Source organism: Ictidomys tridecemlineatus, chromosome 10 (assembly GCF_052094955.1).
Source record: "Ictidomys tridecemlineatus isolate mIctTri1 chromosome 10, mIctTri1.hap1, whole genome shotgun sequence".
Classification (NCBI taxonomy): Eukaryota; Metazoa; Chordata; class Mammalia; order Rodentia; family Sciuridae; genus Ictidomys; species Ictidomys tridecemlineatus.
Genome location: NC_135486.1, coordinates 50596535 through 51094425, shown reverse-complemented (window position 1 = coordinate 51094425; position 497891 = coordinate 50596535). Strand labels below are relative to the sequence as shown.

Genomic DNA, 497891 nt, shown 5'->3' with positions numbered 1-497891 from the left:
GAGGAGCCAGTATGTTAGTATAAAGGATGTTATCATTTTAATGGCCACACTTTAATTTCTGTACAATGTCTTTATTTTCATTTGCTGAAGTCAGGGATGGAAAGAAGGCTCGGGTCCTTTTGTAGACCTAGAGTCATTTCCAGTTGTTTCCATAGCCTCCTTTCTACATAGGCTGGATATGTTAGCTTTCCAGCACGGTGACAAAATGCCTGAAATCATCAAAGGAAGAAAGGCTTATTTGGAGTCAGATGTTTCAGTCTCTGGCCACTTGGCCTTGCTGAGGGCCTCTGGCAGCCCAGTACGTCGTGGTGGGAGCGCATGGGAGAAGAGGCCTGTTGACTTCATTGTGACTGGGAGCACAGAAGTGACAAGGGTCCCAACATCCTCCGTAAGGGCACACTCCAGTGACCTATCTTAACTTTCACTAGGCCCATCTCTTACGAGTTCTACCATGAGCTGGGATTGGGGCTTAGTGGCCAAAACATGGCCTCAAAAGTATGAGGCACTGGGTTTGATCCTCAGCACCACATCAGAATGAGTAAATAAAGGCATTGTGTCCATCTACTACTAAAAAAGTATTTAAAAAAAGTTTTGTTTACTAACTGCCACTGGCTGGGGACCAAGCCTGGAACATGGACCTTTGGAGAACATTCCATATCCAAACCATAGCACAAAATATCTGTCTTTAAAGACAGATATTTTGTGCTATGGTTTGGATATGGAATGTTCCCCAAAGGCCCATGTGCTTGAAAAGGTGCCCCAAGATGCACAGTCCCACAGGGGACTGTGGGAGAAAGCACTTTGACCTTGCAAACAGGAGCTCACCCTGATCCTTCTGTTGTCTTTGATGCTTTTCACTCCAGACTCAATCCCGTTGTCTGTAGCAGAGGTTGTATTTGAGAACTGATGAGAAGATGCGAGAGGCCCCTCCAGTCTAAATAAGACACTCTCCTTGGAGCTCATTGGCATGAAGTTGGGTTTCCTAAGATGCTGCACTAGTGTTCCTAAGACACAAGGTCTCAGTAGCTGCCGCAGGATGGGCCAAGGTGCAGGCTGCTAGGCAGAATAGGCACTGAGTTCTGGGACTTTGGCTTCAGCATTTGTTTTCTCAGCTGTAAAGTGAAGTATCCAGGTGTTTACAGGTGGATTCAGCTTGGGCTTCTGTGGTTTCAGGTAACTTAGGGCTACCTGGCTTGAGGGTCCCCAACACAGGTAACCTGAGCCATTGGTGACATTATTACAGCACTCTTAGGACAGCCTGTCACCTCAATGAGAACTGTACACCCCAGGTACAGAGAGGTCACAAGGGCAAAATTCAAGGCTCCTCTCAGGTTAAGGGAACTATGAATTCATCATGTCTCCTTGGTCAGGGGGCTGTCATAGCAGAGAGCATTGGCTGAGGGGTAAAGGAGGGTTGAACTGCTTTGTAAAGCCACTCTTGTGGCAAAAGGAGGCATTGAAAATCTATTAGAAGCTGTTTTCATATCTGGAAATATGAGTGTGATTATCGTTCTTGGATAACTATAGTCATAAATTATTCTCACCCCTCCCCCAGTGAATCTGAGGAGCTGGAGAGCCACCTGTGATGTGTAACTCAGTGTTAGGCCTCTCCTGTGTGCTCCTGAGACTGGTTGGAACCTTGCACACACAGTTCTGTCATAACCCACTGGGAGCGTGAGATGAGGGCAGGTCACCACCAGCTGGGACAGATGTGTCCCTGTTGACAGGCCACCAGAACCCCATGAAAGGGTACTAACAGGAGTCTCCACAGCCAGTGCTGCCCATCATATTTTGGTGTGTATTCTCCCTAAACTTTTTTTTTTAAATATCATTTTTAGTTATAGGTGGACACAATGACCTTATTTTATGTGGGGCTGAGGATCGAACCCAGTGCCCCGAGTAAATGCTAGGTGAGAGCTCTACCTCTGAGCCACAACCTGGGCCCCTCCCTAAAATTTCAACTGGAGTTAAACCTATAGTCAGAAAAATGTGTATGTGCCCACGTATATGCACACACAAAAACACAAAGCTCACTGACTTTTGACCACATACACCATTTGACCAGCACCCAGGTAATATACAACCTTGTCAAGACCCCAGACGCTCCAGCCACTGTCCATGGCTGCCAGGTCTACCCTTCTGAATTCTAACCCCATACTTGCCTGCTTTTGTCCTTTTTATAGATGAAACGATGCCTGTTTGTGTTTGGCATCTCTCCCTCAGTACAGATTCATCCATGATGTGTAGTGGTGGGTTGTCCATTCTCGTTGTGATTTAGTGGTTCCCAGCTTGGGGCTATTATGGATAGTGTTGCTATGAATATTCCAGTCAGTGTCTCTGGTGAACATATGGAGGCCTTTCTTCTGGGAATGTAACTAGGAATAGACGTGGTGGGCCACAGCAGATGCCCATTTCAGTTCTAGTGGGCACCTTCCCACTCTTCAGAGACACTCCACCAGTGTTGGGAAGCCACTTACAGCACGTGGCAGCCCCCTTCTGTGATTGGCCTATGGCCAACAGCAGACATCAAATGAGAGAACTAAACCTGTCACACCTCTAATGGCATTCTTGTTCCGTGTCTCTGAAACACAGAAGTAAGTTTCTAACACAATTTCCTTTCCTTCTCACCAACAGTACGACTCATGACTTGTGTCTACATTTATTATAAAGAATTTGCTTCGGGGCTGGGGGTTGTGGCTTAGCGGTAGAGCTCTTGCCTAGCATGTGTGAGGCCCTGGGTTCGATCCTCAGCATCACATAAAAAAATAAAATAAAGGTATTGTGTCCAACTACAACTGAAACAAAATATTAAAAAAAAAAAAGAATTTGCTTCAATAAGATGAGTTTCTTGCCAGGCACCGTGGTGCACACCTGCAATACCAGTGGCTCAGGAGGCTGAGGCAGAAGGGTTGTGAGTTCAAAGCCAAGCTCGGCAATTTAGTGAGGTGCTAAGCAACTCAGTGAGATCCTATCTCTAAATAAAATACAAAAAGGGCTGGGGTTGTGGCTCAGTGGTTCAGTGCCCTTGGGTTTAATCCCTGGTACAAAAAAAAAAAAAAAAAAGAGTATCAACTCAATGAGATTATGATTTTTAATCAATTTCCTTTTGCTACTTAGTATCATGTAGGAATATGGGGCAGATTTCTATTGGTAAATTCTGAAAAGTTGCCACTCATGGCAAGAGAGATGAGACTGTTGATGCAGCTGCTGGTTGGGGTTTTTTTGTTTTGTTTTGTTTTGTTTTCCTAAATGATAGTCAGGAGAGTTCCTATGGCCTCATTATGGGATGGGAATTTGACTGGAGGAGGCAATTCTGCCCTTTCTCCAGTAATCTAAGTATTGAGGGTACAGGCTGGTTAAGACAATGTAGTGTTAAGTGTCCATTTTTAGCAACATGGAAAATTATTATTTTTTAACTGGAAGCTGTTGAAAATCCCCCAAATTCCTTTGCTCTTTTTAGAAAAAAAAGACTTTTCCATTTAATATTATCTCACATCATATCTGATTATTAATATCAGGCATGTTGTTCAGCAAGTGTCCAGAGGTTTGGATTTGGGCAGTGGATGGAACTGGTAATGAGATCCCTCCCCTTTTCGGATCTCTTCTCCTTGGTAAACATTTAATGGTTCAGTGTCTCAGATGCTTTCTTGTAACCTGTGAAGTGAGCGAAGGATAAAAATAGCTACTTGGAAATGCCTCCAAGGTAACAAAAGGCAAGGAGAGCTGGAATTTCAGAGTTTAGAGCTGCTTCCGGGAATCCTCACAGATTAAAGCAGCAGGGTGGGTGCTGAACAGCAGGGATGGGATTGGGCTACAACTCAAAAAGCAAGATTATGGGGCTGGGATTGTGGCTCTGTGGTAGAGCGCTGGCTAGCATGTGTGAGTCACTGGTTCGATTCTCAGCACCACATATTCAAAAAACAAAATAAATAAAAGGTCCATAATAACTAATAAAAATATTTTTAAAAAATAAAAAGCAAGATTATGAAGATGTGTGCAAAAGGCCCAAGGATCCCAGAACTCTCTACTAGTGTTTAAGATTTGGGGTAACCATGGAAATCAGCTCCAGCTCTACCCATGGTCCAGCCAGTGGTGACAGCCCAGAGGCAGCTTGTCATTGGCACAGCAGGTGCCTTTCAGCCTTACCTTACAACCTCACCTGAAGGAAGCTCTGAGTGTAGGGAGGGTGGGGTGTGATTGGAATTCAGTCAAGAGCCAAATCCAATGAACAAGCCTGAATGAGCCTGAAAAGATAATCTTATGGAAGGTGATAGCTCCCTTTATGCCCACTTTTTTGCACAATAAACCCCATCAGAAATGCAAGAGGGTGTCAACACCCAAAGAAGAATGGAATGATAGGAGTCACCCGGCCAGCGTTCTGGAAGTGGCCGATTCAGGGTCCTTTTTGCCCAGCCTTGGAGAGAATGAGAGGGAGAGGGAGAAGCATTTAGTACTTGCCATTAAAATAGAGTCCTTGCCCTTAAGTCCACGTGCACTTGGGGATGGGAGAGAAGGAGGAAATTGGTGAACTATTTTGGTTTCAATTAGTTTACAAAACCAAAATTGCAGTGCAAGCATAATGTGACATAACATGATACAGAAACATGAAGGAATAACTTCAGCTGCCTGAGAGTGATGGTGAGGTCAATTCTTCGGTCCACAGTTAAGCTGGCTCCCTGAACAAGCAGTTGCCTACAGATATCAAAGAAAGTGGTATTTTGGGCCAGGCATGGTGGCGCACACCTGTAATCCCAGCTGTTTGGGAGGCTGAGACAGGAGGATCGTGAGTTCAAAGCCAGCCTCACAAAAGTGAGGCACTAAGCAACTCAGTGAGACCCTGTCTCTAAATAAAATATAAAATAGGACTAGGGATGTGGCTCAGTGGTGGAGTGCCCCTGAGTTTGATCCCTGGTACCAAAAAAAAAAAAAAAGTGGTATTTGGCAGAGAGAGCAACCAGCTGGGCTTGGGGGTTTGGGAGCACATGGGCTGTTCTGTGACAGCCCCATAAATTCGCAAGATTGAGCTACTAGCCATGGGTGGAGGTGGAGGTGGGGAGTGGGGGAGGTGGGTCTGAAAGGTCAGGAAAGAATTGGGACAGTTTTGCTCTTTCTTCTGAAACCGCAGCATGTGCCACATTAGACTCCATGATATCTAGAACACTTCAGAAATCCCAATGAGAGTCACACAGAAATTAAGTCTGGTTTTAAAAGAAAAAAGAAGACTTTAGGGTTCTAACAGAAGATACAGGAAGGTGTGTGACAGTCCCTGTGTGCTGGAAACCACAGGGTCGTCTGGGCTCACAGTCTTCCGCACATTTAGACCCTGTGTGGAAAACATAACCCACGCACTTAAAAGTCTCCTATTCACCTTGTTTTAAAGTACTGAGAGGAAAAGTGAACTAGATGGGTCCTTTTAGGAGACAAAATGGCCTCTCCCTTCCTGGCCAGTGGTTGGGAGCAGCTGTGTTGGTACTACCTGCTTTCATGGACATGCTCCAAGGTCATGAGGTAAATTACTTGTTCTGTGGATGCAGGAAATAATAAGGCCTTTGGCTTGGTGCTTTTCTGAGCCCATGTTGTTATGCTCGAATTTGGGACCCCCAAAAGACCACCAGAGACCAAGATGGATGTAAGCAGCAAAGAGGTGTTTATTGCTAGCTAGCTTGGTCTTCCTCGCACACACAGCAGCTGGTGACGCTGAGAGGCCCCGAGCCCAGGGTTTGCAGCAGTTTTATACACTCTGGGGAAGGCAGGGACTTCACATACATCATAGCATCTCTTAGCAAATCATCACACACAGTGGGAAAAATCAAATAACAACTCTAAAACATAATTAGCACATTCACTGGTGGGAACAAGTTGGGTACGGATGATTGGTTAGTACAAGAGGGGGATTCCTTTGAACTGATTGGTTTAAGCCACGAGGGGTGTACGTGCTAAACTACATGGTTTCCCAACATGTTACCAACCACCATAAACTACTGGGGGGTCATCTGGCATCCCAGGTATTTTCCCTGTCTCATGCTGATTGGTGGTTGCTAGGGGGTTGCTATGGGTCCTCACCTAGCCTGACTGAGTCAGGGACACCTGGCCCCATAGATCTCTCCTGTTATTTGCAGACAGACAACTCAGCAGGGTGGGTATGTGCCTAGGAGTGCTCTGTGGGTCTTTCCAAGGACAAGGGTCACCCCACCTTCCTTGGACAGGTTTTGCTCAGAGGCAGAGGCTGGTTTTTTAATCTTCTTGTTCTGGAGTGGCCGAATGGACGACATGTGACACTGTGCAGGTGAAACCCACAGCAGTCTATTGATAACCTGTCCCAGCTCAGGGGAGGAGATACCTCAAGGGGCCAGGTTGTGTGTGTGTGGAGGGGGGAGTTGCACTTGGGAACAGAATGGGCAAGTGGGAGCTGTGGGAAGCAGGCTTTGTAGCAGCAAGAGGATGAGGTGACTGTTCCCCACAGGAAGATATGGTTGGCTGGTTTGAACAGTTCCAAAGGGGAGCAAAACCCAGGAGTCAAGGATCATCAGGAACCACACCTGGCCCCCTGGAGAAGGCAGGCTATCTGGGGGAAGAGAGTGAGCTGATGAGGGGGTGGTGGGTTGCAGCGAGGCCCGTGTGGCTCTCTGGATTTCACAAGCTGTCCAGGCAGCACATGACATCTGGCTTCCTTTGCGATCTTTGAGGAAGAAGTGGGCATGGCCCATGCAGAGCCAGGAGGCACAACTGTTGAGTGAAACTACTAGGAGGGATCCGGATCCTGAGGTGAAACAGGCATGTTTTAATCCAAGAACCCAACTGCAGGATATGGAAAATAAATCCAAGGACATTTCCCCAAAGCTTTTCTCATTTAAGATCCCAGGCCTCAGCCAGAGTAAAGGAACACAAAAGGAGCTCACACCTGACCACCCAATCTAGTGGGTCACCTGACCCCCAACCCTAATGGGTCACCTGACCCCAGGAAATTCCCTGTTCACATTCCTGTCCCACTCAAATGAGTCAGCTGGACCCCAGTACAATAACCCCAAGAATTGCCCTCCTGCCCCACCCTAAAGGAAGCCTCTACAACCCAGACTCTTGCTTCAGCCCATCGCCATTTTCTGCCCCCAAAATGAGCCACTCCAGGGTTCCACTAATTGATTCTGCTGCTAACTACTGAATAAAGAAAAGCCTGATGATCCGAGGTTTGCTTCCGTCTCCCGCCTTCATCAAGCGCATGTTGTTCGTCCTAACACCAACTAGCCACGGAGGTTGGGTTGTGTGTGTGTGAGAACGGTCCCTAACCTAGGTGAGGAACTTAAGGGAACTGGGGACAGTTTTTGCAATACAGAAAGAGATTGGTTTAGGCCGCGAGGGGTGTATGTGCTGAACTACATGGTTTCCCAGAAGAGATACTAGGACTAATTGTCCCACAGCCAGATGCCAGGGCACATGCCTGTAACCCAGGAGGATCCCAAGTATGAGGCCAGCCTGGGCAACTAACTTAATGGGATCCAAACTCAAGTAACATGAGGAGGGCTGGGGATGTAGCTCAGTGGTAGACTGCCCTTGGGTCAATCACAGGAAAAAAGAAAGAAAGGAAGGAAGGAAGGGAGGGAGGGAGGAAGGAAAGAAAAAAATAGGCCAAGCCGTGTTGTGTGCTGCACTGATTGAGGGGTGATGGCATGTTAGAGCAGCATGGAAATATGCATCTGAAGTTGAGCAAATTTTGGACTCAATTTAGGTTCCTGGAGACCAGACCCCAGAGGCAGGAGCCGTGGGCCCGTCCTCTTCCATGTCCTTACGTGCCTTTTTCCCACCAATGACTCCAAGTTGTGTCTCAGCCCTGTCCTCTGTCCTGAGAACCAGACCCACCATCCACTGTCCCCTGGACAAGAGCCCAGGATACCCGGGGGTGTCTCCTTCCAGGTGGCCCAGGCACCCTCACCGTCCTTCTCCACTCTACCCTCCAGCATCCTTCGGCCATCTCTCTAGGACTTGCTTTGCCTGCTGACCAATGAGCAAGCCGGGCGGAGCTTCCTCCTGAAGGATCTTCACAGGCCTCTGCTTGGTTCCGCCCTGTTGCCAGGCCCTGGTCTAAATTCCCTCTGTTCTTCAAGGGGTCTCTAGCCCCTTCCCCTTCCTCTGGTCCTGCCCCATTCCCAGTCCTCAGCAGTTGGTTAGTGCAGAGCAGAGCAGAGCAGGCCCTGTCCTGCTCAAAGTCTTTTGAGGACCCCTGCAGACTCCAGATGAAGTCTGAGTTCCTTCCCTTCCTTTCATGAAAGACTTCCCCTCCCAGGGCCGGGGCTGGGGCTTGAGAAACTGATGTGACTCCATTTTTGAGAAACCAGCCTCTACCTCAGAGCAAAGCCTGTCTGAAGAAGGGGGCGTGACCCTTGTCCTTGGAAAGACCCACAGAGCACTCCTAGGCACATACCCACCCTGCTGAGTTGTTTGTCTACAAATAACAGGAGAGATCTGTGGCACCAGGTGTCCCTGACTCAGTCAGGCTAGGTGGGGATCCATAGCAACCCCCTAGCAACCACCAATCAGCATGAGACAGGGAAATACCTGGGATGCCAGATGACCCCCCAGTAGTTTATGGTGGTTGATAACATGTTGGGAAACCATGTAGTTTAGCACATACACCCCTCGTGGCCTAAACCAATCAGTTCAAAGGAATCCCCTCTTGTACTAACCAATCACCCCTACCCAACTTGTTCCCGCCAGTGAATGTGCTAATCAATGTTAAGTGTTGTTGTTTGACTTTCCCTCGATGTGAAATGATTTGCTGTGTGATGTTGTGACACATAGAGTATCCCCCCAAAATCTCACTGAACAAAGGGCCGGGACTCACTCCCTGGGACCGCTGCGTCAGGAACAGTTGTGAGTCCAGGCTGGAGCTTGCAATAAAGACTCTTGTGTGATTGCAACGGATTCAGCTCCTGGAGGTCTACTGGGGTCCCACGAATCTGGCATTACAGGCTCAGCGGTGGAGTACTCGCCTAGCACGTGTAAGGCACTGGGTTTGATCCTCAGCACCACATGAAAATGAAATAAAGGTAGTGTGTCCTGTCAGCTAAGAGCAAGTCAATGAGGCACGAAGGTCTCCCCTCCTCCACCCCCACTTCTCTTCCTTGACTTGAGATGCGAATACCTGATCCTGAGAGCAGCTCAGCCACCCCATCTATGATCACCAGGGGAAAGGTCAAGAGAATCCCAGAGACACTAGCTCTGATATTACCAGGCCACCCAACTGTGTCCCTATTTATTTAAGGAAAACTAAACCACTATTTGTTTAGAACACTCCCAGTCAGAGGCTCTGTTACTTGCAGCAAAAAGGATTTCTCACCAACACGACAAGGTGCTGTGGGGGTTCAGAAGACAGGAAGCGGTTGAGGACTTCATGCTTCATGGAGGTGGCATCTGAGTTCAGCCTTGGAGGGTGGGTGGGAGAAGGGCTTTCAGGCTGCAGGGACACAGGAGCAGAGTCATACAAGTCAGGGGGTGGCACCTGTGTGAAGGACTCGCTCGTTCCCATTTATCTGGGATGCAGAGCAGGTGGAGGGGATATAAGGTGTTGCCATGGTCACTTTGACATAATCATCTCAACTTAGGGACAAACTGAAGTCACTTTCTGTGGCTCTATTGCTGCTATTGGGACATTCAAAACACTCTAAAACACAAACTTGCAAGTATTCTTGTTGTAGGGGTCAGACGAGGCAAGGCACCGAAGGTAGCAGGAAACAGTTTTATTTGGCTGCAGCCAGGTTCAGAGGGCACAGCTTCTGCTGTAATCAATTAATGCCCTGAACCCCAAGTTCAGGGAGTTTCAGAACTTTATACCCAGCATCTAAGGGGAGGGGCTCAGAAGTTCACAGTCTGCAGAAATTCACATAAAAGCAGCTTTTTATTTCACTATTCTGGGCAAGTTAACCCTTCAAGGACAACACCTGAGAAGGAGAGAGCTTCTTCTCCCCTTTCTTTCCACCCTGCCAGCTGTTACCATGGAGCCCAAGTGGTAACTTCTCTTAGAAATGTAGACCTCTCTGTGAAGCCCAGCTCAAGGCCAGAGGACTTGTTAAAGGATCTTTTTTTTTTTTTTTTAATCACATTTTGCATTTGCAAACACACTTCTACAAACTACTATACTGGCTAAATGTTTGTGAAAAACTAGTAAAGGGATGTTCAGCACCTGGAGTGCTGCTTCCAAGACACTGGCCAAGTAAAATAGAGCAACAGGAAAATAGGAAGTTCACCTACATTGAACTCTTTTTTTGTAGAGACTCTTTGGCTGATAGTCCCAAAATCAATTATGGTGAAGGTTTCTGGAGAAGCTTAGTTAAGATTTTCTGTGAATGTGGGGGGCGGGGGGGAGGTGCCACTATACTCTCTCTTTTCTAAAATGAAAATAATTATTTTAATCCTGTTTATAAAAGTAACAAACTAGCATTGAAGTATGAGACGATACTATAAGCATAAAAAATACATATAATCCTACCACCCAGAGATAAGCCCTATATTCTCTCCAGATCATATTCAGTTGCTGTTTTTGGTTTGGTTTGTTTTGGGGGTGCTGGGGATAGAACCTGGGCCCTGGTGCCTGGTAAACACCTGCCCTACCACTGGGCTACATTCCCAGCCTCTGTTGCTATTTTACAACCTTTTAAAAAACTTGATACTGCAGGGCATGGTGGGGCACTCCTGTGATCCCAGTGGCTTGGGAGGCTGAGGCAGGAGGATCATGAGTTCAAAGCCAGCCTCAGCAATGGTGAGGCACTAAGCAACTCAGTGAGACCCTGTCGCTAATAAAATACAAAAAAGGGCTGGGGTTGTGGCTCAGTGTTGAGTGCCCCTGAGTTCAATCCCTGGTACCACCCCCCTGCAAAAATAAAATTAATACTATAATGAGGACCCCTTTCCATGTCTACAAATACAGATCAATGCTCTCTTGTTTAATTTTTGTCGGGTATTTGTTGTTAGGATCCTGGATAGTTTATTTAGCCAACTTGCGGTTTGGGGCCATCTGGATCATCTTTGGTTCCCCTCAATTACAGCAGTGCATTCCCTGTGGAATCTTTTAGAATTACAGAAACACAAATTAAACTGAATCAAACAAGGGAAATCATTGCTTATGTACATGAAACAGCCAAGGGAAGTCTCTGGCTTAGGGCATGAATGGCCCTAGGAATTTGTGCCCTGAATTCTCAGGCTGGTTATTTCCCTTGTGGTGACAATATGGCTGCCAGAGTTCTAAGCAGGCACCTATCTTCTCAGAAGAAAGAGCACCTTTTTTTTCTTTTCTTTTCTTTTTTAAACCAGTTCCTAGAGAATTCACCACCACCCCCAACAAAATTTCTTTTCCTTCCATTGACCTGGCATTACCGTTGGGTCTGGTATGTCTCCCAAGAATTCATGTTTTGAAAGCATGGTTCCCAAAGCAGCAAGGCTGAGAGGTGGAGATGTGGGGAAGTGGCTGGATCATGAGATCTCTGACCTCATCAGTGAATTAATGGTTTTGGTCACAGTGACAAAAAGTTGACCACATACCTGGTCAGAGCAGTCACCTGGCAACCTGGAAGAGGCCTGACTCAGGGCTCAGCCCTACAGCTGAGAATAAGGGGCTGCACCACCAAACCCTGTGCCCTGTGACAGGGGGGCAGAGGGCTTCCTGAGGACACCTGCGGCCCTGCACAAGGACAGGGGGTACTGGGTGTGGAACCCTAGTGTCCTCACATACATAGTGGAACACACGAGGCATCCTCAGCACAGGCAGTGTTTCCTGAGAAAGGACCCCAAAGGGGGCAGTAGAGATGACAGATGTGCACATGTGCTACGTTCCTCAGAGGACTGCAGCCTACCATTTTAAAGGGACAGGAGTAAAACGATATCACAGTGTGTGTGTGTGTGTGTGTGTGTGTGTGTGTGTGTGTGTGTGTGTTTTGCTAGAGACTGAATCCAAGGCCTCACACATGATAGACAAACTCTCCACCACTGAGAGACACCCTCCACCCTCATGCTGCTCTTTGGTTTGGCTGTGATATTTGGCTCTTGAGAATCAATAGGGTATGTGTGTATGTGTGCACATGCACACGAACACACTTGTTTATAAGGGCACTGATACCATTGATGAGGGCACCACCTTTATGACCTAATCACCTCTCAAAGGCTCCACCTCCTAAAACTGTCACCTTGGGGTGTAGGCTTTCAACACATAAGTTGGGGAGGACACAAAATTCAGTTGTGGATCTGTACACACGTACATAGAGAGATTCAGATACATGTACACACACTCCTGTGTGGGGTGCACCACTCCCCTCCCTGACAAACACACACTCATTAAAAGGAATTGACTCACGTGAATACAGGCGAGTTGGCCAGCTAGACCCCAGGAGAGCCTGTGTTATAAGCTCTAGTCCAAAGGCTGCGGGCTCAGAACCCAAGAAGTGCTGATGTTTCAGATCAGGAAAAGGCAGGAAATGACCAATATTCCAGCTCCTTTTATAGAGGGAGGGTCAGCCTAGAGTCTATTTGAACCTTCAACTGAATAGATGAGGCCCACCCAGGCTGGGAAGGGCAGTCTACCCTTCACATGTTTATTTCATCCAGAAACATGCTCATGGACACACCCTTAATAACATTTGACCAAATGTTTGGACACCCTGTGGCCCAGGAAAGTTGTCACTTAAATTAACCATCGTGGACATGAGATGATCTTCCCTTGGGTGTTCAAGACCTGGCAGTCACTTTGGAAAAGTGCTTTTGTCTACTTTAGGTCAGATGAAAATGGTGACCCTCAGATTCCTCTGCCACTAATCGGAATGGGAACATTGTGGCCATTTACTCCCTCCTGCCCTCTGACCAGAGAGAGGTTTTGTCCCCACTTGGGACAAAGTTCATATATCTGCTGTGTATCCCGTTTGTTATCTCCCACTTCCCTCTAACCTAGCCAGCCTATCTTTGTGGCCCTGGGAGTGTTTCCTGAACGCTGGGCTTGGAGTGTGCAGGCTGCCCTGGAGCAGTTGGGGACAGGAGCATAGTGGAGGGCACCCTGTGCCAGCATCATCTGGAAGGGGATGTGGAGGTCGGTGCAGGCCTCAGGAGCCAGCCTCAGCCACGTCCATCCTTCTCTGTGGAGGGCTGGCAGGGATGTGTCCCGCATCTCTATGCACTGTCATTTCCACTCTTTCTAAGGCGGGCATCAACCTGAGGCCTCTGGTCGTCGGGCTGGCCAAGGGCTGCCCGGTTCTCCCAAACCCACGGTTAGGCGGCCTGCTCGGGCGACCCCTGGTGGTGACGCTGGGCAGCGCGTTTCTTACAACGCGGGCGCGCAGTGCCCTCTGCCGGCAGGTGCCCGTTTTCTTTTTTTCTTTGTGTCTTGGCCTGACATTGGGAGGAACTGACCGTATGCCCGGTTTAGATTTGAGAAAGCTGAGACACAGAGAAGTTATTTGTCTGAAGAAGGGATATGGATCCGGGGTTTTTGACTGAAGAGTCTGCGTTAAGTCAAAACTGGAGCTAATAAGAGCTCCAGGTATGTCAACTAAAATGTCACATAAACATCTACCCAGCCTGAAGCTAGAAAGGAGTCTTCCCCATCAGGTGTTGGGGTTCTCCCATTTCACAGCTGACAAGGAGAGCCAGAGCACGAGAGAGAGAATTGTCCAAGGTCATCCAGCAGTGTTTATCCTAGTCTAGGTGATAAAAATGCCAGGTCAAACTGCCCACCTCTAGCAATCTGCTTCCAAATGCGCCAAGCCAGTTTCTTTGCTGCTGAAGCTAGGGTGTTTCTGTTTTTGTTTTTAGGAAGTCCAAGTCACTGAGCACCTACTATGTGCAAAGTGCCATGCTGCATACTGGGCACATAAAAAGAAATAAGGTGCACACCTGTAATCTTAGCAGCTGGGGAGACTGAGGCAGGAGGACTGCAAGTTCAAGGCCAGCTTCAGCAACTTTGAGAGGCCCTAAGGACTTATTGAGATCCTGTCTCAAAATTAAAAAAAAAAAAATTTAAGAAGGGCTGGGTGATATGGCTCTGTAATTAAGTGCCCCTGGGTTCAATCCCTGGTTAAAAAGGGAAGGAAGGAAGGAAGGAAGGAAGGAAGGAAGGAAGGAAGGAAGGAAGGAAGGAAGGAAGGAAGGAAGGAAGGAAGGAAGGAAGGAAGGAAGGAAGGAAGGAAGGAAGGAAGGAAGGAAGGAAGGAAGGAAGGAAGGAAGGAAGGAAGGAAGGAAGGAGAGGTTTGCCAACAATATGTGTGTTGAGGCTCGTCCCAAGGCACACACGAACTCTGGAAGCCTGAAAGTCTACTTCATGTTGCTTTATTTACATGTTCCTGAGTCCTCTAACCCGGGCTGGTTTGCATTTCTTCCCTTCAGCCACAGTCCTGACGATCTTATTCCTGACTCCCAGTAAGCATTTTGCAGTCAGTGCCAGTTTCCCCAACAAGGCTGTGGGGAAAGTGGGAATGTTCCCCCACGGGGTGGTCCCCGTTGCAGAGCTGGGATCCCAGCCCAATTGGCACCCAGTGGCTCTCCTGAACCCAGCCTGTTGTTTTGAAAAGAGTTAAAGGACACAAGAAACCCAAGGTAACTTGAAGCCTTTGCACAAACTTATCCTGATAGAGCCTCCCACCTGGGAATGGGCAGCCAGCCCCCACTTGGGTAAACAGGGGGAAGGAAGGTACCAGGAGAGAGAGGACAGAGCCAGCCCCAGACTCTTAGGCCAGGCTTCTTGCATTAGATTCCTAGGGCTCCTATAACAAAACACCACAAACTCTGTGTGTGTGTGTGTGTGTCTGTGTGTGTGTCTGTGTGTGTGTGTGTATGTGTGTGTGTGTTGGGGGGTGGTTTAAATAGCAGGAATTAAGCATCTTACATTGCTGGAGGCTGGAGTCCATGATCGACAGGGTTGGTTCATCCTGAGGCCCCTCTGTGGTTGGCAGATGGCCACCTTCTGTCCGTGTCTCCATGCCATCTTCCCTCTGTACCATGTTTGAGTCCAAATTGCTCCTTATTATAAGGGCACTGCTCATGTTGAGTTAAGGCCTGCCCAGATGAATTCATTCCCTCTTGATTACCTCTGTCTCTTAATAAGGCCACATTGTGGGGTCTTAGAGGTTAGGACTTCACCATAGGAATCAGGGGTCACAATTCAACCTATAACATACCCCAGCTCTTGGTTGCCAGAGGGTCAGTTGCCTGATCACACAACCAACTATGGCATTTGGACCATCTGGGGACTTGGGCATTAGTATTTGGAGAAGGTAGAGAGGCAGGAGAGGGAATGATGGGAGAAGGGAGTTCTTAAGCCTGTTTCTGACCCAGAAATTTCTATATTGACACAGGCAGGGACATAGAACTGCCCCAGAAAGCAATTGCCTTGAAGGCCTAGGCCATCCCAGGCATCTTTGTGGGAGAAGAGGACAGAGTGTGCAGGAGAGCTGCTACCATCCTCTATGCTGCCCTGGGGACTCCAACTAACATCTGCCTGCTGTCAGGGGACTGAAGTACAGAAAGCCCCACTGGCTTAGGGTTGCCAAATTTACCGAATAAAAATACAGGACAAGCTGAACATGGTGGCGTGTGCCTGTAGTACCAGCTATTCAGGAGACTGAGGCAGGAGGATCGATGAGCCCAGGGATTTGAGGCCAGCCTGGGGCAACACAGCAAGACCTTATCTGTTTTGTTTTGTTTTTTTATTTTTAATTGTAGTTGGACACAATACCTTTATTTTATATATTTATTTGGTGCTCAGGATCGAACCCCATGCCCCACACAGGTAAGGCAAGTGCTCTACCACTGAGCCACAACCCCAGCCCAAGACCCTAACTCTTTGGGCTGGGGGTGTAGAGAACATGCTTACATGCATGAGGCCCTGGGTTCAATCCCCAGCATCAAAAGGATGAAGAAGAGAAGGACCCAGGATGTCCAATTAAAATTTCATATCAATGACAACTGATTTTTTCCTATAACTATTTCACAAATATTGCATGGGATATACTACACTACAGAATTAGATGTTATTTACTGTTAGAAAAGGTGGTCAGGAAAGACTTCTTTGAAGGAGCTGTTTGGGCAGAGACCTGAGTGAAACAGGGCAGAGGGTAAGAGGCAGGGCAGATCTGGGGGAAAGGATTCAGCAAAGGGAACAGCAGGTGCTACAGTCAGTCATGTTTCAGGGACCACAAAAGGTCAGTGTCATCTCAGGTTTCAGAGTGAACTTGTTAAAATGCAGATTCTGGGCTAGTGGCCTGGGAAGGCCCAGGATTCAGCCTCCTACCCAGCTCCCTGGGTCTCTTACTCTCTGGTCCTCTTCAGATATTCCACACAGCCCAGAGGGTTAAATTCTCAAGCCTGGGCTCAGAGCTGGGCAGTCCCTCAGAGGCCATGTGGTGCAAACCCCAGTAATGGTTAATTTGAGTTGTCAACTTGATTGGATTAAGAGATGCCTAGGATTAATAGGATTATGGGTGTGTTGATTCGGATGTGTCTAGGGATGACTGGCATGTGGGGTAGCCAACTGAAATGAAGACCCTCCCTAAGCATGGACAACACCCACCAATAGGATGATGGCTTGGATGGAATGAAAATTGGAAGAACAAAGATGCATCAGATGAAAGATGAAACAAAGATGCAGGAGATGAAAGCTCAATTCTTCTCGAACAGGTTCTTGATTGCTGCTGCCACCGGCTGAGAATATCAGACTCTCCTTTCTTCAGTCTTCCAAAGCGGATTCTCCAGCAGCCTTTGGTCTCAGACTAGAGTATCACCGTTGATCCCTCTTGTTCTGGAGCTTCAGCCTCTTGGACTGAGCAGCTACTGGTTGTCCCAGCTGTGCAGCCTGCAGACGGTCATTGTGGACTATCAAGCTTCTGGTGGCTTAAGCCAACCTAATAAGTCTTCCTGTTACAATTCTACTTCCTGTTGATTCTGTTCCTCTAGAGAAGCCTGGCTAATGCAACCCCTCTGATTACTGATGGGAAACTGAGTTCCATGGGTCACTAAGGATGTGGGCCAAAGGGCTTGGTCTAAGGAGAGTGTGGCTCTTCTGTGCCACAGCTGAATGCCCATCTTTAGTTCTGAGTGTTTATGAAGGAGTCTGAGTCATAGGTGCTGGTTTTAGAGATACCCCCACCTACTCCCTGATACCTGTCACTTTGCAGTTAGGGACTTCCTGCTTGGACCCTTGGAGTCCCTACTTAGCCTCCAAATTTTGCAGCTCTGGCCCAAGGTGGTCACCACCTTCTAGCTCCCTGTTCCCTTAACTCTGGGAAATATTTGCAGGGCTAATTTGAGTCCTTTTTCCAGAGCTCAAGTACATTTATTCTGATCTGAAAGAACATGACGGAGAGAAAGAATAACAGAGTTATTCTTGGAACAAGAGCCTTAGAAAATTCCTTGCTCTTCCCTTCTCCAAGTGGGACAATTTCTCCTAGACCTCTGATCCTTCCCAAGGAGCACTGCCCTCCAGCAACCCCACCCTACCCCGCTCTGACCATGGCTTCTGAGAGCCATGGGGACTGCAGAGACCTGGGCCCCACAGACCTCTGTCTCTGCCAGGGTTCCTTCATCACCTTGAGTCCGCCGCTCCCAGGGTGGGGGCCAACAAGTAGGAGGAACAGTGGCAGAAGGAGGAGCCGAACAGGGCTGAGCTGAGCCCTGCTGCTCTGTTCTGTGTCCTGGGGCAGGAGAGCGGCTCCTCCAGAGGCTGGCTGACCCTGCCCTGGCTCCCTTCCTCTTCTGAAGGATCTACGCTGGGCCAAGAGCACCCACAACCTCAACCGAAAGAGAAGCGAGACCGGAAGTGATCTCACTCTCCTAAACCACAGAGAGGGAGGGTCTCTGCAGCAGGTGCAGCTTGAGTCCTGAGCTTCATCCTCTTCATCTAGAGGTCTCCGTCGCCAACACTCGTGCCTGTGATCCCACACTCAGGAAGCTGTGGCGGGAAGCTCTTGAGTTTGAAGCCAGCCTGGGCAATTGAATAAGACCCTGTCTCAAAATAAAATTTGAAAAGGCTTCAGGGGTTAACTCAGTGGTAGAGGGCTTACCCAACCTGAAGTCCTGGGTTCCATCTCTACCACCAAAAAAATAAAACAAAAGTGGAGGTCTCAGTAGCGTTGGCACTGGGAGAGCTTCAGCACAGGAGGGGACCAGAAAGGCCTGGCATGCAGTGGGTGCTTATCTGGTATCTGTGGGCCAGACTGAGACAGCCACGAACACTGCCAGCCTGCGTGGGTCACACCCTCTGGGCCCATGGAGGAGGCCACACCCTCCAAGGCCACAGTGGAGACAAGGGAAAAACACTCCCAAGACCCTGGGTGTCCCCCAACCCTGCAGCTGCAGGGCCCCAAGCAGGCCTATTTCCTGTGGGGGTTGTGGTGACATTGAACTGAGGCAACACATGAAGATACTGTGTCGACGGTGACACGCCCAGGTGCATTTCAACAGCCTCTCTGCCTTTCCCCTGAAGGTCCCTCCAGTGACCCACAGATGGTCATTGAAAGGTGACCTGTCAAGGACAGAAGATACACGAGGTGATATTGAGCTGCATCTCCTCCCTTAAGATTCTTCCTCATCCTCCTGCCAATGGACTCCTTCCTCGTATCAATTAGGAAGCTCTCCAAGAGGGCGCAGCTGCTCTGTAACACTTGGATATTATTTCCCTAAATTACATCATTTTAAAAAATATATCTTCATTTTATTTTTATGTGGTGCTGAGGATCAAACCCAGTGCCTCACAAGCGCTCTACCACTGAGCCACAACCCCAGCCCTTATTTCCCTAAAATTAGATGAATTCTGAATCCAAGCCTGCACTTACCCCTACTCTTCATTTCTGGGGATCCCTTCACCTGGTGGGCTCATACAGGAATCCAAGGTCTTGGGGGAACAGGAGCGCAGGAAGAAGGCCTGGGTGCACCTGAAGTGCTCAGAGGCGCTCCTCAGGGTCCTTCTGGGTGGTCCTGGGCTGTGCCCAGGGATTCCTCTCACTGCTCTTGAGACTGGGGAGTTCCATGGGTTTGTCCAAGGCCCATGCAGTGTCCCCATGCAGTGTGAACACCCCTGCAGGAAGCAGGTCTTCCCGACCAGAGCAACCCCAAGCCCTAGGCCCTCCCTCCCTGCTGCCCCTCAGGTAACCTGAGTGGTTGTTTTGGGGGCTTCTAAGGGAGGTCATTTCATTCTTTCTTGCCTGGCACAAAGACTCAGTTCACTATTCTGTCCCCATCCTTCCTTCTCACTCTGAGAGCCCCGCTCAGGACAAAGGCCTGTCTGTCCCTCCAGGGTGGAGGAAGGGCACATTCCTCTTATTTCATTTCTTGCATCCAGGCAGTTATTTCACAGTTGCATGGCACAGTCGTAACCAAAGAAGTCTCAAAGGAGGCATCACGAATCAGGGAAAGATCATCATCATGGCGACCGAGTTTTGGTGGGTCTGTAACCCCAGCTGCACCTCCATGTTCACATGGGGACAGGAGCCCCCTACTGGGCCAAGCTCCTTTTGCTCACCCAGAAAAAGACGCAGCTCTGTGCTTCCTTTCCCAGGGTGGGCTGCCTGGGTGTTGCTGCATCATTTTTTTTTTTTCAGATCCTATTTCCTGCTCTATCCGCTGGCCCCACTTACCTGTATCCCACTTCCTCTTCCACTCAAGCTCTCATCTGTCTGCCCTCAGGAGCGTCACCACACACACCCAGTGCCTCTGGGACAGCATTCCTGATTCCCTTCCATAAGGACTTATAGAAACAAGAGGGTTGACTGGTAAAGGGCTGGTGCCTTCTCTCCCTATTGGTCACTGTCCAGGCCTCCCGCCTCTGTGCAGGCTGTAGTTCTCCTGGGACCAACGAGCCTCCTCCGCAAGACTCTGCTGGCCAAAGCCCACTGCCTTCTGCCTTTGTGTCCAGCTCACACTCCAAAGATGATTAATTCCTTTTTCTTCCTCTTCTTTTTTTTTGGCAGGGGGAGATACTGAAGATTGAACTCAGGGGCACTTGACCACTGAGCCACATCCCCAGCCCTATTTTGTATGTTATTTAGAAACAAGGTCTCACTGAGTTGCTTAGGGCCTTGCTTTTGCTGAGGCTGGCTTTGAATTCGTGATCCTCCTGCCTCAGCCTCCCAAGCCACTGGGATTGCAGGAGTGTACCTGCGATTAATTCCTTCTTTGGGATGCAAAATGGAATTGCAGGCCAGGGCCTTTGGATGAAAGATTGACAAACCTCCCAGGTCCTGCTATTAAAAGTGAGAAAAAGAAAATCTCCAGAATTCCACAATAAATGCTTTATTTTTAAGCCTCTCTCAGCAGAGAAGAAATTCCAGTGCCCAAGATTTAGTATTTCTTTTCAGTGTAATGGAAATGGACATCTCAGTTTGGGAGGAAATATGAGATCCTGTGCCTGCACGCCTCCCCAGCTCTTTCTCTACATGATATTAACGACATGGCGAAGTCTTTCTTGCTGAGGCAAATTATCTCCTCAGTATCTTTCTCAACCAGTGCTACAGGCAGCCAGTGCTAATTGAAGGACTTTATTTGCTGTTCCTGTCCTGCAAAGATCCCTCAATCCTGACTATCCTGATTCAGGTTGGCATCAGCTCCTGCTAGGATGGCAGCCATGCATGTACCTGGTGCCCCTGCCTTACCCTTCTGATGCAGCCTCCCCCCCAGCTGCCAGTAAGATGTGACCCTCTTGCTCACCTCTTAAAATCGCTCATTGTGAAACACTTACAGCAGAGGGCAGCAGACTTTTTCTGTGAAGGGCCAGCTACAGTGCTTTCAGGCCATAAGGGCAACTCTGTCACTGCAGTATGAAAACAGCCATAGACAGCATGCACATGCCTAGGTGGGGCTGTGTTCCAATAAAACTTTATTCATAAAAACAGACACCAGGCATGATTGGATCTAGAGGCTGCAGACCAGATCTGCAGCCTCTAGATCCAATCAGCATGCTGTGTGAGCCTTTCTCCTGTTCACTTCTGCCTCCTAGAGATCCTCTCACCTTCTATAGGCACCTAGGGCTCCCCACTGTCACACACCATGCCAACTCCACATGCTTACTGTTCCCCCCAAACATCAGAGCTCTTTCTATGTCTTTGTTCCTCCACCTCCTCCAGCCAGCTTTTGCCTTGTCTGACAATACTGGACCCCGTTGACCTCTTCTCTCCCCTCCTTCTTCTTCCTTTGACTCTCTTTAACCCATTTTCCTGTTTGTCTCCTGCCTTCCCAGCTGTTCCTGCTCTATCTCCTTTAACTATGCCAGCTTCAGCAGATGAGGCTCCTGGCTGGTTCTTCCCCAGCCCTCCCCGCTTTCTCGCTCTGGGTGATCTGCACCCCCAAGACCTCACTTCCCACCTGGATGCTGCCAGCTCCAGTTGGACCTCTGTACAGAACATGGCTCCACTAGACACCCATGGTCCACTGCTGCACTGGCTGCTCAGACTCAGTGTGTCCCCTGCACCTGAGCTGGCCATCCTCTTTCAGCCAAGCCCACACCTCTTTCTGAATTCTCCCTCTAGAAGATGGCACCAAAGGTAGATGCATTTTTGGTGCCTCTTCCTCATTCAAAATAACCCCTCAGCCTTGGCATCTCTACCGGTGTACCCCTCCCCCATCTCTCCTGGCTACCACCCCTATTCAATAGGACGCCTTTGCCCAGGTGAGCATGAGCCCTGCTGGCCACTCAGCGTCTTCCCTGGATGGAGCTGGGGTTTGTTCAGGTGATTGGGCTTTAGAACGCAGGAGGAAGCTATGGGAGGGGGATTTTCCACCATCACTGGAGCCTGGGGAAGCAGCAAAAATTGGTCTGAGAGAGAGGTGAGGAAGGAGAGCTGTGTAGACAAGATCAGGGGCCAGAGTAGTCTCTGATTCCAGCTCTCCTAGGGGCTGGGCCATGAGGGGTCAGGGAGCGCACCTGGCAGTGAGTCCAGGAGGTGAGTGGCGTGGTTTCATGGTCAGGCTCTCACCTCCTGGCCACCCTGACCCTCCTTCCCTTAGCACTGTCCTGTGTCCTAGGCCCCTGAGCTTCTGCTCCTGTAAGGATCCAGGTCCCCCAAACCAGTGGAGCTCCAGTGTGCTTCAGTTCTTGGATCCCCTGCATCCCAGCGGCTGTGCCCTTTGGCTGCCCCTAAGAGAGGCTCCCTTCCTTTGCCTCCCACCCCCTTGAAAAGGGCCTGAGGGCACAGGGTCCAGGGTGGCCTGGGACTGGGCCATTCTTTACCCTGCTTTTCATGAAAGGAAGCCATACCATTCCTCCAGGCCATGGGGCTGGGAGTAGGGACAAAGACTTGTGTCTCTGGCCTTGGGACAATGACATTTACTCTGTGGCTTCTTCTTTCTTTGTCTGGGAGCCCAGCAGGCCCTAGACGCTGCAACCTGGCCTAGCTGGGGGCCAGCAGGGAGTGGGAATTGATGCAGAGTCACAGCATAGTGACAGGGATACTTGCCAGCAGTCTCTGACAGGCCATCTGCTCCCAGACAGCAGAGCATAGCAGACGGCCTGGGCTACCAAGACACAGCAGGGCTCCACAAAGGAGTTAAGGGAGTTCTTCTTCTTCTTCTTCTTCTTCTTTTTTTTTTTGGTATTGGGGATTGAACTCAGGGCACTCAACCACTAAGCCACATCCCCAGCTCTATTTTGTATTTTTTATTTAGAGATAAGGTCTCACTGAGTTGTTTAGCGTCTCACTTTTGTTGAGGCTGGCCTGGAACTCACGATCCTCCTGCCTCAGCCTCCCTGAGATTATAGCCGTGCACCACCAGACTTGGCAGGGAGTTATTCTTTAGGGGGCCATTTTACTGCTCTTTGGTCCATTTGGGTTTAATGTGTTTGAAGCTGAGCAGCAAAGCTCAAGATCTTCCTCTGTGTCGCCTTGCAACCCCTCTGGGCCTTGGTCAGCCATTCCTTTGCCTACTCTCTGTCCTCCAAACCCCAGCAAGCATCATCACCCCTGAAATGAGGAGGAACAAACAGTGGAGGGTAGGTCCTTCAAGACCTTCAAAAGCAACCGCATTTCTCCTGGTTATCTCCAGGCAGGGGCAGCAAGGCTCCCTGTGCTGTCTCTCACCATCCATGCAAGAACAGCTGATGCAGAGACAAGCAGCTGAAGGGAGGGTGAGAAGATTTTGGGGGGCAAGGTAGTGGCAGAAGTGCCTATATGCCAGCGGTGCAGGAAAGACCCCCATGCTGGTGGGGGAGACCCAAACTTCTTTCTTCTAGCCAGTAGACACTGATTAGCAATGTGGGTCTGGAAGGTGGTTCTTCTCCTAACTTTTGGTTCTGGGGATGGAACTCATGCTAAGCATGCTCAACCACTGAGCTATACCCCCATCTTCTGGAATTGCTTCTGGACCCAAAACCATGGGTGGGGACCTTGTTGAGGCCACAGGGATAGGTATGGGGAGAGGTCAGGAAAGGGTGTGGACCCTGCATTTCTGCTAAGAGGAGAAGCTGGCACCAACTGGTGATTTTTTTTTTTTGTACTGGGGAATAAACTCAGGGGCACTGAGCCACATCCCAAGTCCTATTTTGTATTTTATTTAGAGACAGGGACTCAGTAAGTTGCTTAGGGCCTCACAGTTGCTGAGACTGGCTTTGAACTCACGATTCTCCTGCCTCAGCCTCCCAAGCCAAAAAAGGTATTGCACCCATCTACAACATATATATATATATATATATATATATATATATATATATATATATATATATATATGGAAAAAAAATTCTGTAGCTTAAAAAAAAAAATCCCCAGACCTCAGCCAACTGTACTGTTGAAATCCTGAATATGCTCCCAAACCGACTGGAGGTGACGCCTCCTCCGCTGCGGGGCAGGCAGGGTGACCCAGGAGCCCCACATCTCGGATACAGGATCAGGGCGGGAGCTGGAGGCCAGTAGCCTAGACAAGGATTTCCTCCAGCGGGAAATGGGCGTGCACTCCCTGCAGCCTCCTCACCTCTCGTCCCCTTCTCCCTGCAGTGGAATATGACCGTGTCCCTCGATGCTGACCTCCGGAGACTCTCTTCAGTCCTCCTCCGTCTGATGGTTGCAGCCTCGAGCCTTTCCCTCTCGGCGCAGGGCGCCAGCCTTTCCTTTCACCCCTCCGCCGTCCTCCTCCTGCTCCTGCGCTGGGTCCTCCCTTCCATCCCGCCAAGACAGCACACTGTAGGCACCAATACCCGACCCCTCCAGAGCACTCCAGATGCCTCATGTGCAAACCTGAACTGCCTCCTTTCCCCTAGTCCTTGTTCCTCCTTCCTCATTCTGTGTCTCAGAGATGGACCGCCTCCTCCTCAACCCCAGCCCAGAAACCCTGGGAGTTTCCAGAGCAGTGCAGGCTTTGGAGCTGAGCCACCTGGCTCCAGTCTCAATTCCACCACCTGCTGTGTGGTCCCTGCAAGTTTCTGAGCCTCTCTGTTACTTGGTTTCCCAGGTGAAAACAGTATCTTATAGTGAAAAGTACATAAGATATTCCATTGGACAGCACTCAACAAATACGCACTAGGCATGCAAACGAGCACACCACTACCATCACCAGGGCTCAATTCTGTGGGCTCCCCCTTATCTCTAGATTCACTGCCACAGTTTTGGCTCAGATGTTCATCATTGCCACCCTCAATTACTGCAGTCACCTTCTTACTGGGCTCTCATCCTTAATGGTCTGCCTACTGTCCATCTGGATAATTCTTCTCTCTCCCAAAAAAAAAAAAAAAATCAACAAGTTTTATTGAGGTCCAATTCACATGCCATATAATTCATTCATTTAAATGTAATAATTCAAAGATTTTTAGTATATTTTGAGTTGTGCATCCACCTTCACCAACAATTTTAGTACACTTTCATCTCTCCACAGAGAAACTCAGCTCACAGTAATAGCCAGTCTCTCTCCTGCTCTCTGCCTCCAGCCCTAGGCAACCACTAAGGATTATTCATCTCTTTGGATTTGCCTATTCTGGCTGTTTCATATTAGTGGAATCATATAAAAATATGTGGTCTTTTGTAACCTTACCACTGAGCCACACCCCACCCATTCCCCACCTATTTTTTTTTTTAAATAGGGCCTCTCTAAGTTGCCCAGGCTGGCCTTGAATTTTCCACCCTCTTGCCTCAGCCTTGTAAGTAGCTGGGATTGTAGACGTGCATCTCCACACTTGGCCTTAGATATATCTCATTTTGTTGATCCAGATGTGAAAAACTTGCCAAGCATCTTTCCATGTGCTTATTGACCATTCGCATATCTGCTTTGGATAGATGTCTATTCAGATCCTTTGTCCGTTTTTTAAATTGGATTGTTGCTGTGGTTTGGGGAAGTGTCCCCCAGAGACCCACAGGTTAAAATTTTGCTATTGGGAGGTGGTGGGATCTTTAAGAGGTGGGGCTTAGTGGAAGGAAGTTAAGACACTGGGGGTGTTTTCTTGAAGGGGATATTGGGATCTCAGCCCCTTCTTTTCTGGTTTTTTTTTTTTTTTTTTTTGCTTTCTGACTGTCATGAGATGAACAGCTTCCTCCATCACTTGCTTCTGCCATGATGTACTGAGCCACTGCAGTCCCTAAAGAAACATGGGCCAAGAGACCGGGGACTGAAAATGTCCAAACTGCCAAAATAAACTGTTCCTCTTCTTAAGTTGTTTAAGGTGTTTTGCTACCATAACAGAAAGCTGACTCACACAATTATTTTTCTTTTCATTATTGTGTTGTATAAGTTCCTTACGTATTCTAGAGACGGTTCTCTTATCTGATGTATGATTTCTATGCATTGATTAAGGAAATTAAGGCTGCAATGGAAGCAGAATGTGTCCTTGAGATTTGGCCAAGCTCCCTCCCCCTTGCGATTGAGCTAGACCACTTGAGGTCCCTGGGATCAACCTGCCTGCTGGTAGCCTGGGGAGAAGGTGTTCCCATCTTGGTCCCCAGCACCCCTCCCTCAATCTCTATCACCCTTAACATCTTTTCAGAGCCTGCCTCCCCTACTAGATCATGTGGTCATGAGGACAAAAGCTGGGTGGGTTTGTTTCTCTCACTCCACTGCTTTACTGCCCACCTTCTGGCTCCTGAAGGCTTTAATTCCTCTGTTGCAGGGAATCCCCAGGAGAAGGGGCTTCTTAGTGACCTTCAATCCAGCCCGGCTGCAGGTGCCAGAGCAGGTCCATGGCACTGAGTTCTCAATGAGTGACCCAAATAGGGACCCAGGAGTGGGTGCTCTCTTCTGGGAAGCACTTGTCTCTGGGCTACTTTAGTGGCCACTGCTGCTCTTGGATGCCAAAGTGGCTGGACCCAGCATTCCTAATCCCAGATGAGGTACCATTTCTTACAGGAGTGCCAGATCCCTGACCTGCCAGATCTGATATGAGTGCCCTCTTCCCTGGGCTCCTGGGCTCTGTCAGAGCACTAGTGTACCATGCCCCATTGTTACTCCATCTGACTCTTCCTTAGAACTGTGGTCAGGCCCTATTGTGATGCCTGACGCATGGTCCTGAATGAATGAGCATCTATCAGTGCACTACAGATCCGCTGCTTCTGCATCCTGAAGGGGTCTGCACCAGGGACTGGTTGAGCTCTACACAAAATCCCCCAGCAATGCCTCCTCTCTTATGTTCTTTCTGGCAACAATGTTTTGAATCATTACAAATAAATGCAACTCCCCACCTCCAACCACCCCTGGTCCTAGGAATTGAAGGCAGGAGCTTTACACATGCTAAGAAAGTGCTCTATCGCTGAACTACATCCCCAGCCCTTTTTAAACAATTTTTATTTTGAGACAGGGTCTCACTAAGTTGCTCAGGTTGTTCTCAGATTTGTGATCTTCCTGCTCAGCCTCCTGAATAGTTAGGATCACAGGTGTGCACTACCTTGCATTACCTGGCTGAAATGCAACTTTTCAATTACAGGAGGATTCTGCCCTGGGAAGGGGCCTTTCCCCAAATGTTTGGGGAACTCCTTGGCAGGATGCGCTCACTCTTAGAGGAAACAGCCTAAAGAGTGCATGTGACTGTGATTAGATCAGACCCAGGTATCCAGTCAAAACAGGAGCCTGGGAAGGAGATGCCTAGGGTAGAAAGGGGGGTCCCTATGGGCAAGAGCTAGGGCCCTCAAGGCAGAAACCCAACTACCTCCTTTTGAACCTGACTTGGAATGTGCTTACCAATTCTCCAGCACTCAGTACCACCCACTGGAGGTCCCTTAGGCCACAGCCCAAAGTTTAGGAATGAGGGGTCTCTATGGATACAGTCACCTCCCCTCATATCAAAATATTTTTTCTCTGGCATCGTCTTCCAGGAGCTGGGGTTGTGGTGTGTCTATTTATCTTCACCAGCAAGTCAGCAATGGCTTTCCCATGTGTCTCAGCCTGGCCACACACGGCGCCTCTTTGTTCTCAGGAACCAAGCAGAGTCCGGCAGGCCAAACTTTGGGAGGGGGGCAGCTTCCAGGAAACACCTGGTGGGGCTGGGCAGAGGTGAGATGTGACCCTGGTTGACCGAGGAAGGGCCACACGGCCTTTGATGGCCGGCCTGTTTCAAACCCCTGGGAACACCACCTCCTGGGATTTTCCTGGGGCATGGATTCCTCTCTCCACCCTGGGAGCTTGGGTATTTATTTTTAATATCCAAGAATGCTAATTAAGATCAAAGTGACTCTGTAGTTCACCCCGGGGGCGCTGCAGTCTGAAAAGATGTTTTACACACAGCCTTTGCCAGCCTTCCTGGGCGCCAACCCAGGCTGGAGTGATCCACACGGTACTGCACCCTGGGGAAGTGCAGCATCGCATTTAGTTAGTGGTGACTAATCCTTAAGAGCCCTGAGAAACTCAGGAGGAGCCAGGTGGACAGATATTATCCAGATGGTTTCCCAAGTAAGTGTGGCAGAGCGGCCACTAGACTTGCTTTTCCAGTCTTCTTTACCTGCTGAGCTAGGTGTGGCAGGTAGCAGGTGGGGAATCTAAGGGCACAGAGAGCTGTAGGGTGCTGCTTTGGGTTTCAGGCCTTCCCCCACCCCCCTGCCTCCCAGACACCTTGAAAGCAATGACATTCATCCTCCCTGGACTTGCAGGATGCCTCTGAAAGAACCATCTTCGGATTGTGTTTTCTTTTAGCTACTTTTGGTCCCCTCCTCTAAGCTTCAAGGATTTCCAAAGTCTTATAGTTTTACCAGCAGCCAGGACCTGGGTGCTTCTGTGGAGGACAAAAGGTAGCTCGCCTCCAACTGGTAAGGGCTCCACTCTGTCCTTAACCTTTACATCAGCCTCCTATACGATCAGCTTCCTGGTTTTCATATTGCAACATAAACCAGACCACAGAGGTTATGATTTCTCTGTTTCTTCTTTCATGAACCACCAGGCAGAGCAGCAAGCCCTGCCCACTTCCGGCTGCAACAACCATTTACTTCAGGATGTAAAGTCAAAGTCCAAACAATAGTGAGAGGCCACTCCCTAAATTAAACTCCCCAGTGCTGCTAAGTTGTTCAGACCGCTCTAACTTCAAAATCAACTGCTCTGGCTGATGCGACGAATCCAGCTAATTGCACCTACTCCAGGCTTTTGAAATAAAATGTGGATTTTCTTGGGCTGGAGGTGTAGAGTGTGTAGCTGGCATATACAAGACCCTGGTTTGGGGTTCCCAGCACCACACACACACACATACACACACACACAGAATTCACTGTACATTTATGCATGACAACAAGGATGTGTTATCTGTTGTGCTTTATTCTCCAAGTGGTATAGCCAAAGTTCCAAAAGGAGCTGCTAAGATAAAGAACTTTGGATAGATGCAAGGTCCTAAGAATTTGGAGTTAGGTTTCTGTAGAGTCAGCTAGCCCCAGAGAGGCTGGTTTTTTGTTTTTTGTTTTTAAATTTTTAAATGTTTATTATTAGTATTAATTTTTAATCACAAAGAGTACAGAAAGGTCTTGAAAGGTCAGATGGGCAAAGGTCACTCTTGTGTGTATTCAATACACCATGTGCACAGCCCCCAGTTGACACCAAGGAGGACATAGAAGTCACATTTGACAAGTGTTGCTCACTTAATGCTTACAGTTTTGAGTCAGCAGCTACAGGAAGCCACCCATACCACTGAGAATATGACTGGGGGCTCTGAGGGGCGCGACAGACACTTCCCACCATAGACAAGGCTTTGCAAACAAAGTGGGATTTCAGCTGCTCTTGGCTAGCTTCTCTTTTTCTTTCCTACATCCAGCACCGCGGCCTCTGATGATGTGTCCTTGGTCTCTCTTCCCATCTCCACTATCCACTCCCTCATCAACCAGGGTGAGTTATTTTACTCAGTTTCTTCACTTACGCAGTGGGATCAAATACCCTCACTACACGGAGTGTTGGAAGGATTAATAGAATGATTGCAAGTAGAATAAGGGCTCTTAGTGGCATTTTAGTAAGTGCTAGATAACACTCTACCTCTTGGCAGCCCCTACACTGAGGCCTACCATGGTCCAGCATGACCACGCCCATGTGTGGCCCAGTGGGTGGGATCAAGAATTAGCCTAATTCTCCCTAAGTTCTTTCCCCCTCTCCTCTTCATTACATCCTTCCTAAATAGTCATGCTGGATATACAACCCTACATTCACCCTTGAACACCACACACTTCTGAGGGCTGGCCTGGCTAACACCTCGGCTTCCCAGGAGTGCCCTCCCCTCAGCCCACCCTCTATCACCCTCACCTGCTGCGTGGTCATAGCATGCCAGTGCCACTGGGCAGTCCCGTGGGTAGAACTGACACATGATAGTCATGTAACTCACTGGGCATGTCTGTCTCCACAGCAAACACCCCGTCCCTCTAGGGTGGTGTGTCTTCCCCTGCCCTTTGCCTTTCTCACCCTCTTTTGTTCTACCTTGTATTATTGTTTGATCTATCCAGCAACCGCTTCATTGGCTTAGACCATGATAAGGACAGACAGACCAGTAAAGTGAGGAAATACTGCTGCATTAAGTTTGGACTGAGAGGCCAGCAGGACAGGCATGCAGATGTGTGGTGACACCAGTTGGAAGAGGATATGCAACCCATGCCTTCCTTAGCCAAGACGTCCTTCCGCTGCCCAGGCCTCTGGGGGCTCTACAGTGCCAGGCAGGGCCTCCCTGCAGGTGCCCAGTGGCATGTCTTCCCTGGGCCCTTCCAGATCCCCAAAGATTAAGGATAATGCTGGGGGGTTGCTCTTGGTCCCTCTCTGCCTGGGGTGATTCTCATGTGAGGCAAACCTTTTTTTTTTTTTTCTTTTTCCCCTTCCTGTTTAGAAACTGGGAGTGGGAGGCGGGTTCAGATATTGTTTTATTCTCTCTGAACTTCTCCAGGTGCAGATCAAACGGAAAGGGTTCTAGTCCTTTGCTTTCGGTTTCATCTGCTCACAGCAATGAGGTTCTGGGGAGGGCCGAGCTGTGTGCCAACTGCCATTGAAGGCAGGGCAGAGAACCCAGACCCAGGCCCCATAAGCCCTGCCCAGGAACATCCTCTGCCATCCAGCTACCCTTTCAGAACCCTCTGCTCTTGGTTGCTTTTCTTCTTCTTCGCCATCTTCATTTGTCGATGATAAATGGCTCTTTCTTCAGAGAAATATAAGCACTATGACCTGCTGCAGGTGGCTGATGCAGAGCCAGCAGAGGGAGCTCAGGGACGTCATTCATTAATAATGCCCCGGATTCAGTTTCCAAGGGTGTTTGGCCCAAGGGCAAAAGGAGCAAACATTTAAAAATGACTGAAATCTTAGCAACTGGGAGCAAAAACTTGTCATAAAATGCTCCGGAGCCTCTGGCAAGACAAAGCAAGATGGTTTCAACATGGACACAGGTGAAGTCACCCTAAGGAGCTGCAGGATCTGAGGGCCAAACCTGGCACAGTGCCCTCCCGTCTTGATCTGAAGCCAGTGGCTTCCTCGTAGAGCCTCAGGTGGTAGTCTGGGATGGCACCTCAGAGGATTCAGACTTGGGGGTGAGGTCCAGGAGGCCATGTACATATTCTGTGAGCACTAATGTAAAATGGATTTAAAAAGCAGGGCCAAGGGAGGCCCTGCTGTATACAGTGGGGGCACAAAACTTGTTCAAGTGATTTGAAGGACTTCCTACCAAGGTTCTGTTGCATTTTACAATCACACATGGCCCAGACAATAACATATGTGTCCGGGATTAATTTCAGATTCTGAGATTTTTCCAGACAGTAGGAAAGACCTTTTTTCCCCCAATTTGGGGATGTCAGAGAACTCCTAGTCCAGTGCCACTAGGATCAGCAGTACGACAGTGCTTTTCCAATCTCAAGTGTTAATCCCGGGAACTGGGACACATCTCCTGCCCGCCATGTTATAAACACCAGCCAGCTGGCTCCGCCAATTTTTCCAGACATCTGATTGTACTACAGCCATGTGGATCCTTGTTGAAAAGTCTTGTCTAAATAATTCCTCAAAAGCAGTGTGCTTCATTTCCCCCCTTATCAGCCTATTCCTCATTTTAATGAACATAAAAATTCCAGGCAATCCTAGAATTTGTTCAGAATATTTTTAAAGAATTTGTTCTGAAACTTCTTACCCTGGAAGAATCCAGTATACATTTGCTAAATGAATGTATTACTAAATCAATGAATCAGAACTATGTGTTGATCACTTTTAAATCTAAACCTCACAATGGGCTTAAATTTCCCACCTTATAGGGAAATGATCTGAAAATAAAATTTAAGCGTCTTGCCTAAGTACCAAGGGTAGGTGGAGAAGCCAGGATTCAAATGCAGGTGTTCCTGACTCCAAAGTCCACATTTTTCCCATTATTCCGTCCTTTCTGCCAGTCAGTTTCTCTACAGCTCTTCACTCATGTGTTTTAGGAATTGAAAGAAAACTGTTCTTGCTGGGTCCAGGGGAATATGCCTGTAATCCCAGTGGCTCAGGAGGCTGAGACAGGAGGATCACGAGTTCAAAGCCAGCCTCAGCAAAAGTGGGGCACTAAGCAACTCGGTGAAACCCTGTCTCTAAATAAAATATTAAATAGGGCTGAGGATGTTGTGCAGTGGTCTAGTGCCCTGATTTCAACCCCCAACACACACACACACACACACACACATACACACACACTCACATACACACACACACACACACACACACACAGAAAACTGTTCTGACTTGGTTGTCCTTTTTCTGTATGCATTTCAAAGGAAGAGTAGCACTGTAGCTTGATTATTGATGTATCCAAAATATGTGCCCCTCCAAACTGTACAGTGACCATGGTTTAAAACTTCTCTTTCCTCCTCAGAAACCCAAGTGGGTTAACTATAGCTTCACTTGCAGTTGTGAACCCATTCACTATAAGAAAAAATGTTTTGTTGCTCTACAAAGGACAATCCATGGAAAAGAAAACATTTTGAAGGTTGATTGTTTTCTGCATCCACTTTGAATTATGCAGAGATAAAAGTAACTGTAGATAATAGCTTGCTTCTACATTAATCGACGCTTGTTAATATTTTATGTTTAAGCTATCCTCAAGCCACAATTTCCTTAGGAAATTGCAAGAGTTCTTCACTTATTTGCTGTTATTCTCTTGGCCTTAGCATCAGCTTAAGGAAATGAGCAAAATTTGGAGCTATGCTACATATGAAGCTATTTTGTGTTGTACTGAAAAGATGCATGACACAAAGGAATTCTTAATGTAATGTGCTCATCTCTTTTTAAAAAATTTAAAAAAATTTTTTTTTGATGTTGTATCTTTAATTATTTATTTGTTTTTATGTGGTGCTGAGGATGGAACCCAGGGCCTTGCCCATGCGAGGGGAGCGCTCTACCACTGAGTCCTGATGTGCTCATCTTAACTCTTGTTTTCCAGGGGCATTCTGTATGGTTCAACGTAGCATATATGATATAACTGAATTGATTTAAAAACATTTAAAATGATAATTTTTATTTATCTTTTCTTATTAAGTGAAGAGTGGTGGTATCAAAGATAAAGCCAAAAACAAGTTAAAAGTGGTAAGGATGGATTTTAATCAGTAATATACTATTGCAGTAGAGAAGAGAGTCCTCCGTGAACTGGACTTCAGCTTGTGCAGAGGTCACCTGGTCATTTAAAGAGAGAATGAGGGAATAGGGAGCGCTCAGAAAAGTCAGGGAAGCAAATATTATTAATAATTTGGAAATTTGCTAATTGACCCGTGTCTGGGGGAAGTTAGGCTTTTCCCCCTCCCACAGAGGTTGGAACAAACAGCAAATTCTTGTGACAGCCTTGAGCTTTCTCAGGCAGCCAATTTAAGGGCACATAGGATCATTCTAGGGGTGTAGACTTGTTCTGCTGGAAACTATACAAATGCTTGTCTTCATAGGCTGAGGTTGAGGCCTATTCAAGAAGAGGGCTCAGGGGAGCCTGGCTGAAGTTTGATCAAGTAGAGAATCTTTGTTAGTAGGATTTAAGGATATTATTAAGTAGTTATTAATGAGCAGTATATTTTGAAGGTAACTGACAAGAATTTAGGTTGCCCTTTTAAATATTATAAAGAAGATTTGTTATTAAGAGGGATTCCTGATTTGACTTCATGAGTTGAAAACTTAAGAAGGGAGCTATACCCTATTAAATTAATGGTTATTGCTGGAGGATTATTCTATAAGCATTGTCCAGTAGGCATATGGGAAGAAAAAGTGTGCTTAAGGATGGGTATGGTTTCTATATGAATTATCCCTACAAGACTTGTGTTTACGGGCTTGGTCCCCAATGAAGCAAAGTTTAGAGGTGGGGCTGAAGGTCCTGACCTCATCAGTTGATTAATTCATTGATAGCTGAATGGGCAACTACGATGTGGGGGAAACTAAAGGTGGGAGCATGGTTGGAAGAAGCAGGTCCCTGGGGGTGACTGTTGGGGATTATGTCTTATCCCTGGTCCCTTCACCTACCTCCTCTCTGTTCCCTGGCTGCTATGAGCTGAGCAGTTCTCCTCGGCCATTCCCTTCCCCCCCTTCCATCCCTTCCACGAAGTGATGTCTGCCTCACTTCAGGCACAAAGCAATGGAGCTGGCCAACCACAGACTGACACTTCTGAAACTAGGAGCCAAACTAAATCTTTCCTCCTCCAAGTTGTTCTTGTCTGGCATATTTTGGTCACAGCAATGAAAAGCTAATCCTAGTAGCTACCTTGGTTAATGGCAGGAGCCCCCCTCCAGGCAAGAGTAGCAAAGATGCAAGACTCACAATTTTTCCCATGGTCCCAGCGCTCGCTGTGTACCCTTGACTTACACAAACAAACAAAAGGAATTATCTTTAGGGCCAGGGAAATAAACACAGAGAACATCATATATATATATATATATATGAAATGGACATTTTTTAAAAAGGAGGAGCGCTGTGCATGGTGGCACATGCCTGTAATCCCAGCCATTCAGGAGGCTGAGGCAGGAGGACCATGAATTCAAAGCCAGATTCAGCAAAAGCGAGGCACTAAGCAAATCACTGAGATGCTGTCTCTAATAATGTACAAAATAGGACTGGGGATGTGACTCATTGGTTTATTGCTCCTGAGTTCAATCCCTGGTACCCAAAATAAATAAATAAATATATAATAAAGGGAGGAGCTCTATGCTTGTAGAAATGACACTTTTCAGGAGGCTGAGGCAGGAGGATTGCAAATTCAAAACCATCCTCAGCAACTTAGCAAGGCCCTAAGCAACTAAGTGAGACCCTGTCTCAAAAAATAAAAAATAAAAAAAGAGCTGGGATGAGGTTCAGTGGTTAAGCACTCCTGGGTTCAATCCCTGGTACAAAACAATAACAACAACAAATAAACCCAGACATTTTGAGGTATGTTATGATAAGGTTATTTTGTAGGTTCATGCTACAGGAAAACTTATAAGTTTGAACTCTTGGTACTCTCAAGACTGTATCTTCTTGGATGGTCCAAGATAAAATTGCCATATATTACAAAGGGAAATACTGTTGTTTTAGAAATCCAAGTATGCCAAAACCATTCCTGTTTGGTCAAGTAAACTTAAAGTAGACCTGAAAATGGAATTTTGTTTGACAAGATGAATTACCTTGAAGAGAATCCCAATTCAGAGTAACATTACTTGCTTTTCACAGTAGTGGGACCACTGGAATTCGTAGCCTTCTAAATCAAAAGCAAGCAAGCTGGGGCTGGGGTTGTGGCACAATGGTAGAGTGCTCGCCTAGCACGTGTGAGGCCCTGGGTTCCATCCTTAGCATCACATAAAAATAAATTAATAAGATAAAGATATGTGTCCAACTAAAAACTAAATATTAAAAAAGGAAAAAAAAAGCAAGCAAGACTATCTTAGAAAACTTGGTATGAATACGCAATTTTGTTCTGGCTAAAATACTCATGCCAAGTAATATTTAGAGTTGTTAAGTAGCATCAGGCCCAACTCTGTACAACTTTCAAATAAATTTATGTTGCAGTTTTATTTCATCTCTTTAAAAAATATAACATTGACACATATTTCTAGTCACTTTTATAGGTGCATTGAGTTAGATTTTCATTATTGTAAAAAATACCTGAAATAAATCAACTTATTAAGAGGAAAGGTTTTATTTGGCTCATAGTTTTGGAGGTTTTAGTTCATGGTTGGTTGGTACTGTTTGGGCCTGTGGTGATCTGCACATCATGGCGGGAGCACATGGTGGAACAAAGATACTAGTCACTCATGATAGGGATGTGAAGGAGAAGAAGAGGAAGATAGTGGTCCCACTACCCTTTTCACCATCACAGTGCAATGAACTAAAACCTCCCATTCGGCCTCACCTCTTAAAGGTCCACCACCTTCCACATGCACCCTGCCTTTAACACCTGGACCTTTGGAGGACACTTATCCACAGCATGTATGTTGTGAATATTCAATTCAATTCAATACACTCCTATGCTCCAAGTAAGTTTTACATTGTATCATCAGGATGCTTTTGCTAAAGTAAAATGAAGAAATATGAATGAAGAATAATTATGCAAATCTGATTTTACATATCATCTCAAATATTTTGTCATCACGCTCAAACATGTTTTAAACAGATTTAATTGCATTAGATACTGTACTAAGAATAGTACAAAGATTAGGTGATCCTGCCTTTGTTACCTAAAAGTGAATATTCTTAGACAGTTCCTGGAAAGGAAGACATACAGGCAATACCACAGGATCCAGAATAAGGTATCAGAATTTAAACAGTCCAGCCCATGGTGACAGTGTCATGGAGGAAGGGATCAAGGAGTGAGTGACCGGGCGAGTTCACATACACCATGTTCTCATAAGAGCAGGGATGAGTGTTCTTTGCCCCCAAATGTAGACTCAACCTCCTTGAGCTATATTCTGATCAGCCTGAGAGTTCTCCAGGACAGTGGGATCACTGTGTGACTCCTGGTGGCGGGGATAGAGCAGATGGGCCCAACAGTGGAAAAAGCATCCATTTTGGAATCCTTAGATTCCTTAGATCCTGGCTTAGAATTTATTTGCTGGGTGTAACCTTGTGCAAATTTGTTGATTTCTTTAAATCTCAGTTTTCTTATCTTAGAAGTGGGAATAATACCTCAATCCTAGAGTTGAGATAAGAAATGCAAAACACAGCAGGCCTCATCAGATGTCAGTCCCCTTCCTCTCCATCCCCTTTTCCATCTGAGGCAAACTATGGTCCTTTTGCCCTTCTCCTAAAGGGTAGGGTGCGGCTTTAGTGATACAGTTGGAGAAACAGCAGAAGAAACATCTAAGGAGTCTTATCTTCAACCAGAAGTAAATCAGCATGGTAATTGTATGTTACATTCCATACAGGAGCTCCCCCCTGTCTCTAAGTGCAGGCTGGGTAGAAGGTCAGGGTGGAAGGCTGCCCGTGGGGATTCACAGTTTAACAACTTTTACCCAGACAAATCAGGTGTCTGGTTCAGGGTCTAAACCCTACCATGAAAGACACAGTAAATCTAAAGGAAACATTTAATTCAATTTACTGGATTAAGAGAGATTAGGTGCAGAGATTAAAACCAAACTGGAGAGAAGGATATTTAGGAGAGCAGAGGTAGCATCCCCACCTCTGCACAGCAGGGGGGGGGGGGCTGAGAGAGACACCTGAGACAGAAAGGTGTTTCAGTTGATGGGAACAATTGGTGCTGGGAAAGCTTTTTTGCTTCTTTCCTTAATCCAGCCTGTGGAAACTCAGTAACAGGACTGAAAGGAACACAGTTTACTAGTCTGGTTTTTAGGAGAACATAAAAGACAAGGTTGGGCTGGGACTGGGGCTGAGTGGTAGAGCACTTGCCTTGCACGTGTGAGGCACTGAGTTCGATCCTCAGCACCACATAAAAATAAATCAAGATATTGTGTCCATCTACAACTAAAATAACAAAAAAGACAAGTTTGCATAATTAAACTAACATCTATGAATTTAATAGGGACACATACAAAAAAGTAAAAAACAAACAAACAAACCATAAAATATGCTTCTTGCCCTCTGGAGTGTGGATGCCCAGTGGGGATGCAGTGACATGAACATGTTTTACTGGAAATGGGCCACTCTTGGAATGAGGAGGAGACATTCCAAGCAATAGGAAAGAAAAGGCATGTCTATGGAGCCACCAGGAATTTTGGAGAGTTGGAGGGTAGAGTGGGTAGGAAAGATAACAGGCATGGAAAGGAACAGAGGGATCTAAGCCTGCCAAACATCCATGAGAGCAGGAGTTTTTGAATGTCTCTCCTATGTTGTGTCAGAGTCTGAATTTTTTTTTCCCCTGCAGAACTGAATTCTACTGTGGTCCACTGAATTTTTTCCTGCAGGTGCTGAATTCTACTCCTCTTTCCGGCCTGAAGGAAGGATGTAAATCAAGGTTGTTTATTTGACCTTCTGCTAATGCAGGTACCTACTCAAGAACGTATGGTGGGAAAATATGCTTTGGAGTCGGGAAGATCTTGGTTTGAAGTGTGGCTTTGTCAAGGACTCCTTGGGGGACCCTTCTGATTCTCAGTGTCCTGATCTGGTTTAAACCTCCTTAACCTTTATTTTAAGTTATTATCTTTTAAATAAAAAGTAAATGACCATCGTTTGACACTTTAATGCTAATGCAGGGCTGGGGTTGCAGTTCAGGGCTGGGGTTGTAGTACAGTGATACAGTACTAGCCTAGCATGTGTGAGGCACTGAGTTTGATCCTCATCACCACATAAAGATAAATAAAATAAAGGTACTGTGTCTATCTATAACTAAAAAATTATTATTATTTTTAAAAGAATGCATTTGTTTTACAGTTGGCAAAAGACTAGTTTCATGAAGCTGAAGAAAGTGGACTTTGCCAAAGCTTAGTTAATACTAAGGTGCAGCTGGGTGCCCTGACCACAGTGGGAGAGAGCATGGTCAGCACCTATCCCCTTTCCCTGAGGGTCCCTAAAACCTACCTGTTTGCTGGTCTCTTTTCACCTGACCACCAGGTCCGGAGCCTTAGTGTAAGGCTCAGTGTATTATCAGCCCTATGGGAAGACACTCTGGTGCTGTACAAACTTGCTGGAGCAGCTTTCTTGTGGTTCTTTCTCTAAATCAAATACATGGTTGAAGGTCCCAGATAGGAAACAGTGAAGGAAAGATCATTACTATCACCCTTACCTTTCTCTGCCGTGAACTCTCCAACTCAAGCCTGCTTATATCAGAATCCTCTGGAGGGCTCAGTAAAATTCAGATGGCTCTCCCCACCCACCAACAGGGGCTTCAGGTTTAGTAGGTCAGGAACTGGCCAGGAAAATCTGCATTTGAAATGGGCTACTGGGTGCTGCTGACCTGCTGAGTGGGGACCACACCTGGAGAAGCCCTGCACTTTGCAAATTGGTTTGAGAGGCAGTGTGGTACATTTGGTTGTAGGCTCTGAAATCAGACTACCTTGAGGAAGTCTCCCTGTCCCTCCTAAATTTCCTCAACTGTAAAATATACCTACCTCAGACAGCTGTTGTGAGGTGCAATCAGTTGCAATACAGGAAGCACTTGGAGCAGCAGCTTGTGGAGGGAAGAAGTGCATAAATGTTAGTTATTATTAGCAACATTACACAGATCCTGCTCCTTCATTTCATTCTCCAATTACTATGGTATTAAGGTACCCATACCATAATCAAATTTTAAGTTTCTCCATCGAAGCCAAAGATAGCAGTATCTATCCATTCAAATGCTTTCTAATTTATGTATGAATGAATTGATAAATAAAAAGTTTTAAACAACTAAATATTAAGAAAAAGTGTGTGGGGAGAAGTAAGTGTTGCCTATTGCACTTATGTAGATGTTTGAAATAAAAATTTTAACATGACCGTTGAGTTGTATGTTATAAACATATGTTAACCAGAGCTCTATTTCTTTTTTTTTTTTTTTAGTTGTCAATGGATCTTTTCATTTATTTCATGCAGTGCTGATAATCAAACCCTCTGCTTCACACATGCTAGGCAAGTGCTCTACCACTGAGCTACCACCTGCGTCCCAGAGCTTTATTTCTATGTGAATACAAACCATTCCTAATAAAGAACACCCGTAGAAATGTTTTATTTCTACGGGTGTTCTTTATTAGATAGAAGTATCCTAAAAGTCATCTAATAGTCATCTATTAGTAGGTCAGGAATGGGCCAGGAAAATCTGCATTTGAAATGGGCTACCCGGTGCTGCTGACCTGCTGAATGGAGACCACACCTGGAGAAGCCCTGCACTTTGCAAACTGGTTTGAGAGGCAGTGTGGTACATTTTATTTCTACTATTAGATGACTTTTAGGGTATTTCTACGTTATAAATGAAGGCCTTCTTCTTTTTCTAGCATATAGAAGTTTGTTTCTAGCATATAGAAGTCCCAAATGAATCCAGGTGGACTTCATGATGGGTGAAATTTTACCTAGAGCTATTCCCGGAAAGAGACGCTTCAATCTTGAGAGCCAAGATTCTTTGGGGATAAGGGTCAAATCATTGCCCCATGGAACACATTCCACTTGGGGCTTCTATGTTTCATCTGTTAAGGTTTCCTGGCCCCATGGGTGTCTTTTGACTGGTTTTTAGTGGCAGTGCTGAGGGGTATGCTTCTCCCCCATTTCTCACTTATCACATAACTGGGGCAGTAATGCCAAGAAGGATATTTGAATGACTTTTACTTTATAGATTCTGAAAATTCACAGCTACTAATTGTGGTTGACAAGCATCTTTCTGAGAACTGTACCTGAACATTCTCCATTTCCAAATCTAAGCAATTTTTAGTAGTCTTTGTGTGTGGTTTTGGGGAATGAACCAAGGAAGGGGTGCTTTATCACTGAGCTACATCCCCAGTCCTTTTCATTTTTTTAAAAATTATTTTTGCAGGATCTTGCTAGATTGCTAAGGCTGGCCTCAAATTTGCAATCCTCCTGCCTCAGCCATCCAAATCACTGGAGTTCCAAAAGTTTACCACCATGCCTGGCTTTTTGTATTTTTAGAAAAGAAGAAGAGAAAAATACAACAGTTCATTTATTTGAGAAAGTAGTCTAGATATTTGTCTAATTTTTCACAGTTGGCTTTAGTCCACTAACTAGAAATAAATAATAATTACTTCTTAGTTTCACTGATGTCAAAATCAGTTCTATTTTAAAAAAGGCTTTAGTAGATAATTTATAAGGTGTAATGTTAACTGACTTCAGTAATTTACAATCTTTTAACCTTATTTTTTAATTTTTTTAAAAAGAGAGTGAGAGAGGAGAGAGAGAGAGAGAGAGAGAGAGAGAGAGAGAGAGAGAGAGAGAGAGAGAGAGAGAGAGAATTTTTAAAATATTTTTTAATTTTTTAGTTCTCGGCGGACACAACATCTTTGTTGGTATGTGGTGCTGAGGATCGAACCGGGCTGCACGCATGCCAGGCTAGCGCGCTACCGCTTGAGCCACATCCCCAGCCCTTAACCTTATTTTTTAATGATAAGACTTTATAAACAATGTTCAAAATTAAGTTTCTTTAAATACATCTTCTTTTATTCATAAATGGAAATGATCCAGGAAACATGTGCCTTAGGGGAAATCCCATGAAATCTTTTTTTCTGGGTAGAACATATGAGAAAAGCACTGGTTGGCTATTAGGAATAACATCTATCTAAGGTCCCATAGCACTTTTGTTATTTATTGCAAAACTGTAGAGTTTTGCAATATTTTACACTAAGCGTTTAGGCAACCTTAGGGGTTTGTCAAAATCCACAAAGGTTTTCTGACTTTGAAGTGCAGTGTACATTTCTGTAGCTCAGATTTTCATCGAGGGCAAATTTAATGCCAATGATGACAATTGTGTCAGATCTAGTTCTCAGGAAGGGCTCTGATGAAATCGTTCACAGCGGATGTGAAGGAAGGAGAAAGCTCAATGGCATTCTCTTTTTCTTCAGCAGTAAGCCTGGGGTTTTGTAGTTGTAACTGAGAACATGAGAGCTCTCTGTATTTTAAAGGATAGTGCTTCCAAAACAGAAATCCACTTACTAATATTTAGTAAGGGATGTTAAGAAATACTTTGATTAAAACCACACTGCAAAACAGGGAACTTCAATGAACTTTTCTGAACTCTCGACCTCAAAGGAAGGAAACCAACTAACCAATAACGATAAGCTGTAGGGGAGGGAAAGGATCCATAACAGATTCTGAGTCAACAGTGTCACGACTCAGCGTCTTGAGGGTCAATTAAAACCCTCGTGGTTTTAAAAGGCTCGTGGGTTGCAGGTCAAGCGGCATTTCATTGTAAAAAGGTGGGAACTTCCTGTTCCATGCCCGAGTTTTTGGGAATTTCTACCAGATCTCAGCAGAACTCCCCTTAAAAACAGTGCCCTAGAGAGGCGTGGTGGCGAAGGCCTATAATCTCAGTGACTCGGTGGGTAAAGCAGAAGGATCTTAAAAGTTCGAGGCCAGTCTCAGCAATTCAGTGAGCCTCTCAGGAACTTAGCGAGATCCAGTTGCAAAAAAAAAAAAAAAAAAAAGCCTGGAGATGTAGCGCATTAGCACAGTGCCTTGGGTTCAACCCCCAGTTAGCAAACAAAGCAAAGCAAAGCCCTCCGTGAGAGTCCTGCGAGTTGACAGGAACGGTCGGTGGGACATAGTTCACTACCCTTCCCTCCCACCACTAGCCCAGACACTTTGACTCAGGTCTGTTTCTATCCAGGCGCAGGGAGTACCAAGACAAAAGAGCCCCTCGTGGCCTTCGGAGCCAAGCTTGGTCTAGAGGCTTCTGCGCGGTGAGAACATACGGTATTTTGGAGAGAAGCATCGTGCAGCTCGGATCTTTAGTTACCGCTATGCGAACATTCTACTTAGATTTTCTGTGTGTGTGTGTTTCTTTCGCGATGCCATCTCGCACTCCAAACCCTCTAGTGCGCATCGCCAGGAGGTTGTGCTGAGCGCCAAGAGGGAAAAGGGTGGAGAGTGCTTTGGATCCGTGGGTTGCGCGGGCGCCTGGGCGGCGGAGATAAGGCAGGGTAAACAGGCCTCGAGGCGCACAGGCGCGGACCCGCCCGCAGACCCGCCCGCGGACCCGCCCCAGACACACACCACCTACCCAGCCTCGCCGCGGGGCGGGGCGAAGAGGACGCGCCACGGCGCGCCGCCAATCGACAGTGCCGGGAGGATTCAAAAGGCCGAGGGGCCAATGTGAGCCCTGGACGGTCTCGCTGGGGGCGGGGCGGGGCGGGGGAGGCGCGCGGCCGGCTCGGGACTGCGGGGCGCGAGAGCGCGGCCCGGCAGCGTCGCGCGCGCGGAACCGCCTCCGGGTGGCTGCTGGGCGACTCTCCCGCAGCGGTTCGTGTTCCCGCCGGTCCCGGCGCAGGTGAGTACCCCGACCCGCGCCCCACTCCCAGCTTGTCGCTGCCCGCGGTGCGGCTTCGGAGGGGTAGCGGGGTAAGACCCCCGGCGGGTCCGGGTTCCTGGGCACTGGGCCTGGATCGGCAGCCTCGTCCTCCTTCCTCGCCTCTTGGCTTCCTCCTTGTCTGACGGTCTGACGGTCTGACGGTCTGTTGGTCTATTGGGACGACGGCTGGTTAGGCTGCGGCAGCGCCGGGCCGCGCCGGGCCAGACAGCTGGCTGCGGAAATGGTGCTGCGGGTTTTAAATTGCGGACGTTTCCCTCCATGTTGGACGCGCGCTTTGGTGTGACACGGTGTTGGCGGGGAGGGCTGGTGGGACCCTTTGTCCCGCCCCGACGCGTCCGGCGTCTGGTCCCAGGGAGCGCCTCGAGACAGATAAGCGGGTGCTTGGCGCTCGTGCCCCTCGGGAGGCAGGAATGGCGCGGCGGCCCGGTAGGACCGGGAAGTCGGGTGCACAAGTTGGCTCTGAGTGGGGCGGGTTGTCACTGGCTTGGACAGTTGTGAACAGGACAATTTGATGACTTAAGGCGAGTTATAGGGCTTCACTTGAAAAACGTTGAATTCTGTCACCCGGACAGTCTGAAAAACAGACATTTAGGCAGATTGGCATGCTCTTGCTAAAGCACGATCCTGCTTTTTCACATTTTTAAGGCTTTAAAAATGTTCTTTTCATAGTGACAACCGACTTCGCACTTCCAGTGGCTTAAGGGGCACTTAGTAAGCACTTGATTGTAGAGGGCCTTGTTTCAGGAGCTTCACCAAAGAGATTAGGAGGTCTGAAGAGGAGTCACAGTGCCTGGCCATTTTTGGGCAAGGACAAAGTAGTTAGGCAGGACCACTATGTGAACGACTCAGTGGTTCAGTCTGCAGCCAGTGTGCTCACTCACCTGCTGCGTGAGGCACTGCCCCTGGGCAAAGCCAGAGTGGACAGACTTCTTTGCACTTTGCACATTAACGCGTGTATGTCTGTAGTTACACACTGTACAGAGAAGAGCAGTGGGACCCCTGGGTATCAAGTCCGGTTTAAGTTTAGTTTTGACCGTTGTCTGGGGGGGGGGAGGGGAAAGAATGAGTAGGAGGGAATAGTGAGTTGCCTTTGCATATTACTTAGGGAAGATTGCATTACTAAAGAGAAGGTGGCATTTCTGTGGCATGGTTTAGCAGGGGCATACAGAAAGGCCATGGGTTCCTGTTTGCATTTTACCTACTAAGCCTTTAGTGGGCTCAGGTATTGAAGGAGCGCTAACAAACTTCCTTTGAACTTCTTTTTCTCTGCTGCAGTTAGATTGATTTGGAAAAGTGAAGGAAAGATGACCAGAGACCCTTGTATCACTCATCAGTAGAGAATAGCAGCAGGGAATCCTCATCTTGATAAATAGTAACACACTGGAACTGAAATATGTGAGGATTCTAGTACCAAATGACACGGAAGTTAGCCAGCATCTGGCTTAAAGAGAAAAGCCTGAGGGTCGTATGTCTGGTCTTTGAAGATTGAGGACACTGTGTTCGGTAAACAATCTTTGCAAATGCATTTGGTTGAAACCCTTGGAGGCCTATCTGTGTATCTTGACTTTGTTAGGTGAGAGCTTAATGACACATATATATGCATAATGACCCATAGTGTCTTGGATCTTTTGTATCCTATTCTGGTTATTTCACTCTTGCAGGAGATTATATTAAGATATGATTTCATCATAGCACCACATTTGGCATTTGGGTGTGGATCTTATGCAAAGTGTGGATGCCCATAATGTTTCTGTCTTTAACTTTTGGAAATTGATAGAAAAGAAACAATCTCCTAAGGATCCTGATGGCTTCTTTTGTTTGTTTTCCCCACCACAATAAGAAAGACCACTGTCAAGCCTCAGATTTCAATTAAGTCTTTTTTTTTTTTTTTTTTGGTAGTACCGGGATGAACCTAGAGCCTTGTGCATGCTAAACACAAGCTCTCCTACTGAGCTACATTCTCAGCCCTGTTAAGTCTCTGTTTTGTTTTAAATTAAGCTTAGAGACTCAAAAGATACCCACCAGATGTCCTAATTGAACTAAAAATATATATCTCATTGATAACAGAAAACCTTTTTGGCATTGACCTATATTCAGAATTGCACAGATGTTGTTAATATGGTATATACTAGGTACAATGGAAAAATGCCAATGAATGAAATTTTCAAAAGGGGCAGAAAGAATCTGTTCAAGTGTTTTTTTAAAATGCAGTCAGGTAGTCCCAAAGTCTTGAAAGTCCTGTTTCAAAAATTTATAAAGTGTTGCTTGACGCGTACTTGTCCTTTTTCAACTTGGTTGACCAATGTAGGAGAACTACTACTAATAAAGGAGGTTTGACAGAGTGTGGTGGAGGGGGGCACAAGAGAAGAAGGAAGGAGGGCACATTTCCTTCCTCTTTTTTTTTTTTTTTTTTTGTACTTGGAGACTCTGAGCTCAGTGTTGAAATGGGCAAAGCTGCTGTTATCACCTTCCCTTTTTGTGCCCCTCCTCCTCTGCACAGGTGCCTCCCCCTTCCCAAGTGCCTTTTAGGTGACTCCTCAGCCAGAGCTGACTTCATTCCTAAAGCTTCTGGGTTCTTCTCCCCCCTGTAAGCCCAAACCTATTTATTATCTCGGTGATGCTATCTCAGGTATTAGGAAGAAAGCAGTCTCTTTAATGTGCCAATTGACTGACATCCTCTAATCACCAGATAAGTACTTGCATTTTCTTTCATATACCAATTTAGAGACAGTCTATCTAAACTGGTGAAGCTTGTTAAGTTTTTTCTCACATGATTAACAATGAAGAAATGTACCTAGGAAAGATTTTTTTTTTTCTCAAAAGGGGTAGGTAATGCAACTTTCTGTTGCTGTTACTGTTGGGTAACAGCTCTTGTTAGAAGTCAGTGAATAATGTATATTTATGTGCTTGGATGATATATTGAGAATTGCTTAGTTGGTGACATGCAGAGGGAGAGAACACATTTCTCTTGCTATCTTCATTTGGTGGTAGAGATGGGTCAGAAGCACTGGTCTTGTCATTGGAATTGTGAATCTGCTAGTCAATCACTATCTAGGAGCTGGAAGCTCCCATCCCTCAAGTGATATTTGAAAAAGAGGGGCAAAAAACAGCAATTCTTGAAGGTTGTAGTTTCTTGAAATGTAAATGAGACTTCATGGATGGTGTTTTGATGTAGTGGGAAAGAATGTTCTCACTGGGGTTGATGTCTGCTGTAGTCTGAAGAGAGAGGAACTTGGATGAAGCCCAGGTCCATGCTGGTCTAGGTAGGTGATTGATGTGCAGTTACTTGCGATGCTTTTGGTCTTCAGTTCTAAGATTTGAACTTTATGAAATAAACCCCAAACTTACTCTCCATTGTAGATTTGGAATTATTTTTTCCGTCTGATGAGTAAGGTAATTTATTAGAAATGTAATTAAATGTATTCTTTAAACCTTTGAAAGATAATGCAGACCTACAAATCAGAAAATGTTTCCTTTGTAAGATCATGCCCTAATTTTTGATGACTGTAGGTGGATAGCATTTTGCATAGTAAAACTGTTTGGTGCCTGTTATGTGTTGTCATTATTAATCCTTAGTGTCAGTTACATGTATTACAGTGGTCAAGTCATCCTTTATGTAGTGATTCCAAATGAGATACAATGAAACTGAAAGAACAGCTTTTATGTTGTCCTGCCATTTCACTCACATTTTTGTGTCCTAGGACAAAACAGTTATCTGAAAACTTCAGTTTTCTCATCTTTAAGGAGTTGTTACACTCTCTCCTTTGGAGGCCTTCTTGACCCTAAAATCTTGACAAGCTAACAATTCTGGAAAGTTGTATTTTAGTGATCAACCTATGAAAAAAGACAAGTATAAGCATATCTATTGACTCAGTTTTTTTTTTCTTTAAAATTGTTTAGACTAATTTTAGAAAATGCCAAGTAGGAAATTTGCCGATGGTGAAGTGGTAAGAGGTCGGTGGCCTGGGAGTTCACTTTATTATGAAGTAGAAATTCTGAGCCATGACAGCAAATCCCAGCTTTACACCGTCAAATACAAAGATGGAACTGAACTTGAATTGAAAGAGAGTGATATCAAGGTAAGAGCTCCTTTGGTTTGCCAGGAAGTGGGAATAACTATAGGTATGGTTTCTAAGTTCAGGGTAGCCTACCTGACTGTTGGGAGGTACATGATCAAACTCCTGCTTTGGGTCACATATTGTTTTTGGCCCTGGGAATGTATGAATGAGGCACAGAGCCTGGTTTCCAAGAAGCTGTAGGCTCCTGGGGAAGACATATCTTTACCTAGACTGTCTCTGGGTTTGATCCATTCTGAGGCTGGAGTTTTCCATGGGTGGTGTGAGTGTAGAAGGGTAGGGAAGGGCCCTAGGTTTCATGGGAGGCTTTCTGAGACTGACACCCAAGCTGTGTGCTAAGAACAATGTAAAAAACTCAGGTAATGTGGGGATGGCTTCTGCAGAAAGGGCTGCATCCAAAGGCTTGGCGGGTAGTAGGATTTGCATGTGCCCAAGTGCCAGAAGGATGTGGCATTTGGGGGACAGAAGAGGGGTAGCAGGAGCCAGACTGGAGGAATTTTTAATATTCCATTCCAGGGGTTTGGACTTCATCCTAAACACTGAGGATGTCATCAGGAAAGTGACATTAATTAGATTTGAAACCGGTCTATGGCTTCCACCTATCTAGTGAGGACTCTGACTTTAAAATAAATGATCCATTGAGTATAAATATTTATATTAGATGCCATAAAACTGGATTACTAGGGGGAAAAAAGATTACAAAGTTTTTATTAGAGTCCATAGACATGAAATGACTTTGTCAGAATGCTATAAAAATATCTATACTTCTAGTCTGTTTTGGTACTTGTTGCAGATCAGTGACAAATAGTTTGGACCAATGGCCTGTGGACCACACTTTGTTGCTCTAGTAAATATTTTAGGCTTAATAGGCCATGCAGTTTCTGCAGCTCCAGGCAGTATGGAAGGAAAAGGAAGTAGCTGTGTCCTAATAACACTTTATTTATGGACACTAAAATTTGAATTTCAGATAATTTTTATACCAGGAAATGTTCTTTTTGATTTTGTTTGCAGTCATTTTAAGAGATGTAAAAACTATTCTTGGAGCTCAAGAGCTACACACACCAAAAAAAAATGAGTGGTTTGTATTTGGCCTAAGGCCTAGCTTGCAGTCCCTTGTACTAGATCCCTAGGAGCAATGGAAGGGTGATTTGGAGTAGGTTAGTACAGGGTAAAACTGTGCCAAGCAATCCAAACTTGTATTTTGTCCTCAAGATCTACTTGTGTGTTTTAGTGGGATTAGTTTTTTTGGTTGAATACAATTTCTTTTGTCTTATCCTATTTTTAATCAATGTCGTTTATAACCTATTTCCACTTATTTATTTATTTGGTAATGCTGGGGATTGAACCCAAGGCCTTATGCATGTAAGGCAAGCACTCTACCAACTGAGCTCTATCCCCAGCCCTATAACCTATTTTTGAATATGTTATTGAGAATATATGCAGCTAATTGGGCAAACATTTGCATTTCGTGGAAATACCTTCAAAGAACAGTTAAGGATGAAGAGGCTGCATTTGTCTCATAAGAACTGGATTATTATTGCAGCATGTTTCTTGGTCCCATCCCACTGATTCTCAGATCCTGAGATCTCTCTTGGTGGCTATAGAGTTAGTGGTAGCCTTTAATGGGCTTTGTTGTCCTCTTCTGGTTTGACTGTCTCTATTATGATTTGTGGTAAGATTTTTGCTGCCTTCTTCCTCTCTAGCCTTTAACATCCTTTAAGCAAAGGAAAAGTGGCTCAACTTCCAGTTCTCCCTCCAGACGCCGTGGGAGCCGGGGGAGCAGAGGGAGCCGAGGCAGCCGAGGCAGTAGGTCAAGATCACGCTCCAGATCCCCTGGTCGAACACCTAAGAATTCCCGAAGATCCGCCTCTGCTTCCCACCAGCCTGACATTAAGGAAACAAGGAGGGAAATTTTGGAAGTAAAATTGACTCCACTCATATTGGTACTTGTGTTTGTACTTACACATTATGTCATTGGTCCAAAATCTTGTCTCTTCCCTTTATGTAAATGTTTACTCAAATTATTTGCAGTTAATAATATTAAAATATTAGTGAGACATCAAATCTAAGGTGATGACTATGGAAGGTTATGTAGAAAACAAGTGTTTGACATAGAAAATATGGTTCTTTCAAATATTTAAAAAAAGAATGTTGTTAGGTTGTAAGAAGAGTTATTTGATATTATGGTCTTTATTTATTTAAATATTTTTTTAGTTGTAGATGGACACAACACATATCTATCTATCTATCTATTTATTTATTTATTTATGTGGTGCTGAGGATCGAACTCATGGCCTCATGCATGCAAGGCAAGTGCTCTACAACTGAGCCACAACCCTAGCCCCCAATATTATGGTCTTTACAAAAGTAATGTTTAAATTTGAAATGGATATAGTTTTAATACTTTTTTTTTGGTACCATGGATTGAACTCATAGGTGCTTAACTACCGAGCCACATCTCCAGCCCTTTTTAAAATTTTTTATTTGAGACAGGGTTTCACTAAGTTGCTTAGGGCCTCACTAAGTTGCTTATAGCCTTGCTAAATTGCTGAAGCTGGTTTTGAACTTGCAGTCCTCCTGCCTCAGCCTCCTGAGTTGCTGGGATTATAGGTGTGCACCACCATGCCTGGCCAAAACTCTATACATGTTTACTAGTTCATGTATGAAATGATGAGACAAAACCATGTTATAGAGGCATCTTCTTCCTCTCTCGGCATCATTATATTTGACCACTTTTCCTATTCAGAGATGATCATTTCAATTGAATGACTTTCAGAGTGTGTTTTTGGAAATATCAGGGTGTGTTGAGCCTGTAGGCTTTGTACAATGAATATTTTAATTGATAGACCAAGTAGAAAATATTTTAAGAGTTACAGTAAAATTTATCTTATATTCCATTCACTTAATATTACCTCTTTTCTGTATAAGATGCACAGACTTTTAATAATGTTAAAGAACTAGACTATTTCCATACTGTTTTTTAGTCAGATTTTTAAAACTTTAAAGTACTGGTAGTAACTCTTTGGTGTTATTTTCCCACAACTTTTTGTTTGTATGATAAATATGGATATACCATAAATAATAGAGGTGCAATGTAATTTTTAAGGTCAGTTTCCTTTTTTTTTTTTTTTGGTATCAGGGAATTGAACCCAGGGATCCTTAACCAGTGAGCCATCTCCCCAGGGTCTTCTTTTTAATACTTTTTTTTTTTAAATAACTTTATTTTTTTTAGTTTTTTTAATGTGGTGCTGAGAATCAAACCCAGTGCCTCACACATGCTAGGCAAGCGCTCTACCGCTGAGCCACAATCCCAGTCCCCACCCCCCACATTGTTTTCTGTTACACTTTCGTTATTAATATTTAGAGACTTACACTTTTGCTGTGTACTTTTCTAGTCCAGTGACATAAGAGCATACCTACCAGTAGAGCTCCTCACTAGGAGAGCCGTGGTCTACTGTGTGTAGTAGCCCTGGTCTACTGTGTGTAGCTCAGTAGTAATTGCCTCATTGTATCCAGTATTCCATCTCCATGAATCTTTTTGTTTAACTAAGAGAAGTAATTTGCAGTCAACAGAATTCAGAGCTGACTAGTGGTGTTACAGTATTTATGTTTATGGTTACTTTAGATTATATGTTGGATTTTTGAAAAACTGGGAAATTGAGAGTAGCTTTTAAGTGATTTTATTTGCTAAGTGGCTTAGTGGCACTTTAGTAAACTTAAGTATGTAGTGAATGTTATCATTGCTCAGGAAGAACTTGGTATTGTATTAAGACTGTACTTTGCCAACTGTTCTCCCCAAAGATACACTTGGATTTTTTGGGGGGTTGAGGATTTATTAGTATAAAGGAGCAGAGTCACAGATTTCAGCTGCACATTGCCTGAAAAATCTTTTGTAAACTAAATCATATCCCCTGTTCAGTCTGATAAAAAATTTAAGAAGCTGAATTGAGAAAAGGAATGTGTAGAAAGGGGAAATTTAAGGTTAAGTAAATACTAATAGTAACATCCAGAAAATAGTCAGTTTGTAGATTACTAGTAATAGTCTATGTATACCTACTGTTTTAAAATTTTCCATTATTGGCTATTTTGGGACAATGAATATATTTTTCTTCATTTTTAAAAATATCTTTATTTATGTTTATTTTTTTTATGTAGTGCTGAGGACTGAACCCAGCCTCACACATGAGAGGAAAGCACTCTACCACTGAGCCACAACTCCAGCCCCTTTTCTTAAAATTTTTTTTAGTTGTAGATGGACACAAGACCTTTATTTTATTTTTTAAATTTTTATGTGGTGCCAGGGATCGAACCCAGTGCCCTCATGTATGCTAGGCAAGCAGCGCTCTACCACTGAGCCAAAACCCCAGCCCCTTTTTTCCTCATTATTTTAAACTGACCTACTATGGAACTAATTTTCCAATTTTTCCTTTTATCTGCCCCTCACAACAGATATTAGAGTATCTGACAATGAAATTATAACTTATAGTCAAATTACATTTGAAGGTGAAAGATCTATGTACAGTTCTATTCCTTAAGGTCCAATCTTTTGAAAGTCTTCTAAACAATTTATTTTCCCTCTTTTTAATAAAAGGAGGCTGAAATTCTCTAGGATTAGAAATAAGCCTTTGACTTATTTTATTGCTTGGTTTTTCAGCAGTAATTTGTTGGTTACCATCATGTTTCTTTTAAGTCCCAGTTCTTTTGATTAAAATGTTTTATATTCAATATAGAAGCCATTTGGAAACAGCATCAGCATATACAATGGGGAGCCTGAACACATTGAGAGGAATGATATACCTCGTAAAAACACACAGGTATGAAAATATTCTCCTTCATACTGGGTAATTTTTTTTTTCTTTGTTCAAGTGACATTCCCTCCAGAAGCACATTGGAAATCATAATATTTTATACTCTTGTTCTACAGTTCCTAAAATTAAGAATGAATATATTTTATTTTATTTTTTAAAATATTTTTTTAGTTTTTGTTGGACACACTGTCTTTATTTATTTATTTATTTATTTATTTATTTATTTATTTATTTATTTATTTATTTTTATGTGGTGCTGAGGATTGAACCCAGTGCCTCATGCATGCTAGGCGAGTGCTCTACCGCTGAGCCACAACCCTAGCCCCAAGAATGAATATATTTTAACAAATTTATTGAATATAGCTGTATTGAAATGTTAAATTAGTTAATGTAGTAGAATTTGTGGTCATTATTCACTATAGATATTTAATACTACTTTTTTTTTAATTAGGAAAGATTCATTTTGTCACAAGATGGTAGCTATATATCAACAGAATATAGTCTTCGTCCAAGAAGAGAAGAGATCAAATTAAAAGAAATAGATTCTAAGGAAGAAAAAGTTGTTACTAAAGAACCCACATCACCAAGAACCTTTGAAGTGACCACCCCACAGAAGAAGGACTTGGAATTTGGAGGAGTACCTGGTAGGCATCAGTACTGGGCTTCAGGAGGGCAGCTGGTGGGTGAGTGGTAGTTGCTGTGAGGTGCTCTGGAAAGACTTCTCTCTGAAGAATTCTGCAGGTGGGAGAATGAGCGAGGTGGCAGGACTGGGCAAGAGCCTTCCAGAGGACAGCAAGTGCAAAGGCCTGAGCTAGGAGCAGGGGAAAATGGAGTAGAAAGGATGTTGGAGTGGTTGTATTGAAACTTTCAGCAGTCTGTCCATTGATAGGTTTTGAGCAAAGAAATATAGTGCTGTTTCAAAGAAGTGATAAAGGAAGTTTGACCTGAGAGCTATGTATAGGAAAGGTGATGATCGATTGGGAACAGAGAGCTTCTGATACTCAGACCTGAGATGGCAGGGCTTGACTTTGGCAGGAGCAGTGGGAACAAGCTGCAGGCATGAAATGGGGTCATGGTTCTACTCTACCTGCTAGACAGGTTCAATATGAGGGTCAGAGATTTAAAGTGTGCAGAGCCTTGAGATCATTAAATAGATGGAACCGATGACATTTTATGAGCTAGTAGAAGAAAATACTTCTTGGCTAAATTGTTTAAAATCCTGCATGATGCAATTGCTTTATATTTTGTAAGTTATAACCCTTGGCCAACTGGTCTCTTAGAGATCGTGTCCAGCTATCACTTAATATCTGTGGGCACATTTCATGATTATATGAATTTAACAGTAGTTTAGTTGTTTCAAATTTAGGGATATAAAGTCTTTTTGTTAAGATTAGACTGAATATTTTCAGATGTTCTGATCTTAAGTTTGCTAGTGTTTCATTTTTCTTGCTCTTAGAGTCCCTGGAGGTTAAACATTTTAGAGCTTAATTTCTGAGGTGGGATTTAGCTTTGTTCTCTTCTTGTTACTCTAATGTCAGTGGTTGCTTGCCTATTGGAGGTGACAGGGAGAGATTAGGATTTACTAATGGTATGTTAGGAATTGATTTCACACCATAAAGAAGCCCAAATGATTTTTTTCTTTATGAGTGGGGTGGGTACTGGGGATCGAACCCAGAGGCACTCTACCACTGAACTACATCCCCAGCCCTATTTCTTTTTTATTTTGAGACAGGAGCTCACTAAATTGCCTGGGCTGTCCTCGAACATTTGGTCCTCCTGCCCCAGCCTCCTGAGTCACTGGGATTTCAGGCATGTGCCATGGTGATTATTAAACTAAATAAATAAACTGGATTGAAATTTGAACCTTTAATGTTCACTAATTATTTGCAGGTGTGACCCTCATCATGCTTGGCCTGCCTGTCTTCCTCTTCCTGTTGCTGTTGATGTGTAAACAGAAAGATCCCAGTCTTCTGAAATTCCCCCCTCCTTTGCCAAATTTGTACGACTTATGGGAAACCAGAGTATGTGGAATCTACCTACTATGGTTTTTTGTTCAAGCTCTGTTCTCCTTGTTGCCAATTGGGAAGGTAAGTTTTTGCTAGTAAAGCATAATATGGTGAGATTTTTCCATACCTTTCTTTTATGTTTTCTAGACAATTTATACTAGTTTTAAGCTGTTGTTGGACATAGTCACCAAAACTTCCTTAGTTACTCCTGTGCTCTAGAATACTTGCTTATTAAATGGAGCTTTAAAAATCTGATTGAAATTTCCTGTGTAACTTTCCAAACCAAATAAAAAGAACAAGCTATTTTTCAAATTAGCCTGACTCTTGGTGGAGGGAGCTCAGAAAACAGTATTACCCTCAGTACTTGTCATTCCAGGTGTGGCTTTTTAATTGTTAGGCAGCTAAGCTCAATGGACTTTCTCTCTCTTTTACTTTTTAAAAAAAATAGGATGAGTTTTTAATTTTTATCCCTTTCAGAAACTCACTGTCAAGAACATTTTATGTACTTTTTAAACTCATGTAATATCCTTTAAATTTGTTCCCATTGCTAAATGTAACATTCTCTTCTTTCAGTAGAGTACTTGACTTAAATATATTTAAAGGAACATGAGATTCCCTAAGCAATAAATAATTTATTTAAGGATCTTATTCTTAGGGCTCTGCAAGTTTGCCAACTGTAAACCAAAGGATCAGTTCTGTTAGGGGTGGTGAGTGCCAGTGCTGGGCTAGAGCTGCAGACTGAATGCTGTGGGCTCTCAGCTGTGCCAATGAACCTTGAATAAGACTCTGCAGTCAAACTCAGATTAATTTAGGGAATGGCTAGTTTGAACTAGATGATGATTTATTAAGAAAAGCAGTTTCAGTGGATAAAATTATGTATCCATCCACACACACACCCTCCCACACACTGACCAAGGTGACTAAAAAGTACGAGTGTGTGTGTGTGTGTGTGTGTGTGTGTGTGTGTGTGTGTGTGTGTGTGTGTGTTCACAGGCTAAGGACAATATTTACTAAACACCTTTAATAGATGAGGATCATTTGACATTATCAGTTGGGGTTTGCTAATCCTATGATCTCAAGACAGTTTATGTGTTTCTGCTCTTGGATTCCTTTTGATAGCTAATGAAAGGCTACAGGCGGGCTGGGGATGTGGCTCAAGTGGTAGCACGCTGCCTGGCATGCGTGCGTCCCAGGTTCGATCCTCAGCACCACATACCAACAAAGATGTTGTGTCCGCCGAAAACTAAAAAATAAATATTAAAAATTCTCTCTCTCTCTCTTTAAAAAAAAAAAAGAAAGGCTACAGGCACATGATACTTACTGTGTTAGCATTTTACATTTTAAAAGAGTCACTACATTTCTGAGTAGTTACTTTGGGGAGTACATTGTGGCTGTCCCTGGGCAAGTGGACGTTTCACTCATCTAGTTCAAGTCCTGTATTTCATGAGTACTTTGTGGGAATCACTGTGCTGCGTGCTGTGAGTAATGCCAGGTAAAAAGATGAGAACGTTCCAGTCCGTGGAGCATGCTCACAGTTGCTTATTAGAGATAAAAGAATCACATGGGGTTATTAACTGGATGAGCATATATAACTCTTTTGAGTTATGCAGGCATAATACCAAATAGCACACTGGACATAGTAGACAAATAAGTAGAGCAGAGCCTGATTGCAAAGACCTTGCAAATGTGAGACAGTCAGTTGTACTCTGTTTTGTGAGTGGTGGGGCTTAAGCATAAGATTCTTGAGGTAGGAACTCATCAGATGTAAAGGTTTTTTTTTTTTTTGGTGCTGGGGATTGAACCCAGGATTTTGTGCGTGCAAGGCAAGCACTCTACCAACTGAGCTATAACCCCAGCCCCCAGATGTAAAGGTATTTAAGCACATTCAGTCTTGTGGTACATAGGATGGTTTTGGAAGAGTGGTTGTTGGCAGTGTTCTTAGTACACTGAGATGTTGTTAATTCCATTTATATTTAAGATAAATTCCTGAGGGTGGAATTGCTTCATCAAAGGACTTGCCATTAAGATTTTTCTGCAACAAATTACTGTATTTTCTTATTAAGAGATATCCTCTTTCTTAGGCATAGTGAAATTTAAGAGATATTAGAAGACTACATACTTATATTAGAAGATATATTATTTTTATTAGAAGATTCTATCAAAATACATAGGAAGGATGGTAATGTACTTTTTTTAATTAAAATTTTTTTTCTTTTCAGGTTGCAGAAGGAACCCCTCTTGTTGATGGAAGAAGACTCAAGTATAGATTAAATGGTGATTTTTTTTTTTTTTTTTTTAATGACTCAAGTTGACTTGAAAATTTAAGGAGTTGCACTCCTTAAACTGTCACAGTTGATTACACTAATCAATAGAAAATTATCTCTCAGTTTTGAAGGACATACAAATAAACTACTTATACCTGTAGCCAATGTATAAAACTTATGCCTTGAAAAGTAACAGCCACCTCAGTCGTTCCTGTTATCTAGTTTTCTTATGTTTTTCTTTCCACATTTTTTTATTGGTGCATTATAATTGTACCTACTTTTTTTTTTTTTTTTGAGAAAAAGGAAAAAGTTTTACTGCTTTGCTAGCAAAGGAGAAACATAGGGGACTCCTGTCCCAGAGGCTGCGATTCTGCCCATCAGGGAGAAGGGTGTTTTTTTTTTTTTTTTTTTGGTGCTGGGGATCAAACTCAGGGCCTTGTGGGGGCTACAACCCCAGCCCCAAGAAGGGTTTTGTTTTAAAGAGGTGGTTCAAAGGCTATATTTTATAGTTGTCTGTCCAGAGGTATAATTCACTTGTTAATTTGGGAGATGGTCATTTCTGTGATCTTCTGAGTTACTTCATTCCTGTGGTGGGTGTTTGCTCAAGGACAGATAACTCTGCCTAGGATGAAGAAGAAAGGTAATCCTGTTTGCCCTGACATTAGGGAGGGGGAAAAATTAGGGAAGAGGAGGAGCAAGAGGGCAAGAAGGAGAGAAATGTTACAGTGGCAGAGCAGCAAGGGTTATAGTCAAATCATAAAATGGACCACTGTTAATTTCCCCACTGTCAATTTCTACATTTCTATGGAAAGTGAGCAACAACAACTCCAAGCTGCCTCTTGCTGGAAATGACCTCTATCAGGTTGGGCATGGACAGTTATTGGTATTTAGTATCAGGGCAGACCCAGAGGTCCATGGTGGCAGCTGGTGGGTAACTAGTCAAGGCATCATATGGCAGGGATCATGCTAAGACAACAGTAAACAAGACAGGAAAAGCATTACTACTACTACTGCTTTTTTTTTTTTTGTAAACTATTAGCACAAAAGGAATTAGTATTTCAGCCAGACTTTGAAAACCACGTAGACAGTAACTCAATCATGTCAGTGAAAAACAGCTTGAGTTAATCTACGGAGGAGGTTAGGTAGATTTGTATGTCTAAGATCAGGCTAAGATTGACTCAGGACAAACCTGTGACTCTAGAATCCTTTGTGATCATCATTATTATGCACTCTCACACAAGAACCCTTCCTTTATACCGTCCAGCTTTAATTACTTTTGATAGGGCTGACACAAGTGTACATCTGAAGTTATATTAAAAAAAAAAATTATCCTTTTAAATGTTCGCATAGGACTATGCTTTGTCCGTACTCTGTTGTTACATATTTGTATATGCACACAATATAACAATTTACAGTTTAGTTTTCTTAGCAGCATTAGCACTACTTAAAATACTGTACTTGTCTAGGGTTTCATCATTTGAAGCACTCCCATGGCCTGAGATGGTGTGGGCATCTTGGCCACTCTGACCCTGGGAGCTGTTCCTGTCCTTGCTCACTTGGTTCCAGCTGCCTGGGTCTGAACTGTCTTTTGAATTTGTGCCTTTGCCTGGAAAACTTTCCCCCAAATGTCTGATAGCTACTTTTTTTTACTTTTGTTACATCTCTGCTCAGAGAAGCCTTTAGGTCCTTTCTTTCCCGTGCCCTATTTTATTGTTCTCTCTTGGCAGTTTGCCTTCCCACATCAGTGTATTTATCTGTTCTTTGGGGTCCCCACGCTAGAATGTACTTGTGTGGGCTGAGGCTTGATTGTGTTCCCTGTTGCTCTCTTGGTGCCAGTAGATGTGTGGGCACTAGTGGGTGCTCACAGATGTGGGCACCAAGGCAGGATGACATGGTCCCACATAGCAGCTTGAGAAATGGGCAGATGTCGCCCCCTGTTGGTCTGGGCGTTTCCCGCGGTGTAGGAGTATATATTGAGGGGATCAGTCCAACTTGGCCATTTGAAGACTTTGATAAAGTACCATTAACTTGATTTTATGACGTGTCTATGTCGTAATCTTTTAATGAGTGTTTTACTAGACTAAATGGAGTGTTTTTATTTTCTTGAACTATATTACAGATACTCTTCAACTTAAGATGTGGTTATGTTTTCACAAACTCATCTTAAGTTGAAAATAGTGGAAGGAGAAATGCATTTAATACATCAAATCTACCTAACATCGTATCTTAGTTACAGTCCACTGGAGCCTGGCAGTCATTCACCCTGTGATGCGTGGCTGACTGGGAGCTTTGGCTTGCTGGCACAGTTTAGCACCAAAGAGAGCCTGGGAAGAGATCCATATTGGAAATATGGTTTCTACTGAATGTTTTTTGCTTTTGTACCATGTAAGGTGGGAAAATTGTAAGTTGTATATATTTTTGTGTGTGTGGTACTAGGGATTAAACCCCAGGCCTCTTGCGTGCTAGGCAAGTGCTCTACCACTAAGCTATGATTCCAGCCCTTATCTGTATCTGTTTGAATGTCTTTTTATCCTGTCCATGCTTTTTTCTAACTTTGGATATTTTTTGTTTAGTGCTTTATCCAGCATCTAGTCTATCTGAAATCACTTTACTGGGTTCGAAAAGGGAAGCAAAGATACTTTAGATGCCTCCTGCCTTTTAATGTCATGAGAAGCATCTATTGTAGCTCAGTGCCAGATGCTGGTGGGTGCTTAAAACTTGTTTGCTGATGCTGGCAGACTTTTTGTTTGCTTTCACCAAACTCCTTGCTAATGGAACAAATTTTAGAATCTGTGATACTCCCCTTCTCTTTAGTTGTGTGTTCCCAGCCAGTGAAGTGGAGTCTGGGGAAAGATGGGTTTACTTTTTGCTATCAGGTCTCAGGATATTAGTGTTCTGTGGGTTTCTTTCTAGGGTACAGTTTATTTCCTTCTAAGTGATGCTGTTTTGCTTTTGTTTCCTTCCCTTAGAGGGGTGTTTCACAGAGACTTAGTTAGCACTTGGACATGGAATTCTGGTCTAGTTGCCTGATCCCTTAGGAATGATTGCTGTAAGCTAGAGTAAAATAAGGGAAAAAGGGAGGGGAATCATATATCACAAAGAAATAGGAGGAGAATAGAGAGAAAGGGTGGGGAGGAAGAGTAGACTGAAGTAGAGGAGATTATATTTTCACTTATATGTCTTTTTAAAAAGATGAACTCAGCTACTGTGTATATCTATAAGCTCTAATAAAAAGGAAAAAACCTTCCTCTTCTGGTTATTTTGGTTGCAGTATTAAGAAATTTCTTTTCATAAGCATTTGCCACTTAAGAAATTTCAAATAATTATTTTTAATCCACATAGCTGCTAGAGAGCAAAAAAACTGCTTTAATCCACCATTTTTTTCTTTTAAATTTTATGAGAGTTGAATGAATATATTTAAAAGTTAAAAATATTCATGGGAATAAACTAATGAGGGCATAAGTAGTAAATAAATTAGAAATTACTTTTTCACTTTATGAAAGCTTTTGACTTTAGAATTCTAGTGTAAATAAGGTCTACTTCTTTTCTGTGTTTGAATGTTTATCCAATTTGATGACTTAGCTTTCAGGCACTTGGCTCCCATAAGCAAAACTATTTCTCCAGCCAAAAGACAAAATAGTTCACGGTGTCTCTCTGTATGGGTCAGCGGCAACAGGACTAGTTCAAGGAGTCTCAAGGCTGCTTTCCAATCTGGCTGTGTGTGTGAATGTCCCTGCTAGGTCCTCACACCCCAGCTTTACCAGAGGGTTGTTTGATTGCACTCTGAGGGTGGGGGTCTTGAATGTTAGTTCTAGATGGTAGAATATGACTAAAACCTTTGGAAGCCGTTATTGACAAGTTAATTCAAGTATAAATACTTATAATTTTACAACAACTAAAATTACCTTACCATTCAATAATGACATTAGATTTTATGTGCATGGCCAAGCTCTGTTAATACTTAGCCATCTAGTGATTGGGGATATAGCTCAGTTGGTAGAGTGCTTGCCCTGCATGCACAAGGCCCTAGGTTCATTCTACAGCACCAAAAAAAAAAAAAAAAAAATCTGATTTTGGGTTGAGAGTTTGTATTAAATGCATTTTGAGATTCTTTTTTAAAAAATATTTTTAATTTTTTAGTTGTAGTTGGACACAATACCTTTATTTTATCTCTTTACGTGGTGCTGAGCATTGAATCCAGGGCCTTGTACGTGCTAGGCAAGCGCTCTACCACTGAGCCACAACCCCAGCCCTGCATTTTGAGATTCTTAACAGTGAATTTCTGTGAACTTCAGCTTTCCCTTAATTAAAAGCAGATAATGATTGCTTATAATGAAAAATAAAAAATATGCTAAAATATTTGAAAAATTGTACAAGAGTTATGGTATTGAGGATTACACCTCAGATATTGCTTATTTGTAGATTTGTGTCTATTTAGTCAGAATCATGAAAGTAAGACAAGTGACACTGCATTAGCCGGGTGCATACCTAGGTACTCAGAGACTGAGGTGGGAGGATCTCTTGAGCTCTAGAGTTCCAGACCAGCCTGGGCAACATAATGAGACTCTGTCTTCAAACCAAAGTAACCAAATAAACCCCAGAACCAAAACCAGCACATTGCATTGTTATATAACGATGTAAATTTTATGTGAGCCCTGGGTTAATATAACCCCCCCCCCCATCCCATTTTTTTTCTCTCTTAAAGGATTCTATGCATTTATCTTGACATCTGCAGTCATCGGAACATCTCTCTTCTGGGGTGTTGAGCTTTATTATGTGTACAACCATTTCCTTCAGTTTGCCCTTGCAGCCACTATTTTTTCCGTGATCTTGAGTATTTACCTCTACGCTCGCTCTTGGAAAGCACCCAAGGATGAACTGTCTCCTGCCAGCGCTGGTGAGCAGTGGTGAATCGTGGGTTAGATGAATGCCAGAGCCCTCTGCAGCCATTTCTAGACTTGAATAGATGACTGCCTCCCACCCCCCACGTTTCCCTTCTAGCTTCATTTTATGGGAAAAGCAGAGAAATGTAAAAAAACAAAAAGATGGGAAAAAAAGCTAAAGAAAAATGAATTTAGAAGAAAATATTAATTTTTTTCTCTTATGCTTTTCTGTTCCTTTAGTTGTTTGATGACAATAAATACTTTTGTAAACTTTTGAGAATCACAATTTATAACATTATTTTGTCTAAAATAGTCAATACTTTGGTTGATTCTGATCTAAACTGTTTAAGCGTTTTTAATAAAGTTGTTTATTTTAAAAAATTGTACATTTAAAGAACTTCTGGTTCCCTCAAAATGGGGGCCTTCAAAGGGTGTAGTTTGTGTCCTTCTGCTGAGTCTGCATCCCCAGCTCCCTGCGTACTGTGGGATCCTCCTACCTTTTACCACCAGAACTTTCCTAGGCTCTTGTAGGCAGCTGAATTGGGACCCCTGGATAATAGGTGGCTATGAGATTTTAGAGCCTCGTTTGGAACACCATTTGGGTAAAATCTTTTCCATTCTCAGGAAATGCTGTCTATGATTTCTTCGTTGGCCGTGAATTAAATCCTCGAATTGGTGCTTTTGATCTCAAATACTTTTGTGAATTGCGTCCTGGATTGATTGGATGGGTATGTCCTTTTTTACTTTTTAAATTTAATAATAGAAATTTTTCTTGCATTTAGAAAGAAATGTAGATAATTTTAAAGTAACAAGTGGGCACTGTGTTTTTAGGAATAATTATAGCTTTCTATATTCTATTTATTTAACACAAAGTGTTTTTTGTAATATTTTCACTTTATATTTATTTATTTTTTAAAATTCTTTTTCTAAAAATTTTTGTAGTTGTAGATGGATAGCATTCCTTTATTTTACTTGTTTATTTTAATGTGGTGCTGAGGATCGAACCCAGTGCCTCACCTGTGCTAGGCAAGTGCTCTGCCACTGAGCTACAGCCCCAGCCCCTTTCATTTCATTTTATTTTTTTTATATATATATATATATATATATATTATTTTAGTTGTAGATGGACACAGTATCGTTATTTTGTTTATTTATTTTTATGTGGTGCTGAGGATTGAACCCAGCGCCTTGCATCTACAAGGCAAGCACACCAACGCTGAGCCACAACTCCAGCCCCTCATTTTATTTTTTATTTTTTATTTTATTTTTTTAATGTTTATTTTTTAGTTTTTGGCGGACACAACATCTTTGTTTGTATGTGGTGCTGAGGATTGAACTCGGGCTGCATGCATGCCAGACAAGCGTGCTACTGGTTGAGCCACATCCCCAGCCGCCTCATTTTATTTTTATTGAAATCATTTTAACTTTATGTAGGAAAGTGAGTGTGTAGATGAATTAATGTAAGAAAAAAATGTATTTTTCTTCTCTTTTTAAAAAAAGCCAATTTTTTTTTTTTTTTTTTTTTGGTACTGGGGATTGAACTTGGGAGCACTCGAACACTGATTCACATCCCAGCCCTATTTTGTACTTCATTTAGAGGCGGGGTCTCACTGAGTTGCAGAGCACCTCCCTGTTGCTGAGGCTGGCTTTGAACTTTTGATCCTCCTGTCTCAGCCTCCAAAGCCACAGGTATTACAGGTGTGCGCCAACGTGTCTGGCCCTAAAAAAAAAAAAAAAAAAAAAAAAAAAAAAAAGCCTAATTTCAAACTTGCAGTAGAGTTATGAAAATAAAGAGGTCTCTTGCTGTCCTCATTCCCCTTCCCATAGTGTTAACATCTGATCTACCATAGTATGGTTATTGGTAACAGCAAGTTAACATTAGTGGTTGCTAAGTCTTTGCTTGTCTCTAGTGAGAGAGAGTGTTTTGAAGAATACTAGTTGGTTATTTTATAAGTGTCCCTCCGTTTGGGTTAGTCCAGTATTTTCTCATGATTGGAGTGAGGTTATACATTTTGGCAAGAGCAGCACAGAAGTGACATTATATCCTCAGTGCATTGTGGCCAGGGGTTCCCGGTATTGATACCTTGTCCCCAGTGGAGGGTTCGTGGTTAGGGCAGTGTCCGCTGGGCTTCTCGGCTGGGAAGTTCCTTCCTTCTTCCTCTGTGTAGTGCTTGGCATCTTGGGAAGGTCCTTTGAGACTATATTTCCCTCTTTTATTTCAGGTGGTTATTAACTTAGTGATGCTTTTGGCTGAAATGAAAGTACAGAACCGTGCTGCTCCATCCTTGGCAATGATTTTGGTTAACAGTTTCCAGCTCCTATATGTGGTGGACGCCCTCTGGAACGAGGTAATTAATTTTAGGAGCCCAGGCCTTGGAGTCTGGTGGCTTTGACAGTGAGTGAATGACCTGATCTCTGGGAGTCTTGCTGTCTGCACACAAAGGGGGGGAATCCAGCCTCCTCCAGCTTGCTGTGAGGTGGTGGGAAGTGCCACTGTGTGGGCGTGGAGCTACCGCACTGAGCAGGGCCGATGTCGGGTTTCTAGGCTTTTGGCCACACATCCGTGTGTGTCAGCAAGTGTTTATTTAAAAATAATATTGTAAGTATTTAAAATTGGTAGATCTTGGCATCTGTTTTTTTGAGTAGTGACCGATTCACATAACTAAAATTTAACTGTTTAATTACTATATCACATGGAAGTTGGTAATCATTTAATTAGAATGGTGTTTTTGGATTGTCAAGAGGAAGCTAAAGAGGAAGATTTCTGATTTTATAATCCATCTGGTTAGAGCCTCACTTTCTATTTTGAAACATGAACAATATTTCCCCCATTATATATTGTTCATATTTCAAAATAGAAAGTGAGGCTCTAACCAGATGGATTATAAAATCAGAAATCAAGATACATTGAGGAGACCAGCTTTATTTCAAAAGTTGTTTCCAACTTGTGGCCATTCTCATAATTGATAGGCCACTAATGATTTCTGTGGCATGAAGGCTGTTAAATGTTTTGCTGGTCTTCTCTGTCTCAACTGAACATATTTCTTTTAGAAAGCATTTCTTCCTCAGCCCTATGTTAGATATATTTTTATTATATTTATTGGTATCTTTGCAATCACCTTCTCCATATTACAAGTTTTCTTTCAGTTTTAAAAACAAAATTGGCAGGCCTACATTCTTATGTCCCAAAATAAGTTTTTATGACACTCAGATGATATTTTGGAGAGAAATCTCCTCTCCTTTGGAATCAGCACTTCTCACCTTCCTTACCCTCTCCTGAGGCTGATCTTTAATTTGGCTTTCCATGCAGAACCATAAAGAGTGAGTTTGAAAGTTTGGTATTGATATTTTGGTAATCCTCTTGTTCATCTTTTTTTTAAAAAATATTTATTTTTTAGTTGTAGTTGGACACAATACCTTTATTTAATTTTATTTTTATGTGGTGCTGAGGATGGAACCCAGGACCTCTCGAGTGCTAGGCAAGTGCAAGTGCTAGTGCTCTACCGCTGAGCTATAACCCCAGCCCCCTTTTCTTTAGGAGGATTAGGACCTCTTTGAAGTTCAACAAACTTCATTTATAAGTAGAGGGATTGATGTTACCCCTGGTTACAGGTTGTTGTTGAACTCCCTCACCCCTTCGCATAGACTCTGCTCAGAGCTTTGTGTGCTATGGAGATGATGATGGCCTTCCATACTCAAGTCCTTTAGCATGAATTCCAGATCCACCCCAAATAAAGTGTGCTTTTGAAATTAAAAGAGTAACTCTTGGTATTGCCAGTGTAGGTCTGTCTGCTGTGATGTAGTAGCTCCTGAGGAACACATAGATAACACTTCACAAATGATATTTCACTTTTGCTTTATCTCACCTCAGATTTGTTTTTGATTGGTTGTCAGTAATGATTCCTTCTAGTTTCTTCCTTCTTTTTTTTGTTTTGTTTTGTTTTTTGTGTATGTGGTGCTGGGGATTGAACCCAGGGCTTTGTGAATGTGAAGTAGACAGTCTACCAACTGAGCTATATGCCCAGCCCCTTCCTTCATGCTTTCTGTCTTTTGGTAGATTTGGAAATCTTGCATCTTAAGGCAAAGCTCTTTAAGGCAGCATTAACAGAGCCCGGGGGTGGGGGATTGGGCTGGGAGGTTGTTCGCTGTGTATCTTCTTGTTTCAGCTGTCAAGCTTCTCCAGGAAGGGACTTGATTTTATGATTTTCTTCAGCCACAGGTAATTAGCAGATGCTTAATAGCTTTCTTGAAAGGTCAGTTGGTATAAATTCCTCTATATGAAACTGCCTCACCTTAAGAAAAACCGAGAATGCCAGTTTAAGTACACACGACAGGAGGAGCCTGTCTTGGGATTGTCCTGAGGCTCCAGGAGGGGTGCCCCTGAGAGTCCTGCCCACCTGGCATTGGGTGCTTAGGCTTTGGTCCTTCTCACTTCCACCCTCTTGGGCCCTGGCTGTTATCCGCATCTGCTTTTGTCTGGTCCCTTTTAAAAAGAACCGCCTTTATCCTGTTTTGCACCAGGAGACCAGATATCTTTTTGCATTCTTTCGAGGGACAAAATAAAGCTCTTGAGGTATCACTCTTTTCTTTTAAAACTAGAACTCAGATCCTTCAGTAGAGCTTGTACTAGCTAATCTTTCTACATCAGGAGCATACACTGAAGTTTAGAGGTCTCCTTCGCCAGGCTGGGTGAGTTTGATATTGGAGGTGTCTGGATTGCTTGGGTCCAGGTCCTGAGGTGATCTGGCTCTAGCAATATGCTCATGCGAGACAACCCCCCAGAGAGGATTGCACTTTTGTTAATTTACGAGGAGGGGTGAAGCAATTGACCATGTTACCAGGTAGCTTATTTCTTCTGTGGAAAATGCATATGAGAAGCCAGATGGGGTGGGCTGCTTGGGAGGCTTAGGCAGGAGGATTGCAAACTTGAGATTAACCTTGGCAATTTAGTGAGATCCTGTCTTGGAATGAAAAAGGATTGGGGATGTTGCTCAGTGGTGGAATGCTTCTGAGTTCAGTCCCCAGTAATGAAGAAGAGTGGGGCTGGGAGGAAGGAAGGAAAGAAAAGCCAGGTGATGATCAGAAATTAGATTGGGGGCTGGGGATGTGGCTCAAGCGGTAGCGCGCTCGCCTGGCATGCATGCGGCCCGGGTTCGATCCTCAGCACCACATACCAACAAAGATGTTGTGTCCGCCGAGAACTAAAAAATAAATATTAAAAATTAAAAAAAAAAAAAAAGAAATTAGATTGGTGCCCCTGAATTGAAACAAAGGGAACTGGCAATTTCATTATTCTTTCTTCAGACACATTTTGAACACTTCTCCATGTTGTGCTGGGGTGACAAAGATGAAAACATGGTCCCCACTTTTGGAGGGTTATGGTTCAGTGGAGAGAGACTGGACAAGTAAAGTAGCAGGGGCATCTGAGAAGTGGAGGGAGGAAGGCTGCAGGGGGCAGGGCTGATCTATGGTTGGAGGAGGGGAAAGTAGGTGGAGGGGCCCTTTGGGGTCTGCTGTTACAGGGCTGTGGACTAGGGGTAGAGCACAGCAGAGTGCAGGCCAGGGAAATCATAGCTCCCTGTTTTTTAACAAAATTTTGGTTGGTGTGCCCTCCCAGAGCCCTTCATATTTGACAATACTGGCACAGTATTTGAATACTTTAAACTTGGAAGCTTTTTCTTTCCTTCCCCTGTCTATGTCCTTACAGGAAGCCGTGTTGACGACCATGGACATCATCCACGATGGGTTTGGATTTATGTTGGCCTTTGGAGATTTGGTGTGGGTTCCGTTTATCTATAGCTTCCAAGCCTTTTACTTAGTAACTCACCCTCATGAGGTGTCTTGGCCTGTAGCTGCTGGGATTATTGCTCTGAAACGTGAGTATTAAGCTCAGCTTCTGGGTAACTATGTGCTATGGGCCAAGTCTGCTGTGCCCTAGTATCTACCTGTTTTTAACGTGCCATTTTAAATGGTCATGATTAGCTCAGGTTTGAAGTGATTTGTGATGGATGAGTAATAAAAAGATTCTGCATCTTGTGCAAACAATGGATGCTTCATGTGTCTGTTCTTTAGTAGGTCTCTAAACATAATATTTAAACAAAACATCTTGTTTTAAAATTTAAAAATTTGAATCATGATTTATTTTTTCTGTTGAGTGCCTACTCTTCTGAGTCGTTATTTTAAAAATGGGAAGATTGGTCTTGCCCTCAGAAAGCTCACAGAATATTCTCACAGGAGAAAAGACGCATTGTGGCCTGAGGCATGTGGGTGAGTGCCAGTGTGGGGCTTGGAGTTTTAGGTACCGAGGACTAGTGGGAACAGGCTGGGGTTGTAGCTCAGTGGCAGAGCTTGCCTAGCGCGTGAGGCACTGGGTTCAATCCTCAGCACCACCCATAAATAAGGAAAATAAAGGTCCGTTGCCAGAAAGGTCTGTTGCTTGGAAAAAAATAATGGAATGGAGATGGACAGGGAGCATGTCAGCAGGGTGAGTGGTGGGGAGAGGGAAGCGAGTTTGGGAAGTGAGGGGTCCAGTTTAGCTTTGGCTGGAAGCCTGCCAGGCCCAGTCATACATTTCACTTCAGGATGGATTTTCTTTAGTCCTTTGTCATTAAATCATTTATTAAATTTCTCCATCAGAGGCTGTGCAAGATAAGCATTGAACTTCATTCATCTATAGCTAGTTTTGCTAGCCTAATCAGTGTCCATGGTAAAAGAAGAAATCTAAGTTGTTGGTGAAAATTAAAATTTAGTTTTGTCTGGCTTGATGGCACATGCCTATAATCCCAGCAGCTTGGGAGGCTGAGGCAGTAGGATCATGAGTTCAAAGCCAGCCTCAGCGAGTTAGCAAGGCCCTGTCTCTAAATAAAATATAAAAGGGCAGTGGTTAAGCACCCCTGGGTTCAAACCCTGGTACCAAAAAAAAAAAAAAAAAAAAAAGATTTGGTTTCACCATTGGTTTGGTTATCTGTATCAAGTGTGCCTGTGTGTTATTCAAAGCAGTATTATATATTTTACAGTTAAGATAAAAATATGGAATAGATGTATTTCTATTTATTCAGGACCAACAGTACAATAGGTAAGTCAGGGCCTGTTGATGTCAACATTTTGAAATTTAAATAAAGCTACCAACTTGTAGGTTTGCAGTGGGATTCCACATAGATTTGAAGTGGTACTGGTTCTAAGCTGGTGTTTATTTTATTAATAAAGTGTTCATGTTAGGTATCAAAACTTAACACTAAACTCTAGCACTGATTTTATTGTCGTGGGCTTTCTTAGATTTTATTTTGTTTGGGGATGTGATTGAATTTTGCCTTTAAGGTATATAATGAGAGAGATTTCTGAAGAGTTGCTTTTTGACATTCTGGGCTTGAGTTTTCAAATTGTTTTTAAAAATCAGAATGTTCTCTGCTTTGAACATTTCCTCAGAGCCTTGAAATAATTTCTGAGAGAAATTACAGATAATTTTATGTATTAGGTTATATCTAAATTAACAAAAAACTATTTTAAAATTACAGTTTGTGGATATGTAATCTTCCGGTGTGCAAATTCTCAGAAGAATGAATTCCGGAAAAATCCCACTAATCCAAAGCTTGCTCGTAAGTAGTAGTTTATATTTGTATGATGTATATTAAATGAAGATTTTATATGTTTTTTATTTTTTATTTTTTTTTTTTAGAGATCATTAAAAATGTATTTTTGTTTTTATATAGATTTAAAAACCATTCATACTTCTACGGGAAAAAATCTTCTAGTTTCTGGATGGTGGGGTTTTGTTCGCCACCCCAATTACTTGGGTGATCTCATCATGGCCCTGGCATGGTCCCTGCCTTGTGGTAAGCATTTCAGCCCATTGAAAGATGTGTGTGTGTGTCTTTAGTTGGGACAGAGTGGGCAGGGGTCAGTGTGAGTCTTCTGCTGACAGTGGTGGGTTGGGATTGCCTCAGCTGAGTTCCTCCTGAGCTGGGTTCTGATTTTTTGTTTATGCAACAACTTATTTACCCTGTTTCTGTGGGGAATTGGGATCCACAGAGCCTGAAGTTTTACTTTGAACTTCTACAAATAAAAAATTTTGAGTTTTAAACTGTGCCTGATTTTTTTCTACACAGAGTACATAGATTCTGGAAAACTGTGATTCTTAGAGAATTTGAGGAAAGGCAGGAAAAACTGCAGTGTAGGGAAAATAAAAATGTCCATTGCTTTTGACTGTTATTTTCCACAGGTTTTAATCACATCCTGCCTTATTTCTATGTGATTTACTTCACCATTTTGCTTGTCCACCGAGAAGCACGCGATGAGCACCAGTGTAAGAAGAAGTATGGCCTGGCGTGGGAGAAATACTGCCAGCGCGTGCCCTACCGCATCTTCCCGTACATTTACTGATTCTGTTCTGGTGATTAAAAATGCTCCCATTGTTTAGGCTTCCATTTGTGAAAACAGGGGGAAAAAAAATCCAAACTCTCATTGCACTGACAGGATCTGTAAGTTTTGAGTCAGGACTCTAGAGCCAAGTAGTATGTCTGTTAATATAGCCATGTATATTTTTATTAAATTAATAACAATGTCAGGAACTATACAAATAACAATGTTAGAATTTGCTTTTAATAGGAAATTTTCAATCCTTAAAAATTTGAAAAAAAAAACACAACAAAGCAAGTCTTAAATGCACTGAAAAGAATACTATTGATATTTGTAGTTTTTAATTCCAAATTTTGATTTTTTTTTTCCCTTTTGCCAGTTGGTTTTTCTTAAGTGAAAACACTGTTCCATTTAGAATACATTTGTGTTTCATTGCATTAAGAAAACAATTTCATTTGCTTCTCTTTAAATCATTTACAAGTTATGTGATTTTTAAAGGAATTCACTGTACATGGAGAGTGATGGCAGGCTAGGAGCATACACTGTTTAAAGAGGCCCATTGGTAGCAGTTGGCTTAACTTCAACTTCTGAAACTGCATTTGAAAATGTACATACATAGCTTATTTTTATGTAATATATGGTGACTTCAGATTTTTCTGTACAGTATTTTGAATGTGAGATAATTGTCAGGACTAAAGTAGCTTTTTAACAAACATTTTCAGTATTTTAAATTAAGTTTTGTAAAATAATACATGTGAATTAAAAATTTTGAAGCAATTAGAATTCATTTAATATTGTATAGAAGATGCTCTTAAAACATAGGAAAGGTATTTTTTCTTAATCCAAAGTTTGTGAATTTGGCTTTGCTACCTCAATTGCAGGTGTGTGTTTGCCTTTATAAACTCTTACAAATAGAAAAAATAGAATAAATATATATTTTTGGAGAAACATTACTATTTAAACATTTTTTTACAAACATTGGTGTTCAAAAATTTGCCATTTAAGGCTACTATTTTTATATATTTTTTTGACTTTAAAATTCAACAGTGTTTTTGCTACTATTCATTTAAATTGAACAGTGATTTTGCTACTATTTAGCTCATGCAGTTTATACTGTATTTTGTCCACATGTCCTTTATGTCCACAAAACCTTGAAAGGAGTACTGTCTGAAAACAAGGCGTTAACTTAAAATTGCTTCTTTTAATAGATGTGCATAAAGGAAATTTAACCTTTAAATTCTAGTGAAGTTGATGTAGTCTCATTCATTATTAATTGTCCTATAATGGAACAGTAGCAAATTCACCAAACTTTTGTATTAAAAACTAATTGTTCTCAGTATCTTAAACATAGGGGAATGTAATACTTATAGTGTATGTTTGGGTTTTAATTCTACATTATATATATGAGCCATTTAGATATGCAGTGTTCATCCTACCCTGCAATTTGAAGTATCTATAACCTAGCTTATGTTAATGTGATCATGGAGTTGGTTTTCTCTAGCATTCTGCAACCTGTAATGTATAAACATTGCTTTGGTGAAATTGTCAGTGTTTTATCAGTACTGATGTATGCAAGCAAATTTTTTTGTTGCCTTTTTTTTTTTTTTAAGTTATGCTTTTCTCCTGGTATTGGAAAGTGGTGTTCTAGCAGGTTCTGGCCTGGATCACAGGGAGGTTTTGGGGGAGGATGGAGGACATTCAGTTCTTTTCCTGGCAACGAAAAAGGTTTGTTATCAGTGCTTGGACATCAGCTACAGTTTGGTTTAATTTTGCTTTTGACATGTTATATGACAAGCTTTATACTGAAGTTTTAAGTTGGAAATAAAATTGAAAATAAAAATGTTGCTTTGATTACTTTGATTCTTATTTAATTTTTTTTTGCCTGCAACTTTGGGATTATTGTCACCAAGACAAATCCTTCACTAACCCTCCCCGCCCACTGCTCTTTCTAGGATTATTCCTCTGGGACCTTCCTGGATCACTGGGCATCCAAATGGCAAACTGGGTCCCTTGGCCAGTTGCTGTTTATATTGAAGCTGTCACAATGTTAGAGCTTGAAAGGGTAGTGGTGAGGGAGTGGGTAACTCCCAGAAAATGGTTGTGTATTTAGGATTTGCAGTTTGAGAAATGCTAAAAACTATTGCATATTCAATAATAACCTTCAAATGAATAGCTATTAATCATAGAGGCATTTGTGTTTATTTAAAGACAGTACATCCTTTAAGAAAGAGGCATTTATGTCTAAGACAGTGCCTGATGCCCATTTGGGTTTTCAGCTGATAATGCAGCACTCAGGCTGAGCTCAGTGAGGAAATCAGACGGAGTCAGTTCTTCATTCCTCCTCCTGCCATCCCATAATGTGGCAGAAGGTGTGTGTGTGTCAGAATCTGTGCTGATTAAAAATCTAGCACAGGATTCATATCTTGAAGGTCTTTAATTTTGTACTGTTTGTTTGAAGAAAAGGCCTTGTGTATTGGTGGTTTCCAGAAAGTATGGGTTGTTTTTAACAAATCCTGGATAATTTAAAAAACTTTTAGCAAATGAATTGCAACTAATAAGACCCCACCTTCTATCTTTTGGTAAAATTATACACTTTATCATTTTCTCCTTGGTTCCTAAGAGACAGGGACTGTCTTAGTTCTTTTCTATAGTTATGCTCCTACTGTTGTTTTTAGACAGTATAGTTTCCTAGACCAGAAAGCAAGTACATATTAACATTTTGTGGCTGTTTATGAGTCCAATTTGTGGTATAAGTCCCACCCTTCCACCTCCTTATGTTAGAGAATGGATTGTTATCTTCATGTGTGACTTGGAGTATGTCCATTGCCAAAGTCCAGTGATAATAAAATGAAACCTTGAATTATAGCTGTCCTTCCTTTTAGAAATGCAAACCTGGGTGAGTTTAGTCTCAGCACTGGCTGTTATTAAGCTGTAAAATTTGGCTGGCATGCCCACCTGGTACAGAGCAGGGCGTCTGAGGATTATAATGGAATTCTTGTTAGTGTTCCAAAGTGTTCCAAAATGATAGTTACAATTATAGAGTACAGTTAAGGAGATTCTTCCCATAGAAACACATTTAGATATATCAATCCTGTTTATGGAATTCTCATGATTTGTTTTTGTAGTCTAGTGAGGTCAGAACCAAGGCTGCATTTCTTTTAAGTAAGGAAGGCTATTCCATTTTGTTTTAGAAGTCTGTAGGCCAGTAGTGTAGAGTATTCCAAAGGAGGTGTATTGCATTTTATATAAAACACAAACCACTAACTTGAGTTAAAAGCTTTTTAGAAATATGCCCTAATAACTTTGCTGGTTTAAGTCAAACCTGCTGTGTTCCAGGTTATGCTGACCTGCACGAGAGCCAAGCTGCAGACATCGAGCATTAGGTCTTGATGAGTTTAGAACAAAAAGCAGCTCTAAGATTTCCCCACATAATGATGTCCTCACCTACAGATGAAAGAGACTGCGCACCTGTCCAGTCTGGCTGACCACTCATCATTAGGAAGGGTGTTGATGACATTCGAGGGTCTGGACAGCATAAAGAGTCAAAACTTCAAATGGTTTGGTATGGAAGTTTATTTTTCATTCATTCTTTTCACACAGCAATGCCACCTGCATGGTGATCCAGTGACTAGGAGGTTTTGCCGTTGGTAAATACACTGATGTCAGAAAGTTTGTTGGTAGACTAGTACCAGTGTTAAAAATTCTTGACCTCTCAGGTGTCTGGTAAATTGGACATTCAAAAGTATAGAGTTCTGAATCTGTCTGGTTAGAAGCATTGGGTGTTTCAGTAGAAATCTTGAAAGAGAAAAAATCCAGTAATCAAATTGCATAGTTCAAAACCAGTTAGCTCACATTTTCCCTACATGAAGTCCAGGGGATACGGTAAGGATTGAATATGTAAGTTAATGTACTTGCACGTGAGGACTTTAATTTAGAGGAATTCCCATGGCTTTGTAGTACAGAGAAATAACATTGAATATTAATACAGCATCTGTTTCAGATTTTAGCAATCTCGGGGCTATTTTAAACGTGCAAGGTCTGAAGCTATCATATTTTCCTCTTGAGATTGTGTCTTAGTGAGGGGGAGCTTAGAAGATCAGGACTTCCTGATGAACAGCTGGGTGATTACCTTTGTTGGCATAAAGTATATGTCGGGAAAGTCACAACACATTTCAAGAGGCAGCGAGTCTTCTAGTATATTTTGTTCATGATTCCATCGTGCTCCCTCAAGGAATAAGCCAAAAATATGAACTCCTTCATGAGAGGAATCCAAGCCCTGAGATGGAAGAGAGATGGTGTCAGCAGGTTCCCAGGCAGAAGCTGCCAGCCTAACAGGAGCTCCCTGAGGAGATGCCATCCCAGCGTGGGACCATCCCTGGTGTGTTGTCCCAAGTTTCTCCCATTCTGAGCATTTAGAATTGTAGGCTTTTGTCTGCCTTCTAGTGCTGATCCTGAATTGACAAGTATTTTCAGACAGGAAAACCCCATATTTCTACAATTGTAATCCTGAGCTGAGCTTCTTAGAAGAAATCAAGAACAGTTGTAAAATGAGCTCGTTTTACAAGGCTCAAACTTTGTCACCTACCTCTACCATGGTGGCTACATTACTCAGTAGGGCTCTGAAAATTTAAAAGGCAGTGAAGGTTCTGTATCGTATCTGATTGAAATTAAATAAATCATTAAATGAATAATAAAGGGTGAAGTGAATTTCTGATGAGTGGTGTTAAGCAGAAAACCGGAGTTGCCAGCAGCTCCAATTCCAGGAGTGCCTGGGGGCTGGTGAAGCCACCTGCTCTTCTCCAGGTGTGCTGCACCTGAGGTGCTGAGTGGTGGAGCACTAAGCTGCCCAGGAGGCCTCAGCCTTCTTTGATCTGGCAGTTCTCTGAGGAGATGGATGGACACAGCTCTCCCAGACCAGCTTGTTGGCACAGAGATGAAGTGTGGAACAGCCTGTGCTGTGCTTGGTGACTCAGCTAACCACTCTGTGGATGTGACCTGCCTCAAGGTGCAAGGTGAATTCATATAAAGCACATTCTATAAAAGACTTACTGGGAATTGTTTTGTGTAGTGACTTGACTTTAACGTACAGGCTAAGTTTCATACACTGTGTTGACTCTAGCGTTGTCTTTTCATATACAACATGGGAGCAGTGACTCTCATGCATTTGACTTTGTTTATACTTGTGTGATTTGGACATGGAATGCATGGGTTTTTCAAAGAAAAGACGTAATATGTAAGTAATTTGCAAACAGTCCATGATGAGGTGACTTAATTCTCACAAGAGCTAACCAAAATGAATGAAAGGAAATTTACCTAAATCAAATCTGATTCATGGGATAAACAGAAATAACAGAACATCTGATTAGATGGGTAGAGACAAAAAGCAAGTTTGGAAGGGCAGCCCACCCCCTTTGTCCCTATGAGGCATGAGAAGAGGGCCCAGAGCAACCTGCCTCCCTGAGCTTTGTGTCTGCTGGGTTGTGTAGGAAGGTGTTGGACAGGCTGAAGAGCAGGCTAGCCTTGGAGTCAAAGCCATGTCTGGGCTCTTTGAACCTTAATTCTGGCCTATAAAACTGACAATTTTTCATAAATAATGCAGGTAAAGAGCCTGTGCGTCTCTGACACACGATAAATGCTGAGTGCAGGTTGGTAAGGGGCCTTGGTGCCATCATGACAGGTCAGGTAGGCTGTGACCTTCTGGAGGCCAGTGGCTTTGTGTTGTTCATCTTTCATTTCCAACAGCTAGCACAGGTTTGCACACATATTTTTGAGTGAATGAATTGATAAACAATTGGGCAAATTTCAAGTCCAAAACACATCTGAACTTTAAATTTCTTTCACTTTGGTATCCTTGCCTAGTGGTCACTTTGTTTTTCCTAAACTTCCAGGAACAGGGCACTTACTGTCTACAAATGGAAGCTGTGCTAACCACCATGGGCAATTTGGATCAAGTGGATATCCTGATGCTCAGTGAGTCCCCCTGGAAGCCTCTGTGGCTGGCACTCCTTTGGAGTTCTAGTAGATTTAGAGTCTAGTTCTTCATGCATCACCCCTTTAAATAGTTCTCTTCTAAGTCTTTTCTAGAATGGATTCTCCCAATATTATCCTTCTGAAAAGGTTTCCAACCTGCAATCACTCTAGATGTTCTCTGAGTCATTTCTAAGTGCAGTCTGATGCATGCCAAGAAAAGGAAGACGAGGACTGGAGCAGGAGACCGAACAGCATGAGCCCTGGCCTCCTCCCATGACCCCAGATCCCTAGACACACTCATAACAGCACTGGAAACAAGATGTGTCCTAGTAGACCAGAAATTATGAGATCTCTAAAGATGGATGATAGAATTAGATTAAGGAAATCAGGAAATCACAACCGGTAATGCACACAGTAAAACCTAAACAAAACAATATACCCTCTGTTCCCCCAACCCCACCCCACTACTGAATCCTACAAGCTAATCTTAAATATTGGTACAAAATTTTGAATAAAATATTACAATTAAGATGATTTTATCACTGTAAATCTTTGGATATAGTTAAGCACATTGATAAGGGTAAAAAGTCATGTGATTATTTCCAGAGATACCGAAAAGATCCTTCATTATTACATTTAGCTTTCATTCTTATTTAAAACAATCTTAATTTAGAAATTATATCTTAACAAAATAAACTCGAGATCCATCTATCTATATCATCTACCATGTTAATAGGACAAAGGATAAAAACCAGCTGATTATTTCAGTAGACATGGGAAAAGTGTTTAATAAATTCAATACCTACTTATGATTTAAAAAAAAAATCCTTTTGACAAACTAGGACTAGGAGGCAACCTTCTTAATCTACAAAGAAGCCTATAATTGATATAATACTTAATGGTGGAATAGTGAAGGCTATTCCCTGAGTCTTAGGAAAAAGACAAGAATGTCCATTATCACCTTGTTATTGAACATTGTACTAGAAAGAAACTGAAGAACTAAATACATGATAAGCTAGAGAAATAAAAAGAATAACTAAATATTTAAGATTAAAAGTCTCAATATTGCTGGGGCCAGGGTTGTGGCTCAGTGGTAGAACACTTGCCTAGCATGTGTGAGGCACTGGGTTTGATCCCCCACACCACATAAAAATAAAAAATAAAATAAAGATATTGTGTTTATCTACAAATAAATGTATTATAAAAAGGTCTCAATATTGCTGAGATGTCAATTCTCCAAAAATCAAATGACAACTGTCAAGAAGAGCAAAGCTAGAGGACTTCGTATGAATACATACTGTAAAGCAACAATAATTAAAATAGAACTGCGGCACAAAGACAGACACATCAGTGAAACATATTAGTGACTCAGAAACAGGCCCAGGGATAGACATTTATTTGATCTACGACAAAATTAAAGTGGGGGTAAGGATCATCATTTCAATAAAAGAAAAATGAGACTGAGTCAGTTGGGTACTACCATGCAACCTAAAAAACTTTGACTCCACCTCATACAATACACCAACTCAATTCAATGTGGACCAGAAGCATAAATATGAAAAGTAAAGTCATACAACTTCCAGAGATAATAAAAGAAGATTTTAGTAACCTTGCGATGGGAAGATTTCTTAGGACTTAAAAAGGAGATGGATATAGCAGACTTCATTACAACAAAGAATTTTTGTTCAGCAGAAGACAACACTAAATAAAAAGGAAAGTCACATACCAAGAGAAGATAAATTCTATATATTAACCTGACAAAAGGCTTATTCCAGAATCTATAAAGAACTTCAACAAGTCAATATGACAAAGACTAGCCAATCAAAAGTTGGCTAAAGTCTCATACAGGAACTTCACAAAAGAGCTTTCTGGAAGTTTTGTGAGTCTTTCTAGTAAATTATTACACCTGAAATTTGTTTTGGGAAACTCCTAAACTAGCTATCGGTGTTAGAAGTCTTGGGTAGACTGTGCCTTTAACCTCAAATTTGACTAACCCCAAGTACAAGACTCATGACAAAGAGCCAATTGTACAGTACTACAAATCCTATTCACAAAAAACAACAATTGTAAGAAAACTGTTAAGAAAATAACCTGAAGATAATTTCAATGTGGAGAAAACAAAATTTCCTGAAAGATGTAAATGACCTAAACAAATGGAACAACTATGTTTCTAGTTGGAAAACCCTGATATTTAAAAGACAACGATTCCTTCTTGATTTTGAGCAAACTGTTCAAAATCCTAACAGGCTGTTTAAAACAATGAAATGTGATAAGCTCATTTTTAATGTGGTTGAGTGTGGATCCTGGAGTAGTAGATTCCTAGAGCAGATTGGCACTTAGTAAGCACAAGCGTTCAAGTAGTGGGTGGTGAGAGCACAGCAGGGCTGGGATTACCCAGAGCATATGGCTGGCTGCATGGCCACCGCTCCCAGCCTGGGTGTCTTCCTGGCCATCCTCACTGTGTTTGCTGAGTGTTGGTTGGGGGTGGGAGGAGATTTTGCTTGCCACCTGGCTGAGCTCTGGAATAAGTGGGCTGCCGGGCGCAGTTGGATGGCATTTGGACTTGAAGAGCTCTGTGCCTTATTTGTCTGCCTCTCTGGTTACCTGGCAGGTGGTAAGTACTGAATAAAGGTTCATTGAGGGAATGAACAACTACCCTTTCCGATCCTGTCAGTACCTTAAAGGCTCTCCTGACTGTGTTGAGCTTCTTTTGGATAGTTATGGAGAGCTCCTCATCTTTGATGTCACTGGTGTCAGAAGTCACATGGTGGGTAAAAGTGAGGCCATCCATAGAGATTCCTTGGGCTCTTCCATAGTCTTGAAGCACAGCAGAAAGAAAGGCTTTGAAGAAAAATACCAACAATTTCCTTGTGAGTCTCTGGACTTCCCTCAGGGGTGGGCAACACCCATTCCCTCATGGAGATAGAAGAGTGGAGAAGCTAAGTCAGGAAGGAAGAGAGATAAGGGCAAGACCTGTGCACTCACCTCACTTAGGTCTTTGTGCTATTAGTCTGGCAAGTGCATACGCCTCCTGGTGGAGGTGATCGTGGATTTTTCTGTAGATCTAGCCCCTGTTCCCCCATATTTTTGTGGGAATAGGGGAGTTATAAATTTTGGATCCTATATCCACTTCTGACGCCATCTTGGCAAAAAGATGGGGCCAGAGTGAGGACAAGACTAAGTGTGTCAGAATCTTTGTCAGAAAATGACATATGGACACTGGGAGGAGGAAGGCGCTTTTTTTCTCTGTGGTTGCTTAGTGGATGGTGGTCATTTTACCCCTGGTCACACAGAGCAAGGCTATGTGCAGCAGGAAAACCAACAAACACATCTCAAACTTGACAAGGCCATAATTTTAATCCCAGTTAGCTCTTCTCCCTGTGTCCTTTATTTCCGCACCCACTCAGCTGTTTATGCCAGAGACCTGAGAGTTGCTCTATCTGTCTCTCCTACACCCCATCACTTCAAACACCGAGTCTGGTTGGTTCTCTTTCCTAATTTCTGTCTACGCAACTTCTTCTCTGCTTCCCCTACCGTCACCCTACTGCAGGGCACCATGAGTTCTTGCCCTGAGCAAAGCAGACTCCCTGGATGGCTGGGACCTGGCCTTGTACTCCTCCAGTGCACCCTTGCCCTTCTTCCTTCCTGTAGCTATTGTTCATGACCCTTCTGGCCTGAAACACATTAAATAGCTCCCATGGTCACAGGGTGGCATCAACTTTTAGAGTTCCTGGACCCATCCTTCCAGCTTCATCCTACACCATTCTCCCTCTGTGGGTCTTTTGCTCTGATCATAATCAACATTTGGTTTCTTCTAATTTGCTTTCCTCTCTCTTACCTCTGGACTCTAGAATAATCACCAATACAGATGTTATTCTCAGTTTTGGGCAATGGATGAACACTTGACATTTTAAGTCAGGCAGGCTAAGTTCAAATCGTAGCTTAATCAGTATTTTTGTTGTTTATTTGTCTAAAGTCATACAACATATGGGCCAAGATTTCTCTATCTGAAAATAGGGATGATAATAGTAACAGACTCCAAAGATTGTCACGAGAATTGGATGACTTAATTTATACTAAGTTCTTGGAACAGTGCCTGGCACCCCATAAATACTGTGGAAGTACTTTTAATTATTCTCCTCTTCTTCCATCCCCACCTGGAGAACACTTAACTGGCAGTAACCTTCAAGTCTCATTTTAAAAGTCATTTATTTCCTTCCAGGCCCTGAATTAAAGTACCCATGTTTCATACTCCAAAAGTATTGATTTGTTCATATGTTCCTTCAGAAACACATCTAGTCATTCTGCAAATATTTATTGAGAACTTCGCTGGGGCTGGGGGAGTATTTTTTTTTTTTTTTTGCTGGGGGAGTATTGAAGCCAGATTTACAGATAGGTAGTGTAGTTAGGTAAATGGGGTCTAATATTGAATAAAATAAAGAAAATGGAGGCCATTATTAAGAATGGAGTCCAGGAAACCAGAGCAGCACTTGGGGAAATTGAAATGTTAATGTCCCCAAGGCCCAGTACCCGTCCTAAGGAAGTGTTAATGAAGCAGCTCCCAGCAAACAGGGAAGTGCTAATCAAAAGCTGCCCCAGGCCCTTCCTGCTCAGATTACTCCTCCACCCACCTATCTCCCACCTTTTGGGCCTTCCCACCTGCATTCTATCCCTGCAAGATAAAGGGAAACAAAGACTTGAATGTGGGAAAGCTGAAAGAAGACCTTAGCTTTAAAAAAGGAAGACCTCCCCCTTCCAGGGATTCTGCCTTTTGGGTCCCCTTCTTCCTTGGGGAGAAGTCGAAGCTGTCCTTTAATAAAGCCTTCTGCTTTCCACTCTATGCTTCTCTGGTGTTATACTTCAGCATTCGGGGAAGCAAGTTGTCACCGGTAAACAGCGGTAACAGTATTAGGTTCTATGGATATAACAGCAATAAAAACAGACCCATTCCTGTCCTCCTGAAGCTTCTAGTCTACTACTGCTTCTTTACAACTTCCTGTACATCCCTGATCACTCATTGTAGCAATATCTGTTAGGTTAGTGGCAACTTGGTGGCAACTTAGTGGCAACTTAGAACAAAGCAGCCCGGCTGGAAAAGAACATCAATCAGATGCCTTGGAAATGCCTGTCAATCAGCCAGATCTCCTGACTAACACCTGTCAATCAGCAGGACTCCTTGGCCAATCCTGTAGTTCAGCCAACTCCCCTGACCAACTCCAAGGGGGCAAGGGACCCTAGAGACACCTTTTCCTGTCCCAAGCCCTTCCCTTCCTGCTGTAAGCCCCATAAAAGTCCAGTCCGGTTGAGCTTCCACACGGTTTCTCCTCAGACCCTTCCCCTGTCCCCTCTGTGGGTCTGATCAAGTTCTGTCCAGGAGTGATATCTCAATAAAGCCTGTTCAGCGGCCCTTTTAAATCTGCCTCCTTTGGTAGCTGCCTGCCCCGCCTGATCTGACAATATCCTGGTCAATTTTTTCTGCTGAACAGGTGGGGTCCCAGTCCCAGCAAGCATTCAGCCATCTATCAACAAATGAATAAACAACTGAAGCACAGAATCAATTCCTAAGTTATAGTGGTCTCAGGGAGGGTCTTTGACATCACTGAATCATAGCCTAGAGATGAGAAAGTGACCTGCCAAGGTACAGGTGAGATCTGACAAAGGTAAGCCTATTTTGATGAAGAAAGAAAGTGAGAGAGGAGGGAAGAGGCCCTGGTACCTGCCAGGGCATAGGTGCTGTCGTCTAAACCTCTTGTGAAGAGGGTGAGGAGTTGTGGAGATATTGGGCCCAGTGTAGGGCTGATCCTGATTTCTAATGCTCACCTTGTGGGAAGAAGAAAGCTGGGAGCCAGTATCTTGCAGGAAATCCTTCAAAGAAATCAGACTCTGATTCAGGAAGGTATGTGAAGCTTTGACTAGGTGATAAAGCAGTTTCATTTGAAGTTGTGATGAATCTCATGTACCTGTTGAGAAGCAGACCAGGTGAGGTGCATAAGGACATAATAATTGCATACCTGCAGGTGACCTGGGCAATTTCCTCCAGTCCCTCCAGGCTCTCATCTTTTCACTTTTCTTTCTTTCTCTTTCTCTCTCTCTCTCTTTCTCTCTGCTGGGGATTGAACCCAGGCCCTTGTGCATGCGAGGCAGGCACTCTACCAATGAGCTGTATCCCCAGCTTCATTCCTCCCACTCAATTCCCTCCCACTCAGGACTCTTGTGCTATACTTTAATGGGCACCAAGTATGCTTTGAAGCTGGTAGGGGGAAAAGGAAGACAAGTGATTTGGTTGGAAGTCCATGGAATTGAGTAACACAGGGCATTATTACAGTGGGGAACCTGGCCGGGCCTTCTGGAGTCTTATCAATTGTTTCTGAGTTACAGACTTCTCCAAAAGAATCCCCAGAGATGTGGTCTGGTGTTTGCATTTGTTCTAACACTTCTTTATACTTAAATGGTTAAGAGGCAGCCTGGCACAGACTTTGGTACCAGATTTTCTGGGTTCGAACCTCAATACTTCCATTTTCTACTTGTGAAACCTTGGGAAAGTTACTTCATACACTTCAGCTTCCTCATCTCTGAAATAGGATGATGGGGGTTACTAGGATACTTGGTGTGTTAGGAACAGCAATACTCTTGGAAAGAGACTTGATACTCTGTGAGTCCCTTGGTCAATGGTAGCTAGTCTCAGGCCTTCACACTGCTTTTATTATGACCAAAAATACATGGAAAAATCACATGTAGCCAAATATTTCATATATCACTTCATATTTCTCTCTATGTGTTTCTTAGGACGCTTCGTAGAATAATGGAAAAAAATGTTCTGGCTGCTAGTCCTTATCTCTGTCTCAGAGTTTAGGGACCTTGAATGGACTCTCAGCTCCCAAGATCCCCATTTTCTCATCCTAAATGGAAGACAAGAATTCATCTACTCCTTAATTCACATGTTACTCTGAGAACCCAAAGACCAAGCATGTGAAATTAGTTCATAAACTGTTAAGCTCTAGCAAAAATAAGGAAGAAACAAAGCAGTTTTCATTCATACCGACGATGTATTGCAGTGTAAGCCACTTTGGCCCAGGTATTGAAGAAATCCAGTCGCTGCATGAGATCATTAACCCAGGAGCTTAGGGACCTGCATGACTTGTAGGCATATTTCTGTTGAGATTTAGAGACAATTATGTCATTTTTTTGTTTGTTTGTTTGTAGATCTGCCTCTGGGATCATTGGGAACATTTCTGTAAACTTTATAATAGACTCAATTGCCAGGGAGAAAAAAGTTGGCAGAAGAATGTCCTTTTCCAACTGAAATGAACATTTTTACATAGTGAGAAGTCTGAAAATGAATACCCAGGAGAAACAGGGTTATCTTTACTGAATAAACCCTTGGAAGCTTCCACTCTGGCTAAGGCTTTCCTGACTCTTCTCAAATTCTTTCAATAATCCCCTCACCTCTCTTTCCTCTTCTCTGGGGACATTATTTTCACATGCCATTGGGTGTGAGCCTTTCAACTTCCCAGATTTCCCCTGAGCAAAGTTCTATGAGCCCCCACCCACTGTCTGGTCCTTCCCTTTTCCTTCCAGTTCTGAGCCAAGCTGACCCCTGCCCCTCAGCTCTGCCTGCCTTTCTGGGGCATTTCCTCTTGGCTTCCATCCAGTTATGAACACGCTCTTCTTATCTTAAATACAGAAGCCTCTAACTTGTCTCCTACAATGAGTGTACGGGGAAGGGGGTCCGTAAGTCCTTGAACCTCCTTCTGTGTTTATGGTCAAGCTTCTTGAGAAGGCCTTCATTGATTCCTGTTCATTATTGCTCTACATTAGAAGTCATCAGTGGCTTTATAAAAACTTTCCATATTCATGGTGTCCCACCCCCGTTTTTATTTTTTAATATTTATATTTTAGTTGTAATTGGACACAATACCTTTATTTCACTTATTTATTTTTTTTATGTGGTGCTGAGGATGAAATGCAGGGTCTTGCACGTGCGAGGAGAGCGCTCTACTGCTGAGCCACAACCCCCTCCCTACACCTGTTTTATTTGGTACAAATCCTTTGCCACTTTTGGTTAAACTGGTTACTTCCTTCTCCTTCGCTTTTTCTCTTGAATTCTCTATTTTTTTCTAGACCCCATTCATTGGTTCCTTTCCTTCCCTCCCTTGAGGTTAGTGCTGTCCTCTTCTCTTGCTGCTTCGCAGTCCCTTTCCCGGACTTCACCATGGCTGTGGTTTCACTGTTTTCCTAGGCTGATGAAACCAACGTCTTGCTTCACATTGTCATTGTTCCTCCAACAGCATCTCTTTCTGCTCATGTAGTCTCTGAATGGCAGTCTCTGTCTGCCTAAATGTCCAAGCCAGACATATCCTTCCATCTGGCTAATCCCAGGTCTTGTCATACATGCAGTTGTCTGTCGTAATTGTATTTACAGTCTCCCAACTAGGCCATGTTCTCCCATCATAACTGCTGCAGGGAGCCCAGCACTTTCACTGATTAGCTTTCTTAGCAAGCAGCAAAGCCCCTCTGTTAATCTCTTTATCTAGTCAATAAGGGCACAGGAATAAAGGATCCCTAAGGTCCTTTCTGATTCTGAAGTCCTGTGAAGGACTTCATATGTGTGAACTTTACAGCTTCCACATTTCAATTTTTCATCATTGTCTATAATGAATTTTTTTTTTGTACTGGGGATTGAATCTGGGGTGCTTAACCACCGAGCCATATCCCCAACCCTCTTTTTATATTTTATGTAGAGACAGAGCCTCTCTAAGTTGCTTAGGACCTCGATAAGTTGCTGAGACTGGCTTTGAACTCGAAATCTTCCTGCCTCAGCCTCTCAAGCAGATTACAGGTGTATGCCACCGAGCCACCGAGCGTGGCTCTGTATTCAATATTAAAGAATTATAATTGTCTGTGATTCTTAACCTGTCTCCATGTTTTCTTCTTCTTCTCTTTGTTTTTTTTTTGGTACCAGGGATTGAACTCAGGGGTGCTTAACCATGGAGTCACATTCCCAGCCCTTTTCAAAAAAAATTTTTTAGTTGTAAATGGACACAATATCTTCATTTTATTTATTTAATTTATGTGGTGCCCAGAGACTGAACACAGTGCCCCACACATGCAAGGCAAGTGCTCTACCACTGAGTCATAACCCCACCCCCAAGAACCACTGTATTTTTTTTTTCCCTTTTTGGTGGTACTGGGGATTGAACCCAGGGCCTGTGCATGCAAGGCAAGCACCCAACCAACTAAACTATATCCCCAGCTCTAGAACCATCTTTTTAAAGATCATCTGTATAGCAAGTGTTGGTATTTCAGTCATTTTGCAAGTAGGGTAATATTTCATTGCAGGAGTCTTATTCCATTTTTTTGCTGTAAAAACATAGCACCACAGACTGGATTATTTATAAAGAACAGAGATGATTTGGCTCATGATTCTGAATGGGAAATCCAGCCATTACTGTTATGATGTTGTAAATATTTTTGTATATGTCTCTTGATATCTATATGCAAGGGTTTATATACTTTTAAAATATAGAGATCAACTGTATAAAAATTTTGAATCTTAAAAAATTTTTTAGTTCACATAATAATATAAGGAGTATTTCCCCCAATCTACTATTTCAAAGGTTCTGTATTTTGTTTAGATTGTTTTAGTGGCTACCTTGGTAATTTGGTAATTATATCATGCATGTAATTTGTCAAAGTGTAAAGTTCATTACTAATTTTATCCTCCTTCTTGATAATATAACACCTAAAAATTCCAGACATTCCCAACTCTGGTGTATGTGTTATTGCTGACTGTTTTTTATTCTGGGTCTTTTGTTTCAAAATTAACAGTGCTTCTCTAAGAAGAAGAATAAAATCCCATTGGATATTAGTACTGTTTTGTTTCTGTCATAATTGATTACCAATTCTCTGACCATTTTTACCCTCTTCATTCTTTCTTGCATTTCAGAGTTTCTAGTTTTGTTAAGGATGAATTTTATGTACCTCTCTTCTTTTGGTCTGCTTTATTTTATCTTTATTTTCAAAACAAAAGTTTTGTATGTATTGTTTTTGTGTTTATTTCATATAAAGTTTTGTGTTATTAAAGTTAATTTTTTGAATACATTGAAAATACCATTCTCATTCCTTTGAAAGTTTTCCTCCTCAGGAGTAGCAAATACTCAGAGCAAAACACTTGCTGTGCTCTGCCCAACTTTTTTGTGTTCATGTTTCCTCTTAGGCGTTTTTTTTTTTTTTTTTTTCCTGAGTACTAGGGATGGAACTCAGGGGTACTCAACCACAGAGCCACATCCCCAGCCATATTTTGTATTTTATTTAGAGACAGGGTCTCACTGAGTTTCTTAGCACCTTGCTTTTGCTGAGGCTGCCTTTGAACTCACAATCCTCCTGCCTTGGCCTCCCAAGTGGCTGGGATTACAGGTGTCGCCATGGCGCCAGGCTCCTCTCAGGTTTTGACCTGTTAACCCATCATTCTCTTATTAGGCTCTTTGATGCATTTAGTAATATTAAATTTTTTTAATAAAACATTTTTAATTTTTTTCACTGGGAGGTGATCCAAAGGAAAAAAAAACTTACATGGTCTTTGTAAACACTGAAAATTTTACAGTCACTAAAATATGAATATGGCAAAAAATAAAAATAGCACAACATGGGATGTAGAATGAAAGCTTTTTCCCACACACACAAGACTCATGAGTCTCTTTCATACAAGGTAACTACTGTTGTCTGAGCTTTTTCTTCCAAAGCATTTAGTTGTATTTCCTGAATGTAAAATATAAGTGCTTTTTTTTTGGCGGGAGGGTGTTGGGGATTGGACCCAGGAGTACTAACCCACTGAGCCACATTCCTGGCCCTTTTTTTGGTAATACCTATATTTTATTTATTTATGTAGTGCTGGAAATCTAACCCAGTGCTTCATGCATCCTAGGCAAGCACTGTACCACTGAGTCCTATCCAAGCCCTTTAATTTTTTTTTATTTTGAGACAAGGTCTTGCTAAGTTGCTTAAGGCCTTGCTAAACTGCTGAGGTTGGCCTCGAATTTGTGATCCTCCTGGCTCAGCCTCTTGAATGGCTGGGATTAAAAGCATGCATCTGGCCTAAAGAGATGTGCTTTTTATAAGCAAATATATGCCTTCATAGGCATAGTTTATAATCCTTAAAAATGATATTTTTCTAAAACTTTAGCAAATTAATAAGACATCTTGGAGATATTTTTCCATATCAGCATATACCTCACAATTTGGATGTGCCACAGTTTATGTAATCAAATTCCTATTAATCATTATAGGAATTATTATATTGTTATATTATCATAATTGTTATAACAATTTATATTGTTAATATTTGTTATAGTTATACCTGTTTATATTGTTATAATCGGTTCTGTGATAAATTTTTCTAAGGCAAATTTAAGTGGAATTGCCAAATTGCCCTCTCAGAAGTTGTATGAATATGTACTCATATCAAAAGTATGTCAGCATTTTTAAATGACTGCATAGAATTTCACCACACAGATGTACCATTGTTAACCTAATCATTTCCTGGATCCTGGATGTTTCTTTCAAGCAAGCAAGTAAGCAGGGAATGGTAATTGCTTACCTGCCACAGTAAGGGAACTTTTGTATTGAGAAGAGAGTCGTGTATTTCTTCCAGTTCTTGAGTGAGGATGCTCTCTCCTTTTAGAGCAAGTTGAAGATCTTTTAAAGATTTATGTATGACACTTAATAGCTTATTAAATCGTCCTATTTCTTGGTTCAAAAAGACTATTAAGACACAATGGATAAGGGGATCATGGCCTGGAATTAAAAATAAAGAGATAAAACTTTGATATGTTATAGATTAAAAAGAGGCTTTGCATGAGAGGGACACAGGTTTTGAAAGTTAAAGAAATTTCACGTGTCTTTACCCGGGGTAGATAAACATTTTCTGTAGAAGTTCAGATAGCAGATCTTTTAGGGTTTATGGATGGCATCATTTCTGTTGCAATTACTCAGTTCTTCTCTTGCAGCCATAGACAAAGTTAAACAAATAAGAATGGCCATATCCCAATAAAATTTTACTTATGGCACTCAAATCAGAATTTCAAATAGTAGTTATGTGTCACAAAGTATTGATTTTTTTTCAACCATTAAATAATATAAAAATTCCTTTGAGCTTGCCAGTTGTATAAAAGACTGGATTTAGCCTGAAATCCCTTATTTGATGAACTTTGATCAAGATTCAAAAACTTCAGTACCACAGTCATGTCTCACTTAACAGTGGGGACAAATTCTGAAAAATGCGTCCATAGATTTCATCCTTATGCAAATATTAGGGTGTGCTTACTTAAATTAAAATGACTCTGACGTCACCAGGTGACATAACTTTATGGGGCCATCATACATATGTGATCTGTCATCAATTTAAATGTCATTATGAGGTGCATGACTATTTTGATAGACTATTGCTCAACGTTTGTTTCCAAATGAATTGTTTTTGGGTTAGAATATGGATGTTAAAATTTAACTCAGAAATTGCCCCAGTCCAGGAATTTAGCCCCTTGGAGCTGTGCCTGGAACTAATTTGGGCAACTCTGGGCCTGCCCTTCCTTGTCTTACTTTCTCAGTATTGAGAGGTCTCCCATCAGAGGATTCATCTCAACCCTGCTGCTCCAGATACTGTTCCAGAGAGCAGAGACACAGAGCCAGAAAGAACAGGGACCTAGAAAGCTTTTTAGAATTTCCCCAGCAGAGTTGCTGCTTTCTTGTTTGCTTTACTTTTGGTCTCTGTGAAGACCCAAATGACTCCATCAATTTCTTTTCTGCTCCTATCTCTAGAGTGGATATTTGGCTTCCCATCTTGACTCAGCCTTTTTCCAGTTGTGGTACTGTACTTTATTCCTGACTCTGCCTTCCTCTGACAGCAGAGTTTCTTCCTGAGGAGGCTGAGGTAAGGGGAAGGAGTTCAGATCATATGCTCACCTTTGATATTTTTATAGAGAGACTCCCAAATGGAGCTGGACAGGAGACTTTTCAATGTGCTGGGGCACACTTCTTTCTCCACTGTCAGCGGCAGCCGCTTCAGTAGGTCAGATACAATTTCTATCATGAGTTCATTATTACTCTGATGAGGACTGCAAAGGAAACCATGAGAGGAATGTGACATGGGTCTGTCTAATCCACAATGACTGATATATTTGGGTTTCAGCCCAATAGAAAAGGAAACAGAGCTTTACAGAACCACACACCTGTGTGATGAAAGATTTTATGGACACCATGGCGCTCACTGACTACACTTCACAGATACAAAACTGACCAATGACTTTTAGACATTTGTAAGAAAATGTGCATTTAAAAAGTTTTTTTTAGGATTCCTTTATCTGCTAGTAAATGGATGGAACTGAGAATATCAAGCTAAGTGATAAGCCAATCCCCCCAAAATAAAGGCTGAATATTTTCTCTGATATATGGATACCAGTTTAACAATAAGGGAGCTGGGTTAGAGAAGAATAGAAGCACTTTGGATTAGACAAAAGGACATGAAGGGAAGAGAGGGGGAATGGAATAGGAAAGATGACAGAATGAATTGGTCATTAGTATCCTATGTGCATATATGATCACATGAACAATGTAATTCTTCCTCATGTAAAACCAGAAGAATGAGAAGTTACACTCCTTATGTTATGGGCCAGGCTATATGGGCAATGACCAACAGACTCCATTTACCCCACATCATGTAAGAAATGCTTCTTCCAGGGAAAGCCCCACCTCTGTACCCATCAACAGTTGCTTAGCATAGCATGTTAGGCAACACAAAATGGCAATTATTATACAATATAAAAGTGTTCTCTCTTTGGTTCCCATTTTTCTTGGACAATGTACGCTGTCAGAGATTGATTGTCTAGATGTGAGTAACCATTCTTTAACTTGTGCACAACAAGGGACGTTTTGGCCCACTCTCTTTTCTGCTTATGATTTTAGATCTCATAATGTTTGAGGGCTTCCTCCATGCTAGGCAAGGGCTTTACCACTGACCTACAGCCCCAGCTGAAGCCACACTTATGCTTTAGTATGGTTTTGGACTATAAAAGGTGTACTCAAACCCCGGGAGGGGGACAAAGGATGTAGACTTGCAGCCTATCCTTTGGCCCGCCAGCTGGTGGATCTGGATAGCCACCTGGTGAATAAAGTTTCTATCTCCTGCTTTAAGATGGACTTGGTGATTTACTGCAACCTTGCCTTAACACATGTGTGTATAATATGTCAAAATACATCCTACTATCATGTATAACTAATTAGAACAACAACAACAAATGAATAATTAAAAATGTTTCATAACTTTTTATTATAAACCCAACTCCTAAAATGAAGCCAAGTACTATTTGGTCAAACAAAACCAACTACCTTGATTTTTTTTTTAAATAACTTATGGATACTGCTCATTTTCACAATCAGAATAGCTTTAAAATAAGGTTGAATTTGATACAGGAAAAGTTTTGTTCAAGAACAAGTCCTTTTTGCTTTTCTTTCTTGAGAGAGCTAGAGAGAAACAGTCGATTGTTTTCCTGACAGCAAAAGAGTAATGTGGTAAAATGAAGTCATTGTAAAAAATGATTCGACTTGTCAAATATTTAATAAAGAATTATGGAAGCTGGAGCATTTTATACAGCAAAACAAAACAAAACAAGACAAAAAACCAAAATTTTCTTAGGATTCCTTTAAAAAACAGTCATCTGAATACCTCTTCATGAACGGAATGAAAAAGCCGGGCAACTTGACGTCATGCTGAAGCAGCTTCTAAGAAGTTCATCTGCTTGTCAAATCCCTGTGTTTACATAAAGGGTTTCCTGATGGCACACTCAGTGGGTGGTGACCGGAGGACAGTGTGTGTACAGGTCCTGGGGAGGCTGTGGGACTACTCAAGACCATCAAATTCCAAAGATGAGGAAACCAGGGCCGGGAAGCAGACAGGAGCTCCTTAGACATTTTCTGGATGAGTAGGGAATGGGGCCCACTCTCTGTTGCTCTTTTTATTAGTGGGGATTGATTTTTCACCTAACACTTCAGGTTTCTTTTTCACAAAGCCAGATGCATGTCAGCCTTCAAAGTAAGTGTTAATATTAACACTATGTATTTAGTCCAGCAGTGTCACTTCTGGGCCAGTGTACAAATCACCTGAGGGAATATATTTCCTTATTTTGTCATTACACTTTGATTTTTTTCTCTTTTTTTCAGTAAGGGGTATTGAACCTAGGCTTCCTCCATGCTAGGCAAGGGCTTTACCACTGACCTACAGCCCCAGCTGAAGCCACACTTTTCTTTTGATTTAAAAGTTGGGTTTTTCAGTAGAATTCATCCAAGGTGGCTTCAAAAGGTAAGTTGAAAGGTCAAAAGGTGTCAGTCACATCGAATGCCTTAGATCTTTTGAATTAAGTCCTATAGGCAAGTTTCTATAGATTCTGAACAGAGGCTGCATGACTGGGATGATCACAGCCTCCCGAACTACCCAAGTGACATTCATAAACACACTTAAGGTGTTTATTAAAAGCATTCCCTTGTACCTGTCTCATCTCTGACTAGTGTACTTGGTGAATGCTAACAATATGGAAGTGCAGGGTCTAAGAAAATTCAACCTGCTGGGGACATGTTGGTGTTTTCAACTGAGCTTTCTTCTTCTTCTTTTTTTCTTCTGTGTGCCTAAGTTTTCCTCATATCACAGGAAGAAATAGTATATATTCACTCAGTCAGTGAAGTGGGATTTCAGTTATCTTTATTTTGTGTCAGTAGGATGAACTTGGATGGTACAATGAAGTAATCAATCTAAACCCTAAGCCATAGACAGAAGTCAATCCAATGTCATTGTAATAAGAGTTATGGTCCACAATGATTGAAGACTGTAAGAGTGCAGAATACCAAGAGGCTCAAAGATGTCAGAGGCACATGGGAAAAATTTACACATATTTTAAGAGCTAAAGAAATGTAAAACTCAATCTATAAGTACATAGATGTACTAGATAGTGTGCAATTGAAATCCAAGGGTGTGGGTGATGTGACCAGCATCTCACAGAACTATGGAATTATTTTTATGGTCACAACAGCTGTAAAAAATGTTCAGAGGATCCTATCAATGTTGACAAAAAGAATTAATTCATTTTTTGGTTGAACTCTTGTTTTATTCCAAACTCAAGTGAATTGAGAAGGCAAACTTAAAAATCATGCGAAATGATAAACTCGATCCATCATAAGTGTTTTTCAATTTTGGAAAGATTTATAATTAGGTATAATTAGGTTTAACAGAATCACAACTCTGGAAAAAATGTTTCTGTATTAAGGAATGCTATTATTTTAAATATTTGTAATGTTTAACATAATGGGATCTCTTAAACCTTAGAGGGAGAAATTGATTTAAATTTATGATTTACCAAGAATCAATAAATGGGATGGCATAAAACTAAAAAGCTTCTTCATAGCAAAGGAAACAATCAAGAACATGAATAGAACAGAATAGAGGACACAGAGACCAATCCACAAAATTACAACTACCTTATATTAGACAAAGGTGCCAAAAGCATGCAATGAAGAAAGGATAGCATCTTCAACAAATGGTGCTGGGAAGAACTGGAAATCCATATGCAACAGAATGAAGTTGAATCCCTCTCTCTCACCTTGCACAAAAGTTAACTCAAAATGGATCAAGGAGCTAGGAATCAAACCAGAAACTCTGCGTCTAATAGAAGAAAAAGTTGGCCCTAATCTCCATCTCGTGGGGTCGGGCTCCAAATTCCTTAATAGGACACCTATAGCACAAGAGTTAAAAACAAGAATCAACAATTGGGACATATTCAAACTAAAAAGTTTTTTCTCAGCAAGAGAAACAATAAAGAGAGGTAAATAGGGAGCCTACATCCTGGGAACAAATATTTACCCCTCACACTTCAGATAGAGCTCTAATCTCCAGAGTATATAAAGAACTCAAAAAATTAAACAATAAGAAAACAAATAACCCAATCAACAAATGGTCCAAGGATCTGAACAGATACTTCTCAGAGGAGGATATACAATCAATCAACAAATACACGAAAAAATGCTCACCATCTCTAGCAACCAGAGAAATGCAAATTAAAACCATTCTAAGATACCATCTCACTGCAGTAAGATTGGCAGCACAATATAATAGACAATAGTATGGCCCTATGTATAAACGTGGCTGTATAACCAATGTGATCCTGCAATCTGTACACGTGGAAAAATAAGATTACGTACCTCATTTGAATCAAATGTATGATATGTCAAGATCATTGTAATGTTTTGAGCAACTAATAAAAAAATTAAAAAAAGAACATGAATAGAGAATCTACAGAATGGGAGAAAATCTTTGCCACTTGCACCTCAGATAGCTCATTAATCTCCAGGATATACAAAGGAATCAAAAAACTTAACACCAAAAAACCAAAAAACAGGCACTTCACAGAAGAAGAAATATGAATGGTCGAAAAATACACAAAAAATGTTCAACATCTCTAGTGATTAGAATGCAAATTAAAACTACACTGAGGGGGCTGGGGATGTGGCTCAAGCGGTAGCGCGCTCGCCTGGCATGCGTGCGGCCCGGGTTCGATCCTCAGCAGCACCACATACCAACAAAGATGTTGTGTCCGCCAAGAACTAAGAAAAAATAAATAAATGTTAAAATTCTTTCTCTCTCTCTCTCTCTCTCTCTCTCTCTGTCCCCCTCTCTCACTCTCTCTTTAAAAAAAAAAAAAAAAAACTACACTGAGATTCTATCTCACTCCAGTCAGAATGGCAATTATCAAGAATACAAGGAACAATAAATGTTGGCAAGGATGAGAGGAAAAAGGTACATTCACACATTGCTAGTGGGACTGCAAATTGGTGCAACCACTCTGGAAAGCAGTATGGAGATTACTAATAAAACTTGGAATGAAACCACCTTTTGACCCAGTTATCCCATTTCTTGGTTTATACCCAAAGGACTTATATCAGCATACTACAGTGATGTAGCCACATCAATGTTTATAGCAGGTCAATTCTCAATAGCCACCCTATGAAACTGACCCAGGTACCCTGCAACAGATGAATAGATAAAGAAATTGTATACACACAATGGAATATTACTCAACCATAAAGAAGAAAGAAGTTATAGCATTTGCTTGAATATGGATGAAACTAGAGAATATCATGCTCAGTGAAATAAGCCAATCCAAAAAAACAACAACAACAACAACAACAACAAAAAAAAAACCCAAAGCTGAATGTTATGATATGTGGATGCTAACCCACAACAAGGGAGGGTAGGAAGGGAAAGAATAGAAGTTCATTGGATTAGACAAAGGGGAATGAAGGGAAGGGAGATGGGATGGGAATAGGAAAGACAGTAGAATGAATCAGACATAACTTTTCTTTGCTCATATATGAATACACAACCAGTGTAACTCCATACCATACAACCACAAAAATGAGATCCTATTTGGAATGGGTTATATTTCATGAATGTAAAATATGTCAAAATACACCTTACTCTCATATATATCTAAAAAACAACAAACAAAAAAATTACAATTTAAGGTGAAATCCAACTAGATTGAGATAGAAGAATAAGAATTTAAGATTCTCCATATTTGGGCTGGGGCTATGGTTGAGTGCTAGCTTAATATTTGTGAGGCACTGGTTTAATCCTTAGCACCACATAAAAATAAACAAATAAAATAAAGGTATGCTGTCCATCCACATACAAAAAAATCTAAAAAATTAAGAAAAGGTTCACGATATTTATTTATTAGATTTATAAAAAATATTGAAAAACTTAAGTTCTGGTAGAAGGCAACAGAAGTCCATTAACTTCATATGAATATGTTTAAAAATGTTTGATTAAATCTATAATGGGGTCAAATGTTATTCAAAGACCTTTTAAAAGTGATTGTTAAAATATGTTAGATTTATCAATTGAGAGACTGGATTTCTAAGCTTAACCTAACTGCATATGAAACTCACTGGATTCTCAGAACAGCCCTGGTGTGGTGGGCACTGTTATGATCTGATGCAGAGATGAAGAACCTAAGACAGAAGGAGTTCATTGGCTTCCTTAAATCCATAAATCAAGGGCTGCAGGTGGGATTTGAAGCCGGGTCTAGTTAGGAAGGCAGAGAGGAAGAAGGAGTGTGCATGTGACCTATTTCCTGAGCAGCTATGAGTGAGTGTCACAGGAGATGTCTGTGACATCTGGGGCACTTTGATCGGGAAGGAAGAGCAAGGATCATCCATTTGACAATCAAACCACTGGGGCTTGAGCCCTGTAGTGCTGGCATTAATAACCCTCACCTTATTTTATAGCCATGGGCTGAGGAGGCCTGGGTATTTAGGTTAAATATGTTATTCCATTTGAACCTCAAAACAGCCTCAATGGGTAGACAGATATTATTATCCACATTTATCGATAAAGATATTGAAGCCATATGACCTCAGATACAGAACAAATAGAGCTATAATACACACAGGCCTCTAAGTGCAGGGCTAGTTCTTGAGAACATTGTCCTGTTACTCATGATGGTTATCCCTTTCTAGTATCTACAGAATTAAATATGCAAATTTCACATTTAAAGAAATTTATTTTTAAGATACTACTTACCAGGTACAATTCGGTCACTCATTTAACGAACTTCTGCATGCTTGTAAGTAATGTGTGTGAAGAATTTAGTTTCTCTACCATGTAACTTATACTTTCCTATAAGTTCTATACTGTATATCTCCAAATAAATATTTAATAACTGTTGACTAAACTTTTTCCTAGTGCTTTCTTACTTGATCGTGAGTTTGTCAGTGGTAGTTTTTGGTTGCAGGGCAATGAGATTTTCGATAAACTTCTGGCCCTGGATCTCCCTGATGCTCCTTTGGGCCTCAGGGTGTATTCCTAAGATCTCGGGTGAATCATCTTCGGGTAAAGACTCGATAATGTGTATGCAGTCTTTTATGCTTGCAGATTCTGGTATGTGTTGACACATCTGAAAATTTAAGCACTTGGTTAGTTTTTGCCGGAGTGAGACACCTACTTTCACTAATGTATGAAGGCAATATTTCTCCATGAAATTTTATACAGAACATTCTTCTTATTTGTATATAGTATATTTTAAACACTCTGTCAAAAGCAACATCTGGGGCTACCGTATTGTAAAGTATATATTACATACATCTAACCTTCTTTTGGCAAAAGAGAGAAAAAGGGAAAAAGTGTTAAAAGACTAGGGTGATTCTAACCATTCATTGCTCAATTAACTAAACTCATGGATAATGAATGCAATAGAGCTTAAACAAATAGTTCTACTTTAGTAAAACCTGTGAAAGGAATGTGAAAATAATAGTTATGGTTTGGATCAAAAGGCACACACATAGCAGGGTTGATGTGGTCTTTACTCTCTCTTTAGGCTCAGTCCAAGGTGCGTGGTGGTGTCTCCTGCCAGATTTGTATGCTATAACTCTAGGTTCTCAGATTTCATGGACTGTTTCTTTTCCATCATTTTCCTTTGTAATGTTATGTTTTATAGAGTAATGGGTAAATTGCTTTTGTAAGACTGTATTTAAAAAAATTTTTTTTTGTAAGACTGTATTTAAAATTAAATAAAAGCCATTAAAATGAACATTAAAATGCAACAATGGTTAGTTAATGATTGGGCAAAATTATAAGATAAATTTCCTTACTGCATCACTAGAGAAACTGAAGTCATCTTTCAGCACTTCAGGATTGCAAAATTTGTAGAGGAGTGTCTTTAAGCATCGCTTGTCCCAGATATCAGTAACCCGGCTGCCAGAAATCACTTCCCCGATCAAGTAGCGCACAGATGGCCACGGAATTTCAGACTCTTTACTCAGGACATTTGCCAAGACCTTTATGGAAAACTTGAGAAAATCCACTAGGCTTTATTATTTCAGTGTGTGTTTTTAGCTTAACCGACATTTTAACATAAAACCAACAACTCTTAGCAGCTACATGTATTTTCTTTTTAAAATGTATATTGAGCCGGGCTCAGCGTCCCTATTCTGTGCAGCTGGGGAGACTGACGCAAGAGGATCACGAGTTCAAAGCTAGCCTCAGCAAATTAGCGAGACCCTGTCTCAAAATAAAATATAAAAGGGGCTGGAGATGTGTCTCAATGGTTGAGCACCCCTGGGTTAAATTCCCAGTACCAAAAAAAAAAAAAAGTTCAAATAAAAAAATATGGAAATAGCAAGAGAAATAAGCATATTTGGAGATTTGGATATACATTTATCCACTAGCTCTTTTTTTGTTGTTGACAGTTGAACCATTTCATTTAATTATTATTACTTCTTTGAACAGACAAAACAAGCCTGTGGTTTTGAATTCAAAAAGTACTGAAGGGTAAATAAGGGAAAGAAAGTTTGCCCTTACCCTGTTCTCTAGCTATGAGCTCTCCTCCCTTGGCCAACATTGGTAACAATTTCTTGGGTGTCTTTACAAAGATATTCTAGTGTAACTAGTAGAATGCGCATAGTGGATGAATATAAATGGGATTGGTTCCTTCTCTCATTCTTTCCCTTCCTATCTTCCCTTCTCTTCCTTTCTACCTTTTCTCTTTTGACTCCCCTTCTTTCTGTTTTCCTGTCTCCTTGCTCCCACAAACACTAGTTTAGTGTAACACTGTCCTGCAGTTGGAAAACATATGTTGGCTATCATTGTTCAGTAGCTGGAACAATTCATTATTTCTGCTTCGTGAAAGAATTCTTTGCCACTATTCTCACATTCCTGCCACTAATGGGAGATGGCTTGTCAACAGTTAGTTCTCTGTAATTTGTAGATTCTGCATCCATGGATTTAACCAAGCACAGATTGAAAATATTCCACAAAATGGAACCAAACTCCGAAAACCCAAAAGCATCTGTACTGAACAAGTACAGACTTTTTCTTGCATTATTCCCTAAACAGCATACTATAACAATGATTTACGTAGAGCTTACATTTTTTTAGGTTTTATAAGCAATCTGGAGATGATTTAAAATATATGAAAGGCCACGTGTAATGGTGTAGACCTGTAATCCCAGTGGCTGGGGAGGCTGAGGCAGGAGAATTGCAAGTTCAAAGCCAGCCTCAGCAACTTAGGGAGACCTTGTATCTAAGTTAAGAAAAGAAAAGAAGAAAAAAAAAATATATATATATGGGCTGGGGATGTGGCTCAGTGGTTAAATATCCCTGAGGTCAATCCCTGGTACCAAAGAGAGAGAGAGAGAGAGAGAGAGAGAGAGAGAGAGAGAGAGAGAGAGAGGAATATGCATGTTTGTAGGTTTTGTGCAAATATTACATTATTTTATAGTATAAGAAACAATAAGCATCCTCAGATTTTAGCGTTTGAGGGGATTCCTGGAACCAATTCATCCTGATGACATTGAAGGACAACTAATTAAATTTTTTTTTTTTGCCAGTCTATTAGGTAAAAAATTTCTGTTAGTTTATTTTGTATTTTACCTGGTGCTGGATTTCTTGAGCTTCTTCTCTTATGTCAGCTGGTCTTTAAAATTTTCTGTACATTGCCTATTTTTCCTTTCGAATGTTTGTCTTTTTCTTGCTAATATGTAAGAGTTCTTTTATATTATAGATAGTAACCCTTTGTCAGTAATCTGCATTGCAACTATTATCCTAAGTGTTATTTGTCTATTGACTACTTGCTCACCATTTTTCATATAAAAGTTTTTATAATCAAATATTCCTACTTTTATGATTCTGGGTTTCGAATTTTCTTTTCTCATCTCAATGCATGTCCTAGAACTTGTAAGGTAACATTGAATGATAAAGGTAATAATGTGAATCCTTGTCTGATTCTAGATTTTATTTGAAACAATTTTTTGTGTTTCACTATTTAGAATAATATTCACTGTTGTTTTGATAGTCTTTGTCATATTTAAATAGTTCCTTTAATCCTAACACTTCAGAGTTTTTATTAGAAATGGCTCCAAAATTCACAGTAACTTTTTTACATCTGTTTGTCATATAAATTAGGATTATAGATCTCCAGATATTGAGTCATTCTTACATTCCTAGACTAATCTCAACTTATCATAGTACATTATTCTTTTGATTCATAATTGAAATCTATGAATACTTTATAGAGAATTTTTACATTTCAAGTCCTAAATAAAATTAGTCTATAGTTCTTATATATACTATTACCTTTCTGTTGGTTTCATAAAAGGAATTGGGAGATTGTCATCTTTTTCTAAGGTCTGTAATACTTTATTTTATTTATTCATCTTAATGCATTTTTTTATTTTTAATTTTTTTAGATATACACGACAGTAGAGTGTATTTTGATTAAATAGCATTAATGCCATCGGTTACAGTTCAGAGTAAACTAAGCTGTGAGGTGTCTCCTTGAGGTGTCTTCTGAATGTCTTTAATGGCAATTGGTTGATTGAAAATTTCCAATTTGGATCATTCATATTTTTTAGGAAATCAATGACTTCATTGAAATTTTAAAATCTCATTGGATCAAAAATTAAAATTTGAATTTTTTCCTTCTACTATTTTAGTATACTTCATTAATATTGGTTTTATTCTTTATTTCCTTAGTATTATCTACTTCTTAAGATGAGTATTAATTTAACATATTTCTTTTTTTAATAATGAAGACATTTAAGGCCCTATTTTTTCACAACTATAGCCTTTTTACTGTCATGTCCTTTTTAAATATGGAGTTGTCTCTCATTGTATTCGAAGTATTTTGTGATTTCCCTTTTCATTGAAAAAATATTATTCTATTGTCTGATGGATGTACAGATATTTAACATAATGATCAAGAACCCAAACTTTAAAAAAAATTTTTTTAGTTGTTAATGAACCTTTATTTTATTCATTTTTTGTATGTGGTTCTGAGAATCGAACCCTGTGCCTCAAACATGCTAGACAAGTGCTCCACCACTGAACCACAACCCCAGCCTGAGAACACAAACTTTCAGACCATCTTTGTTTAAATTATGTGCTTCATAATTCTATATTTCAACTATAAAATAAGGCTAATACTATATTCTTTAAATGATTGTGAGGTTTAATTACTCCATAAAGTGCTCCTTCTATTAAAAGAAAGCACTCTTAACAATTTTGTGACTGTTAAATATTCTTTAAAAATTCTTTCTTTCTTTCACCTATTTGATGCTGTCTTTATTCTCCCCTTGGTGGTGCTGGGGCTGGAACCCAGAAGCTCACACATGCTGGGCAAGTTCTCTACCACTGAGCTACACCCCCAGCTCATTCTCTTTGGTGCTTTTTCAGCTTAAAGTCCACTTTGACTCATTCATATCGCCATTCCTGCTTTTTAAAATTTCTGTTTCTTTTTTTGGTAGTTTCAAGGTTTGTTTATCAAGTATATTTATTATACATAGCATACATTGGGTCTAGTAACCAATATTCTTGTCTTTTAATGAGGGAATGCAGTTCATTTAATAAAATGACTGATAATATTCCTTTCGTGTTGTTTTATGCTATGACTTATTTTATTTTATTGTTTAACTTCCTCCCTCTTAATTTTGATGGTTTGATCAAGGTGTTATTTATTTTCTTTGTTTAATTAAAGACATAATGGCTTGGGGGTATGCTTAGTGGTAGAGTGCTTGCCTAGCATATACAAGGTTTTGGGTTCAATTTCTAGCACTGAAGATAACAATAAAAAAAAACACATATTGTTTCTACTAAAGATTACTTTTCTTTTCCTTGAATTCATTTCCTTTTTTCAAATAAAAAGAATATATCAATTATCTATGTACCAAAGTGTCTAATATATGGCACAAATATTTCCTAATGTATTGTTTGTCTTGCCTAAGCTTTGAATATGTCTGGACAGAAATGTGTGTGAGTTCATATTCCTTGACAGATCTCCAAAGTGTAGCTCTTTTATATTATATGCCTGATTAGGCACAGAAACATCTACTTTGGCAGTTGAGCCTGCAGCAATATGCTGGGCTCAAAACAAAACACAATATAATAAAACATTAACGACAACAAAACACAAAACCCAGAAAAGCCTGATGAAGACACAGAGAAGGTGATCCAGATTTTCCCAGAAAAGTTTTAAAATCTGCTCTAATGTATAAATGAATGGGTAGTCAAGGGTGCAATGGTCTGTGCTGAAAGCATAGTTGTGAGAAAATTAACTTGGGAAACATTTAAACGGGGCTACTACCTGTCTACTTTAATGATGAAGTAAACACACTGCAATAAAGCACATAGGAGGTTCTATAGAGGGTATTAAGCTAAGCTCCCTTCCCAAAATGAGTCATTGTAACAATCTCTCTTTTACTTTATTTGAATAAGAAATACTGACAAACATTTTTTTTTTTAAAAGAGAGAGGGACAGAGAGAGAGAGAGAGAGAATTTTAACATTTATTTATTTTTTCTTAGTTCTCGGCGGACACAACATCTTTGTTGGTATATGGTGCTGCTGAGGATCGAACCCGGGCCGCACGCATGCTAGGCGAGCGCGCTACCGCTTGAGCCACCTCCCCAGCCCCCTGACAAACATTTTTAGGGTGACTTTATGTGGGTCAGGCACAGTTCTCTGTGCTTCCTTCTGTTAACTAGTTTGCATCTTCTAGGGGCCCTGTACAGTGGGTAGGACATTTATTCCCCTCCTGCTCTGCTTTATTTCACCAAGGAATCTAAGACCCAGAAGGGTTAATTACCCTGCCCAACAGATTAAATACTTGTACGGCTGTAAGGGGTGGGGCTATAATTTGATTCCAGAAATGCTGGCTTCAGAATCTGTTTTTAAACATTAGCTTTTTTTGCCTAGTTACAGGGTTTGTTTCTTACCACTGTGTGGGACACTGAGTACATATGGAGACACACAGTAGGCTCTCAGCTTGTATCTTATTGTTATTCATTTGTTATTGTTGGTTCTGAAGAGACCTCACTTACCTCCAAGTCTGAAGAAATAAATTTATAAGCAATATTCCAGCCCCATGTACCATAATTTTTTCTTTCATTGATCACAGCATTGAAAAAACATAGGCTGAATAATAGTTTTTTCCACCATTGTCCACAGTTGGGGTTTTCAAATATCTCTTCTGTCACCTCTCCACTTCCACCAAACATTTGAAGCAAATTGCTTTTCAGTCCCTGGATAGGTTCCATGGCAATCTTTAAAGCAGATGGGAATGAAAATGCCATGTGAATAGAGAAGCAGGCACTGGGCTTTTTTGTATAGCACTGGTATGAGAGCTAAGTATGTAACTCTTTTCAACATTCACTGGCAAATAAAAAATACTGTTTATTCTTTTGCCATTTGAAAATTTCTGTAATAGGCTTGTTCCAGAGTTTCTACATTGTTCCAGTTCACATTTTAAAATGAGGAGTACAGCATTGTTATTAAAAACACTTCTGTTTGCTTAAGCATAGGGTTTGGGGAACAGCATTTTAGAATGTTTGACAATGAAGGGTTCCTGCAGTGTAAACCTACACATGGATGGCAGCTAGGGGCGATAGCTGCAGATGCAGTGGGTGTCAAATCACAGGATTAACTGCCAAAAGTGTCCTTCAGTACACATATGAAAAACGAGAGCAACAGATTTGGTGTTACTAAATTGTTTTGATTACATTTAGAATCATTTGGTTGATTTTTTTAACCAGAATGATTGAAATGATGAGAGACTGGGTGAGGTGGAGAGGGAATCAATTAGAGGTGTTTTTGAGAGTCTGTTTTTTAAATCTGAAACTGAAGGGTCTGAAGTGTTACCTGACTTACACAGTTTATATATATATATATATACACACACACACACACACCCAAGCTATGAATGGAACTATTTTCCATATTCATCAGCAAATAAAAATTGCATTATGTTTATTATACATAACATGAACAATAATTGCGTGGATATGTATACGTCATATAAAACTGAGTGTATATGCATATATGTATATATATACATACATGTACACACATGTGTATATATATATAAATATACACACACATATGTGTGTGGACATGAAACTTCTGAATCAAGGATCAAATTGATTATTTACTCACAGAATGGCTCATATCATTTCCCTGCCGGTATCCCACAGGTTATGTACTGAGGGCCACATGCAAATATATCGTGTGTGTAGAGTGGGGTTTGTACTATGGGAGAGAATCTGAAACTTTGTAACTTGAAGTTTTTATAGAATGGCTGGTATTGTAGCATCTCTTCCCCTTCAGGGGTGATAGATAGACTTTTGCTTTGGAATGTAAACAAATTCTTTCTGGGGAAGAGACAGGTTTCTAGGTTTTTATAGCCTGGAGTGTAAGCAAATGGCTTTGGGTTTCATTATCCTTACAATGCAAGGCAATGGCTTCAGGAGAGAGAGAGAAGACAGGCTTCTTTACATCTATTTCCCTTAGAACATGAGCAAATGGATCTGGAAGTGTGGGAAGTGCACAGTGGATGAGATATTCTTTATCTTCCCAGGCATATTTGCCTTTCAAGCATCCTTGAATGCAGGTTGCCAGTGATCTTTGCTCAGAAAAATCCTGAATGTGTAGAAATGAGAAAATATTCAGAGTGTTGTTTGATGACTGCCGTGACTGATTCTTTTGAGAAACTCCTTCTCGTGTCTCTAAAGCAGGTTTCTGCCCACCCCTTAAGAATTATAAGTGAAGGGAAAGTGAAAGAGGAGAAAAGGAGAGGGGAAGGGGATGAAGGGAGTGTGATGGTAGGGGGAATTTGATTTCTGTGACAGCATTTTATTTTATCACATAGATGCACCATAATATATTTGACCCTTTACTAGAAGTAGATCACTTCATCAAATTATAAGAAATTTTAGAATTCTGTCTTTTCAATATATAAAAATTCCCTCTAGTTTAATGGCTTAATCTCTTTTTGATCCTACATTGTCAGCATTGTATGAGAATGGTTATTTAGTGCCCTTAATAGCACTAATGATATCATAACCATCCTTAATTTTTGTTAATTTGATGGGCTGTCTCATTGGTATCTTGTCATTTTGATCTGTGTTTCTCTGATGTGTAGAGGCTGAACTTTTTTACTTTTTTCATGGTTACTGACCTCCTATATCTTTTGCTCATTTTTATGAGCTATTAGTGTTTTCCTTAATTATTTGTAGGTACTCTTATTTATGTATTAAGAAAGTTGCCATCTCTGTCTGTATGGATAATGGCATATGACAAAATCCCATACAATTTTACATATGCAGTAATTAAAACTATTGGGATCTTACAGTAGAATCAGAGCAACAGTCCTAATTAAAATAAAAGACCTCCAGAAACTCTCTGTTCCTCTCTGGTATCCTTTAATTCCCTGCATTTGCTACCTCTACTGTCCCTGCCAACACTCCCAACTCCTGGTCAAAGGATAAAGGTAGTTTAAGGTCATAATCTGCCAGACCCTGGGAGACAAATGGAATATCCTAAGTCAAATGGGAGATGTTGGATTTCTCCAATCCATATTCTGAAGCCTGCTCTGGGGGCAAGAGTATTGGGAAGCGGTTCTGGGTAAGAGTACACAGGAGATGGGAAAGAGCTGGGGAAGAGTGTGACAGGGAGAAACTTCTAATTTCAAGAGTGAATCTAATTTTTTCTCATACTAGTTGGGTCTTTATGAGGAAGCACCTCATGCCCCTCATGTCCTCCATCCCACCCCAATTCTGTTAAAGTCAGAAGTGTGTGCAGACATGAGTCTAGCATAGCACTCTGCTTATGCCATTGGTCAGTTTCTCTGCTATTAGGTCTCGTTCTCCTCTTTTGGTCACCTGGAACCTTGGTTAACAGAATTGACTATGTCTTAGTATTTACTCAACCTCAGTATTGGGGGGGATATGAATAGAAGTTTCCAATATCCTTTTAGAGTTTTTTGGTAAATAGCCTCAGTCTGCTGTCTGCTAGAACTTTCCAGAAAAGAAATGAAAATTCCATAAGTGGAATAGAAATTTGAAAAAGGATCAAGAGTTCAAAGCCAGCCTCAGCAAAAGCGAGGTGCTAAGCAACTTACAAAGGACAAGTAAAAGTCAAAAATTGTATATTTTAACTTATAATAATTGGAAGCCTAACATCTTTTTTTGAAAAAAAATCCAAATTGTGAATTATTTGAAAGCAGAGATCTCATCTACTACTTTAGCTCCCCTCCTGTCCTTAGCACAAGGCAAAGTACAAAGCAGACACTCAGCATTCTGGAAGTAGTACTCTTCTTCTTAACTCAGAGTAATGAAAGCATGATGACTTACAATATTAAAATAGGTTATATTTTGTTTTTACCTTGATACTCTTTTGAAGGATGGGGGCTGGGAAAGAACTGTCTGTCTTTGAACTTAGCCAGAGCCTAAATTCAGGGTCTAATGTCACATTTCTTCTATTAAGTCTGCAAAGTAAAAAAAAAAAGTATAAATATTTTAATGTGAAAAATTTAAACATATTCTTAGAGTCATAACATTTTAATGTTTGAAGTAACCTTAGGAATCATTTTAGTGCCAAAGATGTTATTATATTATCATACGAACTTTCTTGTTTTACAAGAATTTGTACAAGACTCATCAATTCCCATTTTTAAGAAGTAGCTTTCCAGCCAAGTGTGGGTGCATGCCTGTAATCTCAGTGGTTTGGGAGGCTGAGGCAGGAGGATCGCAAGTTCAAAGCCAGCCTCAGCAAAAGTGAGATGATAAGCAACTCAGTGAGACCCTGTCTTTAACTAAAATAAAATAAAATAAAAAAACACAGCTGGGGATGTGGCTCAGTGGTCAAGTGCCCCTGGGTTCAATCCCCAGTACCACCCCCCCAACAAAAAAGTAGCTTTCCCTCTTGTAAATACAAAAATCTATATATACTCACTTTATATTGTAAAAAAACTTGTAAGAAATTACAAATTAAGAACAAATTGCATTGGTTAAATCTAGGAGAACTGGAGATCAAAATAAATCAAATGATAGTAACAGATTGAATTTATTTATTTATTAATTATTATTTATTTATTTATTCATTGAATAAAATGGGAATCAATGAATTCATACTGATATAATAAATGAATGAATGAATAGGGGAGAAAGAAGCATTTTCCCTTATAGATAAAAAATATTTTGCATATCCAATGCTGGGGACTGAACCTAGGGCTTTGCTAAGTGCATGCTCTGCAACTCTACAACTGAGCTGTTTAGCTAATCTTCCAGCTAGGTATGGACATCTCAGCCTTGACTAAATATGTTTAAGAGGAACTGTGGAGTTAAAAAGCAAACATAGAAACCTGAATCAGAACTTTTTCCCTTTCATTTTAAAGGAGTTTATTTATTTTTATTTTTGCAGCACTGGGGATTGAAGCCAGGTGTGCTCTATCACTGAGCTAGACCCCAGACCTTCTTTTTAATTTTAAGACAGGGTCTGGCCAAATTGCGGAGGCTGATCTCAAACTTGTGATCCTCCTGCCTCAGCAAAATAGCTGGAAATAGACACATACCACTGTGCCTGACTTTAGTTTTTTCTTTTTTTGCAATAAAAGATATTGGGACAAGTTCTAACTGACTAAGTTCTGTTGACCAGATAATCAATTAATGTACAGTGAAGTTTTTTGGGGTCAAGTGGAAATTTGCTTTCAAATGATTTGGAAAAAACTCCATATATATGTATATAAAAGAAATGAGAGGATAAATGTAAAAAATTGGGAAATAGAGATGAAGAGGAAAGGGTGGGTTTGTATTGTTCTTATAACTTTTCAGCAAATCTGAAATTATTTTTAAAAATTTAGAAAAAAACCCCGAAAACAATAAAAGCAAAAAATAAAAAAATCACTGAATGCAAATTGAAATAAAAGGATAAAAATTACCTGTATTCCCACTAGGTGGGTTTAAGTACACTTTTCTCTTTTTTCCTCCTTCTGACCCACTTTCGTTTTCAAATAAAAAATTACACTGTATATATTGTTTCTAGCTTGATATGTTTTCATCCTGGCAATAGATTATAAACTTATTTCTTTTGTTCCTAAATTTAAGAAATATTTCTTAACATTTTCCCTTCAATCTGTAGTTCCTATAGTGGTAGTCTTAAGTATTTAAAGGCTTGATTTATAAGAATAAATTTCTATCAGTCATACACTGATTATATTGAAAATGTTATGTATCAGGAATTACTCTTATTAAGACTTTGAAGTTCTGTTCTAAGGAACATTTCTATAATATCTCTTTCTTTTTAAAAGGTATCTTCCTCTCTCTCTCTCTCTCTCTCTCTCTCTCTATATATATATATATATATATATATATATATATATTAGTTGTTGATGAACCTTTATTTAATTTATTTATTTGTATGCAGTGCTGAGAATTGAACCCAGTGCATCACACATGCTAGGCAAGTGCTCTACTACTGAGCCACAACCCCAGCACCCCTCTCTCTCTCTTTTTAATAAGACATCTTTCTCTGCTATTGAATTGTCCCTCTCTACCTTAATGATAATGCAAATGATGCTACAGTGTTTGTCTGGTCAATGCTATATCTCCAGCACCTGGAATGATAGTTGGCAAATAACAGATGCCCTATAAATGCTTTTTAAATGAATAATAAATGAAAAACATGGTAGAAATTATTGTGTTATCTTCTAAAATATGTATCTACTGATATTGTATAAGTACTGTTTGTCTTCTGGCTCTGAAGTGACAGAGTAAATGAGAAAAATAAATACTTTTCAATAGTTTTTAAAGTGCTAAAAGGCTGGGTGTGGTGGCACACACCTGTAATTCCAGCAGCTGGGAAGGCTGAGGTGAAGGATCGTGAGTTCAAAGCCAGTCTCAGCATTTAGTGAGACTCTGTCTCTAAATAAAATACAAAAAAAAAAAAAAAAAAAGGACTGGGGATGTGGCTCAGGTTTAAGTGCACCCGAGTCCAATCCTTGGCACAAGGGGGAAAAAAGTGCTAACAGAATAACAATCTGAGAACAGCATGAATGATATAAGGAAAGTGATTTGGAAATTTAATTCCAGCAGTTGGTTTTATAGTTTCCTTGCATATGCACAAAGCATAAAAATAACAGCATGAAGAGACCCTTATTTTCACACATTTACTCTACAATGTTATTCATACAAAGTAAAACAAAAAAAGTAAGCTTGGAGAAAAAACATTGTACAATATAATTGGTTAAAACCTTACTAATTCCACACATTGCAAAATTTTCAAAGTATAGCAGTCAATTCACTGCAAAAACGAAGGCTAAACTTATGGAAAATAAGAATAGATACTAAATACAGACCATCATAAGTGTGGATATCAGGCCTTATATTGTGCTTCTTGGAATCATATACTAGTTTTAAAAACTATGTTGCTAATCTAAACATTGGCATATATATTGTGTATATGGCATACATATCTATCTATTGAGAGTGAGAGTCTGGGAGAAAAAGAGAAAAGTGATAAATGCAAACAAAAACTAAAGAGACCATATTTTTTTCTTAATCAAAACCTATATTCTTAGTTCTTCTGCAAGAAGATAGCTTAAATTTCCTCTGTGGAGCCCAACACACTATTTTATCATTGTTTATGCATTCCCTAGTTTTGGTAATTCATCTGATCCCTTATAAATAAATATGAAACTCTTACGATTCAACAATGGTGCAGAGCTTTGGCATGAATGACCCTGCAAGGTGGCAGTTCTGCAGGAAGACCCATTGATGCCTTTTAGTTAGTGCCTGAACAATGAGGTCTTCTGCTTCGGTTGCCTGGCCATGACTCAAGGAAATCATGGTCACGTGTTCCGTTGTTCCTTTTAATTCTTGTGCAAATCTCAGGAGAATATTGGTGAGGTCAATTCCTGTGTAACAAAGAGAGGTACATAAAACCGTAAGCTCATATAATTCTCTATTTAAAAACACAATGAAGGATCAAAGCCAGCTCCAGCAATATATATGGACTGGGGATGTGGCTCAGTGGATAAGCCCAAGTTCAATACCCAGTACAAACAAAACAAAACAAAACAAAACAAAAACCCACAATCCAGAATTTATTGACTGGTGGTGAGAGAAGGTGTAGCCAATTGTGGAAAGACTACAGGTTTTGGAATTGGAGCCCAGAATTCACATTTTGTCTCTGCCACTTTCTAACATATGGGCATAATAATATTTACTAAAGCAGTACTAGTTGATTATCTACTCCTTCATCTTCTTACCCCTTCCTCTTCTGTTAGCTGTACTCCTGGGTTGCTTGAGATAACTGTGTACCTTGCTAAAATATTATAGTTTAGCTAATCTTCCAGCTAAGTATGGACATCTAGGTTTTTGTAAAAAGGTTTTGACAGAAATAGAAGCACTGTGTAAAACTTTGGGTATCTTCTTGAAGGGAAGAGGTGTGACCCTCTTCCTGTCTTCCATGCTGTTGTTTAGCACATGAGGTGATGGCTGAAGCTCTAGCCACCATCTTGGGCTAATTCTTCAAGAAATAGACAGCAATCCTAGAGCCTAAACACAGACATGCACCTGGGGCACTTCTGGATATGGTTGCCTAAACATGGATGTGCACCTTTGGAACTTCCGGATCTCAGGGCCTAAAAATGGACGTGCACCCGAGGAACTTACAGATCTGGGGGCTTAAACATAGACTGCACCAAGGAACTTCTGGATCCAGGGGCCTAAACATGGAAGTGCACCTGAGGAATCTCTGGATCCCGGGCCTAAATATGGACGCTTGAGGAACTTTTGGATCTGGAGGCCAAAAAATGGACACCTGAGGAACTTCCGGTCCTAGAGCCTAAACATGGATGTGTACCTGAGGCACTTCCGGATCCAGGTGCCTAAACGTGGACGTGCACCTTTGGAACTTCTGGATCCGGGGGCCTAAACATGGATGTGTGCCTGAGGAACTTCTGGATGCTACGGCCTAAACATGGAGGACTGAGGAACTTCCGGATCCGAGAACCCAAAGATGGACGTGCACCTGAGGCACTTCCAGATCCGGGTGCTTAAATGTGGACGTGCACCTTTGGAACTTCCCGATCCAGAGACCTAAACATGGATGTCTGAGGAACTTCTGGTCCTAGAGCCTAAATATGGACGTGCACCTGAGGCACTTCCGGATCCGGGCGCCTAAACATGAACAACTGAGCAACTTCCCGTCCTAGAGCCTAAACATGGATGTGCACCTGAGGCACTTCCAGATCCGGGGGCCTAAACGTGGATGTCTGAGGAACTTCTGGATCCAGGGGCCTAAACATGGACACTTGAGCACTTTCAGATCCGAGGGCCTAAACATGGACGTGTCTCTGGGTCCTTGTGTCTATAAAGGGCAGGGTGTGATTCTCAGAAGGAATGTGCCCCATGAAGAGGAGTGGAGTATGGGGCCTGTTGGGGGGCAGACTGAGCTGTTGCACCCTGAACTTGAATGTGATGGTAGCCTTACTTCCCGGCCTTCCCTTGGGTGTCACTTCCTCCCCTTCCAGGCGATGCCGGGGAGGAAGTGAGATCAGGCGCAGGGGCCAGGCCCTGAGGAGGGACACCGTCTTTCTCCTCCCTTAGCGTGGCACCCGGCCTGGCTGGGGACAGGGACGTCTTGTGACACTGGCTGCCTACTGCATCCCTGCCCCAGGACCTCAGGGACCACAGTTGGGGACAGTCGTTGATTCTCCCCTAGCCGCTGACCCTCAGTCCCGGGGTCTGCCCAGGGAGAGCTCTGTCTCACAGAGGATCAGGGGGCCCCTGTGACCTGCTGCTCCTTACCCACCATCATCCTGGGCAAGCACAGATCAGGACACCAGATGCTACTGAGAGTGACATCTCCTAGATGGGCCACTGGGGACTTTGCCTCTGTCCCCAGGCCTCGGACACTGGATGATTCCCCCCCACCCCAGAGACAGAAAATAACCCCCCACTGCCCAAGACTTATTTTTAAGCTTTGGATTCTGAAATTTTCCTGCTGCCACCTTCTTTGTGAAGCCAGTTTTTCAACAGAGACAATATTCCGGGGGTGGGGTGGGGGACAACAACATGGAGTTAATCAAACCAAGCTGACACATGTGGTCCTCCAAGAGAAATCTGGATTGGAGAGAGAACAGCCATTCTCAACTGGCGAAATAGTGAAGTTCCTTTGTCCTTATTCTGTGTAAGAAATATAAATAATCTAATGTTAACTCATCAAATTATTTTTGATGAGTGCTTGGCTCATAGGAAAACTGATTCTGTTTTATGGAATGAAGTGTTACCTGATTTTAAAATTAAAAATGAAGCCAATTAGGATTAAAAAAAAAAAAAAAGAAATAGACAGCAAAGTTTCCGAGAGTGTGTGGTATAAAGCTAGGTGCTTTATGTGGAAACATTCCAGGCTCCCCGTTAGAAAGCCTGCAGAGGGAGATATCCTAGTGTTTGCCTAAGGAAAGTTTGAAAATGTTGAATTCTAAAGACACATTTCACTGGGAGACTATGAAGATGAAAAGATAAAGTATTTTGCTTAGAAGAAAATACTTAGGATTTAGTAGTTTTGAGTAATAAAGGGCCAATTCTGGTAGATTATTTCACAATATATATTCCGTACAAGTCAATGTTAATTAAAACAGTTAATAAACATAAGGGTAATCCCAACTTTTGGATCAATGTGTTTGGAAGGTATTTTCTGCACAGAAAATTAGCACTAGTAGATTTTTTCCATGTTTGTGTGTCCAGGAAGTTTTGTTTTTATTTGTACTAATTAGCTATACATGATAGCAGAATGCATTTCAATTTCTTGTACACAAATGGAGCACAACTTTCCATCTCTCTGGTTGTACACGATGTGAGTCACACTATTAGTGCAATCATACATGTACCTAGTTAGGGCCTCCTTCCACCATCTTTCCAACTCCCATACTCCCTCCCCTCCCCTCACTCCCCTCTGTCCAATTCAAAGTTCTTCCATTCTTCCATGCCCCCGCTCCCCATTATGGATCAGCATCTACTGGAAGTTTTATTCTTCTTTGTTCTTTTATACTTTTTAAAAAAGATTCTTTTTTTTTTTTTTTATCTGAGATTAAAACTCAAGGGCACTTGACCACTAAGCCACATCCCCAGCCCTATTTTGTATTTTATTTAGAGATAGGGTCTCACTGAGTAGCTTAGTTCCTCACTGATGCTGAGGCTGGCTTTGAACTTGAGATCCTCCTGCCTCAGTCTATGGAGCTCCAGGGACTATAGGTGGAAAGATTAAATCTTGATACAGTTTAAACCAATCCCTTTTCCAAAATGTTTAAATAGTAGGAAACTATTTTAAGAAGAGTGTAACCTGACATTGAACCTCTTTCTTCATATCTGGTGACTCATACTGTTATCATAACCTTCACTTTCCAGGAAGAGCTTACCATTGGAGTGAATAAAGATCAATGGAGTTTTGGCAGTGGATTCTTCATATGATTCTTTCAAATTAATTCCAGCTCCGAGAAGAAATTCACTTCCCATTTTTTCAGTTACAAATGTTCTCACTGCACTGGTTAAATGTTCTGGTCTAAGAATTTTTATCTGAAAGAGAAGACATGGAAGAAAAGGTAAATTAAAAAATCACCCAGGGATATACTCCCCATGGTCAAATAAAATAAAAATAAGAAGTGTTCATGACTTGGCTTTTCATTGAGAGTTATTTGGTATTCCTCATGTTGGGAAGGCTGAATGAGAAAGGGTCTTTATCTGATGGAAAAATTGCCACCATGCTCCTGACCCTCATGTGGTCCTTCCTGATTCCAGGGCCACCTTGAGCCTCTGTCCCTTCTACACTCAGAAGAAGATCTTGTTTTGATGTAAAGGTGCAATTGTTCTTCCTGATTCTACAAAAAGAGACCTTTCCTACTTTTCTTCCGCTCTGCTGTCTATGTTTAGAGCCAAAAAGACTCCATGGTGCTGGGGTGGGAAGATCCAGGATTACTCATCTGGAAGAGTAGTAATTCTGCCATTAATAAAATGAAGACAAATAGCACAATCTTGGTAAGCTTAAGCAAATAGAACAAAAGAACTGAAAAGAACTCTAGGTGAACTAAAATATTTTGGAAACAGCATCTTTATAGTAAACAGAAGCTCAGAGCTTATTGGAATTCATTGAAAATTTCAAAACTGTTTGATGTATAAACTATTTATGTGCTATTTTTATACAGAATGACCATAAACTATGTTCTTTCTGTGTATGTTCAGATCTCCATTAGGTAAAACAAAGTTGAAACTGTATATGTCTTTGGGTCTGTGCAGATATACTGGGTTGAGCCACAGGAAATTGCCATTTTTGTAAGTGTAAAACTGTCTGATATTGGCAATTTCAGGTTTAAAATAATATATTTAATAACTACATAGAATTTTCTTCTGTGACCTTTTGGAAAACCAATCTTAAATTTAAATTTTAATTAAATGTGACAAATAATTTAAGAAATAAAAATTGGCAGCATATAAACAATCTGGGATCCAGTAGCAGAGTGAGACAGATTTAGACCCAGACTCAGTAAATCCAATTAATGAGACTCTGGTGAGTGACACAAATGATTATGTGTGGTCCCATGACACCATCATTGCTGAGAATCCAGGTTTCCAAATATGATTATTATCCTTTGTCACTGCCATGCTACAGGCTCCTCCTGATCCATCAAGCATTCATTACATTTTTCCACTGTTGTAGTTTTTGTTTTGTTTTGTTTTGTTTTTGCAGTGCTAGGAATGAGACCCAGGGCCTCACATATACAAGGCAAGGGCTCTACGACTGAGCCACTTCCCTAGCCCTCCAAGGTTGTAATTTCTAACCCCGAGCATTTTCCTTCCTTTCCTGGATTTCTTTCTTTCTTCCTCCCGCCCACCACCTATCTATCTTTCTTTCTTTCTCTATCTTCCCCTCCCTCCCTCCTTCCTTTCTCCCTCCCTCCTTTCCTTTTTTCCAAGGTATGAAAAAGAAAAGAGAGAGAGAAAAAATGGAATTTTGTTGAATTAAATTTCTTTTCTTTTTAAAAAAATTTTTTAGTTGTAGAATGATACAATACCTTCATTTATTTATTTTTAATGTGGTGCTGAGGATCAGATCCAGTGCTTTACACGGGCTAGACAAGTCCTCTACCACTGAGTCACAACCGCAGCCCCTTGTTGAATTCAATTTCACAATCTCTCTCTCTCTCTGTCTTTTTTTTTTAGCTCTACTAATTTTTTTGTGGTTTTATTTTATTTTTTTATGTTCTTTTTAGATATATATGACAGTAGAGTGTATTTTGACTTTTATTATACATACATGGAATATAACTTATTCTAATTAGGATCCTGTTCTTGTGGTTGTACATGATGTGGAGTTTAACTGGTTGTGCATTCAAACGTGAACATAAGGAAGTCTTGTTGTGTGTTAGCAACCACACATAAGAGAGAACAGTTGTACTTTGGTTTTTTGGGGTTGACTTTTTTCACTTAGCACCATAGCCTCCAGTTCCATTCATTTACTAGCAAATGCCATAATTTCATTCTTATTTATGGCTGAGTAATATTCTATTGTATGTATGTACCACATTTTCTTTATCCATTCATCTGTTGAGCACCTAGGTTGGTTCCACAGCTTAGCTATTGTGAATTGAGCTACTCTGAATACTGATGTGGCTGCATCAATATATTATGCTGATTTTAAGTCCTTTGGGTGTAAGCTGACGAGTGGTATTGCTGGGTCAAATGGTGGTTCCATCCCAAGTTTTCTGAGGAATTTCCATACTGCTTTTGAGAGTGGTGTAACAATTTGCTGTCCCATCAACAACGTATGAATGTACCCTTTTCCCCCACATCCTTGCCAACATTTATTGTTGCTTGTATTTTTGTATTCATTCCATTATGACTGGAATGAGATAGAAACTCAGTGTAGTGTTAATTTGCATTTCTCTAATTGCTAGAGATGTTGAACATTTTTTCATATGTTTGTTGATCAATCACATTTCTTCATGAAATGCCTGTTCAATTTCTTTGCTCATTTATTGACTGGATGATAATGATGATGATGATGATGATGATGGTGATGATGATAATGATGATGATTTTTTTTGTGTGTGGTAAGTTTTGAGTTCTTTACATATCCTGGAGATTAATGTTCTATCTGAGATGCAGGTGGCAAAGATTTTCTCCCATTCTGTAGGCCCTCTCTTCATGCTCTTGATTGCTTCCTTTCACTAGCTCTTTTATTAACAACAAGACATTTTCAATTAATAGAGCAATTGCTATATCAATACATTTTTTGCTATGTTAATTAATATAGCAAGTAAATTAATTTGTCAATTAATATAGCAATTATCTTATTGTCATCTTTCCCTGCTATTTTCAGTCCAGTAGGCTGTAGTAGTGCAGAGAGGTGAAAATAAAACAGTCCTTGCCCTCATGGACCTTTGACACACTTTTTCTGGGTCACTTTTTTTTCTGTTATATTTTAATTTAATCTCTGATATGGCAGTCTCAATTTCTGATTCTCACAGGTCAGGCCCAGTGTCCTAATATGTATAACAACATTTTCTTAATTCATATCTTCTGACTTTTTATTTAGAAAACAAAACCACTAAATTCATAAAGTTTCTAGTTCATAAAATAAAATCATCAGAAGCTTATTGGAGAAAGACAATGTAGCACAGACTTTAAAATCTAATTAATTTTCCAGGTAATATATATTTGCCAAATAAAATTTATGTAATACAAAAAAGGTATAAAAAAGTGAAAAAAGTCCCAAGATACTACTATTTTTTTCTGGTGATTTTTTTTGGGGTACTAGGGATTGAACTCAGGGGCACTTGGCCACTGAGCCACATTCCCAGCCCTAATTTGTATTTTATTTAGAGACAGGGTCTCACTGAGTTGCTTAGTGCCATACTTTTGCTGAGGCTGGCTTTGAACTCAAGATCCTACCTAAGCCTCCCAAGCAGCTGGGATTACAGGCATGCACCAATGCATCCAGGTTGTGATTTTTTTATAGACATTTTCTACATTTTCTAGCATCTTCCTATTTATCCTCCTTGTCCTATACAGATTGTTCAGTTTTTCATTTGTCAATTAATATAGCATAAATATATTTTCATGTCATCATAACTGCCATTGACCTACATGTAGAGGTATTAATCTGTCCAGTCATCAGAGAGATGATATACATCATTGAAATGGGTTGGGTAGAAGAAAAAATTTCTCTTCTATAAGAAAAATAAAAATGCAAATATGATGCTAAGTGGTAACTAACATAAAACTTCAAAGCTGGGAAGTAACAGGGAGCAGCAGGGATGATGGGACTGACATTCCTCAGCTCTAGCTCTTGTTGCCATTAAGGATGGTGGGTTCAGTAGTGCTTCATCTTTTAATTTTTCAATAAACTCAAAAATCTTGATTATTATATGAAATCTATCAATTTGCAAATTTTGGTCTCAAAACAAAACCAAAAAGCAAACATATATGTGTATACTGATGTTCATAGCAGCATTATTTACAATGGCCCAAAAGTGGAAACGAACCAAGTGTCCCTCAATGAATTCATGGATAAATAAATGTGATACATACACATAACAGAATATTAGTTTTAAAACAGAAGGAAGTTTTGACACATGCTGCAATATGGATGAACCTTGAAAAATCTTATGCTCATTGAAATAAACCATTCACAAAAAGACAAATATTGAAGCACTGGAGACAAAAAGTAGAATGGAGTCGTCAACAACTGTCAGATGGAGGAAGAGGGGCATTATTGTTTAACAGGTACAGGGTTTCTTTTTAGGAGGAAGATAAAGTTCTGGAAATGGACATAGGTGATGGCTACATAATATTGTGACTCTACTTAATGACATTGAATGGCATACTTAAAAAGGGGTAATCGGAACTAATTATAAGAAATAAAATAAACTATGTATATTTTTATCACAATAAAAAATGTAGAAAACAATTTACTTTGAGATATAAGTGTACATATAGTAGAGTAGAGGACATGGAGCCCGGGAGGGGAAGGGGAAGCACTGGGGAGTGAAACTGACCAAATTATATTATATGCATGTATGGATGTTACAATGAGCCCCACTATTATGTAGGATTATAATGCACAAATAAAAAAGTAATTAATATGAGTACACAGAACTTAAACATAATATATGAAATTTATTTTAGATACTTTTACTTAAAAACTTGGAAGTTGCTATTGTCTGAATGTTGGTGTTCCCTCAAAATTTATATGTTGGCCCCTAATCCCTAGTGCAATAGTATTAAGGTGGTGGGGAGTGACTTAGGAAGTGACTAGACCATGAGGGCTCTGCTGCCTTGAATGGACTTGGTGCCCTTATGATGAGGCTGGAGGGAGCCTGTTTGTCTCTTCTACCATGAGAGGACAAGCAAGAAAAAACCACTTGTAGGCAGAGAGCAGCAGTCACCAGATGTTGAATCTGCAAGAGCTTTGATCTTGGACTTCTCAGACTCCAGAACTTCGAGCAATAAAATTATTTTGTATATAAATTATTAATTCTAAGGTATTTTGTTACAGCAACCCAAATTGGACTAAGATGGAAATTCTCTACAGAAGATCTTTTTAGGTTCAAATCCATTTGTTTCATGATAAATTGCACTTGAAAATTGGAAAAAAAAAGACAAAGCTGCAGGCCAGATAAAACAAATCTATAAGCCAGATGCAGCCTTCCCCCCTCCCAATCTCTTATCTTCAGTGAATATTAGTTGTTAGGGTCCATAAACAAGTCAAGATGGCGCCTGGCATTTTGCCAGAGGGAGTGGTTTGAGAAGTAATACCAGCGAGCCATTAAGATGATAGAGATTCCTTAATGACTGACTGCTGTGTCTAGATTATGTCAATTAAGTTAAGCTGTGTGTAATCAAGATGATGATTCCTTTTTGGTTGACTGCTATATCTAGTTTATGTTAATTAAGAGAAGCTGTGTGTAATTAGTTATGTGTATATATACCCCTACTGTCCTACAATAAACGGCTCCCACTCCTGCTGTATCAACCTTCACAAGTTCCTTGTCCCCCCCCCCCCTGCCGCCCCCCCCCGGTAATTTAGCTGCAGTCAGACTGTGGCAATTAGTGTTGCAAGAGTAGAATTTAAGGCAGAAATCAAAAGGAGGATTACTGGTTGTCCAGGCTGGCATTTACATAGAGTTGAGGTCAAGAGAGGAATGAAATGAGGAGTTTACCCCTCACTAAAGCAAAAGGTAAATGTGAAAATAAAAAAGGTTTTTTGAGGTAGTCAGAATGAATTTAGGATGATCTACTTTGGAAAGTATAATATAATGGGACTTCTGAGAGTATAGATTTCAGAGTCAAACTGCCTGGGATCAATCCTGGCTCTATTAGGCCATTTCTGAGCCTTGGATCACCTGTAAAATGGGAGAAATAATCTTGCCTATCCCCTAAGACTATTAAAAGCTTTAAATAACATAATGTATGTACAATGCTTAACACACACTAAACTTTCTAAAGCCTAGGTCTTATAAATGACACCTGTTCACATGCCTAACCTATCAACCTTCTATCCTTCAACCAGATTCCAAAGCAATTGAGTTTGGAAGAGGCAGGCATAGTATCACCTTTATTAATAATAAAGAACATATTTGGGGTGGTTTAGGTGTGAGGCAACACTGTACTTCCTGCTACTGAACCCTGTAACTAGACACACTTACCTGTCACAGCAAGGCTGGGAAGCCATCAACCTACCTCTATAGGACAGGGTCTAAATCCTATAATTTATGGCTTGGAGAAGCAGAACAGAACATGTGCTCTTGGCATCCAGTGTAGACCCAAAAGGGGATAAGGAAGAAAAGGCTGAGCCATGTACTCTCAATTAATGTCTCAAATTTATCTGTCTTATAAGTCTCCCTCCCCCCTTCTCTAGGAAAGAGCAAATAAGTGGGCAGAGATGCAGGAGTGTTTCTAACTGGACTCCCACCACATGAAAGGGACATTCAGGGTGAGTGGAGTGTAGGTGCTTCCCTCTAATGTTAACATTCATCAAATGTTAGCTCTCAGAAATCAATATTTTTGCTTATAAAATATTAATTTTATAGGGTTTAAGTTACTAAAAGCGCTCAAAACATCTGGAATATTAGTATTTTCTCATAACACATCTTACCAAAATAAGTCTTTGAAATGGAGTGAGTTTCTCCCAGGGAAAAGTTGTAGGATTACACATTTCTTCATTTTCACTCAAAAGTTCACCTAGATGTCATTGAGAAAAAGAAACTGAGATTAACAATCAAATACTTTGTATCAATAAGAGATGTCACAATACAAAATTTTATTATAAAATTATGAAGTTAAAAAAGGACATGATTGTCTTAAAGTGAGCTTTATTTCTATAGAATTTGGTGCATTACTAACTATCCTTTGTACCTCAAAAGCAGTAGACATTAAGGTAGATTTAAATTCCAATTTAGTCCAGCTGAAGTGGCTGCTATAATAAAATGTTGGGCAGCTGAGGGAAAAATGGAGAAAGCAAAGGGTATATCTAGAGTTCCCTCTCTTCAGTATTGGGAACTGAACCAAGGGGTAGTCTACTGCTGATTTTCATTTTAATTTTTTATTATAAGACAGGGTCTCGCTAAGTTGCCCAGGTGGGCCTTGAGCTTGTGATCTACCTGCCTCAGACTCCTGAGTTTCTGGGATTAAGGGAAGGAGCCACCAAGCCTGGCATAGCCAACACTTTATAATCTGTTCCTGCAAATGTGAGTTCTTTCAATATATATAAACTAACCAATTACATAGGAAATGAGAATCCAATGGAAATTCAACAAAGATTATCAAAATTTTCAAAAAAATATATCTCTTTTGGACCCTTCTTCTCACCATCACGGAGTCCTGCTGCATCACAGTCTATAGCAAATTGAGAGCCTTCTGGTCTTTGTTACCAACTATCCCAAATACAGTTATAAGTTTCACCTACCTTTTATTTCTATGGTATTTTCCCAAAGTCTAATTTTAAATACAACTTTCATTATCAAAATAGCTTTTTTGAATAAGGCTAATATTGGTTTATTGATCTTAAAAAAAGCACCCATGGTATGTGACAATTTAGTTACAAATGGATAAATTTGGGGTTATTTGCAAAATAAAACCATCTTCACTTTACAAAAGGTTCTAATAAATCTAATATAGAGACTGTTTAAGTAAAAAGCACTGTTTAAAGATCTTAAATTATAATAAATTATAGGTACCATGTAGATTAGTGACAAAAGCAACAAAATAAAGCAACAATGACCCAGAGAGAAAATGAGGGAAGGATATTCTCAAATTAGAATTGGAAATCAAAAAGCATGAAACATGTGATCAACAAAATTTGAACATTTGTGTAGTACATATACAATAAACAAGTCTAGTAGAAAATGAAAAGGTATAGAAAAACATTTAAAGACACAAAAAGTCAGTTATTAATAACATTAATAGAATTCTTACAAATTCTACAGAAAAACAGGGGTAGGCAAACTCAAATTGCCAGTAAACATCTTAAAAGATACTTCAGCTTGCTAATAATGGGAAATTATAACTCAAGTATTTTAAGTTTTTTCAGATGGGCACAATTTAAAAAAAGACCAATATCTCAATTGGATAAAAGATATTCATATTGCTGGTGAAAATACAAATTGAACATAGACTTTTAAATAATCAACCTGGAAGTAACTATTAATAAAAAATAATTAATTTTTTTATATCTTTGTTTCATTTATTGATTTTGATGTGGTGCTGAGGATTGAACCCAGTGTCTCACACATTCGAGGCAGGCACTCTACCATTTAGTTACAATCCCAGCAATAATAATAATAATAATAATAATAATAATAATAATAATAATAATTTACTTTTGACCAGCATTTCCACTTTTGGAATTCTATCTCCTATAGAGATAAGAGTAGAGGAAATTTGTAAGAATGCTTATGTTATTGCACAAGTAATTATACATTTTAGCAAAAATCTGGAAGCAAAATGAAAAAAAAAAGTGGAAGAAAACAAATTAGATTGTAACTCAAGTGGGGATGAAACAGATGGAAGTGGCAGGGAAAAACAGAAGAGGTGAGTTCAAAGTGGAAGAAGAAAACAGAAAAGATATGATAAAAATATCAAGTCATTTAAACTGAAAGTGAGGTCCACTTCCAGGGAATTTTTAGAACAACATATTTGTTTTATAAAATGAGGTGCATATGTAGGCTTATTTAGATTTAAGTTTCAAAACTAGTGTAGTGTATTAAAACTATCATCTCTACAATATCTAATTTCTTATCAGTTTCTTAATAATCCTATTTGACAAAATACAGCATCCACTTATGTTTAAAGCACTAGAAAAACTAGAGATAATAGGAACATACTTCAACATTGAAAAAGGTATAGATGGCAAAACCAAGGCCAAAATCATTCTAAATGGAGAAAACCTGAAAGAGTTCCCTCTAAAAACTGGAACAAGACAGGGATGCTCTCTTTTACTACTTCTATTCAGCATAGTTCTTGAAACACTAGCCAAAGCAATTAGGCAAAAGAAAGAAATTAAAGAGATATGGACAGGAAAAGAAGAGCTCAAACTATCTCTGCTTGCCAATGACATGATTCCATATTTAGAAGACCCAAAAAACTCCACCAGAAAATTTCTAGAATTCATAAATGAATTCGGCAAAGTAGTAGGATATAAAATTAACACTCCAAAATCAACTGCAATACTATATACCAGTAATGAATCATCTGAAAGAGAAATTAGAAAAACTATTCTATTCCCAATAGCCTCAAATAAACAAACAAACAGCCAACAACAACATCCTTGGGAATCACTATAACAAAAGAGGTGAAAGATCTCTACATGAAAAAGTACAGAACATTAAAGGAAGAAATTGAAGAAGATCTTAGAAGATGTAAAGATCTCCTATGTTCTTGGATAGCCAGAATCAATATTGTCAAAATGGCCACACTACCAAAAGTACTATACAGATTTAATGCAATTCCTATTAAAATCCAATGATGTTCTTCATAGAAACAGAACAAGCAAAAAAGCAGTCATGAAATTCATTTGGAAAAATTTCGCCTAGATTAGCCAAAGCAATCCTTAGTAAGAAAAGCAAAGCAGGAGGCATCACAAAATCAGATGTTAAATTATACTACAGACCTATAATAACAAAAATAGCATGGTATTGGCACCAAAACAGGCATGAAGATCAATGGAACAGAACACAGAGACAAACCCACATAAATACAGTTATCTCATACTAGACAAAGGCACTATAAACATACATTGGAGAAAAGACAGCCTCTTCAACAAATGATGCTGGGAAAACTGGAAAGCCCTATGTAACAGAATGAAATTAAACCCCTATCTCTCACCATGTACAAAACCCAACTTTAAGTGGATCAAAGACCTAGGTATTAGACCAGAAATCCTGCACCTATAGAAGAAAATGAAGGTTCAATTCTCTAACATTTTGGATTAGGAACTAACCTCCTCAACAAGATTCCTAAAGCACAAGAAGCAGAATAAAAACCCAACAAATGGCATAGTATCAAACTAAAAAGCTTCTTCACAGCAGAGAAAACAACAGCATGAAGAGAGTTACTGAAGGGGAAAAAATCTCAGATAAGGTGTTAGTTTCCAGGATATACAAAGAACTCAAAAAACTTAACACCTCCAAACCCCCAAATAACTCAATCAATAAACATGCAAAGGAACTAAACAGACACTTCTCAAAAGAAGAAATCCAACCATCAACAAATGTATGAAAAAATGTTCAATATCTTTAGCAATTAAAGAAATGCAAATTAAAGCTACACTGAAATTTCCCCTCACTCCAACCAGAATGTATCGAGAAAATAAGTAACAATAAATGTTGGTTAGGAAGTGAGGAAAAGTGTACACTCATACATTATTGGTGGGACTGCAAATTAGTGGAACCACTCTGGAAAGGAGTATGGAGACTCCTCAAAAACTAGGAATGGAACCACCATTTGACCCAATTATTCCACTCCTTAGTATACATCCAAAGGAGTTAAAATCAGCATACTACAGTGATGGAGCCACATCAATGTTCAGAGAAGCTCAATTCACAATAGCTAAGCTGTGGAATCAACCTAGGTGCCCTTCAACAGATGAACAGATAAAGAAAATGTGGTATATATACACAATGAAATAATACTCAGCCATAAAAATGATGACTATAACATTTGCTGGTAAATGGATCAGGAGACAATCATGCTATGTGAAATAGCCAATCTCAAAAAAACCAAAGGTTGAATGTTCTCTCTGAAATATGGATGCTAACCCCCAACAAGTGGGGAGAGGGAAAGAATAGAAGTTCATTGGATTAGACAAAAGGAAATGAAGGGAAGGGAGAAGGAGTGGAATGAGTCTGACATAATTTTCTAAGTATGTGTACAAATATACCACAGTGAATCTCAACATTATGTACATCCATAAGACTAGGATCCTAATTAAAATAAGATATATTCCATGTTTGCATAATTATACCAAAATGGATTCTACCATCATGTATAACTAAAAAGAACCAATAAAAATGTGAAAAAAGTCACTTCACAGGATTACTAGGAGGGTTACATTGAATGAAACATGTGCCTAGAACAAGTTTACTTTGCCTCACTTTACAATTTTTTTCATAAGATATGGAACTGCATTTATAAGTTGAAAATCTACACACACATGTGCACACACACTTAAAACACTGAATGCTTTCTTACTTTCTCCTGGTGATTTCCTACTTTCCTCTGATAAATCATTTTCTGGATTGAATGGTGTGCTAATTAGAGAATATATGGCCTTGCTGTTCTTAAAAGCATTCCATTGTGGTATATTTGATACAAGAGATTCGCACAGGAGTAAAAATGGTTCCAGCTGGCTGCTGACATATTGACATTGCTTCCACCTTGAATCTGGCAGCCACTGAAGATGATGATCTTTACATATTTCAAATATGCCTAATAGAAAAGGAAAAATAATCCCATTAGAAGAAATAAATCCTTCACCTTTCAGCCAATCGTTACAAAAGTGGATGATTAACAAATACTGTTGTTGAAGAAACAAACTATGGATATCAAAATGAACTATATAAAAGTTAATTATTTTTCACTTTGGTAAAAATACAACATAAAATTGATTATCTTAAGTATTTTAAGTACATAGTTCACTAGTGTTAAATATATTCATAATGTTGTGAAACAGAACTCCAGGACTTTTTCTGTAGTTTGAAACTCTATGCCCATTACACAACAACTCCTCTTCCCCCACTCCTCCAAGGTCCTGGCAACCGCCATTCTACTTCCTGTTCCTATGAATTTGACTTCCTTGGATATCTCATCTAAGAGGAATCATAGCTGTTTGTCTTTTCATGACTCACTCATTTCACTGGCATAATGTCCTTGTGTTAGTCAGATTTTCCTCACTGACCAAAACTGACCAGAAAAGTTTACTTTGCCTGACAGTTTTGGAGATCCAGTCCATGGTGGCCTGAATCCATTATTCTGGTTCTGAGGAGAGGTAGAACATCATGGCAAAAGGTGTGGTGGAGCAGTGCTGCTGTTTATTGTGGCCAGAAAGCAGAAAGAGTGAGAGGCGAAGGAGCCACAGGGAAGATGTACTTTTCCAAGGCAGATCCCCAGTGACCCACCTCTTCTAGCCATGCCCCACTTGCCTAATGTTACCATCCAGTTAGTCCCTTCAAACTAAAGTGACTGATTAGGTTTTAGCTCTTATAATCTAATTATTTTATCTCTGAATATTGCTGCATCAACACAGAAACTTTGTGTTTCTGTGTGTGTGTGTGGGGGTACACCCTCACATTCATACAGTAATAGTTCTCAAGATTAACTCATGTGACAGAATTTTCTTCCTTTCAAAGACTGAATAGCATTCCATTGTGTATTTATACTACATTTTGCTTATCCTTTCATCCATTGGGGGATGTTGAGCTGCTTTCACTTGTTGGCTGTTGTCAATAGTGCTTCTATGAACACAGGTGTGAAAATAATCCTTTCAAACTCTGCATTCAAGTTTTTAGATATATATATCCAGAGTGCAATTCCTAAATCATTATAGTAGTTCTACTTTTAATAGTGTGATGACATTCCATCCTGTTCTCATTTTTTTTTTTTTTTTTGGTACCAGGGATTGAACCCAGGGGGGCACTCAACCGCTGAGTCATATCCCCAGCCATTTTTATTTTGAGACGGGGTCTTGCTAAATTGCTTAGGGCCTTGCTAAGTTGTTAAGGCTGGCTTTGAACTTGTGATCCTCATGCTCAGCCTCCTGAGCTCCTGGAATTAGAGGTGTGTGCCACCATGTCTGGCTCCCTACTGTTTTCAATAGTGATTGACCATTTTATAATCCCACCAGAGTATACAAGAGTTCCAATTTCTCTACATATTCATTGATAATTGATATTTTCTCTGTGTTTGTATGTGTGTGTTTTGTAGTAGTCATCCTAATGTGTATGAAGTTGTATCCTACTGTGGTTTTGATTTGCTTTTCTCTGATGTTTAGTGATGTTGTATTGTGGGGTGGCTAGCACCTCACCAGGGAATTCTTGCCTGCCCAGAGGGATAAACCTCCTGAGAAATTAAAGTCTAGAATAATTAGGGAAGAACAAAAGATAAAGAGTCAGAAAGGATAGTTTGAAAGATGGAGCCCCTGATAGATCCAGCCCACTCAGGAGCTGGAGCTAGACAATTAGAAAATGACTCCTGTGGTTTATTTAAGGGGGTACCTCAAAGACAGGGGTAAGGTTTCAAGAGTGGAGTTTTGCTTCCTGATGTCTTGCAGTCAGCATGTTGATTGGCATCTGGGCAGGTTACCCCATCTCAGAGGGGCTGTGTGGGACCTTTGACAGAGAAAGCTTGAATAGGCTCACAATGTCTGTGCAGTCAACCAGAGGAAGTGTCCCCTGGAAATTCCCAGACACCAGATTATTCTATTCACTAGGCTGCGATGCGCAACACAGTCCACACACACGTATGATATTTTAATTAAAGTTCAGTTAATATAAATGCATAGATTTAAAAAATGTATGATTTATGCTTTAAAAATTAGTATTTTTTTGTTATACAACTACCATTTTGAAACTGATTTCATCAGTTAATAAAATGTTTTATAAATATTTTAGAATATACCTAAAAGCTTTGTCCCCACTCAACTGATAACATACTAAACATTAAAATGCTAAGTTGTTGTAAGTGGTACAAATATTTAAAAAAAATTTTTAAAAATATTAAGGTAAAAAAATAAGTCCTTTCTTAGAGCTGTAAAGTTATGTAAAAAATGATTACTATTATGTTAATAGTTTTCATATCAATGTTTGATGTTTACATTTTTCTTTGGTTGCTTCTAAAATGCCACAGAATCCCTGGAGAACTTTCTATTTTTATTTTTTGTTTAAGCTACTGTTATAGTTTCTTTCTTATGTAAGCAAAAGAATCATAATAAATCCACAAGAACATTGGTTGATTCAATGGCTATAAGTGGCTACTTATCAAACATTTACTAAGCATCATGCTTTGATACACACACACACACACACAACAGAGGACTATCCATATTTCTGGTATACTTAAAAGTAGCTCTTTTCATGTTTTTATTCTGATTCCTAGTTTTTGTGATGATCTCCAAACAGTCAACAAAATTTAATACAAACAACCACTCCCTACCCTCTTGTGAATATCAGATTTCCTTTATTTTTTATTTATTTTATTTTATTTTTATTTCTTATTTTTCAGCACAACAGTGTGAATGCATTTACTGCCATAATACTTATGCCATTGTAGATATAAAATGTACAAGACAGGAGCATTTGGAAAAATTCAATAGCTAAAGAATCTTGCCTAAGCTTTTTGGACAAATATGCTGTGGCTCAAATTTTCAAGGCTTTTTCATAAGAAAGTGAGGGCAACTGAATTCAGGAGGGGGGTAAAGTTTAACTCCTAATGGTATGTAACTGGTGTGTGTCGTGTGTGTGTGTGTGTGTGTGTGTGTGTGTGTGTGTGTGTGTGTATGTGTGTATTCCTATTGACTACAATTAGATATTCTGCTTTGCATATTAGGCCTGCTATAACCATACTACTTTTTATTTATTTATTCATTAATTCAAGAATTAGTGAGCACCAATTGTACCCCCCACCAACTAGGAGGTACAGTGATAAAATATGCATTGTGCTTGATTTCAATATACTTTAATTTAATCAATTATAGAAGCAGTGACTTGGAGCACCTTGGAGATATTTTAGTATTTTGCAAAGAAAGACATTTTCATTTTTTTTCCTATATTCAGACAAAGTACTTTTACTTACTATTAAGTCTAGGCTTGGGTAGTACACTTTTAATATTTATCAATAAGCCAGAATATAAAAAGATATTCCATTCTTCTTCTGATAGGAATCCAATGTCATCCTGCATTAGATTTCCATTAGCATTATTTTGCATGATTGCAGTGCAAAGCCGAAAGGAGAAGCAGAGTTTATGTTCATTAAACAGAGCTGAAGAAACCACCTAGAGGAAAAAAAATACAATGGTTAGACTAACCCAGTTATATTAAAGAAGTATGCAAAATTCACATTAAAGAATATCTCACCTTAAAAATATTTCTTGTCAACACATCTACTGCATTTTTAACATGCTTGTCTAAACAATTTTTTTCTCTCTCCAAGTTAGGTTCTTCTGAGGTATTCATAATCAAATGAACATTTTTCAGAGATGTTTTCTCCATTTTCAAGCCACTTTCCTGTTCTTTGTTTTTGGAAACTACTGATAAAACAAAAACCCGATGAAACCAGTCCAGGGAGAACTGGTACATGCAGTTGAGTTGTGTAAGATCAGCCACTAGAAAGTAGAGCAGGGCACCTCGAGTAGCAATGGGGAGGTAGTTTTTATATGTTGCTTGCATTTCACTTTTTTCTTTTTCTGTTGCTTCATTGCGTCTTGAAATTTCATTTGAAATTATTTTGGATTTTCTTAAGGTATCTATCATTTCCTCATCATCTAATATGCATCCTAAAGAGAAACAAAAAAGTGAATTTAAATAAAAACTGTAGTAATATTAATTACCTGTTTCTTCATTTGTACTCTTTTTTATTTGTTATTTTTAGTTATATGTGACAGAGTATATTTTGACATATCATACATACATAGAATATGTATGATACTTCCAATTATTGTGCTTGTACATGATGTGGAGTTACACTGGTCATGTATTCATATGTGAACATAGGAAAGTTATGTCTGAGTCATTTTACTGTCTTCCCATTCCCATCCTCCCTTTCTTCCCTCATTTTCTCCCTGCCCAATACAGTGAACCTCCACTTTTCCCTCCATACCGCCTATTGTGAGTCAGCATCATATATCAAAAAGAACATTTGGTCTTTGGTTCTTTTGGATTGGCTTATTTCACTTAGCATGATAGCCTCCAGTTCCATTCATTTATCAGCAAATGCTATAATTCTTCTTTATGGCTGAGTAATATTCCATTGCGTATAATGTACTTCATTTTCTTTATCCATTCATCTGTTGAAGGGCACTAGGTTGGTCCCACAGCTTAGCTATTGTGAATTGAGCTGCTCTGGACATTGATGTGGCTGTATCACTATATTATGCTGATTTTAAGTCCTTTGGGTATATGCTAAGGAATGGGATGACTGGGTCAAATGGTGGTTCCATTGCAAGTTTTCTTAGAAATCTCCGTACTGCTTTCCATTGTGGTTGCACCAATTTGCAGTCCCACCAGCAATGTATGAGTGTGCCTTTTTCCTCGTATCCTCACCAACATTTATTGTTACTTGTATTCTTGATTTTACTATTCTAACTGGAGTGAGATGAAGTCTCACGGTAGTTTTAATTTGCATTTCACTAATTACTAGAGATGTTGAACTTTTTTTTTTCATATATTTGTTGACCATTCATATTTATTTTTCTGTGAAGTCTGTTCATTTTCCTTGCCCATTTATTGACTTGGTTATTTGTGTTTTTGGTGTTAAATTTTTTGAGTTGTTTATATATCCTGGAGATTAATACTCTGAGGTGTGCGTGGCAAAGATTTTCTCCCACGCTCTCTCTTTGTGTTCTTGATTGTTTCCTTTGCTGTTAAGAAGCTTTTTAGTTTGATACCCTCCCATTTATTGATTCTTTATTTTACTTTTTGCACTTTAGGAGTCTTGTTGAGGAATTCAGTCCCTAAGCCAACATGGAGTTGTGCCTACTTTTTCTTCTGTTAGGTACAGGGTGAGAGATACGGGTCTAATTTTATCATATTACATATGTTTTCCAGTTTCCCCAGCACCATTTGTTGAAGAAGCTATATTTATGGCACCTATGTCTAGTATGACTGTAAGGGACCGGCAAACGATGGGGGAAGAGACCACCAAGAGACCGACTCATGCAATAGCAAAAGGGGGTTTATTGAAGATCCAGCACGCTGGGGCTCTGTGCTCACTCAAGGAGGGAAAGCAGCCCAGAGCCCCGAGCAGAGATTAAGCAGTGCTTAAGAACACTTTTTGGGGAGGGCAGGGGCTTTGCATACATCAGAGCAAATCATCATGAGGCGTGGGAAAATCGAACAAAAACTCTCAAACATAATTAGCACATTCATTGGTGGGGACAGATCGGGCGGGGGTGATAGGTCAGTCCTAAAGCGGGGTATACATTCAAACTGATTGGTTTAGGCCCTGAGGTGCCTACGTGCTGAGCTGCACTGGGTCCAGGTTGTTAAGCAACTAAGTGGTCAGGGGGAATTTCGACACATATCTAATGGGCAGTCCTGGGAATTGTCTTAACAGCTACAGGAATTTCAGGCTTTTAGTGTAGCTTAGAAACTTAACAATACCTGGTCCTTTACATTTTAACTTCAGTTTCTTTTACTCTTTGATGACATAACTGTATTTTTGTGGGTTTTGCTCTGTGTCTTCTATTCTCTACCATTGGTCTATATTCTGTTTTTGTTACTATAGGTCTATAGGACAATTTAAGGTCTAGTATTGTGATACCTCTTGCTTCACTTTTCTTGCTGAGGATTGCTTTGGCTATTTTGAGCCTCTTACTTTTCCAAATGTCATTCTGTACTCTTTACATAAGAATTTTTACTTTGGGCTTTTTGTTGGTTTTATGCTGAAGATGGGCTTTTATGTTATGCCCCACTTTCTACTCTCTCATCTCTTCTTGATATTATTTTAATATTTATGGGTTCTATTTTTATTATAGGCATACAATAGGGAACCATCTATTATGTAGAATACATTTACCCAGTGAACCACTATACATAAGAGAACTAAAATTAAATTTCCAGAAAATAACAGGCATATTATTACTTCATGTGATGTCCTGTGATACTTTGTATTCTAGTCTATCTTATTAAGCAAATAGAATTGAAATTGATTCCTTGGCCATTAATTGGTTGGAACTCATCTTTTGAAAAAACATTACTTCTAGTGCTTTGATGTGTTATCTTAAATTTAACAACTTAAATATCCATTTGTTTTATTAAACCTATCTTTTTTCCAACTTATGCAAAGGTTTTACCAAAATAGGACATTTGTTACATGAGTGGTCCACGAAATGGGAGAGGCTGTGCTTCTGAATCTTGTTAGATCCATGATGTTACCTTTTACATATATTACATAGTACCTAGCTGTTTTGCTCCCTAGGGGTTACCAACTGATGGTTACAGTCTTATAAGGAAACATATGGAAACCTTGTCCTTGTAGCTACCTAGTTTTATCATTAATAGAAGCATAGTTTATTCAGATGTTATAAAGAAAGAGCATGTTAAGTGTAATTAACATAGGAAAGGAATAAAGTCAGATCCTTCCAGGCAAAGATATGTATTTAAAATTTCATAGTAAACAAACACACTTCTAAGTGAGGACTTGCCTGTTGCTAACATAAGATATAATGAACTTTGAGCTTATTTTTTTAAAATAAATGTGGTTGCAAAATATGAGTTTCAGACTTCTTTTAAATGTTATCTAGCTAGCACACATCTCTTTCTAGAACTGGGTCAAGACAATGGCATAGCAATAGTGAAAGATTTTTTGCACTTTTCGAGTTAGGAAAGGCACACCCTCTGTGGTGGTTTGGATGTGGTTTGAAAGTGGTTTGTCCTGAGGGTTCCTGGGTTGGGGGACTTGGTCCCTAGTGTGATGGTGCTGAAAAACAGAGCCACCTTTAAGAGGTGGGGCCTTGTGAGAAGTCTGCTGGGGGAAATATTCTCAGAAGCATAGCTCTCATGGTTCCCCTGAGCTCTTTTAAGAATGAGGTGTTATAAGAGCAAGCCTGATCCCCAACTTCCTTCTTGGCAATGTGATCAAATCCTTTCACATACACTCCTGCCTGTGATCTAAATAACCTCTTTTCTATATAAAGTTAGCCTGTCTCAAGACTTTCATTATAGTAACAAAAAAGGGACTAATATACCCTCCTCACTACCTTCTCCACTTTCTTTATTTTTTGGTAGTCTGGGATTTTTATGACAAAATGTGAAGTCCTATAAAGCACAAAAATAAGCATTTCTGAAATCTAAGGTAGTTTTATGCTATAACAATATTAGTTAGTTAGTTTGTTTCTTTTTGTTTTTTAGCTAGTTTCTGAACATGCTGAACAAATCAGTGTTTTCTCCACATCCCAGTAGATCTTACTGAGTCAGACTAGAACTCCATATGATAGACATTCCTCTTTTGGTCATAGATCTCAGTAAAGTGCTGGTGTTGCAGTACTTTGTTGAGGAAGACAATCTTATATTAAGGTGAATACATAAGTGGAGGGATACATACTTTTTGTGTGTGTGTTGTGGGTTCTGTAGCCATAATGTGTGGGAAGGAAAGGCTTAAATTCATCACTGCACTGAAACTGGTAGACCTGTCCTCGTTCTCACAAAGTTCATGGTTCTAGTTCTAGATAGTCTTAGAGAATGCCCTCCACTAGTGGTTTGGCTCCCTTGTGGCATTGGTGAATAGTGGTCAGGATGAGGAGCAAGAGACTGAGTATGGACCAAGGCTGTGGAAATGGGGACTCACACAATATTGCTCCTGGGTATGGCAACTTTATACCCTATCAAACTCTGTTTCTTCTTCAAAAATTATATCAATATTACTGTTTTATTATTTATATATTATATATTTATCTTTTAAAAAACTATTTTTCAGCTTATTTTACTAAAGTGTCTGGTAATATTGGGTTTGCATCTTAGATAATGAGCCTTTTAGATTAGACAAATAATATTTAATTAGTAATGAAAATTAGAATCGTGTAGAGAACTTTAAAAGTAAATACAAATCAGGGCTCCACCTGTAAATGTTCAGTTACTAAGTTTGTGGTGTACTTACAGGGCATTTGTAATAAAAATAGAAAGAAAGAAGAGCAATAAAATATACAGATTAGTCCTTATCCATAAACTTAATTGAGAACTAAAATATATGAGAAACTTTGAAGTCCTAAGGAGTCACAAGTTAAAACAGAAAAATTCCATTATTAGATATTGTTATATTTTCTTATAGTTGAATTAGGAGCAGATATGTCAGTGTGACCCAGGAATTTAACTTAAATTTAAGTTTAGATCTGTAATGATTATGAATTTTTAGATATTTCTTACAGGGAAGAGGAAAAAAATTTCTACTGCTATTTTAATAAGCAGCGTATTTTAATGACATAAATTAAAAATCAGTGAATTGTTTCCTTTTAAAAGATCCTTTGGTATTAAAACTTGGGGAAAACCCAATCTTTTGTCTCTGTAATCTAAAGTTTAGACATTTTATAGGTATCAGGTACTTGAAATACGGGCAAGGAGCCTAGGTGGGAACTAACCAGCATCTCTAAGATTTGTCCTAATCTTAGATTCAGATGGCCAACGTCCTATGATATTCACAGTGCTTAAGCTTAGAAATGGGATGGTTTGCCTGCATTAATCAGTTATCTTGTGAAAATTTTTGGTGCCAATTCAAAATTTGGTCCTTGTAACTTTTTATTCTGATCTTAATTCAAGGTCTCTTAATCTCACTAAACAGCTGCACTTACCTTGTGATTTCTGTAGTAAGTTCAATGTTTCTTTTTCCAGTTCTTCAATAGTTATAGCACCAAGAGAAATACTGTCTAAAACCTGGAAGCGTTGATATTCTAAATGAGGAACTTCATGACTTAATATAGTAGATAAGAGTTGATCTTGCAAACCTTGGAATGTTACTATGACATTGATCATAGTAACAAAATTATAAACTGATGGAAGAAAATGGGGATTGTCTATTTCTGTAGATAAGTATAACCTAAACACAACAAAGATACCAGTTATTCAAAGAATATACAGAAGGAGAAAAATAAAACAAAATTACTTAATAATGCAAAACATTTTTTCCTGGAAGTAGACAAGGTTAATTTTTAGTATTATTCAGCCTTGTAAACAAAGTAGTCTCTCAACTTACATTGTGTTAATAAGTTTCTATTTAAGACTTTAAAAAACACAATCATAAATTAGGTTCAGACCATATTTAAACATGAGGACACAGTAAAGAAAAATGCTAAAGAGTAGGAGTTATGACCTGGAACTAGGCCATTTTTAAAGACTGGTTTTTACGCTGAATGAGAGAAGTCAATTAGGGTATTTGAGCAAAGAAGTGATATGATCTTTTTAGCTGCTGTCCTGAGAACAACCTGGGCAGAGGTGGGAGGTAGCAAAATGGGAAGTTAGTTAGGTCGTGAGAGATGAAGGTGGCTTAGAACAGGGTGGTGGCTCTGAGAGTAGCAATCAAATAAAGTGAGGACAATTCTTCAATCTATTTTATAAAGGATGAAATTGAAGCTCAGAGAGGTTAAATAAGTTGCCCATATCAAGGGCCAGAAAGTGAAGAGGGCACCTGTCTCGAAGTCTGTCTTCTAAACAGTGTCCTCTATCCCTTCCTCAAGTGCACACATTTCAAACCTGAGGACAGGTTGTCAATTCAGGAAAAGGTAGCTTTATGTGCATTTCTAGAGCTGTAACTTAATCACAGTGTATCCCCTGAGAAAAAAGCATGGTTTAACATGGTGTTTTCCAAAGGGTTATTCCATGCAACACTAATTTCAGGAAAGGGTTCAATGAATAGGGAGGTTTTTAAATTCCTAACAGAAAGTCCCTGTTTAACTTTAACCCACTGCTTTAAAAAAAAGCCTTGGATACCTTTTATTTGGGTGATACCTGTTAAATCCCTGAAAATGCTGTTTTGAGGAACATAACTTGGGAAAATGTTTTATTAACAGAACAAAGGACACTAGGAGAGAGAATTCTAAGAATGAGGCAAGACTGCAGCCCTGCCCTGGGGAAAGTGTACACAGCCAAACAGACCCTTTGGGGAGGAGCTACACAGTTACTGGGAAGGAGTGCAGCACAACTGGCTTCAAATCTGCAGCCTTCAAATATTCTGGTTCCCTTGCCGATAACTTGCTTATTACCCAGCACTCCTCTGATGAGGAACTGATTTTTTGGTATCTTTTTTTACAAGAAGAGAATGAAACATGAACAACTCAAATATTTTATTTTCTTGGGAATCATATTTTTGTGGTGATCAAATTCAACTTCATAATAAGTTCTTTATGAAGTTAGCTAGTGGAAGTGGGTTTCCAAGAGGCCAGTTCCATCTGGGAACATGGGTACAATATTTTTATCTCTAGGCAAATATCTCTTTTTGCATGGCTATTAAATATGGGTTTGTTTTCTAAAGCAGCAAAAGCTTGTCCCACCCAAGTACGTTTGGCAAGTGGAACAAACCGAGCTCTGGATCAAGCATGGCCAGTGTTTGTTACCCTCTCTGCTCAGCTTCTGAAATTCTTCAAGAAACCCACAGATTTCATTGGGCACAGTTTGAAAAATACTGGTTTGGGCTGACTCAATAAATAAAAATCTGTTCTTATCCTGCAAACTGATGAGTGTTACTTGCCGACAACACACGAACAAAAAGCATACTCAAAATGCAACTTTACTTTTGCCGTCAGACAGGTGGGAGCTTATCAGGACAAAAATACAAGGCCTTGAACATTATCTGTCTCAAAAAAATATAGACATTTGATACAATTTAACTGTGAGAGACATTACCTAAATTTGGAATTGTATTCAATCTCATAGTCATCAATTCTTATGAAATATTGCCCTCTTTTCTGATAAATATCCTTCTTCAGAACTGCCATCAAGCCTGGAGAAAATGTTTCAGGGAGATTCTGAAAAATAAAACAAAAAACAAAGAACAAAACAGATATAATTAAGAAAATGATCCTAGATAAATCAGTTGAAAGCACTACTATTTTAAACATTTAAATCTTATTGAATACCTGGAGTGAAAGTCAGCTCTAAGAGAACTGAACATTCAAAACTCACTGTAGATATTAAATGTGTACATATGTATATATATATATATATATATATATATATATATATATATATATGAATTTTTTCTCTGACAGAGTTACCTATCACTTAAAATTTTTAGTCTTTATGCTCATTGTATATAGCATGTGTTGCTGGAAATAGGGAATTAGGTCATATTGTCCAAACACCTTCAAGAAGACACTCTCTCCTGTTTTCATAGCATTTTCAATCTTTTTGGAGTAATTGTTATCCTCAGCAGAGAGCTCTTGCAGCCCAAGTCCTTCCATCTGTTGGATCCACTTGTGTGCTTGCTTGTGTGGGTCAATCATCAGTGGCCACTGCTGGCAATTCTTGATCAAGATGGCATTCTCTATTGAGTTCTGACCAAGAGGTAACCCCTGATTATGCCATTGGCGTATCTGGAATGAAACCATTAGTCCTTTGAGATTTCATAAAATTCTTCACATCTTTAGTATATTCTGGGATACTTAAGGATTGTATAGAATCATTGCCTTTAGAATATAAAATAATCTTTCAAAAGACTAAAGAAATGAACAATTTAAAGAAACTTGGATGTGAAATTTTTTAAATGGTAATTATTCACTAACTTACACCTTTTTGTTCATCAGTAAAGACATTTACAGGGCCCAATCACAAAAAGATACTGTGAGAGACATAAAAATATGAGAGTGCAGCTGTTTCCAAGGCTCTTAGATGTTAATGCACATACAAAACATGCAATAATATAAAGTTATACAAATATGATAACAGCTACTCTATTTCAAACCTACCACCTGACAAGCACATATGTGTGTGATTTAGTTAAATTACTATGAATGCCCTCATTTCTCAGGTGGAGGAACTAAGGTTAGGTCCCTGACCATGATCATAGTGACAGCATAGAGGCAGAGCTAGGATTTGACTCAGAAGCTGACTCCATGCCTATTCATGACAGAAAACAGTATGTTGGGAGAAAAAGGCCAAGAAAGCTCAAGGATGTAGGAGAAGCATAGAGGCAGAGCTAGGATTTGACTCAGAAGCTGACTCCATGCCTATTCATGACAGAAAACAGTATGTTGGGAGAAAAAGGCCAAGAAAGCTCAAGGATGTAGGAGAAGGAACGAGACATCGGGAACCTTCTGGCAAAAGGTAGCAAGGACTTCTCTGGAGAAATCAGGGATGCTTTACTATGATGAACTGCATACTCTTGAAGTCTGCATAAAAGGAAATATAAAAGATGATAAAAATTCTGAAAAGTGCAAGTGTTCCTGTCACTGGAATGTAGACCATGTTTGAATACAGGCAAAGAAGACAGGAGTGAAGGTTGGTATGGTGAGAAGAACAGGCACCCTGAACTCAATAGCAAAGCAGAGATTCTATTTTCAAAAAGTAACCATTCTTTTGACTCCACTCCTTTCTTTCTCATTTTACTTAGTTATATATTCCTGAACAATACAGTGTTGCTAATTTTTGAACTTCAGATAAATGAAATCTTATACCCTTTGTTGGGTGTCTGCCTCCATCCATGTTGTCTAGCTGTATTTATTCATTCTCATTGTGTCAAGAACTCCACTTTATCAACATACCAAGATTTACTTATCTACTCTGCTGGGGAGGGCACTTGGATGGTTTCAAGTCATTCACTATTAAGAATAATAAATAAGTTTATTATTTTATAATAAATTTTTAAATGTCTATTGATAGAGTTATGTATGCATTTCTTGTAGGTAAAAATCTAGGACATGAAGTTGGGTCATAGGGTGATGTATTTTAAATATTAGTGGTGAAAAGCAGTTTTCTAAAATAATTATAGCATTTTTACATTCTCATCATCAGTTTTGAGAATTTCTGTTATTCCATATCCTTGTTAACTCTTGATAGTTTCCAGTCTTACACATTTTTGTCAATCTGGTAGTCTGCAATGTGGTATCTGTCTCATTTTGGATTTAATTTGCATACTCCTAATGAGCCCCTTATGGAGGTTAAGCATCTACATATGTTAGCTAGCTATTTGGATATTCCTTTTTGTGAGCTGCCTGTTCAAGGCTTTTGCTCACTTATCTACTAGATTGTATATGTCTTTATTTCTTACTGACTTCTAGTAGTTCTTTTTATATTCCAGAGAGAGCCCTTAGACCTGAATAGCAGGTCTAAACTTTAATGTATATCTGCAAAAATTTGTATTTTTTTCATGTCTTCTTTTTTTAATTCTATCTTTTCCCCCTTGCCTTACTATTCCTAGTACAATGTTAAATACAAGTGTTGATAATGGACATCTCTTTGTTACATACATGATCTAGAAGGAAACATTTCACCAATGCCTCATTTTTTCAATTCTGATTTCTTCTTTGGCTTATGGCTAGTTTAGGAATATATTTCATCATTTCTCAAAATATAAGGATTTTCAAGGTATCTTATACTGGTTTCTAGCTTACTTGCATTTTCGTTAGACATCATACTTTGTGTGATTTCAGTTCATTAGCATTTGCTAAAACTTGTTTTATGGTCCATCATATGGTCAACTTTGGCAGTGTTTTACCTGTGTTTACATGGAATGTGCAAACTGTAGGCACTGGCTACCGTGTTCTGTATATTTCCATTAAGTCTATTTCTTTTTTTTAATATTTATTTTTTAGTTGTAGTTGGGCACAATACCTTTATTTTATTTATTTATATGTGGTGCTGAGGATCGAACCCAGGGCCCCTCATGTGGTAGGCGAACACTATACCACTGAGCCACAACCCCAGCCCTCCATTAAGTTTATTTCTGATCACCCTGTTCAAATATCCTCTATTCTTTCTAATTTTGTGTATCTGCTTTATTAGTTATAGAAAAAAAGGTGTTAAAATCTTTCACTATTATAGATTAGTCTATTTTCCTCTATAATCCTGTAAAAGTTTGATTAATATTTGAAATTATGTTATTAGGTACAAATTTAGAATTATTAACATTCTTGGAGAATTAAACCAATTCTTAAAGTAAAGAAAGCTTAATTAGTTCTAGTAATCTTTTTTTTTTTTTTTTCCTAAAGTCTATTTTGTCCTTTAAAAAAAATCTATGGTAAATTTTCTCCAAGTTTCTGATTTTCAACTTTTGTTTTAGGTATGTCCCTTCTAAACAATATATGGTTTCTGTTTTGTACTTTAGCTTATACTATTATATAGCTTTAAAATTTCTGACTTTTAATTGGAGTATTTAAATCTAACATAATAACTGACATATTTGGGTTTAAATTGGTTATTAGAATTATGAAAATGAGAAGCCAATATTTGCTTTTGAGAATTCATAGTTTGGTTAGTCAATTTAAGAAGAGTTATCAGTGAGGAAACCAACTGAAAATTATTCTATGAGGGTTAGAAAAAGTAGGTACATTTCTTTTTTATCTTCTAGACATCAGCATAGAATTTACATAAATAGATGAAAAGTATTGATAAATTGATAAATGTAGGTCTATATTTTGTGCTATAGCTAAGAATGCTCCCTAGGGTTCAATAAATTCACTAATTTTACTAGTGAAAGACATTTTAGTGAGAGAAATAAGCAAGATTATAATGGAGACAATATTGTTTAAATTTTGCTCAAATGGTGACAAATAGGACAGATATAACTAATTGAGGCATTAGAGTTATAAGTTAAAAAAAGAAGTACCTTATATATAATCAGAGATATGATAACTTATGATTTAATGGTGTATTAAGAATTGTAATGCAAAAATAAATAAATAAATTAAAAAAAAATAAAGCCTGAAAGAAACTCCAATACTTTCAGTTATGCAAATACTTTTGGGAAAAGATCCAATCCCCCACAACAATAATAACCACTTAGCTGGGTAATAGAAATATATTACCACCTCAGGTTCTTGTGCCATTGCTTCAATTAAAGAAAAGTTGGAAGACAAGGAAATGTTGTTTTCAATGCAAAATTTCTCCCATTTATTCACAATCAGCTGGCGGAATTCTGGTGTTAAAACTCCACTGTAGACGATGCATGCTGCTGATAGCAGCATGTCACCCAGGATCCTCTCTAGCTTGTTATCGATGTGATTGATTATTTCTTGCCATCGAGCCTAAATATTAAGATAAAAAGGATTTAGTGGATAGAAAATATACTATGATGAGACATTTAAGGTGAAGACCATTAATGATGGTCTTCAATCTGGAAATATCATTACTATTAATATAACTGTTTCTAGTTGTAGTTGTATGAAAGCTAATTATAGATAACATTTTAAAATGAATTGTTTTCTGGGAGGAATTCTAGTCCTGTTCCTGGGTTTGTCAATAGTTTCATATTTACTGAGATATACATCCATTTCAAATCCTTGTGTAATAAAGCAGGGTAATTTTGAAAATATCAATTCACTATGCTATTAATGGTATTCAGTAATAATAATCAACATTTACCAAATCTTTAATCATCTGTCAGACACTTTACTTTGAAAATCTTATTTGACACCTTCAATATTTTGTTAAACAAGTGCTATTGACTTCACTTTAATATGAAGAAGTAGAAGTTTAGAGAAGTTAAACAGCTGGCTCAAGATCATGTAGCTGGAATCTGAACTCAGATTCTCTGGCTGCAGAGCTTCCTTCTCCAATAATATATATCCTTGATTGGCCAATGAATAAAGCATGGTAAGCAAGAGCCCTTTCTTCTGGAAGCTTAAAATCTGGAGTGCTAATGATGTTCCCCTGCCTGTCAGCAAAACTCAGGACATCAGTCAACTTTTGAGTGCTGTAATCTCCTTTTGACTGGCATGATTGCAAAAAAGAATCTCCTTCTTCCTTCTAGAAGAATCATCATGATATGCATTTATCAAAATAATTAAACTAAATTATCTTGAGTTTTAGAGTATCCTTTGAGATATAGAGGAGGCAAATTAGTTAGATGAGAAAGAAAAAAAAATGAGATTAAAGGTGGCAAAATATTGACAGACAAAAGTGAAAATGTCTTTTTTCCATCCTAAAGATATTACCTTGTTTTTGGCCCTCCTCTTTCTTGTGTTCAAATTGGGTTTGTCTAGTGCCAGGGAAGGAAAACTCATGACATACTGATTGAACCGTTTACTTTGGGCCTCATCAGACACAAATGTGCTGATATATATTTACAAAAAAATTTATTTGTAGTTGTAGATAGACAGTAGGTCTTTATTTTATTTGTTTTTTAAATTTTTATGTGGTGCTAAGTATCAAACCCAGTACTTCACATATGCTAGGCAAGCACTCTGCCACTGAGCTATAGCCCCAGCCCAATGTGCTGATATTTTAAGAATAAGAGAAACTAGCTCAGATCTTTGTAGTCTGTTTACTTCTCTTATGAGACTAATTCAACAAGATTCCTTTCTTTTATCTAGTGAATATGTTGTTGAAGTAGATAAGAAGTTTGACAGGGAGATAGTTTTAGGAGACATGCAACATAGCCTGCACTGAAATAGCATCAGGTTTGTTGAGTCCAGAAAAAATTAATGATGGCTATATAAACCAAGGGAATTCATGCCTTCTCCTCGTCTAGGACAGTCAGCAAAACAGCTGCACATTGCAAGCGCTTGGTGACCAGTTTTTTCCGATTTGCTAATAGTTGTTTTTCGGCAACAATATCTTTGTAGGCCGCCTGCAGAAACTGCAAGTGTTCTTCAATCTGAAACACAATGGATTTATTATTGAGAAACAATCTTACTCTCATTTTATTTCAAGAATTCATCTGTTATTTATGTCTAAATATAGAGTGGAACCATTTCATTTTCACATCCTGGATGGATTATATTATCAATGAAAATGTACACTGTAGAAATGAAGTGATCCCTTTTGATATTAAACTTTGTATTTCAAAATACCAGCTCCCTCTTCAATAGACTTTCTTGGAATCCTAGCATTTAAAGAACCATCACTTTCTGATTTATATTTTTTCACAAAGAAAATTTTATATCATATCTAGGTTCTTTCTTAAAGAAAATGGCATTTTTTTTTTTTACTCCAAATACACTGAGCAGACCAGAGAAATGAATGAGTTTTTTAGTTAGGATGACAGAATGAAGGAACTGTTAAACTATCCCTAGGATATCCATAGAAAACATATTTTCAGGATTAGCTGATAAAATAATATCTTGACAACACTTCGGCTTCAAAGAATTTGGTGACCTCTTCTCTAAGTAATTGACTGAAGAGTTTTGCCCCAGTCAATGAAAGCTTTCACAATCTGGGCCCAATTTTCCATCCCAGTTTCATCTCTTTTATTACTCTTTCCCAATTCTATAACTCTGCAGCACATTGGTTCATTCTATACCTCCCAAGCATTCTCTAAGTTTTCTTGTTTCTGGGATTGCCAAATCACATTCTTCCCTTATGCTTGGGCTCTTCCCTTAAAGGGATGTAAATTGTAGGCATTCTTTAAAATCCTGACCAATTTCTAGTCTTGTTAAATCCAGACTGATGCAACTGTTTTGTAGCAGTCGTTTGAGGAGTAATCACAAATTGCCATTTGTTGTCTCATGAGCTCTGGTCTTACAGTCTTAATAACCTTTCTATTGTAATTTTTAAGTTTTGAAAATTTTTATGTCTTCTCAAAATGTTTGAAGCCAGGATGCAATGGTGCAGATCTGGAATGTCTTCCAAAGGCCAATAATAATAATAAGGCTTGGTCCCCAGCTTGTCACTATTGGGAGGTGATAGAATCATTTAGAGGTGGAATCTAACGAGAGTAACTTACATCACTGGGGGCATGCTCTTAAAGGTGACATTGGGACCCAGGCCCCCTTCCTCTTTATCTTTGCTTCCTAGTTGCCATGAAGTGATCATAAGCCCCTATGCCACATGCTCCCACCATAATGTACTGTGCCACCATAGGCCAAAAGCACTGCTGCAAGCATGGACTGAAAGACTGAAACCTCTGAAACTATGAATCAGAATAAACCTTTTCCTCTATTAAGGTGATTATCTCAGGTATTTTGTTATAGTAATGGAAAGCTGGAGACTTGAACCTGGTATATTCATTTAATTGTATAGACAGACTTGTGCTTACTGTAATTTATAATTTATCCTATTTTAAAGGTATTATCTTGGTGAATATATATGTACATTTATGTATATATATGTATATATGTACATATATGTATGCATATTGGTGAATATATATGTATATATACACACATATATACATACACATATACATATGTATATGTGTGTCTATATATACATATATATTATACACATACACACACACATACATATGTGAACACACCCGTATTTTACAAAAACATACACATTAAATACTTTGGGCATGCTTATGCTAATAACTTAGAATTTATTCCTGGTTTACCCATAATAATTATTAAGTTGTTTGTACTTTTATATATGTTTTTTGTTTGCTTGCTCATTTCATTTGTTTTGATTCCACTGAGGAAACCATTCCTTTGTTATTCATGGCCTAGTCATTTAAATATTAATGTATAGGACCTAGCCACTAAATTGAACACTTGAGATGTCTATAATTTTTGCACTTGAGGAGTGACTGGAAGGTCTGAGGGTGGGCTCCTGCTTTCTTTGGGTAGGTGTTAGTCATTGGGTACCTGAAATATCTGTGCCTCATTTGTTAAATGGGGGGTTACAATAATATTTATCTTGGAGTTGATGTTAGGATTAAATTGACTAATACAGGTAAAATGCTTAGAATAGTTCTCAGAACATGTTAAGTGTTCAGGAAGTTAACTGTTACTGTGGTAGTTGTTACTGATGTCATGAAAGATGATGGCTGAGGCTTAATATAAGTTTATACCTAGCAGTCAGCCTGGTGCAGCACAACCCTATCACAACTGCCATATCTGCCAGCAAGTGTCCTCACTGGCTATAAACTGCCTCTTTTTATTCTTTGACAATTTTTTTTCTGTTGAACTATTAATTTTTTTTGTTTGAGCATTTTACAAATTATGAAACTGTATCTGATGTATATGCATTTGCAAATATTTTCCCCACTTTGTTCTTTGTCTTTATCTAGGACTTATTTTGCACTTTGAAAATTTTATTACATTTAATCATTATATTTAAAACATTATTTTGAAAAATTCCAAAAATATCTGCTGGCATTTAAACTGTAATTACACCAAGTTCATGGATTAATATAGGGAACTTAAAATCTTTTGAATATTGTTTTATTTGGTTGAGCTTTATAATATTTTATATTGATACTGCACATTCTGTAATAAAGCTCATTCCTAGATATTTTATATTTCTAGTTGCTATTATAAATGAGGTTGTTTTCTTTCATTATGTCTTCTGACTGGTAGGAAAACTACTGCTATTGAATGTTAATTTAATGTGTAAACCTTAGCAAAATCTCTTTTTGCTTATAGTTGTGTTTGAAATCTCTTGAATTTTCTAGTTCTTAGCAAGTATTATAGACTGAGTGTTTGTGTCGCCCCCTGAATTCATGTGTTGAGATTCAAGCCCTGAATATGGTGATATTAGCAGGTGAATCCTTTGGGGGGTTATTATTCCAGTAAACAAGTGTGGAGCCTTGTTTAATGGAATGGGTGGCCTTATAAAAAAGACCAAGAAAGTCCCCTCATCCTTTCTGCCTTATCTTTCTGGGCCTTCACCAGACAATGAACCTTCTGGCATCTTGATCTTGGGACTTCCTAGCTTCCTAAATGGCATTTATAAACTACTCACTTTGTGGTATTTTATTATAGCAGCCCAAACAGACTAAGACAAAGTAATGCCTCTTCTTCACAATTTTAAAAGAGTTTGAGAGACTGGTGATGATTCTTTAAGTGTTTAGTAGAAATGTTTAGTAAAGTCATTCTGTTCCATGACTTTTTTTTTCTTTTTCTTTCTTTCTTTCTTTTTTTTTTTTTTTTTTTGTGGTGCTGGGGATTAAACCCAGGGCCTTGTGCATGCAAGGGAAACACTCTATTAGTTGAGCTATATCCTCAGCCCTCTTTATTTTGATTATCTATCTGTCAAGATTTTCTTTCTCTTCTTGAGTCAGTTTAGATAATTTCAGTGTTTCAAGGAATTTTTCCATTTCTTCTATATCATCTACTTTGTTGATGAGTAATTAATTGTTTGTAGTATGAAGACTAAGACTAAGAAAATCTTCTTTTAAAAAATCTTTATAAGTAGTAGTGTCTCACTTTCATTTCTGATTTTACTGTCTTCTCTCTTTTTGTCTAAAATAGAGGTGTGTTAGCTTTGAAGACATTTCTTTTTTATTTAAGTCAACCTTTGGTTTCATTGATTTTATTGTTTTTCTATCCTCTACTTTGTCTCTGCTCTAATCATTATTATTTCTTTCCTTCTGCTTGCTTTGAGTTTCATCTGTTTTTTTCTAGTTCCTTAAGGTATAAAGTTAGGTCTTGAACTTGAGATCATCTTTTTTAAAAAAATTTCTATAGTTTTTAGTTGTAGATGGACGCAACTTTTTATTTATTTATTTATTTTTATGTGGTGCTGAGGATTGAACTCAGTGCTTCACATGTGCTAGGCAAGACTCTACCACTGAGCCAAGCCACAAGACCAGCCTGAGATATTTTTTTAATGTAGGCATTTACTATTATAAATTTCTCTCTAAGCACTGCCTTTGGAGTTTCTCATAAGTTTTGGTATATTGTATTTCCATTTTAATTTTTCTCTGAGTATTTTATAATTTCCCTTATTTGACCCACTGATTTTTTAAGTATGTTATTTAACTTCTACATATTTTTGAATTTTCCTGTTATTGATTTAAAATTTCACCTTATTATGATCAGAATATCTATATGCTATCTGTCAATTTAAAATCTATTGAGACTTATTTTGTGGACTAAAATATGATCTGTCCTGGAGAATCTCTCATGAGCCCCTAAGAAGGACATGTATTCTGTTGTTGGTAGAGTATTTTGTAAATGTCCATTAAATCTAATTGCTTTATTGTGTTTAGTTCTTACTTCCTTAATAGAGCCAAGTAAGAATACTAGTTTTTCTGCTAGAAGAAAACATAAGTCAACACTCTAACATATTGGACAGGCATTGACTTCCTTAGCAAGACCCCAAAAGCTCAAGAAATAAAACCAAGAATCAATAAATGGGAAAGCATCAAATTAAAAAGCTTCTGCACAGCAAAGGAAATGATAAGGAGAGTGAAGAGAGAATCTGCAGGAGAAAAAATTTTCTATCTGCTTTTCTGACAAGGGAGAGATTAATATCCAGAATATATAAAGAATTCAAAAAGCTTAGCACCAAGGAAATAAATTATCCAATCAAGAAATGGGCAAAAGAACTAAACAGACATTTCTCAAAAGAAGAAACACAAATGGTCAACAAATATATGAAAAAAATTTTAACATCTCTAGCAATCAGGGAAATGCAAATCAAAACTACACTAAGATTTCATCTCGCTCCAGTCAAATGGCAATTATTAAGAATACAAATAAGAATAAATGCTGGCAAAAATGTGGGGGAAAATGTATACTCATACATTGTTGATGGTCCTGCAAATTAATATAACCACTCTGGAAAACAGTATGGAGAGTCCAAAAAACAAAAACAAAAACAAACTAGGAATGGAACATCCATATGACCCAGCTATCCCACTCCATGGTATATATCCAAAGAACTAAAATCAGCATATTATAGTGATACAGACACATCAAGTTTATAGCAGTGCAACTCACTCTAGCCAAGATATGGTACAGTCCTAGTACCTGTCAATAGATGAATGGATCAATAAAATGTGGCATATATACACAATGAGTTTTACTCATCCATAAAGGAGAATAATATGGCATTTGCCAGTAAATGAATGGAACTGAAGAACATCAAGTTAAGAGAAATAAGTTAGATTCAGAAAATCAAGGGGTCGAATGTTTTCTCTCACATGCAGAAGCTAGAGGAAAGCAAGGGGGAGAAAAGTGGGATTCGGTAGTCATAAATATATAGGGAAGATCAATAGAGTAGAGGAAGGGGATTGAGAGGATGGGAAAGGGGAGAAAATGTGGAATAAAATTGACAAGATTATGCTATGTACATGCATAAATATACTGCAGCAAATTCCACCATTATGTATATCTATAAAGCATTAATTAAAAATAAATAAATAAATGAGTGAAAGGAAGACCTGTAGAGTAGAGGAAGGAGAATAGGTGAAGGGAGTAGAGGTAGAAATGGGGTAGGGGGTACCAGGATCTGAAATAAAGTAAATTAAACTCCATGCATGTATGAATATGTCAAAATAAACCCAAACTATTATGTATAACTATAATACACCAATAAAAACAAAACAAAACAAAAAGCTAAAAAACAGAAAAACCAAGAACACTAATTGCTGCCCTATTCATCAAGAATATCTCCCCCCACCCCCACCCCACCATTGCTCACCTTGTCTCCATACCCCTCTACAAACTTAGATGTAGGTCTCTGTTCTTGCCCATGACAAATGTCCATTCTGATTGATTGGTGCCTCTGGTTGCTTAATATTTTGAATATCACTCCTTAATAGAAATGTTTTATACTGTAGTAGTTGAACATGTGGTTTTAGAATTAGACAGACCCTACTAAGAATGTTTGCAGCATTCTTTTGGTAGCTGGAGATCTTGAACAGATTAACCAAATCTTTTAAATTTAGTTTTCTCATTTGTAAATATCTAGTTCTGGATATTGTTTTGAGGATTAAATGAGAAAATGTATATAAAACACTAGCATAGTGCTTGGAACACAGTAGCATTAAAAATATTAGCTGTTATCAGCACCTATCAAAGTAAAACTATATAGATAAAATATTAGCAATAAAATGATATATCAAGATAAAACAAATTCTGTCCAAATTTGTTTATTTCCTTCAAAAATGTCCAATACTATTTATATAACTGAGTTCTCAAGAAATGCCTGTGAGACCAGGAAGGTAGCATAAATGCTTGAAGTGGATTAGGGACTGATCATAGCCAACTATGAATATAGGGAATACAGGCTGGGTTGCCAGATCTGAGTTTTCAAGAGAAGATAGGGATTCAGAGTTTAATGAAATTCATAGATTTTTTGAATGTAGATAATTGCATCAAAACATGTATGTGTGCAGGGGAGACTATATAGACCAAAAGATGTCAATGGACTGTTGCCATCCTTGAATTATATTACTTCACCTACTCTCAGAATGTATATCAAGTACAGAAATAATAGGGATATATAATAGGGATAAATATCAACTGTAGTTCTAGTTCTAATAATGATACTTTATTTTAATTTAAATCCAGACATTTAAGAAATGTCTTATAAAAATGTCTTATAAAGTAAAAGAGTAAACTATATAAACAGGCTAAATACAGATTTTTAGGAATTCATGTGGGTACTGGTTAATATTTGGTAGACTAAAGTTCTAAAGATTTCCTGGGAGAAATTTGGTAAAATGCAAATTAAAATGTTATTGCAAATTAATATGTTAATAATTAACATATTGAAGGTTTTAGCAGACACAAAGAGCTTTCTTAAATAAGCTCTACTGAGATAACTTTTCTGGGGGGTGGTGCTGGGCTGAACCAGGGCCTCTACATATGCTAGGCAAGCATTCTGCAATTGAGCTATCCCCTCAGTGCCCTGAGATAATGACTATTTTCTGGTATTTTTGTTTATTTCAGAAAGGTATTGAGAATTTAACAAGTAAAAAAATTCTTACCAGCTGTAAACCTCTCTGTTTTTCAGCCAACCTTTGTTGTGCAATTTTTAGAACACTTTGAGCTTCAGCCACTTGGTTTTGTTTAGGGACTACCACCTTAAATAGAATGCAAGAATATTTAGGTATTGAAAAAGTCAAGTTTACTATTAAGAATGTCACTAACCATGAAAGACATTTATAAGTGTCAACCGTTAAAATAAACTTTCCTGGAATTTCCTATGTGTGCATAGGGGATATAAAGTAGCTTACTATGGTAACTAAAATAAATAAAATGATACATGATTGTTGTCAGAGAAAAATGTAATAGGAGCACTTGACATCTGTGTGAGTTAGTATATTATATTTGATTAAAATGGATTTCATTAGGCATTCTTTCCACAGAAGTTCATTTTAAAAATCATTTCTGGAACTTTTTGGTATATCACTTTCAAATCATTACAGAGATTAAGGAGAAAAAGCATACCTTCCGTACTTCATGATAGTTGTTCAAAGCTATAACCCACTGGCACATAGAGCGGCAAGCAACAGAAATCAGAGCAAGCTTGGTTGGGTTGAAATCAGGCAAGCTTAAAATTTTTTTCAGTTTCAGGAAAACCTAGAGAGAATATACATTACATGAGAAAGAAATATTATTGATCTAGTTTTCCCCAATGTACAATAGAATGAATGAAATTTTTAGTTCCTATAAAAAAGACTCAACTACTTGTTAATTGCAGAAGCAGACATATCTGTCTAGGTTACAAAATGGCCCTAGGTCAGGAGGAGAAAACCCTCTTTACTGAAAAACTGCTACTGCTATTGTTCAGTAGCTTTGCTATGGTTTTTCAAAAGGAACTCTAGCTTTTGGAAATATGGTATACAAGGAGGCCTGAAGTCCCCTGTGTACTCCATTTTGAGATGACTATGTTCTGTCCTCACAACCTTCACTGGTTTGACTACTCATTCAGTGGTTTGACTACTCCAAGATGATGGGATGGCCTGGGGCATACTGAGGCCCACTGAGGATGATCTCTCACTTAGCTGTGTCATGTGCTCATAGACCCACTTCAGCTAAATGGTAACACCTTGAGTTAGGTATATAGAATTTCTCATCTCTTTCTGGGAGCCATATTTGGAATATCGCTTTTTTGGAATATGGCCTTTCCAACCAGGCTACTCCTCTTTTGCCTGAAGAACAGAACCACTTCCTGAATAATTTAGATGCCAAGTGGTCCATTCTCAAATTATTTGTTTCTTATTATTACTTAACATCTGCTAGGGTTTTAAAATATTTTATTTGTTGTCTTTAGATATACATGCCAGTAGGGTATATTTTGACATATTATATTCACATGGAGTACAACCCATTCCAATTAGGATCCCATTCTTGTGGTTGTCCATTATGTGGAGTTATACCTATCGTGTATTCATATATGAACATAGAAAGTTATGTCTGATTCATTCTACTGTCTTTCTTATTCCTATCTCCCCCTTCCTTCCCTTCATTCTCCTTTGTCTAATCCAATGAGCTTGTATACTTCTCCCCCCTACCTTCCCTTGTTATGGGTTAGCATCCACATATCAGAGAGAACATTCTGTCTTTGGTTTTGTGAGACTGGCTTATTTCACTTAGCATGATATTCTCCAGTTCCATCTATTTACCAGCAAATGCCATAATTTCATCCTTCTTTTTGGCTAAATAATATTCCATTGTGTATATGCACCACAATTTCTTTATCCATTCATCTACTGAAGGGCACTTAGGTTGGTTCCATAGCTTACTATTGTGAATTGAGCTGCTATGAATATTGATGTGGCTACATAATTAAGCTGATTTTAAGTCCTTTGGGTATATACCAAGGAGTGGGATAACTGGGCCAGATAGTGGTTCCATTTCAAGTTTTCTGAGGAATCTACATACTGCTTTTCAGAGTGTTTGCACCAATTTTCAGTCCTACCAGCAATGTATGAGTGTACCTTTTTCCCCACATTCTTGCCAACATTTGTTCTTTAAATGAGCTATTAATTACTTTTAGCTTAAAAAATATACCTAAACAAAATCATAGGGGATCATATTTGCTAAGTATTGTCCAGACAGTAAATGTTTGTTGTACTAATTCATGAACAATATGGATATTGACACTAAATTCTGCTAAAAATTCACATTATTCATATACAACCCTGTACTTCCTATTAATACAGATCACCATCATACTAGTTAACAGTCTAATTTATAATTTAATATCTATCTTCCCTGTTATAACAGAAGGAATAGGTTGGTCTTATAAACTACTCTGTCCTCATGTCTATTAGAAGGAAGATGTTCCTTCAATGTTTATTGAATGACTTAATGTTCACTCACCCTTTCATCCAGGACAGTGCCACTCATAAAGGCCAAATGCCACCTATGTAACCACAGGCTAGTAATGCTGTAATTAGTCTGCTTATGATCTTAGCTCTCAGTTCATCTGCTAATATAATATCATAGTTTGGATATTCTCCCATCCTTAGTCATCAAACTTCACATTTTTAGGCATTTGATATAGCATTGACCACATTTTTGTACCAAAATTTGCATTAGATTCCTTTTGGCTACTATAATAAATTATCACAAGTTGGATGACTTAAAACATTTTAAGTCTCTCACAATTCTGGAGGCTAGAAGTCTGAAATAGAGATGTAGGTAGGTTTCTAGTACCTTCCAGCTTCTGGGGCTCCTGGCATTACTAGCCTGTGGTTACATAGGTGGCATTTGGCCTTCTTTCTACTTCTATGTACTGTGTCTTGGTCCAGGCCTCTGTAACCTCTTGCTTATTCTGGCTGATCTTGTTTTTTTCTCTTTATGAGAGTCACCTGTCCAACCTGGCCTACCTCACTCTACTGGTGTCTTAAAATCTGCTGTTTGTGGGGCTGGGGATGTGGCTAAGCCGCAGCGCGCTCGCCTGGCATGCGTGCGGCCCGGGTTCCACCCTCAGCACCACATACAAACTAAAAAATAAATATTAAAAATTCATTCTCTCTCTCTCTCTCTCTCTCTCTCTCCTCTCTCTTAAAAAAAAAATCTGCTGTTTGTCCAGGACTTTGGCCTTATTGGATGTTCTCCAGCAAATTTACATTCTTTTGAATTAAATCTGTTATAGCAAATATAGGAAATTCCAATAGAATTTCCAGAGTTATTTTCTTTAATTTTTTTATGCCTTAATCTGTACTTCCCATCTCCTCACATATGGATTAATATTTGTAAAGCACTCAGAACAATGTCTTATACATGCTATTATATGAACACTTGTTACACAAATAAAAATAAATCTTAAACACCTTTATGCATTCATTGTGTGCTCATAATGTACTGCAATCCACCCAGAAAGACTCTCTCCAACTGTTGTTCCATTACTTTGCTAATCTTTATTATTTAAAGAGATTTAGAGACATGATATTTTTCCAATTTCAGGGACACGTTGTCTTTCCTTGACACTTCCAGGAAATCTATTAAGTTTGGTTATGCAGCTTTCTCTCTGATTTTCTAAATCTCACCACTGTCTTCTGCTTCTAATATATTTTTTCCTTTAAAAAGTTTTTATTTGAAAGTTTTTTCACTTCTAATACAGAATTCCAATTCTAATACTTCTATTTGACTCCATAGGTTATAAATATGAAAGGCATCTATTATGCATTAATTAGGGAGCAAGTGTTTACCTTATCAGGTATGTTGTCCTTGTCAAGATTAATCAGTTTCTTTAGAAAACCAGTTTCTGAAAGAAGCAGCTTTGCCGTTGCCCAGTTAGCTTTCTTTTGCAGAAGAATACACACTGCATTCATGACAGTCAGCACAAGGAAGGGAGGCTTTGTGTACACCCTGTAATAGGCAGTGAGAAGTAATCAGCTTCAGGATGAAAAATCAAATGCATTCTGAAAACTCTCTCAGAAGAAAACACACACACACACACACAGGTTTTTAATAAGAGTTATTTGGTTATCTTTTTAAATCTGAGTTTCTTTAGTAATTGTTATCTTTGCTTTATGAAGATGAGAGCTATAAATCTAAATATACAGAACATTTGAGTTAGAGACTAATTCGTTTTATTTTAAAAGTGTCCAATGCAGAGTCATTTAAAAAATAGGAACATCCTATTCCTATGTGCCACTTTTCAGGAACAAATATTTGATGCAAAGTGAGGCCTGCTTATATTAGTCCTCCATTACTTCATACAAGGAGTCTGTCTTGGATCCTTACTGATTTACCCCAATCTGCGTTTTCTATGCTCTTTTTTCTTCCTTTAGTGACCCATACAAAGAGTGGCAAAGGATTATACTCTCATGGGGCCATCATTTTACATTTTCATTATAAAAACAGCAGCAAGGAAAGAGAATGAACTAAGTTGTGCATGTGCCAGATGTCTCTGCCACATGTCTGGGAATAGCAACAGAGATCTTAATAGAAGCTGCCCTCATTTGGGTGGCATTTTGAAGTGAGTTAAATGCACATTAGCACCATCACAAGAGAGACTCTTTAAAAACAAACAAACAAAGTATATGCAGGGAAATTTAAGGACAAGGCTGGTTTTCTTCAGCTTTTATAGTGCTAGGGAAGGGGAAGGAAACCTCTCAGTATGAAACTAGCCTTTATTGAGCAGTGTCTTAGGCAAGACTTGGTTCTGAGCATTGTAATTCATCCAGTCATTTCAACATTTACTGTCCCATTGCATAAAAGAGAAGCTCAGGCATAGGTAATACTGCTAGAAAGTGGCAGTGCCAGGATTTCAACCTGGGAAGCTTGGTACCAAAGCCATGCATGTAACCACCATGATACACTGCCCCTCTGAAAATAGCCTAGAGGGAATTTGGACTGATATCTCTGTCAGGAATATCTGCCACAGAAAAAATTGAGAGAGGAGAACTTTCTGGGACAAAGTCACCAGGTATGGGGGTGAAGCCTAAATTGGAAAAGGATTGGCTTCTGTAATCACTCTGATGCCATCTCCTGACACTCCTTGCCCACTGAGCTTTAGCCTTCTTGGTCTTTTGTATTTCCTGAAGGTCACCAAGCACATGTTTACCATATCAATTTTGTGCTTTCCATTCCTTTGCTTGGAACACTATTCCTCTAGATATTTACCTACTTTACATAGAAACTTCATTCAGTTCTCTGTTCCAATGTTAATTTTCCAGAGAAGCTTTCTCTAGCTGTAACTTCGGTGCCTCAGTGCCTGGCACACAGTGTGTACTCAATATACTTGGCAAATGAAAGAAAAAATAAATGCATAGGAATGAATGCTTATGAATGAAATAAAAAAGAAAAAGGACATTAAAAATTCACTCCCCTTTTCCGGCTTCTCTCTGTGCATTTGTTTTTCAACCTTAAGTGCATTAACTGCAGCATTGTGATGGGCTTCTTTGTGGTTGTTGGTTTTGGTACAGGCGATTGAACCCAGGACCTCTCTCATGCTAGGCAAGTACTCTACCACTTAGCTACACGCCTAGCCTGTATTTTAGTTATTTTATTTTGTGACAGGATCTCTCTAAGTTGCCCAGGCTGACCCTGAATTTGTGATCCTGCTGCTTCAGCCTCCTGAGCAGTTGTAATTGCAGCAGGGCCATGGCACCTGGCTGTATGCTTCTGTCCTTTACCATAAAAAAATTTGTTTAAAAAATACTTCTTTCTACTGTTTTATATATAAATACGATGATAGATTTGTTCCATGTTTCCATATCTTTTACTGAAATATTACTTTGTAAAAAGAATAAAAACACATTCTAAGATATAATATGCAAACTCTCCTTATTTGTTCAATGGGAGAGCTCAAGTTAAAAATATATTACTGACAGATTCAACTTAGAATCAACAGGATCAGATCTTTGTACTCTAGATTATTTAATTTCTTTCAGTATTTTCTTAGCATTTCTTTTTAATCACTACAATGTGTAGAATGGGAAAAGACAGAGGAGGGGAAGCACTTCCCACAGCGACACCTTGTGATAACATCCAACACTGCAGTCTCGGATGGGCAGCTATGCATTCCTACTATAGTCTCTCTACAGCTAAACTGGCTAAGTAGGGTGGCATAAAAATTGTCCTCTTACTTTTGGAGCTACAGTTCAGGTAATACTGTATTTTACCAGTTCTAAGATGTAAATTTTTACATCTCCTAGTCTGGGATTCAGTTTATAACAAATGGCACATCATAGTTTAATTGGCAGTATTTTTTTCTTTTTTAAAATAATAATATGCCTTACAATGCAATAGAATAGAAGACACAGAGATAAATCAATAGAGATACAATCATCTGATGCATATGTCAAAGGAAAAGATACTTTTTAAAACAAATCGTACTGGGAAAACTGGATATCCATATGTAGAAGAGTGAAACTTTGTCCCTATATCTCATTGCAGGAGTCAAAGTGGATCAAACACCTAGGCAGTAGACCAGGAACTTTGCAACTGCTAGAAGAAAACATGGAATTGACACTCCCAAGATATTGGCACAGGCACCAACTTCCTTAACAAGACCTTGAAAGCCCAAGAAATAAAACCAAGAATCAATATGTAGAATGGCATCAAATTAAAAAGCTACTGCCTAGCAAAGGAAATGATTAAAAGTATGAAGAGAGAGCCTACAGAACAGGAGGAAATCTTTGCAAGATACTCCTCTAGGGCTGGGGTTGTAGCTTAATAGTAGATTGCTTGCCTCGCATGTGTGAGGCCCTGGGTTCGATCCTTAGCACCACATAAAAATAAACAAATAAAAATAAAGATATTGTGTCCATCTCAACTAAAAAAAAATACTCCTCTAATAAGAATGTATTAAAGAACTACAAAAACTTAACACCAAAACCCCAAACAACACAATTAATAAATGGGGAAAAATTAATCAGACACTTCTCAAAAGAAGAATACAAATGGCTGACAGATATATGAAAAAAATGTTCAGCATCTCTAGCAACCAGGGAATGAGATTTCACCTCACTTCAGCCAGAATGACAATTATTAAGAATGAAAATAAGAAATAAATATGGCATTTGCAAGATTTCTTAAATAGATAAAACTGAAGAACATCATGCTAAGTAAAATAAGCTGGACCCAAGAAGTCAAAAGTCAAATGTTTCTTTCATATGCAGAAGTCAAACCAAAATAAGGGAAAAAAAAGAAAAGGGGGGTAGTCCCATGAAAACAGAAGAGAGATCTGAGGAGTAGAAGAAGGGAATTGAGGGGAGAAAGGAGGGAGGTAAAAAGGGAGGAACAGGGGAATGAAACTGATCATATTATCCTATGTACATATATGAATACACCACAGTTAATGTCACCTTTATGTATGTGTATAGTGCACTAATTAAAAAACTATTAATTAACAGGAGAAAGACTGGTCAAATAGAGGAAAGGAATAGGGGGAGGAAGTAGGGGAGGGAAAGGGAAAGTACTGGGACTGACTTAGAACAAATTAAATTCCATGCTTGTATAATTATATCAAATGAGCATCAATATTATGTATAAATATAATGTACTAATAAAAAATTCTAAAAATAACGACATGCCTTGCAATTGATAGCATCATAAAATTGACAACATACCGTATATACTACACATAATGAAAAATGTGAAGTAAACAAGATGAGTTAAAAAGGAATTAATCTAAAATTGCAGTAGAGAATTAATAACATTTATCATGAATTTATCATTTAATCTGAACTGTTCTAACTCAGAAGAAAGTTAAGTGAATTAGTTACCTTAATTCAGCAACATCAGATTTATCCAGGGCATTTAGGTCAACGATTGCATTTTCTATAGCTGGTAGCACACTTTTTAGTTCATTGGCAGTTTTCTGTAATAAAAATTTAAGCCCCTAAATACATATGAGTGCATATAGTTGCAGATCTGACATATTTATGTCAAGATTTCTTAAATAGATTTTATATATATATTGGACCTGGAAAATATAATCTGACATTTTTATAATGCCTGTAAATTATGCATCTTGTATGACTTAAGTCTGTGCACACATGCTTATACTGTTGTTTACATGTCCTAAATGTAGTGTATTATCTCATAATCCCTGGTGAGAAAGTATTGTTGTGGGGTTCTCACACAGAAAGACAGGGCACTGGAGCATTCTGAAGGTTCCACGTTATCTTCTTCATGATTCTGAGAAAGTCCCTACACAGTATCACTGAGAAGCAAAAACACTGATTGGCTTCTGCCTTCTCTTTTAGAATCAGTGTAGTATTAAGAATGCTCTTTTGAGGAGTGGTTCAGTTAAAGGGGGGATTACTGTGGAGCTAAAAAAAGTTCTTTACTTCTACATATCCTTTCCAAGTGCATGACAGGAACACTGCTGATACGTTTGCAGGGTCATATGTTTTCGTTAAACTTGCTAAAATAAGACTTTTTCACTATACTCACTTAGGACCAATTTCTCTTTCTACTTTGCCTCACTCATTGTCAACTATCCTTTCATGGCTGTGGACATTTTTGGGATCTAGCTAAGGAGCTGAATTAGGAATTATATTTCTGCTGCTCACCATGAATTCCCTGTATAATAAAGTTATTGTAAATTATCTGGAATGGGAATGGCTTCCAGAAATACTTCTGTTGTCCACTGTTCAAACTTTCCTGGTGATGTGACATTAATGTGCAGAGTAAGAAGTCATACTACAATATAAACTTGTCCTGTTGTGCTTGGCAGCAGAAATTACGTGGTTAGCAGGGGGAAAACAAGGTTTGCTATGTATTGGTCAGGAGCTGATCTGTTGAAAATCCTTCCATTTATTAGATGTAAAAAATTGTAAGCCAAGGTTTTGATTTTCACTGACACATACTCAAAATGGAAGTATGAGTATACTTGATAAGCAGCATTTACTATTCTAAATCTACCATGGATTTCCTAAATGAGAATTGTGAAAAACAGAATAATTCAGAATTTATAGTTTTTAAAGTAATACTTGTTCTGCTTAGAAAACTTCATTGAAATAAGTGAGAAATTATAGATTGCTAATATAATTGAAAAAAGTGCTTTCTTGAATAAAAATTCTATCATCTATCTATTTACAAACTTGTGGAATAGGAAATAAAATAATTAACTGATAAGTCACTTTCAGATTTTAGAGATTATAAGTACAGTGAGTAGCAAATCATAATGAGAAATTTTAGATCATACTGTAAGGGTCAGATCATACTGTAAGGGTCCGGTGAAGTGTCGGAGAAAGAGACCACAAGAGACCAGCTTCATGCAATAAGCAGGAGGGAGTTTTATTGAAGAGGATCCTAATTCAGCGCGCTGAGGCTCTAGGCTCACTCAGGAAGGGAAAATAGCCCACAGCCCAGAGCAGAGGTCAAGCCGAGCTTAAGTACACCTTTTGGGGAGGGCTGGGGGGGGAGGGGGCTTTGTATACATCAGAACAAATCATCATGAGGTGCGGGAAAATTGAACAACAACTCTGAAACATGATTAGTACATTCATTGGCGGGAACAGGCTGGGCAGGCGTGATTGGTCACTTCTAAGCGGGGAGGGGGGGTACACATTCAAACTGATTGGTTTTAGGGCCTAAATAACTACGTGACAAACTACACAGAATCCCAGGTTATTAGACAACCAGTGGAAACAGTGAGGATATTTACTGGGCAGTTCCAATATAGTTCTAACAGCTACAGGGATTACAGGTTCTGGGGGTAGCAGAGGAATTTTAACAATACCTAGTCTTTCACTTTTTAACTCAGGCCCTGCAGCTTGGAAACTTTTACAATGCCTGGTCTTTTACACTTTAACTCAGGCTTTGCAGCTTAGAAACAGCTTAGAAATTTTACCCTTACAATACCAAAAGTAATAATTTATTAAGAGGAAAATTGCATGAGTGTAAAGGTAAAATTTCTAAGCTGATTCTAAGCTGCAAAAGCTTGAGTTAAAGTGTAAAAGACTGGGCTAAAAAAAGTAAAGACTAGGTATTGTTACAATTCCTCTGCTACCCCCGGAACCTGTAATCTCTGTAGCTGTTAGGACAATACCTGAACTGCCCAGTAAATATCTCCATTGATCCCTGGTTGTTTAATAGCTAAGGACTCCAGGTAACATGGCACGTAAGCATCTAGGCTCCCAAACCAATCCGTTTAAATGTGTACCCCGCTTAGGAATGACCAATCACCCCTGCCCAGATTGTTCCCGCCAATGTATGTACTAATCCTGACTCAGAGTTGTTGTTCAATTTTCCCGCGCCTCATGATGATTTGTTCTGATGTATGCAAAGCCCACGGCCCTCTCCAGAAAGTGTACTTAAGCTCTGCTTGACCTCTGCTCTGGGCTCTGGGCTGCTCTCCCTTCCTGAGTGAGCCATGAGACCCAGCATGCTGGTTCAATAAATCCCCTTTTGCCAATTGCATGGAGTCAGTCTCTTGTGTGGTCTCTTTCTCCGAAGTTCCGCCGGACCCTTACAGAGGATATATGTGGCTCTGGGTTTTTAAATCATCCAGGTAATGAAGAAGAATAACTCATATGATCATGTCAGGAAAATTTATATTTCTTGCTAAGTTTATAAGAAATATTGACATTAATGAAAAGAACATAAATGTCAGGAAATACTTACATAAAGAGGACTTGATGGAAAACTGGTCAATAAATGTCATTTTAAACAGTATTTAAAATTAATCACTCACAAATAATCTTGAAATGCCATTACCCCTTATTCCAAGTTTGACAGTTATTCTAAAAATGTTCATGATATTGTCAATAATGAGTTTATAAAGTTGGAGGAAAGTTTTAAACTATCAAATGTTGAGAGCCACAGCCGGTCAGAATGACGCCTGGCATTTGCCAGAGGGAATGTTTGAAAGGTGATGCCAGCGAACCATTGAGATGATGATTTGAGTTAAGCTATATATAATTGCTGTGATGCTGGATCGATTGTATTGTATATTTGACCTTTACTGTTGGGCGATGGGGCGGCTCTTGCTGCCTCCGGCGCCCTGCTGCTTTGGAGTTCTCTGCTGCTTTGGAGTTCTCCCGTTACTTTGGAGTTTTCCTGGGGATTCCTGGAGGGTTGCTTGGGGAAGATCTGGAGGAGGGATTTCCGGCTGGTGTGGTGTGTGCCAGGAGGAGCCGAGTGGGTGGTGTTAGAGAGAGGTTCCCAGGGAGCGTGTGTGGAGTGTGCTGGTGGAGTTCGGAAATAAAGTTTGTTCCTGCTTGAGTGGCTCGTGATTTGTGCCCAGCCAGACTGCGGCAATCAAAAATGGGTATGTAGCTTGAAAAGATTTCTGACAGGGAACTTTGGATTGAAAGTAATGCTGATTGGCTGGGGATGTGGCTCAAGTGGTAGCGTGTTTGCCTGGCAGGTGCTGGGTTCTATCCTCAGCACCACATACAAATAAAGTTGTTGTGTCCACTGCAAACTAAAAAATAAATATTAAAAAATTCTCTCTCTTAAAAAAAAAGTAATGCTGATAAATGGAAGCAGAATGACAGCAAAAAAAAAAAAAATCCAGGTTGATGCTTTTCTTATTCCTGACATGAACTTTTCTTGAGCCAGTTTACAAGGGAAAAATCAATAGTGAGCTAGTCAGATCTAAAAAAAAGCCAACCAAAAAATTTTGAAATTACCAAGAGGACTACTTGAACTACATATTCATATTCACTATGGTTCAGAATGAACCTTGTCCTAAGTTTTTATTGTGCTTTGGGATATTAGCCAATGGCAGTAGCACTTATATGTAATTTGTAAATAAATAATTATACACATACTGGTGTGTGTGTGTGTGTGTGTGTGTGTGTGTGTGTGTGTGAGTGTGTGTGTATTTTAATTGATAAAATTAATTCAACAAAGACATGAAAGAAGTCCCACTCTCCATAGCATGAGAGACTATTGATGGAACAGAGTTAAGCACTGGGAAATCTGATGAATCACGCTGGGTTCTGTTGGTATTTTGACCAGACAGGATAGTTAGGAATAGCCGATTTAAAAATAGGACTATTCAGTGAACAAAAGAAGTGATATAAACCAAGAACCTAGGTCCTAGAACTGCTTTGTTTCTTGCAGACATTCCTTTTGGAGGCCAAAGGTATTTTTAAAATTAATTAATTAGTTAATTAATTTTTATTAGTGTACTATAGTTATATATTTTTGAGATGGTCTTGAATGATTTTCTGTCATTGAAACCATCAGAGCCTCCTAGGAGTGCTTATTAGTCAAGGACAGGGACCAGGCATCTTTGCACTCCTTATTTTCATTTAATAGTGTGCTGGGTGTAGTGAGGACTCAATAAATATTTGTTGGGATAAAAATAAAAAGCATTCATAGTTGGTCTGATGTTTACGTTGGGGGTTAGAAAATAATTTTTCAAATCTAAAATATTTTTATTGTCTATATTTTAATTTTACCTGAGCATAATCTTCCACAATTCTTACTTCTTCTGCCATAATTTCTTCATCCTGTTTAACAAGTATCTGAACTTTCTCAACTACTTGTGAATCTTTCTCGAGTTTTTCCATCAGAGCTTCTATTTCCTAATGAACCAAATGAGTTTTCTTAGAATAAATTTTGAAACATGATCTCTTTTGAAAGGAGAAATTAAAATAGCTCATTTTGTTATTATAAAATTTATCGAAGTCAGCTGAAATACTTCTACTTAGAATAGTTGATAGACTACAAGCCACCACAGCATATTTCATATAGATTCAACTAAGGAATCTCTCTGTATAATCTTCTACAGTTAGTTATATACCTAATGTTCACACTAAATTATTAAAATGTTATCAAGTTACTATTTTGCTGTTATTGCTGGAATTCACCCCCTCATTTTACAAATAAGAAAATTGAAACTAAAGGAGATAAAGTAATTTCTTCAAGTTTGCACAGGTGCATGATAGTGCAGTTCTAAGTCACCTTTACCAGGTACCTGAGTCTTTGTGTTCAAACAATGGTCTAGGTTAGACTATAAAATATTTAAGAGATTTAAAATCAAACATACCTTTGTTTTCTGTTCGATTTTGGGGCCAAGAATCAAGAGCTCCTCCTGCATTTCTGTAACTAGTGTGGTTGCTTCCAGGATCTTGGATTGGCCTATGTGGAAACGGCACCTGAAGGAAAAAGAAAGCCTGGGCTGAGTCTTTTGGGTCTGAAGTGCTTGGACCCAGAAGTGTTTCAGATTTTGGAGTTTTTCAAGTTTTGGAATATGTCCATAGACCTTTCCAGTTGAGCCTCCCTTACCTGAAAATGCAAAGTCTGAAACTTTTTCAGCATTATGTTGGTGCTCAAAAAGTTTCGGATTTTGGATTTTTAGATTAGGGATGATGGATCCAAAGTTCAGGGATGCTCAACAACCTGTATTAAAAAGGTGTAAGACAACAAAATATTAGTGATATAATTTGATAGCATATCAAAGGCCAAATGGGGTTAATTCCAGGGATGGAAGACTAGTTCAGTATTTGAAAGTAAATCATTATATTGACCATTACAAAATTCATGAAAATAACTCTTTTTTTAAATTGTTTCTTTTTAATCATACATAGTATATTCTATATAGTAGAATCCATTTTGATAAAAATTATACAAGCATGGAACATATATCTTATTCTTATTAGGACCCCATTCATGTAGATATATATCATGATAGGATTCACTTATTTTTATATATATATATATATATATATATATATATATATATATAGGAAAATTATGTTAGATTCATTCTACTGTCTTTCCTATTCCTATCCCCCATCCTGTCCCTTCATTCCCCTTTGTCTAACCTACTGAACTTCTTTTCCTCCCCTCCCTGCCTTTATTGTGGTTTAGCTCCCACATATTAGAGAAAACATTTGACCTTTGTTTTTTTGGGATTGGCTTATTTCATTTAGCACGTTAGTCTCCAGATCTACCCATTTACTGGAAAATGTCTTTGTGGCTGAGTAATTTTCAATTATTTTATCCACAATTTTTTTTATCCATTCATCATGATAAAAACTCCTATAAAACTAAGAATCAAGAGGAAGTCCCTCAATTTTATAAAGAATGGGTACATTAAAAATAAAATGAACTTTAGGGAAAATCTGAAAAAGAAAACTGGAAATCTGAGACTTATCTTCTAGTGGAGCATATCCTTAACAGGCCATTTGGGCTTTAAATATGATAATTCTGTAGGAGGGCACCTCCAATTTAAATAGAATATTTAATTATGAGGTTTAGGGTGGAGAAAAAGTCCTAATTGGCTATAAGAGACCCAAACCACATAATCAACTCTTCCCAGTTTTTCTTATCCCATGTTTACCCCCTGGAAAACTGGAGTAAGGGAATTTGTACATAGCAAGGAAGAGTTGGAAAATGGGGAACTATTGCCTCATACTTCTTCTACCACCTAGCTATACTTGCTAGATATTGGCCTGTTATGGATATTGATGATAAATCATCAAAATATAAAGTGACGACTCTTAGGTTGGCCCTGGTGGAAGATGTTCTAGGATAATATGATGAATGCAAGGAAGAAACTGTTGAGCTATCCAGGCACATGTGTGGAAAAGACATGAGGAAGACTAACAAAAGGGAAAGTAATTGCAACACTTTTTTTTGCATCAATTTGATATGATCGTGTGATTTTTCTGCTAGGTCTATTAATATGCTGAATATATTGATTGACTTTCAAATACTGAGCCAGTCCTACATCCCTGGTTTGGCCATGATGTAAAATTACTTTTATATACTATCAAATTATATTTGCTAATATTTTGTTTTGTCTTATACCTTCTTAATACATGTGAACATCCCTAATCCAAAAATACAAAACTTTTTGAGCACCAGTGTGACACTCAAATGTACTGACGACATGGCTTCGAATGGATGGCAACAACCCTGGCAGGTAAGGAGAAAGATACCTTAGATGACAGGAGTTAGGAATGGAAGGAGGGCCCATTTATCACTCTTACCTCTAGTCTGTAGAGCATCTTGCCAATTTACTTAGGCTGTTGCCATCACTTCCAATTTAACTTATGATCAACAAAAATTTTAATCTAACAGAAATTTCTCAGGAGCTGCCAGCTCTAGTAGACAGACTAGTTGAGCAATATAACCAGATTAACTTTCTGAACTTTGATTTGATTCCTGTAACCTCATTATATTTACAGACTATCTCAACTGCTCTAGTATTGCGTTAGTCCTGCCCTATGTGATGTTAACAAAAACTTAATGAAATTAGACTTTAACCCCACATTAGCAAAATACTACTATCAAGGCCTCTCCTCTGCGTTTTCTTCCTCCTTTTCCTCCTCCTCCTTCTTTTGCAGTACTGGGGGTTGAACCCAGGGGAACTCTATCACTGAGCTACATCCCCAGGCCTTTTTATTTTTTATTTCGAGACAGGTTCTCCTTAAGTTGCCAAAGTCACTTTTGAACTTACAATCCTCCAAAGACAGCTACAACTTCTTATGAAAACATCAGGCTTATGCTTCCTGTCACAGGCAAACTAATCTAAATTCTTTATCTTCAGTAGTGATGAAAAATCACATTGCCCTGCACGTCTTGTTGGCCAGTTGAGGCAGAGTATGTATGATTACCAGTACTTCTTGATGCACCTGGATGAATAACATTTTTAACTGGTTTGGCTCCAGATAGGGAGCCTGGCTGTGTTCTATTCTCCAAGAGGGAGTCACAGACATGACTACTCTCACTCAGTATTCCCTAAGACAAAACAATGGATTTGGTCCAAACCCCTATTGGTACAATTAATTAGGGCATCTGATGAAGTGGCTTATTTTAAAAAATAATTGTTAGCTGGTCACATGACAGGTTGGGGGGTGAACTTGTAGAGAAATGGTTGTATCAGATGGGCTTGGCAATCTTTCATGTCTCCACACAGGTCATAAAAGGCAAGGTTTAACTGCAACTAATTTAGCTCTTAGCTCTTTGCTTTGAATAACAACACAGGAAAAGTCCTGTGGCAGACACTACTTAAGATGAGTAGTGATGAAAAATCACATTGTCCTGCATCCAGTTCACTTAAATTGAGGCTGAGGCTAAGCTAAACCTGAGTCAGGACATTTAGTGAGACAAAAAAGAAGTTTTTTTGTTTTGTTTTGGTACTGGGAATTGAACTCTCAGGGGCACTCAGCCACATCCTCAACCCTATTTTATATTTTACTTAGAGACAGGATCTCACTGAGTTGCTTAGCACCTAGGGTTTTTTTTTTTTTTTCCTGAGGCTGGCTTTAAACTCTTGATCCTCCTTTCTCAGCCCCCCCCCCCAGCTGCTAGATTACAAGTGTGCGCTTCTGAGCCCAGCTTCCAATAAAATATTAATATTATCTATGAAGATAAATTAGAACAGTTTAAAATTTTCAAAATCTTGGAAGCATATTTCATCTAGAGGTTTGGATAAAAATTCAGCCTGACCAATACCTAGACATGAGCCTATGAGACAATAAAATATAAACCTAGTCAAGTCCAATGATCCTCTGGCCTGTAGAACTATAAGCTAAAATATTAATATTTGTTAAAAACATTAAGTTTGAGCCAGTATAAAAGAAAGTAACTATAAAACCCTAGTAATAAAAATCTGATGCAGCTAATATTCTAGTACTACAAAGTATCTAATGCTAAGGGCCAAAGCATTGGTTTTCCAACTTATTTGGCAGCATTACTGAATTTTGAGATGAAAATCTGACAAGTACTGTCAACTTATACATAAATAAAATAGGTCCTCTATAGTTCAATTGAAGCAATTTGCTGGGTTGAGACACTTTCTGTTGAGTATTAATTTGAACATAAATACTGATTTCACTGATATTACATGTCAAGTAATATTTTATTTCATATTCTCAATATGAAGCTGGAATTCTATATAGCTTTCTCAAAATTCCAGATAATAAATGTTATAAATGCAATATAATAAAGGGGAACCACTTCCAATGGGGTTAGTTAAGGAAAGCCTGACTAGTAAAGAATGTAAATGTCAGATGAAGTTGCATGCAAACATTATAGCAGTTTATACTAGGTAATCTTTCATTTATCATCATGAGCTAGCCAACAACTGTAAATTTTAGTTTCTTAAAATGTGTTTGAAAACCACTGTCTTGAGACAATAAATAGTTATTGACAACATCCATAGATCTTAAAAATTCTGCAATATTTAGCTTTTTCCCCCATGGAAAAGGTAAATTGAGATCAACACTTTACAAATAAAAGCACCAATATAAAATACATGTTTATTATTTGGTCTCAAAATCTTACCTCTTTATTTGCATTTCCTCTTTTTGTGACCTCAAAATGTATGAAAATGTTTCCATGAACTGCAAGTAGGTTCTGGGAGTGATATAATAATGCCTTCCAGTTTCTTGAAAATATTTTGGGATCAAGTCATTTATGCTTTTGTGGATTTGAACACATGTTGGGGCAAAGTTTTCATTTAAGTTCTGAAGAATAATAATTTTTTTAAGGATTAAAAAAGAGCAATATGGATTTACATAAATAAAAGAAAACTGAACACTGTGAATAACTAGAAATAGTTTATCATTTCTGAGATGTGGAGATGTAGAGAAAGATCCTGGCTAAATGGGACCATGAACTTATAAACTTTAATAATCAGGATAGTGGAGAGGTAATAAGAGGAAATCATATATCTAAAGATTAACGGCATATAGACTCATTCTCTTAGGCTTCACCCTTATTTTTGCTACAGCAAGGACTTAGGGCACCAGCATCAGTGGCTAGGGATTATAGTGCTTTTTTCATCTCTCAATTTCTTTCTTAAATGGTTATCAGCAGCAAGATACTCAAGGAAGTTTCCTTGAGTAAAACAGAGCTACAAAACAGAGGAACCAAAGGATGCATAGGTGGGTAAAACCAGAATAGAAATGGCATCCCATTTGCTTACATTGGGAGAGAATTTAGGTTTAGACATAATTGAGTCCTGACTACCCATCTCCACTCCACCAATCCCAGATAACACCGGTCACTTTTAACCCAGATGCATTTTCTTTCTAGTTCCACTTGCCTCTATTCTTCTTGGGTTTTGCCATCTTTGGACACTTGGACAAGCAAGAATACAGTCCGTTTCTAAGTCCTGCCTTGAGTTTCAGGCTCCAGGCATCGACATCTTCTTTTGTCAGCACTCTTTTCCCCCTTTCTATCATTTGGGTTATATGAGGTATTTAATCACTCTAGATTAGGTTCTTACTTATGGCTCATAAATTTGGAGCTAATTATATGTTGTGGTTTTTATTCTCATTTTTTATAATTTTGCTGTTATAGTCAAGCTGAGCAGTTTACAAGGCATACTCAGAAGGCTGCAGAATCCTTACCATAGGATCTGCTATGCAAAATGCAGGTGATTTTCCTTCATGGAAATCTCTGTTTACCATGGGGGGTAGAATAGTGAAGACACCCAGGCAGTGCAGAATCTGAGTGTAATTGAAATAGGGTGGGTAAGGGGGCAAAAAAGATAGGGAACTGATGAGGAATCAAGATGAACAATTGACCCGTTTTATAATTTGCCTTAGAAGTTGCCTATTTTTGCCCATCTAGGATTCATTGCTATTCAGAGATATAATGCTACCAGATGCTAGTAATAAAATGAAACCTTCACTTGCTTTAGATATTTACCTCTTTGTTCTCTAAATCCACCTTTTCCATTAAGAAAGAGTTGGCTACAAGAAGGAGAGCTTCTTCTGGCCACTTATGGTACCAATCCATTGTGCAGGAGCTAATCATAGAAGGGTATGCTCTACAATTTTGGCGCAGGTTAGGTCCTGCAGGATTCATGATTATAAAAATATGAAGATATTTATATATTCTCTGAAAATTAATGAAAACATTTTGTTAAAATGTAATTCAATACTTTGGAAAAATATTATATTGAAAATTCCATTTAAAATATGCTTCAGTTCTTTCCTTAGTGGGTGGACTAGACACTGATTAATTGTGCATTGAGTGTCTGCCAGCAACAGAGTCCTTCCCAGGGAACTCACAGTCCACAGAGCCATTCTGAGAACTCCTTTATGTGACTATACCCTCTTGGCTTCTGTTGGATGGACTCAGTAGGAGAGGTTTGGACTCAGAACCCTCTTTTATGAAGGGGTTTGGTACTAGAGTTTTGTTGAGTAGGGGACCTTATATCAGATGACCATAGGGCTGACTATTTGACTCTTTTTTTCTAGGGTGATGTGCTTTTAGAGACCCACAAGACTCAAAGTGAGAAATGATCTGTTGAATTAAAGCTGAAAGGTACAGAGAAAAAGAAAAGACCCACAGAACAAATAGGGCACCGGAGGAGGTAGTAATAAACTCTCACAGATAAAGGATTATGGCCAAGCAATGCTAAATGATATACATCTTTTTTTTTAGCAGGTCCCAGGTGAAGTGCTAGTTTCTTTGAAATTTGCCTGTATTGCTTTTCCTCATCTGACCCTGTTCTTGGCAGTATTGGCCATGGGGCAGATTCCTTCCTTATGTCCATATGTCACTTTATAATAAATTTACATTCCTGAAAGCAGCCTCAGTGAATCATTGTTCCTTTTAACTGCGCGTCCACCTTGTACAAAATGATAATATCTTCAACTATCAAGCAACACATTTTGCTTTATAAGTATGGTAAAGTTGAAAAAAGACTAAAGGGTAAGATATTTCTTTTTTCCCCTCCTTCTTGACTGGAAAAATTTATAAAGGCAAATAAAACTTTTTAATGCAAATTTCATACAATACAGAAACATTTAAAGTAAAAATGAAAGTACTTCTCTTTTTTTTGACCCTTCCCCAAACTGCTACCTGAAAGTATCCAAAGTTAATAGTTTAAAGTATACCTTTATTATTTTATTTTTATTATAAGATGCAGCAAATACTTTTTGAAAGCATGTATTTCATATATATATATATATAATTGAAATTGACTTCTAACTGGGGCTCTTGGTTTTTCATTTCTGGAATGTACTATTCTCCATATTCCAAATCAGAATTTGTTATTCCTTCCCACTCACAATCTATTTAATAAACTAATTACTATAACAAGGCACTAGAGTACCACAAATTATCAGGATGACATTTGTTTTTTCTACCATGGCATCTGAAAACATAATTCAATCTGAGTATTCATTCATATTGCACACGTTCCCTATCAACTGTGGATTCCATTTCTGGATTTTGTTTTATTACAATTTCCTCTTGCAGTAGATACTAAGGGTCTTTTGAGGAATGGTGGGAGACCAGGTTCAAATTTCAAATGACCCCAAGGTAGAAAAACCTGGCACTAGATATAAGTTAATCAGTAGTCCATCCCCAGTGAACACTGTGGCTTGAATAATCATGGCCACCCATTTAGTAAGCCACAGTTATCCAGTGTGTGGAAAAACACAGAAGGTCCAATTGGTCTAGTCTGTGTATATCATCAGACTGGTCTTTCACAGACTCCCGCTGTGAAATGAATTATGAATATTGCTTGCTCTCTTTGGCCAATTTCTTACGTATCCATCATCTTCTGGTCAATTCTAGGGCTACTCAAAGGAATGAGAAAATTCTTATTTTACACTCTTCCTGATTTGTTTCCAACATAGTTGAAAAGAAACCTCATTAACTGGGAAAGAATCTGAAAAATAATCTTGAGTTCTTTTAACAAAAATTTGTATTGCCTACAGCATTACTATTTTTTTTTAAACTGGTGATAACCAGACAGGCTCAAATAGTTGTTAATCTTTGACATATCTAAGATATGGAGTGTCTGGGTTTAGGGATAGTGATCATTATTTTAGCTTTAAAAACTCATATTTAACTTGAAAATCTTATACATAATTATAAATGTGGTCTGGTTTTAATTTAACATGACAATTTGATAAAGTTAATCCACAAAAAAGTACCTTTTGGAAGAATGCAAGTAAAGATTGTCTGTCATCCACATAGCCAGATTGTTCAGCCAAAGATCGAATCCTCATTGCGATAGAATCCAGCTCTTCATTTTCAAACAAGTTAGGTATTTTTCCTGAACTGACAGTGTAGCTCAAATCTTCCAAAAGTAATTTCTTAGGTGAAACATATATTTAGTCAGGAATGAGTAAATTATTCATATATTCTGCTTCTAACAAACTGAGAAAATAATAGTATTTAAGGGGAACTGAGGCTTTTCTTTTTTTAAAAGCAAGCTAACTTCTTGATTCAATTCCATCAAATATACATTTTTTTCTGAGTCAAAATAAGTTCATTGATCCATCCATTCATTCAGATATTAGAGAAATATATACTTGGTATTGAAAGTATGTCACATATTTACATTAAGTACTGAAGCAAGAGGTAAGGGAAGATGGGTATAGTAATGAACTGAGCAGGAATCTTGCTTTAAGCAGTTCACAGAAACCCTGAATACATCTACATTTGAGTTTGAACAGTAGACAAACTAGAAATAACATGGCAGAGGGATTGTTTTCACTTAACCAAGTTCATCTCTCTATTAGGGTTTCAAATCCAATGAGATAGGAAAGAGAAGAGAAAAAGCAGGGAAAGAAACTCTACCTGAAGAATTATTATGAAAAATAATAATAATAAAAAATAATAATAAAAAAATTATTATGAAACATTTTGCTTTTGAGAATAAAAATAAGTTTTCGAACAAAAGTTCCCACTCCTTTCAGCAGACTACCATTATTCAAAACTATGGCATGATCACAAATACATGAACTCTGTGGGATATGATTAGGCAAGGGAAAAGAATAATGAAAAGAATTAATATAGTAGGCTAATTGGACTATGTATAAGTATTTTCTTTTTAAATATCAAATTACTTGGGGGTACATAAATATCAAACTTTAACAAATAATAAAGACAGAAAGCACTTACATGTTCTAGGGATAAGTTAGAAACCATCAGAACAGTGGCATTCCCTTCTAACCCTGTTTGAAGAAACACCTTTTTAAGGACTTCTTTGAATTCTGTGTAGGCATAATTGCGAGATACAGGCACTCGGTATAGTTTGTGTTCTGCCACATAACAGGCTAAGGTTGCACAAGTTTGTTTTCCACAGCCATCTGTTCCAATCTTTGAAAGAAAAAATATCCAATCCAACATATGATTTCTATAAATTTTCTGGGAGTCTGTCAATATACAAATTGGCTTACTTGTGCTCAAAATTTTGTCAGTAAACATATTTTAGATGATTTTTATTTGTAACTTTTTAGGTGGTATATTAAAAATAATTTAAATATTTTATCAAACTTTTACAAGGCACTTATTCACATTCAATATTTTAATAGCCTCTTGAAATATATGAAATAATTTTTCTGAAAATATCATTATTTCACTATTGATATTTGATTAATTTATAAGAAACTAGACTAGATATTTATGTTCACCAATAATGAATTCTCTTTTCTTTTCCTGCTACTTTAGATGCTGATTTCTTCTTCTCTTTCTATGGATTTGAGATGTAATGTTAGATTATTTATTTGTTGACATAATATCTTTTATTTTTTTATGTGGTGCTGAGGATCAAACCCAGTGCCTTGTGCATGCCAGGTGAGCACACTATTATTTGAGCCACATCCCCAGCCCAACTTTCTATTCTTTTAATGTATGAACTCAATGCAATGAACTTTCCTCTTGGAACTGCCTTTATAGTATCCTAGAAATTTTCATATGTTATATTGGTATTTTCATTTACCTCTAAGTATTTGTTAATTCTATCCCTGATTTCTTCTGCTTTCCATTGATCATTCAATAGTGTATTATTTAGTCTCCAGGTGTTAATGTAGCTTCTATTTTTTATTTTATTGTTGATTTCTAATTTTATTCCATTATGATCTGATAGAATGCAAGGCATTATCTCTACTTGTTTGTATTTGTTGAGTTGTTTTGCGGCCCAATATATGATCTATTTTAGAGAATGATCTGTGTGCTGCTGAGAAGAAAGTGTATTCAGTCACTGATGGATGAAATAGTCTATATGTATCTTTAAGTCTAAATTATTAATTGTATTTTTTAGTTCTATAGCTTTTTAATTTACTTTTTGCTTGGAGGATCTATTGAATAGTGAGAGAGGTGTGTTAAAGTCACCCAGTATTATTGTGTTGTGGTCTATTTGATTCTTAAAATTGAGATGGGTTTGTTTGATATACAAAACTATTTATGATTGTTATGTCTTGTTGGTATATAATTCCCTTAGGCAGTATGAAATGATCTTCTTTGTTCCTGCTAATTAACTTTGGCTTAAAGTCCACTTTAGTTGATATGAGGATAAAAACCCTTGCTTGTTTATGTGATCCATGTGAATGATATGTTTTTTCACTATCCTTTTACCTTCTTTGCCTATGAGGTGAGTCTCTTGGAGACAGCATATTGTTGGGTCTAGTCTTTTAATCCAATCTGCCAGTCTGTGTCTTTTGATTGAAGAGTTTAGGCCATTGACATTCAATATTATTGAGATATGGTTTTCATTCCCTTTAATTTTGATTTATTTTAATTTGAATTAGTTTCTCCATTGACCGATTATTCTTCTAGTGTTGTTCTTCCCTTGTTTGTTTTCAGTTTTATTTTTCATTACTTCTTCATGAAATATTTAATTATAAATATACTGTAGTACAGGCTTTCTAGATGTGAATCCTTTTAACTTTTGTTTATCATGAAAGGTTTTCATTTTATCATTAATTCCGTAACTTAATTTTGTGGGTATAGTAATCTTGGCTGGCATTCATTTTCTTTCAGAGCTTTGTATATATTATTCTAAGACTTAGCTTTTAGGGTTTGGGTTGAGAAATTATGGGAGATCAAATTGGTTTCCCTCTAAATGCGATCTGTCCATTTTCTCTGGTGGCCTTTAAAGTTCTATCCTTGTTCTGTATTTTAAGCATTTTAATAATAAAATGCTTTGGTGTGGGTCTGTTGTAATTTTGTGTACTTGGGATTTTGTAAGCTTTCTTGTAATTGATTTTCCATTTTATTCTTAAGGTTTGGGACATTTTCTCATATTATTTCATTGAAAAGATTGTGCATTCCATTGGTTTGCATGTCTGCACCTTCATCTATCCTGATAAATCTTAAATTAGGCCTTTTCATGACATCCTGTGTTTCTTGGAAGTTCTGTTCATAGTCTCTCTCTTTCTCTCTTTTTTTTTGTTACTTTGGATTGAACTCTCAAGGGCACTCAACCACTGAGCCTGTCACATCCCCAGCCCTATTTTGTATTTTATTTAGAGACAGGGTCTCACTGAGTAGATTAGCATCTCATTTTTTGCTGAAGCTAGCTTTGAACTAATGATCCTCCTATCTCAGCCTCCCAAGCAGCTAGGATTACAGGTGGATGCCACCATGCCCAGCTGGTGTTCATAGTCTCTTAACATCTTTTCTCCATGGCAACTTTATTTTCAAGATTATATATTTTGTCCCCATTGCCTGAAACTCTGTTTTCCAAGTGGTCTAGTCTATTGGTGATGCTTTCCATTGAATTTATAATTTGGTTTATTGATTCCTTCATTTTGAGAATTTTTGCTTGATTTTTTTTTTCAGAATCTCTCGTTATTGTAATGATCGTTCACTTCCTATATTTTTCTCTCTGATTTTACCCCTTACATCATTCTTTATCTCACAAATAAGTTTGACTATGTATATTCTAAACTCCTTCTCTGACATTTCTTCAGAGAAAGAAATGGTGTCAATGGATTCTATTATTGAAGTATCTTGATTTGGTAGGGGTGATTGTTCCCTTGCTTTTCCATGTTATTTGTGTGTCTATCTATCTAACACTATGGATCTGAGGCAGTGGAGATTCTACTCTGTGAACTTATAGTGTCCCTAAGGTTTCTATTTACCTCAGCATTTATGGAGAGAAAAATAATAACAGCTGCCAATGCAAAGAATATACAGCGTTAAACCAATGATGTTTATGATGTCAAAATAAACAGAAATGATATGACGGGTTATTGCCAACAATAAAAACAGTAAATTTGAAAAAGGGTTTACTATTTTGAATGGTGGACATGGAGTGAACAGAAGTGATGTAGGGTGTGATGATTATGAGGGAGGAGGAAAGAAGGTAGAGTAAAAAATTAAAGGAAGAGTGAAAGAACAATAGAGATAGGCTGTTAGCAGAGGAAAAGAGAGGAGAATCAAGGGAAACAGATAAGTGAGAGAAAAAAATTACTTTATATAAAGGAAAAATTTTAAAAATTTTAAAAAAGAATAAAAACAAAACTGAAATATACTAATCAAACATCCTAGTCCTCAAAAAACTGATCCATGAAAAATAATTGGTTTCAAAAATGCTAGAAATAAGAAAAAAAAGAAAACAAACAAACATGAATATATAAATATCCATGAACCATTAAGGTTACAATTAAACAGAGAAAAAGAAAAAGAAAAAAAAGATAATTATTTCCATTGGAGTTCAAAAGATTCACAGTTTCCCTTCTTAAAGCACTATTAGGTGGGTTCTTCTAAGGTATGATGCTTGCTCCTCTCTCAGGGTGGGGTTGCTAGAGGTAACCCATAGGAGGAACTCTGGAGACAGGGTTTAGTCTTAAGTCGGCTCCAGGCTCCAGCTGAATACCAACTAGTTTGAAGACTTTTTTCTTTTTGACAGTGCTGGGGGTTGAACCCAGGGCTTTATGCATGCAAAACAAGCAGCACTCTACCAACTGAGCTAAAACCCCAGCCCTGGTTAGGATATTTTAAATCAGCACTCCTCCAGGGACCAGCAATTGCTGGTCCATGCTGGAAGACTGCAGTCCAGGGATCTACCCTGGGTTCCACTTGTGCAGTGGAGGAGCCAATTCTTAGTCCACTCCATCACCTGTGGACCCCATATCTCTTGATCTCAGGTTCAGTCTCCAAACTCAATCTATCCCACCTCTGCCCTTTCAAAACCCCAGCTAGTAGCAGGTCTTCCAGCCTGTCCTGCAACCAGGTGGATTAGAGAGGGAAAGGGAGAGCCTGGTGGGTTTCCCTGACCAGTTGTCTCCTTGTTAACCTCTCTTTATGTTTGATTTTCTCCTGGTCAGTTAGGCATACTCTTATCTTGCAATGTGGGTTTTTCAGGCCTGTATTTCAAGCCAATTTCAGGTTTGCCAGGAATTGGCTCCATCAGCTGCTGGCCCCCACATTGTGGCTGCAAAATGGTTCCTTCCTCTGTCCTCCACATGCTGACAGGAGAGATGTAATTTCTTTCCCATAAAGTATATTGTGCAGCATGCTTTTCAGTTTATTCAGGCACTGTCTTTGATCTCTAAACTCTCCATACCTAGACACACCTCAGGCCTCCTAAAAATATGGGTTCCTTTAATTTTTTTATCCCTCTGCTTGCAGAGGGACCACTCTGGGTGGTGCCTCTAGCTGCAACAGTGGCTGTGTGCTGGAGATTTCTTCCTTATTTTATTAAATCCAACCTCTTGATTCCTCAATCTGCTTGATTGTCCAGTATTAAATTCCAGTAAAGCATCCCTGTTCCCTTTTTCATTTACCCACCTTACTGAGAAGTTGCCTATCTGCTTTCTTGGTCCTACTAGTATTCCACCATTTTGAAACTCAACTAAGGTTTACTCTTTAGGTTGTGAAGTTTTATGGGTCTTGACAAATATATAGTGTAATGAATTCACTGTGATTGTGTCAAACAAATTTTCACCACCTTAAAAAGTCTGTGTTTCACTTTCTCTCCTTCTGACCAAAACTTTGGCAACCACTAATCTCATCATCTCCATAGTTTTGCCTTTTTCAGACAATATAATTTGAATAATGTAGTTATAGCCTTTCCAGATTGGCTTATTTCACTTAGCCTTTAAGAATCACCATGTCTTTTGCAGTTTGATAGCTCATTTATTTTATCCCTGAATAATATTACATTGTACAAATGACCACAGTTTGTTTATTCATGTGCTTATTGAAGGATATCCTGGTTACTTCTGGTTTTGGGTGATGATGTGTAAAGTTGCTGTAATCATTCATGTGCAGGTTTTTATGTGGACATGAGTTTTCAAATCAGTTGGGTAAATATGAAGAAGTATGCCTGCTGGATCATATGGCATAACTATGTTTAGCTTTGTTTCTTACTGCCAATTGTCTTCCAAAGTGACTGTGCCATTTTGTGTTCCTACCAGCAAAGAATAAGAGTTCCTGTTGCTTTGTCTCCTTGACAGTAATTCCTATTACTATTTTTTAGGAACTGGGTAGTTTAATTAGTGGTATGTCATTCTTGGTTCCCCCAGTGACAATAGATATTGAACATCTTTTCATATGCTTTTCTGAAGCATCTATTTATTTTAAATTGGGTTGTCTTTAGGACTTTCTACACACAGAATCATGTGGATGTTTTTATTTTATCATTGATTTCTAATTTCACTCCATTATGATCTGTTAGAATTCAGGGTAGTACCTCTACTTTTTTGTATTTGCTAAGAGTTGCTTTGTGGCATAATATATGATTTATTTTAGAGAAGGATCCACGTGCTGCTGGGAAGAAAGTGTATTCATTCATTGAAGGAAGAAATATTCTATATATGTCAGTTAAGTCTAAGTTATTGATTGTATTATTGAGTTCTATGGTTTCTTTGTTCAGCTTTTGTTTGGACAATCTATCCAGTGGTGAACAAGGTATGTTAAAGTCATCCAGAATTATTATTTGGTTTGAACTTGAGAAGAGTTTGTTTGATGTACATAGATGCTCTATTATTTTGGGCATATAAATTTATTATTGTTATGTCTTGTTGATGAATTTTTCCCTTAAGCAGTATGAAAAATCCTTCTTTATCCCTTTTGATTAACTTTGGCTTGAAGTCAACTTTATTTGATATGCGGATGGAGACCTTTTTATTTGCTTCCGCAGTCCATAAGAGTGGTATGATTTTTCCCCAACCTTTCACCCAGTGTGTGGATGTCTTTTCCTATGAGATGAGTCTCTTGGAAGTAGCATATTGTTGGGTCTTTTTTAAATCCAGTCTGCCAGTCTTTTGATTGTTGAGTTTAGGCCATTAACATTCAGGGTTATTATTGAATCATGATTTGTATTCCCAATCATTTTTATTTATTTTTGGTATTTAACTTGACTTGGTTTCTCCTTTGATTAGTTTTTCCTTTAGTGTAATACCTCCCTTTGCTGATTTTCATTGTTGTTTTTCAATTCCTCTTCATGGAATATTTTGCAGAGGATGTTCTGTAGTTCAGGCTTTTGAGTTGTAAAATCTTTTAACTTTTGTTTATCATGGAAGGTTTTAATTTCATTATCAAATCTAAAGCTTAATTTTGCTGGCTATAAGATTTTTGGTTGGCATCTATTTTCTTTCAGAGCTTGATATATGTTGTTCCAGGATCTTCTAGCTTTCAGGATATAGGTTGAAAAATCTGCACATAATCTAATTGTTTTCCCCCTACATTAATCTGATTTCTTTCTCTCATGACTTTTAATATTCTTTCCTTATTCTGTATGTTAGGCATTTTCATTATAATGTGCCTTGGTGTGGATCTGTTGTGATTTTGTACATTTGGCGTCCTATAAGCCTCTTGGATTTGGTTTTCAAATTCACTCTTCATGTTTGGATTGATTTGGTTGGAAATCCATATCTTTCCTGCTTTCTTCTCATCCAATATGTGGGGTCATCTGTTGTTAGCTGGTATCTCCACCCTCAGGATGATGAAGGTAACCAGGATGTCACTGTACTGGAGTGGTGAAAGCTGGGGAGAGATGGGAGTTAGAAACTGGGTACCTGGCCAGCTGGAGTTCCAAACTGGGAGTTGCCCCCCACTGAAGCTGGTGATGAAGATGGCTCAAGATGGAGGCACCTGCTTTCAGCAGTGGGCTGTAGGGTGGTGTAGCAGGAGCAGAGAGATGGCTTTGGTCAGTGAGTTCAGAGATGAGTTTTGTGGCATGCAGTGTGTGGCTGTTGACTGACTTCAGAGCCTGTGTGAGGTTCTCAGGTGCAGGCAGGCTACTGCGTGTAGAGGATTATCTCCGCTGCTGCTGAGTCCTAAGATGGTGGCGAGCAGGGAAGTCTCATATTGGTAGCTGGGGGTTGACACAGGAGTGGTGGCAGGAGTTCTCGCGTGTGGAAAGCTGCTGGGTGTCCTATGTGGGAGTGACATCTGTGATTTCTGCTCGGGTAGGTGGCCAAAAGTTCTGGGCAGGTGCTGTTGCCAATGGTCCTGCTTGGGTACCCAGTAGTACTGTGTAGATGAGTAGTTGCGAGACCTACTCTGATGCTGAGGCCTGGAGCCCTAGACGGGCATGGTGATTGTGATTTCTGCACAGAAGCAATCAATCAACAAGTACATGAAAAAATGCTCACCATCTCTAGCAGTCAGAGAAATGCAAATCAAAACCACCCTAAGATACCATCTCACTCCAGTAAGATTGGCAGCCATTATGAAGTCAAACAACAATAAGTGTTGGCGAGGATGTGGGGAAAAGGGTACACTTGTACACTGCTGGTGGGACTGCAAATTGGTAAGGCCAATTTGGAAAGCAGTATGGAGATACCTGGGAAAGCTGGGAATGGATCCACCATTTGACCCAGCTATCGCCCTCCTCGGACTATTCCCTGAGGATCTTAAAAGAGTAGACTATAGGGATACTGCCACATCAATGATCATAGTGGCACAATTCACAATAGCTAGACTGTGGAACCAACTGGCTCATTATTTTTAATATCCTGCAGGTTCTTTATTAAATCATTATGCTTCTTCCAGTTGCTCCTTCCTGCAGAAGTCCCAGTTGCTCGTTCAACCTCCAAAATTAAAATTACTGCTTTGCAAAATTGAACCCCTGTGTTACTTTGATCCAGGACAAAAATCTATCTTGGATGCTTATGTAGACAAAATAGTAATAGGGTCACAGACTGGGGTTGTGGCTCACTGGTAGAGTGCTTGCCTAGCATGAGCAAGGCTCTGGGTTTGATCCTTAGCACCACATAAAAATAAATAAATAAAATAAAGATATTGTGTCCAACTACAAATAAAAAATAAATATAAAAAATAGTAATAGGATCAGGAGAAGTAGGAATTTGTCTTTTTAAAAAAATTTTTGTATTTTCAGTAATGGCTCTTGACAGTACAGATGGGTTCAGGAGAATGATGATATAGGAATTTTTAAGAATTCAACTTTCCAGGTGAGTGTAGGCTTTAAAAAAATTACTCTGAAAACATTCTTAGGATTTAACAATTGAGGACTTTCCTTAAATGTACTTATTAGAAAACAATTGATTTGCTAAAAAAAAAAGGGGTCACTTTGTTGCAAAAGAAGTAAATCAAGAATATATACCCTTTGGGAATAGAAAAATAATGTTAATAATTGAAATCAGAGGGAAAAAATCAGCCCTTTTAGAACTTGTGTTATAAATATTAAGACAGATAATAAATAAAATTAATATGCAATTTAAGCTCAGATAATATGAAGAATTGGAATGAATCAAAGCAGAATAAGGGGATAAAGTGGCCCAGGCTGAGGAAAGGGGCATGATACTTTAAGTAAGAGAATCAGAAAATACTGTTGCTTGGTCCAGGTGAAGATGATGACAGCTTAAAAAGGGCTGTAGTTGTGAAGATGTAGCAAAGTAGGCAGACTTGAGATACATTAGAAAATTGTATTGCTAGGATTTATTGATGAATGTGGAGTGATGGAAAAGCCACAAGATCGAATGACTCAGTTTTCTGGATATAGCTGAAGAGATGTGGTGATTCCATTTACAGATGGGATCAGTTAGTGAAGAATAGCTTTGGTGGTAGAGAAAAATTACTTTGTATTTTTTTCTTATTTCAATTTTCTAATTTTGAATTAATTTTATATAATCTTCCTGTAAATGTTTATTTAAATAAAGGAGTGTTTAAATAAAGCTTTAGCTGTTCTGAATGTAAGAACAAGTCCTTAGAAAAAAAAGACATATCTAAGGAACTAAATAGTTATAAATAAAGTATAAAAAAATAGGCATAAATAATAACTTAAACTGTTATAAACAATATGATTTTTATAATTGGCTATATATGTTAGATTTATTTATCTCTCCAAAACTTTTTCTCTATTTGAAGTATTTAGGAGTTTTCTAAGAATTTAGCTCCCATATGTTCTCATGAGAAGCAAAATTTTGTGCAAAGCCTCATGTTTCTAAGTCAATATTTAAATTAATGTACTTTTTTAAAAATAAAAAATTGTATTTACTTAGAAGCATTCAGAATGTCAACAAAACAGCTGCAACTTTTTAAAAAAAATTTTTGCAATTACACTGTGTTATTCAGTTAACACAACAACAATTATTTCATATAAGCTGCATCAGAGACAACTGAAGATGAAAAACTACCATCCCCATATATAACTAATTTTTGCTGTGCACCAAGAAGAACCTGCTTTAAATTTCCATGCCAATTTACAACCCCTGTACTGTACCAGGCAAAGTTAGTGGCTATTGAAAATACCACCAGGACAAGGCTCTCTAAAGACACATTCAATAGTGTGTAAACTATACAAAAAAAAAAAAAAGACACTGTACAGTTTAAAAACAAATCTTACACAGCCTTACATTTCAATTTTTTTTTCTTTAAAAGGAGTGAGTTGTGTACAGGGGGGTTAAATGCTTTATAGACAAGGAAAAAAACCTGCTCTAGAACCAACTTACTCATCATCATCATCTTCATCTTCCTCATCTTCCTCCTCTTCCTTCTTTTTCTTGATTTTTTTCAGCCTTGACAACTCCCTTTTTTGCTGCATCAGGTTTTCCTTTAGCTCAGCAGGCAGCAATATCCTTTTTGTATTTTTCCTGCAGCTTAGCAGCTTTCTTTTCATAAGCCTTCTTATCATCTGCAGCAGTGTTATTCCACACTTCTTCCAGTTTCTTTGCAACATCACCAATGGATAGGCCAGGATGTTCTCCATTGACTTTGGAGCAATATTCAGAACAGAACAGGACGAAGACTGATGGAGGCCTCTTGGCCTCCTGTTTCCCCTTTAGGAGGGAGATAGGTTTTCATTTCTCTTTCATAATGGGCCTTGTCCACCTTTGCCATATCTTCAAATTTTCCTTTCTCTTTAGCCGACATGATCTTCCACCTCTCTGAGCACTTCTTAGAAAACTCGGAGAAGTTGACTGAAGTATCTGTATGCTTCCTCTTGTGCAAGTTTGCACAAAAAAATGCATATAATGACATTTTGTCTCTTGGCTTCTTAGGATCTCCTTTGCCCATGTTTAGTTATTTTTCTTCAGCAAGCACAGAGTCACCCAGTGCCCATCTGGCTCTCACTTGCCCCAGTGCTGTCTTTATGGAGCTCAAAGTACTACAATGGCTGTCAAGTTAATGTACTATTTTTGATGTCAGGATCCACCTGCATAGATACCATATCTATGCTGGGATACACTGGAAGCTGTGCCAGATCCATTAATTTTTATTCATGTCAAATACCTTTCCAAAACAAATAACATTTATATGTGATATCAAATTTCTTGAGCAAACTAGCAAGGAAAAGGATCCTGTTCTATGACTTAATTACTGTGATTTTTCAAAAGTGGGTACATTAAACTTCAGCTAGAAAGATGACTTTATTGAAGTTTCTTAATTTTTATTTTGCAAACTTAAAAACACTGAAAATCAAGTGCTGTGGCACATGCCTGTAATTCCAGCAGTTCAGGAAGATGAAGCAGGAAGACCAAAATTTCAAAGCCAGTCTCAATCACTTAGCAAGGCCCTAAGCAATTTAGCAAGATCTTGTTTCAAAAATAAGGGAGGGTGTGTGTGCTGGGGATATAACTCAGTGGTTTAGAGCCTCTGGGTTCAATCCCTGGTACCAAAAAGAAAACAAAAATTAAAAGATTTAAATTCATACCAATAACATATGACTCCCTGGTTGTCGAAGGACCCTTGTAGCTCTTATGACATGTTCTATGGCTTCCTTAAAGAACACCATGGGATGAGGAATCTAGCAGAAGAAATGTGACAAACTGATTATAAGTGTGGAAAATCAGATGTGTGTTATGGTTTTATACACAATAATATGGGAATCAAAATTACTATTCTAGTAATCCAGTGATTTGGGTCCAGTTGGCTGGTGTACATGCATATTTAGGAAAAGTATATTTTCACAATGAGGATCATTCCTACACTAATATTCTAGTGAGCAGTGTTGAACAGCCATCAGGCTGAGACAAGAAAATGAAGAGAACCATAGTATCTAGGCTGCTTTTCTGTTGTTCTGTCTTGGCAAGTGGAGCAAGTGGTGGAAAGAATAGTTTCAGGAAACCGATTTATGGTGCTGATGGTTTTGTTGTTTCTCTGTTTCAGCACATCTCTGCCAACAACAATGCAAAAGATGTCAAGAGAGTCACAACCATTTTGCTGCTCCTTGTTACTCTGAAGCCTACTGTCACACTTGATTTTTCATCTCTTAATTGACTGTTCACTCAACACTCTACAGCCTTACTTGTATACCATGTCTTTAAATTATATACTATTGAGACAAAATAAGGTGAAGTAATATAAGACTGTATTTCTATTTGTTTGCCTTGAAATCTGATTAAAAATTTGATATAATATATATGTATATATATGTGTGGGCATACAAATATTTACATATGTAACAAACCTTAAATTTTTATGTAGTATATGTTTTACCTCCAAAGATGTTGAACCCAACTTCATTTGGAATTCTTTAAGTATGCTGGCAAGTTTATCATAGTCATTAGTATTCTGATAGATTTTTTTTTTAAGAGTCTTGTTTATATCCAAGAAGTCCACAAATACAGTTGGGTCATTCATCAGGTTTTCTGGAGTCCACTTAATCTATTGTAAGACAAGAATTTAACATTATCAATACAGTACAATCCTACTTGTTATCAAGACCAGTATATCTGTAGCAGAGACATTCCTGGTACAGTGAGTCTAGGATTCAGGGGTTGGTAACATTTTTTGTGCCATAGACTCCTTTTGACAGTGAAGCCTGTGCATTCTGCTCAGATTAACATTATAAAATGCATATAATGAAAGATAGGGGTTACAAAGGAAGCCAAATATACTAAAGTACAGTTCTATCTAAAACCTTTTTGAGGTTCTTTGGACCCTATTGGGTGTGTGGGAGACTCCCCGCTGAAGTTAAGTTTCTGTCTAGCGAGAACATCACCGAATCCCTTACCCCTCCCCCTCCTCTCCAAAGGGCGCCAAGACAAAGAGCACCAAATTCAAAGGTTTTCTCAACCAATCCCCGCTGGACACAGTGTCTGCTCCAGGTTTCTGAGTCACCCTACCAATCAGCACCTGCCACATCGCCTATGCAACCCTTCTTAAGCTGAAGCTTGCAAGCTCACTTTCTCTGCCCTCCTCCTCTCTGCCTCTTTCTCTCTCCTCTCTTCCTCTTCTTTCTCTCCTCTCCTTCTCTTCCTCTTCTTCCTCTGCTCTCTTTTCTCTCTGCCCTCCTCCTTTCCTCTCTCTGCTTTCTGTCTCTTCGTTTCTTCTCCTTCAGGCAGCCCCCCAGTAAAATCTCTTGGCTGAATCTCCATCTCAGGTGAGTCACTTGCTTTTCAGACCCCAGGTTCAGAACTCCTGGAATTGGAAATATCTAGCAGTTCCATTGAGAATCTGGGAAGAGGAATTTCACTACAGACCTGCAAGTTTCCACACTTGCTTTGCTGGTCCATTTGGCAAACTCTTGCCTATCTTTTATACCAAGGTCATGAGTTACTTCCTCTTTGAAAGTCTGATCATTTTCCCTTCCTCAAAAACCAGGTAAAGTTGCTTTCTCTTCCTTTGTTCCACCAGAGTTGTGTGTACAGAGATGTCATAACACCTACAGAAAGGTATTGTACCCAATGAGTTGCAAAATGTTTGGAGGCAGGGTCCACACTAGTTCTAGTAGTCTTCAGATTTATGTCTTTGGTATCCAGCACTGGAAATTCCTGATGGGCATTCAGAAGATGTTTATTTAGCAAATGGTAAATGAACATTGAGGGGTGGTATGGTAGATGGTTAAGAGAATATCTGGCATCAGATATCCTGGGTTAGAATAATTCTTACTGCTGTGTAACCTTGGGCAAGTTCTCAACCTTACTCTGCTCAATTTCATCTGTCAAATGATGATAATAACAGAACATACATCATACAGGTGTTATGAATAAAGATGAAAATGAGTAATGATATATAAAGCTCTTAAAATAGTGCCTGGTATACTGTATTACATATTATTTTATTTTTAAAAGAGCCTATCAACAAATTAATTTATAAATTATTCACAGGAATAATTTATTTAATTTTTGGTACGAGGGATTGAAATAACCACTCAGCCAACAACTGAGCCACATCCCCAGCCCTTTTTGTTTTTTATTTTGAGACAGGGTCTCACTAAGTTGCTTAGGGTCACACTGAGTTGCTGAGGTTAGCTCTGAACTTTCGATCCTTCTGCCTCGGCCTCCTAAGCCACTGGGATTACAGGTTGTGCCACTGTACCTGACACAGGAATAATGTATATTCTTATGTTCTTAATGAAGATTTGATTAATATGATCTTTGAGTTATTGTAGTAGCTCTTGCTATCTCTAAGCCTGATCCCTGCTTGGTAAAACCTGGCTCCTATAAATTTGCTTGCTCCTTTTTTAATTGCTGTACATCTATTCCTTTGTATGATAAAGCCTCAAAATCAAATTGTGCTAGGTACTGATGGGGACTTGTTTAGGAATATCTAGGATATTAATAATCTCTCTTTAAATCATTATTTTACCAAAGTTTCTCCATCCCTTCATTCATTCCTTATATATTCATTCACTGCAGATGTATTTATTGAACATCAATTGGTGGGAGGATGCTAAGTTCTGGGAACTCAGAAAGAGATAGAAACAAATGACTCTGTTCTTATGGAACTTGTAAGCTAGAAAGAGATATGAAATTATAATATCATAATGACAGGAAAGACAGGGAAATCCCATAGGCCTATAAAACTACAAAGAATGGGAGTTTAATATAGAAAGGGGGTGGTGTTGCTAAAAAAAGACCACAAAAAGGTAGAAAGCATGAGCTTAATTAAACAAATATTTTTAATTGACAAATCATTGTTCAATATACTTATGAGGTACAGAGTAATGTGGTTTATGAATACAATGTGAGGCAATTAAATTAACATATCTATCACCTCAAAGACCATTTTTTTTGTGGTGAAAACACTTGAAATTTATGCAGTTTTTGAAATGTATAATACACTATTATTAACAAAAGATCTAAAATATCTTATTCCTCCTGAGGCTTCATTTCCTTTGACCACCTTCCCCCTTCCATTTCTCCTAGCTATTCTACTCCTGCTTCTGTTTGATTACATTAGATTCTACATGAAAGTGAGAACATGTGGTATTTGTCTCTCTGTGCCTGTTTTATTTCAATTAGAGTAAGGTTCATGAGCTGAGTCTTGAATGATGGCCAGGAATGATGCAAGAGAAGGTTGTAAAGGCAGAGGCCACAGAGACCATGCCGCCTTCTGTTTGGAATATGGGGGTTAGATGTTAGATGTTCATCATGGTTAGATGTTAGATATTCTGTCATGGGTGAGGCTTAGATAGTCTCACCAGTCACTGGAGTAGGGAGCATGAGGGCAGGGCATCTTGATTGTGGAGAAGGTGCAATGGATGGAGACTGGGAATGGTTTTACACATGTTGAGTATGAAATGCCAGGGTAATATGAGATGGACTTAAAAGTTAAACCAAAGTCACATTCAAAAGTTCAGGCTCTTTTCACCAAACCAACTGCCTATATTTGAAATGCAGATACAAAGTTTATTTTTTTTAGTATTATGATAGTTTATATTTATTGAACACTTACTACATGTGTCAGAAATGGTTCTAAACATTTTATTTAAATTAGAATTATTAATTCTTGCACATTACTATAAGGTAGGTACAATAATCATACTTAAATAGAGATTAGGAAATCGAGCCAAAGAGGGGTCACTTGCCCATGGAATCAGGGCTCATAAGTGAGGAAACTGGACTTAGGTAGAACCTGTGTTCATAATCTCTATGTTCAACTTTCTCTCCAAGAAAAGGGCAGAAAAGTAAAAAAAATAGAAGAGTGGGCTGAAGATTCTAGTGTCTGAGTGAAGGAAACTAGTGACAAGATGACTCTGGGACATTACCCAAAGGTAGCTCCAGGGAGGTAAGTGAAGAAGAGCCACATACTGAGTTGAGCCCTGGAAGATTCTAGACAAGTGAGTAGAGGTGGTGGTGGGTGTGGACCTGGAAAAGGGATTACGCTTAAGTCGTTAATGGAAATTTTGTTTTACCAGATATTAAAAAAAGATTGGAGGGAGAAAAAGGTGGTGGGGATCCAAGATGGTGGGCCAGAGGGAGGCAGTATTCTGTGTCGTTATGTGACTTGGGAGTCAAGAAGTGAGAATATTGCTTCTCTGTGAGCAATATTCCTTCTCCTGAGCAGGAATTACGGCCTCTGGGCTGTCTAGGGCTTCAGGCCTCAGTGTCAGAATAGGTCTCCCAACTACTCACCTATGCAGGACTACCAAGTACCTGAGTAGGACCATCAAAACCTGCGCAGAACTTTCAGCCACCCACCCAAGCAGAAATCACAGACACCACTCCCATGCAGGATACTTAGCAGCTCCCCATATTCAGGAATTCTGGCTGCCACTCCTGTGTCAACCCCCATCTACCAATGCAAGGCTCTCCTGGTTGCTGCCATATTGGGACTCTGTAGCAGTGGACATAGACACCTACATGCAGTTGCCTGTCTGAACCTGGGAACTGAAGTTAGCCAACAGCCACACATTGCAAGCCATAAAGTTCATCTCTCAACTTATCATCCAATGCCATCACTCAACTCACCCCACCCGACCTGACACCCCATCACTGAAAGCAGGAGCCTCCATCTTGGGCCACTTTCATCACCATCTTCCAAGTACCCAGTTTCTAATTGCCCCCTCTCCCCAGTGGCTGCTAACTTGGCACAGTGACACCCTGGTTACCTTCACCAACCTAAGGGTGGAGATACCAGCTAACAACAGACAACCCCACCTGAGAAGGGAAGCAGGAAAGATACTGATCTCCAACCAAAACAAGCCCTGTGTCTTCTTCAAAAAAATTTTTTTCCCTCTCCGTCTCCTTTCTCCCGCCCTCACATCCCCAACATATGTGAAACCAAGTACTTTGCATGAATTAGGATTTTCAGGACTGGGATGTCTGAATAGAATATTAACAGTTGTGTTGTATATTCTTTTGTTTCCCACCAATTTCTGCTATTTTAACATTTAATTTTTTTCTTGATATATATGTGTGCTTGTTTTATATACTTTACCGTCTTTCCACTTACTTGTCTACCCAAAATTAATACCTCTCCCTTTTCCTGCTACTAAACTTCCACTTTAGATTTTTCTTTCACACTTCCTAAGATATAACAACTCTATATACTCACCTCCTACCTCCTCATCATATCATCCTACTCCTCACTCCAGGTTTTTTGTCCACCATCAGAAACTGTAAACCCTTTTACAAACCTACTGAGTATATTGTAGATAAAAATTGAATTCACCATTTCTTTACATTGAGACCAAACTATAAACGTCTTATTAGCAAATATTTGTTTTTAGGGTGTATATTGTTAATATTGGGATGTGATAACATTGCCCTTCACCTCAAAGGAAAGATATTAGATCCCTACAGGGCACTATGAGCCTAGAGGGTAAAATGGTAATGCCTTGGATCCACAGTGCTAGGAGGGAAAAGACAAGGAAAGAAAGTGCCCCCAAACAAATCAAGATATCACATTATTAGAATCCATGGGCAGCACAGCAGATGAAATTACAGAGAAGGAGTTCAGGGTGTACATAATTAAAATGTTCTGCAAATTAAAGGATGACATAAGAGAGCAAATACAGGCAGCAAAAGATTATTTTGACACAGAGCCACATAAACAAATACAGGAAGCAAAAGATTACTTCAATAGGGAGCTAGAGATTCTAAAAAACCAAATAGAAACCCTTGAAATGAAAGAAACAATAAACCAAATTAAAAGTTCAATTGAAAGCATCACCAAGAGATTGGACCACTTGGAAGACAGGACCTCAGACAATGAAGACAAAATAGATAATCTTGAAAATAATGTAGACCACAGAGTTAAAATGGTAAGAAACCATGAGCAGAACATTCAAGAAATACAGGATAGAATAAAATGACCAATTTAAGAGATCTTGGGATCGAGGAAGGACTAGAGTTCCAAACCGAAGGAATGAGCAATCTATTCAATAAATAATATCAGAAAATTTTGTAAATATAAAAATGAATTGGAAAACCAAATCCAAGAGGCTTACAGGATGCCAAATGTACAAAATCACAACAGATCCACACCAAGGCACATTATAATGAAAATGCCTAACATACAGAATAAGGAGAGAATATTAAAAGTCATGAGAGGAAGAAATCAGATTACATATAGGGGGAAACTAATTAGATTATATGCATATTTTCAACCTAGACCCTGAAAGCTAGAAGAACCTGGAACAACATATATCAAGCTCTGAAAGAAAATTGATGCCAACGCTATAATCTTATAGCCAGCAAAATTAAGCTTTAGATTGACGATGAAATTAAAACCTTCTATGATAAACAAAAGTTAAAAGATTTTACAACTCAAGAGCTTGCACTACAGAACATCCTCTGCAAAATATTCCATGAAGAGGAATTGAAAAACAACAATGAAAGTTAGCAAAGGGAGGTATTACACTAAAGGGAAAACTAATCAAAGGAGAAACCAAATCAAGTTAGATATAAAAAATAAACAAAAATGATTGGGAATAGAATATAACCCTGAATGTTAATAGCCTAAATTCACCAATCAAAAGACATAGACTGGCAGACTGGATTAAAAAAATACCCAACAATATGCTGCTTCCAAGAGACTCATCTCATAGGAAAAGACATCCACAGATTGAAGGGGAAAGGTTGGGAAAATTATACCACTTTCATGGACTGAGGAAGCAAGCAGGGTTCTTCATCCTCATATCAAATAAAGTAGACTTTAAGCCAAATTTAATCAAAAGGAATAAAGAAGGATAGCTTAAGGGAACAATTCATCAACACAACATAATAATAATAAATTTATATGCCCCAAACAATGGAGTGTCTACATTCATCAAAAAAACTCTTCTCAGGTTCAAGAGTCAAGTAAACTCCAACACAATAATTCTGGGTGAATTTAACACACCTTTTTCACCACTGGATAGATTGTCCAAACAAAAGCCAAACAAAGAAACTATAGAACTCAATAATACAATCAATAACTTAGACTTAACTGACATATACAGAATATTTCTTCCTTCAATGAATAAATACACTTTCTTCTCAGTAGCACAAGAAGCCTTCTCTAAAACAGACCATAGATTATGCTACAAAACAACTCTTAGCAAATATAAAAAAGTAGAGATACTACCCTGTATCCTATTAGATCATAATGAAATGAAATTAGAGATGATAAAGGGGCTGAGGTTGTGACTCAGCAGTAGAGCACTTGCCTAGCATGTGTGAGGCCCTGGGTTTGAGTCTCAGTACTGCATGTAAATAAAATAAAGGACCATTTACAAATAAAATAAATATATATTTTTTAAAAAGAAATCAATGATAAAATAAAAAATGAAAGTTACTTCAACACCTGGAGACTAAATAATATGCTGCTGAATGAACAATGGGTTGCAAAAGACATCAAAGAGGAGATTAAAAGATTCTTAGAGGTGAATGAGAACACAAGGGCAATGTACTGAAATCTCTGGGACAGTATGAAGGCAGTACTAAGAGGAAAGTTCATTGCATGGAGTTCATTCCTAAAAGAAGAAAAAGTCAACAAACAAATGACTTAGCATTATATCTCAAAGCCCTAGAAAAAGAAGAATAAATCAACACCAAAAGCAGTAGAAGAGAGGAAATAATCAAAATCACAATTGAAATCAATGAAATTGAAACAAAAGAAACAACTGAAAAAATTGACAAAAAAAAGTTGGCTCTTTGAAAAAATAAATAAAATTGATAAACCTTTAGCCATGCTAATGAAGAGAAGGAGAGAGAAAACTCAAATTACTAACATCCATGATGAAAAAGGAAATATCATCATGGACACTACAGAAATATAGAAGGTAATTAGAAATTATTTTGAAAACTTGTGTTTCAATAAAATAGAAAATATTGAAGGCATTGACAAATTTTAGAGTAATATTGAAGCAAGATTTGAGGATAGGTAGTTAGTGTAGTTAGGTAAATTGGGTCTAATATCTAGTAAGATAAATAAAATGGAGGCCATTATTGAGAATGGAGTCCAGGAAACCAGAGCAGCACTTGGGGAAATTGAAATGTTAATGTCCCCAAGGCCTGGAGCCCATCCTAAGGAACTGTTAATGAAACAGCTCCCAGCAAACAGGGAGGTGCTAATCAAAAGCCACCCCAGGCACTTCCTGCCCAGATTACTCCTTCAGCCCACCTATCTCCCACTTTTTGAGCCTACCCACCTGCATTCTATCACTTAAAGATAAAGGAAACAAAGGACAGGAGTGTGGGAAAGCTGAAAGAAGACCTTAGCTATAGAAAAGGGAAGACCTCCCCCTTCCACAGATTCCGCCTTTTGGGTCCTCTTCTTCCTCTGGGGAGAAGTCTTTTCTTCTGTCCTTTAATAAAGCTTCTACTTTCCACTCTATACTTGCCTCGGTGTGCTTCTCTGGTGTTATACTTTAGCATTTGGGGAAGCAAGGACTCGTCACTGGTAAATGGCAGTAACAATATATTTGCCCAAATTGAATCAGGATGATATATACAATTTAAAAAGATCAATTTCAAGTGATAAAATAGAAGACGCCATCAGAAGCCTACCAACCAAGAAACGCCTGGGACCAGAGGGATACACAGCTGAGTTCTACAAGACCTTTAAAGAAGAAATAATACCAATATTCTTCAATTTATCTCAGGGAATAGAAAAAGAGGGAGCACTTCCAAATTCATTCTATGAGGCCAATATCACCCTGATTCCAAAACCAGGCAAAGACACATCAATGAAAGAAAACTTCAGACCAATATCTCTAATGACAATAGATGCAAAAATTCTCAATAAAATTCTGGCAAATCGAATACAAAAACATATCAAAAAGATAGTGCACCATGATCAAGTGGAGTTCATCTTAGGGATGCAAAGTTGGTTCAACATAGAGAAATCAATAAATGTAGTTCATTACATCAATAGACTTAAAGATAAGAACCATATGATCATCTCAATAGATGCAGAAAAAGCATTCAACAAAATACAGTACCCCTTCATGTTCAAAACACTAGAAAAACTATGGATAACAGGAACATATCTCAACATTGAAAAGCTATCTATGTTAAGCTCCAGGCCAACATCATTCTAAATGAAGACAAATTGAAAGCATTCCCTCTAAAAACTGGAAAAAGGCAGGGATGCCTTCTTTCATCATTGTTATTTAACATAGTTCTTGAAACACTGGCCAGAGCAATTAGACAAAAGAAATTAAAGAGATACACATAGGAAAAGAAAAATTCAAATTATCATTATTTGTTGATGATATGATTCTACACCTAGAAGACCCCAAAAAATTCCACCAGAAAACTGCTAGAACCAATAAATGAATTCAGCAAAGTAGAAGGATGCAAAATCAACACCCATAAATCAAAGGCATTTCTGTGTATCAGTGGCAAATCCTCAGAAAGAGAAACTAGGAAAACTACCTCATTTACAATAGCCTCAAAAAAAAAATACTTGGGAATCAACTTAACAAAAGAGGTGAAAGATCGTTATGATGAAAACTGCAGCATGCTAAAGAAAGAAATTAAAGAAGACCTTAGAAGATAGAAAAATCTCCCTTATTCTTGGATAGGCAGAATTAATATTGTCAAAATGGCCATACTACCAAAAAAATTATACAGATTTTATGCAATTACAATCAAAATCCCAATGACATTCCTCATAGAAATAGAAAAAGCAGTCATGAAATTCATCTTGAAAAATAAGAGACCAAGAATAGCTAAAGGAATCCTTAGCAGGAAGTGTCAAGTAGGTGATATCACTATACCAGACCTTAAACTATACTACAGAGCAATAGTAACAAAAACAGCATTGTATTGGCACCAAAATAGGCTAGTAGCCAATGGTACAGAGAATTACCCACATAATTACAGTTATCTTATATTAGACAAAGGCACCAAAAGCATACATTGGAGAAAAGATAGCCTCTTCAACAAATGGTGCTGGGAAAACTGGAAATCCATATGTAACAAAATGAAATTAAACCCCTATCTCTCACCATTCACAAAATTCAACTCAAGGTGGATCAAGGACCTTGGAATTAAACCAGAGATCCTGCGTCTAATAGAAGAAAAAGTAGGCCCAAATCTTCATCATATTGGGTTAAGCCACTACTTCCTTAATAAGACTCCTATAGTGCAAGAATTAAAATGAAGAATTAATAAATGGGATGTATTCAAACTAAAAAGCTTTTTCTCAGCAAAAGAAACAATCAGTGAGGTGAATAGACAGCCTACAGCTTGGGAGCAAATTTTTATCACATGCACATCAGATAGATCACTAATTTTTACGGTATATAAAGAACTCAAAAAGCTAAACATAAAAAAATGAAATAACCCAGTCAATAAATGGGCCAAGGAACTGAACAGACATTTCTCGGAAGATGTTATACAATCAATCAACAAATATATGAAAAAATGTTCATCATCGCTAGCACTTAGAGGAATGCAAATCAAAAGTATTCTAAGATTTCATCTCATTCCAGTCAGAATGGCAGCAACAATAAGCGTTGGTGAGGATGTGGGGAAAAAGGCACACTTGTATATTGCTGGTGGGACTGCAAAATGGTACAGCCAATATGGAAAGCAGAATGGATATTCCTTGGAAAACTGGGAATGAAACCACCATTTGACCCAGCTATCTCACTCTTCAGTCTATACCCAAAGGACTTTAAAACAACATACTACAGAGAAACAGCCACATCAATGTTTATAGCAGTACAATTCACAACAGCTAAACTGTTGAACGAACTTAGATGTCTATCAGTAAATGAATGGATAAAGAAAATGTGGTATATATATATATATACACAATGGAATATTTCTTAGCAATAAAAACAAATTATGACATTTTCAGGTAAATGGAGTTGAAGAAAATAATGCTAAGTGAAGTTAGCCAACCCCCAAAACCAAATGCTGAATGTTTTCTCTGATATAAGGAGGCTGATTCATAGTGGCATTGGGAGGGGGGGGCATGGGAAGATTAGATGAACTCTAGATAGGCAAAGGGGAGGAAGAATAAAGGAGGGACCAAGGGGTGTAAAAAAAATGGTGGAATGAGATGAACATCATCTAAATGCATCTATGAAGACATGAATTGTGTGAATATACTTTGTATACAACCAGAGATATGAAAAATCGTGCTCTACATGTGTAATATGAATTGTAATGCATTCTTCTGTCACATATAACAAATTAGAATAAAAATTATAAAAAAAGATTGGAGGATAGAAGTGATAAGGTTAACATGAATAATTATATCAAGATGGATCTGGGCTGAAGAGCAGAAAACTTGAATTAAAAGAAAATAATAATGAGAATGTCCATAAAGCATTTTAAAAATCTTCATGAATTTGTGACTTATCTCAAAAACATACATATATCTATACATATATATAGAGAGAGACATAGATTTACATATATGTATGTTATATTCTGAGTTTATCTGCATTTATATCTATATTTCTATGAATAAAGTTTACATTCTATACTTCTCTTTTACTGATATAAAATATAGTTGGGTCTTTTAATTTATTATATTTCTTGTACTTCTATGAATAGGGTGAAAGAAAGTGGCATCACGAAAAAAAAAAAAAAGAAAAAGAAAAGAAGAGTCAACTCTGGAAAGGAAATTTTCTCCTTAATTCTTTTGAGAAGAGATAGTAAAGGTGGTAAGGAAGTTGAGCTCACTGCTCTGTTTAGTCACAATTCTTTTTTTTTTTTTTCCCCTGTGATGCTTGGGATTAAACCCAGGACCTCATGCATGCTTGTCAAGCACTCTACTATTGAGCCACATTGCCAGCCCACATCCTTTTTGGTGTGAATCACTTTATTGAAACACCTTCCTCTGTGACCTGGATTAAAAGGCAGTGAGACATAAATGGAGATGAGATAGAGAGGGATGAGGAGCCTTGGTGAAGTGTCTCAAGAGTAAACAGTTCTGCTAGTCCTGGAGAAAAATAAGCAGATTTTAGCCTCCTCAGAGGCCAAAATGAACCAAAGTATTAAGATCAAACTATTTACATTGTATTTCAATCTATTTTTCAACATTTCTTGTGACCCCCCCCACAAATCGTTAATATGATAAAGTTGCTTTTATTAATAGTAAGAAAATGTTTGAGGACTTCCAAAATAACATTTTGCCCATGATCCCATTTGAAATATTTTTTAAACCATAAATTTACCTGGAAATAGTTCTCAAGTTCCTTTGAAAGCAACTGACAGAAAAAGCTTTTTTCAGTGGCTTCAATTAAGCGATCATGAAACACCCGGGTGGCTTCATGAACAAAGAGTAGAGCAAGCATTTCTTTGGAGTTAATAATAGTCCTGTCAGCTTGTAGAATTCCTAGGAGAAGCTATTAGAGATTCAAAAATAAAATTTTATAAAGACATTAGTGGGATAGTATTTGAAGACTCTGATTTTGCATGTTTATATTTCATAAAAATAGCAATTATCCAAGGTAAAAATTATCCGTTTCTACAATCGATAATCTGAATCTCTAATGAGACAAACATGTTATTAAGTCAAGGACAATAGGCACAGAATTGCCCTGAGTGGGAGGAGATTTAGGGAATCCTCAGCTACAACTAAGAGAAGGCTTGCTGGGATGAGCAACCACAAGTCTTAATTATGGTGCCAGCATGGAGGTGCAAGAGATGGGAGAAAAATGCTTTTAAATGTTGATGGGTTCAGCATTCTAAATGTAAGGACCATAATGTGGTAGTTATGGATGAAGTCCCATAGTAAGGGGAGAAAGCAAATTCAAGAATTGTTTTTTTTTTCAAACATTGCAATTTTGAAAATTATTTAACCAAGGTAGATGACTAAATCAGCTTTGTTGCCAAAATCTGTGAAAATTTAAACATGTTTATGATATGCATATGTTTTGGGTAGTCACAATGAAATCTCAGAAATGAAGCAAGACCAAAATTTACATTGTAATCTTTTCTTTTCCTGCTGAGAATCTCAGGCAATATTCTAACAGTTTCAGTGGTCTCATTATTGAACTCTCTTCTTGGGATTATTAGAAAATTTATTTTCATCTTATTCATTGGATGAACTGCTAATATATAGAAAAACCAAACAACATGAATTTTGCTTTTATTGACAATACCAACAAGAAAGGAGAGATCAGGAGAGGGGGAGAGATTCAGTTTAGTAAAATTACATCTCCTCAACTTAAAATTTAAAAATAAGCTGTAGAACTAATATTAAAACACACCTTAAACACGTCTCGAAGATTAAACATGTAGTGGCATTTTGTTGGAGTTGGTAACATACATTTACACACTTGGTAGTACATAGTGAGGGAACAAGATATTATCTGATCCTTATATTTCCGAACATCAGGTGAGAAGTTATTGATGAAGAAATACATTGCCAAATGAGCCTTTAAAAAGAAGTTTTATAATTTAGTTTTCCAAATATTTTAAGTATAGACTATTTCTGGCTAAACTCTACTAAGAAGCCTACTCAATGGAAGATTAATTTCTTTAGAAATGTTAAAAATTCCCAGTTGGTCCTACTTTGGTGCTTGGTGTAGAAGCATGTCGAATGTGCCCTCTGGAGACAATTTGTGCTCCACCTCTGTGTACATCAGGTGTGCTGACAATTATTCCATTTCCTTGTGCCCCAGTAGATGCTACTAAAGGAAATGTAACATGATAGAACTATTATGTTAGTTTGGATTGGTATACATGTATGCTTTCTTCTGGGAATTCTGAAATATCTTACTGGAAAAATGGCTGAACTTGAAATCTAATTTGATAGGAAAATAAATTTTATGCAAGATTATTACATTCTTTAAAATTCATCTTGTATTTTCCTTTACAATATAAAATTTAAAGATAAAATTTTACATCAATTTTTCAAAAAGTCCCTGGTAATACTGCTGCAGGGATCAATAGCCCACAAATGGGGTAAAGGTTCTTGTAAACAAGAAAGTATACATGTACACCAATCCAGACTGACATAATAGATCTTTTGATGTTTTTTTGTTCTACAATAAAATGAGGGACTAGGGTGTTTCAGTGGTGGAACTCATGCTTAGTATGCACAAGATCCTAGGTTCAATTCCTAGCACACATATGTGTGTGCATGTGTGTGTGTGTGTGTAGGTGTGTGCATGCATACACAAAGAGCAAAATTCTATCCTGTATATACAGGATCAGCATCTCAGAGAATAAAGTCCTGTGATCTCTGGGTTTCTTATACACACTGAATTATATTTTTGATATTTACAGACATTATAACAATAGACTAGAAAATAGAGGGGGAAATAAAATCTATTTAAAGTGGTTTTAAGTTCTCACAAATGTTTCTTACACCATGAAATTAATATTTTTCATTAGAAAATGAACTGGATGTGTTACCTGGAAAATAGTCCGCAGGGCACTCTTTGGAGGATGAGGCAAAACCAGGATGGAAAAGTGCTTGAGGAGACGTGGGCTAATGTTGTTTTTACCGATTGGAGGAACACAGGCTGCAACTATAGCATGATCTTCAATATTCTGAAAGAGTGAAAGAAGAATAGTAACTAAATGCATCTGTAGGAAGTTAAATAAATGCTTTCCTGTCCCAAATGAACAAAAGATTTTAAAAATATTTGGGTGAAAATATTAAGACTACTATATACTGCAAAACAAAAATTGCAATAGAAATTTATGTTCTTAGAAGTTACCTATTCTAAAGTGTAATTTCATGATGTTACTTCTTGCAGGCTTTCTAAAGTCATCAGGAATATCTCTCCCCTCCCTGTAAAGCAACTACTAGAAATTATGAAACTCCTAAAAAAAAACTAGGGCAATGTTTTATGCATAACATTATTATCTTGGACAAGGATTTTGGGGTTAAGACTTCAAAACCCCAAGCAACAAAAGCAAAATAAACAAATGAATTTGAAGCAAATGGAAAAGTTTCTGCACAGAAAAACAATTAGTGGAATTAAGAAACAACCTATAGAACGGGAGAAAATATTTACAAACTATGTCTCTGACAAGGGATTAATATCCAGGATATATAAGGAACATCTCAGTGGCAAAAATTCCCAAATAATCCAAGTTAAGAAGTGGACAAGAAGTTCAACAAATGAAAATACACCACACATCACTGATCACCAGGGATATGCAAATGAAAGCCATAGTGCAACATCATTTTACTCTGGTTAGAATGCATATTACAAAAAAAAGATTAAAAAAAAGCAAATGTTGGTAAGGTTGTGGAGAAAGGAGTACTCTCATATGCTATTGTGAGGCTATAAATTAATGCAGATATCATGGAAAGCAGTATGAAAGTTCCTTAAATATTAGACCCAGTTATCCCACTCCTCATCATATACCCAAAGGATTTAAAATTAGCATACTATGGTGATACAGCCACATCAATGTTTATAGTAGTACAATTTACAATAGCTAAGCTATGGAATCAGCCTATATGTCCAACAGATGAATGGCCAAAGAAATTGTGGTATATATACACAATGGAATATTACTCAGCCACAAAGAATGACTTTATGACTTTTGCCAGTAAATAGATGGATCTAGATAATATCATGCTAAGTGAAATAAGCCAATCTCCTAAACCAAAGGTCAAATGTTTTTGCTGACATGTAGCAGCTAAATCATAATTAAACGGGTGGGGAGAGGAGAGAAATTCAGTAGATTAGACAAAAGAGGACAAAAGGAAAAAGGGGGGATTCGAATAGGAAAGATGGTAGAATAAATTTAGCACAATTTTCCTATATACTCATAAGAAAATATCTAAGTGAACCACACCATTGTGCCTGCCCATAAGAATAGGATCCTAAGTAAAATAAGATATAGTGCATGCTTTTATAATTTTATCAAAATTGATTCTACTGGCATATATAACTAAGAAGAACCAACAAAAAAATTTAAAATAGGGGCTGGGATTGTGGCTCAGTGGTAGAGTGCTTGCCTAGCATGTGTGAGGCCCTGGGTTTGATCCTCAGCACCACATAAAATTAAATAAATAAATAAAATAAAGATATTGTGTCCAACTACAATAAAACACAACTAAAAAATAAATATTTAAAAAAACTAAAAATAGAATTATTATATGTGTAAGCATTCCCACCATTGAGTATATATATTCAAAAGAAATTAAATCAGTATGTCAAAAGTGTATCTGTGCTCCTGTGTTCATCACAGCACTATTCACAATAGCAACAATATGCAATAACTCAAGTGCCCATCCATGGATAAATGGGTGAAGAAAATATGGTGTATATACACAATGAGATAGTATTCAGTCTTAAAAAAAAGAAAATCTTGTTATTTATTACAAATGGATGAAACTGGATAACATTATGCTATGTTAAATAATCCTAACACAGAAAGACAAATACTGCTGCATGATCTTACTCATTTGTGGCATCTAAAAAAGGTGATCTCACAGAAGACTGGAGGGTGGCAGGGAGCAGGAAATGAGAAGAGAATGGATAGCAGGTAAAAAGTTATAGAAAGTAGGAATAAGTTCTGATGCTCTGTTACACAGGTCACTATAGTTAGCAATAATATAATGTATATTTTGAAATTGTTAGAAGAGAGAATTTTGAATGTTTTTACCACAAATGATAAATGTTTGAGTTGATGGATGTAATTATTACACATTGTATAAATGTATTAAAACAACCCACTGTGACCCATAAATATATGCAATTATTACATGTGAATTAAAAATGATAAACAATCATTAGAAAATAGCAGTGTGCTTTTGAGATTAGCAAAGAGGATTTTGGTGATAAGTGAGAAATCAGAAGATCCAGTTGAGTTGTGTCTTCAGCATGATCAGATTGACTTGGAGTGAAAAGATGCTTAGCTGTTAACATAATAACGGCCATTTGACATGTTCTTACAATATCACAGCACTGTAAAGCTGGGTGAAATGATGAAAAGAATCTAAGTAGAGTCTCTGAAACACATGGACCTATTCTAAATTGCAAAGATGTAATTGACATGATTAATTTAGGCTCTTAGCCTCTTTTAACATGTCCATATGGCTAGACTGTCTAGATTTCTCACTTAATTTACTTCACACTGCTACAAATGTTTAATTTATTGTTAAATAACAATATTTAATGTGAACAAAATCTTAGAATATACTTTACCTTCCATACATTTCTTTTAGTATCATAAACCCCTCCCATGTCTAACAATTGTCTGATCAGTTCCAGTGGTGGCTGTGCTTCATACATATCAGATCCTGGAGTATTCATGTCATCAATAAATATTATAATCTTAAGGAAAACAAAATGTTTTAAAGCATATCAACTTGTAGTACCTTTGTTTAAAGTAAGAATTGGAAATATTAATTATGCTATGGAATAAGAACAAAATTATATATAATATCATGTCTATTTTTCTATTAAAATAGAATACCAAGTTCTATTTTTGAAGATAAGATCTTAGAAAACAGTAAGTTTTCAGAGTAATGAAAAATCTGCTCACCCTCTATGGACTTCTAATAATTATGTCTGATGATAGAAATATATTTGATGCTAATAATCTAATTGTGTAATTGTACAAAGGAACAGGCCTATTACTTATTAAGCATTTACTTATTGAGTGCATTTACTTATTATTGGCAAGGCACTATCATAGATGTCTAGCTATTTATTTCATATGTACTCTCATTTGGGAATAAGCCTATCACCTGGAACTAGACTTTTAAAATTCTCCTACAAATGCTGTTGTCAAGAACAACCAGCAGAATATTCAGACACAATTCCAACTTTTAAGCTTGTGTTTCTTTCCATCTTTGAAAATATTATGTACTGAAATATACTGATTATAATCTCTGTGCATTAGGCCCTTTAGATTAACTAGTTAACTGTCTTTTTTGCAAGACAAGTAACTAGTTAAAAAATACAAACAGCTCTTTACTTTGAATTACCTAATTACCTAATTTGTAATGGTCAATATAATTTTTAGTAAGACACCCAGTTTCCCCTCTTTTGTATCACAAACTAAAATTTTCTTGCTTGCTAGTGGTGCAATTAGGTACTATTATCTAATCTAACTGGGCTATTATTAACCTTTTCAAAATCTCTAAAGTTTACCTATGAAGGCAAAGATCTACCAAGTTTATCTAAATCATCATTTAAAAACCAGGAAATCTGAAGCAAACCCTTAAAAGCTCTTGAAATTGATATCGTAGGAATTACCCCTTTGCTTATTTTATGGTATTGAATTGGAGTCAATGTAAATGTCTATTGTGACAGAGAATTTGGTTGAATAAATGGGCAGTTATAATTTGGATATGGAATATCCCCCCAAAGCTCATTGGTCCCTAATGAAGCAATTTCAGTAGTGGGGCTTTTCAGAAGTAATTGGATCATGAGGGCTTTAACATCATCAGTGGATTAATCTATTAATAAATTCATAATCTGAATGGATACTGGGAGGTGGTAGAACTTAGTTGGAGGGAGCAAGTCTTTGGGGGCATGTCCTGTTGGACTCTATCTTGTCCTGGACTCTTCTGCTGTCTCTGCTTCCCAGAGGTAAACAGCTTTCCTCTGCTCTACCCCTCTGCTCAGAAGGACTATGGACTAAAACCTCTGAAACTGAAACCTCTGAAACCATGGACTAAAACCTCTGAAACTAGGAGCCAAAATCAATCTTTCCTTCTAAGTTGTTTTCCCAGATTTAAAGTTTTTTTTAATCCCAGTGATAAAAAGCTAACATACTTATCCAGGTAGACAGAGGGTAAGAAAAAGAAATGCTCAACACCATTTTAAGAAACAGACAGGTGAGCTCTGTGGTGCATGTCTATAATCCCAGATACTCAGGAGGTTGAGGCAGAAGGATCACAGGTTCAAGGCCAGCCTGGGCAACTTAGTAAGATACTATCTCACAATAAAAAAATAAAAAAGGTTGTGGATGTAGCTCAGTGACAGAGCACTTGCCTTGCATGTGTGAAGCCCTGGGTTTGATCCTCAGGAAAGAAAGAAAGAAAGGAAGGAAGGAAGGAAGGAAGGAAGAAGAAAGAGGGAGTTGTTACAAGGCTCTTCTCTTGTTACCACAAGGTTAGCGTCTAACCCATTTTCCAGTATTCTTATCTTTATTCAGATTTCAGTAGTTTCTTTTGGCCTTAGTAATCTCAATCAGTATAATTCTCTATGTTGGAAAATTGAATTATATTGATTTGAAAACCGGAGTTTCCATTATAAAGTGCATATTCTAGGAAAGTTCAGGAGCATGTTGTATAACAATCTTTTTACTAGTATTAATTAAAATAAATTAATTTATCATTTGAATAGCATAGCCAGATTATTTAACAGGGAGGGAGGGAAGTATTTTACCCTGCTGTTTTTAGGTGCTCCAAGAGTGTCTTTATTTTTTCTCACTAACTTTTTAAGAATCATCTCCTTCATTTTGGCAACTGTCATATTGGTGCTAAAATTTATTGCAGAAACTATAATTCCTTTATGACTTTCATCAGTTTTGTCATACAGCTTCTTAGTAGAATTATCTATCATGCAAAAAAAAAAAGAAAGACAAATTGAGAACACTTTAAGAATATTTTTGTTTTAGGCTGTTCAAACATTTGAAAATTATATAATTTTACTATTTTGTTGTCTTTTCCAAAAAACTATTCTGAGAGGAGGAACACCAATTTAGGAATGTTTCCTTACTTTTTCACAGTAAACAGTATCTCTCTAGAACCATAGTCAAATGTAACTTTATGAAAGCTCAGAGACCCTCTTCTCACTTATGCATGTTAGTAGACAGACAGAACTTCTTAAGATCTAAAAGCAGCATGCAGCTAGATCTAGCAAATACATAAAAATTGGCACACATTCTCTGAGGGAGGATCATCCAGAGGGTAATTTGGGATAGTACTATAGCAGCTTAAGAACAAAATGTCTTCTGGCAGGACCTGATGACATGGCTCCCTTTCATTTTCCATAGCTACCTCAGGATAGCCCCATTTTTTCTTCTTGAGAAGTGGAGTTGTTGCTCCATAAATTAGTAAATCAGAATTTTCAAAGATGAGGCTTCTGAAATTCCATGTATGTTTGTATCGCATGGCCTGATTTGAGAACTTATAGAATCATAATTTTCTATTGCACTATGTTTAAAACCATGAAAGTGTGTTCAGTTACTTCCAGATTTCATCTGAGTTCATTGACAAAGGAGGTAAATCTTCTCTACTGTCTCTCCTCTATCTTTTGAAGAGATTAGAACAATTTGAGAGAGTACTGGGTATTTTTTGAGGACTTTTTAATATTAAATTATCAATTTGAATTTTTCCTTCTGAGATTTCTAAAAGAAATGATTTACATACAGTTGAGATAGAGAACTTTTGAAACTGTATTAATACATACCATGTTTTCTACTTGATATCTTATGGGTTTCAGTAAACAAGACGCTGATGTTCTGCTTTAGGCTATTGAATCAAATGTTTTAAAGGTTCAAAATTAGTTTATTTACAATTATATCTATATTAACAAAAAATGAAATAACAACATGTGGCTGATTTTAGTTGTATATCCTCTATAAGAAAACAGTCCCCCTATCCTCCATCCCCATTCATATTTTTACAGATAAAATTAGTATCCACGTTGAAACTGAAACTCAAACTTAACATGGACTTACTTAAAATTGAACTGGGCAAATTCTTAGGATGCCAAGTTATTGGTGTTTTCTAAAGGTAGTAAGCCATTACCTCCCTTCTGTCTTTATAAAATGTTTGCCTTATGGATCATACAGTAAAAGACTTGTCTTTATTTTCATCTTGTATTTAGGTGTTTGATTTTATATGTTTGACAAAATAGTATGTCTTAATAAAGATCCAATTCACTATTAAGCATACCTATTTTTTTTTTAGACTCTTATTCGTGATATTTAGATCAGGAATAATTTCTATTGTATTAAATGCTTAAAAAAGTTATCTCTCTAAATTTTAAAGGTCTTCTTGAAGTGCAGTAAGAGTCTATTCTAAAATAATTAGTAGTGTAAGATGTAGATGATGGTGGCTTGGAAACAGGAGAATTAAAGCAATTTGTGACATGTGTAAAGACAGAAGATTCAAATAATAGGAGACCAAATGTGGGTAATGAGAATGGAGATACAATGATTGTAATTGATCAGAAGGAACTTTAAAGATGGATAGGAAGAAACTCAAGGATGATTCCTAGGTGTTAAGCTTGAGTACCTAGTCTTTTCTGTTAAAGTAAAGAACAGTGGAGGAATATAGGTTTGGAAGAGAAATTAAGAGTTATGTTTTGGATTTGTGAAGGTTGAGATGTTTATGGGATATCCAAGTATGTACATGACATAGACAGCTGGCTACCTGACTTTCATGATTAGAGGAAAGGTCTTATGAACCTCTCCAAGATTTTGCCTTCTTATTCAATTCAAAAGCAATAGGCTTCTTTAATATTTTAACAGAACCAGAATTAACTTTAGAAATTTGCACTTTTTATTTGTATAATTCAGAGTTCCTTTTTCCTCTCCTTTTAGGAAGAGGCAGACAGAATACAGAGTGACAGAAATAAAACTTTTCTTTACAAAAGTCTTTTTGTATTTGTTAAGTAGCTCATATATTTCTAGTACAATAAAAAAAATGTTATACAAAACTTTATTTGCATCTATTAGGCACATTTTTTCTAGGAGAAAAATTATTATTGCTATCTTTTATGCTATATAAAAATTGAGATTTTAGATTTATTTATATTTAAAGTATGTGTAAGAATTCCTTATTTAAAGGAATGAAACTAGTTGTTCATAATTTGAAGATTTTCCTTTAAGTAGAAAATCTCAGTAGACCAATAATAAGGAAGGAGATTGAGTCAGTAATAAGACTCCCATCAAAGAAAAGCCCAGACTTGGATATTTCAACATTGAATTCTACCATTATTTAAGGAGGAACTAATATAAATCCTTCTCAATCTCTACCAGAAAAGTCAAGAAGGAGGAATATTTTTAAACTCATTTTACAAGGCTAGCATTAACTTGATCCCAAGGCCAGAACATGATACTATAAAAAATTAGAGGTACTAACTCTGATGAACACATATGCAAAATCTTAATAAAACTAAATTCAACAGCACATTATAAAGACCATTCAACATGATCAAGTGGATTTATTCCTGGGAATGCAAGGATGATTTGACACACACAAATTAACAAATGAAGGACAAAATTATATTATGGATGCAGAAAAAAACTCAAAACATTTCACAAAGTTCAATACTTTTTCATGATAAAAACTCCAGAGAATTAGGCATAGAAGGAGTGTATGTCAACACAATAAAGTCCACATGTGAAAAGCCCCCAATTAACATCAGTCTGAGTAGTGAAAAGCAGAAAGATGAGGATACCCATTCTTATCACTTCTTTCCAATATGGTACTGAAAGTCACAGAGAAATTAATCAAGATAAAATAAAGGCATCCAAATAGGAAAGGAAGAAGTAAAACTGTTTCTATTTGCTGATGACATACATTTTATGTAGAAAACCCTGAAAATCCACCATAAAACTGTTGGAATTGGTAAGTGAATTCAGTAAAGTTACAGGATACATAATCAAGACACTAAAATCATATTTCTATATTTCTATACATTAGCAGCAAACCATCTGAAAAAGATAAATAATCCAATATGTAATGTCATTAAGATAATTAGGAGTAATTATTCAACTAGAAGATGCAAAATCTATATACTGAAAACTTAAAAAAATTTTTCTGATGAGGAAAATTGAAGAAAATACAAATAAGTGGAAACATATTTTGTATTCATGGATTACAAGAATTAACATTGTTGGGCTGGGGTTGTAGCTCAGTAGTAGAGCACTTGCCTAGCATGTGTGAGGTCCTTGGTTCAATTCTCAATACTGTATATAAGTAAATAAAATAAAGGTCCATTGACAACTAAAAAATATTTAAAAAATTAACATTGTTAAAATGTCCACATTATCTAAAGTAATCTACAAATTCCAATGTCATGTTTCATTTTTCCTATGGAATTGCAAAAGACTCCAAATAGTCAAAGCAGTCTTGAGCAGAAAGAAAAAAGCTGGAGGCATCACATCATCTAATTTCAAAATATGCTATAAATGCATAGTGATCAAGCCAACATAATAGTAACATAAACACACACACAATGAGAAATGGAGCAAAGAGCCCATAAATAAGCTCAGACACTTATGGTGAATTGATTTTTGATAAAGATGCTAGAGACACATAATGGGGAGATGAGAGTCTCTTCAATAAATGGTATCATGAAAACTAGATATCCATACGCAGAAGTATAAAGTTGGACCATTATTCACAACTTATACAAAAATCAACTCAAAATGAACTAAAGACCTAAATGTCACATCTGAAACTATTAAAGTACTAGAAAAAAAAAACTATAAAGAGTATTGGTCGGGGCAAAGATTTTTTATATAATGCCCAAAGCATAGCAACAAAAGCAATAGAAAAATGGGAATGCATCAAATTAAAATGCTTTTAGGGCTCAGGTGGGTTATGGCTCAGTGGTAGAGTGCTTTCTTAGCATGTGTGAAGCACTGGGTTTGATCCTCAGCACCACATAAAAACAAATAAAATAAAGGTACTGTGTCCATCTACAACTAAAAAACATAATTAAAAAACATTAAAATGTCACCCTGATTCCAAAACCAGACAAAGACACCTAAAAGAAAGAAAACTTCAGACCAATATCTCTAATGAATATAGATGCAAAAATCCTCAATAAAATTCTGGAAAATTGGATACAAAAACATATCAAAAAGATCGTGCACCATGATCAAGTGGGATTCATCCCCAGGATGTAAGGTTGGTTCAACATATAGAAATCAATAAATGTAATTCATCACATCAATGGACTTAAAGATAAGAACCATATGATCATCTCGATAGATGCAGAAAAAGCATTTGACAAAATACATCACCCCAATATCTTCAAAACACTAGAAAAACTAGGGATAACAGGAACTTACCTCAACATTGTGAAAGCTCTCTATGCTAAGCCTCAGGCCAGCATCATTCTAAATGGAGAAAAACTGAAGGCATTCCCTTTAGAATCTGGAACAAGGCAGGGATGCCCTCTCTCACCACTTCTATTCAACATAGTTCTTGAAATACTGGCCAGAGCAATTAGACAAAAGAAATTAAAGGAATAACTATAGGAAAAGAAGAACTTAAACTAGCACTATTTGCTAATGATATAATTCTATACTAGAAGACCCAAAAAACTCTACCAAGAAACTTCTAGAACTAGTAAATAAATTCAGCAAAGTGGCAGGATATAAAATCAACACCTATAAAATATAAAATGGAACCACCATTTGACCCTGCTATTGCCCTTCTTGGACTATTCTCTGAAGACCTTAAAAGAGCATGCTACAGGGATACTGCCACATCGATGTTCATAGCAGCACAATTCATAATAGCTAGACTGTGGAACCAACCCAGATGACCTTCAATAGATGAATGGATAAAAAAAAATGTGTCATCTATACACAATAGAGTACTATGCAGCAATAAAAAATGACAAAATCATAGAATTTGCAGGGAAATGGATGGCACTAGAGCAGATTATGCTTAGTGAAGCTAGCCAATCCCTAAAAAACAAATACCAAATGTCTTCTTTGATATAATGAGAGCAACTATGAACAGAGCAGGGAGGAAGAGCAGGAAGAAAAGATTAACATTAAACAGAGACATGAGATGGGAGGGAAAGGGAGAGAAAAGGGAAATTGCATGGAAATCAAGGGAGACCCTCATTGCTATACAAAATTACATATAAGAGGTTGTGAGGGGAATGGGAAAATAAACAAGGAGAGAAATGAATTACAATACATGGGGTAGAGAGAGAAGATGGGAGGGGAGGGGAGGGGGGATAGTAGGGGATAGGAAAGGTAGCAGAATACAACAATTACTAATAGGGCATTATGTAAAATTGTGGATATGTAACCGACGGGATTCTGCAATCTGCATTTGGGGTAAAATTGGGAGTTTATAACCCACTTCAATCTAATGTATGAAATATGATATGTCAAGAGCTTTGTAATGTTGTGAACAACCAATAAAAAAAAAGAGGTTGTGAGGGGAATGGGATAATAAACAAGGAGGTAAATGAATTACAGTAGATGGGGTAGAGAGAGAAGATGGGAGGGGAGGGGAGGGGGGATAGTTGAGGATAGGAAAGGTAGCAGAATACAACAGTTACTAATATGGCATTATGTAAAAATGTGGATGTGTAACCGAAGTGATTCTGCAATCTGTATTTGGGGTAAAAATGGGAGTTCATAACCCACTTGAATCTAATGTATGAAATATGATATGTCAAGAACTATGTAATGTTTTGAACAACCAATAAAAAAATGACTGGAGAAACAAACAAACAAAAATAAAATAAAATCAACACCTATAAATCAAAGGCGTTTCTGTATATCAATGACAAATCCTCTGAAAAGGAAATGAGGAAAACTACTCCACTTACAATATTCTCAAAAAAATAAAATACTTGAGAATCAATCTAACAAAAGAGATGAAAGATCTTTACAATGAAAACTATAGAACCCTAAAGAGAAATAGAAGAAGACCTTAGAAGATGGAAAGATCTACCTTGCTCCTGGATAGGCAGAATTAATATTATTAAAATGACCATACTACCAAAAGCACTATACAGGTTCAATGAAATTCTGATCAAAATCTCAATGACATTCCTTATAGAAATAGAAAAAGCAATCATTAAATTCATCTGGAAAAATAAGAGACCCAGAATAGCTAAAGCAATTCTAAGCAGGAAGAGTGACACAGGTGGTATCGCTAGCTATACCAGACCTTAATCTATACTACAGAGCAATAGTAACAAAAACAGCTCGGTACTGGCACCAAAAAAGGCTGGTAGACCAATGGTACAGAATAGAGGACACAGAGACTAACCCACAGAATTATAACTACCTTATATTAGACAAAGATGCCAAAAGCATGCACTGGAGAAAGGATAGCATCTTCAACAAATGGTGCTGGGAAAATTGGAAATCCATATGCAACAAAATGAAATTGAATCCCTATCTCTCACCATGCACAAAAGTTAACTCAAAATGGATCAAGGGTCTAGGAATTAAACCAGAGACTCTGTGTCTAATAGAAGAAAAAGTAGGCCCCAATCTCCATCACGTGAGGCTAAGTCCCAACTTCCTTAATAAAACGCCTATAGTACAAGAATTAAAACCAAGAATCAACAAATGGAATGGATTCAAACTAAAAAGTTTTTTCTCAGTCAAGAGAAATAATATATGTGAGGTGAATAGGGAGCTTACATCTTGGGAACAAATTTTTACCCCTCACACATCAGATAGAGTGCTAATCTCTAGGGTATATAAAGAGCTGAACAAGATAAGCACCAAAAAACCCCAAACAATCCAATCAATAAATGGGCCAAGGACCTGAACAGACACTTCTCAGAAGAGGATATACAATCAATCAACAAATATAAGAAAAAATGCTAATCATCTCTAGCAATCAGAGAAATGCAAATTAAAACTACTCTAAGATACCATCTCACTCCAGTAAGAATGGCAGCCATTAAGAAGACAAACAACAAGTGCTGGTGAGGATGCAGAGAAAAAGGTACACTCATACACTGCTGGTGGGACTGCAATTGGTGCAGCCAATTTGGAAATCAGTATGAAGATTCCTTGGAAAGCTGGGAATAAAACCACCACTTGACCCAGCTATTCCTCTTCTTGGACTATACCCAAAGGAACTAAAAATAGCATACTACAAGGACATAGCCACATTAATGTTTATAGCAACACAATTCATAATAGCTAAACTGTGGAGCCAAACTAGATGTCCTTCAATGAATGAATGGATAAAAAAAAAATGTGGCATTTATACACAATGGAATATTACTCAGCACTATAAAATAATAAGATCATGGCATTTGAAGGGAAATGGATGGCATTAGACAGATTATGCTAAGTGAAGTTAGCCAATCCCCCCGAAAAAATGCCAAATGTCTTCTTTGATATAAGGGGGGTGACTCAAAATGGGGTAGGGACGAAGAGTATGGGAAGAGGGGTGGGAGAGAAAGGGAGGGAGAAGGGGAATTGCATGGATGGTGGAAGGAGACATCATTGTTGTACAAACTTCATGTATGCAGATGTGAAAAAAAAAGAAAAGAATTTCTTTTCTTTTCATGAAAAAGAAGACTCAAACTCAGAATGCATGTTTAGGCATTATGTTCAGAGACTTTTTTTTTCTTTCTTTTTTGTTTTTTTTAGCACCTAATATATGTTTGTTTTTACAACATCAAAATTATTTCACCTCTATCCAAGAAATGCTATCATATAAAATTAGGGAAAATTTGGAAGCTAGAGAGGAAAAAGGAAAAGAAATGTGGGGGAATCTCAATAAAATCAATGGGAAATCAGTAGAATAGAGGAAAGGGATCAAAGGGAGGGACGACAGGAAGGAAAGGGGAAGTACTTCGAAATGATATTGGCCAAATTATATTGTTGAATTGTGTGCATGTATGAATATGTAATCACAAATCTCACCATTATGTATCATTATGTAATTATGTGCATTACACAATTACAATGCACCAATAAAATATAAAAAACATTAAAATGCTTTTTTATAACAAAAGAAACAACAGAATGAAGAAACAACTTATGGAATTGAAGAAAATGTCTGCAAACCATACATTTGAGAAGGAGTTAGTATCCAAAATATGTAAAGAACCCAAATTACTAGATAAAAAGAAAACAGTTAAAAAATGGTCACAACACATTTCACAAAAGAAGACATACAAATAGCCAATTGGTTTATGGGAAAATACTCAACATCATTTGTCATCAGGAAAAGGAAAATCATAAGGACTGTGGAAGTAAAGGAACCCTTGTACACTGTCCATAGAAATGTAATTAGTGCAGACATTCTGGAAAACAGTATGGAGGCTCCTCAAAAAACTACATCTAGAATTACTATATGATACAGCAATCCCATTTCTGGGTATATACCCCAAAGTACTGAAATCAGTATGTTGAATAGACATCTACATTTCAATGTTCACTGCAGCATTACTTACAATAGCCAAGATATTGCACTAACCACTGATCAGTGAATAAATGGATAAATAAAATGTATGTATACAAAATGGTGTTCAGCCTTAAAAAGGATGAAATCTTGTCATCTGTGACAACATAGATGAACCTGGAGGACATTATGCCAAGAGATACAAGTCAGGCACAGAAAGACAAATAGTGCATAATCTCACTTATATTTGGAATATAAAAAAGATGAAGCAAAGGATAGAATGGTGGTTTCCAGAGGTAAGGAGGTGAGGTGGGAGGGAATGGTCAGAGAACAACGTTCAGTTAGATATAGGAATAAGATTTCAAGGTCTCTTGCATAGTGATGACTACAGTTAATACTAATGTATTGCCTATTTCAATATAGCAAATAAAAAAATTAAATGTTCTCACTCTAAAAAATAGTAGTGAGGTGATAGATGTGTTAATTAGCTGAAGTAATCATTTCATAATGCATATCAAAACATACATCCCACAAATATATACAATTATTATTTTTAAGTGAGAGCATTTAAATTGAAAACATAAAGGGGAGATTAGGAAAATTCTTCTTTTGAATAACTCTGCCTTTTTATATAATAGATTTACTTTTTTTTTAGTTTAATAAAAGTAACATTTGTTACAAAACATTGAGAAAATAATGATAACCAGAAAAAATTATTCATGGTCTTAACATTTTGGTGCATTACTTTCAGGCTTTTTTCTTTGCATATATTTTACACACATAGTTTATATATCATTCTGCAATTTTTCCTTGTGACTTTTTTATTACATAGAAATATATATGGGGCTGGGGTTGTAGCTCAGTGGTGGAGCACTTGCCTAGCACATGTGAGATTCTGGGTTTGATCCTCAGGACCACATAAAAATAAATAACTAAATAAAATATTATTCTGTTATTATACCTAATTAAAATACATAAAAATTATTAAAAATAAAGGTATAAAATAAAAGAAATATATCATGATAGAATTTCAGGCAATTCATTGCATAGATTTGCTTTTTAAAAACAAGGCACACATATGTTAAGGCCAACATTTTTTTATAAATAGAATCTAAATAATAGATGAATAAAATTTAAAGTGTAATATATACAACCTTGATTTTTTGATCTCATTATGTAATAGGACATCTCCTAAAATTGACCCATATTTTATATCAAATGCTCCGGAGTTCTCTAACTTTTCAAGCATTTGGTTAATGGTAGCAGTTTTCCCAACACCACATTCTCCTAAGAGGGAAAAATATTTTAGGTTAGAATTACATGCCAGAAAATGACATATGTTAACATATTAAAACGAACTAATAGTGTAACAGACCTGGTTTATTGGGATCCCCAGAGTTAGACCTCTAGCCTAGGTGTCTGAGGAAACAATAGCATTTTCCTTCATCTGAAATTTACTTGAAAAGTATGTTTTTGCTTTTCCCTTTTTAAAATGTGATACTGGCTAGGTAAGTGAGTTAATATGTATCCTTCTCAGAGTCTACATTATTTACATATTTTACAAAAGAATAGATAAGGAGCTAATGGGTTTTTAAAATTTGTTATTTTTATATATACATGACAGTACAGTGCATTTTGACATACATACATATAGTACAACCCATTCCAATTAGGATCCTATTCTTGTAGTTGTACATAATATGGAGTTTACACTGGTCGTGTATTCATTTAAGAGCAAAGGAAAGTTATATCTGATTTATTCTACTGTCTATATATTTTTATCTAATGTTCATTAAGCCCATCACAAATTGTTTTGCCTATAGCACACTAGAAATACTACATGAAATGAAATTCCTTGAGAACATTTGCTAAGACAATCGGAGGGAGAAATTTGATGATAAATTCTTTATTGAGGCAGAACAGGGACTCATGACTTGATAATTCACTAAATAATAATTCCTTAGATGAAATTAAAGGCAAGCTATGGTTACCTGAGAGTCACCCTGCTGGAATTCTTTGAATATGGAACCGGGAAAATGATAGTACTTGCCTCTGGTGATGGACCATATAAGTTAGAAAACTGGAAAAGGTGATTAAGTTGAAATAAATGTTCAGAAACAATGGAAGCCATAGAGTGATTCCTTTGGTAAAAGTAAAAAAGTGAAAAATTTAGCTTCCAGTTGAGGAATTACATGTGTAGATTTAATTAAACCAATCAATGTTACCATTAGTGGACCTCCAAGGACCTCAGCCCGCAGGCTATGGAGACCAGTTATATATTTGCTCAGTAGTTCTACTGCTAGAATTTTCCTGAAGGTAATGAAAAGATGAAAAAGATTCACAATGTCCTCTAATAGAAAATATGTAGGGAAATGGGCATTTTATACACTGTTAGTAAGGATGTGAATTGATATAGTCACCAAAACTTTTCAGGACCTATTTTTTCCCATTTCACATGTTTGGACCAAGTAATATTTCCTCCTAACTCTAAAATACCCCTTCATTTACATTTTTTAAAAATACCTGTGAGAAGCACAGGGCAGGAATTCTTTAAGAGAAGGCTCATGAGAAAAGAAAGGCATGTTGTGTCTCTGGTAGCAACATAATTAATGTACTCTCCACATTCTATCATCTTCAATATGTTGTCACCAGATTCTCGAATGTCAGTCAGTAATGAAGTCCCTAAGTTAAAAAAGAAAAGTTTCTAATGACTTAGAAATATTAAACTAACATTTTGTGTACTTAATACTTTCTGAAAAAAATTCAACATATTATAAAGAAATTTAACTATTTTAAAGATTGACATTTTTAAAAGTAAAAAATAGCCAAACATAGGCAATTTGATGTAAAATAAAACACACACACAAACATAAATCCAAAAAGAAACTTTCTTATAAGCCATTAAAAGATTTTTTTTCTGATCAGTATCATTCCATTTAACAAATGTATCATGCAAAATTTTTCTTTTTTTTACTCAGTGCTCTAGTTATAGACATTTATGATGTTTTCAATCTTTGTAATAGCAATTACAAACAAGTCTGAGTTAAGTAATACACATATGTTATTTCACATATATGTGGACTAATTTTTTTATAAGTAGAGTTTTGGATCAATATAAACTGTCATATGATATATAATTTGATGGATATTGACAAATTGCTCTCCAATATTTGAGAGTCTATATCTTCATGCCTTCGTGAAAGGTATCAAACTTCTTGATCCTCACCAAAATTACAGGTAAAAATTATATCTAATTGTAGATTAACTTGAATTTCTCATATATGAATCAACTCTTTATATGTAAGAAGTGTTTATTTTTCTATAAATTGTTTTTTTTTATTGGTTGTTCAAAACATTACAAAGCTCATGATATATCATCTTTCATACATTTGACTCAATTGGGTTATGGACTCCCATTTTTACCCCAAATACAAATTGCAGAATCATATCGGTTACACACTCACATTTTTACATAATGGCATATTAGTTACTGTTGTATTCTGCTACCTTTCCTATCCCCTACTATCCCCCCTCCCCTCCCCACCCATCATCCCTCTCTACCTCATCTGCTGTTGTTCAATTCTCTCCCTTGTTTCCCCCGCCCTTTCCCCTCACATCCTCTTCTATGTAATTTTGTATAACATTGAGGGTCTCCTACCATTTCCTTATGCTTTCCCTTCTCTCTCCCTTTCTCTGCCCCCACTCGTCTTTGTTTAATGTTAATCTTTTCCTCATGCTCTTCCTCCCTGTTCTGTTCTTAGTTGCTCTCTTTATATCAAAGAAGACATTTGGCATTTGTTTTTTAAGGATTGGCTAGCTTCATTTAGCATAATCTGCTCTAATGCCATCCATTTCTCTGCAAATTCTATAATTTTGTCATTTTTTATTGCTGCCTAGTACTCCATTGTGTATAGATGCCACATTTTTTTTTTTTATCCATTCATCTATTGAAGGGCATCTAGGTTGGTTCCACAGTCTAGCTATTGTGAATTGTGCCACTATGATCATTGATGTGGCAGTATCCCTATAGTACGCTCTTTTAAGATCCTCAGGGAATAGTCCGAGGAGGGCGATAGCTGGGTCAAATGGTGGATCCATTCCCAGCTTTCCCAGGTATCTCCATACTGCTTTCCAAATTGGCCTTGCCAATTTGCAGTCCCACCAGCAGTGTACAAGTGAACCCTTTTCCCCACATCCTCGCCAGCACTTATTGTTGTTTGACTTCATAATGGCTGCCAATCTTACTGGAGTGAGATGGTATCTTAGGGTGGTTTTGATTTGCATTTCTCTGACTGCTAAAGATGGTGAGCATTTTTTCATGTACTTGTTGATTGATTGTATGTCCTCCTCTGAGAAGTGTCTGTTCAGGTCCTTGGCCCATTTGTTGATTGGGTTATTTGTTATCTTATTGTTTAATTTTTTGAGTTCTTTGTATATTCTGGATATTAGGGCTCTATCTGAGGTGTGAGGGGTAAAAATTTGTTCCCAGGATGTAGGCTCCCTATTCACCTCTCTTATTGTTTCTCTTGCTGAGAAAAAACTTTTTAGTTTAAGTAAGTCCCATTTGTTTATTCTTGTTATTAACTCTTGGGCTATGGGCGTCCTATTAAGGAATTTGGAGCCCGACCCCACAATATGTAGATCGTAGCCAACTTTTTCTTCTATCAGACACAGTGTCTCTGATTTGATATCTAGCTCCTTGATCCATTTTGAGTTAACTTTTTTGCATGGCGAGAGAAAGGGATTCAGTTTCATTTTGTTGCATATGGATTTCCAATTTTCCCAGCACCATTTGTTGAAAATGCTATCCTTCCTCCATTTCATGTTTTTAGCCCCTTTATCAAATATAAGATAGTTGTAACTTTGTGGATTAGTCTCTGTGTCCTCTATTCTGTACCATTGGTCCACCTGCCTGTTTTGGTACCAGTACCATGCTGTTTTTGTTACTACTGCTTTGTAGTACAGTTTGAAGTCTGGTATCGTTATACCTCCAGATTCACACTTCCCACTTAGAATTGCTTTTGCTATTCTGGGTCTTTTGTTTTTCCATATGAATTTCATGATTGCTTTATCTATTTCTACAAGAAATGCCATTGGGATTTTAATTGGCATCGCATTAAACCTGTAGAGAACTTTGGGTAGTATCGCCATTTTGATGATGTTAGTTCTGCCTATCCATGAACAGGGTACATTTTTCCATCTTCGAAGAGCTTCTTCTATCTCTCTCTTTAGGGTTCTGTAGTTTTCATTGTATAAATCTTTCACCTCTTTTGTTAGGTTGATTCCCAAGTATATTATTTTCTTTGAGGATATTGTGAATGGAGTGGTTTTCCTCATTTCCATTTCAGAAGTTTTGTTGCTGATATACAGGAATGCCTTTGATTTATGTGTGTTGATTTTATATCCTGCCACTTTGCTGAATTCATTTATTAACTCTAGCAGTTTCTCTGTAGACCCTTTTGGGTCTGTTAAATATATTATCATGTCATCCACAAATAGCGATAATTTAAGTTCTTCTTTTCCTATTTTTATGCCTTTAATTTCTTTCGTCTGTCTAATTGCTCTGGCTAGTATTTCAAGAACTAAATTGAATAGAAGTGGTGATAGAGGGCATCCCTGTCTTGTTCCAGATTTTAGAGGGAATGCCTTCAGTTTTTCTCCATTTAGGATGATGCTAGCCTGAGGTTTAGCATATATAGCTTTTATAATGTTGAGGTAAGTTCCTGTTATCCCTAGTTTTTCTAGTGTTTTGAACATAAAGGGATGCTGTACTTTGTCAAATGCTTTTTCTGCATCTATTGAGATGATCATATGGTTCTTGTGTTTAAGTCTATTGATGTGGTGAATAGCATTTATTGATTTCCGTATATTGAACCAGCCTTGCATCCCAGGGATGAATCCTACTTGATCATGGTGTACAATTTTTTTGATATGCTTTTGTATTCGATTCACCAGGATTTTATTGAGAATTTTTGCATCCAAGTTCATTAGAGATATTGGTCTGTAGTTTTCTTTCTTTGAAGTGTCTTTGTCTGGTTTTGGGATCAGGGTGATGTTGGCCTCATAGAATGAATTTGGAAGAGCTCCTTCTTTTTCTATTTCATGAAATAGCTTGAAAAGTATTGGTATTAATTCTTCTTTGAAGGTTTTGTAAAACTCCGATGTATACCCATCCGGTCCAGGGCTTTTTTTGGTTGGTAGTCTTTTGATGGCTTCTTCTATTTCTTCCTTTGTTATTGGTCTGTTTAAATTGCATGTGTCTTCCTGACTCACTCTGGGCAGATCGTATGACTTAAGAAATTTATTGATATCTTCACTATCTTCTATTTTATTGGAATATAGGGTTTCAAAATACTTTCTAATTATCTTCTGTATTTCTGTAGTGTCTGTTGTGATATTGCCTTTTTCATCCCATATGTTAGTAATTTGAGTTCTTCTCTTCGTTAGCATGGCTAAGGGCCTGTTGATCTTATTTATTTTTTCAAAGAACCAACTTTTAGTTTTTTCAGTTTTTTCAATGTTTTTTTTTTGTTTCAATTTTGTTGATTTCTGCTCTAATTTTAATTATTTCTTGTCTTCTACTACATTTGCTGTTGTTTTGCTCTTCCTTTTCTAAGTTTTTGAGGTGTAGTGTGAGTTCATTTATTTGTTGATTTTTTCTTTTTTTGAGGAAAGAACTCCAAGGAATGAATTTCCCTCTTAAAACTGCTTTCATTGTATCCCATAGATTCCGGTATGTTGTGTCTGTATTGTCATTTGTATCTATGAATTTTTTTTATCTCCTCCTTTATGTCTTCTGTAACCCATTGATCATTCAGTAACATATTGTTCATTTTCCATGTGATGTAGAATTTTTCCTTCCTGTTTTTATCATTGATTTCCAGTTTCATTCCATTATGATCAGATGTGGTGCATGGTATTATCTGCACGCCTTTATATTTACTAAGAGTTGCCCTATGGCATAATATATGGTCTATCTTTGAATAGGACCCATGTGCTGCTGAGAAGAACGTGTATCCACTTGATAATGGTTGATATATTCTATGTATGTTGGTTAAGTCTAGGTTATTGATTGTGCTATTGAGTTCAATAGTTTCTTTATTCAGCTTTTGTCTAGAGGATCTGTCTAATGGTGAGAGCAGTGTGTTGAAGTCACCCATAATTATTGTGTTGTGGTCTATTTGACTCTTGAACTTGAGGAGAGTTTGTTTTATGAAGGTTGCAGCACCATTGTTTGGTGCATACAAATTGATAATTGTTATGTCTTGTTGGTGGATGGTTCCTTTTAACAGTATATAGTGTCCTTCTTCATCCCTTTTGATTAACTTAGGTTTGAAGTTGATTTTATTCTATATGAATATCGCCACCCCTGTTTGCTTCCGAGGGCCATGTGAGTGGTATGATTTTTCCCAATCTTTTACCTTCAGCCTGTGTATGTCTTTTCCTATTATATGAGTCTCCTGAAGGCAGTATATTGTTGGATTTGTTTTTTTGATCCAGGTTACTAGCCTATGTCTCTTGATTGGTGAGTTTAGGCCATTAACATTTAAGGTTACAATTGAAATATGAATTGTACTTCCAGTCATGTTTATTTATTTATTTATTTTAGTTTGGCTAGTTTTTACTTTTTGGTTATTTTCCTCCCCCTTTACTGAGATACCTCCTGCTGTTAGTTTGGGCACTATTTTTCAATTCCTCTTCTTGTAGTATTTTGCTCAAAATGCTTTGCAGTGCTGTTTTTCTGGCTGCGAATTCTTTTAGCTTTTGTTTACCATGAAAGATTTTAATTTCATTGTCAAATCTGAAGCTTAATTTTGCTGGATACAGTATTCTTGGTTGGAAACCATTATTTTTCAGCGTTTGAAATACATTGTTCCAGGATCTTCTCGCTTTTAAAGTCTGTGATGGAAAATCAGTCGTTAACCTAATTGGTTTACCCCTGAATGTAATCTGCCTCCTTTCTCTCGTAGCTTTTAATATTCTCTCCTTGTTCTGTATGTTGGCTATCTTCATAATTATATGTCTTGGAGTTGGTGTATTACGGTTTTGAAAGTTTGGGGTCCTGTAGGCTTCCAGGATTTGGCAATCCATTCCATCTTTGATCTCTGGGAAGTTTTCTAGAATTATTTCATTTAATATGTTGTCCATTCCTTTGGTTTGATTTTCTATGCCTTCTTCTATCCCGATGACTCTCAAATTTGTTTTTTTATGACATCCCATATTTCTTGAATAGATTGCTCGTGGGATTTAAGCATCTTTTCTGTGTTGACTATATTCTTTTCAAGTTGATAAACTTTGTCTTCATTATCTGATGTTCTGACTTCTACTTGATCTAGTCTATTTGTAATATTCTCGTTTGAGTTCTTAATTTGGTTTATAGTTTCCTGCATTTCTAGGATTACTGTTTGATTTTTTTTAAGATCTCTATCTCCTGGTAAAGCTCGTTCTTTGCCATTTGAATTTGTTTGTTTAATTCATTTTCAAAATAAACTTTTATTGCTTGGACTTGCTGTCTCATGTCTTCTCTAATATTCCTTTCCATCTGAGTTAGGTATGCCTTGAGTTCTTTCCCTATCCCTGTTTCTGATGCTTTTAGGTCCTCCTGTAGAATTAAGTTGTCCTGCATTGTTTGTACTCCTTTTTTCATGATGTTCACGCTACTTTCCATCTCTATTTGATTGCTGTGTTTCTGCTCTCTTCTATAAATTTGTTTTGGTTTTTTATATCTCTGTTGTCTCTCCTTTGTGTTGGTATACTATGCTTGCTAAAGTGGATTCTGCTGGGAAGGAATTCCAAAGGCCTAGCTCCAGTGACGTCACCTCTCTGCTATGGCGGGCCCTAGGCTCCTTACTGGGGTGTCCGAATGGAGCGGTGGGACTGGACTGTCTCTGGTTGGTTTCAGCTCCCGGATGCCAGCCGTCGGGCAGTCTCCAGCCGCCCAGTCATGCTGGCAGCTGGCGGGTGATTGGTCGCCGGCGGGCTTGCGGTTTCTAGCTGCTCAGTCACAGGGGCAATGGGCTGGCTGTCGCTGGTGGGTGGGCAATCTCTAGTCGCCTAGTAGTGCGGTCGGTTGCCGGCGGGCATGCGGTCTCCAGCTGCCCAGTCGCAGGGGCAATGGGCCGGCTGTCGCTGGTGGGCGGGCGATCTCTAGCCGCACAGTTGCAGGGGCAATGGGCCGGCTGTCGCATGCGGGCGGGCAGTCCCCAGCTGCCCAGTCGCACGGGCAGCCGGTGGGCGATTGGTCGCTGTCGGGCGTGGGGTTTCCAGCTGCTCAGTCGCAGGGGCAATGGGCCAGCTGTAGCTGGTGGGCAGGCGATCTCTAGCTGCCCAGTCACAGGGGCAATGGGCCGGCTGTTGCTGGTGGGCGGGCAATCTCTAGCTGCCCAGTCGTGCCGTCGGTCGCGGACTCCAGCCGCCCAGTCGCGAGGGCCTGGCCTCTAGTCCCCTGGTTTCTCCTACTAGTCCAGGTTTCTCCTGCTAGACCATATTTCCCTTGAGTGATGCCTCTCGGCAGTTCAAACTGTACTATGGGCCTGCCGTTTGTTGGGCATGGAGGGTGGCTATTGAGAACCCCCCCCCCGGCACTCTATTGTTTTGATTTTTTCCGCTTGCTCCTCCCCCGCACTGGCAATACAGGTTTCATTTTTCCCACTGATGGGAGGGGGAGTTGAAGGTCGGGTGTCTCTAGTTTTCCCCGCGTCTTTATGCAGGCTTGCTCTGATAATCCCTCCCCCGGAGAGCCTAGGAGAGATTTTATGCGAATTCCCTGCTGTTGGGCGATGAGCTGAGTAACACGCACCTGTTTTATTGTTGCAATCTATTGGAGAGTGGTGGTGGTGACTCAGCTCTCCAAGATGTTGGCCGATGGTTTCCTTGGTGGAGTTTCTGTTGTGGGGGATAGAACCGTCCCGTTTCCTTCCCCATCTGAAATCCCGAACTCAGCCTGGGGCTCCGTGAGTGCTCAGGTGGCAGGATTCCACAGAATCTGCAGCAATCTCCCTGCTTGCTGGTTGCTTCTTGGCAGCTCCCCACCATCTGTAGCCGCGGGGTGGGCCGCTCGGATCAGTCAGCCCGGATGTCCGGTCGCACAGTTGGCTCATGTTTGAGACTCAATTACTGGACCTCGGTGCTGGAAATCCTTCCTCTAGGTTTCAGTGCACCCCCATTTTGCTGTAAGTTCTTAACAAGAGAGTTTTTTGTCATTCTAACTCATTATTCACCCACGCAGTGGCGCGGTACACGAGGTGGGGGTGTGATGCACTCTATTCGTGGCCATCTTGGGGATCCTCTATGAATTGTTTATTCATATTCTTTATACTTTTACTTATAGTTTATCATTTTAAGGTATTCTTGGGTTTCATAAATATTTTAATATCTGCAAATAATAAAATCTAACCATCTCCTTTTCAAATTTACATATCTAATTTTTTTCTCTTTTTTAACTGCATTGGTTAGCATCTTCAAAACAACATTAAGAGGTTGGGGCTGTAGTACAGTGACAGAGTACTTGCGTAGAATGTGTGAGGCATTGAGTTGGATCCTTAGCACCACATAAAAATAAACAAATAAAATAAAGGCATTCTGTCCATCTACAGCTACAAAAAATTAAAAAAAAACATTAAGTTGAAATGTTGGATTTTAATGAAAATGCTTCCTTTTCTCTTTAAGTAGTTGTTTTTGTTGTAATTTTTTTTCTTCATAACTATTTTTATTTGTTCTTTTTAGATATATATGATAGTAGACTGTATTTAAACATGTTATACATATAGAGAGAACAATTTATTCTAATTAGTATCCCATTATTGCAGTTGTAGATGATGTGGATTTACACTGGTCGCATTTGGCTGCATTTTTCATCTCTAGAGGGTCTGTTTGATTCTTTTTCAAATTGTGCCTCATTTTCATAGTTTCTGATTCTTTTCAGGTATTTTCAAGCTTATTTTTTATTTCTTTAAACATAGTAAGTATGGATGTCTCAGAATATATAGCCAGTAATTCTAGTCATTCAAGTCTTGTTAATTTATGGTGATAATCTTGATTCTGCTAATTACCTTTAACTAATTAAATTTGAAAATATTGTTTGTATGAATAATATATGATTTAGGAAAATAGTCCTATTAGTTTTTTAGTGGATGCTAGAAAATATTCACAGATAACCTTAGTTCAAGATTTGAGGTCCCTTAGGTCACTCAGGATAGGGTATCTGGCCATGTAAGGGCTCGCTTAAGGTAGTTCACCTTTCCACAGAGGGGAGAGCCCTTAATCGGTCAGATTAAATTATACATGTTTGTGTGAGAGAGAAAGAGTGGAGGGAAAGAAGCTTTGGTTTTTGTCCTCCTTGAACATTTAACAGTCAACCTGACTGATAAAAAAACATGACTGTTTCAATCAAAATTATGTGTAGTTTGTTAAATAGATATTATATCCTCAGTAAGCTATATAAAGCATAATTTTCAGCACTGTTAATTAATCTTAATTACTACACAATTCATATTTGAACTCCTCAAAGATTAGTGGAAATTGGAGTAAAATATATAACTCAATCCACATGCAAAATATTTTCTTTCAATAACTATTCCACCATGATAGTAGGAAAAGGAATTTCTGCATCATGATTTATCACATCTGTGCTCAGTGATAACCCCATAGAGTTTTAAGTCCAGGAGAAAGCACTTCATGTAGTTGTTGTGGATTTCTCCTTCAGTCAGCTTTCTATGCAATAATACCAAAAGGTGATTTTTTTCCTTAAGCATGTCTAAGATGCCCAATCTACATATTGTGGTTTACTAAAGGGGAAACATGGTATTGTGACATTAAAATTATCATTACAAGTTTGGTTTAAAAGCTCAGGAGGGTTTTAATTGCTTCTATGTCCTTTGCATACAAGTAGGGTAAGTTGTCTCCAGAGAAGTGAATGTTTTAGATTTGGAGAAGGTGTTGAATTATAGGCAAATGATATTCAGTTATATTTCAATCTAGTGGCAAAAAGCTAAAGATAAAAATGCCCCCAATATTAGCATAGCACTAACATGAAATAGAATCTGTGATCTCTCACCAATGCTTATTGTGACAAAACAATGTACAATATAACTTTGGTATTTCCAACAAAAATAAATTTGAAATTAGAACTTTCTGGATGCCTATGATTCTGACAGCTCTGGTTGGTTTCTGTCAAAAACTATTGCAACCAAACTTTGAAATTATTTGATGAGAGAAACCTGACTTCAGTTATTCATTTCAATTTCCATTCATTAAACTTCTTATACTGATTCTCCTCCTTGATGATGTGATTATATCCAAATAAGCCCAAGGTAAATTGAAAATGTTGTTAAGTCAAAAGCATTTGATACACCTTACCTACTTAACAGCATAGTTTAGTAACAGTACACTGTAGAGTATTGGTTGTTTCCTCTTATATTCCTATGACTACTGCCACTGCCCAGCATTGCAAAAGAGTATGATACTGCCTATTGCTAGTCTGAGAAATGATCCAAATTTCAAATTCCAGATCTGAAGTATGGTTTTTACTGATTATGTGTTGCTTTCACACTACCATAAAGTTGAAAACTTGCAAGTTGAGGACCATCTGTATTTGTAATAACTTGACAAGAAGCCTGACCATTAAGTTCCTGCCTTAAACTTCTTCCAAGCTCTTAAAGTGCAACAAGTTTCTATGTCTTTTTTTTGTTTTATGTAGAAGCAGAAGATCGAGAATAAAAATAATTTAGCAAATATGGATGTTCACCAAACAATGTTATTTTTTTCTAATGAGTAGTTTCCTATATAATCAAGTGTAAGTTCTTACATACATACTTTTCCTATTTTACATGTGAACCTTACCATTTTCTTCTTTCAATAATCATAGCTAATTGAAATAATAAATATTGTGATTAATAAGACTTTCAATGAACTCAGTTTTACAATGTGCAAATGACTCAAAATACTCCAGATTTTTCGTAAAGTAGTATTCAAAAGTTATTTTTAAGGCACATTTTGTAAATGTGGATCCAAACTGGTCTCTACACAAATTTGGAATGTATTAATAATTAAATTTGCTGATATATAACTAATTTTACAAATACAGTATCCTCAGCATTTTGAAGAAATTACAAAAAATTACAAATTACAAGAAATTTGTATAATTACCCTTACCTCTTTGAATTAATGTCTGAATATTAGGAACTAAATCTGACCAAGGTATGAATTCACATTGTAGCATGTCCACAAAATACCCAAAGATAGACCGTTCACCAGTTGGTAGACTGATACCTACATTTGAGATTGATAAATAGATCCACATAGGAAAGAGATTTATTTAAGAATATGAACTCTAACTGAAATATATGATTATTAAGAAAAGTATGTCCAAATATATTAAATAAGTCTGTCTTTTTTCATAATATTTAATTGTATAAAAGCAAAAACTGATTAACTTTTTGTCCTTTTTATAATCCAGAAATTAAGGTGAATTTTGATCTGATAGCCTTGAAACCTTACCCTAAAGTTCTGTTTCTTATTATGTAGACATACATGATGTTTTTAAATGATAGAAATGTACTGGTTGTGGCTAAACCAATACATATGAGAATATTGATACTCATTTGTAAATCACATGTATTTTTCCATTTTAAAAGTAATATATTTTCTCAGTAGAAAATTGTTGAAGATATTGAATAATGAAAAGCAAAATAATTAAGCCATTATTTTACCATACAAAGATAACAATGTTAATATTTAAAATGATAAATGTATATGTAAAACAGTGTTAACATACACCTTATAATTATTATTTTTGCCTGTTTCAATCTTTCAATTTCTTATAGAGACAAATTAAAAATCTCTTATAATTTTAGAATTATTTATTACCTGTTAGAATTTTATCAGATTTTGCTATTAAAAGACTATATTGTTATATTTCTATAAGTTCATAGTTGTTTTATGTTTTGTGGGTTTTTTGTTTGTTTGTTTGTTTGTTTTGGTACTGGGGATTGAGCTTGGCCACTGAGCCACATCCCCAGCCCTATTTGTTATTTTATTTTAGAGACAGGGTCTCACTGAGTTACTTAGTGCCTCATGCTATGCCTTTGCTGAGGCTGGCTTTGAACTCATGATCCTTCTGCCTCAATCTCCCAAGCCTCTGGGATTACACCTTGGCCAGCTAGGGTTGTTGTTTTTTAATGTAGTGTTTTTCTCGAATCCTCTTTAATCTTTTGGCATAAATTTTACTTTATCATATAGTATTGCTATTCTTTTTTTGTATTTGCATCACATATAATTATTAATTACTTTCTGTGTGCTTCAAATCAATATGCTATTTTATACGTTGTTCTAACAAATTAAAAGTTGATTTTTTAATCCTATTTTTCAAAGACAACAAATACCTTAGTAAACTTTAACAACTCATCGAAAATTCCTTTGTGTATAGCTTTTACATTTTTAATAAAACATTTCTAGTTTATGATCTGACAATAAATTAAGGTAGTTTATCTATCTTTAAAAGTTAGCAGGTGCTGAGATTGTGGCTCAGTGGTAAAGCACTTGTCTAGCAAGTGTGGGGCCTTGGGTTTGATCCTCACCACCAAATAGAAGTAAATAAATAAAATGAAGGTATTGCATCCAAATACTTCTAAAGAATAAATTTTTTAAAAAAAGAGGCATAAAATTGAATAGTTAACTTCAATAACAAATTAACATGCAATGCTTTGAAATTAAAAGTTAATTTCTATAGGAAATTACATAAAACTTGTCATCCAGATGTTTATATATATATGTGCATTTTTGACTGCTAGGATTGAACACAGGTCCTAGCAAAAACTACACATGCGGTCTCTTATTGAGCTACACCTCTGCTCCCATCCAGACGTCTTAAATGGAAGTGTTTACAGTAATTCTGAAGACTGAATTAGGAATTAAGACTGCATTTATTGAGCACTTAACTATGTACCAGGCAGGCTCTATTCTACGTACCTAGCACATCACATTATTATTTAATTTTATAACTGAGATAATCAAAGATTAAAAATATTTAGTAGCCAAATATATTTGGGATATGGTTCAGTTGGTAGAGTCCTTGCCTTGCATGCACAAGGTCCTAGGTTCAATCCCCAGCACCACAAAAAAAAGATCCCATCTTTGTTTTACAAGGTTTTTCTAAATACATTCATATTTTGTCTCTTTTTGGTACCTGCATTAACAATCTCTTTATCTATTCAAAGTTTCTTTAATCAGCAACAGCTAAATGGGAAGGGTTAGTATTTTAGGTTACTAGGATAGATTCCACCTGTTAGAACTGACCTATAAAGCACAAGACTTTATAAAATAACTCAGAATTAAAATAAAAATATAAGACTAAATATTCTGCTCCTGCAGAAGTTCCTGCTACATGGTGGTGTGGATAGTATGGATCGTTACACAGCTGATGGGCTAAGGCTGAGTTCATAGTTCTAAGGCTTTCCCTTTTGCTTCACTAGTGTTCTAGCTTCTCACTGCATCTGGAACCAATCAGGAATCTAATTTTTCTTTAATCTCCTTTCATTAGCACAAAGGTGTTATTTCTTAATACTATTTTACCTTTAATTTTCACACTTCAAAAGATGGGCCTAGTCAATATAAGTACAATCATTGCTTCTAATTAATATTTTAAAATAAGCAAAATAGAGCTGGGCTGTGGCTCAGTGGTAGAGTGCTTGCCTGGCATGTGTGAGGTACTGGCTTTGATTCTCAGCACCACATATAAATAAATTAATAAATAAAGTAAAGGTCCATCAACAATTTAAAAACTATTTTAAAATAATAAGCAAAATAATGATTCCTCCCAGCCAGAACTTACCTCCTTGTGAATTGTCTTCAAATAATTCACGTACAAGTTTGTCAAAATCATAGGTTACTTCCAAAACAGAATCAGGCTCAAAAGCTGGATAATATAGTGTATCATCTTCATGTTCATCTTCATGCTTTAAACTTCCTCCAAATGCCCAAGTAAAAGCAAACACATAAAGCTTTTGAATCATTATTGTTAATTTATCAGGATTTTTCTCCAGATACCATAGATTTTTATTGCTGGGTAGAAATGAAAGGAAGGGTGAAGGTTTAGTTTTAGAAAGCAGCTCAGAAATTTCTTTCAATATATAAAAGTTTCATTTTTATTAAAAACTATAATATAGTTCAAGTATTGACAGAAAAGTTTTAAAATTAATGTATAACTGTTCCTTTGATAAGTCATGTAAATTAGTTACTATTTTTAAAGTCCCATATGTGTAAGAGATCTGTAGTCAACCTTTATTTAATATATTCCTTTATATATTTTAAAATTTAATTTATTCAAACGTATCATTTTTATATTTTTAAAAGTATGTTTAACATACATTTTAATTTAATACATATATACATGTGTAGTTAATTTATGTACATATTTTAATTTAATGTATACACACATTTCATTTTTATTTTAGGCTAATTAAGTAGCTGCAAGTTTACTTGTCTTTTGAGAGAAAATATGATAATTCTTCACTTTATGTAGATATAACCAAATAGTATTCACTCTATATTCTTCTCAGCCAAATCCTAGAGGTTGATTTAGTTTAATGTGGCTAATCCTGAGGAGGGTGAATCTGGTGAGTATTTTCTAGTCTAGGTCAACTCAAGTCACTCCTTCAAGTCCTACTGTGATAAGGCTGGTGTTGATCAGGCTGGACAGAGATTTAAGCCTGATCTCAACACATTTTGTATATCACCAAACTGAAGTTTATTAGCAACCTTTAATGTACAAGCATTTACACAATCTTGTCTGAAATTTCTAGCCCTGTGCAATATGTGATAGTTCTTTTGGCAAATATTATTGAGTGGCTATAATATATCAGTTACTCTGAACAAAATCAGAATCCCCTTTTCACAGGAAAGGAAAATTAATACTAAACCATGATAAGAATAAAGAATAAAGAGTCAAGCATATCATGAAGAATAATAGCAGGGATAACTAATTTAGATTGCAGAAGTTAGGGAAGGTCTTTTTTGAAGCACCAGTTAAATTGATACCTGAAGAATGATTGGGCTTTGGCAAAACATAGAAGTATAAAATTTTAAGCAGAAGGGACACATGTGCCAAGACCCTGAAATCAAAGGATCATTGCTAGTTTGAGGAAGTGGAGGGAAACAAAAGCCAGTGTCACTGAAGCACAGTTAGAGGAAAGATTAGGTCATGACTCTGGAGAGAGGGACAGGGACTTTTTAAACTAGCCAAGATATTTTTCTTCTACTCTGAGAGTAATGGGAAGTTATTAAGTTTATATTTTATAAATATTCTTTTATGGCTACTCAACTATTTCAATTTTTTTAAAAAATCTCCAATTGTGTTGAGAAATGACTAGAAGAATTGGGAAAAACAATTGGGAGTCTATTGCAACAGTATAGGAAAGAAATGATGGAAGTTTGGGCTCAGATGTCATAATTAAGACTGAGATAAGTGAATAGATGTGAAGGCAGAGCTGACAGTGGAAAGTCTATCTTTTAAAATTTATTTTTTAGTTTTTCGTGGACACAACATCTTTATTTTATTTTTATGTGGTGCTGAGGATCGAACCCAGCGCTCCGTGCATGCCAGGCGAGCGTGCTATCCTTTGAGCCACATCCCCAGCCCCGGAAAGTCTATTTAGAATGTCTTCTTTTTCAAAAGTGAATGTGACATGAATGGTCTCAGAGACTCATAATGAGATGTAGGAAGGCCCCAATAGTAATGCTCATATCATAAAAAAATAGCAGAAGAAATGTTACACTAATCAATATTCAAAGATATCATTTATTGAGCACTTAACTATGTACCAGGCAGGCTCTATTCTACGTACCTAGCACACCACATTATTATTTCATTTTATAACTGAGATAATCAAAGATTAAAAATATTTAGTAACCAAATATATTTCATAGCTAATAAATGACAGATTCATAAATTAAATTCATGTCATTTTATTCATTTTTCCAATATGTACAGAAACTGGACAGAAGTATCCATATAATCTTATTTTTAAAAAATTAGTATAAAAATATGGTGATTTGTGGACTTGAAGTGGATTTTGATATTATAAAAATCACAAAAGTACTGGGGTGTTGACAAGTAATCCTGTATGTATTTGAGTATTTGGTTCCTACTAGATTTGTCAAATGAATGTAGCTGACCTCTTTTCTGGTTCCTTCAATTTGGTAGAATCTTTTGTCTCCTTAGTTGGAGTGTTATTCGGATCACCTTAAAAAGGAAAGAGTATTTTTGTGCAATTAATAACAAACCTAAAATTTAGCTAGTTAATTCATGAGGTTTAATTTATAACACTGTTTAGTGGACTGTCAGTAAGAGAATATCTTTTCACATACATCATTGTAGGCAGATTGTAGCTGTCTCCTCCCATCCCTACAAGTTACCCATTCCATAGAGGAACTCAGTTTAAATGATTATTCATTAGTCTTTTAAGCTTATTTTTTCTTTTTAATATTTATTTTTTAATAATAAAGTAAAATATATTTCTCATGGGACATTGAGAAAATAGATAAAAGTATAAAGAAGAAAATAATGCTACCCATAATGCTATTACCCACCATTTTAGAACCATTAAAGTGTTAGTACCTTTCGTTAAATGGGATGGATTCAAACTAAAAAGTTTTTTTCTCAGCAAAAGAAATAATATGTGAGGTGAATAGGGAGCCTACATCCTGGGAACAAATTTTTACCCCTCACGCATCAGATAGAGCTCTAATCTCTAGGGTATACAAATAACTTAAAAAGCTAAACAAACAAACAAAATAAATAAATAACCCAAATCAACAAATGGGCCAAGGACCTGAACAGACACTTCTCAGAAGAGGATATACAATCAATCAAAAAGTATACAAAAAAAATGCTCATCATCTCTAGCAATCAGAGAAATGCAAATTAAAACTACTCTAAGATACCATCTCACTCCAGTAAGAATGGCAGCCATTATGAAGTCAAACAACAACAAGCGCTGGCGAGGATGTGGGGAAAAAGGTACACTCATACACCGTTGGTGGGACTGCAAATTGGTGCAGCCAATTTGGAAAGCAGTATGGAGATTCCTTGGAAAGCTGGGAATGGAACCACCATTTGACCCAGCTATTCCTCTTCTTGGACTATACCCAAAGGACCTAAAAACAGCATACTACAGGGACACAGCCACATCAATGTTTATAGCAGTATAATTCACAATAGTTAGATTGTGAAGCCAACCTAGATGCCTTTCAATGGATGAATGAATAAAAAAAAATGTGGCATATATACACAATGGAATATTACTCAGCACTAAAAAATAATAAGATCATGGCATTTGCAGGGAAATGGATGACATTAGAGCAGATTATGCTAAGTGAAGTTACTCAATCTCCAAAAAAACAAATGCTGAATGACTTCTCTGATATAAGGAGGTGACTCAAAATGGGGAAGAGAGGAAGAGCATGGGAAGAAGATTACCTCTACATAGGAAAGAGGGGTGGGAGGGAAAGGGAGGGAGAAGGGGAATTGCATGGATGGTGGAAGGAGACCCTCATTGTTATTCAAAATATATGTATGAAGATGTGAGGGAAAAAAAAGAATAGCATTACTCTAGATTAGGTAGAGAGAAGTGATGGGAGGGGAGAGGAGGGGATGGGGAGATAGGAAGGATAATAGAATGAAACAGACATTATTATTACTGTGAATATATGTGTGAATGCATGACCAATGTGATTCTGCAACCTGTGTACTCAGAAAAATGAGATATTGTATCCCATCTGATTCAAATGTATGATATGTCAAGGTTATTGTACTGTCATAAGTAACTAATTAAAACAAATAAAAAAATAAGATTCTACTTTTCAGCTACTGTGAATAATGCTGCTATGAACGTTGGTGTAGAAATATCTGTTAAGAGTATTTGCTTCCAATTATTTTGGGTAAACACTCAGAAGGGAAATTGCTGGGTCAAGTGGTGGTAATTCTATATTTAATTTTTTGAGGAACTGCTATACCATTTTCCATAGTGGCTGGATCATTTTACATTCTCATCAGTGATGTATGAAGGTTCCATTTTCTCCATATGCATGCTAACACTTATTTTTTATTTATAAATAGTCATCCCAACAGGTGGGAAGTATTAACTCATTTCAATTTTCATATCCTTAATGATTAGTGATGTTGTGCATATTTTAATGTGCTTGTTGGTCATATGTCTATCTTCTTTGGAGAAATGTCTGTCATCATTTGCCCATTTAAAAAATGGTTGTTGATTTTTTTTTGTTGCTGATGAGTAATATGAGTTCTTTATATATTCTGGATATTAATCTCTATAAAATAAGTGCTTTGAAAAATTCCCATTTTGTGAGTTATCTTTTCTGTTGATAATGACTTTTTATGCTCAAAAGATTTTAATTCAGATGAGGTCTAATTTTTCTTTTATTTTTTGATTGTGATTGACTTTGATGTTATATCAGTGCTGTACTGTCAGCTTTCTTTTGCTATACTTTGCAAGGTGACAAATAAAATGAATCTGACGAATCTTTGTGCCATCTCTTTGGAATAGGATGTTTCCAATTAATGATCCAAAAGAGAAAATGTGTCAAATATAAAATGAGATTCAGGCCCCAAATTATATATTAGGACTAACCATTCTTATTCAGCAATTATAAGAGATAATAAAACATCCAATATATACCAATGAATGAATTTCTGCAAGGTTACATAATTGCTAGTAGTTGAGAAAGTAAAGGGCAATCTTTGGATTAAATTTCCATCTTCTACTAGATGATTCTACTTCCATGTTCAAGGAAGCCTCCTAATTACATCCTCATTCTTCCCCAAATTTAAGATCATGATTTCTGCTCTCAAATGAACCCTCATTGTAAACAGTAAATTTTTAAAATTTATTCTTAAGGAATATGCTCTCACATCCCCACAATGACCATTCAGTTTTTCCCACATACTTCAAACCAACATTTCACCTCCCTCAACTCAATAGAGATAACTTTGGCTCTAATTTTATGAGAAAAAAATTGAAATCATTATAGATAATCTTTTTCAACTTTCTACCTCCTTATTCTTTTATAAGAGACAGTCTTTCTGGCATTGTAGCTATATTTGGGACTATTACTTAATTCAGTTTGTGTAGCCTATTGTCATCTTCTAGGATCTGTTTCTGCTGGCTGCAGACTAATAAATTAAACTGAGATGCAAAGGAGATGCCATTCCTGAATCCTTAAAATCTTTAAGGGTAGCATTAATTTCTACCATCCTCTCCCCGCAAACCTGAAAGTGACACTTTTAAAATTATTATTTAGAGACAATTCAGATGCAATTTCAGAGATTTCCATTTGACCTTTCCCACTATATATTTTTTATCCCAGACTAAAGACCCCATTTGGTCAAAGGATTAAGTACATTAAATCCAGTTATATGTTTTAGGATCAGGAAAATAACCAGGAGGTGGGGTCCTAGTGAACTCTATCTAGTAAACTGAACTTTGGTCAGAATTCTGTACGTCATTTATTCCCTAGTCCTCATATGAATGGACTCTAATTGAGATGGACATGAAGATGCCTTTGGTTTCTGGATATCAATGTCAAGTCAGACCCTCTGTCCTACAATTCTAAAATTCTTTTGAATATGCTTCGTTCTCTAGTGGAAGTCACCCAAATAAATGGCTGTAGTTCCCTTCGGAGAAGAACCAGTACCATTATTTTTGTAAATGTGTTCCATTTTATTTTAGAGGGTCTCAACCTTCTGTTTTGTCAATGGCTCTAAACCTGAAACATAGCTCAAGTCTGGAAATGGGCAAGAGATTATAATGGCTTACTGGAGCAACTACTCTTAACCTCCTGGACACTCATCCTTGATTTCTTCTCATGACACAAGCTTCTGGTACCTTGTTGCCGGCACATGTTTCACTCCTGATGATTCTATATTCTATTACTTATCTTCATAACTCTCTGAAACTCATATCTTCCCTGCTCCTTTCATCTGTTTCTGGAGGTTAAGGACCACTATTTGGCCTTTATTTTCCAGGGTCCTATTATCTTCATTGCTATCATTAAATCTTGTTCAGTTTCTGGTCTACAGAGAGCCATCATTGAAACTTTTAGTAATGTATTCCTCAGAGGGTTGAAGGAGGTCTGGGGTTTTAAAAACTGGAGTAATTATTTGCTCTTATGCCTCCACCCTAAGTGTTGGAGTTATCCACTTAGTTTTCTCTGGAGTTGACCACTCTGATTTCTAAGTCCTGGTCCTGAGTTTTTATTGCCCTCTGTCTTAGGACCTTAAAAACCTCTTTGTATGTTATATAGGAGGACTTCTAGAGGAGTTTCTAACATCTCTAACTATATTACAGATATGCTTTTTTTTTTTAAATGTTGCTGAGGATTGAACCCAGGGCCTTGTGCATGCAAGGCAAGCACTCTACCAACTGAGATATTTCCCCAGCCCACAGATAACAGATGTGCTTATTTAACCTTGTAGTTCTGTCAGCCATTTTTTCATATATTTTCTTCTCTCTCTCTCTCTCTCACACACACACACACACACACACACACACACACACACATACTATATTCTTAATCTGTCTTTTACAATTAATAACCTCTCTTCTTTATTGGTCAAGATGACTTTCACTCTAAAATAAAATTAGGATGGATATTTGAGTTGCCTTTATTCATAATGCTATACTGATTTCTAAATCTACTGGTTTCTTCTTATATATGTTTTACTACTTTGCATATTTATGCTTTTGGATGATTATAACTTACAATTAGAATTTTTAACAGTTTTCCCTATTAACTCAAAGTATTGTTGAAACATGGCAAAAAAAAATCTTCCCTAATAGAAAACCTCAAAGGGTTCTTCAGGTTTTTTTGTCATCTTATAATATTGTGTATGATTTTAATTTACTTTCATTGATATGCTCCCCATGAAGGATTTTTAGTTTGTTCCATGTGCATATTTGCTGTTGGTCCAAATAAATTGAAAATTTCTGGCTTCATTTTCTTTTACAGAAGATGATAAATTGCTATTGACTGGCAAAGCTGTAATATCATTAATGTGACTTAGGGGGAAAAACGCACCTTCTCCAAATCCTCCGTTTCTACTCATGAATTCAAAGAAAGCATCAAGAATTCTGCAGAGAGTTATAATAACTGTTATGTCCTGTACAGGAAATGGCTGAAATTTCTGATGCTTCTTTATAAATTTTAGTCCATCAGTGACACTTTTGTGAATCAAGAATTCAAGACACTCCACTCCTGATTGATTCATGATTTTAGAGGTTTTTGAAAGCCATGACTTGACATAAGGCTCCCATCCCAGATCAACAGGATCCTAATAATAAAAAGCATAAGAAAATCTTAAGTAAATTAAAAAATATGCTGTCCTCCTACTTCCTTTTTGCTTTATCAGTGTCCTCTGCCAAATATGGCTTAGAGTTATTATTCATTAAAGGGCAAGTGGTCAAAAACAGCTCAAGTAATTATCATTCTCTGGAATGATATATGTTTCTGACCATAGTTTTATCAGACAACAGGCAATTGGAGGAGTATGTGTAGGGAGGTGTATTGAGGCAGTGTATGTGGTGAGGAGAACTGCTTACCTAGAAGTAATCCTGGACTTAATTAGCTATATTATAGCACAGAGCTAATCATAGCTAATAATTAATTTCATTTATAGAATATACTTATTTTTTTGTGGTGTCTTTTACCTCCTCACTACTGTCTTGACAATGTGTTTTCCAAGTTCTAAGAGTAAGAAAAGGTCTCAGGGAAATATTTCTTCTGTTGGAAAATTAGTTCACACCAGCAGCCTAACCTGTCTAATTGAAAGCACTACTTACAGTTGGGGAAAATATTGACACTTCAATTATTGAGAATAATTGAATTAAGTAATAAATGCATTCATATTCAATTCTAGATTATGAGACTTTGGGGTCACAAAACTTCTGAACTACTGGGTTGTGCTTCTGGATCCAGAGGTAAAATTAAAATAAACATTAAAGTGCTATCAATAGTGACTGGCTACTATCCTAAACAACACGTTTTCTTTGTTAAGAAAATTTTTTGAAAACTTACCATATATATCATTGCACACCGGCTGACAGTAGCAGGACTGGCCTGAGAGAGAGTATCCATTTCAAAAATAACTCTTATCTTGCTAGTTAAAACTATTCTCTCACTGTTTGCTAGGAACAGTGTTCTAGTTTCATCAAACACAGAATTTAGATTCTCTATCCACAAAGTATCCACTGGACCATCTAAGATAATCCACTGCCAGTCAAAATCTAGAGAGAAAAATAAGGTAAAAGGTAATATAACTGAGAATAATCTCTATTTTTTATTACAATCTTGCAAATTTTCTGTTTTAGAGAATATTTTCTAAAATGAAAAATTGTCTTAGAAAACACTAGGTATTGTTTAGACATGAATTGGATAATTAATCTTTAAAATGTGGATAGAAGACCGATTTATGATCTTTTTCATAATAATATGATTTGTAAGTATGTCAATCAGCTTTTCATTGTTGTGATTCAAACACTTGACAAAAACAATTTAGAGGAGGTAAAGTTTATTTTGGATTCACAGTTTCAGAGATTTAGTCAATGGTCAGCTGATTCCATTGCTCTGGGCCTGTCAGTGAGGCAGAGCAATGTGGTGAAAAGAGTGTGGTGGAGGAAATCTTCTCAGCTCACGGCAGTTGGGAAGCAGAGAGACTGAGCAAGGAGCCAGGGACAAAACGGCATGCCCTCAGTGCCCTACTCCCTCCTGCCTACAGTTACCACCAAATGATACTTAAATTATTAATCCACCAAATGAACTATTCCACCAATCAGAATTCAGCTCTCATAATCTAATCATTGCACCTCTGAACATTCCTGCATTGCCACATGAGGTGTTTGGGGGTCATCTTGTATCTAACACCATAAGAGTGAGTTTGCTCCTTCCACTCATGAGTAATTTTTAGCATGCTACTCTTAGTAAATAGCAAAGGGAAAGAGATACTCTTCAAATAATCAAATAAATGAAAAGTTTGGAGTATATCACACTTGGAATCCATTTACTCGTCTTTCCACATTCCTCTTTCTAGTCCATCTGGGCCACTTTAACAAAACACCTTAGACCGAGTTACATATAAATAACATAAATTTATTTCTTATGGCTCTGGAGGTTTGAAAGTCCAATATCAAGATGCCAGCATATTCAGTGTCTGGTGAGAGCCATCCTCTTGGTTCACAGAAGGGTGCTTTTTCCTCTTTGTATCTTTTTTGTTTTCCTCTTTGTGTCCTCTTTGTGGTCCCATTAAGTGGCCTTTTTTTTTTTAATAAGGGCACTAATTTCAAACATGAGGACAGAGCCTTCATGACCTAATCATTTCCCAGAAGCCCCACCTCCTAATAGCATTAACTTGAGGGTTAGGAGTTACAAGAATTTGGGATATAAACCTCAGATCATAGAATACACTATATTTCACTGTATAATCAATACAACTGAATTAATGTATGTTTATGAGTATTTCATGCATCCTAATCTTGCACCAAAGATAGCGTGGTAAAAAATAGTTTCTACTATACTGGCACAATTTTTTTTTAAAAAAGCTTCATATAATGTGGTCATATTCTACTTTTTTTTTGCAAAAAAATGGCATAAAATCTGTGACAGTTATGCAATGATATTTAGCATTCCATAGCCAACACAATTTCTACAATTTTAGAAAATCCATTGGTCAGAATAAGGGAAGTGTGAATAGGTCATTCTGAAGACAGAACATAGCTAACCACCTAAGACATTAAAGTATCCCTGAGGAGAGCTAGGATTCATACAGCCATCACTGCTAAGATGGTTTCTGGCTGACTGAAATACCCACCCTAGATATTGTCCTAAAACCCCATAAAGAAAACTTATTATGCTCCAATCATTATATCCTATCGAAAATGACATACAAATACTTGATGAAGTAGAAGCAGCAGCAGAAGTCTCTTTTAAAGTCTGGATCATAAATGTACCAACAGTGGATGTGTTGGTATGAGGTTCAATTGGAGTGGGGAAAACAATGGTTGGGGATCCTCTAGTAGACTGTCAGCTCCTTTGGAGTAGGGATCATGTCAAATACACATTCTGTCACACTGACACAGAGCAAAGTGGCTAGTACATATAAGGTGTGCATTCATTTTAGACAGATTTGCAGAGGGCTACATGATTTTTCCTGGGAATATAGCAATTGTTTGGAGTCCCACTTCAGAGGCCCTGCTGTTTTTCACATCATTATTTATTTTTGCCATTAATATCTACTTGGTTTTTATGAAGAACCAATGGTCATTTATAAAATGAAGAACTATTTAAGCCTTAATATTTCTATATCATAATAATATATATTATAATATATGGTGAGACACACAAAATTTAAATAAACGCAAGAGGAAATAATAAATTGTGCAAGCCAAATAGCACTAGGCAAAATATATTTAAAGATACAAAATAGGTCATATCAGTTTAGAATATGTCTTCTGTATTATTAATCATCTTCATGAATTTAATAAAAATACTTACTTGGAATTTGTGGGCATTTTTCAATTTTCTCTAACTCATTCTGAAAAACAGTATCATCAATATCTGCTGAATCAGAGGAACCAAGTTTGAAAACCTAAAATAAGCAATCAATAATGTTAAAGTTTTTATCTGAAAATTCCCAACCACAATGAGTGATATGTTAGTATGCTTTCTTGAGTGAGAGAAACATGAAAGGCAGGAGGTTCTCCAGCTGAAAAGGCTGACACATAACCAGCATACTATAAGTTGCAAGTAACTGACTTGCAACTACTGCTTATTTCCTTTTAGAATATTATTTTTTTGTTTCTTGCTCCCCATGCAAAAATAGTACATGTTTGTTGTTTAATACTCAAATAATACATCAAAGCACAGGAAGAAAGCATAAGTCTTTGAATTTCCACCATGTATAGACCACTATCATTGATATTTTGGTGCATATTTTTTACCTTGTTAATTTGTAAGGTAAATTGTTGGTGCTAGGATCACTATATTATTTTCTATTTAAAATTGGATTCACTTTGTGTTTCTTTCAAGGCAAAATCTTTAACTTCACTCAATTGTTTACTGACCATTTTAAAGTGCAATGGCACATTTTCTTTTTTTAAAATAATTTATAATTTTCTTTTTTAAAACTGTTCATAATCCTTTAAATTTACTTTTAAACTAAAAGGTATCTAGTGATGTTTTAATATTAATCATTGCATAAGTACTTAATCCATATTAGCAAATAAAAATATTCATTCTGTACTTACAGCAGATAAACCTGAGATTCTTGAATTTAGTCCAATATCCATGTTTTTCTTTGAGTACACATAATTTCGAAATGTTGCTGATAATAAGCCATCAGTCCATTCCATAGTATTAGGATCCAATTGTCCATATAGTTCATTAAGAGTGATGCACTTTGGATTTAAGACACAAAGATCTACTTTTCCTTTTTTTACTGAAATCTGGAATGAATCCTGTGTGGTTTAAAAATACATTATAGTACAACTTTTTGATTTGTGCAGTATTAACAAAATGATTTAGAAGGACTTTTCCATCAAAGAAAAAATCTCTATGAACGTGGTGATTTACAAGAAACAGTAAAAATTGATTAATTAAAGTTATCCACAATCTATAAATCATTATTTTAAAAAGTTCTAAACTTACAAATAATTATCTGAGGTGTGTGTTGCAGGGTGAAAATCTCAATGTGCTGCATTTAGGAACACAATATTTAAGATGGGATGTGATATATCTGGAACCAGGGTTGATGTACAAATGAGAGAGGGAGTAGGAAACTTTGCCAGAATAGTCACTCAAGTACATCATATTTGCAACATTATAATCTGTCTGGGTATTGCCTGAAGAACTGGTCTCTATTTCATCTACGGTATTTCACCGTATAATCTTCATTACCACATAATTGTCACATCCTATTTTTTAGTCCCCCAAATTGGCTTATGACTTTTTTTTTGCATGATTTGCATGGAATAATTCTGTTCATCACACTGTTAAAAGATAAATAGCAGCAGTGTATTTACCAGTGGCATATGGATACACATTTGCCTTCTCCTGCACTATGAAACTTAAGCTTGGAATTCTTGGTGTTGGTGCAATGTCAGTGTATTTCTGAAAGTTGATTGTGGCTTGTTTAGAGCACTGCAGTATTAAAGGTAAATAGATCCTATATGAGTGACACTAAGGACAGCAGTTCAGATAATGATAGTAGCTCAAAATTTTCAAGTGCAGAAGATTAAATTTTCTAAGTGAATACTTTTCAAAACTGTAGTAAAACAAGAAAAAATGTTTTCAGTTCATTCTTTCTTGGTCATTATTATTTATTTATTTTCCAAACTTCTCACAATTGTACATACTACTTTTATACTAAAAAACCGTTTTAAATTATTACCTATAACATTGTTGTGAGGATTAAACGAGATAATTTAAACAAAAGTGCTTTAGCACAGTACTGGACCCATATTTAGTACTCTGCAAATATGAGTTATGATTATTATTATTATTTCTGAGATAATGTACCTCTTTAATTATAATATTTTCTTAAGAACTTATTGAAATCTGTTGAGAAAGGAAATTTAGAGGAAAGGATAAAAGATAAAGTACTATACAAATGATTTTTAAGCAGGGTAGCTTATACTAACAGAGAAAAAGATTCACACAACTCAGAACCTGACTTTCTAAAATTTTTAGAATACATTTAAATTAAGTAACTCAATCATATAATGTTTACTGGAGTCTATTTTTACTGGAGCCATTCTAAAAACTCAAGGATAACCATGTTTGTAAATCCATCAACATAGCTTATTACATTAACCAGTTAAAATATTTTAACTGAATATTTTAGCTGAAAATCAGTTAATAAATTCTAACAACAACAACAACAACAAAGTTTTGGGGAATAGAAATTTCCAAAGTATGATAAAAAATACTTGTCAGATGTCAAGAGTAAGCTTCATATTAAATGCATTCCTAATAAAGTAAGGAACATATCCTATAGTTAACATTGTTTTGGTTAATCAATTTAGTAAGATAAGCATATAAGTAACATAAATATTAGAAAAGAGACAAAAATTATTTTGATTTGATGATGATTTAATTGATACCAAAAAAGAAACTTACAATCCATTTAGAAAAGTGACTAAGTACAAAACAAATATACAAAATATACAATTCAAAATATACAAATATACAATTCAATAGTTTTATTTCACACTAGTTTGTATCATTACAATGATACATAACTATCAAATTACTAGCAATAAGTTTAATAAGTAATGAAAATATTTATGGAAAAAAATAAAATGTTAATATAAGTAGAAAATATGAACATAGGGGAAACATTTTATTTATAGGAACATTTACCTTTGAATAAGATTCCCTTTGCTTAATTGATAACATGTCTACAACTGGTAATAGTATTAGTGCTTTTTCTAAAATTCTTCTGATTGTTGTTTTTCCTCCACCCGTTGGGCCCACTAACATCACACCAACGCAAGCCTAAAACAAAATTAACATTAATAAATAATTTAAAGTTTATTTAAAAAAATCTGCTTATATCCGCAGATTCTTCCTTCAAATTGCTGTTCAATCCATTATAATCTGACTTCTGCTTTTACTTAGATAGGCTAATGCTAAAAGCATCAGGAGTCTTCTGCTCTTGCATGTGTCCTATCTTACTCTGCACTATATGAGGACGAAGCAAGAGTGAGGCCATCTACAAGCCAGGATGAGGATCTTACCATACATGGAATCTGCCAGTACCTTGATATTGAGCTACCCAGCCCCCATAACTGTAAGAAATAAATGTTGTTTAAGCTACCCATTCTATAGATTTTTGTCATAGCAACCTGAGATGACTAAAACATTTGGTTGTTACCATGTCTTCTGGAAGATTGTAATAGCAGTAAGAAAATTATTATTTTTTAAAATAATGACATAAATATACATTAAAATTCAAATATGGATAAACATAGAATATATATTCACTAACTTTACAGTCTCTGTAGCCTCACGGAGTTCTTGTAATTCTCTGATCAGACAGTCCTGGATGCTACATTTGGCAAGGTGAGAATGGTCCAAAAAGCCTTTCTTATCAAATGGAAATTGAATATTCAAGAACACAGCTAGCCTTGTTCTAGTGAATCATGAAAATGTGGCAGTTATCTCCCTGGGGTAAACTTCATCCCCCACTTGACTTTTTAGAATAACACTGTTGGTTCAATGAGATCTTGATTCATAAAGATTCCCTGGATAAAGTGCCTGGGTCTGGTTTACTGATGGTTCAGCTAAACTGAACCCTTAGGCATCTCACTGGTCAGATTCAGAGCCAGAAGATTTGTTCACTTTACTTGGTGGACACAACTCTCACTCTTGGGTTTTACCAATGGCTTAGATATTTGGTCTGCCACTTGAAAAAAAATTTCAGTCTAGAAGATTAAACATGCCCCCGCCCCCCGCCGGGCTTGAGGCTGTGAAGTGTGGAAATAAATGATGATTGATGACCAACTAATCTAATTCACTCATGGGCCCATGGTTCATTTTTGATGATATTGCCTAGAACCAACCTGCTAATTGAGCTTACCCTGTCCAGATTGCCATAACCTCTATGTGAATCCAACATCTGAACATTGCAAGTGAACATTCTAAAATTTTCACCTTAAAACAACACCATCATAAAAAAGAACTGTGTGTTTCTGATGCAGAAGCTACTACCACACTTAATGACTCTTGCCAAAAGTTGATATGGGTGGGAAGCCACAATGAATAGGGCATGAACTCAAAGAGAGTCCTGGCACATTGACAACATTAGATCTCTATTCCCCAAAGGGCTATTGATGATATCTCACTAATGTTGAAATTATTTAAGGTATGGGGTTGATATTCCTATCTAATCAGCAGACTCTGGCCATATCATTGTTTCTTGAAACTAATTTATATTACATGTGTAGATTTCTGGACCATTTGCAATCTGACAATGGAGTACCTTTTATCACAAAAGTCACTAAACAATGGACAAATGATCAAGGGATTTGATGGACCTTTCATACTCCCTAAAGTCCACAAGCATCTGGTATTATTAAGTATTGGAACAGTCTCCTCAAAAATTTACTCTGTTTGATTCTATCTCCCCCACATTCTCTTTGCCTGTATATCTTACCAAGGAAGTTCAATCACTGAATGTAAGTGTCTTCAGGAAAAGATCATGTCCTTTCATCTGCTTCTTGAGTAATGATTAATATAAAAGATATGGGGAATTATATAGACATATTCTGAAAAGTTGGGATTCAGTCCTGAAAATTCCTGGGCATGGTGCTTCTTTCTTCTCCCTAATGACAACACCATGACACTCTAGTTGATACATATTCCATGCGATAGGATGATAAAAATGAAGACTAGAAGGGTCAAATTTAATCCTGTTTCAACTATCTAGATTCTCTTAGATTGATATGGTATTAGATCACAAGGATAATGACAACTTGACTGATTACATTACCAATGTAAATTTTATGAAAATATCCCTCTTCCTCTTGCATATAATCCTTCAAAATGAGAGGTCTGGGTGCAAGCAGGGGATGCTTGGAAAATTACTATGGTTAAATTACTGAAATGGGATACACCAGTGTTGTGGTAGTACAGGAACAGAAAAAAAACCTAGAAGAAATGCCTCAGATTCTGGGGGGATCAGAGGGCAAGAAGGGATATAGAATATCTTTTGTCTTTCATATGTGTCTTTCTAACCTTCTTCAAAAAGGCAAAATCCCTGATGGGACTATCTTAATTCAACTGACAGGATTTAATTATTATTCTGCTTAACTTTACTGGAGAGTCTATTAGAAATAGCAGGGATGGGCTCAGCTCTTGCATCTCCTGAGCAAAACTCTGTCAATACCTCCTGATGTCTTGAATGTCTTTCTCATCTCTGTTCCCAGTGCTAGATCATTCCATGGAATGATAAATGACATGCTGACGGCATGGCAAATTGATTGTCCATCCAGTCACTTCAAAAATAAGAACCAGATTTAATTATTAGAGTTGAATTGAGAACCCATGTTGGAGGACAGTCAACCTGTACCATTCCTCACCTTAAAGTGCTATAGGTTCTACTTAGGAAACCCAGTAACTGTAAAAACCCACTTTCCTTCTGAGTGAAACATGTGCACCCTTAGTGTTGCATTTCTCCCATAAAAGTCAGATATTAATCTGACTCCTCCTTAAAAACAATGTAACTACAATTTAAGGGTAGTTATGAATGGCAAGCATCCAGGATTTAAGAGAATAGCACCTTGACCTTGTAAGGCATTCAGATCAGCCTCAATTCACTGGCCACTATTGTTATGAATGATAAAATTGTACTAGACACTTTCTCCTTGTGGGTAAAGGCAAAAATCTGTGCAGTTGACAATAAATATTGCTAAGTATGGATCAATGCTTCAGAGATCAACAGGTATGGTCAATACAGAAACTTAAGGAGAAATCCATCTGACTTTCTAAGGTAGATTCTGATGGTTTATGGAATATGTTCAACTGTTTGGGCTTGAGACCTTGGATAGGAATGATTGAGATCAATACTTTAGGTTGGCCTTATCCTGCTATTTGGTATCCTATTAACAGAAGCCTTAATTTTGTCTGGTATGAGCTAAAATGAATATACTTTTGGTCCTAGTCCCTGATAGTAAGATTAATCAGAGTGGTCAACAGAATAGTGTACTCATGAGGAAATTTGATCAGAAGCCAAGTGGATGTATAAATGAGGAGCAGATGTTGTTGGGAGGCAATGCTTTAGGTGTTTCTGAAAGATTTCTAAATATATTCTGAGCAGAAGCATTGGCAGTTTTATCCAGAATTTATCTTTTCAAAAATATTTGTATACCAAACAGTGTCTCCTATCAGGATACAGGATTTATTTTTTGTGTGTGTATGTGTATGCTAGGAATTAAACCCATGTATTCTACCACTGAGCTACATCATTATATGAGGGCAAATTTATTTGCTACCCAGAATTTAAGAATAATGTCTCATCCAGGGACAAAGATTGGGCCTTTTTTTGCCCTTAGTACCCTTCTAAAATTGGGGGGTTCCTAAGCTCAGGGGTCTTCTGTAACCCAGCTTACCACATGTGCAGGTATGACCTACCTGCAGGTATGACTTACTGTGGGAAGTAAGTCTTAAGGAAATGGCATGGAAGATATTATTGTGGCTACTGCTATTGTTGTGTATTTTGTCTCTGACCAAGGATTCTACTCTCTTTTGCCAATATGAACCAGTGAGAGGTTAACTTGACAAGCTACATAAAGTCTTGACTAAATATGCGTATGGAGGAAAAGATGTAATATCACAAGTTGAAAACTCTCGCCATAACTATTAGTTAAATTCTACCTCAAAATCTGAATAGGATATTTTGATAGAAGTCCACAGACAGGTTTTAAGAACTCTTAAGAAAGAGAAAAGGTCGAAATTTTGAAGAAAGAAAACTTCAAAAATAACAAAGGTGGGAAATTAGTTACCACCAGATATGAAAAACTATAATATTTAAGCTATTAAACAGTTATGATATTTAAGACTATGTGGTATAGGGATAGAAACAGAGAAATAGACCAAAGAACAAAATATAGAAAAAAGCAATAAAGAAAACCCTATTAGACATGAAGACTTGATATACTATAGAAGTAGCAAATCAGTGAGGAAAACTCTTGGGAAAGTTGATTATCCATTTTTGGATCCTTATCTGATGTCTTTAAGAAAAATAAATTTTGAAAAATAAATAAATATAAAGAAAGAAAAATAAATTTTGTACAATTTAAAAATGGAAAATACAAATAACTTAAAACTTTTAGAAAAAAAATTACAGAAAATATATATTTCCAAAAATAGTGTTAAAAATTTCTAAAAATAGGATATGAAAAATGCAGCTCATAAAGAAAAAGAGTGGTGGACCTTATTGCATTAAAAGTGTCTTCTTATAAGTCAACACCATAGACATTTCAGAAAAGCCAATTATTTAAGAGAATGTGTTTGAAGTGCATATAACCATAGAATTATGATATAAAAATATGTGATGAGGGGCTGGAGTTGTGGCTCAGTAGTGGAGTGCTTGCCTCACATGTTTGAGGCACTTGGTTCAATTCTCAGCACCGCATATAAATAAATGAATAAAATAAAGGCCCGTCAACACTAAAAAATATTTTTAAAAAATGTGTGATGAAAAAAATCTATGTTTATTAAGAAAAAGATGAACAACCCAATTGAAAAAATAAGTACATTACATAATCTGAAAAGTCAGGGCTAAAAAACATTGAAAGGATGTACAGTTTTAACTAGTAATCAGAGATAGGTACATTCTACTGTTTTTGCAAATAGTTCATTCATGGATGAATCAAAGAAGGTGTAGCAATGGGATTTAGAATATTTAACACCATATTTGTAGGGTTTTTACAAAAACTTGTTAAGGGGATAAAGGTGAAAAGATTAATTTGTTGAGAGTTATGATCAGGGGTCAAATGATAAAGACTAAGGGGACAGTTAATCAATGTCCCTCAGTTTTAAGAATATTATGATAGCCCTCTTTCGTTATAACTGTTGTTATTTTCCTCCTTGACTGTACCTATTAAAACCCAGGCAAAATTTACCAAATGCTATTTTGCACTTACCTGAAGTTGATTATAAAACTGAACGATCTTCTCTTTCTGAGGTGACCAGTGTTGTAAGCCTAATTGTTGTGTTGCAATATATATCACTTTCTAAAAGGAAATAAATACATAAATTTAAAAGGCATTGTAAATTAAGCCAATCACCATTCGTTTATTTGTTTGTCTTTGGCAGTGCTGGGGATTGAACTCAGGAAGTCTTGCACATACTAGGTAAGTGCTCTACCACTAAGCTATAACCTTAGCCCAAACCCTTACATTTTAATTCTCTGATATTTCTCTTAACTAGTTACCAATTACTGTAAGACAATAGTTACAAATTTTTTCTAGTTCAAAAACCTCTGACTCTGAGAATAATTAAAGCTACTATTATTCTTTCTAGAAAACAAAATATAATACACACAAAATTTCATGTTCAGGAGACATCTGGTAGCAAGTTCATAGAACCTCTCCCAGCTTAAGAAGCCAGATTTTAAGATATATTTAAGGACTAGCAATTACTAGAGTATAGCTGTTTATTCTACACTAAAGGCAAATGTAAAAGGTTCTATACCTTTTTATAATTTTAATTACATTTAGATAGTTTATCAATTTCCTAATAATTATTTTAACGTTTCAAAGTTAAGAATATTCTAAGACAGCAAATAAAATTGATAGGATTGAAAAGATACGGGGCTGGGAATGTGGCTCGAGCGGTAGCGCTCTCGCCTGGCATGCATGCGGCCCCGGTTTGATCCTCAGCACCACATACAAACAAAGATGTTGTGTCCGCAGAAAAACTAAAAAATAAAATATTAAAAATTTTCTCTCTCTCTCAAAAAGAAAAAGAAAAGAAAAGAAAAAAGAAAAAAGAAAAAGACAAGACAAGACACCATGTGACTGATTGTACATTAAAATACTCCAAGGAGTAGTTGTGACTTGGAAAGATACTTAATATTCTAGTAAAGAATTATAAGGGGAACCTTGCTTCCTACTAAAGGAGGGTTTATTTCAGTGTGGATACAACTGGTAACTATACCTACAGAAAAAAAGTGTATTTCTCCTTTCTTTTTCACTGAGCTCTTCCACTTCATTGCTCATTCCTCACATCCTTACAACTAGACAACAAAGCAGCTGAAGGAAATTCAGCAGGACTTTTCAATGGAGAAAAAGGCACCTCCAATGGCAAGACCAGCTGGAGGTAGGCAATCAGCTGAGAGGAGTTGTTAAAGAGCAACCGCTTTATTTAAATAGAGTTGACAAGATCACTTACTTGAAGGCCTGAATTTTGGGCAGTGTTAGGCATAAAGTTTATGAATTCTCTGCTGTTAATAATACCAGCCACACAGATGTGGAATAAAAATTGCTTGGATGCACAGTAGTTCAACATAATGGGGAAAATCAAGGACATATTCAGACAAGTCATTCTCTTGATTAAGTATTTCAATAAATTCTTAGGAAAGTTTTGAAATAAAATCATAATCTTATTTTAAAGTATTCAAAGCTATATATGTTGTTCCTTGGAGTTAACTGGATGGCCAACTACACACAGCTTTAATTTGATGACATGGTTTCAGTAATTCTCAGTTAATCTTTTGGTTACTCTGAGTTAATGTCTTCTATATTTGGACAGTGTTAGAGACAGATGCAAATAAATTAGATATATCACAATTCCCTATTACACAAGATTTACATTCTTGCATCTCAAATAGTATAAATAGCAGGCTTACGGTATATTTCTTTAGTAAGATATGTTCTTATGCAGAATATACAGCCTATACATAGCTGTCACTGTGTAAACCATCAAAACTACAACATTAAAGAGAAGATTGGTTTGGATATGAAGTGTCCGCAAAAGCTCCTATGTTAATGCAGAAATGCTTGGAGGTGAAATAATTGGATTGTGAGAGCTATAACTTAATCAGTCCATCCTAATTTGAGTGGACTGACTGGGTGGTAACTGTGGGCAGGTGGGGTAAACCTAGAGGAGGCGGGTCACTGGGGATGTGCCCTGGAAGAGTTTATCTTTCCTCTGGCCTCTACCCTCTTCTCTTTACTTCCTGGCCACCACCAGTCAGATGGGCCCAGAGTATTGGATTCAGCCCACCATGATCTAAATCTCTGAAACCAGGAGCTCAAAATAAATTTATCCTCCTCTAAGTTATTCTTGTCAGGTGTTTTGGTCACAGCAATTAAAAGCCGACTAATACCGGTATATAAAGAGGCTCAAAAGTAAAGTCATTGGGCTTCAGTTGTAGCTCACTGGCAGAGCGCTTGCCTAGCTTGTGTGAGGCACTGGGTTCGATCCTTAGCACCACATTAAAAATAAAATAAAATAAAGGTATTGTGTCCATCTACAACTTAAAAAATGTAAAGTCATTAATATACATGCAAGAATGCTATTAGACAGGTAATGCTATTTTTAAAGCTATGACTTGAAAAATGTTAGAGTTAACCTGGAAAGTGTCTAAAACTTATAACTAGAGGAAAAAAAGGGGATTTTGTAGGTTTTGCCTCCGAAAGATAGGAGGATGCTCATGTAAAACAGAGAAAAGCTCATCAACTGACATTTCTCTTCTTTTTATCCTATTAAAATAAAACCCTCAAAATGTAAATGTAAATGAAAATCTTCAAAACTTAGGTAGTAGTTGAGAGACAAATATTCACTGTGTTTCTCCTGGAAACCTCACAAGCAAAAAGGAAAAAAAAAACACAGATTGAATTTTATTAGAATAAGGAAATGAAGAAAACCTACAAAATACAAAACACATGGAAATACCAAGAAAATAGCTAAACTTAGATAGATTAGTGCTGGAACATGCAAACTGTTGGATCAGAAAAGTCAAACTCATTAAATCATGTGGAACAAAAGATCACACATTATATTGCTCTTGTTAATTCAGAGAACTAAAAAATAAAATATTGCATGTTAAAAAGGCTGAGTACCCAAACTCATAACTACAGAAATTATAAATATCAAAGACAAAGTGAAAAATTTTAAAGTATGTGTAGAGAGAATACAGAGGAACAAATATTGAGGTGACACTGACTGAAGAGTGTCCTTAGAACAAAAAGAAAGAAAGAAAGAAAAAAGGAACAACAACAACAACAAAAAACTACTGGAGAGCATTGCTCACTGAGGTAAGTGACTGTGGGAAAATGCTGAAGTGCACACAACTAGCACAGAATTTGGCACGGTGTGAAGGGATAATGAGAACACAGCTGTTTGGGGATTTGCAAACAGGCTGGTTTCAGAGAAATTCTCAACATATGCTTGTAGTACTATACCCGGGAGTGCCTTGAGAGGTCGTATCTGAGCTTTCTTCTCTTTCTCCAGGAACCCAGAGCAGGCATTGCTGCACTGTCTTAGCTGCTGACTATCATTACCCAGTTTGACCCTGGAGGAATGTAACTGAAACAATCCTGCTGAAAAATCTGTTTAATGAATGGATGACCAGTTAATGACACAGAAGAAAATGGAACTCACTTCCCCATTAAGCTGGTGGTTTGGTGACCTGTTGAAGAACAGGGGACTGAGCAGGCACATGGGAACTGGGTCTCAGAGTGTCAGAGTTGTGGTGGTGGATTGTAGAAGGCCTGCCTGTGCCTCCTGACCCAGTGCAGAGTTATTCTGACTTCCGAATGGCTTTCACAAAGGGTTCTGGAGACTCAGATGTGCTGTAATACTCAGCATTAGCTTAGCCCTGGGTGTGTGATGAGAAACACTCCTTGAATGCATTTCTGCTGGGGGAACCTTAACAAATATTTCAACAAAACAGGAGATATAAAAGTTCCTGCTCACAACCCAGCCCTAAGAAGGCATGGTTGGGACTGGAGGCTGAAGACATGATCCTGCACATCTACCCCCTTAGTTTCAGCAGAGAGAAAACAACACAAAGATTAAGGAGACTGCACCTACAAGGGACCTTTATATAGGTTGTTCCCATGCCTTTTCAGACGGTATACTGCTGATAAGATAGGTGGGATAATCACAGAGGGCATCTTCACATTTTCTGCTGTCTATAACATACAACCGGAACTGCCGGAGATTCAACTACAGGGAAAATGTGACCCTCGGGTTCTGACCCAGTATGATCTATGTCAAAACCTCCTAATCACAGCCAAGAAGTAACAAGGAAACTAGTACAAAGTCCAGATGGAATTAAACACAACACTATACAACCAAATGACACCCCAGGACACATAATCAAGAGACAGCTGTTCCTTAAGAGGGCCCACACATAAAATTGGAAGAGAGATCCATCCCAGCAGAGATACGAATCTCAACGTAGAAACATAAGAAATGTGAAAAAAACAAAGCAACATGACTCTCTCAAAATTTATATTTCTCTAGTAACTGACTTTCAAAGATATTGAAATGGATTAAAAACCAAAGAATTCAAAAGAATGATGTTAAAAATGGTCAAGGGCTGGGTGTGGTGGCACACACCTGTAATCCCAGCAGTTCAGAAATCTGAGTCTGACAAATCCAAAGCCAATATCATACTAAATGGGGGAAAACCAAAAGCATTTCCTGTAAAATCAAGAACAGGATAAGAGTGCCCACTCTTACCACTCTTATTCAATATAGTAATGGAAACTTTGGCCGGAATAATCAGGCAAGAGGGAGAGAAGGGATACAAATAGGAAATGATGAAGTCAAATTATTCCTATCTGCAGATGACATGATTCTACACCTAAGAAATCTTAAAGAATCTACCAAGAAATTCTTAGAACTGATAAATAAATTCATCAAAGTATCAGGAATTCAAAAATCAACAAACAAGTTAGTAGCTCTTTATACACCAATAATGAACTTGCTGAGAGAGAATCAGAAAATGAACAAACAAACAAACAACAACAACAACAAAACACCTAGGAGTAAGCCTAATCAAGAAGATAAGACCTGTACAATGAAAATTATAAAACACTTAAGAAAAAAATTGAAAACAACACCAGAATATGGAAAGCCCTCCCATGTTTCTGGATTTAGAGAATTAATATTGTTAAAATGGTCATACTGCCAAAAGTGAGTTATAGATTCAATGCAATTCCCACAAAAATACCAAAGACATTCTTTACAGTACTAGATGAAGCAATCTGAGAATTCACACAGAAGCACAGAAAACCCTAAATAGCCAAAGTAATCCTGAGCAAAAAGAACAATGCTGGAGGCATCATAATACCTAATTTTAAAACATACTAAAGAACCATTGTAACAAAACACCATGTATATTAGCACAAGAGCAGAAACATGCAACCATGGAATAGAGCAGAAATGAACCCAAACATCTATGGCTATCGGATTCTCAAAAAAGTAGCCAAAAACATGCTGAATAAATGATGGCCTTTTCAACAAATGGTGCTGGGAAAAATACCTGTAGAAAAAAAACTAGATCCCCCTCTCTCAATCTGTACAAAAATAAATTCAAAATGGATCAAAGACCTTAAAATTATACCAAGACCTTTGAAACTACTAGAGAAAATGTAGGGAAAATTGGTACAGGCAATGTTTTCCTGAATAGGACTCAAATAGCTCAAGAAACAACAGCAAGAATTGACAAATATAATGCCCTCAACTAAAAAGACTCCTTTACAGAAAAAAAAAAAAATGAACAGAGTGAAGAAACAGCCTACAAAATGGGAGAAAATCTTTGCCAGCTATTCATCTAAACAGGATTAATATCCAGAATATATAAAGAACTAAAATAATTTAACACCAGAAGAGCAAGTAATCCAACCAATAAATATACAAAATGAGCTGAACAGGCACTTCTTGAGAGTACTACAAATGGCCAATAAGTATATATAAAATGTTCAACATCATTAGCCATCAAAGAAATTCAAATCAAAACTATTTTGCAATTCCATCTCACACCCAGTCAGAAAAAGAAACACACACTGTTTGTGGTAATATGAATTAGTACAGTTATTTTTCCTCAAGAAACTAAAAATAGAACTACCATATGATCCACTCCTGAACAAATTCAGCAAAGTATCATACCCATATTTATTGAAGTACTATTCATAATAAACAAGTTATGGAATCAGCTTAGATACCCATCAATGAATGAATGGATAAAGAAAATGTGGTATATATATATATATACATATATATACACACATACACACAGTGCAATACTATTCAGACATAAAGAAGAATGAAATCGTGTCATTTGTAGGTAAATGGCTGGAACTGTTACACAAAATAAGCCAGTCTCAGAAAGATAAGTTCCACATGTTTTCTCTCATATGTGGAAGCTGGAAAAAGAATAAAAAAATTTTAAAATGACATGAAAGTACAATAGGGACTACTAGGGTAGGGGGACCAGGATAAGGGAAGAAAGAGGACAAGAGAAGGTGGTAGGGAGAGAGGATATGATCAAAGCATATTATATGCATATGTAGTACAATATATAATGTGCAACTTAATTCATTATAATTTCTGCTTTTGAATTATTTCTATCAAGTCTAATTTTCCCTGACTCAATCTTCATTTTTTTTTCTTTTTTAAGTTCCTCATTGTGCTCAAAAATAATATTTATTCTGTACTTTTTGGGTAAAAAGTTTTACAAATAGCCTGCCAATTATATATTTTTTTAAAAGAATAATTATGAAACTGTTTAAATCACATTTTCTAAAGTAAATTTAAGAAACAACATCCCCCCAAATAGAGTCTGAGGGAAAGGAATAAATATGCTTAATGGCCTGAAACTTGTTAAAAGGTTGGAAAGCAGAAAACAGGGAGAAGTTTGTGGTTGAAAGAACAGGGAGGAGAGGGGAAATGGAAGGAAGGACAGAATATATTCAAATGACAACCTGGTGCAGCCAGATTGTAAAAGCTTTTATAAGTCAAAATACTTTACTTTGATTTTGTACTGAAAGCAACAACGATCCACCCTGGCCTTTTTAATTTCACCAAACTTATGTTTTAGGGATGCAAATCTGGTGGCATTATGGAAACATACTAGAATTCAGGGAGTGGTAGGATGCTATACAATAGTATTAGAAACAAAAACACTGATATCCTACGAAACCAAGACAATAGCTATGAGACTAAATAAGTAAAAGAAACAATAAAGGGCTCTATAATTATAACATAGTTTTAATGATTGCAAAATAACTTTTTCATAATTCTGAACTAATTTGATTTTCTTTTTCTTTTGGTACCAGAGAATGAATCCAGGGGTGCTTAACAACTAAGCAACATCCCCAGATCTTTTTATTTTTTATTTTTTAGAGACAGGTTCTCACTAAGTTGCTTACAACCTTGCTACTTTGCTAAGGCTGGCTTTGAACTTGGAATCCTTCTGCCTCAGCCTCCTGAGCTGCTGGGATTATAGATCTGTGCAACTGCACCTGACTCTAAATTGATTTTCAAAATACCTCTTCAAAGTAGGAAGAACCAACACAACATCAACATTTGAAAGATGAGAAAATTGAGAATGAAAAATGTAATAGTTCTCCTTGTCTAAACAGTTACATTTAGTCTAAAATTCCTTTTCCCTAAAAGGATATGCATGTCTCCATTTTTGTCTCCCCTATTATAATATAAATAGAGCATTTCAGGAAGAACATAGTATATTTAATCCACACTTAGTATAAATTGATATTCCACAACTAAATAATCTGTGATGATTTTCAAAGATCTTATTACCTCCAAGGCAAGTTGATTTACTTTTGAAACAATCACTCCAGGAAAAAAATCTCCTATAATCATTTCAAAAAGTGCATCATCTTCAGGAATGAATTTTGATGAACTAGATTCTCTTATGGCCTCTATAACAATTGTAGTTTCATCTACTTCAGAAGGATTATCACTGGTGTCACTTGAATGGTTGAAGAAAAACATAAAGGACAAGTTAGCAAGTTTGCTGACATTACATTGTCGTTTTTAGAAGTGGCTGTCCCAATAACCTTTCTCCCTTTGCCTCACTACTAGAAGCCATGTAGTTTGGGTGGGATTAATCAGGTACCCAGTTCCAGGGAGCTGGTCTAGAATAGTAAGATTAAAGCCATTCGTGAGTCACTGATTCACGGATGGGCACGAGCAGTAATGGTTTTTGGTTGTAAATAACAAAATTAATTTAGTCTAATATGAAGTGAAAAGGTTGATTTATTAAAAAAAAATCTCTAGTACTAGAATCAGGCTATCAGGCTATGCAGCTGGGAACATTGGCCAAAATTATGCTATAAGACTTGTGAAGAAATGACTGCTACCATTAACAGATCCAGTCTGCAGTGTCTGTCCCACCAATTCATCATTGATGTTGGCACTAGAATGGCTCACTGCCTCTGTTATTGCTGGTAACTGGCTGTCGATACTGTCACTGTTGTCACCCTTATTGGAATGTACTATTTTAATTTTTACTAGCGTCATGTTCAAACCATGTGATATCTGCGTCTAATTTGCCAAGGATGAAGGACAAAACCATAACTGGGAGAACGTATGGAGAATCAAGTTATGTGGCATTACAAATATTCGCTTAAGGAACATAAACTCAGCTCAAGTCTGAACATTCAAGAGGAGAAAGAAAGGATCTGTCCATTCAGAGTGAAGTTCAGGACTTCAGTCCAATGGTATGGGTATATGAGATACCCCAACCGCAGCCAGTCTGAAGTTCCATCAGTAAGGAACTGCAGTGTTAAGGATATCTCAGGTATTAAACTGAAATCCTAATCCAAGTAATCCTATCCTGGTCCACCTCTGAATTTTCTAATTAGATGAAGCAACAAATTGCCTCTTCTATTTGAGTCTTCTGTTATTTTTAACAAAAGTGGGTTCATAAAAAACACTATTTTTATACATTAAACATTTCAGTATATATTAAACTAGTAATCAAAGTGACAATAAGTAACTACAGGAGGTTTGAAACATTTTAGAGTTTTCTCTATGTAAATGTCCCTTCCATTCTTTATTTATTAACTATCTGAAAGTTTCTATCAGGATTGTGGTGATAGTTGATAATTTCTTCCTCTTCCTCTTCCTCCTTTTACTCCTCTTCTTCCTCTTTTTTTTTCAGTGCTGTGGATTGAACCCAGGGCCTTGCATATGCTAGGAAAGTGCTTATACCTCTGAGTTACACTCCCAGCATGGTGAAAGTTTTTGTACTGTTTTATTTTGTATTTAGGTCTGTGATTCATAATAAAAAATAGCTAACATTTATTGAGTACTCTTTTGCAGGAAGTTTGCTTGATATTCATAAAAATTAACATGGCCAGTGTTATACAACTGCTGAGTGTTGGACCTGGAATTTACTGAGGTCTGACTTTGAAGGCCAAGTTCAACTATTACAATGGAAACCTCATATTGGCTAGAACCCATGTTAGTCATTTATGCTCCCCTGAGAAGAAAGCTCTCATTCTTTATTCTGAATGTGTTTTGGTAGAGAAAGGACAAAAGTCCATCTGACGTTAAAGGACCACACCAGAGGGAAGGAGATCCAGACTTCCCAGCTGATATCCTAGGGACCAACCTTGACCTTTTCATATTTTTTCCCAAGACAGATCTTCCTTTATTTTAAAAGAAAATGAAAAAAATCAGGGAGTCCAGTGTCTTTTTGGGGCACAAATGCTAAATACATACATGAAGAGATAATGGCTTTTATAAATATAATATTGTTGCAATATGCTGTTGTCCAGTATAAAGGCAACTCTTCACTAAAAGACTAACTTTGAAGGTGACATATGATATTGTTTTAATTTAAGAATAAACAATGAAAGTTTTAAATGAATTTTTAGTTTACTAGCAATTTTTTATTTGTTTTTAGATATACATGACAGTAGAGTGCATTTTGACATATTATACATACATGGGGTTCAAACCATTACAATTTCAAATATGAGCTTAGGAAAGTTATGTTGAATTCATTCTACTATTTTTCCTATTTCTATCCCCACTCTCTTCCCTTCATTTCTCTTTGTCTAATCCAATGAACTTCTATACTTCCCCTCCTTATCTTCCCTTGTTATGGGTTAGCATCCCCATATTAGAGAGTACATTTGGTCTTTAGTGTTCGGGGACTGGCTTATTTCACTTAGCATCATATTCTCCATTCCATCCATTTACCAGAAAATGCCATAATTTCATTCTCCTTTATAACTGAATAATATTCCATTGTGTGTATATATACAACATTCTCTTTATCTATTCATCTGTTGATGGGCGCTTAGGCTGGTTCCATAGCTTGGCTATCATGAATTGAGCTTCTCTGAACATTGATGTGGCTGCATCACTGTAGTATGCTGATTTTAAGTCCTTTGAGTATAAGCTGAGGAGTGGGATAATTGGGTCAAATGGTGGTTCCATTCCAAGTTTTCTGAGGAGTCTCCATACTGCTTTCCAGAGTGGTTACACCAAATTGCAGTCCCACCAGCAATTTGTGAGTGTGCCCTTTTCCCCACATCCTCACCAACATTTATTGTTCCTTGTATTCTTGACAATTGCCATTCTGACTGGAGTGAGATGGAATCTCAGTGTAGTTTTAATTTGCATTTCTCTAATTGCTAAAGATGTTGAACATTTTTTCATATATTTCTTGACCATTCTTATTTCTGCTTCTGTGAAGTGACTACTCAGTTTCTTTGCCCATTTATTAATTGGGTTATTTGTTTTTTGGTGTTAAGTTTTTGTATTCTTTGTATATCCTGGAGATTAATGTTCTATCTGAGGTGCAGGTGGCAAAGATTTTCTCCCACTCTGTAGGCTCTCTGTTCATGTTCTTGATTGTTTCCTTTGTTGTGAAGAAGCTTTTTAGTTTGATACCATTCCATTTATTGATTCTTGATTTACTTCTTGTGCTTTAGGAGTCTTATTGAGTTAGTCTGTTCCTGAGTGGATCTGAAGTATGGGCCTACTTTATCTTCTAGTATGCACAGGGTCTCTGGTATGATGCCAAAGTCCTTGATCCACTTCAAGTTGAGTTTTGTGCAGGGTGAGAGATAGGGGTTCAATTTTAATCTACTACATATGGATTTCCAGTTTTCCCAGCACCATTTGTTGAAGAGGCTATCTTTTTTCCAATGTATATTTATGGCATCTTTGTCTAGTATGAGATAACTGTATTTATGTGGGTATATCTCTATATCTTCTATTCTAATCCATTGATCTTTAATTCTACTTTTGTGCCAACTGTGCCATTTTTGTTACTATAGCTCTGTAGTATAATTTAAGATCTGGTATTGTGATGCCTCTTGCATTATTTTCCTCACTAAAAATTGCTTTGGCTATTCTGGGTCTCTTATTTTTTCCAAATGAATTTCATGATTGCTTTTTCTATAAGGAATGACATTGAAATTTTAATGGGAATTGCATTAAATCTGTATGGCCATTTCAAAAATATTAATTCTACTTATCCAAGTATATGGGAAGTCTTTCCATTTTCTAAGGTCTTCTCTAATTTCTTTCTTTAGTGCTCTGTAGTTTTCATTGAAGAGGTCTTTTACCTCTTTTGTCAGATTGATTTCTAAGTATTTTATTTCTTTTGAGGCTATTGTGAATGGAATTGTTTTCTGATTTCTATTTTATCTGATTCATCATTGGTGTACAGGAACACAATTGATTTATGGGTGTGCATTTTATATCCTGCTACTGTGCTGAATATGTTTATTAGTTTAAGAATCTGGTGAACTGTTTTGAGTCTTATTTATAGAGAATCATGTCATTGGCAAATAGATATAGTTTGAGCTCTTCTTCCTATTCATATCCCTTTACTTTTTTTTTTCTGTCTAATTGCTCTGGCTAGGGTTTCAAGGACTATATTGAATAGAAGGTGCTGGGAAAACTGGACAGGCATCCCTGTCTTGTTTCAATTTTTAGAAAAAATGCTTCTGATTTTTCTCCATTTAGATTGATGTTTGTCTTAGGTTTAGCATATATAACTTCTAAAATGTTGAGGTATGTTCCTACTATTCCTAGTTTTTCCAGTGTTTTGAACATAAATGGATGTTGTTTTTTGTCAAATGTTTTTTCTGCATCTATTGAGATAATCATATGATACTTGTCTTTAAGTCTGTTGATGTGATGAATTACATTTATTGATTTCTGTGTGTTGAACTGGGCTTGCATCTCTGGAATGAACCCCACTTGATTGTGGTGTACTATCTTTTAAATAAGTTTTATATGTGATTGCCAGAATTTTGTTAAGACTTTTTGGCATCTTTGTTCATGTTGATCTGAAGTTTACTTTCTTTGACGTGCTTTGTTTGATTTTAGTATCAGGGTGATACTAGCTTCATAGAACGAGTTTGGAAGGGTTTACTCCTTTTCTATTTCATGGAATAATTTGGGGAGAATTGGTGTCAGTTATTCTTTGAAGGTCTGATAGAACTTGGCTGAGATTCCATCTGGTTCTGGGCTTTATTTTGTTGGTAGGCTTTTGATGGCATCTTCAATTTCATTGCTTGAAGTTGATTCATTTAAATTTTTGATGTCTTTCTGGTTCAATTTGGGTAGGTCATATGTCTCTAGAAATTTATCAATGTCATCATGATTCTCTTTTATTGGAATAGAGATTTTCAAAAAAGTTTCTGATTATCATCTGCATTTCAGGAGTGTCCATTGTGATATTTTCTTTTTCATCATAAATTTCAGTGAATTGAGTTTTCTCTCTTTTCCTTGTTAGCTTGGCTAAGAGGTTATCAATTTTATTTGTTTTTCCCAAAGAACCAACTTTTTGTTTTGTGTATAGTTTTGAATTTTTTTTGTTACTGTTGCTTCAATTTCATTGACTTTGGCTCTGATTTTAGTTATTTACTGTCTTCTATTGCTTTTAGTTGATTTGTTGTTCTTTTTCTGGAGCTTTGAGATGTAATGTTAAGTCATTTTTTGGATGACTTTCTATTCTTTTAATGAATGAATTTAATGCAATGAACTTTCTTCTTAGCACTGCCTTCATAGTGTTCCAGAAATTTTGATAAGTTGTGTCATGATTCTCATTTACCTATAACTATTCTTTTTATTTCCTTCCTAATTTCTTCTACAATCAATTTGTCATCCAATAGCATATTATTTTGTCTCCAGGTGTTAGAGTAGCTTCTATTTTTTGTTTTATCATTTGATTTCTAATTTTATTCCATTATTATCTGATGGAATGAAAAGTATTATCCCTATTTTTTTTTTTGGTATTTTCTAAGAGTTGCTTTGTGGCCTAAGATATGGTCTATTTTAGAGAAGGATCTGTGTTCTTCCAAGAAGAAAGTGTATTCAGTCATTGATGAATAAAATATTCTATATATGTCTGTTAAGTCTAAATTATTAATTGTATTTTTTAGTTCTATAGCATCTTTGTTTAGTTTTTGTTTGGAGGATGTATCCAGTGATAAGAGAGGTGTGTTAAAGTCACCTAGTATTATTATGTTGTGGTCTATTTGATTCTTGAAATTGAGAAAGGTTTGTTTCATGTATGTAGGTGCTCTATTGTTTAGGACATAACTATTTATGATTGTTATGTCTTGTTGATGTATAATTCCCTTAAGGAGTATGAAATGACCATCTTTGTCCCTTCTAATTAACTCTGGCTTGAATTACACCTTATCTGATATAATGTTAGAAACCTCTGCTTGTTCACAAGATCCATGTGAAAAGATATGTTTTTTTTTCATCCTTTTACTTTCAATCTGTAGATGTGTTTGCCTATAAGGTGAGACTCTTGGAAACAGCATATTTTTGGATCTTGTTTTTTTAATCCAATCTGCCAGTCTATATCTTTTGATTGATGAGTTTAGGCCATTTAGATTCAATGTTATTATTTAGAAGTGATTTTTATTCCCTGTCATTTTATCTTGGGTTTTTAATTTGAATTAATTTCTCCTTTGATTAACTATTCTTCTACTGTTGTTAATACCTTTGCTGGTATTTAAAATTTTTTTTTAGTTGTTGATAGACCTTTATTTTATTTATTTATATGCAGTGCTGAGAATCAAACCCAGTGCTTCATACATGCCAGGCAAGTACACTACTGCTGAGCCACAGCTCTGGCCCCCTTTTCTGTTTTCCAGTTTTATTTTTCATTTCTTGTTCACAAAATATATTATTGAGTAGGGTTTGTGGGCTTTCTAGTTTTAAATTCTTTTAACTTCTGTTTATCATGGAAGGTTTTTATTTCATAGTCAATTCTATAGCGTTTTTTTGTTTTTGTTTTTGTTTTTGGTATGTGTGTATGGTGCTGGGGATTGAATCCAGAGCTTTGTGCATGCAAGGCAAGGACTCTACCAACTAAGCTATATCCCCAGCCCGGTACTTAATTTTGCTGGGTATAGTATTTGTGGCTGGCCTCCATTCTCTTTCAGAGTTTGGTATTTATTATTCTAATACCTCCTAGCTTAAAGGGTCTAGGTTTAGAAATTGGCTGAGAGGGCTGGGGATGTGGCTCAAGCTGTAGCGCGCTCACCTGGCATGCGTGCGGCCCGGGTTCGATCCTCAGCACCACATACCAACAAAGATGTTGTGTCTGCCGAGAACTAAAAAATAAATATTAAAAATTCTCTCTCTCTCTCTCTCCTCTCTCTCTCTCTCTTTAAAAAAAAAAAAGAAATTGGCTGGTTTGGATTCCTTCTAAATGTTACCAGTTGCTTTTCTCTGGCAGCCTTTAAAATTCTGTCTTATTCTGTATGTTAAGTATTTTTGTAATAATGTGCCTTGATGTAGCTCTGTTGTAATTTTGTATATTTGGGGTCCTGTAAGCCTCTTGTCTTTGGTTTTCCATTTTGTTCTTAAGGTTTGGGAATTTTCTGATATTATTTCATTGAAAAGATTGCATATTCCTTTGGTTTATATCTCTGAGCCTTCATTTATCCTAATAAATTTTAAGTTTAGCCTTTTCATGTTATACCATATTTGTTGGAATTTCTCTTCATGGTCTCTTAACATTTTTCTCCAGGGTCAACTTTATTTTCTAGATTATATACTTTGTCTTCATTGCCTGAAACTCTGTCTTCCAAATGGTCTAGTTTATTAGTGATGCTTTCAATTAAATTTTTAATTTGTTTTAGTGATTCCTTTATTTTGAGGATTTCTGATTCTTCTTCAAGATCTCTATCTCTTTGTTGAAATGTTCTTTGATTCTTGTTTTTCTCTCTGATTTTATTTCTTATGTCACCTTTTACTTTGTAGATCAATTTAACCACGAACTTTCTGAATTTTATCTCTGACATTTTCTCCTCTATGGTGTCATTGGAGTCTACTGTTGAGGTATTTTGGGTTGTTTGTTTCCTTGCTTTTTCATGATTTTTGTGTCTGCATGTTTATCTAGATGGATCTGACGCTGTAGAGTTTATACCTTATGGGTTTAAAATGTCACTTTATGTTACTAGTACTTCACAGATTGGGGCAGGGGAGCCCAATGATAGCAACAATGTATGCAAATAATATATAGCAGTAGCCTTGATCCTTTTTTCTTATTTTCATACCAATATAATTGGTACAATATGTAGGGGCAGTGGGATCAGAAATTTCCATCAGTAAAAACAGTACATTATCATGTATTATATGTGGCTTAAAATCAAACAATAAGTGTTGTGTATGCTTTCCACTGTATTAATTATTGATGTGACATTGGTGGTAGGTGTAGATGTTATACACTTCAATTAGTATTAAGAAGTATTAAGGATAGAGTTGAGTATGTGTGAAGAAGAAGAGATAGGAGGGTACAAAAGTGTTTGCAATGTCAAAGGGTGAATAGGGCAGATGCAGTGGTAACTTAGGATATGTTTGTTAGTTTGAAAGGGGATGAAAAATAGAATATAAAGGAGGAGAAAGAGAATGGAATTTGGGTGTCAGGAATAGAGAAATGAGAGAGGAAAACAAGGGAGACAGAGCAGTGATAAAGATGATACAAAACAAAATCAAAGTAAGCTAATCATAAGCCCTAACCCTCAAAATACAGAGCATGGGAAAATAACACCTTGAAAAAACTCAAAATAACAACAACAACAACAAAAAGAATGAAAGAAAGGAAAATAAAAGAAAGAAGAAAAAAGAAAAATAAGGATAGAGAAACAAATATGAATATGTGTAGGAGTCCTTGAATCAGTCAGTAGTCATTTAAATAAAACAAGAATCCAATATGGAACCCCCAAATCAAAAAACAAAACAGAAATGCTGCCACAACAAACAAGCCACAACAACACAAAGAGAATTTTTGTTAAATGTCAATAAATTAAGGAGTCATATCTATTATGGTGGACAAAATAGTCAGTTTCTGTATGTGTTCACTGACTGTGCCCACCTGCTTTTCTTTTTACTTCTTCTTGAGGTATGATCAAACCTTGCAAGTACGGGCCATGGATTGTGTCTCCTTCCTTTTATTGTATTGCTGTGTTGAAGGTTTGAGTTTTAGACTTCCTAATTTACCTTCTTGGGAGATTTTCCTTCTTTGGGGGCAAGTTGAGGCCCGGTCACATAAGAGACCCACCTGTTTTATGCCAGGTGGATTTTAGGCCAGGCACTGGGACCTGTCGGCTGGCTGCAAAGCTGAAAGCAGTGGGCCAAGTCAGGGGCCAGGGTGGGTTTGGGAAACTATGGAGTGGGGCGCCAAGGGCCCTGTTGGGTGCCAGACTGATACTGAACCTGGTGGGTCTCAGGGACTAGCTGAACTGGGGAGGGATTCAGGGACCAGGCTGGTGCTGGGACCTGGTGAGTGCTGGACCAGCTGGCTGGCTGAACCGAAAGCAAAATGTCCTCTTCCAGCTTCCCACCCACATAAATGGACCCATCAGTCCCCATGAACCTCAGGACTTGAGAAGTTGGGGAGAGCCCAGCTCTCTCCAGCCCCTCTAAACTGGTTTCCCTGGGTGAAATGCTCCCAGTTTCTGACTTTCCACAGGTTTGCTAGGCTCAGAGAGACTCACACAGACCTAGCTGCAAACTCACATATCTATTTCTGTAGGTTCTACCACAAGGAAGTCCCAAGATGGCTCCTGAATCAGCTTTAAATGGAGGATTGATAAACTCTGGTGGAGAGGTGTTTTCTTTTTTAAAATATCTGATTAATGAGTCAAACAGTCTCTGGTTTGGCTAGGGCAGACTGCCCCTCCAGTCTCAGGACTTTTCACTCTGAGCCTTGGGGAGATGTAATATTTCTGCTGTTTGAGTTCTGGGTAGCTAAGAGAAATGCTGTCTCATGATAATATGCCACCTTGCCCCTCTGGTTTAAATGAATTTTTTTTTTAGAGAGAGAATTTTAATATTTATTTTTTAGTTTTTGGCAGACACAACATCTTTATTTGTATGTGGTGCCGAGGATCGAACCCAGGCCGCATGCATGCCAGGCCAGGCGAGCGTGCTACCACTTGAGCCACATCCCCAGCCCTTAAATGAATATTAACATCTAATTAAAGATTCAAGTAAAGGATGACTAATGTAATCTTATTTTACTCATTTACTTATTTTACTCAGTTCTTTGGAATTAGTTGACACTTCCTTTGTGGCTCAGTACTGTGGTAAGTCTTGTAAATGCTAAAAGTGTATACTTGAAAAGATACTAATTTTCCAGATGTTAACAAGCAAGTCTTTCCTAGGACTCTAACTGTTGAACAGTTTGTTTTATGAATGAGAGGAGAGTTGGAAAACTCTTTTATGGGAAAGAGGGAGAAAACTGCTTGTAGTGGATAGAAACATGAATAACCCTCAACGATATACTCACTTTTTAACCCCTAGAAACCTTGAATATCATCTAACATGACAAAAGAATAAGTATTGTATTATATGGAAAAAGATGTGATTAAGAATCTTAAGAGGAGCTTATCCTAGACTACCCAGATTTTAATGCAATCACTGCTATGTGCAATTATCTTTTACCCTAGTTTGTCATTTGTCTTTTAAATTCATAAACTGTACTTTTAGCCACTTAAAAATCCTTTCTTTGGTGGCTTCTGGATTTTGAGACTGAATTTTAAATGCTTTTGTACTCTAAGGAAACAAAGGACATTGTGTTTCTTTTAATATATATTTAAAAATATTTTTATTTGTAGATAGACACCTTTATTTTTATAGGTGCTGAGATTCAAACCCAGTGCCTCACCCATGCAAGGCAAGCTCTCCACCACTTGAGCTACAACCCCAGCCCTTCAATTATTTTTATGTTTTAATTTTTTTTGCATTTAAATTCTTTGATCCTTGTAGAGTTTATCCTGGTAAATAATGTGAACCATGGTTCCAACTTCATCTTAATCTAGATGGCTGGGTAATTTCCCCAATAATATTCATTAAATAATTTTTTCTTGCCTCCAGGCTTATGATGTATTAAATGCTCAAAGAATACAGTTCTATTTCTGGTCTTTCTACACTGAGGCAGTACCACAATATTTTAATTATTGCAGCCTTATAACATATTTTAATTGTTAGGGGGATATTTCTCCTTTATTGCTGTTGCTTTTCAATATTTTTTCTAGCTAGTTCTGTTTATTTTTCCATGTGAAGCTTAAGATCCACTTGCCTAAAAACAAATTTAAAGACCCTTTTCAGGTAGCATTTTCATTCATAAATTAACATTTAGAGTATTTAAATATTTATGATGTTAAGTTTTTTTCAGATGTTATAATACTAGAAATGTGTTGTACTATTCAGTCATTTATGTTTTTACTTCTGCCCTTCAGTCACATTATAAAGTTTATCTCAAACAGGTTTTATACATTTCTCATATTGGTGCAGTGGTCCATTGGTATCTGTTCCAGAACCCCTGAAGATACCAAATTCCATGAATCCTCAAGTGCCTTATAGAAAATGTCATAGTATTTGCATATAACCTTTATACATCCTTCCATACTTTAAATCATGTCTAATTACTTGTAACACTTAATACAATGTAAATGTTATATTAAGTAGTTGTTATACTATAATATTTAGAGGATAATGACATGAAAAAAACTATGTATTTTCTGTACAGATGTAATCTTCCTTTTCAGATATTTTAAAATCTGCTGTTCATTGAATTCCTGGACACAGAAGTCATGGATACAGAGGGCTGATTATATGTTCACATAAGTTTTCTATTTCTCATTAAGTTATTGCTCTTCTAAATGGGGTCTTTCATTTCCCTATATATTTTATTATGTAAATGTAAAGTACATTTTTAAAAAGAATGTATTCTATTGGGGAAAGATACTCAGCAATTTTTGCATATTTTACTTCCTCTTCTTTCATATTCTTAAATAACCTCTACCACGTTTTACTGTGACTTTCTGGCTGTTCCCTGTTTTAACTTAAAATTCTACAAAATATTTCCCCATAGGTATATAACTCCCTTTGACTTAACATTAAATTCAAATTTCAACTAACCACTTAAACTCTTCTTTCTTCTTTTTAGCCATTATTAAAACTCTCTTCAGAGACCTCAGGCCAAAATCATAATGATCCTATCAAACAGTAAAATATTTGAGTTATTAGAGGTTTTCAAGGAAAAAAATAGAACAATTTGAAAACAATTACATAGATTACTGATTATCTATACTGTAAAGGGAAGCAGCAATATGATTCCAAGAAACCTTAATTCTACTTCCAATGTTCTCATTTCTCTTGCAAACCGGTGCTCCTAAAAGTCCATTTCTTTTCTATTCCTCCCTCTCTCCATCCATCCCTCCTCCTTCTCCTCCCTTCTTTCTCCCTCCTACCTCTCTCTCTCCCTCTCTAGCTAACCCTTCCTCCTCCCTCCCTTCTTTCTTTCCTTTCCTATCCTATCCTCTGGGGTCTTACATTTTGCCCAGGCTGGTCTCGAGTTTCTGGGTTCAAGCAATGCCCCTATTTTAGCCTCTTGAGTACTTGGGTCTACAGGCATGTGCCACCATGCCCAGCAAAAGTCTCTTTCTTAAAAGAAAGAATAACAAGTGTGAAAACCTATTCACATCTGAATTAAGTTTTCTCTGAACTGGAAAGAGGAATTGGAAGAATATTAAAAAGAGAAATGTGATTATCTGCCTAAGCCATCTTAGATTAGAAACAAATACTCATATCCTAGAACAATAATTCTCAAAATGTGGTTCTCACAACAGCAATGTCAGTAGCACTTGAGATGTTCTTGAAAATTCGTTTGTTTCATAGCAGACATAGAAAATTAGAAACTTGGGGTTTAGGCCTAGCACTTGTGTTTTAACAAGTCCTCCAATTATTTTGATGCATAATAAATTCTGAGAACACTGCTCTAGATATTAATTTTCTTGTATAGAGACAGCAGTCTATAATTTGAGATAATAGTTGTTCCATCATTCTTTCCAGATATTGGAGAGCAGGTTTGGAATCTTGACTGGTTTTGCATTTTGTATTTGATTTGATATGTTGATAGAAATTTGAGCTCTACTTATGTGGTATGGTCCCCAGGTCATTCCTTAGCCAATACCAGTAAAGTCTTATTTAAAGTTATTTGTATATAAAGAAAATAAGTTACTTACTTGTTGTGAGAGCTGTTTGCTAGCTAATTCATAAAGGCTAGCTAGCTTTCCAGAGATTGATTTTGCAGATTTGAAACCAAATGAAAACAGTATTATTTCAATAATCATTTGATAGTGGGGCACTATCATAGCCACTGGGCGAAACAGAGATTTTAAATTATCTGGGAGTTCTACTCGACCTCCAGAGCTTAAAAGGAAAAGAAAACAACAATAAGCCCACCATTTTTCAATAGTTCAAATAAGGGGCCACATAAAATATATACCCCCCATTTTATTGGCTTTCTATGTGTCCTCTATCTCAAGATTAGTTTATAAGATTTTTTTTGTTTTCTTTTTTTTTTTTTTTTTGTACTTGGGATTGAACCCAGGGGCACTCAACCACCGAGCCACATCCCCAGCCCTTTTTTTGTATTTTATTTAGAGACAGGGTCTCACTGAGTTGCTTAGAGCCTCATTAAATTGTTGAGGCTGGGTTTTGAACTTTTCAATCCTCCTGCCTCAGTGTCCCACCCTCCCCCAGCTGCTGGGATTACAGGCATGCATCACTGCTAAGATGGTTTTTATTGTACTTTCCATCTCACAGAGCAGCCTGGCTTGTTATCTTTTCTTTCTGTGCCCAATTCCACAATTCATATCAGCTCCCTCTGATTTCCTGAACTAAGGTAGTATTCAGATATTTAATGAACCTGCCCAACCTGACTCCCTATAACCACCAGGGAGAGGTCAGAGGGCAGTAGAGAGTTATGATATATATACAATGCCAGACAACTCCATCTGTGGGTAAGATTTAAGAAAAGGATTTTGGTCTATGTTCACTCCCACCACATTCACTGATACTTACACAGGATTCAGGGTGATAAAGACTGCACAAGACATATTGATACGAATTTCTTTTCCACCCAGTACAAATCTATAAGACATTATAGTATTCATAACTAAAACTGTTTTCTCTAGGATGAAATATGTTAAAACTACAAATGAATTTGGGAACTTTCTTATGGATATGTTACATTTAAATCCAAATAGAACATACTGAAATGAACAATAGTAAAAGAAAGAGGAGAAGTAAGAGGCTCATTTGAGCCAAACTGTGACCCTTTGCTGGGGATTCAGACATATTTGATCATGTCTGAAGAAGTCTGAGGAGCTTTGTGGGATCTAAGGCTGGAAGTTACTCATCTGAATGAATAGACTTACACAGGGAAAGGAACCCAATGAGACCCATAAAGAATGAAGAGCTGTGCCTGGATAACAGAGTGGGACTCAGCATAGAGTCCCTACTTCAGCATGGAACACAGCCCACCTCCCAAGTGTCCCCTCTCCCCATTTTAAAACTTTCGAGCCATTGTGAAATAAAACCCTTGGTATTTATGTCAATTTGGAACCAGTGGTAGAGACAATGAAGAGAAATCCTGTAGTGGTTTTTTTATAAAAATTTTATTTTTTGACAGTTGATACTAAAGAGAGTTGTCAAAACCTGCAAAAAAGAATAATTGGGACAAACCTGGGGAAACTTTGGACAAAAATGGGGGAAACTTGGCAGAGGCTGAGATAGAGAGAAGATGAGATGTGGGATGCTATGACACCTGCCCCATCCCCCCCATAAACTTGTGAAGCCTGATAACACCAGCTTTAACAGTTTGAAGAAAATCCATGAGAATAAAACCACAAGTTAGTATCCATTAGCATGAGTTAGAAATGAAATAGAAATTTTAAGCCCACAAATCCATTTTTGTCTGTAAAGTAAATGGTGATTTCCTAATAAATATCTAAAGAGAAAAATTTTGCTTATATTACTAATAATTGTTATTGCAGAGGTTTTCAATAAAAGCACCTTAATTCAGAGTAATGAGACAAGATGGGTGGGAGGCTTCAGGTATGTGACTAGTATGCCTTTCTAAAAAGGATGTAGAATTAAAGAAATAAATATTTATAACTTTTGTTTTGTTTCTTTAAATGACATATCCCAAGATAAAAAAGCAATAAGAGAACTTAAGATTGAAAAACAAAGTAACTAGGATATATTTCCATCAGAGTCCTGGTAGCTCCAGAGACTGTTTCAGAGCAAGAGTTTGGATACCTCTAAGTTGGCTTGCAAATTACAGTTATATATATTTTCACATTATTTGCAGAACAAAGGAAACATGCCAGGTACATGCCATTCCTTTTTATATGTGTTTTAAAGTAACTAATCAACTAACCAAATACCCAAACACTTATTGGACAAAAAGCAAATAAACAAACAAAAAACCCCTCCAAAAACCACTTAACGTTAAAGAAACAATACAAGTATATCAATTTCCATTCAAAATATATATCTTATTTTCCATCCAATAACACATACCTGACAGAATAGCTGTCTTTTGCAGCCTTAATTGTTTGTATCTGTGAGGCAATGACAGAGACAACTTCCATATCAATTCTATTGAATTCATCGAAACAACACCAAACACCTGACTGAACTAGTCCAAAAAAGAATTTTTCTACTATCTTTAAAAAGAAAAAGAAAAAGATTGATTACAGAAATTATTATGATGAAGAATTTTACTGGGGTATTAAGTTGCATACGTTCTTCCCATCTTGCTTAAACCAATCAAATACCTTTCATATTTCCTCCCCACAGGCATTTTTGTGGTTGCTTAGATTTCAGATAAGCAACTACTTTACCTGTTTGTAAAAAGCTAAGCCTGAAGTAGCAAATTCTGAGGCTCACAGGGACCTGGCAGACAGGACATAGATGATGACTTCAGACTTCTCCCATTTGGCTCAACGAGCTGCACCCTTGCATAAAGAATCTTTAGGACAACATTCAGTATATAGTCAAAACTGCCTGACAGTAGGTGTCTCCTTTTCTAGAGCAGGCACAGACTCCTTAAGAGTTAGTGAATTGGGGCTGGGGATGTGGCTCAAGCGGTAACGCGCTGGCCTGGCATGCACGGGTTGCTGGGTTCCATCCTCAGCACCACATAAAAGTAAAATAAACATGTTGTGTCCACTAAAAAATAAATATTAAAAAAATAATCTCTCTCTCTCTTTAAAAAAAAAAGAGTTAGTGAATTGTTTTATGTGTGCTGCTGGTAGATAACACAGATGAATAAACCAGGTCTAGTATGAAACAAGAGGTAGATTCTGCGTTAGATTGGAGCCAGCCTCATGAAAGCTCACAGTAGGTGTTACTGGGCTTTGCCTGTTGTCAGGGTGCAGGACAGGGTTGGCCAGATGCTATGCTACAGTGTCCTGTGAGAGGCTAAAAGTCCTGAAACAAAACAGCAAAGCAAACAAAAACACTTTCAAGCAAAACTGAACAAATTCATGGGCTGAATACAGGATGCAAGATGCCTAAGATTTGCCAGGTCTGTATAAAGGGAAGAAAAAGGGATTAAGAAAAGTCAAGAGAGAACCTCAGACCAGGAAGGAGATAAAAATTGGTTCCTCTCATGGGTAGCAGGAAATCCAATCTTGCCTTTATTCAAAATTTTGATATTTTTTTCATCATTGTTTTTTTTGGAGAGTGGGAGACAATAATTAGCATGAAAAACAAGCTGCAGAGCTGGGAATATAGCTCCATGGTAGAGTGTTTGTCTAGCATGCTCAAGGACTTGGGTTCAATCCCCAGCACGGAAAATAAAAATAACCCCATCTTCCCTCTATTAGCAGTGTTTGGAAACTGAGTTAAATTTGCAACAGACACAGAAGTATATTAAAATTTAATAACAAATACTTCAGGATCTTATTAGAGATGTCCTAGATAATTTGCAACTAAAACAAAGTAAGACAAACATAAACTTGCAATTATCATATATAGGTTCTAATTTTTTGTATTAATCATAATTACCTTATTGATCTTAATAATTAACTTTTGAATAAATAAATTAGCTTTCTTAATTGTTTTATATCTTCATGTTCCATATAAAATTTTGTTTAAAAAGAATCCCAATGTAAGGGAGTTGTGGCTCAGTGGCAGAGCGCTTGCCTTGCACACTGGGTTTAATCCTCAGTACCACATACAAATGAATAAACAAAATAAAGATATTGTGTCCTGGGCTGGGATTGTGGCTCAGTGGTAGAGGGCTCGCCTAGCACATGGAAGGCCCTGAGTTTGATCCTCAGCACTACATAAAAATAAATAAATGAAGATATTGTGTCCAACTAAAAAATAAATATTTAAAAAAAAGATATCGTGTCCCTGTATAACCAAAAAATATTCAAACAAATAGAATCCCACTGTCAAAAAAATTTAAAAACCACTGTTTTAAGGAATTCAATTGAACTTAAAGCAAAGTGTATACTATTTTGATTCTACTACATCTAGATTTGTATTCTAATAGTTTAAAAGAATTAATGATATTTATAATTCTATTAATATCTATATATCTATAAGATAAATATTTTTCTTGTTTTTTCATTTCTTAACAAATTGTTTTATGTGTAAAATTTTTTTTCCTGAGTGTATATGTTTAAGCTTTACCTTATAATCCAAATCTTCAGAACAACTGCAGACTACACAATATTTACCTAAGGCCTGGAAAACAAAAATATTATTTTAATATATTTCTTAAAATATGACGAAAAATACTAATATTAAAAATGATAGAGTAACCAAATGTCTTTATTAAATTTTTGAGAAGATATTTGCAATATTAAAAGATGAATTAGATTCCAAATTTAGCTATTCAAAAAACTCAAAATAGTACAAACGTATACATATTGCTACATATAGTTGATTAATTCATGTATAATTGTCATGTTTTTACATAAATATACAAATAAAATGCTAGTGTCACAAACTATACCCTTTTCCTTCATCATTTACTACCCCCACACACAGACATACACACACACACACACACACAGAAATATTAATCGTTTATGTATCAGTCAGTTCCTATAGTAAGTCTCCAAGTTAATACAAAGTATATGTTAGCTTATTGAGATCCCAAGTCCTCACACACAATAGGCATTCAAAAATTAATGAATTGTATGAACTAACAGATGTGATTGTTGAACGCAGTGAACATGTGAGCAGTAGGAATGATGTAAATTTTAGATGCCATTAAAGTTAAGGCAACAATCAAAAATAGATGTTTTTATTCTGGATATAGAAACTACTTACTTTTGCCAGATCTTTGACAGTCTCAGTTTTTCCTACACTAGCTGGACCAGCAGTACAGCCTCCAAGATTCAAGTGTAGCGCTGCTGTGAGGGTTAGCCAGCATCGGTCTGTGAGGGGTGTAATAACCAACCTTGGGGTACAGCCCAAGTATTCATAGCCATAAGTAAAACTGGCATCTCCTTGACACAGGTAACACAACTTTTGCTTTTCATTCCATTTATACTGCAAATGTCTAAAAGCAATATTGTTAATAATACTCATACATTTGGGTAAAATTATTTTTATTTTTTTCACATTCAGAAACATGATTAAAAATGGTTAAAAAATAGAAATCCAAATGTTAAATGAAAAGTGACATAAAATTTGACAATGACTATTAGATATGAAATATTAGGACTTGGAAGATGTGAGGATGGCCTTTGGCCTGAGCCTAAGCAACTCCATTTTAAAAACTCCAGTTTGAAACCTGCAGTCTCGCCAGGCACACCTAACAGAGCCCTCCAGTACGGCTCTCAGGCACAAACAAGTCACTTCCCCCAACCCTGATAAACTCAGAGTGAAGCCTCTGGCTGGCTGTCTTCCAATAAGAGGAAAGGCAAAAAGATCAGGGTGAGGACCACCAGACCAGTTTTTTAACCCCAGGGTAAATGATGTCACTGAGAAATCCAGTGGTAGCTTATAAGGATTGAAAGGGGTGTCAAAAGTCCCAAAATTTAGTATAATAATAGAGCAAATGAACAGACATTCAGCCAGCCAATACTGAGGCTCACAAGCTGGAGAGCCTGATGAGGACCTGGACTGACCTCCTTTTGCCTGATCCTCTGCTTGGTCCTCAACGCTCTCAAACTCCACAGCCACTTCTCCCTACGTCCCTCTCCTCAACTGGCCATCAGCTCCACCCCAGGAGAAGCCTGCCTTGGTTCCGGACCTGGTCACCATGGTCTGAGTGAGTGTGCATCTGCTGGACTTAAAGCCTAAGGCCTGAGACTTTTGATCTGACACTTGAATTTAGCACACAGATTGAATGTCTGTTATTAGCCTGTTATGATTAAGAGTGTTTGCAGTGCTTAGAACTAATTAATCTAGAATTGTTTGCTGTGAATTGATTATGTCTATTGCAGTGCCTAGCATTAAGGATTGTTGTTTTCTTGATTAAGAGCCTAAAGTGTTTCCAATCTCAAAAAAAAAAAAAGAACCAATAGAGTGAAATTGTATTGAGTGATTTGAGTGAATAAAGCATTGAAAAAGGCAGAAGCAGCGTGGACATTCTTTATTTCTCCCCTTTGACTGTGTAAGTCACATCTTTTGCCAATCACAACAGAAGACTATAAACTTAAGAGCACTCTTCCCTCTGAGGCAAATGACCTTGGTGAGTCTTGCTGTTTTGGTGTGATGTCAGCCTAAATGGAGGATTTATGTAAGAACCATCTCTATGCAGTTTACTATAGTTTCCAATAAGAATGCAATTGAAAGCATTGTTCATTAAATCTGGATCCTCATTAGAGTACTTGAGAGTACTCTATTATTATTTAAGTATAACATTAAATATTAATTAATATTAACATTATTAATTATTATATTAATTTTAATAACATCATTTAAGGATAAATAATTGAACTTTGGAGAAATTGATTTGTATTTATCCTATGAACACATGAGTTGTGTAGTTAATGATCAATTTTCTCCTCTCCAGGCTTTGAATTCAATCTGTGATCCACTTATAACTTTACAGTATGCATTTTTTACTCTATTTTATGTTTTCATCAGTACTGACTCATTATTTCTCAAAATAAACACACATGAAAGAATATTTTTGGAATAAATTTTAGTTTTGATATTTTTAAAAACATCAAAACAATGCCATGGGAAAAATCATCTCAAAACATTTTTAATAGCTGAGTGATGTTCTGGTTTTTGAATTATAAAGTGGAGGCAGGCACAATACAGAATGACTAAATGTCTTCACTGGTACTGTTTTTGACCTTTTTTTTTCTTCTTTCACTGCACTATGCTATCATGCAGTCATTTTATATCCTTATAAGCTCTTTCATAAAACCTTTCTGATAAAACAGGGTAGATTATAAAGAAATCTTTCAAAAGCAAGTACATTTTTAAAATGAAATTTCAAATAAAAGAAAAATTTTAAATGGTCTCACTACAACCACCTTCAAAAGTCTTAACTTGAGCGAACATACAACCATAAGCAAAACCAGAAAACTTCTAGAAAGTAACCTCATTTAAAAGTTTGAGACTTCACATTTAGTATAATAATCTTATGCTCAAAGATAGTGGCTCTCTTTTTCTATACTTTCATATTTCATATTTTGACTCTAGGTGGGAGAAAAGGAGGTTCTGAGTTGGGGAGGTAGCTTGAAATGTTGTCCAATTTGTTTATCCAATCTAGTCTGTTCCAGAATTGACAGCACAGGGAAAAGAGGAGGCACTACCTATTAAAAAACTGCTCCTTGGCTCAGAGGCAAAAGAGAAAATGCAACTACAAAAGAGGATAATAAAGACTGAAAGATAAGGCAGAAAGAAGTAAAAACCAGGGGAAGGGACGGTAGAAAAGAGAGATAAGAAAGTACAGGAATAGGGTAGCAAATCCCTGAAAATTAAAACTTGAGTTTGACAAAATTTAGAGAATGGATTTACCTAAAGATATATATGTGAGACATTATGTGTATAGTTATAGTTTATATCTACTTACCTCGTCCACTCAAAATCTTCTGCATTGAAGACATTTGTAAGTAGTAGATCCATCACAATATCTCTGCAGTGGACATAAAGAGTAAGAAATGCTCCTAGTGCAGTTTTTGTTCGAGAGGTGTTAGTATGTAACACTACTAGTTCTGCAGCCTCTTCTAGATGACACATCACATTAGAATGGACTTGTTCCAGCTTTTTTTTTGAGTGAGAACTCATAAAACTTTTGATACAATCATTATAGAACATGATTTGACTCTGAAAAAAACATACATACATTAATCAAAACATACATTTTATGTTAAAACGTGAAAGATAAGTTTTCATGAAGTATATGTGGTATGTGTATGCATGAATGCATTTGTGTATAAAAGCAAAAGCTTAAACATTTATATGTATTTGAAAGAGAAAGATTAAATTTTTATTGATACTTATGGGGACCTTATTTACTTATACTTTCTAAATTTTATATTCTTGACCCATTGTAATTAACCTGAGGACATTAACAATGGTAGAAATCTCCAAGATAAAATTGTTGTTTTCTCCATTAAACTAAAAAATAATATTTGTAGAATACATTGCCTATAATTGTAGTTGTCAGGAATATGTATAATTTTTGTTATTTGATGAATCTTTTTGCATTTACTCTTCCCATACACATAAGAGCTGTTTTAAGAATGCAACTAGATTAAGTGAAGATTGACTCTGGAAATAAAGGAGGGCAAGATATCAGGAGAGCTTAATAGGGTTGTGGCCTGTACAACTCGGTAAACTGTGATTCCAGTCACTCACTAAGTGCCTTCTGGAGAAAGAACATGTGGATGAGGGGCACATAATGAATTCATTTGTGGATATACTGGATTGGAAGTGCCCAAGAAACACATAAATAAAGCTATCAAGTGATAAAGTTATAAATAAGAGAAAAGTTAGCGTAGAGGCCACATATCATTGTGAGATTTTTCCAAAGCCAGATAGGAAGATACAGGATAGGAAATGTGGTACATCAGTCAGCATTCTGGGTTGCATGCAACAGAAACTAAGTGACTTTCTAAGAGGATGTAATGGATTCATAATCATCAGATCAACAGAAAGCTAGAGACTGAGGCTTGGGAAGTGGGCAGGAGCAAGAATTTAGGACAGACTGTGGGAACTATAGTCAAGGTCATGTCACAGCAGAGTCTGGTCAAATGCCACTGTACTGTTGTCAGTTATTCAGAATGCACAGCCTCAGGTGAGAACATCCATGGTGAGGGAGATTGTGAACCAGATTTTAGATTTGTATTTATCTGTTTATTTATAGAGGAATGAATTATAACTCTATCTTGGATAAATCCATATTGAAATTCTCTCAGTGGTCAATGCATATAGACATCTCATTATACCCACTCTCTTACAATGTCTTTTTACATTCATTGAAAGACAACTCCTAGTCATGTAACACATGCAAAAGACAAGAGGAAAGGGAGTTGTGAATTGCATTCATGGGATAGGAAATTAGCAGCTGCTAAGGCAGATGTGGGAAAATTTTTGGCAAAAGTACATGCAATGATTGAAGCTGACATCTACCATAAAGGACATCTGGAAATAGAATACAGATGGCTTCTTATTGTTAAGCATATTTGAAGCATAGGGATCTGAGAAAAATCTTTTTTGGTAGAGCAGATCTAATGATTTGAATTTCTGTTAAACTGCAGAAATGTGCAGATCAATTCATTGTAATTTTGCCACCTTTGTCATGAACAGTTTAAACAAGTCATTCAGTTTGAGATATAAGAGTTAACATTCAGTCAAACGGATAGCAAAAGGAACAGGAAGATTTGATAATCATAATTTGTGTGTACAATGCCAGATTATCGTAACAAAGAAAATTATGGTGGGTCAAGGCAAAATAAAAAGATATGATTTATTTATTTATTTTAATTTAAAAATTTGTTTTAATTAGTTATACATGACAATAGAAGGCATTTATATACTTCGATATATCATACATAGATGGGATATAATTTCTCATTTTTTAATTGATTTTTTTAAAAAAATAAATGACAGCGGAATGCATTACAATTCTTATTACACATATGCAACACAATTTTTCATATCTCTGGTTGTATATAAAACATGTTGACACCAATTCGTGTCTTCATACATGTACTTTGGATAATGATGTTCATCACATTCCACCATCCTTGCTAACCCGGAGCTGGAGTTGTAGCTCAGTGGTAGAGCACTTGCCTAGCACATGTGAGGCACTGGGTTTAATCCTCAGCACAACATAAAAATAAATAAAATTAAAAAAAATAATTTCTCATTTTTCTGAGTATATATGTTGTAGAATCATATTGATCATGCAGTCACATATATACATAAAGTAATAATGTCTGTTTCATTCTAAGATATGATTTGTTTTCAAGCTAAATAGTCAAGTATGTTTCAAAAATACTTGATAATGGTAACTTGGGGCAATATGGCTTCAGAAGAAACACTCTCTCCAAGGTTCATATTGACCCTGATAATTGACAGATTTAATAGAGTTTTCAGACATCTCCAGAGCCTTTAAAAATTATGACTAGACACATTTTTTTCTAGAGAAAATTAGAGAATCAAGCAAAAATGTGTCTTTCTTCTGTCTCAGCTTCCTTGACAACTCTAAATTTTACTTTTTTTTTTTCCCATTAGGTCACTTTTTTTCATAGACTCCCTGTCGTTTGCCTACTCCTTAAATGTTGATGTCCCTGTGTCTTTCTTTATCGCTCTTATTGTAGACATTCTGCTGGGAAAAATTTTACCACTCTCCAAGTTTCAACCACTACCTCTACCTCTGAAGAAAACTGCCAATTTTAACTTTGTCGATATCACACTTTCCTAATTTTCCTTCTATTTCTTTTTTGAGTTCCAGAAAAACAATAATTAACATTAACAAATATGCAGAGTAGGCAAAATAGTGGATTCCTAAAAGATATCCATGCCTAATCCCCAGAACCTGTGAACATATTACTTTACATGGCAAAAGGAACTTTGAAGATACAATTTAATTAAAAATCTTAAGATGGAGGGATTATTCTGGATTATCCAAGTGGGTCCAAAATAATGACATTTTTTTTTCCATCTGTGAGCAGAGGGCAATATGACTATGAAAGAATAGCCAGAAAGATGTAACACTGCTGGTTTTAAAGACAGAGAAAGAAACCATGAGCCAAGGAATGCTAGAGACCTCTAGAAGCCAGAAAAGGAAAAGAAATAAATTTTCCTCAAGAATCTCTCACAAGGAACATAGCCCTGCTGTCGCCTTAATCTTAGTCACCAAATTTTAGTAACTTCTTAATGAGAGCAATCAAAAAGTAATATAATGCAAAAACTAATTCATGATTTAGTTTCAATGTTATACTTGGAAAATTTTTAAACAATAGAAAAATTGAAGAATTAAACAGTGATACTTATATACCCACCACCTATATTCTATATTCTGTATAACTTTTTGTTACATTTACTTTATCACTTATTTATGCATCTGTCCATCTCATATTTAATGCATTTCAAAGTAAGAAACAAATATCAGTAGACTTTTTTTTTCCTTTTTGCAATACTGGGGATTGAACCCAGGAACATTCTACCACTGTTTTTATATCCCTCCCATTTTTTTTAATAGAATCTCATATGTTGCCTATGCTGTCATCAAACTTGCAATCCTTCTGACTTCATTTCCCACATTACTGTGATTATAGGTGAATGCCACTGTGCCCAGCTCAGTAACCTTCTTAATGATTTAGTTTCCAAATATTAATTATTTGGCAATGTAGCATGATCTATATTATATTATATTATATACATATATCAAAGTAATGTTAACTTACCACAATGAGTACCACTTGTCCTGGATGAGATACCACCCACAGGGAAAAATTTTGGTGGGTCCAGTCTTCAACTCCTTGATTCACAAATCTATTAAAAATGTATTTATATTACCTACATTTAATCATTGATCATGGCCATTAAATAATTGAGTGTGGCAAGGCCACAGGAGAATTTTTCTTTAAGATCTCTGATTGTTTTGTTCTAATTTAGGCATTTGTATGGTACCAAATAGAATTAACAGAGCTTTAATCCATGCTTAATGAATATTCCTTAACTTCCTCTTTAACATTAGCTATACTTTTCTAATGAGGTTATTGAATTTCTGGGAATGGTAAAAATATATTAAATCAGAAGAAGATATACTAGCTTTGGATTGCAAATACTATCAATGGCAAATATGTATTTAAATGTTTTGTATTTAAAATAATTTCTACAAAATTGAATATTGGGCTGAAACCCTCAGATGAATTTTAACAGTAAAGTCCTGCACTAACTTTAAAATTAATTATAAGGGAGAGGATATAAGTTATAAAAAAATCCAGACAGTTTTATTTAAGATCCAACTTAATATATGCCAACAGCATGTGTTTTGATAGAAACTAGTTGAAAGAATCCTACACACCAGACTACTGAGAAAATATACACATTATAACGGGTAGGAAAAGAGGAGACACATGAACACAAACCCAACTCTGAGCCTAGAATCTTAACAATCAGGAAGGAATCTTGAACTTCCACCTTCTTCCTGAGGAGTGAAGGGTTTGTATCATACTTATAGCACTCCAACTTTTATGATCCTTGCTGGAGAGTTTGGCTCTTAAATCACTTTGTATCTTAGTCTGTCATTATTGTGACCAAAACACCTGACAAGAACAACTTAGAGGAAGAAAAGTTCATAGTGGGCTCATGATTTCAGAGGTTCAATTCATGATTAACTAACTCCTTTGCTGTGGGGCTTCCATGAGGCAGAACCTAATGGAGGAGGAAAGCTTCTTAGCTCATGGCAGCTAGGAGAGAGAGAGAGAGAGAGAGAGAGAGAGAGAGAGAGAGAGAGAGAGAGAGAGAGAGAGAGAGAGAGAGAGAGAGAGAGAGACACCAAGGAAGCCAAGTGACAAGATATAGTCCAAGGTCATGCCCCCAGTGACCTACTTCCTACTACCCCACCTATCTACAGTTACCTTTTAGTAATCCATTAATTTATTAATCCATTGATGGTTTAATCCACTGATGAGGTTTCAATTCTCAGAATCCAATCTTTTCACCTCTGGACATTGCTACATTGCCTAACACCTGTGCTCTTTAGGGGACATTTTAAAATTCAAATCATAACACCTTACTTAGGAAGCAGCAGAGTCTTGGCACTGAAAATTTTTCTTGAAGCATACATAATAGAGGTGTTTTTAAGTAAAAAGAGATATAATAAGACTGTTCTAATCAAATTAGTTTTAAAATTTCACACTCTGAGGTACCTTTTTCATTCTAAGAAGTGATAGATTAAAATATAAAAAGACAACATTAAAAGGACTAAACCAAGTACAGAGTCCAAGGAAGTAAAATGAAACAGAAGTGCAAAGTAGCAATATGGACTGAAATTGGAGGTTGCCTGACATTGAATCTTTTGAAAAGAGGCAGAGGTGGAGATGAGTTCAGATCCTGGCCAGTTTTCAGATACACACAAAACTCAGCACACATAAAACTGTTCAAATGTCATCACGATTACACTCTCAAATTTATATTTACATTGTAAAATTATTATTTTTCATTTAGTCACGTGCCATCATCCTCTATCAAAACTCACTTTATAAGGGGCTTTACTTTATAAATTCTCTGGTTATTTCCTACCTACATTAGTAGCTAACCAAGTTTAATACAGACATAGACATACATATATATATATAGAGAGAGATATATACCTATATATTATAAAGTTTTAAGATTTAAAAATTGTACTTGCTTTTTTAGCACATCAAACATGGCTTTTTCTACATTTACCAGCCACTGTTCTACAGCACTTCTTATACGAATTTTCCTATGATTTAAAAAAATTATGAAAATCATTTTAAAAAAAGAAGAAAATCATTAAATATTATAATATTATGAATATTATTTTGATTCATGTTTAAGCCTGTAGACTTAATTTTATATGAACATTTATAATAATCATGGGCTAAGAGGCTATAATTCTATATCTTCTGGCTTTTCTAGATTTTTACTTAGAAAATTAAGCAGAAAACATATTACCTAGCTTTAGGAAATTCTGATATCAAAACCATGAATAAACACAGTAGTTATATTCTGAGTAAAATATGAATGTATGAGATTGATAAATTGTATTAAAAAACATCTTTGTATGCCTCACTGAATCTTTTTAAGAGCATTATGTGCTACTGATTGAGCTAGCCAGACACTTTGTTGGATCTTTTTTAAATAGCAGGATACGGTTAGGGGCTTTTGTGGATAAAAAGGCCTGGCACAGAATTTTGTAAATGACCTTTATATGGGAGGCCACAAGCCAGCAGTTAGAGAGCCCTCACTGGGGCTGTCAAGTTAGACCAGTATCAAGGAAGGGCCTAGCTCATTGCCTGGGAGCTCACCACCATGAAACCAGAGATGTGTGAAAACAACAATGACCCCAAATAGTAAACCTTCCCATCCAGAAAAAGGCAAGTGCTAAAGAGAGTTGAGAACTTAAGGTAGAATTCAATGATGGAGCAAAAGGCAGGTGAAAATTAGAAAGCTCTCAAGAGTTTGAAGATTACTTTTTTTTTTTTTACTTTTAATTAAAGCTAAAGTGAGAAGAACATGTACTATAGAAAGTATTGAAAGGTAAAAGTGTATTGATGGAAAAATATTATCTTTGAAGATAGTTTGCTTGGCAAACTTCTATGAAATATCAGAGAATTCAAAGAGATTTTGAAATTACGAGGTGTTATGGGACCTAAATGTTTAGTTTTAGGATATTTATCATACTTTGGCAGCACAAGACCTTCTCCTTCAGCAGATATGAGCATTTTTACAGCAGGAAGGCCAATTTCTTGTTTCCATATCAACACTCGTTTTATGTTTTCAAAACATTTCTTAAGATGGGGCTGTGAACCAGAAACAAATGTCAGTAACATTATAAAATCCTGATCTGGTCAAGAAATAATATTGCTGAACAGAGAATAGTGTTGTTACCTGTACAGACTCAGGATTTTCACTGCCACCTAGAATATCAAGAAGTGTAGCATTGCTAAGAAAGTAAAATCTTGGGAAAATCGTTCTTTTGATTTCAAGGTAATCCTGTCCGGAATGAAAAGAAATGTAACTCAGAATATATGTCCAATCATGATATGAATCCCATCCACACTTGGACTACATTTACACACTGTCACCATGACATTAAAAGTATAGTATAATAGATGTGGTAGTATCGGTCAGAATGATATAACATGCTCAATTAAAGATATACTCGAGTTGCTAACAGACTTTTAACAGAGCAAAACAAATAAATAGAAATTCCAACTAAAAGAGAAACAAATGAAAACCCCACATACACCATTTCATTATGGATCATTGATAAAGCCCTGGATTTTGGTGTTATTAGCAATGCTTTTGCATGCTCCCACTTTCTGCTCCTTTCCCTACATTTGAAATTATCACCTTGGAAAATTAGTCATCATTTCACAAATGACCTCTCATTCTACAGTACAGAGAATTCCTACACTTCCCACCACCTCTCTCACAACTTCACGCTAGCCTTAAGTCTTGCCTTCATTTCAGAGAAAAAGGCATTCAGTTGCGCCAGGTTAAAATACCTTGTTTTCTTTATTACCCCACTGTCTTCCATCTCTCCCTTGCAATAGGCCTCCACCTTAAATTTCTCTCACGAAAAAGTACAGGAAGCCCTCCCTTTCCCTTTGCTTTCTTCTAGCTACTGTTACTTGCCCATTTCTTCTTTATACCAAAGTTCTTGAAAAGACAATTTATTAACTCAAAAGCTATATTCTCTGTCAATTCACACTCTGCCTGCCATCTGGCCACTACTATTACCAAATTGACAGGGAGTGACATTTTCAAGGGTTTGTTGCCTCTACTGTTTTTGTTTTTATTTTTAATTTGCCCTTTGACCTCTATAATTTTACTTGCTTTTCTTCTGTCTCTTGGCCACTTCTTAATCATTTTCCTTCAAGGGACCCTTTCACCTCTATACCATAATTTTGACGTCTCTTGAGTTCCATCTTCATCACTCTTCACTCATTTTATTCTTCTTGAGCTATTTGATACATATCCCTTTGCTTTTCAGCTCAGATCATTACTCTCTACCCTAGATTAATATACAGTTATATCCCCTTATCTGTAGGTGATACATTCCCTGAACCAATCACTTAGTTGAGGTGGCAACTAAGTGATTAGTGGGCAGGGACTACACAAACTACGGGCATATTGGACAAAGGGATGATTCAAAACCCAGGAGGGATGAAGCAGGATGGTGTGGGATTTCATCACATTGCTCAGAATGGTTCATGATTTAAAGTTGTGAATTGTTTATTTCTGGAATTTTCCATTTGTAGTTTTAGACTCTATGAATAATTAAAACCATGGAAAGTGAAACTGCAGATAAGGAGGAGCTATTGTACTCCATCGCCCATTGAAGGTGTTCACCTGAATGTCCCACAACTATTAGATTTAGAGTGTAAACAAAACTTACTTGCTTCCACACAAGCCTCATCCTCTTCTGCTCCTATCTCTCTAATATGATTATCTTCCACCCTGTTGGCCAAGTTGTAAATCTAGACATGATCTGGGGCATCTTTATTTTATCCTCCATTTACCCATCCAATGCTTTTGGCTCCACTTTCTTTTGTTCTCACCACAGCATTATGTTAGCTGCCCAACATTTCTAGACTTTTTACTTGGATTTTAAATAACCATTTCCACTGCCTGCTATGGTTTGGCTAAGGTTGGAGTGTGTTCCCCAAGGCTCCATTTGCTGAAATTTAATCCCCATTGTGAGGAGTTAAGAAGAGGATGGAAACTTATTCTGAATGTGCTGTTTAGGGAGGTGATTAGGTTTAGATGAGGTTATCAGGATGGAGCCCCCATGATTGAAAGACCATAAGAAATGCACAGGCACACATGTATACTCCTTGTCTCTTAGCATATGATGCCCTATGCTGCCTTGGGATTCTGCCAGCAAGAAGGCCATCACCAGAGGTGGCCCCTGATCTCAGATTGGAACCATGAGCCAAAATAAATTCCTTTTCTTTATAAGTGCACAACCTCTGGTATTTCATCTCAGTGATGAAAAATAGATGAATACATTGTCCCCACCAGCATATCAATGTTTTGTCACCTCTGAAACTCATTTTGAAATTGGATTTCCAATGTGATGGTGGCAAGAGGTGATGGGACCCTTAAGAAGTCATGAGGTCTCCACTCATGGAAGGGGTCAGTGTTGCTTTCTGGAGACTGGGTTAATTCTCCTGGGAGTGAGTGAATTCCTGCTCTCCTTGGGACTAGATTAGTTACCACCCGGGGTTCCCTTTGTGTTTTAGCTCTTATGTTCCTGTTCACTTGCCCTTCCACTTTTCTGCCAGGAGGTGAAGAAGCAGGAGGCCCTTGCCAGATGTTAATGCCATGCTTTTGAATCCCAGCTTCCAGCTTCCAGAGCCAAGAGGCAAAATAGATTTCCATTTAAATTTAAATGGTTCCACTTTAAGTTACCCAGTCTTGTGTGTTCTCTTACAATAAAACAAACTAAGACAATGTCCAATCCATACTCTATGCTTTTTCGCAGAAAGATATTTCTGAATTAAATTATCTCATTCTTCTATTTAAAATTCCTCAGTGGCTGCTCATCAAAGTAAAAACTCATTACAATCAATGTTCAAAGCCCTTTACTGGCCGTCCCCTGACTCCCTGGAGAATGCAATCTTTCCCTACCAGTTTCCCATTTGTTACATTTTATCTGTAACATATTTTTCATCAGAAGGTACCATAGACGGTTTTGTGCCTTTGTACTTTTTCCATTTGCCTAAGAGACTCTTCCCATCGACCCATTTGAATTCTGACTCTTACTTAGCTAATACTTCGTTTTTAAAACTTTATTTTTAAAAATATTTAATCTTTATTTGTAGTTGGACACAATACCTTTATTTTATTTATTTATTTTTATGTGGTGCTGAGGATCAAACCCAGGGTCTCACACGTGCTAGGCAACACTACCTACCACTGAGACACTACCTCTGTCTCCAATACTTACACTTCTTTTAAGATCTAGGTCAGTTATAGCTTCCCCCATGCGGAGTTAATTTCTCCTATTTAAATATAGTCATACTACCAAACTTAACTTAGCATTGCAATAGTTCTTTACATTTTTTTTTTCCTTTTTGTAATATGTTTTGAGTTCTGTGACAGTAGGGAATATGTCTTTTATCTTTGTAGTCCAAGCACATAGCAGTAGTGCCTGGTATAAAGCAGGCATTCAATCCATGAAGAAATTAAAGATAAGTGATTTGTAATGACTTTCAGATATAATCCAAAGATGTGCCAGAAATAATTGAAATTCTTATCTCAAAGATTGTCTGGTAAACTTTATCACTCTGGGCACAGCTTTTTTGCCTGCCCCAGAGCATGAATTTGTACAGAAGAGATCCTCTAGAACTTTCTAGAGGCTGTGACTACCTAGGGGTAGTCTGCAGGAGTCGTCACTACCACTGTGACTTGTGTTCAACAAACAAAAACAAACAACGCTGGAACAAAAACTTGGTTTATGAAATGAAGTGAACACATGCATCTTGAAACTCAAATACGAAGACCCAATATTTAAGGATATGAATCCAGCTGATGATTTAATGTTCTGGCAATTTAAGAATATGTGGAATCAGGGCTGGGGTTGTGGCTCAGTGGTAGAGTGCTCGTCTAGAATGCACAAGGCACTGGGTTAGATCCTCAGCACCACATAAATATAAGGATACTGTGTCCACCTAAAATTTAAAAAAATAAATATATTTTTAAAAAAGAATATGTGGAATTAGTAATTTATAAGCTCATCAAAGTATTCTATTTCAACTTTTGCTGAACTTATCAACTTAATAATAATAATAGTAATGTTAATAAAATAATTAACCTTCTTTAAGTACTTTGTGTTAGCTCTTGGTGCTGTAGATGTATTATCTCATTTATCACAGGGGGCACTGTCATTCTCAATTTAAACAGTGGGAAACCTGGGCATTCAAAAGTTTGGTAATTTGCCTGAGTATCCTTTAGATTAGCCCATCCATTTTTTTTTCTTTTGATAGTATTTTCATTAACACTATAGATTATGAGAATTGAAAAAATTGTTGGTAGCTAAAGTTAAGGAGAAAGTCTTCACTGGAATTTGTTTTTGCAGTGTATTACATTAGTTTTGTAGATTTAAATGAGGTCTCATTTTAGGATTGCTATAGTTTTACCTCTAGACTTTTCTTTATATGCTCAAGATGTCTATTGCAATTTTGCAGAACTTCAAGAATTCCTGCCGAGATGGTTATTTGCAAAGCTTCCAGTTTGCCATGTATTTTTGACATTATTTCTTTCCATAGGGAGAGCACCTCAGAGAAAAGTTTTGTTTCTGCTGGAAGCTGCCTTTAGAAATAGAATTAGACGTAACTATTTTTGAAGCTGCTATAATTAAAATCTAAAAATCATTTGCCATAGAATATTGTAAATTTATGAAACAAGCTTGGTATGTTTTCTTTTACTTGATCAATCATTAATTAAAGATATCTTATTATCTATTATATACAAGTGATATATATGGTAAGAAAACAAGATAAATTAGACTACAAGTGTCGATAACAAGATTATATTTAATGTGTAGTGGGAAGTAGATATAACAAGTTCTACATAAAGTAAGTAGAAGCAGTTTGTGTTCTAAGAAATGTAATAAAAATAAAGAGTCCAATAGTTTTGATTTTGAATTTCCCCTTGGCCCCCATTATGGCACTATTGAAAGGTGGTAGAATCTCTAGGAGGTGGAGACTAGTGGGAGAAAGTTATGTAATGGGGGAGTGCCCTAAAAAGGGATATTTATGCCTCAGTTTCCTCCCCTCTCTCTCTTTGCTTTCTGATTGCAGCTTTGCTCTACCATTTGCTTCTCACCACAATGTATTTCCTAACCATAGCAACAAGACCAAGTAACCATAGACTAAAACCTTTGAAACCATGAGCCAAAGTAAACCTTTCCTCTTTATAAATTGATTGTCTCAGGCATTTTGTCACAGTGGTAGAAAGTTAACACAAATAACTAGTGGACATTTTAGAGAAGCAATGGGATTTTTTGAGATCTGAGTTTTAAAGGAATATAGCTTTGATGTGAGGAGAAGGCAGAGAGGACATTTTTCTAAGAGCAAGAGCATAGAGGTGTACATAATACAATTGGAAGTTTTGTTAATGATTATCTAATCTTAGAGAATAAGGAAATGTAATACAGGTGTCAGCCTTGGTGTAGAAATTTTACTTTACGGATTATTATCATGGTTTTTACACATTGGAAAAGAAAGGCAACACTTATATGTGGCATGACAATCCATTAATATATTAATTTGAGTTTTATTTCTGTTGTTGTTGAGGTTAACTGAGGGAAGTACCTTCAAAAGTTAAGTTTGCTTCTCACCTTCTCTGATCACTTATATTTTCCACTCCCATCCCTGTAGCCCCAACCTGATTCAAGCTCTTCATGGCTTGGAAGTTGAAGTGAGGAATAAAGGTCTTTTTAATTTTTATGAGTTAGTGTGACTTTGAGTTCTTTTTTGCTTCTTGAATGCTTTCTGGCATTGCAAGTATTTATGGAGAATATCACTGGGGTTTTGGAGACACCTCAACAGGAACCTCTACTTTGCCCTTAATTTTCTTTCTTTTCCCTGCTGACCTCTTACAATCACTCTTCAAGCTCCTGTTCTAAGTGGTATAATTCTGGTAATCTCTTGTTCTGACCAGCAGCTCTTTAGGGTCAATATCTTTCAAGATGGCTTTAGCTTGGAACTTTCTACTGTGTCTGCAAAATCTGTCAGAATTTTTCAACTTCCTCAGGACTGTTGACATTCTGTACCAGATAATTTGGTGGTGATAGTGGTGGGGTCCTGTGTATTGTAGGATGTTTTATAGAATCCCTGAACTCAACCCACTGGATGTCAATAACACCTCAATTTTGATAACTAAAAATGTTTCCAGGGTTTGCAAAATATCCACTAGAGGGAAAAATCATTTTTGTTGAGAACCACTGGCATAAGATAATCATGAATTCTTGCACTTCTTCCTTATTTTGCTAGCGAAGGCTACTTCAGAATTCTCTGGAGAAGAGGCAAGCCCTTGTTTCTAATGCTTGACTAGGCAATAAATGTCAAATTCTCCAGAGAACCCTTCCACTATTCTCCTATTCCCCATCTAGGGTGATAGGCCCTAAATGTTTCTGCAGTTCAGTAAAACTTCTCTCATGGAGATTTCGATCTCCCCTTCTACTAGTCTGGAATCTTTCCCAATCTCTCTGGAAGGAATGAATGCAGTCCTTACAGCTAACTTGGAGTGGGGGGATAAATTCTCCATACAGAATTTTCCCCTCTGATGAATCTATCACTCACCTCTTCTTTATTCAGATCTTCCTCACTGATTTCAAGGCCCATTATTCTTCCCTAGCTAAAGGGAAGTCCATAACTGATGGGTTTTTTCCTTATCTTTAGATTTATTGTTTAGGTACTTTCAGCATCTGCTCATTAAAAGCCTCCTTTTCAACCTAAGCACACTTAGTAAAAAGACAACTTGGTCACATTTTGAACTTCCTCACCAAGGAGCATGATCTCTCCATTAATGAGGAAATCTTTGGTAAAATGTAATATCAAAGTTCACTTTATTTATTTATTGATTGATTGATTGCAGTGCTAAGGATCAAACCCAGGACCTTGTGCCTGCCTTCTGCTCTCCCACTGAGCTGCATCACTAGCTGTAAAGTTTGAATTTAAGGCTCAAAGTCATAGCAACATAAAGAATTTTCTCTTTAGATATAATGTGGTTTCACCTTTGAAGACTTTCAGAATGACTGTAGGTTAATATAATAGAAGATTGTACGATTATTTTGTCAGTAGTTTAAATTCTGTCTAGATAACTCATTTGTCTGTACCAATCATTAAAAAAGTTAGAAGCCAACTAATTTGAATGCTGTGATTGAAATTTGTCAAGGCCATTTCTTCTTCCAATTGGTTCAAAGCAAGAAATTCTCATTCATGTATAAATGCAACTGCATGTTCATCATTCACACCAAAGTCACATTAATATTCTAGAACCGAAAAAATAAATAATATTGTGGCTTCAGGATTGTAATGATATATCTAACATTTCTTTTCCAGTTGTTTATATCTTTATGTCAATAATTGAGAACAAATGCTTTCTGATATAAAGATGATGCTTGTACTGTTTTATGAAGAAAAAAACTAATTAATGGTTCTGCAGACTATACTATTTTGTTCAGTGAAGAAATGATTTATCAAGAATTGCATAAAAACACATTCCCAACCATGCTACATTTGGTATATTTTGATTTTTTACCTTTGTATTTCTAAAGAATGGAAGATTGGTTCAAGATAAAGCCATTGTTTTTGACAGTTCATCCATACCTCAAGGGTATGAGAAAAGAGTTTAAGGTATTGATCCCATTCATTCACAAGATCCTACAATGATAAAAGAAAACATATACACTTGCAAATCTAAATATATAAAATTACTCTAAGAGTCATATACCAGAAACTGAAATCAAAGCTCATTACCAATCACTGACATAGAGAAAATTATTAATAGAGGGTCACATAAATAAATATAAACTCATTAAAAATTTAAAGAATGTTTTGAAATTAATATTTTTCAATCCATAGAGTAGTGTAAGGAGAGCTCTAGTTCCTCTACATCCACACCAAATACTAGGATGATCAATCTTATTAATTTTAGTTATTTCTTCACACATGTAGAAGTATCTCATTTTTACTTTATCGTATTTCTAATAAGTAATGAAGTTAAGCATCTTTCTGTGTTTTTTTTTTCCCTCCATATATGTATTTCAATCTCTGGCACATTTCCTTATTGGGCTGTTTTGTTTTCTTATTATTGCATTTTGAGAATTCTTTATATAATCTCTATATAAATCCTTTAACAGATACACACTAATATTTTCTGCTAGTTTGTGGCTTGTATTTTTGTTCCTTGAACAATGTCTTTTGAAGAGTAAATTTTTTAAAATTTTAATAAAATACAGTTTTAAATTTTCCTTCTGTGGGTTAGTGCTTTTGGTGTTATATTAAAGAAATCTACCTAAAACAAGACAACAAAATTGTTTCTCCTATGTTTTCTTCTCAAAATTTTTTTAGTTTTAGGTTTTACATTTGGTCCATGATCTTTGAGTTAAATTTTGTGTAGGCTGTAAGATATGACTTGTTTTTTATTTTTTGCATGATTATACAGTTGTGCCAGCACTATTTCTTCAAAAGAAAATTGTTTTTACTAACAATTATTTTTGTACCTTTGTTGAAAATCAGTTGTCCATATTTATGTGGGTCTATTTCTGTACACTCTATTCTGTTCTATTTATTTGTGTATCTATCTTATATAAATATAACCCTCTCTTGATTATTGTGGTTTTATAATACATCTTGAAAACTATGTAGTATTAATCATCTAGCTTCTTTTTAAAGTCTTGCAAACTTGCTAAAATAAGTTTGGTTTACTTTTAAAAAGATTTCATTAAATTTTCTTACATATGCTCTCCCTTCTTGAGTGAGCCTGGAGCCTCAGCGCGCTGAATTGGATCCTCAATAAATCCCCTTCTGCAATTGCATGAGTCAGTCTCTTGGTGGTCTCTTCCTCCAACTTTTCGCCGGACCCTTACATGTGGTGCTGAGGATTGAACCTGGGCCACACGCATGCTAGGCGAGCGCGCTACCACTTGAGCCACATTCCCAGCCCCCTAAAGGATTCCAACATGGCGGCGGGCGCGGAGAGATCAAGTCTCTGACCTCTTCAGTTGTGCAGGCATAGGGAGTCATAAACAACCTAAATCTGTCTGCTCAGGATCACTAGGCAATGTTGAGCTGACGTGAATCTGGGGCGAACAGTCTGGGCCTCTCAGAACACACTGAGCCCGGATCGGCTGAATTCAAGCTCCCGTTCGCCTGCTTCCCACAGACAAACAGCTGTGACTCAGCACTAATCCATCCGGCTGAAACAACTGGTCAGCACTTCTGATCCTACGGAGGTAAATGCCTAACGAGCCTTCATAGGTAGTGGCCACAGGTTTGAAACGGGGCTTGGGAGAGACAGTAAGGACCCACCCGTTGCATTGGTCACCCGGCAAAGGGAAACGAACTGTCGCCATTTGCAAGAGATACCACCATGGCAGAGAACTGACGTCATCAGACTGCAGCGGAGGAGATACCTTCATTGAAACCTGCGGCTACAGGTGTGTAGTCCCCTAGCCTTCCCTCTCCACACATCGGGGAAACCTTAAGGGCCCCTCCCAGCTCTCCTGTAAGGGCCCCTCCCAGCTCTCCCGTAAGCGTGATAGCCAGACCGAGGGAATCAGAGGTGGCACGGGACCCGTGGCGCGGAACTACCGCTCTCACCAGTGCTGACAGCTGAGGTCTCTTGCACCAGCTACCGGGGGCATGGCTACCAGAGGGCAAGTAAAATTCGCTGAGGACTCTCAGCCCCAAGCTCTACAAACTTAGGGTCTGAGGGAATGGCAAACAGGGAGAGTGTGCCCAGGTGTTCATGAAAACAGGGCTCCCGGGAACAGCAGACCTGGCGTGTAGCCAGTATTGTGGTGAGCGGCACCCGTGAGAGGGGCCTGGCTAGAGGAAAAGTGGGGAAGTGACTACACACAAGAGGAGGTCCTAGGCACTCAGGATTGGAGACTCGCCCAGTCTGGGAGGAGGAGCTGCTGCAAAGTGATTGATTCCCGCTTATTGAGAGGGCACAGCTCCACCTACTGGAAGAGAAGTTAATCAAATTCTAAGACTGCATTTATTAGTTTTTTTTTTTCTTTTTTCCTTTCTCTTTTTTTTATTTGGGTTTTTCTTTCATTTTCATTTTTCTTTCTTGTTGTTTTTTTATTTTTTTTTTACAATTTTAAAAATTTTTTCTTCTAATTTTAATTTTAATTTTTTTTTATTATTTTTTAAAAATTTTTTTTCTTTTTTTATTTCCTATTTTTTTCTTCTTTTATCTTTTCATTTCTTTTCAATTATCGTATCCCCCCTTCCTTGAATTCTACCTGCTTACTCTCATTCTCTTTAGTGACTTCTTCCCTTCCCTTCTAATACCTTTCCTCCCAAGCATCAAATAAATTTATAGGACTAAACAGTAGCTCAGCAGTCAAACAGAACAGGAAGTAACATGAGCACCTTCAAAAAGCAAGGAAGAAAAGGAGTACAAACAATGCAGGACAGCCTAAATATTCAGGAGGACCTAGAGACATCAGAAAAATGGTCATATAAAGAACTCAAGGAACACCTTAGACAGATGGAATGGAACCTTAAAGAGGATACAAGACAGCAAATTCAAGCAGCGAAAGAACACATTGAGAATGAATTACATAAACAGATAAAAGAAGAAGTTAAGCATCTTTATCAGGAGATATAGATTATAAAAAATAATCAAACAATAATTCTAGAAATGAAGGAAACGATAAACCAAATTAAAAACTCAATTGAGAGTATCACTAACAGAGTGGAGCAAGTAGAAGCCAGAACATCAGATAATGAAGACAAAATATATCATCTTGAAAAGAGTCTAGCCAACTCAGAAAGGTTGGTAAAAAATCACGAGAAAAACATTCAAGAGTTATGGGATAACATAAAAAAAACAAACTTACGAGTCATCGGGATAGAAGAAGGTACAGAGATTCAAACCAAGGGAATGAGTAACCTGCTGAATGAAATAATTACAGAAAACTTTCCAGAAATAAAAAAGGAAACAGATATACAAATTGAAGATGCATATAGGACACTGAGCACACAAAATCACAGTAGACCACCGCCAAGACACATTGTTATGAAGATATCCAATATACAGAACAAAGAGAAAATATTAAAAGCTACAAGAGAAAGGAGACAGATTACATTCAGGGGTAAACCAATAAGGTTAACAATGGATTTTTCATCACAGACACTGAAAGCAAGAAGGTCATGGAACAATGTATTTCAAACACTGAAAGACAATGGATGCCAACCAAGAATTCTGTATCCAGCAAAATTAAGCTTCAGGTATGACAACGAAATAAAAATCTTTCATGATAAACAAAAGTTAAAAGAATTTGCAGCCAGAAAACCAGCATTGCAAAGCATTTTGAGCAAAACACTACATGAGGAAGAAATGAAAAACAATAACCAAAACCATCAGGGGGAAGAGCCTCGGTAAAGACAGAGGGCAAGGGGAAAGATAATTATGGAGAAACAAACTAAATTTTTTAAAAAAAGGATAAATAATCAAACATGGATGGAAGTACAAACCATATATCAATAGTAACTCTGAATGTGAATGGCTTAAACTCTCCAATAAAGCGACATACGCTGGTATCATGGATTAAAAAAACAAATCCAACAATATGCTGCCTCCAGGAGACACATCTGATTGGAAAAGACATACACAGGCTGAAGGTGAAAGGATGGGAAAAAATATTCCATGCACATGGTCCTCGTAAGCAAGCAGAGGTGGCCATCCTCATATCAAATAAAATCGACTTCAAGACTAAGTTAATCAAAATAGATAAAGAAGGACATTATATACTGTTAAAAGGAACCATTCACCAACAAGACATAACAATTATCAATATTTATACACCAAATAATGGTGCTGCGACATTCATAAAACAAATTCTCCTCAAGTTCAAGAACCAAATAGACCACAACACAATAATTATGGGTGACTTCAACACACCTCTCTCACCATTGGACAGATCCTCCAAACAAAAGTTGAATAAAGAAACTATAGAACTCAATACCACAATCAATAACCTAGACTTAACTGACATATATAGAATATATCAACCATCATCAAATGGATATACTTTTTTCTCAGCAGCACATGGATCCTTCTCAAAAATAGACCATATATTATGCCATAGGGCAACCCTCAGTAAATATAAAGGGGTGGAGATAATACCATGCTTTTTATCTGATCACAATGGAATGAAACTGGAAATCAATGATAAAAGAAGGAAGGAAAAATCCTACATCACATGGAAAATGAACAATACGTTACTGAATGATCAATGGGTTACAAAAGACATAAAGGAGGAAATCAAAAAATTCTTAGAGATAAATGAAAATACAGACACAACATATCGGAAACTATGGGACACAATGAAAGCAGTTTTAAGAGGAAAATTCATCGCCTGGTGGTCATTCCTCAAAAAAAGAAAAAACCAACAAATAAATGAGCTCACACTTCATCTCAAAGCCCTAGAAAAGGAAGAGCAAAACAATAGCAAATGTAGCAGAAGGCAAGAAATAATTAAAATCAGAGCGGAAATCAATGAAATTGAAACAAAAGAAACTATTGAAAAAATTAACATACTCATCTAGGTGGTTATTTTTATTTTTTAATTTTTCTGTATATTTTTCTTTGTTTGTTTGTTGTTGTTTTGCTATTTTTCTGTGGCTCATTTTTTTTGTTCCACATTGATAGACCATGTAAGCTATTTGACTTATCCCTTCTTTGTAATTCATTGAGTTTTCTAAGGCCCACCTAACTGACACTTTCTCTAAACGTTTGTGTATTTATGAATAATGTGATTTCCATTTGTTCAGTGTATACATTCTCTGTAACTCTATATGTCAATATATTTATATAGATTTATGTATATATATGATCTATTATCTTAATTTTATTATTAAATATTTATATTATCACATCTTATTGAATCTCTTGAAGTTTTAAAATGATTTTTTAGATATTTATGTGTGGCTACTCACTGAAGAATTATCAGGATATACTGAACACCGCTGGTAAAAAGTCATGGCTTGTAGGGTCATATTTTTATATGATCTAAATTTATCTTTTCTGTCCCAATTAAACATTCTGACACTTCCTCATGAATAATCAATGTTCCCATAAAATTATTTCTAGTATTCAAACTATTAAATATTCATTCTCACTTCTATTTAAGCATATGAAAGACTTATGTAATTTAAAAGCAAGTGCAAAACTGTAGGATGCAAAAATTACTTAAAGTGAGAAACTGTAGAGAATAAAAACATTTTATCTTTGCCATAAAATTTACCTTAATGGGTTCGAGATAGGGAGATCCTTTAATTGTTGCAAGTAAGATTTGAGATTCTTCTAACTGAGCAAATATATCATCTATGAAATTAGATGAAATTATTAGGATAGAGTACATCTCTGTGTGATGAAGAACTACACGTAAAGGGGTAGTGTTCCAAAGATTGATAATCTTGAATAGCATTTTTTCAAGAGCAGCTTCATTAGTTGCTGAGTTTGATATTTCATTTATTTTGTTTTCAAACTGAAATATCTGAAATGAACACATTATTATTTAATATTAGGTGGAGCAAACAATTCCTGAAACATTTAACATGGACGATCTAAATGTATGTTTTAAAAGGTTCATCAGAAGAATTGAAGAACTGATTCCAGTTAAGTTTATATCTTAAATTGAGATTTAATGGCAAAACCTGAATGACATAGTGCTTTTCAGTTTTTAATTATTCTAACTATTTCACATTCTTCATTCTTAGTGAAAATTAATTATTTTTTTCTTATTGTAGTCAATGTAATAATATATACCTATTGTGTATGTGTAGATGGCATTCTTTTTTATGCATATACTTTTGGTTTTTATTTTAAAGAAAATTATATAAAAGATTCCTATCATTACTGCTTTAGTAGTTTACATTTTTATTAACCTCAATAAATATTGAGATGTAAGTGATAAAGTATGTATTGCATGTATGAAATATATTTTTGTTATTCATGTATGTATTTATAATATTTTGTATAGTTTATAATGATTGATTTTTTTGAGGAGCAAATTTTTACCACATGCACATCAGATAGAGCACTAATCTCTAGGATATATAAAGAACTCAAGAACCTTAACACACATACAAAAACCCAAATAACCCAATCAATAAATGGCCCAAGGAACTGAACAGATGCTTCTCAGAAGATGATATACAATTAATCAACAAATATCAACAGAATCTACCACTATTCCCATGTGTCACCTTCATGGGACTGAAGAATGATATCTAATCTCTATGTTTTGATCATGCAGCTCAGCAGGGATTATGGGCAGGCATGATTAGTTTTCATAATTTCTTATAAGCCTGCCAAAGATGGGGTAAGGATGGTGAAATCAGCTGACTGCTTATGGTCTTAACAAATAGTTTCAGGAAAGAGGCTTACCTTTTAACATACATTATTCAGCCAAAGACAGATAAAAAGCCATGGGACTATCAGAAAGAAAGGACTTTTTAAAAAATATTTTTTTTAGTTGTTGATGGACTTTATTGTCTTTATTTTTATGTGGTGCTGAGGATCGAAACCAGTGCCTCATGCATGCTAGGCGAGCACACTACTATTGAGCCACAACCCCAGCCCCAAGAAAGGACTTTGTGACTAACACTCTGAGATTATTCAAAACTAAATCCAGATATTGATCATGTAAGGCAAAATTTCAACCAAGTGAATCTAACACTGTTAAGTCTTTATAGTCAAAAGTTTGGAAACTGATTTACAAATAGTTTTGTTTTCCTATTTGAAGAATCTGAGAAGTTTCAGATGAATCTTAATGCTTATAATGAACCATCTTGTGGTGAACCAGCTATGGGCTGTATGTGTGAACTATGAGCATGAGTATATTTATGGACTGGACTGATGTTGCCTCTCTGTTTGGGCTGGCGATATATGTGTCCTTTTCGCTTGCTCTGCCTATGATCCCCACACAGCATCTGAGATGGGTGTGGCCTTCCAAGATGTCAATCTGCTGACCATAAGACATCACGAAGCTAGACTCAATCCCTTGAAACCTGACCTCTCTCATTAGGGTGGAACTTTCTCCAGTGTCTTCCCCTCAATAAAAAGGGGCTTCAGAGCATCTTCCTCCTCTTTTTTCTGCCTCCCTTGTGGGAACTAGAGTAGAGGAGCCATCTCTGAAGAATACCAAGGAAAAGTTATTTTCTCTGTCTTAGTGTAGTTATTTCGTGCCAACCCAAGTTCACCTGGAGTGACTTTGAATAACTTAGTTGCATGTTGTGGCACCATCTACCTGTATTATAAAACACAAAGCTTTCTAAAGTGGAAATGATTAACCATAAAGAGATAATGTTCATTTATGTAAACCATTGACCTCTTTCTCTTAACTTTATGACATATTTTCATGTGATTGGCTTCTCAGAGCTTGTATGACATCTTGGACAGAATGGTTGTCATATGATATCATGATATTGACAGGATTAGGACCTATCCTAGAAAGTTTGGCTGCATGACTATTATCTCTGGGTCAACCCCAAGAAACTCAGGTTTTAAAAAATTAGGGATGAGTTTCTAGGCCAAACCCTGTCCATCTATGCACCTATAGATATTTGATAAATTGTTCAATTTCTACAGGATTACCCAAACCATCCAGGAACTCTCAGAGTTCAGTTGAGGTTGCCTGCTGATGGCCACTTCATTCCCTCTATTATTATAGTTCACTTTAAGAAGAAGAGTTCCTTTAGTGCCTGGCTACAAAGTACTTTAGGATTGAAAATATGTTCTTTTTTGTTCAGATGTCCTGTTCAACTAATTTGGATCCTCCCCAGACTGCAAAGGATATCCCTTTGAAGCTAACCATTCAAGTTAGAAAGGTGAGGATAGCTCACTGGAGCCCTCTGGGATATTATAGGCCACCAATCCCATGTAAGCCTCTTGCTGCTCCTATCTCTGTCTAGCCTAATTTTATTTTTGCTGCTTCTCTCAGTTTTATAAATTCTTACTCTCAACTTAACTTGCCCAGTTATAGTTCCATTAATCCAAGCCTTTGAAAATGGAACCATCAATGAAATTGTGCTTTATTTTCAGCATGGTGGTCTGAGGATTCCCCTGTTGGCATTGACCCTGAATGTTCTGCAATTATCTAGATATCTGACTGAATTTATCTTTGGCATATAGATTGTTTAGGAGGCTAGAGCAATAAGAAAGTATGATAGATTCAGATAGGAAGCAGAGTAGAAGAACAAGAGAAGATTTAATAATTACTTCATGATTTTTGGTGTAAGTAGTTGGAAGAATGGAGCTGCCATTAGCTGGGATGGAAATGCTGACCGAGGAAAAGTTGAATTGGGGAGATGGAGAATAAAAAGTAAAATTTACGACAGGTTAATTTTGAGATATCTCTTAGAGAGGTCAATAGAAAAACTGGATATACAAGTCTGGAGTTCAAGAGAGGTTTAGATTAGGACTGGAAATATAAACTAATTTTAAAAGTCAAAGTTATCTTTAAAAATTCTTCTTTTTAAATTCCTTAAAATATTCCCCATGTTCTTCTGTGCAATAGAATTATAGATGCAATGCTGGGTTTGATTATAGTATGTATACTTCAAACATAAAAGAAGCATATTATAACTTAGGAAGGAAAATAGGAAACTTTTTACCTCCAAAAAAACTGAAAAAAAATCATAATTTTGTGGCAAATCAAGTTATTGCTAACTAGACATTTCAGATATAATATCAAATTATTGGTAGTGCCATCCTAATACTCTTGATATACTTACATTTTATACAAAATCAGATGCAGTACTTTTGATTTTTCGGTTCCTATAAATGTATAAATTTCTGTTCTATAAGAAGTAGCATTGTTAAATTATTGAATTTGTCACATATGAGAACCAGTATTACTATTTTCTAATCATTTAGATAACAAGAGCATAAATGAGTAGCTTACCCACTACTTCCAATTATACATAAGATCCTATCATATATTATCTACTATTTTCCCAGACATGTTATACACTTTTATCTTTTCTAATTCCAATTCCTTATAAATTTACTTGCCTACTTACAATTGGCTGCTCTAGGATTTCATTCTATTGCTTTCCAACTGTATTTACCTTGAGGCTTAGAAGATTCTCCACAGTACAGTTTTTATCTAGGTTAATTGACTTTCCAATAATCTCCTGGAGAGCCTCCCAGTGCCTCTGCTTGAGACACGGGTTTCCCAGTGCTGTGATGATTGGTAGATGTTGTTTAAAATTCATCACCGATTGCTTAAGATGTGTTAACAAATCATTTTTAGGTAAACCTATAAATAACAATATAAATCGGTAGGCTTCAATATGTTTATGTTCATATTTTTTAACCAAATGAATTTAAAAAATAAAAATTTCCCTTTAAGATTTACTAATTTAATGTAATACTACTCTATCAGTTTTGTGTCTGCATTATAATATAAGATAATGGCCTTTAACATTACCCTTTCATATGAATCAATTATGGATTAAAATAAAGAGAAATGGTTGTCAAGAAGAGTAACTAAAACCTAAGACTATCAGAGCCAACTTACCTTGGAAATGTGATAAGAAGGATGCCCACCTCCACAGGATTTCCCAGATTTTTACTGACAAGATAGATATACAGATGGAACAAAAATGGACATTCATAAGTCTGTCATAGGTTTGGGGACTTTGAAAATTTTCTAAATAAAGAAGAACGTCGAGGGGAAAAAAATCCACCATTTCTATTATTTCACAAAGAAAATATTTTAACACTGAAATGTAGGTGATGACTTGTTCATATGTCATCATTGGTTGGTCCTTGAAAACAACTGAGGTACAGGACTCAAAGCCTAAGCAGTTGAAGGTTCATCTCTTATAACCTTTTACTCAACATATAAAAGAAATGGGGAGGCAATAGAGAAACAGCCCAAGTTGGGGACCCTGAAAAACTAAAACTATACCAATAATCTTAAAAAATCAAATTTGTACAGATGGAGCTTCTTCTATAAACCTACACTGAATAGTATAATGTTTTACAAGACCTGGTTAAATAGGAGATCAAGAGAAGAATTTTTATATTTGACAACTTTTGTGTATTTCTTCCTTTGAGAAGTGTCTGTTTAGTTCATGTTCAACATATCTAGCAATTAGAGAAATGCAAATTAAAACTACAATGAGATTCCACCTCACTCCAGTCAAAATGACAGTTATCAAGAATACAACTTACAATAAATGTTGGTGAGGATGTGGAGGAAAAGGTACACTCATACAGGGCTGGTGATACTGCAAATTGATGCAACCACTATAGAAAGCAGAATGGAGATTCCTCAAAAAAATTGGAATGGAACCAGCATTTGACCCAGTTTCCTACTCCTTAGTATATATATCCAAAAGACTTAAAATCAGCATACAACAGTGACGCAGTCACATCAATATTTATAGAAGCTCAATTCACAATAGCTATGCTATGGAACCAGCCTAAGTGCCCCTCAACGGATAAATGGATAAAGAAAATGTGATATACATGGGCTGGGGTTGTGACTCAGCGGTAGAGCGCTCGCCTCGCATGTGTGAGACTCTGGGTTTGATCTTCACTTATTTATAAGTGAAATAAAAGTATTGTATCCAACTATAACTAAAAATTAAATATTGAAAAAAGAAAATGTGAAATAGAAACACACACATCACATTATACACACACATACAACACACACACACAGTCATAAAGAAAAATGAAATTATGGCATTTTCCAGTAAATGGATAGATCTGGAGACTATCATGCTAAGTGAAATAAGCCAGTCCCCAAAAATCCAAAGGTCAAATGTTTTTTGCTTATATGTAGACGCTAAAGCCACAATAAAGGGTGAGGGAAAAGAGCAGTTTGGTAGATTAGACAAATAGAATGAAGGGAAGGGAGGGGAGATAGGAATAGAAAAGGCAGTAGAACTAGGTGTGGTGACACATGTCTGTAATCCCAGCAGCTTGGGAGGCTGAGAAAGGAAGATAGTGAATGCAAAGCCAGCCTCAGCAACTTAGTGAGGTCTTAAGCAACTCAGCAAGACCTAATCTTTAAATAAAATATGAAAAGGGCTTGGCATGTGGTTCAGTGGGTAAGGCCCCTGGGTTCAATCCCTGGTACCCAGAAAAAAAAAGACAGTAGATTGAATAATTTTCCTGTGTACATATGTGAAAATACTGAAATGAATTCCACCATCATGCATACCTACTAATTAGAATAAGGTATATTCTATGCTTGTATAATTATATCATAATTGATTTTACTGTCATGTATAACTAAATAAATAAAAATAAAAAGGAGAGACAGAAAGAACAAGCAAACTTTAGATTTTGCCAGTTTCAACTTTGGCAAACAACAATATTATTTCTGTGAAACTATGGCTATAAGAATGTGTTGTCTACTTGTTAATTCATATATTGTTCTCTGAGACATGTACATAGCAAACCACATTGAGAATGCACACAATGAGTATTATTTTAAAGCAGTGAGACTGATGTGCAGCTAGTTTTTCTTTTTTTCTAAAAAATTTGTGATAGCTTTATTTCTTCTATAGTTTAGGGATAAGAAAAATAAAATTTTGTATTGCTTGTTCAGGGTTTTTTGTTTTTGTTTTTGTTTTTTTGGTTTTGCTGAGTGATAAGCTAGGAGTCTAAAAAAACAAAACAATCTCTTAGCTAGGTGAAATAAAACTTTCCTCCTGGAAAGGACATAATCTTATAGAATCCTCTCAGAAAGAGTCTCTCTCCATTGGCAAAATTTCAAATTTGATGATTAGCACCAGGGAAACCTCTCAGAATGACTTTTTAGCTGTTTCCCACACTGCCCAAAGGATACCATAGGTATAGAAGAGAATTTGGGTAAAGATTCTGAAGGTGGGCCTCTATCATTAAAATAACTCTGGACAATACTCTAGCAAGAGTTAGAATCTGAGTCAAGTGTCTGGAGTTCTACCACAGAATTGACTTTTGTTTACTTTATTAAAAAACTCTTTAATGTTCTTATTGGTGCATTATAATTATACATAATGGTGGGGTTCATTGTTGCAAATTCATATATGTACACAATATAACAATATATTTTTTGTCCAATATTATTCTCCAGTATTTTCCCCTTTTCTCTCTTCTTCTCTCCACCTAGCTCCTTTCCTCTACTCTACTGGTTCCCTGGATTTTCATGCAGTATCAACTTTTAAAGGAGACAAAATTTGTTATTACTTCTTCTTATTATTATTGGCAAAGCTTTAATCTCTTGTTTCAGCAAATAATTCCTACCTAAACTACTATATTGTTCCTCTAGCCATAATGGTCAACCAAAGACAATGATTACATTGCCCAGAGGCCATATTTTATGTAATCCTAGGTGAGTGAGAAAATTTGAGAAACACATTTTTACCTTTTTCTAGTACAATGATTATATTCAGCAATTTTGTAATAGTTCTCTGTACTAATTCTACATCAATACTTTGAAGAGAACACTTCCTCCATTCCCAGAAGTACTTTTCCCATTCATCTTGTGCTTCCCATAACATTTTCCTCAAACTTAAGTCACATTCAATGTCAGAGATTTCTGAGAGCACAATATTTGTAATTTCTTCCATATTAAGAGAATGCATATGATATTGGTGATCGTCAAAATGATCCTGATAGCTTGAGTAGGTTTTAATTTTGTTAACCAAACGTGCAGCTTCCTCTGAGAAAGTCCGAATCATTTCCATTGCCATTTGCACTCGAGTACCAATAAAAAACAGAACAGGAGTTCCTATCTAAAAAACAACAGTAGTCAGACATTTTCAGAAACCAAAACATTCAGAAATTACACATTTTGCTGACAATTACATTAGTATATAATCCAAGATCTAACATGATAAGTGAAGTTGGAACTATCATTACATTAGGCTCAGGCAAAGACCTAAAAAGGTTTCAGGGGGGTTTAGCCCTTTTTTTTATGCTAAAGGTTCCTTTGGGACTCTTGAAGCCTCTGGTAAGTTAGCAGCTCTGCTGCTGATGGTTGCCTACATTCATTCATAGATGAAGAAAATGCTAAATTCCAGTTAGAGGTTACTGAAAATAGAGATATAATTTTATTTCCCATTGAAGTTCACGTATTACTAACATTCTGTGAATACCAGGTTAAGAATACTGGATTAAAATTTTTTAGTTATGATACCACAGAAAGCAAATATCTATTTGCATAGTAAGGGAAGATCAAGTTTTTGGTGAGAATAAACAAAAAACTTACGTTGGCTTTTAAATTACTAACGTCCACTCGTAGACCAGCAATATTTGCTTCCAATTTTTCCCTGAATTTTGTTATGGCAGCCTCCCTGTTTGTTTTATTTAACTTTATAGTTGTTTTTAGTTGATGAAACTTGGCAAAAAGAATTTTATATATGGCAATTTGCTCTTCTGAAATATATAAATGGTAATATCTCACAACAGAATACAACTGATTAATTGTTAAGTACTCATCTTCTAATTGAAATATTTTGGATGAAATCGCTTCCAAAAAAGTGAAGTGTTCCACAAATTCTTCTACTTCAGTGGGCTTGGATTCCAGCTGTTGCAGTGCGGATTCTATGATCTGAAGTCATCAACATGTTAATTATAATTAGGCAATAATTTTTCACCAATTTTGAAGACTAACTACTCTTTTCTATTTCTCTGACTTCTATTTCAGAAAACAATGAAAACATCTTCTGGACATAATTCTAAGTGTGATTTAAATCTTAGGGCATTAACATGTTAAGTCCTTCTGTTGTTGAAAGAAGGCATTTGAACATATGTAAAAAGAAGGCATTCTCACATGAAAATAAATGCTACTCACATAATGAAAGAACTACTGTGAATAACTGTTTTCAAGAAATAAAAGCAATGTAAATAGTAAGAGTATTGAACATTTGTGTTCTAGGTTCTTTAGGTACCTGATTTATTAAGATAGTGTGTTTGCTAATTAATTAGTCTTATTTTCTCTAGTTTATACTGGAAACAAATGAGTCTCAATGGGAATAATTAGACTAAGGTTAGAAATATGGCAAGTTACAGAACTATGATTTAAATCCCAATCTAATTCCCTTTTGTATTATTTTTATCATAATTATGTCCATTATATGTATCAGATCTACACTCTTTTCAGAAGTATTTCATTCCATGCAATTTTTGAAGTAATTATATCTCTGTTCTCAGATTATCATTTTTTCATTGTTTTGAGGACTCTTGATGAATATTTATGTATGATTTTACATAATTTTGGAATCAAAGTCAGTTCAGTTTTCATTCTTCACAGGCTTGTATTGCTTTTATGTGACTATTTCATCATAAAAATTGCATGTAAAACTTGCAATATAAGAAAGTTCATAAATTAGAAAGTGATCTATTATTTCATCACACAATGATAACCACTGTTAATACCCATTGGAGTTTTTCTCTGTATGTGTCTCTTTTATCATAGAGTTTATATAAATAGGCTTTACATTCAGAGAGATGTGCTTGATTCTCAGCCTTAGTATTTACTAACAGTATGAATCTAAGCAAAATAGTTTTACTTTAGGAATGTTGGTGTCCTCATTTGTAATCCTGAGTATCAAATAAGATAATTTAATAATGGGCTTATAATAGTGTCTGGAACATAGAAAGTACATCAATAATGACTGGTAAAATAAAATCGTAGAAAAGTTTTCCTTATAAATGCAAAAATATTACAAAATAACATTTATTTGTATGCACACGCTTGCAAGCAAAATCTTCAATTTGGATGGGAAACTAACCTTAGAAAGCCAATTAATATGATTCCTCACATTAAAAGATTAAAAGCTGAGAGTTTGTGGTGCATGGCTCTAAACCCCCTTTTTTATATACATATATTTTTTATTGGTTGTTCAAAACATTACAAAGCTCATGATATATCATCTTTCATACATTTGACTCAATTGGGTTATGAACTCCCATTTTTACCCCAAATACATATTGCAGAATCACATCGGTTACACACTCACATTTTTACATAATGGCATATTAGTGACTGTTGTATTCTGCTACCTTTCCTATCCCCTACTATCCCCCCTCCCTGCCCTCCCAATTTCCCTCTCTACCTCATCTGCTGTTGTTCAATTCTCTCCCTTGTTTCCCCCCCCTCTTTCCCCTCACAACCTCTTATATGTAATTTTGTGTAACATTGAGGGTCTCCTACCATTTCCATATGCTTTCCCTTCTCTCTCCCTTTCTCTCCCCCCACTCGTCTCTGTTTAATGTTAATCTTTTCCTCATGTTCTTCCTCCCTGTTCTGTTCTTAGTTGCTCTCTTTATATCAAAGAAGATATTTGGCATTTGTTTTTTAAGGATTGGCTAGCTTCTCTTAGCATAATCTGCTCTAATGCCATCAATTTCCCTGCAAATTCTATGATTTTGTCATTTTTTAGTGCTGTATAATACTCCATTGTGTATTTTTTTATCCATTCATCTATTGAAGGGAATCTAGGTTGGTTCCACAGTCTAGCTATAGTGAATTGTGCCGCTATGATCATTGATGTGGCAGTATCCCTATAGTACACTATTTTAAGATCCTCAGGGAATAGTCCGAGAAGGGCGATAGCTGAGTCAAATGGTGGATCCATTCCCAGCTTTCCCAGGAATCTCCATAGTGCTTTCCAAATTGGCCTCACCAATTTGCAGTCCCACCAGCAGTGTACAAGTGTACCCTATTCCCCACATCCTCGTCAACACTTATTGTTGTCTGACTTCATAATGGCTGCCAATCTTACTGGAGTGAGATGGTATCTTAGGGTGGTTTTGATTTGCATTTCTCTGACTGCTAGAGATGGTGAGCATTTTTTCATGTACTTGTTGATTGATTGTATGTCCTCCTCTGTGAAGTGTCTGTTCAGGTCCTTGGCCCATTTGTTGATTGGGTTATTTGTTATCTTATTGTGTAATTTTTTGAGTTCTTTGTATATTCTAGATATTTGGGCTCTATCTGAAGTGTGAGGGGTAAAAATTTGTTCCCAGGATGTAGGCTCTCTATTTACCTCTCTTATTGTTTCTCTTGCTGAGAAAAAACTTTTTAGTTTAAGTAAGTCCCATTTGTTTATTCTTGTTATTAACTCTTGGGCTATGGGCGTCCTATTAAGGAATTTGGAGCCCGACCCCACAGTATGTAGATCATAGCCAACTTTTTCTTCTATCAGATGCAGTGTCTCTGATTTGATATCTAGCTCCTTGATCCATTTTGAGTTAACTTTTGTGCATAGAGAGAGAAAGGGATTCAGTTTCATTTTGTTGCATATGGATTTCCAGTTTTCCCAACACCATTTGTTGAAGATGCTATCCTTCCTCCTTTGCATGTTTTTAGCCACTTTATCAAATATAAGAAAGTTGTAACTTTGTGGATTGGTTTCTGTGTCCTCTATTCTGTACCATTGGTCCACCTGCCTGTTCTGGTACCAGTACCATGCTGTTTTTGTTACTATTGCTTTGTAGTACAGTTTGAACTCTGGTATCGCTATACCTCCAGATTCACACTTCCTGCTTAGAATTGCTTTTGCTATTCTGGGTCTTTTGTTTTTCCATATGAATTTCATGATTGCTTTATCTATTTCTACAAGAAATGCTGTTGGGATTTTGATTGGCATCACATTAAACCTGTAGAGAACGTTGGGTAATATCGCCATTTTGATGATGTTAGTTCTTCCTATCCATGAACAGGGTACATTTTTCCATCTTCTAAGATCTTCTTCTATCTCTCTCTTTAGGGTTCTGTAGTTTTCATTGTATAAATCTTTCACCTCTATTGTTAGGTTGATTCCCAATTATCTTATTTTCTTTGAGGATATTGTGAATGGAGTGGTTTTCCTCATTTCCATTTCAGAAGTTTTGTAGCTGATATACAGGAATGCCTTTGATTTATGTGTGTTGATTTTATATCCTGCCACTTTGCTGAATTCATTTATTAACTCTAGCAGTTTCTTTGTAGACCCTTTTGGGTCTGTTAAATATATTATCATGTCATCCACAAATAGCAATAATTTAAGTTCTTCTTTTCCTATTTTTATGCCTTTAATTTCTTTTGTCTGTCTAATTGCTCTGGCTAGTATTTCAAGAACTAAATTGAATAGAAGTGGTGATAGAGGGTATCCCTGTCTTGTTCCAGATTTTAGAGGGAATGCCTTCAGTTTTTCTCCATTTAGGATGATGCTAGCCTGAGGTTTAGCATATATAGCTTTTACAATGTTGAGGTAAGTTCCTGTTATCCCTAGTTTTTCTAGTGTTTTGAACATAAAGGGATGCTGTACTTTGTGGAATGCTTTTTCTGCATCTATCAAGATGATCATATGGTTCTTGTCTTTAAGTCTATTGATGTGGTGAATAGCATTTATTGATTTCTGTATATTGAACCAGCCTTGAATCCCAGGGATGAATCCTACTTGATCATGGTGCACAATTTTTTTGATATGCTTTTGTATTTGATTTGCCAGGATTTTATTGAGAATTTTTGCATCCAAGTTCATTAGAGATATTGGTGTGTAGTTTTCTTTCTTTGAAGTGTCTTTGTCTGGTTTCTGGATCAGGGTGATGTTGGCCTCATAGAATGAATTTGGAAGAGCTCCTTCTTTTTCCATTTCTTGAAATAGCTTGAAAAGTATTGGTATTAATTCTTCTTTGAAGGTTTTGTAAAACTCCGCTGTATAACCGTCTGGTCAAGGGCTTTTTTTGGTTGGTAGTCTTTTGATGGCTTCTTCTATTTCTTCCTTTGTTATTGGTCTGTTTAAATTGTGTGTGTTTTCCTGACTCAATCTGGGCAGTTCGTATGACTTAAGAAATTTATCGATATCTTCATTATCTTCTATTTTATTGGAATATAGGGTTTCAAAATACTTTCTAATTATCTCCTGTATTTCTGTAGTGTCTCTTGTGATATTGCCTTTTTCATCCCATATGTTAGTAATTTGAGTTCTCTCTCTTCTCTTCGTTAGCATGGCTAAGGGCCTGTCAATCTTATTTATTTTTTCAAAGAACCAACTTTTAGTTTTATCAATTTTTTTCAGTGTTTTTTTTGGTTTCAATTTCATTGATTTCTGCTCTAATTTTAATTATTTCTTGTCTTCTACTACATTTGCTGTTGTTTTGCTCTTCCTTTTCTAGGTTTTTGAGGTGTAGTGTGAGTTCATTTATTTGTTGGTTTTTTCTTTTTTTGAGGAAAGAACTCCAAGAAATGAATTTACCTCTTAAAACTGCTTTCATTGTGTCCATAGATTCTGGTATGTTGTGTCTGTATTGTCATTTGTCTCTAAGAATTTTTTTTTATCTCCTTCTTTATGTCTTCTGTAACCCATTGATCATTCAGTAACATATTGTTAATTTTCCATGTGATGTAGGATTTTTCCTTACTTCTTTTATCATTGATTTCCAGTTTCATTCCATTATGATCAGATATGGTGCATGGTATTATCTCCACACTTTTATATTTACTAAGAGTTGCCCTATGGCATAATATATGGTCTATCTTTGAGTAGGATCCATGTGCTGCTGAGAAGAACATGTATCCACTTGATGATGATTGATATATTCTATATATGTTGGTTAAGTCTAGGTTATTGATTGTGCTATTGAGTTCTATAGTTTCTTTATTCAGCTTTTGTCTAGAGGATCTGTCTAATGGGGAGAGCAGTGTGTTGAAGTCACCCATAATTATTAGGTTGTAGTCTATTTGACTCTTGAACTTGAGGAGGGTTTGTTTTATGAACGTTGCAGCATCATTGTCTGGTGCATACAAATTGATAATTGTTATGTCTTGTTGGTGGATGGTTCCTTTTAACAGTATATAGTGTCCTTCTTTATCCCTTTTGATTAACTTAGGTTTGAAGTTGATTTTATTTGATATGAGTATGGCCACTCCTGCTTGCTTCCGAGGGCCATGTGAGTGATATGATTTTTCCCAATCTTTTACCTTCAGCCTGTGTATGTCGTTTCCTATCATATGAGTCTCCTGAAGGCAGTATATTGTTGGATTTGTTTTTTTGATCCAGGTTACTAGCCTATGTCTCTTGATTGGTGAGTTTAGGCCATTAACATTTAAGGTTACAATTGAAATATGATTTGTACTTCCAGTCATGTTTATTTATTCATTTATTTTAGTTTGGCTAATTTTTACTTTTTGGTTATTTTCCTCCCCCTTTACTGAGAAACCTCCCGCTGTTAATTTTGGGCACTATTTTTCAATTCCTCTTCTTGTAGTATTTTGCTCAAAATGCTTTGCAGTGCTGGTTTTCTGGCTGCAAATTCTTTTAGCTTTTGTTTATCGTGGAAGATTTTAATTTCATTGTCAAATCTGAAGCTTAATTTTACTGGATACAGTATTCTTGGTTGGAATCCATTATTTTTCAGCTTTTGAAATACATTGTTCCAGGATCTTCTCGCTTTCAAAGTCTGTGATGAAAAATCAGTCGTTAACCTAATTGGTTTACCCCTGAATGTAATCTGCCTCCTTTCTCTCAGAGCTTTTAATATTCTCTCCTTGTTCTGTATGTTGGGTATCTTCATAATTATATGTCTTGAAGTTGTCTATTACAGTTTTGAAAGTTTGGGGTCCTGTAGGCCTCCAGGATTTGGCAATCCATTCCATCTTTCATCTCTGGGAAGTTTTCTAGAATTATTTCATTTAATATGTTGTCCATTCCTTTGGTTTGAATCTCTATGCCTTCTTCTATCCCGATGACTCTCAAATTTGTTTTTTTATGACATCCCATATTTCTTGAAGAGATTGCTCGTGGGATTTAAGCATCTTTTCTGTGTTGACTATATTATTTTCAAGTTGATAAACTTTGTCTTCATTATCTGATGTTCTGACTTCTACTTGATCTAGTCTATTTGTAATATTCTAATTTGAGTTTTTAATTTGATTTACAGTTTCCTGCATTTCTAGGATTACTGTTTGATTTTTTTTTAAGATCTCTATCTCCTGGTAAAGCTCGTTCTTTGCCATTTGAATTTGTTTGTTTAATTCATTTTCAAAATATACTTTTATTGCTTGGACTTGCTGTCTCATGTCTTCTCTAATATTCCTTTCCATCTGAGTTAGGTATGCCTTGAGTTCTTTCCCTATCCCTGTTTCTGATGCTTTTAGGTCCTCCTGTAGAATTAAGTTGTCTTGCATTGTTTGTACTCCTTTTTCCCCTTGTTTTTTCATGATGTTCATGCTACTTTCCAGCTCTATTTGATTGCTGTGTTTCTGCTCTCTTCTATAAATTTGTTTTGGTTTTTTATATCTCTGTTGTCTCTCCTTTGTGTTGGTAGACTATGCCTGCTAAAGTGGATTCCGCTGGGAAGGAATTCCAAAGGCCAAGCTCCAGTGACGTCACCTCTCTGCTATGGCGGACCCCAGGCTCCTTGCCGGGGTGTCCGAATAGGGGGGGTGGGACTGGACTGTCTCTGGTTGGTTTCAGCTCCCGGTCACCGGCAGGCAGGCTGTCTACAGCCACCCAGTCTCGCTGGCAGCTGGCGGGTGATCGGTCGCCGGGGGGTGGGTGGACTCCAGCTGCCCAGTTGTGCGGGTAGCCGGCGGACGATCTGTCTCCGGCGGGCGGGTGGTCTTCAGCCGCCCAGTCGCGAGGGCCTGGCCTCTAGTCCCCTTGTTTCTCCTGCTAGTCCTGGTTTCTCCTGCTAGACCAGATTTCCCCTGAGTGATGCCTCTAGGCAGTTCAAACTGTACTCTGGGCCTGCCGTTTGTTGGGTGTGGAGGGTGGCTATTGGGAACCCCGGCACTCTATATTGTTTTGATTTTTTCCGCTTGCCCCTCCCCCAGCGCTGGCAAGACAGGTTTTGTTTTCGCTGCTGATGGAGGGGGAGTTGAAGGTCAGGTGTCTCTAGTTTTCCCTGAGTCTTTATGCAGGCTCACTCTGATAATCCCTCCCCCAGAAAGCCTAGGAGAGATTTTATGCGAATTCCCCGCTGTATGGGATATGAGCTGAGTAACACACACCTGTTTTATTGTTGCAATCTGTCAGAGAGTGGCGGTGGTTACTTCAGCTCTCCAACATGTTGGCTGCTGGTTTCCTTGGTGGAGTTTCCGTTGTGGGAGATAGAACTATACCGCTTCCTTCCCCATCTGAAATCCCGAACTCAGCTTGGGGCTCAGTGAGGGCTCAGCCAGCAGGGTTCCACAGAATCCGCAGCAACATTTCTCTCTGCTTGCTGGTTGCTTCTTGGCAGCGCCCCACCGTCTGTAGCCGAGGGGTGAGCCGCATGGATCAGTCAGCCCGGATCTCCGGTCGCACAGTTGGCTCGTATTTGAGACTCAATTACCGGACCTCGGTGCTGGAAATCCTTCCTCTAGGTTTCGGTGCACCCCCATTTTGCTGTAAGTTCCTAACAAGATAGTTTTTTGTCATTCTAACTCGTTATTCACCTTTGAAGTGGCATGGTACACGGGGTGTGATGCACTCTATTCGCGGCCATCTTGGAGTCCCTTTTTGGTGTATTCACTCTAGCCTTCTTTCACTAGCATGCATGAGGCACTGGATTCCATTCTTAGCAGCACATAAAAATAAAAGATATTGTGTCCACCTAAAATCTTTGAGGTATCTGAAGTTCTAAAACAGTTTTAGTCAACTTAGAAGAAACCCATGTACATCTGAACACACAGTAGAGATGATTTGGGCCTGTTCCTCACAGCCAGGGCATTTCACTCGCCCACACTGAGGAGCCTCTTGGAACGTCTCCTCTCTAACACCTTTGATTTGGGAGGCTGAGGCAGGAGAATTGCAAGTTTGAGGCCAGCCTTAGCAACTTAGCGAGACACTGTCTCAAAATTAAAATAAATAAATTTCGAAAAAGAAATTATTAAAGGAGAACAACTACAAAATTATCTCACAGATGCAGTTAATAAACACCTTAATAAACAAATTAATTTATGATAAAAACTCTTATTAAATGAAGAATAGAAGGAATAAAAGGGAGATACCAAAAACATCCAAAAATACACATGAGGGCATGCAGAAGCCAGAGAGAAGATGAATAAACAGAACTTTCAGAACTAGTTTAGGTGAGGAGAAGCTCAGAAGCAAATTTCTTGGACCAAAAAATCATGCCTCTTCTAAATATAGAGATTTGATTCATACTGTCCCCATTTTCCAGAAACTATTTATGAGAATTTTGCTGATAATAACAGGGAGGAAGATGGAGAATAGGTCTCTTTAGTGATCATAGCCTTGAAGAAAGGTCAGTCTGAACAAATATCCATATGTGAAAATATCTTCACAAGTGCTAAGGAAACAAGGTATGATATCAAGATACCTAGGTGTAGACACATTAAAGAGGGTAGAGAGCATAGTCTTATATTATCTGCATATCATTTCCCCAACCCCAAGCAGCACAGCCCAGAGAGACCTATTGTCCGCTTGAAGAAAGTGGAGGGAAATGAATACAGGACTTTGCCTTGGATTCCAATACTGAGCACATCATATTAAAATCCAACACCAGGCAGGCCCCCCTGCTTCATGTCACTGTGAACCAAATACATGACCTGAACAACCTAGAAGAGGAAAAGTTTATTTGGGTTTCAGAGGTCTTTGTCTATGATCAGTCAAATACATTGCTTGGGGTCTCATCTGAGGCAGAAAATCATTGTAGAAGGGCAATGTATAGGAAAGCTCCTCACTTTATGGCAGACAGGAATCAGAGAGTGAGAAAGGCACCAGGACAAAATATAAACCCAAAAGGCATGCCTTCAGTGGCCTAGTTCCTCCAGCCACACCCCACTTCTCTACAGTTACCACTCTGTTAATCCATTTAAATTATTAATCTATTAATTGAATTAATTCACTGAATAGGTTATTGTTTTGAGACACTATTCCAAAGTCCCAAATAAAACTTCAGGTCTTTTTGAAGCAAAATACAAAGGATTTATTCTGGCTGGGGTCAAAAGCACAGACAGCAAGCAGTTCTACAATCCTCAACCACGATTGGGGGTGGGAACCAGCTTATAAGGACTAAAACCACAAAGAAGGGGGGACAGAAGAGGCAATTATAATCACAAGACACATTTCATAAAGTGAAAAACTACATATTATCAGAAGCACATTTTTAGAAAAACAAGCTTGCATTAGTTCCATAGTTCAAGGATATAGTGGTCAGGGTGCAAGTGGGTGATGGTAGAGGTGTCAGCTTCTATGTGAGTGGGCTCATGTAGAAGGAGGACCAATTTCACATAGGATGAGGTGTCTGAACAAAATGGAGTAAGTCTGGGCTAATTTTCAAGTCAGCCTATAACAATAGCTATTATAATCTAATCACTTCATATCCTGCATTAATACAGGAGCTTTTGGTGGGGGGATACTTCATATCCAAACCTCAATGTTCCCAGATTCCTAAACTAACCAGGAACTGAACCTCTAGATCCACCTTGATGCCAGGCCAGAACTCACAGTCCTAGATTTCAGGCTTATGGTGCAGACTTGATCTCTGGTCTCTACTACTACTGGTTTGACTTCAGTACTCTTTGGCCCCAAACAGTCCCCAGTATCAGGCCTATACACAACAGTCCTAGGTTTGCCTTGGTGTCAAATGGTCACAGGTTTTAAGTCAGTCCTTGGAAGTAACAAGCTCCAGACCCACTCCAGGAGACCAAATCAACAAATTCCCTCAATTGGATTCAGGCTCTAAGTCCTTGCTGACTCAGGCACCAGTCAAGCCAGCCTTAGTGTGGCAGCAGCAAGCTTGCCCATGGATCATGCCAGAAAGCCTGTCCAGAATCTCTGAACTAGCTGACTGATGAAGAATTGATCCAGACAAAGTCAGTTTGCAACATCATGTCTTCAAAAGTGCAGATACCAATCCATTGCCAAAAAGATTAAGAAAAAAAGAAACATGATATCACCAAAAGGACAAAATAAAACAGCTTTGGCCTTAAGAAAATGGAGAGGAATAAACTGCCTGATTAAAAATTCTTCAAGATACATATTTCAAGAAAACTCAGTGAAGTTAAAAAAAAAAAGGAAAAACAACAACAGAGAAACCTCTCAATGAAATGCAAACAACACCGAAAATAAATACAATAATTGATCAGAATGAGGGTTGGGACTGTAGCTCTGTGGCCGAGCGCTTGCCTCATACTGGTGAGGTACAGGGTTTGATCCTTAGCACCACATAAAAATAAATAAATAAACAAATAAAATAAATATATTTTAAAAAGAATTGCTAGAGCTGAAAATATAATTAAAACTAATAAAACAGAAGGACTGTGAACTCAAAGACAAGTTACTTGAAAATACAGTCATAAGACAAAGAGATTAAATAATAAAAATAAATGAAGGAGTACTGTAAGACTTATGGGATAATCAAAATAGCAACTTTGTGAGCCATAAAGGGACAAGAAAGAGAAAAATAAAAGGGTAGAAATCTTATTTAATGAATAGTATCCCCAAACTGGGACATGGAAAGAAAGAGAGAAAGGGGGAGGGAGGGAGAGAGGGGGAGGGAGTGAGGGAGGGGGAGAGAGAGAGACACCAGCACAGTAAGGTCAATGTCTCCAATCAGATTAAATTCAACAAGACAACCAATTCTGCAACCCTCAACCATGAAGATATATTATATTCAAACTGCCAAAACTCAAAGACAGCATCTTGAAAGCAGAATGAGAAAAGAAGCATTTAACATGCAAGGGAATTTCAATATGGCTAGCAAAAGATTCATTAGCAGAACTCTTACAGGACAGTAGAGTGGGATAGTATATTCTAATGCTGAAAGGAAAAACTGAACAAATAGTGAATCCAGCACAGCTGTCCTACAGAAACAAAGGAAAGAGAATTAATCACCACCAGACCTGTCTTACAAGAACTGCTAAAGGGAATTCATCAAAAAGGGGTGGGGACACCCCCCACCACACACACAGAGAAACTAAAGTATACAAGTAGAGAAAATCACTTAACGCCAAAGGAAGACAATAATAGAGCAAATGATCCATAGAACATCCTGAAAACAATTACAAAATGATAGTACTTAACCCTTATGTATTAAAAAAAAAACCAAACTAATTTTTGGTAAATATGTTGTAAGCCACACAGTGTGAGGTGCTTCTGGGAAACATCCTTAAGAGTAGAACAGGGAGATTCTGATTCTCTGCTGCCTTCTTCCATTCTGTTCCGTGGAATGAGAATATGAGGATCGGACAGACAACAGCAATCTTAGGGCTATGCATGTTGTATCAGGCTCAAGGAAAGGCAGAGAGGTGAGCTAGAAACAGCCAATGTTCCTAATGACTTCACAAAGCCATTGTGCTATCCCTGGGGTATCTTTCTCTGTACTATTTTTTCCTAAGAGAGAAATTGGTTTCTAACTTGTGTAAGCCACTGTCATCTTTTGTTTTGTTTTGTTTTCTGTCATATACAACTGAATCTAAATTAAATGAACGTATCCCTGCAATATTCTTTCCTTTCCTCCCAATGCCTTCAGATCACTCATACTTCTTTGGATGTTAAGATTTTTTCAAGAAAGTTACCCACAACTCCACCTAGGCTATGTTAGATACTTCTGTCAGTATTTACTGCTAGATTAGACTCTATGAGTGCAAGAATGAATCTATCCCTCTCAGCAGTATATAGTAATGGTTTAATAAATATTTGTGGTCTGATTGAAAAAATAATTAGTAGCTATTATCATAAATTCATATCTTTAAATAGGTCTGAGGCACAACTGAGAGTGCTTGTGTAAACAATGGCTAGTGTAACAGACTTGTCCTAGAAATTTACATGGGTGATAGGTAGGAATAACTAATGATGGAGAAGTTTATTTTGGGTGCTCCTAAGTTTTCATATTTTCTAAGCTCCAGAGGCTTCAAACCACCATGGTTTCTGAGGAGTTCTGCCATCCCAGGAGTATACAAAAACAAAAACAAAACAGTCCTAATACACAGTGAAATGTGGAATATGTGCATTTTAATTCCAAGATACTTCATAATTTGATGAGATTTACATTCTAGTGGAGGAAAATACACAACTTAATGGCAGGTGGTAAAGTATTCTATAAAATAAAACAGGGGGAAAGGAGGTAGAAAATGATATGTAATGCAATTTTAGATGTGGTGATCAAAGTGTTTCAGGGAGTGATATTTAATCAAACATTTAAACAAATATAATACTATCACATCGGAATTTTCTGAGGATAATACTTAAGATGTTTATCTTCTGATTGTATATCCTAAAATTATAATCTACCAAATTGAAATATTCTTATACCAGAGGAATTTTCATAATACTTACTTTCCATAGCTTTGTACTTTTTTTCTCAATTACAGATCTCAAGAGGCCGTGGGTTATCTGTAGGATGTTTTCAATGTATGGTAAGCATTCTGATTGATAATCAAAACTTAAAACATTGAAAATACCAATTCGCTTCTCAATGGTCATAGTCAAAACACATCGAAAGTAGTTTTGAAATTTATGTAGAATAGTTTTAAACTGTGCTGAAGATAATTCTTTCAAAGATGATATTTTCATACTCATGACTTTGGCTTTCTCAACCATGGTACAATATTTTAGAAACTTGTAGCTGTAAATACTAACTAGGCCCATTGAATCACCAATAACAGTCAGGAGATTCACAATCTATAAATAAAAATATTAAAAAGCCAGAATTCTTATTGTAAGAGTGAAAAAAGTATGGCCTGATAAACTAATAGTTCTTATTAAAATAAAATAATAACCTTATGTGAATTAATTTTGTTCAGAACCTCTATTAAATATCAAAATATATTGGAAATAAAAGAAATATAAGAAATTCAGATGACTAATTCTTGACTTTTATGGAAAGGTTTATTTGTCTATTTAACTTTATAATTAATATGCTACTTTGAGCCACATACTAGAAAGATCAATCATTTATTTTCTTATTGCCCTGTTTTAGAGTATATGTTCTATACATAGTCCCAGAAAAGCCAAGTCTTATATACTATGTGAACTCATCCAACTTCCAAGACATAGTTAATTTGGATATTGTGACCCAAGTTGAGCCAATTAGATTATCTATGAATCTGGGGAAAAATATCCACTTAGATAGTAACAAAGAGTTGGATAATGTGTCAATATTTGGCAAGATGATCTTATGCAGGAGCCATAAAAGAGAAATCCCATGGTGAATAAAATACACTGTGGTGAGCGTGAATGAGAGATTAAGGGAAAGACAAATGAGAGATAATATGGGAATAATTTTCCAGTTGCCATAAACTGTGAAACTCTTAATTTTCGATAAATCCCTTACATCTGAGAATTTCAGGGGTTTCTACTCCCAAAACCAAACATTCCCTGAGATGAATAGTTCTTTTTTTAAAAATTCATTATATTTACATATAATATCAGGGTTCATTTTGATATAATACAAACATGGAATAAAATTTGCTCCAATTCAGTCCCAAACTTACTTTATTTTGATAGGCAGTATCCATTTCAAAAAGTAGCTGACAATCTGGCCATCTAGTTTTTTTTGATAAATCCATAATTGAAATCCAATCAATAAAGATAGACAGGCGGGGATCTTGGTAAAGAGGAGTAATTTTGGCTAAAATATATAATTTGAAATTTAATATTTTCAGAAGTCCCATTAAAAGCAGGACTTTTATTATTAATGTTATTAATGATATCTAGAACTGCTAAAAACTGAGATTGATTTATTATGAGGGTTAGACAGAATACTGATCTATACTAATTGATGGAATTTAAGGATAGATGTAAAAGTTTAGATTTAATATAATAGAAACAGAAGAATCATTCATAGATAATTGTGATGATACAGGAGGGCATAAATAGTTTCTATTATAAGTTGTTCAGTTAACAAACATTTGAAATATATCTGCTCTGTGGAAAATATTATACGATTAAGAGTACACAAAGATTAGAAGACACAACCTCTGCTATCAAGGAGTTCATAATCTAGCTAAGCTTCTAGATTTCCATAGGCAAAACAAAAACAAAAACAAAAAGCTTGACCTGCATTTTACACTTTACACAAAATATCAACTCAAGATGGATCCTACACCCAAATATAAATCACAAACCTATAAACCTTTGAGAAAATTAGTGTGACTTGAGTTTTGCCTAAGAGTTTTTCGATACAAAAACAAAAACATAATCCATACAATAAAAAAATGATGAGCTAGATATACATTATCAAAATTAAATAGTTTAGCTCTATGAAAGAGGATGAGATGATAAGGTACTGACTGGGAGAGAATGTTTACAAATCATAGATATGATAAAGCACTTGGCCCAGATTACATGCAAATCCTCTCATAATCCAATAATAAGTAGACTGTTACCCCAATTTAAAAAATTAGGCAAAAAACTAAGGAGAATTTGATGAAAGAAAATATACAGATGGAGGATAAGAAAAGATGAATAATAATAAACAAGTGAAGTGAAAATTACTGCCATATCACTATACACATATAAGAATGGCTAAAATTAAAAATATCTGACAACATCAAATGCTGACAGGGATAAAAAGAAACTCATACATTGTTAGCAGAAATTTAAAATAATGGTACTACTTTTCAAAATTGTTTAGTTATTCTCAAAAAAAATTAAGCACACACTTTTGACCCAGAAATTCCACTCCTATTTACTCAAGAAAAAAATATGTTCATCAAAAGATCTATATGTGAATGTTTATGGTTTATTCATGACTACCCCAAATTGGAAATAACCTAGATGTGAATGGATCAACAATCTGGTAAATCCAGACAATAGAATATAATTTAGCAATAAAAAGAGACTATGAATTTATATAAACAATGTGAATTATAGATGCATTTTTCTCAATGAAAGAAGCCAGACCCAAAAGGCTACATATCCATTTATAGAACATTCTGGAATAATAAGAACAGAAAACGGATCAGTGTTTTCCAGAAATAAGGGATGAGGGAAGGTTTGACTGTAAAGTGGCTATGTAAGAGAATTTGAAAATAACAGAATTGTTTTGTTTAGAACCATGATGGTGAATATGCAACTGTAATTTGTCAAACCCATAAAAGTCATACCCAAAAAGAGTATGCAAATTTTCAAAAATCAGGATGTTGAGAGAGTTTGAGATGTAATACAGACTGTGACAAATTAATCTAACTATATTACAATTGAACTACATAATTTCACTGGAGGGTGGAAAAGAAATGATTTGACCTCAGTAACTCTGGAAAATACTTTCTGAACTGGAAACTGTAAGGTTAGATAAAAAGAGAAGAAGATGAACTGTTTGTAAACACTGTACTTTTCTCAGAGACATTAGAATACTAAGTCTGAAATCACTTTACAGGTGTAACAAATACGAAACTAATATGTTGATGGTTTTTTTTTTTTTTTTTTTTGGTACCATGGATTGAAGCCAGGGGTGCTTGAGCACTGAGCCCCAGCCCCAGCCATTTTTTGTGTTTTATTTAGACAGGGTCTCCTGAGTTGCTTAGGGCCTCACTAAATTGCTGAGCCTGGGTTTGAACTCGTGATCCTCTCACTTTAGCCTCCCAAGTCACTGGGATTATAGGCATGCACCACCATGCCTGGTTAATGTTGATTATTTGAGCCAGATTTTCTATAGCCAGAGGGGAAAAGTTACAAATAGGGAAAGGGAGAAAGCTAGAATAAGATGTTGGATTGGTGTCAGATATATCAGTATGAACTTTTATTAGATGTGGTGGGGGAGAAAGAGTATTAATATAGTATACTTAAAAAACAATAATACCCCAAACCAAATAACTCAATCAATAAATGGGCCAAGGAAATGAATGGACATGATGATATACAAATATGTGAAAAAATGTTCAACATCTCTAGCAATTAGAGAAATGCAAATCAAAACTTCTCTAAGATTTCATCTCACTCCAGTCAGAATGGCATCTATTAAAAATACAACAATGATAAGTGTTGGCAAGGTGTGGTTTTTCCCCCATACATTTCCCACACACATACATTGCTGGTAGGACTTCAAGTTGGGGCAACCAATCTGGAAAGCAGTATGGAGATTCCTTGGAAAATTCATAATGGAACCTCCACTTGACCCAGCTATTCCACTCCTTAGTTTAAACCCAAAGGACTTAGAAACAACATACACAGTGATATAGCCACATCAATGTTTATAGCAGCACAATTCACAATAGCTAAACTGTGGAACCAACTTAGATGCCCTTCAGTAGATGGATAATTGACTAGGAGTTACAGTCAGCAGAAGGGAAAGTTAATTTAATTGGTTTAAAGAATCTTGCAGCCACAGAGAATGTTAAATTTATTTCATTTTGCTATATGGAGAAACAGCAGTATATGATACAAGGGGACATGCTTTTGGAGGGTGTATTGTCCTTCACAAACTATATCTGTGATTTTCAAAACTTGAAAATAACTGTCTTGAAATTTAATAGTCCTTTTCATATGCCAGTTCTTATCTCTAAGACATGTGGGTAGTAACAGAAATGCATATAAATAAAGATTTTACCAAATAAAAAAAGAAAGAAAAAGAAGGAACATGTGAGAAGTTTGAGGAAAAACTTAATTCTTTGGACTGAAAAGCCTCACTAATTGGGAGAAAGATTAACCTCTAGCTTTATTATAAAAAAGTTGCTAACTTCAACTAATAAAATACTGGGCTAAAAAATCAATTTTTCCCAGAGGAAGGTAAATCACAGTAACATAATACTGAAAGCTAGAAGACAGCAGAGCAATCTACAGAATACTGAGGAGAATACTAGGGCAGGGACACATCTTAACAAGCAACTACAACTGTCTATAATATCTGTAAGTGTACAATATAGCATGAAGATGACATCTCTGGATTTTATTCAGCAAGAAACTCCTATCAAGCTGATTCATAATAGACTGCAAGAATTATTAAAACTGTATGTTATTTCTTGATTTGTATATTTTATCTGAATACATTGCAAACTTTAAGTATGAGATTTCAAGGGACATAATGATTGCATTTCAGCCAGTTTTTGAGAAAGAAGAAATTTAATAGGTAGTGGTAGTTACAAAGCACAATGAAAAAGACTGATTCCTGGGTCTTGCAAAAAAAAAAAAAAGAAGAAAGAAATCAAATAATGCAGGAGATACCAGCTTCCCATTTAAAGAGGGCCTTTTTTTTTTTTTTCATCTGAACTCAGCAAACTGTGGTCACATGATGGGAAAACAAACATTACACTTAAGGAGCTGTTTTAAAATCCTTTTAAATTCTTTGTCAGGCTAGGAATTAAGTAGTTACCATGTAATTTCAAATTGTGTACACACAGCTAGAAAAGAATTATTAAAAAGTGTCTTATATTATAACATAAAAAATACTTCCTATTTGTTATGTGTCATAAAATTTTATAATGCATAACTAAAAAATTTAAGCCTTGGGTTATTTTCCCAATCCTTATCTTTTATGCAGTCTGTGGCTGTATGGATGATTCACACATGCTCAAATAATTCTAAATTCATATTGATCCCCAAAATTGTGAATTTATGATCTTTTCATACTCTATGTCTGCTATGTCTCTGGGAAAGAGCATCAGATGCTTAAATTCAAGCCAATATTGCCAAAGAAGACTAAACTGTTAAATACTTACTTATATAGTTTTCCATAGTATTCACCATATTTTGGATTTTTATTGAAAACTCTAATCTATTGGGATCTATAAGGAGATTTGTAGGGAATTCTGGAACTCTAAGAAAAAAATAAAAGAATATTTGAGGAGAATATCGTAATTAACAAAATATAATTACTCATAATGTCAAAAAATGTCTGATACTTACTTATCATTCAAGTTTTTATTCTCCAAATCAATCGTAGTTTCTGTGTGATTTCAATTGAAAGAATGAGAGAATTTTTAAAAAATTGATTGATATTTATAACAGTTAAATGACAATTTGATATGTGTCAGTGCTTTCCAAATAGCCTAAGAAAGAACTCTAGTGGTCATCTGAAAGGCACTATTCAAGTAGCACACTCCAGCCCAGATTCTGGAGTCCAAGAGTTTGAAACTTTAAAAACTTTCATTTTTTCAGCTGTTTTGGGGATGGAACCCAGGTCTTCATGCATGCTAGGCAAATGCTCAACCACTGAGTTACTTCTCCTTCCAGGTAGTATCTATCCTGATGAAGAGAGTCCTTTCATCCCTTCAATGAGAAACTGCTTGGCTTTTTTTTTTTTTTCTCTTCTTCTTGTGGTATTGGAGATTCAATTCTGGGGTGAGGAGGATTCTACTACTGAATTATATCCTCAGCCCTTTATACTTTTGAGACATGTTCTCACAAAGTTGCCTAGGCTAGTCTTGAACTTGTGATCCTTTTGCTTCAGCTTTTTGAGTCAGTGAGGTTATAGGCATTTGCCACTATGCCCAAAATTGCTCATGTAATGAGATGAAAATGAATATGGTATTATTACTTACTTGCACCACAAATGATCTATACATTCACTGCTCATTTTTGGCACTGTTTATCTGTTTATCTTAAAATTTATAAAAATAATAATCTATAAACTGATAATTCATAAATAAATTTCTCTTACATATAATTTTCCAGCTATTAATGTATTTACCCTCATTGTTAATGTCTCATTTGTCTTACCTGAAATGTCTTCAAAGTTATAAGAAAACATTTGTGGTTCCTTGGCTTTTGGGAGCAGTTCTTCACTTAAGTGATTTTTGACATTATATTCATTTTCTGACATTTCATCTTCTTCACATGTCATACATTTTTCAGGGCCCTGGTCAGTCTCAGGAAAGTTCTCTTGAGAATTTTCTGGAGAATAACTCTCAGAAGGAGTTCTCAAGTGTAGATTTACTTCAAATATTGGGGCATATATTTTTCTCAGATTCTTCTCCACTTGAATGCCACTCAAAACCTAATTTAACAGATATGTTATCATGCTGGTGACAATATATAACTAATAGGATGTTTAATCTAGGGTAATAAATTTTAAGTGGTAAGTTGTAACTAAACTTACACATTAAAATACTTTTTAATGGTATGAGGGGCATATGTATGTTTGGTGTGTTGAATAAGGAAGTGTGAATAATATTCATAAATCACATTTTTACTTCCAAAACTTATAATTCAAAAATGTTTATATTTTTCAAACAGGATCTTACCTCATTAATATCAGTGTTTGTTTTTACTTCTGAGTTTTGAACAGAAAAACTATCCGAGTTTGAATTAACCAGTTCATCGCAATCATTTGTTATCTTTCCAACAGGAAAAAAGTTGTCCTTGAATGTTCTAGATTAATAAATGGGGAGAAAAAAGTAATCCTCTTAAAGTCATATATCTCATTAATATAAAACTATATATAAAGAATTCCTATAACTCAACAACAAAAGACCAAAAAAAAAAAAGTTGAAAAATTGACAAAGGATTTGACTGGGTCCTTTTCCAAAGAAGATGTACACAAACAGCTTTCACTTAACCCAGACAGTGACAGAGCACCAATGACTTTGAGCAGAGGAAAGTGGATCAATCAGGACTGCATCACTTTGGCCGCTGACATTGGAGGTTGGCATTGTGGGAAGCCTAGGGACTCTGCCCTTGATCATGGGGCCATACTGGAGAGAAGCTGCTGAATATTCAGAAACATAGAGATTCGGTTCTGGGATGGTGGACACTGCAGGCAGAAGGCTGCTAGGTGAGTTCCCTGAACACCCCAGGAAACCTAAACAGAAGGCATCCATAAACATAGCCAGAGGGAGATCAGTTAAGGTGGAAAATTGCCTGATCTGAAGCAACAGACAGTAACTGCTCCCAGCCTTATCCAGCTCCCAGCCTGACCTCATGGTCACAACTGGTAAGTGAAAGAGCACTGTTTGGACACTGTCTGGACTTTGCATCATTCACAGTCAACAGAGGGAATTAATACCTGCTGTTCACAACTTGGGGCAGTAGAAATTAGAATCAAGGTTAACCACATGAGTCCCTTTACTACAGTACTCCAGAAAGTGGCATTGGCCAAGAGAATATGGAAAATTCACAACCAGAGATCCTGTGTTCATAGACAGCCAATGGGCTCTACACCAGAATGAAAAGGATCCTGCAGAGGGGAGCAGGTACATGGCCATGGCAATCACAAGAACACTCAAGAGCCTAAATTCCTGTACTCAATAGAAACAGCCAACTACAACATAGCAACTTACAAGCAATCAGCTGCAGGCCCTGAGCTGATAAACCAGAATTGCCTGGTGGGAAATCCATAACAACTAGGGAACTGGTTCCTGTGCCCCAGCAATTCTGGAGGGATCCACAAGACAAAGAATAATGAATATTGGCTAAATATCCAAACCCCAATGAAATCTAAACCAAGATTCAATAAGAATTTTCTTCACTTTTGCATGGTTTACAATTATGAATAATTGTTATCCTAATAGCCAATATTGTACCTGCAATCCATTTGAATGTATTTCATCTAAAGGTTTAAAACATTAGTTGGAATCAATCTTTTTATCTTTTTTTTCCTAGCTCAAGTTTATACTTGCTTTTCTTATGCCTTATTCATCCTCTTGCATTATCTGCTACTAACTTCAAATACCTACCATCCATCTATACTCCTTTCTATATTGGTGGAAATTATTCTTTTCTTTTTTGATATTTCTTTTTCCCATTTTTACTTCTCCTTTTTGCTCAATCTTTCTTTTTCTCCACCCCTTTTAGCTCTCATTTAAGATTAAAACAATTGTGCTAAATTTAATAATAATTTTTTAACCTATTCCAGAATTTGTAATAAAGATCATGCTTGTATTTGAGTAACTGTGAGGAGCAATATCAACAAACTTTTTGTTTCTTATTGCCAATTATTATCAATATTACCAGGCTTCGTTCTGAAGTTATTATAGTGAATGGAGTGGTATCTCTCAAAGTGGTGGTGACATTTGGGATCAGCAGAGGTCAAACATTGACTTAAGTATCAATATCTGGATATTCACCCGACCCAGGGCTTTTAAGAGAAAGGAGCTCAGAAAATAGTTTCTTGCTTAAAAGAAGAAGTGAGAACTATTACAATAAATGGGTAAACACATAAACAATATGAAAAAGCAAGGGAACAAACCACACCAAACAGCCCATGCTTCCACAACTGACTCCATTGACATCACAGTGGAGGAAATGTCAAAGGAAGAATTTAGAAAGTTCATAGTCAAACTGTTCTAAGAGCTAAAAGAAGATGTAAGGAGTAAAATTAGAAAGAAAATACAAGAAGCGAAAGATCACTGCAATAAAGATATACAGGTTCTGAAAAAGAACAAAATAGAAGTCCTGGAAATGAAAGACTCTGTAAACCGAATTAAAAATACAGTGGAAAGCATCACCTATAGATCAGACCACTTTGAAGTTTTAGGCCACAAAGACAAAGTATATAATCTTGAAAATAGTGTTGACTTCAAAGGCCCTAGAAAAAGAAAAAAACACTAACACCAAAATCAGTAGAAGTCATGAATAACTAAAATCAGAGCCAAAATTAATAAAATTGAGAAAAAAATATGAACGATTAATGAAATAAAGAGCTGGTTTTTTTGAAAGGATAAACAAGGTTGATAAACCCTTAGCCAAACTAACCAAAAGAAAGAGAGAAAACTCTCAACTTATCAAAATTTTAGATGAAAAAGGAACTCTCTCCACAGACACTACTAAAAACCAGAGGATCATCAGGATCATCAGAAACTATTTTGAAAACTTATATTACAATAAATTAGAAAATCTTGAGGGTGTTGAAAATTCCTAGAATTCCTCAAACTGAACCATGAGAATAAAGAAAAATTAAACGGGTTAATATCAAGTAATGAAACTGAAGCAGCTATCAAAGTCTTCCAATAAAGAAAAGCCTAGGACTGAACAGATTCTCAGCTGAGTTCTACCAGACCTTTAAAGAAAAACCAATAGTAATCCTCCTCAAATTATTTCATGAAATAGAAAAGGAGGAAACACTGCCAAACACATTCTATGAGTCTATATCTCCCTGATTCCAAAACCAGAAAAAGACATATTGAGAAAAGAAAACTTTAGGCCAATATCTTTGATAACATTGATGCAAAAATTCTTAATAAAATATTGGCAAAATGCATACAAAAACACATTTAAAATATAGTGCACTATGACAAGTCAGTTTCAAGCCAGAGATGCAAGGTTGATTCAACATATGAAAATCAGTACATGTAATTCACCACATAGACTTAAGGTCAAGAATCACAGAATTATCACAATAGATGCAGAAAAAATATTTCACATAGTATAGCACCCATTCATGTTTAAAACACTAGAGAAACTAGGCCAACAAAGAACTTACTTCAACATTATAAAGGCTAACTATGAAAAATCCAGAGCCAACATCATACTGAATGAAGAAAAACTGAAAATATTTTCTCTAAAAACAGGAACAAGACAAGGATCCCACTTTCACCCACCTAGTCAATATAATCCTTGAAATTCTAGCCAGAGCAATCAGGCAAGAGAAGAAAATTAAAGTAAAACAAGTAGGAAAAGAAGAGCTTGAATTATCTCTGTCTGCTGATGACATGATCTCTACTTAGAAGACCCAAAAACTCCACCAGAAGATTTCTAAAACTCCTAAATGAATTCAACAAAGTAGAAGGATATAAGATCAATTCTTATAAGTCAATTGGATTCCTATACTCCAATAATGAATCTGCTAGAAAAGAGATTAATTATCCTATTCATAGTAGTCTCAAAAAAAAACCCTTGTTAATCAATATTAACAAAAAAATGAAGAACCTCTACAATGAAACTTATATAACACTAAAGAAAACCTTTGAAGAAAATCTCTTAGAAGATGGAAAAACCTACCATGTTCTTAGATAGGTAGAATTAATATTGTCAAAATGGCCATACTACCAAAAGTGCTACACAGGTTCAACAAAATACCCTTCAAAATTCTAATGACATTCTTCACAGAACTAGAAAAAGCAGTTCTGAAATTCATTTGGAAGAATAAGAGATCCAGAATAGCTAGAGTACTCCTTGATGAGAAGAGTGAAGCAGAAGGCATCACAATACAGGACCTCAAATTATACTACAGAGCTATTGTAATAAAAACAGCATGGTACTGGCACCAAAACAGGCATAGAAGACACAGAGAAAAACCCACATAAATACAGTTATCTGATACTAGAAAAAGGTATTAAAAACATACATTGGAGAAAACATAGCCTTTTCAACAAATGGTGCTGGGAGAACTGTAAATCCATATGTAGAAGAATAAAATTTAACCTTTATCTCTCACCCTACACAAAATTCAACTCAAAGTGGACCAAAGACATACATATTAGACAAGAAACTCTGCAGCTGCTAGAAGAAAATGAAGGAAATGTAGGCCCAACATTCCAGAAAGTCGGTACAGGAAGCACCCTCCTAAATAAGGCTCCTAAAGTGCAAAAAAAAAAAAAAAAAACTTAAAAATCAATAAATTGGATGGCATCAAATTAAAAAGCTTCTGCACAGCATATGTAATAATTACGAGCATGAAGAAAGAGACTGCAGAATGGGAGATCTTTGCCATGTGCTCCTCAGAGCATTAATATTCAGAATATACAAAGAATTTTAAAAATTTTAAAAAACACAAATAACCCAATCAATAAATGGGCAAAAGAAGTAAACAGACACTTCTCAAAAGAATAATTACAAATAGTCAACAAATATATTTTAAAAAGTTCAACATCTCTAGCAATTAGGGAATCTGAATCAAAACTACAGTAAAATTTCATCTCATTTGAGTCAGAATGACAATTATTAAGAATAAAAATAGTAATAAATGTTGATGAAAATATGGGGAAAAAGTTACAGTTATATATTATCGATGGGACTGCAAATTAGCATAACTACTCTGGAAGGTAGTATGGAAATTGCTCAAAAAACTAGGAACTGAACCACCATGTAGCCAGATCAATGTTTATAGCAGCATAATTCACAATAGCTAAACAATGGAACCAACCTAGATGCCCAGCAGACGAATGGATAAAAAAATGTGTTATATATGCACAATGGAGTATTACTCGGCCATAAAGAAGAATGATTTTCTGTCATTTTCCAGTAAATGGATTGAACTGGAGATTATCATGCTAAGTGAAATAAGCCCGTCCCCAAAGGCAAAGATCAAATTTTTCTGTGATATTCGGAAGTCAATCTAAAATAAGGGTGGGGGGGGATAACAATAAAGGGAAAGAGAGAGAGAGAAAGAAAAAAAGAAGAGAGGAGATTTCACCAAAATAGAGAAAAGATCAGTAGAATATATAAGCAAATTGGGTATAAAGAAGGGATGTTATAAAAGAAGAAGAGTAGAATGATTTTGATTGAAATTGTGTATGTGTATCCATGGATATGACATGGTGGGTTGCAGCATCGGATGTATCCAAAGGACACTAATTAAAAAAAAAAGTAAACTGTAAATTAATTGAATAGGAATTGCTGGATAGAGGGAAGGGAGTGGGGTGGGGCGAAGTGAAAGTGCTGGGGACTGAATTGGAGTGGGTTGTGTTCTATGCTTTTTTTGATTATGTCAGGATATATCCAGGTGTTGTCCAACTAAAAAAAAATGCTTAATATCATTGGGGAAATACAAACAAAAAAGCACAGTGGGATATCATCTAATACTCCTTAGGATAGCTATTGTTAAAAACTGTGGGGAGCCACTCTGAATGATTCGAATCTTCAATCCTGGAATGGAGAGGCTTTGATTATCACTACATCTCCTTGGACATTGCCCTGGTCTCAGAAGTTTGAGGATACATCCTCAGATGTAGGTGTCACTCTATAGCCCTTGGTTGGAATTACACTCACATGTCCCTTGTAACTCCATCCCTTCTAACCTTTTTTGGATGGAACTTTCTAAGAATGAGGGTCCTCCCAATAAAAGCCCACTTCCTAAGATGCTCACTCTCACTCTCTCTCTCCAGCCTCTTGTGACTATCTCTTGCTCTCCCATTTGAGGATCTTGAGGCTGAGAGTGGAAGAGCCGTTCTGAAGCTTGTTTAAAGGTTAAATATGTGTCTGTTTTATTTGGTATCCCTGGAAATTCACAGGAGTGACTGTAAGTTCAGCTGTCTCTGCAGGCCAGGGGTGGCTGGTGGTACCCGGAATGAGGGACTGCTTGGGAGGTGAATTTCCAGGTTGACTGAGAAAGCGCACTATAGAAATTTAGTGAACCATGATTTTTTGGGGAAGAGAGGAAGCAGACAATTTCAGAGTCAGGGACATTGAAGAATTATCATGGGCAGTTCCATGTCTTCAGATAAAGAAATGTATTTAACAATTCTGGAGACAAAAATCAATTGGAGAGGAAAACCAGTCAGAAGGGCCCAGCTAGCTCAGTTTCTGCAAATAGCTAGCAAGGTGTGCCTGTGGTTTTGTCAGCAAGACTCACCAAATTTACGTACTTGGAAGAGGCTAGGTAGAAAATTATATAAAGGCTGCCTCTCTGCCAAGCTGTCTGAAAGTACAAGAAAGAGTGTTCAGAAGATCTGAACCACTTTAGAAATGTGTCTTTTTGATGATCTAGAACAGGACCAATGGTTCCCTGAGGACCTGGCTGAAAGGGCTTTAGAGAGCTGTTAGAAGTTTAGAGCAGGAGAAATGGCCCGAGACTCCTTCCAAGTGATTTTCTCTTTCTGTGGTGGGACTGAGGACAGAATCAATTTTTGCTCAGTCTGAAGCATGGAAACTGCAGACAGGCAGCCTCAGGGCAAAACCTAAAATCAAAAGTTTAGTCTCCGCTGAGCCGGTTAGACCCAGCAGCTTAGAGGAGCACCAAGGGGCATGTTCCAGAGAGGAAACTGGCTCCCATCAGATTTCTGTGAGGCAAATTCAAAATGGAGAGGAACAAGAGGGACAGGAAGATACAGACGAAAAAGAGTCACAATCTGAGGGGACTCAGTAGAAAGTGAAGAAGACCTGGAGGAGGGTTTTACTAAATTACATCTAGATGGCCCAGCACCAACCATCCAAATTCAGCCACTCTCCTCTGGGAGAACGGGGTTCAATAATTACTCTGAACTGGTGGTCATCATGTTTATGCCCCTACAACGTGGCCTTAGTAAAGCGTAGAAAGTGGGGGAAGATATTACAGGTTTTCAGCTTTTTCCAGTCTTTGAACAGATAGATAACAAACAAAACCAGCATGTCTGCTTGCATGCTGCAATTCCCTTTAAGAGTCTAAAGAAGCTTAAAAGTGTTTGCAATACCTATGATCCAAACTCACCCTTTGTGTAAAGCCTGCTCCATTTGTTATGCCACCAGACTCTACCCCAAATGACTGGATTTCAATGGCAAAGGCTTGCCTTTCAGGGGGTGATTATCTCTTTGGCGATCTCACTGGACTGATTATTGTACTGAACAGGCTGAGAAGAATAGGAGGCAAGGCTTTGATGCCCCTTTGGAGATGTTAACGGGAACTGGGGAATTTGTGGACCTAGAGAGACAATTTAATTATGATCTAGCCATTTATGATCAGATCACTGCATGTGCCAAAAGAGCATGGCTTGAGATATCTTCAAGGGATCAAGTGAAGTTAGATTTTAGCCAGATAAAACAGGGATCAGAAGAACAATTTTCCGATTTCGTAGCATGCCTGTACCAGGCAGCTAACATGTCAGTCGGAGATTCAAACACCTCAGAATTCATGCTTAAACATCCTCCAACCCCATTGGAATAAAGGGACAGTTTCTGAATTTATTCGCCTTTTTGTGGATGTTGGTCCTTCAAAATTACAAGGTTTTATGCTTGCTGCAGCTTTAAAATGGGCACTTCAGCCCCAATCCCAGAGATGCCATTCTCAGGGTGTTATTTTAAATGTGGCAGGACTGGGCATTTGGGGGGGGGACTGTGAATCTCCACACAATAGGACTGAAACCTCTCCCAGTTCATGCTGCAGAAAGCTGCACAGCGAGGGGGATGGAACAGATATGGAGGCGGCCCACCTCCTTAGGGGCCAAAAAACGGAAGATGGGGCCTATCCCAGGCTCAACACACAATGGGGGTTCTGCAGTATACACGGGAGGAGGAGTCAGAGTGGCAGGCCTTGAGGTCATCACAGCCGGCCATGGAGGATCATCACTATTACCAGTCAAGTCCACCCAGACAGTACTTTTATGATCAGCCACATTAATAAACTTTACACTTGAAATGGGACCACAATGAGTTCCTACTGAAATCCATAAGCCATTACCCCCAGGAACCATAGGCCTAATTTGGAGATGAAATAATTTTAAAGAGGGAATTCAAGTAATGCCAGGAGTTATTGATTCAAATTTTAGAGATGAGCTAACAGTCACTGTGAAATCAGAGCATGCCATTCGGCTCTCTACAAAAGACATGCTGGCATAATTAGTACTTTTTACCTTGCCATTCTGCAGATGGCCCGCTTAAGACCTCAACTTCTAGGTTCCTGGATAGAGTGTACTGGGCTCAATTAATCCAGAAGGAGACCCCCCTTTTTAATTTTTAAAATTTTAAAAAATTTCAAGGTATTGGGCTGGGGATGTGACTCAAGTGGTAGCACGCCTGGCATTCGTGCAGCCTGGGTTCGATCCTCAGCACCACATACAAACAAAGATGTTGTGTCCGCCAAAAACTAAAAAAAATAAATATTAAAATTTTCTCTCTCGCTCTCTCTCTCTCTCTCTAAAAAAAGAAAAAAAGAAATTTCAAGGTATTGTAGATACTGGGGCAGATAAATCTGTTTTATCTCACAGATTTTGGCCCAAAAGTTGGCCTTTACATATTGCCCCTGCTAATTTAGAGGACACAGGGAAGATCTCTCAGCCTGCCCGGGGTGTCCAGTATCTTTGCTGGGAAGACCGAGACAGTAATACTGGAATTTTCAAGCCTTATGTTTTGGACACGTTACTGGTAAATTTATGGGGTAGAGATATTTTAAGCAGTTTAGGATTATTATTAGTAGTAATTCCAAATTCTATCATGTCATTTGAGGGACTTAATCAAGGATCTACTCCTAGGAAAATTGAGGGAAACTTACAGGAAGAGTATCTACCTATGACCCAATCTCCTTGACAGAGATTAATTAATGGTAGGGGCCCTGACCTTTTCCCTGACCCCAAAAAACAGCAGAAAAAATTAATTGGCTCACAGAAGAGCCAATCTGGGTTAGTCAGTGGCCCCTAACTTGGAGAAAAACTTAAAATAACCTATGTTAGTTAAAGAACAACTTCAAGCTGGTCATTTAGAGCCTATGCTCAGCCCTTGGAACACACCCTCTTTGTAATTAGAAAAAATCTGGTAATTGGAGATTATTGCAAGATCTTAGAGCTATTAATTGGGTCTCAGAGCCCATGGGAGCATTACAATCTGGGCTTCCTTCTCCTATAGCTACTCCTTTAGATTATTATTTGATAGTTGTAGATCTAAAAGATTGTTTTTACTCTATACCTTTGCATCCAGATGACTGTAAAAAATTTGCCTTTAGTGTCCCAGCAATTAACTTTAAAGAACCAGCTAAAAGATATTTCTGGAAAATGCTACTTCATGAAATGTGTAACAGTAGTCCTACCCTATGTAAAAATTTTCCGGCACAAGCTATCACACCTGTGAGGGAAAAATTCTCTAATGCATATATTATTCATTTTATGGATGACATACTTTTAGCTCAAGCTAATTCAGATATACTCTTAAAATTTTTTGCCCAATTAGAGACTTCACTCACAGCAATGATTTGTACATTGCACCTCAAAAGTGCAAAAGACATCTCCTTTTCAATATCTAGGTCATGTGATTGAAGGACATACAATCTGTCCTCAAAACTTACAAATAAGAGTCAAACAGCTGCACCCCCTTAATGATTTTCAAAAATTATTAGGAGATATTAATTGGCTGAGGCCATCTTTAAAGCTAACTACTTCAGATTTAAGTCCTTTATTCCAGATATTACGGGGAGATTCTTCTCCAACTTCTTCTCGTCAGCTCACAGTAAAAGTGAAAATGGCTTTGAGGAAAGTTGAAATTGCTATTAAAAATACTCGGCTTACTTGAATTAATCCACAAGAGCCTATTTACTTATTGATATTTCCAACTGCTTATGTTCTTACAGGGGCAATATGGCAAACATTGTGAGTTACTGAGTGGATTCATTTAGCCCACTCTCCTCAAAAGTCATTAACTCCTTTTCATGATTGTGTTGCAATTAGTGATAAAGGGCAAAACAAGAGTTTTATGGCTAGTTGGATCAGAACCTAATATTATAATCATTCCATTTTCTGCTCAACAGAATGATTGGCTCTTTAAAACTTCTAATTTTTGGCAAGTAATTTCTAATTTTCCCGGTCAAATAGAGAGTCACTATCCTTGTGATAAAATTATTCAATTCACATTGGTAATGCCATTCATATTTCCAAGGATTGTAGGTGCACAACCAATAAAGGTGCACTAACAGTGTTCACTGATGGCTCAAGCTCAGGTAACGCAGGTTATTATGGTCATGCTCATACAGAGGTAATATAAACCTCATATGCTTCTGCCCAACGAGCAGAACTACAAGCTCTCATTTGTGCTTCAAGTCATTTTGCAAAGGAGCCCATCAATATTTATTCTGACAGCTTATATGTAGTTGGAGTTACAAAAAATATTGAAACTTTAATTACTGAGTATACATCATCACAAGAGTTATTCAATTTGTTTCATATCCTACAAAAATGGTGCAAATGCAAAAGCACCCATGTTTTATAGGTCACATGCGAACCCACACTAATCTCCCAAGGCTTCTAATATTAGATAATAATAAGATTGATAAATTGGTTGCTGTTTGCAAACAAATGTCTTTGTATGACTGTGCACAATCTTCACTTTCTTCACGTCATCAAAATGTTTTTAGTTTACATAAAAAAATTTAATATTACTAGAGAACAAGCTTGTCAAATTGTACATCACTGCCCCCAGTGTGTTATACACACTCCACCTTTACCATCTGGGTAAATCCCTGTGGATTAAAACCAAGTCAAGTATGGCAAATGGATGCAACTCACATTTCTCAATTTAGTAAACAATGTTATGTATATAAAATTGTAGATACTTATTCTAGATTTATCTTTGCTACAGCCCATGGACAAGAAAATATTCAACATGTTATTTCCCATTGTTTACCTGCCTTTGCAGTATTGGGATGTCCTTTGCAGATTAAAACTGATAATGCACCAGCTTATGTAAGCTCTTCTTATCAACAATTTTTCCAAAAGTTTTATATTAACCATAAAACAGGTATTCCTTATAACCCTTCTAAATCAAGCCATTGGAGAACAAGCTCATCTATTAAGCTACAATTACAAAAACTAAAAGAGGAGATGGAACTAGGACTCCCCAAAATAACCTCAATCATCCTCTGTTCATTTTAAATTTTTTAAATTTTGACTCAGAAGGTCACACTGCAGTTGAGTGACACATGTCTTCCACAGCAACAGGCCCTTTAGGCTGAGTTTGGTGGAAGGACTTACAGACTGGTCAATGGAAAGAACCAGATCCAGTGATTATATGGGGCAGAGGTCTTGCCTGTATTTTCCCTGAAGGTACTTTTCATTCTATTTGGGTACCTGAATGCACCATCAGGCATGGAGGACATAGAACCAAGATTCAAATGACTGAAGATTGACCCAGAGAATCCTTCCCTCAAAAAGAAGAAATATTGAAGGAAGAGAAGAAGAATGATGGCCCCAAGAAACCGAAGGAGGAAGCTACCCTCATGGAAGGACCTGAGGAAGTTGATGATTTGACAGCAAGGAAAAGTTAAATCTCCAACAATGATGCTTGTTGCAGTATTAACTCTATCGAGCTGTTGGGTAAAAGGAAATCAGAAGAAATTTATTGGACTTATTTTACAGATCCCAGCAGTGTGGACTGGAGAATTCATCCCAGTATTTACTAATGAGGATTTACAGACACTCATATTACTCCCACCATGTGGCTGGATTTAATTATTCTGGCTATAGTGCCCAAGTACCTTTGTGTTGGTCCCATGGTAAACATGCTGGCTGTCTAAAAGTGTCATTAGAAGAAAAGACAGCAATTAGGAGACCTAGACCAGCTAATCCTACTGTTATTGAAGACTCAAAACCTTATATCAGATCAGTTATTAAAATGGGACTTTTTCATAACAAACCAGTCATTTCAAAATACTTCCATGACTCTTCAAATAATCAAATAAATATTGATGAAAGGATTGAGACTAAGCTAAATCCCTTAGAGGCTACTGTCATAAATATTGGTAGTGAACTTTTGGCTTTGAAATTCAAGGAAATACTTAAATGTCACGCTAGCTATAAGTATGTGTATGTTGCTGCTGCCAAATACAATGCTTCCCAATGGGATTGGGAGAAGGTAAAAAACCATTTATTGGGTACTTGGCAAAATAATAATAGTTTAGATCTTTTGGAGATCCATTATCATATTCAAGATATACAAGATAAAAAGTAAGATTGATTTTTTGGGTCCTACCTCTTTAGCTGATCAAATACTTGAACAGCTTTAACGCTGAAAACATTGTTAATCTTTCTACATGGTATATCCTTCTATTATTGTCTTTGCTACTAAGTCTCTCTTGTATTGTAATCATAGGATAGCAAGCCTTCAAACAAGGATTCAGGGACTCGAAATACTGACTCATAACCTGCTTTTTCAAAGAATGGGGAATATATGGGGAGCCGCTTTGAATGTTTTGTGTCTTCCATCCCGGAACGGAGAGGCTTTGACCCTCACTATATCTTGTAGTGACTTAAACATTGTCCCAGTCCCAGAAGTTTGAGGATACATCTTCAGAAGTAGTCATCACCCTACAGCCCTTAGATCAAATTAAACTCACATGACCCTTGTAAATCTGCCCCTTCTTACTTTTTTTGGATAGAACTTTTAAAGAAGTAGGGTCCTCCCAGTAAGAGCCCACATCTAAGCATGCTTGCTCTCTCTCTTGCTAGCCTCTCATGACTATACCTTGCTCTCCCATTTGGGGAGCTTGAGGCCAAGAGTGGAGGAGTCATCCTGAAGCTTATTTAAAGGTAAATGTAGGGATATCCAAAATGGCAGAAGAGAGGAGGTCCTGTTTCTGGCTGCTCTGTGGAATAAACCAAGAAAGCAGACAGGTAGCTTCTCCACAAGGTCTTACCTGGACAGAATACAACATCTCAGAGAGTGTGAGAAGACCCCTATACAGCAGATTTTCAAATAAATCACCAGCACTGTGACCACCCATGCAGAAATCAGAGCCTCTGCATTTGAATAAGTCTCCAGACTCCAGACCCAAAGCCCACAGTTCTAGATCATTCATGGCTCACAAGCGGCTTAGCAGAATCACCTATCAGCACCTCTACAGAACTCCAGACTGCGCTCCACTCCCATGCAGGTCACTTGGCTGCTACCTATCCACAGCACAAAGCCATCACCCAGCTCCCCTCACCTCACCAGACAGCTGGTGCTGGTGGTGTTGCTATCAGATCAGATCTCCATTTGAGCAGGGACCTGGTTTCTACCCCCCACCCCCAGTGGCAATAACTCAGCAACCACCCAACACAAAAACAACAACTCTCAGTTGGACAGGAGTGTAGTGCGGCCAGGGTGCTGCCCACCTGGTTTGAGCCTGGGGGTGAAAGGCCCCACAGTTGAGATCTGATAAGTAAGAGAGAGGAGGGGACTAAAGTCTGGAACATAACAGAGACCAGGATCTGGGAAATCTCCAGGCAAGAGAGGGAGACAATACCGGGGGCTCAGGTCAGATGAGTGGTCACAAAAAGAGACCTTTGGGGTGCAATTTCCCTTCTGGGACTGGTGGGCAGCACTCCCTGCTTCCAGATGCTCCACACCAGGTCCAGTCTTCTCACCCTGGTTACCTTCACCATTCTGAGGGTAGAGATACCAGCTTAAAACAGACAACCCCACCTAATGGATGAGAAGAAAAGCAGGAAAGCACATCTCTAAGAGTATTTTCTTCTTCTTCTTCTTTCTCTTCTACCCTTCTGTCCTCTGGCCCTCACATACCCAACATATGTGAAACCAAGAACTTTGGATGAAATACGACTTTGAGGACAGAGTCACCTGAATAATATATAGAGGAGTTTCATAATCCCTGTTTTTCTTTTTCTTCTCTTTTTTCCCTTTATTTTGTTCTCTCCTTTTTTCCCCTCTTCTTCTTTCACCTTCCAAATTTTACTATGTTTACATCCTCTATTTTTCTAAATACATATGTGTGTTTGCTTATGTACTCTACTGTCTTCCAACTTACTTGTCTACCCTAAATTACTTTCTGTATATTCCCCTGCTACTAATCCTCTTCATTAGATTTCTCCTTCACATTTCCTAAGATATATTAACTCTATATCCTCACATCTTTCCCCCTCAGCATATTGTCCTACACCTGACCCCCAGGTCATTGTCCACTGCCAGAAACTATAAATCTTTTTATAAAACTACTGATTATATTTTAAATAATAATTGAATCCAACATTTCTGGATATTGAGACTAAATTGTAAATGTCTTAATAATAACAATTTGTTCATAGGTAATGTATTATTGATATTGGGATCTGTTAACATTGTCCTTCCCCACAAAGGAGAGATCTTGAAACCTTATAAGAGCACTACAAATCTATAGGGTAAAAACAATAACACACAAGATCCACAGAGTTGGAAAGGAAGACACTGACCAACATGAAAAGACAAAGGAAGAAAGTACCATAAACAAATCAAGACAACATATCATTAGAAGCTTTGGTAGCTATAGCAGAAAAAATGACACAGAAAGATTTCAAAATATACATGGTTAAGATATTCTGGGATCTCAAAGAAGACATAAGAAAACAAATAGAAGCAGTGATAGATCACTTCAACAATGAGTTACATAAACAAATCCAAGAAGCAAAAGATCACCTCAACAGGGAGATAGAGGTTCTAAAAAATCCAAACAGAAATACTATAAATGAAAGAAATAATAAACCAAATTAAAAACTTAAACAAAAGCATTGCCAACAGAGTAGACCACTTATAAGACAGGACATCAGACAATGAAGATAAAATATATCATCTTGAAAAGTACATAGACCACACAGCAAAAGTGATAAGAAAGCATGAGCAGAACATTCAAGAAATATGAGATAGCATAAAAAGAACAAATTTAAGAGTTATTTGGACAGAGGAAGAAATAGAGTTCTAAACCAAAGGAATGAGCAATCTATTCAATAAATGATATCAGAAAATTTCCAAACATGAAAAATGAATTGGAAATCAAAATTCAAGAAGCCTACAGGACACTGAATACACAAAATCACAGCAGATCCACACCAAATCACATTATAACAAAAATGCCCAGCATACAGAATAAGGAGAGAATTTTAAAATCCATAAGAAAAGAAATCAAATAACATATAGGGGAAAACCAATTAGGATAATGGCAGATTTTTCAATACAGACTCTGAAAGCTAGAAGATTCTAGAACAACATATATCAAGCTCTAAAGAAAACAGATGCCAACCAAGAATTTTGTATCCAGCAAAATTAAGCTTTAGATTTGATGTTGAAATAAAGACCTTACACGATAAACAAAAGTAAAAGAATTTATTCTGTCAAACAAAATACTTCATGAAAAGGAATGAAAAACAACAATGAAAATCAATAGAGGGGAGTAGTACACTAAAGGAAAAACTAATCAAAGAGGAAAACCAAGTCAAGTTAAATAACAAAAATAAACAAATATGGCTAGAAATACAAGCCATGTCTCAATAGTAACCCTAAATGTTAATAGCTTAAACTCACCAATCAAAAGACATAGGCTAGCATATTGGATTTAAAAAGACCCCAAAATATGCTGCCTACAGGAGACTCATCTGTTAGAAAAAGACATATACAGACTGAAGGTGAAAGGCTGGAAAAATCATACCACTCACATGAACTTCTACTTGGAAGCAAGTAGAGATTTCCATACGCATATCAAATAAAGTAGACTTCAAGCCAAAGTCAATCAAAAGGGATAAAGATGGACATTACATACTGCTTAAGGGAATCATACACCAACAAGACATAACAATCATAAATATATATGCCCCAAACAATTGTGCAGCTGTGTTCATCAAACAAACTCTTTTCAAGTTAAAGAGTCAAATTGACCACAACACAATAAACTTGGGTAACTTTAACACACCTCTTTCACTACTGGATAGATCTTCCAAACAGTTGAATAAAGTTGAATAAAGGAACTATAGAATTCAATGACACAATCAATAACTTAGACTTAACTGACAATATATAGAATATTTCAACCTGCATCAAGTGGATACACTGTCTTCTCAGCAGCACACAGATCCTTCTCTAAAATAAACCATATACTAATGCCACAAAACAACTCTCAGCAAACACAAAATAGCAGAGATACATTTTATCAGATCATAATGGAAGGAAATTGGAAATCAACAACAAAATAAAAAATAAAAAAATTCTCCATCACTTGGAGACTAAACAATATGCTACTGAATGAACAATGGGTTACAGAAGACATCAAGGAGGAGATTAAAAAATTCTTAGAGGTAAATGAGAACATAGACACAAAATATAGAAATCTCTGGGGCACTATAAAAGCAGTATTAAGAGGAAAATTCATTGCATGGAGTTCATTCCTTAAAAGAAGTCAATAAATAAATGACCTCAGACTACATCTCAAAGACCCAGAAAAAGAAGAACAAATCAGCAGCAGCTGTAGAAGGCAAAAAATAATTAAAATTAGAGCTAAAATCAATGAAATTGAAACAAAAGAAACAATTGAAAAAATTGATATAACAAAAAGTTGATTCTTTGAAAAAAAATAAATAACACTGAAAGACCCTTAGCTACGCTAATGAAGAGGAGATTGACAGGCCCTTAGCCATGCTAACGAAGAGAAGAGAGAGAACTCAAATTACCAGCATATGTGATGAAAAAGACAATATCACAACAGACACTATAGAAATACAGAGTATAATTAGAAATTATTTTGAAATCTTATACTCCAATAAAATAGAAGACATTAAAGGCATTGACAAATTTCTTAAGTCATACAATTTGCCCATGAGTCATGAAGATATACACAATTTGAACAGACCAATATCAAGTGAGGAAATAGAAGAAACCATCAGAAACTTACCAATCAAGAAAAGCCCAGGACCAGATAGATTCACAGCTGAGTTCTACAAGACCTTTAAAGAAGACCTAATACCAATACTCTTCATTTCAGGAAATAGAAAAATAGGCATTAATTCCAAACTCATTCTATGAGGCCAATATCACTCTGATCCAAAAACCAGGCAAAGACACATTAAAGAAAGAAAACTTCAGACCAATATCTCTAATGAATATAGATGCAAAAATTCTCAATCAAATTCTGGCAAATTGAGCCGGGATCACTGCTGTGTCAGCTGTACCTATGGCGTGGGTGGAGGCAAGGCTCTGCCCATCGGAAGGATGGGTTGCTCGTGCCCCCTGCGCCCAGACCACATCTGGTTGGCCCATGCTCCCGCTGGTTGTGAGCTTTAACGTTTGATCATGGCTACCCGAAACATGGCTGCCCTGGGTGTGGGAGACTGTGCCAAGAAATGACCCTGACAACTCCTGGAATCTCCCACCTGATTAGTCATCTTATTGTGCCACATGGCTTCCCTTACCCTCCTAGGAGGTCCATTCTCATGTCTTCCTAATGTGTTCTCCAAACTGCTGGGATTGGGGTCAGCCTCTCTTTGGTGTTGTCACAATCTCTGTAACCCTGAAGATTAGGCCCATCCTTGTGATCCCCAAAGACCTGGTCTACAAATAAAAAAGAATGCTCAGGAGGCCTCACCCTTAAGCAGGTGTTCCTGTGGTACCAGGCAGCCTATTTGAGGATTATGCATCACCACACATGCGGATGGCTCAGCCCTGGCTTCTGGCCTGGCCTGAGATTTTAGGGAACTTGAATGAGACAGATGGTGCAGGGGCCACGTTTCCCAAAAGGCAGGTGAGTCAGATCTCTGCACCCCTCCCAGAGGAAGCCTGGGGCACCATGCCCAGGAGGAAAGGGGCCGTCTAGATCCTTCCTATGGCAGTCTCCTCTGTCTGGTCTACCCTGACCTCGAAAGCCTTGATAATAAAGGCAACAACTTCTCTCTTCTGGAGAAAAAAATTCCAGCAAATTGAATACAAAGACATATCAAAAAGATTATGCACCATGATCAAGTGGGGTTCATCCCAGGGATGCAAGGTTGGTAGAACATACGGAAATCAAAAAATGAAATTCATTACATCAATAGACTTAAAGATAAGAACCCTATGATAATCTCAAAAAATGCAGAAAAAGCATTTGACAAAATACAGCATCCCTTCATGTTCAAAATGCTAGAAAAACTAGGGATATCAGGAACATACGTCAACATCGTAAAGGCTATCTACACTAAACCTTAAGCCACCATCATTGTAAATGGAGAAAGATTGAAGGCATTCCCTCTAAAAACTGGAACAAGACAGGGATGCCTTCTTTCACCATTTCTATTCAACATAGTTCTTGAAACACTGGCCAGAGCCATTAGACAGATGAAAGAAATTAAAGGGATATGTATAGGAAAAGAAGAACTTATATTAGCACTATTTGCTGACTATATGATTCTATACCTCGAAGATCCAAAAAGCTCCACCAGGAAACTTCTACAACTAGTAAATGAATTCAGCGAAGTAGCAGGATATAAAATTAACACCCATAAATCAGTGACAAATTCTCTGAGAAGGAAATGAAGAAAACTACCCCATTCACAATAACCTAAAAAAAAAAAAAAGGTACTTGGAAATCAACTTAACAAAAGAGGTGAAAGATCTATACAATGAAAACTACAGAACCCTAAAGAGAGAAATCAAAGAAGACCTTAGAAGATGGAAAGATCTCCCTTGCTCTTGGATAGGCAGAATTAATATTATCAAAAGACCATACTACCAAAAGCACTATACAAATTTAATGCAATTCCGCTCAAAATCTCAATGGCATTCCTCATAGAAATAGAAAAAGCTATCATAAAACTCATCTGGAAAAATAAGAGACTCAGAATAGCTAAAGCAATCCTTAGCAGGAAGAGTGGAGCAGGTGGCATCACTATACTAGACCTTAAACTATACTGCAGAGCAACAGTAAACAAAAACAGCATGGTATTGGCACCAAAACAGACTGGTAGACCAATGGTACAGAATAGAGGACACAGAAACTAACCCACAAAATTACAAAATTACAATTATATTAGACAAAGGTACCAAAAATATGCACTGAAGATGGCATCTTCAATAAATGGTGCTGGGAAAACTGGAAATCCATATGCAACAAAATGAAGTTTAACCCTTATCTCTCACCATGCACAAAACTTAACTCAAAATGGATCAAAAACCTAAGACTTACACCAGAGACCCTGCATCTAATAGAAGAAAAAATAGGCCCTAATCTTCATCATGTGGGATTAGGCCCCAGCTTCCTATAAGACTCCTATAGTGCAATAATTAAAATCAAGAATTAATAAATGGGATGGATTCAGACTAAAAAGTTTCTTCTCAGCAAAAGAACAATCATTGAGTTGAATAGACAGCCTACAGCTTGGGAGAAAATTTTTACCACTCACACATCAGATACAGCACTAATCTCTAAGATATATAAAGAACTCAAAAAGCTAAGCATCATAAAAACAAATAACCCAATCAACAAATGGGCTAAGAACATGAACAGACACATCTTAGAAGAGGATATACAATCAATCAACAAATATATGAAAAGATGCTCATCATCTCTAGCAATCAGAGAAATGCAAATCAAAACTACTCTAAGATATCATCTCACTTAGTCAGAATGGCAGCTACCATGAACAACAATAAGTGTTGGCAAGGATGTGGGGAAAAAGGTACACTCACACATTGATGGTGGGACTGCAAAATGGTACAGGCAATATGAAAAGCAGTGTAGAGATTCCTTGGAAATCTGGAAATGGAACCACCATTTGACCCAGCTATCCCTCTCCTCGAACTATACCCAAAGTACTTAAAAACAGCATACTACAGGGACACAGCCACATCAGTGTTTATAGCAGCACAATTCATAATAGCTAAACTGTGGAGCCAACCCAGTTGCCCTTCAGTGGATGAATAGTTTAAAAAAATGTGGCATATATATACAATGGAATTTTACTCTGCATTAAAAGATAATAAAATCATGGCATTTGCAGGTAAATGGATGGCGTTGGAGAAGATAATGCTAAGTGAAGTGAGCCAATCCCCAAAAACCAAATGCCAAATGTTTTCTCTGATATAAGGAGGCTGACTCATAGTGGGATAGGGATGGGGAACATGGGAGGATTACATGAATTCTATATAGGGAGAGGGGTGAGAGGGAAAAGGAGGGAGCAAGGAATTAGCAAGGATTGTGAAATGCGATGGACATCATTATACAAAGTACATGTATGGAGACTTGAATTGGGTGTCTACCTACTTTATATACAAACAGAGATATGAAAAATTTTGGTATATGTGTGTAATAAGAATTCTAATCCAAAAAAGTACATGTATAAAGGCATAAATTGGCTTGAACATACTCTATATACAAAGATATGAAAAATTATACTCTATATGTAATAAGAATTGTAATGCATTCTGCTGTCATGAATTTAAAACAATAAAATCAATAAAACTAAAAAATAGAAATAAATAAAGGTAAAGTGTGTGTCTGTGTTTTATGTGGTGTTCCTGGAAATTCATATGAGTGACCTTAAGTTCAACTGCCCCTGTGGGCCAAGGGCAGCAAAAAATAAAAACAAAAAATAGAAAAAAAATAATGTTATCTAAGATAAGAATCTATGTACATTGCTGGTAAAAACTTAAATGATGCAGCCATTGGGTGAAATGGTAGGATAATTCCTCAAGAGGTTAACATGGGTCTACCATATGATCCAGCAATTATGTTTCTAGTTATATACCTCAAGGAATTGAAAGCAGAAACCCAACCAGACATATATACACCAATGTTTATAGCAGCATTATTCACAATAGCCAAAAAATGAAAACAAACCAAACCCCCATCAAAAAATGAATGCATATAAATGCAATATATTACATATAGATAATATAATATTATACAGTCTTAAAAGGAATGAAATTCTGATGCATGCTTCAATATGGATGAATCTTGAAGATAATATGCTAAGTAAAATAAGTCACATAATATTTCTAGATATACAGAATAGATAAATTTATAGACACAGAAAGTATAATACAAGTTACCATGACTGGAGGGGGATGGTAATAAAGAATATATTATTGGGATCCAAGATGGCAGCCCAGAAGGAGGCAGCATTCTGTGTTGCTCCATGACCTGGGAGTTAGAATAGTTAGAATACTGCTTCTCTGTAAGCAATTTCTTACTCTTGTGCAGGAATCAGAGCAACTGTGCCTATCCAGGGCTCCAGGCCTTAGTGTTAGAGTAGGTCTCCAAACTTTTCACCCATGCAGGACTACTGGGTACCCGGGCAGGACCATCAGCACTGGCCACCCGTTTGAGCAGAAATCACTGACACCACACCCACACAGGACACAACAGCTTCCCATACACAGGACCTTCAGCTGCCACTCCCATGTGGACCCCTATCTACCAATGTGGGGCTCCCCTGGTTGCCACCATCTTGGGATTCTGCAGCAGTGGATATAGTCCCCTATGCCACTGTAGCCTGCCTGCACCTAAGAAGTTCACATAGGCTCTGAAGTCAGCCGACAGCCAAGCCACTGAGCTCATCTCTGAACTCATTGTCCAATGCCATCACTAGCCTCCCCCACCCGACCCAAAAACCCCTCTACTGAAAGCAGGTGCCTCCATGTTGGGTCACATTTATCACCATCTTCAGTGGGGGCAACTCCCAGTTTGGAACTCTGGCTGGCCAGGTACCTACTTTCTAACTGCACCCTCTCACCAGGAACTACCCTGGCACAGTGACAGCCTGGTTTCCTTTACCATCCAGGGGGTGGAGACACCAGCTAACAACAGACAACCCCATCTATTGGATGAAAAGAGAAGCAGGAAAGATACTGATTTCCAACCAAAACAATCCCTGTTTTTTCCTTCAAGATTTTTTTTCCCTCTCCCTCTCTATTCTCCCGCCCTCACATCCTCAACATATGTGAAACCAAGTACTTTGCAGGACTAGATTGAATAAAATATTACAGTTGTGTTGCATATTCTTTTGTATTTTCTTTTTTCCCACCAATTTCTACTATTTTAACATTTTTATTTTTTCTTTATACGTGTGTTTGTTTTAGGTACTCTACTGTCTTCCCACCTATTTGTCTACCCCAAATTACTTCCTCTCCCTTCTCCTCTACTAGATCTAATTTTCTTTAGATTTCTATTTCACATTTCCTAAGATATAACAACTCTATATCCTACCTCCTACCTCTTCAGCATATCATCCTATTCCTCACCCCCAGTTCTTTGTCTACCATCAGAAACTGTAAACCCTTTTTCAAACCTACTGAGTATATTGCAGATAATAATTGAATTCACCATTTATGTACATTGTGACCAAACTGTAAATGTCTTAATAGCAAACATTAGTTTTTAGGGTGTATACTGTTTATATTGGGATCTGATAACATTCACCTTAAAGGAGAGGTATTGAATCCCAACAGGGGCACTAGAAACCTACAGGGTAAAAACAGTGACTCCTCCAATCCACAGTGCTAGAAGGGAAGACACACAAACAATATGAAAAGACAAGGGAAGAAAGTGCCCCAGACAAATCAAAATTATTAGAATCCATGGCAAGCACAGCAGAAGAAATTACAGAAAAAGAGTTAATTAAAATGTTCTGCAAATTAAAGGATGATATAAAAGAAGAAATACAGACAGCAAAATATGATTTCGACAAAGAGGTACATAAACAAACATTGGAAGAAAAGAATACTTCAATAGAGAGATAGAGATTCTTAAAAACCCCAAACACACAGAAATTCTTGAAATGAAAGAAACAATAAACAAAATTCAAAGTTCAATTGAAATCATCACCAAGAGATTAGACCACTTGGAAAGAGGACCTCAGACAATGAAGACAAAATATATAATCTTGAAAAGAATGTAGATCACAGAATGAAAATGGCAAGAAGCCATGAGCAGTACATTCAAGATATATTGGATATAATTAAAAAAAAAACAAATTTAAGAGCTCTTGAGATAGAGGAAGGAATAGAGTTCCAAACCAAAGGAATGAGCAATCTATTCAATGAAATAATATAAGAAATTTTTCCAAACATGAAGAATGCATTGGAAAACCAAATCCAAGAGACTTACAGGACACCAAAAGTACAAAATCACAACACATTCACACCAAAGTACATTATAACAAAAATGCATAACATACAGAATAAGGAGAGAATATTAAAATCCATAAGACAAAGGAATCAGATTACATATAGGGGGAAATCAATTAGATTATGTGCAAATTTTTCAACCCAGACTCTGAAATCTAGAAGATCCTGGAACAACCTATATCAAGCTCTGAAAGAAAATGGATGCCAACCAAGAATCTTATAGTCAGCAAAATTAAGCTTTAGATTTGACGATGAAATAAAAAACTTCCATGATAAACCAAAGTTAAAAAAATTTACAACTCGAAAGCCTACACTACAGAATGTCCTCGGCAAAATATTCCATGAAGAGGAATTGAACAGCAACAATGAAAATCAGCAAAGGGAGGTATTACACTAAAGAAAAAACTTATCAAAAGAGAACCAAGTCAAATTAAATACAAATAAAAATGACTGGGATACAAATCATGTCTCAATAATAACCCTGAGTGTTAATGGCCTAAACTCAACAATCAAAAGGCATAGACTAGCAGATTGGACTTTAAAAAAAGACCCAATAATATGCCTCCAAGAGACCCATCACATAGAAAAAGACATCCACAGACTTGGGAATCAACCTAACAAAAGAGGTGGAAGACCTCTACAATGAAAACTATAGAATGCTAAAGAAAGAAATTAAGAAGACCTAGAAGATGGAAAGATTTCCCGTGTCTTTGGAAAGGCACAATTAATATTGTCAAAATGACCATACTACCAAAAACATTATAGATTTAATGCATTTCCAATCCAAATCCCAAGACATTCCTCATAGAAATAGAAAAGCAATCAGAATTCATCTGGAAAAATGAAAGACCCAGAATAGCTAAAGCAATCTCTAGCAAGAACAGTGAAGCAGGTGGCATCGCTATACCAGACCTTAAACTATACTACAGAGCAATAGTAACAAAACGGCATCGTATTAGCACAAAAATAGACTAGTAGACCAATGGTACAGAATAAAGGACACAGAAACTAACCCACATAATTACAGTTATATTATATTAGACAAAGGTGCCAAAAACATACATTGGAGAAAAAATAGCCTCTTCAACAAATAGTATTGGGAAAACTAGAAATCCATTGCAACAAAATGAAATTAAATTTCATTTTAAGTGGATCCAGGACCTAGGACTTACACCAGAGACCCTGCATCTAATAGAAGAAAAAGTAGGCCCTAACCTCCATCATATAAGATTAGGCCCCTACTTCCTTAATAAGACTCCTATAGTGCAAGAATTAAAATCAAGAATTAATAAATGGGATGGATTCAAACTAAAAAGCTTCTTTTCAGCAAAAGAAACAATCAGTGAATTGATTAGACAGCCTACAGCTTGGGAGCAAATTTTTACCCCTTACACATCAGAGAGAGCACTAATCTCTAGGGTATATAAAGAACTCAAAAAACTAAGCACTGAAAAAACAAATAACCCAATCAATAAATGGGCCAAGGAGCTGAACAGACACTTCTCAGAAGAGGATATACAATCAATCAACAAATATATAGAAAAATGTTCATCATCTCTAGCAATTAGAGAAATGCAAATCAAAACTACTCTTAAGATTTCATCTTAGTCAGAATGGCAACTATTATGAAGACAAATAACAGCAGAATGCATTACAATTCATATTACACATAGAGAGTACAGTTTTTCATGTCTCTGTTTATACACAAAGTATATTCACACCATTTGTGTCTTCATACATGTATTTAGGGTAATGATGTCCACCTCATTCCACCAACTTTGTCCCCTCTCTTCCCCTCACTCCCCTTTGCCCTATCTAGAGTTTGTCTAATCTCCCCATGCTCCCCCTCCCAACCCCACTATGAATCAGCCCCCTTATATCAGAGAAAACATTTGGCATTTGGGTTTTTGGGATTGGCTAACTTCACTTAGCATTATATTCTCTAACTCCATCTATTTACCTGCAAATGTCATCATTTTATTTATTTATTTTTTTTTTGAGTAATATTGTCCAGGAGAACCTACCTCATTTTAATATAGATATCCAAAATTACTGTACTGAATCCCATACAAAGTTAAGGCAGTAAAAAAAAAATTAAAATAAACTAAAAAATCTCAAAAGATTCTGACATTTTTCCAGGTGTAGTGTCATATGCCTGTAATCCCAGTGGCTCAGGAGGCTGAGGCAGGAGGATCTTGAGTTCAAAGCCAGTCTCAGCAAAAGTGAGGCACTAAGCAACTCAGTGTGACCTTATCTCTAAATAAAATACAAAATAGGGCTGGGAATGTAACTTAGTGTTCAAGTGCCCGAGTTTAATCCTCAGTACCCCCCTGAAAAAAAAATGATTCTGAAATTTCATTATCTAGAACTCTGTACTCAGTGAACATATTCTATATGAATCACATAGAAATGTTTTTAGATACCCCAAAATGGAGGGAACTATTTCCCAGTAGGCCTATACTAAAAGAATATTCTGAAAAGAATTGTTCTGGAAGAAGGAAAATCGTCCTATACAGAAACAAAAACAAGCAAAGAAAAAGAACACAAGAAGTGATAATTATGTGGGTAAATATAAATGAATATTGACCATTTAAAACAATACTTTTAATGTTGTATTGAATTAAAATATATGAACTAAAAAAGCATTTAAAATATATGTGACATAATACTGTGAAAGTCAAGAGGAAAGTAAACAGTTAAATGTTCTAAAATTTTAGCAGTATCATGGAAGTGATGAAAATAATAATAATAATTAGTATTAACTTTTAAGGCTATCTGCTTTTAGATTAATTAAACACTTTTATACATATTCAACATTTCCCTTCTATTATATTGTTCCTGTTATATCCATCATTACATTTTAGTGGTTACCCTGAAGCAGTTAAGGTGAGTAAAACTTTTCTGTAAGTAGTCAGGAAATATTTCATGTTTTTTGGGCTAAAGAGTGGTCTTAACTATTCAACTGCACCTTCTAGTTCAAAAGCAGTCATAGACAGTGTGTAAACTAGAAAGTGTGGCCTTATTGCAAAAAAAAATTCTTTATGAAAACACACTGCCATAGAATTTGGCATATGGGCTCTATTTTGCTGACACTTGGTCTAAATAGACAGTTCTAAATTATCTACCAAAGAAAAGCTATTACAACTAATGTGTAAGTTTAGTAAGGTCACAGATACAAGGTTAATATACAAAAGTTAGTTCTTTATTTCAGGAATATTTAGAAGTTGAATTAAAAATAAGAGTACTTAAGAACATTAAAATATGAAATATATAATTATAAATCAATAAAAATGTGTAGTATTTGTACACTGTGCTTTATAAAATCCTGATAAATAAATTAGAGAAGATTTAAATAAAAGGTCTATTGCACCATGTTCTGAGCTTTGAAGACTAAATATTAAGATGTCAAATCTCCTAAGATTGATCTATTGATTCAGTGCACTCTCAATTGAAATCTCAGTAATAATAGGCCATTTTCTAAAAAAGAAAACTTCAATTTAATTCTAAGATTTATATGGAAAAACAAATGAATGATGATAGTCAAACTTTAAAGAATTTTTAAAAACAAACTTGGAGAACTGATTTTAAGATATTATAAAGACTGTGAAGTATGTGTAAAAAGATAGATCTATAGATTGCTGGCACAGAAGATAGAGTTCAGAAATGGACTCCAAAAATATTTAATTAATTTTCAACAAGCTGCCAAGGCAATTCCATGGAGGAAGAATAGTCATTTTGGGAAACAGATGGAGTAACTAAATACCCATATGCATAATAATATATATCTCAGACCACACCTTGAACAATTTACAAAATTTTGCTTGAAAACATGCATAAATGTAACATAAAATCAAAAAGCACAAAACTTCTAGAAAAAAATAATGAGGAAAATAATCACACTGTTGAGTTAGAAAAAAAAGGAAGAAAAAAATCAATCTTACATAGAAAACACTCCTTAATAACCAGTGAGTCAAATATGAAATTACAGGGGAAATCAGCATAAAAATTAAATGAAGAAAGTTAATGAAAATTAAAATATAATACACCAAACTCCTTGTTCAGTGAAAGCAGTGTTGAAGAGAAACTGGTTGCTATAAAAATTACATTAAAAAAGAATAAAAGATTTCAACTAAATAATCTAAACTGCTACTTCTAAAAAAGAGAAAATAAACAAACTAAGCCTAAGCAAGCAGAAAAGAAACAATAAAGACTAGAATGGAAATAAGTGAAATAGAGAAAAGGTGAAAAAAAATCAATAAGATCAAAAGTTGGTTGCTTAAAATTATCGAGAAAATTGATAAAACTGATAGCTAGGCTGAAAAAAAAAGAAGAAGGGAATCCCCAAATTACTAAATAAAAAATTTATTAGAATAAAAAGAAGATATCACTACTGACCTTATAGAAATTTAAAAGATAATGTGTAAGTATTATAAACAGCTATATGCTAACAATTTAGATAATTTAAATAAAATAGACAAAATTCTAGAAAGACACAAAATACCAAAATGTCTCAAGAAGAAATATAAATAGATCAATAACAAATAAAGCAATTTAACAGATGACTGTAATACTTCCTGTTATGGTTTGGATCTGAAATGTCCCACAAAGATTCATGTGTTGAGGGCTTAGTCTTTAATGTAGCAGTGTTCAGTGATGGGGTTTTTTTGGAAGTAATTGGGATCATGAGGACTCTGATCTCATCAGTGCATGCATTCATTAATATCTGAATATACTACTGGGAGGGGAGACCTACTCAAAGGGAGTAGGTCACTAGGGGCATGGCCTAGAAGAATATTTTTGATCCCCACTGCCAGTTTCCTAACTGCCATGAGCAAGCAACTTTCTTCTGTCATGCCTCTTTGTGATGGTCTGCCTCACATCAGGCCCAAAGCAATGGAGCTAGCTGCCCATGCATTGAAACCTCTGAAACCACAAGCCAAAACAAATCTTTCCTCATCTAGGTTCATTTTCTCAGGTATCTGTCATAGCAACAAAAAGCTGACTAACACACTTTACATACAAAAAAGCCCAGGCCTACACTTAGTCCTTTTTGTGCTTCTATAACAAAACACTTGAGATTGGGTAATTTAAAAATAATAGAGAGTTATTTCTTAATATTCTGGAGACTAAGAAGCCCAATGTCAAGGAGCCTGCATCTAGTGAGGGCTTTCTGACTATGTTACCCCATGATGGAAGGCAAGAGAACATGAGAGAGACAAAGACAGAGAAGAGAAAGGGGCTGAACTCATTCTTTTGTCAGTAACCCACTCTAGAAATAATGACATTAATCTATTCATAAGGATAGAGCCTTCATGACCTAGTCACTCTTAAACATCCTACCTCTTAACCTGGTTACATCAGGGATATGGTTTCCAACACATGAACTTTGGGGGACACATTCAAACCATAACAAGGACATTCTACCAATTTTTTCAGAAAGAACTAATACCAATTCTTCCCATTTTTCCCCAAAGATAGAAAAGGAGGTAGCTCCTCCCAATTTATTCTTGGAGATCACTACTACCCTGAGGCCAAAACCAAAGGCATCATGGGAAAACTATAGACCAATATTCATAGAAGCAGAAAACCTCAATAAAATACTAGCAAATCAAATCCAGCAGCATATACAAAGGATTTTACACTATAATAAAATTACACCTATCCCAAGAATACAAAGTTGATTCAGCTTATGAAAATGTATGTATATAGCATAATTTGCCATATTAGTAGAACAAAGAACACATAGTTATCTCAATTGATACAGAAAAAAGTATTTGACAAGATCCAACAATAACTCAATAAAAACATTCAACAAATAAAGCTAGATAAAAAGTATTTTTTAAAAACTCACAGGTGGCATAATGTTTAATAATAAAAGAATAAGGTGCCCCCTAAACTGGAACAAAACAGGGATGTTCAATCCACCACTCCTAATCAACATTGTATTAAAGTACTTACTAGCTATGACCATAAAGCAACAAAAAAATAAAAGGCATCTTTTTGAGAAGGAAGAAGTGAAATTATCTCTATTTGTAGATGATACGATCCTGTAAATAGAAAATCCCAGGGAATAAGAAAACAAAACAAGATATTAGAGCTAATAAACAGGTTCAACAAGATTGCAGGGTATAAGATCAATGTATATAAATCAATTGTATTTCAATCAATGAGCAATGAACATCCAAAAATGAAAAAATAATTCCATTCATAATAGCATGAAAAGAACAATTTTTTATGATAAATTTACAAAAGAAGGAATGACTCAAATACTGAAAACTACAAAACATTATTAAAGAAATTAAAGAAGTCCTACTAAGTAAATGGAAAGACATTCTGTGTTCATGGATTGGAGGACTATATACTCTTGGTATGAAAATACGCCCAATATTAATCTACAAATTTAATGCAATTTCTATCAAAATCCCAATTGCTTTTAGCAGAAACTGGCAAGCTGACTCTAAAATACATACAGAAATTCAAGTGAATCAGAATAGCCAAAACAATATTAATAAGAACAACATCATTGGAAAATTCACATTTTCCGGTTTCAAAACTTATGACAAGGTTATTATAGTCAAGGTAGTGTGACATCAGCATATATATATATATGTATATATATATATATATATATATATATTGAGAGTCCAGAAATAAACTCATATGTTTACGGTCATCTGACTGTCAAATAGTATGCCAAGACAATTCAATGAAGAAATGGTATTTTCCTTTCAACAAATAGTGCTGGGACAACTGGATATTCATATGCCAAAGAATGAGTTTGGACCCCTATCACATTAATAAAAAAGAAAACTAACTCAAATAAGTAAAAGCAAGATTTGAAGTTATAAAATTTTACAAAAAAAACCAGTATAAATCTTCATGACCTTAGATTAGGGAATGACTTCTTAGATACACATAAAGCACAATAAATCAAAAATAAATAAATAAAATTCATAAAAGTTTAAAACTTTTGTGTTCCAATAAATACTATCAAGAAAGTGAAAAGAAAACCCACAGAATCCAAAATTATACAAAGAATTCTCAATATAAAAAGACAGCACAATTAATAGGTTAATAGGCAACCTAAGTCATAAAACTAGTCAAGACACAGAATATAGATTAGAACCCAGGTGATCTGATCCACACACAAAAAAAAATGGAATAATTTCAACCACAACCTATGTATTTCTTCCATACCATAAAATATACACAAGACATGGTGTGCTTAAAAACTGAGTTACACTAGGAAAAATATGTCGAGAAGTCTAGAAAATTGCACATACAAAAAGACACCATATTTAAGTGATGGAATTAGGGGTTGTTTCCCAAATTTTATAAAGTAAGATGAATTATCTATACTAATATTTTTTTGTTAAAACGCTATGTTTAGAATGTAAAGATTTTTTTTAAAAAATACACACACAGATTTAGAGGAAATAAAATTATAATGTGCTGTCACTAAAAAGTTATGTTCCTGCATAGGCTAAAGTCTTGATACTGGTTCAAACTAGTTAAGATGCTAGTAAGCTCATGACATATGACATATGACATATGCCTTGTTTCACAAGTTAGAGTAGATAGATCCACTTGTAGAAAATAAGAAAAAATGCTTTTTTTAAATATATTTTTATTTGTTCTAATTAGTTATACATGACAATAAAATGCATTTTGACATATTATACATAAATGGAGTATAACTTTGAATGCTTTGTTTTTAATGGTAATATTTCAATAAAAGGTCAGAATTATTTTTCAAATACTGTCTTATTTGGGAGAAATACTTAATAGATATTTTCTGAAGCTGACTCAAATTTCAACTGAACCTGTGGCTCTTTCCAAAATCATTCTCACATATCATTAAGAGCTAGCATTGAACATAGGATTGCCAGACTTAGCAAATAAATACAAGATATCTAATAAAATTTGAATTTCAGATAAACAACAAGTAATTTTTAGTATAGGTAATGTTTGGAACATACTGCATACAAAAATCATACAAAATTTATCTATCTGAAATTCACATTTCACTGGACATCTTGCACTTTATATGGCAACCAGATTTGTGAAGAAACTTAGAAATTGTCTTAAACTTTAACATTAAAATACAACTAAATAATAAGTTTTGATAATTGGAAAAGTGAGTACTCTGCTACAAGGAAAATTTCCAAATTCTAGCTTAAATTACTGGATATTTTCTCCATAAGTAGAAATATATTATAAGATAACTTATTTTTATTAGTCAAAAAAGCATGCTTTACCCAATGAGATTTTCATTCTTCTTTTCTGCTGAAAGTGGCATTCTAGCAGAACCATTAAATTCTTCCAAAAGTAGTGTGACTGCAATGTTCATAAGTTGACGGATGAGTTCCTGAAGTATGCAGTCAATCAGCATCATAAACCTGTAACCTGTTTCCAATAAATGCCGATATGCACACAACTTGAAATGTGTTGTTTCACCTTCAAATGACTTTGATTCAAAATATTCTTTAATTTCTTTCTTTTCTGCAACCTACAATTTTATAGAAAATTGAGAACTGTGATAATTTCCTATGTTAATACAGCATGGTTTCTAGTTTCTAGTATTTCATTAGTCTGAAATAAAGGAACACTTTACTGATGCACACATGCTTGTTGTCTCTTTGAGCAGCTGTATTTAAGTTATATTGCATTATGCGAGGCAAAATAAAATTATAGTTTTTATAATACATTGCAGTAACATCCTTCTGGGGAAACAAAGTTGCATGTAAAACAAAATGTTTTTTTTTGGGGGGGGCAGTGATGTAAATACTCTGTGCTTAAAAATAGTGAAGGTTTTTAACATTCCAATTTTTTAAAACTGTATAATGTATTTCTGTGACATTCAAGACATGTACATATGACATCACCAAAAAATAAATATACAAGGAGAAAAAAAATAACATATTGGAGTTAAAATTGATCAAAAACTTCCATTAAAATTTTACTTTATGCTTGTAAGGTATGTAAACATCAGCCAAAAAGAGAATAATTTATGTGTTTTGAAGCTTATCTAACAAGTAGATAAATTTTGAAAGTCAAATAAGAAAGAACATAGTAATTTCGTATCTACATGTTTCAACATAGAGGGGCCTTCTGTAACAGTGTATAAGATACCTAACAGCATACAGAATGAGAATGTTCTGAGAGGATTGATCATTATATTATTGAATCTTCTTTCAAGTTTTTTTTCATATAGTTATGTTTTTTCATCTTGCCTGAGCAATGTTTTTTTCTTTATCTTATGGACACTATGAACTTTGTAGCTAATCACATTTCCCTTTACATGCAGTATGCCACCTCAAGTTATAGATTTAAGCATCCTTAAGTTATATACATAAACATGTACATGGGCATTCATATGGATGTATACACACATATATGTATTAACAAACATACATACATATTTGTTTGCATGTTATGTGGCACCTGGAAGGGTTCTTATAAATAGGCAGTATCTATTAGTTGATTAATCAAACTCCTTTTATCTCCACTGTCAATTTCCAACACTCTCCAGAGTTGCAATTTGGAGCAATTGCTTCAGTCAGTACATAGCAACTGAGAGGATGTAATTAAACAATTACCTTTAAGATTGTACTTTTCACTTTTGAAATTGCTTTATCCCTAATATCTTCAAGTTGTTTCAGTGCCCGAGTAGTTTGCTGAAACTGTTCTTCACAAAATTCATCTAGAGAATATGTTCGAGAAGTATCCAGCTAATTAAATGATAGTAAATATTGAGTGTTGGAAAGTCAATAAACTCATTTACAAACAAAAAAGAGAAAGATGAGATACTTGGTTATCTTTTCACATCATAGATAAGAACATATTTTATGATTTCTTTTTTATATATGTATTATAGGTATTTTCTGTTTTTCAAATTTAAATAACCCATAATTAAATCTAATTGAATCTTCATAAAAAGATATAAAATATACATTGTTATTTTAAATCATAATGAAGATTAAACTGAAGCAAAAAATTAAAAGTTAAGGTGTTTTTAAAATATTTACAAACCTAGAGAACCCACCAGTTCTAGAAATTACTTTAACTTTTGATTTGCCCCAATTATTTGTAAAACTTAAAAACATGAACATGAAATTCAGGATAAAAAGGATTAAGTTAAATAATAGCAATATAAATAATAAATTTTATTCAGAATTTGTTCAGAAGCTAGTGAAACTGGAGTTTTGAGATGAAACTTGATTCTTTGCTTCTGTTGGCAAGCAAGACAGAAGTTTCTTCACTTCTGCTGATAGGTAGGTGGTGGGGAGGTTTACCTATGTCCTTTAGTGTTGCAGCAGACTCCAGCAACTCACCATCAATTTCTTCTTCTTTCTGAATTCTTGTCTTTTGAATTCAGAGAATGAAATCCACAAACCAGGATGAATGAGTCTAAGATCAGGATTTATTGAAGAATAGGAACAGAACTTTTGTAGCATAAGAGGGGACCCAATAGTAGTTTTCTTCATCCAAGTGTACTAGTCTGGGGGTTTATATAAGCCCTTGGGTCACTGCTATTAGTCCAAACTTAGGCTAATAAGGATTTGGAAAAGTACTAATGCTATTGAAATTTATGCTAATTAAGGTTTGAAAGAGGAATAACACAATTGGTTAACCCTGAAACTCATCAGGTTTGCCTTACTTCCATTTTCTCTACCCTTTGGAAAAAAAGGAGGTTGAAGTCATCCAATTGCTCATGCTCAGTTGGGTGTCTGGAGCTGCAGAGCTTTCAGGAGTGCACTTTTGCAGCGGATATGACCAGTGTGAGCAGACTGGGCCGCCAAGGGCTGACAGTTCAGCTTGCTTCAGCTGACCCTTGCACTGGCCTGCTGTGCCTCAAGCCCATTGCCATGGCAGGCTCCACATGGCAGCTCATACTTGCTGCCCGTGCTTCAGCCCAGCTGGGCTGCTACTCCATCACTTCACTGCTCCCCTGATGCTTCTAGGTAGGGACAAGTGGACTGGCTTCATGGCTTAATGGGTAACCATGTCATCATCAGAAACACACACACACACACACACACACACACACACACACACATCAACCATGTTGTTTATCTTTGTTAATAATATAGAAACAAAAAGTTTCACCCATTCATGTGTAGGCCATCATTTTTCCTTCTTTCAATATTTTCTTATTTTTTCCTATATTACTATGTTAATTTTCTTGACACAATACATTTCACCAATAAATATGCAGACAATGTTTTCCCTAGATATAATACAAAATAAGGTAAGTTGCCCAAACAAACAAAAAAGTTTAAGAAGTACTGCTTTAGCCTTAACATTGTGGATTTACTTTTTGAGTTTCTCTCTTGGTTCCATGACTGATTACTAGTTCCTAATTTTTTTAGTAAAATATTTCTCAGAAAGCTCCCTTTTTTTTCCCCTGGTCTCACTGCCAACCCCCTAATTGAAGTTCTTATTGCTTTTGCTGATATTATTTTCATAGTGTACCAATTAATTCTTTAACCCCAAATCTCTCCACTTACAATTTTTTTCTACACACAAGTATCATAGTAATTTTCCTAAGAATACCATGCTGGGAAACTTTCAATAGTTATTCTTTCAGAAAAGTTCTCAAAATTTACCTGGCATAAGATCACCTCAGAAACTTGCTAGAAGTATAGATTACCAGCCACTATCCTCTCCCCTAAAAGTACATCTTTATTAAGCACCCCCAATTTTTCCCAATAAAACAAACATCACTCTTGAATATGAAACAATCCAAAGTCTCAACTCTACCTTGTTCTGTAAACTTGGATAAGGATAATCTATCAGTTTCATCATTTGAAAGTAAAGGTTTGAATAAAATAATCCACATGTTCTTTTCTTTTTACATTGACATATTTTAATTAACACTTTTTAGTAGCACAATTACATATTTATCTATTTTATTGAAGCATGGCAATTATATATAATAGTGGGATTCATTTTAAAATATTCATAATGCACACAATATAACACTATAATATGGTCAATTCAATTCCCCAGGATTTCTTCTCTCCCTCCTCTCTCCTATGTCCACCTGAACCCCTTCCTCTACCCTATTAGTCTCCCTTCTATTTTCATTAGAAGCCCTCCTTCCCTTTTTTTTTCTCTCTAGTTTCCTCACATGACCCTTAATTTTCTGAGTTTGGCTTATTTTGCTTAATATAATGCTCTCAAGCTCCATCAATTATCCTGCAAATGGGATATAATTTCATCCTTATTTATGGATAAATAAAATTCCATTTTACATATATGTAAATTCATATATGTTTATATATGAATACACATACACACACATAAATGAATAGTTGTTCATTCATTGATCGACATCTAAGCTGTTTCCAAAATTTGGCTATTGTGAATTATGCTTTTATAAACATGGGTATGCATGTATTGCTATAGAATGTTGACTTTAGTTCTTTAGGATAAATACTGTGGAATGGTATAACTGTGTTATAAGGTGGTTCCATTCCTAATCTTTTGAGAAATGATTTCCATACTAACTTTTTGTTTTTGTTCCACATGTTCTTTCACTTCTAGTTCTAGAAATTTCACCTCATTTACAGGTGGGCTTTTATTCTGGTAGAGTATTACATGTGTATAGTTAACACATAACATGGTATGCTCATGAGTACCATTCATGGCACAGAAGAATCCTCTCTGTTACATGCATAACCTTGCTTCATTATCCTCAGCTCCCTTCTGTCAGTCTTTATTGGTGTCTGCATCTCCCAGCAATGCATAACCTCCCAGTTCTAATCACAACTGGTCACCTTTTCAATCCTGACTTCAGGCTTTGCTCTCCCTCTATCTGAGACTGGCTTCTCCATGGACAGTCTCAGGAACTCCCATTCTTACAAACTGTTCACCTAACAACTCCCTCTAAAAATGTTTCTGCCCTTTGGGGAGATTTGGATCCTATTTTTCCCTTCTTGTATTATTCTAAGCCTGACATTCATGAACTAAACTGACTTTTAAATCAAATTTATATTGAATAGCTTATCCACATTTGAAATCCTTATTTTACTGTCTTACCCTTCTTTTCTGACTACTAAAATTCAGCATGGCCTAACTCACAATGTAAAGCATGTCCTAACTTGACTCCAAATAAAGATAATTTCTGCTTCTGATTTCTATGATATCACTGTTTTTTATAATAATTATATATAATCAATTCTAAAATTAAAATGTTAATTGATCTTACCACATGTGTATAGTTAACACAGTAAATTTTTTATCTGATTGTCAAAATCATAATTTGTCCAAGCCCCTTAACAATTTTACCTTTCAGTATCTCCTCTATACAGTGGGTTGATGAAGTAAAATCTGCTGAAATCCTATTCAACTGTACACTAAATTCTTGAGATTTATAGTTCTATGTGTTTTAACTCTTCAAAATATATAAATATAATTAAATCATTTCATTAAAAAGTTCATTCTTTATAGAATGTTGAAACAAGAGAATTCATAAATTTAACTAAAATCTCGAGTTGCAACTTATAAGTTCTTAACATGTATATGTGGTGTATATATATATACACACACACACACACACACGAAGGAAGGATAGTTGAAAAAAATATATATATATGAGGGAAGGATAGCTGATAGCTGCCAATTATGTATTAGGTAAAATAATACTATATTGTATTGTCTCTAAATATATATGTAAATAAAATAAATAAATAAAGTAAATGAAACATCTCAGAGATTTAGGTTAAGAACAAGAAAGACATTCTTTCTAAGGAATGTTATTAACTGTTAAAACTGACATCCCTGGCAATCATGTCCTTATTTTAGAAGAATAGTCACTCATAGAAATGGTTTACTTATGGATCTAGAAATCTGTTTTCCTTTCATTCAAAACTTTGCTTATATCTGGAAGTTGTGGTTCACTCCCATAATCCCAGTGATTGAGGAGACTGAGATAGGAGGAACAAGAGGATCACAAATTAGAGGACAGTCTCCGAAATTTACTGAGACCCTACTTCAAAATGAAAATCACAAATTAGAGGAAAGTCTCCGCAATTTCCTGAGACCCTGTCTCAAAAAGAAAAATAAAACAGGGATGGGGATGTAACTCAGTGGTAGAATTCTTCCAGGTTCACTCCTCAGTACCAGAAAACACACATAAATATACACATTCAGACATACAAAACTCTTTCACTTGTTCTTTCCAGTTTTCACATACCAATATTAGCTGATTGTAGTATACTTTTACCTACCTTTACAAGCCATATAGCAGATGTATTATCTTTGTGTTCATTATCATTTTTGAGATTAATTGCATCTTCACAAAGTCCTTTTACATAAAGCAAACATATTTGAAATATCTCATCAGCCCAGAAAAGATTGTGGTACAAAAATGTCCTGAAAGAAATTTTCAAACTAATGTCTCATTTCAAATAAATAAAATTAATTAAGAAATAGCTAGCATAGTTTATTTCATATTTCTGTAATTAAAATGTTCTGCATTGACCTCATTTTAAATGAAAACAACTGGTAAACATTAGGGGTTGCGTTTAGTTCATGTTTTGGATGCTAAATGGCACCAAAATAGGGAGGGTAACAATGATTATTGAATCAAATTATTGAATTTCAATAATTTTGAAACATCAACCAGTATTATCTAAAAAGAATTACATTTTCTCAATTTATTAAATTTATTAAATCTAAATAAAATTTTTCAACTTACTTTTCTCTCAATTTATAGGTTTTTAACTGGATTGGGCCTATTTAGAGAATATTTCTCAAATTTTCTAACTACCTATGTCCTAAAATAGGGAAGATGGACCTTTTTCTTTTTTCTGCTCTTTTTCACTGGTCTATTCATGACCACAAAGCAAGTCACTGCCAGCAACATTAGAAATTACAGACATAACTAGAGAGAGAAAGAGCAGAGTAAAAGAGAAAAGTCTTCTTAAAAATAAAAGCTTCCATGTTTGTGGAAAAGAGGGGGTTTTCTATGCTTTGTGATCTCTAAAGGGTGGCTGATTTTTAAGGCTTATCATGCTTATGATATACCTAGAAAAAAATCATTAGCTCTTCCATGTTTTCCCCTGTTTATAGATAAAAGCTTTATATTCTATGAAGCTAGTAAAATTTAAGCTTCATGGTCCTTTCATTTGCACTGCCCCTTCTAAAGTCTTGTGTTATTTATCTTAAAGATGGCTTTAATTGCTTCTGGATCTTGTTACTAAGACTAAGTGTAGTATCTGTTTTATCAGTTTAAAGAAGACCTCCTCAAATTATATAGCTTCACATAAAACAGAACTAGATGTAGAAGAATTTCTTTGACAACTTCCTTCTCAGGATTTGGCACAAGGAAGGAAACAAGAAGCACATTGTGGAAAGTAAAATATTACATGAAACAAATGCAATTTTAGTATTTATTAACAAGATGATGACTTTCAAAATTCAGGTAGTAATAAACTCACACTATCCATCATTGCTTAAAGCTTTCTTTTTTCCTATTCAGTTTCAGTTTGCATGTTTTAACCAGAAACAAGACTGAAGAGGGTACATTTAAAAATAATTATAAACATGGAAAGTATAAAAAAATTGAATTTATAATGCAAAATTTGACAAGAGAAAAGTAAGGCATAAATTAATACTGTGCATAGTTGCATAATTACAGTGCACATAATGTGAGGAGCTAACCACAAATTTCCATTTTCATTTGCAAAAGAAAATTAAATATATTCCCCCAAAATTTTAGCCACATAAAAGAACTGCTTGGTATTAGAGAATATATTACATAAGGCCTTATTAAACCCCAGGTCTTGGCTTCCAGGAAAGTAGAGTTGATGTGCTTTTTCCTATTCTTCCAACCAAGTATAACTAAAAACTCCAGGGCTGGGAATATAACTCAGTTGATAGAGTGTTTGCCTTGCATGCACAAGGCCCTGGGTTCAATCTCCAGTACCTCAAAGAAAGAAACAAAACAAAAAACTCCAGACATTGTGTAAAAGAAAACATAAGAAGACACTGAAAAGTGGAGAAGAGAAGCACACTGGTTAAGAGATAAGTGGTAAGTGTCTTCCTTGGGTTTTCTTTTTCATCACACACCCCAGACTTTGAACTGTAGACACTGGCAACTTGGAAATGCCAATGTGTGCAGACAGAAAAAAAAAAAAGTAATGAAAATGCCTTTTTTTTTTTAAAGAGAGAGGGGGAGAGAGAGAGAATTTTAATATTTTATTTTTTAGTTATCGGTGGACACAACATCTTTGTTGGTATGTGGTGCTGAGAATCGAACCCGGGCTGCAAGCATGCCAGGCGAGCGCGCTACCATTGAGCCACATCCCCAGCCTTTTTTTTTCTTTTTTTTTTTTTTAAGCTAAAGGACCTGGAAAGGGGCAGTCTATCAAGACAGAAACATTTAGATAATATTAACTCTACTCCAGCCAAATATCAGAGGAACAAAATGTGGTGAATGTGGAGCTAATATCTCCATGGGAGATTTTAGGGAAGGTTCAAGTGGAGATGAATGGGGAAAGAAATTACACATAAATAATAAAAAAAAATAGAACATAAATAAGAACCAAATGGATTTTTGGGGGGGCTAAAAACCACAGTAACAGAAATGGGAAAAAAATGGAAGACTGAAGTGGACAGAAAGACAAATCAGTGAATTGTAAAAATATATAAAAATTATCTAATCGGAAGCACAAAGAGGAAGTTGACTGAAAAACTCCAGCGAACCTGTGGAATCAGGAGAGAGAGAGAGAGAGAGAGGGGGGGGGGGGAGGGAGGGGGGAGGGAAGGGGAGGCAGGAGGGGAAGGGGAGAAAGAGAGAGCTCTAGAGCCAGCATTCTTCTCTCCTCCAACTCCAGTCACTGCCCCGCCGCCGCACCACCATGCTTTGGGTCCGCCTCCCCGCAACTCCCCTTCAGTAGCCACCATCCCACACAGCAGCAGCTGTGGCTGTAGCTCTCCCTGTTGAAGGGTCTCAGCGTGACCCCCAAGGAGAACCGGTCACTCAGAGTTCTGGTGCACAAGTCTGCCAGGAGGATCTTCCAGGAGCCCAAAGAACCTGACCCCAGCATGGAGGATGAATCACTACTGAGAGAAAACCCACTCTGCAGTGTCTTCTTTTCTATAGAATACCATGATATTTGGCAGATGTATAAAAAAGCTGAGGCTTGGGCTGGGGATGTGGCTCAAGTGGTAGCGCGCTCGCCTGGCATGAGGATGGGGTTCCATCCTCAGCATCACATACAAACATGTTGTGTCCGCTGAAAAACCAAAAATGTATATTAAAAATTCTCTCTCCCTCTCTCTCTCTCTCTTTGAAAAAAACAAAAACAAAAACAAAACAAAACAAACAAACAAAAAAAACCGCTGAGCTTCCTTTTGGACAGTTAAGGAAGTAGATCTTTTCAGGAACATTCAACCCTGGGAAGCCCTGAAGCTTGAGGAGAGAGATTTTATAGCACATGTTCTGGCTTTTAGCAGGTGATGGCATAATACATGAAAAATTGGTGAAGCAATTTAGCCAAGAAATTCAAATTACAGAAGCCCACTGTTTCTATGGATTCCAAATTGCCATAGGAAAAATACATTCTGTAATATACAGTTTCCTTATTGTCACATTAAAAATTCCAAAGAAAAAGAATTTATCTTCAATGGCACTGAAATGATGCCTTGTGTGAAGAAGAAAACAGATTTGGAATCAGGATAAAAAGTCTATTTGTGGAGAGCATGATGTAGCCTTTGCTAATGTGGAAGAAATCTTCTTTTCTGGTTCTTTTGCATCAATATATTCTGGCTTAAGAAATGACGGCTGATGCCTGGTCTCACATTTTCCAATGAACTTATTAGCAGAGATGAGTGATTTTACCTGCTCAATGTTCAAATACTTGCTACACACTGTGGGAGAAGAGGATAAAAGTAATTATCAATGTTGTTAGGATAGAACAGGAGTTCCTCACCAAGGCCTTGCCTGTGAAGCTCATTGGGATGAACTGCTCTTTGATGAAGCAGTGCATTGAATTTGTAGCAGACAGGCTTATGCTGAAACTGGGCTCTAGCGAGATTTTCAGAGTAGAAAATCCACTTGACATTATGGAGAATATTTCACTGGAAGGGAAGACTAACTTCTTTGAGAAGAGAGTAGTTGAGTATCAGAAGATTGGAGTGGTGTTGAATCCAACAGAGAATTCTCTTACCTTGGATGCCACCCCCCTCAGAAAAAATCAGCTAAAGTGAATCAACCAGCTACACCATTGTCCTTAAGGTTTATTAACAACATCTATAAAACTGTGTAGCTATCAGAATCAATCCTGTTTATTAATAAGCTAGTAGTGTTACCTAGAAAGAAAGGACATTTGAAACAGGCTACTTGAATTCTTATGGAAGATCTTGTCCTTTTCAGCTTTTGTAAGCAGGCTGTCCAGCTTCACCACAGCACCAATGGTGATGATCCAGGTTTTAAAGAAAGGGAACCCTCAAGTAAGCTTGACCTAGCAAGATGAAATATCAATTCTGACCATAAAGCAGTTGAGATGTCAGTCTCACTGCTATCAAGCAGACTTTAAAGTTTATTTAAATAGTTTATAAATAAACTGGCACTTTACACACAAATGAACATTGTATTCTCAAGGGAAAACCTGATTTATTTGGTTTCTACACCAAAAACAAAGTGTTGTATTTACCAGTAACAGGAGCCAATTAAAAATTCACTAAGCACTAAAGTTAAACTTATTTGACTAAGCATGTAATCTCTTTTTTAATTTAAATTTTTATTTTTTATTTGTTCTTTTTAGTTATATATGACAGTAAAATGAATAATTTTGGCAAGTTATACATACATAGAGTATAACTTATTCTATTTAAGATTCCACCTTGTAGTTGGAGAAGCAGGTAATTTCTAAGCTTTGTTTTCTTTAATGAATTGAAATACTCTTTAATCACTTTTTAAGGCAGTCCTGTGCATACCTAGACATTAGTCTACTGATGCCAGTAGAAGAAAGTTTGTGTAGTTTGTCTCGTACCCCAAGTACAATATCATGGCATCTTCTGTTCAACTGAGGTATAATGTCTTACAGGGTAAGGAGCTTCTAACTTAAGTTGTTGGGAATTTGGGAACTGAGGAATGATTTGAGAGACTGCTAGTGACCCAGTGACATGGGAGGGGTAGTATCATTCTATTTCTTAAAATGGACTTTCCTTGATTTCTAATTGGTAAAAAAAAAAGTTGCAAAAGGTCTTTGTGAGATTCAAGATAGTATTATAAATTTTCAAACCATCAAAGTGACCTGCCTAAGCACTCCTATTAAGTGGTAGACTGGAACGGAAATGGGCTATCCTAAAAGTTGTGTTTATTCTAACTTTTTAAGTAGGTACTGTTGAGATTTGATCAACAAGTCTTACTCCATGTCTCTTAAATTAGAAAATAATTTTTACTCTAAATGTCCATTTAGGTTTTACCTATTTGTATTTTTTGGAAAAAAAAATCACCCAGTACTATCCTGTAACTGAAAAAATACTGTTCATTGTAATGCTAACATTTGCTTAAATATGAGCATCACCTGGTGAATTCCTTAGCCAGTACAAAACTAGTGCTGTTATGAGCCATTAATATGTGTTTAATTCAAATGTTAATTTCAAGTGGAGGTATAAAGATAATTAGTGGAGCTATTGGATTAATCTGCCTTTATGTTTGGGGGAAAAAGCCAATGTTACATGGAAGATGATTCATGACTTACATTGATCCTTGTGACTGTTTGTTAGTTGACTGCATTGTATGTTGACTATTTGACCATTGATCAGTTTCCTTCATTTATTGTATAAGCATTTTTTCATTTCCTATCATATGGGACTTTTGCATCTTTTAAATTATTGTTGATTAAAGTTAATAAATTCAGGTTATATGGTCCTTAAAAAAAGATCTAGCATTTGTGTCTGGAGTCCCAGGGGGTAAGAGAAAGAAGGCAGATTAAATATATATATTAATATATATATTTGAAGAAATAATGGCTGAAAACTCCCCAAATTTGGCAAAAGACACACAAAACAAGAGATTCGTGAAGCTAAGGGAATTAAGCAAAATAAATATAAAATAATAAAAAATAAAAATAAATCAAAGAAATCCACACCAAAACACATCAATGTTGAATTTTTGAAAACTAAAAAGAAAAAAAAAAATCTTGAAAACAGCAAGAGGAAAACACTTTTTTATAGGAGATAAACAATTCAAATGATCAAGGAGGCCATTAGAAAATGGCACAACATTTTTAAGGGCTAAAAGAAAAGAATTACCAACCCAGGATCCCCTATATATATCCCCTATCCATCAATGAAGGGAAATTCAGGATATTCTTAGATACAGGAAAAGTAATATAATTTGTTGCTAAAAGACACCCCTTAAGAGAATGGCTAAAGTAAATTCATTGACCAGATATTAAACAACCAAAAATTAAAAGAAGGAGCATCAAAAAAGGAAGAAAGAACATGATAGACAAAATTATGAATAAATATAATAAGCTATCCTCTCTTAATTTTTCTAAATCATGTTTGATAATGGAAGCAAAAGTCATAATGCTGTTTAATATGGTTCCAACTATATATAGATGAAATATTTAAGACAATTATACTATAAACAGGGGATAGTTAAGAGATATTAAATTACAATTTCTAAAATTCATCTGTTGAAAGTATGCCATTTGCCATTAAATGGATGGAACTAGAGACTATCATGCTAAGTGAAATAAGCTAATCCCCCCAAACCAAAGGCCAAATGTTCTCTATGATATGTGGATGCTGACTTACAATGTATGGGGAGGTTTACCTGATTGGAAAGGGCAGAGTTGGGGGAAGGAAGGGAGGATAGGTATGGGAAAGACTGTAGAAAGACAGAGAGGGCATGTAATGATATATTTCAAGCCTTAAAAAAAATGATTGCCAACCTAAATTACTATATCCAGCAAAGCTACACTTCAAAATTAAAGAAAAAAATAAAACTTTCCAAAAAAAGCATAAGCTAATGGAATTCATGACCACTAATCCAGAAATACAGAAGATGCTTACATGAATCCAACACACAGGAAAAAATAAAAATAAGAGAACATGGGAAAAAATAAATCTCATTAGAAGAGTAGATAAGCAAATGAGAATTAGGAACAGATCAAACATTAGAAATAAAACAAAATTATAGAAAAAATGACATACATTTTAATAATAACACTGAATGCAAATGATGTAAATTTTTTGATCAAGAGACAGACTGGCAGATAGGATTAAAAAACAAGACCCAACTGCATGTTGTCTGCAATAAACACGTCTTACTTGCAAAGACATTCACAGACTACAAGTTCAAGAATGTAAAATAATATTTTATGCAAACTGAATCTAAAAGTAAGGAGTAACTATTCTCATATCTGAAGATTCAACTTCAAAGTCAAATTTTGTCAGAAGAGACAAAGGTCACCATATTGATAAACAAAACAATCCAACAAAAATATATAATAATTGTAAATATGCTCCAAATGTTGGTGCACCAAATTTCATAAAGCAAACATTACTCAATATAAAGGGACAGATAAATATAATACAATAATCGTGGCTGATTTCAATATCCCATTCTAATTGATAGGTCATCCAGATCAAAAAATTAACCAAGGTACTACAGAGTTAAACTATACTTCAGATCAGTGTCCTTAACAAACATATGAAGAATATTTCATCCAATAACAGCTGAAAACACTTTCTTTTCAGCTAATTATGGAGCCTTCTCCAAAACAGATTAGATATTAGATCACAAAATAAGTCTTGGCAAATTCAAAGAAAGAAAGAAAGGAAAGTTAAAAAATGAAATAATTCCTTCATCCTTCCTCTTATCAGATCATTATGGAATAAATGTGGAAAAAAAAACAAGAAAAATACAGAAATGCTGCAAATACATGCAGAAAGGTTGGTGAGGTGAGATATTTAAAAATTCCCAGAATCAAATGAGAATAGAAACACAATATATAGAATCTGTGGGAAACAATGAAAACAGCCATATGAAGGAAGTTTACAGCTGATAAAACAATCAGAAATATCTCAAATAACCTAATGATGCATTTCAATGTCTTAGAAAAAACAAAAATCTAAAAATCAACCTGAAAAATAACAATGAAAGAAAGAATAAAGATCAGGAAATTAATGATAGAAAGAATAATATAATAATACAAAGGATCAATAAAACAAAGAATAAGTTATTTGAAAAGATAAGTAAAAGTGGCAAACCTCTGGCCAAACTAACCAAAAGAAAGAGAGGAAAGACCAAAATTAATAGAATTAGAGATGAAAAAAGGGATAAAACAGAAACTCAGAGACTGTTTGAAAATTTATGTTCCAATCAACTGGAAAAATCTAGAATAAATAGATAACTTCCTAGACATATAAAATCTACCAAAATTGAATCAAGAGGATATAGAAAATGTAAACAGACCAATCATAAGTAGTGAGATTAAACAACCTTTTATTATGGTTTGGATATGAGGTCTCTCCAAAAGTTTCTGTATTAATTCAGAAAATTATGTGAGAACTGTGAGAACTGTAACCTAATCAGTCTCAGTCCTTCCTAGTTTGAATGGATTGGGTGGTAACTATAGGCAGGTGGGATATGGTTAGAGGAAGTGGGTCACTGGGGATGTGCACTGGAAGGGTGCAACATTCTTATAGTTGCCCTTCTTATCTCTGCTTGCTGACCACACCATGAGCTGAGCAGATTTTCTCTGCTAGGACCTTCCTTCATGATGTGCTGCCTCACTTGGGGCTCAGAGCAATGGAGTCAACCATCTGAGGTCTATGAAACCTCAGACAGACTGAGAACTCTGAAACCATGAGCCCAACAAACTTTTTTCTGATCTAAGTTGTTCTTGTCAAGTATTTTGGTCATGGCAATGCAAAAACTGAATAAAACACCTCCCAACAAAGAAAAGTCTAGAACCAGACAGATTCATGACTGAATTTTATAAGATCTTTAAAGAAGAACAAACATCAATGCTACTCAAATTACTCCATGAAACAGAAAGAGAAGAAATGCTTTCAAATACATTCTACAAAGCCAAAGTCATGAATGTCATTCCAATATTGGCTAAAAACACATCAAGGAAAGAAAATTATCAACCAATATCCTTGATGAACACTGATGCAAAAATCCTTCATAATATTCTTGCAAATCAAATTTAAAAATATTTTTCTGAGATAATATGCCGGCTGGGTACAGTGACTTGTGAGACCAGGGCAGCAAGGTCACAAGTTCCAGGCCAGCCTCTACAACTTAGTGAGACCCTGTCTTAAAATAAAAAATGAAAAAGGCTTGGGATATAGCTCAATGATAGACAGCCCCTGGATTTAATCCTCAGTATCACAGGCAAACAAAAATGTAACACACCACATAAACAGAATCAAGGATAAAAATTACATAATTATCTAAATAGATGGAGAAAAAGTCTTTGACAAGATTAAACATAAAAATTAATTAATTAATTAATTAAGCATAAAAATCCTAAAGAAATTCAGAATAGAAGTACCTCGATATCATAAAGAATATACATGATAAACCCAAAGCTAACATCATACTGAATGGGGGAAAACTGAAAGCATTTCATCTAAAAATCAAAAACAAAACAAGTATGTTCACTCTCATCACTCCTATTTAACATAATATTTGAAATTTAAAAAGAACTAGACAAGAAAAGAAATAAAAGGGACACAAGAAGAAGAGAAGGAAGCCAAATAATTCTTATTGGCAAATGATACTATTTTATACTTAGAACACAAATTCATATGGAAGAAAAAAAAGACTCATACAAAAAGCAATGCTTATTAGTAAAAAGTCATGTTGGAAGCATCAAAATATCTGACTTCAAATTATACAATAAAGCCATACTAACAAAAACAGTTTGATAATGACATAAAAACAGACATGTAGACCAATGGAAAAGAATAGAAGACACAGACAAACACAGACAGATACAATCATCTGAAAACATACACTGAAGAAAAGACAGGTGGGAGGCAGGGAAGGAGAGAAAAAGTGCTGGAGAGCGATATTGGCCAAATTATATTGTTATGTTGTGTGCATGTATGAATATGGAACAACAAATTCCATCAATATGTACATTGATACACATATAATATACATATAATAATGTACTGATAAAAAATGTGAAAAAATAAAACCAAACTGAATACTAAAAAAAGGAAAAAGAAAAGAGAAAGAAATAAAAATGAAAAGATAATCTATAACAAATGGTTCTGGGAAAACTTGTGATGAACCCAGTCTAATTCCATTTTAAGATTGGGAGCCATCTTGTCAAAAAGTCATGAAAAGTTAATTTCTGTTTTACTATAAATTACCACAATTTCTAAACTTGTTTGGAATTCCTGCCCACGTCTTGAAATCACCCATGCCTGGCTTTCCCTGACCAGATAACAACCCTCTTTGAAACTTCAGTGGTGCCTCATAAATTCTGATGTTGGGATCTAAATTTATTCCCTACCTGTTAAGCCATATAGATCATTAACCTACTATCTGCCTTTGTATTATGCTTGTCAAAATCCTATTATCTATAAGTTCTCAAGACACCCCCCTTTGCAACTTTGTGCTATAAAACTGTGTTCCTAGAGAGCTGGGGTACTGATCTGTAACCCAGGGTTTTTGGGAGAGAAAATTAAAGCTTGCTTTAATTTGATTTAAAATTGGAGTCAGTGGTCTTTTCTTTGCATCGGGGTTTAACACTTGATATCCCCATATAGAATAAAAGTAATTTTAATTTCTTGCCATATAAAAAAGTCAACTCAAAATGGATCAAAGACCTATATAAGAAGGATTATGAAAAATAATATTATATTTCTACAGGACATGGAAAAAAAAAGCAGAGGGACAGTGCAGCTTGGGAAGGAGGAGGGGAAACTAGCCAAGCACTAATCTCTCACAGTAAATCCTTTCCCAATAACAATGGGCTCTGAAGCAAGGGGGTGGATATTGAATGCTGGGCTCCTGACCTTTCCACATTGCAAATTAGTCCTAAATGCAGGCTCAGTAAAATTCTGGGAAACAATGAATCCCAGAGCAAGAAAAGCAATGGGTAAGATATGAATACTCATCCTTTGGGAGCTTTTTATAAAACTGCCTTCCAGTGTTAAAATTTTAACCTGTACAACTAGCCCAACAGTCTGAAGGACACGCCCACAGTTTTCACTCTTATTATGCCATATAAAACTAAAATCCCCTCTGTAACCTATGGGTCATATTCACATTCAGAAAATGGGTCCCTGCGGTGCTTGAGTCTGCAAATAAATAAATGGCTTCTCTGAATCTGTTGAGGTCTGATCTGTCATTTTGCACTTACAATATATAAGACCAGAAACTTTACAACTGCCAAAAGAAAATATAAGGTAAATACTTCAACATGTAGGCACTGGCAATGATTTTCTGAAGGAAATTCCTATAGCTTAGGAAATAATAGTAAGAATTAAACAATGGGATGGTGTTGAATTAAAAAACTTCTGCACAACAAGGAAACAATTTTCAATGTAAAGAGACAGCCTCCAAAATGGAAGAAATCTTTGCCAGTTATTCTTCCAATGGAGGATTAATACAAAAAATATAAAAAACTAAAGAAACCTGACATAAATAAAACAAATCCATTAAATAAATTGACTGAACAGACACTTCTCAATAGAAGAAATACAATGGTCAACAATTGTATGAAAAAGTGTTCAACATTTTTAGCCATCAGAGAAATGCAAATCAAAACATTGAGATTCCATCTCAACTCCAATCAAAATGGCAGTTATCAAGATTACAAATAACAATAAATGCTGGCAAGAATGCATGGGAAAAGGAACTCATAACTGTTAGTGGAAATGTAAATTGGTAAAGCCAGTATGGAAATCAGTATAGAGATTCCTCAAAAAACTAAATAGAACTACCATATAATCCAGTTATACCACTCTTTGGTATTTATACAAAAGAATTAAAGTTAGTACTATAATGTCCTTGCTTAGCATCTGGATAGCCGTCTTAAGTGACAGCTGCCATTTTAAAGAAAAAGTTTCACTTTCTTGCCCAAGGGAGTTTCTGAGAAAGGCTCTGATTCCTGAGCTTGCCTCCAAAAAGTTCTGAAACCTAGGCCTGTTTTGCCTCTCTTTCTGCTCTATAGAGAGATGGCCTTTATTTGTCAGCTCTGACCAATAAACTTTCCTGTGTATCTCTGCCTGGTCTTTGTCCTTCATTTCTTGCTTACCTGTCTCTAGTTCCTCACTTTCCCTTCAAGCACACTTTAGAGATGCATGCATACCCATGTTTATCACAGCACAATTCACAACTATCAAGTTGTGGAATCAGATGTCCAGTGACATTTTTATCAGATGAATTAATAAAGAAAATGTAGTACACAATGGAGTTTTATTCAGCCATAAAGAAGAAGGAAATTATGTTATTTGCAAAAATGTTTATGTAAGTGGAGAGCATTGTGTAAAGAGAAATAAGCCAGACACAGAAAGACAAGTATTATGTTTTCTCTCATAGGTTGGAGATAGAAGAGAAAAAAAGAAAGAAAAGTACATCATGAAAGTAATAGGAAGAAGATCATTAGGGTAGACAAAGGAAACTGGAGGAGAATCAGAGGAGATACTAGGTGTGAAATTGTTATTTGCATGTTTGATTATGTCACAATGAAGCCCTCCACTATGGGTAATTAACATACACCAATTAAAAAATAAAATAAAATCCTTTTAAAAAAAGTATCCCCACATATGAGAAAAGCTTAAGTTCCAATGATTTTGAGGTTGAATTCTAGCAAACATTTAAAGAACTAACACCAAGACTTCTTTCCTTTCCAAAAAATTTGAGGGTATGGAATACTTCCAAATGTTTTTGAGAGGTCAGCACTACTATTCTTGATAAATATAAATGAAAAATCCTCAACAAAATACTAGCAGACTGAATTCACAACACAGTAAAAGAATTATTCACCATGATCATGTAGGATTTGATTCTGGGATATCTGGATGGTTTAATATTTAAAAAAATCAAAAAATGCCAGGTGTGGTGGTGCATACCTATAATCCCAGCATCTAGGGAGGCTGAGACAGAGGATTGTGAGTTCAAAGCCAGCCTCAGCAATTTAGCAAGGCCTTAGGTAACTCAACAAGACCTTGTCTCTCAATAAAATCTGAAAAGTGGCTAGGGTTGTGGCTTAGTGGTAAAGCACCCCTGGGTTCCATCCCTGCTTTCAAAAAAACCAAAAAAAACAAACAAAAAAAAACAATAAATATGACATAAAATATGTCACATTAATAGAAAAGAGGGAAAACATATAATCTCATTAGATGCAGAAAAAGCATTTGAAAAAATCCAACTTCTTTTCATGATAAAAACATCCAATCAACTAAGTATAAAAAGAACATACTTTCAAGAAAATAAAGGCTATATATGACAAGCCACTCGCTTGTGGAAAACTAAGTATTTTATCTAGGAGGAAGAATAAGACAAAGGTTTCCACTCTAGTCAACTGTATTCAACACAGTATTGGAAGTCCTTGTCAAAGAACCTAGACAGCAGAAAGAAAAAAAATGACCAATAGAAAAGGAAGAAGTGCAATTGACACTGATTGCTGACAACATGCTCTTTTATATAGGAAACCTTAAAACTACATTAAGAATTTTTAGAACTAATAAACAAATAAAGTTATAGAATACAAAAATCAGTAGCATTTCTATACAACAAACACCTAAGATAAACTATCCAAGGGCAGGCATATAGATCAATGATAGAGCATTTGCTTCACATATACTATGCTGTGAGTTCAATTCTCTAAGCCACCAAAAAAAAAAAAAAAAAAAAAGTTCAGGAACATATTTAACCAAGGTGGTAAAAGATCTAGACACTAAAAAACAGAAGATGTTAATTGAAGAAATTAAAGATGATATAAACAAATGGAAAACTATTCTATGTCTATGAATTAGAAGAATCAGTGATATTAAAATAATATCTTTACCAACCAAAGAAAACTATGATTCAAAATGATCTCTATCAAAACTCCAATGTAAGTTTTCATATATCTAGGGAGAAAAACCCTAAAATTAATATTGAATGAGAAAACAAACCAAATTACCAAGGAAATCATGAATAAAAACAACAAAACAGGAGCCATCCTACTACATAATGGAATACTACTCAACCTTAAATAATTCTGTCCTATTTTTCTGTGACAATGTGGGTAGAATTAAAAAACATTATGCTAAGTGAAATAAGCCTGGCCCACAAAGACAAATGCAGGTTGAGCCCTGGTACTACAAAAATCTGAAATCCAAAATTTTAAGTGCTAACATGATGACACAAGTGGAAAATTCCATACTTGACCTCATGTGGTGGAGTCATAGTCAAAACACAGATGCATTTCAAATATTGGATAAAATTGCCTTCAGGCTATGTATATGAAACATACACATTTGTGAAACATAAATGAATTTGTTTTATTAGGATTCAGTCCCATCCCCATAGTATTTCGTTGTTCATATGAAAATATTCCACAATACAAAAATAATCCAAAACACTTTGGTCCCAAGCATTTCAACCTGCACCACATGTTCTTACTTATATTTAGAATCTCAAAACAATTCAAATTTAGAATCAGAAAGTAAGATGGTGTTTCTCAGATAAAGGGGGCTGAATAGCATAGGATGATGATTGTCTAAGTGTTCAAAGCCTTAGTTACATGACAGGAATAGGTTTTTACGATATGTTATTTTTAAAGATCTATTGGGTAGTATGGTGAATATAGCTAATAACAGCATATTGTACATTTAAAAATTGCTAAGAGAGTAAATTTAAAATGTTCTCACCACAAAAATAATAAAGATTTGAGGTGATGATGGATGGATATGTTTATAGCTTCATATAATTAGTCTACTACATTTTATTCACAAATCATAACATCACTTTGCACCCCATGAATATATTAATTTATAATAAAAATAAACAAACTTAAATAGCATTTAGGTCAGAAAAAAAGAATTAACAGCAATTTTACATGACCTCTTCCAGAAAATAAGATGAGAAAACATTTCCTGTCCAATTTATGAAGCTGGTATTAGCCTCATATCAAAACCAGACCAACGCAGTTAAAAAAATAAAACTACAGACAAGTATTCCTCATGCAAAGATACTTAGCCAAATATCATCCAAGGAAATTTAGTAAAATGAATTGTGCACCATGACCAAATAAAATTTATCCCAGGAATGTAGAGCTGGTTTAGTATTAAAAAGTCAATATATTAATATGTAATCTATCATATTAATAGGTTAAAGAGTAAAAATTACATGATCAAATCAATTAACTGATGCAGAAAAAAATTATTACAAAGTTCAACACACCTTCATGACAAGAACTGTCATAAAAATAGGAATAAAGGGGAACTTCTGCAACTTGATAAAGGACATTTACAAAAAACTAACATTGCACTTATGCTTTCCCATAAGACGGGGAACAAGTCAAGGATATCTATTCTCACCACTCTTACTCAACATAATCCTTTAAATTCTAAGCATTGTTTAAGGCAAGAAAAGGAAATAAAGGAATACTGACCAGAAAGGAAGAATTATAACTGTCCCTAGTTATAAATGATATGATTGCTGTGTAGAAAATTCTAAGAAATCTACAAAATTCCTTGAATTATTAAGTGTGTTCAGCAAGGTCATATCACATAAGTAAATAGCATGTAACATCAATATGCAAAAATTATATAACCTACAGGTTCTGTTTTGCTAGAGAATCCAGACTGAAATAACAGTACAAGTTTTTTTATACTGAGAGTTACACAATGGTAGGGAAAAAAATAAGAAGGACACAGAGAGTATATTCAAGAATGAAAAAAAATTCAAAACAATAATGATGTTGATTCTTCCTAAATTGATAAAAAGGCTTAATGCTATTCCTATCAAAATTCAGGCAAAATTATTTGTAGATGTAGGTAAAATTATTCCAAAATGTACATGGAAAGAAAAAGGAACTAGAATAGCTAAAACAGTTTTGAAAAAAAAGAGTAAAACAAAATCCCAAAAAACCAAAGGCTGAATGTTCTTCCTTATATGTGGATGATAACACACTTTAAGTGGAGAGGGACACGAGAAGTTCACTGGATTAGAAAAAGAGGAATGACGGGAAGGGAGGGAAGATGGGAATAGGAAAGACTATAGAATTAATTGCACATAACTTTCCTATGTTCATATATGAATGCATGACCAGTATAACAACACATCATGTACAACCACAATAATGGGAAGTTACATTCCATGTATATATAATATGTCAAAATATACTCTACTGTCTCATATGTCTAAAAAGAACAAACAAAATATGATAGTTAAAAAAAAACCTTATTGCTACAGAAATTAACCAATGGCAGAGGAAAAGACACATAGATCAATGACACAGAATAGAGAAGCCAGAAGTGGACCCACAAACATACCAAACTGATTTTTGATAAATATGCCAAACCAAGTCATTAGAAGAAAGCCTTTCAACAAATGATGCTGGAGCAATTCAACATCCATAGGCAAGAAAATGAATCTTAATCTAAGTTTCATACCTTATAAAAATTAATTCAAAATGAATTAAAGGAAGCCTAAAACTAAAAACCTTAAAAACTAAAACAAAATCAACCAACAAACAAAATAAAACAGCAAAATAAATCTTTGGAATCCAGGACTAAGCAAAATGTTCCTAAACTTGATACCAAAAGCAAGATTCCATAAGAATAAAAATTGATAAATTGTATTTCATCAAATTTGAAAACCTTTGCTCTCCAAAAGACCCTGGTAAGAGAATGAAAAGATAAGGAACATGATTTGCATAATCTATGGCCAGCAACAGCTCCTTTCAATTCCTCACCCCTATTCCTTGGTCAGCAAAATGTATCACTTTAATAAGGGGGAGGAGTTGAGTGACAGCCATGTCTCCACATTAAAGTCCTCCCAAGTCAGTGAAGCTGAGCTCAACTACTTTATAGGTCCAAAGAGCAATTTAACTATTGATTCAATGTCTGGCATGTAATCAATGCCAAATAAATACTCTCGAATTTAAAACAAACCAAAACCAAAGACCAGGAGAAAGTATTTGTAAACCACATATTTGAAAAAGAATCTATAGCTGGAATATAAAAAGAACTCTCAAAACTCAACAGCAAAATTAAAAAGAATAATAATCCAATTAGAAAATGGACAAAAGAAATGAAGATACATTTTACAAAAGAGGACATGTCTATGGCAAATAAGGACTTAAAAACATATTCAACATTAGGGGAATGCAAATTGAAACCCTGAAGAGATATTACTATATACCAATCAGAATGTCTAAAATAAAAAAATAGTGATAATGCCAAATGATATCACAGATATGTAGAAACTGAATCACTCATACATTATTGGTGGGAATTAAAGTGGTAGAATTACTCTAGAAAACAGTTTGATAGTTTCTTTGGAAATTAAACTTGCAATTACCTTGTGACCCAGCAATTACACTCTTGGGCATTTACCCCAGAAAAATGAAAACTAGTTTCAAAAGCAACCTGTACACACACATACACACACACACACACACACACACACACACACACACACACACACACACTGTACACAAATATTTGAACATTTATAAAAAAGAAGTTTACAAAAAACTAACATTACACTTATGCTTTTCCATAAGACAGGGAACAAGTCAAGGATGTCTATTCTCAGCACTCTTTCAAGGATAGCTAAAAACTGGATAATACCCAGATGTACTTCCCTAGCAAATGGTTAAATAAACCATGGTAAACACATATCATGGAATGTACTGAGCCACAGAAAGGAACTACTGACATACACAGCAACCTGGATGAGTTCTGTTATGTGAAAGGAGTCAATCCCAAAGATTATATACTATGTGATTCAATCTACATAACATTCTTCTTTTTTTTTGCTTTTATAAAACCACTTAATAAAAGTATGATGGATACACAAAAAACTGTATATTTTTAATTTATATAGCTTGATACATTTGGAAATAAGCATACATCTGTAAACCATCACCACATCTATGCCACAAACCTCCAAATGTTTCCTCCTCTCTTCTTTATTTATCATTATTATTTGTGACAAGAATACACTTTTTTTCCCCTTAAGAACATTCTTGGAAAGGCAAAAGTATAGAAATGGAGAACTGATTAGTGGCAGACACAGGCTAAGGAGAGAGTGGGAATGGGAAGAAAGTGGGTATAGTCATAAAAAAAGAAAAACACGAGGCATTTTTTAGTGACAGAAGATGTTGAGAGCCACAGCGGAAGGGGCCCCAGCAAACTTCCAGCTGCCAGCTGATGATTGGCTCACTAGCGGCCCCAACAAACTTCTAGCTGCCAACTGATTGGCTCCTCTGTGGTGATGCTCATTGTGCTGTTTCCCTGCCCTTTCAGACCACAGAGCTGCTCATTGGGGGACTTTTTTTTGGCTCTGCCCACACGACCCAGCCAATCAGCCTCAAGAGCAGGGGGGGGGGGGGTTGAGAGGCTTGCGGGAAGCCGGTGGTGGCAGCTGGGCTCTGAGGTGTGGTGTGTGTTCTAAAAATAAAGTTCATTTCTTTTGACAAGTGGCTCCTGAATTGTGCCCAGCCAGACTGCGGCAAGAAATGTTCTGTATCTTGATCATATTAGTGTCTATGTCCTGTTGTCATAATGCACAATAGTTTTGCAAACTGTTACCATCTTGGGGGAAGCTGTAAAAAGGATACATGGGATTTCTCTGTATTATTTTCTTAAAATTGCACCTCAATCCACAATTATAGAAACATAAGAGCTTTGATACAAACAAAAATAAACACACACACACAAGCGTTTTGTTGCTTGAGCTGCTACCAAATAGGACTGACTTTCATCTATCTTGAAAGACTTAATCATATTCCTCTTTTTTTTTTTAAGTAAAAAGATAAGATGACCAGGGGAGCTCACCAAGTTTCTTCATAACATTATGACCACAGAATGATATGCTGGGAAATATAGTAAGTATTTAACTATTTTTAAGAGAATAGAAGACTGGTTAAATTGTATAGCTGGTAGTGTGGCTCAGTGATAGACCACTTTCCTAATATGCTCAAAGCCGTGAGTTCAATGCCCATGATGAAAAAAAGGAAAAAGGAAAAAAAATGGGGGGGGGGGCTTAAGTTTAATCATAAAGGCAACAGAAGTGACTTTCTAATTATTAAATTAAATTATATCTGTTTTCATAGTATATTTCAAAAATACAGCTTGATTTTGAAATTTTTTTATAAATATATATCAAGACTTACTTGCTCTTCTCTATCTTAATTCTTTTAACATTCAACTTCCAGATAACAAAAGCTTTATTCATTCTGAAAAGAAAAATACTTTTTAAATTCTATATTCACAAATCATATATTTACATAGAATAAATATAGTAAAAACTAAGTAATTTTAGCAAATTCCCTATATGTTTCATTCATTCTGAGCTACCTGAAGTAAATACTAAGCCATTTTAAGTTTTCTCCCAAACTATCAACAGAATACAAAGTAAAAGGTAAATGTAAGTTAAAGTCATTAAAATTCTCATAGATGCAGAATTCACTTATCTGTAACATCCAAATAAAAATTTAAAACTATAATAATATATTCCTTCCCATTACACATTAATTGGTTTACTATTTTGAAAAGCAACTCTAACATCAAGAGGAGTTGAAATTCAATTTTCAATGACAATTAAATGATAATGATTTAAAAAAATAAGTAAAATGTTAAGATAATGTATGTCATTCTGATATTATTTAAGTTATGAAAAATCATATATATATAATTTTTAAACACTCAAAAACTGTATGAGAAAGAACTGAAAAGTTTACCTCATGATTATTCATCATGCATAATTGTCATACATCAAAAGACATAGATTCTCCAAATCTCCTTCAATTTCACCATTTTCTGCATCAATAGGATTATTCTGTGCTAAATTGCATAATCCCTCCCTTAGCAGCCTTTGCATTTTGAATAAAACAACCACTCTTAAGTAAGCACTGAAATGTGATTACTTGTTTTCCTGTGTAGCTGGTAAGGGCTAGTGAGGACAGAAAAATAGCAGGGAGTGGGTGTCCAAAAAACCAACCAGTCAATCTGTTTGATACTGGCTGAGTTTAAATCAAGAGACTGAAAGAGGTCTGAATCCATCCAAGCAGTTCAAAGAGAGTCCTATGAGATGCCCTTCAAAGAGAAACACCTGAGACCTTGAAAATCAGAAATGCCTCACACAAATCTTGTGACTTGACCATATATGTAGGCATTCTAATGAGCTCCTATTTTACTTTGATCCAGATCTGTAGAGCTGTGGTACAATCAAGACTCTTGCAGATTCCTGAAAACTCAGGGAACCCATTGGCAGTGTCCTGAGTGTCTGCACCAGGCCATACAAACTAATCCACCAGGAAGTTTAACAGGATAAAAAGGCTCATGCTGATGCTCTAGTCAACCCCCTGCTCTATCCATAGCATCACCAGATAAAATTGTTAACACTTCATATTTAGCTTATTATTCTACTTGAAATTTTTTATATTTACTTTTTAGTTATAGGAGGACATAATATTCTTTATTTTATTTTTATGTGGTGCTGAGGATTGGACACAGTGCCTCATGCATGGTAGAAGAAAGCTCTACCTCTGAGCCACAACTCCAGCCTGAAATGTTATTTTTACAATACAGTAATTTAATAACTTCACAAAATATACTAAAAATAAAATTTAAAAATCAAATTTATTGACAAAATTTTAATTTCTAATTTTCTTAAAATGAATAAAGAAAATGGAGCTACATATAGCTCAATGGAGAACATGAGTCCCACAATCACAAAATAAGAGAAAGAGATTGAGAGAGAAGCAGCAAGAAAAAAATGACTGATGACAAATGTCATTAAAAACAAAACAAAACAAAACTCTTGTTCCAGTTCTGCCTGGGTTTCAAAAGTTTAATACATGAAAATTGATTAAAGCAGAATGGACCTTGAGTATTTATATAAGGCAAAGATGATAGTGGAAAGCCCAGCATTGATAGAGTTTTAAATAAATAAATATAAAAAGTAGTTCTCTGAGCTAGGTGTGGTGGCACACACAGGGAGGCTAAGGCAAGAGGAACACAAGTTCAAAGCCAGCCTCAGCAAAAGCAAGGTGCTAAGCAACTCAGTAAGACCCTGTTTCTAAATAAAATTCAAAATAGGGCTGGGGATATGGCTTAGTGGTCAAATGCCCCAGAGTTCAATCCAGGGTTCTCCCCACCCCCCAAAAAAGAAAGAAAGAAATAGTACTCTGGATAATATTTTAACTGATAATCCAGAATCAAAACCTATCTAGCCTTACAATTAACACCTAAATTCTAGGGATGCATTTATCACATATCCTAGACAGGAAATTTCTCAGAACCGTTCCTCAATCACCTTCACTGAATGTGACCCAGAAATTAACAGAACCAGCTTCATTTCCTACCAATCTCTTCAATGCTCCTGTCACGCAATTCCTATTATTGAATAAAAACTATTGAACTTGGTCTATCCTCTGGCTGGAATTATCTTCTCTCAATGTCCCACATAGCCATTTCCTTTTATCATTTAGGTCTCTGCTTAAATACTACATCTCTTAGCATCCTATCTAAACATGTATTTTATTCTGTTTTATTATCTTTCTGGTCCTTATCATTATCTGAAATTACTTTATTTAGTTAGTTACTTATTATTCATCTCCCTCCATTGAAATCTAAGTTATATAGAAACAGACACTTTGTATATTTTTTCATGGTTCTATTGCCTGTCCTCATAAGAGTGAAACAGGATAGGTACATGACAAATTTTGTTCAATAAATAACTTCTCTGCCACAAAATTCCATATACTTCTCTTACTGAAAAGTTATTTAATCTATTTATTATGTTAAATATAATAATTTAAAGTATTTTTTGAAATCTCAGGTTGGGGCTCTAGCTTAATAGTGAAACACTTGCCTAGCATGTGTGAGGCCCCAGTACCATGCAAATGTGTGTGTGTGGGGGGGGGGAGTGTGGGTGTTATTTAGTTTCTCTTCCTAGTCCCCAGCAAATTTCAGAACACCACAAGAAAAGGTAGACATTTGAGAAGGAAAAAGAAAATTATAAAACTAGGTACTGTGCAAACACTGAAAGAACAACAGTCTGGGTTTACTTTGTGAGGAAAGAGTCTTAGGAATCCTGTTGTGTGATACAATGTAAAGTACCTTAGACAAATCTTTCAAAGATGAACTTGAATCAACAAGTTGCCCCCAGCTTCTTCATCCTTGTTTTATTTTTAAAAATTTTTTAGTTCTTTCATAACATTTCATCTCTGACATTTTACATTTTTACAGATTTGTTTATTATCTCTCACCTACTACAATTAAGGTTCTTTGAGAGCTAGACAATTGTTTGGTTTGTTTGACCGAGTAACCACAGCATCGAGAATAACACCTGAATTTTAGCAGATGTTTAATTAATGAATGAATAAATGCATGAAAAAGGTAAAGTGAGGTCAATACAGTCTATTTAAGTATGTTTGACTATTAAATATCTTTTTTGGGGCAATGTTAATCCAAAAAGACAAAAATTAAGGGTTTAATACTTAAATGAGTAAGTTCCCTTTATCTGAAATACTATATAATTCCCCATAAACATGGCATTACTATAATAGAAATCAAGTGTCATCAGGCCATTTTCTTAAAACAGGATCAAACTATAAAAAATAAAAAAGATTAATTTTTATTAATCTCACCGAAATTTGGAAAATATCTTAAATTGTTGTAATAAATAGTAAAAATGTCTTTCTGATAGCCATTCCAAAACAGGTGTGAGCTCCACGTCTTCTGTATTGTCACTTATTTTAATAACCTACAAGTATAAAAAGCACAAAAGTAGGATTTTCTTTTAAAAATAGCTGCTATTTTCAAGAAATTAAGAAAGGCTACGTTTAGGGCTCATAACTACTTGCCTTTAAATTTAAGCCTTTTCTGTGCCTGAACTCTCATTAACCTCAACTGCTTTGCTTTCCCTTCACACATTGATTCTAGACTTGCCTTTCTCCTGCTACTTTTTGTGCTCCAATGGAGAAAAGATAGGAGAGATTTCCTCCATACTCAGAAATACTTCTCCCAAATGATTATACAAATTTGAGTCCTGCAATTTTTATGCTTTCTTTAGAATTTATAAACTCATTTTATTTTTTAAAATATTTTTTTAGTTGTAGATGAACCAATATCTTTATTTTTTATTTATTTATGTGGTGCTGAGGATTGAACCCAGGACCTCAAGCATGCAAGGCAAGTGCTCTATCACTGAGCTACAACCCCAGCCCTATAAACTCAATTTAAACTAGAGTGGTTCAATTTATAACTCCACTTCTCAGATATCCTATTTTTATATCAAAAAACTAATATTCACCAAGGAATTTTGTCCTCCCAAGGGTTGTCTGCCCAATGGAATGTTAAAATATTCATATACTTCTTCTAGAAATAAAAGTATGCCTTTATCAGCATATATGTATCTATGTATGTTTTTATTTATATAAAAATTGTTCTTTCCATCTTCACTCCATATTACTTCCATATATGTACATCTAGCTCTATTTTATGCAGATGTGGTTCTGCAAAGTGTACTTAGAATTTACTTTAGTTGGGAGGCTGGGAGAACAGAGGCAGACAGACAGATATTAAACAAATGATCAAAACAAGTATTTGTATAATTGTAACTTGTGGTAAGTATCAAAGTGCTATGTAAGAGTATAGTAGGGGATTTCTGTATCTGGAAATAAAGTTTATAAGAAATGTGCCAATAAAGAGCATTCTTATCTTTATAATTATCATTCCTGTTATACTGGCAAATGCCTGTTTTTAAATTCTTCCTTTAAAAATTACACAAAATATTAATAAAGCATTCGAGACCTTGAAATTTTCTTAAAATTGAATCCTCAAGCCTATATTTATATAAAGAAGAAAAAATGTACTATCAAATAACTTTTCCAAGGAAATTCTTAAATATGGACTGCTTCTCAAATGACCACACTTCTCTAAAGCACAAAGATAAATTCATGTGATAAAATTCTAAATTGGATAATATTTTTCTATTTTAAATCTGAAAGCTGAAGCACCCATTATATATTACCTTTGAGACAAATGAAGCGGTAATAATCCAAAATTCTTTGCATTTTTTAGCTCTATGGGTAGAGACTACTTGAGGATCATATGGATTGGAAAGGCCGTTAGGATTATACCGAGGAATGCAATATACAAATTCCCCATCATCTTTTAAAGGCTCCTGAGGTTAAAAAAAATATAATTAATTTGACTAAATTAACTAATGAAATGGTTGAAATGAAAAATTTTTAAAAATATTTATTTATTTATGAAATGAAATGAAACAATTTTAATATAAAGATTAAAAATATGACTGGGCTGGGGATGTTAGCTTAATGGTAGAGTGCTTACCTAGCATACATGAGACCTTAGGTTTGATCCCCAGCACAGGTAAAAAAAAAAATAATAATAATAATAAAAATAGAAATAGAAATGTCATTGAGGAAAACCAACATCAAATTGTGTCTAATCAAAGTTCAATAAGATTAATCTTATGAGAGATTTAATATATTTAATTTTCATTCTTAAACACAATGTGATGATAAAACATTCAGAAAAATGTATCCATCTGCTTACTAATGCATTTAATGTATGTTTACTAACCCAAAAAACTTGATGACATACCTTTTATATATGCCATCCTCCAATAAATTTATTTGCCAACACAAGAAAACTTGAGGCATATTAGATATATCGTTTATTTTGATGATGGTGGGTAATAATTGTGGCAAATATTTGTTAAGATATATTTCATAAGAAAGTGTTCCACATATATTATCTAAACCATAAAAGTTTAATATCTTAACTTTAATCAAAATTAAAGGGAAATTAAGGGTCAATACTTTTTATCTTGTTAAGATGAATGCAGAAATTAATAATTTGATAAACTGGGTAATGTGAAAAATATCACCGATATAAGAAGTGGCAAAGTAGAAATTTAAATCCAAGTCTGACTCTAAACTCATGTTCAAAGTTTCTGCAAAAATATAATGGCTCTCCCTCATTTAATTGGTATTTCTGAGGAATTGGCTGTTCTATAGTAAGAAAAATTTAAGTGTCAATTTTAAAGCTACCTTCTTTTAGCTTTCAAACTTTTACTGATGAAATCAATTCTAAAATTATAAGAAAGTTGAATTAGTCTTCTCTGGGCAGTTAAATTTGATTATAAGAAAAAAACTATTTAGTATTCAATGATGCCCTCAGAAGTTACTGAATTAAATAACTAATTAGTTCCCGATTACTTCAGCTTTAAATTTTGGATCCAGTTTTACAATTATTTTTAAAATTTTTTCTTCCTTGAAAAGTCTTTGTTTCTTCTCAATTGTGTTAGCTATTTACTATTATTTGTCCACTTAAAGAATTTTTGTTCTAAATTATATTTCAAACTGTGATGTTATTAGAAACTCAGTATAGGTACAATTATATTAAATGGATCATATATTTAATTAAAATTCAATTATTGAAGCATAAAAATGTTTCAATTAAATTATTCTTTTTTACTGAAAACAAGTGTTTTTTTTCATATTCTCAATTCTTTCTTTACACACAACTGAAACATTTAAGAGTCCAAAGAACTCATGTACAGCTGAGGTTTTATGTTGTTTTTATAAAAAATAAAGTATGTCCACAATCTTCCTGGCACTATGGCACATAGTGCCATATTTGATTTAATATTCACAATGTTCTAGGGTAAGTTCTATTATCACCATTTTAAGATCAAAGAAAGTAAGGCCCAGAGACAATAGCAACTTGGCCAAGATAACCTGGTGAATTCCTGAGATTCAAAACTACACAAATTTGATTCCATTGTGCATATTCTTTCCTTTACATTATGGTGTCTCTAAACAGTGTCCAAATGATCACTTATCCTCATGGTAACAGTCTAGAGCTGAGATCAGCAAACCATAACATGGGCCACATGTATTTTATTGTAAATAAAGTTTTATTGGACCATACACCCATTTGTTTACATATTGCTTTGCACTGTTAAGTTGAGTAGTTACAACAGAGTTGAGTAGTTACAAAAGAGATCTCAAGACCTGCAAAGTCTGAAATATATATTACCTGGCCCTTTTCAGGAAAAGTTTGCTGACCCTTGGTTTAGAGCAGTGTTTTTAATTGTGCATTAGATTCACCTGAAAGCTTAATACAGATTGCAAGGCCCCATCTCCAGAGTTTCTGATTCACTGGATCTAGGATTGTGAATGACAATATGTATTTCTAATAAGTTTCTTCAATAAATTTCTTTTATTTCTTTTTAAATCACACACCAAAACAACAACAAAAAACTGACATATCAGAATAAAAGAGTAGATTCTAATTTCATGCAGATGGTATCCTTTCCTGGGGACCAAATCAGTTAGAGGAAGGAATAAAAGAGGATAGACACAAATATTTTGATGCATCATAGACTTAAAAATTTATGGGCCTTTTTAATTTTCTGTTCCTTAAATAAGTGAAACAAAATAATGTCAATATTTTTATAAGCTTTTACCATGAAACAATTATTGCAATTTGATATTAACATATCTGATTTTGATGCAATATTTTAAATGTATTAAATAGAAATTAAAATTAAAATATTGATTTTTATAGTCCAAAATTAAATAAAGTGCAATAGTACCTTTAGGATAATCTTCTGAACTGCAATTTTGGGATCATCATATTTAAAGTCTTTTGGTGATAAGGCAGTTTGCCAACCAAGCTTTTCTCTTAGCCTAGTAATATGTCTTATGACATCATCATCTTCTGGTTCTGGTGCAGAATATTAAAAAAAAGTTCAATAGAAGTGCAAATATGGATACCACTTAAGTATAATGTATAATATTTCAAAAAGTTCTACACAGAGAAATTATAACAAAGTTAATGTAAAACTATATAATGAAAAGAGGAGGTATAGCTTAAAATTCAGTCTTAAGAAGAACTTTAAAAGAGGAACAATATTTATCTACTTAAAGATATCACAAAAGACTTAATTCCAAGTTATAGATAATAAGAAAAAAGATTAGAACTGGAGCCAGTTGTAAGGCTTTTCTTTTTTATTTTGAGGATGGAATGCAGGGCCTTGTACATCCTAGGCAAGCATTCCATCGTCAGTTTTACTCCCAGCTCCAAGGCTTATAAAAGGCCTGAGCTAGAGGTAGAATCTTTGTAGGATCCAAAAGGAAGGGATGACAATACAGGATGGAGGTATTTTTCCTAAAGATACTCATTCAACAGACACTGTGCAGACCATATCTTCTTGATCTCTTAGTTGGCAGCTAAGAATTTTCTCTTTTTTGAAATAGTCTTTTTAAAATTCTGGATTTTATTCATCATGCTGTACAACACTTGTTCTTTAAATTCTCTTTAAAAAATAACAAATTAAAATTCAAATTGTATATACTTATGGAAGTACAGTGTGAAAATCCAAAACATACATGCAATATGTGATGATAAAATCATGGTCAATAGCATTTCCATCCATTTAAATATTCATCATTTGTGTTGGGAAGTTTCAAAGTCCTGTGTTTTGATTCTTTTTAAAAATTTCAATAAATTGTTGTAATGTCAGTCAACCTACTATGCTATAGAATATTAGAACTTATGCTTACAAGTTTAATTTTTTGATAAACATCTTAATTTGATGCTCTTTGACCACTTCTCTGAATTTTTCTTTTCTTTTTAAAAAAATATTTATTTTTTAGTTGTAGTTGGACACAATACCTTTATTTAATTTATTTATTTTTATGTGGTGCTGAGGATCAAACCTAGGGCCTCACACAAGCAAGGTGAGTGCTCTACCACTGAGCCACAAATCCAGCCCCTGAATTTTCCTTATGATGGAACTCTAAAAGTGAGATTATTGGTCAAAGGCTATGAAAAAAATATGAAAGTTCTACACTTACTAAGGACACTGTTCATTTTGAGTCAAGTAAGCTGTCTGGATTCTACCAGACAGGGGCAATAATTGAGAAAGAAATTTCTTTTTCTTTCTAATTAAAGATTAGGTGATGTTATTGCTGTTAATCATTCACTTACCTATTAAACAGAGTCATTGTTAAATACACAAAAAAAATCATAAGAAGAAATTTGCCTCTTCTCTAAATGTATTCATTATTTGGCCTTCTTCTATTCTCCTTACTGGCCTTCCTAGCCTCTAATGACAACTATTCTAATTTCTGTATCTATGAAATCAACTTTTTTAGCTTCCACATTAGAATGATAATATATGTCATTTGTCTTTCTGGCTTACTTCATTTAACATAATGTTTTCCAATTCCATCCATGTTGCCCCAAATAACAGGACTTCATTCTCCTTATGTCTGAACAATATTCCATTGTATATTTACATCACATTTTAAAATCTGTTCATTCATTCATTGACATCTTGATTGATTCCATATGTTGGCATTAAAAAACAGTGCTATATTAGCCATGGATTTATTTGATACACTGATTTCATTTCCATTTGAATATCTATCCATCCACTAGTGAAACAGTGGGATCACATGATAATTCTATTTTCAGTGTTTTGAAGAACTTCTACATTATTTTCTATAAAAGTTGTACTAATTTCCATCCTACCAGCAGTATATTAATGTAATGGCACCTGGCATTTTGCCAGAGAAATGTTAGGGTCTGTAAACAAGATGGCACCTGGCAAAATGCCAGAGGGAGTGGTTTGTGAAGTAATGCCATCGAGCCATTAAGTGTGGAGATTCCTTATTGGTTGACTGCTGTATCGAGTTTATGTTAATTAAGATAAGCTGTGTGGAATGTATAAATACCTCTGTTGTCCTACAGTAAACGGCTCCTACTCCTGCTGTATCAATCTACACAAGTTGCTCGTCACACCCCAGTTATTATTTCTCCAAATCCACGTCAGCATTTGCTTAGTTTTGTCTTTTTTACTATAGCAATTCTAACTGGGATGAGATGGTATTTCATTGTGATTCTGATCTGCAATTCCTTGATGATTAGTAATTTTTAAAAATTTCTTATTTATCCTAATTAAGTATATAGACAGCAGAATGCATTTTGATTCATTGTACATGAATGCAGCACAACTTTTCATTTCTCTGGTTGTACACGAAGTAGCTTCACGTCATATGTGCAGTCATACATTTACCTAGGGTAATGATGTCCATCTCATTCCACCATCTTGCCTGCCCCCATGCACTCTCCCCACCTCTCCCTTCCCTTTGCTCAATAAAAGTTCCTCCATCCCCCCAATAATGGTTCAGCATCCACTTATCAGAGAGAACATTTGGCCTTTGGTTTATTGGGATTGGCTTACTTTGCTTAGCATGATATTCTCCAACTCCGCCCATTTACCTGCAAAGGTTTGGGCCTACTTTTTCCTCTATCAGGCAAAGGGTCTCTGGACTAATTCCTAGGTCCTTGATCCACTTTTGAGTTTTGTGCATGGTGATATAGGGGTTTGTTTTCATTTTTCTGCATATCGATTTCCAGTTCTCCCAGCACCATTTGTTGAAGAGGCTATTTTTTCTCCAGTGTATGTTTTTGATGCCTTTGTCTAATATAAGATAATTGTATTTATGTAGGTTTGTCTTTGTGTCTTCTATTCTGTACCATTGGTCTACATGCCTGTTTTGGTGCCAATACCATGCCATTTTTGTTCCTATAGCTTAGTGGTATAGTTTAAGGTCTGGTATTGTGATACCTACTGCTTTACTCTTCTTTCTAAGGATTGCTTTGATTATTCTGGGTTTTTTACTTTTCCAGGTGAATTTCATGATTGCCTTTTCTGTTTCTGTAAGAAATGATGTTAGGATTTTAATTGGAATTGCACTGAATCTGTATAGTGCTTTGGGTAGTATGGCTATTTTGATAATATTAATTTTGCCTATCCAAGAGCATGAAAGATGTTTCCATCTTTTGAGGTTTTCTTCAATTTCTTTCTTTAATGTTATGTAGTTTTCACCTCTTTTGTTAAGTCAATTCCCAAATACTATATTTCCTTGAAACTATTGTGAATGGGGTAGTTTTCTTAATTCCTCTTTCGGAGGATTCATCACGGATGTATAGAAATGCATTTGATTTATGGGTATTAATTTTATATCCTGCTACTTTGCTGAATTCATTAATTGACTCTAGAAGTTTTCTGGTGGAGTTTTTTGGATCCTCTAGGTATAAAATCATGTCATCACCAAATAATGATTGAGTTCTTTTTTTCCTATTCATATCCCTTTAATTTCCTTCATCCATCTACTTGCTCTGGCTAGAGTTACAGGACAATATTGCATAGAAGTGGAGAAAGAGGGCATTCCTATCTTGTTCCAGTTTTTAGAGGGAATGCTTCCAATTTTTCTCCATTTAGAATGATGTTGGCATTGGGTTTGGGATAGACAGCCTTTACAATTATGTTCCTACTATTCTAGTTTTTCTGGTGTTTTGAACATGAAAGAATACTATATTTTCTCAAAAGCTTTCTCTGCATCAATTAAGATGATCATATGATTCTTATCTTTAAGTATTGATGTGATGAATTATTTATTGATTTCTGTATGTTGAACCAGAACAACATCCCTGGAACAAACCCAGCTTGATCATGGTGCACTATTTTTTTGATATGATTTGTATGTGATTTGCTAGAATTTTATTGAGAATTTTTGCATCAATGTTCATCAAGGATATTGGTCTGAAATTTTCTTTCCTTGATGTGTCTCTGCCCGGTTTTAGTATCAGGGTGATATCAACTTCCTAGAATGAGTTTGAAAGTGTTCCCTCTTTTTCTATTTCATGGAATAATTTGAGTATTGTTATTAATTCTTCTTTGTAGGTCTTGTAGAACTCAGCTGTGAATCTGTCTCGTCCAGAGTTTTTCTTCATTGTTAGGCTTTGATGGCACCTTCTATTTCCTTGCTTGAAATTGATCTGTTTAAATTGTGTATGTCCTCTTGATTCAGTTTGAGTTGATCATATGCCTCTAGAAATTTGTTGGTGTCTCCGAGGTTTTCTATTTTCCTGGAGTATAAATTTTCAAAATAGTTTCTAATTGTCTTCTGTATTTCAATAGTGTCTGTCATGATATTTCCTTTTTCATCAGGAATTTTAGTAATTTCAGTTTTCTCTCTCCTTTCCATTAAGGTGGCTAAGGGTTTGTGAATTTTATTGAGATATTTAAAGAACCAGCTTTTTTTGTCAATTTATTTTTTCTATTCATTTTAATTTATTATACACAACAGCAGAATGCATTAAAATTCATATTACACATATTGAGCACAATTTTTAATATCTCTGGTTGTACACAAAGTAGAGTTACACTATTTGTGTCTTCATACATGTACTTAGAGTAATTATGTCCATCGCATTCTACCATCTTTCTGATGGTGCACTGTTTGGGGCATATATATTTATAATTGTTATGTCTTCTTGATGTATGGTTCCATTGAGCAGTATAAAATGTGCTTCTTTGTCACTTTTGATTAACTTTGGCTTTAAGTCTACTTTTTTTGATATGAGAATGGAAAACTCCTGCTTGTTTCTGAAGTCCATGTGAGTTTCTTCCCAACCTTTCACCTTCAGTCTATGGATATCTTTTCCTATGAGATGAGTCTCTTGGAGGCAGCATATTGTTGGGTCTTTTTTTTTTTTTTTCAATCCAATCTGACAGTCTAAGTCTTTTGATTGGTGAGTTTAGGCTATTAACATTCACAGTTATTATTGAGACATGATTTGTATTCCCAGCCATTTTTGTTTTTGGTATTTAACTTGACTTGGTTTCTCCTTGGATTAGTTTTTCCTTTAGCGTAATACCTCTCTCTGTTTATTTTCATTGTTTTCCAATTCCTCTTCAAGGAATATTTTGCTGAAGATGTTCTGTAGTACAGGCTTTTGAGTTGTAAATTCTTTTAACTTTTGTTTATCATGAAAGGTTTTTATTTCACCATCAAATCTAAAGCTTAATTTTGCTGGCTATAAGATTCTTGGTTGTCATCCATTTGCTTTCAGAGCTTGATATATGTTGTTCTGGGTTGAAAAATCTGCACAGAATCTAATTGGTTTCCCCATATACAGCCCAATTCCTTTCTCTCGAGGCTTTTAATATTCTTTTCGTATTCTGTATGTTAGGCATTTTCATTATAATGTGCCTTGGTGTGGATCTATTGTGATTTTGTACATTTGGCATCCTTACATAAGCCTCTTGAATTTGGTTTTCCAATTCATTCTTCATGTTGGGAAATTTTTCTGGTATTATCTCATTGAATAGATAGCTCATTCCTTGATTTGGAACTCTATTCCTTCCTCTGTCCCAAGAACTCTTGAATTTGGTCTTTTTACACTATCCCATATTTTTTGAATGTTCTGCTAATGGTTTCTTACAATTTTCTTTTTTTTTCCATTTTTTTTATTGATTGTTCAAAACATTACAGAGCTCATGATATACCATCTTTCATACATTTGACTCAATTGGGTTTTGAACTCCCCAAATACATAATGCAGATTCACTTCTGTTACATACTCACATTTTTACATAATGGCATATTAGTGACTGTTGTATTCTGCTACCTTTCCTATCCCCTACTATCCCCCCTCCCCTCCCCTCCCCTCCCATCTTCCCTCTCTACCTCCTCTGCTGTTGTTCAATTCTCTCCCCTTTTTTCCCCTCCCCCTTGCCCCTCATAACCTCTTATAATTTTGTGTATCACTGAAGGTCTCCTACCATTTCCATATGTTTTCCCTTCTCTCTTCCTTTCTCTCCTCCCATTCGTCTTAGTTTACTGTTAGTCTTTTCCTCATGCTCTTCCTTCCTGTTCTATTCTTAGTGGCTCTCTTTATATCAAAGAAGACATTTGACATTTGTTTTTTAGGGCTTGGCTAGCTTCACTTAGCATAATCTGCTCTAATGCCATCCATTTCCCTGCAAATTCTATGATTTTGTCATTTCTTAGTGCTGCATAATACTCCATTGTGTATAGCTGCCACAATTTTTTTATCCACTCATGTTTCTTACCATTTTCACTCTGTGGTCCACATTCTTTTAAAGATTATATATTTTGTCTTCATTGTCTGAGGTCCTGTCTTCCAAGTGGTCTAATCTGTTGGTGATACTTTATTTATTTATTTAATTGATTTTATTTTTTTAAACACATGACAGCGCAGTGCATTACGATTCTTATTATACATATACAGCACAATTTTTCATATCTTTGTATAAAAAGTATGTTCACACAAATTCATGTCTTTATACATGTACTTTGTTTTTTTTGCATTACAATTCTTATTTCCCATATATATACCACAATTTTTCATATCTCTGTTTGTATATAAGGTAGGTTGACAACCCAATTCATGTCTTCACACATGTACTTTGGATAATGATGTCCATCACATTCCACCATCCTTGCTATTCCCCTGTTGGTGATGCTTTCTATTGAGTTTTTTTATTGGTTTAATGTTTCTTTAATTTCAAGGATTGTGTTGGGTTTTTTTTTCACAACCTCTATCTCCTTATTGAAGCAATCTTTTGCTTCCTGTATTTGCTTATGTAACTCTTTATGGAGATGTTCTTTTGCTGTCTGTATTTGTTCTCTTATATCATCCTTTCATTCACAGAACATTTTAATTATACATCCTGAACTCCTTCTCTGACATTTCTTTTGTTGTGCTGGCCATGGATTCTAATAATGTATTCTCTTGATTTGTTTGGGGCATCTCTTTCCCCTTGTTTTTTTATGTTGTTCGTGTGTTTTCCCTTCTAGCACTGTAGATCCGTGGCATTAAGTTTTTTACCCTACAGGCTTATAGTGCCCCTGCACAATTCCAATACCTCTCCTTTGCGGGGAAGAACAATGTTAAACAATATAAACCTTAATCCAAATAGCTGTTATTAAGACATTTATCTTTTGCCACAATATATAGAAATGGTAATTTCAATTATTATATACAATATAAACAGTAGGCATGCAAAAAGGGTCTACAATTTCTGATGGTGGATAAAGAACAGGGGGTGAGGTGTAGGATGAGATGTTGAGGAAGTAGGAGGTGAGGATATACAATTATTAGATCTTAGAAAGCTTGAAAGAGGAATCTAAAGAAGTTGGTTAACAGTTGTCGGGGAGAGGGGTGTTGGGGAATATGGATACCTACTTAGCCAGTGTTCCAAGCTGGAGGTTTACCCCAACTAAAGATGGCAATGAAGGTGTCCCAAGCTGGAGGTGACTGCTTTCAGCGATAGAGTGTTAGGTCAGGTGGGGGGGAGCCAGGTGGTGGTACTGGGAGATGTGTTCAGAGATGCAGCTCTATGGCATGCAGCGTTGTTGTTGTAAGCTGTCTCTAGACCCAGGGCAGGCTCCATGGGTGTTGGTGGTGCTGACCTAGGCCTGCCTGGGCTCCACAAGTGTCACTAGGGCTCTGTTTTGTCAATTTTTTAAATTGTTTCTTTTGTTTAAATTTCATTGATTTCTGCCCTGATTTTAATTATTTCCTGTCTTCTACTACTTTTGGTATTGGTTTGTTATTCTTTTTCTAGAACTTTGAGATGTAATGTCAGGTTGACTTTTTGACTTTTCCTTCTTTTAATGAATGAGCTTAATGCAATGAACTTTTCTCTTAGCATTACCTTCATAGTGTCCCATAGATTTTGATAATTTGTATCAGAGTTCTCATTTACCTCTGATGTCTTCTGTTATTCACGCATCATTCAATAGTGTATTGTTTAGTCTCCAGGTATTGGAGTACCTTCTATTTTTTATTTTATCATTGATTTCTAATTTTGTTGCATTATAGTCAGAAAGAATGCAGGACAGTATCTCATTTGTTTTGTATTTGCTAAGACTTACTTTGTGGTATTACATAAGTCTATTTTGGAGAAGGACCATGAATCATGTGCTGCTGAGAAGAAAGTGTATTCTCTTGTTGATGGGTGGAATATTCTATATATGTCTGTTAAGTCTAAATTATTGATAATATTATTGATTTCTACAGTTTCTTTGCTTAGTTTTTGTTGGAAGATCTATCCAGTGGTGAGAGAGATGTATTAAAGTCACCCAGTATTGTTGTTATGGTCTATTTAGTCCTTGTAGTTGAGATGGGTTTGTTTGATATACATAGATGCCCCACTGTTTGAGTCATAGATATTTATGATTATTATGTCTTGTTGATGTATGAATCCCTTAAGCAGTATGAAATGTCCTTCTGTATCCCTTGGTTTTAAGTCACTTTATCTGATATGAGGATGGAAATCCCTGCTTCTTTACATGATCCATATGAGTGGTATTTTTCCCCCCGCTGTTTCACCTTCAGTCCGTGGATGTTTTTTCCTGTGAGATCAGTCTCTTGAAAGCAGCATATTATTGAATCTTTTTTTATTAATCCAATCTGTCAGCTTGTGTCTTTTAATTAATGAGTTTAGGCCATTGACATTCAGGGTTATTATTGAAATATGATTTATATTCCCAGACAGTTTGGTTTATTTTGGTTTCTAACTTGATTTCTCCTTTGATTGGCCTTTCCTTTAGTTCCTCCCTTTGCTGATTTTCATTGTTGTTTTTCATTTCCTCCTCCTGGAATATTTTGCTGAGAATGCTCTGTAGTGCAGGTTTTCTCACTGTAAATTCTTCTATCAAGAAAGGTTTTTATTTTGTCATCAAATCTGAAGCTTAATTTTGTTGGATATAAGATTCTTGGTTGGCATCCATTTTCTATCAGAGCTTGGTATATGGTGTTCCAGGATCTCCTGGCTCTGAGGGTCTGGGTTGAAAAATCTGCTGAAATCGAAATTGATCTCCCCTATATGTAATCTGATCCCTATCTTGCTGCCTTTAAGATCCTATCCTTATTCTATATGCTAAACATTTTCATTACAATGTGACTTTCTGTAGATCTGTTTTAATTTAGTATCCTGCAAGCCTCTTGTATTTGATTTTTTAATTCATTCATGTTTGGAAATTTTCTGATATTATTTCATTGAAGAGATTGCACATTCCTTTGGTTTGAATCTCTATCTTCCTCTATCCCAATACATCTTAGATTTGGTCTTTTGGTGCAATCCCATAAGTCTTGGATATTCTGTTCGTAGTTTCTTACCATCTTCACTGTGTGGTTAACTTTACTTTCAAGATTGTATATTTTGTCTTGTCTTATATTCTATCTGCCAAGTGATATAGTCTGTTGGTAAGGCTTTCTACTGAGCTTTTTTTTTTTAACTTGGTTTATTGTATCCTTCATTTTAAGAATTTCTGCTTTTTTCCCCCAGAATCTCTCTCACTTTCTTGAAGTAATCTTTTGCTACATGTATTTGCTCTCTTATCTCTGTTTGTGTCATGAATAGTTACCTATATTTGCTCTCTTATCTCTTTGTTGGAGTAATCAATTTTTGCCTGTATTTGCTCACTTATGTCATTGTTTAATTCACAGATCATTTTAGTCATGTACATTCTGAACTCCTTCTCTGACATTTTCACCAACTGTGCTGTCCATGGATCCTATTATTGTAGTATCTTGGTTTGTTTGGGGCACTTTCTCCCCTTGTTTTTGCATGTTGTCTATGTGTCTTCCTTTCTTGCAGTGCAGATCTGAGGTATTAGTTTCTACCCTACAATCTTGCAGGGTCCCTGCAGATTACCTATACTTCATCTTGGTGTTGGGCTTTCTGTCCCTGGCCGGTGTCCCACAATGGATACTACTACAACTAAAGGTGGTGGCAGCAACAGCAGAGATAACTCAAGATAGCAGTGGGTGTCCAAGATGGATGCAACCAATTTCAGAGATGAGGCTGAAAACATGGACCTTACAATGGCTTTGGGCTGCCTGTTCGGAGATGCACTTGCTTCCTAGCCCTGTCTGTTGTCCCAAGGTGAAGACTTCTATGTGGGGAGGGCTATGGTGATGGCTGTAGTATCCCAAGATGGAGGTAGGCTAGGCCTGGTTTCCCAATTGAGTTGGTGGGCGTGGTCCTAGACCTGGGCCTAGGCTCTGATGTGAATCTGCTGGTCAGTGGGGATAGTCCTAGGCCTGACCTGGGCCTGGGCTTCGGTGCAGGTAGGTGGAGGTGGTCCTATGCCTGGGCCTGGGCTTTGGAGTAGGTTTGCCAGTTGGTGGGGCAGTCCTCAATGATTACTAGTTTAAAAAAAATGTTAATTATTTGTATGTCTACATTTGAGAAACATCTATTCAGATAATTTGCCCATTTTTTAGTTGGGCTATTTGGGGATTTTTGCTCTTTATATATTCTGGATATTAATCTCTTGTCAGATGATTAGTTTGAACGATTTTTCTCCCATTCTTCAGGTTTGTCTCTTCACTCTGTTGATTGGTTCCTTTGTTCTGATGAAGCTTTCTATTAAGTTTCTTGGTTTTGTTTGTTTGTTTTTAAATAAAACAAATCATTCTGGGTGCAGTGGTGCATGCCTGTAATCCCAGCAGCTTTGGAGGCTGAAGCAGGAGGATTGTGAGTTCAAAGCCTATCTCATCAATGGCAAGGTGCTAAGCAACTCAATGAGACCCTGTCTCTATATAAAATACAAAATAGGGCTGGGATGTGGCTCAGTGGTCTAGTGTCCCTGTGTTCAATCCCTAGTAACCCCCCACAAAAAAAATTATAGAGAAAACACATTCCAAAAAGCCATGCTTGTAATACCAGCCATCCTAAAACGTTATTCTAGATTTCTGGCCCTCCAGGATCACAAACACTATCTGACTAAAATGGTTTCTTCCCCAAGGATTAAATGAGACTTGAGATAATAGACAAAACAGTGTCAGGACTGGGATGAGGAGCCCTAACAGCTTATTTCTTCAAAGTCAAAAAAGGGAAGGGAGACTTTAGAGTCTATTGGCAAGATGGAGTCTTCCATGATGTAATATCACAAGAGTGACAGCACATACTATTGATTAGGAGCAGTTCTACAGATTCCACTCACACTCAAGGGGAGGGTATGAACCCACCATATCCATGCAGGTTTTTCACTACCTGAGGCATTCCTAATTTTGAGAATATTTCTTTAAAAAAAATAAAAGAAGACTATGTGACTGAGGGTGTCCTAAAACTTCAGCTTCAATAGCTTGATAACAAATCCACCTCCGTACCCCCATGATATTTCAGTGAAAAACTAAAAAGTTTCCTTTTCCTATAAAATTTAAAATATTGATACATATAAGAATTTCAGTTATAGAAAAAACACACCATCTGTGAAATGTTAGTAGAGAAAAATCTGTTGAAATTAACAGGTGATTTAAACTCTAGACCAAAGACATAAAATTGTTAAAATGATACCATCAGTACAAAGGTAAAACTATACAATTTATTTATCATTCTAAAAGCATAACCTTCAGAGATTGTCCTTAAATAAAAAATATAATTTTTGAACAGTCTGTCAATTTTTACATTAAGACAAACAAAAAAAATTGTCAAATCTTTAAGCATCCAAACACATAAAATTCAATAAGACTGTTTTTTTCCCCCAAAACCAATGTCCAACATGAGCACCCAAACCACAGAAAGTTTTTTTTTTAAAGAAATGTTTTCTAAGCAAGATGTTTCAGTGTTGATACGTACCTGTTGTGTCATATGACAAAAAATTGACTTCCCTAGCTTTTAGATAAGCATTAGTATGCTCCTGTTTTCCCCAGGATTTCCTTTTCTCTTTTTGGGAAGCTGGTTCTGGGGCAACTGCATGTGGTTGAGTTATGCTTTCTTTAAGGAAATCTAAAAATAAAACCATTATCAAATGAATATATATGATGAACATAAATAATACCATAGTATTTTCACATACCAAGCAATATAGTTGATTATTATATGAGGCACCATAATAACACTGTAGTTAAGAGCAGAGGCTCAGAGTTAAACCAGCTGGGTTCCATGCGCAGAGACAAACTACCATGCACAGTTCAATGATTTACCTTATAAGTTACTGTCTGACTTAACATTCTTACCTTTGAAATGATGAGTGTTGTAGGAAGAACCTCATAGGCTTAAAATACTTAAATTAGAAAGTGCTTTCTTATTAAGGTAAATATTATTTGTGATTTTGTTATTACACTCAAATCTTTGAAGTGTAAATCCTTATATAAAATTCACAGAAAAACCCTTGTATTAACTAACTTGGTAATTGAATAAAAAATATTTAGGTATAAATGCAGAAGAGTAGCAAAGGATCCATATCTCAGATTTCTTCTATGCTTACTTAATTGGTGGGTTTTCAACACATACAAGAAAGAGAAACTATTGAAAATAGAAGTTTTGATTAAGTAGTCAATTTTTGCAGCAGAGTCTTACTATGTTTTCAAGACTGTTCTCAAACTTCTGGGCCCAGGAAAATCTTCTTGCCTCAATATATAGCAGGTATGCTACACTGCACCTGGCAATAAAGCTTTTTAGAAGCAAATACATTTTTACTTGATTCTCTCACTTATTTAACAAATACTTATGTAGTGCAAGGCATCAAGTTATAATCTAATAGGGGATAAGACACAATAATTACAAACAAAACAAAACACATGTAAATGAAATAACCAATAAGTCCGTTTCAGCCAATAGTCCCAACTCAGAGAGATTTCCTCATTCATATGATCAAAGAGACACACACCCTGTTTCTCATTGTGGGTAAGGGTATAGAGCTGGGAGAGAAAACGTGGGCTTTTTTGGAAAGTTTGTGTGAAATAGTTTTAAAAACTTTCTGCTAGCATTAACCTCTATTACCAGAGTTTCTCCCACCCCCTGGCTTATTCCCTAGGGACACCCTAGTTATTCCCTAAGGACACCACTGATGTGAAACCCTCTCAAGTGCTTGTTGTTTCTAATATCACATTCTATCTATCCCAGACTGGAAAGGGGATCATTTTCCTCCTTGCTCACCATTCACTAACTTCAAATCATTACAACTTGCCCTTAAAAAAAAAAACACCATGAAATATAATCCTACTCCTTTGAAGCTAATGCCTTTTCGTTATACCACACCCTTTTAGTCTTCTTTGATGTGCCAATTTCCTAGTCACTCAATTAATCTAGAACTTCAGCTCCTGAGAGGGCCCATTTTTTCTATATGAAACCTGCCACCATCTGATAACTTCAGTGTTTCTGAATTAAGACCTGTTTGATACTATGCCTGCCCCCACTTTCTAGATATTCTCACAGCTCTAGTCTACCTCAACCAATCACACTCAAGCAACTTTATGCCACATTTCTGCCATAGGTTTTATTTTCAGATTGGCCTAAAGAAAGTCTACTCAATAATATATAGCTGCTCCATGTGTGGTTACTGTTACATCATTGTGTTTGTCACTACTTGCCCTGTTATGATTGGATCTGAAATATCCTCCAAAGGCTCATGTGTTAGTCCCCAATAAGGCACTGTGTAGGTGGGGCTTTTAGAAATGATTGGATTATACCATTTGACCCAGCTATCCCACTCCTCAGTTTATACCCAAAGGACTTAAAATCAGCATATTACAGTAATGCAGCCACATAGCAATTCACAACAAGTAAACTATGGAACCAACCTAAGTGCCCTTCAATAGATGAATGGATAAAGAAGATGTGGTATATATGTACTCAATGGAATATTACTCAGCTTTAAATAAGAATGAAATTATGTCATTTGCCAGTAAATAGATGGAGTTGGAGAATATCATGCTAAGAGAAATAAGCCAATTCCCCAAAACAAAGGCCAAATGTTTTCTCTAATATGCAGATGCTAATTCACAATAAGGCGGTGGGTAGGGCAGGGACACTAGAGAAGAATAGCATTACCTTGGATTAGGCAGAGGGAAGTGAAGGGAGGTGATGAGAGGGAATGTGGGGATAGAAAAGATAATGGAATGAAACAGACATTATTGCTTTATGTATATATGTGACCGCATGACCAATGGGATTCTACAACACGTACACTGAGAAAATGAGAAATTATATCCTATCTATGTACAATATATCAAAGTGCATAATGCATTCTACTGTCAGATATAACTAATTAAAACAAATTTTAAAAAGAAATTATTGGATTATGAGGGCTCTAATCTTATCATTGATGGATTTGTGATCTGAATTATTGGGAGATGGTGGAAACTATAGGAGGAGGGACCTAGTTAAAGGAAATGGGTGTTAAAGGCACACCCTTGGAACTATATCTTGTCCCTGGTCCCCTCTTCCTTTCTGGTCTAATTCCCAGCTATTAGGAGCTGAGCAGCTTTCCTCCATTACACCCTTCCTCCATGATGTTCTGCCTCACCTCAGGCCCAAAACAATGGAGCTTAATGAACATGGACTTAAACCTCTGAAACCATGAGCCAAAATAAATCGCTCCTAGATATATAATTTTATTAGATATCTTATCTATTTATTTATTTTCTCGGCCCAGTAACCCACACCATAATCCGCATAATCCCAGTGACTTGGGAGGGTAAGCCAGGATTGCAAGTTGGAGGCCAACATCAGCAATTTATGAAGTCTTTTAGCAACTTAGTAAGACCGTGTCTCAATAATAAAAAATAAAAAGGACTGGGGATATAGCTCAGTGATAAAGTGACTCCAGGTTCAATCCTCAGTACCAAAAATTATCTCTATCTCTATCTCTATCTCTATCTCTATCTCTATCTCTATCTCTATCTATCTATCTATCTATGGGATGGGTACAATGGTGGGTGCCTATAATCCCATCAACTCTGGAGGTTGAGAGAGAAGGATTGTGTATTAATTTAACAGGCAATATAGGAGAAGATATATTATTTAAAATGCTAAAGTCTTGGTCCAGCTCAGACAGGGAAAAAAAAAAGGGAACATTGATTTTGACAGACCCTAAAAACACCTGAGAAATTATGTAGAAAGAGAAGTAAAAACTTATGAAAGAAAAAGAAAAAGAGCAGATAGAAAATTAGAAAGAAAATCTTAAAGAAAGAATAACTCAACAATATATAGTTGCTCTATAATGTTACTATTATACTGTATAACAAAGAAGAGTTTAGAAAACATAAACAGCAAATAGTTTTCCTCAAAATCAAGGGGAAAAAGGAAGGTAAGTGGTTAAAAGAAAAAAAATGTGGCAGAATGGTGTAGTAAAATAAAGATTATTTTATTTATAAATTAATCATTTCTATCATTTCTATAAGGATTTAGCCATGAGGAAGCAACCCTGAAGAGTCTTACTAGTATAGTAAAGGTGGTAGAATACATGTTGAGGAGTGAGTGAGAAGTCAAGAGTTGGAGGAAGTTTCAGCCATCATTTTAAGATGACTGACACTATAGTGGTAACTGTCAAAAACAAATACAGATCTCAAAGATGTTTCAGGATTGTTTTGTTTAAAATTGTTAAATATATAACATGTTCATATTCAGACAGAAAAGAGCAAATAGAAAGGAAGAGATGAGAGAAGATAATGAATTGATACTATGTTCCTGAGGACATGGAAGGAGAGGAACTCTAGAATGAGGTGGTAGATTTACCTTAAAGGAAAAGAGGTAAAATTATCACCCAAGACAAGTACTGCAGATGGGGCTGAAAGCTTATAAAAGTGTGGATACTGAAGAGCTGGATAAAAAGGGAAAATAAAAATCCGGGAAATGATAGAATTTGAGATAGGGAGAAGGAAGGAAGACAAAATAAAATGGAGTTAAGAAGATCTTTAGCATGTTATTGGCACCAAAACAGGCTGGTAGACCAATGGTACAGAATAAAAGACACAGAAACTAACCCACAAAATTACAACTAGTTCATATTAGACAAAGGTGCCAAAAGCACACACTGTAGAAAGGATAGCATCTTCAACAAATGGTGCTGGGAAAACTGGAAATCCATATGCAACAAAATGAAATTGAATCCCTATCTCGCACCATGCACAAAAGTTAACTCAAAATGGATCAAGGACCTAGGGATTAAACCAAAGACTCTTCATCTAATAGAAGAAAAAGTAGGCCCTAATCTCCATCACGTGGGATTAGGCCCCAATTTCCTTAATAAGACACCTATAGCACAAGAATTAAAACCAAGAATCAACAAATGGGATGAATTCAAACTAAAAAAGTTTTTTTCTCAGCAAGAGAAATAATATGTGAGTTGAATAGGGACCTACATCCTGGGAACAAATTTTTACCCCTCACATATCAAATAGAGCACTAATCTCTAGGGTATATAAAGAGTTCAACAAGATAAGCACCAAAAAAACAAATAATCCAATCAATAAATGGGCCAAGGACCTGCACAGACACTTCTCAGAAGAGGATATACAATCAATCAACAAATATACGAAAAAAATGTTCATCATCTCTAGCAATCAGAGAAATGCAAATTAAAGCTACACTAAGATACCATCTCACTCCAGTAAGAGTGGCAGCCATTATGAAGACAAACAATAACAAGTGCTGGTGAGGATGTGGGGAAAAGGTACACTCATACACTGCTGGTGGGACTGCAAATTGGTGTGGCCAATTTGGAAATCGGTATGGAGATTCCTTGGAAAGCTGGGAATGGAACCACCATTTGACCCATCTATTCCTCTTCTTGGACTATACCCAAAGGACCTCAAAACTGCATACTACAGGGACACAGCCACATCAATGTTTATAGCAGCACAATTCATAATAGCTAAACTGGAGCCAACCTAGATGTCCTTCAGTGGATGAATGGATAAAAAAAAAATGTGGTATTTATTCACAATGGAATATTACTCAGCAATAAAAAAGAGTAAGATCATGGCATCTACAGGGAAATGGATGGCATTAGAGAAGATTATGCTAAGTGAAGTTAGCCAATCTCCCCCCAAAAAATCAAATGCCGAATGTCTTCTCTGATATAGAGGAGGTAACTCAAAATGGGTTTGGGAGTGAGAGCAAGGGAGGAAGATTACCTCTTGATAGGGAATAGGGGTGGGAGGGAAAGGGAAGGAGAAGGGGAATAGCATGGATGGTAGAAGGAGACCCTCATTATTATACAAAATACATGTATGAAGATGTGAATTTGGTGTCAACGTACCTTACATACAATCAGAGATATGATAAATTGTGGTATAAAAGTGTATTAAGGATTGTAATAAAAAATAATAATAAGAGAGCTCATGTATAAGGCATAATTTGGAGTGAACATACTTATATACAGAGTTACAAAAATGGTGTTGTGAATGGATAATTAAGATTGTAATGCATTCCATTATTGTCATGTATGTAAGAAATAAAAAAAAAAAGATGATCTTTACCTTAAAAAAAAACATGAAAGAAAGAGTGATGCAAACTGTAAATTAGTACCAAGATATCAGACATTCTTGGTGGTGTTAGTGACCCCTGTTGTTGTTATGGTGGTGGTGGTTGTAGTTATTATTTTTACTACTACTTTTATTATTATGTTTAGATTATGTTCCCTTTAAAAAATGGGCTTTGTACAGCACAATTCACAACAGCCAAACTATGAAGCTAACACAGATGTCTTTCAACAGATGAATGAATAAAGAAAATATGGTAGGAGTATTACTCAGCCACAAAGAAGAATGACTTTATGGCATTTTCTCATAAATGAATGGAACTGGAGACTATCATGCTAAGTGAAATAAGCCAGTCCCAGAAAGTGAAAGTCAAATGTTTTCTGTGATATGTGAAAGTAATCCAAAATAAGTGGGGGTGGGGAGCAGGTAAAAAAGGATAGAAGAAAGATCAGTGGAGTAGAAAAAGGGAAATGAAGAGAAGGGAGGAGGGACAAGATAGGGAAAGACAGTGGAATGAATCTGACCTAACTTTCCTATGTACACATATGACTATACCACAGTGAATCTCAATATCCACAGGATACTAATTTTAAAAAACATAAATAAATAGCATAAAGATCAGTAGAGGGAAGGGAACAGGGAGAGGGAAGAGGGGAGGAAAATGGAAAATACTAGAGACTAAATTAGAACAAATTATCTATTTTATAATTATCTCAAAATGAATCCTATTGTCATGTATCACTAAGAAGAACAAATTAAAAAAATAAAATATTTCATCAGAAAAAAATATAAAAGCAGGCTTTGTATTTGAAGACATTGCTAACTGCATTGCTAATGAAATTAGCCAAGTATCAAATATTATATTTTGAAAGTAGACTCCAGTATTTCAATCTATTTCACTTGCTTTCTTAATCTAATGTTATGTAAACTTTTTTCCATTTCCATAAAAGAAAACATAAATCAACATGCCTGGATAGTAGTCTTGATAAATTTCTGTCTTCTCTGACATCAAGGGTACAGACCGCCTTTTAAACATTTTACATTTCAATGTTTCCTTTACTGGTTCTTGAACTGTCTGAGTCTCTAATGGTATATCAATTTTGTACTTTCGCACTTTATATTTTAAAAACCTAAGATGACAAAGAAGACAATTCTAAGAGTATAAATGAATAATCTCTCTAACAAAATATTGAACTATTAGCATATTATTGAAAATTTCATTTATAATTTCAATTTTTATAATTGAAACAACATAGTTTTGATAAATGCTGTGATAAACATTATCTATAACTAAAGATTAAATAATCTGTACTTTAAAATCTAATGTCTATCATTTCAAGTAATTTTTAGATAGGTGTAACTGTTTTAGTATAAGAAAATAAATATCATAAATGGTCATTGAAATTTAAGGTTGATTTCATTTTTGGAGAAATATCTCCAATTAAGTTAGTGGCAGAAAAAAAGTCAACACAGTTTTCAAAAATTCCTAGTTATGTGAGAACATCTCATATATTGTCCTCCTTTATGAAAAGAACAAACCAAAAGTCCAACCCGTATCAGGATTATAACCCAAATATTTTTACAGCGCATTGGCCAACTGTCTACTTTTTAAATGTTGGAAAAAATTTTTTTCTTAAGAACAGAATCCAAAGTCACTGCCTACAACCAACTTACACAGTAGACCATAATTTTACCAGGCAGAGGAAATTCAGTGTTCCATAAAGCTTTACATGTGTTTTTCAGAGGGAAAAAGAACCTAGTGGTATATTAAACAAAATGCTTAATCACGTGAATAAGAAGGCAAAACTTCTATTCAATGAGTAAATAGAGCACAACTTCCTTGAGCTTATTTATGAATAGCTTATTAAGTACTTTTAAATGCTTTCCTGTGAACACACTGTGAGTCCCCATTTGATTTATAAATATTTTAATATGTTTCCTTTTCATGGGTACTAAATTGTTTGCCCCTTTCTTTACAATATTTAAGAACTATATACAAATTTTGGATGGTAATTTTTAGATATTTTATATCTCTGTTTTGGATTTATCTTTCTACTTTTTTTGATGTCCCAGTACATAGAAGTTCTTAACTTTAGTATCATTTATCTCTCTTTGCCCTTATGGATTATGTTATGTCTTCTTTAAGAAATTTTTCTTTACTCAAAAATTTTCTTATGTTTTCTTAATAGTTTTAAAGTTTTTCCTTTCATAGTTCTTTTAATTCATACATATGTCCTTAAATCCTTGAATTTCCAGTATGGTGTGAAGGGCAGACTCAATTGCTCTGTCACACCAAATAAAGTGATACAATTATCAGAGAACCATTATAGAGCACTGATGAGAAGTGGCAGTAGCAACTATCCTTGTCATATTTCTGAATTGATAAAGAACACTTTTAACACTTGACTATTAAATATGATATTTGCTTTAGTTTTCTGGTAAGAGCTCTAAATCAAACAGTTTTCTCTAAGAGTTTTTTTTAATCATTATTAGATGTTCATCACATGCTTTTCTTCTTTATTAATGGTAATTGATATTGGTGCATTTTTCTATATTGAATTAATATTGCATTTCTGGGATTGGACTGTGCAACTTGGTCCTGATGTATCAACTTTTTATATAGTGCTATAATTAGGTTAATATTTCATCTAGAATTTTTTATTTTAAGATCATAATAAAATGGACTTGGGAGGTTGTATAAATTACTCTCAAAAATTCAGTTAGGAACTACTTTCTGTCTCTTTCTCTCTGTGTAGAAGAAATTTTGTAAGACTGGATATTTTAGGGGAGGTTCTTTACCACTATGATACATTCCCAGACAATGCCTCCAACTTTTTTAAATTTTTGAGACAGGGTCTCACTAGGTAGCTTAGGTCCTCACTAATTTGCTGAGGCTGTTTCTGAACTTGTGATCCTCTTGTCTAAGCCTCCTGAGCCTCTGGGATTTTAGAAATGTGCCACAGCTCCCAGTGTTAGAACGATTTATTTCTTGTTTGTTAAAAGTCATATTTAAAGCTCTTAACCTGATGTGTATGGTCTCTGTATTGTGTGTGTGTGTTGGGGGGGAGGCTGGCAGTAGTAGTGATTGACAACTACTCCTTCAATAATTTTAGTGATTGAAAAGAGTTCATCTTTGCTTATTTCTTATTGAGTACATGTTAAATATACTTTTCTTAAAATCCTTATATTTTGTGTAATTTTTCAATTCTTTTTGTGTTGATAATATTATCTTTTAATTACAGGTCCCTCTACATTTATCTCCTTTTTTTCAATCTCATATTGGTTGGAGGATTCCTAAATGGCACTGCTCGTTGTTGCAAGATTTATACTGTGGCCCACCTATTTTAGAAGCAATGTGTAAATACAACATTTTGTGAATCAGCTATATCACACAATTTTTTATAATGTGTGACATTGATAATGTAATTTAAACAATTCAATTATTTTACCACACTCAGTTCTAAGTTTTTTCTAATTTCCCTTATGGATCATACTTTCATGAATTACTCAGAAAAGTGTTTTTAAAATATTATGTTTTGGATTTGGGATGTAGCTCAGTGGTAGAGTGCTTGCTTAGCACGCTCAAGGTCCTGAGTTTGATACTTAGTACCATGAAGAAACAAAAGTCTGTTTCATTTCTAAAAGTATTGGGATTTTCTAATTTGCCTCATTACTGATTTCTAATGCAATTAAATGATATATTATGTGTATTGTCTTTTTGAAAATTTATTAAAACTTTATAGTTCTGCATGCTCAAGTTCTATAATTATTTCCTGTAACCTAACAGATAATCTGCATCCTGCAGTTGTTGGTTGCAGTGTTCTGACAGACAGTCTGTCTGTCTGTCTACCTATCTATCACCAAACATGTGAGCCAGTTGCAGTGGTGCATGCTTATATTCCCAGTTGGTCCAGAGGATGAGATAGGAGAATTGCAAGTTCAAAGCCAGCCTCAGCAACTTAGTGAGGCCCTAAGTAACTTAGTGAGATCCTATCTCAAAATAAAAATACAATTTTTTTTTAAAAGGCTGGGGATGTAGCTCAGTGGTTACATGCTCCTGGGTTCAATCTCTGATACCAAAAAAAAAGTTAATTTGGTTGTTTATATTTTCTATATTCTTACTAATTTTGTGCTTGACCTTTCAATTAATGAGTAATTTCAACTAATGAGTATTAAAATTTCTTACTATGATAGATTTGTCAATTTCTCCTTCATTCTCTCAACTTTTGCTTCAAGTAGGCCTATATATATACGTTTAGAACAATTATTACCTACTGAATTGAACATTTCATCATAAAATAGCCTTATTTATATTTAGTTATCTTTTACTTTGCAGACTTTTTTTCTGATACTGTATTATTTCTTGTGATAGTATAATAATGTCTTTGTCTTAAACATTTTTCCATTTTTTAACAATTTGTCTATTGGTATGTCCTTATGTTTTTCATATTTCCATAACAAGCTTTTTTATTTACTTCAACATTTAAAAAATTTAGTGTATATGTATGTATTGTGATTACCAGGATACTTTGGATTCATTTATGTCATTTTATTTTGTTTCCTATGGAACCTTTTTCTTACTTTTTCATCTTATTTTCAATCTCTATCTTTTCACTTTTCTTTCTAGAAAATTTTCTCAGTTCTTTCAACTCTTCTCTGAATCTTAATTTTGCTATTATGCATTTAGTTTCCAAGAACTATTTTTAATTTTCCAAATGTTCTATATTTTTTAATTTTACAAATGTTGACTAGTTTTCTTGATCTCTCTGGTCATCTAATGATAGCTTTGTCATGGTTGTTGAACTTTTCTTCTCCATATATTGTCCGTTTCCTCCAAGCTTTTGTTGAATTTCTGTTGTGCTATAAACTTCTCTCAAATGTCTCATGAGCATGGGTTGTGTGCTTATATTTAAGAATCATTGCTAAAAAGATATTGAGCAGCTCTTTATGCACTGTGGAATTGTCAACTGGGGGGGTTTCACTGTGGGATGATTTGGTACTTAGTTGGGATATGTCTCATTGGCCAAATATGTAGATATTTCCTTTTGGTTGATCATTTTCAGAGAATAATGTTCTTAGCATTTGACTGTGAGGTTCCTCTAAGTCTAGTAGAAAAAGAAACCTTGATTTGAGGACAGTATTCTACTTCAGGTTGTGCTCTCAGTTTGATCTGCCTAGGCAGTAGACCTCCAGTCTCCTACTGGACCTGAAGGAGAAATAGTCTCTTGGCTGTGAGAGGTAAGAAAGGAGTTTTGGGTTCTAATGATTTTTGTATACTTCCAGAGGTTCCTGGTATCTCCAATCTTGAATGTGTGGGGGATTGGGGGAGGTTTGGGAGGGTTGGGGATGAATCAATATGCTTTAGGGCCTAACCCACTTCTATCTTGGGTTTCCACTTCTGCTCTATTAAATCAATTATCATTGATTCATCTGTTTTCAAGTTTCCAAAATTTTACTAGTTTCTCTCATATGTTTTCTGTTTCATTTCTCATTCTCTTTTGGTCATCTTCTTTTTAAAATCTCTTTTAGTGAGATTTCAGGAAAGAGAATAGTGCAAGCAATGTATTCAATCCACCGTGTTTAAGTCAGGTAATAATTATTTTAAAATCATTTTTCTTTCCTTCTAGAATTCTTTATAAATGTTGATACTTCTAGTTTGATTATCCTTCGCTCATTACTTTTCTCTCATTCTTTTTAGCTCTTTATTCCTTCTTAATGCTTTCTGAAAGTTTCTTCCTCATGATTTTGCAATTTTCCAAATGTTCTATCTATCTATCTATCTATCTATCTATCTATCAATCAATCTATCTTAAACCAAACCATCTTGGATTTGGTTTAAGGTAGATAGATAGATAGATTCTGTTATTGAACTCATTACCTTAGAGTATTTTTTTAACTATGATATTTTCATACCCAGTACTTCCAGTTGGTTTCTGTTTTACATTAATAATACTTTCTCTTATTTTTTGAGGGTACTTGGTGTGGTTTAAATTATTATCCTTTCTGATCCATTATTTCTACTTTTCTTTGTAAAAGGGTGGTTTGATGGGGGAAAAGCTAGAAACTAGTGTTAATTTGCTCATCTTGTCAGTAATCACTCTACAAAATCAAGGCTTTCTAAACCTCAGAACCCTCAATCAGTCCTCACATGGCATGTTAAGATTTTTCCTGTCAGACTGTCTTACTACTGGCCATATATTGTCTAAATCTTACTTTAGAAAAATATTTCATTTATTAAATATTACTTTTACCTTGGTTTTATGTTCCTTTCCTCCTTGTCCATCACGATTCACAGTTGTCAAGTCAATGGGTACAAATGTCTATTTGTTTTCTGAATGAAATGTGAAGTAACTGGCTATAAAAAAATACATCCACATCATTTTTTAATAAAAAGACAATTTTACAACTTTGGCTACTGACATTCAAAACTTCATATATAGCTCCCAATTTCTCTAGAGGCTTAATACAATATCCCAGTTACCTTCTACTATTTTTTGTATATGGTATAATTTCCAGATCATTCACTATATGTTTGTTATCCTTTCAGAGTAACCTCTGTATTATCTAACTTCTTTTCTAAGGTAATTTTTCCTTCTTATATTTAAGGGTTTATATGCATACAATTTTAGTTTAAAATAAATTCTATACTAAACACTATAATAAGTTTTAAGATCACTTCATCAGGGGAAATCATCAAAAAGAACTTAATGGACTCAACAGAGCTAGTATCTCAAGCTATTAAACTAATTTTACCATTCACTACACACTAAAAGGTCATATGTATATGCTACCAGCATTCCTCACATAGAACAGAATAGAACAAAAGGGAATAAGTTTTGAAATAGGAAAAAGAGAGTCTCAGAGTTGGGGGTAGAGTTCAGTGGTAGAGCACAAGCTTATCTTGCACAAGCCCTGGGTTCAATCACCAGCATCAAAAAAGAAAAAGAAAAAAGAAAGAAAAGAGAAGGAAAAGAAAATTTCTTTCTGATTACAGAAGTAAATCTTACAAAATACAGAAAGTGATAAAAATGATGCACTGCTTGAGAGTATACTGTAATTAAAGAAGTTAAACCAAGAATTTAAGACTAGAATCAATGTAGATAGAAAAAGTTTTAACTAGCAAGTGACCATGCTCCAGACAAATCAAATATGGCAGACTGAAACAAGCTAGGAGCAAGAGTAGTCCTCACTGAAATAGAAATGATAGAAATTCCCATATTAGGTATGAAGCCAAAGGTAACAATATGAATGTAGGACAGCCTACTTAGTGATGAGATTCATGGTACAGAAAAATCCCACACATTACCTAAACAGTACCAATAATGCTCCTAGAAGGACTACTCACTGAAGTTAAGAATTGAAGGATGCAACTTTGGGGCCCACATCTTGAGATAGGATGAAGAAATGGACCCTAAGGGAGGTGGCCTAGATTCAAAAGTATTTCTGAATCAAATCCATTCTGGATTTGCAATAAAATAGGAGTAAATAAACATTTTCTGAAAAAGGCCAAAGAGTAAATATTTTTGGCTTTGTAGGCCAAAACATAAAATTAAAAATGTTACATAGGTACTCAAATAAAAGAAATTTCTACAAATGTTTCATTGTTGAAATTCAATATATGATAATAATAATTGAGTACAGATTTTATAATACAGGTATACTAACAAGACAAATTGAATTCTTTTAAGGGGATAATATCACTTAACTAGGATTCAAAGTTAATGATACCCATCACAAAATTGGCTGCAAATATTCTTTCTTAGATTGTAGATCACAAAAACACAGGCAGCAGACCAGATTTGGCCCTTGGCCATCATTAGTCTACCTTTTCAATAGAGTACACACTAACCCCAACTTCTGCTTAGTCTTTTATATTTATGCTATTATCACTCATCAAATATTCAATAAATGTAAAAAATGTTGCTCAATCTCACTAATAATTAAACAGTGTAAAAATGGTTTATTGTCTTTTCTGATCAGACATATGAAAATATCAAGTAAACCTCCCACATCTCCACAGCAATATTTAAATGCCAGAACATTTCTTTAGGAGAAAAAATTAGTTTAAGGCTTTGATACAAAGCCCAATTTTCATTTAAGCATGATAATAAACATTTTCAAACATAAAAAACTCAGCAAAGATACTACCCATGAACCCTTAATGTAAAGAATACATGATAATAAATCCCTTTAATACAGAGCTAAAGGGAGGAAGCTTGGAAACAAAGGAGATAATAATAAGAGCATTAAAAACTTAAATGTAGAACTAAGTCAAAACAACTATGGGACCTATTATTACAGAACAGAACCTTATTTCTGTACTTCTATTTCCATAGTGAAAAAGTTCTAAATAATTTCTATATGAATATAGAAATTATTGTGTAAGTACTAAAAAGAATTAAGGTGGGAAGAAAAGAAGGTGAATGGACTGCAGGAAGCATAAGTGATTTGATTTCCTCCTTTTTGAAATGTAGAGGTCAATAGATACTGTTAAAGAAAGATAAATAAAATTACAGAAGTATATTACTAAGGACCTGGGGTATAACTCAGTGGTATACACACACACACACACAGGAGGAGGAGGAGGAGGAGGAGGAGGAGGAGGAGGAGGAGGAGGGGGAGGAGGAGAGAGAAGGGGTGGCCAGAGAGAAGGGGTAGTGGAGAAAGGCAAAGGAGAAGAATGTAAATATACATACACACACACTTAGAAACAGAACCAAAATTGTAATATAAACAAAGAAAATAGTTTTTCTTTGTTTATATTAGGAAACATCAGATAAAATGTTTAAATAGCATTTTACATTGTATTATTACATGTATTCTGTTTTCTTCCTTTTAAAATGGGTTACCTACACAATATGAATTCCCCACTTCCTTATCCCAATCAGACTCTAATTTTTATTCAGGCATATCCAAACAAATTATCAAGAAAAAGTAAATAATAGGTATTAAAAGAGAGAGTCATCAACCATAGAGTGTCACTATAAAATCAGTAAAGGTTCACTTTACGAGAAAAATGTAGCAGAACACTTTTGAACTTGTATCTAACAACATCATTTCAAAATACATAATGCAAATATACAATGTATAAAATACATTATGAAAATCACAGAAAAATAAGAATAAATTTAAAAATCTAGCGTGTGATAGTGGGACTCTTACACTTATTTTAGTTAATCAGGTTAACCTTTCCACCACAGGAGGAGGAGGGGGAGGGGGAGGAGGAGAGAGAAGGGGTGGCGAGAGAGAAGGGGTGGTGGAGAAAGGCAAAGGAGAAGAATGTAAAGGAGAAAGGGAAGAAGGAGGAAACAGCAAAAAAAATCAAGCAAGCAAAAATAAATATATTAAGGATAGATTTCAAAAACCCAATTTAAAATTTTGACTAACTAAATATATAGACTACATACAACTCAAGAAGTGCTGGAGATATATATATATATATACACAAATGAAAATCAACCACTTATTGAATTATAATGTATCTCAACAAATTTCAAATGATTTGCCATCATATAGCCTAAATTCTATGCAATTAGATTAGAAATAAAGGAAAATATGTGGTTGTCTTTTATTACCCATGGGGGATTGGTTCTGGGACTTCCTCCTCGAAGGACACCAAATTCAAGTTCCAATATAAAATATTATAGTTTTTACAAATAATCTGTGAGCATCATCCCCTATATTTTATATCATCTCTAAATTAACTGTAAAAATACAATGTAAAATGCTATGTAAATAGTTATTATACTGCAGTGTTGAGGAGGAATAAAAGCCTGCTCATGTTCAGCACAGACCTAATGAAGGAGGGGTACGTTTTTTATTTGCAATTGGTTGAATCATCAAAGTGGAACCTGCAAATATGGAGGGAGGGCCGGGCCAACAGTGTATGTATTTTTTCCCTCCCAGTGGAGTTTATCCCGTCAATGCAAGTATGGTGTCTATTAATATCATCAATATAATTCAGTGTGTTAACTTCTTAGAAAAGTTATACCTATCTCTATAAAATCACATATGTAATCAGTTATACAGTTGGCCCACCAGATCCCCAGATGTGGAGTCTGAGGATTCAACCAAACTTGGATGAAAAAATATACTAAATAATTCAGACATTCCAAAATGCAAAGCTTGAATTTTCCACATGCCAAGGCTGAATCCACAAGAAACTACACTGCTATACTTGTCCCCTTTCAAAGACCTTGTCTCTTCACACCCTTTTTGAGCAGTTTTCTCGGTATCTCATTTGTGGATTATGAAGTTAGGACTACAATGATTGTATCTGTACTGGACATGTACATACATTTTTCTTGCATAGCATTTACATTGTATTGGGTATTATAAATAACTTAGAGCTGATTTAAAATATATGGAGGGTTTGTGGAGGTTATATACAAATACTATGCCATTTTATAAAAGAGATTTGAGCATCCAAAGATTTTGACACAGGGAAGGGTGTCCTGGAATCACGGGTGTATGTATACCTATGTCTGTGTACATTTTATACAATAAATGGTGGCAAAGTTTTTCAAAGAGCTTGTTATTTATTCATGATTTTTAAAAATTATTTTCAAAGGGCCAGGTAAGGCGGCTCACACCTGTAATCCCAGCTATTTGGGAGGCTGAGGCAGGAGAATGGCAGGTCAGTCTGGGTAATTAAGTGATCCTGTCTCAAAATAAGAAACCAAAAAGAGCCAGGTATGTAGCTCAGAGGTAGAGTTACCTGGGTGCCACTAATAAAAAATAATAATAATTATAAATTAAAATTAAAACGACTTCATAATCTGAGAACAGTTAAAAGCACCGCCTGCCTGATGAAGAGTAACTAAGAAAACTCTGCCCTGAGGACAGTTCCCGAGGGCAGGGCATCAGCGGCTCTGCCCAGCGGAGGCTGGGTGCTCTGAGTGTCTGCAGAGCAGCTCTCCCACAGGCGCCACGGCTGGCTGAGGCCCTCCAGTCCACCTTCGGGTCTGACAACCAGGCCCTTACCCGCTGCGCTGTGACCCACAAACACCTGGGCTTCCTCCCAGCGGCCAAGGTCAAGTCGCACAAAACGGAGAGCGCTTGCAGGGACTCAAAGACAATCCCCTTGGCGCCGGTTCCCACTTCCTTATCCCCCTAACTGTCTGACCATACTGGGCCGATCACCCCGCGCCCGCCTGATCACCTGCCGCACGTGGAGAAGAGGACGCTAGCACGTGGGGTGTCGGGAGCCCGGTGCAGTGCATGCTGGGAGCTGTGGGCGGGGCAAAGACCGAGTGGGAGAGCAAGGGGCTGCAGCGAGGAGGTCCAAGCCTCAAGGGCCTCGTGACCTTGACTATGCAGGGAAAGAGGCAGGGTTTGCCCAAGTGTGTTTAAAGGCCCATGGGTTATATCCAAATCCAGCCTCCCTAGGTGTGGCCTAACCCAGTGACTGCAGTGCAGGTGACTAAGGGACCTGTGAAAGAGATGACTTGCATTTAGGATTTTCTCAGCCTGTGGGCACAAATTATCATGTAAAAGCAGAGACGTATAATAGATGAATCTATAAGAGATTAAGACAGTTTTTCGGGGATTATGGCATGGAATGAGTTAAAAGCTAATTCGTGGGATTTTAAAATAACCTTGGATATCAGATCGAAATAGTTTTTAGATCCCTACTGAATTCTTTTAAAATACAAGTGGTCCTCGATTTACATTGATTTAACTTACCTTTTTTTTTTTTTTTTTTGACTTTATGATGGTGCAAAAGTTACATTGGAAACCATACTTCACATTCTAAATTTTGATCTTTTCCCAGGGTATTGACATACAGTTCAAAACTCTGTCGCGTTTGGACAGGGGCAGCAAGTGGAAGTTCCCACTCAGCCCCAGAATGACAAGCGGAACAGTCAAGAGAACAGTCAGTACAGTGCACCGTGTTATGATTGGGTTAGGAGTATTAAATGCATTTTGGACTTGTGATGTTTTCTACATTTGGGGGGACTTAACCCTGTACCTAAATTGTAGTTTTATTTTAAACTGTCAATATTTATAATATAGTAGATAAAATGTGTTATAATCTTTATCTGAAGAATAATCTTTATCTGAAGACTATATAATACATTCTTTACCATCGTTGAACATGATTTTAAAATGTAAAAGTTATCTTAAAATATATGAGGGGGCATATCACTTTTTCAATTATTTGTGGGGATTAATGTGGGGGAAAAGTTGGAAAATACTTGGTATATCATCTATCAACTTGGTCATGGAGGGGAGACTAGCATGCCCTCAGGGTAGTTTTCTGCTCAGATGGTTGAGCAACCTAACAAATTAAAAGTCTGAAATAATTAGTGAAGAATTAAGAGGCAGAGCCAGCAAATAGTTTTTTAAAAGCAGAGCACTCAATAGTTTCCCCTAGTCCACATAAGAGCTGGAATAGAACAACTAGAAAGTGGCTCTGGTCCTTTATTAAAGGAGGATATATCAAAGACAGGGATAAAGTTTCAGTGGGTGGAGTTTTGCTTCATGGTATCTTGGCAAGCCACATCGATCTCTGAGAGGCTGTGTGTCTCTGTGTCTCCAGTGGGTCACCCCAACTCCAGAGCTAGGTATAATATCACACCTATTGGGCAGACCAGCAGGAGTGTCACTGTGAGTTCCCAGATACCAGACTCTGCCACTTAATAGCTTCCATGCTGATTTAATTCACACACAGTTCATGGATGGCTCCCAGCACTTGGTGTCTTGAAATATCCTTATGACTTGTTCCCCTGCATCTGACTTTGCCCACCTAGCTCATTTTCTTCATAATTTTAGTGTTCTTCATGAAAAGCAAATAGGCCATGCCCCTCTTTTGCTCATGAACCTTTCAGTGTTTTCCATTTTACATAAGTACTTTTTTTTCTGGTCAAGACTGGGGATCAAACACTGGGGAAGTGTTCTACCACTGAGCTCCATCCCTAGACCCCTTATACATAGGTATCTTAGATGAGATTCACAGTCCTAGAGATGCCTTGGCCGTGCTGTTAGACCCCAGCCTATTTCTCTAACATGAACTCATTTTACTCTCCTCTCTCAGCTAATGGTAGTGCCCCTTTTGTTGGCTTCTCCCATATACAGTTTCTTAGCCATTTTGGCTACTCTAACAGAATATATAAATTGGATGGCTTAAATAATATACATTTATTTATCAGGTCTCTGGAGGCTCAGAAGGTCAAGATCATGGTGCCAGCAAATTCTTTGTCTGAGGAGGGCCTGCTTTCTAGATTGTCAGTGGCCTTTCTAGATTGCCAATGATTGAAGAGAAATCTCTGGTCTCTATTTTCTTATAAGTACATAATTGTATCATGTGGACTCCATACTCATTGTCATCTAAACCTGATTACCTCCAAAGGCCCATCTCCTGATACCATCACATTAGAGATTAGATCTTCAGCATATGATTTTATTTCTTTTTCAAATTTTTTATTCAATTTTGTTATATATGACAGCAGAATGCATTACGATTCATATTACATATGTAGAGCAAAATTTTTCATCTCTCTGCTTGTATACAAAGTATATTCACACCATTTATGTCTTTTTCATACATGTACATAGGGTAGTGATGTCCATCTCATTCCACCATCTTTGTTTTACACCTTACCCCCCTCCCTCCCCCTCCTTCTCCCTTTGCCCAATCTACAGTTTGTCTAATTTTCCCGTGCTCCCCCTCCCAACCTCACTATGAATCAGCCTCCTTATATCAGAGAAAACATTAGGCATTTGGATTTGAGGGATTGGCTAAACTTCACTTAGCATTATCTTCTCCAACTCCATCCATTTACCTGAAAATGCCATGATTTTATTATCTTTTATTGCTGGGCAATTTTCCATTGTGTCTATATACCATATTTTCTTTATCCATTCATCTACTGAAGGGCATCTAGGTTGGTTCCACAGTTTAGCTATTGTGAATTGTGCTGCTATAAACATTGATGTGGCTGTGTCCCTGTAGTATGCTGTTTTGAGGTCCTTTGGGTATAGTCCAAGAAGAGGAATAGCTGGGTCAAATGGTGGTTCCATTCCCAGCTTTCCAAGGAATCTCCATACTGCTTTCCATATTGGCTGCACCAATTTGCAGTCCCACCAGCAATGTATGAGTATGCCTTTTCCCCTACATCCTCACCAACACTTACAATTATTTGTATTGTTAATAGCTGCCATTCTGACTGGAGTGAGATGAAATCTTAAGAGTACTTTTGATTTCCATTTCTCTAATTGCTAGTGATCATGAACATTTTTTATTTATTTGTTGATTAATTGCATATCCTCTTCTGAAAAGTGTCAGTTCAGGTCCTTGGCCAATTTATTTATTGGGTTATTTGTTTATTTTATTTTTTGGAGTTTAGCTTTTTGAGTTCTTTATATACCCTAGAGATTAGTGCTCTATCTGATGTGCAAGTGGTAAAAATTTGCTCCCAAGCTGTAGGCTGTCTGTTCACCTCACTGATTGTTTCTTTTGCTGAGAAGAAGCTGTTTAGTTTGAACCCATCCCATTTATTAATTCTTGTGCTATAGGAGTCTTGTTAAGGAAGTTGGGGCCTAATACAATATGATGGAGATTTGGTCCTACTTTTCCTTCTATTAGACACAGGGTCTCTAGTTTAATTACTAGGTCCTTGATCTACTTTGAGTTAAGTGTTGTGCATGATGTGAGAGAGGGGTTTAATTTCATTTTGTTGCATATGGATTTTTAGTTTTCCCAGCACCATTTGTGCTATCTTTTCTCCAGTGTATTATGTGGGTTAGTCTCTGTGTCCTCTATTCTGTATGATTGGTCTACCAGTCTATTTTGGTGCCAATATCATGCTGTTTTTATTACTATTGCTCTGTAGTGTAGTTTCAGGTCTGGTATAGTGATGCCACCTGCTACACTCTTCTTGATAAAGATTGCTTTAGCTCTTCTGGGTCTCTTATTTTTCCAGATGAATTTCATGAGTGCTTTTCCTATTTCTATGAGGAATGTCATTGGGATTTTTATTGGAATTGTATGGGTAGTGCACTTGCCTGGCATGTGTGAGGCACCGAGTTCAATTCTCAGCACCACATATAAATAAATAAATAAATAAATAGCAAACGTCTATCAACAACTAAAAAAAATATTTAAAAAATATTATTGGGGGGATCAAACATGGCGGCAGGCAGGGAGGCAGTGCTCCCTTCACCTCCTTAGCCATGGGGACAGAGAGAGACCTCAGAACATTTGGATTATGCCTGCTGAGAAACTCCCAGCAAAATTCAGCTGAAGTTAGACCTAGGCGGGGAGTTTGGGCTCCTCGGAGGTGGCAGCTTGCTCAGACACGGGTGAATCTCGGCCACCCCATGCCACACGGAGGTGCTTGCTGACTGGCAGCCTGCCGCAGACCGAGGCGTCTTGGCACTGCCAGAGACTGTGAGTGGCAGAGAAACGAAGAGTTGGACCCTTTGAAGAGGTTGCTAACCAAGCCTCCATGAGATAGTGGACCGAGAACTGAGGCCGGGACAGACCAGAGACAGACCAGACTCACCTCTCCCATTGGACACCCTGGCAAGGGAGTCCACCATAGCAGAGAGCTGACGTCACCAGAGTTCAGCGGACAGGATCCTATCCCAGTGAAATCAGCTTCAACAGGTGTGTGACTCCCACCCCACCAGATACATACAGCTGGGAAATCTCAATAATCTATCTCCAGATCTCTGAGGGTGTGATTGTAGGAGCCCAGGGGAACATAGGGGACACCTGACCTCCAACTCCCCCTACCACCAGCTGCGACAGCCAAGGCTTTTTCTGCCAGCTCCTGGGGGCGTGGCTACCGAAAGGGACAAGGCAAAATAAGCTGAGGGCCCCCAGATCACCAGCTCCACAACCTTGGGGTCTGGGTGAATGGCAAATAGAGAGAGTGCTCAGTGGTTCCCAGGGGCCTGCAAGTGTAACTAGATCTGTGGAGAACGCCACCGTGAGGCCTGGATGGCATGAGAAGGGGGGAGGGGCTGGAGACCAGAAACAGCCCTGGGCGACCAGGATTGGAGAGCCACCCAGTAGGGGAAGAGGAGACACTGCACAGAGATTGTTTCCTGTATATTGAGGGCAGAAGCTCGGCTTCGATGGCACAGCTCCACCTACTGGAAGAGATGAAAGTAGAACTCTAAAACTGCATTTATCCTTTTTTTTTTTTTAACTTTTTAAAATTTTCCCTTTTAAATTTTTATTTTTCTTACCATTTTATTTTATTCTGCCTATTTTTTCTCCATCTCTTTCCTTAAGGACTTCTTCCTACCCCTTCCCCTACCTTTCGTCCCAAGCATTATGACTTTCATTATGTGTAATTTTCTAAATGCAAATAGGTGAATGTTTTGAGGCTGTATATAGTGCTCCTAAGTTCCTAGCCACCACCAAATATCTTGGTCCATTCACCTGTTAATATCCCCCTTCAGTAGAGCAATCTTCCAAGGTAGCTAAGACATACTAACCTCCATAACATCATAGCACGCGACCTAAACATAAAGTCTTAAGACCAAACCGAGGATCCATATATGCCTTTAGAATCCGTATACCTTTTATGAAATGAATGAATTTGCTTTAAGTTACAATAAAGCCCAACATCTCTAGACATAGTCTCCCATCACAAATGAGAGGTCCAGAAGATATACAAAACCAAAACAAACTTATAGGAGAAAACAGAAACACAGCCGTCAAACAGAGCTGGAAAGTAACATGAGCACCATGAGAAAACAAGGGAAAAAAGGATTACGACAATGCAGGACAGCTTAAATTTACAGGAGAACCTAGAGACATCAGAAAAATGGTCAGATAAAGAACTCAAGGCATACCTGACTCAGATGGAATGGAATCTTAAAGTAGTCATTAGACAGCAAATCCAAACAATGAAAGAATACTTTGAAAATGAATTACATAAACAGATTCAAGAAACAAAAAATCAACTCTACCAGGAGATAGAGATTAAAAAAAAATCAAACAGTAATCATAGAAATGCAGGAAACAATAAACCAAACAAAAAACTCAAATAAGAGTATTACAAGTATACTAGATCAAGTAGAAGTCAGAACATCAGATAATGAAGACAAATTATATCAACTCAAAAAGAGTCTAGTCAATACAGAAAGGCAGGTAAGAAACCATGAGCAAAACATCCAAGAGATATGGGATATCATAAAAAAACCAAACTTAAGAGTCATTGGAATAGAGGAAGGTATAGAGGTCCAAACAAAAGGAATGAGCAATCTATTGAATGAAATAATTTTAGAAAACTTTCCAGACATGAAAAATGGAATGGATTACCAAATCCTGGAAGCCTACAGGACCCCAAACATACAAAACCGTAATAGACCAACTCCAAGACATATTATTATGAAGATATCCAACATACAGATCAAGGAGAGAATATTAAAAGCTACAAGAGAAAGGAGGCAGATTACATTCAGGGGTAAACCAATTAGATTAACGGCTGATTTTTCATCACAAATGAATGCTGAAATTGAAAAGATCCTGGAACAACGTATTTCAAACGCTAAAAAATAATGGATTCCAAACAAGAATATTGTATCCAGCAAAATTAAGCTTCAGGTTTGACAATGAAATTAAAATCTTTCACAATAAACAAAAGTTAAAAGAATACGCAGCTAGAAAACCAGCACTACAAAGCATTTTGGGCAAAACACTACAAGAAGAGGAAATGAAAAACAACATCCAAAACCGACAGTGCGAAGTAACTCAGTAAAGGGGGAAAAATAATCAAAGAGGAAAAACAAGCCAAATTAAAATAAATAAATAAATACACATGTCTGGAAGTACAAACAATATATCAATAGTAACCCTAAACGGTAATGGCTTAAACTCACCAATTAAGCGACATAAGCTAGTAACCTGGATTAACAAAACAGATCCAACAATATGCTGCCTTCAGGAGACTAATATGATAGGAAAAGACATACACAGGCTGAAGGTGAAAGATTGGGAAAAATCATACCACTCACATGGTCCTTGGAAGCATGCAGGAGTGGCCATACTCATATCGAATAAAATTAACTTCAAACCTAAGTTAATCAAGAGGGATAAAGAAGGACACTATATACTGTTAAAGGGAACCATTAACCAACAAGACATAACAATTATCAATATTTATGCACCAAACAAAGGCGCAGCTATTTTCATAAAACAAAATCTCCTCAAGTTCAAAAGACAAATAGACCACAACACAATAATTATGGTTGACTTCAACACACCTCTCTCACCATTGGACAGATTTTCCAAACAAAAGTTGAATAAAGAAACCATAGAACTCAATAACACAATTAATAACCTAGACTTAACCAACATATATAGAATATATCAATCATCATCAAGCGAATATACTTTTTTCTCAGCAGCACATGGATCCTTCTCAAAAATAGACCATATATTATGCCATAGGGTAACTCTTAGAAATTATAAAGGAGTGGAGATAATACCATGCAGCCTATCCGATCATAATGAAATGAAACTGGAAATCAATGATAAAAGAAGGAAGGAAAAATCCTGCATCACTTGGAGAATTGACAATATGTTACTGAATGATACTGAATGATCAGTGGGTTACAGAAGACATATAGGAGGAAATCAAAATATTCTTACAGATAAATGAAAACACAGACACAACATATCGGAATCTATGGGACACAATGAAAGAAGTTTTAAGAGGAAAATTTATTGCTTGGAGTTCATTCCACAAAAAAAGAAAAAAACAACAAATATATTATCTCACACTTCATCTCAAAACCCTAGAAAAAGAAGAGCAAAACAATAGTAAATGTAGTAGAAGACAAGAAATAATTAAAATCAGAGCTGAAATCAATGAAATTGAAACAATTAAAAAAATGACAAAACTAAAAGTTGGTTCTTTGAAAAAATAAATAAGATTGACAGACCCTTAGCCAGGCTAATGAAGAGAAGAAGAGAGAGAACTCAAATTACCAGCATACGGGATGAAAAAGGCAACATCACAACAAACACCACAGGAATACAGAAGATAATCAGAAATTATTTTGAAACCTTATATTCCAATAAAATAGAGGATAGTGAAGACATCAATAAATTTCTTAAGTCATATGATTTACCCAGATTGAGTCAAGAGGATACACACAACTTAAACAGACCAATATCAAAGGGGGAAATAGAAGAAGCCATCAAAAGACTACCAACCAAGAAAAGCCCAGGACCAGATGGGTGTACAGCAGAGTTTTACAAAACCTTTAAAGAAGAACTAATATGAATACTTTTCAAGCTATTTCAGGAAATAGACAAAGAGGGAGCTCTTCCGAATTCATTCTATGAGGCCAACATCATCCTGATTCTGAAACCAGACAAAGACACTTCAAAGAAAGAAACTACAGACCAATATCTCTAATGAACATAGATGCAAAAATGCTCAATAAAATTCTGGCAAATCGGATTCAAAAACATATCAAAAGGATTGTGCACCATGATCAAGTAGAATTCATCCCTGGGATGCAAGGCTGGTTCAACATACGGAAATCAATAAATGTTATTCACCACATCAATAGACTTAAAGATAAGAACCAAATGATCATCTCCATAGATGCAAAGAAAGCATTAGACAAAGTACAGCATCACTTTATGTTCAAAACACTAGAAAAACTAAGGATAACAGGAACTTATCTCAACATTGTAAAAGCTATCTATGCTAAGCCTCAGGCAAACATCATTCTAAATGGAGAAAAATTGAAGGCATTCCCTCTAAAATCTGGAATAAGACAGGGATGCCCTCTCTTACCACTTCTATTCAACATAATTCTCGAAACACTGGCTGGATCAATTAGACAGACGAAAGAAATTAAAAGCATAAAGATAGGAAAAGAGGAACTTAAATTAGCACTGTTTTCAGATGACATAATCATATACCTAGCAGACCCAAAAGGTTCTACCAAGAAGCTTTTAGAGTTAGTAAATGAATTCAGCAAAGTGGCAGGATATAAAATCAACATGCATAAATCAAAGGCATTCCTGTATATCAGTGACAAATCCACTGAAATGGAAATGAGGACAACAATATCCCCCCCAAAAATGAAATACTTGGGAATCAACCTAACAAAAGAAGTGAAGGACTTATACAATGAAAACTACAGAACGCTAAAGAGAGAAATAGAAGAAGACCTTAGAAGATGGAAAGATATGCCTTGTTCATGGATAGGCAGAACTAACATCATTAAAATGGAGATATTACCAAAAATACTCTACAGGTTTCATGCAATGCTAATCAAAATCCCAACGGTTTTTCTTGAAGAAATAGAAAAAGCAATCATGAAATTCATCTGGAAAAATAGGAGACCCAGAATAGCAAAAGCAATCTAAGCAGGAAGAGTGAAACAGGCAGTATAGCGATACCAGATTTTACTCAGAACAATAGTAACAAAAACAGCGTGGTTCTAGTACCAAAACAGGCAGGTAGACCAATGGTACAAAATAGAGGACACAGAAACCAATCCACAAAATTACAACTACCTTATGTTAGACAAAGGTGATAAAAGCATGCAATGGAGAAAGGATAGCATCTTCAACAAATGATGCTGGGAGAACTGGAAAGCCATATGCAACAAAATGAAATTGAATCCCTGTCTCTCACCATGCACAAAAGTTAACTCAAAATGGATTAAGGAGCTAGGAATCAAACCAGAAATTCTGCATCTAATAGAAGAAAAAGTTGGCTCTAATCTCCACCTCGTGGGGTTGGGCTCCAAATTCCTTAATAGGACACCTGTAGCTCAAGAGTTAAAATCAAGAATCAATAAATGGGATTTACTCAAACTAAAAAGTTTTTCTCAGCAAGAGAAACAATAAGAGAGGTAAATAGGGAGCCTACACCCTCAGAACAAATTTTTACCCCTTACACTTCAGATAGAACCCTAATCTCAAGAGTATACAAAGAACCCAAAAAATTAAACAATAAGAAAACAAATAACCCAATCAACAAATGGGCCAAGGATATGAACAGACACTTCTCAGAGGAGGACATACAATCAATCAACAAATACATGAAAAAATGCTCACCATCTCTAGCAATTAGAGAAATGCAAATTAAAATCACTCTAAGGTATCATCTCACCCCACTAAGAAAGGCAGCAATTATGAAGTCAAAAAACAACAAGTGCTGGCAAGGATGTGGGGAAAAGGGTACACTTGTGCATTGCTGGTGGGACTGCAAACTGGTGTGACCAATTTGGAAAGCAGTATGGAGATTCCTTGGAAAGCTGGGAATGGAACCACCATTTGACCCAGCTATTGCCCTTCTCGGACTATTCCCAAAAGACCTAAAAAGAGCATACTACAGGGATACAGAGTCATCAATGTTCATATTAGCACAATTTACAATAGCTAGACTGTGGAACCAACCTAGTTGCCCTTCAATAGATGAATGGATTAAAAAATGTGGCATATATACATAATGGAATATTACTCAGCACTAAAAAACAACAAAATCATGGCATTTGCAGGGAAATGTTTGGCATTAGAGCACATTATGCTAAGTGAAGTCAGCCAATCCCTTAAAAACAAATGCCGAATGTCTTCTTTGATATAAGGGGGGGGGCAACTCAAAACAGAGCAGGGAGGAAGAGCATGAGAAGAAGATTACCATCAAACAGGGATGAGAGGTGGGAAGGAATGGGAGAGAGAGGGGGAATTGCACAGAAGAGGGAAGGAGACCCACATTGTTATACAAAAATACATATAAGAGGATGTGAGGCAAAGGGGAGGAAAAAAAATAAGAGAGAGTGAGAGAAATGAGTTATAGTAGATGGGGTAGAGGGAGGGGAGGGGAGGGAAGGGGAGGTCAGGGGGGATAGGGAGATAGGAAGGGCAGCAGAATATAACAGACACTTGTTTGGCAGTATGTATAAACATGGCTATATAATCAACATGACCCTGCAATCTGTACATGTGTGAATAATAAGAATTCATACCCCATTTGAAACAAATGTATGATATATGATATATCAAGATCAACGTAATGTTTTGAGCAACTAATAAATTTCTGATGTTTTAAAAAAAAGCAAATTCCAAAAGAATATTATTATCTTGGAGTAGCTTTTATTTTTTATTTTATCATTGATCTCTAATTTCATTCCATTATGATCTGATAGAATTCAGGGTAGTATCTCTACTTTTTTATATTTGCTAAGAGTTGCTTTGTGGCATTATATATAGTCTGTTTTAGAGAAGGATCCATGTGCTTCTGAGAAGAAAGTGTATTTGTTCATTGAAGGATGAAATATTCTATATATGTTAGTTAAGTCTAACTTATTGATTGTGTTATTGAGTTCTACGTTCTCTTTGTTCAGCTTTTGTTTGGATGATCTATCCAGTGGTGAAAGAGGCATGTTAAAGCACCCAGAATTATTGTATTTGTGGTTTATTTGACTCTTGAACTTGAGAAGAGTTTGTTTGATGAACATAGATGCTCCATTGTTCAAGGCATATATATTTATTATTGTTATGTCTTGTTGATGAATCATTGCCTTAAGCAGTATGAAATGTCCTTCCTTATCGCTTTTGATTGACTTTGGCTTGAAGTCTACTTTATTTTATATAAACCTTTCACTTTCAGTCTGTGGATGTCTTTTCCTACAAGATGAGTCTCTTGGAGGCAATATATTGTTGGGTCTTTTTAAATCCAATCTGCCAATCTGTGTCTTTTGATTGATTAGTTTAGGCCATTAACATTCAGGGTTATTATTGAGACATGATTTATATTTCTCAGCCTTTTTTGTTTTTTATATTTTTTGTTTTGTTTTGTTTTTTGGTATTTAACTTGACTTGGTTTCTCCTTGGATTAGTTTTTCCTTTAGAGTAATGCCTCTCTCTGCTGATTTTAATTGTTGTTTTTCAATTCCTCTTCATGGAATATTTTGCAGAGGATGTTCTGAAGGGCAGGCTTTCGAGTTGTAAATTCTTTTAACTTTTGTTTATCATGGAAGGTTTTTATTTCGTCATAAAATCGAAAGCTTAATTTTGCTGGCTATAAGATTCTTGGTTGGTATCCATTTTCTTTCAGAGCTTGATATATGTTGTTCCAGGATCTTCTATTTTTCAGGGTCTAGGTTGAAAAATCTGCACATAATCTAATTGGTTCCCCCTATATGTAACCTGATTCCTTTCTCTCATGGCTTTTAATATTCTCTCCTTATTCTGTATGTTAGGCATTTTCATTATAATGTGCCTTGATGTGGATCTGTTGTGTTTTGTACATTTGGCACCCTGTAAGCCTCTTGAATTTGGTTTTCCAATTCATTCTTCATGTTTGGAAAATTTTCTGATATTATTTCTTTGGATAAATTGCTCATTCCTTTGGTGTGGAATTCTATGCCTTCCTCTATCCCAAGAACTCTTAAATTTGGTCTTTTTATTCTATCCCATATTTCTTGAATGTTCTGCTCATGGTTTCTTATCATTTTCACTCTGTGGTCTACATTCTTTTAAAGATTATATATTTTGTCTTCATTGTCTGAGGTCCTGTCTTCCAAGTGGTCTAATTTGTTGATGATCCTCTCAATTGAGCTTTTAATTTGGTTTATTGTTTCTTTCATTTCAAGGATTTCTGAAATGAAGGTTTTTTTAACCTCTATCTCCCTGTTGAAGTATTCTTTTGCTTCCTGTGTTTGTTTATGTAGCTCTTTGTTGAAATGATGTTTTGCTGCCTGTATTTGCTGTTATATCATCCTTTAATTCACAGAACATTTTAATCATGCACATCATAAACTCCTTCTCTGTAATTTCTTCTGCTATGCTTGCCATGGATTGTAATAATGTGTTATCTTGATATGTTTGGGGCACTTTCTTCCCTTTTCATATTGCTTGTGTGTCTTCCCTTCTAGCACTGTGGATCTGAGGCATTACTGTTTTTACCCTATAGGCTTATAATGCTCCTGTTGGGGTCCAATACCTATCCTTTGAGGTGAAGGACAATGTTATCATATCCCAATATAAACAATATACACCCTAAAAACAAATGTTTGCTATCAAGATGTTTATAGTTTGGTCACAATATACAGAAAGAGTGAATTCAATTATTATCTATAATATACTCAATAGGTTTGTAAAAGGATTTAAAGTTTCTGATGGTGGACAAAGAACTGGTTGTGAGGAAAAGGATAATATGCTATGGAGGTAGGAAGTGAAGATATAGAGTTGTTATATCTTAGGAAGTGTGAAAGAGAAATCTAAAGAGGAAAATTAGTAGCAGGAGAAAGGAGAGGAAGTAATTTTGGGTAGACAAGCAAGTGGGAAGACAGTAGAGTACATAAAACAAACACACACATATATTGAGAAAAATTAAAAATGTTAAAATAGTAGAAATTGGTGGGATAAAAGAAAAAAAATATATATATATACAATAAAGCTATACTATCCTATTCAGACATCCCAGTCCTCAAAATTCTACTTCATGAAAAGTACTTGGTTTCACATATGTTGAGGATGTGAAGGCAGGAGAATAGAGAGGGAGAGGGTGAAAAAGATCTTGAAGGAAGAAACAGGATGTTTTGGTTGGAAATTCATATCTTTCCTGCTTCACTTCTCATCCAAAAGGTGGGGTCGTCCATTGTTAGCTGGTATCTCCACCATCAGGGTGATGAAGTTAACCAGGGTGTCACTGTGCTGGGGTAGTGGCTGCTGGGGAGAGAGGGGAATTAGAAACTGGATACCTGGCCAGCCAGAGTTCCAAACTGGGAGTTGCCCCCACTGAAGAGGGTGATGAAGGTGGACCAAGATGGAGGCGCCTGCTTTCATCTGTGGTCTGGAACCCTGGACGGGCATGGTGGCCATGATTCTTACACAGGAGTAGGAATATTGCTTGCAGAGAAGCAGTATTCTCACAACTTGAGCCCCAGGTCACGAAGCCAAACAGAATGCTGCCTCCCTCTGGCCCACCATCTTGGATTCCCCCTTTTCTTTCTTTCTTTCTTTTTTTTTTTTTTTTTCCAGAAACAGGGTCTTGCTGTGTTGCCCAGGCTGGCCTTGAACTTCTGAGCTAAAGCAATCTTCTTGTCTCAGTCTCCAAAGTTTTACTATCACATAGTGATATCACTATCACATGGTGATATCACTATCAAATAGCACCACCATGCTGACTCTGAATTATGTTTTCTACATATTAAACTTTCTTAACATATTTTCATGATGGACTTTTTTCCTTTTTTTTGGTAGCAGAGATTGGATTGAACACAGGGTGCTTAACCATTAAGACACATCCCTAACCATTTTTAAATTTTTAAAATTTTTAGATAGGATCTTCTAAATTGCTGAGGGCCTTGCTAAGTTGCTGAAGTTGGTTTTGAACTTGTGATCCTCCTGCCTCAGCCTCCAGAGCCACTAGTATTACAGGTGTGTGCCATCACAACTGGCTCACAGTGGTTCTTTTAGATCATGTATACTTGGTACTATAGTTTGACAAGTGAAATATAGCTCTTTCATAGGTCAGATAGAAAGGCCCTAGACTTAGAATCAGCCACTTTATATAACTTGAGTCATTTGCTCCAACACTCTGAATTTTTATAGTTGAATGAGATCCCATCTGTTCATTTTGCAGAAGAGAACAATTTTACATTGTTCCACACATTATTCTTATTTTCCACATTTTTCATTTTATTTTCATAAAGTAAAATTAATCAACAGTAAAATGATTTCTCCAAGGACTAGGGATATAATTCAGTTGTATAGCACTTGCCTAGCAGCCTAGCATTCACCAGGCAGAAGCACTGCCAAAAAAAAAAAAAAAAATTCTCCCTGCAAAGGAAATACTCTTCAAAATGTGAGCTTAAAAATTAAGAGTATTTCTGTTCCCCTTCACACACTTATAGCTGGCCCATTTGCCACTTTAGGGAGTAAAAAAAGCATTATGAACTAAAATTCAGCTCTTCTAGGTTATCTTAATGCACACATTGCAAAAGTACCCAGAAGTCTGCTTTTGACAGACCAATACATACTTGATTAATTCTAATTTGAATTCTAAAGAATATGAGTGATTGCTACTCTTTGATTTGATTTCTTTAAACTTCTTAATTGCTTAAATCCAAATTTTTAATGAGTTCATGGCAGGTTTTACCTAAGATATTTTGGACTGGCAGACTGGGGACAGTGTCACAGTAAGGATTGGGATCTCAAGCAATCACTTTCACTATGCTCAGGACATTGGTTTATTTTTTAGTCAATGCTTCATTATTAATGGGGACTTCTTTTGCCAACCTTAGTGTAGCCTGTTGTACATGTCAATATCAGAGAGGTATTATTCTCTTTTCTACTTTAAGAAAACTACTAGATATTTTAATTCTTTAATAAAAAATGAATTTCTGTGATTTTTCTCACTCATTTTCTTGGTTTTTTTTACAAGCTTATTAGGCTGCAGGATTCTTTGAATAGGTACAAAAACCTCAAAATTTAAAAGTAGTTTAATATATAAGCAAATTCCATTAATACACCTTCAAGTGTAAGCTATATAGATGGATAAGAAGAACATTGTTGACATGCAGAAAGGTATTTGGTAAAACTTCTCAAAATATCCTCATGGACACAATGGTAATTCTAGGCATAGGAAGTTTGTAATTATCAGAAAAAGATTTCTAATATCAAGTGGACAGGCTCTCCTTGGACCAGTTTCATTGAAAGTTTTGTTAGCCTTTGATGTTCGTAAAATACTGAGTTAGGTTTATACAACAGAAAATTTGGACAGGGTACATAACATGTCTGAGCCAGTATCCAAAAGAATCTCCATAAATTGGAGCAATGGACCAAGTATAACATGATCCAATTTCATAGGGCTGTGTGTAAAATATGTTTGGATTTAAAAAGCCAACTTTGCCAAAACTTAAAGGGGTATGCCTATTGATAGTAATCATGAAAAAAAAAAACTTAATGCTTTTAGTTGATTGTTCATTCACTGAGTTAATAGTGTGATTTAGTGGAGGGAAAAGCATATGCTCTTAAAGAAGTAGGAATAGACATATTCTTTGATTCCCCAGTGTATATAATCAGAATCTATGATGGAAACCACTAGAAGGCAGGTTGACAGTTAATATGAAAGGAAATTTTCTGATTAGTTAAGCTACATTAGAGAACTTCTTGTTGATGTGACCAAAATATGCAAGAAGAACTACTTAGAGAAGAAAAGTTTATTTTGGTTCACAGTGTCTAAGGTCTCAATCCATTGGTTAGCTAATTCCCTTGTTCTAAGGTGAGGTGAAAGGCCATGGTGGAGGAAAGTTGCTTAGCTCATGATAGCTAGGAAGCAGAGACATCCAAACAATAAGAACAAAAGATAAACACCAAAGGTTCTCCCCAGTGACCTACTACTTCCAGCCATGCCCCATGCAACTTGTTACCATCTAATTTGTCCATTTAAATTATTAATTCATCATACAGTTTAATCTATTGGTCAGTTTACAGCTCTCTTAATTTGATCATTTCACTTCTGAACATTGCTGCATTAACACAGGAGCTTTTAGGGGATATCTTACATCTAAACCATAACATTGTCTAATCATGGATTCCACAACCTTAAACATAGTGAAGTCCCTGCCAGTGGAATATATTATTTAAATAGAGACCTGATGATCATTTGAAGAGAACATTGAAGGGAAAAATGACACGCTGGATGGTACATTTAAGTCAATGACTTGTGAGGCAACTTCTAGGCCTACAGTTAGATGAAGTGGCAAAGAACTGATGAGCCACATCCATTGCAGATACTCTACCACCCTCTTTACCCCTGAATGTGTGCCTTGGAAAACATCAAGAGTTTGAAGTTGACACTCTAGAAACCTGTATTACTTACTTGTGGCTGCTGTAACAAATACCTACCTTCTTGATAGCTTAAAATAAGGAAAAGTTATTCTCACAGTACTGGGGATGAGAAGTCCAAAATCAGGTTTACTGGGCTAAAATTAAGGTATTTGTAAGGCTTCACCCTCTGAAAAGTTAAACGGAAGGAGATTCCCTTGCGTCTTCCAGCTTCTGGTGACTGTTGACCTTCCTTGGCTTGTAGCTATATTACTTCAGTCTCTGCCTCTGTAATCACATCCCGGTCAACTCTTCTGCTTGCTAAATCAGTCTGCTTCCCTCTTCTAAGGATTCATGTAATTACATTTAGGGCTCATCTACGGCTATGGTTTGAATACAGTGTATAGATTCATCTTTACCTGTCTGCAGCCATCTTGAGTTGTAACCACCAAGATCGTCCCTGAGTAACCCTGGGTGGTTTCTTCTACATAGTTTCCCCACACAGTATAAATGAACAAAACCATTAGAGCAGTATGGGGAGCTTTACCACTGGACCCTTATAAATAATGGAATAAATTATTTAAATACAGGCCTGATGATCATTTGCCATAAGCACTAGTAACATGCCTAAAGTCTTTGATATTTGCTTAAGATAAACCAGGCACATTCCAGTTTAGATAAAGCCACTTTTGTCCTGACTACATTATAAGCCCCCTATTTCTGACACAAGTTGTGGGGATCCACTGGTCTTGCTGTCGTTCAGAACTACTCTTCTACCAGTGAGTCCCCAATAAATTGCACTCTGAAATCCTGCGTCTGTCTGCCTCTTTCCTTTGGTCTCATAGCATCTTGGGGCTGATTCTCATATACTGGGGCCAGATTTTTCCAGAGCATATGTTTTATTCTGACTGCAACTCATGTTGAGACTTGGTGCTCAATATAATGTTGTTCAGAGGTATTGAGCCTTTAAGAGGGATTAATGCTTTTCTTGAAGGAATAAGTCATCATGGGAACTGGAGTAGTTACTGTTGTAACAAAGCGAGTCTGGCACCTCCCCTCAGTGTCTCTCACACATGTGCTTTTTCCATGAGTTGACATATCCCTTACTAGAAACCAAGCAGATGCCAGTGCCATGCTCTTAGACTTCCAGAATTGTGAGCTAAATGTACCTTTTTTCCTCTATAAATCACTCAGCCTCAGGTAGTTGGGCTTTGAAACAGAAAATAGACTAAGATCCCTGGGTAATTCAGGAAAATTCAAGCTCTTTAACTTAATCACATGTACAAAACCACCTTTTTTGCCATATAAAGCAAAAATCACAGGTTCCATAGATGATGACATAGTTGTCTTTTTCAGAATGATTATTCAGACCACCACAAAGGATATCCACTATTTTTAGAAAAAAAATATGGATTGAAAATGTAAAACAGTATAATATTGATTATGGACTTTGTAGTTAAACTAAACTGAATTTGAATTCTGAGAATTAATAGCATAACCTTGGATAATTTAAGAAAATTTGCAAATTTCTGGTTCTTTGCCTGTGAAACAAAGAGACTATTTCATCTTATAGCATTGTGTTCAAAATGAATGAGAGAAGTGCAGCCACTTCCACATAATAAGCACTTATTAAGTGGTAGCAATTATTATTATTTAACTTCAAAGAAATGATAAAAAAGACATCAAATTTTAGATTCACCCTTTAATAAAATCACATACTAATAGTCCCTAAAATGCCTTTTCTCAACTTCCCAGTAAAATATTTGAAATTATATAGAGTTGTAGCAAACACTGGCTACAACTGTGAAACTCAGAATCCCTTGCAATGTTCTACCAGTAGTGGAATGTGCACAACTGGATGAAAAATAGTTAGACTATACAATAGCTCAGCTTCTAAAACAAGAGCAAATATTATGTTGCAAAGGAGGTAGGAAAAGTTTTGGTCTCCAACATAACCTGACTGGAAATCAATAGTTATGTCTTTACTGAACCAGGATAATTTTCTGCCTCTGGCCAACTGTGACCTCCTTCTGTCCTCACATGCCCGTTCAGAGACTGCAACTCCTATGTATCACAGAAACAGCAACATCCAGCATACAAAAGAATGTACAGTGATGTGTTACATCTTGGAAGTACTATGGGCACAACCAGGAGAAAAAGCAGGCCCTGGGAGCAGGGCCTTTTAAGGAGTGGTATTTTTGATGTACATTTGTACAAAGAAAAACTACAGATTGCCTCAGCCTTTGATAGTCCAAGGCTTAAAAGATAGGAAAGAGCAAATTAGATAAATGTCTATAAGAAAACAAAGAGCTGCTTTCAATTCTGACACTGATATTTAAAAGAATCTTCTAGCTTCCAAATTACTACTAAGAAGAGCTAAAGACATTCAGTATTCCCGCCCTTAGCCTGGTTGGGTATCTATTTACTCAAAGATGATTAAACAAAGAAAACAATGCACTAATAATAGGAATATGCTATATAAAATGCGATATTTATTGTGTACCAGGCACAGTTTTAAGTTCTATATCAGTTATCAATATAAGATTTCTCAGCCCTGAATTCACAGCAGTCTATAGCTCTGTAGTAATTGAATTCTTTTGAGTAGCTCACCTTAAAAAAAAAAAAAGGAATGTTAAGATTTCTCCAGTAGAGGGCGCCGAAAGAACATTACTGGAGGAAGATGATCTCCTGCCTTTCTGGCCTGACCTGGAGTTGGTGTTATCATTTAGCAGAGCCTGCTAAGGCTGACCCCATCTGGTTCCTCTGTGACCTTTCTGACTACTTGACACCTAGGGTACCACACAGAGTTTCCTTACATCTTACAGATACCCTTTTATTGCAGTTAATAAACTCTTGCATTAATTGTGGTTTCTGTATTCTGATTAGACCCAAACTACTGTAAGTCCTTTGCATGTATTAACTCATTTACTTCCTATACCAACCCCATGAAGTGAGAACCATTATTAACCTGAATTTTCAGATGAAGAAATTGTGTGAGGTTATGTACCATAGTTTAAAGTCCAAAGACTCAGAAGAAAGGCATTCTCTAAACAAATAATTTTTACAGGATATAAAAGAAAATTTTAGAGTGGTAGAGTGTATGCCTAGCATGTGCCAGGCCCTGGGTTCCCTCTGTAGCACCACATTATAAAGAGAGGGAGCAGAGTGGGGAGAGGGAGAAGGAGAAAGAGAGAAAATATAGGTTAAGATGTAGACAGAATTTTAAAAGAAGGTAGTGAAATATAAATTAAGAGAAACTAAAAATATTATAGAATAATTTGAATTGACACTAGAGACACTATAGAGCAAAGTTATTTCTCCAGAAAAATGAGTGTGTAATATGTCAGTCTAAAACCAAAACAGCTCTCCAAGAATGCAAGAGGAAAAGAGGTAAAAATAATAAGAGAACATAACAGAAAGTCAGGCTAAAGAAGGGGAGGCGGTATATAAAATATAGTTCTTCCCAGAGAAATAACTAGGATAATGTTGTCACAAGTATTTGGCAGAGAATCTATTAAAGGAAATGAGGGGCTGGGGTGATAGCTCAGTGATAGAATGCTTGTCTGGCATGTGTGTGGCACTGGGTTTGATCCTCAGCACCACATAAAAATAAATAAATAAAATAAAGGTATTGTGTCCATGTTTTTAAACATTTATTTTTTAGTTGTAGGAGGATACAATACCTTTATTTTATTTTTATGTGGTGCTGAGGGTTGAACCCAGTAGCTTCCGTATGCTAGACAAGCCCTCTACCTCTGAGCCACAGCCCCAGTCCTGTGTCCATTTTTTTTTTAAAGGAAATGAGGCTCACATATCATCATGGAGGAATATTTAGAATTTATCATGTAACTTCCTTCAAATTCCCATAGCACTTTCTTTACATTGTGATATTTGCTCTGTTTTCTTGAGTTTGCTAAAAGCACCAGAATCGTACTGAAAGGGTTGTGTTTCAGATTCATGTACTTTCACTCACTATATGTGTGACTTTTACATGCCAACTCCTGGCCTCTGGTTTATATCTATAATTACTTTATATCTACATAAAGTAGTTTCTCTAACTTAAAAGGTTGTTGGGTGACACTTAATTAGAGCCCATGTGGAAGCATCTAGGAAGTGATCCCTAAACCTTAATATTTATATCTCTTTCTGAATGTCAATTTTTAGGAACAAAAAGCATTTCAGTGTCTTTATATCTCTTGTAGTACCTAGCAATTGTTGGCACTATGTAAATATTTATCAAGCATATTTTCTAAAATAAAATCAAGTATAATAATCTGAATCTATCCAACTATTATACAAGGAACAACTGAGTTTCATACAGACTAGAAAAGTAGAGATGAATTGATTGTGTTTGTAAATGATGTAGAATTAATTTATTTTTATTATTTGTTTTAATTTTAATGTTTATAACACTGAGCTATTTTAGTGTATATAGTAAATTTTGATGATTTTCCACTTTCTTTGTTACAACTGAAAAATTTTAGTTTGATATGCTATAATTTACTAAACTGTAATACTAATGGTGATTTATAGCAGTTTGTTTTCACAAAGAAGAAATTGATTCAAAATGACAGAATAAAATTATAGCAATTAACATAATCATCCAAAGCAATATTTTCTAAACATATAAGATGACTACTATAGTCTTTTAAAATATGCATTGATTTAATTTGATAAATATGTTAACCTTAATCAAGAGCCTTAAGTTCCTAAATGTAAATTGAATGATAAAAATTAGTATCCATCTGGTGAGAAACCTAATGATTTCTCTAAAATTTAGCTATGAAATAACAGGTTTGAGCCATATTAAAAATCAATATTATCCATAGACTCTTATCTGGTAACCTGCTGCTGATGTTGGTAATAAAAGCCACCCCCAGAGCATTTACCCAAGTCCAGAATATTTCTCAGAGTTTGAAATAATTTGTAGAAATCTCTCTCAATTCACTAGACAGCTCCTACTCCACTAATTTTAGAGTCATGGATATGGCTTATTTCTACGGACCCTACTGCATTTGCAATTGGATTCAAGGACAGGTACCAGATTGACTTAATCAACCATGAATCCCAAAGACTTGGAGATTAAGTCTGGAGAAAGCCACTTGGCAAATAAAATCCAAGGAGCCAATCTGAGTTCAAACGTGGGCAATTGAACAAGTATGCCTAGATAATGAAGCCTAAATAAAACTCTGGACATTAAAGCTTGGATTAGCTTTTTGGGGTGGTAATACCCTGTGCTCATATTGTCACACATCAGTATCAAGAGGCTTATATCTAAGGATAATGGAAGTTTCACACTGGGAACCCTCCTCAGACTCTGACCTACATGTCTCATCCTTTGGCTAATTCTAATTTGTGTCCTTTCCCTATAAGAAATGTGACTGTGAGTATAATAGCTTTCAGTGAGTTCTGCAAGTTATTCTAGTATATTTTATATAACTTGAAGATAGTTTGGGAAACCTGTGAACTTGTGTCCAAAGGGTAGGTCAGATTTGGTACCCTGAGGATTGTGTCCTTAAGGCCAAGTTTGGATGACTTCACATAGCTGCCTTTTTTGGAACTGAACTTGGACATGCCCAATTTGAGTGTTGCTACTTTTTGAAATCTCCCATGGATTATTCTTTCTCTAGGAATGGGCCATTCCTACTCTGTGGCCTTTCCCCCCACCACCCCCCAGCTTGACCATAGTTGGCTACATCAACACTTGACTCAAACTGTCCAATCACATTCTCTTCCTGCTCCCTGTAGAATTTGGAATTGAGATAAAAAGAAAGCTTCGATTTTCCAGTTCCAATCCTGAATCTCAGGTGCTTCATATTAGCTTGAATTGATTTTTATTACTTATAAACAAAATGATCTGATATCAGAGTTTCCCTTCAATGTACTCTAATTCTTGAGCAGCTATAAACCAAGAAATAAATACAGCATATAACAATCGAGAAAAAGCAAGAAAACAAATTCTCCCCTAGAGCTACCAGAAAGCATGAAGTCCTACTAATCCTCCAGAATGCATACAGCCCTACCAGCCTCTCAATTTCAGTCCGAAATTCGCAATGGAATTCTCCAGAACTAGAAAATAAAGTGGATAGTGGTGTTGCCACAGCCTGGAATGTGGGGCTATTCAACAGAAACCAGATAGATTACTGGCAGGGGCTTCCTGGAAGAAGCTAAAACCAGAGATGGAGGCTGTGTCCAGTGGGAGCAAAATGAAGGAAATTCTGGATATGGTGCTTAAAGCAGGGAAAGAGGAAGAGGAATGCTCTGACATTTTCTCTTCTCCTGCCTTTTAATCTTTCACAATGCCAAACCTATGCAGAAAGATAGGATTGGCAAAAGACCCTGAAAAATATATTCCTTGTCATACAGTACAGAGGGAACAGAGCAGATAGTCCAATGACTAGAACACCTTCCAATCTCTCCTACTTAGGACCAAGTGACACCTTTCATGGCTGTGGCAAAGAGAAAAGTCTCTATCCTGGTTTGCTCCCACCTTTCTCTTTCTTGCTATGTCCCAAATTAGCCTGCACTGGCAGGTTCCCTTCTTTAATCAGGGTATTTATATAAACACAAATAACATTCAGTTGGAAGCGTCTCAAAATGCAAGGTTTCAATGTTGTCCTACGTGTTAGATGTTCTGTTCCATATTCCTTCAGCTCAATTCAAGGTGACCTGCAGTGGTGATAGACAGTTTCTGTGCACATAGATAGCTTCTGGGTTCAATGAACCACCCCTCTGCTTCTCTGCCTCAGCCTTCTCCAGGCACTGCAGGAACTTGCCTGGTCCATGAATAGGGCATCCTTCATGTACTGGGATTTAATGTCCCAATGTCAACCCTCAACCAACCTGGCACTACTGCTGGTGGATAAATATTCTATCTTTCTGGATCTCTGACGGGAACTCACGAGGTACATCTATACTGCAGGACTCCATAGAGGACTTCCGGTATGACTGAACCCCAGGAGCTCACAGAGGTAACTTATTCATTGAGCCCCCTTTATTGGCTTTTCTGCCTTCACTGTTTCATTTTCTCCACTCCCTCACTTTCATCTAAGTCCTTATCTGAGGATCTGAAATTTGGGGGAAACCAGGCTAATAAAACTATAAACTTGAACATAAAATTCTTACTAAAATCTTGGTTGTTCTTTTTGGTAAGGGAATGATGCCTTTCTTCTACATGCTCAGCTGCTTCTGTTATTTCCTGGTTTTATAGTCATTGGTGGTGATGGTGATGGTAGTGGCGGTGGGTGGTGGTGATATAGAGATATTTATAACCCAAAATGACTTAGAGAGGGAGAAGCAGTTTGCCTGCAGCATGAGTTCAGTTGGAAGAAAAAAAAAAAAAGACTACCCTATTTTTATTTTTTAAGTTTTTTAATTCTGTTGTATTATTTATGTATCACATTACTATTCCTTTCCTCTTTGGTGAAGTTTCTCCATGGTTTACATTACTGTTAAGTACGCTACTGTTTTTCAACATGGCTTGCGTCAAAAGCACCTGGGAAGTTCTAAAATACATATCTTGGGGCTGGAGGTGCAATTCAGTGGAGGAGTGAGTGAGACCCTTGGTTTAATCCCCAGTACCACAGGAAATGAAATAAAATACAAATCCTTAAGACCCAATTTAGATTTACAGAATCATTCTGTTTGAGTGACTGTGTGTGTGTGTGTGTGTGTGTGTGTGTGTGTGTGTGTACCCCCTCAGGTGATACTAATGCACAGCTCAGTTTGGGAACTACAACAAAAGTTTGCTGCAGTTCTTCCATCCCTGCTTCCTTAGTTGGAATGGAGCTTACAAAGGACAGGAAGTATGGGACTGGAGGCTTTTAAGGCATGGTAATAGAGACATTAGAATTTTACAGCTATAATGAAGATGACTTCATGACAGAGTCAAAAAAATCCTGTGTCCAGGATCCCTGAAATGCCTCTCATATTACTCCTTTTCCATTATAGCTTGCAATTTAAATGGTAAGGGCAGAAGCCACTCTGATGATAAAGTGTTATCCTTGAATATCTTTTATGTAAATGTAACCTTTGGGTAAGGAAGGAGAAAAGACAATATAATTAGTGAATCAAATGCAGATAATCAGTACTTCATGTAGTATTGGCATATAATTACAAAGCAGAGGTTCTCCTAACTTGATACTAGGGCAAAGAAATAAGGAAAAACACCTGCAACTCATTCTGCAAGGTTAAAATGGGGTTCTCTTAAGTCTATTTTCAATACAACATTAAACAGCAACTACTAAGGTCTTGAGAAGCTGTATAACTAGAAAGCAAGTGAAAAAAATCTTTTCTCATTTGGTATCTATTTCATGAAATTGTTAAAAATAAGATTTTACAACCTTTCTTCTCACTTTTCAGAATATGTGAAGTTTCTTTTTTCCTTTTTTCCCCACTTTTTTCAAAGAATCATAATCTATAAGTCCCAGAGCAAAGTATTAGCATATGCTTGGCCTCTGGTGAGAGCCTCCCTGCTTCAGGGGCCATTTCAGATCCAAATTATGTCATGACATGGCAGAGGGCATCATGTAGTGAGGACTACCCTATTAAACTTTCTAATGCCATAAAACACAATTAAATCTGGAAGCCTACTCAATTTCCATCAGTTCTCCACACCTGATGGTGTCTGGACAAAGAGGTATCTTGGGAGTAGTTTGTTTCTAGGAACTTCTATCTTTTCCTGTGTTAGTTTGCTTTTCGTCACTGTGACAAAATACTGGAGATAATCAACTTATAGGAAAAGAAAGTTTATTTCAGCTCACCAGTTTCAGAGTTTCCAGTCCATGAGCAGTTGGTTCTGTTACTTTGGTCTTGTGGTGAGGCAGCATATCATGGTGAGGAAAGCATGGCAGAGGAGGAAATGAAAGGGAGAGAGGAGAAGGGATCAGCCAGGGTCCCAATATCCCCTTTAAGAGCATGCCTCCAATGACCTAACTTCCTTCAACTAGACCCTACCAAATAAAGCTTCTACCACCTCCCAGTAGTGCTACAGGTTGGTGTCCACACCTTTAACCCATGGGCCTTCAGGGGACATTTCAGATCCAAACTATGTCATCTCCTTTGTAGAACTTCACGAAGGCATGGACTTCATAAATGTTGTCACATGCTGCAGTGTTTGGGATATGATTATTATAAATGAATGAGTGAATGCTGCACAGGGGTCCACACTGATATTCCTATCTGGCTTTACTCTCATGTTTGGCAATATACAGTTGCCATATATTCATCGAATATTGCCTATACAAGGAACTATGAAATCAATAATGATGAGTAAGACCAATGGCATTTCTTCAAGTCTTTTCTAATGAGAAGAGAAAAGTAGACCAAAAAATTAATATAGAACAATATATTGTAATATACTGTATAATATACAGTAAGAGAGCAAAGAAGAGGAATTGTGAATTTTGTCATGGAAATAAACAAATGTAGATTAGCAATTAAGAAATGCTAAGAAATCACAGAGAGTTTCTAAGCTGTGACTGGGTGTTTTGGCAGTTAGTTAGGCAGTTTGTTCTATGTTATTCTGCATCTCAGAAAGAGAAAGGAGAAGTCGACAAGAATGGAGATTCTTACTTAGGCCCCAGCTCAGCAGAAACAAATTTGTGAGAGGTTCCGGGGCAGAAAAATAAGCAGCTTCAAGTTTCATGCCAACACTGACAAATTGATAGTGGTGGCCCAGAGCACAGTTGGAGAAGAATTCCCAGGCCAAGACTAAGACTGGAGGTTGCCAGGGGGTGGGAAAAAGAAAGGAGAGACCCTATAGGAGCCACAGATGTATTACTCATGAGCCCCAAAGGCCAATGTCTGAATCCAAACTCAGCAAGCAATAAAACAAGTGTGCTGGATATATTGGGGCATACGAAGACTTTGTAAATAAAGTGTTTGATGATGCCAAATAAGAATTTCAGGTCCATCAGCAGGGGCTACCAGGGAACATGTAAAGAAGCTTCACACTCAATCACACATCATGTTAAGTTTTAGGGGTCCATGAAAAATATTAATGCACCAAATTCTCCTTGACCAATCTATTAAGATGGAATTTTAAACAAAGCAAATGTACTTAAGAATCTCTGCTTTTAAATTTTTAATATATTTTTGCAGCTTATTCCTTGAATTATAAGCACTTAGTCACTTTGACCTTGCCTTCAGTTGTATCAAATTTCCATAGTTTCTCAAAAGAATACTCTAGCGAGTGGTTAATGAGCCTGTTAATGATGGAGAATGACAAAATCAGGAGCCTGCATCCAACTCCAAAATGATAAAGAACTATTTGGTTAGTTTGTACCTTCCTATATATTAATAGAGAGAGATGCTCTAAGGGAAAAATAAAACATACCCAAATGAAAATTTAGTCATTGTAATTTAAATGAGATTATTAACATTTATAATTCTACCAAATATCCTTGAGTTAATAGACCAATATTAGCTTTACTTAATGAAAAACTCAGGCATAGAATATCCCATACTTCTCTTCTTCCTCCTCTTTTTCCTCCTTTTCCTCTACCTCTTCCTCCTCCTCTTTTTCCTCTTTCTCTTTCTCCTTCTTGAAAAGATTTAAGATCAATAAAATTTTCTTCTCATTAACTCTGTGAATAATTGTTTAGCCAATATCTTAAAATTTCTTTTGTGTAAAACAATAGATCATGTACTTTTTTAAGGAAACCACAAAGTTTATAATTCACTATATATATGACCATTGGGAGGCTGGGGTTATGGCTCAGTGGTAGAGTGCTTGCCTAGCGTGTGAGGCATTGGGTTCAATCCTCAGCACCACATAAAAATAAAATAAAGGTATATAGGATCATTTGGATTTACCATAGAGGCAAGACTGTCATGATTAAATAGAACAAAATTTCTAAATAAGACCCAAGAATTATATGCTATTACTTTAAGAAACCTAAATACTATAAGCAAAAAAATGCATCTATTATTTTATTTTATTGTTTACTAATTTTATTGCTGAGTTGATATAGTGAAAGTTTTCATCCTTATTGAAAAATGAGGTTGTTAACATTTTTCTTACAGAAACAACCTAAGAATAATGAAACTACAGCTACCATTTAGAGTACAGCCTAAATTATCTTCAGATTTTATTAAAATCACATCCCAACGTAGCTACTAAAAACCAGCAGCAAAGAGAGAGAAAAATTAGGGCTTCTAACCCTCAGCTATTTAAGCCATAATAGTCTTTCTGCACATCATTATCCAGTGATTCAGATATATAAATATGAGCTTTTAGAGGCAATCAACAAATGTTCAATCTGGGAGACAGCAGTATTAGGTAACAACCACATTTCTTTCCCTTGAGTTGATTAAATAAAATCTAACACTAGTAAGCAGATGAACTAAAATAAAATAGATATTGAGTTTCTTTGGGCTTATAAATTTGTAGTGGATTTTTGTGTGGTTTAATTATGTGTGCAACTGTGTGTGTTACTGGGATCAAACCCAGGACCTCATGCATGTTAGGCAAGCACTCTGCCACCGCTATATCCCCAGCCCTATGTGATTCAATATTTGATCAAAAATTACCTATTCTTTCTCAGCTGTTAATCCTACATTCTCACGATGGCACCTGAGATCACTTTAACAAGTGATTTTTTACAGTTTTAGAAGCAAATAGCATAAAAACCACAGGATGCTCATTTGCTACAATGATCATGAGCGTGAGCCCTGGCATTAGAAATTCTGTGTTCAGATTCAGACTGTTATTGCTAAGAAACAGTCCAGGAAGCCAAACAATAACCCTTGTAATCACAGCCTGTCAACTCTAGGAATCCCACTCCTTTGCCAAGAAAATAGGTGGTGCACAATCCAGTCAGTGATATGTGATGGGGAACTTGCTCGGGAGGTGCTCAGAAGATTTTTCTCCCACTTACAATGGAATGCAATGAATACTACCTTCTCCTCCAGCCTTAGGATGTTAAAGTGCATGGTGGAAATCCTGGAAAAGCTGCAACCTTCCTAGGAGCTTGAGAAGTTCAGGACAAGAGGATAACAGTGCAGAAGGTCATCACTGGTCCTCATGACACAGTTGAGCTTCTGAATCAGCCAGTCCCAGACTAGCCAGTCTTAGGCCACCCCCGTGACATGAGATTTGAATCTGCCTTATTGTTTAAGCCAGTTCTTGAGTTTTAATGTGCATTCAAAGCATTTGTAGGTCTTGTAAAGTAGGGGTGGGGTAGTAGTGTCTGAGACTTTCCCCGCACCAAATGGGAGATGCTAGTCCATCTATAGACCACACTGGGAGTAACAAAGATGATCAAACCCAGAGCTTTATGCATGTTAAGCAAGTGCTTTACAACTGAGCTATACCCCAGCCCTAAAGCTACTCTTAATTAGATTTTCTGTTAGCTTCAGCAGAAAAAAAAAAAAGCTCTCTTAGGATGTTTTTGGTTATAAAATGAATTTGCAATTGAAGATAAAGAGAGAGGGGAGAAAAAGAGAATAGATTAGGTGTCTCTTTGGTTGGGCCTATAAATGCTAAGAAACCATATACTTTGTGGATAAACTAGCCAAAGACTATAGAGAAAAAGAGGCAGTAGGAAAAGATAAAGAACCAAACCCTTTTGAATGCTAGAAGGTGTAAAGGGGTGGTGGTGGAAGAAAGGATTTCTGTTTACCAGTTCTGTTCCTTCTTAAGGCTCAGATACATACCTTTAGAGAAATCTTTTTGTCATTTTAGAGTGGGGGTGTAGCTCAGCTGTGTATCATGTGCTTTTCATGTAAGAAGCCCTGAATTCTAAGCGCAGTGCGGCGCGCGCGCGCACACACACACACACACACACACACACATACACACACACACACACACACCACACATAATCAAAGCTCTTTTTGCTTAAGGTCTCTCAAATTGACCTATGTAACCAACCACCAATCAATAAGGCCATGTGACTATGTTATTGCTTCTCAGATGGGAAACTCTCTGATGGCAGGTAGCATTTACTTTCACTCACTTCACAGAATTAGCAGTAGTTTCTAGGAATTTACATTTTAAAATATAAATTTTATTCATCCATTCATTTGTTCATTCACTAATTCCCCAGCACCTAACTTGACATCTGAAAGATAAGAAGATTCAAAAATTCAAATCGAGTAAATAAAAAGATGGACATATACATTACAACCTTAATGGGAATATGTTCATAGTTCAAACAATTTTATACAATGCTAATTTCCATCATATTGAATCACAAAAGTCTATGCAATTGCTTTCACCAGATCTAATATTGAGCTCCTTTGTGCATGACTATAATAATGATAAAATAAGATGTATTTTCCCCTTAAAGCCCTAAGGATTTATGTAGTGTTTCTTTATCAAAAGAGTTGTTTATTAGCTACGTGAGATAATGCTACATACAATGCCCTTTCTAAAATAACAATGTTATTGAAATGCAATTCACATGCCATCCAATTCACACATTTAAAGTGTATAAACTGATTGTATGTATTACAACCACCAAGTTGTGCAACCATCACCACAATCAGTAATAGAACAGTGTCATAATGCCAAAAAGAAATCTTACTCATTAGCAGTCACTCCCAATTTCATCCAGTCTCCTGGTGATCAGGCAGACTCTAATCTACTTTCTGTCTTTGTGGATTTGCCAATTCTGGACATTTCATATCAACTGAATCATGCATTAGGTGGTCTTTTGTGACTGACTTCTTAGAATAATTATTTCAAGGTTCATCATGTTGTAGTATATATTAGTCCTTCATTCCTTCTCATGCCTGAATTATATAACATTGTACAGATATATACCATTTTGTTAATTTATACATCAATTGATAGACATTTAGGCTATTTCTACTTTTTGGCTATTATGAATAATTGTGCTATGAACATTCAAGTACATGTTTCTGTATGAAAGTATGTTTTCATTTCTTTTGGGCAAATTCATAAGAGTGGAATTTCTGGGTCATAGGACAACTAACTCTATGCTTCATCTTTAAAGAAACTGCCAAACCCTTTCCAAAGCTTTTGCACCATTTTACATTCACACTAGTAATGTATGAAGGTTCCAGTTTCTCCATTGTTTGTTATTATCTCTCTCCTCTCTCTTTTAAATTATAGCCATCCTGGTGTATGTAAAGTGGCGTCTCCTTGGTTTTTGATTTGCATTTATTTAATGACTAAGGAATCATCTTTTGACTGATAAAACTGAGAGGAGATAATGTTTTTCTAAATAATTAACCATCTCTTACTTGTAGAGGATGCTTCTTTTCAGGTACACTTCTTTCTTTGGTGAAGAAGTTCTCATCTTCCCAAAATATTAAAAATTAGGATGGGGGCTGGAAATGTAGCTCAGTGGAAGAACACTTACTAGCAAATGTCAGACCCTGGATTCCATCCCCAGCACTGCAAAAAACAAAATTTGAAAAGCAGAACAAATACCCCATCATTATTTTTATCTAGGTGTTTCACATACATCTGCTTCTTAAAGAACATGCACAATTATAACCTTTAGTACCTATGCATTAGTTTTTTTGTGTGATGTAAGTATCTTACAAATGCATAATGAATAAATAGTTCAAGAAAAAGCTATATTTATGTTAGCAACTATTCTCATAAGAAGGAAAGCAGCAAATTTCAGAGGATGAACCTGCTCAGAGCTAGGTTTTTTTGTGATTCAATCTTTGCTTACACATTTCACTGTGGAAAGCAAAAAGTCAGTAGCTCCCCTGAGTAACAACAATTTCCCAAGCCACAAGTACAGTTATTCAGAAGTTGTAATTTATGACAAAAGTTCTGGGTTGTGAAGAAAGGGGAATGCAGATAGCTGAAACAGGTGAGAGATCAAATAGACAAGTGGACAATAGCCTGAACTTGGATAAAAATAGAACTCTGACCCACAATCTGAACTAATGAGCCCAGGAAACCAATTCCTTATGAAGAACAACCGGTGCAGGAAGCCAGTCTACCATCTACAAGCCAGACCTGGAGGAAGTTAGTCTACTGTCTCTAAGAAACAGTCCAGGAAGCCAAACAATAACTCCTGTAACGATTGGCCCCAATGACCAGCACTTGCTTAATAACTGACTGCTTCCTTCATTTTTCTTTCCACCTCCAACTTAGGACCAATCAAAAAAAGCCAAATACGCACCCTTATACAATTGCATACCATGCCCCACTTCCAGTTAGTCTGCCTAATCTTTCCCATGTTATTTACCTCTGTCAGGTCATACATGAATTCAGTTTTTTACTCTGCGAAGATATTACACTCCTTTTCTTGCCTTTAAGTCTCTGACAAAATACAAGAGGCTCCTTTGTAATCAATGAGTACAAAGACTGCCTGTTATCATTTAGTTGGTCTTCATTTATTTCCATAGAGGCTATTTGGATTTAATATTTCATCTGATTTAGAGTTAGCTTCACTACCTTCTGAATCTAACCAGAAGAAATGACTCCTATGGCAGTATGTTATACTATGAGTCAGTCTTGTGGCATGGGGGTAACATGAAGCGTGGAGCTAAGAGACAATAACTGTACTTCCAGTCCTCTAGTGACCATTGTGTGACTCTAGGCATACCACTGTTACAGACCTCAGTTTCCCCATGTACAAGGTTGGAATGGCAGGAATGGGATGGGGAGTAGACTGTATCTCTAAAATAATATCTTCTTCATTACAGAATATTAGAAATATTCTGCGATTGTCTGCTTTCCCCAACACATTCTTATGTGTTTTAGACTGAATGCTTTCATTCAGTCTCCCCAACCCAACTCATATTTTAAAATCTTATCTCCCAGTGTGATGATATTAGGTTGTGGGAGGATTTGGGAAGTAATTGAGTTATAATTGTTGTCTCAGTCCTTTTGGACTAGTATAACAAAATACCACAGACTGGGGAGCTTATAAACAGCATAAATTGGCTTTCCAATTTATGAGAGATGGAGATCTCTCACAGAGGCTGGGATTCTAAAATAAAGGCATTAGATTTGGTATCAGTTGGGGGTCAACTTCCTATTCATAAAATGGCTCCTTATTTCTGGGCCCTCATGTAGTAAAAGGCAGTTCTCTGGGCTTCTTTTATATGGCCTCTGCTGAAACTCTAAGAAAATATGAACAAGTAGTATTTCAGTACTTGATTTAATTACAGACTGAAAACAATTATTCTATTCAGTTGGGAGACAACAAATCTGCTCCATCAGTTCTCAGGCTGAAAAATTGTTGGTTTTCCTCATCAACCAAAATAAGAGAGGAAATCTAAAAGTCAAACTACCTCAGCAAGAGTTCCAAATCCTTCCATTTTGTGTGTCCAGGAGTGCCTAGTGCTTCTAAGTCATCAGTGGAAACCAGCATGATATGGCCCTGTCTGAATGTGTGCTGACTGAAGAGGTATGCAGCTTATGCTACCTTTCTATGTATGGGGTTATATGTCTCCTCTTCTAAAAAGACAAATGTGATGGTTGAATGTGATGATCATTATTATCCAAAGTACATGTATGAGGACACAAATTGGTGTGAGTATACTATGTATACAACCAGAGATAGAAAAAATTGAGCTCTATATAGGTAGTAAGAGTTGTAATACATTCCGCTGTTATATATAAATAATGCATATGTCCATATATATGTTTGTGTGTATATAGATAGATATATAATAGATAGATAGATAGGTGATAGATAGATAGACAGACAAATGTGAAACGTTGGCAGTGAGCTTCCTGTAGAGTTTGGTCCCTGAAATGGACACAGATGCTACAGATATCTGTCTGAAGATGCTGTTCAGATATCTGACTTGGGTTGCTCAGAAGTGCTAGAATGATGGTGTCCAAGGTTGACTCAGCAATCGAATCTCTCCAACCTGATGTGTGGGTTCTAGAATGCAAGGAAGTGCCTACTCCTGCAGAACAGTGTACAGACTGTGTTCATGGCTCCACCACCTACCACAGGAGCAATTCTTCTAAGGAAAGCCAATCCCCACTGGGGCTTGGACCCCATAGGCAGGTGTCCAGAGTATCTGTCAAACCACTACATCAATCAGTTTGCATTGTGAGCACACAGACATATCCCAGGGCATGAGCAAGCCCTACATGCATGGCCAGGGCTGATATCAGCATCTGACACCTTATTGCCCAAAAGCACCATCCTTGCTTTCCCATCATCCACCTCATCCAGGATGTGATTTAGAGCTACACTCGTGAATTCTTAGGGAGTGTTTTAAATCTATCTGCAATGTGTTTTATTCACTGATTCTCAAACTTGTCTGCAAGTCGGAGACATCTGGGAAGTGACAGAGATTCTTTGCTTGACCAAATTTTGGTCAGGCTGCCTTCTCCTAAGTCCATCTGTGCATTTACTTGTAAAATCCAGTTTTATCAAATAACCTTCCTAAGTCAGTGTAGCAAGAATCCTTAACACTTATTTGATTACTCTTAATGTCTGACCAGATTCTTTATCTTCCACCATCCCCCATGTGATGTATAATCACTTGGCCTGTCTTCAGCAAGAATCTTGTAAGGTTGGTTTAGACAGAATCCCCCTTACCCTTGATGCTTTCTCTTAGTCATATTCCATCCACCAACCCTATCAATTAGCTCCAATGAAATTATAATATTTTTTATCTAATAAGAGGCTTGAACCATCTATCTCCCTAGTTAAAGTTTTAGAAAGTAAACCACTTACAACAACAAACAAAACAAAACAAAACATACTCTTTCTTTTCTGTTTAGACAGCTAAACAGAGTCCCTGTTCCCATTCCTATAATTATCAATTGATAACTTTGCTATATTTGTTACAAATGGTGATTTACAAGATTTTCAGAACTGCAGAATGGTATGCCAGATATCCATTAGTGCCAAGAAATCTGAAAACCTTGATTTCATCAAAACTTGGAAAACTATCAGTTTCCCTTTGAATTCTTCTTTTCCCTTATATAACTCATGATCAGGCTTGGGGGGTAAGGCAAATTTGAGGCATATCACCAACCTTCTGAGTTGGTACCTTCTCAGTTAAAATTTCTCTACCTCAAGTGTCAGTGTTCATTTATTGATTGGTTGCTGCACACTGTGTACATGAATCTAATATTTGGGTTGGTAACAACCCCATTCTGCTTCTTCCCACTTGCCCCTGCTGTATTCAGAGTTGAGCCCAATCTTTCTCCCCTATCTAAAATCTCATTGCTGTTGTTCCTTTACTTATTATGGTGATGGTCCTTAATAAAATCTTCCTTAACTTGCTTTACCAAGTGTCATTGATTTTTTTTTCTTTAACATGAGTTTTAGAAAATACTAATGCCTGGTCCCACCTCCAGAACTTCTAATTTAATTGGTCCAGGTACAGCCAGAGTGTCAACAGTTTCCAAAACTCCCCTGGAATTTCCAATGTACAGCAGAGTTTACGTGCAACTGATATAGTTGGTAACCTCTTTCAGTGAAAAAGAGAAGAAAATTACCAACTGTGGGGTGTCTAGTGGGAGATTTCCCCAGTAGAGTCCCTACAAGATCCTCCTGAGGGTGTGTCTGCCCATAGTTGCAGAACTTGGTTCAGAGGAAGGCACCATGAAGCCCCTCTTAACATAGTTAAATTCCCAGCTTTTCATGTTGATAAACTGCAGGCCAGATCACTGCATTCCCCTGCCGTGCCTAAAAAGTCATAACAATACTAATTATGATTGTAATTGTTTTTAAAAGATAAAATGATGTCCTCTGGAGAGTGTGCCAGCTCGGTAAAATTGCCAGCATCAGAGGTTGCAAACTGTGAAGACCATAAATCTAAGGACAGCCAGAAGTTTTATTTCCTTCATTCTTGAAAACTGCATAGCATTTGCAAAATCTGAAATGATACCAAAGAAGCACATACATTTAATTATTTGAAGTTAAATCTAGCTACTTTTGCCAATCACTTTTAAGGGGAAAAAAGTAGAAAGCATGCATCTTTTAAAAATGTGTTATATTTCAGTAACTAAAAGGGGCTTTTAGCAAGCCAGGAAATTTGAAACAAAGGGCTAATGCAAACTCAAAATCTGGACTCAATCCTCAAAAAACTCAGAAAAAAATACTACATTAAAAAAGTACTTACTTTGCTGTACTTCCAGAATCATGTCACTATCTTTCTTATCCCCCAAATCCTACATATAGATATACCTATTAGACACATGGCAGGACGGTGAATAGGTGGTTTGGGCAATATTTAAATTTATGTAAAAAAAAATGTTGAGATAGATGTTTAGAAGAGAGACAGACAGACACTGACTCTCAAAGGAAATGCCCAGAGGCTACTGAGATGCAGAAGATACAGTTGTAAATCTTGAGTAAGATGCCCTTGGTCTGTTCCCTTGTAAAATGAGGAAAATGTGTAAGTGCAATGAAAACTGGCACAAAATTTGTGCAGATCCACCTCCACCAACTCCTAACTACAGCCCCTGTATGAACATTGGACCCCTCCAGCCCAAAGAGGTGCTTCTCACTGTTGAGATAGCCTGCATTCTCCCTTGAATGTGTATCTACTTCCTAAGTAAACCTCTGTCTATGCCTTTGTCTGGCACATGCTGAAATTCTTCTCTGTCACAATTGTGGTTTAGATATAACGTATCCTCCAAAAGCTCATGTACAAGACAATGCAAGAAAATTCAGAGGTTAAGTAATCAAATTATGAGAGTTGTAACCTAATCAGTAAATCAATCCACTGATATGGATTAACTAGGTAGTAATTGCAAGCAGGTAGGATGTAGTTGGAGGATATAGGTCATAGGAGCATGCCTTTGGGAATTATATTTTGTTCCTGGTGGACAAAGCTCTCTCTGTTTCCTGGTTGCCATGTCCTGGGCTGCTTTCCTGCACCACACCCTTCTGCCGTTATGTTCTGCCTCACCTCAGGCCTAGAGCCATGGAGCCAGCCAGTCATGGACTGAACCTCTGAAGCTGTGAGCCTCAAATAAACTTTTCTTCTTCTACATTGCTCTTTTCAGGTCTTTTGGCCACAGAGATGAAAAAGCAGACTAAAGTAGTCATATATGCCAAGAATCCCTGTTGGTCATGAGTTGAATTCTTTTGCCTCTTTGAGAACTCCTGAGACCCTTCTCTGGAGACATCTCTTTCCTTGCAATAGCATAATATAGAAAGAGTATGGGATTTGGGAGTCCCACAACTGAATTTGAATTTTGAATTTACTATAATTTAAATGTGACCTTGGACAAGTCATTTAAACTCTGAATCTCCATTTCATATTCCCACCTTTTTCATAACATCATGCATGGTCAAGGGAAAGTAGAAAGGGGAATAAAATTGAGTAATAATTGCCATGTTCAACAAATCTTGGTTCCCTTCCCTTCGGATCATTCAACTAAATACCAAAATACACATCTATCTGCTACTCTCCCCCACCTACTGTCTTCATTTACATAACTACTATTCCATTATCCTCGTGAGCACAAATTTACTATTCCAGAATATTCTTATCCAACAAATAGCTTAATTGTTTATTATAGAAATGTTCCCAAAGAGGGTCTATTCTTCAATGGGAAGCATCAACTGATAACTTCTTTCCTAAGACTTTCTTACTTCAAAAATTTTGCCTTTCCTCAAATTTTAAACTTTAAGAGATTGAATATGCAAATGAACAGTGGCCATACCATATAGATAGATAGATAGACAGACAGACAGACAGACAGACAGATAGATAGATAGATAGATAGATAGAATGCTGACCCACAAATTGTAGCAACTAGCTGAGGAAACCAAACCATTAATGACATTAACCAGCTTAGAATGACATTTCACCAGTCAAAAGTCAGACTTATAAGTTAGAAGTCAGACTCCTGTCTAGTAAACCATCTGGGAAGCCAAACAATAATGCTGTCAAAATTGGCCACGAACAACCCTGACTTGATTAATACTTGTTACTTTCCCTAAATTCTTTCCTTGCTTCTAATATAGGACCAACTGGAAAAAGCTAAATGTATACCACTAATCAATCACATAGGTTGCCCTAAGTGTGGGCAGTCTTCCTATAATTTTTCCCTGCCAACAGACTCCAACCAGGGCATATGTGAATTCTCTTTTTCCACACTCAAGACTTTCCCAGTCCTCTGCCTGCCTTTGAGTCTGTGTCAAATACAGGTGATAGTGGCCGATTCCTTTGCTACAGTGAGCTCTGAATAAATAGATTGTGCCTGTTCTCAATTGGTTGGTCTTCATTTATTTCCATTACTGATCATGATCCTTATCCAGTCTTAATCAAGGCTGTGTCAGAAAGTGAACATTTTCACTTTCCTGCATAATTAGGACTTGCTGAGCAAATTTTACTGAAATCTGGGTTAAAGAACAACTCTTCTAAATTAAAGGACAATTGGATCACAGTGAACTCCCAAAAGATTTATCTTCTAGGAAGTACCTCCCTGGAGGTCCCTGTGTACATTTCAAAGGAGAATTGAAAAAAAAGAAAAGAAAACCTAAAAACAGATTCAAAGGAGAATAAAACCCAGACATGGAGACATGCTAAGGTTGTAAACCCTGCCAAGTTTGCCTTAGCTCTCCCCAGAGACATTTATTTACATTCCAAAGTGATCTTTTTCTTCTTTCCCAAGGAGATTTTGTTTAGAGCTGGGTATTTGTTTCTTTCTCTCTTTCAGAAGGGGAACAGGGATGATGTGCAAATCATCCTATGTAAATGCCAGATTCGTAGTTTTAGGGTTCCTCGACAAGAAGTCCTCTTTGTCTACACATCTATATCTGTCATCCCAGAAAAGTGAAAAAATGTGGTGTATGGAACTAATGCAGTTATCACTGTAATAAGCAGTAACCTGTTAAGACCATGTGATCTCTGAAACAAATGGGTTCATTGAACTACTATAGATGCTAACCAGAAAAAGGACCAGGTCCACAACGACCAGCAGCAAACCTAGGTAGCAGCTGAAAAAATATCCACTGACCTAGAGCTCAGAGTATAATAAAAATTTGAAGAATGAAAGCACAGGCTGTTCACATTGAATCTACATGTGCCACAGATAATAAGATGGGTGGGATAATATGAAGTGGGGAAAGCTTTAGGATGGGAGCACAGTCCATAAGAAGCAATTGTTGCTTCTGGACTAGTTAGAATTCACAGTACATAGAGTTTTTATATAAACAATGGTCCTAGGACTGGCAGTGTTGTGATTTAAGTCAGAGTTTCAGCATATATTCAGGGTGTGAAATAGTCTTATTTTCTCCCACACTTGTTAATCAATTAGTTTCCTTTATCTTTTACCCTTTCCAACCTCTAGCCCTGGTAGTGTAAACATCCCCAAATTTCCTTTTTATCACTATCTAGATCCAGTTTAAAAGATCATAAATATGTCACCCAAAATATGAGGAATTATTAAGGTAAAAGTGCTTAAAAAGCAGCAGATGCAAGAAAGATTTACAAAGACGAAAGCTATCCTTCTTTGCCCTCCAACAAAAGTTGACTATTGAAGACAACTTTCAAAATGTATCAGAGGAATTTACAGTAACAATCTTTACTTTTGTCATCAGACCCAGGTCCTGTTGCTCACCAATAAAACCAATACTTGGAAGAAAAGAGTTGATGAGAAGTAAAATCCGTTTTATGCAAGGGCCAGCATCCTGAGAAGTTGGAGAAGACATTATCCTCAAAGCTCCATCTTGGGTAACTCAGGTAAATGAAAGAGATTTTAATGGAGAGAAAAGAGATACAGGCAGCAATAGGGAGGAAGCCTACATGCCAGTAGGTCCTTCCTCATCCACAGTGTCTTTCTCTCCTCTTTTCCTAACTAGAACATTTTGATGGATCTCAGTCTTCTGGGGTTAGTTCCTGTAGTTTTTTAGATATATTACCTTTTTGAAAATTAAACCTCATAGCAATTTACATGCTATATGTTAATTGATATACAGAACTGAAGAATAAGGAGGGACATTTTATGTTCTGAAACAGTCTGAAGGTTCCAGAGGTTCTGGGTTCTATAAACTAAAGAAATATTATTTAGTAGTTAACAGTTTAATTATTGCTATGGTTTAGATCTGGACTGCTCTCCAAAAGTTCATGTGTTGAAATCATGATCCCACATGCAATAAGATTCAGAGGTGGGGCATTTAAGCAATAACCAGGACTCTGACCTCTCTGGTGGATTAACCCATTTGTTGAATTAACCCATTGATAGCTGAATAAACTGCTGGGTGGTAACTGTTGGTGGGTGAGGTGTGGCTGGAGGAAGTAGGTCTCTGAGGGTGTGGTCTTGGAATCTCTACCCTGCCTCTGGCTCTTTCTCTTTCTCTGCTTCCCAGTTGCCATAAACTGAGCAGCTTTCCGCTGCCACACCCTTCTGCCATGATGCTCTGCCACACATCAAAATGGAGTTGGCCAGCAATGAACTGAGACCTCTGAAACCATAAAACCAAAACAAATCTTTCCTCTTCTAAGTTGTCAGATATTTTGGTTAAGTTGACTAACAGAGTCATTTAGCGTGGCTTCTCTTTAGAATTTAGAATGCTGGAAAAAGTAAATTTGCAAAGGACAAAGGGAGAAGGAATAAGCATCAAAAGACAACTCACAAAGGTTGTAACCACTGTCACACTTTGGCCACTTTCTGCCATTTATTTTCCTTCCCTCAAGAGACCCAAAGTCCTTTTCTTTCTTTCTTTCTTTTTTTAAGGTGGACACAATATCTTTATTTCATTTTTATGTGGTGCTGAGGATCAAACCCAGTGCCTCATGCATGCTAGGCAAGCACTCTACCACTGAGCCACAACCCCAGCCCAAGTCCTTTTCTTTCGTCTGGTCACTCCTCTAAAACTATATTGTCATTTGTTGAAGATGCTATATAAGCTGGCATTCAAAGCCATCCCTGGTGTTTTGCATGTATATATGTAACACACATGTTAATAAACTATTTTTTTAATAAATCTGTCTTTTGTATCAATAGTCTCTCCCAACTAAAAACCTATGGGTTTTATTCTTCCCTCATATAGCAGAAACATTATGTTTGTTTTCAGGATATAGAAACAAATAAATATACTGAATTTTATCATCAGTCCCCTCTCCACATTGAAAGACTTCTTAAAACAACCTTCAAATTCTCAATAAATTTCAATTTTCTTTTTTCCCTTCAAGACTGTCCCCAACGGTCTTGGTGAGGTCAAGGTGTGGTCTTCCTTACTTCAGGAAGAATAAACTCAATTTTATCTTATCAGTTGGTAGTGTTGGTGATAACTGGGGAGCCTGCAGTTGATAAAATTGTTAAATTTTTTTTATAGGAAGCCATTGTTTTGCAATAGTCTCCTATGCTAGGCCCCAACAGACCAACCAAATCAGAAGGAAGTCACTTATGCTAAATACCACATAATGAAACTGAACTTTGAAAGGAATAAGCCAGTTATAAAAAAAAACAAAACACAAGAGGTTCCTGTCAACCTGAGTGAGTGCAATAAGAGGAAATCTATTTTAATCCTATGTGAAAAGAAATTTTAAAATGATAAACCTGTTTTTATTTCCAATTTCTGTTTTCTTTAGCCCTTTTCTGTCTACAAAGCCAACATCCTCTGCTAAGCTCATTGGAACATTCATTCTATTTTATAGATTGAAGTGTTGCCTGATTCTATAATCACAAATAAAAGCCAACTAGATATTTAAACTCAATTATTTGTAACCTTGTCTTTTGATGGTTTTTGGTGGCCATGAAGGAACCTAATGAGACTGCTGTGACCCCTTTAGGAATGCAAGCAATGTGCTACTCACCATTTTGAGGTCCTCTGTCTCCATCATGGAGCCCCGGTGTTGTAAGTTAGTTTCTCTTGGATTAGGCTGAGTTCTTTTTAGAATTGAGTTCCTCTGATATTTTTGGATTTTGAATCCAGAGTTCAGTTGCTAAGCTGGGAAAGAGCTTAGCATGGTGGGGTACTGAAACCAAGTGAAAATCTAAGTAAACCCTTTAGCTTTACTTGATCTTAGTTCATTGCTTTTAGATGACTTTTAAAAATCACTAATTTTGAAGGTCACACAGCTGAGAAATATATTATTAATACCCCACTAGCTCTGCTGTAGATAATATCTCTGATGTGTAGGTTATGATTATAGCCAGGCTTATGGTTTAAAGAAAACTTGGCCCCACTTCCTCCTTGTTGTATTTAACCTCACATCTATCCTTCACTAGAAAATATCTACACCTCCCTGAGCAGGTGACGCTGGTTAATCACTTAAGGAAAATTTGCCCAAAAGCATCATCTTAGGAAAACTGATTTACCTGAAAACTCCCCAATCTCTCCCCCAACTTCAAGGATAGTAATAATAAAGAATAGCTAAGATTATTATCAAGATATAATAAAGGGGCATCATGACTATGTGTCAAATCAACAGATCACCAGCCACCAGGTTTTATAACCATTCCCAATCACCAGAGAGGTGCATGGGAGTCTTTAGTTATCAATGATTTCCTAACATTTCCCTCTGTCTCCCCCTTGCCTAATGAGAAAAGGAGCTTAAAACCTGTGCTTAGTTAAAGTGGTTTTTCAGGTCCACCAACTCCCTGGTTTCGCTGGCTCACTAACTAAATCATTTTCCTTGTTCCAACAACATGGCCTCCATTCATTGGGTCATTTTAAGCCATGAGTAAATGAACTTGGGTTTGGTCACAGTACCAAGAATTAGTTATGCTGTGAGATAACATCTGACCTTTTCAGGTTTGCATCAAACTGATCAGCACTGGCAAGAGCTGCAGTTTTAAAGATAAGGGATAGAATTTATAGTAAGAGGCTGTTACTTGCAGGAGGCATGTGACTCTAGCTATTAGAATTTCTCAGGAATTTGAGTTTTCTTCTCTCTTTTTACTTGCACAGTTAGGATAAAATCATTAGATAATTTGGGCAAAGTGGTCTCAGAGTCAAAGCTACAATTTGATTGGTAGACACAGATTAGACATCTAAATACTGCTAAAATGAAGACTCCTCTGTTAAGATATGCTTGGTCACAGAAAGGTCAGTTTTGACACTAGGTTATCTACTTCCCTCAAAAAAATTCCGTGTAGGAAAGAAACACTGTCAAAAACATATACAGTCCAACCCCATGATATTTCCCACTTAGATTTTTATCGTGGCTCTGAAAGGTCCAAGATTCAATGTAAAAATGGAATCCTTAATTTTTGAAGGACTGAATATTCCAAGTTCCAGCTGTGCCTGTCTTTCATGTATATTAGCATTAGGCCCTGGAAACCATGCAGTACTTATAAAAATGGTGAAATCTTACTGAAGATAATTTAGAATTATAATAACCATTATGTAGAATGATCCAGATGAACAAAACTGTTCATCTAAGAAGTGCATTTAAAGATGAGGCTTTCCAAATTAGGTGCACCCAGGAACACCTACTGCTGTGCAGAAGTTTCTAAAAAGATCTTTAAAAGATCATTGCCTTTTTTAAAAAGATACTTCCTAAAAGACACATGAAAAGATTAAATGGCTAATTGATAAGAAAAATTGATTGCCAATCTTTTCACTTAGTACTATCCCACTCCAAAGACAAAGGAAAAGCTAACATGTTCATAAAGCTAAGCCCTCAAGCCAACTAAGTCTACTTCTTTATCTTTACACCCTGGTTCAGAGCTGTCGATGTTAAGTCCAGGCATAAAAATGCATTTTTTCCCTATTCATAAATGGGTTACACACTGGATTTAGTCATTTAGTTAAAAAACAGAGGTTAAATTGAAAAGGCTGCCCATTGAACTGAGTCTGTCTCCAAAATATACTTTTCTGGCATTTAATCCATTATTTTAAAACTAATTTATAAAAACAAATTATATCTATCAAGAAAATTCAACAGAATTCTTACAAATTGGAGAAAGCATGAGTCTAAACAAGTCTCATGTTTGAATGTTTTTGTCTTAATTGGGTTTCTTAATTATGTCTTTTTTTTATCTCAACAAATAGTGGTATTAAGGCCAAAATCTAAGTTCTATGTCTTTGAGATGCGAATTTTCAACCATGTTTTACCTAATAGTCAACCATTTAGAAAAGTGAATATAAGACAGAGAATTTTGAGATGGTATTAAAACTGGGATGAATAAAACATTGATGGGGTTATGTTGCATTAACATTAAGCAGTCCCTAGGAAAGCTTGTGGTGAGTCAAGAAGGTTTCCAGAGATTGTGGTAACAAGGAAATTATCTCCAATCCTTGAGAAAGGATCTTGCTTATAAAGTAAAGTAACATATTTATAAAACATTTGAAGAAAGCCACCTGCACAGTGGATATATAACCTGTCCCACGTATTCACCCTGCAGGCAGGCATAGTGCAGCTCTCCACTGTAACCTGGCCAGCTACCACCAAGGAGTGATTAAGTAAAAAAATGTCCAAAACCTCACTATTGAATCCTCAAAGTTTTTTTCTTTGGGATTGGAAAACCTGGGGTTAAAAAAAAATTAAAACCAAGGGTACATCTTCCAAGGGTCAGATGGGCCAGAGGAATCTTCTGACAGACCCTCAATATTACAAAGTCCCAAATCAGTTCACTCTATCTCAATCTGAAAAAAAAAAATTAAAGCCAGAAGGTAGGGACTGGGGATATAGCCCCATGGTAGAGCATGCTTATTATATATAAGGTCTTGCCTTCAATCCTCAACACATGAAATAATTCCAGAAGGCAAGATTGCCATGGTCTAACAATTACTTAGGAGAATAACCAAACAGGTCAATCAAGAAAAAAGCAAAGTTTCCATTGTAACTGAACACAATAGATTCACCCACTTGTGAGTAGAAAGCTGATAATCCCACCAGGAGATAAAAGAGTAAAGAAATGTTTATTATCTGGCAGCAAGTAAGGAGAGAATTGGAGATACTCTCAAAGCAGTGCCTTCCAAAATGAACAAGAGGTTTATTTATTTATTTATTTTTGGCGGGGGGGGGGGGGTGACTTATTGTAATAAGAAAGCTCTGCCATTTATATAAACCAGACATGTTTTTGTCTTTACATGATGTCAAAATTTATTGAAAAGAAGCTCACAGGCTACGTCAGTTTCATCACATTTATTTCATTAAGTCAATCTAGTTTCACATGGTAATCGTGACATGGCCATCATAAATTTCTTTTATTCCATTCCTGTCATAATTACTAGTATGGCTAACGCTCAAATCATGCATCACATTAAAACAGTGGTTATCAGGTTACAGAAAGTCTGAGAATGGGTTAAGGCAATCCCAAGACTTAAAGAACCAATATAAAGATACAAAGAGCCACTACAGGTGGTCTCAGTTGAGGGGTGAAGAAACCAGTAGCAAAGCTGTCAAGGAGCAGACTGTCCAGGCCCAGAGCTGTCAAAGTGAGAGTCTGAATTTCTGTTTCAAAGTGAACAATACCACAGGCAGGAAGAAACATCTTAAGCTGAAGCCCAGGGAAAGGTAGAAGTTTGTCACTGTGACAATCTTCTGGGAAGAAGCTGTAAGGTATATACTGGGTAGTCCCTGATAAGATGACAGATTGGTGCTGCCTGTGCTGTTTGAGATGCCTCTCCTTTTATAGGTCTTAGGTGAGGGGGTTACATTTGCTGTGTTTGATAAACTTGCATGCCTGTTTTTTCTGATATGATTTGATATGCCCATGTGTCCATGTTCTCCTGATTTAATTTGATGTTTGCAGTGGTAATTTTTTATTAGCACAAATAAGTTATTTATCAGTCTGTGTCTTATGATTGTGTGAGTAGCTGGGTTTGTTTTTTTTTTTTTCTTTTTTGATAAATTCCATGTGTCCAATATCTGGTTATTTACTTGCCCAGACAAATTACTAAATCATTTTACCTTAGCAATTGCACTCAAAATGGAGAAGCTCAGGAGAAACTGCTGCTTTATAAATGGAGTTAGTCAGGGCAGGAATGGAGTAACACAGAAAAGACACAACCTGTCCTCTGTACTTACACATATTCATACAGGAATCACAGGTAGAGGCTGGCACATGTCTAAGCATTCTCACTCACTTTCAAGGTCTTACATCATATTTTCAGAAAATGGAGGAGGGCACACCTTTGGGCAGACAATTTAGTATTATAAAGAAAGAAGTTTACTCCAGGTTACTGTTATGGTTTAGATGTTAGGTGTCCTCCAAAATTTCCAAAATTTCGTCCTCCAAAATTTCATGTGTGAGACAGTGCTAGAAGGTTTAGAGGTGAAATCATTGAGTAATTTTCTTTCTCAAAAGATTGCCCAATCATCCAGAGGAGAATGTGCAGAGGCTTAACCCGATCAGTGTGAATTAATTCCCTGACAGTGATTAACTGAGTAGTAACTGAAGGATGGTAGGGTGTGGCTGGAGGAGGTGGATCATTGGGGGCATGCCTTTGGGGTGTATATTTTGTATCTGACAAGTGGAGTTCCTCTCTGCTTCCTAATTGCAATGTTCTGAGCCACCATCCTCTACCACACTCTTCCACCACGATGTTCAGTCTCACCTTGAGCGCTGAGGAATGGAGCTGGCCTTCTGTGGACTGGGACCTCTGAAGCCATGATCCCCCAAATAAACTTTTCCTCCTTCCAAATTGTTCTTGGCAGGTCTTTCAGGCACAGCAGCAAAAAAGCTGACTAAAACAGTTACTTAGAAAATGATTTTGGTTGTTTCCTTATCAGTTTCTTGGAAACAAACAAGAAACCCAAATTTGAAGGAGCATTAACAGGCATTTCAAGGGACAGAAGATTTCTCCACAAGCACTGTGATTGTCCTTAAAATACCTGCCTAGTGATTAATACTTTGACTTAACCTGCCCTGCTGGAATGGGTAAAATGGTTAGAGGTCAAAGAAGAGAGATAACATACAAATAAACAATTTTGAGGAAAAATTTTTGGGTTTTTGAAAGATCCGACAACAGTTATGACAAGTCTGTCTTGGTATGTGAAGCAGGATAGGTTAGGGACCCTTGCGCCAGGCCCCCATCCCACCTCCATTAGCAGAGCTGACAGGAGCCTAAGGACCTCCCTCTCATCCCACTCTGTTGTGGTGGAAGGAGCTGACTTTCCTGAAGTGGAAACAGCAATATCCTGTTTTTCAAAAGATTGCCCAATCATCCTGAGGAGAATGTGCAGAGGCTCCAAGTTTGACCTAAAGTAACCTAAGAAGGGAAAGTTCCTGTTTAATACCTCATCTATATTACTCATGTCTTATGCATCTGATTTAAGACCTGGGAATGAGCATTTGGTTCATGTGCAATAAACATTGTGGGCGAGGCACAGAAATCTGTCAACTGTCTCTCATTTAGTATAAACTGCCAGTAGCTAAAAAGTACATATAAGTCCAGATCTCCTCTGAGTCCAGGGTCAGACATCTCTGTCATGTCCCTGCTGTACCCTTATAGCATATGTCCCTTCTGTAAACTCTCTTAGCTGCTTCTATTTGTCTTGGTGAATTCTTCTCATAGCCCATGCAACAGCCATTGCCCAGGTTTACAATGGTTAATTTCTGCTCTATTCTCCTAATGTAAAAATTTATCTCTGGTTGATAGACTCCTCAAAGAGAGGATTCATGACAATTGAGTTCCTTGTGAAGGATTTTCAGAAATGGAATTCAGAGAAAGCTTTGTTGTGCATTTTTGCCATTTTTCAGGCTCCTTTAGCTGGAAGGAAGTGATATATAAAAGTAACATTTAGAGATGATATTTTATGAACTCCTCTGATGGTTGGCTTTGTTTAATGAGTAATTCCAGCATAAATGTTAAGAATAAAATAAGTAAATTAGTTGACTGCAAATGGGATCAAAGTTTATAAATGAACCTTTCATAGTTTCAAATATCTTTTTCAGTAGCTTGAAATCTTAAAGTCATGTTTTATTGGATTAAGTAATAGATATTCTTGAAACGTCTGAGTCATTGCTAAATAAGTAAAAATATCAAAGCATTAATTACTGAACATAAGTTTAAAATATATATATGTTAGCATCTCATCTTTATATGGTAGAAAGAAAACTAAATATATTTGGCTCTGTTTATAACATAAAAAATAGTAATATGATAAAATCATGTTTCTAAAACTATTAACGGTGCTCATCTAAAAAATGTTGATATAAAACATTTCATAATGTTTTATAGTTTTTGCTAGGAATTCAGATTGTCACATGAAACTGAGGGGAAACCGAAATAAACCCCTGGAGCTTCACTTTCTTTTAGTTACTTCCTTTTATCACTGATTTTAAAGGTCACCTAGCTGAGAAGTACACATCTATTAGCTTTGCTCTCAATAACACCTTTGATATATAGTCACCTTGGTAGCAATTGTTTAAGTTGTTTTTCAGGAATTTGGAGGTAACCTTGTCTAGCTCAAGTCAGTTGACATCAAACACTTCACTTGTGCCTGCACAGATATCTGATGAGTGACACTTTGAGGCCAGACAGCTAAAAACTCCACTCTCAAATCATGCTAACACCTGAACATGCATCCTATGAAGACACACAAAGTGTGACTAAGTGCACAGACCAATGGTAACTTCACTTTCCACGCCTCCAGTCTCCACACTATAAAACACTTTGCTCCTTTATCCCATAAATACTACTACAACCTGTCCTTAGGGAGGTGGATTTGAGACTTGGGTCCCTCCTCAAATACGGACACTTTATGAATAACTATTTATCCTTTACAAAACTCATCAACTGCATGGCAGGCAAAACAGACCTCATTCAATAATACAGGATTACAATTTCTAATTAATAAATGGTAACAAAAACTAGAAATAATAAGGATAACAACACTGTACGTGAGGGAAATAAGTAATGTTTTGTAAAAGAATTCATAAAGCACGAGGATGCATTTTGGTTAAGGAGAAAAGAGTAATTTTTGCCCTAAAGTAGAATGACTGTTTCATGATGGAAAAGAGAACAGACAAATTCATGCATGGACGAAAGTGATAAGAATTCCATGTATAGTTAAATGGGCTAAAACTTATTGTTATGGTTTGAATATGAGGTGTCCCCCAAAAGCTCCTGTGTTAAAGCAGGAATATTCAGAGGTAAAATGATTAGATGTGAGAGCTATAACCTAATCATTGAATGGACTGTGTAGTCATAGGTAGGCAGGGATGTAGGAGGAGGGTCAATGGGGATATAATCTGAAAAGGTGTCTCTCCCTGTGGCTTCTTCCTCGCGCCCTGCACTGGTCTTCTCTCTGCTTCCTGGCTGCTGTGAATGGACCAGCTCTCCTCCACCAAGCCATTTTGCCATGATATGCTGCCTTACCTCGGGCCCAGAGCAATGAATTCAGCCAAGCATGGACGGAACATCAGGAAACATGAGCCAAAATAAATTTTTCCTCCTCTAAATTTCTTTTGTTTGGTAACAAAACAAAACTTAAAAATAACTTAAATAATTGCTACTAAGCAACACATTTATTAAACTTATTATAAGAGCTTTTTAAACATAAGCATTGATATCAAAAGAACATTGATGCAAAACTAGAATACTAGTATTTGACCATTTTTTCTAAACCAAACCAAACCAAAAAAAAAAAAAAAAAGTTTTTCTTGGGAGTGCTAACGAGAGACTATGAAAAGTTTTCTTTGTCCTTTAAGTGATATGCCTAAGGAAAGGAAAAAAGAAGAAATTCTGAATTTTATCAAGATAATGTTTTTCTCTTTCTTGATTTCTTTTCTTTTCTTTCTTTCTTTCTTTCTTTCTTTCTTTCTTTATTTTTGTTTTGTTTTTTTTTTTTGTTGTTGTTTTTTAACCAGGAATTGAACCCAGGGGTGCTTAACCTCGGAGCCACATCCCCATCCTTTAATATGTTTTATTTTGAGACAGGGTCTTGCTAAGTTGCTTAGGGCCTCACTAAGTTGTTGAGTCTGACTTTGAATTTACAGTCTTCCTGCATCAGTCTCCTACATCACTGGGATTACAAGAGTGTGCCACTAGGCCCAGTTTATCAAGATAATTTCTTGTGCTTTGTCTTTTATGAGCTCATTTGATTATTTTAGAAAACTAAGTCTTCTGTAAATATTTTTTTCCAATGATGTAACTTTTGTTTTCCTTTTATTGTTTCATAATGATCAATGATCATGTTTAATCAAATGTTCTGAAATCATTTGATGTGTTTGGCAAACTTCCTAAAGTCAAATTCTAAATTAAGTCTTTATGACTTCAAACTAACTTTGGGACATTACAGAGGGTTCTTGGAACATATGAGAAGGTCTGTAAAAAAGGAGATAGTAAACTAATAAGGCTGACTTAATATGTTAAATGATTTGGGGAACACTGTCAAATAACAAATGACAACCTTTTCTATGATGTATTTGTATAGATATGCTCCTGATATGTGTTCTAGAAACTAAATAAAATTCCTAGACATATGATATGCTACCTATCATAATTTCTGTCATTATGGAAAAATTTTATATGCCACAGAAATAGTCAAATTTCCTTGTTAACTACTGAATACAATGAATTCTCACTGAGTTTTAACTATGGCCATTTGAAGTCTTGTCATCCAGGACAGTTGCTTTACTCTGATGCTTTTATGAGAGCTTTTCCAAGTAACTATAATACTCAAGGGCTTTCATTTTCAAGGAAATGCATGAAAAGCACTCTAACAAGTACAGGTTTCTGAGAACTTATGATTATGTCATTGGACTTGGTAAGAATATCAAAAAATCTAGTGAAGAAATCAATGAAAACATGAAACTGCTAACCAGAATCAAACAGAACAATTAATTAAATGAGAATATGAGATATTTGAGGATTATTGTTGTTATTATTAGTGTTGCTGAGGATCAAATCCAGGACATTGTACATGCTAGGCAAGTACTCCATTCCTGAACTATACTACTAATTCAAGGATTAATTTTTATGATTTTTTTTTGTTTGAAAAATTGTTCATTCCTTAAATGTTTTATTTCTAGATTGAAGGAAATTTTTTATCCTGTATAATCTATAGCTTACAGCAATTTTCTAAATAATGCTTTGTGAATAGAATTGAAATATTTTTTCTTCCTATCTAATCCCTCTAGAATTTTGAAACAATTCAGGAGTATTCTTATTTTATTGCAATATAGTTATTTGTATAAATTCAGTAAGACTTTTTTTATAAGGACATAATACTGTCTATACCAGGACCTTTACTGAAATATCATATTTTACAGGATAATGTTAAGGAACCAAGGCTGAATTTATGAAGCCATTGAACCCTTCTTGGAAAAACTGGCCTGGTTTTGAATATGTGGTTTCCCTATGAGGTTCCCAACCTTGTAGTGAATAAAGAATGTCAATTCCTGGCAGGTCCAGGAAGTCATGATAGTTTGGGGACCTTGAGAAGAGAATTTATACATATATGTGGATTTCAAAGGCACAGTATTAAAGCAATTCCTTGATTTGGCTTCCTCACCAGGAAAAACATATAAAAGTCCAATCTAAGATTCCTTATAAAAGTTTCAGCAAAGCAAACTTAAAAGGGAATCATAGGTCAATCACTGTTGTTGCTGAACTAATGTAAATAATCATGCTAAGTTTGATGAGGCTAATTTATCCTGTGATTTGAAAATTCATCCTATGATTGTAGGAGAAATAACATCTGTTATTAGATGGTAACCTATTCATTGTAATCAAATTTTTATTATCTACCTGTGGACTGGACTAGATCTTCAATTCTTCTAGTTTTCTCCAATATCTGGCTGACTCTCCAGGTAAAAACAAGAACTGCCCTGTTCCAGAGGCCCTGTAAGCTGCAGCTAGACTACTCAGTGTAAATATTAGGGGACAAACCTTGTGCCTGACATGAGGGTTGTTCAGAGAGTTCATCAAAAAGCCTGATACCAGGCTGGGGTTGTGGCTCAGCAGTAGAGTGCTCGCCTAGCACGTGCAGGGCCCTGGGTTTGATCCTCAGCACTACATTTAAAAATAAATAAATAAAAATAAAGGTATTGTGTCCAACTACATCTAAAAAATTTTTTTAAAATTAAAAAGCCTGATACCATACAAGAAGCTAAAAATTGCAAACCAGCATGAGAAAATAACTATCTCATACTATGAACAGCTTTTCCCAGGACATCAGAACAAGTCTTAAGTAATGAGACTTTTACTCTGTGTTGTTTCCTTGTTTATGTCAATCTCTTTTGCTTGGCAGGGTGATGCTATAATTAAAATTTCACCATCAGTAACTTCTGCAGGTGGCTTTGACAGATTCTTGGATCTGTGATGTCAAAATCATATCTTAACATGATCTAAGGGACCCTGCAGTCTACCCAGGGCTGATTTGAACACTATCTCCAATGTAACTGTTAGTTCAAATTGTGCCAGCAATCTCTTTCATACAGTCACATTTTTAGATCCACTTGTTCTCACTTCCTGGTTTAATTCAATTCAGTCGTGAGAGATTAAATAATAGACTTGCTACCCACTAACTGAACAGGGAAATGTCTGTGCCATTGCTAACACTTCTTGTTGCACACAGACAAATAGAGTCAGTTGGGGAAAAAAATAGCAAACAGACTGCTTGGGTAAAATGAGTAGATATCACATCTAGCTCATCCTTTGATCATTTGAATTTAATTAGTTTGGTTCATGGGGACTCTGTGGAGCATACCCTAAATTCCTGGTATTGTCCTTCTGATCATCATAATTGTAGTCTTCCTGGTGTACTGTGTCTTCTCAAAAAGTCCTAATTGTCTACATGTAGCCATCTGCCAAATGCTAAATGATCCCCCTCCCCCTCTCAGATGACTAATGCCCTTCCTTCCTACAGGTCTGCTCAGATCTCACACTTCTTCATGTTACAACCTCCACATCCTCCTCAGGCAAGCTTAGTCCCCTTTGCCCTTTCTACTTTTTCTTTTTTATATCACTTTATTACCTTCTCATAGTCTATATAATTTAACAACTTAATCTTTATTGTCTGCTCTCTCATCTAAGTGGAACTATGACACAAAGGAGAAAATTGTTAAACAAAATTTGTTATTTTGCCAGGATGCAGTCGCTTGTAGCTTGTATTAAGTGCCATGTAATCAACCCCTTTGAAAAGGATTAGTTTTCTTTAAAAAAAAAAAGGGGGGGGGGAGATTACAGTCATCCTAAATCAGCATACCAAGAAGGAACCCTCTATTTTAACTATAAGTGGAAAGTTTGAAGTGACCAATCTGTTTTTACTCCCTATTTCTGCTTTATTTAGCCTGTTCTGTTTGTAAAGCTATCAGTCTTAAATGTTTGATCTTAAATGCCCCACAAAGGCCCAAATGCTAAAGAATTGGTCGCCAACCTGTGGCATAATTTGAGGTGATAGAACTTTAGGAAGTGGGGCCTTCTGGGAGGAACTCAGGTCATTGGGAGCATACCGACATTTGGGCTCCAACCTCTTCTTCTCTCTTTTTGCTCTCCAGGTACTATAAAATCAGCATTTCTCTGATATGTCTTCCTGCCATGATGTACTATACTGCCACCAGCCCAAAATGATGGGGCCAGGCAGTACAGTACATCATGTGCTGTATGTGTGATGAACTAAAGCCTCTGAAACTTTGAGCCAACACGCATCTTTCCTTTTTAAGTTAATTCTTTCAAGTAGTTTGTCACAGGAGTGGAAAGCTGACTATCATAAAAACCAACTTCATATGTTCAGCTCATTGAAACCATTCTATTTTTATTGCTGTCTGCTTCTAGAATCAAAAGTAAAAGCCAGTTAGATCTTTAATCTAAATTCATTGTAATTTTGTCTTTTGACACAAAGAGTATTTATTAATTACCTTCAGTATGCCCAGAAGTGCTCTTGGCACTTGCCCTATACCTTTAAATATATAATAAAAAATTCTGCCATCATAAGCTTATATCCTTGTAGGGTGAGAACAAAAATAAACATCAGTAGTTAAATTATTTAGATTATGAGAGGGTGATAAGTGCAATAAAAAAGAAAGCATAGGGTTTTCAGGAATGCCTGAGGAAGAAGAGGTAGGTTGAAAGATGAAATGTTGAGATTTAAGCAAAGGCTTATAGAAAGTGAGGGCATGTGTTAGTTTTTTGTCTCTGTGGCCAGAATACTAACAAGTACAACTAAAAAGAGAAAACATTTATTTTCTGATCATGGTTTCAGAAGTCTCAGTCCATAGTTGGCTCATTCCACTGCAGTGAGCCTGAGGTGACAGATAACATCCTAGTGGAAGGGCATGGTGGAAGAAAGCTACCCAGTTCATGGAAACTGAGAGAGAAAGAAAGAGGGACTGCACCAAGAGCCAGAAGGGTACACCCTCAATGGCATACTTTGTCTAGCCATGCCCCATCTGCTTATAATTACCATTCAGTTGTCCATTAAGCTATTAATGGATTAATCCAACAAATGTGGATTAATCCACTGATAAGGTCAGAGTCCTAATCAGTGCTTCAAAGCTTCACCTCTGAACCTTGCTGTACTGGGAAATCATAGTTTCAAAACATGAACTTTTCATAGAACATTTCAGAACCAAATCATAATAGGACATAGGCAGGTAGACCTCAGGCAGAGGAAACAGCAAGGGCCCTGAGAGCTGAAATCATTCTGTGCATCAGATCTCATGAAGCATTCTCTAAAGTTGGGAATGATTCCATAATGCATCCTATACCTCAACTTTAAAAGTAATTTGTCTATTTCAATATCTACCTTGTATTTGCTTTTCAATTCTCAATCAGAAAGGCAGTATTATCACTATCAACATACAAGAACCGGGAGTTAATAATATATTATGCCTGACATTTCCAGACAGAAATTTCTTTATGAGGACTAAACTTTAAGGTGCTTAGGAAACTAAATATTTGATAAGATTTGCAGCAAGAAAATGCCACAAGTAAGGCTAAAATTTTAATGGCAAAAAAATAAAGTTATTGAAATGTCTTTGTCTTTCTAAGTCATTTTCAACATATGAAAGAATTATATCTTGGCTTTAAAATACAGTAAAAGATTACTGTTGACCACTAAAAATGTCTTTACTGTATTTGTCTTTATTTAATTAAATTAATTAAACTAAGTCACATTCATGCCCCAAAACAGTAGAATTGTTATATCTCAGACCTATGCCAGATAATAAGACAAGTTCTATCTCCAGGGAATTCACAGAGAGAAGCATGTACATAAATAATTGCAGTACAAATGGTAGGAAATAACAGAATGGCCATTCGTCACAGTTTTGTAGAAACTTACAGAGGAAGGGCATTAGAGCCAGGATTTGAAAAATGACAGAACCAAACATTCATTGTTGGCTGAGTTCCAGGCATTGCTCTAAGTTGTTTACAACTAGTAGCTCACTCTGTCTTAATCACACTGCTGTGAGACAGAAATTATTTTTTATCATATTTGTAGATGAAGAAACTAGTGTATAAAGAAGTTAATGAACTGGCTCAAGGTTAACATAGCTAATAAGTAATCCAGGCAAGAATAGAACCCACACAGTCAATTTTTAAATATGTGGCCCTAACTTCTGAACTTCTCTGAAGAGCAAGAGTTTTTCTGCCCAGACAGAAAAAGCAAAGACATTCCAGAGAGAGCTGGCCCAGTGTTTGGATTAGTGTTTGGGGTTTGGTAAGGATGTCACCACCAGGAGGTGCAGAGAGGTCCCTCCCAGTCTGTGTGATAAGCTTCAACCTCAGATTGGACCACTGTTGCTAAAATTTACAGGGAACATAAAACACCAGGCAGCCATAGGAATAGTGGTTGAATTACTATTCAAGTCTTGGTAGTGGAGCAGAATTTGGTAAAACACAACAACAGCAACAATAAAATCAAACAGAAAGCTGCAATTTCAAAAAATTATGAATACAGGTACTCAAAATTGCTACTATCAGGATCCTTTCTTTGGTTCATGGCCATGTCACCAAATCTACTCCACCCAAAAAAAGCTCCAGAGTTAGACGCATGGATCATTACTTTCTTAGGAGTAAAGAAGAAGAAGGAAAGATCTGGAACAGAAGCTGTCAAGGAGGAGGCCTGCCTGGGGTCAGCTTCCTGCAGATGCTCTGGCTTTTGAAAAGAAGACTGTCCTTAGAGTCTTTTGTGTCTCCTGACAATGAAAGAATCTGAGCAGGGTGAAATGGGGACAATAAATCCTCACAAGTGTGGGTCTCTTCTGTATGCCCTGTCATCTGGATGATTGCAAGTTTGTGCCCTTTTTCTAGAATCAGACTAATCTTAGCATATAAATATTGAAGCCCATGGGGACTTTTGCTTTTATGAGAGAAAAAGACTACTGTGCCCTATAATTATGCCTTCACCAGCACCTCTAACTCCCCTCTCCAGCCCAGGTGAATGCATCCTCGTGCTTCAACCATTCTGCACTCTTAAGACTCTATGCACCTGCCTTTTTTGGGTTCCCTCTGTTGGCAAACCTATCTATCTATCTATCTATCTATCTATCTATCTATCTATCTATCTATCTATCTATCTGTCTGTCTATTTATTGTGGTGCCAGGGATTGAACCCAGGGCCTTTCCCATGATAAGCATATGTGTAATAGAGCCCCTTGAAATTAAAAGCCCTGAAATATTTTTTCCTCCAACTTGGTGAATGTTATTTTCTCCACCTGAACAGAAGCTGAGAAACTACCCCAAAAGCCCAGCAGAGGTTGAAAAGAGAAATTTTGAAATGTTCTGTGACTAGTACAGCTTAGCTAAATGTATATATGTTTATCTCCTGGTTTCTGTTTATAAACTGTAACCACATCTATACAGACCAGAGTGGACAGACCAGCTACTTCTCCCCAGTTTTGGCCAAACTGCGTTAAGCTCATTATTCCTTTTATATTGTTGGTGTACCTCTTATGTGGGCAGGTGACCATTTCAAATCCAGCCATTTCAGATCCAGGCCCTGGCTTGCCTGCCAGTAACACAGTTCTACCACTGACCTCACTTCCAATCACCTGGAAAACTCTTCCTCATCCAGCAAAATCTACCTTGTGTCTGTAATATTGTTACAGGGAGGGGGCCTTCTAAGAAACTGAGGCAGTGTGAAGAACCCCCACCTCTTCAAACCCCGATTCTTATGATTAAGTCAGAAAGATTTCAAACATGCTGTTAGGAGAAACAGGCAATGAATTTATTACACAGGATGGGAAAGGGGAAAAGGAGACACTTTCAAGGAGAGAGTGGGTCCTCTCAGAGAAGTGCCAGACAGTGTGCCTTTCCTGCACTCCAGATGTATTCGGGATCCCAGAGAAATTTCCAGAGAGTCCTGCCCACGTCCATCTCTTGACTTTTGACTAACAGCAGGATGACATCATTCAAGTCCCCACTTCCATGACCACTCGAGGTCACCTTGACCCATTGCTGACTGGTTCTAATAGGATTCTTAATTATAAATTCTTACAGATTTGATAGTTAGAAGGAATTATTCTTATCTCCCAGATTTTGGGTATCTGGTCTGTGAAAAGGGCCACAAAAGTCTCCCCCTTCAGAGTAATTTGGGTCCTCTTAGTGACATTAGTTTGGATCTGTATTTTTCCCGCAGATAACAGGTAGTTTGCTGAAGAATGTGACATAACCTGTTCACTGAGGCCAGGCAGGGCTGCAGGTAAATTGCTTCTTGGAAAAGAAAGCATGCGGAGGTCGGCACAGTGGCCCATTTGATAGAATTATTCTCTTCACCTTATGTGCCTACCACTTGCAGCTGTCCCTCCCCTATCAAGATCTCATTTTGTTTCCATCTAGACTGAGCACCACCTAATTCAAGGAACAAAATCCAAAATGCTCCAAAATCTGAAACATTTTGAGCATGAATATGATACTATAATTGGAAAAATTCTACAATATGAAACTGTTTTGCACACAAAATATGAAAAACTTTGTGTAAAATTACCTTCAGGCTATATATGAAAGGCACACAAGAAGCATAATGAATTTGTGTTTAGACTTGGGTCCTATCCCCAAGATATCTCATTATATACATGCAAATATTCCAAAAGCTGAAAAAATTCAAAATCTGTAACACTTCTGGTCCCAAACATTTCAGATAAAGGATTTTCAGCTTATATTTAGTGTTACTCTCCATTGAATACTAACCATTCTGCCCACACCAGCAATCCGGAGCCCCGAGCTCATCTGGGAATCTTGTAAAAAATACGATGCTTGAGCTCTAGTCCCTTACATATGGATGCAGTTGGACCAGGGAGAGCTCTGGAGAAGAAAGATTTGAATTCCTGAAAGGCTAGGTAGGGTGCTTTTAATTCACCCTCAGCACTTTCCCCAAAGTACTACTTTGTAGGACATTAAAATATGCCATCTCAGGGGACTTGGCTATAGCTCAGTGGCAGAGTGCCTGTTTAGCATTCGCAAGGTTTGATCCCCAGCACTGGGGGGAAAAAATAACATCCCATCCAGTTGATTATTCAAACATCAGACTCTGTAGCAACAGGAAAGGCTATGAAAAGCTGTCCTTTTGTAAATGAAATTTACATCTTAGATAGTAAATAGATCCTCCGGACAGAGGCTTTTCTAGATGATATCCACCTCCTCTTTTCTGAGAGGGGTCTTTATACCAGAAGACATTAGGAGTTCCCACACCTGACCTAGACTGAGATGGCCACAGGACCACAGGTGACTGTTACCTGGGAGACTTCATTTGCATAACAAGATAACCCTGGCTTGTGTGTACATCCACCCTTCGACTTTCCATAGCCTGTACCACACCCTTCCTCCTAGAAGCCCAAGCTCCAATTATTTAAAATCTATATACGTCAGTCATCTTGCCCTTCTTTGAGACTAATCCTATGCCTCGTGCATGTAATAAAATTTGTATGTTCTTCTTCCTGTTATCTGTCCATCGCCAGTTTGTTTCATAGATGCAATTAACTGTTATGGAAAATAATATTCCTACAAGACAGTCCCCAAAGAAAAACGGAGGGACTGTGTGGTTCTGGAACAGGGAGGGAAATTAGCCAAACATTAAACCCGTCCCAGTACATTCTTTCCCAGTAACAATAGGCCCACAGGAAAAAGCAAACTTTCATCCTTACCGGGTTCATCCCCAGCATCTCCACCAAAAACAAACATTTACCCCTTCCCAACCACAATGAATCCTAAAGGGAGAGGCAAATACTGAAATTCTGGGCCCTGGGCTTTTACCCTTTCCCATTGCAGATGAGTCCTGGAAGGAGAAAAGCAAATACTAAAGCTCTAGATAACCGTGGGTCCCAGAGGAAGGAAAATAAGCAGTGAACTGAGTTGTGAGCTTTTCCCAGTAACAATGAGTTTCAAGCCTTTTTACAACTGCCTTCCTGAGTTAAAATTTTAACCTGCACAACTAGTTCCTTGACCATCCCAACTGCACGTCTGCAGTTTCCAAGGATTAAGTCACCATCATTGTAAACTATGAACCTCAAACTCCTTCTGTAATCCAGGGGTCATTTTCCATACCCAGAATATGAGCCCTCCACGCCTGATTGATCGACTTTGCTACAGGATAAAAAAAAGCTTGTCGATCTGAGGTTTGCTTCCCATCTCCTGCCTTCATCATCTGTGGGCTGTGCTCTTACACAGAGGGCAAAGAGTCAGTTTAAGATTTCCCTACAACTTCAGTTTCAAATTCTGTATTATTGAATGCATAAGACAGGCAACATTCACAACCACTCTGAGTCAGGTACTATCATTATCCCAATTTGCAGTGCAGAAACTGAGGCTCAGGATATTAAGTGATCTGCCCGGAGAGTAACTTGAATTTAATTCTTCAGATTCAGAGCCCAGTGTTCTTTCTGCCTGTGCCTGAAGGACAATACCCAACAATATGTTAGGGGACAGATGTGTTAGGGGACAGACAGATGTAAGTGGTGGGCACATGAGGTTAAGAGAATAATTCTATCAAATGGGCCACTGTGCCGACCTCCGCATGCTTTCTTTTCCAAGAAGCAATTTACCTGCAGCCCTGCCTGACTTAAGTGGACAGAATCTGCCACAATCCTCAGCAAACTACCTGTTATCTGTAGGAACAATGTAGGCCCCAAAACAATGTCACTAAGAGGAACCCAAAGTTACTCTGAAGGGGGAGACTTTTGTGACCCTTTCCACAGACCAGATCCCCAAACTCAGGGAGACCAGGATAATTCTAACCATCAAATCTGTTAAGAATTTATGATTAAGAATCCAATTAGAACCAGTCAGCATGGGTCAAGGTGACCTAGAGTGATCATGAAAATGGGAACTTGAGAGTCTTATGTCAAGATGGGCATGGTGGCCACGCAAGTCTATAATCCCAGCCTCTTGGGGGCTGAAGCAGGAAGATCGTGAGTTGAAAGCCAGCGTCAGCAACTTAGCAAGACCTTAAATAACTCAGTGAGACCCTGCCTCAAATAAACTATAAAAAGGGCTGGGGATGTGGCTCTGTAGTTAAGTACCTCCGTGTTCAGTCCCCAGTTTAAAAAGAAAAAGTCTTATGTTATCCTTCTGTCAGTCAATGTCAAGAGGTGAACCTGGGCAGGACTCTCTGAAAAATTCTCTGGAATCCCCAGTAAAACTGGAGTGCAGGAGAGGCATGCTGTTCCTCTCCTCTCTGAGAGGACCCACTCTCTCCCTTGAGAAGGTCTGTCCCCCTTTCCCCTTTCCTATCCTGTGTAATAAAGTCATTGCCTTTTACTCTGAGCCACATGTCTGAAATCTTTCTGACCTGATCGTAAGAATTGAGGTTTGAAGGAGCGGAGGTGGGGGGTGTCTTCATACTGCCTCAGTATCTCAGAGATGGGCACTGGGAGAGCCTGCACTGTTTGAAGGAAAATGTCCTCTTTGGGCTATTTTGATGTCATGCTAGGGGAGGAACTTATGCTGTCCTGGTCCTCTATAACCTGTCTAGAATTTTGAAGGTTCTCCTTAAAACTCAAGCTTCCTTAAGACTTGCACCCTCTAGTTTTTAATGAATTATGAGACATCATTTATTCATAACTCATCTACAGCTGCCTTTATGGGACAGAAAATGAACTACTTGCCAAAGTAATTACCCTTTTTATAGACTCAGGACAAATGCTCAAAGCCCATCCCTTTTCTAAATGGCTGATGTGCTGAGTTTCAACTCTACTGTTTGACCTGCCTGAGTCTCTATGCTTGTTATGGATCCTATTTAGGATAATTTTTTCTAATTCACTGTAAGAGCCAGACTAAACTGACTCAGAGATCTGACTTCTTCCTGCCACACATGGAGAATTTTAAGCAAAAGTCTGTCCCTCTCTCAACAGTCTTGTCACACTGGCTCATCACCTGCTTTTCATGATGATATTATTTCCGTGTGTAGTTCAGTCACCCAAACAGGCAGCAAGAGGGGAAGCCTTCCTTTTTATTCATTTGGAATCTCATGCCAAAAGAAAAATAAGTTTTTTTTTAAAAAAAACCCTACTAATTTGACTCAATATTTCTATTTAGTGGTTATATTTAATGTTAATGTTTATAAATGTACAAGTATAGAGCTGTATGTGATTCACTCAATATGTAATTGAATGCATCAAGTTCTTCTTTTGGTAAGGGCAAAGTCAATGAGCACAACCCAGAATATAAAAGAAAAGAGAAAGTGTAGAGTTAATTTTCAAAGGAGTGCTGACCTCAAACAAAGAACACAGGGGATTTTATTGAGAAACCTATACATATTCATATAGGAAAGCACTTCTGGGAGTGGGCACATTCCTGAGCATGCTCAGTTTAAGGTCATAAATCACATGTTCAAAAAGAAAGATGTATTCAGCATGCTCACTTGAGGGTCCTAAATCACATGTTCCTAAAGGAAGATGACCAGTGCTTCTGGGCACAGGATTTCCTATTATAAATATCAAAGTTTACTCTGTCATCCAAAAGAATGAGTCAGGATGATTCAGTGACCTTGGCTGGTTCCATATAAGTTTCTCCAAAGAGTCTTAGTTTAAATGAAAACAAAGGACAACATTGAAGAGCTTGTTTTTTTTTTTTAATTTTTTATTTTTTTATTGGTTGTTCAAAACATTACAAAGCTCTTGACATATCATATTTCATACATTAGATTGAAGTGGGTTATGAACTCCCAATTTTACCCCAAATGCAGATTGCAGAATCACGTCGGTTACACATCCACAATTTTACATAATGCCCTATTAGTAATTGTTGTATTCTGCTACCTTTCCTATCCTCTTCTATTCCCCCTCCCCTCCCCTCCCATCTTCTCTCTCTACCCCATCTCCTGTAATTTATTACTCTCCTTGTTTATTTTCCCATTCCCCTCACAACCTCTTATATGTAATTTTGTATAGCAATGAGGGTCTCCCTTCATTTCCATGCAATTTCCCTTTACTCTTCCTTTCCCTCCCATCTCATGACTCTGTTAAATGTTAGTCTTTTCTTCCTGCTTGAAGAGCTTGTTAATAGTTTTTTAAAGGAGCAGTGCTTTCTCCCCCTGGAAGTATAGGCGTTGGTCCTAAAAGTGCCTGTCTCTCTTAGCAGCTAACAAATATTTATATCCTTTCTAAAATGTGCTGAGCAGTGTTGAAGCTGCTGTTGTCATTTTTTCATTGACACATCCATTTGTATTTCAATTTTTATAAGATTTATTTGAAATCTAAAATCCTCCATGTACCATATAGATGGTGTTTGGAGGATTTTGCAGTGTTACAGATTGAACCCTGATTCACCCACACACACTAGGTAAATGCTCCACCACTGAGCTACTCCCTCCAACCCCCAAATATAATTTTTAAAACTTAGTATCAAACCAGTATTTTTAAAAGTAGAGTTAAGAAATCCAGTAGAATTGCAAATCTATTCTAGATAGCATTACACTGGTCTGGATTAGTTAAGAACCAATATAGGCATGAAGACCAATGGTACAGAATATAGGACACAGAGACAAACCCACATAAATTCAGATATCTCATACTAGACAAAGGTGTCAAAAACATACATTGGAGAAAAGATAGCCTCTTCAACAAATGGTGCTGGGAGAAACTGGAAATCCATATGTAGCAAAATGAAACTAAACTCCTATCTCTCACCATGCACAAAACTCAACTCAAAGTGGATCAAGGACTTAGGAATTAATTCAGAGACCCTGCACCTAATACAGGAAAAAGTAGGCCCAAATCTTCATCACATTGGATTAGGCTTCAACTTCCTCAACAAAACTCCTAAAGTGCAAGAAATAAAATCAAGAATTAAAAAATGGGATGGACTCAAACTTCTTCTCAATAAAAGAAACAATCAATGAGGTAAACAGAGAGCCTATATTTTAGGAGAAAGTTTTGCCACACACACATCAGCTACAGCACTAATCTTCATGATATATAAAGAACTCAAAAAACTTAAAGGAAAAAAAACAAACAACCCAATCAATAAATGGGCTAAGGAGCTGAACAAACACTTCTCAGAAGAAGATACATATTCAATCAACAAATACATGAAAAAATGTTCAACATCTCTAGCAATTAGAGAAATGCAAATCAAAACTACTCTAAGATTTTATCTCATGCCAGAATGGCAGTTATCAAGAATACAGACAACAATAAATGTTGACAAGAATGTGGGAGGAAAGGCACATTCATACATTGCTGGTGGGACTGCAAACAGGTGCAACCAATCTGGAAAGCAATATGGAGATTCCTTAGAAAACTTGGAATGGAACCACCATTTGACCCAGCTATCCCGCTCCTTGGTCTATACCCAAAGGACTTCAAATCAGCACACTATAGTAACACAGTCACATAAATGTTCATAGCAGCTCAATTCACAATAGCTAAACTGTGGAAACAACCTAGATGCCTTTCAATAGATGAGTGGATAAAGAAACTGTGGTGCATATACACAGTGGAATATTACTCAGCATTAAAAGAGAATAAAATTTGGCATTTGCAGGTAAATGGATGGAGTTGGAGAATATGGTGCTAAACAAAGTAAGACAATCCCAAAAAAACAAAGGCTGAATGTTCTCTTTGATAAGTGGATGCTGATCCATAATGAGGAGCGGGGAGGCATGTGGAAAATGGAGGAACTTTGATTGGGCAAAGAAGAGGGAGGGTGGGAGAGTGCCTGGGGAGGAGGGGCAGGAAACATGGTGGAATGAGATGAACATCATTACCCTAGGTACATGTATGACTTCACATATGGTGTGATGCTACATTGTGTACAACCAGAGTAATGAAAAGTTGTGCTGCAATTGTGTAAAATGAATCAAAATGCATTCTGCTGTCATATATACCTAATTAAAATAAATAAATAAATTTTAAAAAAGAAAAAGGAATTTAAAATAAAAATCTGTTAGGCCTGTAGTCAACCTTTTCCTAGTATTTTGTTCTCTGACCAACGCTCAGAAATTACTGGGTTTGGCTCTTATTTATTTTCCTAGGATTACAAAGAAGACTTTAAACTCGGCTTTAGAGTTTGTCTAAAGATTAACCTGTAAATGAACAGTAAGAAGTTTCAAAATGCTTTTTAGCTCTTAAAAAAACGAACTGGGATTTCATTAAGTTGAGATGGCTCCAATACCTTGGGTCTCTGTGTCAGCAAACCAAAACCCAATGTAAACAGCAAAATGAAGCTTAAGCTGAATCAGTTAAAAACTTCCAACTAACCTCTAACAAGGACCTTTCCACTTTTTACCAACTACACATTTTCCTTTTCTCGTTTCCACAAACACCTTATAAAAGTTCTCCTCCCTCCTTGCCCTTGATCTCAGAGGGCTGAACCATTTGCAGTCTGAAGCCACCTGATTCATGAAGTGTTGACTACGCAAACTCTCTAAAATTTTAATGTGTTTATCTTTTAACATAGTCTGTGATGTAGAGATTTTCAAGCTGTATTCAGGGATGATGATTATGCTATAAGCAGCTGGGAGATTTTAGGTGAGTCACTGAGCCCCCTCTTGGCCCAGGTTCCCTGTGAAATGAAGCATCTGTGAATCTCTGACAAAAAAAAAAAACAGGGAGGATGGAATAGTCTGTAGATGAGAAAGGGGAGTTTCAGATCCTATGAAACATTTAGCAAAGAATCCTACCATCCTGTGCAGAAAAAGTAGGGTGCATATCCATCTAGGTCCAGTCCACCTCTGAGCATCTGATCTCACCTGCTTCTTAGAGAAATAAGGAAGAGAGGATTGGTGAAAAGAGGGGAGAAGGAAGAGGAAAGGAAATGAGAAAGAGAGGGAAAGGAAAATGAATTAATGAACGAGCAAGTGTGTGAAGAAAAGATGCAGGAAGGTCTCAGAATGAAGATGATGGGTTATGAACACTCACTGGGCCTGTGAGGGGTGGATATGAGCAGAAGCTACAGCTGGCTGCATCTCTAGGTTATCTGGCCTTTCAGGGTGTTTTAGTTATTTCTCTGGAGAAGAAGGTGAAATCACTATGCCCCATGTCTGCAGCTCCATGGAGACTGCCGGAAATGTCTCAAACTCAGGAGGGCTGGTCAGGGCACTCAACATTGCTTTTTTTTTTTTTTTTTTTAAGAATTTTTAAATGATGTTTATATTTCCAGAAAGTGGGTGTTTAAATCAGAACAGAAGGGAACATAAAAATTTATTCAATTCCACCTTTTAATTTTATGGGTGAAGAAAACAAGGACCATATTTCATTGCATCATACTTGGAATAAAACTTCAAGTATCTGAAGACCTCAAAAACATGAGTGTTCAGTATTATTGACACCCTTTGCAGAACACTTCCAAAGAAAGGGAACCTGTTATGTCTGTGCTATTTTATATCTTGTTCTACATTGAATCTTCCCAACCGGATTGCAAATGTAACAGGGACAGAGATGCTGATGAGCTTCTTTGTTTTGCATCAAACTCATATTTATGCACACTGCACATGCTCAGAAACATGCAACAGCCCAGCCATACAATGTACATAATACCAATACCTGTGTAGCAGGCACACACTTGGCCATACATATGCCCACACATGCCTGGACTACACATATGTGCACACATGCATATATACATGTACTTTCACATATGCCAAGCCTTCAATACACAGTGCAAATGCTTGTTAATCTGCATACACATACAGATTAGACCAGGAGACCTAGACCAGGCTTGCAATGAATAATGCACGTCCCCTCTAAGTTATGTTGTCTGGGCCAGTCCACAAAGCCATGATTGATTTCACTAAACACATTTATTGTTATTAGTTGTTAGCTCTTTGAGACAAACCTACACATATTCTTGAGTACTTCAACCAAGGTCTAAAAAATTATAATAGGCTCTGAAGAAAAGTCACTTTTGTAAGAAAACAAGACAGCCTTCAAATACTTCTACCATGTAACAGCACTTCTGGGGGACTTATTCAGTTCTGAACATCAGTTGCTTGTTCTGAGGGAAGGAGAAATACCTGCTTCCCCCAGGGAAGAGGGGCAAAAAAGTAATAATCACAAGAACCGAAGTCAGCCTGTGTTCTATCCAACCCTCCCAACAAAGTGATGCTTGATAACATAATTCAATCATTTCACGGGTCTATCCTAAACTTTCCAAGATCTTCCCCCTCACTCAGATTCCAACCCAAAGTTTGAGCAATCACCTTCAAGGCCTCCATGATCTGTTCCCATGACCTCTGTCTCTCTCTAGTCCTTCTGACTCCTTCTGTTGGGGTCAGGAGGCAAACTAAACAAGACTTGGCACTGCCATTGCCTTTGCCTGGAATACCCTTTCCTCAAAGCAGATACACTCTCCTTCTGTCCTGCCGTCTCTGCCCAACCATCCTCTACAAACTAGCACAGCCCAGCTCCTCACTCTCCATCCTCTTACTCTGCTTTTCTTTTGCTCAAGATCCTCATCACTACCTGTATTATAATATCTTTGGATCCACTCACTAGGCTACAGGATCTTTGGGACCTGCAACAATGCCCAGCAGGTACTACTAAGTAAAAAATGCTTAATAAGTCTATGATGAATGACTAAATGAGTTTATTGAGCATTTACTATGTTCCAGGCCCTTTTCTAAGGGCATTACATGCTTTATCTAACTTAGTACTTACTTTATAGAATAGGCTTTAGTATTATTCTCATTTTGCAAATAAAGAAACCAAAGCTCAGAGAGGTAAAGTAATGTGCCCAAGATGACATCACAAAATAAAAATACTCATATATTCATCCACAAATTCCCTTTGTCCTGAGCTCCACATAGATTCTAGTAATAATAACAATTCTTACATATGTGAAGTTCTTACTCTGTTCTGTATTACTTTATGTAATCCTCATTTTTAGTAAATCCCATTATTATTCCCTTTCATTCCTGAGAAAACTAAAGCACAGAGAAGTTAAGCAGCTTAATCAAAATTCCACAGCTAATAAGTGGCAGAATCAGATTTGAACCCAGGCAAACTGAACTCACTCTTCATATGCCCATTAGAATAAGCTGTATTCAATCAACTTTAGGAAGTCCATAGCTTTCTTATCTTTAGACTCAGCATATCTAAAGTGCAAATATCTATTTTTAAAGAATTTCAATATTCACCTTACATCTGCTTTGACTTTAAAGCATTCATTATGCATTGTGAAGAATCAAAAGAATAAACAAAGAAAAGAAACAAAATATAGTTACTGACCTCTGAGAGCTCACAATTTATAAAAAAGTTGAGAACCCAAGTGAATTTGACCCAAAGCAGATGGGGTGACAAGTACCATTAGATCTAAATTGCATGCATATTATTATAAATCTGTCTCCCCAGAGGGGTGACATAGCTGAGCCTGAGTTATGTAAATGCATCTGTTTTCCAATGTGTGTGTGTGTGTGTGTGTGTGTGTGTGTGTGTGTGTGTGTGTGGAGAGAGAGAGAGAGAGAGAGAGAGAGAGAGAGAGAGAGAGAGAGAGAGAGAGAGAGAGAATCAATACCAAATATAATTTAGTCTTTGATCGTTCAAAAACCAGTAAGGAAATCTGTTAGTTCCTTGTATTGTCTTAAACATGTGGAAGGTAGAAGAAGTTGACCTGAATTTTTGATGACCCCAAGACCCACTCTAGAAAATGTGTGTGCATTTTAATACTGATTTTCAAAACTTCTCTATTTGTTTTTGTCTTTCTGCAGAGTAAAGGAGAAAAAAAAAACTCAATATTTGAACATTCGGATAGCTCAGAATCTGGAACATCAGAATTCTGCCCCATAGAGTGTCTTTGAGCACAATGCTTGGAATGCAGAAGATTCTCTAATGTGTGTTATCCCTCTCGTTCATCTAGACATCTTTCCTTAATATTTTTTCGCATGAGTGTCCTCTGTTGAACCAAGTTTAGAGTAACTTCCAACAGTGTGTTTTCAAACGGTGATCCTGATTGCTGGATCTGGTGCTCTAATGAGCTAAAACATGACCAGAGGGTTCCGCACCCCCAACTCTGGTAAAAGTTCACCGTTCACCGCAACAGCAGCACAAGCTGAGCATCCCATACAGGGCAGGCTGTAGCGCTTTGGGACAGTGTGGTACAGTGCAAAGGGCATAGGCTAGCTGGCTTTATTTCTTCTTCTTCTTCCCTTTTCCCTTTTTTCTTTCTTCCTTTCTTTCCATGATGCTGGGGATGAAACCCAGAGCCTCACACATGCTAGGCAAGCACTCTGCCCTGAGCTACACTCCAGCTGGAGCACAGGCTTAGAAATCAGAAAGACCTAGATTAAAATGCTATCACAACAGATATCACGAATGTTGCTTAACTTCAGCTTCTTTGTTTTCAATATAGGAGCCATACTCATATAAAGGTATGTAGCAAAGAGGCTGGGGTTGTGGCTCAAGTGGTAGTGCACTTGCCTAGCATGCGTGAGGCACTGGGTTCGATTCTCAGCACCACATAAAAAAAATAAATAAAATAAAGATATTGTGTCCACCTAAGAATAAATAAATAAATAAATAAAGGTATGTAGCGAAAGTGAAAAAGGTGAATATATGTATGCACCTCTGACAAAACGTTTAGCAAGTGACACCATCAAAGGCAGGAAAGAGGAGGAGCGGGGGTGGGGAGAGATGGAACAGTGGAAGGAGCAGAAAATTGAGACTATTTCTGTGAAATAGATTACTCCCAAACTTAGCAGCTTAAAACTACCAACATTTATCATCTCCTGCAGTTGCTGTGGGTCAGGATGTGGGAGCAGCTTAGTTGGGTGGCTCTGGCACAGGGTCTCTGGTGAGTTTGCAGTTAAGCTGTCGGTGGGGCTGCAACCCAGCCAGGGCTGGAAGAGCCACTTCCAAGCTCACTAACGTGGCTGTTGCCAGGGCTCAGGAGACTTGCTTCCAAGTTCACTCACATGTTGCTAACAGGCTTCATTTCTTGCCATATGGGCCTCTCCACAAGCTGCCTGAGACATTATATGGCAGTTGATGATCCAAAAAGGAGAAAGAAAGGCAGAGAGTGTGCCCAAAATGGAAATCGCAGTCTGTTTATAACCTGATCTTGCTGATGAGATCCAATTGCTTTTGCTATGCTCTATTTGTTAGAAATGAATCAGTAAGTCCAACTCACAGTCAAGAGGATGGAATTGACTGTATGAGGGCACAGATACCAGGATATGGGGATGATTTGTGGCCATTTGAGAGAATGTGCACCACACTTGCTCTCCTTCAGACTAGCTCTCTAGAGACTCAGGAACAAAGTGCTCACTGTTGGGAGTTCTGCAGTCTGAATGTATCTTCCACTCAAACTGTTATGTTGAAACCTAATTCTCAGTGCAGTAGTATTCAGAAGGGAGTCCTTTGTAGTTCATAGGAGCAGAGCCTTTATAAATGAGATTATGGTCCTTATGAGAGGGACTCCATCCACCCCTTCCTCCATGTGGGGACACATAGAAGGAACTATCTATGAAGCAGAGAGCCATCATAAGACACCAATCTTGATCTTGGGCTTCCCAGACTCCAGAACTATGATGAAGAAATTTCTATTGTTTATAAATAACCCAGTTTAAGGTATTTTGTTATAGCAGCCTGAACATACTAAGACTGGAGGTGTAGCTGTATTTATAATTCTGCCTGTTCAAGAGTGATTCTTTTTAATCCTGATTTCATGATACTTTGAAGTATGTACTTTTTTTCTGCAAAAAGATTTACTTCCACTTGGTTTCCAAGGCTTGGGAGAAGAAGCTGCCTGGGGGGAGAAGCTCAGGCAGAAAGCCTGACAGCAAGAGGAACGGAGGGACTCTTTAAAGGCCTCCAGGCAATGGAGGACACTAGTCTTGCTTCAGCGTTAACTCTTCCTAGAAATAGCACCCAGCCTGCGGAAGATAGTCAGGTGATAGTCTCTCCCTCCTCCTTCTCTTGTCTTTTTTCCAGTTTTGAGGATGAATCAGGGCCTCACACCTACTAGGCAAGTACTATACCAATGGGCCACACCCCACTACCCCATGTGTTTTCTTCTAAGAGTTTTATAGTTTTAGATTTAACATTTAGGTTACAGAACTGTTTTGAGTTATTTTCTGTATATGGTATTAGATAAGGGTCCAATATCATTCATTTGCACAAGGAAACCCAGTTTTACCAGCACTATTTGTTAAAAAAAAAATTCTTTTTTCCTTATTGAATGATCTTGATGCCCTTGTTGAAAATTATTTAAGCACATACACAAGGGTCTTTTTCTGGACTCTCTTTTATTCCATTGGTCTACATGTCTGTTTTTATGCCAGTATTATACTGTTTTGATTACTTTCTGGTAAATTTGATAGCTTTCTGGTAAATTCTGAAATCAGGAAGTGTGAGTTCTCCCGGGTTTTTTTTTTTTTTTTCAGAATTTGTTTCTTTTCCAGGATTATTTTGGATACTCATGGTCCCTTAGGAATCCACAAGAATTTGGGGATAAATCTATTTATTATTCTATTTCTGCAAAAAAAAGAAAAATATTACTGGGATTTTGATAGGGGCTGTTTTTAATCTCTAGAAAAGTTGGGGTGGCATTGACATATTAGCAATTCTCCACTTTATTTTTAAAACAATGATATTTCAATGTCATTTGTTTTAAAAAGTGGTACATTTGACCATCAAAAAATCAAAAGTGAAAATATCAAGGATTGGTGAGTCTGGAGATTTCGTAAACCCCTGGTGAGCTTGTAAATTGCCACAACTACCTTTTAGAATAATTTTGGAATATATGATAAAATACTTAAATGTGATAAATGCCTTGAAAAACCCAAATGTACTAGTTTTTACTGCAATAAAAACTATCAAATTTCAGTGACTTGAAAGAACAAACATTTATTTCTCATCCATGTTATTTGAGAACTGTAGGTCAGCTGAAGCTCAGCTAGGCTAAGTTGAACTCTACTGGGCTTGATTGAGTGGAATCTATGGAGTTCAGCTGGGTTTCATGTCTTTCCATTCAGCAACTCAAGTGGAAGAATTGGTTGGTATCTGAGATAAGACACACTTATGATGGAAAATAGATGGTCAAGGGAGAAAAAGTCAAACCATGAAAATATTTTTAGACCATATGTCCCAATGGGTCATAATGCATAATGATGAAAATAATATGGTATACTATAGCCCACCTTCTTGGGTAAAATTACTTGCCTTCACAAGCAAAATTTCTCCAACTTATTTCCAAGACATTTCAAGAACCTTACCCAACTAAATATCAGGCTTGAAGTCCAGGACTTTATGCCCTGTACATCAGGCTCAGATATAATCCTTCTCAAGTCATAGGAGACTCATAAACTAAAAGGACATATTATTTAGTCCTCATATGTCCATTACACAGTGGTAGAACCAGATAACAGCAATTAACACCACAGGTTGAAAAGGGGAATGAGAGGCACAATGGTCCTCTCAGTGGCCACTGATCCATAGCAATTCTGAAACCCTGTTGGGCAAATTCTGGGTGTGATGGGGGCGGGGAATGTTTGCTTCAGTGGAAATATATGCATTACTTAGGGAATACCCCTCTACTTTATTTGATTCTGAGTCTAGGGTGGTTCAGTGTCTTTCATTGCTTTTGAGCTTTTCTACAACTTTGTAAGTTGTAGATATATGTCAGTAATGCAAAATAATTCTTATCTATAGACATGCCAAAAATTCTGCCCAGTGAAAGTTCAATTGACTTCCCTTCTCGAGAGTGGAAAAAGCGAGTTTTGTCTCCATTTGCACATTCCTGATCTATAAACATATCTGCTCTTTACATCCTTAGCAACATCTGCCTAGGTTCCTCAAAATAATGATTTAAATAAAATCTTCTAACACATGTTCATTTTCTGTCTGTATGACAGGCATGATTTTACCCTTTAAAAAAATCCTCAAATAAGGAAAGGATGCTTTTGGACTGGGAGTACCTCTTTTTTCATTTTTCTCCATAGTTCTCCGCTCTACTCTCTTCAGTTTCCATCACTTTTCTAGCCATGAGTGAGGAGAATATGCTCTGCTTTCTCAGCCTGCTCCCTGCCTGTAGAAAGTTAGGAGTCCAAGGGTTGTTTTACCTCTTGAACTATCACCATCTCTATTAATCCAGACTGGTAGCATTATGGCAAAACAGTTAGGGAACTCCTGTTTTGCCATCTATTTGATTTCAGTTGGCTTCATTTGCCAATAGGCATACCCACCATTCTTTCTGGGACTTGTCTTTCTATCTCTAAACTAATTATAGATATTTCTGCTTATTCAGTGTCTGTAGGTCCATGCTATCAGTCTTTTTTCCCCTGAGCTGTTTTGTTCAATTCAAAAGAGTTCCTGGATGGCATTTTAATCCAGTATATGACTATTATGCCTTTGCCCCCAGGCTGTGTCTTGATTTGAAATGCTTTAGCAATTGTATCTTTCAATCCTGAAAGTCTCAGAATATATGGATTCTCTTCTATCACCTCCCCCAACACCTTTAAACTATGTTTTCAAATAGATCAATTTGATTTCACCAAAATTAAGAAAACATTGTTAAGAGAATAAAAAGACAAGCCACCAACTGGAAGAAAATATTTATAAATAACATTTATGATAATAGACTTTTATCTAGAATATATAAATAACTCATAACTCAACAATCAAAAAAACATAATTTTGGGGTGGGGGATATAGCTTAGTTGGTAGAGTGCTTGCCTTGGATGCACAAGGCCCTGGGTTCAATCCCCAGCACCACAAAACAAAACAAAACAAAACAAACACCATTTTTAAAATGGTATAAAAATTTTGAACAGATATTTCACCAAAAAAATTCAGTTGGCAATGAAAAACCAGCCTCTACCTCAGATCAAAGCCTGTCCAAGGAAGGGGGTGTGACCCTTGTCCTTGGAAAGACCCACAGAGCACTCCTAGGCATATACCCACCCTGCTGAGTTGTTTATCTACAAATAACAGGAGAGATCTGTGGAACCAGCTGTCCCTGACTCAGTCAGGCTAGGTGAGGACCCATAGCAACCCTCTAGCAACCACCAATCAGCATGAGACAGGGAAAATACCTGGGATGCCAGATGACCCCCCAGTAGTTTATGGTGGTTGATAACATGTTGGGAAAACATATAGTTCAGCAAGTACACCCCTCGTGGCCTAAACTAATCAGTTCAAACGAATCCCCCTCTTGTACTAGCCAATCACTTTTACCCAACTTGTTCCCGCCAGTGAATATGCTAATCATGTTTTAGAGTTGTTTCATGATTTTCCTATGGTGTGTGATGATTTGCTAAGAGATTCTATGATGTATGTGAAGTCCCTGCCTTTCCCCAAAGAGTGTATAAAACTGCTGCAAACCCTGGGCTGGGGCCTCTCAGCGTCACCAGTTGCTGTGTGTGTGCACTGAGGATGGAGCTAGCTCGCAATAAACACCTCTTTGCTGCTTACATCGATCTTGGTCTCTGGTGGTCTTTTGGGGGGTTCTGAATTCAAGCATAACAGTAAATAAGCATATGAAGATGTTTTCATATAGCATAATGGGTCATTAGGGGAAAGAAAACTAGCCTTGAGATATCATTACTTAGTTATTGGAATGGCTAAAAGTGAAAACACCAATAATACCAAGTGCTGGAGAGAATGCAGAGCATTTGAAGTGCTTACACACTGCTGGTAGAAAAGTAAAATGTACAACCACCAAGGAAATAATTTTCTTATAATTTTAAACATATAATATCCTGGATCCAGCATATTATCCACTCCTAGATATTTATCCAAAAGAAATGAAAACTTAAGTTTACATTAAAATGTTTATAGTTACCTTATTTGCATTTGTTCTAAACTGGGAAGAATCCAAATGTCCTTCAACAGGTGAACTATAAATAAATTTCTGGGTATTACCATCAAGTAATACCTAGAAATAAAAAGGGCCAAATTATTGATAACACAACAACATAAATGACTCTCAAATGCATTATGCTAAGTCAAAGATGCTAGACTTCAAGGCTACCTATTAGGATTCTATTCATAGGACATTCTGGAAAACTTAAATCTCTACAGTGAGAAAAGAAACGAGTAAGCCTAAGTAGTGGGGCTGGAAGCAATCAGCTGACTTCAGAGGATAGTTGCAAATTGTTTTAGGGTGATAGAATGGTTCTATAGCTTGAGTTTGGTGATAGTTACACAACTGTATGCATTTGTCAAAATTTACAGGCCATCCACCAGAAAGGATGAATTTTACTGTGAATAAATTATACTTAAAACAAATAGGTAACTCCTCCCAAGCTGGCACACAACAAGGAGGCCATATTCAGCTCGTGTGTCAAGACTGTGAAGCACAACAGTGATAATAAGGCAGATGAGTTTGAGGCCAGCATCTCCCGGGCTCTTTTGGAGTTGGAAAGGAATTCAGACCTCAAGGCTCAGCCATGGGAGCTGAACATCACAGCAGCCAAGGAAACTGAAGCTGGTGGCAGTTGGAAAGCTCTCATAATCTTTGCTCCAGTTTCTCAAAACTGAAATCTTTCCAGAAAATTCAAGTATGGTTAGTACATGGATTGGAGAAAATTTTCAGTGGGAAGGATCTCGTTGCTCAGAGAATTCTGCATAAGCCAACTCTAAAAACCATATAAAACAACAAGCAAAAGCATCCTAGGAGCCACAATGATAGCTGTACACAATGAAATCTCTGAGGATTTATTGTCCCCAGGTGAAATTGGGTGAGAGAATCTGCAAGCAACTGTAATGCAGCCAGCTGATAAAGTTTTATTTGTACAAAGCACAGCAGGGCATTGTGGGTCACAAGGTTGAAACTTTTCTGGTGTCTATATGAAGCTCACAGGCAAGGATGTTAATTTTGAATTCCCAGAGTTTTAGTTGTAAATAAAAATGACTGAAGTATCACTCACACTAAAAAAAAGAAGCAGCAGCCAATATTTCTTTTTTGTGTTTTAATAGGATCTTATCAAATACAGCTAAGTACAACTAACTCATATTATAAACATTTGGCTTTGAAAGTCTTCCCTGAAAGCCACAAATTTATTACATACATTTTTGACAGTTTTACCAAATGAACTACATAACATAGATTACCATGTTGGCTGATGCTGGAGGTCTAAGCTATATATTTTAGGTTTTATTATGGCAGCAACTTAATCTTATGGTTCTATTAATGTACCAGTCAGCTTTTGCTGTAGCAACAACCCTCAAATTCCAGTGAATTACAACCACAGACATTTTTTCTTTCTCATGTATCCCAAGGGCTGTGGTTCTGCTGATCTTGGATGGGTTTGGCTGGGCTCATTTGGACTCCATGTATCCTCTCATACTACTCCCAGGGTAAAGGAGCAGACACTATCTGGGGCATGGGGTTTTCATAATATAGGGCAAAACCTCAGTAGAGGAAGAGCTGAACCACGGAATACCCTGAATCCAAATACATTGATCACACACGGCAAAAGTTCCATTTACCAAAGCAAATCACACAGCCAGGCACAAAGTCAATACAGTATGGAAGAACACTGCATTTTTTCCTAATACAGGTATGCCCTGTATTAGGGGAAAAAAACTAGGAAAATATCAATATCCACCAGAGGGAAATGAATAAATAAAATATTGTGATCATACATGAACTATTAACAAAACTGGTTAAAAAGTGAATGGGCTATATTCATATCCATTTGTCTATGTCATTATAGATTGCAGCTGTTTGTGGTGCAGTGCATGTAAAGAAAGGTGTCTTTTTTTTATCTTGAGATTTATTCACACTTGTTAAAAAAAAAAACTTAAAGTTTGTCCTTCCATTGAAGGAAATTCTGGATTGGCCCTGTCTTCAAGGATAGCCAGGCCATATCTACTTCCTTAACAAGACTCCTATAATGCAAGAATTAAAATCAAGAATTAATAAGTGGGATGGATTCAAACTAAAAAGCTTCTTCTCAGCAAAAGAAACAATCAATGTGGCGAGTAGAGGGCCTACAAAATGGGAGCAAATTTTTACCCCTCACACATCAGATAGAGCACTAATCTTCAGGGTATATAAAGAACTCAAAAAGCTAAACTCCAAAAAATAAAATAAACAAATAACCCAATAAATAAATTGGCCAAGGACCTGAACTGACACTTTTCAGAAGAGGATATGCAATCAATCAACAAATAAATAAAAAATGTTCATCATCACTAGCAATTAGAGAAATGGAAATCAAAAGTACTCTTAAGATTTCATCTCACTCCAGTCAGAATGGCAGCTATGAACAATACAAATAACTGTAAGTGTTGGTGAGGATGTAGGGGAAAAGGCATACTCATACATTGCTGGTGGGACTGCAAATTGGTGCAGCCAATATGGAAAGCAGTATGGAGATTCTTTGGAAAACTGGGAACGGAACCACCATTTGATCCAAGTATCCCACTCCTTGGTCTATACCCAAAGGGCTTAAAAACAACATACTACAGGGACATAGCCACATCAATGTTTATAGCAGCACAATTCACAATAGCTAAACTGTGGAACCAACCTAGATGCCCTTCAGTAGATGAATGGATAAAGAAAATATGGTATATAGACACAATGGAGAATTGCTCAGCAATAAAAGATAATAAAATCATAGCATTTTCAGGTAAATGGATGGAGTTGGAGAAGATAATGCTAAGTGAAGTTTAGCCAATCCCCCAAATCCAAATGCCTAATGTTTTCTCTGATATAAGGAGGCTGATTCATAGTGAGGTTGGGAGGAGGAGCATGGTAAAATTAGACAAACTATAGATAGGGCAAAGGGAGAAGGAGGGGGAGGAGGGGGTAAGGGAGTAAAACAAATATGGTGGAATGAGATGGACATCACTCCCTAAATACATGTATGAAAAAGACAGTAACCAAACTATGGAACTCCTAGAAGAAAATTATGCACTACATTTGCTGTATATATGTAATATGAATTGTAATGCACTCTGCTGTTATATAACAAATTAGAATAAATTTTTTTTAAAAAAATTTACAAAAACAAAGTTCATTTGGAAGAATAAAAGACCCAAACTGGCCCAAGAAATTCTAAACCCCTCAAAATTAAATTCTAGTGACATCATAATACTCAACTTCAAGTTATACTACAGAGCTATAGGAACAAAAATCCCATAGTTCTGGCATAAAAACAGATACATGAACAATATAGACACAGAATAGAAGACACAGAAACAAACTTTCCCAGATGTGGTTATTTTATACTTGACAAAGTTGCAAAAAACATACTTTAGATAAAGACAGCCTTTCAAACAATTGGTGCTAAGAAATCTGGGTATCCAAATACAGAGGAATGAGATTAGATTCGTAAATTTCACCCTGCTTTAAAAAGCAAGTCAACTCAAAATGGATCAAAGGACCCAGGAATTAAACCAGAAACTAGGAAATTCCTAGAAGAAAATGTGAGATGAACACTCCAACACATAGGCATGGGCAGTGACTTTCTCAAAAGGACCCCTAAAGCTAAGGAAAGAATACCAAGAGTTAATAAATGGAATGGCATCCAACTAAAAAACGTCTCCATAGCAAAGAAAACAATTAAGAATGTGAAGAGAGTATCTACAGAATGAGAAAAAATCATTGCTAGCTGCACTTCTGACAGAGGATCAATCTCCAGAATATATAAAGATCTCAAAAAAACTCAACACCAAAAAACAAAATAACCCAATTAATAAATGGCCAAATGCACTAAACAAACACTTCTCAAAGGAAGAAATACAAATGGTCAACAAGTATTTGAAAAAAATTTTCAACATTATTAGCAATTAGGGAAATGCAAATCAAATCTAATCTACACTAAGATTTCATCTCACACCAGTCAGAATGGCAGTCATCAAGAGAGAAATAATAAATGCTGGAGAAGATGTGAAGAAAAAGAAACAACACTTCTGTTGGTGGGATTGTAAATGAGTGCAACCACTATGGAAATCAATATGGCGCTTCCTCAAAAGATTAGGCAATAAACTACCACATGACCCAGCTATACCACTCCTCTGTATTTATCCTAAAGAATTAAAGTCATTCATACTACAGTGATACATGCATATCTATGTTTACAGCAGCACAATTCACAATAACCAAACTACAGGACTCCTAGAAGAAAATTGTGCTCTACATATGTAATATGAATTGTAATGCATTCTGCTGTCATAAATAACAAATTAAAATAAAAAATTAGACAGCCTAGATGTCTATCAACAGATGAATGGATAAAGTAAATGTGGTATATATACACAGAGGAGTTTTATTCAGCCATAAAGAAAAATGAAATTATGTCATTTGCAGAAAAATGAATGGAACCAGAGACTATAATGTTAAGCAAACTAACCAAACTCAGAAGGTCAAAAGTCATATGTTTTCTCTCATATATGGAAGTTATAGAGGAAAAAGGAAAAGAAAGGTGCTGGATATCTCATGAAAATCAAAGGGAGATCAGTAGGGGAATGGGATGAGCATGAGCGGGGATAAGAGAGGAGGAGAGAGGAGGAAAGCACTGGGGAGTGATATTGGCCAAAGCATGTTGTTGTATCATGTGCATGAATAAGTAATGATGAGTCCCACCATTCTGTATAATTATAAAGCACCATTAAACATATGGGAAAAAAGAATTACTGATAAAAAGGAATTATTTGAGAGACATTGCCAATGAGTCCATTAACCCTTACATCATATTGCATAAGAAGTTGTGTCAGAGGCAGTGTTGATTCACTTAAACAGGAATGATAATACCTGTTTGGGTGCTACTCTGTGGATGCATCTGGGTCCACTCAAATCTCACTTCCATGAATGCTCAAAGGGTGTTCCCAAGGACAACAGATGTCTGAGTGAGAAGAAATCAAATCACTGTTAAGAAATGAACCTCATGCATTGTCCTAAGAATTAGCAGTTTACATTTGGGAATTAGATTTCCTAAGCCTTTAAAAAAGAGAGAAACCACAGTGATATTTCAGTTATCACCTGAAGTCTCTTCATTTGTGTACCCTGTGTTCCCATCTGGGTCCCTGCCTAGCTCTCCAAGCATCTCCATGTTGATCTGGCATGCTAAACAGTCTGTGACTTTTCCATTTACTCTCCTTAAACAGATATTCTACTCCAACAGCTGAGAGTTCAGCCACCACACTGCCATTGCCCTTGCTAATTTTGTTTCTGCCTCATATTACTATCGAGTGTCATGCTGGCACTGCAGGAGTTGTGAATTCATTTCCCATATTCTCTGAGCTTTTCCAGTGGTAGGAAAGGGTTCGAAGTTTTTTGCCACATAAGGTGAAATAATAGTTGCCCGAAAGACCCTCTCCATTATTAAAACTCCCTTTCTTCTATGATGATATCATAATCTAGCAGAATATGTTTGAAAGCAGGGAGGGGTGAAAAAGCCCACTAGATTTAAGTCCTAGCTTACTCTAATTACAGTGTGAGCATAAGATCATTGTTAGCCTATCTGAGATTTCAGGTCATGAAGATGATGACACCTATCTCAAAACCATGAGGATGAAATGAAGCACTCAGGATATCAAATGCCCAGCTTCAATAAGCCTCAAAACAATTTTTCCCTCTTCTTTCACTGAATCTATCCTCACAGCACAGGAACCTCACCTCTAGTATAGCAGCCAGTACACTAACCAACAGGGGATATTGGTTAACAGGGCATACTAGTTTAATTCTTCTTTGCTAGTATAAGAGAGATTCTTCTATACCCTTCCTGGTTGCAACAGCAAAAAGAAAATACAAGAAAGGTGAGAAGGGAGGGAGGGAGGTGGGGAGGGAGGGAGGGAGGGAGGGAGGGAGGAAGGGAGGAAGGAAAGGGAGAGAGAAAGGAGGAGGGAGGAGGGAGGGAGGAAAGAACAAATGAACAAACTTTGTTCTAAATTCTCTAATACTTTTGACTTCTGGTTTGACCTGCCTGTCCCCCACCAGACCACCACCAAATCAGTTCTCCTTGTGGCAAGTAATCAGAGCCTAAGAGGGAAAATGGCACAGGTCCCTTTATCAGGACAGAGTTTATCCGACAGCCCATGTCCACGATACACTCCCACTGCACACTTACAAGGTACAGTCCTGTCACAAGCCCTTAGGAGGAAAACAGGCGTCTTCTTCTGCAATTACTCATTCGTTATCTCCTGAGTACAACGCGTGTGACTACCCTACTCCTATTAATCAAATCCAGAGCAATCTGGCCTTTGTCTTCCAAGAAATACTTTGCAGCCTTAACTCCTGACATGCTGGAGAGTCTTCATTCTTGTTAGAATTTAAATGTGAGATGTCCCACACAAGCTCATAGGTGAGACAAAGCAAGAAAACTCAGAAGTGAAATGATTGGGTTAAGAGAGTCTTAACCTAATCAGTACATTCATGGACTTGAATGGATTAACTGGGTGAAAACCATCAGCAGGTAAGGTATGGCTAGAGAAGAGAGGTCAGTGGGAGTGGGCCTTTGGGGTAAATATTTTGTCTCTGGTGAGCTGAGCTTAGTCTCTCTGCTTCTGGATTGCCAAGCCCTGACCTACTTTCCTCTGCCACACACTTCCATCACGATGTTCTGCCTCACCTCAGGTCCCAAAGAATGAAATTGGATGTCCTTAGATGGAGACTTTTGAAACTGTGAGTCCCAAATAAACTTTCCTCCTCTAAAATTGTTCTTTTCAGGTATTTTGTTCACAGTGGGGAAAAAAAAAAAAAACCTGACCAAAACAATTCTCAGAGACAAATATGAAAATAAACTTGCTGGTTTTTAACTGGACAAGGCGGACATGTAGCAGGTGAGAAAAACAGTGAGAAGGGCAGGAGGAGGAGATGGGGTAGGTGCTATGATTTGAATATGGCTTGTCCTCTCAAAACTAAAGTTGAAATTTGATTGCTATTGTGGTGGTGTTAGGAGTCGGGGCCCTGGAGAGGTGATTCGATTGTTTAGAGGGATTAATGCCTGTGTCGTCAGCTTTCTGTTACTGTAATAAATACTTAAGAAAACCAACTTATAAAGAGCAAAGGTCTCTTTTGGCTCATGGTTTCAGGTGTTGCAGTTCATAGTTACTTGGCTCTGTTATTTTGGGGCCTTTGGTGAGGCAGCCATCATGGTGGGAGCACATAGTGGTGCAAACTGCTCACCTTCCGGAGGTGAGGACACAAAGGAAATAGGAAGATGTGCAATCAGTTTCCTCATATCCCCTTCAAGGGTGCTCCCCCAGTGACCTCACTTCCTTCCATGAGGCCCAGCCTCCTCATAGTGCCGAACTGGAAATCAAGCCTTTAACACATGAACCTTTAGAGGACATTTCAGGTCCAAACAACAGCAGTGCTTTTCTCTTGGGAGTGCATTTGATCTTATGGGAGCAACTTGTCATAAAACAAGGCCATGCCTCCCATTTTTATGTTTTACCTCTGCCTGTTTTCCCTTCCACTTTCTGCCTTGAGTTGGAGCAGGATGGACCCTTACCGGAAGCTGAACAGAGCTCAGTACCATGATTGTGGACTTCCCAGCCTCCAGAATCCTGAGCCAAAGTAAACCTCTCTTCTTTGTAAACTGCTCGCTCTCAGGTATTCTTTCACACCAACAGAAACAGAACCAAGACAAGAGTGAAATAAAAGTTACAGATGGTTCACTCTGTGATTACCTTCTCTCTCCTTTCATCATTCAAACACGCAAGCCATTTTAGGGAATGTCTTTTAAAGTTTGGATTTCTGGGGATGTTTACAATCTACCATAGATCCTTGACAACCAGAGGGGTAGTTTTTTTTTCTCCTGAGCTATGATGACAAATTCAAAAGAGGAAATATTTTTAGAACCATAAAATCCACCTCCCTCCACAAAAATAAAATAAGAATGCATGCTTTTCAATAGTGATTTTGACAATGTTATTTATTACCCCACAGTGGAAGGAAAGGAAGCATATGGTGCACAAACACCTTTCAGGTCTGTGGATATGGTTTTAAAAAGTTGTTTGTGAAAAACATCTCAGTTCTTATACTTAAATTTATCTACAAAACAGCTGTCGCCACGGTACAATGTACAATTCTCAGTGACATTTGGTAGATTGACAACAAAAGGAGTTGGTGCTGGATGTACTACTGATGTCATAGGAATAATTATACTACTGAACAGTTGCTTAAATCTATTTTTAAAAGAGATCTCAATCATACACACATAAAAACGAAAGATTTTGTAAACCTGTTATATAGAGAGGGCAAATACCCTTAAGTTTAAATAACTAATATAAGCTAAGAAGGTTCTCTGCTAAAATTGTTATCTCAAAGGTAACTGACTGCCACTTTCCAAATCATGTCACCTATTGGTCCTTGTTTCCCTTAAATTCTCTTCACCCTTCTTTGTGTGTGTGTGTGTGTGTGTGTGGTGGGGGGGAGGTACTGGGGATCAAACCCAGGAGTTCTTAACAACTGAGCCACATCCCCAGCCGTGTGAGTGTGTGTGTGTGTGTGTGTGTGTGTGTGTGTGTGTGTGTGTGTGTATTTAATTTAGAAGTAGGGTCTTGCTAGTTACTCAGGGCCTCGTTAAGTTGCTAAGCCTGGCTTTGAACTCACAATTCTCTTGCCTCAGCCTCCTAAGCCTCTGGGACTACAGACGGGTGTCCCCATGCCTGGCTGTTCCTTCTTTTTTTTGTAATTCTCCTCTTCTAAAATCTAGACTCTCCTGGTTCTCCTCTCTCCTGTTTCTCTCACTTCTCTCCTTTCTTCCTCCTACCTTCTGCCCTTGACCAAGGTGAGGTAAATAATTCGCAAAGGGGACTTGGAGTCAGAGACACTTGAGTTTGAATCCCAGGCTGATCACTGCTTGAATAATCTTAGGAAATCATCTCTCAATGTTCTCAATCTAGATAATCAACATTATAAATATACAACACAATGTAAGCCCCCTCCCCACCAGGACCACTCTTTCTAGAACATCACAGTACACCATTTCATTCTGTATACATGTCCTCTACCTCCAAAATTTGTGTAGTAAGCAGCTCACTGAGTGTAAGGAATCTAAAGGCAGATACTGTTCATGTTGTCTATATCACTGCCTGGAGAACAGAAACACCCTATAAATATGTACTGAACTATTTGGCTCAGGATTCTAGGCTGGAAAGTCCACATCATAACAGCTGAACCATCACTAAACACTCAGGTTCTTTGAATCTTCTATTCTACCATCTTGGAGCATGGTTTTATCCTTAGGGCCACTCATGGTCCAAGATGGCTGTCAGAGTGCTAGTTATCGCACACGTATTCTAAGCTGCAGAAAGGAGGTAGGGCAAAAAAAGTATATATCTCAGTTAATCAATTCCATTTAATGAGTCTTCTCAGAAATCCCAGAAAATTTTCATTCACAGCTCTTTTTCCTCAACTTAGATATATGACCACACGGAGCTGGTACGGGATGTGAAATAAAGTTTTTGGCTGGGCATATTGTTGCTTCACATAAAATCAGAATTATATATTTTAAAAGTTGGGAATGTACATGGAGTAGGTGACTAGCAGATTTTTCCTCATAATCACTCGGCATAGCTCTGAGGCCTCTCAAGATGCTATCCCAGATCCTGGACTGATTCCATGCCCTCAGCCCTGGGGAAGGCACTACTCTGGGAACTAGTTGTTCACATTTTTGGAAGAACAAATGTTCACATTTTTTGTTTTATTTTTGTTTTGCACTCTGGTGGTTATTTTCCTGTGACTTTTGCTAATTTGTACTAACTACAATGTGACAAAGGGTTTTGTACTGAGCAATTGGACAGTAGTTATTTTAAGGTTTTAAGAAAGCCATCTTAAATAAAATGCAGTACATATGCACAATGGAATATTACTCAGCCATAAGAAGGATGAAATTATGGCATTTTCCAGTAAATGGATGGAACTGGAGACTATCATGCTAAGTGAAATAAGCCAACCTCAAAAAACCAAAGGCCAAATGTTTTCTTTGATATGCAGATGCTAACTCACAATAAGGCAGTGGGAAGAGGGAAGAATAGAGGTTCACTGGAAGTCAAACTATTTGTGTTTGTAAGTAACATGATCTTATACATAGAAAAACCTAGAGTTCACCAGAAAATCTATTAGAACTGAGGGGGATGAGAGGAAGGGAAGAGTGTGAGGGTAGGAAGGATGGTGGAATGAGACAGACATTATTACCCTATATCCATGTATGATTATACTATTGGTGTGTCTCTGCACCACATACAGCCAGAAGAATGAGAAGTTGTTCTCCATTTGTCCACAATGTGTCAAAATGCATTTTACTGTTATGTATAACTAATTACAACAAATTAAAAAATAAATCTATTAGAACTGATATATGAATTTAGTAAAGTTGCAGAACATAAAACCAACATATGAAAGTAGTATCATTTTGATACAGCAACAACCAACTGACTGAAAAAGATATTACAAAAACAAGCCCATTCACAAAATTCACATACAAAAAAAAAATCTTAGGAATAAATTTCACCAAGAAAGTGAAAAAATCTCTACAGTGAAAATTATGGAACTTTGATGAAAGAAATCATAGAGGACACAAAAAAATGAAAGATGTCTCTTGTTCATAGAGAAGAAAAATTAATATTGTTAAAATGTTCATACTATTCAAAGAAACCTATGGATTCAATGAACTCCCCCTCAAAATACTAATGGCATTCTTCACAGAAACAGAAAAAACAATCACAAGATTCATATGGAACCACAAAAGTAGTTCTGTATCTTATGGCACAGTAGGGAAATTATACTCTACAACACTACATGTCAAATTAACTACAGGAAAAAATTTTCAGGGTTCCTAACATATATAAGTGATACTATTTGAAGAGATGGAAATGCTAATTACCTGATTTCATCATTACAGATGGTATACATGTATCAAAGTATAATACCGTACCCCCCCACACACAGATATTAAGAAAGGGAGGGGAGGTGGGAATGTAGCTAGGTGGTAGAGCATCTGCCTAGCATGTGTGAGGCCCTGTGTTCAATCCTTAGCACTGAGAGGAAGGAAAGAAGGAAGGGAAGGAGGGAAGGAAGGAGGCACCTTACTAGATAAAACTAATCCAGGGTTATGTAAGGTAGGTTCCTTCACAGTCTTGTTCCAGAGTACAAAGATGATTTTCACAGAATACTATATATTGGGTAAAGGGGAACTTATAAATGAGACTCAGCAAGAAAATGGAAGGTATAGATCTGCCTGCCTCCCTTAGTCCTTAAGAGAGGTGGGCAAGGGCAAGGCATCACAGCTGATGTCACCATGCAAATTTGGGTTCAGGGTAGGGACCTTGTTCCCCAGCTAATATCCCTTCTTTGGGGGCAAGTATGAAAAGAACCTTATTGGGTAACTGATTTTTGGTGTGATCTGCTTTAGGAGCTTCCTGGGAAAATAAACTGCCAGTTTCTACAGACTTTTGAGCCCACGGGATACTGTGGTCCCATTTGCTCAGGGGAAGATGCCATGGGTTCACCCTACTGAAGAAAGGGGTGCCCCAAATCCCAGCTGGCTTATTGTCCAATCTAGAGGAAGTTCCTAAAGCTATCTTCACTGAATTCTACTTCTTGTATCACATCCATTAATTAAGGATTCTTTGAGTTTTATTCAGCTACAAATTCACCCAAGAATATTGGCAATCAACCCTAATTATCTACCTTGTCTATAAAGGAGTCAGTTAAAAAAAAAAACCTGCTAAATAGAGCCCTCATCAAAAACAGACAGCATGAGTTACATGTGCATGTAATCTTCCCCCTCCCCAGATTATAAATTCTTTGGACAGAGAATGTATCATTCTGTCACCCACAGTGTTTAATCCTCTGCCCTGTAGGGTAATGCAGTTACATTTATTAACTTGCTAGATTAGGAACAGTACTCCTGCCAGGCAATAGTTCTCTTATATCCATTGTATTTTCATAACTCTTCAAAAGTAACCCACTGATAATGAGGCACCAAGGCTCAGAGGAGTTAAGGGTCATGAGCATGAGTACACAGGGGGAAAGTAATGGAACTGGATTTGAGTTGAGCTCTAAAGAGCCCCCAAACCCTTTGCCCTTGCACTATCTTATGATAGCACAGGTTCACAATAGATATCAATGAATAATCAAGTGTACTTAATCTTTGTATTTCCATGCAGCGTTCTGGATAACAATCATTGAGACATGAAGATTTACGTTATCATAATAGTCATGTTCAACATGGTTATCCCCAGACAAAAGCCAACTCCTAAACTTAGAGCAAAACGTAGGACAATGGGATAAATATATCTATTATAGTTGTGTAAGTCCACTTTCTATTACTGCAACATAATGCTAAGAAAATCAACTTTTTAAAAAAGAAAAGGTTTATTTTAGCTCACAGTTTTGGAGATTTCAGTTCATGGTTGGCCTGTGGCCAAGCAGCACATCATGGTAGGACTGTGTGGCAAAGAAAGCTGCTCTTATCATGGTGGTGGGAAGCAAAGAAAGAGGGAGAGGAAGGGAAGGGTCCAGGGTCCCAGTATTCCCTTCAAGAGCAGGCCATGAATAACCTCCCACTAGGCCCTACCTCTTAAAATTTCCACCATCTTCTAGTAG

The 497891-nt window shown here is 37.0% G+C and overlaps 2 protein-coding genes, 1 long non-coding RNA gene and 3 pseudogenes across 3 annotated transcripts; 3 read left to right on the top strand and 3 right to left on the bottom strand.

Annotated features, from left to right (window-relative positions):
* Positions 1-17274: 17274 nt before the first annotated feature.
* On the bottom strand, positions 17275-24209 carry LOC144367246 (uncharacterized). The gene is made up of 2 exons (XR_013426578.1): positions 23920-24209; positions 17275-17967 (listed from the first exon to the last, which is right to left on the bottom strand). It is a non-coding gene; the product is annotated as an uncharacterized LOC144367246 (long non-coding RNA).
* An 18349-nt stretch (positions 24210-42558) lies between these two features.
* Positions 42559-70977, top strand: Lbr (lamin B receptor). The gene is made up of 14 exons (XM_005326525.5): positions 42559-42689; positions 46632-46810; positions 48511-48750; positions 51538-51621; positions 52067-52259; positions 53506-53702; positions 55841-55895; positions 60591-60782; positions 61393-61496; positions 62991-63116; positions 66476-66644; positions 68283-68363; positions 68478-68600; positions 68987-70977. The coding sequence occupies exons 2-14, from the start codon at positions 46646-46648 to the stop codon at positions 69145-69147; spliced, it is 1890 nt and encodes a 629-aa protein (XP_005326582.1). The 5' UTR covers positions 42559-42689; positions 46632-46645; the 3' UTR covers positions 69148-70977.
* A 1627-nt stretch (positions 70978-72604) lies between these two features.
* On the bottom strand, positions 72605-395129 carry Dnah14 (dynein axonemal heavy chain 14). Its single transcript, XM_078022909.1, is given in 84 exon segments — positions 72605-72918; positions 73253-73399; positions 73913-73915; positions 77771-77934; positions 80914-81053; positions 82133-82245; positions 86690-86886; positions 88051-88202; positions 94888-95087; positions 95782-95979; positions 101004-101225; positions 104341-104443; positions 107659-107869; positions 111377-111533; positions 118111-118196; positions 122703-122939; positions 126300-126498; positions 126581-126999; positions 132007-132251; positions 134054-134175; positions 134512-134742; positions 138175-138390; positions 139821-139961; positions 146964-147059; positions 147427-147558; positions 150639-150798; positions 154665-154759; positions 159300-159425; positions 159890-159998; positions 164137-164318; positions 165508-165699; positions 167751-167912; positions 168724-168921; positions 179669-179761; positions 180454-180621; positions 192305-192475; positions 193343-193510; positions 194493-194630; positions 197249-197377; positions 199442-199611; positions 200468-200529; positions 209295-209427; positions 210664-210822; positions 221293-221409; positions 223970-224199; positions 227170-227180; positions 231146-231484; positions 232228-232436; positions 234700-234793; positions 235452-235649; positions 237565-237699; positions 242850-242939; positions 250483-250654; positions 262102-262178; positions 263208-263394; positions 264049-264117; positions 265552-265697; positions 267676-267729; positions 268321-268552; positions 271028-271281; positions 274872-274959; positions 276827-276901; positions 277843-277961; positions 278050-278154; positions 282309-282480; positions 285436-285557; positions 291158-291409; positions 294987-295177; positions 298283-298648; positions 299125-299470; positions 312135-312479; positions 313292-313428; positions 317456-317611; positions 317835-317849; positions 318456-318732; positions 318980-319106; positions 350444-350694; positions 351785-351916; positions 356420-356564; positions 375515-375577; positions 378995-379110; positions 380380-380532; positions 382975-383105; positions 394852-395129. Coding segments are annotated over 84 exon segments (13665 nt in total). The 5' UTR covers positions 395057-395129; the 3' UTR covers positions 72605-72702.
* Positions 178487-179031, bottom strand: LOC106144924 (high mobility group protein B1 pseudogene; annotated as a pseudogene).
* LOC101976339 (ribonucleoside-diphosphate reductase subunit M2 pseudogene) lies at positions 357595-360404 on the top strand (annotated as a pseudogene).
* Positions 395130-479368: 84239 nt separating the features above from the next.
* On the top strand, positions 479369-486220 carry LOC101956171 (small ribosomal subunit protein eS7 pseudogene; annotated as a pseudogene).
* Positions 486221-497891: the final 11671 nt, after the last annotated feature.

Coding starts and splice junctions, on each gene's coding strand:
- Lbr (XM_005326525.5), top strand. CDS start 46,646: ATGCCAAGTAGGAAATTTGCCGATGGTGAAGTGGTAAGAGGTCGGTGG. Junction 61,497..62,990: donor GTCCTGGATTGATTGGATGG/GTATGTCCTTTT, acceptor CTTTTATTTCAG/GTGGTTATTAACTTAGTGAT. Junction 68,601..68,986: donor GGCATGGTCCCTGCCTTGTG/GTAAGCATTTCA, acceptor TATTTTCCACAG/GTTTTAATCACATCCTGCCT.